Below are 576,716 nucleotides of genomic sequence, written 5' to 3' on the forward strand. Positions count from 1 at the left end.
AACCACAATCTTGTACTGTAAATAACATGCAAAGAGGAAAGATGATAGGATTCTTGTCTTATGTCTGCTCTGAAACAGTTGATTACTTAATTACCAGAATAATAACCAGATAAACATTTGGTCTACCTGCACATTTGGGTAGGTATCTTAGGTTGTACTAAAAATGCTCCCTTCCACACTTAAATGCACTATTATCCTTGGTATTTCATCTGAGCCTGGTCATAGATTTGGCCAAAATAGAGTGACTAAAGGTAACATAGAAAAGAGTCCTCAGTAGTTCCATAAGTAATTTCTGAGTTTCTCTTCAATGTCATGATAGGGAATGGAAGCTTTGGCATCAGACACCTGGGTTCAAATTTTGGCTCTAATGCATACTAGTTCTGTCATCTTAAAGTAATTAATGTCTTTGTACTTATTTCATTATCTATAAAATGGGGATAGTGACAGATACGTCAAAGAGTTATTATAAGTATTAGAGAAATAATGTATGTAAAGCACTTAGGACAATGTTAGGCAGAGAGCATAAAGGGCTCAATAAATACATATTATTACTATTATGCTTTAAGAGAAGTGTCTGTTCTTATTCCAAGCCAACACAACCACAATCAAGCTTATGTTTAACCCTTACCTGGACAATCAGGTGAATGGTCCATCTATCTCCTAGCTCAGTAAAGCCTTCTAGGAAGCACATGTATGTGTACATGTTCATGAGTACACATGTACAGTCACACATACATACCCTAAAAAAAGTTATAGGAGTTCACATAGAACTCAGATTCAGGCCCTGGCTGGTTGGCTCAGTGGTAGAGCGTCAGCCTGGCATGCAGAAGTCCCGGGTTCGATTCCCGGCCAGGGCACACAGGAGAAGCGCCCATCTGCTTCTCCACCCCTCCCCCTCTCCTTCCTCTCTTCTCTTTCTTCCCCTCCCGCAGCCTAGGCTCCATTGGAGCAAAGATGGCCCGGGCACTGGGGATGGCTCTTTGGCTTCTGCCCCAGGTGCTAGAGTGGCTCTGGTTGCAACAGAGCGACGCCCTGGAGGAGCAGAGCATCTCCCCCTGGTGGGCAGAGCGTCGCCCCCTGGTGGGCGTGCCAGGTGGATCCCGGTTGGGCGCATGTGGGAGTCTGTCTGACTGTCTCTCCCTGTTTCCAGCTTCAGAAAAAATACAAAAAAAAAAAAAAGAAATCAGATTCAGTCACATACCTACTTAAAGGAATGATTTTTTATTAGTAATGTATTATTTAGGAAAAGTGTGATTCACAAATTCTCAAAGGTATTTTGCTCAGCTGTCAATGCCAATAACAAATATAATTTTGAGGACACAGCCATCTGTATCTTCTATAAAAGGGTAAATATTAATTTGCATTCCAGCTTTTGATTGGACAAAGAATTTCACTCAACTTTACAAGCAGAAAGCAATATCTCTGTGTTTCATGAATATCAGTACCTTTCTTAGCCAGTTTTATTCAGCTGCTTAGCTCTTTTGACTCATGATTGTCCTTGATAACATCCTTTGACACTTAGTATTTATTTCTACCCTCTTCCACGTGCCTGTCTATATACTATGGGGGGTTTTACTATATACTAAAACTCTATTTTACAGGCTCTTTTGCAGTTAAGATTATTGGTGTGAATTTCATTTGGCTAATGAGATGCATTTGGTCAAGATTTGGAAGGTGGGAATGAAGCAAAGGTCATCTCCCCACTGTTGTTGTCACTGTTTGTCAAGTGTTACTGGTCCCATGTGAGCTCTGTGAGTCAGAGAGGCAGGCAAAACAACAGCAATGGTGACAAGAGGCTAAAGCAACTGCTTCCTAGCCTCGAGGTCCTAGGAGTTACAGCGATACCTCCTTATCCCAATCTTCTAATCCTCGTAAGTATTTTAAAAACACTGAACCCTGACTAGTATAATTTCCTTGTGTATTAAAAACCTTTTCATCAAAAAACTTTAACAATAGTGAGGCATGAACTCTACCTCCTTGGGGTCAGAGAATATAGCTAAAAATTAGCCCTATCATGCATTAAATGTCTAAGGCTCATATTTTTTTTCAAAAATTTATGCAAAATTTAAATTCTGATTCATAATTCATCTGTTTGTTAATAAGGTAAGTGTTTTTATTTACCTTCAAATAAAACATATTCTAAAGGAAAATGTGTTATGATTATTGTGTGTCATAAATCAGTGGTTTTCCAACCAAGATTTGCATCAGAATATGCAGAGCATCAATAGCTACACGTTCTCGAACCCAAGGTTGGACATTCTGAATGAGACTTTCTGAAGATGCATGGTGGACTATAAAATATGATTTTCTAAAATTCCTTAGTTGATTCTTCTATGTAGCCAGATGTGAAAATGATTTGTTTGTATCACCAAAAAAATATATAACTGGGCAATATTCCCTCAGTTTCCTCAAAAAGTTTATTTTAGTGATTGAGTTGTGATGTTCTTATATATTGTCCATGGTTTTTTAGAGGGTAAATTGAGAAATTATTTACTCTAAGGTTTTTGTGCCATTTTAAAATATATATAATAAAAAATATTGTCCAATATGTCACTCAATATTTCTTATATAAGATACCATATAACAAATTTTTGGTAATACTCTATCTTTAGCATAAATAAAAACATTAGTACAAACAATAGAGTCAACCTATTTGCCTTTTTTGCTTAGGAAATAGAAATCTGAGTTCAATTCTATATTCAGTAGAGAAATTATTCTGTCCCTAGTATGTAGTTATCTCATTATTTTTGTAAATGGTTATCTCATTTCTCCTAAATAATTTGTCTTTTTTAGTTTATAATTTATTTTATTGTTCTATTTCAGGTCCTTTAATATTTTTTTAAAAAGCTTCAAATGTAGAAAGGGTATAATTTATAAGTTAATTAATTGGCTTTCTTTGGCTTTGGTTTGTTCAAGATGAATAACAAAACTGATTATATTGAGCAACAATTATATTCTGCATATGAAGGTCTCAGGTCTCAAAGGATTGTGCCAACATATGCTCCCTTTATATCATTACTTATTCAGATTATATTTTCATAAAAAATGCAGACAACAGAAAAATATAGGAAGTAGAAAATTTAAGTCCACTTTTACTGCAGTACTATTCCTTCATCCACAACAAAAATAAACTGCTTTGAGAGACAAGATGGCAATGGAGTAGTTGGATGTACCAACTTTCACCTTCAAGAACCAAAGTGGATTACAAACTAATTTTAAGAACCATCATCTGGAAAAAAAAACTTTGGACTAAACTAAGAGGACTCTTCAACCAAGGAACACTGAAGAAGGCACACTGAGAATGGTAGGAAAAGCAGAACATGGAGAGAGGGCTGCCCAACTCGCCAGAGCAAATGGCAGCCAGGAGAGACTCACGTGGTGGGAAGTGAGTTTAGCAGAGAGGGGAGGGTCCTGAATCCCAGAAACAAAGCCCCAGCCTGCAGCCCCAGAGCCTAGAAGAAGAGTATGGACAGTATTTAGCTGGAAACAATACAGGATACTGTTTGTGAGAAAGAGACTGATTTCTCAGACCCAGGATTCTTCTTAAAGGGCCGGTGCAGAAAACTGCTCTCACAACCACTCACCCAGGGCTCTGAGGGATGGGGAGAGAGGAGATGACCAGAGTAGCAGGAAGACAGTGTAATCTAGGAGGCATAGGGAGAAAAATTTTGAGAGACAGGCACCCTAACCTCTGGGACGAGTCACTCCCCAAATCTGAAGCAAATATTTCCCCTGGAAACAGCAATACCAGCACAGGGAAGCAGGACACCAGCCAAAAAAGCTCTCCCATGGCACCCAGAGCAAAGTCACTTAGAAGGAGGGAGCTTTCCAGGACTATAGTAGTGAGTCTTAGGGTCTGAGCTGCAGCGCCCCCACCCACATGGCTGAGGGCTTGCCCGAGGGCAGGCGGCGGCAGGACGTGGAAGTGTGGTTCTGTCGGCAAGGGTGGAAGCCAGCTGGCCACCACTGAGGCCCAGGTGAGCTCAGTCTTTCCCCACTGGGGAGGAAGGGATGTGCAAAAGTGGTCAAGCCTAGCTGCAGGCCATCTGTAATCCAGCCTGCAGGGGAAGGGCAGGAGCCCTGGAAGGAGTGGAGACTTGCCCTTGAGCAAGGGCACAGGAGCACAGCCTTGCCCTCCCTGTGGAAACAAGGCTTGTGGCCTGATTTGGGAGCCGGCTCCTCCTGCGGAGGTGGAGCCAAAAGCCCAGAACAAGCTGAGTCCTGCTACTGAGCATGGGCACGCAGTCCTGCCCACCCTGTGGAGCCAAGGCTTGCAGCTGTCCCACGAGCAAGCTCCTCCTGCAAGGGTGGGGCAAAAGCCCAGAAACAGGCGGAGACCGGCAGCTGAGCAAAGGTGCTCACCACTGCCCTCAGGGCTCCCATAACGCCACCCATGGGAGCAGGGTGAAAGCCAAGGCCACTGAGGCTTGTATACCCGAGCACATGATCACAGCCATTCCCATAAAGGAGAGGCAGAAACCACAGCAACAGCCCCAGTGGGCAGGCACCAGCAATGCCCATACCCAAATGCCCTAGGCAGCAACAGCAGAGGGGGTGGCAGGCCTGCAGACAGACCACACCTAGGAAACATAGAGGCCACACCCAGTGGACTCCAGTGGCCAAAACCTTCTTTTACACAGACAAAATGAGAAAGCAGAGAAATGCAACACAAATGAATCAAGAGAAATCCCCAGAAAAGGACCTGAATGAGTGAGACATAACCAAAATACCAGATGCAGAGGTTAAAATAACAATTGTTAGGATGCTTAAAGATATTAGAATAACAATGGATAGTCATTACGAACACCTAAATAAAGAGATAGCAAGTATAAAAAAGGACATTGAAATAATAAAGAATCAGTCAGAAATGACAAATATCAGAAATGAAGAACACAATGGAAGAAATTAAAAGCAGGATGGATGAAGCTGAGAATCGAATCAGAGAGTTAGAGGACAAGATAAATAAAGGCACAAAAGCAGAGCAGAATAAAGAAACGAGACTCAAAAAGTCTGAGGAAATTCTAAGAGAGCTCTGTGACAACATGAAGAAAAATAACATCTGCATCATAGGGGTTCCTGAAGAAGAAGAGGAAAAACAAGGGATGGAGACTTTGTTCAAACATATTATAGCTGAAAACTTCCCTCAATTAAGGCAGGAAAACACTTCACAAGTTCAAGAAGCACAGAGAACTCCATTAAAGAGAAACCCAAAGAAATCTACACCAAGACACATCATAATTAAAATACCAAAGCTAAGTAATAAAGAGAAAATATTAAAAGCTGCGAGAGAAAAAAAGAAAGACTATCACCTACAAAGGAGCCCCCATAAGGATGACTTCTGACTTCTCAACAGAAACACTTGAGGCCAGAAGGGAATGAGAAGAAATATTCAAAGTAATGCAAAACAAGAGCCTACAACCAAGACTACTTTATCCAGCAAGGCTATCATTTAAAATGGAAAGAAAGACTCCTCAAGGAAATTAGGGGAAAAAAGAACATAATATATAAAGAAGGGCACATCAGGTAATCATTAGACTTCTCAACAGAAACTCTATAAGACCGAAGAAAGTGGACTCAAACATTCAAAGTACTGAAAGACAGGAATTACCAGCCAAGAATACAATATCCACCAAAGTTGTGCTTCAACTATGAAAGAGAAATAAAAACTTTTTCAGATATACAAAGCTGAGAAAATTTACTACCAGAAAACCTCCACTGCAGGAAATACTCAAGACAGTTATTCTACTGGATAAAATAACAAAACTACAAATAAAAGCTACAAGATTATAATATAAATAAGTATAATCTGTGATAAAAAATAACATAAAAAGGAAGAGAATTAAGACCTGAAGTAGCTAAAGAGGATGAAGTTCAGAAACAATCATAAGACAAAGGACTCGTATATATGAATAATTTTCTCTTTGTAAACTAATGGAAATTTCCCATGAAAAAGCTAATGCTGAAACACATATCTTTAAAAAGGGAGAAACTGGGAAGAAGTATGGAATACCACCAAACAAAATCAACTGTAAGAAACACAAAAGAGAAGAACCAAAGGAGAAACAGAGCTACCAGAAAACAAAGCATGAAATGGCTACTGGAAATTATCATGCATCAATAATTACCTTAAATGTAAATGGACTGAATTCACCAATAAAGAGACATAGAGTAGCAGATTGGATCAAAAAGCAAAAGCCAATCATATGCTGCCTTCAAGAGACACATCTGCATGACTAGGAGTTTGCACAGTGGATAGAGCATCAAACTGGGATGCAGAGGACCCAGGTTCAAAACCCCAAATTCCCTGGCTTGAGCGCAGGCTCATCTGGTTTGAGCACAGCTCACTAGCTTAGACCCCAGGTCACTGGATTGAGCAAAGCGTCACTTGGTCAGCTGTAGGCCCCGGTCAAGGCACATATGAAAAAGCAATCAATGAACAACTAAGGTGCTGCAATGAAGAATTGTTGCTTCTCTTCTCTTTCCCTTCCTGTCTGTCAGTTTCTATCTGTCCCTCTTTTTGTCTCTGTCACAAAAAAGAGACACATCTAAGCTGCAAGGAAAAAAGTAGACTCAAAATGAAAGGTTGGAAAATAATTCTCCAAGCAAATTATACCCAAAGAAAAGCAGGTGTAACCATAGTGATATCTGATAATGCTGGCTTCCAGTTAACCAAAGTAACGAGACAAAGTTGGACATTTTCTTTAAAAAAGGGGGATACTATATCAAGAAAAATAACACTTCTGAATATATATACAGTGAATCAGGGAGCACCAAAATAAATAATACATCCACTAACAGATCTGAAAATAGAAACAGACAAAAACACAATCATACTTGGAGAATGCAACACAACATTGATCACTTCAGATAGATCATCCAAACCAAAAATTAATAAAGAAATATCAGACTTAAATGATACATTGGACCAAATGGACATAGTAAACATTTCCAGAACATTTTGTCCCAGGACATCAGATTATAGATTTTTATCCAGTCTGCATGGGACATTCTCAAAGATAGACCATATGTTGGTCCATAAAATTAACCACAACAAATTCAAGAAGACTGAAATTATACCATGCATATTCTCTGATCAAAGGGCTTTGAAATTAGAATTCAATGCCAAAAAAAGTAAAGAAATACATGAGAATGTGGAAATTAAACAACATACTTTTTAAAAATGACTGAGTCAAAGAAGAAACAAAGCAGAGATCAAAAGATATATACAGGCAGTCAAGAATGACAATACCACATATTAAAACATCTGGAATATAGCAAAAGCAGTAATAAGAAGGAAGTTTATATCATTATAGGCTTATATCATGAAGCATGAAAGACCCAAGTAAACAACCTAACATTAAATCTGAAAGAACTAGAAAAGGAACAATGGCAATCCAAAGCCAGCAGATAGAAGGAAATTTTAAAAATTAAAAGACTAAATAAAGTACAGAACAAAAAACCTATAGAGATAATTAATAAAACAAATAGCTGTTTCCTTGAAATATCCATAAAACTGACAAACCTTTAGATAAACCCACTAAGAAAAAAATAGAAATGACTTAAATAAATAAAATCTAAATTGAAAAAGGACAAATTACCACAGACATCAGATATACAAAGCATCATACTAGAATATTAAGAAAAATTATATGCTACCAAATTAAAAAATCTAGAAGAAACAAATATGTTCCTAGAACTATACAATCTTTCTAGACTTAGTCCCAAAGAAGTATAAAACCTAATTAAACCCATAAGGAAATAAAAACAACTATCAAAATCCTCCTCAAAACTAAAAGTCTAGGACCAGATGATTACACTAGTGAACTCTACCAAACATTGAAAAGAAGATTTGATACCATCCTTCCCAAAGTCTTTCAATAAATTGAAGGAGAAGCAATACTTCCTAACACATTTTATGAAGTCGGCATAAATCTGATAACAAAACCTGGCACACACACACACAAAAACTAAAGACCAATATCTCTAATGAATATAGCTGCAAAAATCCTGAACAAAATGCTAGCAAATTGAACACAACAATACATTTAAAAAAATAACACATCAGGATTGAGATTTATTTCAGGAGCACAAGGATGGTTCAACATATGTAAATAGATCAACATAATACACTACATTAACAAAACAAAGAACAAAAATCACATAATCCTATCAATAGGTGCAGAAAAGGCATTTGATAAGATACAACATCCATTTATGTTTAAAACACTCAATAAGATGGGTATAGAAGAAAAGTAGCTCAACATAATAAAGGCCATATATGACAAATCATCAACCAATATCATACTTAATGGTAAAAAAAAAGAAAGAATGCTTTTCTTCTACAATGAAGAACAAAACAAGGCTTCCCACTCCACTTTTAATCAACATAGTACAGGAAGTTACAGACAGACCAACAAATAAGCAAACAATCAAATTAAAAAACTGAGGAGGAACTGAACAAGATACTTCTCCTAAGAAGACATACAAATACCCAATGCTTATATGAAAAGATGTTCATCTTCACTGGCTATTCGAGAAATGCAAATCAAAACTACAAACAAGTACCACCTCACACATGTCAAATTGGCTGTTATCAATAAGACAGGTAATAATAAGTGTTGGAAATGTGGTGGAGAATAAGAAACCCTCATTCACTGTTGGTGGGAATGTAATCTGGTACAACCATTATAGAAGACAGTATGTCAGTTCCTCAAAAAAATAAGAACAGAATTAACATATGACCCAGCAATCCCTTCAGTCAGTATCTATCCAAAAAAGTTGAAAACATTAGTACACTAAGACATATGTGCTCCCATGTTCGTCACAACAATATTCACAGTGGCCAAGACATGGAAACAACCAAAGTGCCTGTAAGTACTTGATTGGATAAAAAGAATTGATACATATATACACTGTAATATTACTCAGCCATAAGAAATGATGACATATTGCCATTTACAATATAGATGGACCTTGAGAACCTTATACTGAGTGAAATAAGTGAGGAAAAGCTAAGAACTATATGATATCACACATAAGTGGAATATAAAATGAGACTCACCTGTGTGGTGGTGATGCAATGGATAGAGCATCAATGTAGGACAATGAAGTCCCAGGTTCTGAGATCGCCAGCTTAAGCTTTGGCTCATCTGGCTTGAGTGCAGACTCGAAAGCTTGAACATGGGGTCATTAGCTTGAGCTTTGGTTCATCAAAATGATGACAACATCATTGGGTTAAGCCAACAGGTTGCTGGCTTGAATACCAAGTTCCTGGCTCAAGCAAGGGGTCACTGGCTAAGCTTGAACCTCCTGATTAAGGCACGTATAAGAAGCAATCAATGTATAACTAAAATGACACAAATACAAGTTGATGCTTCTCATCTCTCTCCCTTCCTGTCTGTCTGTCTGTCTCTCTCTCTCTTTCTCACGGGTGCGTGCGCACGCGCGCGCACACACACACACACACACACACACACACACACACACACAAAGCTACTGAGACTCATAGATACAAATAAAAGTTAAATAGTTAGCAGGTGGAGGGAGAGCAGTTAATGGGCACACAACGCAATCAACAGTTCAAATGTTATAGAGATGTTCACCTGAAACCTATGTATTCTTATTGATCAATATCACCTCATTTTTTTAAAATAAAAAATAATAAGGTCACCTTTTATATAAAGCTGCAAATAAACACATGCTAAAAGTGTTCCTCTACTGCCATCTTGTGAATTCCTTGTTGAAAAAATAGTAAAAGGCTACAAAGGTTATTTTCTTCTAATTTTTAAAACCCATATACTTCTCACCTATATTCTCCAAGTATTAACATCTTGCTACACCTACTCCATCTTACAACACGCCCACACTTTCCTTTCCCCAAATCATAGAAAGGCAGGCTATTTTCATCATGACACTTCACTATAAAATATTTCAGTATGCATTTTCCAAGATAAAATCCCCCTATTTAATTGCAGCATCAGCACACCTAAAAAAATAAATGAATACATTAATATCAATAAATTTAATACCTGGTATCTAGTACTTATTATATTTTCTTATAATTTTCCCAAAATGTCCTTTATAGCTTCTGTTTTTCCAATCCAGAATCCACTCTCAAGATTCACTCAGAGCATTTGACTCATCTCTTTATTCTCCTGCAATCATGAGAAATTCCCTTGCCTCCCTCTGTTCTTCATGACATCATATCATATGAGGAGTCCATATCTGTTGTCATACATCACACCCCACATTATAGAATTGTCTGTTTCCTCCTGATGAGATTCAGGCCAAATATTTCCAGCAAGAACCCCACACAAATGGCATTGTGTGCTGCCCATTGGACCATACCAGCAGCACACAATGTCAGGTCAATCCACTACTGACACTGCCAAGCTTGACTATTTGATTAAGGTGATGACCACTGGATATTATCAGCATAAGAGCACATCTTTTCCCTTTTATTAAAAGGAATCTGGGAAATAAGAATTTTAGACTTGTTCTCTACAACATTTTACCTAGTGATATTTGCATCAACTGATGATCTATACCTGAACCAATTATTACTTTGGGGCCTATAAAATAGCAATTTTCCATTATATTATTCCTATGTTTATTAGCTGGCATTCTTCTCTTAAAAAAAAGCAAAAACAAAGCTTTTCTCTTTTGGTCTTGCTAATTTTATTTTCAATATCATCATGGATTGATAGATTTTTTTAAAGTCAATATATTAGGAATTATTACCATTTTTGCTATTTTTAATGTTCAAATTATTCCAGGTTTATCCAGTGGGATACTTTCAAGTTGATGTCTGTGTTTTTATGACTTTTCCCTATTATTTTCTGGTCATTTTCTTACTTTCTAGTACAGCAAGATATCCAGGCTCAACTTGTACTTTCCTTGAAGTCAGCCATTTCTTTAAGGAATCCTAATTAATCTCACTGGGAAATGATGCACGAAAACAAAGATCTGGTTATTAGGTGTGTTTACTACTACTGCAGATGTATTGTTACCACATTCTTTTGATCAATGTAGAAAGAGGAAATACAAATTTTAATCATGAGCTCAGAAGACTTATTCTATAATGGAGTAGCTTTGTAGCACATCAGTATTCTACCAAGAAAACTAAAAAAATGAGATTTTTAAAAATATCTTTTGTGAAGGAATCAGAAGGTTACTGAGGAAACCAGGAATTAGGATCAGATACAGAAAGAAAAGAAGTTCATTAAGGTGACCTTTGCTTTCTGTACACTACTTTCCCTCAGGATATTTTTGGCATGTAACATGAGACAAAGAAGCCAGGAAATCAGTTTTAGATTACCTCATATGGTTGGGGAGACTAGAAATGAAATTTAGAGCTGCCAATGTAGCTAATGTTGAGGGGATAGGTTCTTAGAGAGATAGAAGAACACAGAATAGAATCCAACACTGGGAACCAGTTTCCCCTAGAGGCCACTACAATTTAATTTGTGCAGAAAATGAGGCTAAGAAGTCAGGCAGAGGGCCTGGCTAGGTGGCTCAGCTGGTTAGAGCATTGTCTGGATATGCGGAGGTTGCAGGCTCTATCTCCAGTAAGGGCACATACTAGAATCAACCAATGACAGCATGAATACATGGAAAAAGTCTCCTCTCCTCTCCTCTCCTCTCCTCTCCTCCCCTCCCCTCCCCTCCCCTCTCCCCTCCCCTCCCCTCCCCTCCCCTCCCCTCTCCTCTCTTCTCCTTTCCTCTCCTCTCCTTCTTCTCTAAAAATTCGTAAAATTTTTAAAAGAATAAAGAAGTCATGAAAAAACCATCAGCAAAAGAGTACAGGTTTGTGACAGGCTCATAGTGCTATAAAGAGTAAATTTGGAGTTTATGACCTGACAAGTAGAAGAGTAGCAAACAACCCTGATTCTTAGCTGGAACTCATATAGAGCAATGTCCAAAAAAAATGGAGGTGGAGGTGAACCAGAGGCAAACCCAGACATATAAAGATTACAAATTCACCTTGAGTAAGCAAAGTCTCTAGTTGACTTGAGGGGATCTGATTTTCTGCTGCCTTCTATAGAAAAGAGGTAATCCATCCACTCTGGAGGAAGGTAGTATAGCATGATCTGGAGCTTCTACAATTTTTTATGTATAATGTTGAGCATTTAATAAAAATTAACTGGCATACAAATAAACAAGAACAACAGAAAGATAGAGGATAGAAACAGAAATATAGGTGATATTAAAGTTACCAAACGAAGACTTTGAAATAAATTAATGAATAAGTTCAAGAAAATTTAAAGAAAGGATATTTTCACAGGAGATCTGAAAACTATAATAAAAAATAATAAGTAGAAAGTTTGGAATAGAAAATAAGATAATTAAAATTAGAAACTCAGCATCTAGATTTAACATCAGATTGGGTAAGATTTCCTTCTTTTTCACGGCCCCATAGTATTCCATTGTGTATATATACCACTGCTTTTTAATCCACTCATCCACTGAAGGACATTTGGGCTGTTTCCAGATTGTAGCTATTGCAAACAATGCCGCAATAAACATGGGGATGCATATCTTCTTTTGAATCAGTGATTTGGTATTCTTAGGATATATTCCTAAAAGTGGGATAGCTGGGTCAAAAGGCAGTTTTTAATTTTTTGAAGAAACTCCATATTGCCTTCCACAGTGGCACAAGTCTGCATTCCCACCAGCAGTGCCATTTAGTTGGCTGCCTATTTGTTGAGTTGTCCATCTCTTTTGCTGCAGAAACTTTTAAGTTTGATATAGTACCATTCATTTATTGTTGCCTTTACTAACCTTGCCTTTGTTCTCTATGACTAAGGTCCATGAGTTTAGTACCTATGCATTTATCTATATAATTTATGGTTTCAGATATTATATTTATCTTTTGATCCATTTTTTTTATTTTTGGCAAGACAGAGATAGAGTTAGAAAGAGTGAGAGATAGACAGACAGGAAGGAAGGGAGAGAGTTGAGAAGCATCAATTCTTCATTGCAGGACCTTAGTTCTTCATTGACTGCTTTCTCATATATGCCTTGCCTGGGAGCCTCCAGCAGAGTTAGTGACCCCCTGCTCAAGCCAGCAACCTTGGGCTCAAGCCAACGACCTTGGGCATCAAGCCAGTAACCTATGGGCTCAAGCCAGTGACCTTGGGCATCAAGTCAGTGACCTATGGGCTCAAGTCAACGACTGTGGGGTCATGTCTGTGATATCACGCTCAAGCTAGGGCCCCTGCACTTAAGCTGGTGAATTCACTCTCCAGCCGGATGAACTCACGTTCAAGCAGGCGACCTTGGTGTTTCGAACCTGGGTCCTCCACATCCCAGTCCAACTCTCTATTCACTGTGCCACCATCTGGTCAGGCTTGATTCATTTTAAGTTAATTTTTTTGTGCAGGGAGACAAACTGTAATCAAGTTTCATTCTTTTGCACATAGCTTTCCAATTTTTCCAGCATCGTTTATTGAAGAGGCTTTCTTTTCTCCATTGTGTGTTTTTGACTCCTTTATCTAAGGTAATTTGCCCATATATATGTGGTTTTATTTCTGGGCTCTATTATGTTCCATTGGTTTGTATGTTTGTTTTTCTTCCAATATCATGCTGTTTTGACTACCGTGGATCTATAATATTATTTGAAATCAGATAAAGTGATACCAATGGCTTCATTCTCAGGACTGTTTTGACTATTCAGAGTTTTTTTATGGTTCCATAGAAACGTGACTTTTTTGCTCTTTATTTCTTTTAAAAAATGATATTGGGATTTTTTTTTTAAACAGGAACAGATAGAGAGTCAGAGAGAGCAATAGATAGGGACAGACAGACAGGAACGGAGAGAGTTGAGAAGCATCAATCATCAGTTTTTTGTTGCGAGACTTTAGTTGTTCATTGATTGCTTTCTCATATGTGCCTTGACCGTGGGCCTTCAGCAAACCGAGTAACCCTTGCTCGAGCCAGCGACCTTGGGCTCAAGCTGGTGAGCCCTGCTCAAGCTGGCGACCTCGGGGTCTCAAACCTGGGTCTTCTGCATCCCAGTCCAACGCTCTATCCACTGCGCCACTGCCTGGTCAGGCGGGATTTTGATGGAGATTGCATTAAGTTTGTATATTGCTTTGGGTAATATGGACATTTTAACTATATTGATTCTTCCAATCCATGAACATGAAATACTGTTTCATTTCATTGTCCCTTTTCCAATTGCTTTCCATAATACTTTGTGGCTTTCAATATATAGGTCCTTCACATCTTTTGTTAAGTTCATTCCTAGGTATTTTGGGGTTTTGGTGCAATTATAAAAGGAATATTTTTTTTAGTTTATTTTCTGAAATTTCATTGTTGGCATATATGAAAGCAACAGATTTTGTATATTGATTTTGTATCCTGCAACTTTACTAAATTGGTTTATTGTTTCTAATACTTTTTCACTGGAGTCTGTAGGGTTTTCTATATACAGAATAATGTCATCTGCAAAAAGTGGTATCTTTACTTCTTCTTTCCTGATATGGGTGTCTTTTATTTTTTTAATCTTTCCTGAATAAGAGTTGAGAGAGTGAGCAGCCATATCTTTTTGATAATTTAGAAGAAACATCTTAATTTTTCACCATGTAATATGATATTATCTGATGGTTTGTGATATATGGCCTTTATTATGTTGAGGTACATTCCTTCTATTCCGATTTTGTTGACTGTTTTAAACATAAAAGGATGTTGTATCTTATCAAATGCCTTTCTTCATCTATTGATAGGATCATATAATTTTTGTTCTTTGTCTTGTTGATGTGGTGTAGCACGTTGATCGACTTCTGTATGTTGAACCATTTTGTCCTCCTGGAATGAATCCCACTTGGTTGTGATATATTATTTTTTAAATTTGTTATATTTGATTCACTTGAATTTTGTTGACAATTTTTGCATCTGTATTCATTAGAGATATAGGTCTGTAATTTTTTTTTTCTGTTGTCCATGCCAGGTTTTGGTATTAGGGTTATGTTAGCCTCATAAAATATGTTAGGGAATATTACTTTTTCTACTTTTTCAAAGACTTTGAGAAGGTTAGTACTAAATCTATGAATGTTTGGTAGAATTCACTAGTGTAGCCATCTGGTCCTGGACTTTTATTTTGGGGAAGGTTTTTATAGTGTTTCTATTTTCTCTCTGTTTATCAGTCTATTTAGGTTTTCTTCTTTGTGACAAACTCTATGAAGAGTGTATATTTCTAAAAATTTATTTACTTATTCTAGGTTGTTGAATTTGGTGACATAATTTTTCATAGAATTCTACTATGATACTTTGTATATCTATGGTATCTGTGGCAATTTCTCCTCTTTCATTTTGGATTTTGTTTATATGAGTCCTTATGCATTTTCCTTAGTGATTCTAGCCAGGGGTTTGTTAATTTTATAGATATTTTCAAAGGAGCAACTCTTTGTTATATTAATTTTTTTTAATTTTTATTTATTTATTCATTTTTAGAGAGGACAGAGAGAGGGAGAGAGAGAGAGACAGAGAGAGAGAGAGAGAGAAGGGGGGAGGAGCTGGAAGCATCAACTCCCATATGTGCCTTGACCAGGCAAGCCCAGGGTTTCGAACCGGCGACCTCAGCATTTCCAGGTCGACGTTTTATCCACTGCGCCACCACAGGTCAGGCCTGTTATATTAATTTTTTATATTGTTTCTGTTCTCCATTATATTTAGTTTTGGTCTAATTTTTACTACTTCCTTTTTCTGATGACTTTGGGTTGCATTTGTTCTTTTTCGATTTCTTTAAGATGTGATGTTAGGTTCTTTATTTGGGATCTGCCTTGTTTCTTGGTATTAGCCTGTAATGATATACATTTCCCTCTTATTGTTGCTTTTGCTGAATCCCAGGAATTTTAATATGTCATGTTGTCATTTTCACTTATTTGTATACATCTTTTGATCTCTGCTTTTATTTCTTCTTTGACCCAGACATTTTTTGTGTTTGTGTGTGTGTTTTTTTTGTATTTTTCTGAAGCTGGAAACGGGGAGAGACAGTCAGACAGACTCCCTCATGTGCCCGACCGGGATCCACCCGGCACGCCCACCAGGGGCGACGCTCTGCCCACCAGGGGGCGATGCTCTGCCCCTCCGGGGCGACGCTCTGCCGCGACCAGAGCCACTCCAGCACCTGGGGCAGAGGCCAAGGAGCCATCCCCAGCGCCCGGGCCATCCTCGGCTGTGGGAGGGGAAGAGAGAGACAGAGAGGAAGGAGGGGGGGTGGAGAAGCAAATGGGCGCTTCTCCTATGTGCCCTGGCCGGGAATCGAACCCGGGTCCCCCGCACGCCAGGCCGACGCTCTACTGCTGAGCCAACCAGCCAGGGCCGACCCAGACATTTTTTAGAAGTATGTTGTTTAATTGCCACATTTTTGTGGGTTTCTTTACTTCTATTTTGCCGTTGGATTCTAATTTTAAAGCCTTATGGTCAGATAATATTTTTGGTATAATTTCTATCTTTCTGAATTTGTTGATGTTAGTTTTGTGGCCCAACATATGGTCTGTTCTTGAGAATACTCCATGCACACTGGAGAAAAAATGTGTAAACTAACATTTGGGGATAAAGTTTGCTGTAAATATCTATTATGTCCATTTGGTCTAGTGTGCCATTTGATACTCATATTTATTTATTGATTTTCTGTTTGGGTGATTTATCTAAAGCCATCTATGGTGTTTTAAGTTCTCCAGGTATGTTTGTGTTTTTGGTCTGTTTCTAATTTTAGATCAGTTAGCAGATGTCTTATGTATTGTGGTGCTCTCTGGTTCAGTGCATATGCATTAAAAAGGGTTATGTCTTCTTGATACAATGTCCCCTTTATCATTATGAAATGTCTATCTTTGTCTATGCTTGCCTTTGTTGTTTTGAAATCAGATATAAGTATAGCTACACTTGTTTTGTTTTGTTTTGTTTTTTGCTATCATATACTTGCATAATCATTTCCCACCCTTTCACTTTAAGTCTACTTTTGTTCTTGCAGCTTAGATATGTCTCTTGAAGGCAACATATGGTTGGGTTTTTTCTTTTTGATTCAATCTGCTACTCTATGCCCCTTTATTGATGATTTCAATTCATTTACATTTAGGGTAATTATTGACAATTGAGTATTTTCTATAGCAATTTTTGTTTTGTTTTCTGGTAGCTCTTTGTCTTCTTTGGTTCTCCTCTTCTGTATTTCTGTCAGTTGTTTTTGTTTGGTGGTATTCTATACTTTTCTCCCCTGTTTCTTCTTTATTTTAGCTGTGTATTTCAGTAATGGCCTTTTCTTAGGTGCTTACATAGTCCTTTGTCTTATAAGTGCTTCTTCACTCCATCCTCCTTTGCTACTGCAGATCATTCTTTTCCTCTTTTGTTTTACTGTTGTATCAGATTATCTTTGTTTTTATTGTGAGTTTGTTGGAGCTTTTCATTGTAGTTTTGATTTGTTTTGTTCTTTATGTCTGCTCAAATAACCTTCTTGATTGTTTCCTGAAGTGAGGCTTTTCTGATGATAAATTTCTTCAGCTTCAATATGCCTGCAAAAGTTTTTATTTCTCCATCATATTTAAAGAACAACTTTGATGAATATAGTATTATTGGCTGTTAATTCCACTTCAGTACTTCAAATGTTTGGGTCCACTCTCTTCTGGCTTGCAGAATTTCTACTAAGAAGTCTGATGATAACCTGACTGGCTTTTCTTTATATGTTATGTTCTTCTTTAGGAATCTTTTTTTGTCATTGATTTTTAACAATTTTATTATGATATGCCTTGGAGTAGGTCTGTTTGGATTGTTTGGATTGAGGTAACTAAATGTTCTGTTTGCTTCTTTGATTCGATGTTATAACACTTCCCATAGGCTTGGAAAGTTCCCATCAATTATTTGATTGATAAATTCTCCATTTCCCTCTCTGTCTCTTCTGATATATCCATTATTCATTTATTGGTCTTTCTGATAAAGTCAGACAATTCTTGTAGAGCTCTGTCATTTTTAAAATTCATGGTTCTCTCTCCTTTTCGCTCTAGCATCTTCCATTGCCTGTCTTCAATGCCACTGATTCTTTCTTCTGCCTGGCTTGTTCTATTACTTAAACTTGTTACCAGAGTTTCTAATTCATGTACTAAGTTCTTCACTTCTGTTTTAAAAGTGTCATTCTCCTTGGTGAAGTGTTCATTTTGTTTTCTAAGCTCATTAAGTTGCCTATTGGCATTCTCTATCATTTATTTCCAAGGCTTCCATGTGATTGATATTTTGGGGAGAAATTTTTCATTTTGTTTCTGAACTATTTCTCTTTATTATGTAGTGATGGTATTTGATTTATTCTTCCTAAATGGCATTTAAGAGTGGTAATTTAAAGAACTGTAACAAAAAGAAACCACTAAAAATTAAAAATTGAAACAGTACAATAAAAATATAAAAAAATTTAAAAAGAATTACAAGATTGAAAACCAGAAAAATAAAAAAACAAAGTACCTACAAAAATAACAATAATAAATATCAAATGTAAAGAAAATAAAATTCAAAAGAGAAAAAATAAAATGAAGAAAATAAAAGGAATGAAGGGTAGAAAATAAGAAAAAATAAATTTCAGTTTTCAGAGGTTACTGTTTTCTTCCAATAGATGTTGCTGTATTACAAGGTTCAGCTCTGTAAAATTCCTGGACTGTGCTTCACTGAGATATTGCTGTCACAGTGATGTAGACAGGGATGCAGTCACATTTGTGTGTTGGACTTGTGGGGGCTTACAACTTTACTGCTTTATAGCTTTAGCAATGATGATCTCAGTCCTCTTAACACTCTTACATAAGTCTCAACAGACCAGGGGACCAGATGCAGAGCAGCTTTGTTCTTCAGGGAGGAGAATGGCTCTGGAGAGTTAGCTTTGGGGATCTGTCTTCACTACTCTCTGTACTTGCACGGTGAGAGAGGCAGGCTCTGGGAAGATGAGGAAATGCACTTTGATTTTCTCTGTCTCTCTTCCCTGTGACAGCATCAGGCAGACCATAGAAACATTGGCAGTGACCCTGGTCTCTGCCACCACTTTGGTTTAGTATCTCCTCATCTGCCCATCAATACTTCTGCTCTTCCTGGCAGGAGGAGGCCCAATCACTCTGGGTTCTTCACTCTGTACCCCTCAGACAAAACCAAAATAGCCTGAGCTTTGCTTCTCCCCATAGTCTGGCAAAAAACCCAATAACAACAACAAATAAAACCAGTCACTCCCAGATGTCTCCTCTATGGAGCTGATCATGAGTATGTTTTATCTTCCACCCTCCCTCCTTTTCAACTCATCCCACCTTTCTTCCAATAGGTGCATGGATCTTACAGAGAAGTTGTGAGTCCAGCTGGGGCTCCTTTGCTGCATTAATTATTCAATTTGTTGAAATTTCAAGGGTAGAAATCAGAAATATCTCTCATGCTGCCATTATTGTGATGTCATACCAAATAAAACCTAAAATAACTTTATAGAAAAAAGCTAGAGTACTTACACAACCAACAATCAAGATCCACTATACAGTTATAATAAGACAGTTAATGGAACAAAATTAAGTATATGGAAACAAACCACAGTTATATAATCACCTGATATTTTTATCTTTAGAATATATCCTACTGAGATTACTCAGTGTCAAAAGTACTTTAATTGGGTCAAGATGGTGATGTTGATTTTAAATGCAGTACTCACATCCTCCCACAAACACATCAAATTTAAAACTAAACTACAGAACAACCATCATTCAGAACCACCTGAAATCTAGGTGAATGGAAGTGCCATAACTAAGAATACACAGAAGCAGCCACATATAGAATAATAAAGTGGGCAGAGAAGCAAAGAGACTTGTCCCACATCCATGTGTGGAACATAAAAATCTCGGGGGATATTTTAACTGTGGATGTCACTCTGAGGAATGAGAGGTTTTAGCTCCACACCACACCTCTCAGTCCAAGGTTTCATTTCCAAGAAGAAAAGTCCCCAAAACTTTTGCCTTTAAAAACCTGTAGGGGTTGTGTCTGAGTGAAACAAGGGACTCTGAAGTCCTAAGCATTCCTCTTAAAGGGTCCATGCATGGACTTCTTTGGACTTACTCCTTCTGATCCTCAGAGCTGGGGCAGCAACTTGAAAGGAGCCAGGGACATACAAAAGAAAAATGAATTGTTTGGCATCAGAGATCGAGCTGAGGATCAACTTTCTCTAAGACAGAAGTGTAGGCAGAGGCCATTTTTCCTTTTATGAACTCTATTTCCCTACACAGAGACAGCAGGAGGGCACCATATCTGAGTTTCCATAATGATGACTAATACTATTTGCCTCACCCTGTTGATTCCCTGAGAACCTGCTCCACCAAACTTGTGGGCTCAACCAAGCAGTTTCTAGTAGCTTTTCCATACAGACAACCTCTCTTGGCTCATGCTACACTTTCTTTAAATTTCTCAAACAAGCAGTATCTGGCCTCTGCACGCCCTATACCTCTTGCTATGTAGCCCAAGGCCTGGCATTAGCAGCAGCTGACCTTAGTTTGCAGTTTGGTCCCTCATGGGCATCGCAAAGACTAGCACAAGTAGCAGCCATGTGCAAATCTCTTTTTAGCTCATGCTCAGTGGTCCTAGGCAGGAAGCAGGTGGCAGCTGGCTTTGACCTGCACCTCCCAAAAGGCCGCACAGTCAACACACCCAGTGGACAGCTTCATACTATGTCAGAGCATCACACAACCACCTCCACACATGACACACTCAAGGGGCAGACTCAGCGGGAAGCAGAGCCTTATTAAATTAAGTTCCACTCTGTGGGGTGGGCCCCTGCACAGCTTATCCTTCACTGTTGTCATAGCCAGAGCTTGCAGCCAACTGGCCTGAGAGTAAATCTCTCCCACTGACATACCAACAACAATCAAAGCTCAACTACAAGAGAAGGGTGTGCACAGCTCACACACAGGGAGATTCAGCTGGAGTGCTCAGGTCAGGTGAATAGGGGTGTTGTGCCACTAGACCCTAAAGGACACCTACTATATTAGGCCACTCTGCCAAGCCCAAGAGATATAGCAACTGTACCTAATACATAGAAACATATGTAGGGAGGCTTTCATAATGAGGAGACAAAGAAACATGTTCCAAATAAAAGAACAGAACAAACTCCAGAAGAAGCACTAAACAAAATAGAGATGATCAATCTAAAAGATGCAGAATTTAAAACACTAGTTACAAGTATACTCAGAGAACTTCAAAAGCATAAAAAAAAATACATGGAACTCATAAAAAAAGTCAGAAATGAAAGATGCATTATTTGAAATGAAGGATAAGAGGGAATCAAGAGGAGAGTAGATAAAGCCAAGAATCAAATCAACAGTTTGTAATATAAAAAACTAAAAAAACACCCAATCAGAACAGAAAAAAAAAAAAAGAAGACAAAACAATGAGGATAGTGTAAGAGGCCTCTGGATCAACTTCAAGCATACCAACATTTGCATCATTGGGGTGCAAGAAGAAGAGATAGAGCAAGAAATTAAAAACTTATTTGAGGCATTGGCCAGTTGGTGCAGTGGTAGAACATTGGTCTGGCATGTGGATGCCTTGGGCTCAATTCCCATCATGCCACACCGGAGAAGGGACCATCTGCTTCTCCACCTCTCTCCCTCTCCATTCTCTCTCTCTCTCTTCCTCTCCTGCAGCCATGACTCAGTTGGAGCAAGTTGGCTTCAGGCACTAAAATAGCTTGGTTGCCAAGCAGTGGAGCAATGGTCTCAGATGGGAATAGCATCACACCATAGAAGGCATGCTGGCTGTATTATGGTTGGTTGGAGTGCATGTGAGAGTTTTTCTCTCTCTCTCCCCAATTCTCACTTAAGAAATCTTTTTTAATTAAAAAATATTTATTTGAAAAAATGACAGAAAACTTTCCTAACCTGGTGCATGAAATAAATATACAAGTTCAGGAAGCAGTCTCAAAACAAGCTAAATCCAAAGAGACCCATACCAAGACATCAAAATTAAAGTGCAAAAGGTTAAAGACAATGAGGGAATCTTAAAACCAGCAAGAAAAAATCAGTTAGTTACCTATTGGAGAGCTCCCGTAAGACTGTCAGCTGATTTCTCAGAAGAAATTTTGCAGGCCAAAAGGGAGTGACTAGACACTTCTCCAAAGAGGACATACAGATGGCCAATAGACAGATGAAAAAAATGTTCAACATCACTAATCATTAGAGAAATGCAAATTAAAACCACAATGAGATACTACCTCACACCAGTCAGAATGGCGCTCATTAACAAAACAACACATGATAGGTGCTGGTGAGGATGTGGAGAAAGGGGAACCCTCCTGCTCTGCTGGTGGGAATGCAGACTGGTGCAGCCACTGTGGGAAACAGTATGGAGATTCCTCAAAAAATTAGAAATGGAACTGCCCTTTGACCCAGCCATCCCACTTATAGGAATATATCCCCAAAACACCATATCACCGACTGAAAAAAAGAAATGCACCCCCATGTTTATGGCAGCATTGTTCACAATAGCGAAGAACTGGAAACAGCCCAAGTGTCCATCAGTGAATGAGTGGATTAAAAAGCTTTGGTACATATATACAATGGAATACTATGGGGCTATGAAAAAGAAGAAAATTTTACTTTTTGTGACAACATGGATGGACCTGGAGATTATTATGCTAAGTAAAATAAGCCAGGCAGAGAAAGAAAAATATCATATGACCTCACTCATTTGAGGAGTCCAAGGAATAATGAGAACTGAGAAATGGAATTTAGACAGGAAGGATCAAAGGGACCAGAGGAAAAGAAGACAGAGGGAAAGGGGGTGATAGGATGAGATAAACCTTAAGGGAAGGGGGAGGGCACTGTAGGAAGAGGGGCAAGGGAGATGTTGAGGGAAATATGGGGAAGGCAGGATGAATTCGGTGTGACCCTAGAATCTATGTAAACACAATTAATTAAATAAAAAAATAAATATAAAAAAACAAAAACAAAAGGGAGTGACAAGAAATATTCAAAGTGATGAAACCTACAACCAAGTTTAGTCTACCCAGAAAAGCTATCATTTAGAATTGAAAAACATATAAACAGCTTCCCAAACAAGAAAAAAGATGAGTTTATCAAAACCAAACCAGTATTACATGAAATGTTAAAATCTTCCTTAAAGGGAAGAAAAAAACCAAAAATATGAAAAATAAAATGGCAATCAATGTATATCTACCAACAATTGAATCTAAAAACCTAATAATAAGCAGAACAGAAACATACTCATGAATATAGAGAATACTTTGACAGTTTCCAAATGGGAGGGGTTAGGGGCAATGGCTGAAATGATTAAGAAGTATAAATTGGTTGATACCTAATTATCATGGTCTTGGCTGGTTTGCTAAGTGGTTGAGCACTGGCCTGGCATGCGGAAGTCCTGGGTTTCATTCCCAGCCAAGGCACACAGGAGAAGCACTCATCTGCTTCTCCATACTTTCTTCCTCTCCTTTCTCTTCATCTCTTTCTTCCCCTCCCACAGCCAAGGCTCCTTTGGAGCAAAGTTAGCCATGGGTACTGAGGATGGCTCCACGGCCTCTACCTCAGGCGCTAGAATGGCCTCGGTTGCAGTGGAGCAACACTCCCGATGGGCAGAGCATCACCCCCTTGTGGGCTTTCTGGGTGGATCCTGGTCAGGCGCATGTGGGAGTGTCTCTCTGCCTACAGCTTTTCACTTCAGAAAAATACAACAACAATAATAATAATATTGTTATAACTATGTAACTATGTAAGGTGTCAGAAGGGTACTAGATTTATCAGGATGATCACTTAGTTATATTATGGCTAATCACTGGGGTGTACACCTGAAACTAATTAACTGTTTTATGTCAACTGTAATTGAAAAATAAAAAGGATTTTAAAAAATGAACTCAGAAATATAAGTTGTCTCTAGGTGAGCAAGGTCTAGGCTGTTTCATTGTCATGAAATAATTTATATGTAATAACCAAATAAAGAGAACAAAAACATATCCTATTTCTCAGACTTTATATTCTTCGCTAGGTCATGAAAATTTTGGCATGCTCACTACTTATTACTTAGTTGAAGGTGAAGAAACTCTCAGCAAGGGGTCACTCAGTCTGCTGTAGCCCCCTGGTCAAGGCACATATGAGAAAGCAATTAATGAACAATTAAAGTGCCGCAATGAAGAACTGATGCTTCTCATCTCTCTCCCTTCCTGTCTGTCTGTCCCTATTTGTCCCTTTCTCTGTCTCTGTCACAAAAAAGATAAAGAAATTCTGCCTGACCAGGTGGTTTCACAGTGGATAGTGTATCAACATGGGATACTGATGATCCAGGTTCAAAACCCTAAGGTCACTGATTTGAGCTTGGAATCATGGACAGGACTCCTTGGTCGCTGGCGGGTGCCAAAAGGTCTCTGGCTTAAAGCCCAAGGTCACTGGTTTAGTCCCAGGTTAGCTGACTTGAGTAAGGTGTCACTGACTCAGCTGGACCCTAGAACCAAGACACATATAAGAAGCAATCAATGAACAACTAAGGTGCTGCAACTATGAGTTGATGCATCTCATCTCTCTCTCTTCCTGTCTGTCTCTGTCACCAGAAAAAAGAAAAAAAAAGAGAGAGATGCCCCCTTCCATCACTCTTATTCAACATAGTTCTAGAAGTCCTAGCCACAGGAATCAGACAAGAAAAAGAAATAAAAGGCATTCAAATTGGAAAAGAAGTAAAACTATCATTATTTGCAGACGATATAATACTGTATATAGAAAACCCTAAAGTCTCAGTCAAAAAAAAATACTAGACCTCATAAATGAATTCGGCAACATGGCAGGATATGAAATCAATACTCAAAAATCAGAGGCATTTTTATACAATAACAATGAACTGTCAGAAAGAGAAATCAAGGAATCAATCCCCTTTACCACTGCAACCAAAAAAATAAAGTACCTAGGAATAAATTTAACCAGGGAGATTAAAGACTTGTACTCAGAAAATTATAAAACATTGATAAAAGAAATCAGGGAAGATAAGAACAAGTGAAGGCATATACTGTGCTCATGGCTAGGAAGAATAAACATCATTAAAATGTCTATATTACCCAAAGCAATTTATAAATTCAATGCAATACTGATTAAAATACCAATGACTTACTTCAAAGATATAGAATACATATCACAAAAATTTATATGGGACCAAAAGAGAACACAAATAGCCTCAGCAATCTTGAAAAGGAAGAATAAAGCGGGAGGTATCACACTTCCGGATATCAAGTTATATTATAAGGCCATTGTACTCAAAACAGCATGGCATATAGATCAATGGAATAGAACTGAGAACCCAGAAATAAACCCACACTTTTATCAACAACTGATATTTGACAAAGGAGATAAGAGCATACATTGGAGTAAAGACAGCCTCTTCAACAAATGATGTTGGGAAAATTGGAAAGCTACCTGCAAAAAAATTAAACTAGACCACCAACTGACACCACTCACAAAAATAAACTCAAAATGGATAAAAGACTTAAATGTAAGCTGTGAAACCATAAGCATCTTAGAAGAAAACATAGGCAGTAAGCTCTCTGACATCTCTCGCAGCAATATATTTGCTGATTTGTCTCCACAGGCAAGTGAAATAAAAGACAGGATAAACAAATGAGACTTTATCAAACTAAAAAGCTTCTGCACAGCTAAAGACAATAAGAACAGAATAAAAAGACAAACTACACAATGGGAGAATATATTTGACAATGCGTCTGATAAGGGGTTAATAACCAAAATTTATAAAGAACTTGTAAAACTTAATACCAGGAAGACAAACAATCCAATCCAAAAATGGGCAAAAGAAATGAACAGACACTTCTCCAAAGAGGACACACAGATGGCCAATAGGCATATGAAAAAATGTTCAACATCACTAATGATTAGAGAAATGCAAATTAAAACCACAATGAGATATCACCTCACACCAGTCAGAATGGCACTCATCGATAAAACAACACAGAATAAGTGCTGGCGAGGATGTGGAGAAAAGGGAACCCTCCTGCACTGCTGGTGGGAATGCAGACTGGTGCAGCCACTGTGGAAAACAGTATGGAGATTCCTCAAGAAATTAAAAATCGAACTGCCTTTTGACCCAGCTATACCACTGTAAGGAATATACCCCAAGAACACCATAGCGCTGTTTGAAAAGAAGAAATGCACCCCCATGTTTATGGCAGCATTGTTCACAATAGCAAAGATCTGGAAACAGCCCAAGTGCCCATCAGAGGACGAGTGGATTAAAAAGCTTTGGTATATATATACTATGGAATTCTACTCAGCCATAAGAAATGATGACATCGGATCTTTTACAACATGGATGGGCCTTGATAACATTATACGGAGTGAAATAAGTAAATCAGAAAGAACTAAGAACTATATGATTCCATACATAGGTGGGACATAAAAATGAGACTCAGAGACATGGACAATAGTGTTGGAGTTACAGGGTAAAGGGGAGGAGAGGGAGGGGGTTGGGGGAGGGGAGGGGCACAAAGAAAACCAGTTAGAAGGTGACAGAAGACAATTTTATCAATATCACCCCATCAAAATTAATAAAAAAAGAAAAAGAATGTGTCTCACGGCTAGTTCAGACAGTTAGAAGAATAATATAAGGATGCTAAGTCTGCTTCTCAGGACACATCCTGCAAAAGGGGCCCCAAGCAAATTGGTGATTTGGCTCCTCTGATTTTGCCAATTGGATTTAAAAAAAAGTAGGTCAGGAACGCCCTGAAATGGAACTAACAATGCATGAGCATAAATTTAAAGGACTTTTAGATACTGGAGCTGATGTACCTCTTATTGCTAAGCTACATTGGCCTCCTTCCTGGCCCACTCATGCAGCAGCCACAGAATTACAAGGTATAGGACAGAGTAAATCCCCTCAACAAAGTTCTAGTTTTCTACATTGGGAAGATTAAGAAGATCATTCTGGATTTTTAAAGCCTTATGTGCTCCCTGGATGGCCAATTAATTTGTGAAGTAGAGATGTTTTGAAAATATGGGAGTGTTGCTTGTCAGTCCTAATGGTTTAGTCAGTACTCAGATGCTTGATTGGAAATTTTTGCCCACCAAGGGTCTAGGGAAAGAACAGCGAGGAATTCTCACCCCCATAGAAGTGGCACCCAATACCAGAAGGTGTGGATTAGAATATCAAAATTTAGCATAAGGGCCTTGGTAGCTCCTGCTACCTCAATAATGCATTGTGCAGACCCAATTACTTGGAAATCAGATAATCCTGTATGAGTAGACCAATGGCCCCTTTCTCAGGAGAAACTTAGGGCAGCTGCTCAATTGGTACAAGAGCAGCTACAGCTTGGGCACATTGAACCATCTAATAGCCCATGGAGTACACTTCCATATTTTGATCTTGTTGCCTCCTGGATTATCAAGGGGCATAGGCAACCCTTATAACTTATACATTTTGAGCCTCAAAATTATCGTTGTTGCTTTTTTGAAAGGATCAACAACAATGGCTCTGGGAAACTTCCACTAAATGGCAAATCACTCTTGTAAATCAATGGACAACTTTATACTGAAACTGTCAACTTAAAATCAGCTCAAAGTCTAGAATTATATGCCATTATCATGGCTTTTCAGCATTTGCCATATTCTCCCTTTAATCTATATACAGACAGCAAATATTTACTTATGGTGTTTCCACTATAAAGACTGCTGTCTTAGGGACAAATGCTGATGAACTATTTCAGCAGTTCCTCCTTCTTCAAAGACTTGTATGTCAACATAGAGCTCCATGTTTCATAAGACATACTCAAGCTCATTCCATGCTCCCTGGAGCTTTAGCACAAGGGAATGCCCCCTTTCTTTTTTTTTTTTTTTTTTTTTTTTTTTGTATTTTTCTGAAGTTGGAAATGGGGAGGCAGTCAGACAGACTCCCGCATGCGCCCGACCGGGATCCACCTGGCACGCCTGCCAGGGGGAACGCTCTGCCCATCTGGGATGTTGCTCTGTTGCAACCAGAGCCATTCTAGCGCTTGTGGCAGAGGTCAAGGGGCCATCCTTAGCTCCCGGGGTGGCTTTGCTCTGGTGGAGCCTTGGCTGCGGGAGGGGAAGAGAGAGACAGAGAGGAAGGAGAGGGGGAGGGGTGGAGAGGCAGATGGGCGGTTCTTCTGTGTGCTCTGGCTGGGAATCGAACCCGGGAATCCTGCACACCAGGCTGATGCTCTACCACTAAGCCAACCGGCCAGGGCCTAGGAATGCCCTTGTTGATAAAGCTACCCAAAAGAAAATTATTTGGAGCAACCATGACAGATCGAGCAATTCAGTCTCATACTATTCATCACCAGAACGCTGCAGCCCGGTGTAAACAGTTCCAACTTTCTCGGGAAGCAGCATGACAGATTGGGAAATCCTGTCCAAGGGGTTCTATACTACAATCTGACCCTTCATTTGGGGTTAACCATCAAGGACCCCTGCCAGGACAACTTTGGCAAATGGATGTTACTCATATGCCTTCATTTGGCAAACAGTCCTAGGTCCACGTTACAGTGGATACATATTCTGGATTTATAGTAACCTCTGTCTGAACAGGAGAGGCTGCTAAGCATGTTATAGCTCATTGTCTGTATGCATTGTTCTATTATTGGATTTCCTAAACTGGCTAAACTGAAAAGTCTCCTGAATATGAGCAAAAGCACTTACTGTATTTTGTCATGCTTACAATCTTTAAAGTTAAGGTATTATTAAAGTGTACCCAGAAAATATTTTAAGGTCAATTTAAAAAAAATTTAAAAAGGGGTAGTTATATCCTGAAACTCCTACGAGTCTACCATATCATGCTTTTTACTTAAAAAAAAATACATATTGCAAAAATTTATATGGGACCAAAAGAGAACACAAATAGCCTCAGCAATCTTAAAAAAGAATAATAAAGTGGGAGGTATCACACTTCCTGATATCCAGTTATACTATAAGGCCATTGTACTCAAAAAAGCCTGGTACTGGCATAAGAACAGGCATATAGATCAATGGAACAGATAAGAGAACCCAGAAATAAACCCACAGCTCTATGGACAACTGATATTTGATAAAGGAGGTAAGGAAATACAATGGAGCAAAGACAGCCTCTTTAATAAATGGTGTCGGGAAAATTGGAAAGCTACCTGCAAAAAAAATGAAACTAGACCACCAACTTACACCATTCACAAAAATAAACTCAAAATGGATAAAGGACTTAAATGTAAGCCATGAAACCATAAACATCTTAGAAGAAAACACAGGCAGTAAGCTCTCTGACATCTCTCGTAGGAATATATTTGCTTATTTCTCTACATGGGGAAGTGAAATAAAAGACAGGATAAACAATTGGGACTATATCAAACTAAAAAGCTTTTGCACAGCTAAAGACAATAAGAACAGAATGAAAAGACAAACTACACAATGAGAGAACATATTTGACAATACATCTGATAAGGGGTTAATAACCAAAATCTATAAAGAACTTGTAAATCTTAACACCAGGAAGAGAAACAATCCAATCAAAAAATAAGCGAAAGTAATGAATAGACACTTCTTCAAAGAGGACATACAGATGGCCAATAGGCATATGAAAAAATGCTCAACATCACTTATCATTAGAGAAATGCAAATTAAAACCACAATGAGATATCACCTCACACCAGTCAGAATGGCGCTCTTCAGCAAAACAACACAGAATAAGTGCTGGCAAGGATGTGAAGAAAAGGGAACCCTCCTGCACTGCTGGTGGAAATGCAGACTGGGTCAGCCTCTGTGGAAAACAGTATGAAGATTCCTCAAAAAATTGAAAATCGAACGCCTTTTGACCCAGCTATCCCACTTTTAGGAGTATACCCCAAGAACACCATAGACCCGCCCCAAATGGAGAAATGCACCCTCATGTTTGTGGCAGCATTATTCACAATAGCGAAGACCTGGAAACAACCCAAGTGTCTGTCAGAGGACAAGTGGATTAAAAATCTTTGGTACATTTATACTATGGAATACTACTCAGCCATATGAAATGATGACATCGGATCATTTACAATAACATGGATGGACCTTGATAACATTATACGAAGTGAAATAAGTAAATCAGAAAAAACTAAGAACTATATGAATCCATACATAGATGGGACATAAAAATGAGACTCAGAGACATGGACAAGAATGTAATGGTAACGGGGGTGGGGGGTAGGGGGGTCAGGGGGGATGGGGCGAGGAAGGAGAGAGAGGGAGTGCAGGAAAAGGAGGGGCACAAAGAAAACCAGATAGAAGGTGATGGAAGACAATTTGACTTTGGGTGGGGGTATGCAGCATAATCAAATGTCACAATAATCTGGAGATGTTTTCTCTCTACCTATGTACCCTGATTTATCAATGTCACTGCATTAAATTTAATAATAATAAAAAAAGAAAAAGACACAATGAAATGGAAAAATATTCCTTGTTCATGAATAAGTAGAATATTGCTTAAATGGCCATATTACCCAAAGTAATATACAATTTAATGCAATTCCCATAAAAATTCCAATGTCATTTGTTTTAAAGAAATTGAACAAAAAAATCATCAGGTTTATATGGAGTCATAAAAAGCCTCGAATATCCAATGTAAACCTAAGGGGGAAAAACCCCCCGAAACTCAGGGCATTAAAATACCTAACTTCAATCTATACTACAGAGCCATGATAATTAAAAGAGCATGGTACTGGCAGAAAAACAGACAAACAGACCAATGAAACAGAATAAAGAGTCCAGAAATAAAACCACATATATATGGTTAAATCATCTTTGATAAGGGAGCCAAAAACACAATGGAGAAATAAAGCCTCTTCAATAAATGATGCTGGGAAAATTGGAAAACTACATGCAAAAGAATAAAACTTGACTACAGTTTCTCTCCTTGCACGAAAATTAATTCAAAATGGATCAAAGACCTAAATATAAAATATAAAACAATAAATTAAATAAAAGAAAACATAGGTACTAATCTCATAGACCTTGGCTGTAGATAACATTTTATGAATTTGACTCCAAAGGCAAGGGAAGTAACGGCAAAGATTAATGAATGGACTACATCAGACTAAGAAGCTCCCGCACAGCAAAAGAAACTGTCAACAAAACAAATAGGCAGCCAACTAAATGGGAGATGGTATATTCAAACAACAGCTCAGATAAGGGGTTAATATCCAAAATATATAAAGAACTCAGAAAACTCAGCAACAAACAGGCAAACAATCCAATAAAAAATTGCGAAGAGGACATGAACAGACACTTATCCCAAGAAGAAATACAAATGGCCAATAGATATATGAAAAGATGCTCATCTTCACTAGCTATTTGAGAAATGCAAATCAAAATTATAATAAGATATCACCTCCCACCTGTTAGATTAGCTATTATCAACAAAATAGGTAACAATAAGTGCTGGAGAGGCAGTAGAGAGAAAGGAACTCTCATTCATTGTGGGTGGGAATGTAAAGTAGTACAACCATTATGGAAGTAAGTGTGGTGGTTCCTCAAAAAATTAAAACTAGAACTACCGTATGACCCAGCAATCCCTCTACTGGGTATATACCCCCAAAACTAAAAAATGTGGGTACAAAAGACACATGTACCTCCATGTTCATCGCAGCTTTGCTCATAGTGGCCGAGACATAAAATCATTTTAAAAGAGAACCTGCTTCAGGATGGGAGTTAATCAGGATGGCAGTATGAATTAAGTGTGGCAGCAACATAGCACAGTCCATTTGTTAGACTCCCACTCATGTTTTATTGTTTCTAGGAGGTCAGGCAAGAATTTACCAAATGTTTGCTCCTTCTCATCTACCTGTGAATTGCCGTCCTCTATTTCAAGTTCAAACTACTACCCTCTTTTCTCCTTAGCTGAATATGGCATATAAGCCTCAACTGATTTGTCCTCGGGTCCTATATGTTAATTGATTCCCATATGTACATTCTTAATTAGATGTGGTTATTTTCTCTTGTCAATCTGTCTCATGTCTTTATAATTCTTAGGACAGCCAGGAGAACTTTCGAGGAAAAAGAGGGGAAATGTTCCTTCTTCCAAACTATGTCCTTACATTAAACTGACCTTTGATATTCTTTTCTTGCACTGGCTTCTTCTAGTTGTGGTATCTACAGCATACTAGTTTCATAAAAGTGATTAACTGCTTTTTTTGTTATTTCTACTTTATGAAACAATTTGTGTAACATTGTGATTATCTGTTCTTAATACTTTAGCAATATTCACCTAAAATGTGAGGTCTGATCCTGGGGACAATGAGGAAAAAGTAAAGAGTACAACTAAAAGCCTTTACCCTAACTACTCTGCTTATCTGTAGGCCCTGGTTATCTCTTATATTCTCCTTCATAAACTGACCCTGCCTGAAAGCCTTTGATAATTTTTTTAAGTTTGACATTGAGTTCAATTAACTTCCTTATCATTTCTTTGGCATTGGCAGGGATATAAATGGGAGAAGGATCCATATATAACAACTTAGTCTGTGATATATGATTACTATCCACTTAAGCGGTTTCATGGATGTGCAATCTTGCAATCACAGAGGGCACAGCTCTTTGAAAGGCTTTGTATATGATTTAATCTTCTATTGCTTTCATCACAAAATTTATAATAATTCTGAACAGGGAGTCCCCCATTTTTATTATGCACTAAGCATCACACATTATATAGATAGTGCTGCTATTCTTTTTTTTTTCATTTTTCCGAAGCTGGAAACGGGGAGGCAGTCAGACAGACTCCCGCATGCGCCCGACCGGGATCCACCGGGCACGCCCACCAGGGGGCGATGTTCTGCCCTTCTGGGGCGTCGCTCTGTTGCATCCAGAGCCATTCTAGCGCCTGAGGCAGAGGTCACAGAACTATCCCCAGCGCCTGGGCCATCTTTGCTCCAATGGAGCCTTGGCTGTGGGAGTGGAAGAGAGAGACAGAGAGGAAGGAGAGGGGGAGGGGTGGAGAAGCAGATGGGCGCTTCTCCTGTGTGCCCTGGCCAGAAATCGAACCCGGCACTCCTGCACGCCAGGCCGACGCTCTACCACTGAGCCAACCGGCCAGGGCCGAGCTGTTATTCTTAAGTACCATTCCATTTGAGTTTGGCCTCTCTCTGCTCTACCTTCTATCCTAAAGTTATAATGCATGTGACAAGCTACATTTTCTTGGCATGCTCTCTGCCTGTGATCTTAGGCAAGCAGAAGCTATCCTGGATAATCCACAAATTACAGCTTGGTCAGCCTAAGACTCTCATAGTACGTATTACCAGTTTTCCTAGTTACCCAAGGGAAAGTTATGCATCGTTTAGATCATAGAAAGACAAGATATATCCACAAAATGCCATAATGAATAAAATGTACACTTTTTGCCTGACCTGTGGTGGCGCAGTGGATAAAGCGTCGACCTGGAAATGCTGAGGTTGCCAGTTCGAAACCCTGGGCTTGCCTGGTCAAGGCACATATGGGAGTTGATGCTTCCAGCTCCTCCCCCCTTCTCTCTCTCTGTCTCTCCTCTCTCTCTCTCTCTCTCTCTCTCTCTCTCTGTCTCTCCCTCTCCTCTCTAAAATGAACAAATAAAAAAAAAGTACACTTTTTAAAATTAATTTTAATGGAGTGACATTAATCAATAAGGGTACATAGGTTCAGAGAAAACATCTCCAGGTTATTTTGGCATTTGATTATGTTGCATACCCATCACCCAAAGTCATATAGTCTTCCATCACCTTCTATCTGGTTTTCTTTGTGCCCCTCCTCTCCCGCAACCCCCTCCTTTCCCTTCCCCACCTTCAGTAACCACCACACTCTTGTCCATGTCCCTGAGTCACATTTTTATGTCCCATCTATGTATGAAATCATATAGTTTTTAGTTTTTTCTGATTTACTTATTTCACTCAGTATAACATTATCAAGGTCTATCAATGTTGTTGTAAATGATCCGATGTCATCATTTTTTATGGCTGAGTAGTATTCCATAGTATATATGTACCACATCTTCTTTATCCAATCATCTATTGAAGGGTTTTTTGGCTGTTTCCATGTCTTGGCCACTGTGAACAATGCTGCAATGAACATGGCGTTGCATGTGTCTTTACATACCAGTGTTCTTGAGTTATGGGGGTATATTCCCAGAAGAGGGATTGCTGGGATATAAGGTAGTTCTAATCTTAATTTTTTGAGAAACCACAATACTTTCTTCCATAGTGGTTGTACTACTTTACATTCCAACCAACAGTGGATGAGGGTTCCTTTATCTCCACAGCCTCTCCAACCTTTGTTATTACCTGTCTTATTGATAATAACTAATCTAACAGGTGTGAGTTGGTATCTCATTGTAGTTTTGATTTGCATTTCTCTAATAGCTAATGAAGATGAGCATTTTTTCATGTATCTGTTTGGCCATTTGTATTTCTTCCTGGGAGAATTGTCTGTACATGTCCTCTTCCCATTTTTTTATTGGATTCATTGCTTGTTTGTTGTTGAGATTTAAGAGTTCTTTGTATATTTTTGATATTAGGCCCTTATCTGTGCTGTTGTTTGAAAATATCATCTTCCATTTAGTTGGCTCTGTTTTGTAGTCAGTTTCTTTTGCTGTGCAAAAGCTTCTTAGTCTGATGTAGTCCCATTCATTTATCTTTGCCTTCACTTCCCTTGCCTTTGGAGTCAAATTTATAAAGTGCTCTTTATAACCAAGGTCCAGGAGTTTAGTACCTATGTTTTCTTCTATGTAATTTATTGTTTCAGGTCTTATATTTAGATCTTTAATTCATTTTGAATTAATTTTAGTACAAACTGTAGACAAGTTTCTTTCTTTTGCATGTGGTTTTCCAGTTTTCCCAGTACCATTTGCTGAGAGGCTTTCTTTTCTCCATTATGTGTTGTTGGCCCTTTTATCGAAAATGATTTGACATTTGAGACTTGACAAATTAAGACTAGAACTACCGTATGACCCAGCAATCCCTCTACTGGGAATATACCCCCATAACTCAAAAACCCTTCAATAGATGATTGGATAATGTTATACTGTGGTTTTATTTCTGCACTTTCTATTCTGTTCCATTAGTCTGAGAGTCTATTTTTCTGCCAATACTATGCTATTTTGATATCGTGGCTCTACAATATAATTTGAAGTCAGGTATTGTAATGCCCCCAGCTTCGTTCTTTTTCCTTAGGATTGCTCTGGCTATTTGGTGTTTTTTATAGTTCCATATAAACCTGATGACTTTTTGTTCCATTTCTTTAAAAAAAGACATTGAAATTTTGATGGAAATTGAATTATATTTGTATATCGCTTTGAGTAATATAGTCATTTTGACTATATTTATTCTTCCTATCCAAGAACAAGGAATATATTTCCATTTCATTATATCTTTTTCGATTTCCCTTAACAATGTTTTATAATTTTCATTATATAGGTCCTTTACATTGTTTGTTATGTTTATTCCTAGGTATTTTTTTGTTGTTGTTGTTGCAACTATGAGGTGGATTGTTTATTTTGAGCTCATTTTCTGATGTTTCATTGTCAGCATATAGGAAGGCAATGGACTGTTTTATATTAATTTTGTATCCTGAGACCTTACTCTATTGGTTTATTATTTCTAGTAGTTTTTTTGTGGAGTCTTTGGGGTTTTCAATGTAAAAGATCATATCATCTGCAAAAAGTGGAACCTTTACTTCTTCTTTCCCAATATAAATGCCTTTTATTTCTTTCTTTTGTCTGATTGCTCTGGCTAGAACTTCTAGCACTACATTGACTAAGAGTGGATTGAGTGCACAACCTTGTCTTATTCCTGATTTTAGAGGAAAAGTTCTCAGTTTTATGCCCTTTAATATGATGTTAGCTGATGGTTGTCATAGATGGCCTTTATTATGTTGAGATATTTTCTTTCTATACCCATTTTGTTAAGCCTTATTTATTTTTTTTTTTTTGTATTTTTCTGAAGTTGGAAACGGGGAGGCAGTCAGACAGATTCCCACATGCACCTGACTGGGATCCACCTGGCACGCCCACCAGGGGGCAAGTCTCTGCTCATCTGAGGCGTTGTTCTGCTGCAACCAGAGGCATTCTAGCACCTGAGTCAGAGGCCATGGAGCCATCCTCAGCGCCCAGGCCAACTTTGCTCCAATGGAGCCCCGGCTGCGGGAGGGCAAGAGAGAGACAGAGAGGAAGGAGAGGGGGAGGGGTGGAGAAGCAGATGGGCACTTCTCCTGTGTGCCCTGGACGGGAATCGAACCAGGGACTCCTGCACGCCAGGCTGACGCTCTACCACTGAGCAAACCGGTCAGGGCTGTTAAGCCTTTTAAACATAAAATGGGGGGTGACGTCATGGAAATGGCGCCGTGAGCAGCGCGTCCGACAGATCTCCCCAAAATCACAACAAATTTATCAACTAGAAACAGGAAAATTTATCTTCGGAGCAAACTGAAAGCAATAGGACTGTTATCACTCGAATCTGAGAGACGAGGGTGTGGAGGAAGCTACCCCAGGGACGTTCACTCAAGCCGCGAGAAAGTGCGCCTGTGGTAAGTCATCCCGCACTCGGAAGCCGCCGCCGGCCGCCGCCGCCACCGCCGCTGCCGCCACCAGCCCGGGTCGGTTGCAGAACGAGCGGCGAGCAGCTGCTGGCGCTCCCGGTCTGGTTGCAGACCGAGCATTGCAGACCGAGCACCGCTAACGTTCCCAGCGGCCCGCGCACGGGGAGCGGGAGAGGCCCCAGGGCGGTATTCCCTACTTGGGAGATTCTCTCCGCGGGCGGGGCACCTCACCCAGCCATTCAAGCTAACAATCAAGCGTTGGGGGAGGGGCGCGCGCAGGCAGCCTGAAATACCTTCGGGAGCACAGCTGCGACCCAATTACTAAAATTAACTTAACCCGTGAAATCTCCTCACCCTCGGTTCTAATTGATAAGATCTCTCTCAGTTCACTGACCCAAGACAAGAGGCTTGATATTTTTTGGTGCCTCTTGCTAAAGGGGCGGGGGCAACTTCTGATTGATAGAGCCTCCATATTCAGGGATAAACGCTAACAAGAAGGACTTGGCAGATAATAAGATCTATAGCACACTAGTCGCAAGCAGAGGCTAGTCCCTCTTCTTACCGGCCAAAACAGGCTACAAAGTGTGGAAAGCCTGGGTTGAGAGGTCCAACGGAATGCTAGGCGCTGAACAATCACCTTGACAACAATTGACTCCCACCCCCGCCTGATTACACTGGAGGCCCTGACTGTCAGAGCCCTTCCCAGAGCCTTGCACTGAGTGGGGATAGAGTGGGGATTTCCCAGCTCTTTGAGCCTCTTACTCCCCAGACAGAAGCAGTGGCAGCCTTGTGGCTGGATCGCCAGGCTGCTGGTTCGGGAAGGGGGGACTGGGAGAGAGAATCCACGAAGGCGAACTCTCTCGTCGGTAGACCCTGCAGACGCCGGCAGGCCTTGACTACCAGCAAGACTAAAGCCAATTGTGTGACATTGCCGTAGAACCCCATCAATTGCAAGTCCCTGCCTGGGTGTGGCGCAGGGGCAGGGCCTGGGGTGCAGAGTCGCCGACCGGGAAGAGGGAGAGAGGAGAAGGAGGAAGAGGTTGACATCTCAAAATCAGGAAAAATCCACAGACTTTGCAGCTTGTTCCACTGTTTGTTTTTGTTTTGTTTTGTTTTGTTTTTTTTTGTTGTTGTTGTTGTTTGTTCCTTCTATCTTATTGCCTTTATTTCCTCCACCTCAGTCCTTCTATTCTCTGCCCATCTTATGCTTCCCTTTTCTCGAACTACACTACCCATAAGTGTTACATTTTATTTCTCTTCTTCATCCTCACCCTCCTTTGGGGTTATACTCCAGGACACTTAATTCTCACTCTCTCCTCTTTTGTTTTTTTTTGCCTTATTTTGTTTTTTTCTCTTCCTTTTTTATTTCTTCCTTCGTTTTTCTCTTTTTCTTATTTTTTCCTTTCTATTCGTTTTTTCTTTTCTCGTTTTACTTTCCTCCCATTTAATCCTCAATCACGAACAAATTAGTTAATTTGGGACTCAAGGTTTTTTTTGGCTTTGTTTTTCTTTTTCGGTTTTGTTTTTGTTTTTTTCTGGTTGGTTTGTTTTTGTGGCATTTTGGCTCCTCCCAACCCAAGGTCTCCATTGTATTTGGTCTTTGCTCCACTAAATACAACGTATTTTTACTTATTATTTTTATTTTTTCTTCTTGATTATTCCTTTTTTTGTCCTTTTTTCTGGTTCCCTCTTGTCCCTCTCATTATATCTCTTGGTTGACCGTCACCCGCAGGCAGATCAACTTATGCTTGTCTAAGATTTTCTTCCTTTTTTTTTTTTTTTATTTATTTTTTTATTTTTTGCCCCCTTGAACTCTACACCGCAAACCAGGCCCTCCATTATAGGCACGATATTTCCCTGAGGAGGGGAGAGGAGGGAAGGAGAACAAAGAAAAAAAAAGGGGGAAATAATAAATTATTACTGCTTTTTTTTGTGGGGTGTTTTACCCTTTGTTTTTTGGGTTTTTTTTTGTTTTTTGTTTTTTTGTTTTTGTTTTTGTTTTTTTTGTTTTTTTGTTTTTTTGTTTTTTACTTTTTACTCTTTATTAATTCTAATTAGTGCTATCAACAAGACCACCCTCAGATGCCAATAAGAAAGAGGAAATCGAATATTATGGATACAAAAGAAAGAGAGGTAACACAAATAGATGTGGAAAAATCTATGGAGAAAAGACTTAACATATTGGAAGCCTTGGAGCTAAATGACAGAGAATTTAAAATAGAAATCTTAAAAATACTCAGAGATATACAAGAAAACACGGAAAGGCAATATAGGGAGATCAGAAAACAACTCAATGAACACAAAGAATATATTACCAAGGAAATTGAAACTATAAAAACAAATCAAACAGAAATGAAAAACTCAATTCACGAGCTGAAAAACGAGGTAACAAGCTTAGCTAGCAGAACAACCCAGATTGAAGATAGGATTAGTGAAATAGAAGACAAACAACTTGAGGCACAACAGAGAGAAGAAGAAAGAGACTCAAAAATAATAAAAAACGAGAAAGCCCTACAGGAATTATCTGACTCCATCAGAAAGAATAACATAAGAATAATAGGTATATCAGAGGGAGAAGAGAAAGAAAATGGAATGGAGAATATACTCAAACAAATAATAGACGAGAACTTCCCAAGCCTGTGGAAAGAACTAAAGCCTCAAATTCAAGAAGCAAACAGAACACCGAGTTTTCTTAACCCCAACAAACCCACTCCAAGGCACATCATAATAAAGATGACACAAACCAATGACAAAGAAAAAATTCTCAAGGCAGCCAGGGAAAAGAAGAGTACAACATATAAAGGAAGGCCTATTAGATTATCATCAGATTTCTCAGCAGAAACTCTACAAGCTAGAAGAGAGTGGACCCCAATATTTAAAGCCCTGAAAGAGAGGAACTTTCAGCCAAGAATACTATACCCATCAAAGCTATCCTTCAAGTATGAAGGAGATATAAAAACATTCACAAATACAGAAAAGATGAGAGAATTTATCACCAGAAAGCCCCCACTCCAGGAAATACTAAAGGGGGTTTTCCAACCAGATTCAAAGAACAAAAGAAAACAACACCACAAGTAACAGCTCCACCAAGAACACAATAAAACCAAACTTAAACTGTGACAACAAAGGAAAAAAAAGGGGGGAGAGAATGGAGATTAACAGTAGCAAAGGACGATGAAGTGCAGAAATACTTATAAGATAGGGTACTACAATGAATATGGTAGGTACCCTTTTCATTACTTAATGGTAACCACCCTAGAAAAAACCACCACAAAAACACATGACTTAAAAAAGGTAGCAACAGAGGAAAGAAGTATGGAACACAAACAAACAGAAACAAATGATAGAAAAACAAAAGAGAAGAATCAAACTAGATACAAAACTAACAGAAAGCAATTTATAAAATGGCAGTAGGGAACCCACAAGTGTCAATAATTACACTAAATGTAAATGGATTAAACTTACCAATAAAAAGACACAGAGTAGCAGAATGGATTAAAAAAGAAAATCCAACTATATGCTGCCTACAAGAAACACATCTAAGCAATAAGGATAAAAACAAATTCAAAGTAAAAGGCTGGAAAACAATACTCCAAGCAAACAATACCCAAAAAAAAAGCAGGTGTAGCAATGCTCATATCTGATAATGCTGACTACAAGACAGAAAAAGTACTCAAAGACAAAAATGGTCACTTCATAATGATTAAGGGGACACTGAATCAAGAAGACATAACAATCCTTAATATATATGCACCAAACCAAGGAGCACCAAAATATATAAGACAGCTACTTATTGACCTTAAAACAAAAACTAACAAAAATACAATCATACTTGGAGACCTCAATACTCCGCTGACGGCTCTAGATCGGTCATCCAAACAGAGAATCAATAAAGATATAGTGGCCTTGAACGAAATACTAGAACACCTGGATATGATAGACATCTACAGGACACTTCATCCCAAAGCGACAGAGTATACATTTTTCTCTAGTGTACATGGAACATTCTCAAGAATTGACCATATGTTGGGCCACAAAGACAATATCAGCAAATTTAGAAAAATTGAAATTGTACCAAGCATATTTTCTGATCATAAAGCCTTGAAACTAGAATTCAACTGTAAAAAAGAGGGGGAAAAACCCACAAAAATGTGGAAACTAAACAACATACTTCTAAAAAATGAATGGGTCAAAGAAGAAATAAGCTTAGAGATCAAAAGATACATACAGACAAATGAAAATGAAAATACGACATATCAGAATCTCTGGGATGCAGCAAAAGCAGTAATAAGAGGAAAGTTCATATCACTTCAGGCCTATATGAACAAACAAGAGAGAGCCGAAATAAACCACTTAACTTCACACCTTAAGGAACTAGAAAAAGAAGAACAAAGACAACCCAAAACCAGCCGAAGAAAGGAGATAATAAAAATCAGAGCAGAAATAAATGAAATAGAGAACAGAAAAACTATAGAAAAAAATCAATAAAACAAGGAGCTGGTTCTTTGAAAAGATCAACAAAATTGACAAACCCTTAGCAAGACTCACCAAGGAAAAAAGGCACAGGACTCAAATAAATAAAATCCAAAATGAAAGAGGAGAGATCACCACAGACATCATAGATATACAAAGAATTATTGTAGAATACTATGAAAAATTATATGCCACCAAATACAACAATCTAGAAGAAATGGATAAATTCCTAGAACAATACAACCTTCCTAGACTGAGTCATGAAGAAGCAGAAAGCCTAAACAGACCAATCAGCAGGGAGGAAATAGAAAAAACTATTAAAAACCTCCCCAAAAATAAAAGTCCAGGCCCAGACGGTTATACTAGTGAATTCTATCAAACATTCAAAGAAGACTTGGTTCCTATTCTACTCAAAGTCTTCCAAAAAATTGAAGAAGAAGCAATACTTCCAAACACATTTTATGAGGCCAACATAACCCTCATACCAAAACCTGGCAAGGATGGCACAAAGAAAGAAAACTACAGACCAATATCTCTAATGAATACAGATGCTAAAATTCTAAACAAAATACTGGCAAACCGAATACAACAACATATTAAAAAAATAATACATCATGATCAAGTGGGATTCATCCCAGAATCTCAAGGATGGTTCAACATACGCAAAACGGTTAACGTAATACACCATATCAACAAAACAAAGAACAAAAAACACATGATCTTATCAATAGATGCAGAAAAGGCTTTTGATAAAATACAACACAATTTTATGTTTAAGACTCTCAACAAAATGGGTATAGAAGGAAAATATCTCAACATGATAAAGGCCATATATGGTAAACCATCAGCCAACATCCTATTAAACGGCAAAAAACTGAGGACTTTCTACCTTAAATCAGGAACAAGACAGGGTTGTCCACTCTCTCCACTCTTATTTAACGTGGTGCTAGAAGTTCTGGCCAGAGCAATCAGACAAGACAAAGAAATAAAAGGCATCCATATTGGAAAAGAAGAAGTAAAGGTATCACTTTTTGCTGATGATATGATCCTATACATCGAAAACCCGAAGGACTCCACAAAAAGATTATTAGAAACAATAAACCAATACAGTAAGGTCGCAGGATACAAAATTAACATACAGAAGTCCATAGCCTTTCTCTATGCCAACAATGAAATATTAGAAAACGAACTCAAAAAAATAATCCCCTTCACGATTGCAACAAAAAAAATAAAATACCTAGGAATAAACATAACAAAAAATGTAAAGGACCTATATAATGAAAATTACAAAGCATTGTTAAGGGAAATCGAAAAAGATACAATGAGATGGAAAAATATTCCTTGTTCTTGGATAGGAAGAATAAATATAATCAAAATGGCCATATTACCCAAAGCAATATACAAATTTAATGCAATTCCCATCAAAATCCCTATGAGATTTTTTAAAGAAATGGAACAAAAAATCATCAGATTTATATGGAACTATAAAAAACCCCGAATAGCCAAAACAATCCTAAGGAAAAAGAATGAAGCTGGGGGCATTACAATACCTGACTTTAAACTATATTATAGGGCCACAATAATCAAAACAGCATGGTATTGGCAGAAAAATAGACACTCAGACCAATGGAACAGAATAGAAAGCCCAGAAATAAAACCACATATATATGGTCAAATAATCTTTGATAAAGGGGCCAACAACACACAATGGAGAAAAGAAAGCCTCTTCAACAAATGGTGTTGGGAAAACTGGAAAGCCACATGCAAAAGAATGAAACTCGACTACAGCCTGTCCCCGTGTACTAAAATTAATTCAAAATGGATCAAAGACCTAAATATAAGACCTGAAACAATAAAGTACATAGAAGAAGACATAGGTACTAAACTCATGGACCTGGGTTTTAAAGAACATTTTATGAACTTGACTCCAATGGCAAGAGAAGTGAAGGCAAAGATAAATGAATGGGACTACATCAGAATAAAAAGTTTTTGCTCAGCAAGAGAAACTGATATCAAAATAAACAGACAGCCAACTAAATGGGAAATGATATTTTCAAACAACAGCTCAGATAAGGGCCTAATTTCCAAAATTTACAAAGAACTCATAAAACTCAACAACAAACAAACAAACAATCCAATAAAAAAATGGGAAGAAGACATGAATAGACACTTCTCCCAGGAAGAGATACAAATGGCCAACAGATATATGAAAAAATGCTCAGCTTCATTAGTTATTAGGGAAATGCAAATCAAAACTACAATGAGATACCACCTCACCCCTGTTAGATTAGCTATGATCAACAAGACGGGTAATAGCAAATGTTGGAGAGGCTGTGGAGAAAAAGGAACCCTCATTCACTGTTGGTGGGACTGTAAAGTAGTACAACCATTATGGAGGAAAGTATGGTGGTTCCTCAAAAAACTGCAAATAGAACTACCTTATGACCCAGCAATCCCTCTACTGGGTATATACCCCAAAACCTCAGAAACATTGATACGTGAAGACACATGTAGCCCCATGTTCATTGCAGCACTGTTCACAGTGGCCAAGACATGGAAACAACCAAAAAGCCCTTCAATAGAAGACTGGATAAAGAAGATGTGGCACATATACACTATGGAATACTACTCAGCCATAAGAAACGATGACATCAGATCATTTACAGCAAAATGGTGGGATCTTGACAACATTATAAGGAGTGAAATAAGTAAATCAGAAAAAAACAAGAACTACATGATTCCATACATTGGTGGAACATAAAAATGAGACTAAGAGACATGGACAAGAGTGTGGTGGTTACCAGGGGTGGGGGGAGGGGGGACAGGGGGAGGGTTGGGGGGAGGGGGAGGGGCACAGAGAACTAGATGGAGGGTGGCGAAGGACAATCTGACTTTGGGCGAGGGGTATGCAACATAGTTTAATGACAAGATAACCTGGACATGTTTTCTTTGAATATATGTACCCTGATTTATTAATGTCATCCCATTACCATTAATAAAAATTTATTTAAAAAAAAAAAAAAACAAAACATAAAATGATGTTGTGTTTTATCAAATGCCTTTTCTGCATCTATTGATAAGGTCATATGGTTTTTGTTCTTTGTTTTGTTTATATGGTGTATTACGTTAACTGTTACGTATGTTGAACCATCCTTGCTTTTCTGTGATGAATCTCACTTGATCATGATGAATTATTTTTTTAATATGTTGTTGTATTCAATTTGCTAGTATTTTGTTTAGTATTTTAGCATCTGTATTCATTAGAGATATTGGTCTGTAGTTTTCTTTTTTGTGTGTTGTCCTTGCCAGGTTTTGGTATGAAAGTTATGTTGGCCTCATAAAATGTGTTTGGCAGTATTGCTTCCTTTTCAATTTTTTGGAACACTTTGAGTAGAACAGGAACCAAATATTCTTTGAATGTTTAATTGAATTCACTAGTATAGCTGTCTGGCCCTGGACTTTTATTTTTGGAAAGGTTTTTTAATAGTTCTTTTCTGTTTCCTCCCTGCTTATGGGTCTGTTTAGGCTTTCTGCTTCTTCATGACTCAGTCTAGGAGGATTGTATTGTTCTAGGAATTTATCCATTTCTTCTACAGTGTTAAATTTGATGGCATATAGTTTTTCATAGTATTCTACAATAATTCTTTGTATATCTATGATATCTGTGGTGATTTCTCCTCTTTCATTTTGGATTTTGTTTATATGAGTCCTTTCTCTTTTTTCCTTGGTGAGTCTTGCCAAGGGTTTGTCAATTTTGTTGCTCTTTTCAAAGAACCAGCTCGTTGTATTATTTTTTCTATAGTTTTTCTGTTCTCTATTTTGTTTATTTCTGCTCTGATTTTTTTAAATTTTTTTAAATTTTTTCATTTTAGAGAGGAGAAGGAGAGAGAGAGAGAGAGAGAGAGAAGGGGAGGAGGAGCTGGAAGCATCAACTCCCATATGTGCCTTGACCAGGCAAGCCCAGGGTTTCAAACTGGTGACCTCAGCATTTCCAGGTCGATGCTTTATCCACTGTGCCACCACAGGTCAGGCCTCTGCTCTGATTTTTATTATTTCCTTTCTTCTGCTGGTTTTGGGTTGTCTTTATTCTTCTTTTTCTAGTTCCTTAAGATGTGAAGTTAAGTGGTTTACTTGGGCTTTCTCTTGTTTGTTCATATTGGCCTGTAGTGATATAAACTTCCCTGTTTTTACTGCTTTTGCTGCATCCCAGAGATTCTGATATGTTGTATTATATTTTTGTTTGCCTGTATGTATCTTTTTATCTCTGCACTTATCTCTTCTTTGACCCACTCATTTTTTAAAAGTAAGTTGTTTAGTTTCCACATTTTTATGGGTTTACCTCTTTTTTTGCAGTTGAATTCTAGTTTTAAGGGTTTATGATCAGAAAATATGCTTGGTTTAATTTTAATTTTTCTGAATTTGTTGATGTTATTTTTGTGGCCCAACATATGGTTAATTCTTGAGAATGTTTCATGTACACTAGAGAAGAATGTATATTCTGGCACTTTGGGATGAAATGTCCTGTAGATGTCTATCATATCCAATTGTTCTAGTGTTTCATTTAAGGTTAATATATCTTTATTGATTTTCTGTTTGGATGAACAATCTAGAGCTGTCCACAGTGTATTGATATCTGCAAGTATGATTGTATTTTTGTCAGTTTTTGTTTTTAGGTCAGACAGTCACTGTCTTATATATTTTGGTGCTACTTGGTTTTGTGCATATATATTAAGAAGTGTTATGTCTTCTTGATTCAATGTCCCCTTTATCATTATAAAATGACCATTTTTGTCTCTGATTACTTTTGTTGTCTTGTAGTCAGCATTGTTAAATGAGTATTGCTACACCTGCTTCTTTTTAGATGTTATTTGCTTGGAGTATTGTTTTCCAACCTTTCACTTTGAATTTGTTTTTATCTGTGTAGCTTACATGTGTTTCTTGTAGGCAGCATACATTTGGATCTTCTTTTTTAATCCATTCTGGTACTCTGTGTCTTTTTATTGGCAAATTAAATCCACTTACATTTAGTGTAATTATTGAAAATGTACACCTTTTAACACTGAAATTGCATCCTTTTTTATGGGGACCTTCCATTGTTCTTGATGCTGATAATCAAGAGAGATCTTGTCATCATTTTCCAAGAAACTGAATTTTACATCTACCCAGATTCTCTACCAATGTCTGGGTAGCTAGGGGCTAGGGTGGAAAGATCTTTTATTTGACCATTTGGTAATTCTTGGTTTACAGTCTCAATGTCTGTGAAGTTGGGGAGAATGTCCAACACCTTTGGTTTTATTTATTTTATTTTTTATTTAATTCTGTTTACATAGATTCTAGGGTCACCCAAATGCATCCCCCGTCCCCCTATGGTTTTAAAGCAACCACACTAATCAATTTAAATTCAGCTTCTGCATCAGAAGTACTTCTCACTTAGTGTCTTTTAATTTAGAACAGATACAGTAATGGCTTCAGAAAAATGAATCTGTGACTGTTAAGGTGTGCATGTTAGTGACACACTTATGATCTCTCTTGCAGAGTTTGATCATCTGTGTCATACACAACATTAGGCACTGTTGTTGGAGACATCAGTCTAAGCAGGCTTAATTCTTTCCCACTCTTTAGAGGGTCCCTTTGCCTTTTAATCTTTAATAACAACCACAATTGCTTCAACACTTTATCTCTGATCCAATGTTTATTCTGCATTTCTACTTGTTCGACTGCCACTCTCAACTTAAATTCTTTCCCCTCAGTATATATGCAACCTAGATTCCAGTCTGCTAGATGAGAACAGTTGCAGATGCTCTTTCCATTGTTTTCAAAGTACTGCTTCAGACTGTTATCATAGGTAGCTCAATATTAATTTAAAAAATAGGAACAAAGGCAATCAGACATTATTAAGCATAATAAACTAGGAAGCTGAATTAGATAATAAGCCTACTTCACTAGGAAGCTGCAGTAGTCATAGGCTTCCCAGGGAACTTCTGCATCCTTTGCCCTTGGGATCTAATCCCCAAGCAGACAGGAAGCATTGTAACTGGGGGAGAAATATTAACAGCAGGAGAAATTCCTCTACTAGGCACATACCCAGCAGACTCAACATGGCACAAAAGGAGATGCTTCTACTTTGAGTCATATGCAACATGGACACCAAGTGTAAGCTTGGGTATGGCAATGCAGAGCCAGCCGAAGCATAGCCAGGAGCAAAGACTATGTTAACTGCACAAGGATAGAAGCTAACTGGACTAAGTTTCAGCGTGGCACAGAATTTTTGGACACTGGTCTTTGTCCCGGGCCTGATAAAGATGAGGCTAGATTTTTTTCACTGCTAACAGAGCTGAACCTGAAATGGTCTTTTGATTTTGCTTTTACAATAAATCTTACCACTACCCCTTATATTGACATATGTGGGTCCTTGCAATGCTTTTCTTTCAACTCTGTAAAAGAACCCCATTTCCATGGCAACAAGACTGTTTATTTTCTTTAGAGATTGTATCTGGTTTTGCTAAAATTTTAATCTTATATTCTAAAGTATTTGTTTATTTATGTAGTTGTTATATTACTTATTTCTACCCAGAGTATATTTTTGTTATTTTTTTCATTTAGTTTTCCCCAAATGCAACTCTTAAAAATTTAAAGCAGAAGAATAAGATTACTGAGGAAAAGCTTTAAAAGCAACCACTTGTTTACTTATCTCTGGTGATCATTTTGCACACTTTAACTTTTTTTTCTAAGATTTAAGTTTGTCTTGGAAGTGCCAGTTCATCATAGCAAAAGTGAAGAATACCACAAAAACATCTCAGTTTCTGAGTTCCAGACACATATATCTGACTGCCAACTAGTCGTCTCTACCTAGATGGCCCTCAGGCACTTCAAACACCCTATTCAATTATGACTTATCTTCCCCTGTGAAACCAGCCCTTCTTCTCACTGTCTCATCTCAGTCAATACCACCATTTTTCCAGTTGGTCTATCATTTAGAAATGCAAAATTCATACTTCCCTTTAAAAACCCTGATTTCTTCTTCCACACACAGTAATCACCAAGTCCTGCCAATCCTACATGCTAAACAGCTTTCAATTTTATGTACTCCTATCCATAGTGAAACTACCCTTATCCAGGATACTACATTTTCTCAACCATATTAATATAGTAGTCTCAAAACTGGTTTCCTTGATCCTAGTGTTGCTCACTTCCAACACTATTGTGTGGAGAACAGGGTTGCTGTTTTGTTCTCCACACAACAGAGTAATTTCTAATGATATATCAATAGATTTAAGCATATCATTCCTTTGCTTAAAACTCTTTATTGGTTCTCTTCCACCCAGAGGATAAAATCCAACTCTTTAATGTGGTTATATTTTGATCTAACATCTACATTGAGTTGCTACCATCCTGAACTACTTGCAGTGCTACAAATACTCCATGAACTTGGGCCTTTGTACCTGAAATACACACAGTGACTATGTGACAAATACTTGTTAATCCTACTTACCATTCACTTTATATCTCTTCCTGAAATCTGGGTTATATGACCCTGCTATGTGCTCCCATAGCTATGTATTCCTCTTATTATAGCCCTGTCATTACTTCCTTATCTAGCTTCCTCTCCTGTGGGACTGTAGAGCTTCATGAAAGAAAGGCCAAGTCTGTCTTACTAATAACTATATCCCTAACATATAGAAAGTTCAGGGCCCATAGTAAGGGCTAAAAAAATGTTTATGAGTGAATGAACAACAAGCCCAGGTAAACTTGAGCTCTACACATTTCAAAAGGGGAAAGTGAATCATAAAAAATGTATATATATATATATATATATATATATATAAAGTATGTTTATTATTATATATAAAGTATATATATGTGATATATATATATGGTAAATGCTCAGGTAAACTTGAACTCTACACATTTCAAAAGGGACAGTGAATTATATATATGTGTGTGTGTGTGTGTGTGTGTGTGTGTGTGTGTGTGTGTGTGAGTGTATAGATATAGATATTTAAAATAATTCATGTATGCCACAGAATACAGTTGCTTTTTTTAAAAAGTAAAGAACACATATGATATCAACAGTGTTCAACTCTGGGTAGTGGCATATTTTTTTTCCCTCTACATAACCTCATTTACCAGATTTTCTATGAGTATGTCTTCCTTTTTGGTAAAAAAAAGTATTATAAATTATAAAATATAAAGAAGAACCCTACTACAAAGTATTTTTACTTCTTTTCTTCAAAATAAATAGAGTATCATATATAATGAAATGTAATCACTGGGGTTTTTTTTTTATCCACTTTGCTGAAAGTTGAATTACATGAAATCTCTGCCTTATTTAACACCAACAGAAGTATGCATTAATAACATGATCCAAGTTGCAAAAATCACATCACTATCTAGGACCTCAAACGCCATGAGTACTTTTCATATGGTTTTAAAAATTCTGTGTATATATGATATTTATTTAAATAAAAAAAACTCGGATTCTGGTTTGATGCACAAAACAAAACTATCAATTTTATTTTATATTTGGAAGTAAACATGACAAAATTAAGATCTAAGTTTTATCCTTCTAAAATTCTCCATCAGGTTTAGTCTCCTCTTCTCTGAATAGACTCCCTTTTTCTCAATGGAAAAATAATGCTACAGGAGAAAAGTAAAGGAGAGTTAAATAATTGAAAGGCTAGCATATACACATCATACTTTGTTATAAAAGGAAATTACTACAACAAAGTTCTCAAACTCTGTATTTTGAATATTGTTTAACTTACAGATTTTCAGTTAACCAATGCATCATCTTATGTTAATGTGAGGCATACAGACAAAATATGCTATAGAAAATACTATTACAATGACAATTTCTGAATAACAAAGTTAATTTCCATGCCCCAGTGAATGGCCCACAGAGTTCATTTTGTTAATCTAGCTACAACATCATATATATATATATATATATATATATATATATATATATGTGCATGTGCATGTACATATACGTATTGCATTAAATTTTATGCAAAGCAATATATAGGTATGCATAATAATACACATGTATGATTATTATATATACTTATATTACATTATGAATAATATCATATACATAATAATTTGTATAAGAATTTCCTTTTGTTTCTTCTGAGACAAGTCAATTTTCTTATTCATCTATTCCAAACTTCTCATTTTACAGCTTGGTAAACTGAGGCCCAAGAAAGTTAAGGGACTTAGCCAAGCTTCCACTATAAATAATGGCAGATCTGGGACTATCGCCAGAGTCTCCTGACACTAAATGCATTGGTCTATTATACTACTACTCTGTTTCTTTGTAACTGGGGCTAGAAATGAACACATTTCTTTGTTTCCCCATAAGGGCTGAACTATGTATACCACATAACTTGGTACATTTCTTGTCCACCTTCCTACCATCCAAATATCACTAATGACATGAGAATTTCAGAGGTTGATACTCCTGTGGTCCAAACATATATGTGGGGGGAGCAGTAAATGAACCAAGATGACAGTTATAAGAATAAAATATTAAGTACTTCAACTTTATATTCTATTGTCATTACCTTTACCCTTTTGCTATTATTCATCACTTAATTCTTCCTCATTTTCCACTGCTGCTCCTAACATTTCAGCATCCCTCTTTAGTTTGTTTCTTTTTTTCTTCATACCCTTTAAAATCCTGTTAACTTTCTTTCTTAAAGGAAGGGCCAAGTTGCTGTAATATTATAAATTCAAAGTGAAACATTATTTCTCAGCAGTGACAGAACAATAACAATGGCAGATTATAAGAAAAAAAAACTATTTCTTGACATAAATCTTTACACATTCTGACATGATTGTTTAACTCACCAAATTCAATAAATCTAATAGAAAGTATTACACTTGGCTCACTCACTTTTATTATTATTACCATTATTTTTACTCTATATAGTGCCATTTTGATCATTTCATCGCCTACAATAGGAATCTGACCTACTTCCTTCTGCTGATATCAGTATAACCCACCTTTCAAGACTCAGCTTATATATTATTTGTCTAAGAAGTATTCCCTTTTACTCTTAGCATAAAAGGACTCCTTCCTCCCATGAGCTTCAAAACTAAATAGTAATAGTTCACATTAAATTATCATCTATAATTTTACAATTATGTACTTTCACTAAATATTGCTTATCTTTGGTATTCAATCCTTTACATCCTTAAATTTCTGTGCACAGTGAGTGGAGAGGGACACTTGAGAGCCTATCATTGGCCAGGAATTTGTCCAGGTGCTTTATATAATTCATCTCATTCAATCCTCACAACAAACCTGAAGGTGAATATTGTGTTTCTTATTTTGAAATTGATTAAACTAGGACTTAAAGAGGTTAAATAACTCACCCAGATTCACAATGGCTGGTAAATGGTGATGTTAGATCTGCCTGACTAAAGTACAGACTCCTTCCTTTAGACCACACTGTAGCATTATCAAATAATGATTAGTAATAATAACTGTGTACCAAGGCATGTATATATTGAATAAAATCTTCATGATGACTTGATGAGGCAGGTACTATTTTCATCATTTCTATTTTCAGATGAGGAAACTGAGGTGCTGAGAAGGAAAATAACTTGCCCAAGGTCACCAGACTACTCAGTAGTTGAGCCAGGATTTAAATACAGAAATGCCAAGATCTAAAGCACAACCTTTCACCCACTATGCTAACCTGACTCTTTTTCATCTTTGATCTTAGAAACCTTACTTTGTAACTTTATATACCCCATAGAACCTGGTAATCAATGGGGACTCGGAAAATATCAGCTAATTTTTATGTTTTTCGATCTTTCACTTTCTAAATATCAAAACACAAGTGAAGGAGAAAAAATAGGAATGCTTAAAGTAGAAGGATGAAAACCCACAAGAGAAGGAGGAAAGATTTGCATATAATATGAAGAGACAATAACATACATTCCAATCCTCAACTGAATATACAGAATGGGACACCTGGTCCTGACAGTGCTACTAGCTGTACAGAACAGCCAGAATCTGATTATGTGGGCTGCAGACATAGATAAGCCTGCCTCTGAAGGTAATACTCACATGTCTCCACTGCATTACTGGGAATCATGAACTCCACTAGGTAAGACAGATATGGAGCAAAGAAACATCTTTTTATCAAGTAATTAACAAAAAATAGTTTCTAGGCACTAATGAAATACTGAGTGAAGAACAAAATTATATTTATACAATTTACCTATGACCTCCTGATATTGCACTGCTGTTAACTCCGGTCTCAAAAAATAATATCTGAAGCAACTACATAGTTCTCAGTCCCTTGGGACAGAATATGTTTCAGAATGCATAATATTTTGATTTTTTACATTTTTTTATCTTTCAATTACAGTTGACATTCAATATTATATTTGCTTCAGGTATACAGCATAGTGGTTACACATTTATACAACTTATGAAGTAGTACCCCTGATAAATCTACTACCCACATGACAGAATACTTTGGATTTTAGAAAGGCAATATGGCATGATATACTGAATATAACATGACATTCCCATGGGGTCTTGGGCAGCATCTCATGACCCAAAACAGTAATATTTCTACAACAAAATATATAAACATTTACCCTAAGCATTAAATAACAACTAGAAAATATTTCAGGTCAGATCAGATCAAGTTTTGCTGCCAAATGACTTAACAAAAAAGCTTTAAGTTTGCAGAACTTCGTGAATTTCAAAAATTTAGATACAAAATTAGGGACTTACAAATTTTTTTCTAATTCTATGACTTTAATATATCTTCACATTATTAAAATGATTGTATGTTCTTTATCCATATCTTTAATTTAATAGTGTAAATTTCACGTTAATTAACAAAACAAAACAAAATAACAAAGCCTTATTATTTCAAAACCTACTGGGTGCAAAGGACATGGTTTTAGATTCAACCTTCTAGCATGTATTACTGAGATCCAAAGTTAGATATTCCAGGCAATATGTAATGAGAATACCCAAGGTAAAAAGGAGTGAAATGATTTGTTTGGTGTTCTATAGGTGATTGTCTTTTTTTCATATAAAATGTCATATATTGTGGCCAACATATTCATACTTGAAATTCATAGATCAGTTTATCCCATATTCATTCATTCATGACATATTTGCTTATAAATTTATAAAATAAACATTCTTCTAAATACTACAGACATAAAGATAAATAAGGCATGGAACATGGCCTCAATGAGCATAAAATTTAAGAGAGATGACAGATAAACATGCTGATAATTATATCACATTAAGATAATCCAAGTAAAGTTAATAAGCAAAGATTGGTAGTAGACAAATGGGAAGAAGTCTAACTCAGTCTCGGCAGTAGGTTTGGGGTAAGCTCTTCTAGAAAAGGTGACATCTAAGTTGAGGCCTGCATCTTGAGTACAGTGTGCCACACAAAGGAGAATGGAGATGTGGAAATGTATAAGACCACTTCAATTAGTGGGTAAGTGCACTATGTTCTGAAAAACTCAGGGTGGTGAGGCAGCATATTGTTTGTTAACATCCAAGTAGACTGGTGTGGCTGGAAACACTAAGCCGACTCAATGGGAATTTCTAGTGATATAGATCTACAGAGTTGTGAAAATGCCTTTCTCTAGGAATTCCTGGGAGCCTAGATCTAGGAGCAGAGAAGTGGTCTGTGTGTCCAATTGCAATGAAACAAAACAATTGGAAAGAATGGATTAATTAATGTATCAAGAAATAGAATCTAGGGTAGGTATAGATATCAGATGATGTTAAAAGATAGAAGACTGGCCTGACACAGTGGACAGATTGTTGGACTGGGATGCAGAGGACCCAGGTTTGAAACCCTGAACTCGCTGGCTTGAGCGCAGTCTCATCCAGCTTGATCATGGGCTCATGGGCTTGAGTGCAGAGTCACTGGCTTGAGTGTAAGATCATAGACATGATTCCATGGTCACTGGCTTGAGACCAAAGATCACTGGTTTGAACCCCAAGATCACTGGATTGAGCTCAAGGTCACTGGCTTTAGCAAGGGATCACTTGCTCTGTTATAACAGCCCAGTCAAGGCAATTATGAGAAAGCAATCAATGAACAACTAAGGTAATGCAATGAAGAATTGAGGCTACTCATCTCTCTCCCTTCCTGTCTGTCTGTCCCCATCTGTCCCTCCCTCTAACTCCCTCTCTGTCTCTGTCAAAACAAACAAAAAAAAGATAGAAAACTGAAGGAAAACAGTTTTCAAAAGTCTGGATGTCTCAATGAGAACAAGTATAGCAAAAGTAAAACAGGAAATACTTAAGAGGACAAGGTACCTTTGGTTAAAGAATAAGATTTTAATGCTTAAAATTTCAGACTCAAAGGTTCAATTTTTGGTGAATGTCAAGGTTCAGGATATGGCCATGAAAGTGGGTGGCTAGTTTTCTCAGAATTGAGAAGTTAAGAAATTCTGAGGCTATGGGTTTATAATGCTTATAACATGTTTAGTAAGGCTGCTCAGAGAAATGATCCAGTAGAAAAGAACAGAATATCTAGCAAGTGCTTATATCTAAGTAAAAGCTCAAAAAATATTTGCAGAAAGAGAAGAATGAATAAATGGTTGAACTGGGGAGTCTAGTGTAGTCCCAAATGGCCTGCATACTAAATTCATTTGGAATGCATTTAAAAATACAAATATCAGGAACAAACCACAGATCTCCTAAAGTGGAATGTCTTGCATAAAGTCTGGGAATCCATTTTATTAAATATTCCTGAGATACCAAGATAGCAATGGAGTAGGCGGACATTCCAACTGCCACCTCCCAAGACCATACTGGACTACAACTTAATTTAAGAACAATCATCTGGTAAAACTAACATTGGACTAAACAAAGAGGAGTCTATTATCAAGGATCACAGAAGAAGCAAAACCAAGAGAGATAAGAAGGGCGGAGATGCAGAAAGGGCTGCCCCACTCCCAGGAGTCAGCGGTGGCTGAAGGATCCAGAGGGACTCTCACTGTGGGGAGGGTAGCCATGAGAGGTATGGGTGCTCAGCCCCAGGCTTAGAGCCCCAGAACCTAAAAGGAGCACCCAGACAGAATTTGACAGTTAAAAGAGCCGGATTTCTGTCAGCGAGAAAGTGATGAAGCTCTTGGAAACACAGGCTCCATCTTAAAGGGCCCACACAGAAAATATCTGTCACAGCCAGTTACCCAGGGATCTGGAGGAGGGATACTGAGAGGACTAAAGTTGTGTGAGGAGAGTGTAAAGTTGGAGGCCAAGGGAGAGACACTGTGGGGGATGGCCACTGGAAACTCTGTGCTGAGCAATTTTCCAATAGTGCAGTTTCCATCTTTCTTGGGTGGAGGAATCCCCTCTGAGTGGCATCAGCCTGGGGAAAAGCAACTGCTCCACCCTCGGGAGTCTTTCCTACTCGAGTCATGGAGATTGGGTTGCAATCCCCTCTGAGTGGCATCAGCCTGGGGAAAAGCAACTGCTCTGCCCTCAGGAGTCTTTCCTGCCAGAGTCATGGAGATTGGGTTGTTCTGAGAGGTCAGGAAGCAGGGCGTGTGTCAGAGTTTCATTTTTCTGCTGTTGAGAAGGGAGCTATTCCCCCTGCCCCCCATGCTTCTGAGTCTTAAGACTGGTGCTTCCACCTCATGGGAGATGCAGTTGAAACTGTCCGGAGGGTGGGCAGACAACATTTCTGGGTTTCAGAGGACACATCCACCAGATTCCTGAGGCCACACCCTACTGAGGTCTGTGAAAAAGTCTGGACAGACTGACAGCTGGGGCCCCGGGGCCAAGCCACACCCACCACCCTTCTTAATCCCTGAATTACTTCAGGCTGTAGATTCTAGCAGAGTTTTTTTCAGCAGCTAAGTCCAACAAGCAGCCAACAGAAAGAGGCTGCAGAAGCAGAGATTCATGGAAACTTTCTAATTTTATTTATTAATTTTAGAGAGGAGAGAGAAAGGGAGAGAGAGAGACAGAGAGGGAGAGAGAGAGGAGAGAGAGACAGAGAGAGAAGGTGGGGAGGAGCTGGAAGCATCAACTCCCATATGTGCTTGACCAAGCAAGCCCAGGGTTTCGAACTGGCAATCTCAGCATTTCCAGGTCGACGCTTTATCCACTGCGCCACCACAGGTCAGGCCATGGAAACTTTTGGTTGTCTTGTAGCTCCAAGAAGGAGGTTGAGAGCCAGTCATGGGCAGTATCTCCCAACGGTTTGTTCTGGGTTTCTGCCAGGGAGCCCCAGAGCTAACACATCCAGGGGCCAGCTACAGTGAGCATTGGTTCAGGACCTAACAACCCTAGCTAGAGTGGTATTCTCATCAGATGTAAGAATGTCTGTAGAGGAGATAGTCGGCCCTGTTCAATCTGAATCTGCTACTCACCTTGTTGGAGAGAAATAAAATTTGAATATACAGTAGTGCCTGAAGGATTAGGTTCTGGAGTAGGGACCACATCCCTGTACTGGACTACTTCCCAAGAGACCCTTGAAGTACTTTATCCCATTACCATTGTAATCTCAATCTCAGCTGCCCTAACACAACAAGCCTGCAACTTGTAGAGGGGTTGGATGGGTGAGGCCAGTCTGGGACTACATTATATTCTTTCTACAGAAGTCTCTGGGAAGATCAGCAGTCGCAAGGGGAGGTGGAGCAGCTGAAAAGTGGAGGCAAATCCTTGAGAATCCTAAAAATCATTATTTTGCATTCTACTTCTGGTATTTTGGTTACATCCATTTCATTAAGTTATTTTCTGTGGATTACAGAGCTTGTGGATTTTATGGAGCTGCTGTCAGCTCTAAGCAGGAGGAAGCTATCCTTATACACAGGTTGGACCCTCCAACACCACTACTCAGGTAAAGAAAACGCAGAAACAAACAGAAAAAAGAGCAGTAGCTTCAGACAAGTAGCTCACAGCAGGTTACAAACAACAGTGGACACCAACCAAAGAAGATCTAGAACCAACACAACTGGTAGCTGGTTCTTTGAAAAGGTAAACATGATTGATGAACCTTTAACTAGACTCACCAAGAAAAAAAGAGAGAGGATTCAAATAAATAAAATTAGAAATGAGAGGGGAGAAATAACAACTGACACAATAGAAATACAAAATATTGTAAGAAAATACTACAAAGAACTATATGCCAAAAAACTGGACAATCTAGATGAAATGGACAATTTTCTTGAAACATACAATCTTCCAAAAATCAATTTGGAAGAATCAGAAAACCTAAACAGGCTGATTACAACAAAAGAGATCAAAAGAGTTATCAAAAAACTCCCAACAAACAAAAGCCCTGGGCCTGATGGCTTCACAAGTGAATTCTAACAAATATTCAAAGAAGAACTAACTCCTATCCTTCTCAAGCGATTTCAAAAAATTCAAGAGGAAGCAGACTTCCAAGCTCCTTTTATGAGGCGAGAATAATTCTGATTCCAAAACCAGGCAGAGACAACACAAAGAAAGAAAATTATAGGCCAATATCTCTGATGAATTTAGATGCTTAAATCCTCAACAAAATATTAGTAAACCAGATCCAACAATACATGAAAAAAATCATACAGCATGATTAAATGTGATTTATTCTGGGGAGGCAAGGCTGGTACAATATTTGGAAATCAATCAATGTGATTCATCACATAAACAAAAGGAAGGAGAAAAACCACATGATAATTTCAATAGATGCACAAAAAGCATTTGATAAAATCCAGCACCCATTCATGATCAAAACTCTTAGCAGAGTGGGAATACAGAGAACACACCTCAATATCATGACAAACCCACAGCCAACATCATTCTTAATGGGCAAAAATGAAAAGCAATCCCCTTAAGATCAGGAACAAGGCAGGGATGCCTCCTTTCACCACTCTTATTCAACATAGTCCTGGAAGTCCTAGCCACAGCAATCAGACAACAAGAAGAAATAAAATGCATTCAAATTAGAAAAGACGAAGTAAAACTATCATTATTTGCAGATGATATGATATTGTATATAGAAAGCCCTAAAGTTGCAGTCAAAAAACTACTGGATCTGATAAATGAATTCAGCAAGGTTGGCAGGATATAAAATTAATACTCAGAAATCAGAGGCATTTTTATACACAAACAATGAACAGTCAGAAAGAGAAATTAAGGAAACAATCACCTTCAGTATTGCAACCAAAAAAATAAAGTACCTAGGAGTACATTTATCCAAAGAGATTAATGACTTGTACTTGAAAAATTATAAAAGAAATAAAAAAATTGATAAAAGAAATAAAGGAAGATACAAACAAGTGGAAGAATATACTGTGGTCATGCTCAGGAAAAATAAACATCATTTAAATGTCTATATTACCCAAAGCTATTTATAAATTTAATGTAATACCAATTAAAATACCAATGACATACTTCCAAGATATAGAACACATATTCCAAAAATTTACATAGAACCAAAAAAACAAAAACAAAAACAAAAAAAACCATGAATAGCTACAGCACTTTTGAAAAGGAAGAATAAAGCGGGAAGTATCATACTACCCGATATCAAGTTATACTACAAGGCCATTGTACTCAAAGTAGCCTAGTACTGGCATAAGAACAGGCATATAAATCAATGGAACAGAACAGAGAACCCAGAAATAAACCCACAGCTATATGGACAACCAATATTTGACAAAGGAGGTAAGAGCATACAATGGAGTAAAGATAGCCTCTTTAATAAACGGTGTTGGGAAAATTGGACATCTACCTGCAAAAAAATGAAACTAGACCACCAACTTATACCATTCACAAAAATAAACTCAAAATGGATAAAATACTTAAATGTAAGGCGTGAAACCATAAGCATCTTAGAAGAAAACACAGGCAATAAGCTCTCCGACATCACTCACAGCAATATATTTGCTGATTTATCTCCAAGAGCAAGATAAATAAAAAACAGTATTAACAAATGGGACTATATCAAACTAAAAAGCTTTTGAACAGCTAAAGACAATAAGAACAGAATAAAAAGACAAACTACACAATGGGAGAACATATTCGTCAATACATCTGATAAGGGGTTAATAACCAAAATTTATAAAGAACTTGTAAAAGTCAACACTGGGAAGACAAACAATCCATTAAAAAAATGGGCAAAAGAAATGGATACTTCTCCAAAGAGGACAAAAAGATGGCCAATAGGCATATAAAAAATGCTCAACATCACTAATCATTAGAGAAATGCAAATTAGAACCACAATGAGATATCACCTAACACCAGTCAGAATGGCGCTCATCAACAAAACAACTCAGAATAAGTGCTGGCAAGGATGTGGAGAAAAGGAAACCCTCCTGCACTGCTCGTGGGAATGCAGACTGGTGCAGCCACTGTAGAAAACAGTATGGAGATTCCTCAAAAAATTAAAAATCAAACTGCCTTTTGACCCAGATAGCTCACTTTTAGGAATATACCCTAAGAACACCAGAAAACTCTTCCAAAAGGAGAAATGCACCCCCATGTTTAGGGCAGTATTGTTCATAATAGCAAAGATCTGGAAACAGCCCAAGTGTCTGTCAGTGGACGAGTGGATTAAAAAGCTTTGGTCCATATATACTATGGAATACTACTCAGCCATAAGAAATGATGACATCGGATCATTTACAACAGGGGTCTTCAAACTGCGGCCCCCTGAGGCCATTTATCTGGCCGCCGCCGCACTTCTGGAAAGGGCACCTCTTTCATTGGTGGTCAGTGAGAGGAGCACAGTGACCATCTCATTAGCCAAAAGCAGGCCCATAATTCCCATTGAAATATGGTCAGTTTGTTGATTTAAATTTACTTGTTCTTTATTTTAAGTATTATATTTGTTCCCATTTTGTTTTTTGACTTTAAAATAAGATATATGTAGTGTGCATAGAGATTTGTTCATAGTTTTTTTATAGTCCAGCCCTCCAACAGTCTGAGGGACAGTGAACCAGCCCCCTATGTAAAAAGTTTGGGGACCCCTGATTTACAATAACATGGATGAACCTTGATAACATTATACTGAGTGAAATACGTAAATCAGAAAAAACTAAGAACTATATGAATCCATACATAGACGGGACATAAAAATGAGAATCAAAGACATGGATAAGAATGTGATGGTAATGGGGAGGCAGGGAGGGGAGGAAGGAGAGAAATGGGGTAGGGGAAGGGGAGGGGCACAAGGAAAACGAGATAGAATGTGACAGAAGGCAATTTGACTTTGGGTGAGGGGTACGCAACATAATCAAATTTCAAAATAATCTGGAGATGTTTTCTCTGAACATATGTACCCTGATTTATCAACATCACCATATTAAAATTAATAAATTTAAAAACTACATGTCAATAACAGCCTTAAATATAAGTGTATTAAATGCTTTAATCTAAAGATAGAATAGTTGCATGGATAAGAAAAGAAAACCTGCATAATGCTACCTACAAGAGACTCACCTCAAAAAAAAGATACATGTAGACTGAAAGTGAAAGGATAGAAAAACATCTTTCATGCAAATGGCAATGAAAAAAGAATGCTGGCGTAGCAATACTTATATCTGACAAAATTGCCTCTAAAACAAAGACTATACTAAGGGATAAAATCTCTACATAATGATAAAGGGAGCAATCCAACAGAACGATTTTAAATATCTATGAGCCTAATATAGGAGCACCTAAATATATTAAGAAGATTTTGATGGACATAAAGGGCAAAGTCAACAACAATAATATAATAGTAGAAGATTTTAATACCCCACTAACATCAATGGATAGAACCTCCAGACAGAAATTTAACTAAGAAACAGCAGCTTTAAACAACACATTAGATCCCTGGTCTGCAAACTGTGGCTCGTAAGCCACATGCAGATCTTTGGCCCCTTGAGTGTGGCTCTTCCACAAAATACCACTTGCAGGCACTACCTCGGTAAGAAATGTACCTACCTATATAGTTTAAGTTTAAAAAAATTTGGCTTTCAAAAGAAATTTCAATCGTTGTAGTGTTGATATTTGGCTCTGCTGACTAATGAGTTTGCCGACCACTGCACTAGATCAACTGGATTTAATTGATATCTTCAGAACCTTTCACCTCAAAGCAGCAGAATATACATTCTTTTCAAGTGCTCTTGGTACATTCTGTAAGATAGGCCACTAGTTAGGACAGAAAACAAATTTCAATATATTTAAGAAGATTGAAATCATATCAAGCATCTTCTTTGATCACAATGACATGAAACTAGAAATCAACTACAATAAAAAAGACTGAAAAATATTCAAACACTTGGAGGCTAAATAGCATGTTATCAAATAATGAATGAGGGAACAAGAAGATCAAGGAAGAAATAAAAAATTTCCTTGAAACTAATGAAAATGAACATACAAAAACTCAAAATTTATGGGACACAGCAAAAGCAGTCCTGAGAAGGAAGTTCATAGTATTACAGGTATACCTTAGAAAGCAAGAAAAAGCTCAAATAAACAACTTAAACCTGTATCTAAAAGAACTAGAAAAAGAACAACAAATAAAGCCCAGAGGAAAAAGAGTGGAAATAAATGACTCAGAGGCTAAAAAAAACAATACAAGAGATCAACGAAACCAAGAGCTGGTTCTTTGAAAAGGTAAACAAGATTGACAAACTTTTAAGCAGATTCATCAAGGAAAAAAGAGAGAGGACTCAAATAAATAAAATTAGAAATGAAAGTGGAGAAGCAACATCTGACACCACAGAAATACAAAAGATGGTAAGAAAATACTACGAAGATTTATATGGCAAATATTGGACAACCTAGGTGAAATGAATAAGTTCCTACAAACATAGTCTTCCAAAACTCAATCTGGAAGAATCAGAAAACCTAAACAGACCAATTACAACAAGTGAAAATGAAACAGTTATCAAAAAACTCCCAGCAAACAATAGTCCTGGACCAGATGGCTTCACAAGCGAATTTTACCAAACATGGAAAAAAGAACTAACACCTATCCTTCTCAAACTATTTCAAAAAGTTCAATAGAAGGGAAGACTTCCAAGCTCCTTTTCTTATTTTTATTTTAATTTATTGTGTTTACATAGACTCAAGTGTCCCATCGAATATATTGCCTTCTCCCCCCACCCTCGTGTTCCCCTTGATACCCTCTTTGCCCCCTCTTCCCAAGGCCCTCCCCCCTTACCTCCAGGACTTGCTGTCCTGCTCTCTTTGTCTGTGTTATGTGTACATAATTTCCTTGATCCCTTTCCCCTCTCTGATCTCATCTTCTCTTCTCCTTTACATCTGGTCGCTTTGACCCAGACTCTGCCTCTATTCCATTTCTTAGTTCACATTGTTCACTAGATTCCTCACAATAGTGGGGTCATATGATATTTTTAGTTCTCTGCCTGGCTTATTTCACTTAGCATAATAGTCTTCAGGTCCATCCATGTTGTGAAAAATGGTAAGATTTCCTTTTTCCACAGCCACATAGTATTCCATTGTGTATATGTACTTCAATTTTTAATCAACTCATCCACTGATGGGCACTTAGGCTGTTTCCAGATCTTGGCTATTGTAAACAATGCTGCAATTAACATGGGGTGCATGTCTTTTTTTGAATCGATGATTTGGTATTCTTAGGATATATTCTTAAAAGTGAGATACCTGGGTCAAATGGCAGACCAGTTTTTAATTTTTTGATGAAACTTCATTCTGTTTTCCACAATGGCTGCACAAGTCTGCATTCCCACCATCAGTGCAGAAGGGTCCCCTTTTCTCCACACCATTGCCAGCACATAATGTATGTTGTTTTGTTAATGAGCGTCATTCTGACACGTGTGAGGTGGTATCTCATTGTGGTTTTAATCTGCATTTCTCTGATGATTAGTGATGTTGAACAGTTTTTCATAAGCCTATTGGCCATTTGTTTGTCATCCTTGCAGAAGTGTCTATTCAGTTCGTTTGCCTATTTGGATTGTTTAACTTCCTTGTGTTAAGTTTTACAAGTTCTTTACAAATTTTGGTTATTAACCCCTTATCAGACGTATTGTCAAATATGTTCTCCCATTGTGTGCTTTGTCTTTTTATTTTGTTCATAGTGTCTTTAGCTGTGCAAATGTATTTTAGTTTGATATAGTCACATTTGCTCATCCTGTCCTTTATTTCACTTGCCCTTGGAGATAAATAAGCAAATATATTGCTGTGAGAGATGTCAGAGAGCTTACTGCCTATGTTTTCTTCCAAGATGTTTATGGTTTCACGACTTACATTTAAATCTTTTATACATTTTGAGTTTATTTTTGTGAATGGTGTATAAGTTGGTGGTCTAGTTTCATTTTTTTGCATGTAACTGGCCAATTTTCCCAACAACATATGCTAAAGAGACTGTCTTTACTCCATTGTATGCTTTTACCTCCTTTGTCAAATACCAATTAACCATAAATTGTTGGCTTTAGCTCAGCAGTTCTTTTGCATCAAGTTCACTTGCCAAGCTCCTTTTATGAGGCAGGTATTATCCTCATTCTAAAACCAGTTAAAGATACTACATAGAAAACAAACTATAGGCCAATATCCCTGATGAACTTAGATGCTAAAATTCTCAATATTAGCAATCCAGATCCAGCAATACATGAAAAATATTGCACATCATGATCAAGTGGGATTTATTTTGGGGAGGAAGGGCTGCTACAATATTTGCAATTCAATCAGTGTGATTCATCACATGAATGAACTAAAAGAAAGATAAAAATCAGATGATTATATCAATAAATGCAGAAAAAAGATTTGATGAAATCTTGTACCCCTTTGTGATCTAAACTCTCAGCAAAGTGAGAATAAAAGGAACATACCTCAACATAATAAATACCATTACAACAAACCTACAGCTAACATCATACTGAATGGGCAAAAATTAAAAGCAATCCCCTAAGATCAGGAACAAGGCAGGGGTGCTCCCTTTCACCACTCTTATTCAACAAAGTTCTGGAAGTCCTAGCCACAGAAATCAGACAAGAAGAAGAAATAAAAGACATTCAAACTGGAAAAGAAGTAGTAAAACTGTCATTATTTGCTGATGACATGATACCATAACTAAAAAACCATAAAGTCTCAATCAAAAAACTACTTGACTTCTTAAATGAATTCGGCAAGGTGGTAGGATATAAAATCAATCTTCAGAAATCAGTGGCAATCCCCTTCACTATTGCAACAAAGAAAACAAAGTACCTAGGAGTAATTTAAACAAAGAGGTAAAAGACTTGTACTCAGAAAATTATAAAACATTGATAAAAGAAATCAACAAAGACACAAACAAGTGGAAGCATATAACACATTCATAAATAAGAATAAATGTCATTAAAATGTCTACATTATGCAAAGTAATCTATAAATTCAATGCAATTCCTATCAAAATACAAATGGCATACTTCAAAGATATAGAATAAATATTTCAAAATTTTATATGGAACTAAAAAAGAACACGAATAACCTCAGCAATCTTGAAAATGAAGAATAAAGTGGGAGGTATCTCACTTCTTGATATCAAGTTACACTAGAAGACCATTGTGCTCAAAATAGCATGGTACTGTCATAACAACAGGCATACAGATCAGTAAAATAGAACAGAGAACTCAGAAATAAACCCACACCTTTATGGTCAATTGATATTTGACAAAGGAGGTAAGAGCATACAGAGGAGTAAAGACAATGTCTTTAATAAATGGTGTTGAGAAAATTGGACAAGTATATGCAAAAAAGTAAAACTAGACCACCAACTTACACCATTCATAAAAATAAACTCAAAATGGATAAAAGACTTAAATGTAAGCTGTGAAACCATATACATATTGGATAAAACCACAGGCAGTGGCCCTGGATGGTTGGCTCAGTGGTAGAGCATCGGCCTGGCGTGCATGAGTCCCGGGTTCGATTCCCGGCCAGGGCACAGAGGAGAAGCGCCCATCTGCTTCTCCACCCCTCCCCCTCTCCTTCCTCTGTGTCTCTCTCTCTTCCCCTCCCGCAGCCAAGGCTCCATTTGAGCAAGGTTGGCCGGGGCGCTGAGGATGGCTCTGTGGCCTCTGCCTCAGGTGCTACATAGAATGGCTCTGGTTGCAACAGAGCAACGCCCCAGATGGGCAGAGCATCGCCCCCTGGTGGGTATGCCGGGTGGATCCCAGTCGGTCACATGCGGGAGTCTGTCTGACTGCCTCCCCGTTTCCAACTTCAGAAAAATACAAAAAAAACCCCAAAAAACACAGGCAGTAAACTCTCTAATATCTCTCCTAGCAATATTTTTGTTGATTTTTCTCAACAAGCAAGTGAAATGAAGGACAAAATAAACAAATAAGACTACATGAAATAAAAGCTTTTGCACAGCAAAAGACATTATGACCAAAATTAAAAGACAACCCACATAATGGGAGAACATATTCGCCAATATGTCTGATAAGAGGTTGATAACCAAAATTTATAAAGAACTTCTAAAACTCAACATCAGGATGGTAAACAATTCAATTAAAAAGTGGGCAAAATAACTGAATAAACACTTCTCTAAAGAGGACATACAGATAGCCAACAGGCATATGAAAAAATGTTCAACATCACTAATCATCAGAGAAATGCAAATTAAAACCACAATGAGATACAACCTCACACGTGTCAGAATGGTGTTCATTAACAAAACCACACAGAATAAATGCTGGCGATGGTGTGGAGAAAAGGGAACCCTTCTGCACTGATGGCGGGAATGCGGACTTGTGCAGACACTGTGGAAAACATTATAGAGTTTCCTCAAAAAAATTAAAAATGGAACTGCCTTTTGACCCAGGTATCTCACTTTTATGAATATATCCTAAGAAAACCAAATCACTGATTCAAGAGAAGGTATGCACACCCATGTTTATTGTAGTATTGTTTACAATAGCCAAGATTTGGAAACAGCCCAAGTATCCATCAGTGAACAAGTGAAATAAGCCAAGTAGAAAAGGACAAATATCACATGATTTCACTTATATGTGGAATCTAATGAACAAAGTGAATTGAGGAATGGGATAGAGGCAGAGGAAGATTCACAGGGACTAGCGGTACAGCTGTCAGAGGGAAGGGGGATGAGAGGATGGGATCAGAGAAGGTGAAGTTATTAGTGAAATTATATATACATAACACAGAGATACTGATAACAGGACAGCAAATCCCAGAGAGAAGGGGGGAGTGAATTAGGTGGAGGGGGGAAAAAGTGGTGGAAATAGGAACACAGGGGTTGAGGTGAGGGTGTTATATCCAGTCAGACAGTTAAATTCATGTTAACACAATAAATTAAAATGAATAAAAAATAAGTTAAAAATAAATATTCCCAAGGTTACTTCCATGGAAGCCATCTAAAGACCAGAGTTTGAGAAACACTAGTCTAATATGTTGACTTTCCCATGTTTCTTTAAAAATTCTAATTCATTACATAAATATATATTCCTTAAGGCAGTTAAAAACATAACATCAATTTTATAGATAAGAAACCTTATAAGTTTGCTTGACCAGGTGTGGCACAGTGGATAAAGCATTGGACTGATACACGGAGGTCCCAGGTTCAAAACCCTGGGGTTGCCAGCTTGAGCGTGGGCTCATCAAGCTTGAGCATGGGCTCACCAACAGGAGACCGGGGTAGCTAGCTTGAGTGTGGGATCACAGACGTGACCCCATGGTTGCTGGCTTGAGCCCAGAGGTCACTGGCTTGAAGCCCAAAGTTGCTGGCTTGAGCCCAAGGTTGCTGGCTTGAGCCCAAGTTTGCTGGCTAAAGCAAAGGGTCACTCACTCTGCTATAGCTCCCTGGTCAATGCACATATGAGAAAGAGTCAATGAACATCTAAGGAACTGCAACAAAAATTTGATGCTTCTCATCTCTCTCCCTTCCTGTCTGTCTGTCCCTATCTGTCCCTCCCTCTGACTCCCTCTCTCTGTAAAAAAAGAAAAAAAAAGGAAGAAAAAAGAAACGTTGTAAGTTTAATTGCAACATCACAAAGATAGAAAATCCACAGAAATGACTAACTGGATTATTGCAAGCATTGTTTATTAAATTGCCTAGCACATAATCTAGAGACCAGTAGTTTTCAATCCTGGATGTACATAAAAATCACTTGTTGGGCTTGTTAAAACACAAATTACTGTATTTACCAAGAGTTTCTGATTCTGTAGGTCTGGAGTAGGGCCTGAGAACATGTATTTCTTACATGTTCCCAGGGGATGATAATAATCCTGGTACAAGGACCCCATTTTGTGAACCTCAGTTCTAAAGTCAAGGAAGTATGAAGCCTTGCCCCTTACCCTCATGGGAGTTCCAATTTAGCTGGAGAAAGAATACAAATAACAAAAAGGATAATTATGTTAGATGATGTGGATTAGAATATATGTGCAGAAAAAAATGTTTCCAGCCCTGGCCGGTTGGCTCAGTAGTAGAGTGTCGGCCTAGCGTGCAGAGGACCCGGGTTCGATTCCCGGCCAGGGCACACAGGAGAAGCGCCCATTTGCTTCTCCACCCCTCCGCTGTGCTTTCCTCTCTGTCTCTCTCTTCCCCTCCCGCAGCCGAGGCTCCATTGGAGCAAAGATGGCCCGGGCGCTGGGGATGGCTCTGTGGCCTCTGTCTCAGGCGCTAGAGTGGCTCTGGTCGCAACATGGCGACACCCAGGATGGGCAGAGCATCGCCCCCTGGTGGGCAGAGCCTCGCCCCTTGTGGGCGTGCCGGGTGGATCTCGGTCGGGTGCATGCAGGAGTCTGTCTGACTGTCTCTCCCTGTTTCCAGCTTCAGAAAAATGAAAAAAAAATGTTTCCAAGAAAAAACACTGGAACTCAGTTGCAGAACACTTCATGGGAGAGCTGGGGAAGCTGCAATGTGAAGGTCAGAAAGAATTCAAGTAAGTGAAGAGACTGAAGAAGAACAATGCCAATATCTGGGAGTGACATGGGCAAAGTAAATAGCAGAGGAAAAGAATAAAGCCTGGGGTATGCCTAGAAAAATAAAGATAGCTCTCTGACTTGAACAAAAGATACAGGGAGCGTTCTAAGAAATATTACTGGAGTTATAGGATGAGTCCAATATAAAGAACTTTGAAAGCTAAAGTGCTTTCAGTAAATCTGAAACAAGATGTCATTTGTGTTTTTCATTTACATTTTTTTCTTCTTGTTTCCTATAGTAGCAAAAACAAGGAACTCAGAAGACAGATTGGAAGCCCTGCTCTATTATGATATAATCTTTAGCAAGAGGACATATCTCTCTGCACTTTTGTTTTGAAGGATACATAAGGCAATGTGTATGAAAACTTTACAAAAACTGGAAAAGGTCAAACATGCTAATCGTTTTTATCTAATCCTTTTTGTATGGAGTGTCTTTTTACCTTAGTTACTTGTATATATTTTTTATTAAACTATGTGGCGCTTGAGAGTACAGAGCATGACCTGATGCACCCTTTTATCCTTCATAGCACCTAACATAAGGCCTGGAATCCAGATATTCTTGGATGCATAGAAACTTTTTAATGATATATCAAAATGAAACAATACTATTTAGGAAGGTAAGTCTGGCAGGACCTTACATGTTAGATTAGAAGGAAAGTAGATTAGTAGGAGTACAAGTACATGGTGGGGCAAAAAAATAGGTTTACAATTTTAAGTACATTAAACACATGTACTTTATTCTTTATTATTATATACTAATTATTGTATTATTTTCTGTATGAACAACTGTAAACCTACTTTTACCTCAACTTTTATATGTCCAAATTGAGTTGGTAAGCACCCTTACTCATTCCTTCTTCCTAAGGTCACAACTATACATTCTTGTTGAAGTGCCAGGAAACTTCTGAAAGACTTAACTCCAAGCCATCTTCCAAACCCCACTTGCAGCCCCATCCTAGTTATTGTCACTCTTATATGATCACTTTGTATTGGACATCTCACTCTGATACTCTCCTCAGTTGCCAATTCTGCCTTTACTCTTAGATGCTATCTAGCCTTGCGTTTTAAACTGGCTGGTAGTGCACCTAAATTTCATACGTTGAAGCCCTGACTCCCAGTTTGGTTGTATTTGCACATGGAGACTCCAAAAAGTGATTATGGTTAAATGAGGTCATAAGAGTAGGGCCCCAATTGGTAAAATCAGTGTCATTATAAAAAACTTTTTTTTCTTGACCAGTGGTGGTACAATGGATAGATCTTCAACTTCATACACTGAGGTCTCAGTTTCAAAACATTGAGGTCTCAGGCTTGAGCACGGGTTCATCAGTTTGAGTGCAGGTTCTCCAGCTTGAGTGCAGGGTCATTGGCTTGAGCGTGGGATCATCAACATGATCCCATTGTCGCTGGCTTTGAAGCCCAAGGTTGTTGGCTTGAGTAAAGGGGTTACTAGCTCAGCTACAGCACCCTGATCATGTATGAGAAGCAATCAATTAACAACTAAAGTGCCAGAATTATGAGTTGATGCTTCTCATCACTCTCTCTTCTTGTCTCTCTTCAAAACACAAAAAACACAAACAAAAAAACCTAATTTTTAAGGCAATTCAAAATGAAATAAAATGTAAAGAACTTATTCTTTCTCTTTTTTCCTCTTGCATGCATCAAAGAAAGGTCATGTAAGCACACAAGAAGGTGGCCATCTGCAAGTGAAGAGTGCCCTCACAAGAAACCAAATCATCTGGCACCTTGATCATGGGCTTCTAGCCGGCAGAAGAGTGAGTCCTTAGTATAAGACATCCAGTCTATGGCATTTTGTTACAGCAACCTTAGAAGATTAATACAACTTGGTTCCCTTTTACTCCTCTCTTGAAACCACTTACCTAGGACAGCAGTTGAAAGCATACAAGGCCTGAACTAAGCTGTGATCAAGAGAGAGAGAGAGAGAGAGAGAGAGAGAGAGAGAGAGATACATGGCAAATCTCAGATTCATTCCAAAGGAAACAAACAAAGAGAGAATGACAGGGAGACTGAAAGAATAGATTATATATTAAGGATAAAGGAAAGTAAACAGTCATAGATGACTCCAAGATTTCTAACCTGGGAGACTAAACAAATCACTGATAAGTGTCAAGAGGAGATGATTTAGAAGAAAAAGGTAACTTCAGTTTTGCACATGTTGCATTTAAAGTGCTAACAAAAAATTCAATTTGTGAAGGCAGGTGGAAATATGAAACAAGTAGAGGTGAAAATTTCAGGATTCATATTTAGGAGTCCTTCACCCAGAGAAGCACAAAGTATTAGGATCAGGAAAGACCTTACAAATTACCTAACTCAATTATCTACTCTAAGTTTATGACAAAACCAATACCAAAAGAAGTTAAGTTCAACATAAAACTGATAGTAAAGACAGAACCATAACTATAAACAGATATTTTTAACTGTTCTTTCTGTTACATATAATATTCCCTGATAGCTGAGAATAAGGTTTTGGTAAACTACAGTTGGGAGAACAAAGAAAAGTAAATTGAGATAGATCAGAACAACAAGGAGAACAATGAAAGCCAAGGAAAGAAAGTTTCAAGAAGGGAGCAGTCAATAGTGACAAAAAATTATGAAGTTGGATGGGAATTGATAAAAAGCCACTACATTTGGCAATGTGGTTATAAGTTACTTGGCAACAAATTGTTCTCCTTGATAGTACCTACTATTCCAGAATTCCTTTTTTTTTTTTTTTTTTTTTTTTGTATTTTTCTGAAGTTGGAAATGGGGAGGTAGTCAGACAGACTCCCGCATGCGCCCAATCAGGATCCACCCGGCATGCCCACCAGGGGGCAATGCTCTGCCCATCTTGGTGCGTTGCTCTGCCGCAATCAGAGCCATTCTAGCACCTGAGGCAGAGGCCACAGAGCCATCCTCAGCGCCTGGGTAAACATTGCTCCAATGGAGCCTTGGCTGGGGGAGGGGAAGAGAGAGACAGAGAGGAAGAAGAGGGGGAGGGGTGGAGAAGCAGATTGGCGCCTCTCCTGTGTGCCCTGGCCGGGAATCAAACCCGGGACTCATGCACGCCAGGCCGATGCTCTACCACTGAGCCAACCGGCCAGGGCCTATTCCAGAATTCTTAAATGCTGTCCTTGGCATCCTTGGAGTGGGAAAACTTCAGACATATAATTTACATATAGTGAGGTTACCTTATTATTTCAGTAACTAAATTATCTTGAAGAACTGGCTTCATGCAATTTTTAAATCTATAATGACTCATGTTAGAACAGGGTTCTAGTTTTCTCACATTTTCATCTGATTGTATTTTATCAAAGTTCTTAGAGCCTAGTCCTACTTTTAAAATTTATAGCCTTTACTTCTTTCTCTGAATTCATATGTATATAGTTCTAGGAACTTCAAACCTTTTGGTAGTTGGCTAATTATTGCATAAAGCTTTTCAAAATACCATCACTAATTATGTTATACAGTATAAGTATAATGAAGCACACAAGCATGGGGATTTGAAAATATAAGTGCTTATTTTAAAATTCCATGGGTAATTATTTTCAGGAATTTTTGACACATTTACTCCCAATTCTTTACCTCTCTTTCTAAGGAAGTAAGTAGTATTAAGATTATCTGTATAATGAAAACCACAATACAACACAGAGAATCACACAGCAGGATTTGTCTACATGTAGAAACTTTCAGTAACAGCCATATGGCAAGTAGCAACATTGAACTATATGGAGGATGTGCTATTTACATCATTCTTGTATTCAGATTATCTATAATCTTAAAAAAAACATGTTTTTAAAATTTTATTAATTGAAAGAAAACAATTTTGTCATTTTTCAGACTGAGTTTTGAATTTTTTCTTAATTCTATGTTCCAAATTTGGCCCTGGCTGGTGGCTCAGTGGACAGAGCATCAGCCAAGCATATGGATGTCCTGGGTTTGATTCCTGGTCAGGGCACACAGGAGAAATGACCATCTGTTTCTCCTCTGTTCCCCATTCTTTCCCACTTCTCCTCCTACATCCAGTTTCTCCATTGCTTCAAGCATGGCCCCTGGCACTGAGAATAGCTTGGTTGGTCCAAGCATCAGCTTCAAGCACTAAAAATAGCTCTGTACTCGAGCATCATCCCAAGACAGGGTTGCCAGGTGGATCCCAATCAGGGTGCATGCTGGCACCTGACTCACTATCTCTCATCCTTTTACCTAAAATAAATAAACAAACAATTACAAATTCAATTTCATAGGAAAAAAAGAACATGAAGGTGCACTTAATCTAAATTTAGTAGTCATGATATTACAATGTTTGAATTTTCTGCCTTACCAAAACTATGTACACACTCAAGAATCATATCTCTATGTAATACACAGATGCTTAAGTGGCACATGCATACAGATTAAACTTCATCCAAAACCAGATAAAGATTAGAAACTGAATTTGGCCCTCATTGGCCCTCCAATGAATGTTACTGGCACTCTATCACTATAATGGGAACAATTCAGCCACCCCACCTTCTTCTTTCTTCCCTTAGAGGCGCTCCTCCCTTGCTTCTTTCTGTCCCCATCCACCCTTATTCTTTCCTTCATGTCTACATAAATCTTAAGCATACCAGTGAAATTTAAACCTAATTAAGCTTCTGATACTTATTAATGAGAATGAAAATAGATCTAAAGTAACCCTGAGCATGAATTTCAAAACACATCTTATATACGAGTTTAATAAGACTACTAAGCAAATTATTAGAAAGCTTTTTACTAATATTCTCTGTTCCCATTTTTATAGTGTACAACTAGCTTAAGCTGGCTTGAATTTTCTGTGTGCCTGGTTCATACTATACTTGAACTCAAGTCAGGTGGAAGTACACTAGATTCAGTTATAGATTGTTCCAGGGACAAAGTTCAGCCACCTCTGCTTACAAATGATAAGTAATTAAGGAGTCTATAAAGGGGAAACTGCTTCTAGGTATAATGAATTCTTTGAGGGGGTACCCTCTTCTTCTAACCCAAATCCGGTTCTCCCTTTGAAGCTCAGATCAAATACCAGTTTCAACCTGCCCTCTCCCACTCATCCTAATCCTCACTGCCTTGGATCTTATAAAAGTCATTACCATCACTCATTTTCACTCATTTTAGTTTTTAATTATATTCCACCTTATATTGTCATTTTACGTGTCATGTGTAGAATTTATTTTATAGTAGATTTAAGCTTCTTAAAAGTAGGACCTACGTTTTACACATTTCTGTACACTCCATAATACCTTGTACAAGTAAATAGTGACGAAACATGGTCAGTTGTGGAAAGTATGAATTAGGCACCTAAAGAATGAGATAAATTTGACTCTGGATCTCATTGTGTCTTTTTCTATTTCTTTTAACAATGCTTTGTATTTTTCATTATATAGGTCCTTTACATTCTTTGTTATGTTTATTCCTAGGTATTTTATTTTTTTTTGTTGCAATTGTGAAGGGGATTATTTTTTTGAGTTCGTTTTCTAATATTTCATTGTTGGCATATAGAAAGGCTATGGACTTTTGTATGTTAATTTTGTATCCTGTGACCTTACTGTATTGGTTTATTGTTTCTAGTAATCTTTTTGTGGAGTTCTTTGGGTTTTCGATGTATAGGATCATATCATCAGCAAAAAGTGATACCTTTACTTCTTCTTTTCCGATATGGATGCCTTTTATTTCTTTGTCTTGTCTGATTGCTCTGGCCAGAACTTCTAGCACCACCTTAAATAAGAGTGGAGAGAGTGGACAACCCTGTCTTGTTCCTGATTTAAGGTGGAAAATCCTCAGTTTTATATGAACTTGACTCCAATGGCAAGAGAAGTGAAGGCAAAGATAAATGAATGGGACTACATCAGAATAAAAAGTTTTTGCTCAGCAAGAGAAAATGACATCAAAATAAACAGACAGCCAACTAAATGGGAAATGTTATTTTCAAACAACAGCTCAGATAAGGGCCTAATATCCAAAATACACAAAGAACTCATAAAACTCAACAACAAACAAACAAACAATCCAATAAAAAAATGGGAAGAGGACATGAACAAACACTTCTCCCAGGAAGAAATACAAATGGCCAACAGATATATGAAAAGATGCTCATCTTCATTAGTTATTAGAGAAATGCAAATCAAAACTACAATGAGATACCACCTCACCCCTGTTAGGTTAGCTATTATCAAGAAGACGGGTAGTAGCAAATGTTGGAGAGGCTGCGGAGAAAAGGGAACTCTCATCCACTGTTGATGGGACTGTAAAGTAGTACAACCTTTATGGAGGAAAGTATGGTGGTTCCTCAAAAAACTGCAAATAGAACTACCTTATGACCCAGCAATCCCTCTACTGGGTATATACCCCAAAACCTCAGAAACATTGATACGTAAAGACACATGTAGCCCCACGTTCATTGCAGCACTGTTCACAGTGGCCAAGACATGGAAACAACCAAAAAGCCCTTCAATAGAAGACTGGATAAAGAAGATGTGGCACATATACACTATGGACTACTACTCAGCCATAAGAAATGATGACATCAGATCATTTACAGCAAAATGGTGGGATCTTGATAACATTATGCGGAGTGAAATAAGTAAATCAGAAAAAAACAAGAACTACATGATTCCATACATTGGTGGAACATAAAAACGAGACTAAGAGACATGGACAAGAGTGTGGTGGTTACCAGGGGTGGGGGGAGGGAGGACGTGGGAGGGAAGGAGGGAGAGGGTTAGGGGGAGGGGGAGGGGCACAAAGAAAACTAGATAGAGGGTGACAGAGGACAATCTGACTCTGGGCGAGGAGTATGCAACATAATTTAATGACAAGATAACCTAGACATGTTTTCTTTGAATATATGTACCCTGATTTATTAATGTCATCCCATTAACATTAATAAAAATTTATTTTAAAAAAAAGTAAAAATACACCTAATAAAGTATTTACATATTTAACGATTTAGATCACTTATTAAAGGAACCAAAAAAATGCTGAAAAAAAAATTGACTCTGGAAAGTGATTATCCTCTTTACTAACTGCTTTCATGTCTCTTACTTGCTCATATTTTTTCTCATTTCTCATTCTGCCAACTCTTGCTAGTTTTTAGCTCCTTAGGTGATCTGTAAATAAGAGGTAATCTTCAAACTGCAGGATCTGGGAAATGTCAAACACCATCTACTTTGCCTGACCACATGGTGGCACAGTGGGTAGAGCATCAGCCTGGGACACTGAAGACCCAGGTTTGAAACCCTGAAGTCGATAGCTTGAGTGCGAGCTCACTTGGCTTGAGCATGGGGTTGCTGGCTTGAGCATGGGATCATAGACATGACCCCATGGTCACTGGCTTGAGCCCAAATGTTACTAGCTTGAGCAAGGGGTCACTGGCTCAGCTGGAGTTCCCCCAGTCAAGGCACATATGATAAAGCAATCAATGAACAACTAAGGTGCTGCAATGAAGAACTGATGCTTTTCAGGTCTCTCCCTTCCTCTCTCTGTCTCTAAAAGAAACCCAAACAAACAAGCAAACAAACAAACAAACAAAAACACCATGTACTTTGGCTTACCACTGAAGGTCAAGAAAGGAGAACTACAACAGGTTTTTCTTGAAGGAATGCATATTTGACTTTTCGGACAGGACCCAGCAGGAGCAGAAGCTTAAGAGTATCTTCCAATGTCGCAAGATTTCTTGCAGCAAGGAGGCTCAGATCATGTTACTGCAGATCTGAATTTTGCTTTTAGCCTTTCTGATTTAGATAAAACAACTGTTTGGTTTCTTTCTTTTCTTTTTTAAAACATTATATATTGATTTCACTACTGTATCTCTTTCCTTTTTATGGGGTCAATTATTTTACCTACTGTGATATTTCATCTATCTCTTTATTCTTTGAAATGAAGAACAGGAAGTAAGTTAAGGGGATAGTTCTAATGAGATATCTTTCCTAACAAAAAGGGGTTTTTAGCAGGCTTTGGACTCGATTTAAGCTCCTTGTTTGGTATCAAGAACAGGATCTTTGTTCTAACACAATTATTCTCCTTGCCTCTAAAATCACCTTACTAGGAAAACTTCACAGTGTCCCACCCACTCTCAACCAATCACTGTTCCTGGAAATTCAGCTAAGTGGCAAGTTAAAACTAATACTTGCTCTTGGGTTGCAGCAAGCAGCTCAGGATGACTGAAGGAACATATCACTCTTATATAAAATAGTCAAATAAGTAAATTAATTAATTAATCATAGTAAACCAAAATTTATGGTATTCAATATGTATGCTCTTCACACTGTTCCAGTCTCTTAAACAGTTCACATTATAAAAGAAGAAAATATATTCTTATTAGAAATAATCTTTTGGAATTCATTTTAGAGAAAAACCCAGAATACTTGAACATTCCTATAAAACTCCCTGGCAGAAGCACAATAAAGAGTCCATAATTAAATTATTATACCAGTCAAGATATTAAATTGCACAGCATTAATTTATCCATCAGTTTCTAACAAATATCATTTCATTTTAATTTATGAGCTATCTTTTATATGAAATCAAGGCTTTGGAGGGAAGAATGGAGGAGTCAGAGATTCCAATCCTATTCTCAAATATCTCGGAAAAGAAAGATAATGAGAACAGTCTAGGATAAAGATTAGAGAAAACCACAATACAGAATATAGAAAACCAAGTGAAAACTGAGAAAAAGATCAAATGTCATATGAAAAGTGGAAGAGTTAAAAGGCTGTGACCCAACAGTGTGTTCAAAATGGTCTTAGAAAGTGATATAAACAATGAGAAAGTTTAAATTACTATAAGACTGCCTTCCAGGCTAGCCAGCTGTATTTCTTTGTTTTGCCATTCCTTTATTCAATAAAATATATTAAGCTTCCAGTACACATGAGGCAACTTGCTATGAACTGAATGTATATATGAAAATACAATGACACATTCATCAGACTCAAGGAAAAGATATATAAAAGAAAAAAATGACAATGATCTTTACAGAAAATAAGGTAATATGTATACAGTGGTACCTTGGGATATGAAAAGACCAACATACAAATTTTTTAAAATACGAGCTGCGACTCGGTCCGTATTTTTGTTTGAGATCTGAGCAAAATTCTAAGCTACGAGTCATGATTCTGGAAGCTGCCGCTAGTTGGCGCATTGGCACATGGGTCCAGTATTGGCAGTTTGATATACGAGTTGACTGACTTATGAGCTCGGTTACAGAATGAATTAAATTCGTATCTCAAGGTACCACTGTAAGTCTAAATCTTCCAGTGAAATCTAAATATTTCGGTAACTCAAATATGGCTTTCTCATTAACTCAAATAAAAACATCAAAGATGTTTAATATTCAACAGGCACCTTTTCATTACCAGAAAATATAAGGACATAATTTCTTTCAGGGTCATGTTAGTGCCAAACCTGCACTTTCACAAAACTAAGAGTGAATGCCTCCTTAAACTTTGTGCTTCCAGTACTTCACTCACCTCTGCTTATTCCTGGCCCTGCTTTCTACCTCCACACCCACTCTGTCCCAGTAGGTGGGGAGCTAGTTGAAAAAAACTAAAACCATCATGCCAGTAGCTCACTAGTACTTTGTATAAGATACTACGAGGAAATCTGATACAAAGTGCCTTGAAGACATACCAAGGTTCTATGACCCAATAGTAGATGACCCTCTACTACATGGAGACTAACACTTCTGGGAATTCTTCTTATTTGAAGTTAATAAAGATCTTCCATCCACACAACTTCCCAGCTCACTGAATTATTGTTCCTTCCAATTAGAATTTTGCTTGATGAAGGAATATACAGACTATGTAAGTAGATGTTTTAAATTTACGTAAAAATAAAGTATCATTTATGTTTTTAATATTTTGATAATTCTACTTCTAGGTTTTTACCAAGCTACCTTCTTTTGAGCAAAAGGGACTCAACCATAACACCAGTGTTACTGGAGCACATAAATAAATGTGTCTACACATAAGTATACAAATACACTCAACAATCAGTAAATAAAAATTTATGTTTGCCTACCTTCTGCAGCAAGTAAAGCAGCAAAAAATGGACAGACATCCCAGCATTATAATGCTGATCACACTAAAACCAAATATCCGGAACATCTGCAAAGGTTCTGTTGGTTTAATTATATCCTGTTATTTTTATGACTTAAGTCAGAGAAGCAAATCTGAGCACTTCCATAAAGTCTTTATAAAAATTATCAATTAATAAAGTAAATTAAGAAGGTACTTTTATGACATAAATAACTTTGCTACTCAATTACAGCATAAGTTTATAAATTAGTCTTAAAATACAACTAAAGTCTACACTTTAAATACATGCCTCCTAATGGAAACCTTAATAAAATGATCCTACTGTATTTGATAACAGATTAGTACAATTCATATCTCTTCCTAGGTTCTAAGTGTATTTTTCTTCAGCCATATGTTACATATCCTAGAAATCTATGAATACTTAACTTGATAAAGAAATGGCTTTTTAAATTTACTTCCAAATTACAAAACATTAAATTAAACAAAAATCAAGAATTTGCAGATAAATAGCATATTTTATTCTAATATTCATTGGGAAATGCATTCTAATATGAATGGTGAATTATAAACCATGGTTCAAATTTTCCTTCTACAAGAACAAAATGTGTTTTCATACAAAATAAAGACTAAATGATGAAGGAATTATAAATACAATGTGACAGTGTTAAAAACATAATATTATATTCATGATCAGGTTTCAGTTTCCATTATTAATACTAGATGATCAACAGAGAGCTGTAAATTAAATAGGGACTATATTAACTTAAAATTTATTATATATGCACCAAACCGAGGAGCACCAAAATATATAAGACAATTACTAACTGATCGAAAAGTGCAAACTGAAAAAAAAATAATCATACTTGGAGACCTCAGTACACCATTGATAGCTTTAGATTGTTCATCTAAACAAAAAACCATTAAAGAAATATCGGCCTTAAATGAAACATGAGAACAAATGAACATAACAGACATCTACAGGACATTTTATCCCAAAACGTCAGATTATACATTTTTCTCCAGTGTACATGGAACATTCTCAAAAATAAACCATATGCTGGGCCACAAAACCAACACCAACAAATTCAGAAAGATTGAAATTATACCAAGCATATTATTTGAGCATAAACTTTGAAACTAGAATTCAACTTCAAATACAGTAAACACACCAACAAAAATGTGGAAATTAAACAACATAATTCTAAAAAATGAATGGGTCAAAGAAGAAATAAAAGAAGAGAAAATGACAACACAACATACCAGAATCTCAGGGATGCAGAAAAAGCAGTAATAGAGGGAAGTTCATATTATTACATGCTTATATGAAAAAGCAAGAGAAAGCCCAAGTAAACAACCAAACATTACATCTTAAGAAACTAGAAAAAGAAGAACAAAGGCAAACCAAAACCAGCAGAAGAAAGGAAATAATAAAAATTAGTGCAGAAATAAATGAAACAGAGAACAGAGAAACTATAGAAAAATTAATACAATAAAAAGCTGGTTCCTTGAAAAGATCAATAAAATTGAAAAACCCTGGTAAAAATCACTAAGGAAAAAAGAGAAAAGACTCATATAAACAAAATCCAAAATGAAAGAGGAGAAATTACCACAGATATCATAGATATGCAAAGGATTATCAAAGAATACTATGAAAAATTATATGCAACCAAGTTCAACAATCTAGAAGAAATGGATAAACTCCTAGAACAATATAATCTTCCTAGACTGAAGAAGAAGAAAGCCCAAGTAGACTGATAAGCAGGGAGGAAATAGAAACAACCATCAAAAACATCCCCCAAAATAAATGTCTGGGACCAGATGGATATACTAGTGAATTCTACCAAACATTCAAAGAAGAATTGGTTTCTATGCTTCCCAATGTCTTCCAAAAAATTGAAGAAGCAGCAATGCTTCTAAACATACTTTATGAAGTCAACATAACCCACATACCAAAACCAGGCAAGAACAACACAAAAAAAGAAAACTACAGGCTAATTATCTCTAAAGAATACAGATGCAAAAATCCTAAACAAAATATTAGCAAATCGCATACAACACATCAAAAAAAAAAAAAAATTCATCGTGATCAAGTGGGATTCGTGCCAGAAACACAAGGATGGTTCAACATAAGTAAAATGATTAAAGTAATACACCACATGAACAAAACAAAGGAAAACCATATGATCCTATCAATAGATGCAGAAAAGGTATTTGATAAAATACAACATCCTTTTATGTTTTAAAACACTGAACAAAATGGATATAGACGGAAAATACTTCAACATAATAAAGGCCATTTATGACAAACCATCAGCTAACATCATACTAAATGATAAAAAATTGAAAACTTTCCCTCTAAAATCAGGAACAAGACAAGGCAGCCCACTCTCTACACTCCTATTAAACATAGTGCTGGAAGTTCGAGCCAGAGAAATCAGACAAGAGAAAGAAACAAAAGGTATCCATATTGGGAAAGAAGAAGTAAAGTTTTAACTTTTTGCAGATGACATGATCCTGTACATAGAAAACCCCAAAGACTCCGCAGAAAAGCTATTAGAAATAATAAACCAATACAGTAAAGTATCAAGATACAAAATTAATATATAGAAGTCTATTGCTTTCTTATATGCCAACAATAAAACCTCAAAAAAAGAACTCAAAAAAATAATACTTTTTACAGTAGCAACAAAAACTAAAATAAAATACCTAGGAATAAACATAACAAAGACTATAAAGAACCTATATACTGAAAACTACAAAGCAGTATTAAATAAAATTGAAAAAGACACAATGAAATGGAAAAATATTCCTTATTTGTGGATAAGAATAAATATAGTTAAAATGGCCATATTACCCAAAGCAATATACAAATTTAATGTAATTCCCATCAAAATTCCAATGTCATTTTTTAAAGAAATGGAACAAAAAATCATCAGGTTTATATGGAACTATTAAAAAAAAAAAACCAAACAGCCACAGTAATCCTAAGAAAAAAGAACGAAGTTGGGGGCATTACAATACCTGACTTCAAATTATATTATAGAGCCACGATAATCAAAACAGCATGGTATTGGCAGAAATATAAACACTCAGACCAATGGAACAGAATAGAGAGCTCAGAAATAAAACCACATGTATATGGTCAAATAATCTTTGATAAAGGAGCCAACAACACACAATGGAGAAAAGAAAGCCTCTTCAATAAATGCTGCTGGGAAAACTGGAAAGCCACATGCAAAAGAATGAAACGTGACTACAGTTTGTCCCCTTGTACTAAAATTAATTCAAAATGGATCAAAGATCTAAATATAAGACCTGAAACAATAAATTACATAGAAAACATAGGTACTAAACTCATGGACTTTTGCCATAAAGAGCACTTTATGAATTTGACTCAAAAGGCAAGGGAAGTGAAGGCAAAGATAAGTGAATGGGACTACATCAGACTAAGAAGCTTTTGCACAGCAAGAGAAACTGACAACAAAACAAACAGAGAGCCAACTAAATGGGAGATGATTTTTCAAACAACAGCTCAGATAAGGCCTAATATCCAAAATATGTCAAGAACTCACAAAACTCAGCAACAAACAAACAAATAATCCAATAACAAAATGGGAAGAGGACATGAACAGACACTTTTCCCAAGAAGAAATACAAATGGCCAACAGATATATGAAAAAATGCTCATCATCACTAACTATTTGAGAAATGCAAATCAAAACTACAATGAGATACCACCTCACACATTTTAGATTAGCTATTATCAACAAAACAGGTAATAACAAGTGCTGGAGAGGCTATGGGGAAAAAAGAACCCTCATTCACTGTTGGTGGTAATGTAATTTAGTAAAACCATTATGGAAGAAAGTATGATGATTCCTCAACAAATTAAGAATAGATCTACCATATGACCCAGAAATCCCTCTACTGGGTATATACCCACAAAACTTGAAAACATTGGTACATAAAGATACATGCGGCCCTGGCCGGTTGGCTCAGAGGTAGAGCATCGGCCTGGCATGCAGGAGTCCCGGGTGCTGAGGATAGCTCTGTGGCCTCTGCCTCAGGTGCTAGAATGGCTCTGGTTGCAACAGAGCAACGGCCCAGATGGGTGGAGCATCGGCCCCTGGTGGGCATGCCAGGTGGATCCTGGTCGGGCGCATGCGGGAGTCTGTCTGACTGCCTCCCCATTTCCAACTTCAGAAAAATACCAAAAAAAAGAAAAAAAAAAAGAAAAAAAGAAAGAAGACACATGCACCCCCATGTTCATCACAGCATTGTTCATGGTGGCCAAGATATGGAAACAGCCAAAATGCCATTCAATAGAGGAGGGAAAGGAGGAGGGTGCTGCAGGGAGGAGTGAAAGAGAAATGTTGTGGGGAACATGGGGAGGGGGAGATGCATTCAGGGGGACACTAGAACCTATGTAAACACAATAAATTAAAATTTAAAAATAGAGGAGTGTATAAAGAAAATGTGGTACATATGTACAATGGAATACTACTCAGCCATAAGAAATGATGACATATCATTTATGACAACATGGATGGACCTTGATAACATTATAGTGAGTAAAATAAGAAAATCTCAGAAAAGGCTAAGACCTGTATGATTCCATATAGGTGGAACACAAAGTTGAGACTCATGGACATAGATAAAAGTGCAGTTGTTACCAGGGGGAAGGGAAGGGTGGAGAGGGAGTGGGATTGGGGAACGGGAGGGGCTTAAAGAGAGACAAAATATAAGGTGACAGAAGATGATTTGACTTAGAGTGATGGGTATACAACATAATCGACTGTCCAAAGGATGTGGAGATGTTTTCTCTAAATCTATGTACTCTGATTGACTAATACCACCCTGTTAAATTTAATTGTCAAAAAAAAACCAAAACAAGTATCTCTTTACACATAATAAAAAGAAAGACTAAACTGATGAAGGAATTATAAATACCATGTGACAAAGTTAAAATCATAATACTATATTCATGATCAGGTTTCAGTTTCCATTATTAATACTAGATGATCAATAGAGAGCTGTAAATTGAATAGGGACTATATTAACCTAAAACTTTGCTTTGCATGCATACTTTTTATAGTATTTGTTATTGTTTAATCATATCATATATGTCCATTACAAGATTCATTGGTAATACATCCAACTATCCAATAAAGAAGCAAAAAAGAGATGGTCTAGTTCTCAAAACTTTGAAAATAAAAATCTTAATAAAAGGACCTAATTCAAAAACACTAAAACAAAAAGAAACTAATACACAGACCTTAACAAGAAATATTAAAGTCTACTGTCACATACTGAGATGCAGAAGATAAATGAGAAGTAGTCTACTCACGAAGAAAAAGTAGGAAAAGAAAAGTAAGCTAAGGCATGTTTGATTGCTATATTCTACCAGCCATTGAGAGATACATCTCATAGAGTCCAGAATCTTTGGGACAAGACAGGTAGTGACTAAAGCAAAACAAGAGACTAATTTCAAACTATCACAGTCACATCTTATAGCTAAGCAGAAATTGCTCATGAATAGAAGCCAGACCATTTCAGGACAGTCTATAGACAGTATTATTTTAGGGCTAGGAGCCCCATTTAAGTCTAAAGCTGGAAGAGCCAAACTTAAATGCATGGCACTGTGACCTGGTTATTAAAAAAAATTTATACCAGAAATATAATAAATGACTTACTATTGTTTAATGGGGCATAACAGCTGAAGTTACTGGTCCCAGATGATGAATAACAGCATTTGTACTCCAAACATTCACTCTTGTTAAGATTCTGCAGATTATTGCAAGCCTTCACCTCCTCATTCTCCTTTATAACACATGCTTTTGGAAATAAAATCCAAGAGAATTCAATGTGATTACTAACCACTTTCCCTAATTAAAATAATTATTGCAAGACAAGAAACAAATCAACATTTAGGCTGGTACATTTAAAGACAAGATTGAATGACACACAAACTTTGATGAATGCTGAAAAATTAAGAGAGAAACTAAAAATCACCACAAAGTTATTTAACATAATATTTTCAATTCTAGATGAACTGAAAAAAAATATAAATTGTTAACAGCTCATTGGTAAGGTAGTTAAAAGGGTTATAAATCAAAGCCATGGCTGATTGGCTCAGAGGTAGAGTGTTGGCCCAGCATGTGGACCTCCGGTTCGATTCCCGGTCAGAGCACAAAGGAGAAGTGTCCATGTGCTTCCTTACCCCTCCCCTTCTCACTTCTCTTTCTCTCTTTCCCTCCTGCAGCCATGGCTCGACTGGAGCAAGTTGGCCCCAGGTACTGAGGATGGCTCCATAGCCTCTGCCTCAGGCGCTAAGAAAAGCTCAGTTGCAGAGCCCCAGGTGGGCAGAGAATTACACTCTAGTGACATTGCTGGGTGGACCCCATCGGGGTGCATGCAGGAGTCTGTTTCTCTGCCTCCCTTCCTCCTCACTGAATTTAAATAAAGAAAAGGGGTTTATAAATCATAAACTGAGTAGTAGTGACATAAACATAATGCAGAAAGAACTAAAAAACAAGAACAGGGCAAAATGCCCTTAAAACTAACACCTTGTTTAATACCACAGATATCCTCTCACTCAATTTTACTAAGCTACAGAAACTCATTGAATGTATCAATGAGAATGAAATTAAGTAAAATTCCAAAAACTTACTGCTAGAAAGTAAAATAAGTGATACTATCCATATTGATCTACTTTCTGTGAACACTTATCATATTGGCACTACCATATATTTTAGAATTATACTTTTTTTTTTCTTTTTTTAAATTTATTATTTTTGTGTGTGTGTGAAGCTGGAAACAGGGAGGCAGTCAGACAGACTCCCGCAGGCACCAGACCGGGATCCACCCGGCATGCCCACCAGGGGGCGATGCTCTGCCCATCTGGGGCGTTGCTCTATTGCAACCAGAGCCATTCTAGCGCCTGAGGCAGAGGCCATGGAGCCATCCCCAGCGCCCAGGCCATCTTTGCTCCAATGGAGCCTTGGCTGCGGGAGGTGAAGAGAGAGAGAGAGAGGAAGGAGAGGGGGAGGGGTGGAGAAGCAGATGGGCGCTTCTCCTGTGTGCCCTGGCCAGGAATCGAACCCGGGACTTCCGCACGCCAGGCCGACGCTCTACCACTGAGCCAATCGACCAGGGCAGAATTATCCTTTTTGAGCTTAAGTTATGACTATGTAATTTTGAATATGCAATGATTTATGACATTAATACCAAGACTCATGCAACAATAGTAATAAATTCATACATATTTGAATCTATAAGACAAGTTCAAAATACTGATTTTTTTAAACAACCTGCTGTAGAAGAGAATCAAATGACAACTAAAAAGGCAGATAACAGATTATTATTCAAAAAGAAAACCGCCACAATATTGCTTAAGGCAGGTATAGATTAGGTTCAATCTCCAATACCATTAAAAACTACAGACATAGAAAAGAAGTAACTGGTGTTTTACAATCATTTTAAAGCACCTCAACATCAGCAAAGAGCAACATAATTGTTATAAGCATAGTTTTGCCTCATGGTTTATTTTATAATACCCATCCTCTTTAAAGATTGGCAATTCCTGGCCCTAGCCGATTGGCTCAGTGATAGAGCATGGGCCCAGCGTATAAATGTCCTAGGTTCGAGTTCCAGTCAGGAGACACAGAAGCACCCATCTGCTTCTCCTCCACCCAGCCCCCAATTTTTTCTCTCTCTCTCTCTTCCCCTCCTACAGCCATGGCACAATTGAAACCAGTTGGCCACCAGCATTGAGGATGGCTCCATGGCCTCTCCCTCAGGCACTAAAAATGGCTCCAGTTGCAAAGGAGCAAGGGCTCCAGATGGGCAGTGCATTGCCCCCTAGTGAGCTTGTCAGGTGTATCCCAATTGGGGTGCATACAGGAATCTGTCTCTGCTTCCTCTCCTCTCACTGAATTAAAAAAAAAGATTGGAAATTCCTGAAGGTAAGGTAAAAATAATAGCTACTATTCACTAGGCCACCTATTGTGTCAAGATCACAAATTTAATGATTACCAACTGGTCTAAATATTCATTTCCAAAATATTTTAGACATGTGAGAGTTTAGCCTACTTTGTTGCTATGTACTCTAAACAAATAATTCTTCATGTCTGCCAGGCCCAGCGTGACTTTAGCCTCCAGGTTAAACTACATGTGAAATGCCATGTTCAGGCTTCCAATAACACACCCAGAAAATGATGACAATAGTCAAAGCTTGGTCAGAGATAGGATAGACTTCCTGTGAGCTAAGTTCTTCACTAATAGCACTGTTCAAAAACTATTTTCCAACAATAGAAATCATAGAAGAGATTTTAAATCACAGAAGAGACTGGACCAGATGATCTCTAAGATCCCTTCTAATGCTGAGCTTTGATTATTTTATACTTAAATTGCATCTGATGGACTTTATGCCAGATACTAAATTTAACTTTCAGTTCCAAATTACTAAGAAAAACTTGTAACTTTGAAGAAGAAAAAGGGTAGAACAATTTTTATTAAGTTTAAGTATATAATTTTCTCCAAAGGGAGAAGAATCATGTGATCTCTCAAGTTTCATGACAGTCTGTGAAATGTCTGTTTTCATACTTTAATCTACAAGAAATGAATATTTTACAAACAACAGCTTAATAAAAAAACAACAGACTATTGTTTTAGTGCTTAAGTGGGAAGAATATTCATATTCAATTATACAAGAAAGGAAATAAAGTGGTTAAAATTATTTGACATTTGGAAGGTACCTTCTGGTGGTGATGACAATATTTTGGTAGAGGCTTGTTTCACAGGGCTTGTTTCACATAGTTGTTAAAGCTCATAAAATGGACTTAATATTTATGCATTCCATTTGTATATAAATTTTACATGAAAACAAGGAAACCATAAACAAATGTTGAATTCTAATTAATGAAATCCATGTTGAACTATTTAGGGAGAAATATATGATGGCTTCAATTTACTCTGACATATCCTCCAAATAACATGGATTAATGGATGGACAAATAAGTCATAAATCAAGCATAGGAAAATGTTAATGGCATATTGTAGATACCACGGTTCATTGTAAAATTCCCTTACTGTACATTTGAATATTTTCATCATAAAATGTTTGGACAATTAAAGAGCTCTAAAACATTTTTGGAAAAAATATTTTATATTTTATGAACTTATAGTTATTTTTTTCAAAGAAGAGAGTATATATACAGGGTGGGAAAAATTAATTTATAGTTGTTCATATGGAAAACAATAAATAATAATACAAAAATAAAAATGTGTTTTGCATAACTGTACACCTACTTTTGCCCCATCTTGAATGCATAAATATTTAATCACTTTTAAAAAATATTTGAATTAAACTGGGTCAAATGTTCCTCTTAAAATGAAACAGTCTGATGTTGTATGGACATCTCATACAATTGATTTTGATTCTATTTATTGTATCAGTTTAGAAGAGTAATTTGGCAATGTACATAGGTATCTTATTTAAACTTTTTAAAGGTGGCTTCTGTGTATAATGTAGTTATAGATAACTACATATATGTGACAGTTTTCATCTGCTATCTTCATAAACTTTAATACTAAAATTACCATTTATTGATGTTTATGACCAACTTTGGCCCTCACAAAACTATTATTTTAGCTTAAAAACATACCACCGTCTCAGATTTTTCTTTCTCCACCCAATTTAATAGCAGTACTTTTAATTTATTTAAATAGCTCATTTATTTTGCTATACTTATTGGTATTAGATATTATAATGCCTGTTTTGTACTTCTTGAAACCAGTATAGAGAAACATGAAGAGATTTATGCAAGGTCACAGAAGATTTCAGTGATAGAACCTCAAATTCAAAAATAGATATAATCTTTTCTTATATATGTACATCAAATATCGTTAGAATAAATTCTTCATGATTTTTAATGAATCAGTTTGTTAAAGCATCCTCCTGAGGTACAGGGTTTGCCGGTTTGATCCCTGGTCAAGGCACATACAGTATCAGATTGAAGTTCCTGTCTTCCTCTCTCTTCCTTCTTTTCTCATTAAAATCAATCAATTTTTTAAAAGGGCAACACATGCAGTATAAAATGAAAGATGTTTATTTGTGTTAAATAATTCTCAGGAGTCATCATGTGCTTGATAAATACATTACATATTGAATCACAAAAAGATGATGTGACTTGAAACTTGAACTTCTTATCATTAAAAGAGATGAGAAGGCCCTGGCCAGTTGGCTCAGTGGTAGAGCATCGGCCTGGTGTGCAGAAGTCCTGGGTTCGATTCCCAGCCAGGGCACACAGGAGAAGCGCCCATCTGCTTCTCCACCTCTCCCCCTCTCCTTCCTCTCTGTCTCTCTCTTCCCCTCCCGCAGCCAAGGCTCCACTGGAGCAAAGATAGCCCGGGCGCTGGGGATGGCTCCTTGGCCTCTGCCCCAGGCACTAGAGTGGCTCTGGTCACAACAGAGCGATGCCCCGGAGGGGCAGAGCATCGCCCCTGGTGGGCAGAGCATCGCCCCTGGTGGGTGTGCCGGGTGGGTCCCGGTCGGGTGCATGCAGGAGTCTGTCTGACTGTCTCTCCCTGTTTCCAGCTTCGGAAAAATACAAAAAAAAAAAAAAAAGAGATGAGAAAATGGTATATTCTGTACATCACAGCCATACAGCACTCTGATTAATGCTCTAAAAGATACTGAATTCACAGACTGGGTCAGGAACTAAATTTCAGGCAAGGCCCTTAAGGTAAATCGTGAAAGATTGAGGTATCTGTGAAGGAAAAGTATTTTATAAAGACTAACAAATATTTATGGAGTTCCTTAAAAATACTGTCTCAGTTCTTCCTCACAATTCTTAGTGGTAAGTATTTCCATTTTAAAGATGTGGACACTGAGGTTCAGAGAGGTAATCTTGCCTAAGAGAATGGGCAGAGTCAAAATGATAACTCAAGTATAGTCCGTTCCAAGGCCAATAGACCACACTGCCTCCTAAACATTTTAACTACTATTTTCAAAACAAGCACATTGGTAGGAAAAAAAATCAACCAAGAACTTACTTGTTGGAAAGAAATAACTTAACAGAGCTTCCCATGCAGAAGTTTTTTCCAGAGATTGTCCATTAGGATTTTCATTGCTCCGTGGAATATATTTGCTTTCAGACGTAAAATTCAAAAACCCTTTAGAAAATGAAATTATTAGTCCCAACATATAAAGCATTTATAATTCTCTATAACCCCCAAAGTTAGTTATGGCAAGTCTAACAGATATTGTACTTACATCTCAATACAGTTTAGGTACTATAAAATTCAGAATGTCTAAATACTTAAACTACTGGCCAAAAAATCCCTCAACATGATAAAAGCCATCTATGACAAACCCACAGCCAACATCATACTCAATGGGCAAAAATTAAAAGCAATCCCCTTAAGATCAGGAACAAGGCAGGGGTGCCCCCTTTCACCACTCTTATTCAACATAGTCCTGGAAGTCCTAACCGCAGCAATCAGACAAGAAGAAGAAATAAAAGGCATTCAAGTTGAAAAAGAAGAAGTAAAGCTATCTTTATTTGCAGATGATATGATATTATATATAGAAAATCCTAAATTCTCAGTCAAAAAACTACTAGACCTGATAAATGAATTCAGCAAGGTGGCAGGGTATAAAATTAATACTCAGATATCAGAGGCATTTTTATACACCAACAATGAACAATCAGAAAGAGAAATTGCCCTGGCCGGTTGGCTCAGCGGTAGAGCGTCGGCCTAGCGTGCGGAGGACCCGGGTTCGATTCCCGGCCAGGGCACTAAGGAGAAGCGCCCATTTGCTTCTCCACCCCTCCCGCGCTTTCCTCTCTGTCTCTCTCTTCCCCTCCCGCAGCCAAGGCTCCATTGGAGCAAAGATGGCCCGGGCGCTGGGGATGGCTCCTTGGCCTCTGCCTCAGGCGCTGGAGTGGCTCTGGTCGCAACATGGCGACGCCCAGGATGGGCAGAGCATCGCCCCCTGGTGGTCAGAGCGTCGCCCCTGGTGGGCGTGCCGGGTGGATCCCGGTCGGGCGCATGCGGGAGTCTGTCTGACTGTCTCTCCCCGTTTCCAGCTTCAGAAAAATACAAAAAAAAAAAAAAAGAAAAAAAAAAAGAAAGAGAAATTAAGGAAACAATCCCCTTCACTATTACAACCAAAAAAATTAAGTACCTAGGAGTACATTTAACCAAGGAGACTAAAGACTTGTACTTGGAAAATTATAAAACATTGATAAAAGAAATCAAGGAAGATACAAACAAGTGGAAGCATATACCATGCTCATGGTTAGGAAGAATAAACATCATTAAAATGTCTATATTACCCAAAGTAATTTATAAATTCAATGCAATACCAATTCAAATACCGGTGACATACTTTAAAGATATAGATCACATATTCCAAAAATTTATATGGAACCAAAAGAGAACACGAATAGCCTCAGCAATCTTAAAAAAGAAGAAGAAAGGGGGAGGTATCACACTTCCTGATATCAAGCTATACTACAAGGCCACTGTACTCAAAAAAGCCTGGTACTGGCATAAGAGCAGGCACATAGAACAATGGAACAGAACAGAGAACCCAGAAATAAACCCACAGCTCTATGGACAACTAATATTTGACAAAGGAGGTAAGGAAATACAATGGAGTAAAGACAGCCTCTTCAACAAATGGTGTTGGGAAAATTGGACAGCTACCTGCAAGAAAATGAAACTAGACCACCAACTTACACCATTCACAAAAATAAACTCAGAATGGATAAAAGACTTAAATGTAAAGCGTGAAACCATAAGCATCTTAGAAGAAAACATAGGCAGTAAGCTCTCCGACATCTCTCGCAGCGATATATTTGCTGATTTATCTCCATGGGCAAGGGAAATAAAAGACAAGATAAACAAATGGGACTATATCAAACTAAAAAGCTTTTGCACGACCAAAGAGAATAAGAACAAAATAAAAAGACAAACTACAGAATGGGAGAACATATTTGACAGTGTGTCTGATAAGGGGTTAACAACCAAAATTTATAAAGAACTTGTAAATCTCAACACCAGAAAGACAAACAATCCAATCCAAAAATGGGCAAAAGAAATGAATAGACACTTCTCCAAAGAGGATATACAGATGGTCAATAGACATATGAAAAAATGCTCAACATCATTAATCATTAGAGAAATGCAAATTAAAACCACAATGAGATATTACCTCACACCGGTTAGAATGGCACTCATCAACAAAACAACAGGATAAGTGCTGGCGAGGATGTGGAGAAAAGGGAACCCTCCTGCATTGCTGGTGGGAATGCAGACTGGTCCAGCCTCTGTGGAAAACAGTATGGAGATTCCTCAAAAAATTGAAAATCTAACTGCCTTTTGACCCAGCCATCCCACTTTTAGGAATATATCCCAAGGACACCATAGAACGGTTCTAGAAGGAGAAATGCACACCCATGTTTATAGCAGCATTGTTCACAATAGTGAAGATCTGGAAACAGCCCAAGTGCCCATCAGAGGACGAGTGGATTAAAAAGCTTTGGTACATATATACTGTGTAATACTACTCAGCCATAAGAAATGATGACATCGGATCATTTACAATAACATGGATGGACCTTGATAACATTATACGGAGTGAAATAAGTAAATCAGAAAAAAACTAAGAACTATATGAACCAATGCATAGATGGGACATAAAAATGAGACTCAGAGACATGGACAAGAATATGATGGTAACAGGGAGTAGGGTGGAGGTGTGGGGAAGGGGCGAGGAAGGAGAGGGAGGGAGTGGGGGGAGGGTAGGGGCACAAAGAAAACCAGATAGAAGGTGACGGAGGACGATTTGACTTTGAGTGAGGGGTATGCAGCATAATCAAAGGTCAAAATAATCTGGAGTTGTTTACTCGGAACATATGTACCCTGATTTATCAATGTCACTGCATTAAAATTAATAAAAATAAGATAAAAAAATTAAGTCTAAAACTACCACATGACCCCACAATCCCTTTACTGGGTATCTACCCCCAAAACTTGAAAATATTGGTACATAAAAACACATGCACCGTCAAGTTCATTGCAGCATTATTCACAGTGGCCAAGACATGGAAACAAAATGCCCCTCAATAGATGACTGGATAAAGAAGAAGTGGTACATATAAACAATGGAATACTACTTAGCCATAAGAAATGATGACATAGTGACATTTAAGACAACACGGATGGACCCTGAGAACATTATACTGAGTGAAATAATCAGATCAGAAAAAAAGCTGAGAACTGTATGATTTCACACATAAGTGGGATATATAAAACTGAGACTCATAGACATTGATAAAAGTGAAGTGGTTACCAGGGGGAAGAGGACATGAGGGAGGGGATGAGAGAGGTGGTGAAGGGAAAAGTGTAAAGAGGGACAAATATAAAGTGACGGAAAATGATTTGACTTTGTGTGATGGGTATAAAACATAATCAACAGTTCAAATGCTATTGAAATAATTACTTGAAACCTATGTACTCTTATTGATCAATGTCACTGTGTTAAATTTAATTTTCTAAATAAAATTTAGAAATAAAAAAATAATAAAAGAAGAAATGTTTCCATGAAGGAAAGTGATAGAGAAAGTAATTTCAGAATTGATGTAAGGGGCGTTAGCAAGCTGAGATGAATGGTAGAAGAGCTTTCAGTAGCAGGTGATGGAGGTTAATCCTTTGAGTGGTGAAGTGATAAAAGTTAATATTATTTAATGGGAGCTAATGAAAAGAAGGCCTCAGCAAAAATGATGTAGGAAAGCCATTCATTAAGGAAAGAAAGGCCTTTGTGTGAAGATTTAGTAGTTTGTGAAAAGGGTTTAGGGAAAGAATATCTTTCAGAAAAGACTGATAACAAGTAAAGAGAATGAAACAAACCACTAATCAAAACCTCCTAAGAAATATCCTGAAGCAGATGGCTTTACTGGAGACTTCTACCAAGTATTTAAAGAAGAATTAACACTAATCCTCAAACTCTTCTAAAAAGCAAAAGAAGCGGGAACACTACTTAATGTATTATATCAGGGGTCCCCAAACTACTGCCCGTGGGCCACATGCGGCCCCCTGAGGCCATTTATCCAGCCCCTGCTGCACTTCTGGAAGGGGCACCTCTTTCATTGGTGGTCAGTGAGAGGAGCATAGTTCCCAGTGAAATACTGGTCATTTTGATGATTTAAATTTACTTGTTCTTTATTTTAAATATTGTATTTGTTCCGTTTTGGTTTTTTACTTTAAAATAAGATATGTGCAGTGTGCATAGGGATTTGTTCATAGTTTTTTTTTTTTATAGTCCGGCCCTCCACCGGTCTGAGGGACAGTGAACTGGCCCTCTGTTTAAAAAGTTTGGGGACCCCTGCATTATATGATGCCATCACTAATTATCCTGATACCAAAGCCAAAGACACACAGGAAAAGAAATCTACAAGTCAATATCATGTATCAGTATAAACGCAAAATGCCTCAACAAGAAACTATCAAACCAAATGCAACAGCATATTAAAACGAGTATACACACTGGCCAAGGGATGGGGGTTATCACACAAATTCAAGAGTGGTTCAACATAGAAAATCAATCTAATATACCACATTAATAGAATGAAGGATATTTACACAATCATCTCAATTGATGCAGAAAAAGCAGTTGACAAAATCCAACACCTTTCATAATGAATATTACCCAGTAAACTATGAATATAAAGTAAGTTCCTCAATATGATAAAGATCACTTATGAAAAATAAATAGCTAACATCATAATCAATAGTAAAGACAGAGCTTAGGTATTTCGTCCTGAAGGGTGTTTGCTGGTTTCTGTTCTGCAAGAGCTGCATTTAATACCAGTCTTTGCAGATGACATTTATCATGATGTCCACTAATCAAATTGATAGTCATTGGATCTAGTTTCAAAGAGTAATATAGAAAGTATATTCAAGTAGAATCTGCAGGTGTTTCATGATTATTTCTGGTATTACATTTTTCATCATTCTTGAGTTGAAGGCTATTTATGAAACACACCAGGAGCCAGAGGAAATCACCATTACCCATGTAGAAGAATTATCAGAGTATTTCATTGACAAATATCAAATTGATGCCTAAGTAACAGAGAAACTGACAGATACCACTTCAGTATGATCTTATATTAAACCTGGACATTTTGGGCCTTTGGACCTTTTTAAGGTCTCTTGAGTATTTTTAAAAAGAAATAAATTCTGGCTTTAAAAACTTAAGAAAAAAAGACAGAGCTTTACCCTTAAGATCAGGAACAAGACAAGGATGCTCACTTTTCCTGATATTATTCAACATTATACTAGAAGTTCTAGCCAAAGCAAGTAGGACATAAAAAGAAATAAAAGATCCAAAATGTAAAGGAAAATGTAAAACTATCTCTATTCACAGATAACATGATTCTACATATGGAATATTCAAAAAAGTCCACAACAAAAATTTCTAGAGCTAATAAACAAATTCAGCAAAGTTATAGGGTACAAGCTCAGTGTGCAAAAATTATTGTGCTTCTATACATTAGCAAGGAAAAAATACAAAAAGAAAGTTAAGTAAATAATTTCATTTACAATAGCATCCAAGTGAACAAAATATCTAAGAATAAATTTAACCAAGGATGTTAAGACTTGTACGCTGAAAAATACAAAACATTGCTTAAATAAAGACATAAATAAACAGTAATACATCTCATATTCGGGATTAGAAGCCTTAATATTGTTAAGATGGAAATACTGTTCAAAGTGATCAACAGATTCAAAGCAATTCCCATCAAAACTCCATTGGTGGCCCTGGCCGGTTGGCTCAGCGGTAGAGCGTCGGCCTGGTGTGCAGGGGACCCGGGTTCAATTCCCGGCCAGGGCACATAGGACAAGCGCCCATTTGCTTCTCCACCCCCACCCCTCCTTCCTCTCTGTCTTTTTCTTCCCCTCCCGCAGCCAAGGCTCCATCGGAGCAAAGATGGCCCGGGCGCTGCGGATGGCTCCTTGGCCTCTGCCCCAGGTGCTAGCGCGGCAGAGCGACGCCCTGGAGGGGCAGAGAGAGCATCGCTCCCTGGTGAGCAGAGCGTCGTCCCTGGTGGGCGTGCCGGGTGGATCCCGGTCGGGCGCATGCGGGAGTCTGTCTGACTGTCTCTCCCCGTTTCCAGCTTCAGAAAAGAAAAAAAAAAAAAGCGAAGGGAGGCTGAGAGATAGAGATGCCTGTACGGCAAAAGGGGGGAAGGGCAGGCTCATGGATGGCTCTAGTGGGGTGCCTGCACACCGCTGCCCAGGTGGCACCCCACACGGCTCAGGGAAGACACTTACCAAAACCCAGGTAGTGGCACAGCAGCATCACTGCACAGATGGTGAGCAGCAACCGAACCAAGCGACTGTGGGCCCACATCTTCACCAGAGACTGTTGCCCCTCAGCTCTGTGGCCGCGCAGGGACGCCTGCCAGCTGGGCTGAGGCGTGGCAGCCATGATGGGATGGCGCCCAAGACCGCTGCTGCCGCTAAGGTCTGATCCCACGACAGGGTTCTCCTCAGCATAAAACTCCTCACGTCTGATCAGCCTTATGGGCGCCCCCCTGGAATCCCCGGTCTCCGACCGGGTCCTCCTTCTCACCCATCTCCCATCGGAAGGCATGGCTCCCTTCTGACTAGCTGAGAGGATGCCTTGCTGGTCAGCCCTTCACCCAGAATCCCCTGGGCCCTGACGCATGCGTGGAACACCCTGGGCAGCACGTGCTGTCCCTCATCCCCAGGTCCCGCCCCTTTTTAACCTAGGGCAGGATATCTTGTGTGCCCTTTCCCACTCAAGGCCTGACCTTCTTTGTGCTTGTTAATTTTTGTTGAATGAATAAATGGGGCCTGGGGTCTGCTCCAGGATCATGGCTGTTTGTCACAGATCAACAAAATGGCCTCAGTGGAATACAGACTCCAACCTTGACTGCTAATTCCTACTCAGATTCAATCCTATGATAGGCACTGTAGTCACTACAGTTGCTCATTACAGTATCCATTAGTCAAATATGTCTATATAAATGTAAATTTTAACTAATAAAAATTCCACATAGTTAAGAAATAAGTTTCCACCCTGGCCAGATAGGTAGGTTGGTTGGAGCATCCTTCTGAAGCACAGAAGTTGCGGGTTTGATCCCCATTCAGGGAACATACAAGAATGTCTCTCTTTCTCTCTTAACTTTTCTCTCTTGCTAAAATCAATAAATAAAAATAATAAATTCCTCAGTTACAGTAGCCATATATTACATACTCAATAAGGAGATGTGTGTGTATGTGTGTGTATACATATCATCATGACCACGTTGGACAGTGAGAATATGAAGCATTTCCATCATGGCAGAAAGTTGTGATGGCAGTACTGTACATGCACGGTAACTATATTGAATAAGGTAGATATTCAATAGGTTGTTACACTGTAGTAGGATCTTTTAAGTGGGACAAAATGGTTTTTGCCTTCAAAGAAATTAAAGTTGAGTTACAAATTAGTGAAACAATAGGAAACATGAAAAGAAAGAATATGGGAGGAATACTAAACAGTGATGTAAAACAGTGGTCCCCAACCCCCAGGCCGCAGACTGTTACCGGTCCGTGGGCCATTTGGTATCGGTCTGCAGAGAAAGAATAAATAACTTACATTATTTCCATTTTACTTATATTTAAGACTGAACGATGTTTTATTTTTTTAAAATGACCAGATTCCCTCTGTTACATCGTCTAAGACTCACTCTTGATGCTTGTCTCAGTCATGTGATACATTTATCTGTCCCATCCTAAAGGCTGGTCTGTGAAAATGTTTTCTGACATTAAACCGGTCCGTGGCCCAAAACAGGTTGGGGACCACTGATGTGGAACACTTAGATTTTTTCCCATTTGCCAACGATGAATTCAATGACATTAAATTCCTTCCTACTGCTGGGTCTCAGTGCTGTCTGTGTAAGATGTGACATCTTAGGACAAGCGGTGCAGGTCACCAGCCATGAAAACTAAGTACATCCAGTACATGGCTGGAGGAAAAAAAAAAGATAAACAACTGTTAGAAATGTAGCAATATTTTCCACAGAACTCTATGTACCCAACATCAAGGAAGCCCTACCCTAGAGACTTAGCTACGAACAAGGTCAGCTAATCGCACCTCTCTCACCCTTATAAACATTGCTTGCTTGCTCAGCCTAGATAGCCACCCTATAAAAAGGAGCCATTTTAGAAACTCGGGGCTGCAGTGTTCCCTTGTGTGGGTTGCCTGCAGTCCCTGCGCAGGTTTGCAATAAAACTTATAAAGTTCACTTTGGGTTTGCTGTGGTCTGTCTCCTGGGATGTAACATAAGAGATTAAGCACTGTCCCGAAGTCCCCTTCTTGCTTTAAAATTTGATCCTTGAGCACAATCCCATTTAGTTGCTTGGTTTGGGCATGCCTACAAAAGGACCATGTAGGTGATGCTGGCATATTTGTTAGCTTACTTCATTCGAGTTTTCAAGGGATGTGAAAACTAACCCTCTCAACAACATGCCCATTCTTACTCTGGCTTTACAAATGGCTTTCTACTAATTTTAATCTTTTTGTCTTTCCAATGTTAATAGGTATTCCACAAGGGGAAGAATAATTCTTGAAATTTAGTACACTCCACCCCAACCCATGCTCACATACAGGAGCAATTCATAATGCTCTTTAGTTTATTAAAGGATCTGACAAAAAAGAAACTGCTTTTTTTATCCATATATATATATATATATATATATATATATATACACATATATATACATACACACACACACATACATACATATATATATATAAAACTTGTTTGTTTTTTTGCCACAACTTTTCTCAAACTAATTTGAGCAGAAGAAGATGATTGTCTCACAAAGCACTATTAACAGCTTCTTAAAACTGCTACTTGGAACATTGAAGTATCTAAGATTTTATTCTATTTGTGAGTTACAATGTAGCCTGCCATAGTTCCATAGGTGCTGGCAGACGTAAAATTATTGTGTTTGAGAAAAAGGACAAAAGCTCTCTTGAGACATGCAGAAACTCAAGGGACACATGAACAATTGCTATCCAACAGCAACCTTGGGAAATGATTGGATGACTGGGTACTGTGCAGCTACCCTGAGGGAAAGGGGATTAAGCTAGAGCACACAGGTTAGGAACTCAGCTCTTGACCACCTCATGGGTTGCATTCTCTAAACCAGGGGTCAACAAACTTTTTACACAGAGGGCCAGTTCACTGTCCCTCAGACCATTGGAGGGCTGGACTATAAAACAAACAAACAAACAAACAAAAAAACAACTATGAACAAATCCCTATGCACACTGCACATATCTTATTTTAAAGTAAAAAAACAAAACAGGAACAAATACAATATTTAAAATAAAGAACAAGTAAATTTGAATCAACAAACTGACCAGTATTTCAATGAGAACTATGCTCCTCTCACTGACCACTAATGAAAGAGGTGCCCCTTCCAGAAGTGCGGCGAGCCCAGATAAATGGCCTCAGAGGGCCGCATGTGGCCGCAGGCCGTAGTTTGGGGAACCTTGCTCTAAACCAGGGGTCTCAAACTCAACTCAGCATGTGGGCCGCAGAGCAAGATCACAGCCGTTCGGCGGGCCGCACTAGGTCTACAAAAGGCAACTGTTACACAACACTTTTCTCACTGCAGTTGAAAACAAAAAAAAAAATTAATACAACAAGCACAATCGTACATGCAGTTTACTCAGTGTCACAAAACGACCAGAAACTGTAGTTCGCATCACAACTGCTGTTTACTAAGCTAATATCTAGCTAGGGTGCTAGAGAAATGAAAAATACAAGTAGGCCCCTAGGCTTACTTAATTTTATCCAAAATATTTTGAACTTCGTGGATTAGTCTGCGGGCCACACAAAATTGTTCGGCGGGCCGCATGCGGCCCGCGAGCCGCGAGTTTGAGACCCCTGCTCTAAACCTTCATTTCCCTTTCTGCAAATTATAGGCTGTGGAGAGCCTGATAGTGAAGATTCCTTCCAGCTCTGGCGTGCTATGTACTTGACTGAAGCATCTGTGTTTGCTGTAAAGGCAAGGCCTGGCAGTTCTACAACAGTGCAATACTCCTGAGCAATCCATATCATACCACTAGAAACAGAGGCGGATTTAACGGCGAGTGCACCAGGTGCACGCCCTGGGCCCCAACTTCTGAAAGGCCCCACAAAACCCCACCTTCACACTTTTTTTCTAATGTAAGGGACCCAATATTTTCTTCTGCACCCGGGGCCTCAACCGACCTTAATCCGCCTCTGACTAGAAGCCAGAATTTTCACAAGAACTCAGGAGGACAAAATCTCTAAGATCATACCTGAGCTTTCTCTGTTTTATACAACAGTATAGTAGCTGAAGTTTAGCTTCCTGCTGATTAACCCTTTCAGAGGTTATCCTTGCCCTGGAAACCTTCCTTCCACTTCCAGATGAAGAGGTCAGTAAAATCTTTATTACGGATTTATTACTCCAGACCATGGTTTCAATGCTTGTAGACAACCTTCTCTCTTTTGGAGTTCACATTATCTGATCACACCATCTGCTTCAGTTTTGGATTTCAAGGGCCTACTAAAATCCAGAAAATTCTATCCTCCACTTTCATATTTTAGCATCTGAATCTCTGGCTTCCCTTCCATCACAACTCTTGGCCATTACCTTTTGAATAAAACTGGCTATGTAGCTCTTTCACCTTTCAATTTTCAAATTCCAAAACCACTAAAGTATTTATCCTCCTCAAAACTCTTTACAACATTTGAAAATAGTAATATTCCTCTTCCCAAAAGAAAGCTATGTGTCCCTACAGGACTCTAAGCTCTAAGAGAGCAGAGATCTTATTTGTCTTGTTTATTGATGTACAGTGGCACTTTGAGATACAAACAGACCAACATACGAATTTTTTAAGATACGAGCTGCGACTCGATCCACATTTTTGTTTGAGATCCAAGCTAAATTCTGAGATATGAGTCATGATTTAGGAAGCTGCCGCTAGTTGGCGCGTTTGCGCATGGGTTCGGTATCAGCAGTTTGATTGTGTAGGAGTTGACTGACTTACGAGCTCTGTTACAGAATGAATTAAATTCGTATCTCCCCTGGCCAGATGGCTCAATGGTAGAGCGTCGGCCTGGCGTGCAAGAGTCTCGGGTTCGATTCCCAGCCAGGGCACACAGGAGAAGCGCCCATCTGCTTCTCCATCCCTCCCCCTCTCCTTCCCCTCTGTCTCTCTCTTCCCCTCCTGCAGCCAAGGCTCCATTGGAGCAAAGTTGGCCTGGGCGCTGAGGATGGCTCTAAGGCCTCTGCCTCAGGTACTAGAATGCCTCTGGTTGCAACAGAGCGACACCCCAGATGGGCAGAGCATTGCCCCCTGGTGGGTATGCCGGGTGGATCCCGGTCGGGCGCATGCGGGAGTCTGTCTGACTGCCTCCCCATTTCCAACTTCAGAAAAATAAAAAAAAATAAAAAATTCATATCTCAAGGTACCACTGTACTTTTAGTGTCCGAACAGTAAGTGGCACATAGTTTTCTCTGACTAAATATATTTTAATGAATAATTGCTATGACAAAGCAAGATTCTCATATCCTTTTAACTCTCATGCTGTTGGCTAAATGTAGGTATTCCCCAAGATTTAGCCCACTGCTACCTACTCTTTGTGCTCTAGTTTTTCCCCTCTGAGTTATATGTTTATTCTCATTTCTTCAGAGATCATCACTATGACAATGATGATTCCTATGTCAATATATTGCCTCATCCCTGTCCAGTACTCCAAACTGTAGATCAACCAAGCAAGTTTAATGTTCTTGCTTCTAGGAGAACCAGATGAAATAAGTCAGAGATCCTGGGCTCTGGAAACTCCAGTCTAGTGTGAGAAGCAGGCATGTAAAATGCAGTGTGATGAATGGTCTAAAAGATCAAGGTATGAACACAGAACTGTAGGAACAGAAGAAAGAGCAAATAAGTCAATCTACCTAAAATTGTCAGTGAAAGCTACTGAGAAGTGACATTTAATTTGGGCTTTGAAAATTGAATAGAAAATGTCTAGGCAAAAAAAAAAAAATTAATGTTTTCCATGGAGAAGACTTAACAGAAACTTGGAGGAATTAAAAGATATGATAATATGGTATGTTTGAGAATCAAAGATAAATGTTCTGCCACACCTAAAGGTGTGTCCAACACTGATGGTTAGATATTTTCCTCCCAAACCAAAACTTACACCTGACCTCCCTTTCCTTCTGGATGCTTTATCCTTCTCCTGACTATTTCAATTTAAGACCTCTAGGTCATCTTGGATTGTTTATTCCTCATATCCAATTAGATGCCTCTTGATTTTGCTTCAAAATACCTTACAGTTCCTTACTTCTATTCCTATTCCTCACTTCTATTCTTATTTCAACAGTCCTAGCTCAGACCCTATTCTTCCTTTGACCAGAAATTTCCCTAAGTGATCTCACCACCAGTTGAGTCTCACAGTTCTAATCCACTCTCCTCATAGCGATCAAATTAATTTCTCCCACTTAAATATCTCTGCTAGATCCCTGGTATTCACAGGACAAATGATTGTAATAAATCTACTCCCTTTTGGGAAGCAAGATCTCCACCTCCTGGTTTCCTACATGTCTCGTTGCTATTTTCAATTTACTCTGCTGGATTGTCCTCCTCTAGTCCCTCCTCAGGGACTTCTGAACCTACCTCTCTTTCATTTCTCACTCAACACTATCTCAGCAAATGATCATGTGCACTCTAAGAGCTGACTTGCCATTATATCTTGATTATTTACAAAATTACAGTTTAGATCTCTCTTCTGAACCCTACTTAAGCATCTCACAAGCACTTAAAACTGCTCACATCCAAAATTGATGAATACCTGCCACAAACCTGCATTTTCTCCACTGTTCTCTGTCTCAATTAGTGGTACTACTTTTTATTCAGTTGGGCAAGTGAGAAATCTTGGAGTCTTCCTTAATTCTTCCATATTCTTCAATATCCATTTATTGAATCAGCACAAGCTTTCTCTTCTACTTCTGAAACTACATGTGGTGGTTAGTTTTATGTGTCAGTTTGGTCAGAATATAGAGTCTAGTCATTCAACTGGACACTAATCTAAGTGTCACTGTGAAGGCACTTTATAGTTGTGCTTAACATTATAATCAGTTGAATTTAAGTAGAGGACATCACCCTCAATTATCTAGGTGTGTCTTACCAAATTAGTAGAAAAATGTAAGAGCAAAACTGAGGTTTCCCTGAAGAAGAAATTCTGCTGAAGATGGTACTGTTAACTTCAACCTGAGTTTTCAGCCCACCAACTTGCCTTATGACTTTTTAACTTACCAGCCCTCACAATTACATAAGCATAAGATTTCTTAAAATAAATATGTATTTATTTATATATCCTGCTAGTTTTCTTTCTCTAGAGAACCCTGGCTGATACACAATGTCTCTATTATATACACTGCTCTCCACTTCCACTGCCTCCTCCTCATTATTTCTGGACTCCTGAAATAGTCTCAACTTGCCCCTTACTTATAGTCTTGCCCATTCCAGTCCATTCACTACACTGATCACTGCATATTTGTAAAGACATAAACATGATCATGTCATTCTCCTGCTTAATATACTTCAATAGCTGGTAATTACCCTGACAACCTTAATCCTTTTCCTTAGTACATGGTTCATGAAGTCCCACCTGCCTTGCACTTTGCTTACTGCCCTTTCCTTAGCTGTTGCAACTTTCCCTCATTCATATGTCATGGCCTTGCCCAACTTCCCCAGATTCCCAATGCTCCTCCTGGCTTTGCATATGCTTTCCCTACTTTTCTCCTTAGTTAACTCCTCCTCCTTCTCCTTCAGGCCTCCGTTTAAATGTTACTTCTTCAAGAGACTTTACCTGGTCCCCAGACCAATATAATTAATCTTATGGTGTTTGAAAGTTAAAAAAATAGAATTCACAGTTAATTCAGAGAAAGAAAAGATATGCTGAATGCTTACCTTTAGCACCTTCTCCACTCACTGTTTGGGAGTTTTCATAACACAGATTGGCTTGAAGTAACCATTCACCTTCCTGGTGGCTTTTCTTTATTATATTGTGCTGGAATTCCTCTGTTAAATAAACATGCTTCTAAACCTTACATCCAATTGTATCACCCCATCAACAAGGTTGGAGAGTGAATAATGACTGTTCTCCCTTACCTAGAATTGGCACGAGACCAGCTTCCATCTCAACTCCAGCTTCCAAATTGCTGTGTCAGGGAAGAGATTGTGGAGAAGCACACCACACTGGCTCTTCGGTACTTTGGCCCAGCAATGACATATATCTTTCATGCTTCCACCTCACTGGCTAAAGGAAGTTAAAGAGTTATGCTTTATTAAAGAGAGGCCTGTGCCGAGAAGTAAAGGAGAACCAGAAAATTTGGTAAGCTCTGGCAATGTCTAACACTGGTGTTAATACTAACAGCTATTCTTTATTGAGGATAAGTCATGTGCTGGGCACTGTGGTAGGCACATTACATTAATTCTCCTAACAGGCCTGAGGTAAGTGTTACTATCTCCATTCTGGGGGGAAATGAGGTTCAGAGAGATTGAGTAACTGGCTTGAGGCCATAGATGATATTTAAGCTGGGTAAACTTGGATCTGAACCTGTGTTAACAGACTGGCAGTCAGGGATGCCCCTCTCCCCACACACACTTGTTAGGTGAGTCTGGCACTTCTGCTAACTAATACTCCATTGTCTATGCTACACTAGAGTACTCAATGCCTTTTCCAGAACTCTGTGCTTTTGCCTTTATGATGCCTTGGCCTGACAAAAGTGAGAAAAGTGCATTTTTGGCAAACTCCTGTTCATATCTTGTGATCTAATTAAAACCATAATCCCCTCTGTGAAACTTCTCTTGACTTTCTCTCACAGAATTTATTGTCTGAAGCTCTCCTATATTCAGCTCAAATCCTTAGCAGGGCATTCACCACATGGTTTTATTATTATGTGGTAATCTTTTTGTTTATCCCACTAAAATGTGTCTCCTTGTGCAAGGGAGCTATGTCCCATTTCTCACTGTATTCACAGGACAGAGACAGAATAGCTTAAATACAGCCAATATTGATTATATGTATGTGTCAGACAGAGGTCTATGTGCTTTACATAAGCTCACTAATTTCATTCACATATTATGTCTATGAGGTAGGTGTTATTATTAATATCACACATTTTACTGATGGGGAAATTTAATCTATAGCTTATTTAAATAACTTATGAAAAGTCTCATAGGTAATAAATAGCTATGCTGGGATTAGAACTTGGGCACACTTACCCCAGAACCTAAGCATGCTTAGCCACTATGCTCCTGTTCAAATCTTCTTTCAGTTCATACACATATTACAGTTCTTTGCTTCCGAAGACTGTGTATTTCTTAAAAACAAGAGCATTCTCTTACATAATCACAATATAATTATCAAAATTGGGAAATTAGCATTATTTATTATTTAATGTACAGACAGACTTAATTTATAGCCAATTTTACCAGTAATATCCTTTAAAAAAAAAGACAATATTTTCTGGTTTGATATTCAGTCCAGAATCACATGTTGCATTTAACTGTCATATCTTCCCTGACCTGTGGTGGTGCAGTAGATAAAAGTGCTGACCTGGAACGCTGAGGTTGCCTGGTCAAAGCACGTATGGAGTTGATGCTTCCCTGCTCTTACCTCCCCCTTCCCTCTCTCTCTTTCTCTCTCCTCTCTCTAAAATGAATTAATAAAATCTAAACAAAAAATATATATATACAACTGTCATGTCTTTTCAGTGTCCCTTCATTAGAAACAGTTCCTCAGTATTTCATTGTCTTTCATGACCTTGATAATTGTAAAGTGTGTAAACCATTTATTTTGCATAATGTCTACCAATTTAAGCTTGTCTGATGTTTCTGCATGATTAGACTTAGTTCACTAATAATTTTAACAGGAACACTACAGAAGTGTGTTGTGCCTTTTTTAGTGCATCATATGAGAGGCACATGATATCTATTTGTCTTGGAATTATCTTTTTTATTTTTAATTACAATTGATGTGCAATATTGTATTAGCTTGAGGTATACAATGCAGTGGTTAGACATTTATATAACTTACAAATAAATCTAGTATCATATCTGACACCATACATAGTTATTATAATATTATTGACTATATTCCCTATGCTATATTTTACATTCCATGACTATTCTGTAACCAAAAATTAGCATTTATTAATGCTTTCACCTTTTTGACCCATCTTCCAAACCCCCTTACATCTGGCAAAATGATCTCTGGATCTGTTTCTATTCTGTTGGTTGGTTCATTTTTTTTTTTTTTTTTTTTGTGTGTGTGTGTGTGTGTGTGTGTGTGTTTTAAATTCCACATATAAGTGAAATCATGTGGCATTTGTATTTCTCTGTCTCACTTATTTCACTCAGCAAATTACCCTATAAGTCGATCTGTGTTGTTGCAGATGGCAAGGTTCCATTCTTTTCTAGGGAAGAATCATATTTCATTGAATATATGTACCACTTCTTTATCTATTTGTCTACTGGCATACACTTAGGTTGCTTCCATATCTTGGCTAATGTAAATTTGCTGCAATGAACATATGGATGCCTATGTCTTTTCAATTTAGTGATTTGGGTTTCTTTGGATAAATATCAAGAAGTGGAATTGCTGAGTACTTCTTTGTTTCTTGTTATAACTTCGTTTTCAAATCTATTTTGTCTAAGAATTGGTACCCCCACTTCTCTCGTGTTTGTCTCCATTTTTATGAAATACCTTTCTCTTTCCTTTTACTTTCAGTCTGTGTGTGTCTTTTGATCTGAAATGAGTCTCTTGTAGACAACATATGTAAAGATCTCATTTTTTTTATCCATTCAGTCACTATATGTTTTTTGATTGAAACATTTAATCTATTTGCATTTAAAGTAATTGTTGAATCATTGTCCATCACTATATATTGGTGAAGGGCACATAACATAATGAACAGTTCAAATGCTATAGAGATGTTTATCTGAAGCCTATGTGCTCTTGTGGACCAATGTCACCCCATTAAATTAAATTTATAAATAAAATTAATGAAGTAATTGTTGACGACATGTATTTTGTCATTTTATTCTTTATATTTTTAATCTTTTTATTATTCTTATTAAAGAAGACCTTTTAACATTTCTTTTAATACTGGATTGGTGGTAATGAACTGTTTTAGGTTTTTTTTTTTCCTTCTAGGAAGCTATTTATCTGTCCTTTGATTCCAAATAATAGTTTTGCTGGGTAGAGTAATCTTGTTTGAAGGTCCTTGCTTTACATCAAGAGGTGTTTCTAAGGGTCACCTATGGAGATTACAAAAAAGATAGTTGCAAGTTTTACCAAAGATGTTCTTGACTTTTACCTCTTGATTATGTTGGATATCTACATAGCTTTGGGTTATTTATTGTGACTAGGCAATGTGTACTGTGGCCAATAGTTCTTGCTGCTTCTGGCTAAATACCTTACTACAAGTGGAGCTATCCAACAGCAACTATAGGAGCTAGCCAGATGGCTCTAAACCAGTGGTCCCCAACCCCCTGCGGACCAGTACCGGTCCATGAGCCATTTGGTACTGGTCTGCAGAGAAAGAATAAATAACTTACATTATTTCAGTTTTATTTATATTTAAGTCTGAATGATGTTTTATTTTTAAATAATGACCAGATTCCCTCTGTTACATCCATCTAAGTCTCACTCTTGACGCTTGTCTCGGTCACATGATACATTTATCCGTCCCACCCTAAAGGCTGGTCCGTGAAAATATTTTCTGACATTAAACTGGTCCGTGGCCCCAAAAAGGTTGGGGACTACTGCTCTAAACCACCCCCATCTAAGCCCTGGGATCTTTTATTTATGACTTGGCGTGGAGTCCATAACTAGAGGTTTCAGAGAATTCTAGTTTTCATAATGAACTTTGGACTCATACTGAGGACCTCTCTTGTCTTCCAATAACTTCTAGGCATTGTTACCAATTCCAGAAACCCTACTAAAAGTTCAATTAATTTCTGGCCCCATTGAGAGGGCAGTTCTCACTGTGGGATAATTACAGAACACAAGACCATGTGCCTCATCTTACTAACAGTTGGGCTTGTAAGTTACCTCAATTTAACCTAATATTGTGCCTATTATGCATAACATTTCTTTCACTTATTATTGAAAGATAGATTAAAGGGGGTAAGACAAATGGCATAGTGATCATGTTGTTGTAATAATTAGCCAATGCAATGACAGTGAGAATGAAAAAGAAGGGTGGGATTGCTATGATATTTAAGAAATAGAATCAGAGAGACTTGGTGATTATTGTAAATGGGGAAATGAAGAGGGAAGAAACTAGCGTTATAATTCATAGAGTTCTGGCTTGAATAAAATTTTTCTTTTATAGGAATGGAGATTTATACATCTATTAAATATATACTATATCTTGAGCAGTATATTTGATGCTGGATATGCAAAAGAAAAGAATTTTGGCAGACTGAAAAAACAGCATAAAATAAAAAAGAAAATTACAGGGCTTTCAGTCAAGGTGGCAGAGTAGATAAATGCTGCACTAGCATCCTCTCACAATCACATCAATTAAACTACAGAACAGCAATCATTCAGAACTGCCTGATCCAGCCGAACAGAAGTCTTACAACTAAGACTTTAAAGAAGAGGCCACACCCAGCCTAGTAGGAGGGGCTGAGACACCAAAAAGGTGTTCCTACCCCTATGTGTGATGGTTAAAAATTGGGAAGGATATCTTAGCTTCAGATGTCACCCCTGAGGAGTGAGGGATCCCAGTCCCACACCACACTCTCCCTGCTCAGGATTCCAGTGCTAGAAAGAGAAGTTCTCATAACTTCAGGCTGTGAAAACAAGTGAAGATTGTGACTGAGTGAGATGGAGGACTGCTGAAGTAGTAGGTGTTCCTCTTAAAGGTCCCACACATGGACTCACTCTTTCTCAGCTACAGTGCTGGGGCAGCAGCTTGAAAGGCACCAGGGCCAGATGAGGAGGAACTGACTTGTCTGGCATCAGATCAGGGGTGGAGATGCAGCTTTCTCCCAGACAGAAGTGCTGGCAGAGGCCATTGTTCCTTTGCTGAGCCCTCTCCCAATAGAGCCAGCAGGTGGGTGCCCTGAGTCTCCATCAATCTCGTTAACACTATTAACCCAGCCCTGGTGATTCTAAACCCTGCCTCACCTAACTTGCATGACTGCCCAAACCATTTTCTGGGTTGTTTCTCCCCATAAAAATGGCTTGTCTTGGCCCATGCTATGGACTTTCCTGAAATCTTTTAAACAAGCATTATCTGGTCTCAGGATGTCCTGTACATCTTGCTAAATGGCCCCAACCCCAGTACTACTAATGGCAGCTGGCCTTGACTTGCAGCTTGGTCTCTCCTGGGCCACTACAAGCCCAGCACAAGTAGTAGCCATCTGCAGATTACTTTGTAGTTCATGCTGAGTGGTTCCAGGCAAGACACAGGCAGTGGTTGACCTTGGCCTGCATTTCCTGGGAGGCTTCAGATCCAGCACACAATGTGGACAGCTTCAGATCATGCTTAAAACACAACCCAACCACATCCACAGGCAACCCATTCAAGGGGTGGATTAAGCAGGCACCAGAGCCCCACTGAAGTGAATCCAACTGTAGAGGGGACAATATTCTACTCCATGGGATCGGCCCCACTAAGCAGATTGCCAATGTAGGTCATGGTTTTTCCTCATAACCAATCTTCCTAGGGGTAAATTCTTCCCATTGATGTGCCAATAGCAGTCAAGACTCACTATAAAAGGAGGATGCTCATAGCCTAGATTGGTGGTGCACTTGGAATGCCCAGATTGAGTGACCAGGGAGGCTGCATTATTGGACTCTACAGGACACATACATAAGGCCACTCTACAAAAACTAGGAGACATAGCAGCTCTACCTAATACATAAAAGCAAACATAGGGAGGCAGTCAAAATAAGGAGACAAGGAAACATGCACCAAATGAAAGAACAGAAAAATCGCAGAAAAAGAACTAAAGAAAATGGAGACAAATAATCTACCAGATGTATAGTTCAAAACACTGTTTATGACAATGCTTAATGAAATTAGGGGAAAAGTAGATTTACTTAGTGAAAACTCTAACAAAGATACAGAAAACATAAAAAAAGAATCAGTCAGAAATGAAGACTACATTAACTGAAATGAAGAATGCTTTATAGGGGACTGACTAGTGGTGGAAAACTAGATGGAGCATCAACCTGGGATGCTGAAGTTCAAGGCCCTGAGGTTGTTGGCTTGAGCAGAGGCTCATCTGGCTTGAGTGCAAACACACCAACTTGAGTGTGGGGTCACTGGTTTAACTGTGGGATCATAGACATGGTCCCATGGTTGCTAGTTTGAGCCCAAAGGTCAAGTTTTAGGCGGGGGATCACTGGCTCAGATGGAGCCCCTCAGTCAAGGCATGTACAAAAAGCAATCAATGAACAACTAAGGTGATGCAACTACAAGTCGGTGCTACTCATCTCTCTCCCTTCCTCTCTCTCTCTTGCTAAAAACAAACAAACAAACAAAAAACACATTACAGGAATCAACAGTAGGATAGATGATCAAATAAGCAATTTGGAAGATAAGTAAGCAGAAAACACCCAGTCAGAACAGCAAAAAGAGAAAAAGAATTAAAAAAAAATGAGGATAATGTAAGGAGTTTCTGGGAAAAGTTCAAGCATACCAATAATAACATTATGGGGGTTCAGGAAGAAGAGAGAAAGCAAGGATTGAAAACCTACTTGAAAAAACAATGGCAGAAAACTTCCCTAACCTGTTGAAGGAAATAGACATACAAGTCCAGGAAGCACAGAGTCCCAAACAAGATGAACTCAAGGAGACTCACTTCAAAACAAACCATAATTAAAATGGCAAAGGTTACAAAAAATCTTTATTTTTATTGAGTTTATTGGGGTGACATTGGTCCACAAAACCATACAGGTTTGAAGTGTACAACTCAGTAAAATATCATCTGCACAATGCATCATATGCCCATTGCCCAGTCTTTCTGCCCACATCCCTCCACTTTGTCCACCTCCAAAAACCCTCTCACTCCCCTTTCCCTCTAGCAATCACCAAACTGTTTCTGTGTTTATATGTATATATATATTTATATATATATTTGTGTGTGTGTGCTTAATCCTTTCACCTTCTTTCATTTAGCACCCCCCCCCGAACACTGTCAGTCTGTTCCATATATCCATGCCTCTGTTTTTGCTTGTTCATTTTTTTTCATTAGATTCCACATATACAATAAGTGAGTTCATATGGTATTTGTCTTTCTCTGATTGGCTTATTTCACTAGCATAATAATCTTCAGGTCCATCCATGCTGTCACAAAAGGTAGTATCTCCTTTTTTTACAGCCTAGTATTCCATTATGTAAAAGGTACCACTGTTTTTTTATCCACTTATCTCCGGATGGGCACTTGGGCTGTTTCCAGATTTGGGTATTGTAAATTACACTGCAATGAACACAGGGGTGTATATATTGTAATTCTTTCAAATTGGTGTTTCTGGTTCCTTAGAATATATTTTGAGAAGTGGGGTCGCTGGGTTAAGAGGCAGTTCCGTTTTAAATTTTTTGAGGAAACTCTATACTGTTTTCCACAGAGGCTGCACCAGTCTGCATTCCCCACAACAGTGCACGGGGTCCCTTTTCTCCACATTCTCATCAGCACTTGTTGTGTGTTATTTTGTTAATGAGCACCATTCTGACAAGCGTGAGGTAATATCTCATTGTGATTTTAATGAACATCTCTGTGATGATTAGTGATGTTGAGCATTTTTTTTTCATGTCTATTGTTCATCTGTATGTCTGGATTTTAATTCTGTGGGCCTCTTGTTTGAGCTTTTAGGTTCTGATCATCCCAGTCTCATCCATTCATTCACCCAGGCCTCAGGATAGTAGATGCTTCCTGCAGATCCCACCTCTGTGTTACTTTCATGTTCCTGTTTTGTGTTTTCAGTCCTTTAATATGTTTTACTAGTCTTTGTGTTAATCTCAGTTAAAATCACTAGTGTGATTTCTATTTTCATGACTGGACCATCCGGTGGAATTTGGTTTAGGGACAACCCATTGTAGGATGGAAAATTGGATTTCAGAGTTACACTTTTTCCTTCAGTGAGACAATCTGTCTGCACCAGGGCCAATTGTCATTCAAAAGTCATGTTATCATTCAGAAGTGGTGAGATGATCTATCTGCCAAAATGGTAGAATCTTAGTGCGAGGTTTCATATGTGAGACTGGGATCAGATTGTGTTGGGGTTGGGGGTAGGGCAGGTATTGTTTTACTGCTGCTTGTATTGCTTCTGTGGAGTCTTACTGCAGGGCTCTCCAATCATATGGGGTCACATCTGGTGACTTAGTACATATTCTTAATTAACATTTCTAGGTGCAGATGTGTTGCCTCTGATATCCAAGAAGGAAAAGAGATGATAAGGGTTCCTTTAATGTAATTAATGTCTGTAGGGCCAGCAATCTTTCCTTATTAGTCTGCAGAATATCTCTTTGGGCTGCTGCTCACTAGTCTCTATCCTCAGTAAAGGTCCTGTCACCTATGTACAGCTGTGCTTAGAGAGCATGCATTTTGGTGATAACACTTTCCTCTGGGAGGTTCACTATCAAAATGTCATCAACATAATAGATATGGGCTTGCCCAACTCATTACTGATATACTGCAGTTATTAAGTATTGTTGGGGAAGTCCAAAATGCCTGAGGCAGGACAGCGAAGATGAACTTTATGCTCTGTCAGGTGAAAATAAAATAACTCATTTTCTTCCTAGAGAAATCTAGAAAAGAAAACAAGAGTAATATAATGTGAGCCACATATATAATTTAAAAATTTCTAGTAGTCACTATTTAAAAAAAAATGTAAAAAGAAACAGGTATAACTAATTGTAGTGATATAGTTTAGTTAACCCAACAGATACAAAATATTAACATTTCAGAATTTAAGTATAAAAAATAATTAGTAAGGGATTCTTCATTCTTTTTTAATTTTTTTCAAACTAAGTCTTCAAAATCAGTTCGATTCCCGGCCAGGGCACATAGGAGAAGCGCCCATTTGCTTCTCCACCCCTCCGCCGCGCCTTCCTCTCTGTCTCTCTCTTCCCCTCCCGCAGCCGAGGCTCCATTGGAGCAAAGATGGCCCGGGCGCTGGGGATGGCTCTGTGGCCTCTGCCTCAGGCGCTAGAGTGGCTCTGGTCGCAATGTGGCGACGCCCAGGATGGGCAGAGCATCGCCCCATGGTGGGCGTGCCGGGTGGATCCCGGTCGGGCGCATGCGGGAGTCTGTCTGACTGTCTCTCCCTGTTTCCAGCTTCAGAAAAATGAAAAAAAAAATCAGTTGTGTATTCTACTTACAGCATGTTTCCATTTTGGCCAGCTATGTTTCAAGTGCTTAACAGCCACATGTGGACAGTAGTTAAAGAACTGGACAGTGCAGCTCTAGGACCCCAAGTACAAGTAATGGTTGCAATGTTTAGTCACCTGTTGGTATATCAGGACCTTTGAGTTCAATGGTGGCCACTATTAAAGACATAATAACCTATAATCAGGAGACATGGACACTGGATTTACTCACTGGCCTAACAGGGCTGGGAACAGTAGGATAGTGTGGCCTACCACTTGCTCCTGGCAATGGAATAAGCCTTGTATGTTCTTTCTCACATACTTTTCCGTGTTACTGTTTCAAATGCAGAACCTTGTAAGGCTTGGAAATATGAAGTTCTGCATTCACTAGAAGGGATGGCAATGCCTGCACCCACCCAGCAGGTCAGTGTAGTGCACTGGGTTGATGAAACCCAGTGCAATTAGGCAGTCTGACAAAAGAATCATGAGCACAGTCTCATAAAAGTGGGCAATGACATCTGCAGTAATCATGCCGAATCTCATGGATACAGGTAAAACCAGCACCAAATCCTGCCAAGAAAATGAATTTATTGTGGACTTCACAGGTATAATTCTTCAGGCTCCAGTGTCTGCTGAATCTTCTCTGTACTTATGTTCGAGGATATACGGACTAGGACAGAAAGTCAGCAATCCACTGAAAGATGGCAGAGGACTGGACCCCAGGCCAAATTTACTTTTGAATGATCTCTTGAAGGGCCCTCTAGAAGTTGGACTAGAAAATCAGTCTTCTGGGTATCCTGGAGGCCTGTGGGAATGGGGAATGTCTGAGTGTATTATTTCAGCAACATTAAGATGTATTTAACTGTCTGACCTATGGTGGCACAGTAGATAAAGCATAGACCTGGAATGCTGAGGTTGCCAGTTTGAAACCCCGGGCTTGCCTGGTCAAGGCACAGATGGGAGTTGATGTTCCTGCTCCTCCCTCAGTCCTCTTTCCTCTCTCTCTCCAATAAAAATGAATAAACTAAAAAAACCCCAAACAAACAAACAAAAAAAGCAACTTTAAAAAAATGTACTTAACTGTTTTAGCTTCCTCTGACTCTTCTATGGATACAGGAAGCTTTAGGGATTTGCTGGCCAGGAAGTAGGGAAAATTAATGGCCTACATCTCCAAATGGAATCTTCCTCCACCCAGGACTTCCCTGCTTCAGCTCTCCATAGGTGTCTCCTTCATGCTCATATCAGTCATTTTTTTCTTTCCTATTCTTCCTCCAATCTCCTTGGAGTGACTTAGGTTGCTTATCAGCCCACCAGCCTCTCTGCATTTCCAATATATCTCTTTACCTAGGAATCTCTTTGCTCAAGACCCAGAGCCCATAGTGAGCTACCTGAGGGAGTCTCAGAAGGAAGTCTTCTGTTGCCTTTTAATTTCTGCTGAGACCTGGGAAACCTTACAGGGCCCCTTATATCATATGGCACTTTTGAGTGGGCTCTAAGTCAGCTCTAAAGGATTATCCCATCCCTTACTCCCTGGAAGGAGTAAAGTCAGGGACGTCCTTGTGTAAGATCGCATCAACTTTTCCAGCATCCTCTAAGTTCATTTGGTCACGAGTTATCTCTGTGCCTGGGATTTTCATTCAACCATGATATAATGCCAAAGTGCCTCAAAGCAGTTGTGACCTCAGTAAGAATGTTCCAGGTTTCATTTAGGGTCCTGGGAGAAGTCTCCTCTTTGTGGCTATGTGAATCTGATTTCAGAAGCATCCAGTTCAAGCACTGAGCAGGCACAATTGCTCCGTCTTCAATGGTTAGAGTAGCCAATTCATTCAGCCAAAGGCAATATGGTAGTAAACCCCAAGCGCTGGTCATTCAGTGTTCTTATCTCATAGTGTAGCTTCATCATCATGTAAGAAGTTAAAGCCTCAACAGACTCCTGTCACCACTGCTGAGAGTCCAGTTCCATTAATACATTAAAGCCCCTCAGGCTGTACATCAACACCTCCACCAAGCCCCTGGGTGGTACAGTGCACAATAGCAAATCTAAGTTAGATTGCATCTACTGTTCCAGTGGCACTTGGGACCAATGACTGTTTTCTCCCATTCTCTTCTTAGTGCTCACATGGCTGGCTGACTTGTAAGGGAGTGCCAAGGAATCAAACTATGTTCATCTGCCTTACATGGAGAACTTTAGAGGGCCTTCCTGGAACATGGCATGGCCATCAATAAGCACTGCAGTAATATGTTCAACTGGTGATTTCAGCTCAGGTAGGCTTCCTAACACCAGCCCTAGGAGGGATGTTGTCCATCCCTAGTATGGCCTAGTTGACTCCTTTTGTAATTTCCAAAAGGCCAGAGCTAGAGTAAGTGGAGTTTGCCTGTTGGGCACCATCTGTGAAGTGGGTGAAGACAAACAGCACACTACCATGTAAAAGGAAAAGGTTTTAATAAGGAAAAAATACCAGTAAGGTGAATCAGAAAGAAGAGGCACAAGGACACCCATTCACTCATGCAGACACTGAAAGGCTGCGGCACTGCTGGCTGCATTTGAGGCTGTACTAATAAATCTGTGTCTACCTTTCCACAAGGCAATCCTGATAATAGCCTAGTATGCAAAAGATCAGGTCAAGACTTAGGTAGTCTGTTGGAGAAGCTGACTGGGAACACAGACTGCTAGCATTTGTGACCTTATGGGAAGGTAGATTTGAACTATAGGGCAGAGGATCTGGACCTAGGTCCTCCTGCTAGCTGGTTATCAGGCAACCCGACAGTCCCTCCACACGTCAAGAGTAAGTCCATTTCAAACCCTTCAAAGGCTTCCTAAAGTCTCACTTCTAACATGGTATAGTACCATAGGCTGTTCTGTACAGTATTGCTAGCTCACCTTTCTCACTTCCTGCCTCAAATTCTATGCCTGAGTCACACTGATATCCTGGAAGCTTCTCAAATACACTTTTTCATGTCTAGTCAATGCCCTCAGCACCCCTTTTCTCCTGGCTAACTCTTCCTATCTTCCCTCTCTTATAGGAAAGATTTCATTTCAATTGAAAAACCCTTTACTGACTCAACAAAACCTTTGACTTGAGTGTGTTTTTCCCAAGGGCCACCACATCACCCTGAGCATCTTAGCACTTACCATAGCATATACTGAAATTGTCCATTGCCTCATCAGCTCACTCAACACTGAGCTTTCAGAAGGCATGTAATAGGATCTTTGTATCCATAAAAAGCATGTGCAGAAAATCTGGTTCATTAATATTGAATGAGAACCAGATGAAATTAGTGTGTGGTTCGTTAACAGCCTGTAGCTTTCTTTATATCAAACATTAATACCTTAGTGATGTATACACAACTTTGGAGTTCAGATACCTTAGCATTTATTTAACTCATGAAGAGATCGAAACATAGAGGTGAAATGACTTATCCAGGTACACAAAGCTATTCTATACCTGGTCATGTGTGGAATCTACTTCCTGATTCATCCTTTTTTATAGCATAACTACATATGTCCCTTTCTATCATGTAGTATCTATCCTGTGCTTGTACCTTTTAATAATATATATTGCTTGAGCACTGGTACTGTTCTTTGATGTAATCTTACAGGTTTCAACCTCCAGAAAATCAGACAGAAATGTGTATTTACCAAAAACATAAACAAAAACAACTATATCCTTGAAACAACACTAGAATTCTTTCCCCCCATAGCATAAGCTATCCAAGTTCTGTATGATACTGAATAATGACAACAGTCCCTAATACTCAAGATTGTGTTCAATCATCTGTTGCTACTTGAGCTTCCTCCCAATTTTCAATCTACCCAAGTAGTCAAGTACATGGTATACCAAAAATTACTGGCAAGAACTTTAAGCAATCAATTTTGAAAAGTAGTTTTAAGCATTTAGCAGCTACACCTTGCAAAGACTTTTAAAAATGCTTCTTCCAGTAACAATAATACCCCTTAGCCTTAAAAAAAGGATTTCCCTGTTTCTTCATGGAAAGTTCTGAGAAAAAAAATGGAAAGAAAATTTCTAAATAGTACCAAATAAAAATTTAAAACAGCCCTCAACAAACACAGAAGAAAAGATGCTCAAGATTTAAATGCTGGTACCCATTAAGCCTTCCAACCAATCAAGACTAGCATCTGTTAATTGCTATTTTCAGAATAACTGGTTATCAGAGAAGTCAGGGGGTTATGAGGGAAATATGCTGTTTATGGTCATGGAACAAACTGACTTAATAGGGATCAAACTGGTATTTTAACTCTAAAAGGGCATTTGAATCCTAGCTACCAGGAACTCTAAGATCATAAGATGAGAGAAATGTCTCTGAGTGAGTCCAGCTGATTCTCAAGCTACTGCCAACAGGCTTTTCCCATGAAGCACTGAAAACTACTGTGAATTCAAGAAAACCCACTGAAGTTACTTGAGGATTACTTCTACCTATACCACCTTTAACAGACCGTGCTCAGCTCTTTTGCTCTAAAAAATACCCGAACTAGGAAGAATGGTAGCCAAGAACCAGAAAAATATAATAAAAAACTAGACACGCAGAAAATGAAGATACATTTTTCTGAAAAAAAAAAAAAAATCAATGTAGAGGAACTGTCCTGCGTCGTTTTGGACTCTTAACAACAGGTAGAACTTTGACACTGTTGCCTCTCCGTTTCTACCCTATTATTTTTTCTAGGCTGTGCCAGAGTTCCTTGAAGTGACCACAACAGCTAATTCAGTCACATTCTATGTCAAACTTGTCATTTATTTTATTACTGAGATATTGACATCAAAGGTTTCTTTTTAGTTACATTGACACATTTACTACTTTTCAAATGGCAGAGTATGTTTATGTGTACACAGACAAAAATACGTGTTTAATATGGTTTAGTGGCATTCTATGTAATAAATGTGTTGAAATTTTATAACTGGGAATATGAAGAATTATATTTACAAACATCAACATTTTTGCCTTTTAAGGGCACATAAAAGATTATTTGCAAGGCATATATGCTTTGCATGGTAAATAATCCCCCACATCTTTTCTTCTTTTCAATATATTTAGAAATTTAAGAGCAGAAGCAAACATCTGTCAGACTAATTTTTTGCTTTTTCATAAGTGCAACTTTTTAATAAAAATTTACATCTAGATAAACAATCTTCAGATTTTTGAAACTTTAATAAGATTTTAAAAACATCATGACTTTGAACTGAAAAACACACATTTAGCAGACAATTATTGTAATATGTATCAACTCCAACTCCATTTGAAAACATGTGAATCAAATTACAGTTTTAGAAGTTAATAATTCACATTTAAGCAAGTTAGCGCCTTGCTGAATTCAGCCTTTGTAAAAAAGAGACAGTGCATATTGTAACAGCACAATGTGCTTCTGTACCATTTTGTTGATTTTTTTCACCTTATTAAACAAGACCAAGTTCTTGAAAGTTGGTTGATAATGGCTAACTTTCTATGATGTGAAATTTCCAATGGTAAGTTATATTTTATACAGAACACTTTCTATAGATTTCTTTTCCTACCTTAAAATTTTAAAAGCAATCATTTGTAAAGATTGCATCAATATCAATTTAGCAGAGGAAGATTAAACTTTATTGAAACTGCTTGCATACAAAATATATTGCACTATAACCAAACAAATGTCAACATAAAATCCAATCTGTTGTCGCTAATATGTACAGAGAATATTGCCCAAGAGCAGTTACATTACAAGGTCATTCTACCTTGGTTAATTATCTACAGTATTTTAGACCAAACAGCTTCAGATGACATGTGCAAGGTACCAATTTTAGTTTTCAGATACTATACATTCCCCAAATAAATAACTAGAAATCAACAGTAATGTTTGGCAATACTTTTAAAAGACTTTTTAATATTCTTGAAATCATGTGCAGTTTGTTGCCATTTTTATATGCTTATTTGTATGCAAGGAAAAGTAAGTGTAAAATGAAAATTAAAAAAAATGAACTCACAAAATACATCAGAGGCATAATTTCGGTTTGTACGGCTCTGTACAGATTCAGTGGTACCTCGACTTGGAATTATCTTTTTTAAGAAAAAATATAACATCTTAGCGTGAAGGTCCTTTACATATTTTATCTCAGTAAATTTCAAACGTTAATAAAAAGACTCAAAAACAAAACCCAACACATCAAAAATAAAAATAAAAAAACAGAAAAACAGTTAGCCTATCTTAGTCTGCTTTCCAATTCTGCTTTCATATTGACCTAATATTTCAAAGTTTATAAAACAGTTAACCTGTTTCCAATATTTCTTAGAGAAAGTACCTGTACTTCACAGGGTTATTATGCACATATGAAAATGACCCTCCTATCTCCCCAAAATAAGTTTGAAATTAAAATATGAAAAACTTCACAAAATGGAGGTGGGGAGGACAAAATAAAAAAGGCTCTAAGTTAAAACTGGTCATCAGGCCAAAGAGCAGGCATAACTTTCAACCAAAAAGATCTGTTCCTAGCTGAAAATGTTTTAGCCTCTCTCAAATGGAAAGATAGTTATTTCTTCTTCTGTCTATATAGAAAAAATTACATATCCCTGTCAAAAACACTATGTGTCAAACTTCAGTGCAACAAAACATAAACAAAAACAAGTCCTATTCTTTATACTGCCTAATCTGATGTTTATGTAAGGAACAAAATATGGAAAGCATGCATTCTACTACAAAGTACTAATGTTTGACAGGGTACTGCAACATCGCCAACATATAGTGTTTCCAACTTACCTTCCCTGAACTCTGCATCCAAATATATATAATATTCCTACCTGCCATGATATAAAAAAGGCACAGATCATACAACTTTTTTTTTTTTTTTTTTTTTGCTAATGAAATGACAAACGTCACATCTCACACATCTCAGGGTCCATTAAAATACTGGAAAAGTGGACCAAAACATAAACTGACACAGGACATGAAATGATTATTTCATGGACTTCTATATGAGATTAAAAACAGAAGTCTAATATGATTACCGTAAGTGCTATTTAAACAGAAAAACTGATATGTACCAGTAAATTATCATCCTGTGTAGGAAAATGATCTAAATTAACAAAGAATATCATTTCTCAGTACTTTAAAAAATAAACCAAACTAAAATTCTCTCCTGAAGTGCTAAGTACACTTAAAAGCAGTGTTTCAAAATTTCAAGATGTCTTTTTGTGTAAATCTGAAAGGTGCTGCTTATGGCCAATACCAGAAAATAAAATTCTTAAACAGAATTTGTGTTCATCTCATGCCCTGTGCCATCTTGTCTACCATTTGTCTTTGGCCTAACAAAGTTTTCTAATATGGAATAAGAATTATGGAAATGGTATAGGAAATATAACTTCAGTATTATGCAGTTTAGGGTACTCCATTCACAAGTGGTTGCTGACCATCCACGCTGTCTGGCTTTTCCTTCTTCTGGTTACGATCTTTACCCGTGCGCAGCCGATTACCTTCACTGGAGGTATTCTGTAATGTTTTAGTGTGGACACTCCTTTCATTATTGCAGTCAACTCTGATCTAAAACAAGTTATAGTTGTTATATATATACAGACTGTATCCTATTATAATCTGTAATTGGCCTGTCAAGAAATTTAAGCCTGAGGTGTAAATTCCACATGTTAAAAAGGGAAATGGGGGAGGGGTGACAATAGAAGAAGTGCAAAAAAATTAGGTCAGGTAGGATTTTTATTCAGTTTATGATTTTAAAACACTCTTCTTCTTTAACTGGAACACACTGGTCATCTCACTGCATCCAAAGTTAGATAAAAACTCACAATCCTACCGTGTCTTCTTCTAAGCAGAATAAAACAGTGAGAAACAAATAGTTAAAATGAATTACTATTACTGATTACAAAGTATACATGGCTATAACACTAGAGTTCAAAAGAATGGGTTATTTTTCAAAGATTATGAAACACAGGAGAAAAGAGTAAAATTAATGTCTTCTTATTCTGGCTCTACCAGAATAATAACTAAATCTCTTATTAACTAGCCTTCAGTTTATTCCTTTATATCCATCATGGGTGTAACTAAGGTTCTCTACACTGAGGTCTAAGGTAGAAGGTGATCATTGGTTTCTAGCAGCTGTATTTCAGTAAAGCAAGTCAGATGATCATAGCTTGAACTCTGAAGAATAAGAATTACATGTGGAAATTTGATGAGACAGGAATCTCATGAACAGTGTAAAGATGGCCTGACTGAGCAGTAGTGTAGTGGATAGAGCATTGACCTGGGATGCTGAGGACCCAGGTTCAAAACCCCAAGTTTGCTGGTTTGAGTGTGGACTAATCTGGCTAGAGTGTGGGATCACCAGCTTGAGTGCAGGGTCACCAGCTTAAGTGTGGGATCATGAACATGAACCCATGGTCACTGGCTTGAGCCCAAAGGTTGCTGTCTTGAAGCCCAAGGTCATAGGCTTGAAGCCCAATATCGCTGGCTTGAGTCCAAGGTTGCAGACTTGGGCAAGGGGTCACCGGCTCAGCTAGAGCTCGGAGGTCCAGGCACATATGAGAAAGCAATCAATGAACAACTTCAGTGTCATTTCAATGAGTTGAGGCTTCTCATCTCTTTCCCTTCCTGTCTGTCTGTCCTTGTTTGTCCCTCTCCCTCTCTTGCTAAAAAAAAATGTAAAGATGGATGCATTTTAAAAAATTATAAGATTTATACAATATTTTAAATGCCAACAGTAAACACTTAAAATACTGCTAACAGAATTCTAGATGCTATAAGAAAGGAAGATAATATTCACCAATGGGCCTAAAATAATGGCAAATATTTACCTGCTTCAAGTAGAAATGCTACATATATCCCAATATGGTTCAATTCTCTGTGATTTGAAAGTGTGTTCAAGTACTGGGTCTAGGTGTTTTAAATGTTTTTCTGTAAAGGGTTCAGTGCTTTGATTTAGATTTATTCTCTCATGCATACATAGAAAACACAGCCTTTCTTTTGATATGCCGTTTTAATGATAAATATGAACCCTTTTAACCAATGTGATCAGAAAGCTTATTTCATCATTTAAGTAGTAAATTACAAAACTGGTACATAGAAATGCCTTACATCTTTGTAAAGCACATGTATATACACTATTTCATCCATTTCTTTATCTAGATCTAAGGTCTTTTTTATGTTGGCCCTGAAGAACCCACCAGTAGTTAACACTGAGCCTTTCTGAACTTCAGTTTACTCACCTATAAAACAATAATAAAACTACTTACCTTAGAGGACTGCTATAAGATTAGATTAGATAAAAAATACACATAAATACTTAACAAACATGTCTGTACCTGCTCAGTGGTAATTTTAAAATTACTTATCAGCACAGGTGATGACCAATTGATATGGGAGTTTCAGAATAGAGACTGACTATAAACAAGAAGCTGACAGAGTCAGCAGGTTCTAGCTGAGTATCATCAGCCCTGCCTATCATGTTTATTTATCCTTGGAATAAACACCTTTTATTCATTACTTTTCACTTAAACTGGACACTTATTCCTGCTACTCAGGTGAGGAGGGACCCACAGGGCTTATTCAGGTCGTTCTCTTGCTCTCTCCATATAGTCAGAGTTCTTTTCTTGGTGGAATTGGAGGGACCACCAAAGTGGTAATGTAGTCATAATGTGTCTGTCACAGTCTTCACAAATACTTAGGCTACATATTCTCTAGAGAAATCTTTGTATGCTTGCATGAAAGACTAAGACTGCCTCAACTTTAACGCTAAAATGAAATGATTTCACAACTATGAAATTTATAATCTTTGAATGTGGTTAAAAATAAAGTAAAATAAACTCATAAATCTCAAACTACCATAATTCAAACAATTTAGATAAAAAGAAGCACATGGGTTTACCTGGAGGGATCCATCTGCTGTTCTTCCTTTAGCCTCTCTCGGATTACGTGGACGATTATCTGTTCGGGAGTGATCATCATTTCCTATAAGAATATTTTAGAAAGGTCCTGACTCTAACATGCTTATTTGAAGCTTTTTAATTCCCAGATCCTCAATTTACTTAGATCGACCACAAAATCTAAAATATAATCAGCAACCTAGTGATTCCAGTTAATTAATGGCTAATAATGTAACATTCTACAAAATCACAAAATGTCATTCTGTATCATCTGTCAAAGGTCACTATGAGCTAATGATCAGATATTATGGTTAAAATCTCCAAAGAAGCTGTACTAGTTATCAGTGTTTACTCATATATTCTACATGAACCATAAGTAATGCTAACATTCTATTAATTAATGTATGAATAAAAGGCAGAGCCTTTCCTATGGTAACTGATACCAGGAGAAATAGGTCTTGGAAATATGGTGGTAAATCACCAACATTACCATAGAACTGCAGGCAGTGGTTACAATTCATCTTTGTTTCTTAAGAAATGAAAACCTCTGTACCTTTGAAGCCACTTCCGCGTCCTCTTCCTCCCTGTCCTCTTCCTCCACCACCACGTCGTCGTCCGTCTCCTCTGCGCAGAAAGTTCTCCCTCTCTTCCTCTGTTGGAGCTAATGACCAATCACTGAGTTCGTCTCTGTGGTCAGATTCTGTTTCAGAAGCATTTGATGCTTCAGAATTAGTTCCTATCGAGAGTTAAAAGTTATATACCATTGTCCGATTTAAAAAAAAAAAAGAGGTTAACAGAAGCTTCCAGAGACGTTTCAGGGGTAATCCAATACTCTTCCCAATTTATAAGCCTACCAAAGAGTACTATCACTTTCCATTTTGTAAAACAAATGATCTTAAATTCAAAATGAAGGATTTTATAATTCTTGAGGTAATTTTGGTAAACATTTTTGATTCTTGTTTTAAAAAACTAAAAGGTATTTTATTAGCCATCTAAGTTCAAACCTGAGTATGCCACATCATTAAACAGCTGTGCTCCTTTAACCATCTGTGCTCTCTGGAGGAAAAGTTGTCTACAATAGTCAAATGCAATACCCTGATAAACAACATTTCTAAAAAGAGAGTTCCTTTTAATAAGGTTTGGCTAAGGAACAGCAGAAAATTTACACATTTTGGTCACCTTTGAGAGGGTGGCAAAGAAGGCCACCATGGCAACTGTCTCAGGGAAGTGTCTCTTGGAGGGGCAGGGATTGGACCTAGCTGAATCAGGATATGATTGCCTGATGTTTGGTCCACGACCTTCACTCCCATTCCCACTGGAATAATACTTAACAATAAAATAATTATTAAAATATACTAATTATGCCTGAGGCGGTGGGTTAATGACCTAAGGATTGCAGAGAAAGAAAAAAGCTCTATAGTGAGGTGGGACTTTAACAGCCAAAAAGAAGAAGAAGAAAAAAAGATAGATAGATAAGATAGATAGATTTTTTGAAAGAGGGGTTAAGGGTTAGGTTCAAGGTTGGCCTTAAGAGTAGGTATGTCTCTCCCACTCTGGAATATCAACTCTATCTCTCTCATCCTCTGTTGGAGCTAATGACCAATTATAACTTCAGCATTATAGCTTCATTCCTGTGGAGCTTGAAGGCTTTCCAACTTAAAGAATTTCTATTTGTGAAATGAATTATACTTTATCCCATCATCAAAAAGTTACATAGTAGATACACAGTTGAGCAAGAAAAGACAGGAACTGGCAGGTGGGAGAGCTTTCAAGGAAAGGTACTAGGAGAGAAGAAAGAAGCACTGACAGAAGAGCTGGGAAGGGAAAGAGAAACATCGCCGACTTCTTGACTGAGCCTAGGGTTGACTTTGGCCATGCCATAAAAAACCGCCTTATGAGCCACAGGATGCAGATCCCTGATTTACACAGTCTATTCAGCAAGTATGACCAGCACATGCCTGACAAAAAATGAGCCACAGTACACAAATGTAAAAAGTTTTGGCTATATAGTAATAAAATCTGGAAAGGCCTTAAGAATGTCATCAACATATAAGGGTTTAATCAAATTTATCCCCAGCAGAGCGTGGACAGAACTCATACCTGCCCTGTTTACTCTGTCTCTTGCAACACAATTTAACCCACTGAATCAGAAACCATGTAGTGAGAAACTGTTATAAGGGGTTCTAATGAATAGTAAAGATTAGCAGCTATTAAGTGTAGGAACAGATAAAAGTTACTGAGTAAAATGCTTAGTTTGTACCTGAAGTATATCCAGGACCGCGTCTGCCGTGCCCCCTATTTCTGTAAGGTCTACTACCTCGACCCATTCCTTGACCATCATCAGTCACATAGCCTTTTTCCTTATCTGTACGATTTGGTGGTGGTCTAGAACTAGCTCCAATCTGTCGCAACTGCTCATCAATTTGTAATCTCTCCAAACGCAACTGGTCTACTTCCTATTTAAAATATACAAGATAACAGTAAAAATAATTGACATTTTACTTAATAATACCTTTCGCCTTTTCATCAGATAAAAAGTATACTGGAAATATTTCAATTTCAGTTCTAAAGTTATAGCAAACATTGTTACACATTATCAGGAAACTTAATCTCCTTAAAAAGAAAATTACTATAAATAACAGATTAATGATGTCCAGAATTAGAGATATAACAAAAATACTCAGCATTAATTGAGTTTAAAGTTGTTTGATTTGGCACTGTTATCCATTGGAATCTGCTAAGGCACACATATGCAAGTTTTGGGACTTCTTAATGATAGGATATTCAATAAGACAACTATAAAATGTATGAATACAGAAAATAGACATTAAAGGTTTAAGCAGCTAACCCTAAAAATCACACATTGTAAATAATCTGAACTGAAATAGATTTTCCAATTAATATCTCAATTTATAAAGCACTGATTTGGGTCATCTTCTGTTTTCAAAGAATATATACTATAGTAGGTCTTTGGCTGTGATCATATAATTAAGGAAGAATTATTTTCAATGAACTAAAAATGCTCACATTCCTTATCTAGGGGAGAAAACTATTTAATAGCTGACCAAAAAAATTAGGTTTTACATCATGCCTTGCAAACTTCTTAAATATTATAACTACTAGAACAAGTATCATGAGCTGTACAAATTTAGTTGATCAAGATATACATCTGGGGTCCACAGACAGATCCTTATGTACAGTGCTTCCAGGATGTTAGGTTCTGTCAAATCCATATCAAGTCTCAATTATAACCCCTGTCCTACTAATCTTCCCATGAACATCTCATTTATGGGCTATAGGGAGTTTGATCCATAACCACAGTAGTACTGGGTGTCTCATTCAGGTAGAGGCTATCAGAAAGACTGTCTACACAAACAGTCACTGGAGAAGCCCCTGAAAAGCTAAGCTCCTAAAATCTTGGTTGTGGCAGTTTATGGAAAAGCAAGGGCAGGTAAGGATTTGGGTGAGTTTGATCTTGAGCTCTAAACTAGAATTTGTTTTACAAAGAACTTGATGAAAGAAGAGACTGCAGCGGAGTGAGTGTATTACTCCAAAAGTATAGTTAGTTACAGCTCAAAAAATGGGTATATTTTTGCAAAATGGAATGGTAGTCCAGGTTATCTCAATGAGGCAAAGCAGTCACCTTTTGGTGAAAGATGCCAGGCCCAATCAAGTGAAGATCTCATGATAGAAAGAATGGCAACAAGACAGCTGCTGATAACCAAAAAAGATATCCAATTGTGAAGAATAAATCAAAAGATCTAAAAAAGAAGATTAGTCAAAAGAACAAGGGATTGATGCAAAGCAACACTAACTCTCCAGGTCTTCACAATTAAGCTAAGAATATGAAAAAAAACAATACAACAGATTATACATAAACACACTTTGAAAAAAAACAAATACAGAAATCAATTGGGTAGTCTACCCATGCAAGCTTTGCTGGATAAAACGTTCCCACTTTTGCCTGACCAGGCGGTGGCACAGTGGATAGAGCATCGGACTGGGATGTGGAGGACCCAGGTTTGAGACCCCGAGCTCGCCAGCTTGAGCGTGGGCTCATCTGATTTGAGCAAAAGCCCACCAGCTTGAACCCAAGGTCGCTGGCTCCAGAAAGGGGTTACTCAGTCTGCTGAAGGCCCGCAGTCAAGGCACATATGAGAGGGCAATCAATGAACAACTAAGGTGTTGCAACACGCAATGAAAAACTAATGATTGATGCTTCTCATCTCTCTCCATTCCTGTCTAGTCTGTCCCTGTCTGTCCCTCTCTCTGACTCACTCTCTGTCTCTAAAAAAAACCAAACAAAAAAAAATGTTCCCACTTTCAATTATTAATAACCGCCATAAGAATGAATGAAACACCTAACTATTGCAATTTTCTTCCTTATTTGCATACAAGTAGAAATTGTTTAATTTTCTTTAAGAAATCAGCAACAAATTCTTAAGATAGCATTTTTAATAAAATAAGAGTTGGACTACCTTTTTGAAAATTTTTTTAAGAGTTGGACTACTTTTAAAATACTATATTTAGTACCAGTTACATTATATTTTTGATATATATGGATAGGAAGAAGAAATTATAAAAGTGACATGGATAAGACTCTATTTCACTGACTTATAGAACATTTTGGCCAAAGAAATTTTCAAAAGCATCTAGTCTAGGGAAGTGACTTGCCTCAAGTCACACAGCTAGTTAATTGCAGAAGAGAATCTAGAAGCAAACTGCTAGACTGCCAATCCAATGCTCTTCCTATTTATATCTTGTGGCCCCCTGGTTTCTGCTTTCCAGTTTGCAATCTAGAGGAGGCATGAAAGTTATAAACACTATCTAAAACAAGCATTTATAAGAAGACCCAAATTGTTTCTATTTTGTATAACAGAGAATAGAGAAAAATATGAAGGGTAAACATTTAAAAAGAAGACTTCATGAAACACTAGAATTTCCTTAATAAATGACATAAAAGAGACAAAAAAGGCAAGTGGAAAACTCACAAAGGCTAGGAGGGATCAAGTTATGAATGAAAAAGTTATGTACAGTATTTACCTAAATTGAATATAAGGGTTTAACGGAAGAATAATGGGAAATAGGGAATTTATTTAGAACTGGGATACTGGCCCTTAAATTTATGATGATGAAAACGGACTTGTGTTTCCAGAAGGAATAAGCTAACAAAGTGAGTATTTTCTCTACTCCTCTTTACAGGTCATTAATCGTCAAGTACAGAATTTTAACTGATGAAAGGTTTACTATGGAGTTTATATATTTTTGTGCAGAAAGAAGTAGAAATTAAAATTCTTCCTATTCTCACCTTTAAATAGTTCAGGTGATAATCCAAAAGAACAGTGGCATTAGCGATGCTGTCCTTTGTTCCCACAAAAACAAATGGTACCATACCCTGGAAAAGAAATGTCAACAATTATCCTATAAAATAATGGATCTGAAAAAAATGCAAATAATGACTAAATTCCTAGCACAGGGATCTAACAAACAGTAGGTACACAAATGTTTGTTGAAAATATAAGTCAGTACATGAAAATAAAATAGCTGATATATTTTACACTGTGAATTTACTGTGAATAAGGACAAATCAATATAGCAACCCCTTAAATGCACCAGGTTATTATGTTATAAACACTACAATTAAATGTTGGCTAAGTCACAAATTATGTAATTCAGAATTAAACAGGCTTTAACACGAGATGCATGAACAAAATGAATAATTTCTCTAGAATTTTTATCAAAATCAAATTCTTTTAAAATAATTCAAAAATTAGATACTAGTGTACAAAAATAAAAGGTAAATCAATTTTGCTAACCAAGTCAACAGAGTACAAACAAAACACAAACAGAATTAGGATACATTACAATGCACTAATTATTACGTGAGGGGGAAAAAAACCTGGCATATCTATCCATGGGTTTAAGATTTAACATTTCAATACATGCTACGATAGGGTCAACGCATTCACTTGGAACACAATAATGTGTTCTGAAAATTATAAAAGGCTGAATCACAAGTAAAGTTTCATCTTCTTTTATGCTACTATGTTACTATAAGGACAGGTTTTAAAAAGTAGTATACCAAAAATTTATATTTCCAGCCCATCAGTAAAAATGAGAAGAAAACCACTATTTCTTGTTACAAGTTATAGGGAAGCCTAGGCCAGTTGTGTAAACTAACAGCTGGCAGTTATGACATTCAAAGTTGAGAACAATTTAACATTTTTCTGAAGAAATAAATACACATGGTTACTGATATTCACAAGTGACTAAAAAAAAAGCATACAATGGCTCTGATGTGGATATAATATTGTAATTTTCTAGAAGAAGTTTCTAGGTGTTAGAAGCCAAGAAGCTGTCTCTTTAGCAAGTATCACTCTTTTAAAAAGAGCATTCATTTGTTAGATGTAGCTACTGCTGGGCTGCTTTTGCTTGCTTTCATTCAGTACACAGCATCTTAAACGGATGTGGGGCTGGAACAGGTTTTTTTCTTTTTCCTTCCACATGAACAAGGCTGTTGATGGGGAACAAAACTGAACAATTAGGAAATACAACTTGCAGACTGACCTTTATCTGGTAGAAAAGGCACTGCTTCGTAGCAGCAATGAGCACCTGAAGAATCAGGTGTGACTGAAAACCCATAGGCTTCATAATGGATATTTTTTTTGCATCAAATAATATATAAACTATAGAAATTATCAGGCCTATGGATCAGATCTTTCCAAAAACATTTTTGACTGCTGAGTTTTTTCCCCAACTGACTGTTACAAAGCAGTTAACCACACTATTTTCCAAAATGTTACATGATGAAATGATATGCCCTTCTCTCTGATCACATACAACCAAAATAAGCTAGAAACGCTGTCACAAATTTAGTTTAATCGACTTCGGGACAAATAATTAAAAAAATTATTTTTCAATATGTCCAAACTGTAATTTAAGTATATTGCTAGTGGATCAGAATAGTAAATTAAAATAGAAAATAAAAGTGACAGTAGAATGGTGGCCTTCCATACTCACACCAAGGAAAAGTGACTCCCTATTCTGGGATGAGAACTGAGTTGGATTGGGTATTCCTGATCCACTTGAGGTTATAGTTCCCTTTATAAAAAGGTATTTTTTTTTAATCTCTTGTGGGTGAAAACACTTTTTTCCCATAAACAATTCTCACGAGCCATGTAAGGGTCCCTGTGCTCAATGAATGCACAATGTGGTTGAGAAGATGGACAAGTGAACATCTATGTACTAAATGCTACAATAGGGTCAGCGCATTCACTGGAGCATGGAAGGAAGAAAGGCCTTTCAGTCAGTGAGGGACAGGGAACCTGTGGCAAGTACACACGGAAAGCTGCATAAGGAGTAAAGTCAAAAAGCAAGATGGCAGGAAGAAAAGTGCTCTAGGCAGAGAAAATGTAGGCATTCGTTAAGAAGCAACAGATGATATAACTGTTCAGAGACCTCTAAGTACTTCAGTATGGCTCAAGCTCTCTAGAGTGCAAAGGGGAGGAGTTATAACAGATGATACTGGACAGTGACCATGAAAGAAAGGCCTTATAAGCAACAGGAAGAGATCTGAGCTTTCTCCCAAGGGCAATAAATCCACATACCCACAAACACTCCTCCACCAGCCTCCAACCCTGTTGATCATTTGTAGTCTCTCTTAACAAGAGGGATAAACATTAAAATATAAAATTAAAATGTATTTTTCAAGGAATGTTTTCCTACCTGCCAAGCCTTGAGTTCAGGTTTCTGGGATTCCCCTGCTACAATTGATGAAACCACTAACACCTAAAGCAGTATAAGGAATGCAAGTGATGTCATTAACTATAACAAATGATACACAGAAGCCTGAACGCAGGACTTTCACTGTAGGGTTTCTAAAGTCATTTCTAAACAGTTAGGTTAGTTTGAATATTGAAAACCAGTTTCTAAAATATGATTGTAAGTACTAACTAATGCATCTAACAGATGGTACATTTTGAACTACTACAATGTGGAGAGATACAGCATAAAAAATTAAAGTCCACCCTCAAAAGAAAAACATGACCATTAAATGCAACCCCAGATTTTATGTTTACAACATAAGATGTGTCAGTGTAATTTGAAAAGTAGGTATCACTTTGATTTGTAATATCTCATATGCTAGCAAATAGATATAAAAAAGAATACAACATGGGTAGCCTATAAGCCTAACCACAGAAAATACCCAAAATCACCAACTGTAATATCTGGGTCAAAGAAATTATTTTTAGTGTAATTCAAAATGACAAATATTTCTTACCCTCTGGACTTTTGTACTGTTAGGTTGAGAAAAATGAGTGCTGTTTTCCTTTATATCTATGTGTTTTTTTTCTTCTGAGGGAGTAGGTCCAACCCTTGAGCTACTGGAAGGTAGGGAATTTGGTGGCATAATTTCCTTGGTAAAACACATAAAACACATAAGAGAAAAAAGAACCAATTTTTAAGACTTTATTTAGTTCCATTATTCTATCAATGATCATATTTTAAGAATATAAACTATTATCAACAATTTTGGTAAACAAAATAGAATGCAACAATCAAAAAAATCTTGCATAAATGAAGGCTAAAAAATATGTGAAAATTAGGGCAATTTTGGTGGATTTTATTTCAAATACGGTATCACTATATACAAGAGCATGCCCTCACTCCCCACCCACACAAATACTTATATATACACGCAAACTATAAAAGCCAAAGAGTAAAAGCCAGAAAACCTAAGCAGTGTTCCAATTTTGTCTCAGTAACATTAAGTGATATTTGAAAAGTGCTTTATACTTTTCTTTTAAATTATGACAACTTATTTTAAAGATAAAGAAATAAGACTTAAAGGGGTTAAAATGACTAATCCAAAGTCACAGCATTAGAGAATGACAGAGGCCATATCTACAAACGTATCATTAACTCGCAAACCTGATAATCAGAACTTTTTTTTTTTGACAGAGACAGAGAGACAGTCCTAGAGAGGGACAGATAGGGACAGACAGGAAGGGAGACGAGAAGTATCAATTCTTCATTGTGGCTCCTTAGTTGTTCACTGATTGCTTTCTCATCTGTGCCTTGACCAGAGGGCTACAGCAGTGAGTGACCCCTTGCTCAAGCCAGTGACCTTGGGCTCAAGCCAGCGACCTTGGGCTTTAAGCCAGCAACCTTTGGGTTCAAGCCAGTGATGATAGGGTCATGTCTATGATCTCACGCTCAAGCCAGTGACCCCACGCTCAAGCTGGTGAGCCGGTGCTTAAGCCAGATGAGCCAGTGCTCAAGCCAGAGACCTTGGGGTTTCAAACCTGGGTCTTCTGCGTCCCAGTCCAACGCTCTATCCATTGTGCCACTGCATGGTCAGGCGATAATTACAACTTTTATATCCATATTATGTGTGTATCAGAAACCTCTAAATTAATATCAAATTAAAAAAACATACTTTTCTTAGATAAACCAGAAACATATGCACTAGATAGTACATACCTCTTCTTGTGGAACATTTTTCTCATTTTCGGCCTCAATTCTCACCCTCACAACTCCTGACTTGTCCACAATTTCTTGAATCAGTTTTCCATTTTTTCCTATTACTTTGCCTAAGTTAAGAAATGGATAATTCATGTTTGGTTTTAAGAATACATACCTTAAACCAGTAAGCATACCCAACTATAAACTATCTCATTATTTTGTATAAAACTGTGACATCAAAACAGATTCTTCAAATGAAAAGACAAAGTTAAACTGGTTTTCTATTTTACTAAGTCATGATTGTTTAAACTCCTTTGGTTAGGTATTAGAGTTGATTAATACTCATGAGCTGATAGGATAATTTTGAATTTTAAAGTCAGTTCAAAGACAGGCTCTTATTTTGCACAAAAGGGTACACTTTACATTTGCAAGTACAGTGGTATCACGCTTCCTTCAAAATTCTATTAAAATTAACAAAAAGGATAGATAACAGAAAATATACTTTTATAATCATTTGATAATTTCAATTGCATCTGTACCTGATTTGAATCTGCTTCTTTGCCTATGGTAAATATAGTCATGCACTGCTTAACAATGGGGATATGTTCTGAGAAATGCTTAGCTGGGCAATTTTGTCATTGTGCAAACATCAGAGTACACTTACACAAACCTAGATGATATAGCCTACTGCATGAATAGGCTATATGGTATTGCTCCTAGGCTACAAGCCTGTACAGCACATTATTGTACAAAGCAGTAAGAGATTAAATTAAGCATAAGAGAAAATGGTGCAATCAACAGAGTTGAAAATTATGAAATATTGAGGCTACTGCTGGTATAACACAGCATACTGTTTTACAGCAAACTTTTTTTTTTTTGTAAGTAGAAAGACTACATCTTAAAATAACAATAAATACAGCACAGTAAATACATAAACCAGTAACATGGGCATTTATTATCATTACGATGTACTGTGTGCTCTCCATCTTTTTATGCGCTATACTTTCATATGACTGCCAACACAGGTTTGTTTACACCAGTTCACCACAAACGTGAGTAATGCACTGCACTATGATGTTACAAAGCCTAAGACATCACTAGGTGAAAAATATTTCCAACTCCATTATATTCTTATGGGACTACTGCAGTATATGCAGTCTGTCGTTGACTGAAATGTCATATGCAGCATATGACTATTTTTAGAAATTTTAAAATTTATTTATTGATTTTAGCAAAAGAAGAATGGAATGGGGGGGGGAGAGAGAAACATCGATATATTCCTGTATTGAACCTGTAACCTCTGTGCTTTGGGAAAATGCTCTAACCAACTGAGCAATCCAGTCAGGGCTATTTTTAAAATTTTATGTGACACATTTATAAAAGATCCTCTAAGTTTTATATTGGCTTAAGCAGCTATAATTACATCGAAAAATGGTGCCCGTTCTTCAGGCCAATGTACTAACAGAATATTACTCCTATGCATTATTCACAAATTATATCAGTATACTAAAAAGCGAAGGAATAAGTCACAGAGTAAAAAACTTAAAAATCACACTTTAAAATCACTCAGAACCACAATGAAAAAGCTCAAAACCTGTTTAAGTATTATTCAACTTCTGTTAAAACACCAAAGACTGCCTGACCTGTGGTGGCGCAGTGGATAAAGCGTCGACCTGGAAATGCTGAGGTCGCCGGTTCGAAACCCTGGGCTTGCCTGGTCAAGGCACATATGGGACTTGATGCTTCCAGCTCCTCCCCCCTTCTCTCTCTCTCTCCTCTCTCTCCCTCTCTGTCTCTCTCTCTCTCCCTACATGGATGGACTCCTCTCTAAAATGAATAAATAAAATTAAAAAAAAAAACAACAAAAAAAAAACACCAAAGACTTCAGGCACTCACTCAATTATTTCCCTCAATCTATAAAATTCAGTCATACCTACATAATGTAAACTACAAAGCATTGTAAAGGGAAATCGTAAAAGATACAATGAAATGGAAAAATATTCCTTGTTCTTGGATAGGAAGAATAAATACAGTCAAAATGGCCATATTACCCAAAGTGACATGCAAATTTAATGCAATTCCCATCTAAATTCCAATGTCACTTTTTAAAAAAATGGAACAAAAAATCATCAGGTTTATATGGAACTATAAAAACCCCGAATAGCCAAAGTAATCCTAAGAAAAAAGAACAAAGGTGGGGGCATTACAATACCTGACTTCAAATTATATAATAGAGCCATGATAATCAAAACAGCATGGTATTGACAGAAAAATACACACTCAGACCATTGGAATAGAATAGAGAGCCCAGAAATAAAACCACATATATATAGTCAAATAATTTTTGATAAAGGGGCCAACAACACACAATGGAGAAAAGAAAGCCTCTTCAATAAATGGTGCTGGGAAAACTGGAAAGCCACATGCAAAAGAATGAAACTTTTCTACAGTTTGTCCCCCTATACTAAAATTAATTCAAAATGGGTCAAGGACCTAAATATAAGTCCTGAAACAATAAATTACATAGAAGAAAACATAGGTACTAAACTCATGGACCTTGGCCCTAAAGAGCACTTTATTAATTTGACTCCAAAGGCAAGGGAAGGGAAGGCAAAGATAAATGAATGGGACATCAGACCAAGAAGCTTTTGCACAGCAAGAGAAACTGACAAAAAAACAGAGAGCCAATTAAATGGGAGATATTTTCAAACAACAGCTCAGACAAGGGCCTAATATCCAAAATATACAAAGAACTCATAAAACTCAACAACAAGCAACAATCCAATAAAAAAATGGGAAGAGGACATGAACAGACACTTCTACCAGGAAGAAATACAAATGGTCAACAGATATATGAAAAGATGCTTATCTTCATTAGCTATTAGAGAAATGCAAATCAAAACTACAATGAGATACCACCTCACACCTGTTAGATTAGTTATTATCAACAAGACTGGTAATAACAAGTGTTGGAGAGGCTGTGGAGATAAAGGAACCCTCATTCACCGTTGATGGGAATGTAAAGTAGTACAATCATTGTGGAAGAAAGTATGGTGGTTCCTCAAAAAATTAACAATAGAACTATCATATGACCCAGCAATCTGTTTTGATATACCCCCCAAACTCAAAAACAATGTTACCTAAAGACACATGCAGCCCCATGTTCATTGCAGTATTGTTCACAGTGGCCAAGACGTGGAAACAATCAAAAAGCTCTTCAATAGAAGATTGGATAAAGATGTGGCACATATACACTATGGAATACTACTCAGCCATAAGAAATGATGACATCGGATCATTTACAACAACATGGATGGACTTTGATAACATTATACGGAGTGAAATAAGTAAATCAGAAACAACTAAGAACTTATGATTCCATACATAGGTGGGACACAAAAATGAGACTCATGGACATGGACAAGAGTGTGGTGGTTACCAAGAGGAGGGGAAGGGAAGAGAGGGAGGAGGTGGGAGGAGGGGAGGGGCACAAAGAAAACCAAATACAGGGGTCCCCAAACTTTTTACACAGGGGGCCAGTTCACTGTCCCTCAGACCATTGGAGGGCCGGACTATAAAAAAAAAAACTATGAACAAATCCCTATGCATACTGCACATATCTTATTTAAAAGTAAAAAAACAAAATGGGAACAAATACAATATTTAAAATAAAGAACAAGTAAATTTAAATCAACAAACTGACCAGTATTTCAATGGGAACTATGCTCCTCTCACTGACCACCAATAAAGAAGTGCCCCTTCCGGAAGTGTGGCGGAGGCTGGATAAACGGCCTCAGGGGGCCGCATGCGGCCCGCGTGCCATAGTTTCGGGACCCCTGACCAAATAGAAGGTTGATGGAAGACAATTTTACTTTGGGTGATGTGTATACAACATAATCAAATGTCAAAATGACCTGGTGATGTTTTCTCTGAATCTATGTACCCTAAGTAATCAATGTCACCCGTTAAAATTAACTGTCTAAATAAAAATAAATATATAAATAAAATAAAATTCAGTCATATAATTAAACTGGGAAGTGACTGCTTTCATAACCATCATTATGCATTAGTGTAAAGCAATACATTACAGAGGTAAGAACCACTGATTCTAGAAATATATATGTAAATTTCATTTAATTCCAGGGGCTCTCCCAAAGTACCTAAAACCCTGTGCACTGGCCATGTGCTTGCACTACCATCTAATCCAGGGGTCCCCAAACTATGGCCCGCGGGCCACATGCGGCCCCCTGAGGCCATTTATCCGGCCCCCGCCACACTTCTGGAAGGGCACCTCTTTCATTGGTGGTCAGTGAGAGGAGCATAGTTCCCATTGAAATATTGGTCAGTTTGTTGATTTAAATTTACTTGTTCTTTATTTTAAATATTGTATTTGTTCCCGTTTTGTTTTTTTACTTTAAAATAAGATATGTGCAGTGTGCATAGGAATTTGTTCATAGTTTTTTTTTATAGTCCGGCCCTCCAACGGTCTGAGGGACAGTGAACTGGCCCCCTGTGTAAAAAGTTTGGGGACCCCTGATCTAATCTAAGGAAGGGAAGGGGGAAAAGTTTGCAAGTCAAATTTGTTTTGAGACAATCTTACATAAGACTCCAGGGAAAGCGTTCATACAACAGGATCTTGTAGTTCTAATCAGCACTGCCTTAGTACTCATGCGGCAGGTGGTAGACTCACTCAGCCCTATAACTTTGGCCAGTGGTCAGGAAACAGAACTGACACCACTAAGCCAGAACTCCTGACCTATGTGCTTTTGTCAATCATTTCTGCTCTTCTTCTCTTCTAATGAAAAGGAATGGAAGAAGTTATATGGAGTTTTCCCACAGTTTGTTTTTAAACTATCATGCACATTTCATAAATTAATGATGATTTTAATAAAGATCTATGAGTTAGCAATAAGAAAATTGAGATTTTTGTACAATTTCTATTAATATCTTAACTATCCTAAATATTGTATGTTAACTAAAGCTGATGGAAAAATTAAACAAATTCACTGTCAAAGTGAGTGAAGGACAAGCAAATATTTAGAAAAGAAAGATAAATTACTGTACATACTAAGAGTTTATAAAAAATAAAGAGATCATAAATGATATTGTAAGACTCAAAGAAAACTCATGGCTAAAGATCTACCTTTGGATTCCTCCCCCTCAAGATCTGCCTTGACAAATCTTATTACACAAAAATCCTTTTCTGAAAACTACCAACATTCCCAGTGTTGAAGTAAACACTCTTAAAACAGAACTGTTTTATTTTACTAACTAGAAGCAAAACAAAAATCAAGCTGATTGTACTTCAGTAAGTTTTCCTGTGAAAGGTCACTTCTGAAACTCTCTTCTCACCAGTTAAAACTGGAGGTAGCTTTTACTTTAAATAGTAAATAATCCAATTCTTCATTACACAGTTATTTCAAAATCCCAGTTAGTACATTTCTGCTCTACTGAACTGAATGAACTTGTTCTGAATACGGGGAAGGAAAGAAAATTAACATTTAGAGTTCCCTATTATGTTCACAGCTTCCACAGCTTAGATAATACCTATACCTAGCCAGCTATATACTCCTATTTAGTCATCACAATCACCTTGTGAGGTGGACACTATTTTCACATTTCTTTTAGAGGTGAGAAAAGAAAGACTCAGGAGGGCTAAGTCAGTTGCTAAATGTCAAATAGCTACCAAAAAAGTGAACTAAAACTGAAATCTAGATCCAACTACAATACCCAAGAACTTTTCCTGATCATCATGCCATCTCCAAAATAACTTTAATGAATCTGACACATTAAGTTTACATTTGGTAAATTTTGCTTAATAAATTGTAAATAAGAAAAATAAATATTATAACATCATTTAATTTGAGGTAATTATCAGGTGGTGTACAAACTGCTGTGTAAGTTATCTCAATAGTCAGGTTCTTTAGTTGTTTGTAGCATACAATTGAGTGAATAATTCTGCATTATTTAACTAGTATTTATACTTTATCTTCAATTAAACTAATTTTCTTTGGACAAAATATTACTTCAAGTGTTCTTTTTAAATGGCAGAGGAAGATAGATTATAATTCTATTCTAACAAAAAAAACCAGGATAAGTAGTATAGAAACTGAATGAAATGAATGGGAAGTCCTTATTTTCTCATTGTTTAAACTTTCAAAAGGGCATGAATTAGTTTTATAATTAGTCATAATATAAAATTTAAAAGATGTCTAGGCAGTATGTCCCAATTGTATTTATAAATTTAAAACATATATAGTGTTCTTGATAAATCAGCAGCTTGATTCATTCTACTAAAGATATCTTCAGAGACTGGTCCAACATGGCAGCGGAGTAGGCGGACGCATAGATGCCCAGCTCTCACCACCAAACTGGAATACAAATCAATTTAGGAAAAATCAGCATGAAAAACCAACTCTGAACTGCAAGAACAGCTCTCAAAAACCAAGGAGCAAAGAAGAAGCCACAATAATCCTGGTAGGGAGCGCCTGAATCTCCCCTGCTTACAGGAATGAAGGGGGGGGGGTGAGGCTGAGAGCCCAGAAGGGATCTCACATAGGGAAAAGAGCAGAAACCACTGCTCACAGCCACTTACCTGGCGACTAGGGAGCGAGGTGTGTTGAAAAGACCAGCTTATCTCGCAAGTGGAAAGGACAGGGACAGGGACAGACTGTGAAGGGATAAGGAATGCAGGAAACGAACTAAAAAAGCTGACTCATCCGTGCTGGAGGCAGCCATAGCTGGAGGAGGGACTGAACCTTTCACAAAACAGAGCTGAAGTGCTTCCGGATCAGAGATCTCCAGACATCTATCCAACTCCAATCAGCGCAACAAGACACAGCTGAAAACAAGAAGTGGGGAGGAGGGGCAGTAACTCAGGTCTCCATGGAGATCTGAGATACACCTCCCCCTACTGAAGCTGAGAAAACACCCTGCCCCCAGTGAGATTAGCTGGCTAAAGAGGCCTTCCGAGTCTCAGGTTACACCCCGGCATTCCTGGATACAGTTTCAAGGAAGCCCCCTGCTGAGATCAGTAAACAAGACTATCACCTGTTAAGAAAACAAACAAATCAAGACTTTAAAGCTGCCCAAATCCAAAAGTGGATTACAGATAACAGCTGATACCAATCCAAGAAGACCTAGAAATAACACAATTGAAAACTGGAGGCAGACAATACCAAGCCTAGACTAAACCAACTCTACAAATAAAACACCCAAACACAATGAGAAGACAAAAAAAGTGCAATCCAAATGAAACCACAAGTGACACCTTCAGGAGATGAACTGAGTAATATGTAAATAATCAAACTTCCAGATGCGGAGTTCAAAATAATGATTGTAAGAATGCTTAGGGATCTTAGAACAACAATGGATGGTCACTATGAACACCTAAATAAAGAAATAGCAAGTATAAAAATGAATCAGTCGGAGATGACAAAAACAATATCAGAAATAAAGGCCACAATGGAAGGAATTAAAAACAGGATAGATAGAGCAGAGGATCGAATCAGCGAGTTAGAGGACAACTGGAATGAAGGCATGAAAGCAGAGAAGAAAAGAGAAAAGAGACTCAAAAAGTCAGAGGAAACTCTTAGAGAGCTCTGTGACAACATGAAGAGAAATAACATCCGATTCATAGGGGTTCCTGAAGAAGAGGAGAAAGAACAAGGGATAGAGACGTTGTTCAATCATATCATAGCTGAAAACTTCCCTAAATTAATGCAAGAGAAACTCTCACAAGTCCAAGAAGCACAGAGGACTCCATTAAAGAGAAACCCAAAGAAACCTACACCAAGACACATCATAATTAAAATACCAAAGCTAAGCGATAAAGAGAAAATATTAAAAGCTGCAAGAGAAAAAAAGTTATCACCTACAAAGGAGCCCCCATAAGGATGACATCCGACTTCTCAACAGAAACACTTGAGGCCAGGGCCCTGGCCGGTTGGCTCAGCAGTAGAGCGTCGGCCTAGCGTGCGTAGGACCCGGGTTCGATTCCCGGTCAGGGCACACAGGAGAAGCGCCCATTTGCTTCTCCACCCCTCTGCCGCGCTTTCCTCTCTGTCTCTCTCTTCCCCTCCCGCAGCCAAGGCACCATTGCAACAAAGTTAGCCCGGGCGCTGGGGATGGCTCTGTGGCCTCTGCCTCAGGCGCTAGAGTGGCTCTGGTCCCAACATGGCGACGCCCAGGATGGGCAGAGCGTCGCCCCTGGTGGGCGTGCTGGGTGGATCCCGGTCGGGCGCATGTGGGAGTCTGTCTGACTGTCTCTCCCTGTTTCCAGCTTCAGAAAAATGAAAAAAAAAAAAAAAAAAAAAAAAAGAAACACTTGAGGCCAGAAGGGAATGGCAAGAAATATTCAAAGTAATGCAGAACAAGAACCTACAACCAAGACTACTTTATCCAGCAAGGCTATTGTTTAAAATCAAAGGAGAAATAAAAAGCTTCCCAGACAAAAAACAACTCAAGGAATTCATTACAACCAAACCAATGCTGCAGGAAATGTTAAGGGGCCTGTTGTAAACAGATCAAAGTGGGAAAAGAATATAGCAAAAAAGGAATACACCTTTAAAGAAGAAAATGGCAATAAACAACTACATATCAATAATAACCTTCAATGTAAATGGATTAAATGATCCAATCAAAAGACATAGGGTAGCTGCGTGGATAAGAAAACAGGAACCATACATATGTTGTTTACAAGAGACACACCTTAGAACAAAAGACACACATAGATTGAAGGTAAAAGGATGGAAAAAAACATTTCATGCAAACGGAAATGAAAAAAAAGCAGGGGTAGCAATACTTATATCAGACAAATTGGACTTTAAAACAAAGGATATAGTAAGAGATAAAGAAGGCCACTACATAATGATAAAGGGAGTAATCCAACAGGAAGATATAACTATTATAAATATCTATGCACCTAATATAGGAGCACCCAAATATATAAAGCAGATTTTGATGGATTTAAAGGGCAAGATTAACAGCAATATTATAATAGTAGGGGATTTCAATACCCCATTAACATCACTAGATAGATCCTCAAGAAAGAAAATTAACAAAGAAACAGCAGACTTATTGGAAACACTAGATCAACTCGATTTAATAGATATCTTCAGAACCTTCCACCCTAAAGCAGCAGAATATACATTCTTTTCAAGTGCTCATGGTACATTCTCTAGGATATACCACTTGTTAGGGCACCAAAGTGCTCTCAACAAATTTAAGAAGACTGAAATCATATCAAGCACTTTCGCTGATCACAACGGCATGAAACTAGAAATGAATCACAACAGAAAACCTAAAAAATTCTCAAACACATGGAAACTAAATAGCAGGGTGTTAAATAATGAATGGATTAAGAATGAGATCAAAGGAGAAATAAAAAATTCTTAGAAACGAATGACAATGAGTATACAACAACTCAAAATTTATGGGACACAGCGAAAGCAGTGCTGAGAGGGAAGTTCATAGCACTACGGGCACACTTTCAGAAGCTAGAAAAAGCTCAAATAAACAACTTAACCATGCATCTAAAAGAATTAGAAAAAGAACAGCAAGTAAAGCCCAAATGTAGTAGAAGGAAGGAAATAATAAAGATCAGAGCAGAAATAAATGACATAGAGGCTAAAGAAACAATACAGAGGGTCAATGAAACTAGGAGCTGGTTCTTTGAAAAGGTAAACAAAATTGATGAACCTTTAAGTAGACTCACCAAGAAAAAGAGAGAGAGGACTCAAATAAATAAAATTAGAAATGAGACAGGAGAAATAACAACTGACACAACAGAAATACAAAATATTGTAAGAAAATACTATGAAGAACTCTATGCCAAAAAATTAGACAACCTAGATGAAATGGACAAATTCCTTGAAACATACAATCTTCCAAAAATCAATCTGGAAGAATCAGAAAACCTCAACAGACTGATTACAACAAAGGAGATCGAAACAGTTATCAAAAAACTCCCAACAAAGAAAAGTCCAGGGCCCAATGGCTTCACAACGGAATTCTACCATATATTTAAAGAAGAACTAACTCCTATCCTTCTCAAACTATTTCAAAAAATTCAAGAGGAAGGAAGACTTCCAAGCTCCTTTTATGAGGCGAGCATAATTCTGATTCCAAAACCAGGCAAAGACAACACAAAGAAAGAAAATTATAGGCCAATATCTCTGATGAATATAGATGCTAAAATCCTCAACAAAATATTAGCAAACCAGATCCAACAATATATGGAAAAAATCATACATCATGATCAAGTGGGATTTATTCTGGGGAGGCATGGCTGGTACAATATTCGTAAATCAATCAATGTGATTCATCACATAAACAAAAAGAAGGAGAAAAACCATACGATAATTTCAATAGATGCAGAAAAAGCATTTGATAAAATCCAGCACCCATTCATGATCAAAACTCTCAGCAAAGTGGGAATACAGGGAACATACCTCAACATGATAAAAGTCATCTATGAGAAACCCACAGCCAACATCATACTCAATGGGCAAAAATTAAAAGCAATCCCCTTAAGATCAGGAACAAGGCAGTGGTGCCCCCTTTCACCACTCTTATTTAACATGGTCCTGGAAGTCCTAGCAACAGCAATCAGACAAGAAGAAGAAATAAAAGGCATTTACGTTGGAAAGAAGAAGTAAAACTATCATTATTTGCAGTTGATATGATATTGTATATAGAAAATCCTAAAGTCTCAGTCAAAAAGCTACTGGACCTGATAAATGAATTCAGCAAAGTGGCAGGATATAAAATAAATACTCAGAAATCAGAGGCATTTTTATATACCAACAATGAACAGTCAGAAAGAGAAATTAAGGAAACAATCCCCTTCACAATTACAACCAAAAAAATAAAGTACCTAGGAATAAACTTAACCAAGGAGACTAAAGACTTGTACTCGGAAAATTACAAAGCATTGATAAAAGAAATCAAGGAAGATACAAACAAGTGGAAGCATATACCGTGCTCATGGTTAGGAAGAATAAACATCATTAAAATGTCTATATTACCCAAAGCAATCTATAAATTCAATGCAATACCAATTAAAATACCAATGACATACTTCAAAGATATAGACCACATATTCCAAAAATTTATATGGAACTAAAAGAGAACACGAATAGCCTCAGCAATCTTAAAAAAGAAGAATGAAGTGGGAGGTATCACACTTCCTGATATCAAGTTGTACTACAAGGCCGTTGTACTCAAAACAGCCTGGTACTGGCATAAGAACAGGCATATAGATCAATGGAACAGAACAGAGAACCTAGAAATAAACCCACAGTTCTATGGACAACTGATATTTGACAAAGGAGGTAAAGAAATACAATGGAGTAAAGACAGCCTCTTTAACAAATGGTGTTGGGAAAATTGGACAGCTACCTGCAAAAGAATGAAACTAGATCACCAGCTTACACCACTCACAAAAATAAACTCAAAATTGATAAAAGACTTAAATGTAGGCCGTGAAACCATAAGCATCTTAGAAGAAAACATAGGCAGTAAGCTCTCGGACATCTCTCAGAGCAATATATTTGCTGATTCATCTCCACGGGGAAGTGAAATAAAAGACAGGATAAACAAATGGGACTATATCAAACTAAAAAGCTTTTGCACAGCTAAAGACAAGAACAGAATAAAAAGACAAACTACACAATGGGAGAACATATTTGACAATATGTCTGATAAGGGGTTAATAACCAAAATTTATAAAGAACTTGTAAAATTCGACACCAGGAAGACAAACAACCCAATCCAAAAATGGGCAAAAGAGATGAATAGACACTTCTCCAAAGAGGACATACAGATGGCCAATAGGCATATGAAAAAATGCTCAACATCACTAATCATTAGAGAAATGCAAATTAAAACCATAATGAGATATCACCTCACACCAGTCAGAATGGCGCTCATCAACAAAACAACACAGAATAAGTGCTGGCGAAGATGTGAAGAAAAGGGAACCCTCCTGCACTGCTGGTGGGAATGCAGACTGGTGCAGCCACTGTGGAAAACAGTATGGAGATTCCTCAAAACACTGAAAATCGAACTGCCTTTTGACCTAGCTATCCCACTTTTAGGAATATACCCCAAGGACACCATAGAACAGCTCCAAAAGGAGAAATGCACCTGCATGTTTGTGGCAGCATTGTTCACAATAGCGAAGATCTGGAAACAGCCCAAGTGTCCGTCAGAGGACGAGTGGATTAAAAAGCTTTGGTACATATATACTATGGAATACTACTCAGCCATAAGAAATGATGACATCGGATCATTTACAATAACATGGATGGACCTTGACAACATTATACGGAGTGAAATAAGTAAATCAGAAAAAAACTAAGATGAATCCATACATAGAAGGGACATAAAAATGAGACTCAGAGACATGAACAAGCATGTGATGGCAACAGGGGTTGGGGGTGGGGGGAGGGGGGATGGGGTGAAGAAGGAGAGAGGGGTTGGGGGAGGGGAGGGGCACAAAGAAAACCAGATAGAAGGTGACAGAAGACAATTTAACTTTGGGGGAGGGGTATACAGCACAATCAAATGTCAAAATAATCTAGAGATGTTTTCTCTCAACATATGTACCCTGATTTATCAATGTCACTGCATTAAATTTAATAATAATAAAAAAAAGATATCTTCAGCATTTCAGGGTATTGTTGAAGAGTTGTCAGGTATTGGCTGGTACTTGTGATGGTCATGAAGCAGTATTAAACAGGTCAAAATAAAGAATTTTCCTTGAAACATGTCAAAATAAATTTTCATTGATGACAAATAAAACCATCAAGAAAATGAGCAGACAAACTACTGAATGGGAGAAGACATTTTCTAATTATATATCTGATAATGGGTTAGTGTCCAAAATATTGTATATAAGGCACTCATCCAACTTAACACCAAAAAGAGAAAAAAGAAAAAAAAGAGAAACCCAATTAAAAAATGAGCAGAGGACTTCAACAGATTTCTCTAAAGAGGACATACAGATGGCCAACACTCGTATGAAAAGATGCTCAACATCTCTAATCAGAGAAATGTAAATCAAAAGCACAATGAGATACCACCTCATGCCTGTGAGAATGACTATCATCAAGAAATCAACAAAAAAAAAAATAGGTATTAGTGAGGATGTGGAGAAAAGGGAACCCTAGAGCATTTTTGGTGGGAATGCACATTGGTGTAGCCACTATGGAAACCAGTATGGAGATACTCAAAAAAATTTAAGAATAGAGCTACCATATAACCCAGCAATGCCACTTCTGGGTATTTATCTGGAAAAAAACAACAATCTCAATTCATAAAATATATGTGCCCCTATGTTCATTGCAGCATTATTTGCAATAGCTAAGATATGAAAGCAACCTAGGTGTATATAGATAGATGAATGGCCAAATATGTGCTAAACATATACACACACACACACACACAATGGAATATCAGTCATTAAAAAAAATGATACCTTGCTATTTGCAACATGTTTGGATCTAAAGTGTATTATGCTAAGTGAAATAAAAGACAAATATCATGTGATTTCACTTATATGTGGAATCAAAAGAAAACAAAACAAATAAACAAAAAAAACATAAACAGATACATAGTCAAAATGACTCTGTGAGACAAAACAAAACAAAGCATAAACAGATACATAGTCAAAATGAATACATAGTCAGGGAGAACAAGTAAATGGTTGCTAAATGAGGTGGGGGTGGGAGGAATGGGTGGGGAAAAAAAGAATTACCATTGATATTACAGAAAGTCCCAGAAACATTTGGAGTTAATTACAGCTTTTTTTTTTTTTTTTTTTTTTTTTTTTTTTTGGTGACAGAGAGAGGGACAAAGAGAGGGACAGGTAGGGACAGGCAGGAAAGGAGAGAGATGAGCAGTATCTGTTCTTCATTGCGGCACCTTAGTGGTTCATAGATGGCTTTCTCATATGTTCCTTGACTGGGGGGCTACAGCAGACCCAGAGAGTGACCCCTTGCTCAAGCCAGCAACCTTGGGTGGAAGCCGGAGAGCCTTGCTCAAACTAGATGAGCCCACGCTCAAGCAAGTGACCTCGGGGTTTCGAATCTGTGTCCTCTGCATCCCAGTCCAATACTCTATCCACTGTGCCACTGCCTGGCCAGGCACTTACAGCTTAGATATTAGGTTTAAGTAACCTATATTCAGATTTTCAACTCTGATATAAATAAGAACGCTATCGTTTTATAGCGATATTCGAGGGATCAAATATTAATCTATTGCAAATCACAAAGCCTCCCAAATGTCATTCATTCTGGAAAAACATTTAACATGTAAAATATACAGTGAAGAGGTTGTGCATCTTTCTTGGTACTAGTAGATATGAACTAACAAAGTGGTATCTTTTGTACACCTTCTGAAATGCAATCTTTGAGTATCACATTTACCAAATGCTTTCTGTACACTGTAGCAACGGACCATGTTTCAAAGATTACACTTCAATTAAATGAGTTAAAATGAAACTCTATCAGTGTAAATGACTACTTTTGTTTTTGTACTGCATGTCAACAGCAATTTCTGACTCACCTACTAAGTTCCTTGGAACTTGTATGACATCTTCAGCAAATTCAAGAAAGCTTCTAGCCTTTTTCACTGCATCCTGATCCTAATAAAAAGGGGGAAAAGATTTAAGCCAAAAGATGAGCCGTCTGAAGATGAGCCGGCTTTTATTTTAGAAAACTAATTCGTCAAATATTTACCTCTCCATAAATATGAAATGTGCAGGTATCTTCATCTAGATCAATAGCAGTGACCCCAGGTACTTTCCTAGCTTGCTGAATATTAGCACCGTGAGTACCAATAGCTAGACCCATCAGATCTTCTCTTACAATAAATTGTTCATGAAATCTTGAGGCAAGCTGTCTTGAACTCTGAAGATAAATGTATAACTGATTAATATGCTTTATCAACTATTAAGAAGATTGTATTTAGGTCAGCCATGTAAATTATCTAAAAATTAGTTTCAGTTGGAAATGAACAGGTTTTAGAAGATAATACCCATATACAGCATAAGTTCTTTTTAGGTTACTGAAGGGCTATGCTATTTGATATATTTTTGTTAATAGGAAAGGGCTTGTTGACAATCTTCTAAGGTAATTTTTAAAAACCTATTTGAAAGGCTGCTTTAGTTAACCAATGACATCAACAATGTAAAGATTAAGAAGCAGATCAAATGTTCTCAAATAAAAACCAGCTCACTGGGTCTGGCAGACTCAATGTTTCTTAAGAAAATAAAAGAAAAGAAAAAAAATTAATTACCATCTCTACAGAAAATTGTATTAACTTCATGTTTATTAAAGGATATCAGTATATATTTATCAGTATATATATATATATTTTTTTTTTCTTTTCTTTTCAGGAAACTGTGCCATTAATATAACTAGACTATGTGGTCTAGACATCCTTTTGATGAAGTGAGACATCTTCCCACCTTATCTCCAAACCTGAAGGGATTCATAAAAACTATTGATACAATAATAAAATTAAATTGAATAATTACAGAATGCCAAAGATTTAAAAATTATTTTATATATGCACCTACAACCCAAAATGAGATTAGAGTCTGTAAGACCTTGTGATCTGGATCCACAAGTATAATGAATTCTTTCAAATATTCAGTGGTGACTGGACTAAGTTAAACTTACTACCAAAATTTATTGATAATCTCTTAAAATAGTATTATCACAATTTAATATTTAGTTCTAGCATGCCATTAATGAAATCCAAAAATATTAGTGGCTGATGTTAAAAAATAAATTTTTTTTCTGAATGTTTATCTCTTTAATATTAGTAATAAAGAAAGGCATGCATACGTGCTTCTCATTATTCAACATGCCTGATAATTTGAATAAATGAGTATAACTACTGTAAACAACTTTAAAATTACATTAGCTTTTTAGTAGATTAGTAGAATAACAAAATGTATCAAATGTTCATAGGATTTTTCAACAAGTCATGTTTATTGAGTCCTGGTTCATTAACCTGGTTTATTCTTTTCATTAATAATTCACTGATAAAAGGTAAGCCAAGGTATGACCACAGATCATTTAAGAATTAAATGTTTAAGAATGGGTATATCAGTATATTTCCATAATACCCACAATGAAAAGGAGGCTGTTCGGGCATAAAATTTATGAGAAAATCACTAAAGAAATCATAAACTAGTGAACACAGTGGCAACAATAAAAAATGAAATTAAAAAGCAATAGAAGACCTCCATGGCCATAAGGAAAACAAAGTAGCAGAAGATAGAGCAAAGGGATATCTGAATGTCTCCTCTCCTACCAAGAATTCAGCAAGCATAAACCCAGTTAGAAGGTGGCAAATTTGACAGGGTTTTACAAGAATGCAGCCTTGACTACTTCTCTCTTAAACTGCAGCTTGGAACTGTTTTCTTCCGTTACTCAGTTTCTGTGGTAATGGATGGAAGAACGAGATAGTTATCAATAAAAAGAAATGTATGGTAATGGAAATTATTGGAGGATTAATAAACATAGATAAAATGCACCTTAAGAGATGAAAAAGCCCTGGACAGTTGGCTTAGTGAACAGGGTGTCAGCCCACCATATGGACGTCCCAGGTTCAATTCCTGGTCAGGGTACATAGGAGAAGTGACCATCTGCTTCTCTCCCACTCTCTCTCCCATTTCTCTATCTCTTCCCCTCCAGTAGCCAGTGGATTCATTGGTTTGAGCTTCAGTCCAAGGTGCTGAGGATAGCTCCTTGGTCAGCCTCAGGTGCTAAAAAGAGCTCAGCCGATTCAAACATCAGCCCAAGATAGGGGTGGTCTAGTGCAGTGGTCCCCAACCTTTTTTGGGACACGGACTGGTTTAATGTCAGAAAATATTTTCACGGACCGGCCTTTAGGGTGGGACGGATAAATGTATCACGTGACCGAGACAAGCGTCAAGAGTGAGTCTTAGACGGATGTAACAAAGGGAATCTGGTCATTTTAAAAAATAAAACATCATTCAGACTTAAATATAAATAAAATGAAAATAATGTAAGTTATTTATTCTTTCCTGCGGACCGGTACCAAATGGCCCATGGACTGGTACTGGTCCGCGGCTCAGAGGTTGGGGACCACTGGTCTAGTGGATCCTGGTTGGGCCACATGTGGGACTCTATTTCACTATCTCCCTTCCTCGTACTTTTAAAAAAGGGGTATGTGTGTGAAATACTAGCCCTGACTGGTTTCTTCAGTGGATAGAACGTCAGCCCTGTGCGCAGATGTCCTAGTTCGATAACAGGTCAGGGCACAAAAGAGAAGTGACCATCTGCTTCTCTTCTACTCCTTTTTCTCTCCCTTTTCTCCTCCAACAGCCAGTGGCTTGACTGGTTCGAATATTGGCCCTGGACACTGAGGACAGCTAGGTTGGTCCAAGTCTTGGCCTCAGGCACTGAGGATAACTCAGTTGATTCAAGCATCAGCCCCAGATGGCAGCTGCCAGGTGGATTTCAGCCAGGGTGCATGAGGGAGTCTATATCTCCATCTCCCCTCCTCTCACTTAAAGAAAGAAAGATGAAATACTAAGTTAGGCAAATAGCCTCTGGCAGAAATCTGAAGACAAAGGCTGACCAGGTGGTTGCACAGTGGCTAGAGCATTGAACTGGGATGCAGAGAACTCAGGTTAGAAACCCCGAGGTCACCAGTTTGAGTGTGGGCTCATTCGGCTTGAATGCAGGCTCACCAAATTTAGCGTGGGGTCGCTGGCTTGAGCATGGGATCTCAGACATGACCCCATGGGCGCTGGTTTGACCAAGGGGTCACTCACTCTGCTGAAGCTCCCCGGTCAAGGCACATATGAGAAAAGTAATCAATGAACAACTAAGGAGACTAAGGTGCCTCAACAAAGAATTGATGCTTCTCATCTCTCTCCCTTTCTATCTGTCTGTCCCTATCTTTCCCTCTCTGTCTCTCTTGCTAAAAAAAAAAAAAAAAATCTGAAGACAGGAGCTCTTCAGTAACTAATTATAATGAATAAGAGCTTTACCCTTTTATACAGATATAAACATACATAATGAAACAATATGATTAGATTTTTAACTACTCTTAGCACTTTAATGATGACACATTATAGGAAGAAGCATTGCCTCAATTTACTAGCAGTTTTGATGGACTTCTAATAAGAGTTCCAGAAGTTCCTTAATATATGTAACTGCCACTTAATTCTAAAACCTCAGGCATAAAAACTCTAGAATGATTATGGTTTGTACAATTTAATTTTTTTTTAAATACAGGATAGAAGGAATTGCTAGGAAACAGTAAATAGAGGACAACCTGCCCATATTCAAGCTTTGCAACTGAACAGTTATTATTTCTAGATAGCCTTACATGCAGCACTAGCAAAAGACTCGTACCTCTAGCTGCTTACTGGCTTCTTCATTTCTCAATATCAGAGACAGCTTAGTGCGCAGACTCCGAAAGTGCATGTCAATCAGCATGTGTGCTCGCTTTGAGGTGACTTCATTGATAGACTAAAAGTTATAAATTAACACCATTATTATCAAAGCAAATGCCTCAACAATATATATCAAAATAAACAACTCAAAAAAACTCACCAAAATGACAAGCTGATAATTTTCTGGATCATAAGTTACAGAAAAGGCACCAACTGCCTTTTTAAAGTCTTTATGTGCCGATTCTTTGGAACACCTAAAAATAAAATAAATACTCATTGTGAAGGTAAGATGAATGATTTCCAACTACTGGCATAAATATATGCAGAGTAATTTGCAATTAGAATTGTGAATTCATATTAAATTTGGTTTATGCAAGATAAACTATATCCATTTAAAAGTTTAGGTCCTTTGCTGTGCACCTGTGAAATACTCAGCTCAATCAAGCATTTGAGATTACAGAGAAAGAAAAACAAGTTATGTTCCTAAGGGATTATGGATGGTCTTAATTACCAAAGGAGACATATTTAGGGCACACACTCTTCCTCTGCAGGCTTCCTCATTTCAGTTACATATCAGTGAGTAATTTTCTTGTGTTAATTGTTGAAACTGTTGAGGATACTACAGGATATCCAACTTTATTTTTTTTTAATTTCTTCTCTAAAGAAGACCTGCTGACCAATTTAAGGGAAAGAAGAAAATGTACATGAATCAGAAGGCACTAAAATGCACATGCCTATGCCATCTCTGTAATCAAAATGCAAGATTCCTGTGTATTTTGAACTGCAAGTTAATGCTTATCTAAAGCAAGTGTCCAAATCAAACTTCATCTATCCTTTTGATGGAATCTTTAAAAATCACTCTTTTCACTAAAAAGTCTTTAAGCATTATTACTCCAGATCAAGACAGAGATGACCTTATTTTTTAATAGAATTTGGTGTGATGACATTGGTTTGCAAAGGCACAGGTTTCAAGTGTACAACTCAATAAAACAGCACCCTCTGCCCCAAGCAGTCTTCCCCATACCCATTCTCCTTCTTCTGCCCACCTCCACCTACCCCACCCCTTTCCCTCTGGCTATCACCACCCTGTTGTCTCTGTGTTATGTATATATGTTTTTTGCTAATTCCTTCACCTTCTTTCATTCAGTCCCTTCACCCCACCTGTGACAGCTCTGTAGCATGTGTCCATGCCTCTTTTGAAGCTTCCTTAGCCCTAGTTAATACATATTTATCTGAAAGTATCAGCTAAAAGGGAAAAAACCTGGAGTAATCTTCATTGTCTAGAATTTGATTTGTGACTTCTGACAAAATTTGTATTAATTAGTTTCAAAACCCTGAAAGTCTATGAAAAAAGTTTATTTTAGAAAACAAATGTACATTAGCCAAGAATCTAGCCAAGTAAGTGTAAACAAGTGCAATGCTGGCTTAGTTATATAACTGAAAAAAGCTAAGTATGTTCTTTCACCACTTTTTGCAAACCATTTTCACTGAATTTAAAAAGGATTTTTATTATTTTAAAATTTATATTCTTTAAAACTAATTGTATATCACCTGTTAATTCTCAGCATTTCTAGAACATCAACTTACATTTGTCGTAAGTCTTCTGGTACGTCCAGTTTGATTTTATGGAAAGTATCTTTTGTGGCAGGTTTGTTGGGATTAACCGATCTTAGACGATCAACTGTGACAATTTCATTGTACGTAGCATCACATGCTGCATACTCGATCACATAAAACTGAGATAAATAAATAAAATTCATTCCTGGCCATAGTATTTAAAGTAAGAGCAATAAGCTATACTTACACAGCAATTTAAAAATTCTCTAGAGTAAAAAATAGTGTATTTGATCAACTAACCGAAACACAAAAAACATACTGAACATGTAGAGAAAATATTTTAATAAAATGACTCGTTACTACTTTAAAATAAAAATCCAGAGTGAAATGTAGTACCTGAGGTTAGAAAAGAAAAATAGTATAAGAAATAGTTTTAAATATGCATTTTCCTACCTCACCCTTTATCATCCTCACTTTAGCTAACCACCAACAGCAAGGCTCTTTTTCATTTGCTTTGGAATAAACCTATACAAAAATTACAAGAGAATATTTCATGATTAACATTCAGAAACTTATAGACTATCAGACATTGAGGAAAATTATCTTAAAATGACCGTGTCTTTTGTGCCCATATGCTATAACCTTAAACCAGACTGTATCCCTATAGCTAGATGTACCTAATCAGAAACTACCTGATTACCTGGAAGAACCCTGAAAAACAGCTTTTCTATTTCTCTGTTCTGATTCAGTAATAATCAGTACTCTGAATATGAATACTCAAGAAAAGCTGACTGTTTATAAACCTGGGCATATTTTCCTTGGCCACTCTGAAAACTAAAAAATAAAGTATCTAAAAATGTATAAACTTGTCTTTGTTTTATTCTAATAAGCAAGTAACTGAAAGTCACTGATTTTGGCCTATGGCTAGCTGCATGGTCACTAAATAGGTAAGGGCACTAAAAATACCACCCTGGCATTCAAGTCTCCCAGGGACAAAATGAACAGATCCTTGGGTCACTCTCTGTCTCCTGCCCCCTCTCCACTAAAATGAATGACTCTACATTGGCAATCCTCTGAATATCACCTTCCTGTTCTCACATATTTTGATCAGTTAGTTCTTCTAACCAATCCCTCTTGTGACCACGTCAAAGTTTATGATGTGCAGTACAGAACCTTTTGTGAAGATACTAGCAAATCAAAGTTAATAGAAAAAAAGACAATACACACAGTATACATGGAGAGAGAAACAAACACTCAGAAACAGAAAGAGGCAGTGAGGATAAGGGGGATAGGGTGGAGAAAACAGAGAAGAACAGAGTCTAAGGCTACCAAGCAATCCAAAACTCCAACTCGTCTTCCTTTTACAACTAAAGTTAATACACTATTCACAAAAATTAGAAAATATTTCAAAATGAATACGAAGCACTAAAAAAAAGCAAATGAGCCTGATCACGTGGTGGCACAGTGGATAGAGCATCGAATTGGGATACAGAGGACCCAGGTTTGAAACCCTGAGGTCACCGGCTTGAGCACAGGCTCATCTGGTTTGAGCAAGGCTTACCAGCTTGAGCCCAAGGTCGCTGGCTTGAGCAAGGGTTCACTCAGTCTGCTGTAGCCCCCCTCGGTCAAGGCACATATGAGAAGGCAATCAATGAACAACTAAGGTGCTGCAATGAAGAATTGATGCTTCTCATCTCTCTCCTGTCTGTCCCTATCTGTCCCTGTCTGTGTCTCTCTTTGTCTCTGTAACAACAACAAAAAAAAAGCATTTGATTTTTTTTATTAAACAAGAACATAAGAAAAGCAAATGATGAGCTAAAGAAAGTTGGTTGATTATGCAAATGAGATGCAAACTCAATTATCATGATTGAGTAGCAAGTGACATATTAGTGGGGGTGAATAGAAGCATGACAAAATGGACAATAGTGCCACACACTGACTGTTCAGTAGGATGTATAGTCACCCAAGACTGTCAAAACACACTGACAGGGATGGGACATGGAAAGGATCAGATTGTCCAGCAGTTCTTGTGGGATCCTCTGCCACTTTTACTCCAGAGCAACTTCCAGTTCAAGAAGTGTTGTAGGAGGCATTGGACTGTTTGCCAGACATCTTTCCAGTGCATCCCAAGCTTGTTCAATGGGATTCAGGTCTGGAGAATGTGCAGGCCAGTCCATGCACTCGATTCCTGCCTCCTAAGGCATGTTGTTGATGAGATGCACATGGTGGGGCCTTGCATTATCATCCATGAAAAGAAGTTTCCAACTGCTCCAGCATAGGGTACCACTGCAGGGCGCAGGGCCTCATTTTGATACCTGACAGTAGTCAGTGATCTGGTTTTAATGATGTGGAGGTCGGCAGACCACCAATGCTGATGCCAGCTCACACCATGATTCCACCACCACCGGAGTCTCTTTCCCACATGAAACATGGATTCTCTCATGTTCCTCATTCATGCCAGATCAGGACACGATGATTGTCAGGCTGCAGACTGAACCATGATTCATCAGAGGACAGCTGACCACTTATCACAGGTCCAGTAACAATGTTCATCAGCCCACCTTCTACCGGTTCTAAGGTGTTCAGCAGATAACAGAATGTGTATCATTGGTCGCCCGGCGTGCAGTCCAACATGATGGAGCCAATTTCATATGGTCTGGGTGCATATCCGTCGTCTAGTGACAGCAACTGTCCCTGCAGCTCTGTTGGATTACTGTGTCTGTTCCTACTTGTCAACAAGGTCAAGCAGCGGTCATCTCTTGCTGTTGTGGCAGATGAGTGACCTTGCTCTTGTCTTCTTTGTACTGTGCCAGTCTCTTGAAAGCGATTCCACAGTCTGCTAATCATGCTTTGGGATGTTCCAACTACTGTTGCCACTGTCATCCATGTTTGACCAGCTATGTGATGTACTACTATACAGCTCTCCAGGATTCGCATTGGGGCAAATTGTGTTGTAGTGACATTACAAGGGCTGGGAAATTGCAGGATGTGCACTTTCAAGATCAGGGAATGTGCAGATACTCCAGTATACAGTGGTTCCTCATCATACTGTGGTTCACTTTTTGCGGTCTTACTATATTGTGAACTTTTAAATTGTATATATCTAATTTTGTGTTGTGGATTTTTCGCTGGATCACAGAATTTTGCAGTATATAGGTATTTTTTTTAATTTTTATTTTTTTGTGGCAGAGACAGAGAGAGTCAGAGAGAGGGACAGGTAGGGACAGACAGACAGGAAGGGAGATGAGAAACATCAATTCTTCATTGCGGCTTAGTTGTTCATTGATTGCTTTCTCATATGTGCCTTGACCGGGGGCTACAGCAGAGCCAGTGATCCCTTGCTTGAGCCAGTGACCTTGGGCTCAAGCTGGCGACCTCGGGGTCTTGAACTTGGGTCCTCCACATCCCAGTCCGACGTTCTATCCACTGTGCTACCACCTGGTTAGGCTGTAGGTATTTTTATATATTTATTATTTTAATATTTTTTTGTGGTAAAATAAGTAAAAATAATGGTGGGAAAGGTTTATCAGAGTGTGGGGAGGGTTTATAAAGCCTTAAAATATATAAATAATAAAATAAATATAAGGTTGCTACTTTGCAGATTTTCGCCTATCACAGGGGTTCTGGAACCTAACCCCCACAATAGATGAGGGACCACTGTAGTGCATTTTCACCAATGAAATAAAAGTTGGTTCTGCATCACATTTGCATAATCAAACAACTTTCTTTGACTCGTCGTTTGCTTTTCTGATGTTCTTGTTTAATAAAAAAAATCAATGCTTCTTTTTTTCTTGCTTCACATTCATTCTGAAATATCTCCTAATATTTGTGAGCACAGAGTTGTACAATACAATAACTAAATACAACTTAACACAACGTACCTTTCTCTCTTGCCTCCATAAATTCCTATTAATTCTGCTCTAGCCAGAGAAACAACCTGGCAATTGTTATGTAAAACAAAGAGGTCACCTTGGCAATGGTACCTCATTAGTCCCCACCTGTCATGTGATTACAGCAAGTTGGGAAAAATAACCCCCACCCTCTGTCTCTATTAAAGAGTACTCCTGATACAGATGAACTAAACCAGGGGTTGGGAACCTATGGCTTGTGAGCCAGATGTGGCTCCTTTGATGGCTGCATCTGGCTCGCAAACAAATCTTTAATATAAAAAATAATAACGTTAAAAAGATAAAACATTCTCATGTATTACAATCCATTTCCTACCGTACATGTTCATGGTTGTGGGTGGCTGGAGCCAATCACAGCTGTCCTCCGGGACAACACCAAATTCTTATTGGATAATACGTAATGTACATGGGTCGTTGTATGGCTCTCACAGAATTACATTTTAAAATATGTGGCATTCATGGCTCTCTCAGCCAAAAAGGTTCCCAACCCCTGAACTAAACAGTGGTCGGCAAACTCATTAGTCAACAGAGCCAAATATCAACAGTATAATTGAAATTTCTTTTGAGAGCCAAATTTTTTAAACTTAAACTATATAGTTAGGTACATTGTTATTATCTCAATTAGGGTACTCCTAAGCTGTCCTTTGCACCCACACTCAAGGGGCCAAAGAGCCGTATGTGGCTCGCAAGCCGCAGTTTTCTGACCACTGGACTAAAAGACCTGGTATTTTACTTCCCTTTTACAACTTAAGGGTTATACAATACAGTGACTAAATAAATACAACTTAATTTAGGTTACCCTAGCAACAGTGTCTCATCAGTCATGTGACTCAGCTGGATAAAGTAAAAGTCCCCTTTATCTACCCAAACACTATTTTGAAAATGACTAATATAAACAGACCAAAAGTCCTGATTTATGCCTTCAGGAAGCTTGTAGTCTCCTGGGCGAAATAAACACCTAAAGTTTCTCAAATATAAACAGGATCCCTATTGGGATCCCTCACAAAACTAAGCCCTGTTCTTTAGACCTAGTAGGTACTGAGTATTTTTTGGTAAATAAATAGCACTTTATTCTATTTATTTTTATTAAGTGAGAGGTGGGGAGGTAGAGACAGATTCCTGCATGAGCCCCAACCAGGATCCATCCAGGAAGCCCCCTACTGGGCAATGCTCTGCCCATCTGGTTTGCTGCTCTCTTGTCAAGCAACAGAGCTATTTTATGTTTTAGTGCCTAAAGCAGTGGTTCTCAACCTGTGGGTCGCGACCCCGGCGGGGGTCGAACCATCGCGGGGGTTGAACCATCGGGCTTTAGGCGACCCCTGTGTTTTGGTCATTCGACCCCCGCCGGGGTTGCAACCCACAGGTTGAGAACCGCTGGCCTAAAGTGAGACCATGGAACCATCCTCAGTGCCCGGGGCCAACTTTGCTCAAACCATTGGAGCCATGGCTGCAGGAGGCGAAGAGGGGAGGGAGAGGGGGGTAGAGAAGCAGATGGTCACTTCTTCTGCATGTCCTGACTGGGAATATAACCCAAGAGTTCCACATGCCGTGTCAATGCTCTACCACTGAGCCAACCAGCCAGAGCCCTTTATTCTATTTCTAACTTAAAATAATAGAGAAAAGAACACACACCTGAACATCTAGAGACCTTCTTTCAGTAATCTCTAAAATGGCACTTCTGCCTGACCAGGCAGTGGTGCAGTGGATATAGTGTTGGACTGGGATGTCGAGGACCCATGTTCGAGACCCTGAGGTCGCTAGCTTGAGCACAGGCTCATCTGGTTTGAGTAAAGCTCACCAGCTTGGACCCAAGGTTGCTGGCTCCAGCAAGGGGTTACTTGGTCTGCTGAAGGCCCGCGGTCAAGGTATGTATGAGAAAGCAATCAATGAACAACTAAGGTGTCGCAATGTGCAAGGAAAAACTAATGATTGATGCTTCTCAACTCTCCGACTCTCTCTGTCTCTAATAAAAAATGGCACTCCTACCCTTACATCACTGTCTATCCTCTTACTTTTTTTCCTTCCTAGGACTTACACCTGCCATGTTAGCGATCCTCACTAGATCATGACCTCATCAAAGGCAGGGACTCTTTTGTTTCATGATATCATCTGTACCTAGCACAGAAAATAAAAATTCAAAGACCTGGTACATTTTACCTTACCTGTACAAATGTCTACTTAATGTTTCCTTAATACCACAAATATTCGTAAGGTGCATCTACTAGTGAGATACTGTGGAGAAAGGAGAAGCTTAAAATGGAATGTATGAAAGAGGAGGAAAGAGAGGATCGTACACAGACCAACTATAACATAAACCAGACTCCAATCGCCTTAAGCTTCACCATCCAAATATTCGGTAATTGAAGAAAACATAAAGACAGTGTTTCTGTTCATGTGTTAAATCTGCACAGCAACTTTTGGTCAAAGACATCAATGAAACATGAGCTTGTGGTTCACAGCATGCCCTGTGAAGAGATGTTTTACCTATATGTATATATACTAAAACTCATAGATGGCTTTTTAAAAATATATTAGGAGGATTTATTACTAAGAAATTCTAGGGTGATGCTCTATTATAAAGTCATTATTATTATTTTTTATTTTGTAAGATTAATTTTCCTAATCCAAAGATTCAGACAATGAGGGGAGCAAGAAAAGAATAATGGGCAAAGGATATCAGTAGTGACTTTCAAAGATATGCCTGGACTGCTGCTCAGACAGCCGCAGTTAAACACCATGCATTACATCAAATAATGCATTTCTTTTTTTCCCCCAAATAATGTGTATCTTAACAATGTTTAAGATAGTTCAGTCAAAAGCCCATTTCTATCACAGCTAAAATTCTCAAGGTAGTTTAAATAGTGTTAAAGACAAGGAGTAAAAACGCACAAGCAATTTAAATGCTCCCATTCTTTCAATCCTTAAGACCTTGATGACATGGGAAACTTACCTCAACTTCATCACTTTCATTTATATCTTTATTATAACCTACAGGTGGTGGGAATCGCACATCATGGAATGGAATCTGCCTTTCTGGCTGCCAGCTGCAAGTAAGCAAATACAATTATGTAATAAGTTTTTCTGGTTAATGGAAATTAATGACCATGATGCCATCAACTTTGGTTAAGTGTGACACTCTGTTTTTCAATTTAAAGAAGCAAACGCTTTAAAACTGTGGTTTGCTGAGTGGGGTGTAAGGACAATACAGAGACATTTATTTCAACAAAGTATGCATGCAGCATAGCAGCCTTGTAGTTTTATTTGGAATATTTCTCTAAACACAACAGATCAACTTTACAATTTGCCAAACGAGTCTTTTTTCCAATAACATCAACCTCTAAGAGTTCTAAACTTTTAAGGTCCCAAACGCAATTTCCTTTGATGCTTAAATTAAATATATTAGAATAAGTCAGTGTTAGTAATATCATCAGACTTCTACTTGCAAAGGAATTTTAACCACATTCCAATTACCACATAAACTGGTACTAAATGCCTTAAAATTCTTAAGCAAAATGGGGCAGTCAGCACATTAGCAATTCAGAACTCACTTTTCCCCATTTAAATTTTAGATCCCACGAGGTGCTCAATTCTTGCCATGGATAGCTGGCTGCTGATCAGTATGATGTACCAGCATGCACTGGCCTGGTGGGGTCTCCGAAACCACAGAAACCCAATGGAGACAGCCAATAGGAGTTCAATAATATGCCTACGTTTTTTAATTTGAAATGATATGGAATAATTAAAAAAAATCCAAATTATTCTTTTATATCCACAATGATATAAAATCCTAAAAGACAAATTTTACAAAAATACTGAAGGATTCAAATGTTGGGGAAGTCATTTCTGTTTCCTTTTTCTTTTTATCAAGAGCTTTTTTACTAACATCCTATTGAGAAAATTGCAAAAAAATTATTTTTAAACAAGAGCTATTACATAAGACAGGAGGGTAGGTAATTAAGTCAGAATTTGTGGACTTTTGATTAGGGCCTATATTAACTGAACCCTTTTTATGAGTTATTATAAACACTTGAAAACAATAAAACAAAAAAATTGCTCTACTTCAGAAAAGCCTTTTTAAACTTACTGAGAAATAGTGACTTTTAACATGTTACAAATTCATTGCTAAATTTGATTTTTAAAGCAAATAACAAAACATAATATAATTTTCTTGGTCCCAAATAAGAAGGGATTATTTTAAGTCTTAAATGTACCAATATAAAAATTCAAATTCTTTATTCAAAAAGTGTGTGAAATAGGGAAGGTAAAAACAAAGCATTTAAAATAGTTTGGTATTAAAGTAGAAGGTTATGATTGAAAGAAAGGGTAAAATATAATCTGAATTTCTATAAAATATTAGTTTCTTTCTTTTTTTTTTTTTTTTACAGAAAACCAAAAAGGAAACAAAGACAAAGAGAGTACTCTGGTAGGGACCTAGCAAATCCTCCTGATGGGCTTAAACTGAGCGTTGACTCTCACACTCCATGAACTCAAGGGAAAACAGTTTATTTCAAAATGCAGAGATGACAGGTAATTTGAAGAGAAACTTGTATAATGCTATGGTACACAAAAGAAGTATGTAGTAGATCCAAAGATATAATAATTTTATTGTAGAATCTGATTGAATATAAAAGAACTGATCTAATAAATCAGTATGTAAACTAGATACATTCTTTAATACAGAAAAAAATGACTGGTTGCTTAATACTCTAGATTGACTGCAGGAAAAACTAAGAGTGGCAAAGATAACTCTTTTTTTATGAGAAACACTGTTTACCTAGTAACGGGGGCAAGCAGTAAAGAGTATAATTACAAGAAAAAAAAAACATGACTCTCCAAGCTATCAAAGGTTCTTCTATTGCAGGTGTAATGCTGTTGTCTATTGTATAACCATGGATACTAGAAACAGCAAAGAGGCAGATTCTGGAACTTTTAGCTTTATGTATTCAGAGGAAGGTATTTTACCATGTGAACTATAATTTGGATTGAAATTATTAGTCAAGAGCAAAAAATAGGGTCAAATACACTAAATCATTTTATCTCTGTCCCCCTAAATATGTTTCAGGCATCGGGGAATACTACTTTGTACTGTTGGTAGGTAAAAGAATATGCAAACAGTGTAATTACAGTATGTCTGGGTCAGATACAATATATTAAAAGATTTGTTGAGATATAATTCACACATTATCTAATTCATTCACTTATGTATATGTGCAATTTAATGGTTTTATGTATATTGTCAGAAATGTGCAACCATTATCAGTCAATTAAAACATTTTCATCACCTCAAAAAGAAATCCTATACTCTTGAGCTGTGGTTCCTTGATTCCTTATCCCTCCAGTCCTAAGTAACCACTAATCTATCTCTTTTATCTATAAACATATAATTTCCCTTTGTTACATTACTAATTCCCTTGGTGGATAAAAGCCAAAACAGTAACTATTAACCATTCTTCAGAGTTCAGTAAAATTCTAAGACCATAACCACATCTACACTTTGGCTAAGGAGTTCATGTGTACTTTAGAATCTTGAATGTCTACTCTGAAAGTAGCCTTTATTAGCAATCAAAAATTTTAGTTATCATGGATACAGAGAACAGACTGACAATGATTAAAAGAGAGGGTGGGGGGCTGGGTGAAAAGGGTTAAGGAATTAAACACTACAAAATGGTAGTTACAGAATAGTCACAGAGATGTGGATTGCAGCATAGGGAATTTGTATAGGGAATATATATAAGGAATAGAATCATGACAACTATGTGTGGGGCCAGGTGGGTGTGTGGGACACCAGGAGGACCAATCTGTAAAATGTGCCATTTTCTGGCCACTTTGCTATACATCTGAAACTGGTACAGAATGGTGTTGAATGTGTACTATAATAAAAAAAATTTAGTCAAGAGACTTGTCTCCCCAATAAAATGTTAATATCTATATTACTGATGCTTTCATAGAGATGATATTCCTAGACCTATGTTTATTTATTATTATTATTATTTTTTTTTTTTTACAGAGACAGAGAGAGGGATAGATAGGGACAGACAGACAGGAGACACCTTAGTTGTTCATTGATTGCTTTCTCATATGTGCCTTGACCGTGGGCCTTCAGCAGACTGAGTAACCCCTTGCTCGAGCCAGCGACCTTGGGTCCAAGCTGGTGAGCTTTGCTCAAACCAGATGAGCCCATGCTCAAACTGGCGACCTCGGGGTCTTGAACCTGGGTCCTCGGCATCCCAGTCCGACGCTCTATCCACTGCGCCACCGCCTGGTCAGGCAGACCTATGTTTATTTACTCATCTAGCAAAACGGAAAAGATCAATAACCAATATTATTGATTATAAACATATAAAACTGATATAAAATTAGTTAATGTATAAACATCATTATCTCCAATGAAATATAGTACTAGAAAGCTAAAACCACTGATGTTAGATTTAACTTAAGAAAACTCACATTGATTTTTACAAATACCCATAAATCCATTCATTTTCCCCTTTTAACAATTACAAATATTTCTATCCCTGCTCTGTTACTAATACAGAAGTATCTTTTTCTTTCTTCACATTCAAGGCAACTGAGATGTAATGATCAAGCTTATAGCCTGACCAGGTGGTTGCACAGTGGATAGAGTGTTGGACTGGGACATAGAGGCCCCAGGTTTGAAACCCTGAGGTCGCCAGCTTGAGTGCAGGCTCATCTGGCTTGAGCATGGGATCATACATACGACTCCATGGTCGCTGGCTTAAGCCCAAAGGTGGCTGGTTTGAGCCCAAGGTTGCTGGTTTGAGCAAGGTGTTACTGGTACAGCTGGAGCCCCCAAGTCAAGGCACATATGAGAAGCAATCAATGAACAACTAAGGTGCCACAATGAAGAACTGATGCTTCTCATTTCTCTCCCTTCCTATCTGTCCCTATCTCTCTGTTGCAAAAAAAAAAAAAAGATTATACAAAAGGGATCTCTGAAGTCATTAATACAATCAGTTTTTTCAATGATTTAATATTGAATTGTTCAGGAATTTCCTGGTCAGTAACATAAGATCTATTCCTGAAAAACACTCAAAATAGACTTGATTTTTTAAAAGGAAGAATGAAAAGAATAATTAGCATAACATATTAAAGAATCTGAACTGTAAAATTACAAGACACTTACTTGTTTTCAAATGCTATTGTTATTGAATCTTCATGAACATCCTTTACAAGTGCCTGTAAAAACAAACAGTTAAATTTCTAAAATTGAAAACTATGTTTTTAAATTTTACAAATATAAAAAATTTTATGTTTAAGAATAAAATGGAGTTTTAAATGAAAGTGTCATTTTGTGAGGATAACTCAGGAATCACATCTATATATAGCCACTTACTACATATTGATTAGTTAAAAAAAAAAACATGAAAAAATTGCTCCAAAGTTCAGCATTTAATGGGGGGAAGAGAGGGAGAAATATAAACTGAAAATTAGAATGCAGGCAGTGAGTGCAAAGCTGGAGGCCTACTTAAAGCTAGAATTACTGGAAAGTATAAAACCTATTCCAGAGCTGTATGCCAGCTAGCATAAGATCTGCTGTACCTTATCATTTTCTCCTTAACAAAAATTTAGTATACAGTAGTAACCGACTAAATATAACTGCAAATCTATGTATACACAAAAATTTTCTTTAACAATATGCTAATACTACTAAAAAGTCCAATTACCTGTTTAATTAAATTCTCCATCTCACAGGCACATGGAAAAAACATAGTAATATAAAGTACAGAGGTTTAAATCTGATAACGCAATTGTCAGTAATCTGCTGAAAGGCATAACAAAAGTAATAGCTAATTACGGAGAATTCTTTAATCAGCATGCTATCCTTAATTCTATAAAATGACGTAACAAAAATAATAGCTAACTAATTATCAAGAATTCGTTAATCAGCATGTTGTCCGTTATTCTGTAAAATTAAAAATTTTAACAGATGCAGGTTTTGTTTTTGTTTTGACAATTAGAGGAATAGGATAAAGCATAAAGAAACCCAAGGGGCTTTACATCTTAATTCTTTTTATAATGGTTTGAGAGATTAAGCTTCTTACTCATACTTATTCTGTACATGTTTCTTTTCTTCCGTGGTTTTTCTCTACCTGCAAGGATTATGGCCAAACTCCTTCTCTGGCTGTAAAACGCAGTTCATAATCTGGCCCCACTTCATCTCTCCAAGCTTCATCTTTTACATCCTCGGAGGTTTCGATCCAGCAATGCTGTATTACTTGGGCTTCTCTTTGTAAATGCTGTTCTTTCTTTCCAATTGTCCTTTCCCTCTTTTAACCTAGCTATCTCCTATTGGTCTTTTAGGTTTCAGTTCAGATCTCCTTCCTGTGAGAAAACCCTGAAGAATAGGTTAAATTTTGTCCTCTATATTATTATAACATCCTATGATTATCCAACTATAAACTTATTCCACTTTATTATTATTATTGCTCATTTTCCCACTAACAGAAAACTTCCTGGGGGGGGCACAGGTTTTATTTCATTTACTGTTGGACTTCAGAGTTCCTACTAAGAACTCAATAAATAGTTATTATGTGGATCATTGCCTAAGGGGTTCCTATGCTAGCCTTGGAGGAAATACATGTGTGCTGCAGGGAAGGTATGGTTATTTGTTGATCAAGGAAGACACACAAGAAGGTGACATTCCTATTAAACTTTAAAGAAAATAATTATCCCAACCAAAGGGAGCAGATGATGAGGCCCACTAGGCATAAGAGGCAGCAGAAACAAGGCTTAGAACTGGAGAAGTGGGTATGGTAGAAATAAATCCTTTGCGGACAAAGAAGCCAAGACAATTTGTGGGGAAAAGCATACTGTTTTCAACACATGGTACTGGGACAGCTGGATATCCATGTGCAAAAGAATAAATTTTGACCCATATGCCTCATACTATACAAAGAAATTAACTTAAAAAAATCATTACATATACATACCTAAATGTAAGAGCTAGAACTGTGAAACTCTTAAAAGAAAAGACAGTAATAAACCCTGATGATTTTGGATATTGGGAAGATAACTAATTTGTACTAAAACTATTCCTTAACTTCTTTATCCTAACTGGCACAATTTCTAGTATATAGTAGGTGCCCAATAAATCTGTTAAACAAATGATTTGATATAAATGTCTTGGTAAATAAACATGTCTCTAAAGGCCCAACTGAAACTACCCAAAATACAAAATGAAAATATACCAGTCAAGTATCAATTAAGTGTTCCTAAGAAAGAAAAACAATGGCAACTGAGGCAGGGCCCTGGAAAACATTTATATTGACAATACATAAACAGAGATATCACATTTCTGCAATTATATTTTAAAAAATAAAAACAAAGCTATGCTCAAGAAAGTTTTTTTGTAAGACCCAGGTGGACTAAAATGGAATCTAGGTGTTCTGCTAAACCCAAGATAGCTAAGTTATTATTTATAAGTTAAACATGTATATATCTTTATAGTTGCTGGTTTAACAGAGGCGGAAAATCCACATTTTCTTTCTATCATTTTGATTTTATATTTAGTTACCTATATTTAAATCACAAACAGTTTCAACAGCACATTTTGAGAACTCTAGTTTAATAATGACCATGATGTTTCAGAATATACTAGATTTCATAAGGATGCATGCTCCCAGTGCTCTAAGTGCTTGTTTGCCCATTATTACTTCAGTAGCAGAAAGGTTTTGAGTTTAAATTGTAGGAATTGGTCGCTCCTAGTCTTACAAAGTCAATCCTCAAAATTATGAAGAACTGGAAGAACAAACCCCCCTTCCACATTTCTATCTTTACATGATGCTAATACCAAATTCACAATCTGCTTTTAGGGGGTTGGGATTAGATAAAGTACTAAAATCAAGACACTTAATAGGAAGTAATCTCTTATTTACCTAGAAGGGCTACTGCTTATTTCTTCATCCTTGTCTACAGTTTTATGTTTGCACGTCTTGGCACTACAGATAACCTTTGAATAACGTGGGTTTGAGCTGCATGGGTCCACTTACACACAGATAGATATTTTTTTTCAATAAATACCTATACTGCTTTTCATACACGCTTGACAGTCCGTGGATGTTGAGGGCCAGCTGTACTTTCATCTACACAATATTATATAGGGGACTTGAGCATCCTAAGGATTTTCGTATTCGTGGGAGATTTTGGAACCAATATCCTGCAGATACCAAGGGAAAACTAAGTTTCTGAGGAGTCAAAAGTTACCCACATATTTTTGAATGCATAAATGTTTGTGCTCCAAACCCCTGGGTTGTTCAATAGTCAACTGTAAATAATATTAATTCTTTACCATATATTAGATGCTGAAAATATTAAATTATTTGGTTTGCTGTGTGAAGAACTGTTGTCATTAAATCAGGTATATTTCCAATACCATTTCCCTGAAAAACTGCTGTCCACCATAGCAGCCATTGGTAATATGTTACTATTTATATTTATATTAATTACAATTAAATAAAATAAAAAATCAGTCTCCCATCATACTTGCCACATTTCAATTGCTTAGCAGCCATACATGCTTAGTGCCTACTGTAGCGGACAGTGCAGGCAGAAACCATTTCCATCATCACAGAAAGTTCTACTGCATGACACTGATTTAAAGCATTCACAAATGTTGAGAACTGTTTTCAAAATCACCTTAAAAGCACTCTGAAAATTAGTCTCATTACTCTATTGCTATTTTTTTCTATTTGCCAAAAAGTTATTGCACAGTTCAATCATATTCATTCACCACCTTTGTCTATTCCCTAAATCAAACATTCCCTCAAAAAATAAAATATGATTCAAACCCAAGGCCTCACATATAAAGTGAGCTATTGCTTTGTTACCTTTTGTATGTGGGTATTAACAGAATAAAGGAATGAACAACAAAAAAGGAAAAGTACAATAAGCCTCATCAACAATCCTTCCAACCACAGCACATGTCCAGGAATACTTGACTTCACTTGGGCATTTCCCACAAATTCTGAGGAAAATGGACGACTCTTTCTGGTTTACCCTGAGCCAAAGACAACACACAAGTACAGAGAGAATAATATTATGAGTTATTCATTTTCCTGTGTGTATGTATTCTAACTTTTGAATACTTTCTTTATATGCTCCCAATGTAACAAAAGACAATGTCAAAGCAGGGTCAAGATTTATAACTTTACCTTTCTTTAATAGGCATTCATATGAAGAATTACAGTGTACAAAGGTTAATAAAAAGGAAGCTGATATATTAGTTGAATATTTTACATTTCATGACATCTTTGTATCAACAGTAAAACAAATGGCAACATTAGTTTGCTACTGTACTTTAGAGAATGCTAAGGCGGTGTTACAGTAATAAATACAATCAAAGATTATAATGAAGTTGAAAAGCGGGAAGGAAATCAAATCCAATTCATTTCTTCAAACTAAGTTTCATCATTTTAGGAAGTCAGACTACCTGATCTCAAATCCCAGATCCAACCCTTACTGGTAACAAACAGTTCTGATGCTCGTTGAAGTAGAGTTCACATACCGGACATTCACTTAGAGAAGTTTAGGCTTTTGCAATAAGATTTACTTGGAGCTGAAATAGAAGGTAGTTTACAGGCTTTCAGTGTCTCATTTCTGTCTCTCCAGACAAGGAAAAAGTCTAGTATTGTCTCCATTAAGTCCAGTATAAAGACCAATGTCAAATATTTTTGTGACATGGTTTTAGTTCATATCAAAGCTTAGTCCAGTCCAAGCACTGCTTAAAGCCTGTATTCGGGAGATTGTCTGGCTGCTGGCCCATGCAGCATTGCTGCTGCTTGGAGACCCCACAAATGAACTAGCAGGGCAAGCTTGTCTAGAAGCAGAAAGAGATAGAGGAAGCTGCACTAAGCCTGTGTTTATATTTTCAGGCTGGGAAGCACTACTTTCCTTTAAATTGATCATTAAGTTTCTATAAAATATCGGGGGCTTGTGTTGGGTTTCTCCCACTAACCAATCAGATTCTTTTTCTAGGCTAGACTGGTAAGCCTCTATGGCTGCCAGTTTGGCTTTCACTAGGCTTGCCTTAAAGTGGAAGCACAGAAGCACCTTCCCCCAGAACCGGACCAGCAGTGCCTTGGGGAGATTCCTTCCAAACCTGAGTACACAGGGCTGGGACACAATGGGCTGTGAGGGCACAATGGATTCCTAAACGTGCCATTGAGCCTATGAATACTTTAGCCTTCTAGCCAATTAAGCTAAATGTGATGTTGAAGCTTCTTATTATTAACAAGACAGGTAATAGCAAATGTTGGAGAGGCTGTGGAGAAAAAGGAACCCTCATACACTGTTGGTGGGAATGTAAAGTAGTACAACCGTTATGGAAGAAAGTATGGTGGTTCCTCAAAAAACTGAAAATAGCCCTGGCTGGTTGGCTCAGTGGTAGAGCGTCGGCCTGGCGTGCAGAGGTCCCAGGTTCGATTCCTGGCCAGGGCACACAGGAGAGGCGCCCATCTGCTTCTCCACCCTCCCCCTCTCCTTCCTCTCTGTCTCTCTCTTCCCCTCCCGCAGCCGAGGCTCCATTGGAGCAAAGATGGCCCGGGCGCTGGGGATGGCTCCTTGGCCTATGCCCCAGGCGCTAGAGTGGCTCTGGTCACGATGCCCCGGAGGGGCAGAGCATCACCCCCTGGTGGGCAGAGCGTCGCCCCTGGTGGGCGTGCCGGGTAGATCCCGGTCGGGCGCATGCGGGAGTCTGTCTGACTGTCTCTCCCCGTTTCCAGCTTCGGAAAAATACAAAAAAAAAAAAAAAAAAAAAAAAAAAAAAAAAAATGAAAATAGAACTACCTTATGACTCAGCAATCCCTCTACTGGGTATATACCCCAAAAACTCAGAAAATTGATACGTAAAGACACATGCAGCCCCATGTTTATTGCAGCATTGTTCACAGTGGCCAGGACATGGAAACAACCAAAAAGCCCCTCAACAGAAGACTGGATAAAGATGTGGCACATATACACTATGGAATACTACTCAGCCATAAGAAATGATGACATCGGATCATTTACAGCAAAATGGTGGGATCTTGATAACATTATACGAAGTGAAATAAGTAAATAAAAAAAAAAAACCCAGGAACTGCATTATTCCATACGTAGGTGGGACATAAAAGTGAAACTAAGAGACATTGATAAGAGTGTGGTTGTTACAGGGGGAGGGGGGAGAGGGAGAAGGAAAGTGGGCGGGGGAGGGGCACAAAGAAAACTAGATAGAAGGTGACAGAGGACAATCTGACTTTGGGTGATAGGTATGCAACATAATTGAATGACAAAATAACCTGGACATGTTATATTTGAATATATGTATCCTGATTTATTGATGTCGCCCCATTAAAAAAATAAAATTATTAAAAAAATAAATAAATAAAAATAAAAAAAAATAAAGGGGGGAAAAAAAAGAAATGTTGCAACTTCTTGTTGAAGCAGGCTTTCCAAGTTTTAACAACTATAATGTCCAATTCCCTTTGCTCTTTTTCCCCATTAATAGCTAGCTACCTGCCTACATTAACGTTAATAGCTCTGACACAGTAGTTAAGTCACTTACCTAATCTGCCTGCATATCTATGTCTTTATCTACAAAATGGGAATAATAATAGTATCTCAGATTGTGGGAAAGGATTAAATAAATTAACAGAGGGAAAGTGCCTAGAACAGTGCCTGGCAACTAGAAAGCCTTCAGTTCCTGTTAACAGCTACCATAATTGTCACTGTAATCATCTCAGGAAGCACAATCCAATAGTGGGCAGGAATCAGAAACTCAATTATTATATCACTGAATTTTGTGTTTAATTAATTATTGGAGGTTTTCAGAATGTTTAAGTATGAAGTTGGAAAACAATGCTTCTACAAAGATACTAAACACTAAAAAGTTTATTTAGACTCTGGGAAGAAAAAAATGTAGTTACCTGAATGATTCATTCCTCAAAGTATACCTGCGTGAAAAGTTATTTCTAGAGACTTTAGTTAGTGGAAACGTGAACAGTGCCTTCTGCAAATTTAGTAAAATAGTGATTTCTCACAGGCTTTGCAGCTGATACATGTTGGACCACTTCTGTGTTCATTAAAAAATTTTCCTTGATTGCAGGTTTTGTCATACTTGGCTGCTTGCACCATATTACTGCTCACCAATTAAACTCTATCCTCAGGTATCAAACTTAAAAACATAAAATATATTAAAATATAATCTAACAATAATAATGTAGTTTATTATATTTACACATTACATATCAGTCAGTATATTTTCAGAATACGAAACAGTATTGTATCTTACATTTCCAATGTATGACTTAGCCATCTTTAGTGATTTTTATATTAGTATACAAAACCTAGGACTCTTGGGACATAATAGTTTTGGGACATACTGGAATGTTTTTGGGACATTCTTAATACATAACTCAGTCAAAACCCCCAAAACAACCACAACAGCAAAACCCTCACTACACTATTTTAGGCAGATGCTGCTAAAATAAAGACCTTACTTCAATGTTATTTATTTAGGAACTGCTTTGTAAAGATTTTGTGAGGTATAAATAAATCAAGTGTCTTCATGTCTTAAATAACATATGGCTCTATAAATTGTACACATGACTTTTTCTAAGTCAAAGAAATACCTAAATGTAAGAGTAGTAACTTTGACAACTAATAGATCTAACTTTTAGGTTTTTAAGAATAAACACCAGAGGGAAAAATAGAAATGAGCTGTTAGAATTTTAAGGTTTAGGATTCATGGTTCAGTTAATTCTGCATCCTGAGCTTGAGTTATTTTTTTAGAAAAAATAATTCAAATATCCCCAGCATATACTCTATCCAATTTGTATTGCAAGGTTGTCATGTGCTCAGAAGATGGAGAACTGTTCCTTATAATATGGTGGTTCTGTTAAGCAAATCAAAGTCTGAATTCAATTATACTGGTCATTTTAGTTGTTTAGTTTTTAAAGACTTTTCTATCAATTTGATGAACCAGGTCTTTTTTCTCATAAATGTAGTATTTATTCACAATAGTTCATTTTTTACTGTTTATTTTATTGATTTTAGAGAGAGAGGATGGGAGAGCGAGACAGGAACATTGATCTGCTCCTGTATGTGCCCTGACTGGGGATTGAATTGGCAACTTCTGTGCTTTGGGATAGTGCTCTAACCAACTGAGCTACCCGGCCAGGGCAATAGTTCATTTTTATTAGTCTTTATTTCCCACCTTTTCTGTCAATCCCACTGAACAAGCAACTTAATTTAATTTGCTTTACTTCTGTAACTAACAGAAATGAGTCCTGTAAAGTTTAAACCTATTTCATTATAGAAACTATTTTTCCACCAATACAGACCATTTGAAATTTTCTTTAAAATAAACCTAATTAAATAACTATAACAGCAATTTATTTACACACATTTGTTCAAGTTTCACATTTTCCCCCAGGAAACTTCTGGACAACCCATTCTTATTATTCATGTTCATATTAAGCAATTTTGTTAAAAAAACAAAAACCGGATTGATAGCCAAGATAGAGGACATCTTTTATATTCCAACCAATTTGCAAGCAAAATCATGGGAACAAACCATAGGTTGCTGGGAGAGAACGATAAATCAATTCTTTTTTTTTTTTTTTTTTTTTTTAATTTTCTGAAGCTGGAAACGGGGAGAGACAGTCAGACTCCTGCATGCGCCTGACCGACCGGGATCCACCCGGCACGCCCACCAGGGGGCGTCGCTCTGTTGCGACCAGAGCCACTCTAGCGCCTGGGGCAGAGGCCAAGGAGCCATTCCCAGCACCCCGGCCATCTTTGCTCCAATGGAGCCTCGGCTGCTGCGGGAGGGGAAGAGAAAGACAGAGAGGAAGGAGAGGGGGAGGGGTGGAGAAGCAGATGGGCGCTTCTCCTGTGTGCCCTGGCCGGGAATCGAACCCAGGACTTCTGCACGCCAAGCCGACGCTCTACCACTGAGCCAACCGGCCAGGGCTAAATCAATTCTTTAAGACTAGGATGTGCTACTTGCCCTCTATAGCAAGCATACTCCACTGCAAAACAATAAGAGTGGCATCTGATTTAAGCTAATACCTTAGTATTAGTCCCTGCTCATATTAATACTTAGCACCACAAATCTAGTAAGTAAAACTATCAGTCTTGGAACCAGAACAATTTTACACAAACTAGCAGAAATTATGGATCACTGAAGTAAATGCAACCAAAATTTTGACTGCAGTCAATGGAAACAAATTTATATTGGTGAGACTCTAAGAACATAAATGCTGGGTTGTTTCTTCCTCCTTTTATAGCAAAAGGTTTTGTCTCTTTGCTAAAAATATAGAATAATATATATATATATATATATACTTTAATCACTTATAAAATATATTGAACTCCAAATATCTCCATAAGATTGGTAAATACATATATAGTTAAGTCAATTGTTTATTTTCCTTCAGCCAAACCAGTCGCATTTGAAACATTTAAGTTTTTCTATAATAAATTTAAGAATCATGTTGGGCAATGGCAACAGCTAATTTCCATGCCTCCCGCCACACACACCTATTGCCAAGACTGTAGTGAGATATTAGTTGTAGAGGGATTCTGAAGAGGAAATGAGAATTTATAGATTCCTCGATCTAGAGTTAGTACATATCACAGACACACTTCAGATACAACAAAATATTTTTAATGTTCTTTTTGAAAATGTAAGATATTAATTGACTTGTAGTGGAGTAACTTAAAAAAGAAAATACAGTGAAACCATCATGCCTATTTAAAACCTCAACAATACAGTCCACTGCAACACTACACATTCAGAGCAGACAGTTAAGTACTTGGAAGCCCAAAACAATTATTTTCATTCACTTTTAAAAATTCTCTAGTAATAACATTCAGTTAATTTCCTTAAGTTTCAAGGCACATATGTAGGTTTTTTGGGGGATTAAAACATTGTTTTTTAACTAGCAGAGTTGCTAATGTTTTTAGACGCTGAACTATCTTCATTCCAGAACTTCCCCTCATTTATAATGAGGGAGAGGGGTCGTGATATTCAAGATTATTAAGTTGTTTAATGCATGACTCGGATATGTCGGTGTCTTCCTGAAAGTTTTGGATCTAAAATCTCTCCTGAAATCTCCAAAGAGAAGCTTGTAGAAATCAGTTGCCATTGTGACTTAGGGTACTGACTACAGCTTCTTACTCTTTCTTCACATACCATGCCCAGAACAGCGGAGCTCTCCGAAGTCCCCATGCTGGACCGAAAAAGAAGCCAAAGATCTTAAACCCTCTTTGCAAGGCTGCAGGCGGTTCGGCAGAAGAGCCCTCTGCTCCTCAGGACTACCCACACGTCAGGCCCGAATCCCACCGGGAGGATATTTAAGAAAATACAAATAAGACTCTGCAGTCACTTTACGCAGATGCCGGCCCACCCAGCAGGGATCTCCTACCCGTCACAGGCCCTTGCCCATCTCCAGCTCTCCCTGGCAGGCCCTTGAAAAGGCACCCTCTCTCCTTGCCCACTTCTAATTCCAGCAGGCGCCAGGGCCTCCTAGTAGAAGAGGAAGCTGGGCTCCAGGGGCTTCCAACAGGCCCCAAGCCCGGGCCTGCCTCTCAAACAACATTCCGCTTAGCGCGCCCTAGACCCCAGGGGACAGCGCTAGGGAAGAGAGCCCTAGGCCTGCGTCCCGCTGAGGCCGACAAGGAAAGGGAGAGAAAGAAGAGCGAAGATGGGGCCTGCCAAGAAGTACCTTGTAGAAAGCGCCATTGGAGCTCCGCACTTCCACAACCAGCTCCTCCATCTTCTCGACAGCTCTGTTGGCACCCGGGAGCGCGTCCCGGAAAGGTGGGCTGCGGGCACTCAAGGCCCAGCCGCCACCACCACAGCCGCCGCGCTACCACACGCCCCCAAACCCCGGCGCCGCCTGCTCCGTCGGCACAGAGCCAGCTCTAACGCGGCCCCTCACCGGAAGTGAAACCGAAACGGAGCGGAACGCCTGACTGAGGCCAAACGCTCTAGCTGTTCCGCGTGTAAACAGTGAACTCGCATCACGTGACAGACACCGCCCCCCCCACAGGCCCCCAGACCCGCCCTCAACATTCGTGAAGGCCCTGGAGCGCGCGCATGCGCGCTGCTGGGAATCTGCTAGGGTGGGAGGGCCGGGCCTCAGGATAGGCGCGCGGGCTTGGGGTGCGTGGCCCCAGAGGAATGCGAGAAGGCGGGAAATGCTGCGACAGGTACTGATGGCGGTGTTCAGACCGCCTGGAGTCCCCTGGCGAAGGCTAGAGTGCCCATTCTATAGAAAGTAAATGGAGGCTTGAGAAAGGGCCTGCCACAGTGATCAAATGCATTTACTTATAGTTCTGGCTAGGTTGGTTTGGAGGTTGTTTTTTAAGTGGGGCAGAGCCTGATTGAGGTGGAGGTGAAGTGAGGGTCAGACAGAGCCAGATTTATGGGTGGGCGCCCTGGGCGTGGCCCTGGGCCCCGACTTCTGAAGGGCCCAGCAAAACCCCAAATGTATACATTTTTCTAATGACACCAAGTTTGGTTTCATATGTGCAAGTTTAACATTAATAGTACATAATATTTTTTATTTATTTAAAAATATGCTTAACATGTGTTTTTATTTTCCCTGTCTCTCTTTTCTAAAGGGGCCCAATGTTTTCTTGTGTGCCGGGGGCCTCAACAGACCTTAATCCACTTCTGGGGTTAGGCAAGAAAAAGGTGAAGAATTCTATTGAAGAAGAATTTGAATTAGTAACAGTGGCAACCATACTGACCTAGGCTTGTATGACCCTTACAGGTAGAAGGTGAGAATAATGCCGCCCCCCCTCCCCAAGGCATTTTGAGATGTCCTGTGGATACATCCTGTGTCCTCTGAGGGGCATTGAATTGTGCCTGGGCCTCTAGAAATGTTAGGCCTCCCAGAGACCCAGCACAGACTCATATACTTCTTTTCCTTCGATTTAGTTTCATAGTTTTACTTGATATACAGCAACCAAGTAAAGAATGTGTTAAACATTTGTTAATTTACAGTTTATTTTCCTGCTATTTCACTTATGCTCACCCTGTACCAAATGGTGGTGTGGGCACATGTATAGTAGTCAAGAGACCCTTTGATAGGCATCCATGCACCTGTTTTCTTGTAGTTCTCCCCCATTATCCTCTGCAGAAGAGCAAACCCCAATTTTCTCATTCCTACTTCTGCAGTATGATCAAATCGACCTTAATCTAGGTTTCTTTTGGAAGGTTGTATTCAACTGTAATGCCAGTGGCTGAGGCCAGGAAGGTTCATACTGGATTCGGGCAGACAGTAGAGGAATTGCGTAGCCAGAAAGCTTTGGGCCATTCCTGTTTAATAGAGTCTTGTGACGGCAGATGAGCAAACAGTCAGGGGAAAACTGCTTCTTTTGGCAGCATGCTAACGAACAGCAAAACAGCCCCTCACAGTGGAGGGCAAACGATTCGCCTTTAGAGCAAGCACGGGTAGCCTTACATAAGCTATATACACGTGGCTGTGCCCCACACTCATGCACTAATCATACAAAGTGCAAGTGAGCAAGCTTAACACAGGTGTTTTTCCAACACCAACTGAGAAGTTTATTGAGCCTCTGCCATATGCTTGGCATTGTGCTTAGTGTTAATGAAACCTGGATGAAGAATAAAGATTGTCAGCATTGATCTTGGACCCCAGAGGGCCTAGATGGAAATAAGTCAAATGATCAGAAAAATTAATGTGGAGTTGCAACTGTGATAAGAGCTATGAAGGTTAGGTACAGCTGTGATAGTGGGACAGGACCCACTCTGGGGTGGAGGAGGGGTGGCCAGAGCTGGAAAATGACTCCACCTGGAATATGACCAGTGCGAGTTCACTGGCAGCACTGAGTTGGTGGAGGCAAGCTGAATTGTCTGAGTCAGTGTTGGGCAGATAAAATATATTATGCTCACTTTGTTAAAGATGGCGCTGCCCACGTGGAGGCCCATCGCCCAGGTGATATTAATGTGTGTTGGGGGCAGGCTGTGGGCAGGCAGGATCCTTGTAGCCTGGGGCTTGGTTTTAGGACTAAGCCTTTCCCACCCTCTTTGATGCGGGGTGGTACAATCCCATCATGCCCCAGATAAGTGACTTTGTATTAAAGACTTCCCTATTTTGTATATTGGATTAAAGGTTTGGATTTCTACAGTATAAAATGGGGGCAGAATGGGAGCTTGCTCTCGTGGTTCCTGAGATTATCATTAGAGAGCAGAGCAAAGAAAGGCCACGTGGAGAAGGCCAGGAGAAGCAGCCAAGATGGCAGAGTGTTGAGTGAGAAGCCAGTTTGTGCAGAGTTTGTGCAGGGAGAAGGAAGGAGATGGGGAACAGAGGTGAATAAGTCTGGTGAGCTAGAAATCTTTGATTCTATGAAACTCGGATAAGTGAGTAGCTTTGTGAGCACTGAATGTGAGTTTTAGAGCCCAGTGTGTGTTTTTACTTGCCCGCCAGTGCAAGCTAGGATTAAAGATGATGGCCCACCAGTTTTTGGCTCCGTTGTTTCTTTACCGACTGTCCAAATCCAATGCGAACCTGCATGGGCAAGGCGGCTGTGATGGTGGCCACGGCTACTGGCTTTATAGTCAGGTTCCCCAGAATGAGAGGAATCTTTGGGCTTCCAGTTCTCTTTCTACACCATTCCTAGCCAGAGGAAAAAGCAATGGATCAGGGTCACATTCCTCAAGGATGTGTAAACAGGAATGACTCATTGTACTACTAGGGTTTCTAGAGTAGTCACAAAATGCAAAGACCCCAGTAGGGTTGAAAGAAAATCTCATCATAGTTTGTATGGGAGCACAGCATGATCTTTAACCCCAGTGGTGTAGGAGGGGACAGATCAATGAGAATGATAATACCTTCCACATGTAGGATATTGTTCACTTTACTCAGGGCTTTCAGTTATTATCAGCTCTTCAAAATGACCAGAAGCTGCATTAAATCAGTTCCTGTTCCCTGAATCTTTGAGGTACTATCATGCCTTCATGTCTCTCCACATCCTTCCTGACCCCTAGAAATATCCTCTTCCTTAGGGATGTCAACTGAGTTTCTATCAGTTATTTTACCTCAGGTGCAGAGAGTTAACTTTGCTCTACAATTTTCAGTACATTGTTATCATCAGTGCCTGCAAAGCCCCTCTCTTATTTATATTATTTTATATTGTTAATATTATTTTCCTCAAATTTCTCTTATCCAACTCATTCTTTTTCCACATGCCAGCTGCAATATTTGATATAGATCCTTGATGATTTAAGACATTCAGTGTTTTGTGTATGTTTTTTACATTTACAGATATGGTATTGGGTTGTAAATCTGTTCCCATCTGTTTGCACTCAACACTTCCTTCCTGAGCTAATCCACATTGCTATATGTATACCTGGTTTTTTTGCTTCTAACTACTGCTGATGGGTGTAGTTAGGGAGTTATGCCAACTCCCTGATGTCACACTGTGGTAAAAACCCTTTTGAATGTCTTTATGAACTTTTGCAAGAATTTGTTTTGTGCTCTTACAGAACTTTATTCATACCCTTTGCTTCATCGATGTAACAATGAGATGGCACTCGATCACCAGATGTGCAGGCTTTATTAGAGGAGAAAGACCTGCCGGGGCACTCCTCTGGGAGAAGTGCACCAGTACAAGCTAGGGGGACAAATTATATGGGGTCAAGAAAAGTTTCGAGCATGTGGGTGTTGAATCAGAAGATCTGGTATGTCCGGAGCCCCTCCTTGGGGCAGCTTGTTAGCTTTTTGGAATTCCTCTGTCTCAGGGGCCATAGTCCAGTAAGGGTGAGGTCTAACAGATAAGCGCAACATCAAGAGGGCAGTTTGGAATACACATATCTATCATTTCTCAACTCTGTGGTTACATATAAAAGAAAGGCAGTTATTAATTTTATAATATATGGTAAGGGGTGATGAGGAGAAAGAGGAGAAAAAATTGGAAAATTATTGCTTCTTCTGGAGAGAACTCAAGAAGGGAACCTTGCCAAGCCAAGTCCCCCATCCAGTTAAGAAGATCGTCAATTTCCGTGCTGTGAGGTCTGAACCAGGAGATGTCCTTGAACACCTGAGTGAGGAAGTAGAAAAACCTTGCAAGGTAATAATTGTGAATTGCTTGCTGCGAGTGACAAGTGGACAGAGTGACATGGTGATACATGGTCTCCTGGGTGAGTCTCATGAGACGTGCTGGTCTGGTTCCCCTTGAGTGGGAGGACATCTGGAGATTTTAAGAGACAAGAAACTTGTTGGTGTAAGTTTTTTAGGAGGATTGAATATGTGTGGTTAAAAAGGAAGAGGGTTTGGAGAACATTCAGGAGGGAACTTCTCTGGCTGAGGGGCGGCTTCTTCCTGCTTTCATCCCTACCTAGTTGATATTTCCCTCGTGAAGTTCTCCTTGGGGTATTGGGGAATAGGAGTGTAGGAGCATTTGATTATAGGTAATCCTAGAGATTTCTTTCATCCGGGCCTGTAGGAACTTGATAAAGAATGGGCAAGTATTAAAATTAGGCACAGAATTAGGATTGGTCCTATAATTGGTGCTAGCGTGGAGAACAAGGGGTTTTTCCACCATTGTTCGGAGTAGGGGCTGGTACCGGCCTGACCACTGTGGATTCGTTCCTGAAGTTTTCAGAGAGAGTTGATATTTTCCTCGACCAGGCCAGACTCGTTGATGTAATAGCAACACTGTTCCTGTAAAAAGAGACAAGTACCGCCTTTCTTGGCTGTTAGTAGATCTAAAGCCCTTCGGTTTTGTAGGGTGACTTGAGCTAGGGAGGTCAGTTGTCTTTGGAGAGAGGCTAGAGAGGTGGCTGAATTATCAAGGGCCTGTTCTAGGGCTGCCTTTAGTTGGTTAGTAGTCCACATACTACGGCCTAAGCCAGCCCCGCCTATCCCTATAGCTGTTATAGAGGTGGCAAGGGTAAGGCCAAGGAGGACCAGGAGGAAGGCAGCCCATTTATTCCTGCTTGTTCTCAGCTGGTTTGAAAATTCTTCCTCTCCATAATATGTTAGTTGTGGCACAACTATTACTGGGACACAAGGGAGGGGAGAAGAGGTGTTTAAGGTTTTTAGAATGGTTCCATTGCACCAGAGATGAGTCCCATTAGGGCTGGTTAGAGAAGTTTTGATTGGGATAGTCTTATTGCATAACGGGGTAGGCTGATTGGTGTAGCAAATTGAGAGGGTTGAGGTGAGGTCTTCTTGGAAGAGAGGAACTCCAGAAAGAGAAAAAGGGTCTGGATTTTTGGTGATGTTGAGTGGATAGGGTAAAGGAACTGTAGTGATGGGAGGCTTATTAAGGAAGGTGCAGAGAAAGCAGTGAAAAATGTTATATACAGAAATGAGGTTGAGAGCTTGGATGCCCTGCTTGATGAGTCCTACTCATGAAAAAGGTTGAGAGTAGGAATTAGATGCTTGATTTTTAAGTTCCTCTTCATAGGTAAGGATAGACTTGGTTAATTCTTCGAGAACCTTGGAGGGTTTTTTTCCCTTACCCATTTCAATATATTTTGAGTTTTCTGTCTGGAAGACCAAAGTTTGACAAATAGAGATATATTAAATATGGCTTCACCCACTTATTATCCCAGGGATCCCAGATATCAAAGATCCAAGGATTAGCAGAGGCAGTCAACTGAAGAGAGAGACAATCTTTAAAGAACTGACCATCAGTGCACTTATCTTTGCAACTGGGTTTAGTTTGGAGATCAAGAATGCAGAGATAACGAGGGTTGTATAGGGGGTGTGTGTGAAAGTTCTTCCATGGTAAAGTTAAAGATATTCTTTCCTGGCAGCCCTGGAGAGAGCAGTTAGCTTGAGCTAAAAGAAATGTTTCATGTCCGTTTGTAGGCTCTTCTTCAGCCAAGAAGACCCAGCGATCTTGTCCCCTTACTATGTGAGGGGTAAAAAGACTGAGAAGCGTTAGGAGGTGAATGCTATTCATTCTCCTAGTTCTTCAGGGATATGGGAGAGCTTTAGGGTTAGGGGACCTATAGAGGTTGAAAGATAGGATTTAGGAGGTTTGCTGATATAGGGTTTGATATGAGAGAGGTGAGCCCAATGGGTATCTCCCTCTATTTTTACAGCTGTTGGAGTACTCAGGATGACTGTGTGGGGTCCCGTCCAAACTGATTGGAGAGGTGTCTTTCCTCAGGTCTTCTTGCATACCTGGTCTCCGGGTGGAAGGGAAAAATGTGTCTTAGTTGTTGGAAAAGGTTGGGGTAGCAGCTTGTTGACCTCCGCATGTAGGTTGGCTCACATGTAGGCCAGAGCAGAAAAGTAGGACCCCATGGCAGGATCCGAGGGTGCAAGGGGACTGGAGTCCAGAACAAAGGGCTTGCCGTACATAATTTCAAAGGGGCTTAAATTTAAGGGTTTCCTGGGCATATCTCGAATTCTCATGAGGGCTAAGGGAAGAAGCTGGGGCCAAGGTAGGTGTAGTTCGAGGATGAGTTTTGTGAGATGATTTTTGAAGACTTGGTTTGCTGGTTTGTCCTTCCCTGAGGACTGATGGATGGTGTGGAATGTGTAACTTCCATTTGAGTCCTAGGTAGGATGAGAGAGATTGGGTGATATGAGAAATAATGGCAGGGCCATTGTCAGATTGGAGTGCAGAAGGGAGATAAATCAAGGAATAATGTGTTCTGTTAGGATGGTGGCAACAGTGCCACCATCTTCTCGTTTTGTGGGGAATGCCTCAATCCATCCTGAAAAGGTATCTACTATGGTGAGGAGGTATTTGAGTCCCTTATATTTAGGCATATGTGTAAAGTCTGTTTGCCAATTTTGGGCTGGTAGTTGTCCCCGAGCCTGGTGGGCAGGGAAAGATTTGGGGTGTATTCCTCCCTGTGAAGTGCAAGAGGTAGAGATATGACAGGATGAGGTTATGAGTTTAAGGGTGGCAGAAATATTGTTGCCCGTGAGGAAGGAGGAGATATAGATTAGGAGAAGTTGATAGCTTATGTGGAAAGACTCGTGTATGGACTGTAAAATGGTCTCAGACTGGGATTGCAGAAGGAGGAGTTTACCATCCTTGAAAAACCATTCCTCCTTTTGTGGGAGAGAGGAGTAGAAAGTTTTCTCCTTAGTGGAATATTGTGGAGTAAGTGAGGTGAGGAAGTAAATTTGTGAGTCAGGAGGCTGAGTTGCAACTTTCTTGGCTACCTGATCAGCTAAATTATTTCCGATGGGTATAGGAGAGGTGCTTCTTTGATGTCCCTTACAATGAATAATGGCTGCTTGCTTGGGAAGTAGAGCTGCATTTAAAAGACTTTGTATGTAAGTGTGGTTTTGGAGGGGATTGCCTTTAGTAGTAAGGAATCCGCGCTCTCTCCAAATGGCTGCAGCTGAGTGAAGAATATGATAGCAATATTTTGAGTCAGTGTAAATATTAGGCATTTTGCCAGAGCTGAGAGTTAGTGCACTTGTAAGAGCTATAAGCTCAGCCTGTTGTGAGGTAGTACCCTGTGGTAGGGGCTGAGCCTAGAGGATGAGGTGTTGGTGATGATTGCATAGCCTACCTGTGCCTCAAGGATGAGTGATGATTGCATAGCCTGCCTGAGTGGAGTGTTGTTTGGTGTTAAGTGCGCTCCCATCAATGAAGAGGGTGAGGTCTGGAGAGGGAAGGGGTGTAGAAGAGAGGTGAGGGAAGCAGGTAGCGAAATTTGTGAGAGTTTCAATAAAACAGTGGGCTGGAGGTAAAGAGGAGGTAGGAAGAAGTGTGGCTGGATTTAGACTAGAACAGGGCTGGAAGGAAAACTCAGGATTTTCAAGAAAGATGATATGAACTTGTAATCGAGAGGGTGATAAATGGGCTAAGGCCTTACAGGTAACCAGGTCCTATAGGTTGTGAGGAGATTTGACGATGACCTTTTGTCCTAGTGAAAGCTTTTTGCTCTCAAGGGCTAGCAGGGTGGCGGCTGCCAGAGCTCTGAGACAGGTTGCCCATCCCTTGCAAGTGGGGTCTGGCTGTTTGGAGAGATAGGCAACTGGTGCGAAGGAGGGTCCCTTTTGATGTCCAAGGACCACAAGGGCAAGCCCTTGTTTTTCTGTAACATAGAGTATGAATTCTGAATTTAAGTCTGGAAGCTGTAGGCCAGGGGCTTGAAAGAGAACCTGTTTGAGTTTGGTGAAGGGTGTTTATATTGGGAATTTAGGATCTAGGGGCTTGGTAAGGACCCCTTCAGTGGCTTCATAGAGAGGTTTCACTAACAGACTGAAGTTAGGGATCCATGATCTGAGGAAACCCGCAATTCCCAGGGAGGAGAGAAGCTCCTCTTTGGTAGAGGGTGTTGGTATGGAGGATATTAAATGTTTTCTATCAGTGGTGATGGCCTTCTGTCCTGGGGTCAACTGTAGCCCTAAATATGTGACCTGTGATAGGGAGAGCTGTACCTTAGCAGAAGCTACCCGGTAGCCTAGATGAGCTAGGAAATTGAGTAGTTGAATGGTATCTGACCTAGAAATTTCCAAGGATGGACTGCAGAGAAGGAGATCATCACCATACTGTAAGATGGTGCTCTGGGACAGGGTTAGCAATTTGAGGTCATTAGCTAATGTCTGTCCAAAAAAGTGGGGGATATCCCAGAAACCCTGAGGTAGGACTGTCCAGGTTAGCTATTGTGAATGTAAAGTGTCAGGATTGGTCCAAGTAAATGCGAACAGGTTTTGACAGTCAGGATGTAAGGGAACAGTAAAGAAGGCATCCTTAGGATCCAGTACAGTAAAGTGTGTAGTATTGGTGGGTATGGTAGATAGGATAGTGTAGGGGTTAGGAACTGCAGGAGTAATGGGAAGAACTGCCGAGTTAACGGCTTGCAGGTCCTGCACCAGCCTATAAGTGCCGTTGGGTTTGACTACTGGAAGGATAGGTGTGTTGTATGGCGAACTGGTGGGGATAAGAAGTCCTGCATTAAGGAATTTAGTGATAAGTGGTTTCAGTCCTAGGAGGTGTTTGTGGGATATGGGGTATGTTAGGAAAGAGGGAGGGATTTTTAAGGGAAATTTGGACAGGGGTATAATGTCTAGCTATGGATGGATGTTGAATGTCCCAAACCAACGGGTCTACTAGAGAGGAAGGAAGGGGAGGGGAGAGAAGTTGGGAGTCGGCATGTTGGGGTGATGAACCACTGGGCAACAAAAGGAGAAAATTGGAAGTTTGTTGTTGTAATGTTTGAGTAGAGCCAAATGGAAATAATTGGAGTGTAGTATTGAATTTAGTTAGGATGTCCCATCCCAGTAGTGGAGTGGGACATTGTGGAATAACTAGAAATTGACGTGTGAATGATATCTGGCCTAGTATGCAAGTAAGTGGTGGAGTTATAAGAGGGCTAGTGCGTAGACCTGAGACCCCGACTATGAAAGTATTAGAGGGACTCAGAGGTCCTCTGAATTCAGGGAGAGTGGAGTAGGTGGCCCCGGTGTCAATGAGGAAGGAGATTTCCTTACCTGCTACACGAAGTTTTACCCTGGGCTCACTGTTGGTGATCCGCACCAGGGCCGGTGTCCCAGGGCCTCCTCAGTCCTCTGTTGCCAGGCCTAGGAAATCAGTCACTGACTGGGTATTAGTGGGGAGGTTTGACCCGATCCCTCTCTGGTGACTGGGGCAATCGATCCTCCAATGACCCTCCTGGTGACAATGCGGGCAAGGCCCTGGCGGTGGACGAGGGATAGGGCATTCCTTAATCCAGTGGCCTGGCTGCTTGCAACGGTAACAAGGACCTGGAGGATCCTGTGGCCTGGATTTAAAAGACTGACCCTGGAAGGGTTTGGTCTTTGATCCCATAGCAGGGTTCCCTTTTAGGGCCTTCACTAGCATTAGGTAATTCTCCTGATTCCTCTTTTGTTGTTCCTCCTTCTCCGTGTCCTCCCAATTATTGAAGACCTTAAAGGCTAGATTTAAGAGGTCTCTCTGGGAAGTCTCAGGTCCATTCTCAAGTTTCTTAAGCTCGCGTCTGATGTCTGGAGCAGATTGACATCTGTGTGAGTATAAGAGGGTGGTCCCTGCTGGAGTTGTTGGGTCTAGGCGAGTGTACCTTCGAAAAGCCTGTGAAAGGAATTCCAGAAATTCCCCAGGGATCTCTTGGGGCCTTTGAATGATTTCCTTAATTTTGTCATAATTAACAGCCTTATTGGCAAGTTTTCTGAGGGCTTGTTGTAGGTAATCAATCATTTAATCTCTGAGTTTTCGATCAGCATGATTGAACTGGTAATTCCAATTGGGATTGTCCGAGGGAACTGCTAGATGACCCATGGGGAGGTTGTTGTTCCTACTGTTTGCTTCATTTGCAATTTGTTGGGCAGTGGTCCATATTTGGTCCTTGTCACTGGCCAACAGAGAGGAGGTGAGAATAATATTTAAATCGTGCCAGGTTAAGTCATAGGAGTGGGTAAGGTATTTGAATTCTTTCATGTAAGTGTCTAGGTCTGAGGAGAATGACCCTAGGCAGCGCTCAATTTGGGCAAGGTCAGAGAGGGAGAAAGGAATAGCGACCCTAACAATTCCCTCAGCTCCCGCAACTTCCCGGAGAGGGTACATGCCTGGCTGGGGTGGCTTACGTGGGCACAGGTGAGGGGGAGAAATTGGAGGAGAGGAATTAGAAGGAGGTAATGGGGTGTTTTCAGGTAATTGTGTTTGATAGGGAGGTGGAGTAGTAGGAGAAGGACATGGAGGAGCAGGAGCGGAAGGGACAGCAGAGTGGTCTTGAGGATCAAAAGTATCAGATGGAGAGTCAGAGAGAGGAGAGTGGGTAGAATATGAAGTAGAAGTTCTGGCTAGCAGAACTTGATAGGGAGAGCATGAAGAGCAAAGAGAAGGTCTAGACCGGAGATAGAAGAAGGCCTGCACGTAAGAGATTTCTGTTGCCTTTCCCGTCCAGTGGCAGAAGTTGTCAAGATCTCTTAGGATATTGTAATCGAATGTCCTGTTTTCAGGCCAATGGGAGTCATTGTCTAATTTGTACTGAGGCCATGCCGTGTTACAGAAGAAAATGAGTTTTTTTGGCTTAAGGACAGAGAGGCCTAACTTAGTGAGGTTTTTTATGAGACATCCTAGAGGGGTCTGGTCAGAAGGCTTAGACTCTGAAGAGCCCAAAGTGGAGACAGGTGAGTAAGAGGGGGTGGCCCCGCCTTTTGTCACTGTCCCAAGAGGAGAGAATCTCCGTGTGGGGGAGTCGTCCCTGATAGAGGTCGTCACCATCTGTCAGGGAGCTCCGAGGACAAGAAGTCTGAGAGAGTGGAGAGGTTTGGCTAGGCGCCTAGTCTTCCGTGCAGTCCACTGAGACTGAAAGTCAAACCCCTCAAAATGTGAGGCGTGTTAGAGAAAACCGTTCGACCAGAAAGGGATGTTTTTAGAGAGAAATTTAGAGGCCTACCAGGGAAGGGGAAGGGAGAAACTCCTTACCTTTCTGGTCCAGCAGGGGTTCAGGACAGGGTTAGACTGCCGGCCAATCAACCTATAATTACACGTCCAAACAGAATCAGGGAGTAAGCCCGGGACGAGCTGCTGCTGCCCATTGCTTCCCTGGTTGTAAGTTTGGACGGCAAAGAGGGATCATCCAGGCAGTTAGTACCCTGTCCCGGGTTTCAGCACCAGATGTAAGAATGAGATGGCACTCCATCACCAGGTGTGCAGGCTTTATTAGAGGAGAAAGACCTGCCGGGCACTCCTCCAGGAGAAGTGCACCAGTACAAGCTAGGGGGACAAATTATATGGGGTCAAGAAAAATTTCGAGCATGTGGGTGTTGAATCAAAAGTCCTGGTATGTCCGGAGCCCCTCCTTGGGGCAGCTTGTCAGCTTCTTGGAATTCCTCTGTCTCAGGGGCGATAGTCCAGTAAGGGTGAGGTCTGACAGATAAGCGGAACATCAAGAGGGCAGTTTGGAATACACATATCTATCAATCACCATACTGCTTGGCATAAAGCAGGGACTCAGTAAATGTTGAATACTTCTACTTTGATGCATAACGTATTAGAATTACTTTTTTATATTTCTGTTTTGCTTGTTAGACTATGAGTTCCTTCCCGGCAGGAAAAAATGTCTTATTTACTTTTGTGTCTCTGGCACATAGAAAGTGGTTGATTTTAGGAAATGTGTGGTGAGTCAACTTGTCCTTCTACCTGTATGTGCTGTAACTTAGTCTTGCCCACTTAACTCTGCATCTCAGCCTCTCTCTAATACCTAGCTCCTTTCAACACATCGCCACTGAATTTAGACATTGGCTCAGCCCTGCTTGTAAGCCTGCACCTCCCATATTCTGCTCTCACTCAGTCACTGGCAGCCTCTTCTTTGAATTAGTTGCCCAGACCTAAAACTGACTCATGTTGACCCTCTTTTCCTCTCACACATCTAACCCATGATCAAATCCTTTCAGAGTCCACAATCTATTTATCACCAGTTGAACTGCTAAAACCATGGTTTAAGCCCCTATTGTCTCTTACCTGTATTAGTACACCAACTTCTCTGGTCTCCCTGCAGCCACTCTCAATTCTATTCTCAATACAAAAGAAACAGTGACCTTATTCAGTTGTCAGTAAAATCCCTTTGCCACTCAAAACCTTCCAATTTTTCCCTAAATGTCTTAAGGTAAAACTCAAAGTCCTTGTTTATTTTGCCCTCAATGGCCTTCACTTACTGGCTTCTATTATCTCCTCTATCTCACCTTCTACTTCCCTCCTTCATTTCATTCTAGCCATTCTGGCTCCTTTGCTGTTTCTTAAAAACATGAAGCAGGTTCTGTCTGTCTCCACTCACTAGAATGTAAGCTCAGTGAGGACAGAGATTTTTTTTTCTTTAGTCACTTCTTGTCCCCAGTGCCTATACAGTGTTTGGAAGATAATAGATGCTGACTCAGTATTTATTGAATAAATGAATATATATGTTGAGGACAGCTGTGATCAAGTCTGCTTCCATTCCTATATTTATCTACATTGAAACCATGCTTCAGCACTTCTAGCCTTGCCTTGGCTACTGTCTTCTATCAAATTGCTGCCTGTTGTCTTTGTACTGATTTATTCTGTGTTATATTTTTGCTTCTTCTCAAATTGAGCCCACCAAACAGGTCTTCTTCATGCCTCAATCCCAGCTGAAATTCTTTGTCCTTTCTAACTCTGCAAATCATATATACACTCTAGGACCCATCTAAAGCCTTACTTTTTTATGACATGTTCTTTGAGAATTTTGCCTCATGTTGGCTTCTCCTTTGAACTAAATATTAGGAGAAATTAAATTGTCCTTATGTTTTATGACAGTTTTAGATTTACAGGAAATTTGAGAAGATAAGAGTTCTCATATAATTTTCCTGACACCTCCCTGCATGTTTCTTCTATTATTAATATATTGCATTACTGTGGTACAATTGTTATCACTGATGAGCCAATACCAATACATTACTATTAACCAAAGTATACAGTTTACATTAAGGTTCACTTGTTGTGTTGTACAGTGTATGGTTTTGGACAACAGCAGGTTGTCGGGCATCCACCATGACAGTATCATGTAGAATCATTCTATTTCCCTAAAAATCCTCAGTTATCCACCTGTTTAGTCATTAGCTCAACCCCCTAATCCCTGGCAACCACTGAGTTTTTACTGTTTTCATTCCAGAATGTCATATTAAGTTGGAATCATACAGTATGTAACATCTTCATATTGGCTTCTTTAACTTAACAATATGCATTTAAGGTTTCTCCATGTATTTTCATGACTTTATAGCACATTTTATTGAGAATTAATATTCTACTGTCTGATTTATCATGGTTTGTTTATCCATTCACCTATTGAAGGACATTTTGGTTGCGTCTAGGTTTTGTCGATTAAGAATAAAGCTGCTATAAACATTCATGTGAAGTTTCTGTGGACATTAAGTGTTCAATTACTTTGGGTAAATGGAATGTCAAAGTGCTTAATTGCTGGGTCATTTAGTAAGAGCATGTTTAGTTCTGTAAAACCTGAAAACTGTCTTTCAAAATTGCTGTACCATTTTTCATTCCCACCAGCAATGAGTGAGAGTTCATGTTGTTTCATATCATCACAAGAATTTTGTGTTGTCAGTATTTTGAATTTTGGGTATTCTCATAGGTATGCAGTGGAATCTCATTGTTGTTTTAATTTACAGCTCCCTAATAACATAGTATGTTGAGCATCTCTTTATATACATATTATCTCTATATATATCCTTTGATATAGTCTCTGTTCAGATCTCCTTTTTTTTTTTTTTTTTTTTTTTTTTTTCATTTAAATAAATTTTTATTAATGGTAATGGGATGACATTAATAAATCAGGGTACATATATTCAAAGAAAACATGTCCAGGTTATCTTGTCATTAAACTATGTTGCATACCCCTCGCCCAAAGTCAGATTGTCCTTCGCCACCCTCCATCTAGTTCTCTGTGCCCCTCCCCCTCCCCCCAACCCTCCCCCTGTCCCCCCTCCCCCCACCCCTGGTAACCACCACACTCTTTTCCATGTCTCTTAGTCTCATTTTTATGTTCCACCAATGTATGGAATCATGTAGTTCTTGTTTTTTTCTGATTTACTTATTTCACTCCTTATAATGTTATCAAGATCCCACCATTTTGCTGTAAATGATCTGATGTCATCGTTTCTTATGGCTGAGTAGTATTCCATAGTGTATATGTGCCACATCTTCTTTATCCAGTCTTCTATTGAAGGGCTTTTTGGTTGTTTCCATGTCTTGGCCACTGTGAACAGTGCTGCAATGAACATGGGGCTACATGTGTCTTCACGTATCAATGTTTCTGAGGTTTTGGGGTATATACCCAGTAGAGGGATTGCTGGGTCATAAGGTAATTCTATTTGCAGTTTTTTGAGGAACCACCATACTTTCCTCCATAATGGTTGTACTACTTTACAGTCCCACCAACAGTGAATGAGGGTTCCTTTTTCTCCACAGCCTCTCCAACATTTGCTATTACCCGTCTTGTTGATCATAGCTAATCTAACAGGGGTGAGGTGGTATCTCATTGTAGTTTTGATTTGCATTTCCCTAATAACTAATGAAGCTGAGCATTTTTTCATATATCTGTTGGCCATTTGTATCTCTTCCTGGGAGAAGTGTCTATTCATGTCTTCTTCCCATTTTTTTATTGGATTGTTTGTTTGTTTGTTGTTGAGTTTTATGAGTTCTTTGTAAATTTTGGAAATTAGGCCCTTATCTGAGCTGTTGTTTGAAAATATCATTTCCCATTTAGTTGGCTGTCTGTTTATTTTGATATCAGTTTCTCTTGCTGAGCAAAAACTTTTTATTCTGATGTAGTCCCATTCATTTATCTTTGCCTTCACTTCTCTTGCCATTGGAGTCAAGTTCATAAAATGTTCTTTAAAACCCAGGTCCATGAGTTTAGTACCTATGTCTTCTTCTATGTACTTTATTGTTTCAGGTCTTATATTTAGGTCTTTGATCCATTTTGAATTAATTTTAGTACACGGGGACAGGCTGTAGTCGAGTTTCATTCTTTTGCATGTGGCTTTCCAGTTTTCCCAACACCATTTGTTGAAGAGGCTTTCTTTTCTCCATTGTGTGTTGTTGGCCCCTTTATCAAAGATTATTTGACCATATATATGTGGTTTTATTTCTGGGCTTTCTATTCTGTTCCATTGGTCTGAGTGTCTATTTTTCTGCCAATACCATGCTGTTTTGATTATTGTGGCCCTATAATATAGTTTAAAGTCAGGTATTGTAATGCCCCCAGCTTCATTCTTTTTCCTTAGGATTGTTTTGGCTATTCGGGGTTTTTTATAGTTCCATATAAATCTGATGATTTTTTGTTCCATTTCTTTAAAAAATCTCATAGGGATTTTGATGGGAATTGCATTAAATTTGTATATTGCTTTGGGTAATATGGCCATTTTGATTATATTTATTCTTCCTATCCAAGAACAAGGAATATTTTTCCATCTCATTGTATCTTTTTCGATTTCCCTTAACAATGCTTTGTAATTTTCATTATATAGGTCCTTTACATTTTTTGTTATGTTTATTCCTAGGTATTTTATTTTTTTTGTTGCAATCGTGAAGGGGATTATTTTTTTGAGTTCGTTTTCTAATATTTCATTGTTGGCATAGAGAAAGGCTATGGACTTCTGTATGTTAATTTTGTATCCTGCGACCTTGCTGTATTGGTTTATTGTTTCTAATAATCTTTTTGTGGAGTCCTTCGGGTTTTCGATGTATAGGATCATATCATCAGCAAAAAGTGATACCTTTACTTCTTCTTTTCCAATATGGATGCCTTTTATTTCTTTGTCTTGTCTGATTGCTCTGGCCAGAACTTCTAGCACCACGTTAAATAAGAGTGGAGAGAGTGGACAACCCTGTCTTGTTCCTGATTTAAGGTAGAAAGTCCTCAGTTTTTTGCCGTTTAAAATGATGTTGGCTGATGGTTTATCATATATGGCCTTTATCATGTTGAGATATTTTCCTTCTATACCCATTTTGTTGAGAGTCTTAAACATAAAATTGTGTTGTATTTTATCAAAAGCCTTTTCTGCATCTATTGATAAGATCATGTGGTTTTTGTTCTTTGTTTTGTTGATATGGTGTATTACGTTAACCGTTTTGCGTATGTTGAACCATCCTTGAGATTCTGGGATGAATCCCACTTGATCATGATGTATTATTTTTTTAATATGTTGTTGTATTCGGTTTGCCAGTATTTTGTTTAGAATTTTAGCATCTGTATTCATTAGAGATATTGGTCTGTAGTTTTCTTTCTTTGTGCCATCCTTGCCAGGTTTTGGTATGAGGGTTATGTTGGCCTCATAAAATGTGTTTGGAAGTATTGCTTCTTCTTCAATTTTTTGGAAGACTTTGAGTAGAATAGGAACCAAGTCTTCTTTGAATGTTTGATAGAATTCACTAGTATAACCGTCTGGGCCTGGACTTTTATTTTTGGGGAGGTTTTTAATAGTTTTTTCTATTTCCTCCCTGCTGATTGGTCTGTTTAGGCTTTCTGCTTCTTCATGACTCAGTCTAGGAAGGTTGTATTGTTCTAGGAATTTATCCATTTCTTCTAGATTGTTGTATTTGGTGGCATATAATTTTTCATAGTATTCTACAATAATTCTTTGTATATCTATGATGTCTGTGGTGATCTCTCCTCTTTCATTTTGGATTTTATTTATTTGAGTCCTGTGCCTTTTTTCTTTGGTGAGTCTTGCTAAGGGTTTGTCAATTTTGTTGATCTTTTCAAAGAACCAGCTCCTTGTTTTATTGATTTTTTCTATAGTTTTTCTGTTCTCTATTTCATTTATTTCTGCTCTGATTTTTATTATCTCCTTTCTTCGGCTGGTTTTGGGTTGTCTTTGTTCTTCTTTTTCTAGTTCCTTAAGGTGTGAAGTTAAGTGGTTTATTTCGGCTCTCTCTTGTTTGTTCATATAGGCCTGAAGTGATATGAACTTTCCTCTTATTACTGCTTTTGCTGCATCCCAGAGATTCTGATATGTCGTATTTTCATTTTCATTTGTCTGTATGTATCTTTTGATCTCTGCGCTTATTTCTTCTTTGACCCATTCATTTTTTAGAAGTATGTTGTTTAGTTTCCACATTTTTGTGGGTTTTTCCCCCTCTTTTTTACAGTTGAATTCTAGTTTCAAGGCTTTATGATCAGAAAATATGCTTGGTACAATTTCAATTTTTCTAAATTTGCTGATATTATCTTTGTGGCCCAACATATGGTCAATTCTTGAGAATGTTCCATGTACACTAGAGAAAAATGTATACTCTGTCGCTTTGGGATGAAGTGTCCTGTAGATGTCTATCATATCCAGGTGTTCTAGTATTTCGTTCAAGGCCACTATATCTTTATTGATTCTCTGTTTGGATGACCGATCTAGAGCCGTCAGCGGAGTATTGAGGTCTCCAAGTATGATTGTATTTTTGTTAGTTTTTGTTTTAAGGTCAATAAGTAGCTGTCTTATATATTTTGGTGCTCCTTGGTTTGGTGCATATATATTAAGGATTGTTATGTCTTCTTGATTCAGTGTCCCCTTAATCATTATGAAGTGACCATTTTTGTCTTTGAGTACTTTTTCTGTCTTGTAGTCAGCATTATCAGATATGAGTATTGCTACTCCTGCTTTTTTTTGGGTGTTGTTTGCTTGGAGTATTGTTTTCCAGCCTTTCACTTTGAATTTGTTTTTATCCTTGTTGCTTAGATGTGTTTCTTGTAGGCAGCATATAGTTGGATTTTCTTTTTTAATCCATTCTGCTACTCTGTGTCTTTTTATTGGTAAGTTTAATCCATTTACATTTAGTGTAATTATTGACACTTGTGGGTTCCCTACTGCCATTTTATAAATTGCTTTCTGTTAGTTTTGTATCTAGTTTGATTCTTCTCTTTTGTTTTTCTATCATTTGTTTCTGTTTGTTTGTGTTCCATACTTCTTTCCTCTGTTGCTACCTTTTTTAAGTCATGTGTTTTTGTGGTGGTTTTTTCTAGGGTGGTTACCATTAAGTAATGAAAAGGGTTCCTACCATATTCATTGTAGTACCCTATCTTATAAGTATTTCTGCACTTCATCGTCCTTTGCTACTGTTAATCTCCATTCTCTCCCCCCTTTTTTTTCCTTTGTTGTCACAGTTTAAGTTTGGTTTTATTGTGTTCTTGGTGGAGCTGTTACTTGTGGTGTTGTTTTCTTTTGTTCTTTGAATCTGGTTGGAAAACCCCCTTTAGTATTTCCTGGAGTGGGGGCTTTCTGGTGATAAATTCTCTCATCTTTTCTGTATTTGTGAATGTTTTTATATCTCCTTCATACTTGAAGGATAGCTTTGATGGGTATAGTATTCTTGGCTGAAAGTTCCTCTCTTTCAGGGCTTTAAATATTGGGGTCCACTCTCTTCTAGCTTGTAGAGTTTCTGCTGAGAAATCTGATGATAATCTAATAGGCCTTCCTTTATATGTTGTACTCTTCTTTTCCCTGGCTGCCTTGAGAATTTTTTCTTTGTCATTGGTTTGTGTCATCTTTATTATGATGTGCCTTGGAGTGGGTTTGTTGGGGTTAAGAAAACTCGGTGTTCTGTTTGCTTCTTGAATTTGAGGCTTTAGTTCTTTCCACAGGCTTGGGAAGTTCTCGTCTATTATTTGTTTGAGTATATTCTCCATTCCATTTTCTTTCTCTTCTCCCTCTGATATACCTATTATTCTTATGTTATTCTTTCTGATGGAGTCAGATAATTCCTGTAGGGCTTTCTCGTTTTTTATTATTTTTGAGTCTCTTTCTTCTTCTCTCTGTTGTGCCTCAAGTTGTTTGTCTTCTATTTCACTAATCCTATCTTCAATCTGGGTTGTTCTGCTAGCTAAGCTTGTTACCTCGTTTTTCAGCTCGTGAATTGAGTTTTTCATTTCTGTTTGATTTGTTTTTATAGTTTCAATTTCCTTGGTAATATATTCTTTGTGTTCATTGAGTTGTTTTCTGATCTCCCTATATTGCCTTTCCGTGTTTTCTTGTATATCTCTGAGTATTTTTAAGATTTCTATTTTAAATTCTCTGTCATTTAGCTCCAAGGCTTCCAATATGTTAAGTCTTTTCTCCATAGATTTTTCCACATCTATTTGTGTTACCTCTCTTTCTTTTGTATCCATAATATTCGATTTCCTCTTTCTTATTGGCATCTGAGGGTGGTCTTGTTGATAGCACTAATTAGAATTAATAAAGAGTAAAAAGTAAAAAACAAAAAAACAAAAAAACAAAAAAACAAAAAAAACAAAAACAAAAACAAAAAAAACCCCAAAAAACAAAGGGTAAAACACCCCACAAAAAAAAAGCAGTAATAATTTATTATTTCCTTCTTTTTTTTTCTTTGTTCTCCTTCCCTCCTCTCCCCTCCTCAGGGAAATATCGTGCCTATAATGGAGGGCCTGGTTTGCGGTGTAGAGTTCAAGGGGGCAAAAAATAAAAAAATAAATTAAAAAAAAAAAAAAAAAAAAAAAAAAAAAGAAAATCTTAGACAAGCATAAGTTGATCTGCCTGCGGGTGACGGTCAACCAAGAGATATAATGAGAGGGACAAGAGGGAACCAGAAAAAAGGACAAAAAAAGGAATAATCAAGAAGAAAAAATAAAAATAATAAGTAAAAATACGTTGTATTAAGTGGAGCAAAAACCAAATACAATGGAGACCTTGGGTTGGGAGGACCCAAAATGCCACAAAAACAAACCAACCAGAAAAAAACAAAAACAAAACCGAAAAAGAAAAACAAAGCCAAAAAAAAAACCTTGAGTCCCAAATTAACTAATTTGTTCGTGATTGAGGATTAAATGGGAGGAAAGTAAAACGAGAAAAGAAAAAACGAATAGAAAGGAAAAAATAAGAAAAAGAGAAAAACGAAGGAAGAAATAAAAAAGGAAGAGAAAAAAACAAAATAAGGCAAAAAAAAAAAACAAAAGAGGAGAGAGTGAGAATTAAGTGTCCTGGAGTATAACCCCAAAGGAGGGTGAGGATGAAGAAGAGAAATAAAATGTAACACTTATGGGTAGTGTAGTTCAAGAAAAGGGAAGCATAAGATGGGCAGAGAATAGAAGGACTGAGGTGGAGGAAATAAAGGCAATAAGATAGAAGGAGCAAACAACAACAACAACAACAAAAAAAAAAAACAAAAAAAAACAAAAAACAAACAAACAAAAAAAAACAAACAAAAAAAAAAAACCAAACAAACAGTGGAACAAGCTGCAAAGTCTGTGGATTTTTCCTGATTTTGAGATGTCAACCTCTTCCTCCTTCTCCTCTCTCCCTCTTCCCGGTCGGCGACTCTGCACCCCAGGCCCTGCCCCTGCGCCACACCCAGGCAGGGACTTGCAATTGATGGGGTTCTACGGCAATGTCACACAATTGGCTTTAGTCTTGCTGGTAGTCAAGGCCTGCCGGCGTCTGCAGGGTCTACCGACGAGAGAGTTCACCTTCGTGGATTCTCTCTCCCAGTCCCCCCTTCCCGAACCAGCAGCCTGGCGATCCAGCCACAAGGCTGCCACTGCTTCTGTCTGGGGAATAAGAGGCTCAAAGAGCTGGGAAATCCCCACTCTATCCCCACTCAGTGCAAGGCTCTGGGAAGGGCTCTGACAGTCAGGGCCTCCAGTGTAATCAGGCGGGGGTGGGAGTCAATTGTTGTCAAGGTGATTGTTCAGCGCCTAGCATTCCGTTGGACCTCTCAACCCAGGCTTTCCACACTTTGTAGCCTGTTTTGGCCGGTAAGAAAAGGCACTAGTCTCTGCTTGCGACTAGTGTGCTATAGATCTTATTATCTGCCAAGTCCTTCTTGTTAGCGTTTATCCCTGAATATGGAGGCTCTATCAATCAGAAGTTGCCCCCGCCCCTTTAGCGAGAGGCACCAAAAAATATCAAGCCTCTTGTCTTGGGTCAGTGAACTGAGAGAGATCTTATCAATTAGAACCGAGGGTGCGCAGATTTCACGGGTTAAGTTAATTTTAGTAATTGGGTCGCAGCTGTGCTCCCGAAGGTATTTCAGGCTGCCTGCGCGCGCCCCTCCCCCAACGCTTGATTGTTAGCTTGAATGGCTGGGTGAGGTGCCCCGCCCGCGGAGAGAATCTCCCAAGTAGGGAATACCGCCCTGGGGCCTCTCCCGCTCCCCGTGCGCGGGCCGCTGGGAACGTTAGCGGTGCTCGGTCTGCAATGCTCGGTCTGCAACCAGACCGGGAGCGCGCCAGCAGCTGCTCGCCGCTCGTTCTGCAACCGACCCGGGCTGGCGGCGGCAGCGGCAGCGGCAGCGGCAGCGGCGGCTTCCGAGTGCGGGATGACTTACCCCAGGCGCACTTTTTCGCGGCTTGAGTGAACGTCCCTGGGGTAGCTTCCTCCACACCCTCGTCTTTCAGATTCGAGTGATAACAGTCCTATTGCTTTCAGTTTGCTCCGAAGATAAATTTTCCTGTTTCTAGTTGATAAATTTGTTGTGATTTTGGGGAGATCTGTCGGACGCGCTGTTCACGGCGCCATTTCCGTGACGTCACTCCCAGATCTCCTTTTTTAAAATGAATTTATTGGGGTTACATCAGTTAATAAAATTATATAGGTTTCAAGTATGTAATTCTATAATACACTGTTGGGAAAAGAGCTGTGTTAGGCTTGATGGCTTACACTTTGCATGATTAGTGCATGAGCATGTGACAGAGCCACGTGTGTGTAGACTACATTAGGCTACAGGTACTTTCCAGTGCAGATTGATTGCCCACCACTGTGAGGGGCCATTTTCTTATTCATTTGCCTGCCACTATGAGGGGTGATTTTCCTCTTTACTTACTCAATGCTATAAGAAGCTGTTTTCTCCTCCCTGTTTGCTTGCCTGCTGTTGTGAGACCGTAATAAACAGGAATGGCCCAACACTTTCTGGTCCACAATTCCTCTATTGTCTGCCCGAATCCATTGTGAACCTACCTGGCCTCAGTCACAGGTGTTACACCTGGCATAATGGGAAGGTTTTGGATCAGACTGATATGGTGCTTCCAACATCCTTGAGGAGTGGGATAGAGGAGTGTCCATTCTTGAGCATGTGGTTCCCTGCAGCTTCCCTGTTGGGGGAGATGGGCTGGGTGTTTTTACAGCCCTGTGAGCAGAAACTGAAACTCTGCGAGAGGCCACCCAGGTTCCAGGACTCCAGTTCAGGCTAAGGCTGAGAACCAACAACAACAGGAGCTGGAATGATTGAAGTAGAAAGAATTGCGGGTTTGAGAGATTCAGTTTGCACTAGAAGTTGAACACTGGCAGTGGCAGTAGTTAGAGAAACAACTTCAGTTTCAGGAGCTTGAGTTTCAGCTTCAGATTGAGAGTCGGCAGGCACAAGAGCTGAAGTGGTTGCTGAAGGAGGAGGAGGAGGTTTTAGCTGAAAATGCTGTCAGCAGAATCAGAGCCCAGCTGGTGGTCACCCAGAAGGTGAAAATCCAGCAGCCAAAGGTGCCTCAAGGACAGGCACAAAACCCTCCATATGTAGTGGAGCACTCTGTCGTCCAGCCCTACGCTCAGACAGAGATGATGGAGTTAGGGGCAAAATTCAGGCAGAAACCCACTGAGTCCCTGGCAGCCTGGTTGCTGTGGCTGTGGGACATAATGATAGATGACATCATGATCTCCAGAACAGAGATGGAGAAATTAACTGCCTTTACCACACACTCCTCCTTGAGGCAACATCTTCAGAACTGCCATGGAAACCCAGGAAACCATATCCTATTAGAATGGGTGATGATCTGGTAGAATGCTGGGGACTTGCTGGGAGCAGTGAGTTCGTGGCAGTCACATACTGAGCTGCAGCAAGTCCTCCAGAAACTAGGTATCAGGAATGCTGCTTTCAACCTGAGGTTCCATGAGCCAGATAAAGAATTATTTATGGTAGGGATGTGGGACCTTATTCTCTGTAGTGCCTTTTCAGCCCTTTTTGGGTCACTGGTGGCTATGTTGGGCCCTTATGTGGAGCATTCCATCAATGTTTTTACATGGACGGTGGCAATAGAAGCAGCATGGAACCATAAGACTGTGTGGCTGCTGCCTGTGCTGCCTTCCTAACTAATAAGAGAAGTGGGCCTGTAAAGGTCACCCAAGCACAGATGTGGGTAGATTTAATTGTGACAGGGGCAGATAGAGAGAAATTGAATGGCAGGTCTAATAGGGTTCTGTTAGAGCTTCAGCAATAGCTTTAAGCAGAACAGAGGTTCCAGCCGTTACTAGTAAAACAGTTGGTGCTCAGGTGGCATGTTTGCAAGATTATATGATGGAGGCCTAACCAGGTGGTGGCGCAGTGGATAGAGTATTGGACTAAGATGCAGAGGACCCAGGTTAGAAACTCTGAGGTCGTCAGCTTGAGTACGGGCTCATTTGGTTTGAGCAAGGCTCACCAGTTTGAGCCCAAGGTCACTGGATTGAGCAAAGGGTCACTCAGTCTGCTGTAGCCCCCTGGTCAGGGCACATATAAGAAAGCAATCAATGAACAACTAAGGTGCCACAATGAAGAGCTGATGCTTCTTATCTCTCTCCCTTCCTCTCTCTCTCTCTCTCTCTCTCTCTCTCTCTCTCACACACACACACACACACACACAAACATAAAAGTTTATATGATGGAGACAGCTGAGGGAAAGCAGAATCCCCAGGACCTGCTGTTCCAGTTTGAATAGGGGGAAGGCTGAGGAACCCATCTAACAGAGACAGGTGGGGACTGGAGGCCCTGTTTAGATTTGGCAATCTACTGCTCCTCTTCTAATATACAATTGGTGTTGGCTTTGGTGGATACAGGTACAGCATGTTCTCCTCTCTATGGGAAGCCAGAGAAGTTCACTGGAATCCCAGTGGCCATTGACAGTTATGGGGGCAAAACTGTTCAAGTACAGTCAATAACTATTCCTTTGGAGATAAGTAGACAGCCTCATAAGCCATACAAGGTATATGTATCTCCTATCCCTGCACATATTTTGTGAATATTTGTCTTACAAGGACTGTGGTTGAAAACTACAGGCAGGGAGTTCCACTTGTGGGTCCGGGTCATGAAGGCAGGGTTGCAAGGACATGCCGTACATCCACCCTTGCAATTACCTGTTCCCCGACACATGACTAGTACAAAGCAGTACCACCTGCCAGGTGGTTGGTTATGAAGGAATCACAGGGACTATCCTTGAACTAGAAAAGGTGAGGATCATCCAGCCAGTGTACAGCCCTTACAAATCCCTGGTGTGGCCTGTGCACAAGCCAGACTGAACCTGGCTAATGGCAGTAGATTACAGAGAACTTAATAAAGTTGTTCCCCTTTTGCACACTGCTATTCCTTTGATAGCTAACCTGAAGGATTGGCTAAGGTGTGAGTTGGAGACATACCACTTTCTGGCAGATCTGGCTAACACCTTTTTCTCTATTGATGTAGCTGCAGAGAGTCAAGACCAATTTGCCTTCACTTGGAAGGCAGCAATGGACCTTTACAGTATTAGCATAGGGCTATTTGCATAGCCCCACCTTATATCATGGGCTGGTGGCTGCGCACCTGGCTTAATGGAAATGGCCATAGGTGGTTCGTATGTACCATTACATTGACAATATCATGGTAACTAGTGACTCCCTTCCAGAATTGGAGCAAGGAGCCCTACCCTGTTGTGCCATTTGAAAGTGTGTGACTGGGCAGTCAACGAGGGAAAATTATAAGCATCTCGTTTATCTGTTAAGTTCTTAGGGGTTGTTTGGTCAGGTAAGATGAAAGTTATTCCTGACATGGTTATAGATAAGATCCAGGTGTTCCCCATTCCCACTACAGTAAAACAGTTACAGGAATTCCTAGGCCTTTTGGGGTATTGAAGAGCATTCATATCCCATTTGGCTTAGTTACTGCACTCCTTATATAAACTTATTTGGAAGGAGTTTTTCTGGTATTGGACTGAGCATGCACAAGGTGTATTTGTAGCAGCTTAGAGAGTTGTCAAGGTGGCACAGGCCTTGAATGTGTTTGATGCCTCTAGGCCCTGTGATCTTGCTGAGGGATTTGGATGAAGCTTGTGGCAGTGGGCAAAGTGCTTATGGAAAGGTGCTTAGGTCCACTATAAAAAAACTGTATGGCTAGTTGCCTGTAAGGGACCTTCACCTAGGGTGACTGGCACAGACAGGGGGGCTGTTAATTGTGTACTGATCATTGATTGGTGTAATGGACAAGAGGGAAGTAGGAACTGTGATAAGCGAGGGCCACCAGCTCACTTGATGGATAGACACACCACTTGTGGCCAATATTCCGTATGAGAGATCCCCATGGGAGTGCTGCAGCACCTGGGGAGGCCCTCCTGCACCGCACAACTACTCCCATCCAGTTGCAGAGACACAGCAAGGACACTTTCTTCAATGGACATGACCCTGGACTGTGCAGGCCCCCTACCTATGGTGGATACCCTTGTTGGCACTGTGGGGTAGGGGACTAGAGGTGGATCTCTAGTTAACTCCCTGGGCAACCAGCACCTGGCTGCTTAAGTTGGAAATGTGTTATACCTTGGGTGCTCAGGGAGATGTCATTGTGAAGGGCACCTTTGTAATTGTCATTTTTGGTATAACTTGTGCTGTTGCTGTAGTCTCTGTTTATGTAATGTACCTTCACTCCTCGTACAGGGACCATTGTGGAAGATACCTGTTTTGTGGATTATGATGCGAGCAACCCTAAAGGGGTGGAATGTGGGCAAACAGCTGCGTTAGGCTTGTTGGCTTGCACTTTGCATGAGTAGTGCCTGAGCACATGGCAGGGCCATATGTATGTAGACTACATAAGGCTATGGGTATTTTCCCTCAGGGAAGATTGCAGATCTCTTGCCTGCCACTGTGAGGGGCTGTTTTCCTCTCTACTTGCCTGCTGCTATGAGGGTTGATTTTCCTCTTTGTCCACCTGCTGCCATGAGAAGTAGTTTTCCCCTGCCTGTTCACTTTGCCTGACATTGGGAGACTCTAATAATTGAGAATGGCCCAATACCTTCTGGTTCCACAGTTACTCTGCTGTCTGCCTGAATCCAATATGAACCCGCCTGGCCTTGGACACTGATGTTACATACATCATGTATATATTATATTGTATGTTCACCATTTAGTATACTCTTCTTCCATTACCATTTATCTTCTGTTTACCTTCTTCTACCTGCCCCCACCCTCCCTGTTTCCCTCTGGTAATTACCATACTGTTGTCTGTGTCTGAGTTTCTTTCCTTTTACCTTTTTTTTTTTGCTTAATCTCATCACCTATTTTACCCAGCCTCCCAGCCCCCTCCTCTTGGACAGCTGTTAGTCTGTTCTCTGTATCTATGAGTCTCTTTTTTTTGTTCATTAGATTCCACATATAATGAAATCATATGATGTTTGTCTTTTTCTAACTCTTATTTCACTTAGCATAATACCATCTAGATCCTTCCATTCTATTACAAAAAGTAAGAATTCCTTCTTTTTATAGCTGAGTAGTATTCCATTGTGTAAATGTACCACAGCATTTTATCCACTCATGGGCACTTGGGCTGCTTTCAAGTCTTGGCTATTGTAAATAACACTGCAATGAATATAGGGGTGCATACAGTGGTACCTTGTCTATTGTGGGGGTTACATTCCAGAACCCTCCACAATAAGTGTAAATCCGCAAAGTAGTGACTTTATATTTATTTTATTATTTATATATATTTTAAGGCGTTATAAACTCTTCCCACACTCTTATAAACCTTTCCCACACTATTATTAATCTTTCCCACCTTATTTTTCTTATTTTACTGCAAAAATAATTAAAATAATAAATATATAAAAATACCTATATACTACGAAATCCTGTGATATAGTGAAAAATCCATGATACAAAACTAGATATATACAATTTAAAAGTATGTGATACAGTGAGACCGTGAAAGGTGAACCACGATATGGTGAGGGATGACTGTATATTCTTTCAAATCAGTTTTTGGGTTTCTTCATATATATTCCTAGAAGTGGAATCACTGAGTCATACGGCAGTTCTATGTTTAATTTTTTGAGGAAACGCCATACTATTTTCCATAAGGTTGCACCAATCTGTACTCCAACCAACAGTGTTAAAGGGTTCCCTTTTCTGTACTCACTTGACAATACTTGTCATTTGTGAATTTATTAATGATAGTCATTCTGACAGGTGTGAAGAGATACCTTATTGTGGTTTTAATTTTCATTTCTCTGATGATTAGTGATGTTGGTCCTCTTTTATGTCTATTGGCCATTTGTATGTCCTCTTTTGCAAAATGTCTATCCAGGACCTTTGTCTACTTTTTTTTAATTGGATTGTTTGCTTGTTTGGTGTTGAGTTCTTTCTAAACTTTAGAAATTAGCCCCTTATGAGATGTATCATTGGCAGATATGTTCTCCTATTCAGTGTATTGTATTTTCAGTTTATTAATGGCTCCCTTTGCTGTGCAAAACTTTTCAGTTTGATGTAGTCTCATTTGTTTATATTTTTTCTCTTGTTTCCCTTGCCTGAAGAGATATATTAGAAAAAATATTGTTATGAGAAATGTCTGAAATTTTACTGCCTATGGTTTCTTCTAGAATTTTTATGGTTTCATGTCTTACATTTAAGTCTTTAATGCATTTTAAGTTTATTCTTGTGTATGTGGTAAGGAAGTAGTCTTAATTTCATTTTTTTGGACGTATCTTTCCAATTTTCCCAGCACCATTTATTGAACAGACTGTCTTTAACCCATTGTATTTTCCTAACTCCTTTGTCCATATTAATTGACCATAAAGGCAGAGGTTTCTCTTTGGGCTCTCTATTGTGTTCCATTGATTTATATATCTGTTTTAATATTAGTATCATACAGTTTGGATTACTATGGCCTTTTAGTATAGTTTCATGTCAGGTAGCGTGATACCGCCAAGTTTATTTTTCTTTCTTGAGATCGTTGAGGCTTTGGGGGGCTTTTTTTGGTTCCATATACACTTTTAGAACATTTGTTTTAGTTCTGTGAAACACGCCATTGGTATTTTGATAGGAATTGCATTGAATATATAGACTCCTTTGGGTAGTATGCACATTTAAATAATGTTCTTTCTTTCCATGAGCACGATATATGCTTCCACTTATTTGTATCTTCTTCTGTTTCTTTTGTCAGTGTCTTATAATTTTCTGGGTATAGGGTTTTTTTTTTTTTTACCTTCTTAGTTAAATATATCCCTGTGTACTTTATTATTATTATTTTTGAATTGTAAATAGGATTGTTTTCTTAAATTATCTTTCTGATAGTTCATTACTGGTATATGAAAATGCCACCAGTTTTTAATGTTAATCTTGTATCCTGCTACTTTACTGTTTGGATCTTTTGTCCACTTATTATTATTTTTTTGTTATAGATGATTTTTAATAGTTCTTTGTATATTTTGGATACCAGCACCTTTATCAGGTTGTATTTTGCAAATATTTTCTTTCAATCGGTAGCTAATCTTTTCATTCATAAGCAGAGGTTTTCAATTTTTAAAAAGTACAACATATTCATTTTTTTTTCTTTCTGGATCATACTTTTGGCATTGTATTGAAAAAGTCATTTGTAAATTTAAGTTCACCTAGATTTTCTCCTGTATTATCTCCTAGAAGTTTATAGTGTTATATATTACATTTAAGTCTATGTTCCTTTCTCAGTTAATTTTTGTGAAAGGTGTAAGTTCTGTGTCTTGATTTTGTTTTCTGTTTGGTTCTTTGTTTTGGTTTCTCTTCTTTCTTTTCTTTCCTTTTTTTTTTTCATATAGATATCCAATTATTCTGGCACCATTTTTTTTTTTTTTTTTACAGAGGCAGAGATAGACAGGGACAGACAGACAGGAACGGAGAGAGATGAGAAGCATCAATCATCAGTTTCTCGTTGCGCGTTGCAACTTCTTAGTTTTTCATTGATTGCTTTCTCACATGTGCCTTGACCTTGGGCCTTCAGCAGACTGAGCAACCCCCTGCTGGAGCCAGCGACCTTGGGTCCAAGCTGGTGAGCTCTTTGCTCAAGCCAGATGAACCCGCGCTCAAGCTGGCGACCTCGGGGTCTCGAACCTGGGTCCTTCCTCATCCCAGTCCGACGTGCTATCCACTGCGCCACCACCTGATCAGGCTGGCACCATTTTTTAAAAGGGTATTATTTCTCTGTTGCATTGCCTTTGATTTTGCTCCTTTTGAAAAATCAGTTGGCTATATTTGTATGGGTTGAATTAAACCCATACAAATCTATTTGTCTATTTTTCATTGATCTATTTGTCTATTTTTTAATCAATGCCATGCTGTTTTGATTACAGTAGCGTTAAAATAATTTTTAAAGTTTGTTAGTGTCAATTCTCTGATTTTGTTCTTTGTCAATATTGTGTTTGCTATTCTGAATTTTCTGCCTTGCTATAAAAACTTTAGAATCCATTTCTCCACAAAATAAGTTGCTCGAATTTTGATTGAGATTGCATTGACTGTATAGATCAAGTTGGGAAGAAGTGACATCTTTACAATATTTAATCTTCTGATCTATGAACATGGACCATCTCTCCATTTAGATCTTTGATTTCTTTCAATCAAAGTTTTTTAGTATTCTTCATATAGATACTCTATATATTTTGTGAGGTTTATGTCTAAATATCTCATTTTTTGGTGCTAATAGGAAAGGTATTTTTAATTTTAAATTCCAATTATATATCATTCTAATTATATATCACTGCTGATATATAAATTCTCCTTAACCACTACTTTTGCTGTATCCCATAAATTTTGAAAAGTTGTATTTTTTCATTTAGTTCAAAGCATTTTAAATTTTTGGAAACTTCTCTTTTGATTCATGTGTCATTTAGAAATGTACTGTATAATCTTCAAATATTTGGGTATTTTCCAGTTACTTTTCTGTTGTTGATTCCTAGTTTAATTCCACTGCGGGCTGGGAGCAGACATTGTATGATTTCTATCCTTTCAAATTTAAGGGATGTTTTATGGATCAGAGTATGGTTTGTATTTGTGGATATTTCCTTTAATTTGAAAAGAATGTATATACTGCTGTTGTTGAATGAAATACTTTATGGGTGTCAATTAGATCAAGTTGATTGATGGAACTGTTCAATTTAACTATGTTCTTACTGATTTTCAGCCTGCTTAATGTATCAATTACTAAAAAGGGGGTATTGAAGTCTCCAAATATAACAACGGATTTGTCTATTTCTCCTTATAGTTCCATCAACTTTTGCCTCATGTATTTTCACACTCTGTTTTTGGCTGCATATACAGGGGATCCTTGGGTTACAAAAGTCTCAACATATGATGTTTTGAGTTTATGATGCATACTCCTATAAAAACTTAAACTGAGACATGAGTGTTTTGGCTTATGCCATTAACGTCGTACTTATGGACTACATGGGTGAGTTAGTTTGGTTGTGCAGTGGAAGAATACACAGTACTCTTTTTCTGTGGCTTAGCTGTGTTTTTTCTGTTCTAGATTATGATTTTACAACTGTGTTAGGATAGGGAAGTGACTTAGGCTAGAGTGTAATTCAACTTACACCAAAATTTAGGTTACATCACTGTTGTAGGAATGGAACTGTGTCATAACCCAAGGACCCCCTTTAAGTGGATTTCTTAAAGACAACATATAGTCTTGTCTTTTTAAATCCATTTTGACAGTCTCCATCTTTTAATTTATGTGTTTAGACCATTCACATTTAAAGTAATTATTGTTATAGTTGGATTCCTATACCATGTGTGTAACTGTTTTATGTTCATTGTACTTATTCTTTTCTGTTTCTTTTTAAACCTTTCTCTCTTTTTCTGCCTTCTCTTGTTTTAATAAGGATTTTATACTATTCTATGTTCTCTTTTCTCTTAGGATATCAATTATATTACTTTCAAATTTTTATTGGTTTCTCTAGAATTTTCAATATATACTTACAGCTAATTTAAGTTTTATTTCAAATAACACTGTACTGCCTCATGGGTAGTGCAGGTTCCTTTTTACAGAGTGTTGCCAGTTCCTCTTTCCTGTCTCTCCTGTAGTTTAATTTCACTTAAAACATAGTATAATCACCAATACATTATTGCTATTAGATTAGTTAAGACTAGGAAAAATAACAGTGTATTTTACCTTTATTTATCACTTCTAAAAAACCCTGCCTTTCTTTATGTAGATTTTATTTTCTGACCTACGCCATTTTACTCCACTCTGAAGAATTTTATACATTTTTTGCAGTGCACATCCACTGGTTACAAATTATCTCAGGAAGGGCTCTGTAAGGTTTTTCCTTTGAAGAGTAGGCCTTTATTATTGGAAACACTGGGTATATTTCAAAATGGTTGCTTTTCCCCATCACTTAGAGAAAACATGAGGGAATTTTTCTTTGACCTTTACTATGAGAACCTGGTGGAATTTCTGGTGGCAAAACCCAAGAAAGTGTAGGCTTGTCCCCAAGACTGGTCACCCAGGAGTTTTCAACCTTCAGCCTAGGCCACGCCCAGCCTCAAGCAATCCATCAAAACAACCCTTTAAATGTTCCGACAAAAATTGGTTCCAGCCCTGGCCGGTTGGCTCAGCGGTAGAGCGTCGGCCTAGCGTGCGGAGGACCCGGGTTCGATTCCCGGCCAGGGCACACAGGAGAAGCGCCCATTTGCTTCTCCACCCCTCCGCCGCACTTTCCTCTCTGTCTCTCTCTTCCCCTCCCGCAGCCAAGGCTCCATTGGAGCAAAGATGGCCCGGGCGCTGGGGATGGCTCTGTGGCCTCTGCCCCAGGCGCTAGAGTGGCTCTGGTCGCAATATGGCGACCCCCAGGATGGGCAGAGCATCGCCCCCTGGTGGGCAGAGCGTCGCCCCATGGTGGGCGTGCCGGGTGGATCCCGGTCGGGCGCATGCGGGAGTCTGTCTGACTGTCTCTCCCCGTTTCCAGCTTCAGAAAAATGAAAAAAAAAAAAAAAAAAAAAAAAAAAAAAAAAAAAAAAATTGGTTCCAGCAGCTTTTGCCTTAATCTAATATCTGCTGTGATTAAATTCACCTGACTCTTCACATTTTAGTTTGTACATCTAAGAAAATATTGCTTTTCTGTTTGCTCAACACATTTTCTTATTGTGAGACTGGGAGAAACAACTTCCAAACTATCTACATGTCAGAGATTGGTATTAGACATTTGAGTTAGAATTGCTCTTGTACCTTGGGGTTGAATGTCAGGAATTACATTCATAGCTCCGAAAATTACCAGTAAGTCTATACAAGTATACCCCTTTACATCATTGGGTATACAACATAATCAACAGCTCAAATGCTATAGAAATGTTTACCTGAAACCTATGTACTCTTTTTGATCAGTGTCACCCTGTTAAATTTAATTTTCTAAGTAAAATTAAAAAAAGGATTACTATGTCATTGTAACTATTGATTATATTGTGTACCAATCACCCAAAGTTTAATCATTTTCCATCACCATATATTTGTTCCTCTTACTCCCCCCCCCCCAGTCCCTCTCCCACTCAACCCTGGCAATTGTCAAGGAGGTGAGATCTTTAGTCATGTCTCAGTGATGCAAAGGGATAACCAATCAAATGATAGATTCCCGAAATTTTCTGAATTATGGATTAGAGGCTCTCCTTTAGCCAGTTTTCTTGGGCAGGTTATTTGATCTCTCTGTGCTTCAGTTTCTTCATCTGTACAATGAGGGTAATAATAGTATGCCATTCATTGGAACATTGTGAACATCAACTTAGATAATCTATGTAATGAGTTTAACCAATGTCTGCACACAGTAAGTGTTGCATCAACTAGATTGTGGCCCTAGCCCCTACTTGTGTTGACATCATGAGCCAAAAACTCACACAGAACTTTTATCACTCTGGGGAGCAGTACACATGACTGGCTCATTCCTTCCACAACAAAAGACACTCCAAGAAGGGCCCTCAATACCAAGGCAGATAAGTGTTTCCAAGCTGCAGTGGACCTTAGTTTGATCATTCATTTGGTTCCATAAGCTGCCAAATTAAGTGAAGTTTAACCTTTAGAGAAGCAAGCAAAATCCTTTGGAAGTAGTAATATGTTTAGTGAGAATTGTGTTTAGAGTTCTTGGAGGTTGGTCCTTAGGTCCATTTTGAAATGTGGCACGTTGCCTATCTTCAATCTTCTGGCATTTATTTCGTCTTCCTAATTTCTCAGAGATTATTTAGCGTGGTTACTGACTGTCACTGTCTACTTCAGTACTGGGTCAGTATATGTTGCAAGTGTGTCTCTGTCAGTATGATAATATTGATTACATATCACTAAAACCTGGCAAATATTGACTTAAGTAAAATGTTTTATTTTTCATATTATTTTATTTGTTATTCTCATGTCAAGTCTGGAGATAGGCACTGTGGAGCTGGTGTGGCGGCTCCTTCTGCTTTCCACTTACTGTTCTTAATATTCCTATGCTTGCAAATTGATTGCTCTTTCCTCAGGCCTTGTGTTTACATTTTATGCAGAAAAAAGTGGGACTAGAGTACACAAGGCACATGGCAACTGCTTCTCCCTCTCTCTCCCTCTGTCTCTAGTTCTACCCCCCTCCCAGAAAAGAACTAGCTTTCTCAGAAGCCTCATCCAGTAGACTTCTGCTTACATCTAATTGGCTGGGATGATGTTACATGGCCACACATAGCTGCAAAGAAGCCTGAGGATTGAATTTTTATAGCCAAATACATTGCTGATTCAAACAAATCTGGGTTTCTTTTGGAATAAGATGAGAATAGTGTTGGGTATACAGCTAGCTGTAAATGGCACACTTTGCATCCACAGTATCAACTGTGAAACAATAATATTTGGGGAGTTTTTGGCTCACAGTTTCAAACTAGTCAACAGAGAAAAGGATGCAAATAAACTGTAGAGATATTTTCTCATAGCCTATATAAAACAGGCTCCTATTTTGAAAGAGTAAAGGCAAATTCAACCTCAGAAATATAATCTGTTTTATTATGAAACAACATTCTGGAGCTTTCTTGCTCCTCTCTTTATTGGCAAACCTGTTTTTTTCAGAGTTAATGGGAAGAAACCTTTTCCATAACCTTTCTAATTTACACAGAATTGGGCTATTATTCCTGTAGAACTGCCATAGAAGTAATTCATCCATTTAAAAATTTAAGGGACAAGGAAAGACTGAAGAATGGTAACAGACCAAAGAGACAATGCTTGATTGGGTCCTTGAATAGAAAAATGAAAGTAGCAGAAAACCTAGTGATATCCAGATAAAATCTGTGGCTTAGTAAATAGTAACATACAGAAACTGGTTTCTTAGTTGTGACAAATATAACAAGATAATGTGATATGTTAACACTAGGGGAGACTGGGTGAAGGTTATATAGTAACCATGTATAGTAAGTCCTCAGTATTATCAATATGTTCTTAGAAACTGAGTTTAAGCAAAATGACATAACAAAACCAGTTTTACCATAGGCTAATAAATATAAACAAGATTTAAGCTTCTAAACATATTTCTAATAAAAAAAAATTACCAAACTCCTAAATAAAGACCCCAAAATCTTCTAATACTAACCACTGAAATGAATGTGAGCAGTACATACATTTAAGAAAAACTGATAAAAAAACAAATCAGATGGTTATTTTCCAACCTGCTTATTCCAGTTCAGCATTGTGAGTGGCTGGAGCTCCTCCTGACAACGTAGGGCACAAGGTGGGGTCCAATCTGGACAGGATGCCCTTCCACCACAGGGTCTCTCACACACATGTAAACTCCTCAGACTGGGACAATGTAGACACATCAGTTAACCTAATGTGAACACCTTTAGGATGTGGGAGGACATCAGAGTACCTGGAGAAAACCTACGCAGACGTGAGGAAAACATGCAAAACCAGAGACAATGGCCCTGGTTTGGAATTGATTTTTTCTTATTAGTATTATAACAAAATTACATAGAAGGAAACATTATTTAAGGACCTGCTGTATTATCTGGGTAATTTTTTCTGTAAATTGAAAATTATACCAACACAAAATTTATTTTAAAAATTAAATACTGGAAGAAAAAAATATGTTACATGACAAATTGTTTAAATTTAATTAAAAGCAATTATAATTAGTACTAAAGGAATCCAAATGTATGAGTATGAACCTAAGGTATTTTCACAGCTGGAATTTATGCATGTCCAGAACACTGATGGGAAGAAGGCCTACCATGATTCTGTTTTTCATGATTGACAAGAAACCTGATAGGAAAGAGTAGAGAGATCAAGCAAATGTGTTTCAAGCACTGAGGCCACCATGAAACAGGAGGACTGATTCTAACTGTAGTGTGATATCAGCAATTCAGATTGTGTCCTGGCTCTGGGACCCCTAATATTATGCCAGAGTTTTAGATATAAGGGAAGCAGTAAAAGAGCTCATAAAAGTGTATTGCTGAGGATGTAAGGGTAACTGCACTGGGCCCAAGATTTTCTCCAAGCAATGGACATCACACTGGCTGTTTTAGCAGTGACAGGAATACACATCTGCAGTTTGCTCATCACAGGACCTTCAGCAATAGGCCTGAGCATCTGTGATCTAATGAGAGGGTAGAAGTATTATCAGAGATTCTTCAGTTGACAGTGGTAGCATAGTTTCAGTAATAGGAGATATCAGTACAGGAGAAGGAGGAGTAGGGTGACAGTGGGAGTAGGGCGAAAGCCAGGGAACTGGCAGAGACCCGTGGCTGAGCATATGTATGCAGCCCTGCCCATGGTGCCAAGGCTTGTGGCCCTGCCACAATACACAGTCCTGCTCATGGAGGTAGGACAAAGGCTGAGGCCAGCCATAGCTTATAGCCCTAGCACGTGAACACAGCCCTGCCCATGGAGGAGAGGTGGAAATGGCAGTGCCTGCTGCAGCAGGCTGGCACCATCAACGGTGATACCCAAAAACTTGAGGCAGCAGCAGAGGAGTAGGGGGCCTGCATACAGGCCGGAACACGGAGGTCATACCCATTGGACTCTGGTGGCCACACCCTTCTTATACACAGACAAAATGAGAAGGCATAGAAATGCAACCCAAACGAATCAGGAGAAATCCCAAGAAAAGGACTTGAATGATTCAGATATAACTCAAATATTGGATGCACAGTTTAAAATAATGATTGTAGGATACTCAAAGATATTAGAACAATAATAGATGGACATAATGAGCACCTAAATAAAGAGATAGCAAGTATAAAAAAAAGATTAAAATAATAAAAAAAAATCAGTCAGAAATGAGAAATACAATATCAGATATGAAGACCACATTGGAAGGAATTAAAAGCAGGATAGATGAAGCTGAGGTCCAAAACAGCAAGTTAGAGGACAAGATAAATGAAAGCATGGAAAAAGAGCAGCAAAAACAAAAAAATCAGAAAGTCTGAGGAAACTCTAAGAGAGCTCTGTGACAACATTAAGAGAAATAACATCCACATTATAGGGGTTCCTGAAGGAGAAAAAACAAGTGATAGAAAATTTGATTGAAGAAATCATAGCTGAAAACTTCCATAAATTGATGAAGGAAAAAGTCACATAAGTTCAAGGAGCACACACAGTTGCATTAAGGATGAAACCAAAAATGCCAACACCAGGACACATCATAACTAAAATACAAAAATTAAGAGATAAAGAAAGAATACTAAAAGCCATAAGAGAAAAGCAGTCTATTACCTACAGAGGAGCCCCCATAAGGATGACATCTGACTTCTCAACAGAAACACTTGAGGCCAGAAGGGAATGACAAGAAATATTCAAAGTAATGCAGAACAAGAGTCTACAACCAAGATTTCTTTATCCAGCAAAGCTATTGTTTAAAATTGAGGTAGAAATAAAAAGCTTTCCAGACCAAAAAAAACACAAAAAACCACAAAAACCAAAAAACAAACAAACAAAAAACTCAAGGAATTCATTACAACCAAACTAATGCTGCAAGAAATGTTATGGGACCTGGTGTAAACAGAACAAAGGGGGAAAAGAATGTAGTAAAAGAGGAATGTAGCTTTAAAGAACAAAATGACAATAAACAACTACATATCTATAATAATCTTAAACGTAAATTGACTAAATTATCCAATCAAAATACATAGGGTAGCTGCGTGGATAAGGAAACAAGACCCTTACATATGTTCTTTGCAAGAGACACAACTCAAAAGAAAAGATGCACGTAGACTGAAAGTAAAAGTTTGGAAAATTATTTTATGTAAATGAAAATGAAAAAAAAAAGCTGGCATATCAACACTTATATCTGACAAAATAGACTTTAAAACAAAGGCTATGGTACAGGAGTTGGGAACCTATGGCTTGTGAGCCAGATGTGGCTGTTTTGGTGGCTGCATCTGGCTCACAGACAAATCTTTAATAAAAAAATAATATTAAAAATATAAAACATTCTCATGTATTACAATCCATTCATTTCCTACTGCTCACTTTTATGGTTGTGGGTGGCTGGAACCAATCACAACTGTCCTCCAGGACAACACCAAATTTTTTTTTTGTATTTTTCCGAAGCTGGAAACCGGGAGAGACAGTCAGACAGACTCCCGCATGCGCCCGACCGGGATCCACCCGGCATGCCCACCAGGGGGCACGCTCTGCCCACCAGGGGGCGATGCTCTGCCCCTCCGGGGTGTCGCTCTGTTGCGACCGGAGCCACTCTAGTGCCTGGGGCAGAGGCCAAGGAGCCATCCCCAGTGCCCGGGCCATCTTTGCTCCAATGGAGCCTTGGCTGTGGGAGGGGAAGAGAGAGAGAGGAAGTAGAGGGGGAGGGGTGGAGAAGCAGATGGGCACTTCTCCTGTGTGCCCTGGCCGGGAATCGAACCCGGGACCCCTGCACGCCAGGCCGACACTCTACCACTGAGCCAACCAGCCAGGGCAACACCATATTTTTATAGAATAATTTGTAATGTACACGGGTTGTTGTATGGCTCTCATGAAATCACATTTTAAAATATGTGGCGTTCATGGCTCTCTCAGCTAAAAAGGTTCCCAACCCCTGCTATAGTAAGAGATAAAGAAGTTCACTACATAAAGATAAAGGGAGCAATCCAACAGTTAGATATATCTATTATAAATATCTATGCACCTAATATAGGAGCACATAATATATAAAGTAGACTTTGATGGATTTAAAGGGCGAGATCAACAGCAATATTATAATAGTAGGGGATTTCAATACCACACTAACATCACTAGATAGATCTTCAAGAAAGAAAATTAACAAAGAAACAGCACTTAAAAGACATACTAGATCAGCTGGATTTAATAGATATCTTTAGAACCTTTCACTCTAACACAGCAGACTATACATTCCATTCAAGTGCTCATGATACATTCTCTAGGATAGACCACATGTTAGGGCAGAAGAGGGGTCTCAACAAATTTAAGATGATTGAAATCATGTCAAGCATCTTCTCTGATCACAGTGGCAAGAAAATAGAAATCAACCACAACAGAAAAAATGAAAAATACTCAAACACATAGAAACTAAATAGCATTTTATTAAATAACGAATGGGTTAACAATAAGAACAAAGAAGAAATAAATTTCTACAAACAAATGATAATGAGCATACAACAACTCAAAATTTCTGGGACATAGCAAAAGCAGTACTGAGAGGGTAATTCATAGTATTACAGGTATACCTTAAGAGGCTGAAAAAGCTCAAATAATTAACTTAACCATGCATATAAAAGAACTAGAAAAAGAACAGCAAGTAAAGCCCAGAAGTAGTAGAAGGAAGAAAATAATAAAGATCAGAGCAGAAATAAATCACATAGAGGCTAAAGAAACAATACAGAGGATCAATGAAGTGAAGAGCTGGTTCTTTGAAAAGGTAAACAAGATCAATGAACATTTAACCAGACTCACCAAGAAAAAAAGAGAGAGGACTCAAATAAATAAAATTAGAAATGAGAGTGGAGAATTAACAACTGACACAAGAGAAATACAAAGGATTGTAAGAAAATACTATGAAGAACTGTGTACCAAAAAATTGGACAACCTACGTGGAATGGAAAAATTCCTTTGAAACATATAATCCTTCAAAAATCAATCTGGAAGAATCAGAAAACCAAACACACCGATTATAACAAATGAGATCCAAACAGTTTTCAAAAAACTCTCAACAGGCCCTGGCCAGTTGGCTCAGCGGTAGAGCGTCGGCCTGGCGTGTGGGGGACCCGGGTTCGATTCCCGGCCAGGGCACATAAGAGAAGCACCCATTTGCTTCTCCACCCCCTCCTTCCTCTCTGTCTCTCTCTTCCCCTCCCGCAGCCAAGGCTCCATTGGAGCAAAATGGCCCGGGCGCTGGGGATGGCTCCTTGGCCTCTGCCCCAGGTGCTAGATACAAACAAGAGGAAGCATATACAGTGTTCATGGATAGGAAGAATGAATATTATTAAAATGTCTATATTACCGAAAGCAATTTATAAATTCAGTGTAATACCAGTTAAAATACCAAGGACATACTTCAAAGATATAGAACACATGTTTCAAAAATTTATATGGAACCATAAAAGAACAAAAATAAAATTCAGAACACAAATAAAAGAACACAGAAAAATTTTAGCAATCTTGAAAAGGAAGAATAATGTGGGAGGTATCACACTTCCTGATATCAAGTTATACTACAAGGCTATTGTACTCAAAACAGGTTGGTTTGGCATAAGAACAGGCATATAGATGGATGGAACAGAACAAAGAACCCAGAAATAAACCCACACCTTTATGAACAACTGATATTTGACAAAGGAGGTAAGAGCATACGATGGAGTAAAGACAGCCTCTTTAATCAATGGTGTTGGGAAAATTGGACAGCTACCTCCAAAAAAATGAAACTAGACCATGAACTTACACCATTCACAAAAATAAACTAAAAATGTACTTTACTTAAATGTAAATCGTGAAACCATAAACGTCTTAGAAGAAAATATAGGCAATAAGCTCTCCAACATCTCTCGCAGCAATATATTTGCTGATGTATCTCCACAGGCAACTGAAATAAGAGATAGGATGAACAAATGGGATTATATCAAACTAAAATGCTTTTGCACAGCTAAAGACAGAGCAGAATAAAAAGACAAACTGTACAATGGGAGAACATACTCGACAATACATCTGATAAGTGGTTAATAACCAAAATTTATAAAGAACTTGTAAAACTGAACACCAGGAAGATAAACAATCCAATCAAATAATGGGCAAAGGATATGAATAGATACTTCTCCAAAGAGGACATACAGATGGCCAATAGGCATATGAGAAAATGCTCAACATCACTAATCATTAGAGAATTGCAAATTAAAACCACAATGAGCCTGACCTGTGGTGGCGCAGTGGATAAAGCATTGACCTGGAAATGCTGAGGTCGCTGGTTTGAAACCCTGGGCTTGCCTGGTCAAGGCACATATGGGAGTTGATGCTTCCTGCTCCTCTCCCCTTCTCTCTCTCTGTCTCTCCTCTCTCTCTCTCTCCCTCTCCTCTCTAAAATGAATAAATAAAAAAAATAAATAAATAAAACCACAATGAGATATCACCTCATACCAGTCAGAATGGTGCTCATCAACAAAACAACACAGAGTAAATGCTGGCAAAGATGTGGAGAAAAGGGAACCCTCCTGCACTGTTGTTGAGAATGCAGATTATTGCAACCACTGTTTAAAACAGTATGGAGATTCCTGAAAAAATTTAAAATGGAACTGCCTATTGACCCAGACATCCCACTTTTAAGAATATATTCCAAGAATACCATATCACTGATTAAAGGAGAAATGCACCCCCATGTTTATCGCAGCATTGTTTACAATAGCCAAGATCTGGAAGTAGCCCAAGTGTGTGTCAGTGGATGAGTAGATTAAAAAGGCATTGTACATATATACAATGGAATAATATGGGGCCATGAAAAAGAAGGAAATTTTACCTTTTGCAACAATATGGATGTACCTAGAAACTATTATGTTAAGTGCAATAAGCCAGGCAGAAAAAAAGAAATACCATATGACCTCACTGATTTGAGGAATCCAATGAACAATGTGAACTAAGGAATGGAATTGAGACATAGGAGGTATCAAATGGATCAGATGAAAAGAAGACTGAGAAAAGGGCATAATAGAAGGAGACAAACCTGAAGGGAAGTGGTGAGGGCTTTATGGGGAGGGGGAAAGGGAGATGTTGACAAGAATATGGGGAACAGGGGGAAGCATTCAGGGCAACACTAGAATCTATGTAAACAAATTAAAATCAATTAAAAAAATTTATCCATTACACCTAGGTTGTTAAATTTTTTGGTATATAGATCTTCCTAGTATTTCCTAACAATCCATATTTTTGTATACTCTCAGTTGTCTTTACTTTCTTTTCTAATTTTACTTATTTGAGCCCTCTCTCTTTTTTTCCTGATGAGTCGGTACAAGTTCATCAATCTTGTTTACCTTTCCAAAGAACCAGCTATTGGTTTCATTGATCTTTTTTTTTAGCCTTTATGTTATTTATTTTCACTCTGACCTTTATTATTTCCTTTCTTCTATTTCCTCTAGCCACAGCAATCAGACAACAAGAAGAAATAAAACCTATTCACATTGGAAAAGAAGTAAAACTATCATTATTTGCTGATGACATGATACTGTACATAGAAAACCTTAAAGTCTCAGTCAAAAAACTACTAGACCTGATAAAGGAATTCAGCAAGATGGTAGGATATAAAATTAATATTTAGAAATTAGTGGCACTTTTATACACCAACAATAAACTTTCTGAAAGATAAATTAAGGAAACAATCCCTGTCATTAATGCAGCACATACACAAAATAAAGTCCCTAGGAGTAAATTTAAACAAGGAGTTAAAAGACTTGTACTTGGAAAAGTATAAAACACTGAAAAAAGAAATCAAGTAATATACAAACAAGTAGAAGCATATAGTGTGTTCATGGATATGAAAAACATAATTAAAATGTCTATATTACTGAAAGCAATCTATAAGTTCAATGCAATTTTAATTATAATACCAATGCCTACTTCAAAGATATAGAACAAATATTCCAAAGATTTATAAGAAACCAAAAAAGAACATGAATAGACTCAGCAATTTTGAAAATGAAGAATAAAGTGGGAGGTATTACACTTCCTGATATAAAGTTATACTACAAGGCCATAGTAATCAAAACAGCTGGGAACTGGCATTAGCAGAGGCATATAGATCAATGGAACAGAACAGAGAAGCCAGAAATAAACCCATGCGTTTATGGTCAATTGATATTTAACAAAGGTTGTAAGAGCATACAGTGGAGTAAAGACAGTCTTTTTAATAAATTATGTTAGGAAAATTGGACAGGTACATGCAAAAAAGTAAAACTAGACCGCCAACTTACACCATTCATAAAAATAAACTCAAAGTGTATATAGACGTAAATGTAAGTTGTAGAACCATAGGCATGATGGAAGAAAACATAGGCAGTAAACTCTCCAATATCTTGTAGCAATATTTTTGCCACTTTATCACCACGGGCAAGAAAAATAAAGGACAGGATGAACATATGGGACTATATCAAACTAAAAAGCTTTTGCACAGTAAAAGACACCATGAGCAAAATAAAAAGACAACCCACATAATGGGAGAACATATTTGTCAATACATCTTATAAGGGGTTAATAACAAAAAATTATAAAGAACATCTAAAACAACACCAGAAAGGCAAACAATCCAATTACAAAATGGGCAAAAGAACTGAATAGACACTTTTCCAAACATACAGATGACCAATAGGTATATGAAAAAATATTCAATGTCACTAACCATCAGAGAAATGCAAATAAAAACCACAGTGAGATACTACCTCACACCTTGTGTTAATGGCGCTCATTAACAAGTCAACACACAAAAAGTGCTGGCCATGGTGTGGGGAAAAGGGAACCCTACTGCACTGCTAGTGGGAATGCAGACTTGTGTAGCCACTGTGGAGAAGAGTATGGAGTTTTCTTAAATTAAATATTGAACTGCCTTTTGATCCAGCTATCTCACATTTAGGAATATATCCTAAGAATACCAAATTACTGATTCAAAAGTAATTATGCACCCCTGTGTTTAGTGTAGCATTGTTTACAATAGCTAGAATCTGGAAACAGTCCAAGTGTCTATCAATGGATGAGTGGATTAAAAAGTAGTGGTGTGGCCCTGGCCGGTTGGCTCAGCGGTAGAGCGTCAGCCTGGTGTGCGGGGGACCCGGGTTTGATTCCCGGCCAGGGCACATAGGAGAAGTGCCCATTTGCTTCTCCACCCCCCCTCCTTCCTCTCTGTCTCTCTCTTCCCCTCCCGCAGCCAAGGCTCCATTGGAGCAAAGATGGCCCGGGCACTGGGGATGGCTCCTTGGCCTCTGCCCCAGGTGCTGGAGTGGCTCTGGTCACGGCAGAGCGACCCCCTGGGGGGGAAGAGCATGCCCCTGGTGGGCGTGCCAGGTGGATCCCGGTCGGGCGCATGCGGGAGTCTGTCTGACTGTCTCTCCCCGTTTCCAGTTTCAGAAAAATAAATAAATAAATAAATAAAAAAGTAGTGGTGTATATACACAGTGGAATACGATGTGGCCATGAAAAAGAAGGAATTCTTACCTTTTATGACAGCATGGATAGACTTGGAGATTACTGTACTAAGTAAAATAAGCCAGGCAGAGGAAGACAAGTATCATATGATCTGACTTAAATGTGAAATTTATTCAACAAAGTGAACTAAGGAATTAAATAGAGACAGAGGCACCATCACAGTGAGCAGAAGGACAGCTATCAGAGGGAAATGCAATGAGACAATGGGATCAGAGGAGGTGAAGGGATTAGTGAAATTATGTATACATAACAGAGATACAGATAACAGGACAGCAAATCCCAGAGGGAAGTGGGTAGGGAGTTAGGGGGTCAGGGGCAAAGAGGGAGGAAAGGGCAGCATGGGGTGAGGGTAAGGGTGTTATATTGAGTGGGACACTTGGATCCATATATACAAAATAAATTAAAATTAATGAAAATTAAAAATTGCTTAAACTTAAAAATAAAAAAACAGCATCTCCCAGAAAACAAAAGTTCTGGACCAGCTAACTTCACAGGCTAATTTTATCAAATATCCAAAGAAATAACACTGAAACTTCTCAAAGTATTTCAAAAAATTCAAGTGGAGGGACGACTTTCAAGTTCATTCTATGAGGCAAGCATTATCCTCATTCCAAAACAAAGTAAAGAAACTACAAAGAAAGGGAAATATAGGCCAATATTCCTGATGAGTATAGATGCTGAAATTCTCAACAAAATGTCAGCAAACTGGATCCAGCAGTATATTAAAAGGATCACATATCATGATCAAGTGGGATTTATTCCAGGGAGGCAAGGCTGGTACAATATTTGCATATCAGTAAGTGTAATTCATTACATAAAGAAAAAGGATAGCCTGACCAGGTGGTTGCACAATGGATACAGCATCAGACTTTGATGGGGAGGACCCAGGTTCGAAACTGTGAGGTTGCCAGCTTGAGCACAGGCTCATCTGGTTTGAGCAAGGGTCACTGGCTTGAGCCAAGGTCACTGGCTTGAGCAAGGGGTCACTCAGTCTGCTACAGCCCCCTGGTCAAAGCACTTTTGAGAAAAGAATCAATGAAAAACTAAGGTGCCTCAATGAAAAATTGATGCTTCTCATCTGTCTGTTTGTCCCTATCTGTCCCTCTCTCTGTCTCTCACACACACACAAAGGAAAAGCAATAGATATCACATGATCATATCAATAAATGTAGAAAATGCATTTGATAATATCCAGCACCTATTTCTGGTCAAAACTTCCAGCAAAGTGGGAATAGAGGGAGCATACCTCATCGTAGTAAAGGTCATATATGAGAAAACGACAGTTAATGTCATACTCAAGAGGCAAAAATTAAAAGTAATCCCCTTAGAATCAGGAATAAGACAGGGATGCCACCTTTTACTACTTTTATTAAACATAGTTCTGGAAGTCTTAGCCACAGCAATCAGACAAGAAGTAATAAAAGCCATCCAAGTTGGAAAAAGAAAGTAAAACTATCATTAATTGCTGATTACATGATACTGTACATAGAAAATCCTGAAGTCAAAAACTGCTAGACCTGATAAATAAATTTGGCATGGTGGAAGGATATAAAATATTCAGAAATCTGTGGCATTTTTATAAAGCAACAATAAACTGTCAGAGAAATTAAGGAAATAATCTCCTTTACTATTTCAATATCAACAAAAAATAAAGTACCTAGGAATAAATTTAACCAAGAAGGTAAAAGACTTGTACTCAGAAAATTATAAGACATTGAAAAAAGATATCAAAGAAGATACAAACAAGTGGTAGAATTTACTGTGTTCATGGATGGAAAGAATTAACATCATTTAAATATCTATACTACCCAAAACAATCTATATATTCAATGCAATGACTGTTAAAATACCAATGACATAATTCACAGATCTAGACAAATATTCCAAAAATGTATATGAAACAAAAAGAGAACCCAAATAGTCTCAGCAATCTTGAAAATGAAGAACAGGAAAACCAGGATTATGTCAGAGTAGTGGTGGTGTAATTGATACTCCTGATCACTCCCCTTGGAATTTCAACATATTGAACAACTGATATGTAACAGAGGAACACGAAATGGGCTCACAGGTGTGCCTGAAAGATCCAAGCACTGAATGCAGTACAGGTGTAATAGGATCAAAAGGGGGAAAGACGATAAAACGTATTCAAAGTGGGCTTTGGAGAGGAAACAAACCTGGAGTAACTTGATTTTTTTTCTTTACTGGCAACAGGGAGAAGGGGATGTCAGGCTCTCTTGATTTTGAGAAGTAAGGAGAAGGAAACTCGGAGTGACTGGGCCTCCTTCTGCTCGAAGAAGCGGTAAGATAGAAAGGCAGAGGGGGAGACAAACCAAAATGAACAGACTGTGGGGTAACAGCCAGTGTTCCCATGGTCTGCCTGCACTCAACAGAGACAGAGAAAGCTAAAGTGTGGCCCACCTGCCTCCCTAATTCAGCCTCCCTCATTTCCCTTTATAGAGAGTGGCAGAGACAAACTCAATTGCTAGCCCTCCAGAGCCACTCTCTCCCCTGAAGAACAAAGGTGCTCCATGTTTGGTCCCCAGGTCTGTTAAGACATGGGAAGGAATACACAGAAGTCAGAGATCCCAATTACTGGGGCTGTAAAGCAAAAAAGCTGAAGTGGTAAAGCAGGAGCCTTTAAGCCCTAACAACACGCCCCACCCACCAACACAGCTACAGCCTTTTCTAAATCATGACAGCAACATCTCAGTTTAGGGCAGCCCTGGAACTTCACAGAACTAAAAGTGGTAATACAATGACATCTACAGGAAGACAACGCTCAAAACCAAAATTTATTTTTCCTCTTTTTCCCCTTTTTCTTTTTTTTATTTCTTTTTTTTAATCTTTTTATATTTTAAATTTCATCTTCCTTAAATTTCATATTTTTAATTATTATTTTTATGGTGTTTTGTTTTTTCGCTTTTTATCTTTTTAGCAGTTTTTCTTGTTATAATTTTTCAAATTTTTATTGCCTTTTTTATTTTAATTTTTCATTGTTTTTAATTTTTTAAAAAAAATTGAGACTCATGGACATAGATAAGAACACAGTGGTTACCAGGGGGAGAGGAAGGGAGGAGAGCAAGGGGTGGGGGAAGGGCGAGGGGCATATAGAGAAACAAATAAAAGGTGACAGAGGACAATTTGACTTTGAGTGATAGGTATACAACATAATTAAATGTCAAAAACGATATGGAGATGTTTTCTGTAAATGTATGTACTCTAGTTGACCAATGTCACCTTGTTAAAATTAACTGACAAAATAAAATAAAATAATAAAATAAAATAATAAAATACAAAACCCCCAAAATTTATTTAAAATATTAAATTTAATAGAGTGATATTGATCATTAAGAGTACATAGGTTTTAGGTAAACATTTCTATAGAATTTGAACTGTTGATTGTGTTGTATACCACCACTGAAATTCAAATCATTTTTTTATCACTGTATATTTGTTCCTCTTTAGTCCCCTTCTCCTTCCCCTGGTGCCACCAACCCCCTCCCCCTGGTAACCACTTCACTTTCATCTATGTCCATAAGTCTGAGTTTTATATCCCACCTATGTGTGAAATCATATTGATCTTAGCTTTTTCTAATTTACTTATTTCACTTAGTATAATGTTCTCAAGGTTTATCCATGTTGTTGTAAATGGCAATATGTCATTTCATACACACACACACACATATATATGAATTTTATTTAGAAAATTAATTTTAATAGGGTGACATTGATCAATAAGTGTACATAGATTTCAGGCAAACATCACTCCATCATTTGATTAGTTAATTATGTGTATCCACCACCTAATGCCAAATAATTTTCCATCACCTTATATTTGTTTCTCTTTACATCCTTAGCCTAACCCCTTCCCCTACATTTCCCTCCCCCTTGGTAGCCTCTGCATAATTATCTATGTCAAAGACTCTCAAATTTGTATCCCACCTATGTGTGAAATCATACAGACTTTAGCTTTTTCTGACTTACTTATTTCACTCAATAAAATGTTTGCAAGGCCCATCCATGTTGTTGTAAATGAACCTATGTCATCTTATCTTATGGCTGAGTAGTATTCCATTGTGTGTGTGTGTGTGTGTGTGTGTGTGTGTGTGTGTGTGTGTGTGTGTATACACCACATCTTTTTTATCAAATCTATCCAGGGACACTTTGGTTGCTTCCATGTCTTAGCCACTGTGAATAATACTGCGATGAACATGGAGTGCATGTGTCTTTACATATCATTGTTTCTGAGTTATTGGGGTAGATACCCAGTAGAGGGATTGCTGGGTCATGTGGTAATTCTATTCTTAATATTTTGAGGAACCGCCATACTTTTTTTATAATGGTTGTACTAATTTACATTCCTACCGGCAGTGAATGAGCGTTCATTTTTCTCAACAACTTCTCCAACACTTATTACATGTCTTGTTGATAATAGCCAATCTAACAGGTGTGTGATGGTATCTCATTGTAGTTTTCATTAGCATTTTTGAATAGCTAGTGAAGACGAGCATTTTTTCATATATCTCTTGGCCATTTGTATGTTTTCTTGGAAGAATATTTATGTTCTCTCTTCATTTCTTAACTGGATCAATTGTTTGTTGCTGAATTTTGTGAGTTTTTTGTACATTTTATATATATTAATATATATATTAATCACTTATCAGAGCCATTGTTTGTAAGTATCATCTTCAATTTAGTTGGCTGCCTCTTAGTTTTGTTATCAGTTTCCCTTGCTGGGCAGAAGTTTTTTAGTTGCATACAGTCCCATTCATTTTTTCCCCTTTATTTTTCTTGCCTTTGGGGTCAAATTCATAAATTGTTCTCTACGGCCAAGGTCCATGATTTTAGTACCTATGTTTTCTTCTAAGTCATTTATTGTTTCAGATCATATGTTTAGAACTTTGATACATTTTCAATTTGTTTTTGTGCAGGTGGACAAACTGTAGTCAAGTTTCATCTTTTGCATATGTTTTTCCAATTTTTCCAGCACCATTTATTGAAAAGTTTCTCTATTGTCTGTTTTAGCTTCTTTCTTGAAGATGATTTTTCCATATATATGTGGCTTAATTTCTGAGCTCTCAGTTTTGTTCCATTGGTGTGTGTGTCTGTTTTTCTGCCAATACCATGGTGTTTTGATTATCTTGACTCTATAGTATAATTTGAAATCAGGTATTGTAATATTTCCACCTTTGTTCTTTTTCCTCAGGAGTGCTTTGGCTATATATATTTTTTATGGTTCTACGCAAACCTGGTGATATTTTGTTCTAATTCTTTAAAAGATGGTAGTGGAATTTTGAAGGGAATTACATTAAATTTGTATATTACTTTAGGTAATATCGTCATTTTAACTATGTTGATTCTTCTAATCCATGAATATGGAATATTTTCCATTTCATTGTTTTTTTTTCAACTTCCTTTAATAATCTTTTATAGTTTTCAGTATTTAGATCCTTTGCATTCTTTGTTAAGTTTATCCCCAAGTATTTACTTTTTTTGTTGCAAATGTAAAGGGATTATTTTTTGAGTTCATTTTTTGAAGTTTCATTGCATGTATGAAAGCAATGGACTTCTGTATATTGATTTTGTATCATGTGACCTTACTATACAGGTTTATTGTTTCTATTAGTCTTTCTGTAGAGTCTTTGGAGTTTTTTTATATACAGGATAATATCATCTGCAAAAAGTGAAACCTTACCTTCTTCTTTTCCAATTGGAATGCCTTTATTTCTTCCTTTTGTCTGATTCCTCTGGCTAAAACTTCCAGCACTATGTTAAATAGAAATGGAGAGAGTGGGCAGCCTTGTCTTTTTCCTGATTTTAGAGGAAAAGTTTTTAGTTTTTCACCATTTAGTATGATATTAGTTGATGGTTTGTGATATATGGACTTTAATATGTTTAGGTATTTTCCTTCTATACCTATTTTATTGAGTGTTTGAAACATAAATGGATGTTGTATTTTTTTGAAATCCTCTGCATTTATTGATAGGCTTATTTGATTTTTGCTATTTATTTTGTTGATATGGTGTGTAATATTAATTGATTTACATATGTTAAACCATCCTGTGCTCCTTAACTGAATTCCATTTAATCGTGATGTATTAATTTTTTAATGTGTTGTTGTATTTGATTTGCTAGTATCTTGTTTAGGATTTTTGCATTTGTATTCACTAGAGATATTGGTTCTTAATTCTCTCTTTTTGTAATGTTTTTGCCAGGTTTTGGTATGATGATTATGTTGGCTTCATAAAATTTTCAGGGAGCATTGCTTCTTCAATTTTTTGGAAGACTTTGAGAAGAATAGGAATCAACGCTTTTCTAAATGTTTGGTAGAATTCATTAGAGTAGCTGCCTGGCCAGAGACTCTAATTTTGGGAGAGGTTTTTGATTGTTGTTTGTATTTCCTCCCTGCTTATAAGTCTATTTAGGCTTTCGACTTCTTGGTGACTCTGTCTAGGAAGACTGTATAGTTATAGAAATTTATCCATTTTTTTTCTAGATTGTTGAATTCAGTGCCATATATCTTTTCAAATAGTGTTCTACAATTTCTTTTGTATGTCTATGATATCTGTGGTAATTTCTCCTCATTCAGTTTGAATTTTCTTTATATGAATACTTTCTATTTTTCCCTTAGTGAGGTTAGCCAGGTATTTATCAATTTCACTAATTTAATTTAGATAATCAGCTCTTTGTTTTAATTTTTTCTAGAATTTTTCTGTTCTCTATTTCATTTACTTATGTTCTAATTTTTACTATTTTCTTTCTTCTGCTGATTTTGGATTGCCTTTTTTTCTTTTTCTATTTCCTTAAAATGTGAGGTTAAGCATTTTATTTGGAATCTTTCTTGTTTCTTGATATAATCCTTTAATGATATTAACTTTCTTCTTTTTTTTTTTTTTTTTTTGATAGAGACAGAGAGGGAATCAGAAAGAGGGAAAGCTAAAGATAGACAGGAAGGGAGAGAGATGAGAAGCATCAAATCTTTGTTGCAGCACCTTAGTTGTTCAATAATTGCTTTCTCATATGTACCTTGACCAGGGGGTATAGCCGAGCAAGTGGCCCCTTGCTCAAGCCAGTGACCTTGGGCTCAAGCCAACAACCAGGAGGTCATGTCTGTGATCTCACACTCAAGCCAGCAACCCGATGTTCAAGCTGCTGAGCTTGCACTCAAATGGATGTGCTTGCACTTAAGCTGGAGACCTTGACACTTTGAACCTGGGCCCTCAGCATTGCAGTTCGACACTATCCAATGTGCCACTTCCTGGTCAGGCTCCACTTCCTTCTTATTACTGCTTTTGCTGCATCTCAGAAATTTTGATATATTGTATTGTCATTTAAATTAATCTGTGTTTATATATCTTTTGATCTCTGCGTATATTTTTTCTTTGACCTTGTCATTTTTTAGAAGAATGTTTTTAACTTCCACATTTTTATGGGTTTTTTTACTTCCTTTTTGCAGTTGAATTTTAATTTTAAAGCCTTATAATCAGAGAATATGCTTGGTATAGTCTCAATCTTCCTGAATTTGTTCATGTTAGTTTTGTGACCCAGCATCTGGTCTATTCTTGAAAATGTTCCATGTACACTAGAGAAAAAAGTGTCATCTTATGTACTGCAAATGTCCATTTTATTTTATTATTTTGTGATAGAAACAGAGAGACAGAGAGAAGTAGAGATAGGGACAGACAGACAAGAAGGGAGAAAGATGATAAGCATTAATTCTTTTTTTTTAATTTTTAATTTTATTTATTCATTTTTTAGAGAGGAGAGAGAGAGGGAGAGACAGAGACAGAGAGGGAGATAGAGACAAAGAGACAGAGAGAGAGAAAGGGGGAGGAGCTAGAAGCATCAACTCCCATATGTGCCTTGACCAGGCAAGCCCAGGGTTTCGAACTGGCGACCTCAGCATTTCCAGGTCGACGTTTTATCCACTGCGCCACCACAGGTCAGGCCAGCATCAATTCTTCATTGCAGCACCTTAGTAGTTCATTGATTCTTTATCATATGTGCCTTGACCGGAGGACTACAGCAGAATGAGTTACCCCTTGCTGAAGCCAGTGACCTTGTGCTGAAGCCAGTGACCTGGGGCTTCAATCCAGCATCCTTTGGGCTCAAGCCAGCGACCATTGGGTCATGTCTATGATCCCATGCTCAAGCCAGCGTCCTTGAACTCAAATGTGTGAGCTCATACTTAAGCTAGATAATCATGCTGAAGCCAGTTTTCGAACCTGGGCCCTCTGTGGTTCAATCTGATGCTCTATCCACTGCCCCACTGTCTTATCTGGCTATTATGTTTATTTGGTCTAGTGTGTAATTTAAGGCTGATATTTCTTTATTTATTTTCTGTTTGAATGATCAATCTAGAGCCAGCAATGGTATATTGAGATCTCCAAGAATAAATATGTTTTTGTCTCTTTCCATTTTTAGATCAGTTAGAAGATGTCATATATTTTGGTGCTTCCTGATTTGGTGCCCATATATTAAGAAGTGTTATGTGTTTTTGATGCAGAGTCCCCTTTATCATTATGAAATTGCTATCTTTTTCTCTGGTTACCTTTATTGTCTTGAAATAAGCATTGTCAGATATGAGTATGTGAACACCTGCTTTAATTTGGTTATTATTTGCTTGGAGAATCATTTTCCAAAGTTTCACTTTGAGCTTCCTTTTGTTCTTGCAGCTTAGATGTGTCTCTTAAGGACAGAATATGTTTGGGTTCTGTTTTTGATCCAATCTGCACTCTGTGTCTCTTTATTGGTGAGTTCAATCCATTTATCTTTAGGGTAAGTATTGACACTTGAGTGTTTTCTATACCATTTTATGTATTGTTTTGGGATAAGTCTGTGTCTTGTTTGGTTCTTCTCTTTTGTTTTTCTGTCAGTTGTTTTTGTTTGGTAGTATTTCATACTTTCCTCCCCTCCTTTTTTTCCTTAAGTTACCTGTTTTACTAGTGGCCTTTTTTATGGGTGGTTACCTTTATGATACTGAAAGCATAATTGTTATATTTAAAGAAGTTTATTATCATGTGAGTCTTTCTGCCCTCTATCTTCCTTTGCTACTACTGGTCTTTATCCTCTCCCCTATTATATTATTGTCACAGATTATCTTTTTTTTGTTTGTTTGTTTTATTGTGATTTGTTAGAGCTTTTAGTTGTATTTTCTTTCTTTGTATCTGGTTGAATAACCCCCTTTTGTATATGCTGCAGTGTGGCTTTTCTTCCTTCATCCAGCAAAGATAAATTTAGTCAGCTTCTGTTTGTCAGTAAAGGTTTTTATTTCGCCTTCATTTTTGAAGAAAAGCTTTGATGCATACAGTTTTCTTGGCTAGTAATACCTCTTTGTCAGTACTTTGAATGTTTGCATCTACTCTCTTCTGGATTGTACAGTTTCTTCTGAGAAATCTGATGATAACCTAATTGGCTTTCCCTTATATGTTACATTTTTCTTTTTTCTAGCTGCCTTGAGGATTCTTTCTTTGTCATTGATTTTTGACAATTTCATTATGATGTGCCATGGAGTAGGCCTGTTTAGGTTGAGGTAACTCAGTATTCCATTTGTTTTTTGGATTTGAGGCTTTCTTTCCACAGACTTGGGACATTCTCATCAATTATTTGTTTAAATTGGTTTTCATTACCTTTTCCCTCTCTTCTTCTTCTGATATACCCATTATTCTTATATTGTTCTTTCTGATGGAGACAATTTTCATAAACTCTCTCATTTTTTTTTAATTTTTTTTTCTGTTTCTTTCTGAAGCTGGAAATGGGGAGAGACAGTCAGACAGACTCCCGCATGCGCCCGACCGGGATCCACCCGGCACACCCACCAGGGGCGACGCTCTGCCCACCAGGGGGCGATGCTCTGCCCCTCTGGGGCATCGCTTTGCCGTGACCAGAGCCACTCTAGCGCCTGGGGCAGAGGCCAAGGAGCCATCCCCAGCGCCCAGGCCATCTTTGCTCCAATGGAGCCTCGCTGCGGGAGGGGAAGAGAGAGACAGAGAGGAAGGAGGGGGGGCGGGGGTGGAGAAGCAAATGGGTGCTTCTCCTATGTGCCCTGGCCGGGAATCGAACCCGGGTCCCCCGCACGCCAGGCCGACGCTCTACCACTGAGCCAACCGGCCAAGGCCTCTCATTTTTTTTTTAAATTGGTATTTCTTTCTTTCTGTTGCATCTCTAGTTGCCTGTCTTCGATGTCACTGATTCTCTCCTCTATGTGGCCTGTTCTATTAGCTAAACTTGTTACCTCATTTTTCAGTTCATGTATTGAGTTTTTTATCTTTGTTTACTTTTATTTAAGTTTCAATTGCCTTAGTAAAATAGTATTTTTGTTCATTAATTTGTTATTTTAACTCATTAAATTGCCTATAAGTATTTTTTTTTTTGCAACTAATTGAGTATTTTTGAACTTCAATTTTAAATTCTCTGTCACTTATCTTCAAAATTTCTATGTAATTGAAAATTTTTTTCTGGAGATTACTTATTTCCTACCTGAACTTTGTCTCTGTCTTGTGTTTCCATGATGTATGATTTCTTCCTTAATGGCATTTGAGAGCAGTGTTAAGAACCCTAACAAGAAGCATTCTTTTCCAGTATTTGTTGCTATACTACAAGTTTTGGCTCTGTAAAGTTCTTTGGCAAAGCTCTGGTATCCTACTGATTTAGGCAGGGCCCCAGTCACATTGGTGCAAGTGGGCATGTTGTCAGGTATGCTTTGTGGCTGGATTTATACCTTTAGCAGTGGCAATTTCTGGTTCCCTGTCATTTTTTCCCTAAGTATCAGCAGTCCATGGGGATCAGATGTGGAGCATTTCCACCTCTCAGGGGAGAGAGTAGCCCCAGAGATTTTAGGGGGCCCTCCATCACCACTCTTTGTATCGCTTGGGGTGGAAGGTGGGATCTCAGCGCTGGGGGTGTGCACTTTTGTTTTCCCTGATACTTCACAGAGTGCGGACTACTATTAGAGCATTAGCACAGGGCTTAGGGAGTGTACAGCTCTGTGTGAAGCTGATCTTTATGGGTTTAACCCCTACCAATGGAGCTCGCATTTATCCACGAGAGCCAGCCACCATCCAGCATCCAGTGATGGAGCTTGAAATCTCACTGAGAGAGCCAGGCACCACCCAGTGCCCACCAATGGAGCTCTTGCTTTGCCAGAAATATTAGACACATGGGTTCAGCACAGGCACTGATGGAGGTTGTATTGCAAGCTGATTGCAGGCTGGCACAAGTTGATTGAAAGCCAAGCAACCTGAGTAGTCTTTGGTAAACCTGTGTTTGATTGTGCACACCTTAGTTCAACTCCTTCTCCACTGTACCCCAGTCTCTGCCTCTCCTGGCTCAGAATAAAACTCTCTTCCTTCATTCAGCAAAGAGTCTTCTACTTTCCTTTTTAGAGTTGACTGTGGATGCCATTTATTTTCTGCCTCTCTTTCACCTCATTTAACCTTCAGTCCATTTTTTGTATAAATTTTATAGGCCCACATGCAAGCAGAGCTGGAGACCCTTCACTGTGTTATACTTACTCAACTTGTTGAAATTTTAAGGGTAGAGATCAGAAGTATCTCTCCCACTTCCATTTCTCTGACATCACTCTTTTCCATTTTTATAGTTTTTATTTTTTTTTAGTCTTCTGAACAATATCATTCTCAAATGCCATCAAGGAATAAGAAATTTAATACCATAATTACATGAGACAGAGGTGTAGTTCAGAAAGAAAATGATAAATCACCGCAAAAAGATCTCAGTCACATGGAAATTGTGGAGTTAATAGAGAATTCAAAATTCAAGTTCTGAAAATACTCAGTGTGATAGAAAAGTCAATAATAGGCAACTTAGTGAGCTCAGAAAAGAAATTAATGAACAAAAACAATACCTCACCAAGGATATTTAAACTTTATAAACAGGTAAATAATTCAATACATAAATTGAAGACTAAAGTAGCACGTTTAGAAGAAGCCTGATAGACAAAATAATTAGTGACATCAGGCAGGCAACTAGAGATGCTACAGAGAGAAGAGGAGAGAGACTCACTAATTAAAAAAGACTGAAAGAGTGCTACAAGAATTGTCTGACTACATTAGAAAGAGCAATATAAGAATAATGGGTATATCAGAAGAAGAAGAGAAGAAGTGAATGGAGAGTCCATTTGAGCAAATAATTGATGAGACTTTCCCAAGCCTATGGAAAGAGTTAGAGCCTTGAATGCAAGAAGCAAAGAGAAAGCCAAGTTACTACAACCCAAACAGATCTACTCTGATGCATATGGTAATAAAATTGTATAAGACCAGTGACAAAGAAATAATCCTCAAGGAAGCTAAAGAAAAGAAGAACATAACATACATAAAAAGAAAATCCCATTAGTTTATCATCAGACTTCTCAGCAGAAACTCTACAAGCCAAAAGAGAGTGGACCCAAACATTTGCAATTTTTAAAGAGAGGAATTACAAGTCAAGAATACTATATTCATCAAAGTTATCCTTCATAAGTGATGGAGAAATAAAAACTTTTACAGACATAAAGAAGTTGAGGGAATTTATTTACCAGAAAACCCTCACAACAGGAAATACTTAAAGAGGGTATTTGACCAGATACAAAGTACAAGACAAATCAAAACTGAAAGTAAAATTTCCAACAAGGTCGCAGTAAAATCAGGGATAATCTGTGACAACAATAACATAAAAGGGGGGAAGGGTAAATATCTGCAGTTGCAAAGGAGAATGGAATGCAGAAACACTCATAAGACAAAGACTCATACATATGAACATTTTTTTCTTAATAATATAATGATACCTACCTACAAAAAAGATACCACTGTAACGCACAGCTTAAAAAAAAAAGAAACAGGAAAAGTATGGAGCACTGTCAAACAAAACAACTGACAGAAACAAAAGAGAAGAACCAAATAAGACACAAAGCTACCAGAAAAGAAAACATAAAATGGCTATAGGAAATCCTCAAGTGACAATTTTTACCCTAAATATAAATGAAATGAACTCACCAATAAAGAGACATAGAGTTATAGATTGGATCAAAAAGCAAAACCTATCCAATTGCTGCCTCCACAAGACACATATAAGCTGCAAGGACAAATGTAGTTTCAAAGTAAAAGTGAAAAGTGATTTCTCCAACAAATAATATTCAAAGAAAAGCAGCTATAGCAATACTCATATCTGATAATGTTGACTTCAATAACAAAGGTAACCAGAGATAAAGGTGGACAATTCATAAGAATAAAGAGGACATCATATCAAGAAGATATTGTACTTCTTTTTTTTAATTTATGTTTTAGATTTTATTTATTCATTTTTAGAGAGAGAGTAGAGAGAAAGAGAGGAGAGGGGAAGGAGCAGGATGCATCAACTCCCGTATGTACCTTGACCAGGCAAGCCCAGGGTTTTGAACCGGCGACCTCAGCATTCCAGCATTCCGGCTTTAACCACTGTGCCACCACAGGCCAGGCCAGATATTGCACTTCTTAATATACATGCACTGAACTAGGGAACATCAAAATATATAAGACATCTACTAACTGATCTAAAAATAGAAGCAGACAAATATTCAATCATACATGGAGATTTCAACACAACATAGATGGTGTTAGATAATTTAAACAGAAAAAAATAAAGAGACATCTGACTTAAGTGACACTCTGGAACAAATGGAAATAATAGACAGTTATAGGACATTTCATTCTCAAAAGTCAGATTATACATTCTTTTCCTATGTGTATGGAACATTCTCGAGGAGAGATCATATGCTGGGCCAGAAAACTAACATCAACAAATTCAGGAAGGTTGAAATTATACCGACAATATTTTATGATCATAATGCTTTGAACTTAGAATTCAATGGCAAAAATTAAGACAAAAAATTACAAAAATGTGGAAATTTAACAACGTCCTTCTAGAAAATGACTAGTTCAAAGAAGGAATAAAATCAGAGATCAAAAAATATATATAAACAAATGAAAATGACAACACCACAGGGACTAAACTAAGAGGACTCTTCAACCAAGAAACACTGAAGAAGCCACACCGAGACTGGTAGGAAAAGCGGAAACACGGAGAGGGCTGCCCAGCTCCCCAGAGTGAACGGCAGCCGGGAGAGACTCGTGTGGCGAGAAGTGAGTTTAGCAGAGAGAGGAGGGTCCTGAGCCCAGGAACAAAGCTCCAGCCTGCAGCCCCAGAGCCTAGAAGAGGTGTCTGGACAGTATTTAGCTGGAAACAAGATACGATACTGTTTCCGAGAAAGAGACTGATTTCTCAGAACCAGGATTCTTCTTAAAGGGACCGCGCAGAAAATCTCTCTCACAAACACTCACCCGGGGCTCTGGGGAATGAGGAGAGAGGAGAGAACCAGAGTAGCAGGAAGAGAGTGTAATCTAGGAGGCACAGGGAGAAACATTTTGGGAGACAGCCACCCTAACCCCTGGGACGAGTCACTCCCCAAATCTGAAGTGAATATTTTCCCTGGAAACAGCAATAGCAGCAAAGGGAAGCAGGACACCAGCCAAACAAGCTCTTCCGTGGCACTCAGAGCAGAGTTGCTTAGAAGGAGGGAGCTTTTGGGGCTACATTAGTGAGTCTTAGGGTCTGAGCTGCAGCACCTACACCCACACAGCTGAGGGCTCGCCCGAGGGCGGGCAGCGGTGGGACGCGGAAGTGTGGTTCTGTTGGCAAGGGCGAAAGCCGGCTGGCCACAACTGGGTCAAGGTGTGAGCTCAGTCTTCCCCAGCTGGGGAGGAGGGGTGCGCAAAAGTGGTCAAGCCCAGATGCGGGCTACCCATAATCCAGCCTGAGGGAGAAGGGCAGGAATCCCGGAAGGGGTGGAGACCAGCCCTTGAGCAAGGGCACAGGAGCACAGCCTTGCCCCGCCCACAGAACCAAAGCTTGTGGCCTGACTTGGGAGCCGGCTCCTCTTGCGGGGGTGGAGCCAAAAGCCCAGAACAGGAGTGTCCCACTACTGAGTGTGGGCATGCAGTCCCGCCTGGCCTATGGAGCCAAGGCTTGCAACCCTCCCACAAGTAGGCTCTTCCTGCAAGGGCGAGGCAGAAGCCCAGAAATAGGCAGAGACCCACAACTGAGCAAAGGAGCTGCCACTGACCTCAGGGCTGAGCATAATGCCACCCACGGGGGCAGGGCAAAGGCCAAGGCCACGAAGCTTGTACACCCGAGCATGTGATCACAGCCAACCCATGAAGGAAAGGCTGAAACCAAAGCAACAGCCCCAGTGGGAAGGCACCAGCAAAGCCCATACCCAAGCGCCCTACACAGCAACAGCAGAGGGGGTGATGGGCCTGCTGACAGACTATACCTAGGGAACAGAGGCCACGCCCAGTGGACTCCAGTGGCCAAGACCTTCTTTTACACAGAAAACATGAGAAGGCAGAGAAATGCAACACAAATGAGACAAGAGAAATCCCCAGAAAAGGACCTGAATAAAACATATATAACCAAATTACCAGATGCAGAATTTAAAATAACAATTATTAGGATGCTCAAAGACACTAGAACAACAATAGATGGTCATTATGAACACCTAAATGAAGAGATACCACATATTAAAATGGACATTGAAATAATAAAAAAGAATCAGTCAGAAATGACAAATACAATATCAGAAATGAACACAATGAAAGGAATTAAAAGCAGGATGGATGAAGCTGAGAATAGAATCAGTGAGTTAGGGGACATGATAAATAATGGCACGGAAGCAGAGTAGAAAAAAGAAAAGAGACTCAAAAAGTCTGAGGAAACTGTAAGAGAGCTCTGTGACAACATGAAGAGAAATAACATTCGCATAATAGGGGTTCCTGAAGAAGAAGAGGAAGAACAAGGGCTAGGAACTTTGTTCAAGCATATCATAGCTGAAAACTTCCCTCAATTAAGGCAGAAAAACATCTCACATATTCAGGAAGCACAGAGAACTGCATTAAAGAGAAACCCAAAGAAATTTACACCAAGACACATCATAATTAAAATACCAAAGCTAAGTGATAAAGAGAAAATATTAAAAGCTGCTAGAGATAAAAAGACTATCACCTACAAAGGAGCCCCCATAAGGATGACTTCCAAATTCTCAACAGAAACACTTGAGGCCAGAAGGGAATGGCAAGAAATATTCAAAGTAATGCAGAACAAGAGCCTACAACCAAGACTACTTTATCCAGCAAGGCTATCGTTTAAAATTGAAGGAGAAATAAAAAGCTATCCAGACAAAAAAAGAACTCAAGGGATTTACTACAACCAAACCAAGGCTGCAAGAAGTGCTAAGGGGCCTGTTGTAAACAGATCAAAGGAAAAAAAGAATATAGCAAAAGAGGAATAAATTTTAAAGAATAAAATGGCAATAAAAAATTACATATCGGCCCTGACCGGTTGGCTCAGCGGTAGAGCGTCGGCCTGGCATGCGGGGACCTGGGTTCGATTCCTGGCCAAGGCACATAGGAGAAGCACCCATTTGCTTCTCCACCCCCACCCCCCCTCCTTCCTCTCTGTCTCTCTCTTTCCCTCCCACAGCCAAGGCTCCATTGGAGCAAAGATGGCCCGGGCACTGGGGATGGCTCCTTGGCCTCTGCCCCAGGTGCTGGAGTGGCTCTGGTCATGGCAGAACAACGCCCCGCAGGGGCAGAGCATCGCCCCCTGGTGGGCAGAGTGTCGCCCCTGGTGGGCGTGCCGGGTGGATCTCGGTCGGGCGCATGCGAAAGTCTGTCTGACTGTCTCTCCCTGTTTCCAGCTTCAGAAAAATACAAAAAAAATAGATAAAAGAACATGTGTAGTATTACTATAATGAAATAAAAAAATAAAAATAAAATAAAATAAATTACATATCAATAATAACCTTAAATGTAAATGGATTAAAAGATCCAATCAAAAGACATAGGGTAGCTGCTTGGATAGGAAAACAGGACCCATATATATGCTGTCTACAAGAGACACACCTTAAAAAAATGCATATAGACTGAAGATAAATGGATAGAAAAAATATTTCAAGCAAATGGACATGAAAAAAAAGCTGGAGTAGCAATACTTATTTCAGACAAAATGGACTTTAAAACAAAGACTATAGTAAGAGATAAAGTCACTACATAATGATAAAGGGAGCAATCCAACAGGAAGATATAACCATTATAAATATCTACGCACCTAATATAGGAGCACCTAAATATATAAAGCAGACTTTGATGGATTTAAAGGGCAAGATCAACAGCAATACTATAATAGTAGGGGATTTCAACACACCACTAACAGCACTAGATAGATCCTCACGAAAGAAAATTACCAAAGAAACAGCAGACTTAAAGGACATCCTAGATCAACTTGATTTAATAGATATCTTCAGAACCTTTCACCCTAAAGCAGTAGAATATACATTCTTTTCAAGTGCTTATGGTACATTCTCTAGAATAGATCACATGTTAGGGCACAAAAGCGGTCTCAACAAATTTAAGAACATTGAAATCATATCGAGCACTTTCTCTGATCACAATGGAATAAAACTAGAAATCAACCACAACAGAAAAACTGAAAAATACTAAAACACTTGGAAACTAAATAGCATGTTATTAAATAACAAATGGGTAAACAATGAGATCAAAGAAGAAATTTAAAAATTCCTAGAAACGAATGATAATGAGCATACATCAACTCAAAATTTATGGAACACAGCAAAGACAGTCTTGAGATGGAAATTCATAGCATTACAGTCATACCTCAAGAAGCTAGAAAAAGCTCAAATAAACAACTTGACCCTGCTTCTAAGAGAACTAGAAAAAGAACAGCAACTAAAACCGAAATGTAGTAGAAGGAAAGAAATAATAAAGATCAGAGCAGATATAAATGACATAGAGGCTAAAGAAACAATACAGAGGATCAATGAAACCAGGAGCTGGTTCTTTGAAAAGGTAAACATGATTGATGAACCTTTAACTAGACTCACCAAGAAAAAAAAAGAGAGGACTCAAATAAAAAAAAATTAGAAAGGAGAGTGGAGAAATAACAACTGACACAACAGAAATACAAAATATTGTAAGAAAGTAATATGAAGAACTGTACACCAAAAAACTAGACAACCTAGATGAAATGGACAAATTCCTTGAAACATACAATCTTCCAAAAATTAATCTGGAAGACTCAGAAAACCTAAACAGACCAATTACAACAAATGAGATTGAAACAGTTATCAAAAAGCTCCCAAAAACGAAAAGTACTGGGACTGATGGCTTCACAAGTGAATTCTACCAAATATTCAAAGAAGAACTAGCTCCTATCCTTCTCAAGCTATTTCAAAAAATTCAAGAGGAAGGAAGACTTCCAAGCTCCTTTTACGAGGTGAGCATAATTCTGATTTCAAAACCAGGCAAAGATAACAAAAAGAAAGAAAATTATAGGCCAATATCCTGATGAATTTAGATGCTAAAATCCTCAACAAAATATTAGCAAACCGGATCCAGCAATATATGAAAAAAGTCATACACCAGGATCAAATGGGATTTATTCTTCGGAGGCAAGGCTGGAACAATATTTGCAAATCAATCAATGTGGTTCATCACATAAACAAAAGGAAGGAGAATAACCACATGATAATTTCAATAGATGCAGAAAAAGCATTTGATAAAATCCAGCACCCATTCAGGATCAAAACTCTAAGCAAAGTGGGAATACAAGGAACATACCTCAACATGATAAAGGCCATCTATGGCAAACCCACAGCCAACATCATACTCAATGGGCAAAAATTAAAACAATCCCTTTAAGATCAGGAACAAGTCAGGAGTGCCCCCTTTCACCACTCTTATTCAACATAGTCCTGAAAGTCCTAGCCAGCAATCAGACAAGAAAAAGAAATAAAATGCATCCAAATTGGAAAAGAAGAAGTAAAACTATCATTATTTGCAGATGATATGATATTGTATATAGAAAACCGTAAAGTCTCTGTCAAAAAACTACTAGACCTGATAGATGAATTCAGCAAGGTGGCAGGATATAAAATTAATACTCAGAAATCAGAGCCATTTTTATACACTAACAATGAACTGTCAGAAAGAGAAATTAAGGAATCAATCCCCTTTACCATTGCAACCAAAAAAATAAAGTACCAGGAATAAATTTAACCAGGGGGATTAAAGACTTGTACTTGAAAAATTATAAAACATTGATAAAAGAAATCAAGGAAGATACAAACAAGTGGAAGCATATACCATGCTCATGGTTAGGAAGAACAAACATCATTAAAATATGTATATTACCCAAAGCAATTTATAAATTCAATGCAATATCAATTAAAATACCAATGACTTACTTCAAAGATATAGAACACATTCCAAAAATGTATATGGAAACAAAAGAGAACACGAATAGTCTCAGCAATCCTGAAAAGGAAGAATAAAGTGGGATTTATCACACTTCCGGATATCAAGTTATAGTATAAGTCCATTGTACTCAAAATAGCCTGGTACTGGCATAAGAACAGGCATATAGATCAATGGAATAGAATTGAAGACCCAGAAATGAACCCACACTTTTATGGACAACTGATATTTGACAAAGGAGGTAAGAGTATACATTGGAGTAAAGACAGCCTCTTTAACAAATGGTGTTGGGAAAATTGGAAAGCTCCCTGTAAAAAAATGAAACTAGACCACTATCTTACACCATTCACAAAAATCAACTCAAAATGGATAAAAGACTTAAATGTAAGCCATGAAACCATAAGCATCTAAGAAGAAAACATAGGCAGTAAGCTCTCTGACATTTCTCACAGCAATGTATTTGCCGAATTGTCTCCGTAGGCAAGTGAAATAAAAGACAAGATAAACAAATGGGACTTTATCAAACTAAAAAGCTTCTGCACAGCTAAAGACAATAAGAACAGAATAAAAAGACAAACTACACAATGGGAGAATATATTTGACAATGCGTTGGATAAGGGGTTAATAACCAAAATTTATAAAGAACTTGTAAAACTTAATACCAGAAAGACAAACAATCCAATCCAAAAATGGGTAAAAGAAATGAATAGACACTTCTCCAAAGAGGACACACAGATGGCCAATAGGCATATGAAAAAATGCTCAACATCACTAATCATTAGAGAAATGCAAATTAAAACCACAATGAGATATCACCTCACACCAGTCAGAATGGCGCTCATCAACAAAACAACACAGAATAAGTGCTGGTGAGGATGTGAAGAAAAGGGAACCCTCCTGCACTGCTGGTGGGAATGCAGACTGGTGCAGCCACTGTGGAAAACAGTATGGAGATTCCTCAAGAAATTAAAAATCGAACTGCCTTTTGACCCAGCTATCCCTCTGTTAGGAATATACCCCAAGAACACCATAGCACTGTTTTTTGAAGAAGAAATGCATCCCATGTGTATTGCAGCATTTTTCACAATAGCAAAGATCTGAAATCAACCCAAGTGTCCGTCAGAGGACAAGTGGCTTAAAAAGCTTCGGTACATATATACTATGGAATACTACTCAACCATAAGAAATGATGACATCAGATCATTTACAACAACATGTTTGAACCTTGATAACATTATACTGAGCGAAATAAGTAAATCAGAAAAAACTAAGAACTATATGATTCCATACATAGGCGGGACATAAAAATGAGAATCAGAGACATGCACAAGAGTGTGGGGGTTCCGGGGTGGGGGGGAGGAGAGGGAGGTGGATGGGGGAGGAGAGGGGCACAGAGAATATGAGTTAGAAGGTGACATCGAGTCACAAAGACAATTGGACTTTGGTCGATGGGAATCCAGCATAAGCAAATGGCAAAAATAACCTGTTTTCTCTGAACATATGTACCCTCATTTATCAATGTCACCCCATTAAAATTAATCAAAAAAATAAAATTAAATAAAAAAATGACAACACAATATATCAAATTTCTGGGATGCAGTGAAAAGAGTAATAAGAGGAAAGTTTATATCACTGTAGGCTTATGTCAAGAAACAATAGAAATTCCAAATGAACAACCTAACAACACGTTTTAAGGAACTAGAAAAAGAAGAACAAAGGCAACACAACATCAGCAGAAGGAAGGAAATAGTAAAAATTAGAGTAGAACTAAATGAAATAGAGGAGAAATAAAGTAGAGAAAATTAATTCAACAATGAGTTGTTTCTTTGAAAAGATCAATAAAGGTAGCAAACCACTTTCTAGACTTACTAATGAAAAAGAGTAAGGATTCATATAAACAAAATTTGAAATTAAAGAGGAAAGATTACCACCAAAATCATAGATATACAAAGGATCATAGTAGAATATCATGAAAGATTTTATGCAACCAAATTCAGTAACCTAGAGGAAATGGATAAATTCCTAGATCTATAAAATCTTCCTAGACTTAGTCACGAAAAATGGAAAACCTAAATACACCTGTAAGTTGGGAGGAAATAAAAGCAATTATTAAAAACCACACCATAAACCAAAGTTCAGGAACAAATTGCTACACTGGTGAATTCTACCAAACATTCAAAGATTTGGTACATATTCTTCTCAAAGTCTTACAAGAAATAGAAGAAGAAGCAATACTTCATAACACATTTTATGAGGAGAACATAAACCTCATACCAAATCCTTGCAAGGACAAGACAAAAGTAAAAAAAAAAAAATACAGACCAATATCTTTAATGAATACAGACATAAAAATCCCCCCCAAAATACTAGCAAATGGAATACAACAATACATCAAAAAAGTAGTACATCATAATCAAGTGGGATTTATTCCAGGAGCACAGTTATGGTTCAATATATTGAAATCAATCAACATAATACGCTACATCAACAAAACAAAGAACAAAAACAATATGATCCTAGCAATAGATGCAGAAAACGTATTTGGTAAGAGACAATATCCATTTCTGTTTAAAACATTCAATAAAATTGAAATAAAAGGAAAGTATCTCAACATAATAAAGGTCATATATGTCAAACCATGAGCTTTAATCATAATAAATTGTGAAAAAGTGAAGGCTTTTCCTCTAAAATGAGAAACAAACATGGTTGCCCACTCTTTTCACTGTTATTCAACATAGTTCTGGAAGTTTTAGACAGAGTGATCAGGCAAGAGAAAGAAATAAAAGCTATCCATATCGGAAAAGAAGTAAAGTTTTCACTTTTTGCAGATGACATGCTCCTGTATATGGAAAACCCCAAAGACTCCACCAAAACACTATTAGAAACAATAAATATATATAGTAAATTCTCAGGATACAAAATCAATATATAATACAAAAGTACACTGCTTTCTTATATACCAAAGATGAAACATCGGAAAATGAACTAAAAACCCCAAAACTATACCTTTTACAATTGCAACAACAACAACAACAAAAATAAAATAACTAGGAATAACAAAAATGTGTAGGACCTATATTATATACCTGTATTCTGGAAACTACAAAATATTATTGAAAGAAATGAAAGAGACACAATGAAATGAAAAATGTTTCATATTCATGGGTTGGAAGAATCAACATAATTAAAATGGCCATACTAACCCGAAGCAATATACAAGTCTAATTCAACCCTATCAAAACACCAATATCATTTTTCAAGAAATAGAAAAAAAACTTATCAGGTATTTATGGAACCATAAAAACACCAAATAGCCAATAAAATCCTGAGGAGAAAGAATGAGGCTGGTGGTATCTCATAACCTGACTTTTAATTATACTGTAGAGCCTGACCAGGCGGTGGTGCAGTGGATAGAGTGTCAGACTGGGATGCGGAAGGACCCAGATCGAGACCCCGAGGTCGCCCGCTTGAGTGCGGGTTCATCTGGTTTGAGCAAAAGCTCATCAGCTTGGACCCAAGGTCACTGGCTCAAGCAAAAGGTTACTCGGTCTGCTGAAGGCCCGTGGTCAAGGCACAAATGAGAAAGCAATCAATAAACAACTAAGGTGTCGCAAAGCGCAATGAAAAACTAATGATCAATGCTTCTCATCTCTCCATTTCTGTCTGTCCTGTCTGTCCCTGTCTATCCCTCTCTCTGACTCTCTCTCTCTGTCTCTGTTAAAAAAAATTATACTGTAGAGCAACAGTAATTAAAACAGCATGGTATGAGTAGAAAAATAGACATACAGACCAATGGAACAGAATTGAGAGCCCCAAAATAAAAGCATATGCATATAGACAAATCATCTTTGACAAAGGAAGAAAAAGTACACAGTGGACAAAAGAAATCCTCTTCAATAAATGACACTGGGAAAATTGGAAAGCCAGTTTCAAAAAATGAAACTTGACTACAGTTTGTCACCCCACACAAGAATTAATTCAAAATAAATCAAAACATAAATATAAAATCTGAAAGTATAAATTATGTAGAAGAAAACAGGTGCTAAACTCATGGACCTTGGGCATAGAGAACGATTTATGAATTTGACCCCAAAGGCAAGGGAAGTAAAGGCAAAAATAAATGAACAGGATGGTATCAAACTAAAAAGCTTCTGTGGTACATATATACTATAGAATACTACTCATCCATAAGAAATGATTACATAGTATCATTTACGACAACATAGATGGACCTTGATAATATCATACTGAGTGAAATAAGTAAATCAGAAAGACTTAAGAACTGTATGATTTCATACGTAGGTGGGACACAAAATAGAGACTCATGGACATAGGTAAGAGTGCAGTGGTTACCAGGAGAAGGGGAAGGAAGGAGAGAAAGGAGGTGGGGGAGGGGGAAAGGCATAAAGAGAAACAAATATAAGGTGATGGAGGATGATTTGACTTTGGGTGATGGGTATACAACATAATCAACAGTTCAAATGCTATAGATATGTCATCCTGAAACCTATGTACTCTTATTCATCATTGTCACCCTGTTAATTTTCTAAATAAAATTTAAAATCCAGGAAAAATTGTAATAAAATAAAAAACGTTTGGAAAATTAAAAAGATTTTTGAGGATTTATGAAGCAGCAAATCAAAATTATAAACTTTTATTATGTCTTCAGCTATACCATATATCTTAGGCCTCACATTAAAGATATATTCCATTTCTGAAAATAATGGCTCTATTTTTTTAAATTAAGTCTTGCACACACATTACTAATTTTGAGTTACAAATAAAAAATACTTGATAGGTCAATAGGATCTTTCTCTGTTTTCTTAAAAGTTCTCATTGAAATATGAGTAAATAAATGCCTGGGAGAAAATATTTTATAGTTGTTCCTTGAAGTTTTGAGTGCCATAGGAACGCTTACTACTATTAGAATCTACCCTTAGGAATTGACAAAATTTGCATATTCTGATGATTACTATCTCATATGGTTATTCTTTGAAATGCCCATGTGATGAGTTATTTGATGGTCAGGACTTTTGGGTTCAAATGGAAGAAGCTTATCTCAAATGAGCTTAAGCAAAAAAAAAGCTAGGGTGAGGATTGATTGGTTTACTTAACCATGGATGGCTAAGGGTAGAGTTAGCATTCCAACAATATCGTTTTAATTCTTTCTCTTTCCATCTTTTATATCTAGTTCCATTTGTTTTAGCTTCATTCTCAAGCAGGCCTTCCATACTTAATTGAAAAGATAGTCCCTGGCAGCTCTAGGCTTACTTTGTCCCTCCTGCTTTGCAATCTCAGAAGAGGCCCTTTCATAACCAATGTTTATATCAGTACCTGAACAAAAGCCTGGCTTGGCTTTATTTGTGAAATATGTCCATCCCTGAACCAAGCAGCATGATCAAGAGTATTAGATACATCAGTTGACTTGGGGTAAGTAAGTGCACTTTCCTGAAGTAGGGAAAGGGAAGTGTGTGATGATAAATAGTCTCCCCAGTGGGACAGTGGACATTTTTAAACAAGAAAAAATGTTGGAGAGTCAAAAAAAACTGGTAATCATAGGATCTCCCATTTTCACCTCAGTGTTCTAAAATTTCTCAATAAAATGACTTAGTGTGGTTTTATTTTCTTCCGTTTGGATTGGTTATTCAGTGAATCCTTTTAAGTTGGAAACTCATATCCTTCAATTCTGGAAAATATTCTTGTATTTTGATATTTCTCTGAAGATTTTTTTTTCCTCCTGTGGCAGATTTTATTTTCCAAAGATGATAATGCCAATACATCTCCCATTCTAAATACTCCTCTTATAATGTGATCTTCTCAATTCTCCAAGAAGTGATAGAGTCTGTATTTTCTTCCCTTGAGCATGGATAAACCTTTGTAACTGCCTCAATCAATAGAATGTTGCATAAGTGACACTATGCATCTTCCAAGGCTAGGTTATTCAAGAAAATACAATTTCTGTAGAAATTTCTTTCTCTTTTTTCTCAAAACATTTATCTTTGGAATCAAGCTGCCACTGTGAGAAAGCCCAGGCCACATGGATGTACCAGTTGAATGCCTCAGCTAGTCCACAGCCAGCATGAACCACTAAACATATGGATGAGAAATGAGATGATTTCAGTTTCTAGTATTGGAGCCTTTTAGCAGAGGCCCAGTCATTTTGAGCGTAAACAATCCCCAGTATGCCCTGTATGAATTCCTGTCCCACATAAGCCAGAAGAGGCACTGATTACTGTTGTTTAAACAACTGTTTCTGGTAGAATTTGTTTTGCAGCAGTAGACAATTAGTACACTTTTCTTGTTTTTTTCTTTATTCTGTTCTTTACTGCCATCATTTGTGGGATGTATCTTTTGGAGTGGTCCTCTAATTTTATCTACTTTTCATGTTATTTTGTTTTTTCTTTTGGCTCTACTTTCTGGGAGATTTTCTCAATGGTGTATTCCAATTCTTCTATGTAATTATTTTTCTACTTTAATATAATTTAATTTACACGACCTCCTTTAATGTATTTTGTTTTATTTTTTAATTTTTAAATTTTATTTAGAAAATTAATTTTAACAAGGTGACATAGGCCAATAAGGGTACATAGGTTTCAGGTAAACATTTTCATAGCATTTGAACTGTTGGTTATGTTGTATACCCATCACTCAAAGTCAAATCATATTTTGTCACCTTATATTTGTTCTTTTTTACATCCTTCCCCTCACCACCTCCCCCATCACCCTCCCTATGTCCACTTCCCCCTGTAAAGCATTTCGCTTTTATCTATCTCCATGAGTCTTTATTTTATATCCCACCTATATGTGAAATCATACAGTTCTTAGCTTTTTCTGATTTACTTATTTCATTCATTTTAATGTTTTTAAGGTCCATCCAAGTTGTCATATCATTATTTCTTATGATTGAGAAGTATTTCATTGTATATATGTACCACTTCTTTATCCAACCCTCTATTGAGGGACACTTTGGTTATTTCCATGTCTTGGCCTCTGTGAATAATGCTGCAATGAACATGGGGGTGCATGTGTCTTTATGTACCAGTGTTTTTGAGTTTTTGAAATATGTACCCAGTAGAGGGATTGCTACATCAGATGGTAATTCTATTCTAATTTTTTTGAGGAACCACCAGACTTTCTTTCATAATGGTTGTACTAATTTGGATTCCCATCAGCAGTGAATGAAAGTGAAAGTTCCTTTTTCTCCACTGCTGCTTCAACATTTTTTATCTGTCTTGATGATAATAGCCAATGTAACAGGTGAGAAGTGGTATCTCACTGTAGTTTTAACTTGCATTTCTCAAATAGCTAGTGAAGCTGAGCATCCTTGGACTCAAGCCAGGGACCTTAGGCTTCAAGCCAGTGACCTGTGGGCTCAAGCTAGCTACTATGGGGTCACATCTATGATCCCATGTTCAAGCCAGCAACCCTGAACTCAAGCTGGTAATCCTGTGCTCAAGCCAGCAACCTTGGAGTTTCAATCCTGGGGACTCGAAGTCCCCGGCCGAGGCTCTATCCACTGCACCACCACTAGGCCAGGTACTGTGGCCTTTGTTTAAAGGATATTTTGTCATATAAGTATTGCTACCCCAGCTTTTTTTTTTTTCATTTCCATTTGCATGAATTTTTTTTCATCCCTTTACTTTTTAGTCTCTGTGAATCTTTTGTTCTGAAGTTGTTCACTTATAGCCCTCATATATATGGGACCTACTTCCTTATCCATGCAACTAACCTATATTTTGATTGGAGCATTTATGCCATTTACATTTAAGGCTATTATTTATATGTTCTTATTTATCACCATTTTATTCTTTCAACATACAATGCTCCTCTCTGTTTCATTTTTTATTTACTTTTTTTTTTATTAAGTGAGAGGCAGGGAGGCAAAGAGACAAACTTCCGCATGCACCTAGACCAGGATCCACCCAACAAGCTCCCTACAGGCTGATGTTTTTCCCATCGGGGTCTGCTGCTTTGTTGCTTGACAACTGAGCTATTTCAGTGCCTAAGTCAAGGCCGTGGTACCATCCTCAGCACCAGAGGCCAATATTGCTCAAACCATTCAAGCCATGGCTGCAGGATGAAAAGAGAGAGAGAGAGAAGGGGAAGGTGTGAAGAAGCAGATGGTTACTTCCTCTGTGTGCCCTGATTGTGAATCAAACCTGAAGTTTCTACATGCCAGGCTGATGCTCTAACACTGAGCCAATTGGCCAAGGCTTTCTTTGCTTTTTTTAATAGCAGGCCCCTTAACATTTCCTGCAGTACTGGTTTGGTTGTAAGGAATTCCATGATTCTTTTTTTGTCTGAGAAGCTTTTTATTTTTTCTTCTTTTTTAAATGATAGCCTTACTGGATAAAGTAGTCTTGGTTGTAGGTTCTTGTTTTGCATCACATTGAATATTTCTTGCCAGTCCCTTCTGGCCTGTAGTGTTTCTCTTGAGAAGTCAGATGTCATTGTTATGGGGGCTCCGATGTAGGTAATTAAATGCTTTTCTCTTACAGCTTTTAGTATTCTTTCTTTGTCTTTTAACCTTGGCATTTTAATTATGGTGTTTCTTGGTATAGGTCTCCTTGTGTTCATCTTTAATGGGACTCTCTGTACTTCTTGAACTTGTGTGACTTTTTCCTTTATCAGTTTAGGGAAATTATTACCTTTGATTTTTTTCAAACAAGTTCTTTATTCCTTGTTTTTTCTCTTCTTCTTCAAGAACCTCTATGGTGTAGATGTTTCTTTTGATGTTGTCACAGAGGTCTCTTAGTGTTTCCTCAGTCTTTTTGAGCCTTTTTCTTTTTGCTGTTCTGCTTCTATGCTTGTATTTATCTTGTCTTCTAAATCACTGATTCAAACCTCCACTTTGTCCAACTTGCTGTTGATTGCTTCTAGTGCAGTCTTAATTTCTGATATTGTATTTGTCATTTCTGACTGGATCTTTTTTATAATTTCAATATTCTTTTTGATGCTTCTATCTTTTTAAGTTCTCATTGTGACCATCCATTGTTGCTCTAAGATCCTTGAGCATGCTACTAATCAGCTTCTTGAGGGTCATATTTACCCTTCTATTGTGAGTATTGAATGCATTTTGTTCTTTTGTGGTTGTGGCTATCCCTTATAGCTGGCTGGCTCTAAGGGTCAATTTTGATCATATGTGTTACATACTGTGAAGTGTTTTTCCTGCTGGATATATTTATTCTTTGCAGTGTCTCATGCCTGCTGAACTCCACCTTTGAGCATGCTGCTTGTGTAGCTAGCTAAGTCTAATGTTGGTATGGTCTGCCACCCACTATTGCTTGTATTGGTTCTGGGTCTTCTTGGGTTGGCTTCAGTCATTGTTTTTAACCTGCCATAGGCTGCCTGTCAGAAGCTACTGCTCTGTTCACTGTTTCTGCATTTTCTGTTCCTGGATAGTGTGGATTGGGGCAACCTGTGTATAAGGACCAGCTTCTTCCTGCTTAGAGATGACAGCAGCTCCATTAAAGCCCCAGGCTGTGTGACATTTGCCTCCACTTTTCAACTGTTCCACTTCCTCTTGCAGCTGTGTTGTCTTACCACAGAATCTTCTGTAGAAAGACTGTACTTTGGGCTCAGACTGTCCTCATCACACCAAATCCTCTACAGGTGGCAAGTGTGGTGGGTTAGGGTAGCTGAGATTGGGAATACAACATTAGTGGGACCCTATACTTCAGAGATCTCTTGGTCAGGAGCTCAGTACAGGGAAAGTGACCCATACTATAAAGCCTAATCCCTCACACACTGCTGGGTACTCCAATTCTATTTCTCCCCAGTGAGCTGAGGAGCAGGTTCAGAAAGGTTGGGGCTCACATTCCCCTCTGCAGAATTTCTTCAAGCTAATGAGTCCCAGGTTTTAGGTAGGAAGACTGAGAAAGTCCTGCATTGGGGCTGATTGTGCCCTCCAGGAAATCAGTACTCCCCTGGACCAGACACAGCAATAGGTTTGCAAGGACCTACTCTTTGGATGTCTGTGTTCCAACTCCCACATCCCAGAACCAAAGTAAATTACAACTTAATTTTGAAAACAGTCATCTTGAAAGACCAACCTTGGACTAAACTAAGAGGATCCTATAGCCAAGGACCCACAAAGAACCCACACTGAGAATGGTAGGAAAAACAGAGATTCAGAAAGGGCTGCCCTACTACCAGGAGCAAGCAGCGGCCCAGAGTGAATCTTGTGGTGGGGAGGAGTACCCGGCAAGTTGTGGGTTGTAAGTCCTCAGCCCCAGAACTGGAGTCTCAGCTGGGAGCCCTGGAGCCTGGAAGGGGCAAATGGACTGTATTTGGCTAAAAAAGGAGCCTAGATACTGTTTCAGAGAAGGAGACAGAACTCTCGGACCCAGGCTCTGTATTAAAGGAACCACACAGAGAGCCTCGCTCACAGCCACCTTCCCAGAGCTCCAGGAGCAGGGATTGCTGGGAGGACTGGAGTTGCCAGAGGAGAGTGTGGTCAGGGAGGCACAGGGGGAGACACTTTGAGGGATGGACACCTTAACTCCTGGCTGAATCACACAACAAATCTAAAGTGAACATTTTTCCTCAGAGCAGCAACACCAGCAAAGGGAAGAAATTACCTCACCCACTGGAGGCACTCCTGCTCCAATAAGAACAAAAAGGCACTTAGAGGCAGGCAGCATATTAGGGACACAGGTAGTGAATGGTGGGGTCTGAGCTACACTGCCCCCCCATGCTGCTGGTGCTCACCGGGGGTGGGCCAGCTGGCAGTGATGGGGTGTGGATGCAAGAGCCAGGGTGGCCAAGCGAGCGCATGCAAGCAGGCCCATGAGGGCAGAAGCTGTGGCAGCCGCTGCAGGGGTTGGAGCAAGCACATGAGCCTGCCTGGGGCATGATCCCGGTAACTGCGGAGGCAGTCCAAGCAGGTGCATGTGTGCTCACCTGCGGAGGTGGTGCTAGATGGTCGGAGCAAGCAAGCAAGCCCCCCCCCCCGTGGCCAAGCCCAGGTGACTGTGGAGGCGCTCTGAGTGGGCATGTGTGGGCCCACCAGTAGAGGGGAGAGCAAAGCTGGGAGCTGTGGTGGCCCCTGCGGAGGTCCGAGCTTCTGTGAATTTACACCTGTCCTTGGAGGCAGAGGTGGCCCAGACTACAGTGGAGGTGGTCTGAACAGCTATGCACCTGTGCACAGGCCTGCCTATGGAGGCAGAGGCCTCAGCAGCTGCTGTGGAGGTCCAAGCTTGCACACAATCATGCCTGTGGTGTGGACTCGCCACTGATGGAAGCTGAGGCCCGGGCAACAGAAGAAGTGGTCCAAATGGGCATGGTCAGACCCACTAGGAGCAGCAGAAGCTGCAGTGGCTGTGAAGGCCACTGGCAATGGCAGCACCCAAGCTGAAATGCCTAAGGCGGCAACAGCGGAAGTGGGGAGCCAGCAGACAGACCACAAATTGGGAGCACAGAGGCCACACCCACTGGAACCCTGAGACCACATCCTTCTGAGTGCTGAAAAAGAAAAAAAACAATAAAATAAAATAAATAAAAAGTCTGGATAAAAAGACAGCTGAGGCTAAGGTGCAAGCCACATCCAATACCATACCTAATCACTGAATTACAGTACTGAGTGCAACAAGTACTGTAATTGAGTGCAAGCCATCAATAAAATGCAACAGAAAGCATATCTCAGGAGGGAAACTTGAACTTTTAAAGGAATTTCCCCAGGCCAAGTGTAAATAAAAACTAGCCTAGGAGTGCAGCTGATATTTACAATGGCACCTAGGCCCAGCAGAGGTAGCCACAAGATCTGGATCACCTGTAGCTCCAAAAAGGTTGATAAGAGCCAGTCATAGGCATTGACTCCCAGTGATCTGTGCCAGGCTTGGGCCAGGGAAGTCCAGGGCAGGCACATCCAGTGGGCAGATATGGAGAGCATCAGTTCAGGACCTAACAACCCTTGTTAGAGTTGTGGCTTAAGGAAGGGCTCCTCACACCTGACCCAGCTAAGACATAGAAAATGCCACCACAAATAGCAAAAAGAATAGTGATAGCAGATAAGTAGTCCACAGCAGGTTACAAACAGCTGATGACAACCTCAGAAGACCTAGAAACAACACAACTGAAAATTGGAAGCAGGCAATACCAACCCTAGACTCAGCTAGGTATGCAAACAACACACTGAAAGGAACAGTGTATACACAGACAAAATGAGAAGACAAAGAAATGCAATCCAAATGAATCAACAAGAGAAATTCCCAGAAAAAGAATGGAGTGGGATGGAAATAACCAAATTACAGGATGCAGAGTTTGCAATAATGATTGTTAGGATGCTCAAAGATCTTAGAACAACAATAGATGGACACAATGAACACCTAAATAAAGAGATAACAAGCATCAAAAATACACATTGAAATCATAAAAAGAAACAGAAAGAAATGACAAACACAATATCAGAAAAAAAGACTACACTGGAAGGAATTAAAAGCAGGCTGGATGAAGCAGAAGATAGAATCAACAATTTAGAGGATAAGATAAGCGGAAGCATGGAAATGGAACAGTAAAAAGGAAAAAAGGATAAAAAGTCTGAGGAAACTCTAAGAGAACTCTGTGAAAACATGAAGAGCAACAATATCCACATAATAGTGGTTCCTGGAGGAGAAGAGAAAGAACAAGGGATAGAGAACCTGATTGAAAACATTATAGCTGAAATTTTCCCTAAATTGATGCAGGAAAGTCACACTGGTTCAAGAGGCAGAGAGAATCTCATTAAAAAGGAACCCAAAGAGACCCACTCCATGACACATCATAATCAAAATACCAAAGCTAAGAGATAAAGACAGAATACTAAAAGCTGCAAGAGAAAAACAGTCAATCACCTATGAAGGAACCCCCATAAGGATGACATCCAACTTTTCAACAGAAACACTTGAGGCCAGAAGGTAAAGGCAAGAAATATTAAAGTAATGCAAAACAAGAACCTACAACCAAGACTTCTTTATCCAGCAAAGGTATCATTTAAGTTTGAAGGAGAAATAAAAAGCTTCCCAGACAAAAACAAACAAAAAAACCCCAAACAACTCTGGGAATTTGTTACAACCATACCAATGCTCTAAGAAATGTTAACAGGCCTGCTGTAGACAGAACAAAGTGAGGGAAAAAAATCTAGTAGAAGAAAAATGTAGATTTAAAAGTAAGTGGCAATAAACAACTACATATCAATAATAACCTTAAATGTAAATAGATTAAATGCTCCAAAAAAAGACATAGGATAGCTGAATGGATAAGAAAACAGGACTCATACGTATGCTGTCAACAAGAGACCCACCTCAAAACAAAAGATACATATAGACTGAAAATAAAAGGATAGAAAAAAAATTTTTATGCAATGGAAATGAAAAAGAAGCTGGGGTAGCAATACTTATATGTGACAAAATAGACTTTAAAACAAAGACTATTGTAAGGAGTAAAGAAAATCACTACATAATGATAAAGGGAACAATCCAACAGGAAGAGATAACCACTATAAATATCTATAAACCTAATATAAGAGCACCTAAATATAAAAAGCAGACATTGATAGACATAAAGGGTGAGATGAACAGCAATACTATAATAGCAGAGGATTTTAATACCCCACTAGCATCACTGGATAAATCCTCAAAAAAAGAAAGTTAACAAAGAAACAGCAGAATTAAGGGACACACTAGGTCAACTGGATTTAATAGATATCTTCAGAACCTTTCATCCTAAAGCAGGAGAATATACATTCTTTTCAAATGCTCATGGTACAGTCTTTAGGATAGATGACATATTAGGACATTAAACGAGTCTCAACAGATTTAAGAAGATTGAAATCATATCAAGCATCTTCTCTGACCATAATGGCATGAAATCAACAATAGAAAATCACTCAAATACTTGGAAACTAAACAGCATGTTATTAAATAACAAATGGATCATCACTGAGATCAAGGAAGAAATAAAAATTTTCCTTGAAACAAATGAAAATGAGCATACAACAACTCAAAATCTATGGGACACAGTAAAAGCAGTCCTGAGAGGGAAGTTCATAGCATTACAGGCATACCTTATGAGGCTAGAAAAAGCTGAAATAAACAAATTATCCCTGCAGCTAAAAGAATTAGAAAAAGTAAAGCCCAGAGTAGGTACAACGAAGGAAATATTAAAAATCAGAGTGAAAATAAATTACATAGAGACTAAAAAATCAATACAGAGGATCAATGAAAGCAAGAGGTGGTTCTTTAAAAAGGTAAACAAGATTAATGAACCCTTAGCCAGACTCACCAAGAGAAAAAAGAGAGGATTCAAATAAAATTAGAAATGAGAGTGGAGAAGTAACAACTGACACAGCAGAAATATAAAGGATCGTAAGAAAATACTAGGAATAACTATATGCTAAAAAATTAAAGAACCTGGGTGAAATGGACAAATTCCTTGAAAAATATTATCTTTCAAAAATCAATCTAGAAGAATCAGAAAACCTGAATACACCAATTAAAACAAATGAGATCGATACAGTTATCAATAAACTCCTAACAAACAAAAGCCCTGGGCCAGATTGCTTCACAAGGGAATTTCTACCAATCACTCAAAGAAGAACTAACTCCTATTCTTCTCAAGCTATTTCAAAAAATTCAAGAGGAGGGAAAACTGCCAAGCTCCTTTTATGAGGTGAGCATGATTTTGATTCCAAAACCAGGCAAAGACAACACAAAGAGAGAATACTATAGGCCAGTATCCCTGATGAATTTAGATGCTAAAATCCTCAAAAAAATATTAGCAAACTGGATACAGAAGTACATGAAAAAAAAATCATACGTCATGATCAAGTGGTATTTGTTCTTGGAAGGCAAGGCTGGTACAACATTCGCAAATCAATCAATGTGATTCATCACATAAACAAAAGGGAGGAGAAATACCACATGATAATATCAATAAATGCAGAAAAGGCATTTCATAAAATTCATCACCCATTCATGATCAAAACTTTCAGCAAAGTGGGAATAGAGGGAACATATCTCAGCATGATAAAGGCCATCTATGACAGACTCACAGCCAACATCATAATCAATGGGCAAAAATTAAAAGCAATCCCCTTATGATCAGGAACAAGGCAGGGGTGCCCCCTTTCACCACTCTTATTCAACATAGTTCTGGAAGTTCTAGCCACAGCAATCAGGCAAGAATAAGAAATAAAAGGCATCCAAATTGGAAAAGAAGAAGTAAAACTATCATTATTTGCTGATGATATGATACTGTACATAGAAAACCCTAAAGTTGTAGTCAAAAAGTTACTGGACCTGATAAATGAATTCAGCAAGGTGGCAGAATATAAAATTAATACTCAGAAATCAGAAGCATTTTTATACACCAACAATGATCTGTCTGAAAAAGAAATTAAGAAAACAATCTCCTTCACTACTGCAACAACAACAAAATAAACTACATAAGATTAAATTTATCTAAGGAGGTTAAAGAATTGTAATCAGAAATTTATAAAACATTGATAAAAGAAATCAAGAAAGATACAAGTGGAAGCATATACTGTGTTCATGGATAAGAAGAATAAACATCATTAAAATGTCCATATTACCCTAAGCAATTTATAAATTCAATGCAATTTTTATTAAAATACAATGACATACTTCAAAGATATAAAAAAATATTTCAAAAATTTGTGTGGAACCAAGAAAGAACACGAATAGCCTCAACAATATTGAAAAAGAAGAATAAAGTGGGTGGTATCACACTTCCTGATATCAAGTTGTACTACAAGGCCATTATACTCAAAACAGCTTGGTACTGGCATAAGAACAGGCATATAGATCAATGGAACAGAACAGATAACCCAGAAATAAACTCACACCTTTATGGACAATTGATATTTGACAAAGGTGGTAATAGCATACAATGGAGTAAAGACAGTCTCTTTAACAAATGGTGTAGGGAAAAGTAGATAGTACCTGCAAAAAAAAAAAAAAAAATGAAACTAGACCATCAACTTACACCATTCACAAAAATAAACTGAAAATGGATAAAAGACTTAGATGTAAGTCATGAAACCATAAGCATCCTAGAGGAAAACATAGGCAGTAAGCTCTTTGACATCACTTGCAGCAATATATTTGCTGATTTATCTTCACAGGCAAGTGAAATAAAGGACAGGATGAACAAATGGGACTATATATCAAACTAAAAAGCTTTTGCACAGCTAAAGACAATATGAACAAAATAAAGGCAAACCACAAATGGAAGAACATATTTGACAATACTTCTGATAAGGAGTTAATAACCAAAATTTATAAAGAACTTGTAAAACTCAACACCAGGAAGATAAACAATCCAATCAAAAATGGGCAAAAGAAATGAATAGACACTTCTCCATAGTGGACATACAGATGGCCAATAGCATATGAAAAAATGTTCAACATCACTAATCATTAGAGAAATGAAAATTAAAACCACAATGCGGTATCATCTCACACCAGTCAGAATGGTGCTTATTAAAAAAACAACACATAGTAAGTGCTGACAAGGATGTGGAGAAAAGGAACCCTCCTGCATTGCTGAAGGGAATGCAGACTAGTCCAGCCACTTTGGAAAGAAGGATGGTCAATGATTCAAAAGAGAAATGTACCCCCATGTTTATGGCAGCATTTTTTACAATAGCCAAGATCTGGAAACACCCCAACTGTCTGTCAGTGGACGAGTGGATTAAAAAATGGTGGTTCATATACACAATGGGGTATATGAGGGTTCATATACTGTGGGGCCATGGGGAAAAAGAAGAAAATCTTACTTTTTGCGACAACATGGATGAATCTGGAAACTATATTATGCTAAGTGAAATAAGCCAGGCAGAGAAAGAAAAATATCATATGACCTCACTCATTTGAGGAATCCAATGAACAATGTGAACTGAGAAATGGAATAGAGACAGAGGCGGGATCAAAGGGTCCAGAGGGAAAGCGGACAGAAGGAAAGAGGATGATAGGATGGGATGAGAGCAGAAAAGCAAAATGGGGGGGATGTTGTGGGGAGGAGGGCAAGGGGAATGTAGTGAATGGGAACATGGGGGGAGGTATTTGGGGGAACACTAAAATATATGCACACCCAATAAATTAAAATAAAATAAAAAAACACAAAATTAATATATAAAAATTAAAGATAATGAAATTTAAATGAGGAAAAGAGAAATAATGTAAAAGAAGAAAAGGGGAAAAGGAAAAAAATTTTAAAAAGGGAACTTTTTTTTTTCAGTTTTGAGAGGTTACTTTTTTTTTCCAATTGGTATCACTGTACTAAAATTTTTTGCTCTTAAATTTTAGGATAGAAATTTGCTGCATCATGCTTTCATAATGGAGGCAAGGGCACAGTTGTGTTGGTGGGTGGGATGTGCTGTGAGGTCTTACAGTTTCAGCTTTATGGCTTTACAGCTTTACTGCTCTTCAGCTTCATGGCTTTGCAGCTTTAAGCCTTTAGCAATAGCAATTTCATGTGTCAGGGCACTCCTCTCTATATCTCAACAGACCAGGAGATCAGATGTGGAGCACCTCTCTTGTTTATCACAGAGTTGTCTGGATAATTGTGGGCTCTTTCATCACCACTCTCTGTACCTGCTAGGTAAAGAAGGCGGGATTTGAGAGGCTGGGGGCCGCACTAGGTTTTCTCTGTCACTGTGCAGAGTGCGGGCCATGGGCAGACTGTGGGATACTCAGGCCTTGACCCTGCATTTGCCTGCATGCTGCCTTAGTTCAGTACCTCCCCCTCTGCCCCTCAATCTCTCTGCTCCTCTGGCTAAAGGAGGCTCAGGTACTTGGATTTCACCTCTATTTTCCTGTAAACAAAATCCAAGCAGTATGAACCTCCCACCACTTCCTGCATTCCTGTAAGGAAAAAGAAAAAGAAACCTGGTCACTCCAACTTCTCTCCTTGCAGAGCCGACCAGGAGTGCGTTTAATCTTCTGACCCCCTTTTCAACACATCCCATCTTCAGTTCATTTGGTGCATGGGTATTTCAGGCATGGCTGCGATCACAGCTGAGGTTCCTTTGGTGCATTATAGTTCAATTCATTGAAATTTCTAGAAGAGAGATCAGGGAGTATCTCTTGCACTGCCTTTATTTCTAGTTTTTATCTTCCTAGAAATTTAAGGCAACCTGTCAGCAGGGTTAATTTCTTCTGAAGTCTCTCTCATTGGCTTCTACATGGTAATTTTCCCCCTGTATCTTCAGATAGTTTTCCCTCTGTGTGTATCTGTGTCCAAATTTACTCTTATAAGAACATCAGTCATATTGGATGGAATAAGGCCCACCATAATGACTTCACTTTAACTTAATTAATTACCTCTTTAAGAACATGTCTTCAAATAATCACATTCTGAGGTACTGGGGGTAGTACTTCAACGTATGAATTTTGGAGGGACACATAACATATACCTTTAGATCTCTTTGTGATGATCAGATTTCTTTCAAAATTCTGACTCAAGGTATAAACCTGGCTACCACATCTATGAGAACTGAGGAGAAGAAAGCTGGGGATCTCAGCATTAACTGATATTCAGTTATAGTACCCCCAGCCCACCACTGTGTCTGATTGTCCATGTCTAGAGACCTTGTGTTTTACTCCCTCCAGAAATAAACCTTCAACTCCAGCTGGGGTTCAGAAGGGATCTATAATTTTAACTGCATCCTATGTCAACTTTCAAGTGACCTTTGCTTTTATCCTGCCAGAGGTTCTTGCTACCACAAATTATGTTATCATCAGGGATGGGGGTCCTGCATTATAAACTGTTATATCTCAGCTTTCTTCATTATTAGTTCAGGATTTAGCTTTCATGGTTCTACAAGTCACCAGTCAAATGCTTTCTAGCTTTCAGAATTGTATTTCTCTTTCTCCAATTATTTTTTCCTTGTCAGTTTGTACCTTAAAAAAAATCTTATTATTGTTTTAATGGAATTTCAGGGAGAAGAGAAAATGTGGATATTTAATTCATCATCTTTACTTAGATGTCCAATCTCATTAATATTTTTTAATGAGAACATGCTATACAGACTGTTCTATAATCTTTTTTTTTTTTGTATTTTTCTGAAGTTGGAAACGGCGAGGTAGTCAGACTCCTGCATGCGCCCAACCGGGATCTACCTGGCATGCCCACCAGGAGGTGATGCTCTGCCCATCTGAGGCATTGCTCTGTTGCAACCAGAGCAATTCTAGCGCCTGAGGCAGAGGCCACAGAGCCATCCTCAGCACCTGGGCCTACTTTGCTCCAATGGAGCCCTGGCTGTGGGAGGGGAAGAGAGAGACAGAGAGGAAGGAGAGGAGGAGGGATGGAGAAGCAGAGGGGCGCTTCTCCTGTGTGCCCTTGCTGGGAATCGAACCCGGGAACCCTGCACGCCAGGTCGATGCTCTACCACTGAGCAAACCAGCCAGGGCTGTTCTATAATCTTTTATCATCAAAAAAATTCTAGTGAATATTTGATTTGTCTTTATGTCAATAAATAGAAATTGATATCAGTGGTTCATAAGCTTGCTTGCATGTTTGAATTACTGGGCATTGAATGGGGAGGAATGGTAAAAGTACTAGCATCTGGATTCAACCTCCAGAAGTCATGATTGAATGTATATGAGGCATTGTGGAACTTGGAATTATAAAATCAACCTAGGTGATTCAGATATGTAGCAAAGTTTAACAGCCACTGACCTACATCCTCATTCATCATGCCAATACAGTATTCTATGGGAGGGATGTACAGCAGTGTGTTTAAATAAACACATATGGTGTTTCAAATTGTTTGATATTATAAATAATGCTGTTATGAACAACTTTGGGCATAAAGCATACTCTATATTTCTGATTATTTTATTAGCTAAATTCCTAGAAGTAGAAGCACTCTGCCAAAGGATATACATATTAATAAAATATTTGGGTAGAGTTTACCATAGTTCCTATAAAGTGGTTTGCCAATTCATATTCCTATTGGTAGCATGTGAGAATCTTTGTTTCCCTACACTCAGAAACCCTGTGTACCATCATTAAAAAATTTTTAAAAATATATTCATATTTTAAAATGGAAAAATAAATATTTTATTGCTATTTTATTTTTTTCTGATTTTATTGTATTTTTATTGTAGTAATGTATAAATAATAATATTTACCAATTTAATAATTTTATGTGTATACTTCAGTGGCATTAAGTACATTCATGTTGATGGGCAACTATCACCAACATCCAGTTTTCAGAATTTTTTTTCTTTTTCATCTGAAACTGCCCATTTATCACTGTCTTTTTTCCCCTCTCTCTATCCCTAGCCCCTAGCAACCACTATTTTACTTTCTGTGTGAAATTGACTATTTTAGGTATATCATTTAAATAAAATCATAAGATGTGTCCCTTTGTGACTATTTTATAATGTCTTCAAGGTTGCAATTTTGTTTAAATATATTTATTTGTAAGGTGAAACAAAGTTTATGCTTATTTATCTATATCTATATTTCACTTTTTGTGTATGAATTGCTTAACCACAGGATCATTCATGAGGGATATTTTTGGCTCAGAGTATCTGAAATCCTCATTAACAGTAGATTAAACTAATAAGGGTTAATTTTTTTTTTCTTCAAATAAATCAGAGTCTGGAAATAACCAGCTGCTGGTAGTATTGACTCTGTAACTCAATGATATCATATATGCAAGATGACTGCCCTTGCTTCCATAATCCCATCATTGTCCAAGGGAAAAATTGAGGTAAGAAATATGTACAAAATCTATAATTTTAATCAAGAGAACATAAATTTTTCTAGAAATGCCCTTCTCCTTCAACAGATACTTGCAAGATTGTGTCACATTACTACCCCTTATTGCCAGTGAGGCAGGCAAGAAAGAAGGCAGCTGGGAATGTTTGCTGAGTCAAGCAACAGTGAATGGTTCTTTGTCAATTAATTTATTAGAATATCTTTTTCTTATTGATCTGTAAAAGTTCTTTGTGTATTACCAATATTAACCCTCTTTGTCACATTTTTTTAGGAAATATATTTTTGTTTGCATTTTAATTTTGTTTTAACATACAGAGATTGATTTTTTTATTGTTAGGGTCATGCATCTTTCATTGTATGGTTTCTTCTTTTGTTTTTGTGCTTACAAAAGCATGGTCCATTGTGAGAAATAAATGAATATTCTGTCATACTTTATTCTTGATCTTTCCTGGTTTTATTTTAATTTAAAAAATTTGGACTGTTACCCTAATTGACTTCTTACCTGACACCAGGGCAAGAGGGAATCTGGGAAGTGGATGCAGAGAAACAGAAGAAACAAATTTGATCTACTACCACTGAACATGGGGAAAAGAACCTGGTACTGCCAACTATGCAAGAAAGATTCTAATGTTAAAATTTTAGTGGTGAGTAGTGGATAAAGTAGACTCTTGGGGGCCTGTTGAAAGGCAAGAAATGTTTTGTGGCAGACAAACCTCAAATGTTGACTGGAGAGAAGAATATGGAACAAAGACACTGGCTCAACTTCAGAAATAAGAGGTAAATATGAATATACAAATGAAAAGACAACACAGAGATCACTTTTGCAAGCAGTTGTGCTATGGAAATTCTGTTAGTCTGATATAAAGTCCAAAATTTGCTGAGGAGCCAGAGAAGTATAGTTGGAAATGCCCTTATTTAGCACAGTGTTCAAAAGCAGTTTTTTATTTTATTTTTTAATTACAGTTGACATTCAGTATTATTTTATATTAGTTTCAGGTGTACATCATAGTGGTTAGGCAATCATATAATTAACAGTAGATTATTTTATGAAAAAAATAGCTTGTTTAGTAAAGCCATTTCCTATATTCTGTACTAATCTAGGGATGGACACACTCCATGTCTCATAAAATTTCTTTAAGATGACAGCCAAGTGATAGCCCAGCCCTATATAGTAATGAGAAAATATACAAATATACAAAATATTTTAGGCTTAGAAAATATATCTTCCCATATGTCTGCATCTATTCCCATTTGTTTTTGATATAGAAAGCTGATAAAATAAAATTGACAACAAATTTTTCAAATTATTTTTCTCTGTTCCAAAATGAAAACTACAGAATGGTCTAAAGAATAACCTGTGAATTCCTGCCCCTGGCCTCAAAAACAGAAGCATTATGCTATTTTACAGTTATCTTGAAACTGTAGGACTAAATTTGAGAAAAAAAATATTGTATGGCAATGCAATAGTTTTCTATGTTTGTGTTCCCTGTGTTTGATAGTTAATTGAGTGCTTGGACTCATGGTTGCTTTGACAGAAATTAATAAATTTGATGAATATTAGTCTTGGAAGGGACCTTTGAATTCAGTCACTTGTGTACTGAACTCTGGTCATCATTTGTGGCACATGATGCCTGTTCTTTGTAACCACAGTTCACTTCACAAATCTTTGCTCATCAAGGAAAAGGTAAAAAGATAAAAAGGTAAAAAAACCTTACAGAAATATCTATTTAACTAATTAGTTCTTCCCACCTGGTCTTTAATAACACTCATTATTTCCTCAAGAATTGAGTTGGGATTCTTTCCATGTTTTAACCAAATATTTTTCTGTCTATTTTGCTATTTTAGGTCATTTATTGCATGAATTGAGAGCTTTGTTCATAAAATTCAAACTTTGGATTCACAATTATATTTTTACTTTCTTTTCCATAGTACAATAGTCCTTAAAAAGATAGGTTAATTTATCAAACTATGTACCCATCTTATTACATTTGGTTCTCCCACAGGATGTTATTAATGACTAATATTACAGGCTTTGCATAATATGTTACTTTCTGTTTTTGTCCTAATCGTTGTTTTGATCATAGCTAGATCCAAACAACAACTGGCTTAAGATGTCTTACTTCTTTTTTAGCATGTTATTTCTATTTGTATAAAAGAAAGGCTAAGACACCTTAATAATGAGCACATAATAGAGAAAATTGGGACTTAAGATTCATAAGGGAATTCACAACATGCCTCTTTTTTGTTTAATTCTACCAAACAACTCAGCAACTTCTTCAAATGCATACACACAGATCTTACCTTCACAAAGCATTTTCAATTTTGGGGCTCTGGGTTTTGTTGGATTTAATTGCACTTCCACCAACACAGCAATATGCAATATAAGTTTACATTTTCCATGCACAGTGTCTTCATGAATGTTATATCTGTAAGCTTTCAACCTATCCATCTTTTGCTGGCTAGGGACTTTGTCATAGATAAAGATTCTATTTCCTGATGCTTTGAGCAGGCTCCACACTGCTTATAGATGCAATTTGTTATTACTGGTTTTAAAAATACAGTGTTCAGCCTGGAATGCTACACTATTAAAGATCATGCCCTAACAATGGAGAAGCAGCCTTCCATTTTCTGGAGAACTGGTCACCGTGTGTGTTCTCCTAAAAAAATGAAAGAGGTCATTTGTTGAGGAGGTGGTGACAGCATGGCAAATCTCCTGTGAGATAGTAAGGGGGCCACACATTTGATTAGATGAGAGCCAAGTCTTTTTAGAGTCTTCATTTGTATTCATGACTTTCTTTGCAAAGATGAAATTGAACTGTTGCTGTGGAATTGATTTATTCTGTGTAAGCCTGGGAGAGATAGCAGTAAGCTTCATGATGATGGATAGGCATTTAAAGATGATGGGCACTTCAATCCTTGTTTGGTAGCTTTTTTTCTTAATGGCTTCATTGTCTTCAGGCATGGTTGTTGTTGGTGTTGAGCTCCAGGAAAAGTATGGTAAGATGAGAGAGAGGAAGAAGCTTGAAAGAATAAAATGTAAAGAGGATAAAATAACCAAAGTGGAAGAAAAAAGAAGAAAAAAGATATAAAAAATACTAGAAAAAAATGAAAAAAGTTATAAAGACTGGATTTTCCTGGTTTTGAGAAAATATCTTCTTCCTTTTTCTTTTTTCTCTCTCTTTTTGGCTGGTGGCACTGTACCCCAGGTTCTGCCCCTATGACACTCTTAGGCAGAGATTTGCTGTTGTGTCACTATGGTGATGACATAAACTAGGCCTCAGTCCCATTGGTAGGCAAGAATTATTAGCATTTGCCGGCTCTGACAACGGGAGAGTCCATTTTCCCAGAGCCTCTCCCCAAATTTCTACTTCCTGAACCAGCAGCCTGGGATCCAGCTGTGAAGTTGTCCCAGCCACTGCCTGGAGAGCAAGAGGCTCTAAGAGCTGCCAAATCCCCCCTCTATCCCCACTCAACTCAGGGTCCTGTGCAAGACTTTGCCAGCCAGAGCCGCCAGCATAATCAGGCAGGGCTGGGAGCCGATTGCCTTTCAGGTGTCTTTCTATGAGCCTCCAGGCATGTCTAGTATGCCTCAGCACTCCACAAGTCCACTCCCCAGAGGCTGACTGCAAGCTGCCTGTGTGCCCTTCCCCCCTACCACTTCTGCAGTTTTCTTCCCCAGGAGTGTGCTTTGTTAGCCTATATGGCTGGCAGAGGTGCTGAGCCCAGACAGGTCAGGGTGTAGGGAAGCCAGCTTTCGTGCACTTCCCATGCACTGTTTTTGGGAAGCCGGAATTATTCAGACACTCTGGTCACAGCCCACGCAAAGGACTACTACTGACAGTCTCCCAGCCCCTCCATCAGGGAACACAGGCACCCATGCCCGAAGTGCCAGGTGGATCTACTTACACACTGCCCATGCTCAACGACCGGGATACCAGGAGTAAACAAGGCAACTGCTCACCCACCTCTGCCGGGGTCTGCTGCTGGCATTAATTCTACATGGGCTGAGCTGTGGGCACACTCTCTACTTGGCTTGAATGTCTCTGCCCTAGCCAGCTTTTTCTGCTCCCCAGACCTCGCTTTCTCTCAGTTTCAAGGGAAAGCAGCCCTTGCTCAGGTCAGTGAGAAAAGTGGAATACTCTGTTCTTCGTCATATTTTCTTCAGAGTGGGTTATAATATATTCAGCCACCTTTTTACCCAGTTGTACCTTTGTTTGATGTATGTGTATCCTGAGGTTGTTTTTCTGTCTCTAGTTGTTGAATTTGTTGAAGTTTCAGGGAGAGGTATCAGGAGCACTCCTCACGGCACCATTTCTCTGACGTCACTCTGCCACAACCATTTATTAAAGAGACTGTCTCCATACCATTGTATATTCTTGCCTCCTTTGTTAAATATGATTTGAACCTAAAGATGTGGTCTCATTTCTGAGTTCTATGCTCTGTTCTATTTATCAGTATGCCTATTCTTATGCTAGTATCAGGCTGTTTTGATTAAAATGGGCTTGTGGTATAACTTGATATTAGGAAGCGTGATACCTTCCACTTTATTATTCACTTTCAAGATTGCTGAGGGTATTCAAGTTCTTTTCTGGTTCCATATAAATTTTTAAAATATTTGTTCTAGATCTGTGAAGTATGCCATTGGTATTTTAATAGTAATTGTATTGAAGCTGTAGATCACTTTGAGTAGTATGAATATTTGAATGATATTAATTCTATCCATGAAGATAGTATATGCTTCCACTTGTTTGTATCTTCCTTAGTTTCTTTTTTCAATGTCTCATAATTTCCCAGTTAAAAGTCTTTTACCTCTTTGGTTAAATTTATGCTTAGGTACTTTTGTTGTTGTTGCAGTAGTGAAGAGGATTTTTTCTTTAATTTCTCTTTCTGGCAGTTAATTATTGGTCTGTAAAGATGCAACTGATTACTGAATACTAATTTTATTTGCTACCTTGCCGAATTCATTTATCAGGTCAGTAGATTGGAGTGTGCACTTTAGGGTTTTCTATTTATAGTATCATGTAATCAGCAAATAATGATAGTTTTACTTCTTGTTTTCTAGTTTGGATGCCTTTTATTTCTTCTTCTTGTCTGATTGTTGTGGCTAGGACTTCCAGAACTATGTTAAATTAGAGTGGGGAAAGTGTGCACCCCTGTCTTGTGCCTAATCTCTAAGGGGATTGCTTTTAATTTTCCCCATTGATTATGATATTGGCTGTCAGTTTGTCACACATAGCCTTTATTATTTTAAAGTATGTTCCCAGTATTACCACTTTGCTGAGAGTTTTGATTATAAATCGATGCTGAAATGTATCAAATGGTTTTCCTGCATCTATTGATATGATCATGAGGTTTTTATTCTTCATTTTATGTGATGAATCATGTTTACTGATTTGCCTCCCTGGAATAAATCCCACTTGATCATGATGTATTATATTTTTTATATATTTCTGGGTTATTCGATTTGCTAATGTTTCTTTGAGAATTTTAGCATCTGTATTCATCAGGAATATTGGCCTATAGTTTTCTTTGTTTGTAGTGTCTTCTTCTGATTTTTTTCTTTATTTTTTGTATTTTTTGAAGTGAGAAGCAGGGAGGTAGAGAGACAGAGTCCTGCATGTTCCCGACTGAGATCCACCCAGCATGCCTACTGAGTGCAATGTTCTGCCCATTCTTTGCAACTGGAGCCATCCTAGTGCCTGAGGCAAAGGCCATGGAGCCAATCTCAGCGGCCGGATCAACATTGCTTTAGTGGGGCCTTGGTTGTGGGAGGAGAAGAGAGAGGCAGAGAGGAAGTAGAGGGGGAAGGGTGGAGAAGCAGATGGGCACTTCTCCTGTGTGCCTTGTCCAGAATCGAACCCGGGACTTCCACAAACTGGGCCGACGGTCTACCACTGTGCTGACTAGCCCGAGCCTTTCCCTGATTTTGGAATGAGAATAATGCTTGCCTCATAAAATGAGTTTGGAAGTTTTCTCTATTCTTCAATTTTTTTTAATAGCTTGAGAAGGATAGGTCTTTGTTCTTTGAAGGTTTGGTAAAGTTTTCCTGTGACTCTTGTTTGCTGGGAGTTTTTTGATAACTATTTCAATTTCTTTTGTTGTAATTGCTCTGCTTTGGAAAATTGTTTGTTTCTAAGAATTTATCCATTTCACCTAGCATATCCAATTTTTTAACATAGAAATCTTCATAGTGTTTTCTTAAAATCTTTTGTATTTCTGTGATGTCAGTTGTAATTTTTTCTATTTCATTTCTAATTTACTTATTTGGATTCTCTCTCTATTTTTGCAGATGAGTATGGTTAAGGGTTCATCAATTTTGTTTACCTTTTCAAAGAACCAGCTCTTGGTTTCATTGATCTTTTGTATTTTTTTTTAGCCTCTATGTCATTTATTTTACTCTGATCTTTATTATTTCCTTACTCCTACTTCTTTTGGGCGTTATTTGTTATTATTTTACTAGTGCAATTAGGTTCAGGATTAGATTGCTTATTTGAGCTTTTTCTTGCTTCTTAAGGTATGCCTGTAATGCTGTGAACTTCCCTCTCAGGACTGCTTTTGCTGCATTCCATAGATTTTGCACTGTTGCACGTTCATTTCCATTTGTTTTACTAAAACTGTTTATTTCTTTCTTGATCTTATTGTTAAATCATTTATTATTTAATAGCATGCTATTTAGCCTCCAAGTGTTTAAATGTTTTTCAGTTTTTCTCTTGCAGTTGATTTCTAGTTTCATGCCATTATTGTCACAGAAATGCTTCATATAATTTTAATCTTCTTAAATTTGTTGAGACTTGTTTTGTGTCCTAACATGTGGTCTATCCTAGACAATGTACCATGAGCACTTGAAAAGAATGTATATTCTGCTGTTTTGGGGTTAAGTCTTCAGAAGATATCAATTTCAGTTGATCTAGTGTGTCTCCAAGGTTGCTGTTTCTTTGTTAATAATCTGTGTGGAAGATCTATCCATTGATGTTAGTGGGGTTTTAAAATCCCTATTATTCTATTGCTATCAATCCTATCTTTTATGTTTGTCAAAATTTGCTTAATATATTTGCGTGCTTCTATTTTGGGTACATAAATATTTACAAAGGTTATATCTTCTTGTTGGATTATTCCCTTTATCATTATATAGTGATTTCTTTGTCCCTTACTACAGCCTTTGTTTTGTTTTTTTCCCCTTTTTTATTTAATTAATTGTGTTTTTTTTTTTGACATAAGTATTGGTACCCCAGCTTTTTTCATTTGCATGAACAATTTTTTCCATCCCTTCACTTTCAGTTTATGTGTATCTTTTGTTCTGAGGTGGGTCTCTTGTAGACAGCATATGTATGGGTATTGATTTCTTATCCATGCAGCCACCTTATGTCCTTTGATTGCAGCATTTAATTAATTTATATTTAAGGTTATTATTTATGTGTATTTATTTATTGTCATTTTATTTTTTTTAACCTATAATCCTCTTTCTCTTGATTTTTTTTTCCCTTTCCTCTAAATATAACAGGTCCTTTAACATTTCTTGCAGTACTGGTTTGGTGGTAATAATCTCCTTGAAGCTTTTTTTTTCCTGCAAAACTATTTATTCTTCTTCAATTTTAAATTATATCTTTGCTGGAGAGAGTAATTTTGGTTGTTGGTTCTTATTTTGCATCACTTTGAATATTTATCACCATTTTCTTTTGGCCTAAAGTGTTTTTGTTGAGAAGTCAAATGTTAGTCTTATGGGGGCTCCTTTTAGGTAATTAATTGCTTTTTTTCTTGCAGCTTTTAGTATTTCTTTTGTTTTTTTATTTTGGCATTTTAATTATGATGTGTTTTGCATGGGCCTCCTTGTGGGATTCTCTGTGCTTCTTAAACTTGTGTGACCTTTTCCTTCATCAATTTAGGGAGGATTTTGGCTATGATTTTTTTGTGCTATTTTTTTATTTTTTTATTAATTTTAATGGGGTGACATTGAAAAATCAGGGTACATATGTTCAGAGAAGACATCTTCAGTTTATTTTGACATTTGATTATGTTGCATACCCCTCACCCAAAGTCCAATTGTCTTCCGTCACCTTCTATCACATTTTCTTTGTGCCCCTCCCCTCTAAACAAGTTCTCTATCCCTTGTTTGTTCTCTTCTCCTTTGGGAAACCTTTTGATTTAGATGCTGTTTTTCTTCATGTTGTCATTAACATCTCTTAGAGTTTCCTTAGTCTTTTTTATTTTTTTGAGAGGGGAGATAATGATGCTTACCCCCACCTGTGCCCTGCTTGGGACCCATCCAACAACTCCATTTGAAGTCAATACTTGAGTATCGAGCTATCGTCAGCACCCAAAGTCATGCTCAAACCAATGAAGCCCCAGGTCACAGGAGGGGAAGGAGAGGAGGGGAAGAGGAAGAAGAGGGGGAGAAGGAGGGATGAGAAGCAGTTGGTCACTTATGTGTATTTTGACCGGGAATTGAACTCGAGATGTCCATATGCCAGGCTGACGCTCTGTCCACCGAACCACCAGCCATGGTCTCCTTAGCCTTTTTGAACCTCTTTTCTTTTTGGTGCTCTGCTTCTGTGATTTTGTTTATCTTGTCCTTTAAATAGCTGATTTGATCCTCTGCTTCATCCAGCCTGCTGTTGATTCCTTCTTGTGTAGTCTTCATTTCTGATATTGTGTTTGTCATTTCTGACTGGTTCTTTTTTATGATTTCTGTGTTTTGTTTTGTTTTTAATGCTTACTGTCCTTTTGTTTAATTTCTCATTGTGATCATCCATTCTTACTCTAAGGTCTTTCAGCATCCTAATAACCATTATTTTAAACTCTGTATCTGTTAATTTGGCTACTTCCATTTCATTTAGTTTTTTTTTTTCTGGGAATTTCTCTTGTTGATTCATTTGGGTCATATCTCTTTGTCTGCCCATTTTGTTTTTCTATTAGGTAGCTCTGCTCAGACTTTCAAAATTTTTGTGGCATCTTTGTGAGGAAGATGGGCTCAGTGGTGCTAACCTTCAGGCCACCTGAGTTCCTTGCTCTAGGAATCCTTCCTGAGAGTTATATTTACCCTTCTGTTGTAAATGAGTCTTGAATGCAGTTGGCCATATTGTGGGTGGGGTTATCCTTTCAGGCTGGCTGGCTTGAAAGGTCAATCCTGATCACAGGTTTAGATTCTGTGCAGTGTCTGTCTTGTTCAACTTAGTCATTCTATGCAGTGTCTGGTACCTTTTGGATGCCTTTGAGCATTCTATTTGTGTAGCTAGCTGAGTCTAGCACTTGTATAGTCTGTCACTTACTATTGGTTGTGTTAATTCTGGGTCCTCTTGGGCTGCATTGGGGTATGGGTAGGTATCCGCCATTGTTTGTAATCCGCCAAGGACTACCTGTCTGGAGCTACTTCTCTGTTTGCTGTTTGTATCTGTGTTTTATGCCTGGGTAGCGTGGGTTATTTATGTGTTTCTTGATTACTTCTTGAAACATCCTGGATTGTAATTATTTGTAGCCATATCAGGGCACTCAGGGGCCATTATGTTGTGGAGGGTTGTGTGCTGAGGCTCTTGTGGCTCTCCAGTGAGTTCTTTCCTCCTTTGACAGTTCAGTTATTTTTGATTAACCTATTTATCACAGTTTCATTCCACCCTTTCATTGTTTTTAATTTGACTGTAATTTTAGAAGGAATGGGAGGTTACCAGGGAAAGTCAGGTAATGGAACTGGTTAAATATTACACATAATTTAATATTTTTTTCTATTTCTAAAGGAAGAAAAAAGCCTTCTTGCCTACTATATTATAATAAAGTGCATGCCATTTGTTGCAGCTGTTTTATTAAAAGTTCAAGTGTGTTTTAATTTCAAGGTCCAGTTTCAACTTCAGTTGGTTAAGGATGCTGGAAGTTATACTATTAGGAATGTGGACTATTGTATTGATTCCATATTTCATAAGGGGTTTTGTTTTATTGTCAACATTCTTTTGGGTATATATGTGAAATTTTAAAATTCAGAACTACTTCGGATCACATTTTAAGTAATATTTAATTAAAAATCAACTTAAACCACAAACCTTTCATTAAATGGGAGACTTTCTTGTTTTTCTTTTTAAATTAGACTTATACTCAACTTTTAATTATTCAAAGGTAAAACACCTCTTTTTTAGCTTACTTATAAGGATCTAACTGTATTACCTTCAAAGTACCCTATGTAGGCAATTGGATCAACTGAAAACACTCTTGGTTTAAAATTAATACCTATTCCATGCAACCTTTTTTGTTTATTCTTTTTTGCATGTAACCTGCCTCCTACTCAGAAAAGATCGTAAACATTGCTCTCATTCTAAAGGAGGGTTGCAACCCTGACTGACATAAAAGAGTTAACTTCACTGGCTGAGGTCTACTAACAGAGGAAAGGAAACTGCTTTGGGCAACATTGTGCTTGGATAGCTGATATGCAGGTGCTTGGCTATGTCATACATTACACTGTACTGTTTATCTGTTCAAAATATTTTTAAGGATTATAGGATTATGATATAGATTACAAAAAACAGTTTGAAAATTTTCTGACAGTGTTAGGAAATGTGGGGTTTAATAAACAAGCCAATGTAATGCAAGAGAACTCAGCCTAGAATCTTGCTAAAAGTGCAGAACCAGTTGTCACATCCCTTGGGGGAAATCATGGCCTATAAGGTGAACTGCTGGCACCAGCTTGCCTGGACTGAGTTTAGCTGTAGGCAGGAGGTGACCGAAGTGACCCCTGCAACTGAAATTTTGACCTTTCTAAGAGCCAGCTGGTTGGGACTAGTTTTATTCAAAGCAGTATTATTAGGAGGGTGTTTTTCACTTGCAAATCTGGGAAACTGTTTTTATAAAAAGTTCATGCCCCACTATTCCAGGCACACCTTGTCAAAGTTCTGGTGGTCTGTTCTACTTGATTCTGCTGGGCTTAATTGTTTTTGTTCTACCACATCAAGAAACATTAAAATGGTAAGCTGGGTCTGAATTCTCTTTTATTTATTTTTGTTTTCTTTTTTTCTCTTGGCAGCATGTGTTGTCCCTTTTTTGTAAATCTTATTAGGACTTGCTGGTGGACATATGAGGCTCCCGTATTCCCTCTGCATTTCCCAGTGTCAGTGATTCTGATTCAAAATCATATTGTGATAAGTTGCCAAAGAATTGAAAAAATTGTTAACATTAGTATTTTAAAAGGAAGAATCAGACCCCTTACCCCTCCTTTATGAAGAAAAAAAAAACCCCAAGAGAAAGAGATTAAAGGGGAAAAAGTTAGTAGTTAATCATAATTTACTTTAGTTCTCTAGAAATATTGAGGCCACTTGCTAGACAGTAAAGAAGATAAAACTTATCTGAAAACTTCCTTTTTCTCTTTTTTTTAAGAGCCTTTAGGAGACAATGTTTACATACCTCAATTAAAAATTCCTACACTGATTTCTAACTCTTCCTCCCCTCATGGAGTCCTGAGAGTGAGTGACATATACCTCTAGACAAAGGGATCATAAGCCCACTCCCCTTGCTTGAAAAACCTGCATTCTATAACATTTTATATGCTTTCTAATAATCATCCCTTTTGAAATTCTTTATATGTATAAGACTTGTGAATTAACCAACGGGGACTAGCTTATTAGGAAACTTTAGTCCCAATATTTTAGCAAAGGTAATTTTATTTAGCTTCTCTCCTTATCCTAAGCTAAAGATTTCAGTGTAGTGACAGGGATGGGTGGTAGACACTAGAGTTGGGAATATCTTTGCCATGTATGTAAAACAATTATCACTACTGTGTTATCTTGTGGTCTTGATGTGTAAGAATGCTTTTTTCTTTTAATAGATCCTATAGCTAAATACTGTAAGCTTGTTAGTAATTGACTATTGTACCATGCTCCCCCTCCTTATCCACCCCAACCAGTACTTGATTTTGTATAAAGAAGGCTCAGAACTGTATGAGAGCCTACATAATTTGGGACCATGCCACATGTAGCTAGACAGCTAATTAACAAAGTCCTCGAATCTCTTCTATAACCTGCCTGGTGTCTCTATGTAACCCACGGATTACAGTACTTTATAACAATATGTGCTTTATTTGCTAGTTTTCTGCTGCTGCTGTTATGACTGTACTTGGGACAAGTGACAACACCATTTTCTTTTAACCTCTGCACATCTGTTCCTTGTGCTGTCTTTTGTGTTCAGGCTTCAATGTGTTCCCATTTTTTGCATATTTATCATCTCTTTGTGCTTCTCTGTCCCTGAAAATGTGGGCTATAGGTCTAATGATTCTCCTGAGAAACTCAAACCTTGGTTGCATGACTACAGGGTGCAGACAAAAAAATTTTTAATAAATCAAGATGTGGCCATGAACTAAACTTGACAAGCTCAGGGAAAGCCTATACAATGGCTTTGTGAACTCAGGGAATTAAGGTAAACACAGGATGGTCTAAATCAAACCTTTCTAACTACAAGCAATTCCTGGTGGGTAGTCGTCCTAGGAAAGAAATTTCTCTAAACAAAGGTCAATGCTTGCTTTTACTCAAGTCTGTTTGTTGTCTTTTGCATCTACAATAGTGCTCCTGATAACATGCCGTTGGAATGTAAGAATCATCTTCCTTCTCCATCACACCAGAAATCCCACCACAGCAGAAGCCAATAGACCCCTCATTGTTATTGTTCTGTAAACCATTAACTGTTAACTGCCCTGTTTCTGCCTATGTAAACATTTCAACAAGATAATACATCTTTACTTTTATCCAATTCCAAAGATTTTCCAGTTTTACCTTCTTCTGCCTTTCTAATCTATCACCAGTCAATTTCATGTAACCCCCTATTGCAGAGGTCCCCAAACTTTTTACACAGGGGGCCAGTTCACTGTCCCTCAGACAGTTGGAGGGCCAGAGTATTAAAAAAAACTATGAACAAATCCCTATGCACACTGCACATATCTTATTTAAAGTAAAAAAAAAAAACCCAAAACAGGAACAAATACAATATTTAAAATAAAGAACAAGTAAATTTAAATCAACAAACTGACCAGTATTTCAATGGGAACTATGCTCCTCTCACTGACCACCAATGAAAGAGGTGCCCCTTCCAGAAGTGCAGCGGGGGCCGGATAAATGGCCTTGGGGCCGCATGTGGCCCGCGGGCCATAGTTTGGGGACCCATGCCCTAATGTCTGCCCCTTTGATTCTGATGTATAAAATAAGTGGTGAAACTGTCATTTTCAAGAGCACTTCCTCAATTCGTTGAGACTTTGCTTCCTGGAAATTGTTGACAATGTTCCAAACCTGTTTGGAAGATTTTTTTTACATGGACAAGGGTCATACCCACACTGAAAACACTGTTTTTTAGCCTGAGTGACAGTTCTGACCTCCATGTTGCCCTGCTCAGGTGCCACTGATTGAGAAGTGTAGCCTCTTGGTCTGTTTTGCTATCACACTGGACATCTCAGTTTTGCAAACTGCTGACGTCCATAAAGCTTTGTCCCCCACCACAATTTGCCTCTATTTGTTGTACTTGCCTTCTCATCTTCTCTGTGGATTTAGCCAAGAAGTAATAGCAGCTTCTGGGCAGCATGCCAAGACAGAAACTGTTCTCTCAAAGGAATCACTTTTTCTGCTTCTCATTTGCAAATGTTCCTGCTTAACTTCTTCCTTCTTTTTCCCACCAAGATATACAGGTTCTATTAAGATCTTCTTTTCATTCTCCACATATAACAGAAACTAGGTCCATGTATATGTTCTGTAAAAGGAAAAATTGCTAAGATATATCATGATAATCATGACTACTTAATTGGAAAAAACCCCCCACAAAAAACTAAGGAACAAAGAGGAATTTCCAAGGGTTTCTAATAACCCTGATCTACAATAGAAGGAGTTATTCTGAAATGTAGTCATGAAAAATATTGCCAGAACCTAATGTGCAACTGTGAAATAAAATACAATGTTTCTAACATGAGACATTCACGTATTCAATAAAACTAACTTTAGAGTCACCCTATGTAGGGCCAGGAGTCACAGCCATTGTGGTCATTCACATGCAGATTCTCATTGAATTCAGGTAGATGCTAATGAAACAGTGGAGCCAAAAATATCACGGGCCATTCCTTTATTAAAATCAGGCACTGGCCGATTCGCAAACAGGCAGGGAAGACACTTTCCTTTTTCTGAGGGCTCCCAAAACCATTGGCACATTCTCCCATTCCACAACCAGAAGAATCTTCTCTGGTTCTTCCTAGAATCAAAGGCCCCACCAATCTTAGTGGAGCTTGCAAAGCCCTCAGCTCTAGTTCCCATATGCATATCTTCTATTTCCCTGACAACATGGCTTCTTCTGCAGAACTCTGCATTCTCTCCACTCCCTCTGATCCTTTCTGAAAACATGGCTTCTTTCTGCCTCTTCTTCTTCTCTCTCTCTTCAAAACTTTCTGGTACCAAAACTTTTTTTCATCAACATTAGCAAAACAATGACCCTTCCCAAGTAGAAAGGTGATTTGCAATTTCATAGAACACATATACCTGGCACTGCCCAACACCCAATGCAAACTATAAGTAAGCAAACATAAAAATTATATTTTACAAACTTATTTGACCAACATCCTGTAATGTGAACTTACTGTACTGTGTTTACTGGTAAGTATCCAGTGAGAAATTTAACATTTTATTCTTGGAGTTGTATTTTTAGTCCATATTGATGTTATTTTTTTAATTCAAAATCAGATTTATTTTCTTTTTTCATTGAATTTATTGGGGTGAAATTCATTAATAAACTTATACATGGTTTAGATGTACAGTGCAAGAAAGAATATGTTATCTGTATATGTATTTTCTGTTCACCACACCAAGTTAAGTCTCCTTCCATCGTCATTTATTCCTCCTTTCTCTCCTTCTACCTCCCTCGCCTCCCCTTCTTCTACCCTCTTTTCCCTATGGTAATCACCATAGTCTTCTCTTTGTCTATGAAGTTTTTTTTTTCTCCTAATCTCTTTGAATACATAGTGGCAGCTTAAAATTGATGTGTTAAATACATAGAAGCCTCACTTTACAAAACACATGTGCTTATGAAAAGCTTTGTAGAGATACAATTTTGGATAATCCAGTCACATCTTAAGGGCACTGAGGAAGCTGACTATTTAAAGGAACTATACATTCAGTGATTTTTGTGTGTTTTTTTTTTAAAGTGAATACTCTAGTAATATATCTAAAATTGTAAGTTTTAATTGAATATTTTTTCAGACATGATTGCTTATTGCAATTTTATCTGTAATAGTCAAAAACTGGAATCAACCCAGATGTCCACCAACAGATCAGTAGATTAACAAATTATGGTATATTCATACAATAAAACACTACTCATCAAACTTTTTACATACAGACTTATAGATGAATTTCAAAATAATTATACTGAAATAAAGAAGCCAGATAGCAAGAATGCATACAGAACACTCTGTTTTTGTAAAGTTCTAGAAAATGGAAACTATAATGATCTTTATGGGTGGGGAGAGAAGATGAAAGAAGTGGGCAAAAAGGGGCCCTGGCCACTTGGCTCAGTGGTAGAGTGTTGGCTCATCATGTGGATGTCCTGGGTTCAATTCCTGGCCAGGGCACATGGGAGAAATACCCATCTGCTTCTCCACCCCTCCCCCTCTTGCTTCTCTCTCTCTTCCCCTCCCAGAGCTGTAGATCAATTAGAGCGAGTTGGCCCCGGGCACTGAAGATGGCTCCATGGCCTCTGCCTCAGGTTCTAAAAGTGGCTCCTGTTGCAGTGGAAAAAGGGCCCCAGATGGGCAGAGCATCACCCACTATTGGGCTTTCTGGGTGGATCTTGGTCTGGTTGCATGCAAGAATTTGTCTCTGCCTCCCCTCTTCTTGCTAAATAAATAAATAAAATAATTTTTAAAAAATTGGACAGAAGTGATAAAAAGGAAACAAAACTTTTGGTGGCAATAGATATATTTATTATTTATTACCTTGATTTTGGTGGTGCTTTCATGGGTATAGCATGTATTAAAAACTTATCAAACTGTACTTTATATGCAGTTTATTACATGTCAATTATACCTCAATAAGTCTGTTTTACAAATGGGTTTTAAATCATTACTGTGTTGATGAAATCAGCATAAATTCATCTAGTTCTTTGGCTTATTATTAAATCGCTATTTTCTCTCTCTCTGTGTGTGTGTGTGTGTGTGTGTCTGTGTGTGTGTGTAAATTCACAATTTCACTAGTGGTCATTTGGCAGGAAGTATATCAACCACTTTTGGTCTCCCTCCATATTATCTGATTGTCTTCTGGTTCTTACTTTTATTACTTCATTCATCTTATGTTCCCATTTTTTACTTTATTTTTGTTAGTTCTTGAATTAAATGGTTGGTTAATTTATTTTCATTCCTTCTGTTAATTTGTGTTTTTATGTATGTAAACCTATTGGAGTGGACAAGTACACAGAAGGAAGTCAAAGTCATGTTGGATCCCTCTCCAGGTAAGGGCACTATTAACTATTCTGCTAACATGCTTCCTGTCATCTCTGTGCATGCATACACTTTGCGTGTATGGATGTGTCTCTATGTTTGTGTATGCAGAAAAGTACCAAATCATAAATACACAGATTACAACAAACTGAACATACCCATCTAACCAGCACTTAATCAGTTAAAAGAACATTGTCGACATCAACATCCCAGAAGCTATCTTTGCATACACGTTCAGTCACAACCTACTCCCCACAAACCCAAAGATAACTATTGTTTTAACTTCCTTTTCTTATTTGTGATTTAATTTGTGTTTACATAGATTCAAGTGTCCCACCTAATAAATCTCCCCCCACCCCCTCTTCTCCCTTGGTCCTCCCCTATGCCCCCACCCCCCCAATGACTTTCCCCTTCCCTCCTGGATTTGCTGCCCTGTTCTCTATAATGCTGTGTTATGTATATAAAATTTCATTAATCTCTTTCCCTTCTCTGATCCCATCTTTTTTACTTTCCCTCTGACCGCTTTCACTCTGGTCCCTTTGATCCCACCTCTGCCTCTGTTTCCTTGCACAGTTCACATTGTTCATTGGATTCCTTAAACGAGTGAGGTCACATGGTATTTTTCTTTGTCTGGCTTATTTGACTTAGCATAAGAGTTTTCAGGTCCATCCATGTTGTCAAGAAAGGTAAGATTTCCTTCTTCCTCATGGCCCTGTAGTATTCCATTGTGTGTGTGTACCACCGCTTTTTAATCCACTCATCCACGGATGGACTCTTGGGCTGTTTCCAGATCTTGGCCATTGTAAACAATGCTGCAGTAAACATGGGGATTCATTTCTCCTTTTGAATCAGTGATTTGGTATTCATAGGATATATTCCAAAAAGTGGGATAGCTGAGTCAAAGTGCAGTTCCATTTTCAATTTTTCTGAGGAACTTCCATACTGTTTTCCACAGTGGCTACACCAGTCTACATTCCCACCAGCAGTGCAGGAGGATTCTCTTTTCTCTGCACCCTCTCCAGCACTTATTATGTGTTGTTTTGTTAATAAGCGCCATTCTGACAGGTGTGAGGTAGTATCTCATTGTGGTTTTAATTTGCATTTATCTAATGATTAGTGATGTTGAACATTTTTTCATATGCCTATTGCCATCTGTATGTCTTCTATGGAGAAGTGTCTTCATTTCTTTTGCTGATTTTTTAATTGAATTGTTTACCTTCCTGGTGTTGAGTTTTAAAAGTTCTTTATAAATTTTGGCTATAAACCCCTTATCAGATGTATTGGTGAATATATTCTCCCATTGTGTGGCTTGTCTTTTCATTTTGTTAATGTTCTTTTGCTGTGCAGAAGCTTTGGTTTCCAGTTGTTCATCCTGTCCTTTATCTCACTTGCCCATAGAGATAAATCAGCAAAAATATTGCTATGAGAGATATCGGAGAGTTTACTGCCTACATTTTCTTCCAAGATGTGTATGATTTTGTGACTTACATTTAAGTCTTTTATCCATTTTCAGTTTACTTTTGTGAATGGTATAAGTTGGTGATCCAGTTTGATTTTTTTGCAAGTACCTGTCCAATTTTTCAAACACCGTTTGTTAAAGAGACTGTCTTTACTCCATTGTATGCTTTTACCACCTTTGTCAAATATCAATTGTCCATATAGGTGTGGGTTTATTTCTGGATTCTCTGTTCTGTTCCATTGATCTGTATGCCTGTTCTTACGCCAGTACCAAGCTGTTTTGAGTATGATGGCCTGTAGTTTAACTTGATATCAGGAAGTGTGATACCTCCCAATTTATTCTTACTTTTCAAGATTGCTGAGGCTATTTGTGTTTTTTCTTTGGTTACATATAATTTTTTGGAATATTTGTTTTATATCTTTGAAGTAAGTCATTGGTATTTTAATCAGTATTGCATTGAATTTATAAATTGCTTTGGGTAATATAGACATTTTAATTTTTTTTTTCTTTCATTTTTCTGAAGCTGGAAACAGGGAGAGACAGTCAGACAGACTCCCGCATGCGCCCGACCGGGATCCACCCGGCACGCCCACCAGGGGCGACGCTCTGCCCACCAGGGGGCGATGCTCTGCCCATCCTGGGCGTCGCCATGCCGTGACCAGAGCCACTCTAGCACCTGAGGCAGAGGCCACAGAGCCATCCCCAGCGCCCGGGCAATCTCCGCTCCAATGGAGCCTTGGCTGCGGGAGGGGAAGAGAGAGACAGAGAGGAAAGTGCGGCGGAGGGGTGGAGAAGCAAATGGGCGCTTCTCCTGTGTGCCCTGGCCGGGAATCGAACCCGGGTCCTCCGCACGCTAGGCCGACGCTCTACCGCTGAGCCAACCGGCCAGGCCAATATAGACATTTTAGAGATGTTTATTCTTTCTAACCATGAGCACGGTATATGCTTCCACTTGTTTGTATCTTCCCTGATTTCTTTATCAATGTTTTATAATTTTCCGAGTACAAGTCTTTAATCACTCTGGTTAAATTTATTCCTAGGTACTTTATTTTTTTGTTTGCAATGGTAAAGGGGATTGATTCCTTAATTTCTCTTTCTGACAGTTCATTCTTAGTGTATAAAAATGCCTCTGATTTCTGAGTATTAATTTTATATTCTGCCACCTTGCTGAATTCATTTATCAGGTCTAGTAGTTTTTTGATTGCGACTTTATGGTTCTCTATATACAATATCATATCATCTGTAAATAATGATAGTTTTACTTCTTCTTTTCCAATTTGGATGCCTTTTATTTCTTTTTCTTGTCTGATTGCTGTGGCTAGGACTTCCAGAACTATGTTGAATAAGAGTGGTGAAAAGGGGCACCTCTGTCTTGTTCCTGATCGTAAGGGGATTGCTTTTAATTTTTGCCCATTGTGTATGATGTTGGCTGTGGGTTTGTCATAGATGGCCTTTATCATGTTGAGGTATGTTCCCTGTATTCCCACTTTGCTGAGAGTTTTGATCATGAATGGGTGCTGGATTTTATCAAATGATTTTTCTGCATCTATTGAAATTATCATGTGTTTTTTCTCCTTCCTTTTGTTTATATGATGAATCACATTGATTGATTTGTGAATATTGTACCAGCCTTGCCTCCCAAGACTAAATCCCACTTGATCATGGTGTATGAATTTTTTCATATATATTACTAGATCTGGTTTGCTAATATTTTTTTGAGGATTTTAGCATCTAAATTCATCAGGGATATTGATTGGTCTATAATTTTCTTTCTTTCTGTTGTCTTTGCCTGATTTTGGAATCAGAATTATGCTCGCCTCATAAAAGGAGCTTGGAAGTCTTCCTTTCTCTTGAATTTTTGAAATAGCTTGAGAAGAATAGGAGTTAGTTCTTCTTTGAATATTTGGTAGAATTCACTTGTGAAGCCATCAGTCCCAGGACTTTTCTTTGTTGGGAGTTTTTTGATAACTGTTTCAATCTCATTTGTTGTAATTGGTTTGCTTAGGTTTTCTTATTCTTCCAGATTAATTTTTGAAAGATTATATGTTTCAAGGAATTTGTCCATTTCATCTAGGTTGTCTAGTTTTTTGGTGTACAGTTCTTCATATTACTTTCTTACAATATTTTGTATTTCTGTTGTGTCAGTTGTTATTTCTCCACACTCATTTCTAATTTTATTTATTTGAGTCCTGTCTCTTTATTTCTTGGTGAATCTGGTTAAAGGTTCATCAATTTTGTTTACCTTTTCGAAGAACCAGCTGCTGGTTTCATTGATCTTCTGTATTGTTTCTTTAGCCTCTATGTAATTTATTTCTGCTCTGATCTTTATTATTTTCTTCCTTCTACTAGCTCGGGGCTTTACCTGCTGTTCTTTTTCTAGTTCTTTTAGATGTAGGGTCAAGTTGTTTATTTGAGCTTTTTCTAGCTTCTTGAGGTATGCCTATAATTCTATGAACTTACCTCTCAAAACTGCTTTTGCTGTGTTCCATAAATTTTGAGTTGATGTATAATCATTATCGTTCATTTCTAGGAATTTTTAAATTTCTTCTTTGATCTCATTGTTTACCCATTTGTTATTTAATGACATGCTATTTAGTTTCCAAGTGTTTGAGTATTTTTCAGTTTTTCTGTTGTGGTTGATTTCTAGTTTTATGCCATTGTGATCAGAGAAAGTGCTCGATATAATTTCTATCTTCTTAAATTTGTTGAGACCGCTTTTGTGCCCTAACATGTGGTCTACTCTAGAGAATGTACCATGAGCACTTGAAAAGAATGTATATTCTGCTGCTTTAGGCTGAAATGTTCTGAGGATATCTATTAAATCGAGTTGATCTAGTATGTCGTTTAAGTCTGCTGTTTCTTTGTTAATTTTCTTTCTTGAGCATCTATCTAGTGATGTTAGTGGGGTATTGAAATCCCCTACTATTATAGTATTGCTGTTCATTTCTTCCTTTAAATCCATCAAAGTCTGCTTTATATATTTAGGTGCTCCTATATTAGGTGCATAGATATTTATAATGATTATATCTTCCTGTTGGATTGCTCCCTTTATCATTATGTATTGACCGTCTTTATCTCTTACTATAGTCTTTGTTTTAAAATCCATTTTGTCTGAAATAAGTATTGCTACCCCAGCTTTTTTTTCATTTCCATTTGCATGAAATATTTTTTTCCATCCATTTATCTTTAGTCTATGTGCATCTTTTGTTTTAAGGTGTGTCTCTTGTAGACAGCATATGTATGGTTCCTGTTTTCTTATCCACGCAGCTACCCTATGTCTTTTGATTGGATCATTTAATCCATTTACATTTAAGAATATTATTGATATGTAATTGTTTATTGCCATTTTTTTTTCAAATTGTATTCCTCTTTTGCTATATTCTTTTTCTCCTTTTATCTATTTACAACAGGCCCCTTAGCATTTCTTGCAGCCTTGGTTTGGTTGTAGTAAATTCCTTGAGGTTTTTTTTTTTTTTTTTTGGTCTGGAAAGCTTTTTATTTCTCCTTCAATTTTAAATGATAGCCTTGCTGGATAAAGTATTCTTGGTTGTAGGCTCTTGTTCTGCATTACTTTGAATATTTCTTGCCATTCCCTTCTGGCCTCAAGTGTTTCTGTTGAGAAGTCTGAAGTCATCCTTATGGGGGCTCCTTTGTAGGTGATAGTCTTTTTTTCTCTAGCAGCTTTTAATATTTTCTCTTTATCACTTAGCTTTGGTATTTTAATTATGATGTGTCTTGGTGTTGATTTCTTTGAGTTTCCCTTTCATGGAGTTCTCTGTGCTTTCTGAACATGTGAGATGTTTTTCTGCCTTAATTGAGGGAAGTTTTCAGCTATGATATGCTTGAACAAAGTCTCTATCTTTTGTTCTTTTTCTTCTTCTTCAGGAACTCCTATTATGTGGATGTTATTTTTCTTCATGTTGTCACAGAGCTCTCTTAGAGCTTCCTCAAACTTTTTGAGTCTCTTTTCTTTTTTCTGCTCTGCTTCCGTGCCTTTATTTATCGTGTCCTCTAACTCACTGTTTCAATTCTCAGCTTCATCCATCCTGCTTTTAATTCCTTCCATTGTGTTCTTCATTTCTGATATTGTATTTGTCATTTCTGACTGATTCTTTTTTATTATTTCAATGTCCATTTTTATATCTGCTATCTCTTTATTTAGGTGTTTATAATGACCATTTATTGTTGTTCTAATAGCTTTGAGCATCCTAATAATTGTTATTTTCAACTCTGCATCTGGTAATTTGGTTATATCTGATTCATGCAGGTCCTTTCCTGGGGATTTCTCTTGAGTCATTTGTGTTGCATTTCTCTGCCTTCTCATCTTCTCTGTGTAAAAGAAGGTCTTGGCCACTGGAGCCCACTGGTTATGGCCTCTGTTCCCTAGGTTTGGTCTGTCTGCAGGCCCGCCACGCCCTCTGCTGTTGCTGCCTAGGGTGCTTGGGTTTGGGCATTGCCGATACCTTCCCACTGGGGCTATTGCTGTGGTTTCTGCCTTTCCTTCACGGGGTGGCCATGATCACTTTCTCGGGTATACAAGCCTTGGTGGCCTTGGCCTTTGCCCCGCCCCCATGGGTGGTGTTATGCTTAGCCCTGAGTACAGTGGCTAGCACCTTTGATCAACTGTGGGTCTCCACCTGTTTCTGTGCATTAGCCCCTCCCTTGAAGGAGGAGCCCACCTGTGGGACTGCTGCAAACCTTGGCTCCACAGGCCGGGCGGGACTGCGTGCCCATGCTTAGTAGCGGGACTCCGCCTGTTCTGGGCTTTTGACTCCACCCCTGTGGGAGTATTTGGCTCCCAAGTCAGGCCACAAGCCTTGGTTCTTCAGGCGGGGCAAAGCTGTGCTCCTGCACCCTTTCTCAAGGGTCTGTCTCCATTGCATCCAGGGTTCCTGCCCTTCTCCCGCAGGCTGGATTACAGGCGGCCCGCAGCTGGGCTTGACTACTTTTGTACGTCCCCTCCTCCCCAGCTGGGCAGGACTGAGCTCACACCTGGGCCCAGTGGTGGCAAGCCGGCTTCCACCCTTGCCGATAGAACCATGCTTCCACGTCCCGCAGCCGCCTGCCCTCAGGCAAGCCCTCAGCCTTGTAGGTGGGGGCGCTGCAGCTCAGACTCTAAGGCTCACTACAGTCTTCCTGCTCCTTTGGTCCTTTCCTCTCTCCTTGTTCCCTGGAGCCCCGGGTGCGTGGTTGTGAGATAGCATTGGGCGGATAAAATATATTATGCTCACTTTGTTAAAGATGGTGCTGCCCACATGGAGGCCATCACCCAGGTGTTATTAATGTGTGTTGGGGGTGGGCTGTGGGCAGGCAGGATACTTGTAGCCTGAGGCTTGGTTTTAGGACTAAGCCTTTCCCACCCTTTTTAATGTGGGGTGGTAAAATCCCATCATGCCTCAGATAACTGACTTTGGATTAGAGACTTCCCTATTTTGTATATTGGATTAAAGGTTTTGATTTCTACACTATAAAATAGGGGCAGAACAGGAGCTTGTTCTCTTTGTTCCTGAGATTAATATTAGAGAAGAGAGCAGAGGAGAGCAGAGAAAGGCCATGTGGAGGAGGCCAGGAGAAGAAGCCAAGATGGTGGAGTGCTGAAGGAAAAGCCAGTTTGTGCAGAGTTTGTGCAGGGAGAAGGAAGGAGATGGGGAACAGAGGTGAATAAGTCTGGTGAGCTAGAAACCTTGGATTCTAGGAAACTCTGATAAGTGAGTAGCTTTGTGAGCACTGAATGTGAGTGGGTTTTGGAGCCCAGTATGTGTTTTTACTTGCCCATCGGGTGCAAACTAGAATTAAAGATGATGGCCCACCAGTTTTTGGCTCCTTTTTTTTTTTTTTTTTTGCCAACTGTCCGAATCCAGTGCAAACCTACATGGACCAGACTGCTGAGATAGTGGCCCTGGTTACTTGCTTTACAGATAGGTTTTCTGCACAGTCCCTTTAAGAAGAATCCTGGGTCTGAGAAAACAGTCTCTTTCTCACAAACAGTATCCTGACTTGTTTCCAGCTAAATACTGTCCATATGCCTCTTCTAGGCTTTGGGGTTGCAGGCTGGGGCTTTGTTCCTGGGATTCAGGATTTTCCCCTTTTTGCTAAACTCACTTCCTGCCACACGAGTCTCTCCCAGCTGCCGTTCACTCTGGGGAGCTAGGCAGCCCTCTCCGTGTTTTCGCTTTTCCTACCAGTCTCATTGTGGCTTCTTCAGTGTTCCTTGGTTGAAGAGTCCTCTTAATATAGTCCAAAGTTGGTTTTTCTAGATGATAGTTCTTAAAATTTGTTTGTAATCCACTTTGGTTCTGGGAGGTGGGAGTTGGTATGTCCGCCTACTCCATCGCCATCTTGTCTTCCCCTCACTTATTAAGTGTAATAATTTTTCCCCCTGTGGAGTCTTCGACGTCTTCTGTTTCCAGGTTATCTTGTCATTCAATTATGCTGCATATCCATCACCCTTTATCTAGTTTTTTGTGCCTTTCTCCCTCCCCTCCCCCTTTCCTCTCCCTCCTTTCCTCTTACGCCCCCTCCCCCCACCCCCGGTAACCACCACAATGTCATCCATGTCTCTTAGTCTCGTTTTTATGTCCCACCAATGTATGGAATCATGTAGTTCTTGTTTTTTTTTTTTTTTTTTTTTTTGATTTACTTATTTCACTCCATATAATGTTATTAAGATACCAACATTATGTTGTAAATGATCCGATGCCAGCATTTCTTATGGCTGAGTAGTATTCCATAGTGTATATGTGCCATGTCTTCTTTAATTGTCTTCTATTGAAGGGCTTTTTGGTTGTTTCCATGTCTTGGCCACTGTGAACAATGCTGCAATGAACATGGGGCTACATGTGTCTTTACATATCAATGTTTCTGAGTTTTTGGGGTATATACCCAGTAGAGGGATTTCTGGGTCATAAGGTAGTTCTATTTTCAGTTTTTTAAGGAACCATCATACTTTCTTTCATAATGGTTGTACTACTTTACATTCCCACTAACAGTGAATGAGGGTTCCTTTTTCTCCACAGCCTCTCCAGCATTTGCTATTACCTGTCGTGTTGATAATAGCTAATCTAACATGTGTGAGGTGGTATCTCATTGTAGTTTTGATTTGCATTTCTCTAATAACTAATGAAGATGAGCATCTTTTCATATATCTGTTGGCCATTTGTATTTCTTCCTAGGAGAAGTGTCTGTTTATGTCTTCTTCCCATTTTTTTATTGGATTGTTTGTTTGTTTGTTTGTTGTTGAGTTTTATAAGTTCTTTGTAAATTTTGGATATTAGGCCCTTATCTGAGCTATTGTTTGAAAATATCTTTTCCCATTTAGTTGGCTGTCTGTTTATTTTTATGTCAGTTTCTCTTGCTGAGCAAAAACTTTTTAGTCTGATGTAGTCCAATTCATTTATTTTTGCTTTCACTTCTCTTGCCTGTGGAGTCAAATTCATAAAATGCTCTTTAAAACTCAGGTCCATGAGTTTAGTACCTATGTCTTCTTCTATGTACTTTATTGTTTCAGGTCTTATATTTAGGTCTTTGTACATTTTGAATTAATTTTAGTACAAGGGGACAAGCTGTAGTCGAGTTTTATTCTTTTGTATGTGGCTTTCCAGTTTTCCCAGCACCATTCATTGAAGAGGGTTTCTTTTCTCCATTGTGTGTTGTTGGCCCCTTTATCAAAAATTATTTGACCATATATATGTGGATTTATTTCTGGACTTTCTGTTCTATTCCATTAGTCTGAGTGTCTATTTTTCTGGCAATACCATGCTGTTTTGATTGTCGTAGCCCTATAATATAGTTTGAAGTCTGGTATCATAATGCCCTCAGCTTCTTTCTTTTTCCTTAGGATTGCTTTGGTTATTTGGGGTTTATTATACTTCCATATAAATCTGATGATTTTTTTCTTCCATTTCTTTAAAGAATGTCATAGGAATTTTGATGGGAATTGCTTTAAATTTATAAATTGCTTTGGGTAATATGGCCATTTTGATTATATTTATTCTTTCTATCCAGGAACAAGGCATATTCTTCAACTCCCTGTATCCTTTTCAATTTCCCTTAACAATGCTTTGTAGTTTTTGTTATATAGGTCCTTTATATTCTTTGTTATGTTTATTCCTAGGTATTTTATTTATTTTTTGTTCCAATCATGAAGGGCATTATTTTTTTGAGTTCGTTTTCTAATATTTCCTTGTTGGCATATAGAAAGGCTATGGACTTTTGTATGTTAATTTTGTATCCTGCGACCTTACTGTATTGGTTTATTGTTTCTAGTAATCTTTTTTTGGAGTCTTTGGGGTTTTCGATGTATAGGATCATATCATCTGCAAAAAATGATACCTTTACTTCTTATTTTCTAATATGGATGCCTTTTATTTCTTTCTCTTGTCTGATTGCTTTGGCCAGAACTTCTAGCAGCACGTTAACTAAGAGTGGAGAGAGTGTACAACCCTATCTTGTTCCTGATTTAAGGTGGCAATTTTTGTTTTATGCCATTTAATATGATGTTCACTGATGGTTTATCATATATGGACTTTATCATGTTGAGATATTTTTCTTCTATAACCATTTTGTTGAGTGTCTAAAACATAAAGTTGTGTTGTGTTTTATCAAATGCCTTTTCTGCATCTATTGATAAGATCATGTTGTTTTGTTCTTTGTTTTGCTGATATGGTGTATTACGTTAACTGTTTTACGTATGTTGAACCATCCTTGAGATTCTGGGATGAATCCCACTTGATGTATTATTTTTTTTATTATGTTGTATTCTATTTTCCAGTATTTTGTTTAGTATTTTAGCATCTGTATTTATTAGAGATATTAGTATGTAGCTTTTTTGTGTATGTGTGCCATCCTTGCCAGGTTTTGGTATGAGGGTTATGTTGGCCTCATCAAATGTGTTTGGAAGTATTGCTTCTTTTTCAATTTTTTGGAAGACTATGAATAGAATAGGAACCAAGTCTTCTTTGAATATTTGATAGAATTCACTAGTGTAACCATCTGGGCCTGGACTTTTATTTTTGGAGAGGTTTTTAATAGTTTTTTCTATTTTCTCCCTGCTAATTGGTTTGTTTAGGCTTTCTGCTTTTTCATGACTAAGTCTAATAAGGTTTTATTGTTCTAGGAATTTATCCATTTTTTCTAGATTGCTGAATTTGATGGCACATAGTTTTTCATAGTATTCTTCAATAATTCTTTGTATATCTATGATCTCTGTGGTGATTTCGACTTTTTTATTTTGGATTTTGTTTATATGAGTCCTTTCTCTTTTTTCCTTGGGGGGTCTTGCCAAATGTTTGTCAATTCTTTTTATCTTTTCAAGGAACCAGCTCTTTGTTTTATTAATTTTTTCTATATTTTTTTCTGTTCTGTATTTCATTTATTTTTGCTTTGATTTTTATTATTTCCTTTCTTCGGCTGGTTTTGGGTTGTCTTTGTTCTTCTTTTTCTAGTTCCTTAAAGTTTGAAGTTTACTGGTTCACTTGGGCTCGCTCTTGTTTTTTCATATAGGTCTGAAGTGATATAAACTTCCCTCTTATTACTTCTTTTGCTGCATCTCAGGGACTCGGATATGTCATATTGTCATTTTCATTTGTCTGTATATATCTTTTGATATCTGCGCTTATTTCTTCTTTTGACCCATTCATTTTTTAGAAGTATGTTGTTTAGTTTCCACATTTTTGTGGGGTTTTTTCCATCTTTTTTGCTGTTGAATTCTAGTTTCAAGGCTTTATGATCAGAAAATATGCTTGGTACAATTTCAATTTTCTGAATTTGCTGATATTATTTTTGTGGCCCAACTTATGGTCAATTCTTGAGAATGTTCCATGTATACTTGAGAAAAATATATACTCTGTCGCTTTGGTATGTAGTGTCCTGTAGATGTCTTATCATATCCAGGTGCTCTAGTGTTTCATTTAATGCCAATATATCTTTATTGATTCTCTGTTTGGATGACTGATCTAGAGCCGTCAGCAGTGTATTGTGGTATCCAAGTATGATTGTATTTTTGTCAGTTTTTGTTTTTAGGTCAATAAGTAGCTGTCATATATTTTGGTGCTCCTTGGTTTGGTGCATATATATTAAAGATTGTTATGTCTTCTTGATTCAGTGTCCCCTTAATCATTATGAAGTGACCATTTTTGTCTCTGAGTACTTTTGCTGTCTTGTAGTCAGGATTATTAGATATGAGGATTGCTATGCCTGCTTTTTTTGGATGTTATTTGCTTGAAGTATTGTTTTCCAGCCTTTCACTTTGAATTTGCTTTTATCATTGTTGCTTAGATGTGTTTTTTGTAGGCAGCATACAGTTGGATTTTCCTTTTCAATCCATTCTGCTACTCTGTATCTTTTTATTGGTGAGTTTAATCCATTTACACTTATTATTATTACTGAAACTTCTGGGATCCCTATTGCCATTTTATAAATTGCTTTCTCTTAGTTTTGTGTCTTGTTTGATTTTTCTCTTTTGTTTTTCTATTATTTGTTTTTGTTTGTTTGTATTCCATACTTCTTTCGTCTGTTGTTACCTTATTTAAGTCATGTGCTTCTATGGTAGTTTTTTTAAGGGTGGTTACCAGTAAGTAATGAAAAGAGTACCTATCATATTCATTGTAGTACCCCATCTTATGAGTGTTTCTGCACTTCATCATCCTTTTCTACTGTTAGTCTCTGTCCTCTCCCCTTTTTTTTTTTGCTTTTGTTGTCAAAGTTTAAATTTGGTTTTATTTTGTTCTTGGTGGAGCTTTTATTTGTGGTTTTGTTTTGTTTTGTTCTTTGAATCTGGTTGGAAAGCCCCTTTAGTATTTCCTGGAGTGGGTGTTTTCTGATGATAAATTCCTTCATCTTTTCTGTATTTGTGAATGTTTTTATTTCTCCTTCATACGTGAAGGATACCTTTGATGGATATAGTATTTTTGGCTGAAAGTTCCTCTCTTTCATGGCTTTAAATATTGGGGTACACTCTCTTCTAGCTTGTTGAGTTTCTGCTGAAAAATCTGATGATAATTTAATAGGCCTTCTTTTATATGTTGTATTTTTCTTTTCCCTGGCTGCCTTGCGAATTTTTTCTTTGTTGTTCGTTTGTGCTATTTTCATCTGATTTGCCTTGGAGTAGGTTTTTTGTGGTTAAGAAAACTCGGTGTTCTGTTTGCATTTTGAATTTGAGGATTTAGTTCTTTCCACTAGCTTGGGAAGTGCTCGTCTATTATTTGTTTGAATATATTCTCCATTCCATTTTCTCTCCCTTCTCCCTCTGATATAGCTATTATTCTTATGTTACTCTTTTTGATGGAGTCAGACAATTTCTGTAGGGCTTTCTCATTTTTCAAATTTTTGAGTATCTCTCTTCTTCTTCTCTTTGTTGTGCCTGAATTTGCTTGTCTTCTATGTCAGTAATCCTACCTTTTATCTGGCCTGTTCTATTAGCTAAGCTTGTTACCTCATTTTTCAGTTCATGAATTGAATTTTTCATCTCTATTTGATTTGTTTTTTACTTTCAATTTTCTTTGTAATATATTCTATGTGTTTGTTGAATTGTTTTCTGAGCTCCCTAAATTGCCTTTCTGTGTTTTCTTGTATATCTCTGAGTATTGTTAGGATTTCTATTTTAAATTCTCTGTCACTTATCTCCAAGTTTTCCAATATATTAAATTTTTTCTCCATAGATTTTCCCACATCTATCTGTGTTACTTCTCTATCTTTTGTATCCATGATATTCAATTTCCTTTTTCTTAATGGCATCTGAGTGTGGTCTTGTTGATATCCATAATGAGAATTAATAAAGAATAAAAAGTAGGCCTGACCTGTGGTGGCGCAGTGGGATAAAGCATCGACCTGGAACACTGAGGTCGCCGGTTCCAAACCTTGGGCTTGCCTGGTCAAGGCACATATGGGAGTTGATGCTTCCTGCTCTTCCCCCTTCTCTCTCTCTCTGTCTCTCTCTCTCACTCCTCTCTCTCTAAAAAAAAAAAATTAAAAAAAAATAAAAAAAAAAATAAAAAAAAGAATAAAAAGTAAAAAATTTAATAAAAAAATAAAAAATGGAAAAAAATATTTGGAATAAAAACACACACACACAAAATAATAATTTATTATTTTCCTCCCCTTTTCTTTTTTCTCTTCCCCTCCGCTCCCCTCCTTCTTAGGAAAATATCGTGATTAACTGTGAATTATATTATGCTTAATGGATCAAAAACTGCCTATAATAGAGGGCCTGAGTTGGGGGGGAAGTGTTCAAGGGGCAAAAATGGAATAGGAACCCATAAAATGCAAAAAAGGGAACAATTTGGGTTAAGTATGAAATGATTTGCTTGTAAGTGATGGTCGACTAAGAGATATAATGAGAGGGATAAGAGGGAAAGAGGAAAAAGGAAAAAAAAATACTCCAAAAAACTATTATATTAAGTGGAGCAAAGACTGAATAGAATGGAGATCCTGGGTTGGGTGGAATGTTAATGAGTTAAAAAGCAAAGTAAAAAGCACCCAAAATGCCTCAAAATACCCCACAAAAAAACCTTGAGTCCCATACTAAATAATTTGTTCGTGATTGAGGATTGAATGAAAGGAAACGTAAAAGGAGAAAAGAAGAAACTAATAGAAAGGGAGAAATAAAGAAAAAGGGAAAAGGAAAGGAAGAAAAAAGAAAAGAAACAAAAAGAGAGAGAGAGTGAGAAAGAGAGAGAGAGATAGTTAAGGGTTTTGGAGTGTAGCCCTCATGGAGAGTAAGGAAGAAGAAAAGAAATAAAATGTAACACTTGTGGGTAGTGTATTTCAAGAAAAGGAAAGTGTAAGACAGGCAGAGAATAAAAGAACCAAGGTGGAGGAAATAGAAATAATAATAATAAAGGCAACAAGATGAAAGAAACAAAAAAATAGTGGAACAAATTATAAAGTCTGTGGATTATTCTTGATTTTTAGAGGTTAACTTCTTCCTTTTTCTTTTTTCTCCCTCTTCATGGTCGGTGACTCTGTTCCCCAGGCTCTGCCCCTGTGGCACACTTAGGTAGGGATTTGCAGTTGAAAAGATTCTACTACAATGTCATATATTTGGCTTCAGTCTCGTTGGTAGTCAAGGCTTGTTAGCATTTGCAGGCTCCGACAATGAGAGAGTCTGTTTTCCCAGAGCCTCTCTCCTAGTCTCTCCTTCCTGAATTAGCAGCCTGGTTGGTGATCTAGCTATGAGGCTGCCGCTGCCTCTCCCTGGGGAGTAAGAGACTCAAAGAGCTGGCAAATCCCCACTCTATCCCCACTTAATGCAGGGCTCTGTTGGTAAGCCTCTGGCAGTCAGAGCCGCCAGCATAATCAGGCGGGGCTGGGAGCCAATTGCTCTGAAGGTGACTTTCTATGAGCCTCCAGGCCTGTTCTGCATGCCTAGCACTCTGTGGGACCACTTTCCCCAGGCTTTCTGCAGTTTGTAGCCTGTTTTGGCTGGGAAGAAGATGCCCTAGTCACTGCCTGCAGTCCAGGAGTTCTTAACATCTGCCATGTCCCTCTTTTTAGCATATATTTCTGAGTATGAAAGCTCTGCCAATCAGAAGTTTCCTCCATCCCTTTAGCAAGAGGCACTAAAAAATATCACGCCTCTTGTCTTGGATCACTGAACTGAGAGAGATCTTGTCAATTAGAGCTGCATAGGTCAGTTGGGAGGTGAGTAGCCTGTAGGTTAAGCTAATTTCAGTGATTGGAACCACCAAATTGCTTTGGAAAGGACTGCAAGCTGCTCACTTGCCTCTCCTCTACCACATGATTGTTAGCTTGAATGGCTGGATGAGGCGCCCCACCCTCCCAAAGAAGCTTGGGCGTAAGGAAGTTTGCTTTGGCACACTCCCCGTGCGCCGCTGGCAGCTGCTGCTTGTGGCGCGGGCGGTTGCTCACGTGGGGGCGGTTGCTCACGGCTCGCTTGGGCGGCCAGTTTGCTCGTGTCTCCTGGGCGGCCAGGATGCTCGCAGCATGGCTCATGGGCGGCCGGGTTGCTTGCAGTGCTGCGCGGGTGGCTGGGTTGCAGCGCGGTGCCTGTGTGGGCGGTTGCTCGTGGCACGTGGGTGGCTGCTCGCATGGGCTGATTCACCACAGGCACACTCATTCCTCGGCTTGAATGAATGTCCATGCCACAGCCTAGCTATCTCCACGTCCTTAGCTCCCCCCAATTCTCAGTTCCAAGTGAAAGCAGCCTTTGCTCAGGTTAGTGAGGAAGGCAGAGTGTTTCTTTATCTGACTTATTTCCTTCAGGGTTGATTATATATTTAGTCAATTTTTCACTCGATCCTACCTTCACCTTCAGTGTGTGAAACTTCCATATGCTCCAAGGATAGATTTTTCTGTCTCTGGTTGATCAGCTCGTTGAAATTTTGGGAAGATTTGTCGGTCACGCTCCTCACGGCACCATTTCTATGACGTCACTTGGTATATTCCTGATAGAGTTGGTATTTCTGATGTTTTTTATGCTTCACCTGAGCATTTTAACCAATTTGGAAGAAATTTACATATATTTTAACTTATAATGCCAATTTGGAAGAAATTTACATATATTTTAACTTACAATGCATGATTTTTAAAACTTAAATGGTATACAGAAAACCAACAAAGTAGCTTCAATTCTGTTTGTAATTGTTTCATCCAAGAGATTAATGTCAGCATTTAGATTTATTTTGCCTTGTCTTAGTCACATCTGTCCTAAGTATAGCTGAGTATAACATTTAACAACACACTCTGAGAAAATCTTACTATAAAAAAGAAGTTACAACAGGAACTATTTGACAACCCATGATGAATGTAGTTTGTATCCACAAGCTCCAAACAATATCTGAATAAAACAAAGTTTTCAAAAGGAGAAAGAAAGGAAAGAAGGAAGGAAGGAAGGAAGGAAGGAAGGAAAGAAGGAAGGAAGGAAGGAAGGAAGGAAAGAAGGAAGGATGAAGGAAAGAAAGAGAAAGAAAGAAAGAGAGAAAGAAAGAAAGAAAAAAGAAAGAAAAGAAAGAAAGAAAAAGAAAGAAAGAAAGAAAGAAAGAAAGAGAAAGAGGAAGAGGAAGGGAGGGAGGGAGAGAAAGAAAGAAAGAAGGTTGGAAGGAAGGAAGTAATGAAGGAAAGAAAGGAAGTAAGAAAGAAAAGGGAGGAAGAAAGAAAGGAAGGAAGGAAGGAAGGAAGGAAGGAAAGAAGGAAGGAAGGAAATCTTGGTAATGAAGTATGTGAGGTTTATGGTTTTTTTTAAGAGAATTAGGCTCTGAGCCATGGCCGGTAGGCTCAGTAGTAGAGCATCAGCCTGGCTTGTGGAAGTCCTGGGTTTAATTCCCAGCCAGGGCACACAGAAGGAGCGCCTATCTGCTTATCCACCTTTCTCCCTCTCCTTTTTCTCTATATCTCTTTTCCCTTCCCACAGCCAAGGCTTTATTGGAGCAAAGTTAGCCCAGGTGCTGAGAATGGCAGGCACTAGAATGACTCAAGTTGGAACTGAACAAGAGCCCAGATGGGCAGAGCATTGCTTCCTAGTGGGCATGCTGGGTAAATCCCAGTTGGGTGCATGTGGGAGTCTGTCTCTCTGCCTCCCTGCTTCTCACTTTAGAAAAATAAGAGAGAGAGAGAGAGAGAGAGAAATTTATGCTCTGAAAATTGTGGGACTATTAGAAAGGTTGAATTTCATATTTCTCAATTTTGTAGATTATAGTTAGGACAATGCAATAATAATAGCTACTATTAATGAATGGCTACTCTGTGCCTGGCACTATAGTAGTACTATTACATATGTAATTGAAGAAGTGTATTTGGTTAGGATTATTATTATTATTTTTACTCCCCTTCTTCTTAAAAAATATAGCTTAATGATATTTACATATAGGAAATGGGTAATTTCAAAACTTGTGGATGTTGTTTGTGGAGCCATTGATAAGTGCATAATAGCTGTGTAATTGTTTCCTTTCTGCTCACATTTTCTTCCTGGTATGGACAGAGATCTGTACAGACCATATTTAAATTAGGAACATTTTTTTCTGCTCACACTGAATCTAGATTTTATCTATATGTATGTCTGTATGTATAGAGATATGTATAGGTATTGTGTGTATGTGTGTGTATAATGTGTGTAATTTGTGGGGTTATAGCTGACAAATTAGGTCCAAGAGTCAGCTGAAATTGGCAAAATAGCCCTTTATAGAGGTTGTACTATACTATCAATGTATGACAGCATCTGATTTCCTAAAGCCCTTTCCCTGCATTGTCCCTTCAAGTATTTATACTCAGAATTTTATGTGAAAAAACAGCATTTAAGAGGGCTCACAGGCAATAGGAAGCATAGTATATTTATGCCTTTCAAATAATTCAGTATGGTTGAAGTATAGTATGGGAGGGAAGGGAGGCATATGTAGTAAACCCATGTTTAAAGATGAGGATAAAGGCAGGCAATTTGCAGAAGAGGTATGCACACTGCATAGAAACATAGAGTAAAGTTTAAAATAATTCAGTATGACGAGTGTAGTATGTGGGGGAGTTTTTTGGGAGAGAGGGGAGTAATGGGTATTTGGTTTTCTGTTGCTTTCTTGATGACCAGAATGATTTTGCTTTTACTTTTTTTATCAGCAAGATCTTGGAGCAAGGGAGGGGCACAGGTTTTGGAACAACAGTCATACAGGCTGTTGTTCTGACAATACAGGAGGACAGGCATATGGATCAAGCAGAAAGGCTAGGTGCTGATAATATCCAAGATGCAAACTGTGTGAAGGGTTTAACTTTTGGTAGTGCTTTTCTCCTGGGCCATGGGAATAGCCATACTAAGAGTACAGTTTTAAATAGTTTCCCTCCTATATTGCAACCCCCTTTACTTATTTACAACAGCTTAGTAAAGACTCACCTGCAATCATGTTGGGTGCTGGAGGTATGAGTAAAAAGCTGCACATGGAAATGTCAATTGGCCTGGCTGCTGATGCCCATGTACAGGGAGGGAGCAGCATGCTTTATAGTAGGCAATTCATTTCAATTGTTTCTGGAAATGACCAGTATACAGGAAAGATGGCTCATGGCTGAACTGAGAATAAATAGAAGGAGAACCTGAGAGATGGAGCCCAGGTCAGATAATCCCTTATTCAGTATATCCTAGAAGGTGATCCTTGCAAAGGATAAGACTGATGGGATTCACACAAATCATCTTTTATTTTCCAAAAAAAATCTGTGTGATAGGTATTATTCTTTCTACTTTATGTATTAGAAAATAATAATTTCTTATATTATACTGTAAACCATGATAATAATAATAACAATAGCTATTATTTATTGTGTCCTGACTATGTGCCAGACCCTCTGCAAGTTTGCTCATATGCATTACTATAATTATGGAAAGCTTACTATAAAGAAATATTTTCTCAATTTTCAGATAAAAACTAGACACTCAGAGAGTAACTAATATACTCAGGGTCATGGAGGTGAACTAAAACTAGAACTAGAAGATAGGATTGTGGAGCCCAGAACCATGTTGATCCCCTTCATACATCATAGAGACAAGAGATGATAGAAGCAATTAGGAATGAGATTCCTCATTTCCCCTCTCTTAACTTTTAAATGCTTATATCTTTACCTTCTTTTCATTTCTATACTTCTTTCTCTATGTTATTTTATCCAAGTATTCTTTGAAATCTATTTCTTCCTATCTCCTTGGGATCTTTCTCTAGCAATTATTTCTTCTCTCCTAGCCTTCCAACTATGAGAAAGAACTCTGTCACTCAATATTTTCTCTCTTTCAAGCTAGTATTCTTCGAATAAAAGTTTTTTGTCACTGTATGCACTTTATATTCATTTGTCAATTCATTTAAGTGAAGCTTTCACTAAGGTTTTCATGGACCTCCTGATTACCAAATCCAATGGCCTATTTTCAGTCTCCATTTCCTCTGAATCTTTATGAAGCTCTTGCACTATACTATTGGCTATCTTGTAGTTCTTGAAATTCTCTCTTTCTTTAGCATCCATGACACCAATATTTTGTTCTCCTATTTTTCTTTTTTAATTTTTAAAATTTATTTATTGATTTTAGCCAGAGAGGAAGGGAAAGAGAGAGAGACAGGAACATTGATAACATTGATCTGTTCCTGTATGTACCCTGACCAGGGATCAATCTGGCAGCCTCTATGCTTCAGACCAATGCTCTAACCAACATAAATATCCACTCAGGGCCCTCTACTATTTTTTATAACATCCTTTGTCAGCCTCATTCAGTGGCTTTCTTCTTCCCTGCCTACTTCTAACACACTGGTTTCCTTCTCTGCTAATCTCTTCTCTCCTGAAATGAATCCTATGGCTCTTACTTTCAAACCTGTCAGGATTTCTTTTGGAGATTCAGAACTGTGTTGACTATTGTTCTAAAGCCTAGTTTAAAAAGGACCCTCCTCTGTGGAACCTTCTTATTTTCCCAACTGGATGTACTTTCTCATTCTTTTGAACCTCCGTAGGATTTTTACTTTACCTTTTAGCTGACATTCATTACATCAAACTTTAGTAGTTGTTTGTGTGATGCCTACTTTGTCTAGTAGATCATAAGCTCCTTGGAGGCCAGAATTTGCCTTCCTCATCATTGATCTTTTTTAGACTTGAATACAGTGCTATGTCCATGATAGAGGATCATTATTTATTGAATACAACTAGTCTATTTTTCACAGTTGGAATAACTTCTGAGTTATCTTCTAGAATTTTTCTAAGTTGAGGCCTATTTGAGCCATGTACCAGTACTTGACATTGACAGGCCTCCCCTCCTTCCCAATCTGCTATTATATGTTGAAGGTTGCAGTTGGATCTCTGCAGCACGTGTGATGAAACATTTGTTCTTCCTCAGATCAAGCAGAGCAGATTCATAAACTCCTTGACACTACCTATTTCTATTTTTGCACTTAAGAAAATCCAGTCCAAAAGGAGGTCAGCCTGACTCAGTCAGTCCAACTCATCATATGGTAGATACTGAGTTCTAAGCCACAGAACTGGTCCCAAGTAGGCAGTGGCTTGAGGGATTCCACGACTCTAGCAGGAAAACCTCTGACTGTATCACCCCTGTTTGTTGCCTGCCTATCTGCCTGTTTAATGCTAACTTGTGCACATGTGCTCTACTCTCTGCCCAAACACCTGACTATTATCCCATTGGCCCAACAACTGGCCTGTCTTCTGGGTGCTTACAAAAAAGCTCTCATTGCTCCTTAAACAAAAAAATATATATATAGATGATAGTTACTTGTCCTCCAATACAAAAATCTTATAATTCTTGCTTTCCTTATTACTACTCTTTAATTTTTCTTTTGTGTGAATATACCATAAATATTTTAATATTTTATTTGCTTAATACCTACTGTTAATGTATATGTTTTGACCTCATATTATGCTATAAATTCCTAGAGGATAAGGATGAATCAGCTGAGCTCAATTTAATTCTCACTTCAGCATCATTTGAAATACACATTTAATAGCAAAAATATATCTGATGATAATTTTACACATTCTACTGGTCCTTGATATGAATGTATCAGACTTTAAAATCTATAGTGATTTTTAAACAGTGCAAATATCATCTCTGTTCTCATGATCTCAACACAGTTGGTATGACTAAGACAATAACTGATAGACACCTTTCATCCTATTGAAAACTTTGAATGTAGTGGGGATGTTAAACTTAGTCAATCATAAATTACTTTAATCTAACAAGGCAGAATATATGTGACTTTATATTAAAGTGACATAATTCTCTCTCAAAAGAAGCAGGAGTTAATATCTGGCAGGATGTTTCGGAAAAGATTTTGTGAAGGGCTTTAGATTGGTGGTTTTCACCAGTCTGTGTACTGGTGCCTGTCCACCAGAAATCCCATGCCAGTCCACACAAAATTTCTGTGCAGGTCCATAAAATAGTTAACTACCCTGATGTTATAGGTCTCAGGGTGGTTAACTCTTTCACTGACTGGCATCAGCCCATAGACTGGCAATTGAAAACCACAATGTTAGATCAGATAAAATCAGATTTGTGATTTACATGAGATTCTCTTGACTGAACTATAGAAATTAGTCGGAAGAAGACTGGAATTAAAATAGGAATACTGATGAGAAAAAAGTTAAACAAGCAAATAAACAGACAAACAAAAAACCTGATATCTGGCCTTGTACTTAAAACCTGTCGGACATAAACAATCTCTTAGAACACTAACATCAGGGAAAGTTTTTCTGAGGACATACTACAGTAAAACAAAACAAGGGCCCTTCGGAATTTTGTCTAAGAACAGATAAAAAGAAGGTTACAGTATCACCCACAAAATACTAAATATCCTCCTCTTTTGCTAAAATGTGTGACTGATACTTTACTAATTATGGCTTTATTTCTGCTCTAGTCTTTACATCATATAGATAAGACTTACTGGGGTACCTGATCATAAATTTGCCCTATTTTCTGATAGCATCCAATTCCAAGGGAAGCCTTACTTATTTAGATCAACTAAACCCAAATCTTGTAATAGATTTTTTTAACACCTTCTTAGTGAGAAAACCCACAGTTTTTCATGGTATGTGTTCTCCCCCACTGCAATGAGTAATAAACCCAACTTATTCAACTACTGGTGTGTTATTGGTAGTCTTTAACTAGAGGACATTGAAACTTGTAAAACTACAGTTACAGGTGTATATGGAAACAATGATGAAGGCATGAAATAAATAGTGATCCCAGAGATGGAATGAGTGTGCAGATTCTAGGGAAAAAAAGGTACAATCAGTAGTACTTGATTGGGTTTGAAAGTTGAGAATGGAAAGTCCAGGACAAAGTGAGAAGAGCAGTTGGATGAGAATTTCAAAGATTTATCAACATTTGAATAGTAGACAGAAAGAAAGGAGAATGAAAAAGAGATCTAGGAGAAATAAATGTCCTAGGAGTTGAAGGTTTAAAAAACTGGGGGTGGGAGGGCTTTAATAGCATCACATACAGTTGGAAGATCAAGTCTGTTTGATTTGGTTTCTGTATAAAATCATAGTGGCCAAAGGAGAGCAGTTTAAGTGGAATGGTTGGTGTATATACAGACACAGTGGGTTAGGCAGTTAATGGCAAGTGAGAAAGTGGGAGCAGTAAGTATGAACAACTTTTTTGAAACATTTGAATTAGAAGAAAAGTAGTGGGTTAGGGTAGAAACTAGATAGAGATGTGGGTTCAAATAATAAAGAAGGCTAAAGTGAAATACCACTAGAAAGTCTTATTTCCTGACATATCATCAGTAACTCTAACAGTGTTTGGCACATCCATATACATTTAATAAATACATATCGAATGAATGAATGATGAGATAATTGGTAGAGAACTTTCCAGCATGTATAAAAGGGATTGAAATTCGAGGGAGCAAATGTTAAGATTGTTGTTAAGGATCTGGCCAGTTGGCTCAGCAGTAGAGAATCGAACCAGCGTGTAGAAATCCCAAGTTTGAATCCCAGTTAGGGCATACAAGAGAAGTGACTACCTGCTTCTTCATGCCTCCCCCTTCTCTCTCTGTCTCTTTTCCTCTCTCTCTTCCCCTCCCACAGCTATAGCTTGAACAGTTTGAGTAGGTTGGACTCAGGTGTTGAGGATGGCTTTATGGCCTCACTTCAGGCACTGAAATAGTTTGGTTGCCAAACAATGTAGCAGTGACCCTTGATGGGCAAAGTGTCTCCCTATAGAGGGATTGCCTGACGGATCAAGTGGGTGCACATGCAGGCGTCTGTCTTTCTGCTAGAGGAGCCAGAACTCAAGCCAGTGACCTAAGGGTTTTGAACCTGGGTCCTTTGTACCACTACCTGGTCAAGCCATAGTGGAATATTATAAAAGATTATGTACTACCAAATTCAACAACCTAGAAGAAATGAATAATTTACTCCTTTTACTTTGTCTGAAATTCATGTAATGCCATTTGCTCTGCATTTAACTCCCTCCACTTGGCTTTTTACCACTGCCATTACCTTCTCTGCCTTAGACAGAAAACAGCACAACTTTAGGGCATCCAATTATTTCCCTGTAAAGAATCCTGTGTTGGTAACTAGTTAGGTTTATGGTTGATTAACTTCTCAATTCTGTCCCAAGGTCACTGGGTTGTGCAAGGGATCACTGGCTTGGCTGTAGCCCCCTGGTCAAGGCACTTATGAGGAATCATTCAATGAACAACAATGATGCTTATCACTCTCCCTTTCTGTCTGTTCCTACCTCTCCCTCTCTCTGTCTCTCTCTCTTTTTCTCTCTCTATCACCATCTCTTTCACTAATAATAATAATAATAATAATAATAATCTACTATGATCCTTTTGTATATCTATGACATCTGTTGTAATTTCTCCTTTTTCATTTCAGATTTTGTTATATAAGACCTTCATCTTTTTTCCTTGTTGAGACCAGCCAGTGACTTATTGATCTCTTCAAAGAACCAGCTCTTTGTTATAACTTTTTATAGTTTTTTTAAAGTTCTCTATTTCATTTAGTTCTGCTCTAACTTTTACTCTTTATTTTTTTCTGCTGACTTTGTGTTGCCTTTGTACTTTTTCTAGTTCCTTAAAATGTAATGTTAGCTTGTTTACTTAAGATCTCTCTTGTTTCTTAATATAAGCCTGTAATGATATAAAGTTTTCTCTTTTTACTGTTTTCACTGCATCCCAGGAATGTTGATATATCATGTTGTCATTTTTATTTGTCTGTATAAATATTTGGATTTGTGCTTTCAGTTATTCTTTGACCCACTCGTTTTTTAGAAATATGTTGTTTATTTTCCATATTTTTGTGAGGTTTTTTGTTTGTTTTTTATCTTATTTTTATTAATTTAATGCAGTGACATTGATAAATCACAGTACATATGTTCTGAGAAAACATCTCCAGATTATTCTGACATTTGACTATGCTGAATACCCCTCACCCAAAGTCAAATTGTCTTCTGTCACCTTCTATCTGGTTTTCTTTGTGCCCCTCCCCTCCCCCTAGCCCCTCCCTCTCTTTCCTTGCCCCCTCACCACCCCTCCACCCCACCCTCTGTTACCATCACATTCTTGTCTACATCTCTGAGTCTCATTTTTATGTCCCATCTATGTATGGGTTCATATAGTTCTTAGTTTTTTCTGATTTACTTATTTCACTCTGTATAATGTTATCAAGGTCCATCCATGTTATTGTAAATGATCCGATGTCATCATTTCTTATGGCTGAGTAATATTTCATAGTATATATGTACCAAAGCTTTTTAATCCACTCGTCCTCTGACGAACACTTGGGCTGTTTCCAGATCTTCACTATTGTGAACAATGCTGCTATTATCATGGGGGTGCATTTCTCCTTCTGGAACCGTTCTATGGTGTCCTTGGGATATATTCCTAAAAGTGGGATGGCTGGGTCAAAAGGCAGTTCGATTTTCAATTTTTTGAGGAATGTCCATACTGTTTTTCCACAGAGGCTGCACTAGTCTGCATTCCCACCAGCAATGTAAGAGGGTTCCCCTTTCTCCACATACTCGGCAGCACTTATTCTGTGTTGTTTTGTTGATGAGAGCCATTCTGACCGGTGTGAGATGATATCTCATTGTGGTTTTCATTTGCATTTCTCTAATGATTAGTGATGTTGAGCATTTTTTTATATGCCTATTGGTCATCTGTATGTCCTCTTTGGAGAAGTGTCTATTCATTTCTTTGCCCATTTTTTTGATTGGACTCTTTGTCTTTCTGGTGTTGAGATTTACTAGTTCTTTATAAATTTTGGTTATTAACCCCTTATCAGATGTACTGTCAAATATGTTCTCCCATTGTGTAGTTTGTCTTTTTATTCTGTTCTTATTGTCTTTAGCTGTACAAAAGCTGTTTAGTTTGATATAGTCCCATTTGTTTATCCTTCCTTTTATTTCCCTTGCCCGTGGAGATAAATCAGCTAATATATCGCTGCGAGAGATGTTGGAGAGCTTACTGCCTATGTTTTCTTCTAAGATGCTTATGGTTCCATGCCTCGCATTTAAGTCTTTTATCCATTTTGAGTTGATTTTTGTGAATGGTGTAAGTTGGTGGTCTAGTTTCATTTTTTTACAAGTAGATGTCCAATTTTCCCAACACCATTTGTTGAAGAAGCTGTCTTTACTCCATTGTATGCCCTTACCTCCTTTGTCAAATATCAGTTGTCCATAGAGCTGTGGGTTTATTCTGGGTTCTCTGTTCTGTTCCATTGATCTATATGCCTGTACTTATGCCAGTACCACGCTGTTTTGAGTACAGTGGCCTTGTAGAATAGCTTGATATCAGGAAGTGTGATACCTCTTCTTTTATTCTTCTCTTCTAAGATTGCTGAGGCTATTTGTGTTCTCTTTTGGTTCCATATAAATTTTTGGAATATGTGATCTATATCTTTAAAGTATGTCATTGGTATTTTAATTCGTATTGCATTGAATTTATAAATTGCTTTGGGTAATATAGACATTTTAATTATGTTTATTCTTTCTAGCCATGAGCACGGTATATGCTTCCACTTGTTTGTATCTTCCTTGATTTCTCTTATCAATGTTTTATAATTTTTTGAGTACAAGTCTTTAGTCTTTTTGGTTATATGTACTCCTACGTACTTTATTTTTTTGGTTGTAATAGTGAAGAGGACTTTTTCCTTAATTTCTCTTTCTGACTGTTCATTGTTGGTGTATAAAAATGCCTCTGATTTCTGAGTATTAATTTTATATCCTGCCACCTTGCTGAATTTATTTATCAGGTCTAGTAGTTTTTTGACTGAGACTTTAGGGTTTTCTATATACAATATCATATCATCTGCAAATAATGATACTTTTACTTCTTCTTTTCCAACTTGAATGCTTTTTATTTTTTCTTCTTGTCTGATTGCTGTGGCTAGGACTTCCAGGACTATGTTGAATAAGAGTGGTGAAAGGGGGCACCCCTGCCTTTTTCCTGATCTTAAGGGGATTTCTTTTAATTTTTGCCCTTTGAGTATGATGTTGGCTGTGGGTTTGTCATAGATGGCTTTTATCATGTTGATGTATGTTCCGTGTATTCCCACTTTGTTGAGAGTTTTGATCATGAATGGGTGCTGGATTTTATCAAATGCTTTTTCTGCATCTATTGAAATTATCCTGTGGTTTTTCTCCTTTTGTTTATGTGATGAATCACATTGATTGATTTGCGAATATTGTACCAGCCTTGCCTCCCAAGAATAAATTCCACTTGATCATGGTATATGATTTTTTTTATATATTGTTGAATCCAGTTTGCTAATATTTTGTTGAGGATTTTAGCATCTAAATTCATCAGGGCAATATCCCTGATGAATTTAGATGCTAAAATTTCTATATCACAAGTTAAGGAAGCACAGAGGACTCCATTAAAGAGAAACCCAAAGAAACCTACACCAAGACACATCATAATTAAAATACCAAAGCTAAGCGATAAAGAGAAAATATTAAAGGCTGCTAGAGAAAAAAAGGCTATCACCTACAAAAGAGCCCCCATAAGAAAGAAATCAGACTTCTCAACAGAAACACTTGAGGCCAGAAAGGAATGGCAAGAAATATTCTTGCCATTAAGCTTTATATATTTAGGTGCTCCTATATTAGTTGCGTAGATATTTATAATAGTTATATCTTCCTGTTGGATTGTTCCCTTTATCATTATGTAGAAATGATATTCTAATTTCTAATCACTTCTATATCATTAGAAGTGATTTTTGGGAGATTGTATGTTTTCAAGGAATTTGTCCATTTCATATAGGTTGTCTAGTTTTTTGACATATAGTTCTTTATAATATTTTCTTACAATATTTTGTATTTCTGTTGTGTCAGTTGTTATTTCTCCCCTCTCATTTCTAATTTTATTTATTTGAGTCCTCTCTTTTTCTTGGTGACTCTAGTTAAAGGTTCATCAAGTTCATCATTACCTTAATTTAGAGAAGTTTTCAGCTATGATATGATTGAACAAAGTCTGTATCCCTTGTTCTTTTTCTTTTTCTTCAGAAACCCCTATAATGTGGATGTTATTTCTCTTTATGTTGTCACAGAGCTGTCTAAGAGTTTCCTCAGACTTTTTGAGTCTCTTTTCTTTTTTCTTCTCTGCTTTCATACCTTCATTCCAGTTGTCCTCCAGCTCGCTGATTTGATCCTCAGTTCTGTTCATCCTGTTTTTAATTCCTTCCATTGTGGTCTTCATTTCTGATATTGTATTTGTCATCTCCAACTGATTCTTTTTTAATATTTCAATATCCTTTTTTATACTTGCTATTTCTTTATTTAGGTGTTCATAATAACCATCCATTGTTCAAAGATCCCTAAGCATCCTTACAATCATTATTTTGAACTCTGCATCTGGAAGTTTGGTTATTTCCATATCACTCATTTCATTTCCTGGATGTTTCTTTTGTGGTTTTATTTGGATTGCACTTCTCTGTCTTCTCATTGTATCTATTTGGGTGCTTTGTTTGTAGAGCTGGTTGAGTTTAGGCTTGGTGTTGTCTGCCTCCAGTTTTCAATTGTGTTATTTCTAGATCTTCTTGGGTTGGCATCAGCTATTATTTGTAATCCACTTTCGGATTTCGGCCACTTTAAAGTCTTGGTTTGTTTGTTTTTTTAACAGCCGATTGTCTTGTTTGTTGATCTCTGCAGGGGGCTTATTTGAAACTGTATTCAAGAATGCAGTGGGTGTGACCTGAGACTCTGAAGTCCTCTTCTGCCAGTTAATTTATCCATGGGCAGGTTGCTTTCTCAACTTCAGTAGGGGGAGGTGTATCTCAGATCTCCATGGAGACCTGAGTTACTGCCCTTCCTCCCCACTTCTTGTTTTCAGCTGTGTCTTGTTGCACTGATTGGAGCTGGAGAAATGTCTGTATCTCTGTGTCCTGGAAATACTTTTGTATTTTGCTTTGTGGAAGGATCAGCCCCTCCCCCAGTTATGGCTGCCTCCAGCTCTAAATGAGTCAGCTTTTCAGGTCGTCACCTACATTCCTCTCCCCCTCACCATCCGTCCCTCCCCTCTCTCTCCTTTCTTTTTGGAAGACAAGCGGGCCCTTTCAACACACCTCGTTCCCTGCTCACCAGGCAAGTGGCTGTGAGCAGTATTTACTGCTCTTTTCCTTGGAGTGAGAGCCCAGCCTCACCCCCCCCATTCCTGTAAGCAGGGAGGTTTCAGGCGCTCACTACCAGATTTGTTGTGGCTTCTTCTTTGCTTCTTGGTTTTTGAGAGCTGTTCTTGTAGTCCAGATTTGGTTTTTCACACTGATTGTTCATAAATTTGTTTATAATCCAGTTCGGTGGTGTGAGCTGGGAGTCTGTGCATCTGCCTACTCTGCTGCCACCTTCAGGTCCCCGAGATAAAGAATTCTTGACTGTTAGGTTTTTTTAAGTGAGGGAGATAGACAGACTGACAGACAGGACATGGAAAGACCGAAAGGAAGGAAGAGAGATGATAAGCTTCAATTCTTTATTGCTGTTTCTTAGTTTTTCATGAATTGCTTTCTCATATGAGAATTGACCGGGGACTCCAGCAGAGTGAATAATCCCTTGGTCAAGCCTGTGACCTTGGACTCAAGTCAGCAACCTTTGGGCTCAAGCCAGCAGCCTTTGGCTTCAAGCCAGCAACCTTTGGGCTCAATCCAGTGATCATAGGATTATATCTATGATACCACGTTCATGGTGGCCTTTCTGCGCTCAAGCTGGGGAGCCCACACTCAAGCTGGATGAGCCCAAGCCAATAACCTCAGCGTTTCGAACCTGAGTTCTCAGCATCCCAGGCCGATGCTCTATCCACTGTACTACCTTCTGTTTAGGCTGTGTGTTTCTTTACTTACTTTTTAGTGTTAAATTCCAACTTCAAATACTTATGGTCAGAAAATATGCTTGTTATGACGTCAATCTTCCTGAATTTGTTATTAGTTTTGTGGCCCAATTTAAGGACTATCCTTGAAAATGTTTCATGCACTGGAGAAGAATGTATGATCTGAACTTTTGGGATGAAATGTCGTGTAAATGTCTATTATGTTTAGTTGGTTCATTGTGTGGTTTAAGGCCAATATTTATTTATTGATTTTCTGTTTGGATGATTTACCTAAACGTGAATGATGTGTTGAAATCTTTAAGTATGATTATGTTTTGGCCTGCTTCTCTTTTTAGATCAGTTGGTATATGTCTTATATATTTTGGTGCTCTGTGGTTTGGTGTATATGTATTAAGATTTGTTATGTCTTTTTGATACACTGACCCCTTTAACATTATGAAATGCCCATCTTTATCTCTGGTCAGGTTTGCTCTCTTGAAATCAGCACTGTCAGATATAAGTATGGCTACACTTGCTTTTCATTGAATATTATTTGCTTGAAGAATCATTTTCCTACCTCTCACTTTAAGTCTACTTTTGTCCTTGCAGCTTAGATATGTCTCTGGAAGGCAGTGTATGGTTGTGTTTTACTTTTTAATCCAATCTGCTGCTCTGTGCCTCTTTGTTGGTGAGCTCAGTCCATTTACATTTAAGGTAACTATTGACACTTGAAAATTTCCTGTAGCCAGTTTATGTTTTGTTTTTTGGAAGCTCTGTGTCTTGTTTGGTATTTCTCCTTTGAGTTTTTGTCAGTTTTTGTGGTATTTCATACTGTTTTTCCCAGTTTCTAATTTTTTTAAGTTATGTATTTCAGTAGTCAATTTTTCATGAGTGGTTACCATCAGGTTATTAAGAGATAAAATTTTATATGTACAAGAGTCTTTTGTCTTATGAGTACTTCTGCACTCTATCCTCCTTTATTATGCAGATCTTTATCCTCTTCCCTTTTCTTTTATTTTTGTCACAGGTTATCCTTGTTTTTATTTAGACTTTATTGGAGCTTTCCTTATAATTTGGATTTGTTTGGGGTTTTTTGGTGTCTGATTAAGTTTCCCCCTTCAGTATTTCCTGCAGTGGGAGTTTTCTAGTGGTAAATTCTCAGCTTCTGTATGTCTGCAAAAGGTTTTATTTCTTCTTCATATTTGAAGGATAACTTTGATGGATATAATATTTTTGGTTGGAAATTCCTCTCTTCAGTACTTTGTATGTTTGGATCCATTATCTTCTGGCTTGTAGAGTTTCTACTGAGAAGTCTGATGATAACCTAATGGACTTTCCTGTTTATGTCCTTTTTTCATAAGCTGTCTTGAGGATTCTTTCTTTTTCATTGATTTTTGACAATTTTATTACAGAATGCCTTAGAATAGGTGTATTTGGGTAGTGGCAACTCTGCATTCATTTTCCTTCTTTGATTCAAGGCTCTAACTCTTTCTATAGGCTTGAGAAGTTCTCATTAATTATTTGTTTGAATAGGCTCTCCATTCCCTTCTCCCTCTCTTCTTCTTCTGCTATACCCATTATTCTTATATTGTTCTTTCTGATACAATCAGACAATTCTTGTAGAACTCTCTCAGTTTTTATTTTTAATCATGGAGTATTTCTTCTCTTCTTTCTGTAGCTTCTCTAGTTTCCTGTATTTGATGTCACTAATTCTTTCCTCTATCTGGCTTGTTCTATTAGCTAAACTTGATATCTTAGTTTTCAATTCATGTGTTGAGTTCTTCATCTCTGTTTTTAAAGTTTCAATCTCCTTGTTGAGGGATTTTTTTTGTTCATTACTTTGTTTAAGAGCTCAGTAAATTGCCTATTGGTGTTTTCTCACATCTCATTGAGTCTTTTCAGATTTGAATTTTGAAATTTCTATTTCACTCTAAGGTTTCTATGTGATAGAGATTTTTTTCTAAATATTTTTTTATTTTCTTTCTTAAGATCTCTGTCTTGTGCAGCCATGGTCTTGATTTTTTTTTTCTTAATGGCCTTTGAGAGTGGTATTGTTAAGAACCCTAACAACATAAATAAAAAATTAAAATATAAAAATACTTTAAAAATATTAAAATTTAAAATTTTTGTCCAGAAGAAAAGAAAAACCACAGAAAAAGCATTAAAAAGAAACAAAAAACCAAAAACAAAACACCCACAAAATAATAAAAATATTAAAATGAAAGAAAATGCAATTGTTTAGACCAAAAGAGAAAAAATAATAAGAGCGAAAAAAAGAAAAAATGCAAAAAAAGGAAAAACAAATTTTCATTTTGAAAAATTTCTTCCAGTAGGTTTTGCTATATTACAACTTTTAGCTCTGTGGAATTTCTGAACTGTTTTTTACTGAGATGTTGCTTTCCCAATAATGTAGGTGGGGCTGTAGCTGTGTTTGTGATTGGGGTGTGTTGTAAGGGCTTTAGGGCTTCATCTTTACAGCTCCAACTTTACAGCTTTACAACTCTATCAATGATGATCTCAGGCCTCCAGAGACTTGGGAATCAGACCTGAAGCACCTCTGTTTTTCATGGGAGAGAATGGGTCTGGAAAGCTAGCTCTGGGGTTTGTCTCTGTCACTCTCTATACCACGAGGTAAAGGAGATGGGATCTGGGAAGCTAGGACGTGCACTTTAGTTTTCTCTGTCTCTGCTGATAGAGGGTTGCAGGCAGACTGTGGGAATGCTGGCCATGACCCTGTGCTCTGGTCACTTTGTTTTATCACCCCTCTGCCCCTTTGTCTCACTGCTCCTCCCGGCAGCAGACTCAGTCACTCTGAGTTTCTTTTTCCATTCTCCTTAGACAAAATTCAAACAGCCTGACCTTCCCTCCTCCCCAAAGTTCAGTAGAGGAAAAAAAAACCATCATCCAGGTTTGTCTTCTCTCCAGAGCTCACCATGAATGCATTTTGTCTTCCCCCCTCCCTTTTCAACCCATCCAACCTTAAGCCCATTCAGTGCATGAATCTTTCAGGCATGCCTGTGATCCCCACTGTGGTTCCTTTGCTGCACTTTAGTTGTTCAATTTGTTGAAATTTTAAAGGGAGATATCAAGAGTATCTCTCATGCCACCATTACTCTGAAATCATGAAAGTATTTTTTTAAGGGTCTGTATTAGTTTTTTAGGTCTACCATAACAAAGTCCCCCAAACACTCAGTCCATTAAAGAGCCTATTTAGAGTTCTTAGACAAGAAGATGTCTTCAAGTGTGAAAAAGATCGAAGAAAGATATATTAAACCTAAAATTAATATCATATTTAGATATCATTTTTTTAAAGTCACATATGTTCAGTATATGATGGAAGGCTCACACTTAACATTTGCAGAGCTGATGACAAGAGTACAAATGGGGACCCACATATCATTTTATATAAACATTTGAAGGTTGTAAATGACACTAACAGGCTATTAAATGAAGTAGTATGCTTTATTCTTCTGCTTTGACAAATCCACCTTAATAATAATATTGAAGGTAGGACAAAATTTAGAATTCTTAGACTTCTCAGTACTATGTGACTGAAGGTGATGGTGCACTTTTCTTTCCAATCTATCTCATTTTCCCCTCAGGAGCGATCCCTTGGGGAAGCATGTGGATACTCCAGGGCACATTTCCTAGTCCTGTTTAGATGGCTATGCCTTAGTGACCCTAGATCTAGAGGTGTACACTCCTTGGTGTGGTTGGACCTATGAGGACAGACCTTAAAACACTTGAGCAGGCCTTGGAAACAAGCTGAAGTCATTTGGGAAGTGAATTATTTGGTTCATGCTGCCTAAATTGGTATATAAAAGAGTTGATTATAGGCTCCAGGTGGACTCTGTCTTTTTTTTTTTTGTCTTTTATTTCTGTAGGCTCTTCACCCCTTGGGAAGGGGCATAGGCAGAAAGGGACCAGAACATAATTAGTTGTGTAAACCAAGGTGGTGTAACAGTCAAGATACCATAAAAAAGAGGACAGAACTTTACTACTCTTAAACTGAAAGGCCAATGGCTTTTCTCTTTAAGTCCTCTAAGATGGTTTAAGAATATTACAGTTAAGTGGAACATGATGCCTAAACTAAGAAGGGACCAGGGACATTTAAGTCACCCTCTGATGAGGAGAACAAATGTAATTAAGCAAGAACATATGAATTGAGAAAGGGTTTGCCAGAAGTAATTGAGGGGGCCACAGTTGCTCTTGCTGAGACCTTGGTGGGTAGCAAGAGGAGCACAGGTAGTCTCGAAAGTCTCTTTCTATGACTTCTCTACCAGAAAGACATATTAGAACTTATCCCAGATCTTGTTGTGTTGTCAGAACATAAATGTAGGTTGTGAATGCAGCTGGAAAAAGAAAGAACTAAGGAGAAAGAATTTGTCAATGTGGCTCCAGCCAGTTCTGGCCAAGGGAGATAGGCAGTACCTTTTACAGACAACTCTGCTGCTCCCAGGGTGTCCTCAGGAGTGGATTGGGAGGTAATAAATCTCTGACCCTTATCCCAGTCTGGAGGAAATGGTCTAGCAACTAGGCCAGTCAATTTGATCTCTTTGATCCAGATAAAGTACCTTCAGAAACTTGGGTATCCCAGCTATCTCCATACTGGTGAGACTATGTACACCAATCACTTGGCAGAGAGCTATATTTCACAGAAAATAAATATGTTGTTTTCTGCTTTGTCAGTTTACTTTCTTGGCTCAGATCAAGTCCTCCTACAGTGGTTGACTGACTGAGAAAATGAAGTGGTCAGTGAGCAAAGCTAAAGTGCTGACCCTGTGAGGTTTAGCCTTATCTCCCCCCCTTCTTTTTCTTTTGCCATTTCCCATCTCTCTCTCTCCTTTTTCTTTTACCTTCACCCTTTTCCCTCTGTTTCCTCACTTCTTCCCTCCTTTTGACTTTCTTCCTCTATCCTTTCTCTTTCTTTTTTTCTTCTCTCCTTCTCTCCCTGTTTACCTCCTCCTTTCCTTTTCTTTCACTCTTCTTCCCTCTCCCCCTCACTCTTTCTCTTTTTACTCTTCCCACTTTTGCTTTTCTTCTCTCTTATTTTTCCCCTCTTGTTCTTTTCTCCTTTCCCCTCACTTATATCCACTTACTGCCTCTTGCCCCACCTTTTCCCTTCTTTTATAAAATTCCCTTTAGAAATTATGGTTAAAGTCAGTGGATTGTCTAAATGTAAAAATGTTTGAATCTGTTGTTTATTACTGTTTCACCAGAATACAAGTTACTGCTTAAACAGTGTTTCATACAGTGAAACAAAAAAGAAAATAGCACTATTTCCAGTGAAGCATTAGATCAGATACCTCACTCTTCTAGCTACCCCACACTTATGCCCATCCTGAGATTCAAGGAAAAAACTCACAGTGATATCTTAGAAAATTCTGCTTATATCTTTATTAATTTCTTTTCAATCTCAGTTCTAGGTGAAGCCTCATGGGGGAGCTACTGTCTCATGGTAGGTAAGAGTATAATGTCTCCAGCAAGAAGTGACCTTTACAGATAGGGATGAATCTTGACTTTTGCTACAGAAAAAAAAGTCCTCCATTGTTATTTTTTTAGGTGTCTTTATTTCATTTCCTACAAGAGCCCACAAATACATTCTAATCAAGTTTAGAGTTCCATTTTGCCATAGCAAAATAAAATCACAAACTGAAAAATTAGATGTTTATTGTAGAAATATTTTATTTGTTGAACATTAAAATCAAAGACAATTTCAAGTATTTCTATTTTTCCACAGAGTAAGTTTATTATATATTAATTTTGTTATCTTAGCTACATCAGATATGTAAATATTTTTATTTAGAAATTACATTTAATGGGGTGACATTGGTCAATAAAATACATAGGTTTTACACAAACATTTCTATTCCATTTGAACTATTGTTTTGTATAACTATTACCCAAAGACAAATTGCTTTCTGTCACCATATATTTGTCCCATTTTACTCCCCTCTCCCCTACTAGCCCCTGATAAGCATTTCACTTTTATCTGTGTCCATGGGTCTCAGTTTTGTAACCCACCTATGTGAGATACATATTTGTCTGTCTGTATTCTGCTCCCTCCTACACCCTTCTTCCTGGTAACCACTTAATGTTTATCTATGTCCATAAGTATCAATTTTATATCCCACCAATGTGTGAAATCATATAGTTCTTAGCTTTTTCTGATTTACTTATTTCACTTAGCATAATGTTTTCAAGGTCCATCTATACCAGCGGTTCTCAACCTGTGGGTCGCGACCCCGGTGGGGTCGAACGACCAAAACACAGGGGTCGCCTAAAGCCATCGGAAATACAGGTTGAGAACTGCTGATCTATGCTGTGGCAATATGTCATCTTTTCTTATGGCTGAGTACTATTCCATTGTATATATTTACCACATCTTAATTATCCAATCCTCTATTGAGGGACATTTTGGCTGTTTCTGTGTCTTGGCCACTATGAGTAATGCTACAATGAACAGGGGGGTACATGTGTCTTTGTGTATCAGTATTGTTGAATTTTGGTGGTAGATACCTAGTAGAGAGATTCTGGATCATATAATAATTCTATTAATTTTTTGAGGTAATACCATACTTTCTTCCATAATGGTTGTACCAGTTTATATTTTTTCACCAATAGTGAATAAAGATTTCTTTTTCTCCACAGCCTCTCCAACACTTGTTATTACCTGTCTTGTTAGCAGCCAATCAAACAGATGTGAGGTGGTATGTGGGTGGAGTGCAGAGCGCATTCCAACAGCTGTGGCTGATGCAATGCTGTGAGAATACTCCAGCTCCCAGAACCCAACTGGGCATACCCAGGAAGGGAGCTCACCCACTTTAAGGAAGTGACTTAGCGTCAATCACGCAGCTCCCTGATCTTTTCAGCCATTGGCTATGAAAGACAGGCTGTAACATCCTATTGGCTGAACCCATGTATATAAGCTAGCTTACTTCCTGAATAAAGTGGATCTGTTTCACTGAACCTGGTCCCTGGAGTCAGGTCTTTGCATCTCTGTCGTCCTCACCCCTGGCAAGACTTGTCCACAGTGGTATCTCATTGTAGTTTTGATTTGCATTTCTCTAATAGCTAACAGAAATGTGCATCTCTTCATATATCTATTTGTTGTTTGTATGCCTTGATGGAAGAAGTGTCTATTCAGGTCTTCTCCCCATTTTCTAATTGCATTGTTTGCTTTTTTGTTGCTGAGCTTTGTGAGTTCTTTATATATTTTGGGGTTTAACCTCTTACAGAAGTTGTTATTTATGAATACCATCTCCCACTTAGTTGGCTTCCTTTATGTTTTTTTAGTTTATTTTGCTGTGCAGAACGTTTTTGTTTGATAGAGTCCCACTCATTTATTTTTACCTTTACTTCCTTTTCCTTTGGGATCAAATTCATAAAATGTTCTCAATGGCCAAGGTTCATAAGTTTATTACCTAGGTTTCTTCTATATAATTTATTGTTTCAGATTTTATATTTAGGTCTTTGATTCATTTTTGTTTAGGGGGACAAACTGTAGTTAAGTTTCATTCTTTGCATGTGGCTTTCAAATTTTCTGAAGTTTTATGGTTTTAATGTAAAAAACAGCACACTTTTATATATTATTTTTGTAACCTGAAACTTTCTTCTATTTGTTTACTGTTTTTTAATGGAGTGTTTGGGGTTTTCTATGTACAAGATCATGTCATCTGCAAAAACGAATACCTTTAGTTTCTCTATTCTAATATGGATGCCTTTTATTTCTTTCTCTTGCCTGACTGCTCTGGCTAAGATTCCAGTACTCTGTTGAATAAGAGTAGAGAGAGAGGGCAGAGTTGTCTTGTACCTGAATTTAGAGAAAAAGCTTTCAGATTTTCAACATTTAGAATGATATTGGCTGATGGTTTTTCATATATGCCTTTTATTATGTTGGGGTGCTTTTCTTCTATACCCATTTTATTGAATGTTTTAAACAAATGTGACTTTCTGAACAGGCAGTGGCTCAGTGAATCGAGCATCAAACTGAGATGCAGAGGACCCAGGTTCAAAGCCCTGAGGTCACTGGCTTGAGCATGGGCTCATTTGCTTGAGTGCGGTCTCACCAGCTTAAGTGCAGGTTCACTGACTTGAGTGTGGAATCGTAGACATGATCCCATGGTCGCTGGCTTGAGACCAAAGGTTGCTGGCTTGAAGCCCACGGTTGCTGAATTGAACCTATTGTTTTTGGCTGGAGCAAGGGGTCATTCATTCTGCAGTAGCCCCCGTGGTCAAGACACATATGAGAAAGCAGTCAATGAACAACTAAGGAGCCTCAATGAAAAATTGATGCTTCTCATTTCTCTCCCTTTCTGTCTGTCTGTTCCTACCTATCCCTCTCTCTGTCTCTATTTCTGTCTCTGTCAAAAGAATTTTGTTTTTTAATTAAAAAATTAAATATACGTGAATGTTGTATCTAATGAAATGCTATTACTGCAAATATTGGTAGTATCATATGATTTTTGTCCATTGTTTTGCTGATGTGGTGTACTATATTAATCAATTTACAAGTGTTGAAACATCCCTGTACTCCTAGAAAGAGTCTCACTAGATCATGATGTATTATGTTTTTATGTATTTTTGTATTTGGTTTGTTAATATTTTGTTTAGAATTTTTGAATCTGTATTCATTAGAGATATTTGTCTGCATTTTTCTTTTTTTGTGTTGTCCTAGCCAAGTTTTGGTATCTGGGTTATGTTAACCTCACAAAATGTGTTGGGAGTATTGCTTCTTCTATTTTTTGAAACACTTTGAGAAAAATACATACCAATACTTTTTTAGATGTTGGATGCAATTCACTAGTATAACCATCTGGTCCTGTACTTCTTTATTTTTTTGTGGAGATTTTTGATAGTTGTTTCTATTTCCTTCTTGCTTATAGGTTTATTTAGATTTTCTTCTTCTTTATGACTCAATCTTGGAAGGTTGTATAGTTCTAGGAATTTATTTAATCTTCTGGATTGTTGAATTTGGTGTCATATGATTATATGTATTCTACTTTGATCCTTTGTATATTTATGATATCCATGGTAATTTCTCTTCTTTTATTTTATATTTTGTTTATAAGTGTCCTTTCTTTCTTTTTCTTAGTGAGTCTAGCCAGGAGTTTATTGATTTTATTAATCTTTTCAAAGAAGTAGCTCTTTGTCATTTTAATTTTTTTATAGTTTTTTGTTCTGTATTTTATTTAGTTCTGCTCTAATTTTAAATATGTTCTTTCTTTTGTTGACTTTGGGTTGCCTTTGTTCTTTTCTTATTTTTTATTTTTCTTTCAGATGTATTGTAGATTGTTTAGTTGGGACCTCTCTTGTTTCTTGATGCAAGCCTGTAATGATAAAAACTTTCCTCTTATTATTGCTTTTACTGCATCCCAGAAATTCTGACATGGCATATTGTCATTCTCATTTGTCTGTATATATCTTTTATTTCTTTTTTGACTCAGTCATTTTTATGAATATGTTGTTTAATTTCCACATTTTTGTGAAATTATTTACTTTCATTTTGTCATTGTATTCTAATTTCAAAGCCCTATAATCACAAAATATACATGGTATAATTTCAGTCTTACTGAATTTGTTGATGTCAGTATTGTGGCCCAACACATGGCCTCTCCTTGAGAATGTTCTGTGCACAGTGGAAAAGAATGTATAATCTGTTGGTCAGGGATGAAATGTCCTTTAAATGTATATTATGTTAATTTGGTCTAGTGTCATTTATGGTCAATATTTATTTATTGATTTTCTGTTTGGATCATCTATCTAAAATTGTCAATGTTGTGTTGAGTTCTCCAAGTATGGTTGTGTTTTTTGTCTATTTCTATTTTGAAATCAGTTAGAAGATGTTTCATATAGTTTGGTACTCCCTGATTTGGTGCATTTATATTAAGAAGTGTTATGTCTTCTTGATATTGTATACTCTTTATCATTACGAAATTTCCATTTTTGTCTCTTGTTATCTTTTTTTGTCTTAAAGTCAGCATTGCCAGATATTAACATGGCTATGTTTGCTTTTCTTTTGGTAATATTTTAGTTTTTATTTTTTTGTATTTTTCTGAAGTTAGAAGTGGGGAGGCAGTCAGAAAGACTCCTGCATGTGCCCGACTGGGATCCACCTGGCATGCCCAACAGGGGTGATGCTCTGCCCATCTGGAGCATTGCTCCCTTGCTGCTGGAGCCATTCTAGTGGCTGAGGTGGAGGCCGTGGAGACGTCCTCAGCACCTGGGTCAACTTTGCTCCAATGGAGCCTTGGCTGTGGGAGAGGAAGAGAGAAGTAGAGAGGAAGGAGAGGGTGAAGGGTGGAGAAGCAGGTAAACACTTCTCCTGTGTGCCCTGACTGGGAATCAAACCTGGGACTTCCACACACTGGGCCGATGCTCTACTGCTGAGCCAACCAGCCAGGGTATCTTTTGGTAATATTTTCTTAGAGAATCATTTTCCGTCTCTTCACTTTGAGTCTGCTTTTGTCCTTATAGCTTAGATGTATCTTTTGAAAGCTGTATAAGGTTAGGTATTGCTTTTTTTTTTTTTTTTCTTTTCTGAAGCTGGAAATGGGGAGAGACAGTCAGACAGACTCCCGCATGCGCCTGACCGGGATCCACCCGGCACGCCCACCAGGGGCCATGCTCTGCCCACCAGGGGGTGATGCTCTGCCTCTCTGGGGCGTCGCTCTGCCGCGACCAGAGCCACTCTAGCGCCTGGGGCAGAGGTCAAGGAGCCATCCCCAGCGCCCGGGCCATCTTTGCTCCAATGGAGCCTCGGCTGTGGGAGGAGAAGAGAGAGACAGAGAGGAAGAAGGGGGAGGGGGTGGAGAAGCAAATGGGCGCTTCTCCTATGTGCCCTGGCCAGGAATCGAACCCGGGTCCCCCGCACGCCAGGCCAACGCTCTGCCGCTGAGCCAACCGGCCAGGGCAGGCATTGCTCTTTAATTCAATCTGTTACTCTGTGCCTCTTTATTGGTGAGTTTAATCCATTTGCATTTATGGTATTTACTGACACTTGAAGATTTCTTATAGCCATTTCATGTTTTGTTTTCTGGTAGCTCTGTGTCTCATTTGAATCTTCTCTTTTTGGTTCTGTCAGGTGTTTTCTTTGATAATATTTCATAGTTCCTTTCCCCTGTTTCTCCTTTTATTAAGCTATGTTTTTTAGTAGTTGCTTTTTCATGGATGGTTATCATTTTGTTAAGAGAAAAATTTTCAGTAGTATAAGAGTTTTTTGTCTTTTGATTGCTTCTACACTCCATCCTCCTTTGCTATGCAGAGCTTTATTCTCTATGCTTTATGTTATTGTTGTCACAGATTATCCTTGGTTTTATAGTGACCTTGTTGGAGCTTTTGATTTTAGTTGTGGGGTCCTTCTCTGCCACTCTCTATGCCCTGTGAGTTAAGGTAGGTAGAATATGGGTGGCTTGGAAACTCCACTTTGATTTTTATTTAGACATTATTTTTTTATTTTTAGAGAGAGAAGGGAGAAAAAGAGAGAAAGGGAGGAGCAGAAAGCATCAACTTCCATATACACCTTGACCAGGCAAGCCCAGGTTTTTGAACTAGAAACCTCAGCATTCCAGGTCAATGCTTTATTTATTGCACCACCACAAAAGAGACCTCACTTTGATTGTTTCTGTCTCTGTGCTGAGTGCAGGCTTGTGCAGACCACAGAAACACTGAATGTGACTCCTTGTTCTGCCACTGCTTTGGTTTAGTAGCTCTTCCTCTGCCCATCAATCTCACCACTCTCCCAGCAGAAAAATATCTATTCCCTCCAGACTTCTACCTTCTCTGGAGTCCTTGAAGACAAAACTCAGACAGTCTAACTTTCCTCCTCTCTGGAGCCCAGCAGAAAATGAAATCCAGTCACTGAATTCTTCTTTTTTCTCTGGAATCCTTGTAGACAGAAACTCAGACAGTCCAGGTCTCTCCTTTCTCTGTAGCTGAACACTAGTGCATCTTATCTTTTGCCCTCCTTCTCAAACCTTTCCACCTCTAGTCAATTGGGTGCATGTGTCTTTCATGAAAGCCTGTGATCCCTGCTGGGATTCCTTTTCTGAGTTACAGCTGTTTAGTTTGTTGACATTTGAAGAGGAGAAGTTAGACTTATCTCTCATGCAACCATTAGTCTGACATTATAATCTCCACTTGCCACAATTTTGCATATCAGTCAATTTGAGGTTTTTCTCAGGATAAAATATAGCAAACAAGTGTGTATAGATAGAATTTTATAGCTAGAAATTATCTTAAAGATGTTGTAGTTTATTACCTTTACTTAAGAGATGAGCAAATACGATACTGTGATACAGAGAGTAGTTGCCCAGGAATGGCCTAGGGAATGGCAGAGAATAGACGACACTCAAGTGTCTCTGGTCTGCTCTTCTACCTTACCTATTCTGACATATCATTGGCCATCTGAGTCTCTAGAGACTGCTACAAATGCATCCTAAGGACAAATTGGGAGGCCAGGTTCCAGTCTAAACAACTACAATAAATAATTGAGCCCAGCTCACCTTTTTGAATCCAGTAACTAAGAAAATGAGGGTGAGTGGTGGCTGAGCATATAGATCTAGAAGGACATTGTAGCTTCTTTTTTATAAAAGGATGAGATTTTATTAGAGTTTAGGTGACAGGATACAACCATTTACCATATTTCCCCATGTAAAAAATGCTCCCATGTAAAAGATGCACCTTAATTTGGGGGTTCTAAATTTGAAAAAAACAAACAAACCATATTACATAAAGTTATTATTATTTTTTTTCTTTTCTGAAGCTGGAAACGGGGAGAGACAGTCAGACAGACTCCCGCATGCGCCCGACCGGGATCCACCCGGCACGCCCACCAGGGGCGATGCTCTGCCCACCAGGGGGCGATGCTCTGCTCTTCTGGGGCATCACTCTGTTGCGACCAGAGCCACTTCAGCACCTGGGGCAGAGGCCAAGGAGCCTTCCCCAGCGCCCGGGCCATCTTTGCTCCAATGGAGCCTCGGCTGCGGGAGGGGAAGAGAGAGACAGAGAGGAAGGAGAGGGGGAGGGGTGGAGAAGCAGATGGGCGCTTCTCCTGTGTGCCCTGGCCGGGAATCGAACCCAGGACTTCCACACGCCAGGCTGATGCTCTACCACTGAGCCAACCGGCCAGGGCCTACATAAAGTTATTGAACACAAGTTTTATTCATCATAAAATTTATACAACTTCTCATCACTGTCAAAACTTCCATCCATTAGCTTGTCCTCATCTGTGTCTGATGATGAATCACTGTCTTCATATATTTACATACAATGAGTACAAAAACAAGTGTGAAAAAGTGGGAAATGTAAGTAAAAAAATGTACAACCACTGTATAAGATGCACCTAGTTTTTAGACCAAAAATTTTCTGAAAAAATGTAAGTCTTACACATGGGGAAATACAGTACTCAGTTTTAACTCCTCCTTTGCTTACGTATTGTCCACCCATGTCTTGAACCTTTCTTTCTCTAATTCTTCCAAAATTATATTTATGTTTACCAGTACATTACATTTTGATTTGTAATAAATTTTGTCTCTTTGCCATCTCAAAGTCTACCTTTCCTTATATCCTCAAATACATTTCTATGATTTCCATGGGATTTCTTTTGTTGTTGTCTGGCAAAAATTATGTTTATTACTAAGCTAGAAAACAGAAAATGCAGAAAAGTAAATTTAAAAATAATTTCTAATTCTCCACCTCAGAAATTTCTACTGCTAATATTTGAAAAAGTTTTTGAAGATGATTTGAATTATTGTATGGTTTTTCTCCAGTTAATAATGGCAGGGATATTAGGCAAATGTACTGTATTTTATCAAAAAATGGCAACTAATAATTTTTCCAACATTTGATAGCACCAAGTTTATCTCTGCCTCAAGACTTTTGTATTAGCTATTCCTTGTGATTTGAATAGTTCTCTTATACTTCTCAAGCTGGCTCCTTTCTTGTCATTTCAGGTTTCTGCTACTTTAGAGGAGCCTTATCTTACTAATTTTTTTTCCTTAGAACTTAATTTTTTTCAATTAGATTACCCTATTATATTATCTTCATTATTTTTGACAGAGACAGAGGAGAGAGTCAGGGAGAAGGACAGAGAAGGACAGACAGACAGGAAGGGAGAGAGATGAGAAGCATGAATTCTTTGTTGCAGCACCTTAGTTGTTCATTGATTACTTTTTCATATGTGCCTTGACTGGGTAGCTATAGCAGAGTGAGTGACCCCCTACTGAAGCAAGTGAACTTGGGCCCAAGCCAGCGACCTTGGGCTTTTAATCCATAGATCTTTGGGCTCATGCCAGTGACCATGGGGTCATGTCTATGATCCCACACTCAAGCCAGCAACACCACATTCAAGCTGGATGAGTCCACACTCAAGTTGATAACCTCAGGGTTTTGAACCTCAGTCCTTCATGTCACAGCCCAATGCTCTATCCTCTGCACCACTGCCTGGTCAGGATACCCTTATTCTATTTTCAACATAACAGTTATCACAACCTGATAATTTTAGTTTTTTATTATATATCTCATTAATTAAGCTCATTAAGATATATACTGTATGTATCTTGTTCACCATTAGATTGTTTAAAACCAAGCATAGGTGGCCAATAATAGTTTGAAAGTCATAGGACAAATCAGCCATGATGCTGTTTATCAAGGAGTTCATAAGGATGTAGGGGCTGAGATGCACACACAAGAAGCTAGAATCCCAAGAAAACTGTGGTTAAATGCTCTAGAAGTGAATTTGTATGGGTTACAGTTATTTTAGTTGGAGATAACAAAAAATGAACCTATACTAGTTTGAGCGTAAGAGTGATATAGTACCTCTCAGAATCAAAGGATGAACCTCAGGGGTTTGGATTAGAAATTTTTTTTTAATAAATTTTTATTAATGTTAATGGGATGACAATAATAATTCAGGGTACATATATTCAAAGAAAAACATGTCTAGGTTATCTTGTCATTAAATTATGTTGCATACCCCTCGCCCAGAGTCAGATTGTCCTCCGTCACCCTTTATCTAGTTTTCTCTGTGCCCCTCCCCTTCCCCCTAAATCTCTCCCTCCCTCCCTCCTGCGTCCTCCCTCCCCCCACCCCTGGTAACCACCACACTCTTGTCCATGTCTCTTAGTCTCGTTTTTGTGTTCCACCAATGTATGGAATCATGTAGTTCTTGTTTTTTTCTGATTTACTTATTTCACTCCGTATAATGTTATCAAGATCCCACCATTTTGCTATAAATGATCTAATGTCATCATTTCTTATGGCTGAGTAGTATTCCATAGTGTATATGTGCCACATCTTCTTTATCCAATCCTCTATTGAAGGGCTTTTTGGTTGTTTCCATGTCTTGGCCACTGTGAACAATGCTGCTATGAACATGGGGCTACATGTGTCTTTACGTATCAATGATTCTGAGGTTTTGGGGTATATACCCAGTAGAGGGATTGCTGGGTCATAAGGTAGTTCTATTTGCAGTTTTTTGAGGAACCAACATACTTTCCTCCATAGTGGTTGTACTACTTTACATTCCCACTAACAGTGTATGAGGGTTCCTTTTTCTGCACATCCTCTCCAACATTTGTTATTACCCGACTTGTTGATAATAGCTAATCTAACAGGGGTGAGGTGGTATCTCATTGTAGTTTTGATTTGCATTTCTCTAATAACTAATGAAGCTGAGCATCTTTTCATATATCTGTTGGCCATTTGTATTTCTTCCTGGGAGAAGTGTCTGTTCATGTCCTCTTCCCATTTTTTTATTGGATTGTTTGTTTGTTTGTTGTTGAGTTTTATGAGTTCTTTGTAAATTTTGGATATTAGGCCCTTATCTGAGCTGTCGTTTGAAAATATCAGTTCCCATTTAGTTGGCTGTCTATTTTGATATCAGTTTCTCTTGCTGAGCAAAAACTTTTAATTCTGATGTAGTCCCATTCATTTATCTTTGCCTTCACTTCTCTTGCCATCGGAGTCAAGTTCATAAAATGTTCTTTAAAACCCAGATCCATGAGTTTAGTACCTATGTCTTCTTCTATGTACTTTATTGTTTCAGATCTTATATTTAGGTCTTTGATCCATTTTGAATTAATTTTAGTACACGGGGACAGGCTGTAGTCGAGTTTCATTCTTTTGCATGTGGCTTTCCAGTTTTCCCAACACCATTTGTTGAAGAGGCTTTCTTTTCTCCATTTTGTGTTGTTGGCCCCTTTATCAAAGATTATTTGACCATATATATGTGGTTTTATTTCTGGGCTTTCTATTCTGTTCCATTGGTCTGAGTGTCTATTTTTCTGCCAATACCATGCAGTTTTGATTATTATGGCCCTATAATATAGTTTAAAGTCAGGTATTGTAATGCCCCCAGCTTCATTCTTTTTCCTTAGGATTGCTTTGGCTATTCGGGGTTTTTTATACTTCCATATAAATCTGATGATTTTTTGTTCCATTTCTTTAAAAAATGTCATAGGAATTTTGATGGGAATTGCATTAAATTTATATATTACTTTGGGTAATATGGCCATTTTAATTATATTTATTCTTCCTATCCAAGAACAAGGAATATTTTTCCATCTCATTATGTCTTTTTCTATTTCTCTTAGCAATGCCTTGTAGTTTTCTTTATATAGGTCCTTTACATTCTTTGTTATGTTTATTCCTAGGTATTTTATTTTTTTTGTTGCAAACGTGAAGGGGATTATTTTTTTGAGTTCGTTTTCTAATATTTCATTGTTGGCATATAGAAAGGCTATGGACTTCTGTATGTTAATTTTGTATCCTGCGACCTTACTGTATTGGTTTATTGTTTGTAGTAATCTTTTTGTGGAGTCCTTTGGGTTTTCGATGTATAGGATCATATCATCAGCAAAAAGTGATATCTTTACTTCTTCTTTTCCGATATGGATGCCTTTTATTTCTTTGTCTTGTCTGATTGCTCTGGCCAGCACTTCTAGCACCACGTTAAATAAGAGTGGAGAGAGTGGACACCCCTGTCGTGTTCCTGATTTAAGGTGGAAAGTCCTCAGTTTTATGCCATTTAATATGATGTTGGCTGATGGTTTATCATTTATGGCCTTTATTATGTTGAGATATTTTCCTTCTATACCCATTTTGTTGAGAGTCTTAAACATAAAATTGTGTTGTATTTTATCGAAAGCCTTTTCTGCATCTATTGATAAGATCATGTGGTTTTTGTTCTTTGTTTTGTTGATATGGTGTATTACGTTAACCGTTTTACGTATGTTGAACCATCCTTGAGATTCTGGGATGAATCCCACTTGATCATGATGTATTATTTTTTTAATATGTTGTTGTATCCGATTTGCCAGTATTTTGTTTAGTATTTTAGCATCTGTATTCATTAGAGATATTGGTCTGTAGTTTTCTTTTTTTGTACCATCCTTGCCAGGTTTTAGTATGAGGGTTATGTTGGCCTCATAAAATGTGTTTGGAAGTATTGCTTCTTCTTCAATTTTTTGGAAGACTTTGAGTAGAATAGGAACCAAGTCTTCTTTGAATGTTTGATAGAATTCACTAGTATAACCATCTGGACCTGGACTTTTATTTTGGGGGAGGTTTTTAATAGTTTTTTCTATTTCCTCCCTGCTGATTGGTCTGTTTAGGCTTTCTGCTTCTTCATAACTCAGTTTAGGAAGGTTGTATTGTTCTAGGAATTCATCCATTTCTTCTAGATTGTTGTATTTGGAGGCATATAGTTTTTCATAGTATTCTACAATAATTCTTTGTATATCTATGATGTCTGTGGTGATCTCTCCTCTTTCATTTTGGATTTTATTTATTTGAGTCCTGTGTCTTTTTTCCTTGGTGAGTCTTGCCAAGGGTTTGTCGATTTTGTTGATCTTTTCAAAGAACCAGCTCCTTGTTTTATTGATTTTTTCTATAGTTTTTCTGTTCTCTATTTCGTTTATTTCTGCTCTGATTTTTATTATCTCCTTTCTTCGGCTGGTTTTGGGTTGTCTTTGTTCTTCTTTTTCTAGTTCCTTAAGGTGTGAAGTTAAGTGGTTTACTTCGGCTCTCTCTTGTTTGTTCATATAGGCCTGAAGTGATATGAACTTTCCTCTTATTACTGCTTTTGCTGCATCCCAGAGATTCTGATATGTCGTATTTTCATTTTCATTTGTTTGTATATATCTTTTGATCTCTGCGCTTATTTCTTCTTTGACCCATTCATTTTTTAAAAGTATGTTGTTTAATTTCCACAATTTTGTGGGGTTTTCCCCCTCTTTTTTACAGTTGAATTCTAGTTTCAAGGCTTTATGATCAGAGAATATGCTTGGCACAATTTCATTTTTTTAAATTTGCTGATATTGTCTTTGTGGCCTAACATATGGTCAATTCTTGAGAATGTTCCATGTACACTAGAGAAAAATGTATACTCTGTCGCTTTGGGATGAAGTGTCCTGTAGATGTCTATCATATCCAGTTGTTCTAGTATTTCATTTACGGCCACTATATCTTTATTGATTCTCTGTTTGGATGACCAATCTAGAGCTGTCAGTGGTGTATTGAGGTCTCCAAGTATGATTGTATTTTTGTCAGTTTTTGTTTTAAGGTCAATAAGTAGCTGTCTTATATATTTTGGTGCTCCTTGGTTTGGTGCATATATATTAAGGATTGTTATATCTTCTTGATTCAGTGTCCCCTTAATCATTATGAAATGACCGTTTTTGTCTCTGAGTACTTTTTCTGTCTTGTAGTCAGCATTATCAGATATGAGTATTGCTACACCTGCTTTTTTTTTTGGGTGTTGTTTGCTTGGAGTATTGTTTTCCAGCCTTTCACTTTGAATTTGTTTTTATCCTTGTTGCTTAGATGAGTTTCTTGTAGGCAGCATATAGTTGGATTTTCTTTTTTAATCCATTCTGCTACTCTGTGTCTTTTTATTGGTAAGTTTAATCCATTTACATTTAGTGTAATTATTGACACTTGTGGGTTCCCTATTGCCATTTTATAAATTGCTTTCTGTTAGTTTTGTATCTTGTTTGATTCTTCTCTTTTGTTTTTCTATCATTTGTTTTTGTTTGTTTATATTCCATACTTCTTTCCTCTGTTGCTACCTTTTTTAAGTCAAGTGTTTTTGTGGTGGTTTTTTCAAGGGTGGTTACCATTAAGTAATGAAAAGGGTACCTACCATATTCATTGTAGTACCCTTTCTTATGAGTATTTCTGCGCTTCATCATCCTTTGCTACTATTAATCTTCATCCTTTCTCCCCCTTTTTTTTTTCTTTTGTTGTCATGGTTTAAGTTTGGTTTTATTGTTTTCTTCGTGGAGCTGTTACTTGTGGTTATGTTTTCTTTTGTTCTTTGAATCTGGTTGGAAAACCCCCTTTAGTATTTCCTGGAGTGGGGGCTTTCTGATGATAAATTCTCTCATCTTTTCTGTATTTGTGAATATTTTTATATCTCCTTTGTACTTGAAGGATAGCTTTGATGGGTATAGTATTCTTGGCTGAAGGTTCCTCTCTTTCAGGGCTTTAAATATTGGGGTCCACTCTCTTCTAGCTTGTAGAGTTTCTGCTGAGAAATCTGATGATAATCTAATAGGCCTTCCTTTATATGTTGTATTCTTCTTTTCCCTGGCTGCCTTGAGAATTTTTTCTTTGTCATTGGTTTGTGTCATCTTCATTATGATGTGCCTTGGAGTGGGTTTGTTGTGGTTAAGAAAACTCGGTGTTCTGTTTGCTTCTTGAATTTGAGGCTTTAATTCTTTCCACAGGCTTGGGAAGTTCTCATCTATTATTTGTTTGAGTATATTCTCCATTCCATTTTCTTTCTCTTCTCCCTCTGATATACCTATTATTCTTATGTTATTCTTTCTGATGGAGTCAGACAATTCCTGTAGGGCTTTCTCGTTTTTTATTATTTTTGAGTCTCTTTCTTCTTCTCTCTGTTGTGCCTCAAATTGCTTGTCTTCTATTTCACTGATCCTGTCTTCTATCTGGGCTGTTCTATTAGCTAAGCTTGCTACCTCGTTTTTCATCTCTTGAATTGAGTTTTTCATTTCTGTTTGATTTGTTTTTATAGTTTCAGTTTCCTTGTTAATATATTCTTTGTGATCGTTGAGTTGTTTTCTGATTTCCCTAAATTGCCTTTCTGTGTTTTCTTGTATATCTCTGAGTATTTTTAAGATTTCTATTTTAAATTCTCTGTCATTTGGCTCCAAGGCTTCCAATATGTTAAATCTTTTCTCCATAGATTTTTCCACATCAATTTGCGTTGCCTCTCTGTCTTTTGTATCCATAATGTTCGATTTCCTTTTTCTTAGTGGCATCTGAAGGTGGTCTTGATGATATGTTAGGTAGAATTAATAAAAAAAAAAAGGAAAAAAAATAAAAAGGAAAAAAAAGAAAAAAAAAAAAAAAAAAGGAAAACACTCCACAAAAAAAAAAGTAATAATTTATTATTTCCCCCTTTTTTCTCTCTTCTCTTCCCCTCCTCTCACCTCCTTAGGGAAATATCGTGATGACCTGTGAATTATACTATGCCAAATGGAACAAAAACTGCCTATAATGGAGGGCCTGATTTGGGGTGAAGAGTTCAAGGGGCAAAAAAGGGATTAGGGACCCACTAAATACAAAAAAAACAAAAAACAAAAAAAAAAGGGAGAAAATGTTAGACAAGCATAAAATGATTTGCCTGTAAGTGATGGTCGACCAAGAGATATAATGATAGGGATGAGAGGGAAACAGAAAAAAGGAGAGAAAAACTATAATTAAAGAAGAAAAAAACAAAAATAAAAACAATAAGCAAAAATCTGTTGTATTAAGTGGAGCGAAGACTAAATACAATGGAGACTTTGGGTTGGGAGGAATGCCAGTGAGCCAAAAAGCAATGCAAAAGATGCCCAAAATGCCACAAAAACAAACAAATAAAGAAAAACCAAGAACAAAAGCAGAAGAAAAAAAAGAACAACAACACCAAAAAAAACCCCACAAAAACTTGAGTCCCAAATCAAACAATCTGTTCGCGATTGAGGCCTAAATGGGAGGAAAAGCAAAAGGAGAAAAGAAGAAATGAATAGAAAGGAAAAAATAAGAGTAAGAGAGAAATGAAGGAAGAAAAAAAGGAAAGGAAAAAAAAACAAAAGGGGAGAGAGTGAGAGTCAAGGGCCCTGGAGTGCAACCCCAAAGGAGAGCTAGGATGAAGAAAAGAAATAAAATGTAACACTCATGGGCAGTGTAGTTCAAGAAAAGGGTAGCATAAGATGGACAGAGAGCAAAAGGACCGAGGTGGAAGAAATAGAAACAACAACAAGGGCAACAAAATAGAAGAAAGAAACAACAACAACAAAGAATTAGTGGAACAAGTTATAAAGTCTGTGGATTTTTCTTGATTTTGAGAGGTTAACTTCTTCCTTTTTTCTTTTCTCTCCCTCTTTCTGGTCGGTGACTCTATACCCCAGGTTCTGCCCCTATGTCACTCTTAGGTAGGAATTTGCAGTTGATGGGATTCTATGGCAATGTCATATAATTGGCTTTAGTCTCGCTGGTAGTCAAGGCTTGTTGGCGTTTGCAGAGTCCAACAATGAGTGAGTTTGCTTTCCTGGAGTCTCTTTCCTAGTCTCCCCTTCCTGAATTAGCAGCCTGATGATCCAGCTATGAGGCTGCCACTGCTTCTGTCTGGGGAGTAAGAGGCTCAAAGAGCTGGGAAATCCCCACTCTATCCTCACTCAGCGCAAGGCTCTGGGTAAGGCTTTGGCAGTCAGAGCCTCCAGCGTAATCAGGTGGGGCTGGGAGTCAATTGTTGTCAAGGTGACTGTTCAGCACCTAGTTGGACCACTCAACCCAGGCTTTCCACACTTGGTAGCCTGTTTTGGCTGGGAAGAAGAAGCACTAGTCGCTGTTTGCTTTATGGATCTTAATATCTGCCAAGTCCCTCTTGTTAGGAATATCCCTGAATATGGAGGCTCTGTCAATCAGAAGTTGCCCCCGCCCCTTTAGCGAAAGGCACTGAAAAATATCACGCCTCTTGTCTTGGATCGCTGAACTGGGAGAGATCTTATCAGTTAGAGCCCCGTGGGTGCGTAGATTTCGTGGGTTAAGCTAATTTCGGTGATTGGATCCGCAGCTGTGCTCCAGAAAGTATTTCAGGCTGCCTGCGCCGCCCCTCCCCCAACGCTTGATTGTTAGCTTGAATGGCTGGGTGAGGTGCCCCGCCCCCGGAGAGAATCTCCTGACTAGGAAGGACAGCCTTGGCGCCCACGTGGCACGGGGCGTGCGCGGTTTCTCAGCACATCAATGGACGGGGACCGCGGCACGGGGCACGCGCGCGGCTTCTCAGCACGCCAGTGGACGGGGACCGCGGCGCGGGGCAAGTGCGCGGTTTCTCCGCATGCCAGTGGCCGGGGACTGCGGCACGGGGGTGCGCGCGGTTTCTCAGCATGCCAGTGGACAGGGCCTCTCTGGATCACGGCACCGGGCGTGCGGTTTCTCGTCACGCCAGTGGTCGGACCGCGGCACGGGGGGCCGCGCGCGCGCGGCTTCTCAGGGTATGCTGGGATGGCCGTCAGTGCCCAGGCTGCCGTCCCTGAGTGTGGGCGGGCAGCTGCACGTTTGGGTTGACTCACCACAGGTGTACTTCCTCCTGGGCAACAGTCCCTCTGCTTTCAGTGTGTGTGTGGAAGTCCGGAATGTTCCGAGGATAAATTTTTCTGTTTCTAGTTGATAAATTTGTTGAGATTTTGGGGAGATCTGTCGGACGCGCTGCTCACGGCGCCATTTCCGTGATGTCACCCTTGGATTAGAAATTTTATGTTGTTCAGTTGCCCAGACTCTCTTTCTCTCCCATTCCTGCCATCAATCACCCATTTTTACTTGACTCTATTCTGTTCTAGTGCAGGTAGAATCCCTCCTTGTTATAAAAATTGTGGCTGTAATTAACTCTCAGTTCTAAGTCTTCTAACTTAACCCTGGACCAATCAATGTGGCCAGGAGTGTAGGGTATTATTGGCTTGGTATCAGTTACCTACTCACCTGTGAACTACAATGAAGGGAGAAAAAAAATTCCCAAAGGAAGGTGAGAACATGTTGCTGGACAGATATAAAGAACAAATAAATATCTAAGCAAAAGACTGCAGGTGTTGGTGATGCTGGGAAGAAATTGGATGGAAAATGGTGTAGCTTCCATGGAAAGAAACAACATGGTTATTTAAAAATTAAAAATTACTACCATATAATCCAGAAAGAGCACTTCTGAATATTCATCCCAAATAATTAAAATCAGGATCTCAGAAAAAAAAAGCAAGCACTCCCATATTCATTACAGCTCTATTCAAAATAGCCAAGATATAGAAACAGTCTAAATGTCCATCTCTAAATGAATGGATAAAGAAAATTTGGTATTTGCATACAGTGAATATTATTCAGTCTTAAAAAAGAAGAATAAATCTTCAGAATATTATAGTAAGTAATATAAACAATCACAGGAAGACAAATACTGCATGGCTCCACTTATATGAGGTATCTAAAATAGTCCAATTCATAAAATAAAAAAGTAGAATGGTGGCTGCCCAGAGGCTGGGGTGATGGAGAAAATGGAAAATGCAAAGTTATTAATCAACTTGCATAAAGTTTCACTTAAGCAAGATGAATAAACTCTAGATATCTGCTGTTTAGCATAATACCTATAGAAAAATACTATATTGCTCACAAAAATTAAGAAATATTTTATCACTTCATATTCATTTTGAAATATCCCCTAATTTTTGTAACTGTATGTATTATACACTTTTAAATATGTAGATTTCATGTTAAGTGTTCTTACCACAATAAAATAAAATTTAAAATGGACAAATGTCCACCAAACAGTTATCAGATGTCATATTACATCATATCAAATAATCCTATATTATTAGTATAAATATTTTTTTATTATTTTACCAATTGTAAACTATTAATATTAAAACAACTGATATTCTCCATTCTGGCTTTTTTGTTTGTTTTTTATCTAGAAGGAGCTGGAGGGAAATCCAAAATTGAAAAAAATATACCCTATCTTTAACAAACTCAACCTCTATCAGATTCTTTATGATTTAGAAATCAATGGGTTAATTAAGAGGCAGAAATTTTCAAGAAGGTAGAAATAGGTATATTAAATTTCTCTTAAGAAACTTATAACCAAAATAAAAATAACCAGTTAATTCTCTCCAAAATTAGTCATAAGCCATCCAGCTGATATTGAAAAATATTGTTGAGAAATATTTATGCCCAAGAGGTAGGACAAATTTCACAAGTCCATGAAACAGAAAAAAATCCTATCAACCAAGAGGTATTGTTGGAATTTAATAGAATCCATTGTAGTACTGACAAAGGTTAATAAAAGCATCATGTAAAGATAACGTGAGGCAAGCATTCTTCCCTAGCAGTCCACACTTAAATAAGGGAGAGACTATTTTCCTTTCTAATATCAATTTCCCCTTCATTCTTAATCAATTAACCCCAATTTTTAAGCTGGATACATTTATCTTAGCTAAGAGAACTACATTTCCAAGACATCTTTAGAGTTTGGAATGACTGTATGATCATGTTCAAGACAAGTGGAAGTTTTATGTGGTACTTCCAAGAAAAATGGAGGTCACAGCCTTCTTTTTTCCTCTTCCCCTTTTCTGCTGCAAGGAAAGTCGATGCAAGCATTGGAGGCATCTTGATCTCTGAGGGAACTTTGGAAATCTAAGCCAAGCATGGCTGAGCAACAAAATAAGAGAAGCTTGGATCACTGAAACCATGGAACTCCTATCCTAGCCCTGAATTGCCTCTCTCCATACTGAAGTACTTAATATACATCTTGTTTAAGGTACTAATTTTCAAATACCATAGTTGTTATAGCCAAACCTAATTCTAAATAATGCAAAAGATGTCTTTAAAGACTGTACTTTATTTTTTGAATTAGGAATACTGACAGATTGTTATGTCTATAAATACACAGCCTGATACCAACCTGACATGAGAACACAAATATCTAACAGTCTTTGAACCATTACACATCTTTTATAAGTTTAATGCTACTGTTACATGAAGGATAAATCTAAATTAATACAATGTTTTTTAAAGAATGTTTTAATTTTTCCATTAACAATGTTAAAATACAAAGATAAATATAAAAATAAATCTAATATATTTTTGTGTGTGACAGAGACAGAGAGAGAGGGACATACAGTGGAACAGATAGGGACAGACAGACAGGAAGGGAGAATGATGAGAAGCACCAATTTTTTTGTTGTGGCACCTTAGTTGTTCATTGATTGCTTTCTCATATTTGTCTTGACTGAGGGGCTACAGCAGAGTGAGTGACCCCTTGCTCAAGCCAGCTATGTTGAGTTCAAGCCAGAGTCCTTGGGCTTCAAGCCAGTGACCTTTGTGCTTATGCCAACGACTATGGGGTCATGGCTATAATCCCACACTTAAGCCAGCAACCCTGACCGCACTGAAGCTGGTGATCCTATGCTCAAGCCAGCGACCTTGGGGCTCTGAAGCTGGGTCCTCTGCATCCCAGTCTGATGCTCTATCCACTGTGCCAATGCCTGGTCAGGCTGAATCTAATATCTTATGTCAGCTCTTTTTTTGTGTGACAGAGACAGAGAGAGGGACAGATAGGCACCAATAGACAGGAAGTATCAATTATTTGTTGAGGCACCGTAGTTTTTCAGTGATTGCTATCTCATAAATGCCTAGGCTGGGGGGCTACAGCAGAGCAAGTGACCCCTTGCTCAAGTCAGTGACCTTGGCTTCAAGCCAATGACCTTAGGCTTCAAGTCAGCGACCTTTGGGCTCAAGCCAGTGACCAGGGTGTCATATCTATTATCCCACATTTAAACCAGTGACCCCATGCTAAAGCTGGTGAGTCCATGCTTAAGCTGGTCAACTCGAGGTTTTCAAACCTGGGTTCTCTGCAGTCCAGTCCAATGCTCTATCTATCCACTGTACTATCGCCTGGTCAGGCTTATGTCAGCACTTTAGAGATTCATTGTATAACTGAACATTTTAACACGAGTTTAGATGAGTTGTCTCTCAAACACCTAGTTCTAAATTGTGCATTAATTTAATTGTTCTGCCAATGTGCATACATTTTATGTTTATGTTGGAAGTTTCTTTCATGGAAGCATTGTGTTCTTATTTTTAATGTGCTGTCAACCCTACTGAGGAGATAATAGAGTTTGCACCAATGACAACAAATGAACAGAAAAGCTGGAATTTTGAAATTTTTTAATTTAAAAATAGTGATATAACAAGTTAAATCCAGAAAAGTTACTTTCTCTGTCTTCATGGATTATAAAAACATATAGACCAGTATCAGTGAAAGATAAGGCATGAATCCTTCAGTAGTATAGATGGGTTTAACTTATGTATACACTAGATGGTCAAGAGAGGTTGACAGAGTGATGGTTTGATTGAATTCAATGAACATTTTTAGTACATCAGTGACTTATTCATTTACCCATCTATCCTATATACTGTGGGTACTTACTATGCACAAAGCAAAATTCTAGGAGTTAAGGATATAAGGGTAAATAAAACATGAAGAAAGGCAAATAATCCAATGTGGCTGGAGAAGAAGGTACATGAGAACATAAATTAGGAGATTTTTCTATCCATTCATTCAGCCTACCTCTTAATCAACCAACATTTACTAAATGTCTGTTATGCACCTAGAGAGAAGTTATTGCTACAAATTAAATTCAAGCACAAATTTGTCCAACAAAGTATTTAATTGACTAGAAAGCTAAATATTACCTGTATAGCAACTAAAATATTGTCTATATAGCAACTAAAATATTGTCTATATATGAAGAGGACTTTTTATCCATCTAAGGAAGGTTACTGGCATATATAGTATGTGCAATAATGATAACAAATAACCATTAATATCATTATGCTTGCATAAGGCCTAGTTCTTCCCACATGAATATGCCACAGAGAATTATTCTCAGGAATACAGGTCATCATTTCATTCACTCAATAAGTACTGATTGAACACCAACTATGCAAAGGACACTGTTTTAGACACTTGGGGTATGATGGTGAACAAAATAGCCAATGATCCCTTTCCTCAAGGAGCATACATTCTATTGAAGAGAGAAACAGGTAATAAATAGTAAACTACAAATCATATAGTATATTTAAAAGTGATAAATGCAATGGAAAATAGAGAATAAATAGGGAGGTGAGAAGTGCCAGGGTCCTGGCTGATCACACTATTAAAAAGGACGGTCAGAGAAAGCTTCACTGAGAAGGTGACATTTGAACAAATGTTTAAAGGAATTAAGAAAGCTATGCAGATAAACAGTAGGAGAGCACAATAGCCAATGCAAAGGGAGGAGTGTTGGAAGAACAGAAGAATATTAATGTGGCTGGAGGAGAGTGACTGAGGGGGAAAGTAAAAAATAAATATGGCCCAAGAGGTGATGAGAGACCAGATTACTTAATGCCTTGTAAACTATTACAAGGAATTTAGGTTTTGCTCTGAGAAAAATATTGAGCCATTGGAGAGTTCTAAGTAGAAGAGTGATATAATCACACTTTGATTTCTCAAGGAACATTATGGTACTAATATTTTAGCCTAAATTGAAGAGCATTGAAAAGCAATATATCATTAATAGGCTACTGTAGTAACCCAGGAAGAAGACGATGGTAGCTTGGACCAAGATAATATAAATGGAGATGGTGAAAATGATGAGGTTATCTATATATTTTGAAGGTAGTATAAATAGTATTTCCTGAAGTATTGGATATGGGATATGAGAGAGAAAATTCAAGAAAATATTCTGAAGTTTTTGACTTGAGTGATTGGAAACATAAAGTTGCTATTCATGGGGAAAAAGAAGGCTGTTGGAAGAACAGGTTTAGTAGTAGAAACAACACAGGTTTGGACATGTATTTCAGATATCTAACAGACAACCATTTGGATGTATTAAGTAGAAAATTGAGTCTGGAGTTTGAGAGATAAACAAGCTGCAGGCATTCCTTCAGTCTATGGTATTTTCTTGTGACAGACCTAGCAAATTCATATGGGAGGTGACTATGTATCTTCCATGTCAAAGATACTGGCTCACCTGGTGTTATCCAGATTATGCTAAGTGAAATAAGCCTGACAGAGAAAGACAAATATCATATGATTTTACTTATATGTGAAATCTGATGAACAAAGTGGACTGAGGAATGGAATGGAGACAGAGATAGGGTCACAGAGACCAAAGGGACAGCTGTCAGAGGGAAAAAAGATGAGGGATTGGGATCAGAGAAGGTGAAGGGATTAGTGAAATTATATATACATAACATATATATATATATACAGCTAACAGGACAGCAAATACCAGAGGATATGGGGGAGGGAGTTAAGGGAAGGGGGTACAAAGGTTGTAAATAGAGACACAGGGGTGGGAGATGAGGGAGTTATATTCAGTAGGACACTTGAATCCATGTTAACACAATAAATTAAAATTAAAAAAAGAATAAAAAAAAGAAGTCAGTAATGTCCAGGTCTGGATTTTTCTTTTCCTGCTATTGGGTAAGGAAGAGGTCAGACGCTGGGGTCCAAAAACCAGTTTGTGTTCTTACCAATTTTATCCTACTTGTTCATGTTTTCATTTGTTGCCTCTTTTATTACTTCCAGGGATTATAGTTGTACTTAGCAGAGAGCAGCCAGAATAAATAATCTAATCCAGACTGAAGTCCTAATACAATCATGTACTTAGCAATGGGATGTGTTTACAGAAAAGTAAAATCAAGTTAGTGTCTAATGGTGCCCACTGTACCTAATCTAGTATTTGGCATCTAGTAGAAGCTCAATAAATACCTCTTGCTTTAATACTGAATTGAATGTGAGCAAATGGTTCTTGTGATTTTCTGCAGCCCACTCCCCTAATACCTCAATAGCTCTTTCACCTATGAATTTGTAGTTCCCTAACCATAGCATAAATCATTCCCAACCAAGGTTTTTGGACCATGTAATTGACAATGTATTTTAATAAAGAATGACAATGTATTTTATAAAAGAAATGTATAGCAATAACTGGATATGAAAACTTTGTCTCTACTCTTGTATCCTGGTTGTAGTAGATAAGACATTATTATTTACTCCCATTCTAGGAATTTAGCTCTGTTTCATTCCTGTGAGCTGCCTTATTCCAATGATGACTACTTTATTTTCTTTTTTGTGAGAGTCTTGTTTAGGTCCTCGTTCGTCAGACCTTGGAACAGTATCCTTACTGCTGGATCACAAGATCATGCCTGTCTTAACTACCTGAATGCCTATGTAACATTACTGCTATACTTTTCACTGGCTTGGAGACACCTGACTAGCCACTGCGCTGGGTGCTGCTCAAGAACCCTTCAGACAGTCGGTGCCAAGAAACATGATGCCATGTAACTTACAGTGCCTTATATGGGAGAAGTATAAATTTTCATCCATTGGTCAATAGGATGTTATTGGACATGAAATACATCACATCTGAAAAGTCTGAAACTAAACCATGTGGTGTAGCTCTGGTTCGTGAACTTTTCACTTGGCCTTAAATGAGGCACATCCCAAATAGGGGCTGCACTTTTCAGCCTGGGCCTAGAATGAGAAAATGCATTAAGTTAATTTACAGCCAGGAACAGACCCAAATCCACCAACAGGTGACATGAGTAAGAAATAAATAATTGAGATGAGGTCACAGTAATGGCAGCGTGAGAGATACCTTTGATTTCTCCCCTCAGAATTTTTAAAAATTGAACAGCTATAACTCAGCAAAGGAATACCAACTGGACTCACAGCCTTGCCTGAAATATCTGCTCACTGAATTGACTAAAGGTGTAAAGGTTAAAAATCAAGCGCTAGAGCATGACCAGGTGGTGGTGCAATGGATAGAGCATCGGACTGGGATGTGGAAGGACCCAGGTTCAAGACCCCGAGGTCACCAGCTTGAGTATGGGCTCATCTGGCTTGATCAAAAAGCTTACCAGCTTGGACCCAAGGTTGCTGGCTTGATCATGGGTTACTCGGTCTGCTGAAGGCCCACAGTCAAGGCACATATGAGAAAGCAATCAATAAACAACTAAGATGTCACAACGAAAAACTGATGATTGATGCTTCTCACCTCTCTTCATTCCTGTCTGTCTATCCCTCTCTCTGATTCTCTCTCTGTTCCTGTAAAAAAAAATCAAGCACTAGAGATGAGATGTATTTGCAGTTGGCTTGGAGAGGGGAGAGGCCTGGACTGTCTGAGATTTTGTCTGCCAGGGATTTGGAGAGAGAAACTTGTGATATGTGAGTTTTTGTCTGCCAGGTCTCTGGGGAGGGGAGAAACCCAGAGTGACTGGGTCTTCTTCTGTCAGGAGAAACAGAGAGATTTGGGATAATTTGGTATGGTACTGAACTAAAGAGGCAGAACATAGGGTCACCACCAGTGTTCCCACAGTCTCCCACAGCCTGTGCTTAGATAGAGGCCAAAAAATAAAAAGTGTGGCTCCCAGCCTCCCAGATACTGCCTCTCTCCCTTTGTGGGTATAGAGAGTGGCAGAGAAATACCACACAGCTGAACAAAGGTGCTCTTTTTCTGGTATCCTGCTCTGTTGGGATGCAGGGAAGAGTACCCAGAGGCCTAAGATTGCCATCACTAAAACTGTAAAGCCCTCACAACATGCCCCAGCCAACTTCTCAACTGCAGCTCTGCCTCCACCTTCCTGACAGAAGCTTCTCAGAAGAGTTGAACATGGAATTTTACAAAGCTAAAACATGAATCATATAGCCACCTACTGGAAGAAGTTAGAAACATACCTCTGAATTTTTTCTTCTAATTTTTTGTGTGTTTTATTTGGTGGTTCTTTTGTTTCTTTTTTGATATTTTATTTTTGTTTTTTGTAGTTTTTTTTTACTTTAATTTTTATTATTAATTTAAATTTAATTTAATTTTAAATTTTATTTTATCTTATTTTTATTGTTGTTTTATGCTAGATTTCTTAACAATACCACTCTCAACTGCCCTCAAGGCTGAAAAAAATGGAATACCATTACTTCCGAAGAAAGAAACAAAATTTAGAAAGAAAATGTAGAATCTCCAGAAAGCAATCTTAGTCACATGGAAAACTGGTGTTAAATGACAAGGAATTCAAAATTGAATTTCTGAAAATACTCAATATAATGTGAGAAAACACTGATGGACAAATTAATGAGCTCATAAAACAATATGAATACCTCACAAAGGAGATTGAATCTTTAAAAACAGAGATGCATAAGTTTGCACATGAATTGAAAACTGAGGTAGAATCTTTACCTAATAGAACAGGCCAAATAGAGGACAGAATCAGTGACATCAAAGACAGGCAACCAGAGATGATACAGAGGAAAAAAGAGAGAGACTCAAGAATTGTTTAAAAAATGAGAGCACTAAAAGCACTGTTCGACTCCATCAAAAAGATCAATATAAGAATAATGGGCATGTCAGAAGAAGGCACATTGTAATAAAAATGACAAAAATCAATGACAAAGAAAGAATTTTCAAGTCAGCTACAGAAAAGAACTTAACATATAAAGGAAAGCCCATTATGTTATCATCAGACTTTTCAGTAGAAACTCTACAAGCCTGAACAGAGTGGATCCAAACATTGAAAGTAATGAAAGAGAGAAATGACTAGCCAAGAACACTATATATGTCAAAGTCCTCAAATATGAAAGAGAAATAAAAACTTTTGTAGACATACAGAGGCTGAGGGAATTTATCACCAGAAAACTTTAGTACAGGAAATACTTACGGGGTTAATTCTACTAGATACAAAGAAAACAAAACAACACAAAACTACAAATAAAAGCTCTAAAAAGGTTACAGTATAAAAAGTATAATCTGTGACAACAAAAACATAAAAGGGGAAAGAATAAAGATCTTAAGTAGCAAAGGAGGATAGAGTGCAAAAGCACTTTTAAAAAATATTTTAGTGAGAGGAGGGGAGGCAGAGAGCCAGACTCCCACATGCGCCCCAACTGGGATCCACCCAGCAAGCTCACTAGGGGACTATGTTCTGCCTATCTGGGGCCCTTGCTTCATTGCAACTGGAGCCATTTTTTTTTAGTGCCTGAGGCAGAGGCCATGGAGCCATTCTTGGCACCTGGGGCCATCTTGTTCCAATTGAGCCATGGCTGCAAGAGGGAAGGAGAAGAGAGAGATACAGAGAGAGAGAGAGAGAGAGAGAGAGAGAGAGAGAGAGAGAAGCGAGAAGGGAAGAAATGGAGAAGCAGATGGGCACTTCTGTTCCCTGGCTCTAGGAATCGAACCCATGATATCCCCATGCTGGGCCGACATTCTACCACCAAGCCATGGCCAAGGCTGCAAAAGCATTCTTAAGACAAAGAACTCTTTAATATATGAAAAATTTTCTCTCAATAACCTAATGGTAATCACCCATAAAAAAGGAAAGCTAAGATACATAGTTTAAAAAAGAGAAAATAGGGAAAAGAAGCTTGCAATACCACCAAACGAAACAACTGACAGAAACACAAAGGAAAAGAACCAAAGGAGAACACAGAGCTATCAGAAAACAAAACATAAAATGGTTATAGGACATCCTCATGTCAATAATTAACCTAAATATAAATGGACTGAAGTCTCTAATAAAGAGCAGAGTGAATCAGAAAGCAAAACCCAACCATATGCTACCTCCAGGAGACAAATCTCAGCTGCAGGGACTAAGGTAGATGCAAAGGGAGAGGTTGAAAATGATTCTCCAAGCAAATAATACCCAAAGAAAAGCTATGTAGTTATACTTATACCTGACAATACTGACTTAGAGACAACAAAGGTACCAAGAGACAATGAAGGACATTTCATAATGATAAAAAGAACATGATATCAAGGAAATATAACAGTCCATAATATATATGCACTGAATCAGGAAATACCAAAATATGTAAGACATCTAATAACAGATATAAAATCAAAACCAACAAAAACACAATTGTAGTTGGAGGACTCAACACACCATTGGTGGCTTTAGATAGATTATCCAAACAGAAAATCAATAATGAAATATCAGCTATAAATGACATGCTGGATCAAATGGACATAATAGATATTTAAAAAACACTTAATCCCAGAAAATCAGGTTATACATTATTTTCCAGTGTGCATGGAACACTCTAAAGAACAGGCCATATGTTATGCCACAAAACTAACATAAATAAATTAAATAAGGTTAAATTATGCCTGACCAGGCAGTGGTGCAGTGGATAGAGCATCAGAATGGGACACAGAGGACCCAGGTTCAAAACTCCAAGGTTGCTGGCTTGAGCATAGGGTCACTGGCTTGAACATGGGATCATAGACATGACCCCATGGTTGCTGAGCCCAGAGGTCACTGGTTGTAAGCCTAAGGTCACTTGCTTGAGCTCAAGGTCACTGGCTTGACCAATGGGTCACTTACTCTGCTGTAGACCCCCTCCCCATCAAGGCACATATGAGAAAGAAATCAATGAACAACTAAGGTGCCACAACTACGAGTTATACGTCTCATCTCTTTCTCTTCCTGTCTGTCTGTCCCTATCTGTCCCTCTCTCTGTCTCTGTCAATCACACACACAAAATTATACCAAGCATATTATCTGACCATAAGGCTTTGCACTTAGAATTTGACTGAAAAATGGAAGTCAAGAAACCTACAAAAATGTGAAAATTAAACAACATACTTCTAAAAAATGACTGGATCAAATAAGAAATAAAAGCATAATTCAAAAGATATATACAGACAAATGAGAATGACAATACAACATATCAAAATTTCTGGAATGTAACAAAAACAATCATAAAAGGGAAGTTTATATCATTACAGACTTATATCAAGAAACAAAAGAGATCCCAAGTAAACAACCTAACATCACATCTTAAAGAACTAAAAAAAGAAGAACAAAGGCAACCAAAAATCAGTAGAAGAAAGGAAATAGTAAAATTTAGAGCCAGACTAAATGAAAGAATAAAAGTATAAAAAAATTAATACAATGAAGAGTTATTCTTTGAAAAGATCAATAAAATTGGCAAACTCCTAGATTTCACTGAGGGAAAAAAGAGAAAGGACTCATATAAACAAAATCTGAAAGGAACATGGAGAAATTACCAAAGACATAATGGGTATACAAAGGATCATATTATGAAAGATTATATGCCACCAAATACAATAATCTAAAAGAAATGATGTTTCTACAACCACACAATCTTCCTAGCCTGAGTCATAAAGATATGGAAAACCTAAGTAGATCTATAAGCAAGGAGGAAAGATACTGCTTACAAAACTTACTGGATCAGGGAATGTGCAGATACTCCAGTAGTTTTAGCCTTTTGTGTAGTGCATTTTCACCAATGAAATAAAAATTGTTTTTGCATTTATTTGCATAATCAAGCAACTTTCTTTGACTTGTCATTTGCTTTTCTGATGTTATTGTTTAATTAAAAAAATCAAATGCTTCTTCATTTTATCACTTCATGTTTATTTTGAAATATCTCCCAATTTTTGTGAGCAGTATAGAAACAACTATCAAAAACCTCCCCCAAAATAAAAGTTTTTGGAAGATCAGACAGCTACACTAGTAAATTCTACACAACATTCAAGGAAGATTTGGTACATATTTTTCCCAATGTGTTCTAATAAAAGAAGAAGAAACAATACTCCCTAACATACTTTTTGAGGTCAACATAACCCTGATGCCTAAATATGGCAAGGATCACACACACACACACACACACACACACACACACACACACACACACACACACCAAAAACAAAAACAAAATACCAAAAAACTACAGACCAGTATCTCTAATGAATACCAATGCAAAAATCCTAAAGAAAATACTAGCAAATTGAAAACAAGATATTAAAACAATGATACATCACTATCAAGTGGGATGCATTTTAGGAGCACAAGGTTGGTTCACATACACAGATCAATCAATGTAATGAACCACATCAAGAAAACAGAAACAAAACTCATGATTCTATCAATAGATGCAGAAAAAGTATTCAAGACACTATATCTATTTATGTTCAAAACACCCAATAAAATGGGTATAAAAGTACCTAAATATAATAAAGGCTATATATGACAAACAATCAGCCAATACCATATTAAATCATTTATAACTGAAAGCTTTGCCTCACAAGACAAAGCTACCCACCCTCTCCACTCTTATTCAACATAATACTGGAAGCTTTAGTCAGATAAATAAGGCAAGAGAAAGAAATAAAAGGCATTCACAATGAAAAAGATGATTGAAAGGTGTCACTTTCTTCAGATGACATGATGCTGTATATAAAAAGTCCCAAAACCCTACCAAAAAACTACTAGAAACAATATACTAATACAGTGAAGTTGCAGCATACAAAATTAAATATATAAAAATCTGTTTCTTTCACCAAACTAGGTGGTCGCACAGTGGATAGAGCATCTACCTGGATGCTAAGAACCCAGGTTCAAAACCCTGAGGTTGTTTGAGTGCAGGCTCATCTGTTTTGACTGCTGGCTCACCAGCTTGAGCATAGCATTGTCAGCTTGCACTTGGGATCATGAACATAAAAACCGCTGGTTGCTGGCTTGAGCTCAAGGGTTTCTGGCTTGAAGCTAAGGTCCCTGATTGAGCCCAAGGTCTCTAGCTTGAGCATGGAGACACAGTCTCAGCTGGAGCCTTCTGGTCAAGGCACATATGAGAAAGAAATATGTGAACAACTGATGTGTCATATGACCCAGCAAAACATTTATTGGGTATCCAAAAAACTCAAATCTTTTGGTAACCAAAGACACATGCACTGCCCTATTCATTGCAGTTTTATTCACAGTGTCCAAGACATGGAAAAAAGTATCCTTTGAGAGAGGATTAGATAAAAAAGATGTGGTACATATGTACCATGGAATACTATTCAGCCATAAGAAATGATGACATATTACCATTTATGACAACATGGATGGACCTTGAGAACATTATAGTAAGTGAAATAAGTAAATCAGAAAAAACTGCCTGACCAGGCGGTGGCAAAGTGGATAGACCGTCAGACTGGGATGCAGAAGGACCCAGGTTCAAGACCCCAAGGTCACCAGCTTGAGTGCAGGCTCATCTGGCTTGAGCAAAAAGCTCACCAGCTTGGACCCAAGGTCACTGGCTCGAGCAAGGGGTTACTCAGTCTGCTGAAGGCCCACGGCCAAGGCACATATGAGAAAGCAATGAACAACTAAGGTGCCGCAATGAAAAACTGATGATTGATGCTTCTCATCTCTCTCCATTCCTGTCTGTCCCTATATATCCTTCTCTTTGACTCTCTCTTTGTCCCTGTAATAAAGAAAAAGAAAAAAAAGAGAAAAAGCTAAGAATTGTATGATTTCACACATGTGGAATATAAAACTGAGACTCTTGGACATAGATAAAAGTGAAATGATTAGCTGGGGAGGGTAGTAAAGTGGGACAAACATGTGGTGCCAAAATTCTATTTGACTTTGAACGATGAGCTCACAACACAATCAATAGTTCATATGCTATAGAGATATACTCTAATTGATCAATGTAACCCCATTAAATTTAATTTAAAGAATTTTAAAGACAAAAAAATTTTCAAGTCAGTGAAGCATTTAAACAGGCACAGACCAGAGAGAGGAAAATAGTTAACATGTTAATTTTATTTTTCTTTTCTTTGACCTTTTAACAGAAATATCCATATTGTTGATATTTTTAAGGAGTAGGAGCTAGCCAGTAGACCTTGAATTCTAACTTATACCTGCATTTCAGGAGTGGTACTCCAAAAGCCAACAGATGAAAGGGCCTTTCCAGAATATCTCTATCTCCCCTTAAAACAGTTGATATCAGGTTCTGTTCAGCTTTTATGAAAGGAAGATTTAGAACAGAAAGCAGAGCATACCTAGAGAGGAGGGGTGTGGCACTGAGTGGTGATAGAGAGAATTGCCAGTGTTATGCTTTTGCTGAGGACTGATACAAATACCTTCTATTGTTTGTGAATGGATAAAAGCTATGGGAAGAAATATCTTCAATGTTTGAAGTAACATAGCAATGCAACATGGTAGGGAAATTGCCTTGAAGTTGCACAGTTTGTGCCAATATATAATTTGGTGGGGTTTTTTTTATGGGAGACAAAAACAGAGAGGGAGAGACTGAGAGAGGTACAGATAGGGACAAACAGACAGAAAGGGAGAGAGTTGAGAAGCATCAGTTCTTTGTAGTGGCTCCTTAGTTGTTCATTGATTGCTTTCTCATATGTGCCTTGACCAGGAGACTTCAGCTGAGCAGGTGATCCCTTGCTCAAGCCAGTAACCTTGGGCTGCAAGCCAGTGACCCTGCATTCAAGTCAGATGAGCCCGAGCTCAAGCCTGTGACTTCGGAGTTTTGAACCTGGGTCCTCTGCCTCCCAGGCTGATGCTCTATTCACTGCGCTACCACCAAGTCAGATGGTGTTTTTCTTTTTATTGTATTAATATTGATATAGAGAGATTAGTTCCAATAGGGTTTATTAATTGACTATTGGAATAAGGAACTGAAAACTTTTTCCCTTCTATCAAAGGGTTGTATAGGAATAAAAAAAAGGGATCTAAAATGAGGTGATGTCACTCTATGCTGTGAGTTTCTGAGTTATTGACAGTAACACTGAGCACTGTTCCAGGTATAAAAGATATTAAAAATATTAACAAATGGAAGAAAGTACTTCACCAATTCTCAGTACCTTAATTTTATCATCTTTAAAAAGGGGATAGGTTTTGTCAATTGTGACTTAATTGTTACTTTTTTTAGAGAGAGAGAGACAGGAAGGGAGAGAGAGAGAGGGAGGAGAGGGAGAAGCATTAACTCGTAGTTGCTTCACTTCAGTTGTTCATTGGTTGCTTCTTGTATGTGCCTTGACTGGGGGTGGGGGGCTCAAGGAGAGCCAGTAACACCTTGCTCAAGCAATGACCTTGGGATTCAAGCCAGTGACCTTTGGGCTCAAAGTAGCAACCTTGCAATCATGTAAATCAATGATCCTGCACTCAAATCAATGAGCTCAGGGTTTCAAACTGAGGACTGAAGCACAGGTTGATGCTCTATCACTGCATTACCGCTGGTCAGGCTAAATTGTGACATTTTAAAACATATGTATTGGCCCTGGTCAGTTTGCTCAGTGGATAGATCATTGTGCTTGTGCACATACATCCAGGTTTAAGTACTAGTCAAGGCACACATAAGAAATGACCATCAGCTTCTCTTCCCCTCCTGTCTCCCTTCTCTTTCTCTTCCCCTTTCACAGGCAATGGCACAATTGGTTCAAGCACCAGTCCTGGGTATTGAGGATAGCTCAGTTTGTCTGAGCATTGGCCTCAGGTGCTAAGAATAGCTCGGGTGATTTGAGTGTCAGCTCCAGACAGGAGCTGCAAGTGGATACCAGTCAGGATGCATGTGGGAGTCTGGTTCTCTATTTTCCTTCCACTGGAAAAACAACCACAACAAAAATATATGTATTATGGTTCAGGCTAAATTCTGACACTTTTATTTTATTTTGTAATTTAGGTGAGAGGAGAGGAGATAGACTCCAACATGTACCCTGACCCAGATTCATCTGGCAATCTCCATCTGGGGCTGATGCTCTGCCCATCTTGGGCAATGCTGGTAACTGAGCTATTTTTTTTTTAGTGTCCAAGGTAGAGGCTCCATGGAGCCATCCTTAGTGTCTGGGGCCAACACACACCAAAATCAACCAAAGGGGATGGGAAGGCGGAGGGGGAGAGGTAGAGAAGCAGATGGTTTCTTTTCTTGTGTGCCCTGACTGGGAATCTAACTAGAGACTTCCACATGCCAGGTTGATGCTCTTCCACTGAGCCAACTGGCCAGGGTTAATTGTGATGCTCTAAAACATATGTATTAATAATAATTAGTTCATTTAACTAATAATTTTGAAACAGAAACTTAATGCAATAAATTAAAGGTAATTTCTCAACTAATTAATACCCTCCTGGAATTATTTATTTAACATGAGAGTCTCACTATTTCATTGACACCAATGATATTATATATACCTACTATATGCAGGATATTTGAATATAAGAAAGCATACATACAAGTTTAAGTTGAAAATTATCATAAGAAGAGGGTATATTGGTCCATAGAAAACTCAAAGTTCTTAGACAGGTTTTGTCAGCTGGGATTGAATTTTTCTTGAGCACCACCAAGTATTTGGGAAATTGCTGGTGCTAATCAATTTAGGAGGAGACTAAAGAAGAAGTTCTCTATTTTACTGTCATTAACATAAACTTTCAATTGGAAAAAAGTGTGTATGTAAATAGGTATTATATAAAAGCCTAGTGTATAGCATTTTATTAAATGTTAATTATAATTTTGTATCATAAAATAAAATTGCTCTGTGTGGAAAGGGGCAAAGATTTAAAATGTATGAATGGCAAAATGAGTTCTCTTCATATGTGAGTGGTGCTTGTTGACCATTTGAGAATGAACCAAGAATGGAGACAAAAGATAGTTATAGTAGTTTGTTCTTGCCCTATATGAAATAGTAATTGAAATATGAGTCACAAGGGAAGTAAGACTATCCCAAAATGAGGTAATGGAGTTTCCAGGGAAGGGAATATGAAAGGTATTATGAAAAAAGGTATGCTCAATATTTTCATAAAATTCATCAGAAACATTGCCAGTCCACTAAAAGTTGGTATATTATCAGCCACATCCAGATATACAGAGAGCCTATTGCTATCAGTCACATAGGACATTATGTCCTAGACACACTAAGCCAACACAATGTGTAATGGTAGTGTTAGTGACAGAGAGTGTGTCAGTGGGAATGGTGGCTCAATTTCTGCTTAATGCTAGTCACATAAATTTCTGTGCATCATATCTTAGGTGTTATTAGAGCCATAAGAGGAGAAACTTAGAGGTTATTGTGTTGAATCTCATCATTTTAGAAGAGGATACTGGCAAACCAACTTACCCAAAGATGAACAACAAATATTTTTCTTACTCTAATAATCTTACCATAAGAAACATTTCACCACGACTTACATATATTCCTTAAACATGCTAAATAAGGTATTTTAACTCTATGTTCAATACATACAAGAAAAATCAATATGCAAAGAAAATCATTGCAACCACTGTTGCCATATAATAGCACTTTTCCTAGGCTGTTGTGGTGGTCATAATACAAAGAATAATAACTTTATTAAGGATACCAGTTGACAGGGTTCATTATATGCCAACACCCTTCTACCAAATGCATTCTTAGTTTTATTACACCACCTGAGAGGTTTTGAATTATAACTCCAGCAAAAGAGAAATTTCCAGGTCTCTTTTTAGTCACTTTTAATATGTTTCATATAAAAAATTGCATAATATAGCCTACATATTCAGAATGCTACCAGTGGGAAAGAATAATAAGCACTGTCTTTTGTTTCTTGAACACATCTCTTCTACACCAATTGCTGTGGTGGTCTGGTGGGCTTCAGGGCTGAACGTGAGAACCCACAATGATTTCTTCTTGGCAAAGAATCTGCTACTGCTTTCCCTGCTAATACTTTTCCATTCCCAATTGGTCTCCCTTTTGGGTCTCCCATGATACCCCATCCTCTCCTCCCCCCCCCACTGCATCCCCCTAGCTTTTGAAAGGTGTCTGGTGTATTACACAATTCCACAGTTATACAGAATTCTGGACCCAGTTCACAGAGAGCTGTTTTGATTTAGGAAATACTTGTCAGGACATGGACTCAACTTATAGCTGTATGGGACAAATGAATTATAAAAGAAGCCTTCTTTCTGTTCACTTTCCAAGTTCACAGTTCATAGACACAGAATACTTTCAAGCATGTGTTGTTGACTGTTTAGAGATGTATGCTAGTTATATGTTGTAATTCATAGAGGCTTATTTTCTTCCTTGTAACAAGTCACTTGTCAAACTTTGGTAGAAAATAAGCTGTTTCACATGTGTGAGTTATTCAGATAGTTTAATGTTACCCTTTAAGTACCAAAGTTTTGTTTATTTTAGCCCAGGGGTCTCAAACTCGTGGGCCGCGAGTCTGAGACCCCTGTTTTAGCCTATTTTATGGATATATTGTTTAAATGAATTGTATACTCCTGTGCCTTCTGCATTGAACAAAATAAACCACACACTGGATTTATATATTTGTATATAAAATTACTAGCTTAATTAATTAATATTTTTTTTACTGAGGATCAAACCAATGATACCTGCACTTCAGGATGACGCTGTAACCAACCAAGTTATCTGACTAGGGCCACACTGGTCCTTATTTTAAAGTGAAAGGAAAAATATGAGCATCATTGACACAGAACTCGCCTCAGGAGTTTATTAAAGATTGTGGGGCAGTTCCTTCCTATACTCAGTGGCACCAGCCTATCACACTGAATTCTGGCACTGGCTTTGGAAAGTTTTTTTTCTAGGTTGCTTTCATCTCAGAGATACCAGTTGCAATAATATCTTTCTTCCCTCTTTCCTCTTATTTTTGGCTGTACAATTTTCCCTGCATTCCACACCTCAATCCTGGACCCAACACACACGGCCCATCTTTTAGTTTTCTACATCTATATTTTATGCATTTGGAAATTATATCCAAGCATGTTAGAATTGTGTATGCAAGAGGAGAGAATTATCACATCTCTTAAAGTCTCAGAAAAGGAGGGAAGCCTTTAAACAGAAGCATCAAAATGTTGACACATCACATTTAAGTGCTCAGGAGCACTTTTCGTCTCCTTCCCAATTCTAGGCTGTGCTCTAAAGCCATGCTGTTCACACTATTTACTATTGCAGGGCCCTAGAAATTGGGCAGAGTTACTAGAGTCAGCCAGGAGGTGTATTTGTGTATGTGTAGAGAGATGGCAGTGTTAAAGTCCTCTGTTGTGACAGAAAGAGGCCAGTATCACACCCTGCTTCCATTCTACCCAGAGCAGCATCTTTCACATTATGTTATATATTGAAAGTCATATTTCATTAACAGACATACAAGCTGACAAAAAATTCAAAAGCAACATAATTCTTTTAACTAACAATTTCTGTTTTTCTTTTTAAAGACAAATATGAATAAATTACATAGTAGTATAATTAGGCAAGTGCTTAGTTACTCTCTCCCAGAACATAATTTATAAGGGTGTTATCATAGTTTGGGAAGGCATTAAACATTTTCTAGGCATTTAGAAACAATCTAGTCCAAAGAATTTAACTTGCATTGGGGATAAATAACACATTTTAAAATTGTGTGTATTATTTTTTATAAATTGTACATGTTTTTTCCTATCTGAATAGGAGAGTAGAGCATGTTTTAGAATAGGGAAAGCCAACAGAAATATAATGCTAATCACATAGGGAATTTTAATTTTTTACTAGCCACATTAAAAACATAAAAATAAATGGAAAAATAATGTAAATAATTAGGTGCACAATTTAAATTACTTAAAATTAAAAATTAAATTCCTTACATTTTAAGTGCTCTGCCCAGATGTGTCTTGTGACTACTGTATTAAAATAGAATGTTTTAGGATATTTTTCATATATTTAAAATTAAATTTTAGATCATTTGATATATTTAAAATCAAAGCAATATCATTAATTTGGGCTCTACTTTGGAATTTATAATAATTTTATCAATTTTCAACTAAAGTTTATAATCTGATCTCTCTGAGGAGAAAGGTTTTATTTGGCACATTTAACACATAAATAATATCACTGAGGACTACTTAATCCAATTAAGAGTATTAAACATTTTGTGGGACTTGAACATGATATTTATGAATTCAAAAATATCCTATGCACAGCAGAGTGTCCTATATTCATTAAAGGGCACTTGACAGGGTCACCTTTCCTTTGAGATACTTTGTTAGCAATTAGTTATTATTACACTATTTTAAAAATATTTATACATTAATTTTGCTTTAAATTGTCTAAAAATCTGATTTGTTAATACTTCAGAAAATTGTTACCTAAATTAAATAAAACTTCACCAAAGTAGTCTTTGTCAAACTTAAATATAAAAGTTAGATGGAGCTTTTCTTCAAGGTGATAATATCTTTCTCACTGGGTGATCAAGTTAAAATGAGAAAAAGTACTTTATAAATTCAAATAAAAAGTTTCATGAATGTTATTCATTCATTTAATAACTACATGGCATCCTCAGGTTACAACAGTCTTAACATATGACATTTCGAGTTTACAACCCTCACTCCCATAAAAACTTAAAAAAATTGCCTGACTTGTGGTGGTGCAGTGGATAAAGCATTGACCTAGAAAGCTGAGGTTGCCAGTTCAAAACCCTGGGCTTGCCTGGTCAAGGCACATATGGGAGTTGATGCTTCCTCCTCCTCCCCCTTCTCTCTCCCTTTCTCTCTTTCTCTCTAAAAATGAATAAATAAAATCTAAAAAAAATTTAAAAGATTGAGACATGAGTGTTTTAGCTTATGCTGTTAGTGTCCTACTTACAGACTATGTGGGTGAACCTATGTTGGTTGCATGTGGTGGAAGAATATGTGGTACAGTGCTTAGTACAGTATATTTATGTCCTTTTTTTCTGTAGCTTAGTTATATTTTTATGTTCTAGATTATGGTTTTACAACTGTGTTAAGATAGGTAAGTGGCTTAGGCTAGGGCAGGGGTCGGGAACCTATGGCTTGCGAGCCAGATGTGGCTCTTTTGATGGCTGTATCTGGCTCGCAGACAAATCTTTAATTAAAAAAATTATAACGTTAAAAATATAAAACAATCTCATATTACAATCTATTCATTTTCTACCACTCATGTTCATGGTTGTGGGTGGCTGGAGCCAATCACAGCTGTCCTCTGGGATGCCAAATTTTTATTGGATAATGCGTAACGTACATGGGTCGTTGTATGGCTTTCATGGAATTACATTTTAAAATATGTGGCATTCATGGCTCTCTCAGCCAAAAAGTTTCCCGACCCCTGGGCTAGGGTGTGTTTTGACTTATACCAAAATTCAGGTTATGTCACTGTCGTAGGAACTGAACTGTGTTGTAACCCAAGTACCCCCTGTATTTCTTTATTGATATTTGATGGTATGGATATAGCTGTGAACCAGATAAACAGACATAATGCCAGCCATTATGGACCTTACAAGCCGATGCAGAGAGACAAATAAACAAGCAATTAAAGTAATGAGTGGTAAGGGATATGATGGGTTAAGTAGTTGCTAAGAAAACATATAGCAGAGACACATAACTGCGACTAGTTAGAGGGGATGTCCAAGTAAACCTTCGTGGAAGAAGTGACATCTAAGCTGAAACCTGAAAGTTGATTTAGAGTTAGCCTGGTAAAGGAGTGAGCTAAGTGGAAACATCTCCAGAATGAGGACACAGCATGTGCAAAATCAAAGAAGTGGATGAAAAACCAAGGAGCAGTCCTAGAACAGAAAGTATTTCTATGTAACAACTGCAGTAGGAAGTCCAAACAAAAGAGGAAACTGTGATAAAGGTAGAGAGGCAAATGGAACAAGGTCACAAAGGAACTAAGGAAGTTAGACTTTATCCCAAGGGCAGTGATTGACCATTGAAAGGTTTTATTATGCAGGGGAATCTCATGATATGGTTATGTTTTGTGATGATCACTTTGCTGCATAGAAAAAGGGGCTATGGAAGAATGATAATGGACTCCACATGATATCAGTGAAGCCATGTCTAGAGTCACTGGGGGCCTGAACTAAGGGAGTGAGGGGATGGAACCAAAATTTGAAAGATTTAGGAGGTGAAAACAATGAGCTTTAGTAATTTCTGGGATGTTTGGGGCAGAAGAATAAGGAAGAGTGATGTGGGCAACTGAGTAAAATGGTGATACCTGACATTCGTTGAAATACAGAAAACTGTGGGTGAAGCAGGCTGTGAGTATGTGTGGATGTGGGGAGTATGAGAGCAAGGAGTCAGTTGTAGCCATGCTGCAGCTGATGTTCCCTGGGCAGCCTCTATGTAAGGATACCCTGCAATCAGTTGGATTTGTGCATAACCAGTCTATTGAGATAAATTGGCCTTTGAAATTTAAATGGAAATGATTCAAACCCCATCCCACATGCATTTGGAGCTCTACATACTTCCTAAAGTCTCTACAGATTCGTGAGTGGGTGATTAATGTTTTTCCTCATTGCCTGTAGTCCTCAATTCTGGTCTCTGCTGAATTAGTTTAGTTGATGGATAATTTCTCTGTCTTGGTTGTCTGCCACATTTCCCCAGCTGTTCAATTAAGCCACTTTCCCTTAATTTTTACAAAATCCAACCCCAAAACCCAATCACACAAGGCCATTGTATAATGCAGCCTGTTTGATTCGTGATTTATGGAAATAAAAAAGGTTTGGGTAGCTGCAAGGTAGTATAATTTTAAATGTAGTCTTTTAAAAAAATATTTATTGATTTTAGCCATAGAGGAAGGGAAAGAGGGGGGGAAGGGAGAGAGAGAGAGAGAGAGAGAGAGAGAGAGAGAGAGAAACATCAATCCATTTCTGTATATGCCCTGTCCAGGAATTGAACCGGCAACCTCTATGCTTCAAGTTAATGCTCCAACCAATGGAGTTATCCAGTTATGGCAATGTAGTATAATTTTATAATGAATAATTTTCATCTTATTCTTAAGGCAATGGCCAGCCTGTGAACCTGGGCTACAGCTTCCTCTGAGTTACTTTGCCTTCTCTACTTTCCCTCTCTCAGTGCCTCCTAACAATAGAGACAAATAAGCAAACCAAAACAAAACCTCCTGTTGTATTATGCAAAATGTTTTTTGAATTTTTAAGCCATCTTTGCATATCCAAATATTCATAATGTGCTCTGCTAACAGTGGTATATATCTTTAGGGTTGTTCCTCACCATCCCTAATCCCCTCCTCCACCTGCCACAGGTATAAGAGTTATTTCACCACTGATAAGAATGATACTCCCAAGAAGGGAAACGGTCACAGTTAGTTTCGATTTTAAATATTTGTTTCCCTTAATAATATAAGCCTGGCAAGAGAAGGGTTATGGTAGAGGTTTGGCAGTTAACAACAGTATTTTTTTTTTTTTTTTGCGTTTTTCTGAAGCTGGAAACAGGGAGAGACAGTCAGACAGACTCCCGCATGCGCCCTACCGGGATCCACCCGGCACGCCCACCATGGGGCGACGCTCTGCCCATCCTGGGCGTCACCATGTTGCAACCAGAGCCACTCTAGCACCTGAGGCAGAGGCCACAGAGCCATCCCCAGCGCCCGGGCCATCTTTGCTCCAATGGAGCCTTGGCTGCGGGAGGGGAAGAGAGAGACAGAGAGGAAAGCGCGGCGGAGGGGTGGAGAAGCAAATGGGCGCTTCTCCTATGTGCCCTGGCCGGGAATCGAACCCGGGTCCTCCACACGCTAGGCCGATGCTCTACCGCTGAGCCAACCGGCCAGGGCCAACAACAGTATTTTTTTGTTGTTGTTTAAACACCGCAAATTTATTCTCTTACAGTTCTGAACATCAGAAGTTTGAAATAAATATCATGGAGTTAAAAAAATAATATATATATATAATATAATATATTATATATAATATATATATGCAACACTGGTTCCCTTTGGAGGCTCTAGGGGAGAATTGGATTCCTTGTCTCTTCTAACTTTCAGAGACCACCTGTATTGCTTGACTCCTGGTCCAATTCCTATACCTTCAAAGTGCAGCACTTCAATTTCTTGATTCCATACATAGGTGGGACATAAAAATGAGACTAAGAGACATGGACAAGAGTGTCATGGTTACTGGGGGGGGAGGAGAGGGAGGGAGAGGGGGAAAGGGAGGGGCACAAAGAAAACCAGATAGAAGGTGACGAAAGACAATTTGACTTTGGGTGGTGGGTTTACAACATAATTAAATATCAAAATAACCTGGAAAAAAAGAGAAGTTCATCTGACTTGTTTCTCACTTGGAAACTATCATTGTAGTAGAATGAATAGTGGCCCCAGAGATACCCTGTACAAATCCCTGGAACTATGAATGTTATATTATATCCAAAGGGACTCTGCAGATGTGACTAAATCAGAGATTTTGAGATGGGGGGCGATTATCCTGGATTATCCAGCTGGGTCTGATGTAATCACAAGGGTCCTTATAAAAGGGAGGCAAGACAATCAAATAAAAAGGAGATGAAATGACAGAAACAACAGTATTTTTACTTGAAGCAGTACATAGTCTGGGTTATATGGCTCTCCTATGTTTTCTTAGTAAGTGGTGCTTTACCTATCATATCCATTACCACTCTGTACTTTAATTGCTTGTTTATTTGTCTGTCTTAGCCCACAGATTTCTAAGCTCCAAGAAGGGATGTCCACCTAAAGATAACATGTTAAGTAAGAATAGAAGGTAGTCTAAGAGGGAAATTTGGTATCTACCAACATTTCAGCCTTAAATTTTATTTTTTAATTTTATTATTAATTTTAATGTGGTGACATAAATCAATCAGGGTACATAGGTTCAGAGAAAACATCTCCAGGTTACTTTGACATTTGAGTATGTTGCATACCCATCACCCAAAGTCAAATTGTCTTCCATCACCTTCTGTCTGGTTTTCTTTGTGCTCCTCCCTATCTCCCCCTCCCATAACTACCACACTCTTGTCCATGTCCCTGAGTCTCATTTTTATGTCCAACTTATGAATGGAATCATATAGTTCTTAGTTAAGGAAACCACAGAAGAAAAAGAGCCCTCAAAATTGATGATAGAGAAGCAGGAAGAAAATCTGCAGTGTGTGTTATCATGAAAACCAAGGTAAGAGGATACTATTTCTTGTTAGAAAGAAGGCAAAATCTGGCTTGTATGTCTTTGTAACCTAGTGTCTGACAAAGTGCCTGGAGTATAATAAATGCTCAATTAATATTTGTTGAATTGAAACAGTCAACCTTGCTAATCTGACCTCTATTCTCTTAGAGTTCACACAGCAGTTATTTTAATATTTTTCTATATATTTCAAATCTCCAATGTACTCTTTTCTTTTTCACTCTCATCACATGAGTTAGCTTGAGATCTTCTGACAGAGTGCCCTCAACTTTTTTTTTAATGGTTACAGCTTGCAACATTTGTTTCTACCCCAACTTTTCTCTGTCTTTCTTCTTTCACTTGTGTTTTGAAAAACAAGATGTCCTCCCTTCTCTATTGGCAAGGCTCACTATACTGTCTATCAGCTCTTCCCTTCAAGGGAACTCTAATCTGTGATTATGAGAAGCTCTAAGTTAGATAACTATCCTAGATTGGGAAAAAATTATGGACATCATTATCATTAAATAACATATAATAAACAGTAACTTTTAAAACATTGCCTCTAGGGTAGTGGTGCTGGTGACTAGAGATAAAAATCAAAAAGGCTCATGGTGATGGAAAAGACGGGAATTTCTAAATCTCTTTACGTACTTTTAACTTAAAACTTTTAGAGAGAGGACTATACTCACAGTTATAATTCTTCATAACTCACTTGTACTTAACCCATTGTAATCTGACTTGTGCTGCTGCCAAAACTGCTCTCCACAGGTTTGGTTTACCAAGACAATGGATTTCTCCTCAAACCTTATCTACTCCATCTGGCTTGCAGTATTTGATTCTGTTAGTCATTGCTTTCCTCCCTTTGCTTCATTGATATCTCATTCTATAGATTCTCATTTCTTTTCTCCTCTTTCTTGTGGAAACATCATTCTCTAATTTCCCTTCTAACTGTAAACTGCCTTTTGTTCTTCAGTTCTGCACTTTGAACTGTCTGCTGAATATCTAAATCTGAAAACTTTTTAAAGTATGTATCTAAATATAAATTCATATTTTGGTTGGATCCTGTTCTTTATTTATTATATTTTTGTTTTGGATCCTAGTTTAAAAACCAGCTCTAAAATACATTATTTGTAAAATTAGATAAATTTAAATGTAGACTAAGTATGCTTTTAGGGGTTCTTGCTAATTTTTAAAGTGTAATAATACCATTGTTGACTTGTAAAGAAACTATATTATTCTTGGTAGATACCTGATGAAGTATTGAGGCTAAGGCATTGTGATATCTGTAGCTTACTTTTATTTATTTATTTATTTTTTTAAAATAATTTTATTTTTTAATGGGGCGACATCAATAAATCAGGATACATATGTTCAAAGATAACAAGTCCAGGTTATCTTGTCATTCAATTATGTTGCATACCCATCACCCAAAGTCAGGTTGTCCTCTGTCACCTTCTATCTAGTTTTCTTTGTGCCCCTCCCCCTCCCCCTTTCTCCCCTCCCCCCGTAACCACCACACTCTTATCAATGTCTCTTAGTTTCACTTTTATGTCCCACCTACGTATGGAATAATATAGTTCCTGTTTTTTTTCTGATTTACTTATTTCATTTTGTATAATGTTATCAAGATCCCAAGTTACACCATTTTGCTGTAAATGATCTGATGTCATCATTTCTTATGGCTGAGTAGTATTCCATAGTGTATATGTGCCACATCTTCTTTATCCAGTCATCTATTGATGGGCTTTTTGGTTGTTTCCATGTCCTGGCCACTGTGAACAATGCTGCAATGAACATGGGGCTTACTTTTAAATAGTTCAGAAAACATACAAACATGTACATATTAGTTAACATGCTTATAGACATAAAAATACAGTAAAATAACAGTAATTAAATCTAGAATGTTGCTACCTATACAGAGGTATTTATTGTATGATTATGTGACTCTATTTGTATGTTTTAAAAAATGTAGCAGTAAGTAATTGAACAAAATGTTCATAATATCCCCTTTGGTCTCAAACCAGTTTTTCTGCCTGACTTCTTTTTATCTGAGAATGGCACTAGAGTCTGAAGTACAGTGGACACCTATCGATTGCTTGCCCAGAACTCCATTTCTAGGAACTGCCATTCCTTCAGCCCTCCATATGGCTGTAGAATGACATTTTGTGCCAAGTGACCCAAAGTAACTGACCAAATCTTCACCAGTGAACCTATTCTGTTGGATGTTTTGGATCTGGGACTTAGAGGGCCACATAATTGCTGAAGCTATAAAATGTAAAATTTAGGAGCATTAGTTGCTAGGCTTTTGCCATGTGAAGAAAGTGAGTTTTCAGTGAGAGAAGAATGAAGCAAATGAACAAAGAGTCCAGAGGCAGGGAATGAAGGAGGGTTCTGCTGATATTCAAATGACCTCTTCTCTGTGGGTTATACTCTTTTTTTGTATTTTTCTGAAGTGAGAATCAAGGAGGCAGAGAGACAGACTCCTGCATGCACCGGACCTGGATCCACCCGGCATGCCCACCAGGGGACAATGCTCTGCCCATCTGGAGCATTGCTCTTTTACAACCAGAGCCATTCTTGTGCCTGAGATGAAGGCCATGGAGCCATCCTCAGTGTCTGGACCAACTTTTGCTCCAATAGAGCCTTGGCTATGGTAGGGGAAAAGAGAAATAGAGAGAAAGGAGAGAGGGAAGGGTGGAGAAGCAAATGAGTACTTCTGTGTGCCCTGGCTGTGAATGGAACCCATGACTTCCACACACTGGGCCGATACTCTACCCCTGAGCCATGAGGCCAGGGCCTAATATTTTTAATTGAAAAAAATGCAATTTCCATGGGTGCTGAGATATCTTGTATCTGGTAAATTCAGAGCAAATTCTGCAAAATGGAGATAATCTCAATTCTTATATTTTATATTTAATTTAGTAAATATTTTATAAATATTTTAATTCAAATTATTCATAGGTACTGACATTTTATGTCCACTCGGAGATGATTTCTTCAACTAGTACTTTTATTTCTATTTATTTATTTATTTATTTTTGACAGAGACAGAGAGAGACAGAGAGAGAGACAGATGGGGACAGATAAGAAGGAGAGAGATGAGAAGCATAAATTCTTTGTTGTGGCACCTTAGTTGTTCATTGATTGCTCTCTTACATGTGCCTTGACCGGTGGGCTACAGCAGACTGAGTGTCCATGTACTCAAGCAAGTGATCTTGGTATCAAGCTGATGAGCCTTGCTCAAACCAGATGAGCCCATGCTCAAGATAGAGACCTCAGGGTTTCAAACCTGGGTCCTCCACATCCCAGTTTGATGCTCTATCCACTGTGCCCCCACCTGGTCAAGCAACAAGTACTTTTATAAGACAGAACTTATTAAATAAGTTGTCTGAACTTTTGACTTTTAAAAAAATTATTTGCCAATTTTTAATGGTAAGCCCTCATTTTCATTTCATTATGTTACAGAATACACATTTAACTAATTGAAAACGAACTTTAAAAATTTCTTCTCAATAACTGGAATAATCCAATACACAATTATAAAATGTAAACTAAAAAATTGTACAACATATGTATTATTGTTTTCTGATTTCTTACAATTTCTTCCTTGCTTTTGTAGAAATATATTTAAATATCTTTTGCAAACTTCATTTTCAATTAAAATTTACTAAAACTTTCAAAAAGTAAAGTTTTAATCAATTTATTTATTAAAGAATCAAATAAAAATTTTAAATTAATTTGAACAAAAGGCAACAAAAATTTAGATAACTAATTTACAATAAAGTTCAGTTTTATAGTACACTTAGGTTGACTTAAAATGTAGCTCTTCAAAGGCTCAAAATTTCTAAAATGTAATAGTATATAATTTTCAAAGTGAGAAAGCACACATCAATATACTGGAGTACAGTTTGATATTCAAACTAGCTTCTTGACAAAAAAATGTTGTATTTGACTTAGTAACTGTATATGTATGAAAATATTTGTATATCTTGACAAGTACAACTTTTATTTCTCCAGGAAAACATTCAACATCTTTGAGTATACACAGGAATTATAAATTTTGTGTGCACCACAAGTAAATCAAAGTATATTTCTGCTTTTCTGGTTTCTTCTTAGATTAGTAAAAACAGTGTTTTTACAGTTAACAGTATGACTCACCTATGTTTTGTATTTTTATTGATACTCAAAAAATATTGCATCTTCAATTTTGAAGCATTTAATTGAACTTACAATCAAATTCACAGCAAAGTCAGATGTTTCACCAGAATAACATAGCTTTACCTTGATTCCATGAATTAAAGAAAATCAATTAATTATTGGATATTCTATTTGAAGCATCTGATGATCCAGACACTACTAGCACCTTTCAAGTCTTTGGAAAGTTCTTATGCTAATGGAACCAATATATTAACATGTGTAGCTTTATTTTCCTCAAAGTATTAGGAAATTTGGAATGGAAAATAATTAAGAGAAATTATTTGATTTAAATGAATATCAGATTTTACAGAGTAATATATAAGCCTACCTTTTGCAGCTGCACATTTTCTTTGGATAGATTCTTCTTAAAATAACTAACTTTTGAATTTGCAATGCTGATGCTTCTTCAGCATATTTGTGTCTTTTAGCTGTCACGCGGACATAGTAATATCACTTTGGCTCATGGTGGAGAGTAAATGCTGGTATGAATTTTGTTTCTCATTTATAATCAATTTTTCTTGAGAAATGGAAATTTCTTTCTTAATTTTCCATTAAATGTTAATCCTTAGAATTATGAGTTTATTACAGCCCAAAGTGGTTCTTGCAAACTAAAAAAAAAGTATTGACATTTACACCATAGAGTAAATAACAGATCTATTGTGTATGAGCTATCAGGCTATTTTCTATATACTCCATGGCAAGGCTGATGTTTCTGTCCCCTATGTATATATACCTAACATATCCTACCTTGAGTAACTTGGAGGTCAAGGCCTGGATCACAGCACAACTGGCTGGTACACCAAGGGCCTAGCTACATCAACAGAGCAAAATAATTCCCTTTTTTCTAAATGAAACAGGAAGGGAAGAGTTATTGTTAGCATCTCATGCCAGAGAGCCTTTCATTTCAATAGTTATTGTGCTCGAGTATGACCTTGAAAGGAAAGTGTTCATCATGAATCAGCAGTGATGGTCATCTTTTTTTATTTGGTTAACTTTATACTTAACAGTGTATTAAAGCAAGCACTCTGTTTATTGCACATGCTTCTTACATGTTTCTTAAATGCTTCTAGAGGAAACCATGGCAGAAGCTGGATCTATAAAACCAGGGTACTAAATGCACCTCAGTTTATTTTATTGCACCATTAATAATAATGTTTCAGTAAAAAATCACCAGGACAAATACTAAACTAAATGGGATTCTGGGACAATAGACATATATTAGGATTTTCCTAGGGAACGGGGATATATGGTTATCCTATGATTGGATTAATTTAGAAACAACCACACATCACAGATAATCTTTTACTCCTTTAAACTTGCATCCTACTCTGTTATGCTTTTATTTTAATCTTCTTTCTCCACAAGATGTTAAGATCCTGGAGAGCATGAAGTATATATATTTTTTTCAGATTGAGGTTTCCATAGCCTATCAAAACCAATTATTTCTTAGTAAATATGATTCATTGACTAGGCTTCTCTTTGGAAAAGGCAGCTTGACAAAGCAGGAAGGGCCTGGTCTTAACACTATTGCTTTCTAGCTGAGTGACCTTTGAAATCTACTGTTTCCTCATCTGTAATAGTGATCAAGATTCCTATCTTATAAGTGGGGTGAATTGCTTGTTGTAAACCTAGTGTCATCCCATCCCTCTCTAAAATTTATCTGGCATACAGGGTTTAAACCTGGAACATTTCAGACTCCTTTTCACCATGAGTCTGAGTTATAACCTTTCAGTCGGAGGGACTTGTGTGATTTTTATTTTGTTTTTTTTTTTTTAATTAATTTTTAATTTATTCTGTTTACATGGATTCAAGTGTCCCACTGAATATAACTCCCACACCTCCCACCCTGGTGTCTTTTTTTATACCCCCTTTGCCCCCCCTTTTTTTAACTTCCTCCCCTGTTCACTCTAGGATTTGCTGTTCTGTTATTTATATCTCTGTGTTATGTATATATAGTTTCACCAATCCCTTTACTTCTCTGACCCCTTCTCCTCATTTCCTATCCCTCTGACTGCTGTCTCTCTGGTCCCTATGACCCCACCTCTGCATCTATTTGTTCCTCAATTCACTTTGTTCATTAGATTCCACATATGTATGATATCATATGATATTTTTTTTCTCTGCTTGGCTTATTTCACTTAGCATAATAATCTCCATGTCCATCCATGCTATCACAAAAGGTAAGATTTCCTTCTTTTTTGCAGCCATGTACTATTCCATTGTGAAAATGTACCAATGCTTTTTAAGCTACTTGTTCACTGATGGAAACATGGGCTGTTTCCAGATCTTGGCTATTGTAAATAATGCTGCAATAAACATGGGGGTGCATATATTGCTTTTGATCAGTGATTTGAAATTCTTAGGATATATTCCTAAAAGTGGGATAGCTGGGTCAAAAGGTAGTTCCATTTTTAATTTTTTTTATAAATAATTTTTTATTAGTTTTAATGGGGTGACATCAATAAATCAAGGTACATATATTCAAAGAAAACATGTCCAGGTTATCTTGTCATTCAATTATGTTGCATACCCATCACCCAAAGTCAGATTGTCCTTTGTCACCTTCTATCTAGTTTTCTTTGTGCCCCTCCCCCTCACCCTCTCCCTCTCCCCCCTCCCCCAATAACCACCACACTCTTGTCCATGTCTCTTAGTCTCGTTTTTATGTCCCACCAATGTATGGAATCACGCAGTTCTTGTTTTTTTCTGATTTACTTATTTCACTTTGTATAATGTTATCAAGATCCCACCATTTTGTTGTAAATGATCCGATGTCATCATTTCTTATGACTGGGCAGTATACCATAGTGTATATGTGCCACATATTCTTTATCCAGTCTTCTATTTTTTTTCGAGTGATTAAAACTCTTAAGCAAACTCTTGGCCAATACAACAACAATCCATAAAAGAGTAGTGTCCTTAAAATGTTCACCAAGTCCAAGTTGGCACCAACACCATTCCAAATACCTGCAAATGCAACCCAACCCCAGTTCAGTTCGTTACGAGCTATCACAAGGATCAGGAGTCCAGGAAAAGTCCACATCCAGGAAAAGTCCACATGGCACTGGAATTGTTGTCACAATTCTATACTTTGCAGCTCATGTCCAAGTCCCAGTGACCACTGCTTCTAGCTGGTAATGACTGAGGTAGACTGGAAAAGCCATCTACAGCATGTGTGGAGATGGAGCTTCTGTTCTCCTCTGCCTGGAGAGATGAGACCAGGGTGCTTTCCCCTGGAGCTCTGTGACTGTGGCATGGTAAAGAGAACCTTGGGATACACTAAGCTGGGTGGCAAAGGTAAATTCATAATAGAAGTTGGCAAAAGGGAGAAAGAGAGCTCTAAATTAGGAGTAGATCCCAGCCTGAAATATGAGTGGGGCATTGAGGTAGGAGGAATAAAGGAAACACTATATATATATTAAACAAAGCAACAGAAAATAGGACTATCAACACCCACAACAGAGATCTTTGAGGGAAGAATAAAAAAACCTGACTATTCAGGCAAGACATAGTTAAGTGGCCCTTGTGCAAATGAGATCAGTTTACCTGCTTCTTGGAAGAAATACCCTAGGCTTGTTCACAGTGTCATAGATGGGGCCGATGGCCCTGGACACCTTCAGCCTTCAGTGGCAAATCCCGGCATTCTGGGCAAGGTTAGGTCACAGGTGGCTGGAGCAGAGCTGGAAGAGACTGAATCCTCCCTCAGAGGAGCAAGGGGGAAGCCTACCTTCCAGTGTCCCTTTCTCCTCACAGCAAAGGCATGTATGCCTGGCAGACTTTAGCTCAATGAACTTCCTATTCACTATTGAAGCAGGACCCAGATGGAATCCTTTGAGACGCCTTTGGGGCATTGGAGCCTTTAAGGGTGTATCCTAAAAGCTGGTTGTTCACCTGATCTCTACTGGGCTTTTTCTGCCTCTTGGTACCTTAAAAGCCATTCTCAGAAGATCTCGCTGAGGGGTTTGAGGATCCCCATCCACCTATATAAACCTTTTCCGTATATCTGGAGCTATTTGGGAAAAGACAAAACAGTGTTATTAGCTGGATCAGATAAAATAAGGTAGAAGTTTGCAGGAGAAAAATATTTGACATCTCCTGTTCATCAGCATTCAAAAAAAAATTAAAAATTTTTTAAGTAAAAAGCATGATATGGTAGACCCGTAGGAGTTCCAGGACATGACCACCCCCCCCCTTTAAATTTTTCCAAACTGACCTTAAAATATTTGCTGGGTACACTTCAATAATACCTTGACTTTAATGATTGTAAGAAATATTCATAATTTGAAAAGTTTGACAAAATACAGTAAATGCTTTTGCTACATATGCAGGAGCATTGTCAGTTTAACCAGTTTAGGAAATCCAATAATAGAAAAATGCATACAGACAATGAGCTATAAAATGCTTAGCAGCCTCTCCTGTACTGACAGAGGTTACTACAAACCCAGAATAGGTATCCACTGTAATGTGGACATAGGACTGTTTGCCAAATGAAGGTGTATGAGTAACATCCATTTGCCAAAGTTGTCCTGGTAGGAGTCCTTGAGGGTTAACTCCAAATGAAGGGACAGATTGTAGTATAGAACCCCATGGACAGGATTTACCAATCTGCCATGCTGCTTCCCTAGAAAGTTGAAACTGTTTACACAGGGCTGCAGCATTCTGGTGATGAATAGTATGAGACTGAATTGCTCGATCTGTCATGGTTGCTCCAAATAATTTTCTTTTGAGTAGCTTGATCAACAAGGGCATTCCCTTGTGCTAAAGCTCCAGGGAGTATGGAGTGAGCTCGAGCATGTCCTATAAAACTTGGACCAATACATAGATGGGACATAAAAATGAGACTCAGAGACATGGACAAGAATGTGATGGTAACAGGGAGTGGGGTGGAGGGGTGGGGAAGGAGCGAGGAAGGAGAGGGAGGGAGTGGGGGGAGAGTAGGGGCACAAAGAAAACCAGATAGAAGGTGATGGAGGATGATTTGACTTTGAGTGAGGGGTATGCATCATAATCAAAGGTCAAAATAATCTGGAGATGTTTTCTCAGAACATATGTACCCTGATTTATCAATGTCACTGCATTAAAATTAATAAAAATAAGATTAAAAAAAAACTTGGAGCTCTATGTTTACATACAAGTCTTTGAAGAAGGAGGAACTGCTGAAATAGTTCATCAGCAGTTGTCCCTAAGACAGCAGTCTTTATAGTGGAAACAACCATAAGTAAATATTTGCTGTCTGTATATAGATTAAAGGAAGATTATGGCAAATGCTGAAAAGCCATGATAGTAGCATATACTTCTAGTCTTTGAGCTAATTTTAAGTTGACTGTTTCAGTATAAAGTTGTCCATTGATTTGCAAAAGCATTTGCCATTTAGTGGAAGTTTCCCAGAGCCATTGTTGTTGATCCTTTGAAAAAAGGAACAACAATAATTTTGAGGGTCAAAACCTATAAGCTGTAAGAGTCACCTATGCCCCTTGATAATCTAGGAGGTGACAAGATCAAAATATGGAAATTTATTCCATGGGCTATTAGATGGTTCAATGTGCCCAAGGTGTAGCTGCTTCTAATATTGGGTGCCACTTCTGTGGGGTGAGAATTACTCGCTGTTCTTTCCCTAGTCCCTTAGTGGGCAAAAATCCCCAATCAAGCATCTGAGTATTGACTAAACCATTAGGACTGACAAGTAACGCTCCCGTATTTTTCAAAACATCTCTACCCCACAAATTAACTGGCCATCCAGGAAGCACTTAAGGCTTAAAAAATCCAGAGTGACCTTCTTAATCTTCCCAATGTAAAATACTAGAACTTTGTTGAGGGGATTTACTCTGCCCTATACCTTGTAATTCTATGGGTATAGGAAGGAGGCCTATGCTGCATGAGTGGGCCAGGAAGGAGGCCAATGTAGCTTAGCAATAAGAGATACATCAGCTCCAGTATCTAAAAGTCCTTTAAATTTATGCCCATGTATTGTTAGTTCCATTTCAGGGCATTCCTGACCTATTTTTTTAAATCCAATTGGCAAAATCAGGAGCCAAATTACCATTTTTCTTGGGGCCCCTTTTGCAGGATATGGCCTGAGAAGCAGAATTAGCATCCTTATACTATTCTTCTAACTGCCTTATTAGCCGTGAGACAAATTCTTTTATTTGATTGATTTTAATGGGGTGATATTGATAAATCAGGGTACATATGTTCAGAGAAAACATCTCTAGGTTATTTTGACATTTGATTATGCTGCATTCCCATCACCCAAAGTCCAGTTGTCTTCCATCACCTTCTAACTGGTTTTCTTTGTGCCTCTCCCCTGCCCCAACACCCTCTCTCTCCTCCCCCCCACCTTGTAACCCCCACACTCTTGTCCATGTATCTGAGTCTCGTTTTTATGTCCCACCTATGTATGAAATCATATAGTTCTTAGTTTTTTTCTGATTTACATATTTCACTCAATATAATGTTATCAAGGTCCATTCATGTTGTTTACTGTAAATGATCCAATGTCATCATTTCTTATGGCTGAGTAGTATTCCATAGTATATATGTACCAAAGCTTTTAAATCCACTGATGGACACTTGGGCTGTTTCCAGATCTTCGCTATTGTGAACAACACTGCCATAAACATGGGGGTCCATTTCTTCTTTTCAAACAGTGCTATGGTGTTCTTGGGGTATATTCCTAAAAGTGGTATAGCTGGGTAAAAGGCAGTTGAATTTTTAATTTCTTGAGAAATTTCCATACTGTTTTCCACAGTGGCTGCACCAGGCTGCATTCCCACCAGCAGTGCAGGAGGGTTTTCTTTTTTCCACATCCTCGCCAGTGCTTATTCTGTGTTGTTTTTTTTGATGAGTGCCATTATAACTGATGTGAGGTGAAATCTCATTGCGGTTTAATTTGCATTTCTCTAATGATTAGTGATGTTGAGCATTTTCTCATATGCTTATTGGCCATTGGTATGTCCTCTTTAGAGAAGTGTGTATTCATCTCTTTTTCCCATTTTTGGATTGGATTTTATGTCTTCCTGGTGTTGAGATTTACAAGTTCTTTATAAATATTGCTTATTATCCTTTTATCAGATGCATTGTCAAATATATTCTCCCATAGTGTAGTTTGTCTTTTCATTCTGTTCCTATTGTCTTTAGCTGTGCAGAAGCTTTTTAGTTTGTTAAAGTCCCATTAGTTCATCATGACTTTTATTTCACTTGCCTGTGGAGACAAATTGGCAAATATATTGCTGCGAGAGATGTCAGAGAGATTACTGCCTATGTTTTTTTCTAAGATGCTTATGGTTTTATGGCTTACATTTAAGTCTTTAATCCATTTTGAGTTTATTTTTGTGAATGGTGTAAGTTGGTGGTCTAGGTTCATTTTCTTGCAGGTAGCTGTTCAATTTTCCCAACACTATTTGTTGAAGAGGCTGTCTTTACTGCAAAGTATGCTCTTACCTTCTTTATCAAATATCAGTTGTTCATAAAGGTGTGAGTTTATTTCTGGATTCTCAGTTCTGTTCGATTGATCTATATGCTTGTTCTTATGCTAGTACCAGGCTCTTTTTCTTTTTTCTTTTCTTTTTTTTTTTAATTTTTTTTTTTTAATAATTTTATTTTTTTAATGGGGTGACATCAATAAATCAGGATACATATATTCAAAGATAACAAGTCCAGGTTATCTTGTCGTTCAATTATGTTGCATACCCACCACCCAAAGTCAGATTGTTCTCTGTCACCTTCTATCTTGTTTTCTTTGTGCCCCTCCCCACCCCCTTTCCCTCTCCCATTCCTCCCTCCCCCCCATAACCACCACACTCTTATCAATGTCTCTTAGTTTCACTATTATGTCCCACCTACGTATGGAATAATACAGTTCCTGTTTTTTTTCTGATTTACTTATTTCACTTCGTATCATGTTATCAAGATCCCACCATTTTGCTGTAAATGTTCCGATGTCATCATTTCTTATGGCTGAGTAGTATTCCATAGTGTATATGTGCCACATCTTCTGTGTCCAGTCATCTATTGATGGGCTTTTTGGTTGTTTCCATGTCCTGGCCACTGTGAACAATGCTGCAATAAACATGGGGCTGCATGTGTCTTTACGTATCAATGTTTCTGAGTTTTTGGGATATATAACCAGTAGAGGGATTGCTGGGTCATAAGGTAGTTCTATATTCAGTTTTTTGAGGAACCACCATAATTTCTTCCATAATGGTTGTACTACTTTACATTCCCACCAACAGTGTATGAGGGTTCCTTTTTCTCCACAGCCTCTCCAACATTTGCTATTACCTGTCTTGCTAATGACAGCTAATCGAACAGGTGTGAGGTGGTATCTCATTGCCGTTTTGATTTGCATTTCTCTAATAGCTAAAGAAGATGAGCATCTTTTCATATATCTGTTGGCCATTTGTATTTCTTCCTGGGAGAAGTGTCTATTCATATCCTCTTCCCATTTTTTTATTGGATTGTTTGTTTGTTTGTTTGTTGTTGAGTTTTATGAGTTCTTTGTATATTTTGGATATTAGGCCCTTATCTGAGCTGTTGTTTGAAAATATCATTTCCCATTTAGTTGGCTTTCTGTTTATTTTGTTATCAGTTTCTCTTGCTGAGCAAAAACTTCTTAGTCTGATGTAGTCCCATTCATTAATTTTTGCCTTCACTTCTCTTGCCTGTGGAGTCAAATTCATAAAATGCTCTTTAAAACCCAGGTCCATGAGTTGAGTACCTATGTCTTCTTCTATGTACTTAATTGTTTCAGGTCTTATGTTTAGATCTTTGATCCATTTTGAGTTAATTTTTGTACAGGGGGAGAGACTGTAGTCCAGTTTCATTCTTTTGCATGTGGCTTTCCAGTTTTCCCAGCACCATTTATTGAAGAGGCTTTCTTTTCTCCATTGTGTGTTGTTGGCCCCTTTATCAAAAATTATTTGACTATATATATGTGGTTTTATTTCTGGACTTTCTATTCTGTTCCATTGGTCTGATTGTCTATTTTTCTGCCAATACCATGCTGTTTTGATTGTCGTGGCCCTATAATATAGTTTGAAGTCAGGTATTGTAATGCCCCCAGCTTCATTCTTTTTCTTTAGGATTGCTTTGGCAATTCGGGGTTTTTTATAGTTCCATATAAATCTGATGATTTTTTGCTCTATTTCTATAAAAAACGTCATTGGAAGTTTGATGCGAATTGCATTAAATTTGTATATTGCTTTGGGTAATATAGCCATCCTGATTATATTTATTCTTCCTAGCCAAGAACAAGGTATATTCTTCCATCTCATTATATCTTTTTCGATTTCCCTTAACAATGGTTTATAGTTTTCATTATATAAGTCCTTTACATTCTTTGTTATGTTTATTCCTAAGTATTTTATTTTTTTTTGTTGCAATCGTGTAGGGGATTATTCTTTTGAGTTCCTTCTCAGTTGTTTCATTGTTGGCATATAGAAAGGCTATTGACTTCTGTATGTTAATTTTGTATCCTGCGACCTTACTGTATTGGCTTATTGTTTCTAGTAGTCTTTTTGTGGATTCTTTGGGGTTTTCGATGTATAGGATCATATCATCTGCAAAAAGTGATACCTTTACTTCTTCTTTTCCAATATGGATGCCTTTTATTTCTTTGTCTTGTCTGATTGCTCTGGCTAGAACCTCTAGTACCACATTAAATAAGAGAGGAGAGAGTGGACAACCCTGTCTTGTTCCTGATTTAAGGGGGAAAGCCTTCAGTTTAGTGCCATTTAATATGATGTTAGCTGATGGTTTATCATATATGGCCTTTATCATGTTGAGATATTTTCCTTCTATACCCATTTTGTTGAGAGTCTTAAACATAAAATTGTGTTGTATTTTATCGAAAGCCTTTTCTGCGTCTATTGATAAGATCATGTGGTTTTTGTTCTTTGTTTTGTTGATATGGTGTATTACGTTAACTGTTTTACGTATGTTGAACCATCCTTGAGATTCTGGGATGAATCCCACTTGATCATGATGTATTATTTTTTTAATATGTTGTTGTATTCGATTTGCTAGTATTTTATTTAGTATTTTAGCATCTGTATTCATTAGAGATATTGGTCTGTAGTTTTCTTTTTTTGTGCCATCCTTGCCTGGTTTTGGTATGAGGGTTATGTTGGCCTCATAAAATGTGATTGGAAGTATTGCTTCTTCTTCAATTTTTTGGAAGACTTTGAGTAGAATAGGAACCAAGTCTTCTTTGACTGTTTGATAAAATTCGATTGTATAGCCGTCAGGGCCTGGACTTTTATTTTTGGTGAGGTTTTTAATGGTTTTTTCTATTTCTTCTCTACTGATAGGTCTGTTTAGGCTTTCTGCTTCTTCTTGACTCAGTCTAGGAAGGTTGTATTGTTCTAGGAATTTATCCATTTCTTCTATGTTGTTGAATTTAGTGGCATAAAGTTTTTCATAGTATTCTACAATAATTTTTTGTATATCTATGGTGTCCATGGTGATTTCTCCTCTTTCATTTTGGATTTTGTTTATATGAGTTCTTTCTCTTTTTTCCTTGGTAAGTCTTGCCAAGGGTTTGTCAATTTTGTTGATCTTTTCAAAGAACCAGCTCCTTGTTCTATTAATTTTTTCTATAGTTTTTCTGTTCTCTAATTCATTTATTTCTGCTCTGATTTTTATTATCTCCTTTCTTCGGCTGGTTTTGGGTTGTCTTTGTTCTTCTTTTTCTAGTTCCTTAAGGTGGGAAGTTAAGTGGTTCACTTGGGCTCTCTCTTGTTTGTTCGTATATGCCTGAAGTGATATGAACTTCCCTCTTATTACTGCTTTTGCTGCATCCCATAGATTCTGATATGTCGTATTGTCATTTTCATTAGTCTGTATATATCTTTTGATCTCTGCACTTATTTCTTCTTTGACCCATTCATTTTTTAAAAGTATGTTGTTTAGTTTCCACATTTTTGTGGGATTTTTTTCCTCTTTTTTGCAGTTGAATTCTAGTTTCAAGGCTTTATGATCAGAAAATATGCTTGGTACAACTTCAATTTTTCTGAATTTGCTGATGTTGTTTTTGTGGCCCAACATATGGTCAATTCTTGAGAATGATCCATGTACACTGGAGAAAAATGTATACTCAGTCATTTTGGGATGAAATGTCCTGTAGATGTCTATAATATCCAGGTGCTCTAGTGTTTTGTTTAAGGCCACTATGTCTTTGTTGAATCTCTGTTTGGATGACTGATCTAGAGCCGTCAGCGGTGTATTGAGGTCTCCAAGTATGATTGTGTTTTTGTCAGTTTTTGTTTTAAGATCAATAAGTAGCTGTCTTATATATTTTGGTACTCCTTGGTTTGGTGCATATATATTAAGAATTGTTATGTCTTCTTGATTCAGTGTCCCCTTAGCCATTATGAAATGGCCATTTTTGTCTCTGAGTACTTTTCCTGTCTTGTAGTCAGCATTATCCGATATGAGTATTGCTACACCTGCTTTTTTTTGGATGTTATTTGCTTGGAGTATTGTTTTCCAGCCTTTCACTTTGAATTTGTTTTTATCCTTGTTACTTAGATGAGTTTCCTGTAGGCAGCATACAGTTGGATTTTCTTTTTTAATCTATTCTGCTACTCTGTGCCTTTTTATTGGTGAGTTTAATCCGTTTACATTTAGTGTAATTATTGATACTTGTGAGTTCCCTATTGCCATTTTATATCTTGCTTTCTGTTAGTTTTGTGTCTTGTTTGATCCTTCTCTTTCGTTTTTCTATCTTTTGTTTTTATTTGGTTCTATTCCATACATCTTTCCTCTGTTGCTATCTTTTTTATCTCATGTGCTTCTGTGGTGGTTTTTTCAATGGTGATTACCTTTGAGTAATGGAAAGGGTCCCTACCCTGTTCATTGTAGCGAACTATTTTGTGAATACTTTTGCACTTTATCGTCCTTTGCTACTGTTAATCTCCATCTTCTCCCCCTCTTTCTTTTTGTTGTTGTCACATTTTAAATTTGGTTTTATTGTGTTCTTCTTGGAGCTTTTACTTGTGGCTCTGTTTTTTTTTTTGTTCTTTGTATCTGATTGGAGAACCCCCTTTAGTAATTCCTGGAGTGGGGGTTTTCTGATGATAAATTCCCTCATCTTTTCTGTACCTGTGAATGTTTTTATTTCTCCTTCATATTTGAAGGATAGCTTTGATGGGTATAGTATTCGTGGCTGAAAGTTCCTCTCTTTCAGGACTTTATATATTGGGGTCCACTCTCTTCTAGCTTGTAGAGTTTCTGCTGAGAAATCTGATGATAATCTAATGGGCCTTCCTTTATATGTTGTATTCTTCTTTTCCCTGGCTGCCTTGAGAATTTTTTCTTTGCTGTTGGTTTGTGTCAATTTCATTATGATATGCCTTGGAGTAGGTTTGTTGGGGTTAAGAAAACTCGGAGTTCTGTTTGCTTCTTGAACTTGAGGCTTTAGTTCTTTCCACAGGCTTGGGAAGTTCTCATCTATTATTTGTTTGAGTATGTTCTCCATTCCATTTTTTCTCTCTTCTCCCTCTGATATACCTATTATTCTTATGTTATTCTTTTTGATGGAGTCAGATAATTCTTGTAGGGCTATCTCATTTTTTTTTAATTTTTGAGTCTCTTTCTTCTTCTCTCTGTTGTGCTTCAAGTTGGTTGTCTTCTATTTTACTAATCCTCTCTTCTATCTGACCTGTTCTATTAGCTAAGCTTGTTACTTCGTTTTTCAGCTCGTGAATTGAGTTTTTCATCTCTGTTTGATTTGTTTTTATAGTTTCAATTTCTTTGGACATATATTCTTTGTGTTCATTGAGTTGTTTTCTGAGCTCCCTAAATTGCCTTTCTGTGTTTTCTTGTATATCTCGGAGGATTTTTAGGATTTCTATCTTGAATTCTCTGTCATTTAGCTCTAAGGTTTCCAATATATTAAATTTTTTCTCCATAGATTTTTCCTCATCTAGCTGTGTTACCTCTCTTTCTTTTGTATCCATGATATTCAATTTTCTCTTCCTTAATGGCATCTGAGGGTGGTTTTGTTGATAGTATTAATGAGATTTAATAAAGAATAAAAAAATAATAATAAAAAATAAAAAATCAAAAAGAGTTGTTTTTTTAAAAAAAAATTAATAATGAAATAAAGAAAAATAAAATAAAATAAAAATTTTTAAAAAAGGAAATTATTCCCCCCCCTCCTTTTTTCCTCTCCTCTCCTCTCCCCTCTTTCTTGAGAAAATCTTGTGGTTAACTGTGAATTATAACAAACAATGCCTGTGATGGAGGGCCTGAATTGGGGAAAAGTAATAAAGGGGCAAAAAAAAAAAAAAAAAAAAGAAAAAAAAGAAAAAAAAAAGAGCGTATGGACCCACAAAAAGCAAATAAGGAAAAAATTTGGGTCAAGAATAAAATGATTTGCTTTTAGGTGTTGGTTGTCTAAGAGTTATGATCAGAGGAATAAGAGGAAAACGGAAAAATGGGGGGACAAATTAAAAAATTACTATTGTATTTAGTGGAACAAGAACTAGATAAAATGGAGAGCCAGGGATGGGAGCACTGCTAGTGAGTTAAAAAGGTGAAGTAAAAACCCCCCAAAATGCCACAAACATAAGTTTGAGTCCCAGATAAGATAATTTGTTTGTTATTGAGGTTTGAATGAGAGGAGACGTAAAGGAGAAAGGAAGAAACTAATATAGAGGGAGAAAAGAAAGAGAGAGAAAAAAAAGAGGGAACCACTAAAAGAAGAAAAAAGAAAGAGAGAGAGAGAGAGAGTTAAGGGTTTTGGAGTGCAACCCTCATAGAGAGAAAGGAAGAGAAGAGAAAAGATAATGGGAGATGTAACACTTATGGGTAGTGTAGTTCAAGGAGAGGAGAGAGTAAGACTGACAGAGAGTTAATCGGCCAAATTGGAGGGGGAAAAAAAGTATCAAGAATGAAGATAAGAGAAACAAACGAACAAATATAATAAAATGGGATAGGTTATAAAGTCTGCAGATTATTCTTGATTTTGAGAGGTTATCTTCTTGCTTTTTCTTTTCTCTCCCTCTTCCTGGTCGGTGATTCTGTACCCCGGGTTCTGCCCCTTTGGCACGCTCAGGTAGAGGTTTGCAGTTGATAAGTCTCTATGGCAATGTCATGTATTGTGCTTTAGTCTCGTTGGCATTCGAGGCTCATTAGCATTTATAGGCTCTGACAGTGAGAGAGTCCGTGTTCCTGGAGCCTTTCTCCTAGTCTTTCCTTCCTCAATTAGTAGCCTGATAATCCAGCTATGGGGTTGCTGCTGCCTCTGCCTGGATAGTCAGAGGCTCAAAGAGCTGGCAACTCCCCACTCTATTTCCACTCAGCACAGGGCTCTGGGTAAGGCTCAGTCAGTCAGAGCTGCTAGCATAATCAGGCGGGCTTTCCGCCCACTCATAGACCTCTGGCTCTGTCCGCCACTCTGTCCGGTAATACAGGTGGGCGCCCACTTCCGGGGAGCTTGGAAGAAACTCTCACTCACTGGCTGCGCGCGCAGACCAGGATATCCGGCCAGCAGTCTCACACTCTGAGTGAAATCCCCAACCGCAGGGAAAAGTTGCAGCGTTGGAATTGAGTCTCGCTCCGTCCCCGTGTGCGGCTTTTGCAAGGCGCTGGGGCGGCCTGAGATTCTGCTTTGGCCCACACAAAGGCCCCTGACTCTGCCCCTCTGTGTGATAACACGGGCGCCGCGCACTGCCGAGGCACTCGGCGGAATCTCTCATTCACTATCTGCGCGCGCAAACCAGGATATGAGGCCGGCCGCGTTTCCCTCTGAGTGAAAGCCCCTCTGGCACGGAAAATCTCCACCGTTGGAATTAGTTCTCACTCCCTCCCATGTGTGGCTTTCCCAGGGCGCTGGGGCTGCCCAGAGACTCTGCCCTCGGCCCACAGAAAGGCCTCTGAACCTGCCTCTCCATGGGGTAACACGGGCACCCACTCTCAGGGCCTAGGAAGAAATCTCTCGCCCACTAACTGCACACCGACCAGGGTAAAATGGCTGCCCCGCTTGTCTTTCTTTGTTTGGGTTTGGCGCGAGTGTTAGCTTGTATTGCCCGGGTTGCCACAGGATCAGTTTTTCCTTGGCTTGGATCTCCGTGCCACAGCCTGGTTCGGCCGTTTGTGCCGCAGCCTGGATCTATTCACCCCCTTTGCTCACCTCAGTTTCTATATTCACAGTTACCAGAGAAAGCCGCCCTGTTTAGGTTAGTGAGGAAGGCGGAACATTTCTTACTCCCTATTTCCTTCGGGGTTTGGTTATATATTTAGCCAATTTTTCACTCGACCATACCTTTGGGTGTATTGCGAAGCATCTGGAAGCTCCAAGTATAGGTTTTTCTGTTTCTGGTTGAAGATCTTGTTGAGTTTTGGGGGAGATTTATCAGTATCGCTTCCTGCCCCGCCATTACTCTGACGTCATCTCCACTCTTTTGAGTACAATGGCCTTATAATGTAACTTGAGATCCGGAAGTGTGATACCTCCTGCTTTATTCTTCCTTTTCAAGATTGCTAAGGTTATTCATGTTCTCTTTTGGTTCCATATAAAATTTTGGAATGTGTGTTCTATATCTTTGAAGTAAGTCATTGGTATTTTAATCGGTATTGCATTGAATTTATAAATTGCTTTGGGTAATATAGACATTTTAGTGATGTTTATTCTTCCTAACCATAAGCATGGTATATGCTTCTACTTGTTTGTATCTTCCCTGATTTCTTTTATAAATGTTTTATAATTTTCCGAGTACAAGTCTTTAATCTCCCAGGTTAAATTTATTCCTAGGTACTTTATTTTTTTGGTTGCAGTGGTAAAGGGGATTGCCTTGTTAATTTCTCTTTCTGACAGTTCATTGTTAGTGTATAAAAATGGCTCTGATTTCTGAGTATTAATTTTATATGCTGCAACCTTGCTGAATTCATTTATCAGGTCTATTAGTTTTTTGACTGTGACTTTAGGGTTTTCTACATACAGTATGATATCATCTGTAAATAATGATAGTTTTACTTCTTCTTTTCCAATTTGGATGTATTTCTTTCTTATTCTTGTCTGATTGCTGTGGCAAGGACTTTCAGAACTATGTTGAATAAGAGTGATGAAAGGAGGCACCCCTGCCTTATTTCTGATCTTAAGGGATTGCTTTTAATTTTTGCCCATTGAGTATGACGTTGGCTGTGGGTTTGTCAAAGATGGCCTTTATCATGTTGAGTTGCGTTCCCTGTATTCCCACTCTGCTGAGTTTTGATCATGAATGGGTGCTGGATTTTATCAAATGCTTTTTCTGCATCTATTTAAATTATAATGTGGTTTTTCTCCTTTCTTTTGTTTATGTGATGAATCACATTGATTTGTGAATATTGTACCAGCCTTTTCTCTCAAAAATAAATCCCACTTGATCATGTTGTATGACTTTTTTCATATATTGTTGGATCTGGTTTGCTAATATTTTGCTGAGGATTTTAGCATCTAAATTCATCAGGGATATTGGCCTATAATTTTCTTTCTTTGTGTTGTCTTTGTCTGGTTTTGGAATCAGAATTATGCTTGCCTCATAAAAGGAGATTGGAAGTCTTCCTTCTTCTTGAATTTTTTGAAATAGCTTGAGAAGGATAGGAGTTAGTTCTTCTCTGAATATTTGGTAGAATTCACTTGTGAAGCCATCAGGCACAGGACTTTTCTTTGTTGGGAGTTTTTTGATAACTGTTTCAATCTCATTTGTTGTAATCGGTCTGTTTAGGTTTTCTGATTCTTCCAGATTAATTTTTGGAAGATTATATGTTTCAAGGAATTTGTTCATTTATTCTAGGTTTTCTAGTGTTTTTGGCATACAGTTCTTTATACGATTTTCTTACAATATTTTGTATTTCCATTGTGTCAGTTATTTCTCCTCTCTCATTTCTAAATTTATTTATTTGTGTCCTCTCTCTTTTTTTCTTGGTGAGTCTGGTTAAAGGTTCATCGATCTTGTTTACCTTTTCAAAGAACCAGCTCCTGGTTTCATTGATCCTCTCTATTGTTTCTTTAGTCTCTGTGTCATTTATTTCTGCTCTGATCTTTATTATTTCCTTCCTTCTACTATCTCTGGGCTATACTTCCTGTTCTTTTTCTAGTCCTTTTAGATGCAGGGTCAAGTTCTTTATTTGATCTTTTTCTAGCTTCTTCAGGTATGCCTGTAATGCTATGAACTTCCCTCTCAAAACTGCTTTTGTTGTGTCCCATAAATTTTGAGTTGATGTATGCTCATTATCGTTCTTTTTTAGAAATTTTAAAATTTCTTCTTTGAACTTATTGTTTACCCATTCATTATTTAATAGCATGCTCTTTAGTTTCCAAGTGTTTGAGTATTTTTCAGTTTTTCTGTTGTGGTTGGTTTCTATTTTCATGCCCTTGTGATCAGAGAAAGTGCTCGATATGATTTCAATCTTCTTCAATTTTTTAGACCGCTTTTGTGCCCTAACATGTGGTCTATTCTAGAGAATGTTTAATGAGCACTTGAAAAGAATGTATATTCTGCTGTTTTAGAGTGAAAGGTTCTGAAGATATTTATTAAATCAAGTTAATCTAATATTGCCTTTAAGTCTGCTGTTTCTTTGTTAATTTTCTTTCTTGAGGAACTATCTAGTGATGTTAGTGGGGTTTTGAAATCCCCTACTATTATATTATTCCTGTTGATCTCAACCTTTAAATCCATCAAAGTCTGCTTTATATATAAATATTTAGATGCTCCTATATTAGGTGTGTAGATATTTATAACGGTTATATCTTCCTGTTGGATTGCTCCCTTTATCATTATGTAGTGACCTTCTTTATCTCTAACTATAGTCTTTGTTTTAAAGTACATTTTGTCTGATATAAGTATTGCTACCCCAGTTTTTTTTTTTCATTTCCATTTGCATGAAATATTTTTTCCATCCTTTTTTCTTTAGTCTATGTGCATTTTTTGTTTTAAGGTGTGTCTCTTATAGACAGCATATGTAATAGGTCCTGTTTTTTCATCCACGCGGCTACCCTATGTCTTTTGATTGGATCATTTAATCCATTTACATTTAAGGTTATTATAGATATGTAATTGTTTATTGCCATTTTATTCTTTAAATCTATATTCCTCTTTTGCTATATTATTTTTCTCCTTTGATCTGTTTACAACATGCCCCTTAGCATTTCTTGCTGCCTTCGTTTGGTTGTAGTGAATTCCTGGAGTTTTTTTTTTTTTTTTTTTGTCTGTAAAGCTTTTTATTTCTCCTTCAATTTTAAATGATAGCCTTGCTGGGTAAAGTAGTCTTGGTTGTAGACTCTTGTTCTGCATTACTTTAAATATTTCTTGCCATTTCCGTCTGGCCTCAAGTGTTTCTGTTGAGAAGTTGGAAGTGATTCTTATGGGGGCTCCTTTAAAGGTGATAGTCTTCTTTTCTCTAGCAGCTTTTAATATTTTCTCTCTATCACTTAGGTTTGGTATTTTAATTATGATGTGTCTTGGTGTTGATTTCTTTTGGTTTCTCCTAATGGAGTTATCTGTGTTCTTTAATGTGAGATATTTTCCTGCCTTAATTGAGGGAAGTTTTCAGCTATGATATGCTTGAAGAAAGTCTCTATCTCTTTTTCTTTCTCTTCTTCTTCATGAACATCTATGATGCGGATGTCATTTCTCTTCATGTTGTTACAGAGCTCTCTTAGAGTTTCCTCAGACTTTTTTGAGTCTCTTTTCTTTTTTGTGCTCTGCTTTTGTGCATTTATTTATCTTGTCTTCTAACTCGCTGATTTGATTCTCAGCTTCATCTATCCTGGTTTTAATTCCTTCCATTTTGTTCTTCATTTCTGATATTGTTTTTGTCATTTCTGACTGATTCTTTTTTATTATTTCAATGTCCTTTTTATATTTGCTATCTCTTTATTTAGATGTTTGTAATGGCTATCTATTGTTGTTATAATATCTTTGAGCATCCTAATAATTGTTATTTTAAACTCTGCATTTGGTAACTTTGTTATATCTGATTTATTCAGGTCCTTTTCTGGGGATTTCTCTTGATTCATTTGTGTTGCATTTCTCTGCTTTCTCATTCTGTCAGTGTAGAGGAAGGTTTTGGCCATTGGAGTCCACTGGGTGTGGCCTCTGTTCCCTAGGTATGGTTTGTCTGCAGGCCCGCCACCCCCTCTGCTGTTGCTGCCTAGATTGTTTGGGTATGGGCATTGCCAGTGCCTGCCCACTGGGGCTGTTGCTCTGGTTTCCACCTCTCTTTCATGGGTGTGGCTGTTATCACATGCTTGAGTGTACAAGCCTTGGTGGCCTTGGCCTTTGTCTCGCCCCCATGGGTGGCATTATGCTCGGCCCTGAGGGCCGTGGTGAGCTCCTTTGCTCAACTGCGTGCCCTTGCTCAGTAGTGGAACTCTGCCTGTTCTGGGTTTTTGGCTTTACCCCCGCAGGAGGAGCCGGCTCCCAGGTCAAGCCACAAGCCTCCGTTCCGCAGGTGGGGCAAGGCTGTGCTCCTGCGCCCTTGCTTAAGGGAAGGTCTCCACCCCTTCCGGGGTTCCCACCCTTCTTCCACAAGCTAGATTACAGGCTGCTCGCAGCTGGGCTTGACCGCTTTTGCACGCCCTCTCCTCCCCAGCCCAGTAAGACTGAGCTCACACCTGGGCCCAATGGTGGCCAGCCATCTTCCGCCCTTGCCGACAGAACTGCGCTTCTGCTTCCCACCATCACCCACCCTCCGCAGAGCCCACAGCCATATGAGTGGGGCACTGCAGCTCAGTCCCTAACACTTACTAGTGTAGTTCCTAAAGCTCCCTCCTTCTAAGTGACTCTGCTCTGAGTGCCGCGGTAGAGCTTGTTTGGCTGGTGTCCTGCTTTCCTGTGCTGGTATTGCTGTTTCCAGGGGAAATATTCACTTCAGATTTGGGGAGTGATTCATCCCAGGGGTTAGGGTGGCTGTCTCCCAAAATATTTCTCCCTGTGCCTCCTAGATTACACTCTCTTCCTTCTACTCCAGTACTCTTCTCTCTTCCTGTCCCCCGGATCCCTGGGTGAGTGGTTATGAGAGAGGTCTTTTGTACCATCCCTTTAAAAAAAATCCTGGGTCTGAGAAATCAGTGTCTTTCTCACAAACAGTATCCTGACTTGTATCCAGCTAATTACTGTCTATACACCTCTTCCAGGCTCCTGGGCTGCAGGCTGGGGCTTTGTTTCTGGGACTCAGGACCCTCCGCTCTCTGCTAAACTCACTTCCCTCCATGCAATTCTCTCCCAGCTACCGTTTGCTCCAGGGAGCTGAGCAGCCCTCTCTACATTTCCACTTTTCCTACCAGTCTCAGTGTGGCTTCTTCAGTGTTCCTTGGTTGAAAGTCCTCTTAGTTTAGTCTGAAGTTGGTTATTTTAGATGATAGTTCTTAAAATTAGTTTGTAATCTACTTTGGTTCTGGGAGGTGGATGTTGGTATGTCCACCTACTCCAGCGTCATCTTGTCTTCCTGTTTCTTAAAGACTTTTAAGAAAAGAGAAGAGAAAGAGGTTTTCAGATAAGTTGTATCTTCTTTGTTCTATGTAGCAAGTGGGCAAGTCCTTCCAGGGAACTATAGGAAGTAATTAAACTATGACTAGCTGACTCAGTTGCCCCTGCTAGCTCTTCTCCTTGCACTCTTTTTGTTAGAGGATGTGTAGGGGCCTGACTTTTCCTCTTTAAAATGGTGTTTCTAATGTTAACAGTTTTACAGTTTCTTGGCACCTTGTCACACTGGCACTTCTGAAAATGAAAGGCATCTCACTAGAAGTCTCCACAATTATTTCTCTGATAAAAGGAAGCATTATGCTGGTCAAATAAGTTTGTAAATATGATTTTTATGTTTGCTCACTTATAGTTTACATTTGGGGCTGGGCAATGCCAAATATAGTGGTCTTTCAGGTTGCAGGTTGGCCTTCCTGCTTGGGAGGGGCCATTGTCTTGCTAATGTTTACTGGAAGAGAAATTCTTCCCTCACCACTGACAGGTGCTGGAGAATTTCTTTTTCTCTTCTTTCTATCCTTTGCCCTCAATAGGAATAGCAGGTTTTCTGATTTTTCCTTGGCTTTTTTTGTGGCTTGTCTGTCTTGGTGAAACACCAATAAACAGAATGGCCCACCACCCTCTGACTCCACTATTTCTTTACCATCTGCCCAAATTCAATGAGAATCTGCATGTGAATGGCCACTATGGCAGTGGCAGCCCCTGTCCTTACACATCCAAAGCAGTCTTTTCATGCTTGGGTACAGTTGGATACAGTTTAAAAAGAGAAGTTTTATTTTATACCTGACTGTTCTGTCTAGCAGAGCATCCTGTAAACATTTTCAAAGAGTGTGCTCCATATAAGACTCTAGAGAGCATCTCAGTATTTTAGACTGATAGTATCTCCTTTCAAGGATTTTTAAGTGTATGTGGAGAGATGACATTATATATTTTTTTCAGATCTTATTCTTTATTTTTTTATAATTTTTTATTTTTATGGGGTGACATCAATAAATCAGGGTACATATGTTCAAAGAAAACATCTCTGGGTTATCTTGTCATTCAGTTATGTTGCATACCCATCACCCAAAGTCCGATTGTCCTCTGTCACCTTCTATCTGGTTTTCTTTGTGCCCCTCCCCTCCCCCTTCCCCTCTCCCTTCCTCTCCTCCCCCCTTCTGTAACTACCACACTCTTGTCCATGTCTCTTAGTCTCATTTTTATGTCCTACATATGTATAGAATCATGCAGTTTTTAGTTTTTTCTGATTTACTTATTTTACTCCGTATAATGTTATCAAGATCCAACCATTTTGTTGTAAATGATCTGATGTCATCATTTCAAATGGCTGAGTGGTATTGCATAGTGTATATGTGCCACATCTTCTTTATCCAGTCATCTACTGAAGGGCTTTTTGGTTGTTTTCATGTCTTGGCCACAGTGAATAATGCTGCAATGAACATGGGGCTATATGTTTCTTTACGAATCAATGTCTCTGAATTTTGGTGGGTATATACCCAGTAGAGAGATTGATGGGTCATAAGGTAGTTCTATTTTCAGTTTTTTGAAGAACCACCATGATGCTTTCTTCCATAATGGTTGTACTACTTTACATTCCCACCAACAGTGAATGAGGGTTCCTTTTTTTTTTTTTTTTGAGGGTTCCTTTTTCTCCACCACTTCTGCAACACTTGCTATTACCTGTCTTGTTGATAATAGCTAATCTAACAGGTGTGAGGTGGAATTTCATTTATTTTGTGTCAGAAATTATTCTGAGTACTTTACCCTCGTGATCGCACTGTATCCTTATCTGTGTGGTAGATCTGAGAGGTAAAGAAGTATCTCAGTTCATTGACTAGGAAACTAATGCCAACAGAGATAAAATAATTTGCCCAAAGACACACACAATTGAGAAGTAGCATGGCAGAATTTGAGAGTGTAGAGCAGCAATGTCCAAAAGAACTTTTTGCATTGATGGAAATATTCTATATCTGCACTGTTCCATACATTAGTCATAAACCATGTGAGACGACTGTTAATTAGTAGAAATCTTGCCAGTGCAACTGAAGAACTACATTTGAAATTTTAATTAACTTAATTTAAATGTAAATGGCACCCTGGCCGGTTGGCTCAGTGGTAGATCATTGGCCTGGCATGCAGGAGTCTTGGGTTCGATTCCCAGCCAGGGTACACAGGAGAAGTGCCCATCTGCTTCTCCACCTCTCCCCATCTCCTTCCTCTTTGTCTCTCTCTTCCCCTACCACAGCCAAGGCTCCATTGGCACAAAGTTGGCCTGGGCGCTGAGGATGGCTCCATGGCCTCTGCCTAAGGCACTAGAATGGCCCTGGTTGCAACAGAGCAATGCCCCATATGGGCAGAGCATTGCCCCATGGTGGGCATGCTGGGTGGATCCTGGTTGGGCAGATGCGGGAGTCTGTCTGACTGCCTCCCCGTTTCTAACTTCAGAAAAATACAAAAAAAAAAATTTAAATGGCTTCATATGAATAGTGATTACCTTAATGGGTGGAGAATCACAGTTCAAAGAATATGTATGCTTTTTATTATACCATACTGGATCACTATAAAAATTGTGTAATAAGGATAGGCATTCTTTCATTATCCTAGTTTTGAGTACACTGTCATTCTCCACCCCATCCCTAGAGTGTCAAATGTAAGCTCCAGCCCGCAGCACACATAGTACATGAAGGAAACAATGAACACCACTACCACCTAAATTCAGAAATGAGGAAGTGAGACAGAAGTGGATTTAACAGCAGGTGCACCAGGCACATGTGCTGGGTTCCAACTTCTGAAAGGCCCTGCAAAACCCCAACTTTACACTTTTTTTAATGACACCAAGTTTCATTTCATATATGCAATTTTAACATTAATAGTACATGATACTTTTTATTTCTTTAAAAATATTGTTGTTGAGCAGATAAAATATATTATGTTCACTTTGTTAAAGATTGCGCTGCCCACATGGAGCCCGTCACCCAGGTGATTGCTTGGGATGGGCGTGATTGTATTAATGTGTGTTGGGAGTGGGCTGTGGGCAGGCAGAATCCTTGTAGCCTGGGGCTTGGTTTTAGTACTAAGCCTTTATCACCCCTTTTGATGTGGGGTAGTGCACTCTCATGAGGAATCCCATTATGCCTCAGATAAGTGACTTTGTATCAGAGGCTTTCTTATTTGTATATTGGATTAAAGATTTTGATTTCTACACTATAAAATGGGGCAGACTGGGAGCTTGCTCTCTCTCGGTTCCTGAGGTTAGCATTAGACAGGAGAGCAGAGAAAGGCCATGTGGAGGAGGCTAGGAGAAGCAGCCAAGATGGTGGAGTGCTGAATGAGAAGCCAGTTTGTGCAGAGTTTGTGCAGGGAGAAGGAAGGGGGATGGGGAACAGAGGTGAATAAGTCTGGTGATCTAGAAACCTTTGATTCTAGGAAACTCAGATAAAGTCAGTAGCTTTGTGAGCACTGAATGTGTGGGGTTTTGAGCCCAGTGTGTTTTTTTTTACTTGCCCACCAGGTGCTAGCTAGGATTAAAGATGATGTCCCACCAGTTGTTGGCTCTGTTGTTTCTTTACCGACTGTCAGAATCCAATGCGAATCTGCATGGGCCACGTGGCTGTGATGATGGCCCTGGCTACTGGCTTTACAATCGTTAACATGTATTTTTATTTTCCCTGTGTCTTTTTCTTTTTGTAAGAGGCCCAATATTTTTTCTGTGCCTGGGGCCTCAACCAATCTTAATCTGCCTCTGTAGTGAGATGTGATGTAAGAAGAAACTAGGATGATTAGCTACTATTTTCTCCCATAGCAACCATGAAGCTGAGGATGGTTAAAATGATGGAGTGACTGCCTAGGTGGCCTGTAACTCATGCTGAGTTACTGAGGTAGATCTTGCTTGCTGGGTATTGCTCAGGACTCAGTGTAATTCCCTATCCCCTAGATTCCATTCTCTGGGCCTCAGCCTATAGTACAGGACAGAATACACTCAGGTGTCCTCCATTTTTTTTAAGTGAGAGGAGGGAAGATAGAGAAACAGACTTCCACATATGCCCTGATCAAGATCTACACAGCAACCCCTGTCTGGGGCTGATGCTTGAATCAAGAACTATCCTCAGTGCCTGAGGCAAATGCTTGGATCAACTAAGATATCTTCAGTGCCTGGAGCTGATGCTCAAACCAATCAGACCACTGGCTGCCAGAGGTGAAGAGAGCAAGAAAGAGGAGAGGGAGGGGAAGAGAGCAAGAAAGAGGAGAGGGAGGGGAAGAGAAACACATGGCCTCTTCTCATGTGTCCTGACCAGTACTCAAACCTAGCATGTTCACACGCCGGGCTGGACCAATGCTCTATCCACTGAGCCAGCCAACCAAGGCCATATATCCTTCATTATTGACCTGGACAACACACTATATTCCTCCCTCAGAATCCTATTATATCTTCTTAAAATAAATCTATGGAACTCATATTTTCAACCTATTTGGGTAAGGGTAAAAGGGCAGGGCGTATTCTATATCTCTGCTTATCCCTTCTTTGTTTGTTTAAAGGTGATTGCCTTTTGAGATATGACCAAGGTGACTTTCTGGTGCCCTTTTTACTAAAGTAGAGATTGAATCTTTTTATATTCTCCTCTCTTATTTTTCTTTGAGAAATGGACAGAATTTTCTCCAAGTCTTCTAGGTCTGTTTTCCATCCAGATCCTTAGGATAAAAATACCCCACACAAAGTAGTGTTCTGGTATTGAGGAGGGAGAAAGCTCAAAGGGATGTCTGAATCAGCCAGTTGAAAAATTAACTGACCACTGTCTGACAGTTTCTTGCTCAACTCTGGAACAACTTGCACCACCAGCAAGAAAAATGAGAATTGTGAATGGCTAAGACAAATGGTCTGAAACTCCCCTCATGTCCTCTTTCCTCCTGAGACACAAGGGTCATGTATGCCTACAGACAAAAGGATAATGCACCCTGAGCATGGACACTGTAAAGGTATATAAGCTGTATGAAAACTAACTTAGGGCAGCTCATGAATTAAAGTATCTTAGGCCATGTAGCTCCGCCAGAAAATAAAAAAAAAAACTCTTCCCTTCTTCAGGTTGTTTGAGCATTTCTTTTTGTCCTCTGGGAGTTGCTTCCTTTGTTTCTGCAACATATGTGGGTGGAATTTTTTTAAAACTTTATTTAGAAAATTAACTTTAACATGATGAAATTGTTCAATAAGAGTACATAGGTTTCACGTAAACATTTCTATGGCATTTGAACTGTTGATTATGTTGTATACCCATCACCCAAGGTCAAATTATTTTCTGTCACCTTATATTTGTCCCTCTTTACACGCTTCCCCCCACTCCCTCCCCCACTACTCTCCCCCTTCCCTTATCCACATCCCCATCTCACTTTTATATATGTCCACGAGTCTGTTTTATATCCCACCTATGTGTGAAATCATATTATTAGCTTTTTCTGATTTATTTCACTCAATATAATGTTCTCAAGGTTCATCTATATTGTTGTAAATGACACTATGCCATCATTTCCTATAGCTGAGTAGGATTCCATTGTATGTATGTACCAGTTATTTTCTATTCAATCCTCAATGGAGGGAAACTTTGATTGTTTCAATGTGTGGCCACTGTGAATAATGCTGTGATGAAAATGGGGGTGCATATGTCTTTACATATCAATGGTTTTGAGTTTTGGGGGTATACACCCAGAAGAGGGATTGCTGGGTCATATGATAGTTTTATTCTTATTTTTTTGAGGAACTACCATAATTTCTTCCATAATGATTGTGCTAATTTGCATTCCCACCAGCAGTGAATGAGAGTTCGTTTTTCTCTGCAGCCTGTCCATCACTTCTTGTTACGTATCTTGTTGATAATAGCCAATCTAACAGGCATCAGGTGGCATCTCATTGTTGTTTTGATTTGCATTTCTCTAATAGCTAATGAAGATTAACAACTTTTCATATGTCTGTTGACCATTTGTATGTCCTCTTGGAGAAAGGTCTGTTCAGGTCCACTCCTCATTTTTTTTTAAGTTTGCCAGACTTAAGAAATTATTTTCATAATAAATTTCAGAAATTGCAATAATTTGCATGTCTTTTTCTTTCAATTGATCCTTTCAGTTTTTAAAGGTTTCTTTAGTGGAAAAAATTAAATACAAATAAAAAATTCCAAGAGGGACAAAATTAAAGAAACTCAAGTTCTGTATCTTATTGATCAATGTCACACTCTTAAAGTTAATTTTCTCTTCCCATTTTTAATTGGATTATATGCTGTGCTGCTGAACTTTGTGAGTTCTTATATATTTTGGATATTAACCCCTTATTGGAGCTGTTGCTTGCAAATATCATCTCCCATTTATTTGCTTGCCTGTTTGTTTTGTTGTCAGATTCTTTTGCTGTGCAGAAGCTTTTTAGTTTGATATACTGTGGGTGATGTTTTCCCTAGATTCCCTAAGTACTGGCTAGCTGAGCCTGAATGCTAGATCATGTTCTTGCTTCCTATTGCCACTAAGAGCCAAATTTTTAATTTATATCATTGTTGAGTTACCTCTAAATCCTTTCTGTAATTTACAGGCACTTTCCCTAATCTTACTCAGATTCACTAACTTTTTAAAAATATTTATTAATTTTATTTATTGTGTTAACATGGATTCAGGTTTCTCACATGATATAACTTCCTCACACATCACTTCCATGTCACCCATTATTCCTCTTTGCCACCTCCCCCTAAAACCTTCCCCACTTTCCTCTGGGATTTGCTGCCCTGTTATCTGTATCTATGTGTTATGTATATATTATATTTTCTGTAATCCTTTCACCTTCTCTGTTCCCATCCCTTCATCTCCCTTTTCTCTGACAGCTGTCCCTCTGCTCTCTGAGACCCCACCTCTGCCTCTCTTTAGTTTCTCAGTTCACTTTGTTCATTATATTTCACATCTAAGTGAGATCATATGATATTTGTCTTTCTCTTCCTGGCTTATTTACCTTAGCATAATAATCTCCAGGTCTATCCATGCCATTGCAAAAGGTATGATATCCTTTTTCATGGCCTCATAGTCTTCCATTATGTATATGTACCACTACTTTTTATCTTTTTTTTTTAAAAAAAAATATTTTATTTATTTATTTTAGAGAGGAGAGAGAGAGGGAGAGAGACAGATAGAGGAGAGAGAGACAGGGGGGAGGAGCTGGAAGCATCAACTCCCATATGAGCCTTGACCAGGCAAGCTCAAGGTTTCAAACTGGCAACCTCAGCATTTCCAGGTTGATGCTTTATCCACTGCGCCACCACAGGTCAGGCCTGTACCACTGCTTTTTAATCAACTCATCCAGTAACAGACACTTGGGCTGTTTCCAGATCATGGCTATTGTAAACAATCCTGTAATAAGCATGGGAATGCATATCTTCTTTTGAATCAGTAATTTGGTATCTTAGGATATATTCCTAAAAGTGGGATAGCTGAATCAAAAGGCAGTTCAATTAATTTTTTGAAGAAATGCCATACTATTCTCCACAGTGGCATAAGTCTTTATTCCTACCATCAGTGCAGGATGGTTCCCTTTTCTTCACAACTTTGCCAGCACTTATTGTGTGTTGATTTGTTAATGAGCGCCATTCTGACAGGTGTGAGGTGGCATCTCATTGTGATTTACATTTGCATTTCTCTGATGATTACTGTTGTTGACCATTTTTCATATGCCTATTGACCATCAGTATGTCCTCTTTGGAGAAGTGTCTATTCAGTTCTTTTGCCTAATGTTTTTTGTGACAGGGACAGAAAGAGACAGAGAGAGGGACAGATTAGGACAAACAGACAGGAAGGGAGAGAGATGAGAAGCATAAATTATTCATTGAGACCCTTTAATTGTTCATTGATTGCTTTCACATATGTGCTTTGATGGGGGCTACAGCAGACTGAGTGACCCTTTATTCAACCTTGGGCTCAAGTTGGTGAGCCTTGTTCATACCAGATGAGCAGGTGTTCAAGCTGGTGATATTGGAGATTTGAACCTGGGTCCTCCATGTTCCAGTCCAAAGATCTATTCACTGATCCATTGCCTGGTTAGGCTTACCCATTTTTTAATTGGATTGTTTACCACTTTGATATTGAGTTTTAGAAGCTTTAAATAAATTTTGGTTTTTAACCCCTTATTGAACGTATGGCCAAATATGTTCTTCCATTGTGTGGGTTTTCTTTTTATTTTGTTCATAGTGTCTTTTGCTGTGCAAAAGCATTTTAGTTTAATATAGTCCTATTTGTTGATCTGGTCCTTTATTTCACTTGCTCGTAAAGATAAATCTGCAAAAATATTGCTATGAGAGATTTCGGAGAGTTTACTGCCTATGTTTTCTTTCCAGACATTTATGGTTTCACTATTTATATTTAAGTGTTTTATCCATTTTGAGTTTATTTTGTGAATGGTGTAAGTTTATGGTCTAGTTTTATTTTTTGCATGTACCTGTTTAATTATCCCAACACCATTTATTAGACTGTCTTTACTCCAATGTAGGATTTTACATCCTTTGTCAAATATCAATTGAGCCTGACCTGTGGTGGTGCAGTGGATAAAGCGTAAACCTGGAAACACTGAGGTTGCCGGTTCAAAACCCTGGCTTGCCTGGTCAAGGCACATATGGGAGTTGATGCTTCCTGCTCCTCCCCTTTCTCTCTCTCTCTCTCTATCTCCCCCCATCCTCTCTAAAATGAATAAATAAATAAAATTAAAAAAAATATCAATTGACCATAAAGGCATGGGTTTATTTCAGGGTTTTCTGTTCTGTTCCATTGATCTATATGTCTGTTCTTATGCCAGTACCAAGCTGTTTTTTTAGTACAATAACCATGTAGTATGACTCAATATCAGGAAGTGTGATACCTCCCACTTTATTCTTCCTTTACAAGATTGCCCAGGTTATTCGTGTTCTTTATGGTTCCATATAAATTTTTGGAATATTTGTTTTATATTGAAGAATGTCATTGGTAGTTTAATTGGAATTACAATGAATATATAGGTTGCTTTGGGTAATATAGACATTTTAATGATGTTTATTTTTTCTATCCATGAATACGGTATAGGTTTTCAATTGTTAGTATTCCATTTATTTATTTATTTATTTATTTATTTATTTATTTATTACTGTCTTATAGTTTTTCAAGTACTAGTCTTTTACCTGCTTGTTTAAATTTAGTCCTAGGCACTTAATTTTTTTTGTGTGTGCAATAGTGAAGAGGATTTTTTCCTTAATTTCTCTTGCTGACAGTTTTCTGTTGGTGTATAAAAATAGCACTGATTTATGAATATTAATTTTATATCCTGCCATCTTGCTGAATTCATTTATCAAGTCTTGTAGTTTTTTGACTAAGACTTTATGATTTTTTATGTACAGTTTCATGTTTTCAGCAGATAATGATAGTTTTACTTCTTCTTTTCTAATTCAGATGCCTTTTATTTCTTCTTGTCTGACTGCTGTGGCTAGGACTTCCAGAACTATGTTGAATAAGAGTGGAGTAAGGGGGCACCTCTGCCTTATTCCTAATCTTAAGGGGATTGCTCTTAATTTTTGCCAATTGAATATGATGTTGAATGTTGGTTTGCCATAAAAGGCCTTTATTATGTTGAGACTTGTTTCCTGTATTCCCACTTTGCTGAGAGTTTTGATTATAAATAGGTGCTGGATTTTATCAAATGCTTTTTCTGCATCTATGGATATAATCATGTGATTTTTACCCTTCCTTTTGTTTATGTGATGTATCATATTGATTGATTTGCAAATATTGTACCAGCCTTGGCTCCCCAAGATAAATTCCACTTGATCATGATGTATGACTTTTTCAATATATTGCTGTACCTCGTTTGCTAATATTTTGTTGAGAATTTTAGCATCTATGTTCATTGGGGATATTGTTCTATAGTTTTCTTTCTTTGTAGTGTCTTTACCTGGTTTTGAGTTGAGGATAATGTTTGCATCATAAAAGGAGCTTGGGAGTTTTCCCCTCTCTTGAATTTTATGAAAGAGTTTGAGAAGAATAGGTGTTAGTTCTTCTTTGAATATTTGGTAAAATTTGCCCGTGAAGACATCCAGTCCAGGACTTTTGTTTTTTGGGCTTTTTTTTTTTTAATAACTTTCAATTACACTTATTGTGATCGGTCTGTTTAAGTTTTCTGATTCTTCCAGATTGAGTATTAAAAGATTGTATGTTTCTAGGAACTTATCCATTTCACCCAGGTTGTCCAATTTTTTGGCATATAGATCTCCGTAATTTTTCCTTAAAATCCTTTTTATTTCTGTGATGTCAGTTGTTACTTATCTATTTTTCTTTCTAATCTTATTTGAGTCCTTTCTTTTTTTCTTGATGAGTCTGGTTAAAGGTTTATCAATCTAATTTACTTTTTGAAAGAACTTGCTCTTGGTTTTACCGATTTTTTTTTTTAGCCTCTATGTCATTTATTTCAGTTCTGATCTTTATTATTTCCTTTCTTCTACTTCCTCTGGGCTTTATTTGTTGTTCTTTTTTATTTCTTTTAGATGCAAGGTTAAGTTGTTCGAGCTTTTTCATACTTCTTAAGGTATGCCTGTAATACTATGAACTTCCCTCTCATGACTGCTTTTGCTGTTTCCCAAAAACTTTGAGTTATTATATGTTCATTTTTATTTGTTTCAAGGAAATTTTTTGTTTCCTTGATTTTATTGTCAACCCATTCATTATTTTTAAAATTAATTTTAATGGGGTAACATTGATAAATCAGTGTATATATGTTCAGAGAAAACATCTCTAGGTTATTTTGACATTTAGTTATGCTGCATTCCCATCACTCAAAGTCCAATTGTCTTCCGTCACCTTCTAACTGATTTTCTTTGTGGCTTTCCCCTCCCCCAACAATTCTCTCTCCTCCCCCCCACCCCATAACCCCCACACTATTGTCCATGTCTCTGAGTCTCATTTTTATGTCCCACCTATGTATGGAATAATATAGTTCTTAGTTTTTTTAGATTTACTTATTTTGCTCAGTATAATGTTATCAAGGTCCATCCATGTTCTTGTAAAAGATCCGATGTCATCATTTCTTATGGCTGAGTAGTATTCCATAGTATATATGTACCAAAGCTTTTTAATTCACTCCTCCACTGATGGACACTTGGGCTGTTTCCAGATCTTCGCTATTGTGAACAACACTGCCATAAACATGGGGGTGCATTTCTTCTTTTCAAACAGTGCTATAGTGTTCTTGGGGGTATATCCGTAAAAGTGGTATAGCTGAGTCAAAAGGCAGTTCAATTTTTAATTTCTTGAGGAATCTCCATATTGTTTTCCACAGTGGCTGTACCATTCTGCATTTCCATGAGCAGTGCAGGAGGGTTCCCTTTTCTTTAAAACCTCGCCAGCACTTATTCTCTGTTGTTTTGTTGATGAGCGCCATTCTGACTGGTGTGAGATGATATCTCATTGTGGTTTTAATTTGCATTTCTCTAATAATTAGTGATGTTGAGCATTTTTTTTATATGCCTATTGGCCATCTGTATGTCCTCTTTGGAGAAGTGTCTATTTATTTCTTTTGCCCATTTTTTTTAATTGGATTGTTTGTCTTTCTGGTATTGACTTTTACAAGTTCTTTATAAATTTTGGTTATTGACCTTTTATCAGATGTATTGTCAAATATATTCTCCCATTGTGTAGTTTGTCTTTTTATTCTGTTCTTATTGTGTTTAGCTGTGTAGAATATTTTTAGTTTGATATAGTCCAATTTGTTTATCCTGTCTTTTATTTCACTTGTCTGTGGAGATAAGTTGGCAAATATATTGTTGTGAGAGATGTCAGAGAGATTACTGCCTATGTTTTCTTCTAAGATGCTTATGGTTTTATGGCTTACATTTAAGTCTTTTATCCATTTTGAATTTATTTTTGTGAAGGGTATAAATTGGTGGTCTAGTTTCATTTTTTTTCAGGTAGCTGTCCAGTTTTCCCAATACCATTTATTAAAGAGGCTGTCTTTACTCCATTGTATGCTCTTTCCTCCTTTGTCAAATATCTGTTGTCTATAGAGCTGTGGGTTTATTTCTGGGTTCTCTGTTCTGTTTTATTGATATATATGCCTGTTCTTATGCCAGTTCCAAGCTGTTTTGAGTACAATGGCCTTGTATTATAACTTGATATTCGAAATTGTGATACTTCCCACTTTATTCTTCCTTTCCAAGATTGCTGAGGCTATTCATGTTCTCTTTTGATTCCATATAAAGTTTTGGAATATGTGTTCTATATCTTTGAAATAAGTCATTGGTATTTTAATCAGTATTGCATTAAATTTATAAATTGCTTTGGGTAATATAGACATTTTAATGATATTTATTCTTTCTAACCATGAGCATGGTATATGCTTCCACTTGTTTGTATCTTCCCTGATTTCTTTTATCAATGTTTAATAATTTTTTGAGTACAAGTCTTTAATCTCCCAGGTTAAATTTATTCCTAGGTACTTTATTTTGTTTGATTGCAATGGTAAAGGGGATTGCTTTTTAAATTTCTCTTTCTGACAATTCATTGTAAGTGTATAAAAATTCCTCTGATTTCTGAGTATTAATTTTATATCCTGCCACTTTGCTGAATTCATTTATCAGGTCTAGTAGTTTTTCAACTGAAACTTTAGGGTTTTCTATATACAGTATCATACCATCTGCAAATAATGATAGTTTTACTTCTTAATTTACAATTTGGATGCGTTTTATTTCTTTTTCTTTTCTGATTGCTGTGGCTACGACTTCCAGAACTATGTTGAATAAGAGTGGTGAAAGGGAGCATTCCTGTCTTGTTCCTGATCTTAAGGGGATTGCTTTTAATTTTTGTCCATTGAGTATGATGTTGGCTGTGGGTTTGTCCTAGATGGCCTTTATCATGTTGAGGTATGTTCCCTGTATTCCCACTTTGCTGAGAGTTTTGATCATGAGTGTATGCTGGATTTTATCCAATTCTTTTTCTGCATCTATTGAAATTGTCATGTGGTTTTTCTCCTTCCTTTTGTTTATGTGATGAATCACATTGATTGATTTGCGAATATTGTACCAGCCTTTTCTCCCAAGACTAAATTCCACTTGATCATGGTTTATGATTTTTTTATATATATTGCTGGATTCAGTTTGCTAATATTTTGTTGACGATTTTAGCATCTAAATTTATCAGGGATATTGGCCTATAATTTTCTTTCTTTGTGTTGTCTTTGGCTGGTTTTGGAATGAGAATTATACTCGCCTCATAAAAGGAGCTTGGAGTCTTCCTTCCTCTTGAATTTTTTGAAATAGCTTGGAAGGATAGGAGTTAGTTCTTTGAATACTTGGTAGAATTTACTTGTGAAGCCATCAGGCCCAGAACTTTTCTTTTTGTGGAGTTTTTTGATAAATGTTTCGATCTCATTTGTTGTAATCAGTCTGTTTATGTTTTCTTATTCTTCCAGATTAATTTTTGAAAGATTATGTTTCAAGAAATTTTTTCATTTATTCTAGGTTGTCTAGTTTTTTGGCGTACAGTTCTTCATAGTATTTTCTTACAATATTTTGTATTTCTGTTGTGTCAGTTGTTATTTCTCCACTTTCATTTCTAATTATATTTATTTGAGTCCTCTCTCTTTTTTTCTTTGTGATTCTCATTAAAGGTTCATCGATCTTGTTTACCTTTTCAAAGAACCAGCTCCTGGTTTCATTGATCCTCTGTATTTTTTCTTTAGCCTCTATGTCATTTATTTCTGCTCTGATCTTTACTATTTCCTTCCTTCTACTAGCTCTGAGCTTTACTTGCTGTTCTTTATCTAGTTCTCTTAGATGTAGGGTCAAGTTCTTTATTTAAGCTTTTTCTAGCTTCTTGAAGTATGACTGTAATGTTATGAACTTTCCTCTCAGGACTGCTTTTGCTGTGTCCATAAATTTTGAGTTGATGTATACTCGTTTTCGTTTGTTTCTAGGAATTTTTTAATTTCTTCTTTGATCTCATTGTTAACCCATTCATTACTTAATAACATGCTATTTAGTTTCCATGTGTTTGAGTATTTTTCAGTTTTTCTGTTGTGGTTGAGTTTTAGTTTCATGCCATTGTGATCCAAGAAGATAATGGATATGATTTCAATCTTCCTAAATTTGTTGTAACCCCATTTGTGCCCTAAAGTGTTGTCTGTACAAAGAATGTACCATGAGCACATGAAAAGTGTGTATATTATACTGCTTTAGGGTGAAAGGTGCTAAAGATATCTATTAAATCAAATTTCTCTTATCAATTTTGGGAATTTTTCTGCTGTGATTTTTTCAAACAGGTTCTCTATCACTTTCTAATTCTCTTCTCTTTCCGGAAACCCTATGATGTGGGTGTTGTTTTTCTTCATATTGTCACAGAGGTAACTCTGATTTTTCTTAATCATTTTAAGCCTTTTTTTTAATTGCTTCTCTGATTTTGTTTACCTTCTCTTTTCAATCACTGATCCAATCCTCTGCTTTATCCAGCCTGCTCTTGATTCTTTCAAGTGCAGTCTTCACTTCTGATATTTTATTTGTCATTTCTGACTCGTTCTTATTTATAATTTTAATGTTTTTTTAATACTTGCTATTTCTTTATTTAGTTGCTCATTATGTCCATTCATTGTTGCACTAAGATCCTTGGGCATCCAAAAATCTTTATTTTAAATTCTGCTTCTGGTAGTTTTGTTACTTCCATCTCATTCCATTCTTTTTATGAGGATTTCTTTTTTTGAGTTATTTGGGTCACAATTCTTTGCCCATATTGTCTCTGTGTTAGGTAGCCCTGTCTTTTAACTTTCTGTGGTGTCTTTTTAGGGAAGATGGGCTCAGTGTTACTGACCTCTATAACACCTGTTTTCCTTTTTCTAGAAATGTTTCCTATGGGTACAAGTTTTCCTCTTTTTGTATTTGAGTATTGAATGCTGTTGGTCTTTTTGTGAGTATGGTTATTCCTTCAGGATGCTTAACTCTATGGGTCAACCTTCATCATCTGTATTACACACTGTGAAATATCTGTCCTATTGGGCGTATTTATTATCCACATGTATGGTGCCTGCTAGACTTCTCCTTTAGGTGTGCTGTTTGTGTAACTAGCTAAGTCTAAGGTTCGTCCTGTCTGTGAACCAATACCAATTGTGTTGGCTCTAGATCTCCTTGGGTTGGCATCAGCTGTTGTTTGTAACCTGCTGTGGATTACTTGTCTGCAGTTAATATCCTCTTTGCTGTTTATGTCTGCATTCTGTGTACCTGGGTATTGTGGGAGGGGCCAACTTTGTATAAGGATTAGCTTTCTCCTGTTTAGAGATGACAGCAGCTCCATAAAAGCCCCAGGCTCCACAAGATTTGTCTCTACTTTTCAGCTTCTTCTCCTCTTGCATCTGCCTGGTCTTCCCACAGTGTCTTGAAGAAAGACTTTAGTGTGGGCACAAACTGGCCTCACACAACCAACCCCTCTATAGTTGGCATGCTTAGTTGGCCATGGCAGCTTAGGTTGGGAATATAACATTAATGGGGCCCCTCCTTGAGTGGTCTTTTCATGAGGAGCTCAGAATGAGGAATGTGGCTTCTATCCCAGAGCCTAATTCCTCAGCTACTGATGGATACTGAAATTTCTCTCTCCTCAGCAAGGTGAGCAGAGGTTTAGATCGAGTTTGGTTCACAGTCCTTTCTACAGTTCTTACTGCTGGTGAGACCCTTGTCTCAAGAAGCAAGACTGAGAGAGTATTCTCCTGGAGTTTGTTGTGCCCCTCCCAAGGATGGCTAAGCCCCTGGACCAGATCCAACAATAGAGTCACAGGATCCCACACCTTAAATGTTCATGTTCTAAGCCTCTCTCCCTTCCACCTTGGAATCTAGCCCAATAAGGCAGGTATCCAGCACCACTTCTGGCTTACTGTGAAGCTCCACCCTATCTAATGTACATGAGCTGCTGTGCTGGTGCTGATCACAGAGTTACTCTCACCTCAGCTGTGCCAGGTGAGAGGAGGTCTTCTCAGCTGTGCCAGGTATGAGGAGCTCTTCCTTAGGATATGACTCAAGCAAGGGTTGTTAGGTCCTGAACTGGTGCTTTTCATAGCTGGCCACTGGATTTAACAACCCTGGGCCTCACTGGCAGAAACCCAGAACAGATTAGTGGGAGACACTGCCCTAACTGGCCCTCAGCATCCTTCTTGGAGCTACAGGCAATTCAGAGTTTGTGCTCCCTCTACTGGGCCCAGGTGCACATGAAAATACCAGCTGCACACCTAGGCTAGCTTTTACCCACTCTGGGCCTGGGAGAAGGTCCACTTAAAAGGCCAAGGTTCCCTGAGCCTCGCCTTCTACAGCCTCTGTCTGCTGGCTACTTGTTGATCTTGGCCACTGAAAAAACATCTGGTAGAGTCTAGAGCCTGCAGTGATTCAGTGATTAGAAAGGGTGGTTGGTGTGACTCCACCCATTGGCCCCAGCTGCCAGTCTGTTTAGATTTTTTTACAGACCACAGTAGAGTTTGGCCCCAGAAATCTGGTAGGTATGGCCTCTGGCACCCAGAGGTGTGGTCTGCCTGCAATCTGGATAGTTTCTGCTGAGTTTCCTATTAGGTGGAAGCACCAGTCTTAGAGTTGGGAACCTGTGGGAGAAAGCTTCAGCCTCAACATCAGAAAATTGAGTCACTGACATTTCCCCTGCTTCCTAGCCTGTCAGAAACAACCTGTAGTTATGATCGGGGTAGGAGAAACTCCTGATGATGGAGCAGTTGCTTTTCTCCAGGCTGATGCTGCACAGAGGGACTGTTCCACCCAAGAAAGATGGCAAATGTAGTATTAGTGAATGACTCAACACAGGGGTTCTGGTCACCTTCCCCCATAGTGTCTCTACCTGGGCCTTCAACTTTACACTCTCCCCATGCAACTCTAGTCTTCTCAGCTCTCACCCCACCAGAGGCTCAGGTAAGTGGCTATGAATGAGATTTTATGCACAGGCCCTTCAAGATAGAAGCTGCATCTCCAAGAGTTCTGTGTCTTTCTTGAAGACAAATACCTGTCTCTTTTCACCTCCAAATGGTGTGTGGGCACCTCTTCTAGGCTCTGGGGATCTAGGCTGGAACTCTGAGCATGGGGCTGAAGAATCACACCTCTCAGGGTGGCCCTCTACTCAGTGAGACTCCCTCTGGACCCTTAGCCACCACTTGCTTCTGGGACCAGGGCAGCCCTTTCTGTGTCTCTGCCCTTCCTACCTGTCTCAGTGTGTCTTCATCTGTGATCCTTGGTTATAGATTTCTCTTAGTTTAGTCCAAAGTTGGTTTTTTAAGATGATTGTTCTTAAATTAGGTTGTAATCCAATTTGGTCCTGGGAGGTAACAGGTGGAACATCAGCCTATTACATCACCTTCTTGGAATCTCTGGCAATTGCAATTTAATACTGGTCCAGCCATTTTCAATGCTCAGAAATTAAATTGGTCTTTGGTCATTGTAGGAAAAATGAGGAGCCCTTGAGTGAGTGGGGTTTAGAGGGATCATTTGAGGATAGCTTCTTGGAGAAGGAGGTGGCCCAGCTTTGGCCAAGAAGGGGCAGTCAGCCTTTGTCCCTGGTATTCTTTCTGCATACAGGAGAACACAAAACTTTCTGTCATGCACAGACAGGCTGTGAATTCAGCTTCTTGGATTTTCCCAGTTTATCCTGACTCACTAATTTTGATAAAGGAAACTCAAAAGTTAAAATTTAAGCTTGAGTAATAGTGGCTTTCGTTATGGTCAGTAAGCATAATGATTAATGAAAGTGAAAACTTTCTTACAGGAACTGGGATACCTGAACAAGCTTACATGACTTAATGAGATCTACAAGTGGTCTACCTTTGTCAGGCTTATATAACTTAAAAATATCTGTGAGTGATCCACCTTGATCTCCAAGAGACTGAAAGCAAAGCTTTTGTACTCCAAGGATGGAAGACCCGCTGATTATGATCTAATTAACTTTGACTATAATCTGATTAACTCTCCCTTGAAATTCTAAAACCCGTACATACCCTTTTCTTCCCCTTATAAATAGATTGGCTGAGAAAAAGGGGTTGAGATAATTTGGGAATGTACCCTCCGTATCACCAGGTTGCCAGCCATCTGAGTAAGGTACCCATAAATATTTCATATCTGTCTCTGAATTGGTGAAAGGGAGCATGAATTCTGATATTTTCCAGTTTCAGTTTGAGTCCTCTTTCCATTATTCCCAGTTTAGAAGCACACCTTTATGTAATGCTTGGGAAGTTGCATCCAGATACTGAGTGACTCTGATTTATTATGTATAAAGGTAGTACCTCCCAGTTCTCCTTGAGACAAGAAGAAATTTCTGTGGCTGATATTCTCTTACTCACTCTTTGCTATTGGAGCATAGGAAGGCTCCTGAGACTTCTTGCCATGAGGTAAGTGTGTTCTTTCAAAATTTGGCCAGCATGATTTTTAGAATTGACCTCTAATGTTTTATGCATACCAAGTTAGGTTCCTGGAAGTCTCTTGGTCTTTACCTACTCCAAAGTAAAAATTGATTAGAAACTACAGATTCCTTCTACATGTGAGGAAATAAAAGGTAAATCCTGTGGCAGCATTCCTGGTGTTATTTTAGTCATTTACCCAGAATGTCATATTGATTTATTTTTCCTCAGTCTGGAAGTATGCCAACCAATTTTAATGTATATGTTTTTTAAAAGTATTGTCATTTGGAGAGTTTGTAGGTGTAGTAAATAGCATTTTTTTTGACAGAGACAGAGAGAAAGAAAGTCAGAGAGAGGGACAAATAAGGACAGACAAGCAGGAAGGAGGGGATGAGAAGCATCAATTCTTCATTGTGGCTCATTAGTTGTTCATTGATTACTTTTTTATATGTGCCTTGACTGGGGCGCTATAGCAGAGCAAATGACCCCTTGCTCAAGCCAGCAACCTTGGGCTCAAGCTAGCAACTATAAGGTCAAGTCTGTGATCCCATACTCAAGCTGTAGTGTAATAACCCATTGCATGGCCTTGGATGGGAACACAGCCAACAAGAAAAGAATGTTTTGCCAAGAGAATTGTTTTGTGACTTGAAGGCAGGTCACTGAAACAGGTCTATGCAATTGAAGGAAGTTGCTGGGCTTTTTTCTCAGTAAGACATTCTCATAAGATTTCTGTTCTTTCCCCTATTTCTTAAAATCATTTTTATTTCCACTAGAAAAATGTTAAAAAGCATTTGTTAAATCATGATAATGTAACTAAAGAAATCATTAAATTACAAAGATATATTCATGAAGCTTTTCAAAGAAAATTAGAAATTCTAACATGTCAACCTATATTGAAGGGATTAATGGCTAATTTATCAAAATTAAATTCTATTGAATATATTAAAGGATTTGGGGTATCCACTGTAGGACTTTTTATAATAGTTTTAATTCTATATTTTCTTTTATATGTAGTCTGTTGACAAATCAAAGCAAGAGAAATAAAGGATGAACGACAGAAGGCTGTGTTTTCTGTGGTGCTTCATAACATTCAGTATAAACAAAAAGGGGGAAATGTAATGGAATAATCCATTGCATGGACTTGGATGGGGACACAGCCAACAAGAAAAGAATGTTTTGCCAAGAGAATTGTTTTGTGACTTGAAGGCAGGTCACTGAAACAGGTCTATGTGACTGAAGGCAGTTGCTGGGCTTTTTCTCAGTAAAACATTCTCATAAGATTTCTGTTCTTTCCAAGGTTATCCCTTGAGATAAGGAGAGGAATGTTGTGGAAACCATAGAAGCAATAGCAATTAATGCCTTTTGATATTATGTTGTTATTAAGCTATCATGCAGGTGTACTCCATGTATCTTTAAGTAAAAGTTACGCTTGATGTTATACCAATTTCTCAGTAAACAAGCTTTTTGAAGTCTTGTGAATAAAAATAGGACACAGTGCAAACTTGGGGCCATTTGCCTGAGTGAGCGGTAGTCCTTTGCTAGTCCTTCATGATTTTGTCTGCTGATCTCTTTGTGCCCCCAACTCACAACAACAAGAGGCCCTGCACTCAAGATGGTGAGTCTGTGCTCAAGCCAGTGACCTTCGGATTTTGAACCTGGGTTCTCTGTATCCTATTTCAACACTCTATCTACTGCAACACTGTCTGGTTAGGCTGTAGTCTTGATTTCTGTACTCTAACTAGCTGAATTATTTTCTATTACTTTTATTTCTTTTTTTAAGTGAGAGGCAAGGAGACAGAGAGACAGACTCCCACATGTTCCCTGACCGGGATACACCCACCAAGATCCCTATGGGGCACTGCTCTACTCATCTTGACCCACTACTTTATTGCTCTGCAACCAAGCTATTTCAGTGCCTGAGGCAAGGCCATGGAGCCATCCTTAGCGCCCAGGGCCAACTTGGCTCAAAACATTTGAGCCATGGCTGCAGGAGGGGAAGTGAAAGTAAGAGAGGAGGAAAAGGGGGGGGTAGAGAAGAAGATGGTTGCTTTTCCTGTGTGCCTTGACCTGGAATTAAACCCGGGACTTCCACACGGTGTGTGGACAAGTCCTGCCATGGTTGAGGATGACAGAGATGCAAAGATCCGACTCCAGGGACCAGGTTCAGTGACACAGATCCACTTTATTCAGGAAGTAAGCTAGCTTATATACATGGGTTCAGCCAATAGGATGTTACAGTGTGTCCTTCATAGCCAATGGCTGAAAAGATCAGGGAGTTGCATGGCTGACACTAAGTCACTTCCTTAAAGTGGGCAAGCTCCCTTCCTGGGTATGCCCAGGAGGGTTCTTGGAGCTGGAGTATTCTCACAGCATTGCATCAGCCACAACTGCTAGGAATGTGCTCTGTGCTCCACCCACATCTCCCCCATCTCTTTTAATTAAGGCCAATTAAACTTGATGAATGACAGCTTGCTATTGTTGTAGCTTCTGAATGCTACACATTATGCAACGGAACCCTAATAGAACTAAAACAACTATAATATCTATTATACTCTATGCTAATAGATTATCTGGATTAAACAATGAGGCAAGCTTCTGTAATGTTTGACTAATTAGGAAATAGAACGGGGGTCTTAAAAAGGGGGTTCCTCCTAGGGGTCAGATGTCATTTCCCTCCCATTGTGTTACAGAAATCTTCTAGGTGCCATTAAACACAGTTCCATTTTGATTGTAAAAAATGGATGTAGGTCCATGCACGCCCACTTCCCACAAAGATTCCAGCATCCAAACACAGAACAGATGGCTTGCCATGGGCTGCGTACTGCATATGGTTGCAAGGCACATTACACAAATTACAAAAACATGACAAATCATACAATTTCAACCATTACAAAGGTACATTTTACCAGTCTCTGAGCTCTTTGCCAAAAGCACAAAATGTCCTTAGCCTTCTTTCTAGCCATGAGAAAAGCTTCCTGGGGCAGGAGAAGGGACTCCAGCAAAGTCGCCCCCCACCCCTATCAGGATATTTCACATTGTCCAAAATCCGTAAGTCCATCCAACAAAGGAGCCAGTGCTCACTCAGGTCATAGTCCATAAAATCAGTTCATGCACATGAGGCGTCAGTCACCCCCCCCCCCATTCCCGCCATCCTGGCAGGTCTTACACTGTCCCAAAGAAGAACATGTGGCAACGGCAGTCAGCATTTTCATCTCTGCTCCAGAGAGCATGATAGCATCCACTCCTATGTCCCAAAATGTCAGTGAACCCAGCAGTGGCTTAGCAGACACTCCCTGCCATTCCAGCAGCCACTCAGCGATGCAAGCCTGGCTTCTGTTCATCTTCCCACTGCAGCTGCCTTCGTTTTCCTTCTGGAGTCAGTGAATCGCAACTCTGGCCCAATTCTCATTTTCCAAAGATGAACTGAAAACACCAGCTTGCGCTGTCGGGCTCAAGCCCTGGGCTGACGCCGCCTGCGTTTGGGAGTCAGCAGTTACTATAGCAGACATAAGCAAGAACAGACAACCAGGTCCTGGGGGCCCGGCAGGGGCAATTCTCTGGGCCTGCCCCACCAAAGCCTCCACATCCCCCCAGATGATGGGGCGCACATGCCAGCCATGAGGTCTTCTGGAGTGCTGAGGACCTCTTCCTGTCAGGCATAGTTGGTATGGAGAAGGCTAGGGCTGTGACTTTGGACCGGTGAAGACTGACCACTTAGTGGGTGCCCAAGAAACCCTGTCAAGCAGGTTGGGGGGTTCCTGGGATCCAAATTGGCTGAAAAACACAAGCATAACCTTTCCCTTGTGTTAGAAGAGGGTGTGATCCCCACCACTGTATTGTGGCTGGGTCCTTTAAATGTCATTTCAGAGAGAGGGGTGGGGGAGAGTGAGAGCGAGAGATACAGAAAAATAGACAAGATAGCAGACAGAAAGAAAAAAGATACATGGGGGCTTATAGGCTGGCCCATGGGTCTGCAGCAGGAACAAGTGTTGGAGATAAAGCTGGGGTAGAAAATGGCATCTGAGAGGCTGGGGTGGGGCATTGAGCCCCACAGGGAATGCGGAAGTAGTGACTTCCGCTTCTTCGGGTGGCCAAGCTGATAGCGTGATTTCTAATATATATAGTTTCATTTCTTTGTGCTCGGCTGCAAGTCCATCAAACTCCATGGCCCAACACTTTTCTTCCTCTACAAGGGCAGGTAAATATAGTGGTAGGCATTCCTCTGAATGAGGAGTAGCCTGTAGGACCTTAGGGACGAGCAGAGAGTCCTCAGCAGGAGCACCAACCAAGCAGGCACGTATTGCCAATAAGGAAAGGCCAAGAGGGAAGGCACATCCCTTATGTACCTTGGCCAAATGAACGCATCAGAGAGCTCAGGCCCAGTTATCTGGGTCCCAGAGGGATGTGTCCTAAATCCAGGGATTGAGACCAGAGAGAATCTCCCAGTAAGTACAGAGATCCTTTTCACAAACTTCAACTCACCTACTCTGCAATAGGGCATGCAGGGCTCAAGCCTGCAGGGCTCGAGAGTGGGGGAGAAGGTATCCCATTGCAGAGGGTCACTCACCTGTTTCTTGGATGCCGGTTTGGTCCCTGCCCGATGTTGGGTACCAGTTGTGGACAAGTCCTGTTGAGGGTGGGTGAGGATGATGGAGAAACAAAGACCTGACTCCGGGGACCAGGTTCAGTGATGCAGATCCACTTTATTCAGGGAGTAAACTAGTTTATATACATGGGTTCAGCCAATAGGATGTTACAGTGTGTCCTTCATAGCCAATGGCTGAAAAGAACAGAGAGCTTCCTGACTGATGCTGTTACTTCCTTAAAGCAGGCAAGCTCCCTTCCTGGGTATAACCAGGAGGGTTCAGGGAGCTGGAGTATTCTCACAGCATTGCATCAGCCACAGCTACTAGGAATGTGCTCTGTGCTCCACTTACTACAGTGGGCTAAAACACAACCGCTGAGCCAACCGGCTAGGGTCATATTTTTTTTTTGAAAGTATATACTCAACAGTTTAATTGGTAGTAATACACTTTTTTTTAACCTTTATTAATTTTAATGGGGTGACATCAATAAATCAGGGTACATATGTTCAAAGAAAACATGTCCAGGTTATCTTGTCAATCAGTTAGGTTGCATACCCATCACCCAAAGTCAGATAGTCCTCCATCACCTTCTATCTAGTTTTCTTTGTGCCCCTCCCCCTCCCCCTTCCCCTCGCCTTCCCTCTCTTCCCCCTTCCCCAGTAATGACCACACTCTTGTCCATGTTTCTTAGTCTCATTTTTATGTCCCACCTATGTATGGAATAATGCAGTTCTTGTTTTTTTCTGATTTACTTATTTCACTTCATTTAATGTTACCAAAATCCCACCATTTTGTTGTAAATGATCTGATGTCATCATTTCTTATGGCTGAGTAGTATTCCATAGTGTATATGTGCCACATCTTCTTTATCCAGTCATCGATTGAAGGGCTTTTTGGTTGTTTTCATGTCTTGGCCACTGTGAAAAATGCTGCAATGAACATGAGGATGCATGTGTCTTTACGTATCAATGTTTCTGAGTTTTGGGGATATATACCCAATAGAGGGATTGCTGGGTCATAAGGTAGTTCTATTTTCAGTTTTTTGAGGAACCACTATACTTTCTTCCGTAATGGTTGTACTACTTTACATTCCCACCAATAGTGAATGAGGGTTCCTTTTTCTCCACAGCCTCTCCAACATTTGCTATTACCTGTCTTGTTAATAATAGCTAATCTAACAGGTGTGAAGTGGTAACTCATTGCAATTTTGATTTGCATTTCTCTAATAACTAATGAAGATGATCATCTTTTCATATATCTTTTGGACATTTGTATTTCTTCCTGGGAGAAGTATTTGTTCATGTCCTCTTTTCATTTTTTTTATTGGATTGTTTGTTTGTTGTTGTGTTTTATGAGTTCTTTGTATATTTTGGATATTAGGCCCTTATCTGAGCTGTTGTTTGAAAATATCATTTCCCATTTCATTGGCTGTCTGTTTATTTTGTTGTTAGTTTCTCTTGCTGAGCAAATACTTCTTAGTCTGATATAGTCCCATTCATTTATTTTTGCCTTCACTTCCCTTGCCTTTGGAGTCAAATTCATAAAATGCTCTTTAAACCCAAGGACCATCAGTTTAGAACATATGTCTTCTTCTATGTACTTTATTGTTTCAGGTCTTATATTTAGGTCTTTGATCCATTTTGAATTAATTTTAGTACAAGGGGACAAACTGTAGTCGAGTTTTATTCTTTTGCATGTAGCTTTCCAGTTTTCTCAGCACCATTTGTTGAAGATGCTTTCTTTTCTCCATTGTGTGTTGTTGGCCCCTTTATCAAAAATTATTTGATCATACATATACATGTGGTTTTATTTCTGGTAGTTCTATTCTGTTCCATTGGTCTGAGTGTCCATTTTTCTGCCAATGTCATGCTGTTTTAATTGTCGTGGTTCTATGATATATTTTGAAGTCAGGTATTGTAATGCCCCCAGCTTCATTCTTTTCCTTTAGGATTGCTTTGGCTATTTGGGGTTTTTTATAGTTCCATATAAATCTGATGATTTTTTGTTCCATTTCTTTAAATAATGTCATTGTAATTTTGATGGGAATTGCATTAAATTTGTATATTGCTTTGGGTAATATGGTCATTTTGATTATATTTATTCTTCCTATCCAAGAACAAGGAATATTTTTTCATCTCATTGTATCTTTTTAGATTTCGCTTGACAGTGCTTTGTAATATTCGTTATATAGGTCTTTTACATTTCTTGTTATGTTTATTCCTTGGTATTTTTTTTTTCTTGCAATCGTGAAGGGGGTTATTTTTTTTAGTTCATTCTCTAATGTTTCTTTGTTGACATATAGAAAAACTATGGACTTTTTTATATTAATTTTGTATCCTGCGACCTTACTGTATTGGCTTATTGGTTCTAGTAATCTTTTTATAGATTTTTTTGGGGTTTTGATGTATAGGATCATATCCTCTGCAAAAAGTGTTACCTTTCCTTCTTCTTTTCCAATATGGATGCCTTTTATTTCTTTATCTTGTCTGATTTCTCTGGCTAGAACTTCTAGCACCACATTAAATAAGAGTGAAGAGAGTGGAAAACCCTGTCTTGTTTCTGATTTAAGGGGGAAAGCCTTCAGTTTAGTGCCATTTAATATGATGTTGGCTGATGGTTTATCATATATGGCCTTTATCATGTTGAGATATTTTCCTTCTGTACCCATTTTTTTGAGTGTCTTAAACATTAAATTATGTTGTATTTTATCGAATGCCTTTTCTGCATCTATTGATAAGGTCATGTGGTTTTTGTTCTTTGTTTTATTGATATGGTGTATTATGTTAACTATTCTAAGTATGTTGGATCATTCTTCAGATTCTGTTATGAATCCCATTTGATCATGATGAATTATTTTTTTTAATATGTTGTTGTATTCGATTTGCCAGTATTTTTTTTTCAGTATTTTAGCATCTGTATTCATTAGAGATATTGGTCTGTAGTTTTCTTTTTTTGTGTCATCCTTGCCAGGTTTCGGTTTGAGGGTTATGTTGGCCTCATAAAATATGTTTGGCAGTATTGCTTCTTCTTCAATTTTTTGGAAGACTTTGAGTAGAATAGGAACCAAGTCTTCTTTGAATGTTTGATAGAATTCAATAGTATACCCGTCTGGGCCTGGACTTTTATTTTGGGGCAGTTTTTTAATAGTGTTTTCTATTTCTTCCCTGCTAATTGGTCTGTTTAGGCTTTCTGCTTCCTCTTGACTCAGTCTAGGAAGGTTGTATTGTTCTAAGAATTTATCCATTTCTTCTACATTGTTGAATTTAGTGGCATATAGTTTTTCATAGTATTCTACAATAATTCTTTGTATATCTATGATATCTGTGGTGATTTCTACTCTTTCATTTTGGAATTTGTTTATATGAGTTCTTTCTCTTTTTTCCTTTGTAAGTCTTGCCAAGGGTTTGTAAATTTTGTTGATCTTTTCAAAGAACCAGCTCCTTGTTCTATTAAATTTTTCTATAGTTTCTGTGTTCTCTATTTCATTTATTTCTGCTCTGATTTTTATTATCTCCTTTTTTCGGCTGGTACTGGGTTGTCTTTGTTCTTTTTCTAGTTCCTTAAGTTATGAAGTTAAGTGGTTCACTTGGGCTCTCTCTTATTTGTTCATATAGGCCTGAAGTGATATAAATTTCTTTCTTATCACTGCTTTTGCTGCATCCCATAGATTCTGATATGTCATATTGTCATTTTCATTTGTCTGTATATATCTTTTGATCTCTGTGCTTATTTGTTCTTTGACCCGTTCATTTTTTAAAAGTATGTTGTTTAGTTTCCACATTTTTGTGGGTTTTTACCACTCCTTTTGCAATTGAATTCTCATTTCAAGGTTTTATAATAAGAAAATATGCTTGGTACAGTTTCAATTTTTCTGAATTTGCTGATGTTATTTTTGTGGCCCAACATATGGTCAATTCTTGAGAATGTTCCTTATACACTGGAAAAAAATGTATACTCTGTCACTTTGTGATGAAGTGTCCTGTATATGTATATCATATCCAGGTGCTCTAGTGTTTTATTTAAAGGCAATATATCTTTATTGATTTTCTGTTTGGATGAACGATCAAGAGCCATCAGTGGTGTATTGAGGTCTCCAATATGATTGTATTTTTGACAGTTTTTGTTTTTAGGTCAATAAGTAGCTGTCTAATATATTTTAGTGCTCCTTGCTTTGGTGTATATATATTAAGAATTGTTATGTCTTCTTGATTCAGTATCCCATTAATCATTATGAAATGACCATTTTTGTCTCTGAATACATTTGCTGTCTTGTAGCCAGCATTATTAGATATGAGTATGGCTACACCTGCTTTTTTTTGGATGTTATTTGCTTGGAGTATTGTTTTCCAGCCTTTCACTTTGAATTAGTTTTTATCCTTGTTGCTTAGATATGTTTCTTGTAGGAAGCATACAGGTGGATTTTCTTTTTTATTCCATTCTGCTACTCTGTGTCTTTTTATTGTTGAGTTTAATCCATTTACATTTAGTGTAATTATTGACACTATTGGGTTCCCTATTGCCATTTTATAAATTGCTTTCTGTTAGTTTTGTATCTTGTTTGATTCTCCTCTTTTGTTTTTCTATCCTTTGTTTTTGTTTGGTTGGATTCTATACTTCTTTCCTCTGTTGCTATCTTTCTTAAGTCATGTGCTTCTGTGGTGGTTTTTTCAAGGGTGGTTACCATTAAGTAATTGAAAGGGTTCCTACCCTGTTCATTGTAGTACACTATCTTGTGAGTATTTCTGCACTCCATTGTCTTTTGCTGCTGTTAATCTCCATCCTCTCCACCCCCCCCCCCCTATTTTTTTGTTTTTGTAGTCACATTTTAGATTTGGTTTTATTGTGTTCTTGGTGGAGCTTTTACTTGTGGTTTTGTTTTGTTTTGTTCTTTTATCTGGTTGAAAAACCCCCTTTAGTAATTCCTGAAGTGGGGGTTTTATAATGATAAATTTCCTCATCTTTTCTGTATCTATGAATGTTTTTATTTCTCCTTCATATATGAAGGATAGCTTTGATGGTTATAGTATTCTTGGATGAAAGTTCCTCTCTTTCAGAACTTTAAATATTGGGGTCCACTCTCTTCTAGCTTGTAGAGTTTCTGTTGAGAAATCCTTCAATAATCTAATAGGCCTTCCTTTATATGTTGTATTCTTTTTTTCCCTGTCTGCCTTGAGAATTTTTCCTTTGTCGTTGGTTTATTCCAATTTCATTATGATGTGCCTTGGAGTAGGTTTTTTTAGGTTAAGAAAACTCGGTGTTCTGTTTGCTTCTTTAATTTGAGGCTTTAGTTCTTTTCACTGGCTTGAGAAGTTCTCGTCTATTATTTGTTCGAATATATTCTCCATTCCATTTTCTCTCTCTTCTCCTTCTGATATACCTATTATTCTTATATTTCTCTTTTTGATGGAGCCAGACAATTCATTTAGGGCTTTCTCATTTTTTTAAATTCTTGAGTCTCTCTCTTCTTCTCTCTGTTGTGCCTCAAGTTGCTTGTCTTCTATTTCACTAATCCTACCTTCTATCTGGCCTGTTCTATTAGCTAAGCTTGTTACCTCATTTTTCAGTTCTTGAATTGAATTTTTCATCTCTATTTGATTTGTTTTTATAGTTTCAATTTTCTTGGTAATATATTCTTTGTGTTTATTGAATTGTTTTCTGAGCTTCCTAAATTGCCTTTCTGTGTTTTTTTGTATATCTCTGAGTATTTTTAGGAGTTCTATTTTAAATTCTCTGTCATTTAGCTCCAAGGTTTTCAATATATTAAATTTTTTCTCCATAAATTTTTTTCATCTATCTGTGTACCTCTCTGTCTTTTGTGTCCATAATATTCAATTTTTTTTCCTTAATGGCATCTGAGGGTGGTTTTGTTGATAGTACTAATGAGAATTAATAAAGAATAAAAAGTAAAAAAAAATATTATTTTCCTTTTTTTTCCCTCTACTCTTCTCTCCCCTCCTTCTGGAGAAAAAAATGTGAATTATATTGTGCTAAATAGAGCAAAAACTATTAATAATGGAGGGCCTGAGTTGGCCAGAAGTGATAAAGGGGCAAAATAGGAGGTACGGACCCTCAAAATGCAAAATAGGAAAAAATTTGGGTCAAGAATTAAATGATTTACTTTTAAGTGTGTTTGACTAAGAGATATAATGAAAGGGATAAGAGGAACATAAGAAAAAGGGGAAAAAGTTAAAAAAATTACTATTTTATTTAGTGGAGCAAAAACTAGATAAAATGGAGAGCCAGGGTTGGGACCACTGCTAATGAGTTTACAAAGCACAGTATAAAACACCCAAAGTGCCTCAAAGAAAATTTGTGTCCCAAATAAAATAATTTGTTCGTGATTGAGGATTGAATGAGATGAAGAGTAATGAAGAAAAGAAGAAACTAATATAGAGGGAGAAAAAAAAGAAAGAGAAAAAAAACAAAAAGAAGAAAAAAGAACAAAGAGAGAGAGAGTTAAGGGTTTTGGAGTGCAACCCTCATAGAGAGAAATGAAGAAGAAAGAAAAGAAAATGGGAGATGTAACATTCATGGGTAGTGTAGTTAAAGAAGAGGAAAGAGTAAGACTGGCAGAGAATTAAATGACCAATGTGGAAGAAGAAGAAAATAATTAAGACAAGAAGATGTAAGAAACAAAGAAACAAATAAAATAAAATGGAAAAGGTTATAAAGTCTGTGGATTTTTCTTGATTTTGAGTGGTTATCTTCTTGCTTTTTCTTTTCTGTCCCTTTTTTTGGTCGGTGACTCTGTACCCCAGGTTCTGCCCCTGTGGCATGCGTAGGTAGAGGTTTGCAGTTGATAAGTCTCTATGGTGATGTCATATATTAGGCTTCAGTCTTGTTAGCAGTCGAGACTCATTAGCATTTGCAGGCTTCAACAACGAGAGAGTCCGTTTTCCCAGAGCCTCTCTCCTAGTCTTTCCTTCTGAATTAGCAGCCTGATGATCCAGCTATGGGGTTTCTGCTGCATCAGCCTGGAGAGTAAGAGGCTCAAAGAGCTGGAAAATCCCCACTGTATCCCCACTTATCACAGGGCTCTGGGTAAGGCTCTATCAGTCAGAGCCACTAGCATAATCAGGCAGGGCTGGGAACCAATTGTTTTCAAGGTGCCTTTCTATGTGCCTCTAAGTGTGTCCAGAATGCCTCAGCACTCTGTGGGACCACTTTCCCCAGACTTTTTGCACTTTGTAACCTGTTTTGGCTGGGTAGAAGATGCCCTAGTCACTGTTTGCAAGCAGGAGGACTTACAAGCTGCCAGATACCTCTTTTTAACATATAGCCCTGAGAATGAAAGCTCTACCAATCAGAAGTTGTCGCCACCCCTACGTGCATGGCATAGCAAGAGGCACTAAAAAATATCATGCCTCTTGTCTTAGATCACTGAACTGAGAGAGATCTTGTCAGTTAGTGTTGCAGAGGTCAGTTGGGAGGGAAGCAGACTGTGGATTAATCTAATCCTTCCCAGGACTGTTAGCTTGTATGGCTCGGTGAGGCACCTCACCTGCCTGGAGAAGTTTGAGCATAGGGAATTTTGCTTTTGCACACTCCCTACATGCCACTGAGACTCTGGTCACAGCCCACACAAAGGCCTCTGACTCTGTCCCTCTGTCCGGGAACACAGGATCACTCCCGAGGCACTCGGAGGAACCTCTCGCCCACTATCCATGCTCGCTAATCAGGATATTGGGGTGGCCGCCTCTTGCCCTGGGTGAGGTGCCCTGTCCGCCCCTAGAAGTTAGAGCATAGGGAATTTTGCTTTCATGCACTCCTCATGTGCTGCTTTTCAGGGTGCAGGGGAGGCACTGAGACTCTGATTACAGCCCATGCAAAGGCCTCTGACTCTGCCCCTGTGTCCAGTAACACAGGTTCCCACTCCCAGGGCTCTAGGAGGAACCTCTCACACACTATCCATGCTCGCCAACCAGGATATTGGGGCTAATGGCTGCCGCACTTGCCTTTCTTTGTCTGGGTTTGGCACGTTAGCTTGTGTTGACTGGGTCATCACAAGCACAGTCTTTCCTTGGCTTGGACGTCTGTGCCACAGCCTGGCTTGGATGTTTGTGCTTTAGCCTGGCTCTATTCACCCCCTTTGCCCACCTTGGTTCCTATACTCTCAGTTCCAAGTGAAAGCAGCCCTTGTTTAGGTTAGTGAGGAAGACTGAGTGTTCCTTTCTCCGTCCTATTTCCTTTAGGGTTGATTATATATTTAGTCAATTTTTTGCTCGATCATACCTTCATGTTCAGTGTGAAACTTCTAGATGCTCCAAGGATAGATTTTTCTGTCTCTGGTTGAAGAACTTGTTGAAATTTTCGGGAGATTTTTCGGTATCGATCCTTTCGGCACCATTTCTCTGAAGTCATAATACCGGGTCATATTTTTTATTCTTGATGTCTTTCTTTTTATCTTAGTCATTGTGTAACTCATTTAGACTGTCAAATTTGATACCTGCGTACATAATGGAAGACTTAGTAGAACCATTAAATGCCAAAACATATGCCTATACACAACATACTATCATTATTTTAACATCTAATCACAGACCTCTTTCCTGCTCTGAAGAAATTTACTCAGTGATAAATGCAACAGTTCAGAGTTCTAGACCCTAGTTACCCAAAAGGTGGTCCTTGGACCAGCAAAAATAACATCACCTGAGAGCTTGTTGAAAAGACAAAATCTCTGGTCTTACCTCAGATTCACTTAATCAGAATCTGCATTTCAACAAAATCCCCAGGTGATTCATAGGCACATGAAAGTTTGAAAAGCAGGGTTCTAGGGTCAAGATTCACAACCTTTTCTTTAAAGGGGCAAATATTTTAGGTTTTACAGGCTAGTCTTCTGTCCATTACTCAACTCTGTCTTTGTAGCAAAAAATCATTCACAGACAACATGTATATGAATGGGTGTGACTGTATGCCAATAAAACATTTATTTAAAAAATAGGCAGATTTGGGTCATATGTTTTCTGTTCACTGTAGTTTGCCAAGCTCTATTGTGGATGGTTTCTACTTTATTTTTTCCTACCTTATATAGTTGTGAGCTCCTTGAGGACCATGCCTGTTGTTTTCTCCAGCATGGTTGGTCAATGTGACCTGGCAGTGCTCCATACATTATTGCTCATACTTTTTTTTCATGTGTGTAAGATGTTTTTTTAATTAAAAAATCAAATTAAAAAATATGTGTGCTGGAAGGAGAGCTGTTGCTCTAACACAGTAAGCCTCACAGTGTTTGGCCTCAGTACAGTACTATCTGTTAATCTTGGAAGCACAGGAACATGTTTAGTTTTCCCATTGAGAGTGGATTCAGTTCTCAGAGCTGGATTCAAAGTGACCAAGTTAAGACAAATTTATAAAGCTAGAACAAGCATTTAGTAATGAATACTGAGAAATAATTCTCACAGGGGTGAGAATGAGCACTGACATGACCAACAAACTTTTTTTTTCCTTTAGGTCAGCATGTCTTAATATGGGGTCTTGGTATTCAGATGATCCTGGGGAACCTGAAAATTGTATGAAAATATGTACCTATTGTATTTTTCTTGAGAAAATGTCAATAGTTTTAATAGATTCCTAAAAATCTTCACAAATGATGCAAAGATTGTAAAGAATCACTGTAGGTACACTGAAATGACAATCAAATTATAATTTAAATTCTGATTTCTTACTTTTAAGTGAAAATGGTTAATATTGTGGCAAGATAGTATTTTTGAAAATTTTTTTCTTATTTACCTGGAATTTCAACATCCCCTCTTCTCTCCATTTTGTGTGCTACAGTTGTATGAGTCTTTGTCTTAGAAGAAAGATGACAGACTAGAATGGAGAGGTTAATTCTTGACTGTTGAGTTTCAGAAGCCTAGCTCTGGGAAATGTGGTAGATGGGAACTAAGAACCAGAGCAGGTACAGTGAACACAGATTTGACTATGAGAACACAGTTTCTCTGTTGCAGCTAAGAATTTCTTTTTCAGAGGGACAAGAGGTCAGTGGGAAATTGAAGAGAGCTCAGATTTTGGTTGTATCCATGAGTAAGTGGACTTATGCCAGCCTCTTTAGGTTGAATCCCAGATGTGTAGAAGCATAATTATAATTTTAAATACTTTTGTAGAATTTGAAATCAGAAGAAACCTATGTTTCCTGCTCCAGTTTGCCACATGTAGTCCAGTAAATCAGTGGGAGCCCAAGACAGAAATATTTGATAGGTTACTAGAAGAGATTAAGACTCCTAGAATATCCTGAGTCCAAGGTAGTATAGGAGCAGCAGAATATTTTATGAGTAAATGAGAACTACACTAATGTGGCATAAAGAAATGGTAAGGCTGAAGAAGTCTTTTAGTCAGGAAAAGGAGATTGTGACAGTGATCTGTGTGCATATGAGCAAAAACCAGATGGAAATGACAGCTCAGTGGATGTGAGTGAGGTGATATGAGGCCAAGGACAAGACTGAACTTATCATGCTATTATTATCTTTTTTTCCTTTTTTTCTGTGACAGGGACAGAGAGAGTCACAGAGAGGGATGGGTAAGGGCAGATAGAAAGGGAGAGAGATGAGAAACATCAATTCTTCATTATGGCACCATAGTTGTTCATTGATTGCTTCCTCATATGTGCCTTGACTGGGAGTTTACAGCAGACTAAGTGACCTCTTGCTTGAGCCAGCAACCTTGGGCTCAAGCTGGTGAGCCTTAATCAAACCAGATGAGTCCATGCTCAAGCTGATGACCTCGTGTTATTCAAACCAGATGAGCCCATGCTCAAGCTGATGACCTCGGTGTCTTAAACCTAGATCCTCTGCATCTAAGTCCAATGCACTATCCACTACACCTCCATCTGGTCAGTCCATGCTAATATTTTCTAACCAACATAGTAACTCAGGAAAAAGAAAGGCAACCAAAGTTAAACTTCTACCATATAAACCAGCAATCTCTCTACTGGTTATTTACCCAAAAAACTAAAAAACATTGGGACACAAAGACACATGCACCATTATGTTCATCATAGTGCTCAAGACATGGAAACAAACAGTGTCCTTCCATAGAGTGTTGGATAAAGTTGTGGTACATATATACAATGGAATACTACTCTAACATAAGAAATGATGACATGGTGCCATTTACGACAACATGGATGAACCTTGAGAACATTATACTGAATGAAATAAGTAAATCAGAAAAAGCTAAGAACTGTATGATTTCACACATAAGTGAGACATAAAACTGAGACGCATGGACACAGATAAAAGTGAAGTGTTTCACTGGGGGAAGGGATTATAGGATAGGGAGATAGGGGTTGGGGTAAAGAGGGAAATATACAAGGTGAAAAATGATTTTATTTTGGGTGATGGGCACACAACCCAATCAACAGCTCAAATGCTGTAGAAATATTTACTTAAAACCTATGTACCATTGTTGATCACTGTCACTCCATTAAATTTAATTTTCTAAATAAATTTAAAAAATTTTTTCTACCTAGTATTCAAAATAGCAATTAACTGAAGCTATAAAAATAAGAGCAGTTAATTTTTTAACCAGCTTTTTGAGTTTATGAATAGGAATTAATACTTGCCACCTGTTACAGAGGGTACCTAGAGTACTCTTAACTTTGTAGAATCATGTATTATCTTTTAATAAGCCAGTGATGCAAAAATGGATATTAGATTCACTTGAGGAGATTATATAATCCTCATCCAAGGTCATTTTGCAGATTAATTAAATTAGAATCTCTAGAGTAGGATCTAGATATCTGTATTATTTTTTGTTTCCCAAGAGAATTCAATTTGCAACCAATTTTTTTTAATTGAAGAGAAAGAGAGACGAAGAGAGAGATGATGAGGAAAAGGGGGAAGCATCAATTCACAGTAGTTTGTTCTCATATGTGCCTTGACCAGAGAATCCCAGGGTTTCAAACTGGCCACATCAGCATTCCAGGTTAATGATTTAAAATTTTTTAAACTTCATTAATTTTAATTTATTGTGTTCACATAAAGTTAAGTGTACCACTCAATGTAACACCCTAATTTTCACCCCGTGTCCCTAATTTATACCTCAATTGCCATTCTTCCCCTAAATCCTTCCCCATTCCCCCTGCGATTTGCTGTTCTGTTATCTGTATCTATGTGTTATGTGTTTAACTAATCCCTTCACTTACTCTGACCCCATACTCTCATCCTCCTTTACTCTGACAGCTGTCCCTCTGCTCCCTGTGACCCCATCTCTGCCTCTATTTAGTTCCTCAATTCACTTTGTTCATTAGAGTTCACATATAAGTTAGACCATATGATATTTTTATATTTCTACCTAGTTTATTTCACTTAGCATGGTAATCTCCAGTTCCACCCATGCCATTGCAAAAGGTAAGATTTCCTTATTTTTCATGGCTATGTAGTATTCCATTATGTATATGTACCACAGCTTTTTAATCCATTCACCCAGTGACAAACATTTGGGCTGTTTCTAAATCTTGGCTATTGTAAACAATACTGCAATGAACATGGGGGTGTGTATCCTCTTTTGAATCATTGATTTTGTATTTTTAGGATATATTTTTAAAAGTGGGATAGTTAGGAGATGATGTCAGAGTAATGGCTCAGTAGGAAGCAATACCGATAAATCTCCCCCAAAACTCAACAAGATCTTCAACCAGAAACAGAAAAACTTATACTTGGAGCCTCCAGATGCTTCGCAATACACCCGAAGGTATGGTCGAGCGAAAAATTGGCTAAATATATAATCAAACCCCGAAGGAAATAGAGAGTAAAAATGCTCCGCTTTCCTCACTAACCTAAACAGGGCTGCTTTCACTGGGAACTGAGAATATAGAAACTAAGGTGGGCAAAGGGGGTGAATAGATCCAGGCCGCAGCACAAACCAGGCTGTGGCACAGAGATCCAAGCCGAGGAAAAACTGTGCCAGTGGCAAACCAGTCAATACAAGCTAACACTCGCGCCAAACTCAGACAAAGAAAGACAAGCGGGGCAGCCATTTTCCCTGATCTCCAGGTCAGTACACGCAAATAGTGGGTGAGAGATTCCTCCGAGTGCCTCAGCAGTGGGCGCTTGTGTTACCCCACAGAGAGGCAGAGTCAGGGGCCTTTGTGTGCGGAATCTCCTGGCTGCGCCAACGCCCTAAAAAAGCTGCACACGGGGAGGGAGCGAGACCCAATTCCAACACTGTAACTTTTCCATGCGGGTGGGGGTTTCACTCAGAGGGTGAGGCGGCCGGCCTGATATCCTGGTCTGCGCACGCAGATAGTGAGCGAGAGATTCCTCCGAGTGCCTTGGCAGTGCGTGCCCATGTTATCTCACAGAGGGGCAGAGTCAGGGGCCTTTGTGTGGGCCAAAAGCGGAATCTCCAGACTGCCTCAGCACCCTAAAAAAGCCTCGCATGGGGAGGGAGTGAGAGCCAATTCCAACGCTGGAACTTTTCCGTGCGGGAGGAGGTTTCACTCAGAGTGTGAGACTGCCAGCCTGATATCCTGGTCTGCGTGCGCAGATAGTGAGCGAGAGTTTCCTCCAAGCACCCCAGGAGTGGGCGCCCGCCCGTGTTACTGGACAGAGTGGCAGAGCCAGAGGTCTTTGAGTGGGCGGAAGCCCTGCCTGATTATGCTAGCAGCTCTGACTGACTGAGCCTTACCCAGAGGCCTGTGCTGAGTGGGAATAGAGTGGGGAGTTGCCAGCTCTTTGAGCCTCTTACTATCCAGGCAGAGGCAGCAGCAACCCCATAGCTGGATTATCAGGCTACTAATTGAGGAAGGAAAGACTAGGAGAGAGGCTCCAGGAACACGGACTCTCTCACTGTCAGAGCCTATAAATGCTAATGAGCCTCGAATGCCAACAATACTGAAGCACAATACATGACATTGCCATAGAGACTAATCAACTGCAAACCTCTACCTGAGCGTGCCAAAGGGGCAGAACCCGAGGTACAGAGTCACTGACCAGGAAGAGGGAGAGAAAAGAAAAAGCAAGAAGATAACCTCTCAAAATCAAGAATAATCCGCAGACTTTATAACCTATCCCATTTTATTATATTTGTTTGTTTGTTTCTCTTATCTTCATTCTTGATTTTTTTTTTCCTCCTCCAATTTGTTCGTTTAACTCTCTGCTGGTCTTACTCTCTCCTTTCCTTGAACTACACTACCCATAAGTGTTACATCTCCCATTATCTTTTCTTTCCTCTTCCTTTCTCTCTATGAGGGTTACACTCCAAAACCCTTAACTCTATCTCTCTCTCCTCTTTTTTCTTCTTTTAGTGGTTCCCTCTTTTTTCTCTCTCTCTCTTTCTTTTCTCCCTCTATATTAGTTTCTTCCTTTCTCCTTTATGTCTCCTCTCATTCAAACCTCAATAATGAACAAATTCTCTTATCTGGGACTCAAACTTATGTTTGTGGCATTTTGGGGGTTTTTTACTTCACCTTTTTAACTCACTAGCAGTGCTCCCATCCCTGGCTCTCCATTTTATCTAGTTCTTTTTCCACTAAATACAATAGTAACTTTTTAATTTGTCCCCCCATTTTCCTGTTTCCCTCTTATTCCTCTCATCATAACTCTTAGTCAACCAACACCAAAAAGCAAATCATTTTATTCTTCACACAAATTTTTTCCTTATTTTCTTTTTGTGGGTCCATACCCCCCTTTTTTGTTTTTGTTTGTATGTTTGTTTGTTTTTTATTTTTTTGCCCTTTTATTACTTCTTCCCAATTCAGGCCCTCCATTAAAGGCATTGTTTGTTCTATTTAGTATTTAGTACAATATAATTCACAGTTCACCACAAGATTTTCTCAAGAAAGAGGGGAGAGGAGAGGAGAGGAAAAAAGGAGGGGGGAATAATTTCCTTTTTTTTTAATTTTTATTTTATTTTTCTTTATTTAATTATTAATTTTAAAAAAACAACTCTTTTTTATTTTAATGGGGTGACATCAATAAATCAGGGTACATACATTCAAAGAAAACATTTCCAGGTTATCTTGTCATTTAGTTCTGTTGCATACCCATCACCCAAAGAGAGATCATCCTCCGCCACCCTCCATCGAGTTCTCTCTGTACCCCTCCCCCTCCCCCTTTCCCTCCTTCCCTCCCCCCACCCCCATAGCCACCACACTCCTGTCCATGTCTCTTAGCCTCGCTTTTATGTCCCACCAATGTATGGAATCCTGCAGTTCCTGTTTTTTACTGATTCGCTTATTTCACCCCACACAATGCTACCAAGACTCCACCATTCCGCTGTAAGTGATCCGATGTCATCATTTCTCCTAGCTGAATAGTATACCCTGGTGTATATGTGCCCCATCTTCTTCATCCAGTCCTCTATTTTTTTTTACAGTGATTAAAAGCCTTTAAGCAAACTCTTGGCCAATACAGCAAGAATCCATAAAAGACTAGTGTCCTTAACATGTTCACCAAGTCCAAGTTTGCCCCATCACCATGCCAAACCCCTGAAAAATGCAACCCAACCACGGTACAGTCTGTTAGGAGCTGTCACAGGGAGCAGGAGTCCAGGAAAGTTCCCCACAGGAAAAGTCCGCATGGCACTGGAATTGTTGTCACCATTCTATACTTTGCAGCTCATGTCCAAGTCCCAATGACCACTGCTTCTAGCTGGTAATGATTCAGGTAGACTGGAAAAGCCATTTGCAGCATGCGTGGATATGGAGCTTCTGTTCTCCTCTGCCTGGAGAGTTGAGACCAGGTTGCTTTTCCCTAGAGCTCTGTGACTGTGCCATAGAAAAGAGAACCTTGGGGTACACTAAGCTGGGTGGCAAAGGTAAATTCATAATACAAGTTGGCAAAAGGAGGAAAGAGAGCTCTAAATTAGGAGTAGGTCCCAACCTGAAATATGAATGGGGCATTGAGGTAGGAGGGATAAAGGAAACACTATATATTAAGCAAAGCAGCAGAAAATAGGACTATCAACACCCACAACAGAGATATTTGAGGGAAGAATAAAAAACCTGACTATTCAGGCAAGACACAGTTAAGTGGCCCTTGTGCAAATGAGATCAGTTTACCTGCTTCTTGGAAGAAATACCCTAGGCTCGTCCACAGTGTCGTAGATGGGGCCGATGGCCCTGGGCACCTTCAGCCTTCAGTTTCAAACCCCAGCTTTCTGGGCAAGGTTAGGTCATAGGTGGCTGGAGCAGGGCTGGAAGAGACTGAACCCTCCCTTAGAGGAGCGAGGGGGAAGCCCACCTTCCAGTGTCCCTATTTCCTCACAGCAGAGGTGGGTAAGCCTGGCAGGCTTTAGCTCAATGACCTTCCTTTCCACTATTGAAGCAGGACACAGATGGCATCCTATGAGACCCCTTTGGGGCGTAGGAGCCTTTATGGTTGTATCCTAAAAGCTGGTAGTTCCCCTGATCTCTATTGGGCTTTTTCTGCCTCTAGTTATCTTAAAAGCCATTCTCAGAAGATCTCGCTGAGGGGTTTGAGGATCCCCATCTGCCTATATAAATTTTTTCCATATATCTAGAGCTATTTGGAAAAAGACAAAACAGTGTGATTAGCTAGATCTAATAAAGAAGGTAGTACTTTGCTGGCGAAAAAGCTTTGGTGTCTCCTGTTCATCAGCATTCAAAAGAAATATAAATTTTTTTTTTAAGTAAAAAGCATGATATGGTAGACCTGTCGGAGTCATTGGCCTGGTGTGCAGGATTCCCGGGTTCGATTCCTGGCCAGACCATACAGGAGAAGCGCCCATCTACTTCTCCACCCCTCCCCCTCTCCTTCCTCTTTTTCTCTCTCCTCCCACCTGCAGCCAAGGCTCCACCAGAGCAAAGCCACCCCGGGCACTAAGGATGGCCCCATGGCCTCCGCCCCAGTCGCTAGAATGGCTCCAGTTGTAACAGAGCAACACCGCAGACGGGCAGACCATTCCCCCCTGGTAGGCATGCCAGGTGGATCCCAGTCAGGCACATGCAGGAGTCTGTCTGACTGCCTCCCCATCTCCATCCTCAGAAAAATACAAAAAATGAATAAATAAAAGAAAAAATACTACAAAAAAGGGGGGGCATTCCCTTGTGCTAAAGCTCCAGGGAGCATGAAGTGAGCTTGAGTATGTTCTATGAAACATGGAGCTCTATGTTGACATATAAGTCTTTGAAGAAGGAGGAACTGCTGAAATAGTTTATCAGCATTTGTCCCTAAGACAGCAGTCTTTAAAGTGGAAACACCATACGTAAATATTTGCTGTCTGTCTATAGATTAAGGGGGGAATATGGCAAATGCTGAAAAGCCATGATCTTTGTGCCTGTCCCCTCCCCCAACCCCCTCCCTCTCCTCCCCCACCCTGTAACCCCAACACTGTTGTTCATGTCTCTGAGTCTCATCTTTATGTTCCACCTATGTATGGAATCATATAGTTCTTAGTTTTTTCTGATTTACTTCTTTTGTTCAGTATAATGTTATCAAGGCCCATCCATGTTGTTGTAAAAGATCCTATGTCATCATTTCTTATGGCTGAGTAAACCGAGAAATAAAACCACATATATATAGTCAAATAATTTTTGATAAAGGGGCCAACAACACACAATGGAGAAAAGAAAGCCTCTTCAATAAGTGGTGCTGGGAAAACTGGAAAGCCACATGCAAAAGAATGAAACTGGACTACAGTCTGTCCCCCTGTACTAAAATTAACTCAAAATGGATCAAAGATCTAAACATAAGACCTGAAACAATTAAGTACATAGAAGAAGACATAGGTACTAAACTCATGGACCTGAGTTTTAAAGAGCATTTTATGAATTTGACTCCAAAGCAAGAGAAGTGAAGGCAAAAATTAATGAATGGGACTACATCAGACTAAGAAGTTTTTGCTCAGCAAGAGAAACTGATAACAAAATAAACAGAAAGCCAACTAAATGGGAAATGATATTTTCAAACAACAGCTCAGATAAGGGCCTAATATCCAAAATATACAAAGAACTCATAAAACTCAACAACAAACAAACAAACAATCCAATAAAAAATGGGAAGAGAACATGAACAGACACTTCTCCCAGGAAGAAATACAAATGGTCAACAGATATATGAAAAGATGCTCATCTTCTTTAGTTATCAGAGAAATGCAAATCAAAACTGCAATGAGATACCACCTCACACCTGTTAGATTAGTTATTATTAACAAGACAAGTAATAGCAAATGTTGGAGAGGCTGTGGAGAAAAAGGAACCCTCATACACTGTTGGTGGGAATGTAAAGTAGTACAACCATTATGGAAGAAAGTATGGTGGTTCCTCAAAAAACTGAAAATAGAACTACCTTATGACCCAGCAATTCCTCTACTGGGTATATACCCCCAAAACTCAGAAACATTGATACGTAAAGACACATGCAGCCCCATGTTTATTGCAGCATTGTTCACAGTGGCCAGGACATGGAAACAACCAAAAAGCCCGTCAATAGATGACTGGATAAAGAAGATGTGGCACATATACCCTATGGAATACTACTCAGCCATAAGAAATGATGACATCAGATCATTTACAGAAAAATGGTGGGATCTTGATAACATTATACGAAGTGAAATAAGTAAATCAGAAAAAAACAGGAACTGCATTATTCCATACGTAGGTGGGACATGAAAGTGAGACTAAGAGACATTGATAATAGTGTGATGGTTACGGGGGGAGAGGGGAGAGGGAGAGGGAAAGGGGGAGGGGGAGGGGCACAAAGAAAACTAGATAGAAGATGACAGAGGACAATCTGACTTTGGGTGATGGGTATGCAACATAATTGAACGACAAGATAACCTGGACTTGTTATCTTTGAATATATGTATCCTGATTTATTGATGTTGCTCCATTAAAAAAATAAAATTATTAAAAAAAAGAAAAAGTTCAAAAAAAAGTGGGATAGTCAGGTTTAATGGCGGTTCCATTTTTAAGTTTTTGAGGAAACCCCATACTATTCTCTACAGCAGCTTCAGGACTCTGCATTTTCACCAATAGTGCAGGAGGGTTCTCTTTTCTCCACACACTCGCCAGCACTTATTGTGTATTAATTTCTTAATGAGTGCATTTATGACAGGTGTGAGGTGGTATTTAATTGTGGTTTTAATTTGCATTTCACTCATGATTAGTGATGTTGAAAAATTTTTTATATGCCTATTGGCCATCTGTATGTTCTTTTTGGAGAAATGTATATTCAGTTCTTTTGTTCATTTTCTAATTGGATTGTTTACCTTACTGGTGTTGAGTTTTAGAAGTTCTTTATAAATTTTAGTTATTAACCCCTTATCAGACATATTGATAAATATGTTCTCCCATTGTGTGGGTTGTCTTTTTATTTTGTTTATGATATTTTTTGCTCTGCAAAAGTTTTTTAGTTTGATATAGTCCCATTGTTCATCCTATTTTTTATTTCACTTCCTTGTGGAAATAAATCATCTAAAACATTGCTAGAAGACATATTGGAGAGTTTACTGTCTATGTTTTCTTCCAGGATGTTTATGGTTTTGCTGCTTTTAAGTGTTTTATCCATTTTGAGTTTATTTTTTGTGAATGGTATAAGTTGGTGGTTTAGTTTCATTTTTTTGGATTTACCTGTCCAATTTTCCCAACACTATTTATTAAACAGACTGTCCTTATTTCATTGTATGCTTTTACTTCCTTTGTCAAATATGAATTGACCATAAATGTGTGGGTTTACTTCTGGGTTCTCTGTTCTTTTCCATTGACTTGTATGCTTGTTCTTAAGCCAGTACCAAGCTGTTTTTATTAAAATGGCCTTTTAGTATAAGTTGATATCAGGGAGTGTGATACCTCCCACTTTATTCTTTATTTTCAAGATTGCTGAGGCTATTTGTGTTCTTTTTTGGTTTTGTATAGATCTTTGGAATATTTTTCTATATCGTTGAAGTATGCTTTTGGTATATTAATAGGAATTGCATAAATTTAAAGATTTATTTGGGTAATATAGACATTTGAATGATGTTCATTCTTCTTATCCATAAACAGAGTATATGCTTCAACTTGTTTGTATCTTTTTTGATTTATTTATTCAATATCTTATAATTTTCCAAGTACAAGTCTTTTACCTGCTTTTTAAAATTTACTCATAGGTACTTTATTACTTTTTTGTTGTTACAGTAGTGAAGGGGATTGTTTCCTTAATTTCCCTTGCCGACAGTTTATTGTTGGTGTGTAAAAATTCCTCTGATTTCTGAATATTAATTTTGTATAATGGCACCTTGGTAAATTCACTTGTCAAGTCCAGCAGTTTTTTAAATAAGACTTGAGGGTTTTCTATGTATAGTATCAAGTCATCAATAAATAATGATAGTTTTACTTCTTTTCCAATTTGGATACCTTTTATTTCTTCTTGTCTGATTGCTGTGGCTAGAACTTCTAGAACTATGTTAAATAAGAGAGGTAAAAGGGGGCCATCCTAGAGAATTTACCATGAGCACTTGTAAAAAATGTACATTCTGCTGCACTGTGGTAAAAGGTTACAAAGATATTAATTATATCCAGTTGATCTAGTGTGTCATTTAAGGCTGCTGTTTTCTTCATTATTTTTTTGTCTGGAGGATCTATCCATTGATGTTAGTGGAGTATAAAAATTCCCTACTGTCATAGTTTTGCTGTTGACCTCACCCTTTATTTCCATCAAAATTTGCTTTATGTATTTAGGTGCTCTTATGCTAGGCACATAAATATTTACAATGTTTATATTCTGCTGTTGTATTTCTCCCTTTATCATTATGTAGTGACCTTCTTTATCCCTTACTATAGCCTTTGTGTTAAAGGCTATCTTGTCAGATATAAGTATTCCTACCCCAGCTTTTTTTTCATTTTTATTTGCATGAAATATTTTTTCCATGCTGTCACTTTCAGTGTATGTGTATCTTTTGTTCTGACGTTGATCTCTTGTCAACAGCATATATATAGATCTTGTTTTTTTTATCTATGCAGCCATCCTATGTCATTTGATTAGAGCATTTATTTCATTTACATTTAAGATCATTATTGATATGTACTTATTTATTGCCATTTCATTCTTTAAATCTACAATCCTTTTTTTCTTTATTTATTTTTTATTTGCTCTTTTTACAGCAGGCCCCTTAATATTTCTTGCAGTACTTGTTTGGTTGTAATGATTCCATGAGTGTTTTTTGTCTAGGAAACTTTTTATTTCTTCTTCAAATTTAAGTAGGTTTGCTAGATAAAGTAGTCTTGGTTGTAGGTTCTGGTTTTGCATTACTTTGAATATTTCTTGCCATTCCTTTCTGGCTTTAACTCTTTCTGTTGAGAAGTCTTATGTCATCTTTATGGGGGTTCCTCTGTAGGTAATTAACTTCTTTTGTCTTGGAGCTTTTTTTATTCTTTCTTTGTCTCATAATTTTGGCATTTTAATTTTGATGTGTCTTCACATAGGTCTCCTTGGGTTCCTCTTTAATGAGACTCTGTGTTTTCTGAACTTGTATGACTTTATCCCTTCATCAATTTAGGGAAAATTAGAACTATGATTTCTTCAAACAGATTCTCTATTCCTTGTTCATTCTCTTCTCCTTCAGGAACTCCTATGATGCAGATGTTGTATCTTTTCATGTTGTCACAGAGGTCTCCTAGAATTTACTTGATCTTTTTGTGTCCTTTTTGTTTGGTGCTCTACTTCTGTTCCTATGTTTATTTTGTTTTCTTAATCATTGATCTGATCATCTGCTTCATCCATCTCCTGTTGATTCCTTGTAGTGCAGCTTTCATTTATGATATTGTATTTGTTATTTCTGAGAGCTTATTTTTTATGATGCTTGCTATCTCTTTATTTAGGTGCTTATTATGCCCATTCATTGTTGCTCTAACATCTTGAGCATCTTTAAAGTCATTATTTTAAACTCTGCATTTGGTAGTTTGGTTACTGTCATTAGTTCTTTTTCTGGGGATTTCTCTTATTGATTCATTTGGGTCACATTTCTTTGTCTGCCAATTTTGTCTGTGTATTAGGTAGCACAATCTGACCTTAAAATTTTATTTGTCTTTATCAAGATGATGGACTCGGTGGTACTGACCTCCAATTTACCTGTTTTCCTTGTTCAAGGAATGCTTCTTGAGGGCACTGTTTTTCTTCATGTTATTTATGAGTATTGAATGCAGTTGCTTTTTTCATGGGTACAGGAATTTCTTCAGGCTGGCTGGCTCCCAGGTTGATGCTTTATTCACTGTGCCACCATAGGTCAGGCACAACCAAGGTTAAGAAAGACAACTATAGGATAATCTTTATGGAAAGCAAGACAGTAATTTGAAGTTTACATGGTGAAAATGAAAGCAAAACCTAATGGATAAGTTATATGAATTGAGTGTACATTGTTTTCAGGCATTCATCTTCACTGCAAGGGTTGCTTTGATAGTAGGGTTAGAAAGTCAGCCTACGATGGGTCTGGATGGTGCCACCAATGTTTGCCTCAGCTACTTTCTGTGTCTTCTGCTTTCCTAGATACCAAAGCCTCTTTTGAAGGACACATTATTTCCTTAGTCTAACTAATAACTTCAATCTGGTATTGTTTAGTCCTTCAGGCTTGCGAGACATTCTGTATCTTAAAGGTCATTGCATATCCCTGCTTTAACTCCATACATACTGACTTAAAATGTAACTCAGAGGGCAACATCAGAAACCACAGATCTCTTTAGAAAGGCTATTAATAAATAATATTGACAAAGGTACATCTGTTGCTGATTTAAAAGGAGATTCCCATCTACATGTTCTTTGAAAACATTGTCCAAATATCATGGCAGACATTTTCCCACTGAGTTAAATAATGGAGATGAAGAAATAACTTGTATGCAAGTCCATGTAATCTTATGCCATGTTATATGGAGCAATGCTCTTAAATGTTAACCAGGTAAATTAGTTAGCAAGCATTTATTGAATACCTATTACCTGTCAAACAAAGAATTCATGAAAACAAAATTAAGGGACCAAAAGTCTGGCTGAAGATTAATGATCTATTCTACTACCTCTCTGGGCAGTTGTTTATCTCAATGTATGCACTATAATCACTTATAAATTTCCTGCAATATGCCTGCATTTTGAAAGATCTAGTGATGGTTTTTTATGATATTGTTAGGTTTATCACATGCATACCTGTATACACACACACACACACTTACTGACATTCTTTTGGCCAAGCATGGATTATGGCTTAAGTGATAAAGCCACACACGGAAAAAAGGCTTAAGTGATGCTTCTTTTCTGAGCATGTAACTAAAGCCATTTTGATGGCAATATACATTTTTTTCTTTCATAATATTAGACCTTGAATATTCCATGTTTTCTCTTGCCTTAAATCCACACATTAGCCAGAGTTATTTTGGGGATATTTTAAAGATATTTATTATTTTTTGCTATTTTTTAAAATTTTTAATTCAGTTGATTTGGATAACATTGATTAATAAAATTATATATAAAAATATATAGGTTTCAGGTATACAAAAATTATTATGTTTCACCCTATTTAAAAATTTAAGTGCATTCCCATTGCCCTTAGAATAAAATATAACAGCTAAAATTTTATTTATTTATTTATTTATTTATTTATTTATTTATTTATTTATTTATTTTTCAGTGAGGTGAGAAGGCAAAGAAGAAGACTCCTTCATGTGAGCTGACCTAGATCCACCTGGTAAGCCCCTACCTGGGTGTTACTCTGTCTATTTGGATCCACTGCTCTGTTGCTCGGCAACTAAGCAATTTCAGCATCTGAGGTGAGGCCATGGAGCCATCCACAATGCCTGCAGTCAAATTGCTCCAATCAAGCCATGTCTGCTGGAGGGAAAGAGAGAAAAAAAGAAAAGGGAGGGGTGTTGAAGCAGATGGTCTCCTCTCCTGTGTGTCCTGACTGGTAACCTAACCTGGGACTTTTACAAACTGGGCCAGTGCTCTAACATTGAGCCAATAGGCCAGGGCCTAACGGCTAAAGATTTAAATATGACTTATAATTCCAGTCTCTCAACCTTTGCAGAAAACTTTTCCTTAGTTTCCCACTCTATTCCTACCCTCACTGGGTATCCTTTTGTGTTCCCTAATCATAGCAAAAACCATACTTTATTATAATTGCTTGATAAATTATCCATTTACCCAATAGACTTTAGGACAAAGTTTAGATATTTATAATTGTATCTCAGATTTCTATCCCAGTAATTGGCACACACTAGTTGCTCAATAAATATTTTTTGCATGAAATAATGAATGTCTCTGTCTTATTCTTTTGGATAGCTATAAAACAGAGGGCCCTCAGATTATAACAGAATTTTTTCCCTATGATAGTGATGTAACCTGAATTTTGGTGTAAGCCAAAACAAACCCTAGCCTAACACAAATGGAACAGTGTAAAATGACATAGGGAGGTGAACTGGGAGACACCAACTCCCTTACTGATATGCAGCATTACTGAGTATTCTACCACCATGAACAACCAAACTAGTTTGCCCATATAGTTTTTAAGTACGATACTAATGGCATAAGTGGAAACCCTCATGTCTCAATTTGTTTAAGTTTTTATCCTAAAGTTGAAATGTCGTACGTCAAGATATCATAACCCAAGGACCCCCTGTACAAATAATATAGACTGAGTGGCTTAAGCAACAGACATTTATTTGTCACAGCTCCGGAAGCTGGGAAGTCCAAGATCAGTGTGCTAGCAAATTTGGTGCCTGGTGAGAACCTACTTCTTGTATTCTAGATGGGCTATAATGTTACTGTGTCATCACTTGGAAGAAAGGACAAGGCTGCTTTCTGGAGTCTCTTTTTTTGTGACAGAGTCAGAGAGACAGAGAAAGGGACAGATAGGGAAAGACCAGAAGGGAGAGAGATGAGTAGCATCAATTTTTGTTGCAACACTTTAGTTGTTCACTGATTGCTTCTCATATGTGCCTTCACCAGGGGCCTACAGCAGAGTGAGTGACCCCTTGCTCAAGCCAGTGACCTTGGGCTCAAGCCAGCAACCTTGGACTCAAACCAGTGACCTTTGGGCTCAACCCAGTGACCATAAGGTCATGTCTATGATTTCATGCCCAAGCCAGTGACCCTGTGCTCAAGCTGGTGAGCCCACACTCAAGCCAACAACCTCAGGGTTTTGAACCTGGGTCCTCCATGTCTCAGTCTGATGTTCTATCCACTGCAATAACACCTGGTTAGGCTCTGGATTCTCTTTTATAAGGCCATTGATCCTATTTATGAGGGATCCACCCAGTAGTGGAATTCCAATAATTTAACAACCAGTTCAACCCTAGCCAGAGAGTAGGGCCAGGTGTTGGAGAGCCTGGATCGCATACACAGGACAAGATGGTATCTTCCACACAGCTGAGTTTCCACCAGCGGCCTCTTCTGGAGCAGCTCCACCAGGAGGAGTTGAGTAAGTTCAAGTCTCTGTTGAGGACCCTTTCCCCACACGATGAGTTACAGCACGTTCCCCAGACGGAGCTGGAACAGGCCAACGGGAAACAACCAGCAGAAGTTCTCACCTCCTGCTGCCCCCGCCCTTGGGTGGAGAAGGTAACCATCCAGGCCTTTGACAAGATGGGCTGCACAGGTCTGTCTACGAGAGCAGAGGATGAACTCAGAGCGCTGGCACAAGTACAGGGAGAAGGCGCCCCAAACCCAGAAGATGATGAAAAAGGAAATTTGGAAGAACAAGAGGCAGCTCACATCACTGAAGGTAAACAGGAGGGATCCAGAAGTATGCGGAAGAAGACACTCTGGAAGAAAAACCTTTGGCCGGGAGCCAGTGGAGACATCCACCATTTCCTCCAGGGATATGAGAGGCTGGTCCCCTTCTATAACCCAGAAATGTTTGCAGGGCCATTTCCACACACGGTGGTGCTGCACGGCCCCGCAGGCATCGGCAAAACCGTGCTGGCCAAAAAATGGATTATAGACTGGACATAGCACAACCTCCCCAAGACACTGCAATCCGCCTTCTACCTCAGCTGCAGGGACCTGAGCCGCCAGGGCACGTGCACTTTTGCGGAGCTGATAGGCAAGAAGTGGACACACATGCAGGAAGCTGGCCACAAGATCCTCACCCAAGCACAGAGATTTCTGTTTGTCGTTGATTGGTTTGATGAGCTGAGAGTCCCCTCGGGGTCACTCGCCCAGGACACCTGTGGCAACTGGAAGAAGCAGAAGCCAGAGGGCACCCTGCTGGGCAGTTTGCTGAAGAGAAAGCTGTTCCCAAGGCCACACTGCTGGTCACCACACGCCTGGGGGCCCTGGGCTAGCTCCAGCTCCTGGTGGAACAGCTGCTCTTCATCGAGGTGGAGGGGCTCTCAGAGCGGGACAGGAGGGACTATTTTCTGAGGAACTTCGGCCAGAAGGACCCAGCCCTGCGAGCTCTCGAGGCGATGGAGAGCAACCTGGCTCTGTCTCACATGGCTGCAGCACCCACCATGTGCTGGGTGGTCTGCACGTGTCTGCAGGTGCAGATGGAGAAGGGCGAGGACCCTGCCCCGATGTGCCACACCGCCACCTCGCTGTTCCTGTGCTTCCTGTGCGCCCAGTTCGCACAGAGCCTGGGCGGCTCCCTGGGTCCCTGCCCCTCACCCCGCTGAGCACCGTGTGTCTCCTGGCTGCCCAGGGCACGTGGGCACAGACGTCTGTCTTTGATGGAGAAGACCTCGGGAGACTTTGGGTCTCAGAGGCTGATCTCCAGCCCTTCCTGGATAGGAGTATCCTCCAGGAGGATGCTGACTGTGAGGGCCACTACACCTTCCTCCACCTCAGTGTCCAGCAGTTTCTGGCCACCCTGTTCTACGTGCTGGACAGCGACGTGCAGAGGGACAGGGACAGGCACCCCAGGGACGTGGGGGACACGCAGAGGCTGCTGTCCAAGGAAGAGAGACTGAGGAACCCCACCCTGAACCTGGTGGGTCACTTCTTATTCGGGGTCGCAAACGAGAAGAGAGCCTGGGAGCTGGAGACCATGTTCGGCTGCCAGGTGTCTACGCGTCTACGCGGGTCAGGCGGGAATTACTGAGGTCGGTGTCCTCCAGGATTCAACCCTTCTCCTCGGTGGCGCGTGCGAAGGAGGCGGTGTCCTGTCTGTATGAGTCTCAGGAGGAATCTCTGGTGAAGGTGGCCGTGGCCCATGTCGAGGTCGTGTCCCTTCGTTTGCAGAATCAAACGGACATCGTGTACGCATCGTTCTGCCCCCAGCATTGTGAGAACTTGCAAAGGGTTTCCCTGCAGGTGGACAAGGGGGTGTTCTTGGAGAATGACGGCGCATCCGAGTCAGACACGTGGGCAGAGAGGTCCCAGAATGATCAACACATGCTTCCCTTCTGGATGGACCTTTGTTCTGTTTGGCTCTAACAAGAAACTGACATTTCTGGACATCAGTCAGAGCTTCCTCAAGTTCTCATCTGTTAAGATTCTTTGTGAAAAAATCACCTCTGTGACCTGCAACCTTCAGAAAGTGGTCCTCAGAAATATCTCCCCACCTGATATTTATCGGAATTTCTGCGTCATTTTTGCTGGTTACCAGGCACTGACGCATCTGACCCTTCAAGGAAACGACCAGAACGATATACTTTCCCTGCTGTGTGGGGTCCTGAGACACCCAAAGTGCAGTCTGCAATATCTCAGGTTGATATCTTGTTCTGCCACCTCTCAGCAATGGGCCTTGTCCTCTGTCCTCGAGACCAACCAGTCCCTCACGTGCTTGAATCACACGGCTACAGAGCTCCTGGATGAGGCCACCAAGTCACTGTAAGTGACTCTGAGGCACCCCAAGTGCTTCCTGCAGAGGCTGTCATTGGCAAACTGTCTCCTTACAGTAGCCTATTGCAAGGAGCTCTCCTTTGCTTTGATTGTCAATCAGAGGCTGACCCACCTGTGCTTGGCCAAGAATGACCTGGGGGATCGTGGGCTGAAACTTCTGTGCGAGGGCTTGAGTTATCCTGAATGTCAACTACAAACCCTGGTGCTGTACTACTGCAACATAACCCAGGATGGCTGCATTAATCTCTCCATGCTTCTGCAACAAAACTCAAGCCTCACGCACTTGGACCTGGGACTGAATCACATCGGAATCACTGGACTGAGGTTTCTGTGCAAGGCTTTGAAGAAACCGCTGTGTAACCTAAGATGTCTATGATTATGGGGATGTGCAATCACCCCATTCAGTTGTGCCGACCTCTCATCTGCCCTTCGCAACAACCAGAACCTCACCGCTCTGGACCTGGGCCAGAATTCCTTGGGGTATAGTCAAATAAAGATGCTGTGTGATATCCTGAAACTTCAAAGTTGCCCTCTCCAGAAGCTCAGGTTGAAGATAGATCAATCTGATGCTCAAACCCAGGAGCTGCTAAGGGAAGTCAGAGAGAGCAACCCAAATCTAACTATTGAGAGAGATAACCAAGAGCCAAAAAATAACAGACCCTCTTCTTGTGACTTTATTTTCTGAGTCCCCCTGGAGCCAATCATTCTGCAATCAAGTCATGGATCTTCAAGGTGATGGTGAACTTCCTTCCTATGAGCCCTCTCAGCACCATTAGCAGCTGGGCCGGATGTAATTTTAGTCTTGGTTGTGTTTCTAACTTACATAAAACATGCACAAGTCACGTAACCCTGTTATGGTGAAATGTCTACACCATGGGGGTATCAAAAAAAAAAAAGGTAAAAAACAAACAAACAAACAAAAAAACAACCAGTTCTCTGCCCTAATGGCAGTTTTAAGTATACAAAAATGAAATATTGAGAGTTAGTTAATTATTTTATGCATTTAATACTGAAATAAAAATAATAAAAGACGTACACAAGGCTATATTATGTTATACAAAAGTTTTTTTAATTAATAAAAATATTAAATAATACTTGACAAAAAACAGTAAAACTGTTCTTTAAGGTGTTTCCATATTGCTTCTTTTATTTATTTATTTATTTATTTATTTATTTATTTATTTATTCTTATTTTTTTTTACAGAGACAGAGAGAGAGTCAGAGAGAGAGGATAGGTAGGGACAGACAGACAGGAATGGAGAGAAATGAGAAGCATCAATCATCAGTTTTTCGTTCCGACACTTTAGTTGTTCATTGATTGCTTTCTCATATGTGCCTTGAACATGGGCCTTCAGCAGGCTCAAGCCAGTGACCCTGGGTCCAAGCTGGCGAGCTTTTCGCTCAAACCAGATGAGCCTGCACTCAAGCTGGCGACCTTGGAGTCTCGAACCTGGGTCCTCCACATCCCAGTCCAATGCTCTATCCACTGCGCCACTGCCTGGTCAGGCTCCATATTGCTTCTTGATTGGCATCTTTACTAGCAATTTCTTTTCACCTATTGATAAAATGAACATTACTAAATGTGCTTAGAATACACTGTTGTGCAGATGAATGTTAAAAAAGAGTTAAGAAATGTAAATTTCCACATATATATAGTCAAATAATTTTTGATAAAGGGGCCAACAACACACAATGGAGAAAAGAAAGCCTCTTCAATAAATGGTGCTGGGAAAACTGGAAAGCCACATGCAAAAGAATGAAACTGGACTACAGTCTGTCCCCCTGTACTAAAATTAACTCAAAATGGATCAGAGATCTAAACATAAGACCTGAAACAATTAAGTACATAGAAGAAGACATAGGTACTAAACTCATGGGCCTGGGTTTTAAAGAGCATTTTATGAATTTGACTCCAAAGGCAAGAGAACTGAAGGTAAAAATTAATGAATGGGACTACAACAGACTAAGAAGTTTTTGCTCAGCAAGAGAAACTGATAACAAAATAAACAGAAAGCCAACTAAATTGGAAATGATATTTTCAAACAACAGCTCAGATAAGGGCCTAATATCCAAAATATACAAAGAACTCATAAAACTCAACAACAAACAAATAATCCAATAAAAAAATGGGAAGAGAACATGAACAGACACTTCTCCCAGGAAGAAATACAAATGGTCAACAGATATATGAAAAGATGCTCATCTTCTTTAGTTATTAGAGAAATGCAAATCAAAATTGCAATGAGATACCACCTCACACCTGTCAGATTAGCTATTATTAACAAGACAGGTAATAGCAAATGTTGGAGAGGCTGCGGAGAAAAAGGAACCCTCATACACTGTTGGTGGAAATGTAAAGTAGTACAACCATTATGGAAGAAAGTATGGTGGTTCCTCAAAAAACTGAAAATAGAACTACCTTATGACCCAGCAATCCCTCTACTGGGTATATACCCCCAAAACTCAGAAACATTGATACGTAAAGACACATGCAGTCCCATGTTCATTGCAGCATTGTTCACAGTGGCCAGGACATGGAAACAACCAAAAAGCCCTTCAATAGATGACTGGATAAAGAAGATGTGGCACATATACACTATGGAATACTACTCAGCCATAAGAAATGATGACATCGAATCATTTACAGCAAATGGTGGGATCTTGATAACATTATACGAAGTGAAATAAGTAAATCAGAAAGAAACAGGAACTGCATTATTCCATACGTAGGTGGGACATAAAAATGAGACTAAGAGACATTGATAAGAGTGTGATGGTTACGGGGGGAGAGGGGAGAGGGAGAGGGAAAGGGGGAGGGGGAGGGGCACAAAGAAAACTAGATAGAAGGTGACAGGACAATCTGACTTTGGGTGATGGGTATGCAACATAATTGAACGACAAGATAACCTGGACTTGTTATAGTTGAATATATGTATCCTGATTTATTGATGTCGCCCCATTAAAAAAATAAAATTATTAAAAAAAAAGAAATGTAAATTTGTGATTTCCACATTGGGTAGTGGTCCAGGCATCATTCTTAGAGAGAACCTTGATTAAAAGTGTCATTTTTACAAGTGGTTCGCCAAACTCAACAAAAAATTAGATATTAGTTCAGCCAAACCGGTACAAACTGGCTGAATCCCACCACTGGATTTACCTTATGATGTAGTCACATCCCAAAGCTTCACCTTTAATACCATTACATTGTGGATTAGGTTTCAACATGTAAATTCTGGGGAGAAACAAAAAATTCTGTGTATAGCATCTGTCATTCAATTTCTTGCTATCTGTCTTCTCTACTAAACTGTAAGTTTTTAGAGGGCAGGAGTTGTGTCTTTACACCTTGTGTCCTCACAGTGTCTAGAACTAAATAGGAGATCAATATCTGGTAAATGAGAGAATAAATGTTCCTTTCCTGTAGAATGCCTTTCTATTGTCTGGGTCCTTCTACTTCTTCTGTCCAGAGAAAGCTTTCTCCTCAAGACCCTTCCTAGTTATTACCTCTGCTATACAATAATCCCTGACACCCATAGGATAAACCAAATCAGTTGTCACCACACCCTTTGTGCATGTTATAGACTAGAGCAGTGATTTTCAACCTTTTTTTTTCATGGCACAAACACACACTAATTGCTAAGGTCAGTGCCCCTGACTAAATACAACCATTTTCTTCTTATGGCACAAATAAATTAGTTACTAAGGAAGAAGAGATCAGGGCCCCTTTTTCTTTAGTAATTAGTTTATGAGTGCGTGAGAAACAAAGGTTGAAAATTACTGGACTAGAGCACCAACCCTGGCATACAAACTATGTGGTCACATAGGGCCCCACATTCAGAAGACTTTTTTACTTATTTTAATGTTGGGCTGTCACACTATTAAAATTCTTTCTTTTTCTTTAATATTTTATTTAGAAAATTAAATTTAACTGGGTGACATTGACCAATAAGAGTGCATAGGCTGCACGTAAACATCTCTATAACATTTAAACTGTGGATTTTCTATACACATCACCCAAAGTCAAATCATTTTCTCTCACTTTATATTTGTCCCTCTTTACAATGTTCCTGTACCCCCGCCCCACGTCCCCCTCTCCTTGGTAACAATTTAACTTTTATCTATATCCATGAGTCTCAGTTTTATATCCCACCTATGTGTGAAATCATACAGTTCTAAGCTTTTTCTGATGTACTTCTTTCATTCCGTATCTTCTGAAGGTCCATCCATGTTTTTGTAAATGGCGCTATGTCATCATTTCTTATGGATGAGTAGTATTCCATTGTATATATGTACCCCTTCTTTATCCAATCCTCTATCAAGCAACACCTTGATTGTTTCCATATCTTGGCTACTGTAAATAATGGTTCAATGAAAATGGGGATGCATTTGTCTTTACATATCAGATTTTTGGTGTAGATACCCAGTTGAGGGATTGCTGTGTCATATGGTAGTTCTATTAGTTTTCTGAGGAACTACCATACATTCTTCCATAATGGTTGCTTAATTTGCATGCCCACCAGCATTGAATGAGGGTTCCTTTTTCTCCACATCCTCTCCAACACTTGTTATTACCAACCTTGTTAATAATAGCCAATCTAACAGTTGTGAGGTGGTATCTCATTATAGTTTTGATTTGCAGTTCTTGAATGATGATGAACATCTTTTCATATATCTGTTGGCAATTTGTATGTCCTCTTGGGTGAAGTGTCTGTTTAGGTCAGGTCCTCTCCCCACTTTTTGGAATTGATTGTTGCTGAGTTTTGTTAATTCTTTATATATTTTGGATATTAACCCCATATGAGAGCTATTGTTTGCAAATATCTTCTCCCATTTAGTTGGATGCCTACAGTATTTGTTTTTTGTCAGTTTTTTTTTTTTACTGTGTAGAAGCTTTTTGGTTTGATATAGTAACATTCATTTATTTTTGCCTTTACTTCCCTTGCTTTTGGGATCAAATTCATAATTTTTCTCTTCAGCCAAGTTTTAGGAGTTTAGTGCCCATGTTTACTTCAATGTTATTTATTATTTCAAATTTTATATTGAGGTCTTATATTAAGTCAAAATTAATTTTGATTCCATGTCCTGGCCACTGTGAACCAAAATTAATTTTGACTTAATATAACATCAATAGATGACTGGATAAAGAAGATGTGGCACATATACACTATGGAATACTACTCAGCCATAAGAAATGATGACATCGGATCATTTACAGCAAAATAGTGGGATCTTGATAATATTATACGAAGTGAAATAAGTAAATCAGAAAAAAACAGGAACTGCATTATTCCATACGTAGGTGGAACATAAAAGTGAAACTAAGAGACATTGATAAGAGTGTGGTGGTTACAGGGGGAGGGGGAAAGGGAGAGGGAAAGGGGGAGGGGGAAAGGGAGAGGGAAAGGGGGAGGGGGAGGGGCACAAAGAAAACTAGATAGAAGATGATAGAGGACAATCTGACTTTGGGTGATGGGTATGCAACATAATTGAAAAACAAGATAACCTGGACTTGTTGATCTTTGAATATATGTATCCTGATTTATTGATGTCGCCCCATTAAAAAAATAAAATTATTAAAAAAATAATTTTGAACACCTTTTTCTACAGGGGACAAACTGTAGTCAATTTTTATTCTTTTGCTTTTGGCTTCCCAATTTTCCCAGCACTGTTTATTGAAGAGGCTTTCTTTTTTCTTCATTGTGTTTTTGGCTGCTTTGTTGAAGATTATTTGTCCATATACATGTGGTTTTGTTACTAGGCTCTTGATTTTGTCCATTGGTTTGTATGTCTGATTTTCTTCCAGTACAATGCTGTTTAGATTATCATGGCTCTATAGTAAAATTTGAAATCAAGTAGTATGATACCTCTGACTTCATTCTTTTTGCTCAGGATTGCTTTTGCCATTTGGATCTTTATATAGTTCCATGCAAACCTGGTGATTTTTTTTGTTCTATTTCTTATTCATTTATATCTATCTATCTATCTATCTATCTATCTATCTATCTATCTATCTATCTATCTATCTACCTATCTATCTATCTATCTATTATTATTATTTTTTCCAAATTGAGAAGCCGGGGGCGGCAGGCAGACAGACTTCCACATGCACCCGACTGAGATTCACCCAGCATGCCCACCAGGTGGCGACACTTGACCCATCTGGGGCATTGCTCTGGTGCAACAGGAGCCACTTTAGCAAATGAGGCGGAGGCCATGGAGCCATCCTCAACGCCTGGGTCAAGTTTGCTCCCATGGAGCCTTGACTGCAGGAGGGGAAGAGATAGATAAAGAGAAATAAGAGGGGGAAGGGTGTAGAAGCAGATGGGTGCATCTTCTGTGTGCCCTGGCTGGGAATCAAACCTGGGACTTCCACATGCCAGGCCATTACTCTACTGCTGAGTCAACTGGCCAGGGTTTTTGTTCTATTTCTTTCATAAATGAAATTGAGAGTTTGATGGCAATTGAATTAAATTTGTACATTGCTTTGGGTATTATGACTATTTAAACCAGTGTTTCCCAACCTTTTTTGTGCCATGCCCCACCTTAACCTTTCTAAAATTTTTATGTCCCCCCCTATGTAACATACATAATTTTTAACATTAAAAAATTGATTTGTTCACTTAATAAACATAAATGATAGGTTCTAGGAAGAAATCACTATGAAATTGTTAACAAAACACAGTAAGTAAAATTTCAAAACATATAATGAAAAACAGAAATTTAAATTCCAAATAATTTTAATACAGATTTTTCTATATTAATTTATTATTTTAATTTAGTGTGATCCTTGCACTTGATGCTTGCTGCACAGAGATTTTATATTAGGTTCCAATTTGGTTAGCTTTAGTCTCAAGTCTCCACGTTGTGTTATATCCAGCCAATTTCTTTTTTTTACCAGTAAATCATTTACAGCACTAAATCCACATTCAGCTAAAAATAAAGATGGAAACGGTAGCAATAGTTTTCTTGCACATTTGGTTGAATTTGGGTATTTGATTTCTGTTTCCTCACAAAGCCATGCCATCGCTCCTTTGATATTAAATAAAGCTTTAACTGACTCATCATTTTGCAATTCTGCGAGTTCTTCTTGATACTGCATATTTGATATATCAGACAAATCCACTAACATTGGCTGCATCATCCATGTTGGGAAATCAATTTGTTTTAAATCAGAAAATCTTTCTTTTAAATCAGCCGATGGAATATTCAAATGATTGACATTAACAAGTAAAGCGGTATCAGTTACTTCACATTTTTGGAGCCAATGAAACTGTTTAAAGTTTTTGTTGTTAATATGTTTCTGACATAACTCAATATTGGTAATGAAACCAAATATCTTTGCTTTTGCATCGACAAGAGTTTTATTTGTTCCTTGAAGTTGCTTATTTAATATATTTAGTTTTTCAAAGATATCGGCTAAATAACTCACAAATGCTTTACCATCTATTGTTAACAGATACTTCATTTCAGGTTTGTCACTTAAAAAATCACTAAGAGTATCAAACAGTTCCATAAATCTTTTCAAACAGTTTCCTTTAGATAGCCATCTTACTTCAGTATGAAGTAAAAGTCTCACATGATCTTCATTTTGTTCTTCACAAAATAGCTTGAAAAGACGCTCACATTTGGCACTAGCTTTAATAGCATTAACACACTTTATTACTGTATGTAATACTTAATTCAGAACAGGCGAGATGTTTTTAGCTACCAAGTTTTCCCTATGAATAACACAATGCACAAGAATCATTTCTGGATTCGCATCTTTCATCAATTTTAAGCAGCCATTTTTCTTGCCCATCATATTGGGAGCACCATCTACACTACAGAAGTTGCGATGGGCCAATTAGGTGAGAATAACTGCGTTGTTTAGCAAGTTTTTAAAATGTCCGGGGTTCTCCGCAGCAGATGGCACGCTCCGCGGTGAACCCAGGATGAAGTTTACTTGACGACGCCAATCACCCAGTTGATAATTTGGTCTCGTCAAACGAAATTATACTTAATAATTATTTACCGCAATTATTTAAGAATTGCATTTTTTGTTAAATTTGGCACTGATATCTAGCATTGCATTTAAATGGCCTGGGCAAAAGAGTTAAAGTGGTGTCGAGTCCATTTTCAAATTGCCCCCCTTAACTATCGAATTGCCCCCCTGTGGGGCGTGGGCCCCACGTTGGGAAACACCGATTTAAACAATGTTGATTTTTCCAATTCATGACCCTGGAATATTATTTCACTTTAATGTGTCTTTTTCAATAATGCCTTGTTGTTTTCAGTAGATAAGTTCTTCATGTTTTTTCTTAAATTTATTTCTAGGTATTTTTGTTTTTGCTGTTGCAATTGTAAAAGGAATAGCTTTTGGAGTTCATTTTCCAAAGTTTCCTCATTGGCATAAAGGAAAGCAATAGACTTTTATATATTGATTTTCTATCCTGCGACTTTATTGTGTTGATTAATTATTTCTAGTATATTTTTTGGTGGAGTTTTTGGGGTTATCTTTTTTTGTGACAGAAACAGAGGGAGGGATAGGGACAGACAGACAGGAAGGAAGAGAGATGAGAAGCATCAGTTCAAAATTGTGGCATCTTAGTTGTTCATTAATTGCTTTCTCATATGTGCCTTGACCAGGGGGCTACAGTAGAGTGAGTGTCCCCTTGCTCAAGTCAGCGACCTTGGGCTCAAGCTGGTAAGCCTTGCTCAAACCAGATGAGCTTGGTGCTTAAGCTGGTGACCTTGGTATTTCAAACCTGGATCCTCCAAGTCCAAGTTCAATGCTCTATCCACTGCACCACGAACTGGTCAGAATGGGGTTTTCTATATACAGGATCATGTCATCTTAAAAAAAGTGATACCTTTACTTCTGTCCCAATATGAATCTCTTTTATTTCTGTCCCTTGCCTGATTGCTCTGGATAAAACTTACAGAATTATATTGAATAAGAATGGAGAGAGTGGGCAGACTGGTCTTGTTCTTGATTTTAGAAGAAAAGTCTTCATTTCTTCACAATTTAGTATGATATTAGCTGATGATTTGTCATATATGACCTTTATTATGTTGATGTTCTTTCCTTCTATTCTGAACTTATTGAGTCTATTAAACATAAAAGGATGTTCTATCTTATCAAATGCTTTTTCAATATCTACCGATAGAATCATATGACGCTTTTTCTTGTATTCTAGATGTGGTATATTAAGTTGATCAATTTCCATATGTCGAACTATCCTTGTGCTCCTGGAATGAATACTACTTGATTGTGATGTATTTTTAAAAATATGTATTGTGTTTGAAATCCTGGTATTTTGTTTAGGATTTTTGCATCTGTATTCATTAGAGATACTGGTCTGTAGTGTTTTTGTTTTTGAGTGCGTGTGTCCTTGTCATGTTTTGTTACAAAAGTTATGTTGGCCTTATAAAATGTATTAAGGAATACTATTTTTCCTATATTTTGGAAGACTCCGAGAAGGATAGTTAGGGACCAAATTTTCTTTGAATACTTTGTAGAATTATTAGTGTAGCCATGTGGTCCTGGACTTTTATTTCTGGGGAGTTTTTGTAGTTGTTTCTATTTCCTTCCTGCTTATAGAACTACTTAAATTTTCCACTTCTTTGTGACTCAGTCTGAAGATTGTAGAGTTCTAGAAATATATTCATTTCCTTTAAGTTGTTGAATTTGGTGGCATATAATATTTTATAATATTTTACAAAGATCCTTTGTATATCTATGATATCTGTGATAATTTCTCTTTAATTTCAGATTTTGTTTATATGGGTCTTTTCTCATTTTTCCTTAGTGAGTTTTGCCAGTGGTTTTTCAATTTTTTTGATCTTTTGAAAGAACCAGCTCTTTGACTTATTAAATTTTTTATAGTTTTTTTGTTTTTTATCTCATTTAATTCTGTGGTAATTTTTACTATTCTTTTTCTTCTGCTGACTTTGAGTTGACTCTGTCTTTCTTTTTCTAGTGCCTTAAGATGTGATATTAGGTTGGTTAGTTGGAATCTCTCTTGTTTCTTAATACAAACCTATAATGACATAAACTTCACTCATTACTGCTTTCACTGCATCCCAGACATTTTTGTATATGATTTCTTTATTTTGTCTGTATATGTATTTTAATCTCTATTTTTCTTCTTCTATGACCCAGTCATTTTTTAGAAGTATGTTGTTTAATTTCCATATTTGTGTGGGTTTCTCAAGTACCTTTTTGCAGTGGAGATCTAATTGCAAAGCCTTATGATCAGAAAATATGCTTGCTATAACTTCAATCTTCTGGAATTTGTTGATGTTTGTTTTATGTCCCAACATATGGTCTATTATTAAGAATGTTTCATGCACACTAGAGAAGAATGTATAATCTTTTGTTTTGGAAATAAATGTCCTAAAAATGTCTATTATGGTCATTTGCTCAAGTGCATTGTTTTAAGGCCAATATTTTTTTCTTTATTTTGTTTTTGGATGATCTATCTAAAGACATCCATGCTGGGTTGGGATTGCCAAATATAATTGTGTTTTTGTCTGCTTCTGTTTTTAAATCAGTTAGTTGGTATTTTTTTTATATATATTTTGGTGTACCTTGGTACAGTGCATATATATTAAGAAGTTGTTTGTTTTCTTGATACAATGTGCCCTTTATCATTATGAAATATCCATCTTTGTCTGGTTACCTTTGTTGTGTTCTAGTCAACATTGTCAGATATGAGTATAGCCACACCTGCTTTTCTTTGGATATTCTTTGCTTGGACAATCTTTTTCCAACCTTTCACTTTGAATCTGTTTTTATCCTTGTAGCTTAGATGTGTTTCTTGAAGGCAGCATATTGTTGGGTTGAATTCTTGATCCAATCTGGTCCTCTGTGCCTCTATTTATTTATTTATTTATTTATTTATTTATTTATTTATTTTTACAGAGGCAGAGATAGACAGGGACAGACAGACAGGAATGGAGAGAGATGAGAAGCATCAATCATCAGTTTCTTGTTGCACGTTGTGACTTCTTAGTTGTCCATTGATTGCTTTCTCACATGTGCCTTGACCATGGGCCTTCAGCAGACCAAGTAACCCCCTGCTGGAGCCAGCGACCTTGAGTCCAAGCTGGTGAGCTCTTTGTTCAAGCCAGATGAGCCCACGCTCAAGCTGGCGACGTCAGGGTCTCTAACCTGGGTCCTTCTGCATCCCAGTCCGACGCTCTATCCACTGCGCCACCACCTGGTCAGGCCTCTGTGCCTCTTTATTGGTGAGTTCAATCCATTTACATTTAGTGTAATTATGAACACTTGAGTATTTCCTATTGACATTTTATATACTGCTTTCTGATAGCTTTTTGTCTTGTTTAGTTCTTCTTTATTGTTTTTCTTTCATTTGTTTTTGTTTGGTGGCATTCCATACTTCTATCATCTGTTTCTTCTTTTTTTTAAGCTATGTGTTTTAGTAGTGGCATTTTCAGGGGTTGTTACCATTAGGTTATTAAAAGAAAATTTATCATATTTATTAGATTCCATTCTCTTGAGTACTGCTGCATTCCAGTCCCCTTTGCAACTGCAGATTTATCCTCTCCCCTTTTATGTTACTGTTGTCACAGATTATCCTTGTTTTTATTGCGGTTTTGTTAAAATTTTTACTTGTAGTTTTGTTTTGTTTCATCTTTGTATCTGGTCAGATAAACCCCTTTAGTATTTTCTGTAGTGGGGGTTTTCTGATGATAAATTCCCTTAGCTTCTGTAGGTCTATAAATGTTTTCATTTCCTGCTTGTATTTGAAGGATAGCTTTGATGGATATAGTATTCTTGGCTGCTAGTTCTTCTCTTTCAGTACTTTAAATGTTGGGGTCCACTCTCTTCTGGCTCTTAGAGTTTCTGCTGAGAAATCTGATGATAGTCTAATGGGCCTTCCTTTTTATGTTATATTCTTTTTCTCCCTAGCTGCCTTGAGGATTCTTTCTTTATCACTGATTTTTGATAATTTCATTATGATGTATTTTGGAATAGGTCTGATTGGGTTGAGGTAACTCAGAGTTTTGTTTGTTTCTTGGATTCAAGGCTCTCATTCTTTCTACAACAGGCTTGAGAAATTCTCATTGATTATTTGTTTCAATATGTTCTCCATTCCCTTTTTCCTCTCTTCTTCTAATATACCTATTATTCTTATATTGCTCTTTCTGATGGAGTCAGACAATTCTTGTAGTGCTTTCTTATTTTTTTTTTAATTTGTGAGTCTCTCTCTTCTCTCTGTAGTACAGCGGTTCTCAACCTATGGGTCGTGACCCTGGCGGAGGTCGAACAACCAAAACACAGGGGTCGCCTAAAGCCATCGGAAAATACATATGACCCCTGTGTTTTGGTTATTCGACCCCAGCCGGGGTCGCGACCCACAGGTTGAGAACCGCTGCTGTAGTATTTCTATTTGCCTGTCTTCAATGTCACTGATTCTCTTCTCTATCTGGCCTGTTCTATTACCTACACTTGTTACCTCATTTTTCAGTTCATGTATTGAGTTTTTCATCTCTGTTTGGTTCTTTTTTATAGTTTCAATTTTTTGTTGAAGTACTCTTTTTGTTCATTAAATTGTATTTTGAGCTCACTAAATTGCCTTTTATTGTTTTCTTGTATCTTTTTGAGTATTTTTAGAACTTTAATTTTGAATTCTTTTTTGTATTTTTATTTTTTTAATTTTTTTTTTTGTATTTTTCTGAAGCTGGAAACGGGGAGAGACAGTCAGACAGACTCCCATATGCGCCCGACCAGGATCCACCCAGCACGCCCACCAGGGGCGAGGCTCTTCCCACCAGGGGGCGATGCTCTGCCCCTTTGGGGCATTGCTCTGCCATGACCAGAGCCACTCTAGCACCTGGGGTAGAGGCCAAGGAGCCATCCCCAGCGCCTGGGCCATCTTTGCTCCAATGGAGCCTCGGCTGTGGGAGGGGAAGAGAGAGACAGAGAGGAAGGAGGGGGGGTGGAGAAGCAGATGGGCGCCTCTCCTATGTGCCCTGGCCGGGAACCGAACCTGGGTCCCCCACACGCCAGGCCAACGCTCTACCGCTGAGCCAACCGGCCAGGGCCTAATTTTGAATTCTTTGTCATTAAGCTCCAACACTTCCATGTAATTGAGGTTTTTTCTGGAGATTTTTAATCATCAATCTGAGCTATATCTCTCTGTTTTATATATCCATATTTAACTTCTTTTTCCTTGATGGCATTTGTGAGTGGTATTGTTAATAATCCTAACAAGAGATAATTGAAGAATAATATAAAAAATAAAAATTAAAAAAATACAATGAAAAAATAAAACTTCTATAAATAATGATATGTAGAATAAAAACTACAGATAATAAAAAGAAAAAACTGAGGAAAAATATAAAAATGAAGTAAAATGAAAGCAAAATGTCACATAAAGAAGTATGAGTCTAGCCTTACCTGTTGTGGCACAGTGGGATTAAGCAACAACCTAGAACACTGAGGTCACTGGTTCAAAACCCTGGGCTTGCCTGGTCAAGGCACATATGAGATTTGATGCTTCTGCTCCTCTCCCTTTCTCTCTCTCTTTCTTTCACTCCTCTCTGAAAATTGAATAAATAAAGTCTTTTAAAAAAAGAAGTATGAGTCTAAAATATAATTATTTGATGAAAAATGACATTCAGGTGATAGAGAAATAAAGAAAAAAGGAAAATAAAAAAGAAATAAAGATGATAGAAGAAGAAAGAAGAGAAAGTGTTAGAAATGAATCTCGCAAAAATCAAGAATAAAAAAATATAACAACTAAGGATAATGAAGTTCAGATAGGAAAAAAGAGAAAGAAGAAAAAGTGGGAATAAAGCAAAAAAAAAAAAAAGAGAAATATGTGTATATTTTTCAGTTTTGAGAGGTAACATTACTTTTTAAACGCTATACTACAAGGTTTACCCCTGCGAGATATTTGAGTGGAGCTCTGCTGAGGCGTTGCTTCTGTAATGATGCAGGTAGAACCATTGTGTTGGTAAGAAGGGCTTGTGCTTAGGGCTTTGCAATTTTATGGCTCAAGCAATGGCCTACCGGGAGTTCACAGCCCAACAGAGCAGGGGATCAAGCACCTGGGCATCCCCGCCTCTTGCAGAAGAGAACAGCCTGGAGATCCAGCTGTTGGGTGTCCACCACTGCCACTGTTCACACAGCAAGGGGAGCAATGCAGGACTGGGAGGCTGAGGTGACACAATTTAGTTCCCCTCTGATACCACTCTAAACAAATTGCTGCCCTGGGCAGGGTAGGGGTTTAGCACCACAATCCTGAGCTTCAGTGCAATTGTGGTAGAAACTGCAGATCAGGGGCATCCCATACACACAGGTTAAATTCTACCAGGCAAGCTGGTGTCCGAGCTTTGAAGTCGGTGGGGCACTGATCCCAGATCAACTGTGTCTGGCACTACAAGGCTAAACTCTCCTGGTCGGGTGGGCAGATAAAGCATGCCCCAGTGTCCAGTGGGCTAATATCCACAAGCTAATGCATGCAGTGTTTTAGTGTACACTATGGGCTTTGTGTGTACCCAGTGTCTGCAATCACTCAGTGCCTGCAATCATGGGTGCAGCATACTCTGGGAAATGGCCCTGCTCCCTGTTCTTTGTTGTTGCCCCTGTCTCAGCTCCTTTCCCCCAGACTCTTCTCTTCTTCTGGCTGCATCTCTGAGATAAATCCTGTGCCAACAGTGCCTCCCTCCCTCAGGTCCCTATGAAAAGAAAAAAAACTCAGTCCTCTGGCATTTTTTTCTTCTTCAGTGAGTAGATTCTATCTTTGGCCCACCTTCTTGGACAATCATATCTTTGTCTATCAGATGTGTTTATACTTAAGGTTCATCTGGAGTTTTTCTTTGCATATAATTCTAGAATTTGTTGAAATTTCAATGGGAGAGATTGAGAGTATCTCTCACACTGCAATTTTTCTGATATCTGGACAATTCTTGTAAAGCTCTGTCTGTTTTTATTATTATTATTATTTTGTGAGTCTCTCTACTCTTCCTTCTGTAGTATTTCTACTTGCCTGTCTTCAATGTCACTAATTTTTTCTTTTATCTGGATTGTTCTGTTAGCTAAACTTGCTGCCTGTGTCTCCAATTAATATATTGAGTTCTTTATCTCTGTTTTGAAATTTTCAGTCACCTTGTTGAGCTCATTAAGATTCTTCTTGGTGTTTTCTTGCATCTCTTTGAGTATTTTCAGAACTTCAATTTTGAATTCCCTGTCATTTACCTCCAAGTTTTCCATGTTATTGAGATTTTTTTTTCTGGAGATTTTTAATTTTTTTCTAAATTTGTGTAGCCATGGTTTTCAATTCCTTCTTTCTTAAGCACATTTGAGAGTGGTATTGTTAAGAACCCTAAAAAAACAACTAGGCCCTGGCTGGTTGGCTCAGCGGTAGAGCGTCGGCCTGTCATGCGGGGGACCCGGGTTCGATTCCCGGCCAGGGCACATAGGAGAAGCACCCAATTGCTTCTCCACCCCCCCTCCTTCCTCTCTGTCTCTCTCTTCCCCTCCCACAGCCAAGGCTCCATTGGAGCAAAGATGGCCCGGGTGCTGGGGATGGCTCCTTGGCCTCTGCCCCAGGTGCTAGAGTGGCTCTGGTCGCAGCAGAGCAACGACCAGGAGGGGCAGAGCATCGCCCCCTGGTGGGCAGAGCCTCTCCCCTGGTGGGCGTGCCGGGTGGATCCCGGTTGGGCGCATGCGGGGTCTGTCTGACTGTCTCTCCCCATTTCCAGCTTCAGAAAAATACAAAAAAAAAAAAAAAAAAAACAACTAAAAATATAAAATTAAAAAATACAATAGTGCCCTGGCCGGTTGGCTCAGCGGTAGAGCGTCGGCCTAGCGTGCGGAGGACCCGGGTTCGATTCCCGGCCAGGGCACACAGGAGAAGCACCCATTTGCTTCTCCACCCCTACGCCGCACTTTCCTCTCTGTCTCTCTCTTCCCCTCCCACAGCCGAGGCTCCATTGGAGCAAAGATGGCCCGGGCGCTGGGGATGGCTCTGTGGCCTCTGCCCCAGGCGCTAGAGTGGCTCTGGTCGCAATATGGCGACGCCCAGGATGGGCAGTGCATCGCCCCCTGGTGGGCAGAGCGTTGCCCCATGGTGGGCGTGCCGGGTGGATCGCGGTCGGGCGCATGCGGGAGTCTGTCTGACTGTCTCTCCCCATTTCCAGCTTCAGAAAAATGAAAAAAAAAATACAATAGTAAAATTTAAAAAAAATTATAACAAGTCAAAAAGAAAAACCATAGGAAACAAATATTGAAAACAAAAAAATCAAAAGCAAACAATACACCCAAAAAAATAATAAAAATACAAAAAATTAAATTATATAAAACTCAAAATAGGAAAAGAAATAAATAAGAAAAAATAAAAAAATAAAAAAGAGAAATATACATTTTAGTTTTGAGAGATTTCTTCCAGTAGGTGTCGTGGTATTACAACTTTTAAGTTTGTGAAATTCTAGGGCTTCCCTCCACTAAGGTGTTGCTGTCAAAATGATATAGGTGGGGCCACAAGTGCATTGATGTTTTGGGTATGTTTTGACAGCTTAACATCTTTGGCTTTAAGGCTTAAACTTTATGGCTTTGGCTTTCTGACTTTAAGGCTCTAGCAATGGTGATCTTAGACTTTTTGTTGATTCTTCCCATGTCTCAACAGACTTGGCTACCTGACACGGAGAACCTCTGTTATTCAGGGGAGATAGTGGTTCTGGAGAGCTAGCTGTCAGGTTTGTCTCTGCCACTATTCCTACTGTGAATTGAGGGAGGTGGGATCTGGGAGTTTGGGGGGCACACTTTAGTTTTTACTGTCTCTTCCCAGTGCCAGCTGCAGGCAGACCACAAGACCACAAGACCACATGACCCCACGTCCTGGCCGCTTTGGTTTATCTCCCCCTTGGCTTCTCTGTATCACCATTCTTCCAGGGAGAAAAAGACCCAGTCATTCTGAGTTTCTTTTTCAGTACCCCTCAGACTAAATCCAGAGATCCCAAACTTCCCTGCTCCACATAGTCGAGCAGAGATAAAAAAAAACTGATTACTCCAGGTTTGTCTACTTTCTTCTCTAAAGACCACCATGAATGCATTTTATCTTCTATCCCTCTTTTTACCCTGTTACTCCTTTATTGCATTTTGTGCATTGATCTTTTAGACATACCGATGAGCTCACCTGTGGTTTCATCACTGTATTATAATTGTTTAATATGTTGAAATTTCAAGGGGAGAGATTAGGATTATCTCTCATGATGCTAGTACTCTGACATCATCTCCCAATTTTCAAATTTAGATGCAGCTGAGAGAGTATATTGTACTATATGTGATTATAAAAAGGTTGAGTTGCCTGACCTGTGGTGGTACAGTGGACAAAGTGTCGACCTGGAACTCTGAGGTCACCAATTCAAAACACTGGGCTTGCCTGGTCAAGGCACATATGGGAGTTGATGCTTTCTCCTACTCCCTCCTTCTCTCTCTCTCTCTGTCTCTCCTCTCTAAAATGAATAAAAAAATCTAAAAAAGAAACAGCTTGAGTCATATATAGCACTGGGTTTTCATTGACTTTTTAACAATAGTATTGGTCTATACGTGTACTGCTTTATTTGTTTTCAGAGCCTTAACAAGGATGTGATGGGCATTGCAGAAAAGAAATCTGAGATACTGCAATCAGCTATGGTCTTATATTTAACAGAAACACTGATATTGGGATCATGTTGCCATTGGCATTGTCATCATTAACATTGTCATCACTGTAATAACCACATACATTAATTTAGGACTTAACATTTTCCAAAGTGCTCTTGAATCCACTGTGTCTCTATTATTGCTGAGGGAGCATGTATTTCTATGGAAGGTGGGTTTGTAATTTTTTTCTCAGACATATATACTGGCAGTGTTTCCTTGAGAAATTAAAAAGAATAACTGGAAGAGGCAAAAACAGTTTGGCAATTTAGAATGTAAATACTATAAGAAATATAATTGAATTAGGAGTAATACATCTAACATGACAGGAAAATATGAATTACAAACATTAAATAATGTTATTTGGGCTTTGTACCTAAGGAGAGCAGAGGATTGCCACAAATGTGCTGCACAAAGCTGTTCTACCACTCAAAAATCACCAAGAGTTGTATTTCATGACTTCTAGCTCTTTTTGATCTATCTAAAGGAGTAAGGTATGAAGGTCTTACTAATTACTGATTGCAACCAAATGCATTGTGAAAATGGAAGTAGTCACCTAACAAAATGATTTAATCTCATTACAAAAGTAATGGTAGGTTCTTTAAAATATAAACCCCTCATGATTGTTTATAGATCACTAATTACCCAATTGAGGTATAAACTTAAAGCTTCTGCTTAAAAATTGTCAATCAGAAACTAAGACAAAGAAAATTTAAAATCATACTGGTAAATAGACTTGTTAGGTTTTACATATATAATATAATCATAATATATATATTCCTCTTAGATTCTAAGTTCTGCAAGGACAAGGACTGTGTCTTGTTGATCCTGCAGCACAGGGACTAGCATAAAATAAGAACATTGTTTCTGACTAAATATAAAATTCTGAGGAATCCTGGAGTGATGTGTGGAAGGAAAATATTTGCTGCAATGAGCCAGAAACAGAGTAGTTAAATCTTGACCAGAGTCTGACGATTTGACAAAGTTAAATTTTTTTTCTGACATCCCAAAGGGATGCTTTTTGCCCTGAGAAACATTATGGCCTGTATTGTGAAGCATGCATTTGGTTCTTTGGAAATGAGCACTGGTGAGGCATCATAACTCTTTTGCTACACAAATCATACTATATGATTTAACAGACATGATTAGGCATAGGAATTCCTGCATAATTTCTTTTTTCACTTTAGTGCCTTGCAAAAGGAGAAAAAAAATTTCCCTGCCTTCTCTTCCCACCACCCTCCAATGTTGAAACTAAATTATTAAGCCTATATTTGTGGGAAAGGACTGCTACTACCTTTTCACATCATATGGTGCTGATGCTATAATAGAACCTAATGTTCAATGCACTAATGTTCAAGAGATTCAACTCAATAAATATTCCTTGAATGCTTGCTAATTGCAAGGCTGAAACTACTAGTATGTGGGCTAAAGCTACTAGTTGAAAAGATTGAGAAAGTATTTTCTTCTGTAACATCGATTGAGTGGATATTGATTGGCTTGTTAGTTCTATTTCCTAAAAGTATCTCAAATCCATGCAGCATCTCAACCTTCTTTCTATTTTCTAGTCTAAGCCACCATCATTTCATGAATGGTTATTGTTTTCCACATTTACTTCTCTTTAGTTTATCATGCAAACAGTAGCCAAGGGGTCTTTTAATAACTTCAGTCAGATTATGTTACTTCTCTTCTCAAAACTCAGCAATGTTTCCTCATCTTATTCAGTGTTTTTAAAAGCCAAAGTCCCTCACAAACCCTATATAGTTAGCCTGCAGCCATTTTATCTCCTATTTCTCTCCCCTGTGACCATTTTGTGCCATCTAAACTGGCTGCCTCTAAGTTTCTTTAACATGACAAATTCTTTCTTGCCTCAGGGGTTTTGTGGAATACATCTTTTGGAAAAGCTCATTACTTGCTGGGTCTTACCTATCTTTCAGGCTATGGTTTACTTGCCCAATAATATATGTAACCAATTTATCTTTCATAGCATCCAGTTGGCTTCTTTCACATTTACTACAGTTTCATATTTTGTATTGTAATTCATGTGGTATCTCATCCACTAGAATATATGCTCTATGGTGGCAGAGATCATACACATTTTTATTCACTATTATTTTTAAAATTAAATTTACTGGGTAACATTGGTTAATAAAATTATATAGGTTTCAAGTGTACAATACTATGATACATTATCTGATGTTGAATTGTGTGTCCACCATCCAAAGTCATTACTATATATTTGACCCACTTTACTCTTTACTACCCTCTAACATCCCTTCCCTTTTGGAACTACCATAATATTGTCTGTTCTATCAGCTTTTGTCATGTTTGTTTATTTGTTGTTGCAGTTTGATATTTCACACATGAGTGAACTCAGATTGTTTTTAAATTTTTCTTTCATATTTATTTCACCTAGCATGATATCTTCAAAATTGATCATATTGTCTTAAATTGCAGTATTTTATCTTTTCTTATGGCTAGGTAAAATTCCATTGTATATATGTATTACCTTTTCCTTATACAATCCTCTACTGTAGTTTTGGTAGTTTCCATTGTGAATAATGAAGCTTTGGTAGTTTCCATTGTGAATAATGCTGCAATGAACATAGGCGTGCATATATCTTTATGAATACATGTTTTCAATATTTTTCTGGTAGATACCCAGAAGAGTAGTTGCTGGCTCATAAGATAACTCTATTAATTTTCTGAGGAATATGCATACTGTCTGCCATAGTGGCTGTACCAGCTTACATTCCCACCAGCAGTGAATGAGGTCTTTTTCCACACAAATTCTGTAACACTTATTATTAACTGTCTTGTTGACAACGGCCTTTGTAATAGGTGTGAGGTAGTATCTCCTTGTAATTTTGATTTGTATTTTTCTAATAGCTACAGAAGTTGGACATCTTTAAATATATCTGTTGGCCATTTGGATGTCTTCTTGAGAGAAATGTCTGTGTAGGTCTTCAGCCCATTTTGTATTTTTTATTTATTTTTTTGGTGTTGAGTTATATAAGTTTTTTATATACAGGGTGGGACAAAAGTAGTTTAGCAGTTGTTCATATGGAAAATAATACAATAATTAATAAATAATAGTACAAGAATAAACTGTTTCACATATAACTGTAAACCTACATTTGGCCCAAACTATATTTTGCATATTAACCCCTTGTCAGAGCTTTTGTTTACATAAAAGTTCTTCTCCCTTTGGTTGGTTACCTCTTTGTATTTGGTGGTTTCTTTGGATGTGCGGAAGCTTTTTTCTTTGATATAGTCCCATTCATTTATTTTTGCTTTTACTTGGCTTTCTGTTGGGATCAAATTAATAAAATACTCTCTAAGAACAAGGCCCATAAATTTAGTACCTATGTTTCATTTTTTGTTATTTATTGTTTCAGTTCAAATAATTTTCAACAAAAAATGTGAAAAATATACAATGAATTGATAAGAGCCAATCGAACATGTGGGAGGTGGTATCTCATTGCAGTTTTGACTTGCATTTCCCTAATACTGAAGATAAGCATCTTTACATATATCTATTTGCTGCTTATATATCTTCTTGGGAGAAGTGACTCTACAGGTCCTCTCTCTTTTTTAATTGTTTTCATGTCTTGGCCATTGTAAATAATGCTACAATGAAAATGAAGATGCATGTGTCTTTATATACAAGTGTTTTTGAGTTTTGGGGATAGAGACCTAGTAGAGGGATTGCTGAGTCAAAAGGCAATTCTATTCTTAATTTTTTGAGAAACCACCATCTTTCTTCCATAATGGTTGTACTAATTTGCATTCTCACCAGCTGTGAATGAGGGCTCGTTTTTCTCCACAGCCTCTCCAACACTTGTTATTACCTGTCTTGTTCATAAAAGTCAATCAAACAGTTGTGAGGTGGTATTTCATAGTTTTATTTTCATTTCTCAAATTGCCAGTGAAAATGAGCATCTTTTCACATACCTGTTACACATTTGTATGTCCTCTTGGGTGAAGTGTCTGTTCAGGTTCTCTCCCTATTTTATAATTGGATTGTTTGCTTGGTTGTAGCTAAACTTTGTGAGTTCTTTGTATGTTTTAGATATAAACTCCTAATCGGAGCTATAGCTTGCAAATATTATCTCCTGTTTAGTTGGCTGTCTATTTTTTTGTTGTTAGTTTCTTTTGCTGTGCATAAGAGTTTTAGCTTGATATAGTCCAGTTTATTTATTTTTGCCTTTATTTCCCTTGTCTTTGGGGTCAAATTCATAAATTGTTCTCTATGGCAAAGATCCATGAGCTTAATACCTGTGTTTTCTTCTTTTAATTTATAGTTCAGGTCTTATATTTAGGTCTTGGATCCATTTTGAATTAATTTTTATGCAGGGGCATAAAACTGTAGTCTTGTTGCATTATTTGCATGTGGTTTTCCAATTTTCCCAGCACCATTTATTAAAGAGGCTTTCTTATCTACATTGTGTGTTTTTGGGTCCTTTGTTGAAAATGATTTGTCTGTATATATGTAGTTTTATTTCTGGTCTCTCAGTTCTGCTCTATTGGTCTTTATTTCTGTTTTTCTGCAAATACCATGCTATTCAGATTATCCTGACTCTATAGTATGATTTGAAGACAGGTAGCATGATACCTCTGGCTTCATTCTTTCTCCTCAGGAATGCTTTGGATATTTGGGATTTTTTATGGTTCCATAAAAACCTAGTCATTTTTGTTTTATTTCTTTAAAGAATAGCATTGGGATTTTGATGGGGATTGCATTAAATTTGTATATCACTTTCATTAATATGGCCATTTTAACTATGTTGATTTTTCCAATCCATGAACATTTAATATTTTTCTATTTCATTGTGTCTTTTTCAATTTGTTTCAATAATGTTTTGTAGTTTTCAGTATATAGGTTCTTCATATCCTTGTTAAGTTTATTTCTAGGTCCTTTATTATTTTTTTGTTGTTGCAATTGTAAAAGAAATTTTTTTGTTCATTTTCTGAAATTTTATTGTTGACATATAGAAAAGCAGTAGACTTTTGTATATTGATTTTGTATCCTGCGACATTACAGTATTGGGTTATTGTTTCTAATATTTGTGTGTGTGTGTGTGTGTGTGTGTGTGTGTGTAATCTTTAAGATTTTCTATATACAGGATCATGTCATCTGCAAAAAGTAATACCTTTACTTTTTCTTTCCCGATATGGATGCCATTAATTTTTCCTTTGCCTGATTGCTCTGGCTAAAACTTCCAGAACTATGTTGAATAAGCTTGGAGAGAGTGGGTAGCCTTGTCTCACTCCTAGTTTCAGAAAAAAAGCCTTCATTTTTTCACTATTAATATGATATTAGCTGATAGTTTGTTTGATATTGCCTCTATTTATGTTGAGGTACTTTTCTTCTATTCTGATTTTATTGAGTGTTCTAAACATAAAGGGATATTGTATCTTATCTAATGCCTTTTCTGCATCTATTTATAGGATCATATAATTTTTGTTCTTTGTTTTGTTGATGTGGTGTATTATGTTGATTGATTTCCATATGTTGAACCATCCTTGTGCTCCTTGGATGAATGCCACTTTATCATGCTGTATTGTCTTTAATGTGTTGTTGTATTCGATTTGCTAGTATTTTGTTTAGGATTTTTTTTTTTGTATTTTTCTGAAGCTGGAAATGGGGAGGCAGTCAGACAGACTCCCACATGCGCCCGACTGGGATCCACCCGGCACGCCCACTAAGGGGCAATGCTCTGCCCATCTGGGGCGTTGCTCTGTCGTGACCAGAGCCACTCTAGCGCCTGGGGCAGAGGCCAAGGAGCCATCCGCAGTGCCCGGGCCATCTTTTGCTCCAATGGAGCCTTGGCTGCGGGAGGGGAAGAGAGAGACAGAGAGGAAGGAGAGGGGGAGGGGTGGAGAAGCAGATGGGTGCTTCTCCTGTGTGCCCTGGCCGGGAATCGAACCCAGGACTTCTGCACACCAGGCCGATGCTCTACCACTGAGCCAACCGGCCAGGGCCTGTTTAGGATTTTTAATCTGTATTCATTAGAGATATTGGTTTGTAGTTTTCTTTTTTGTATTGTCCTTGCCAGATTTTGGTATGAGGGTTATTGTGATCTCATAAAAAGTGTTAGGAAGTATTGCTTCTTCCTGTTTATTTTGGGTGATTTTGAGAAGGATAGGTACCAAATCTTTCTTGAATGTTTGTTAGAATTTACTATTATAGCCATCTGGTCCTGGCCTTTTGATTTTGGGGAAGTTTTTGATAGTTGTTTCTATTTCCTCCCAATTTATAGGTCTATTTAAATTTTCCACTTTTTCATGAATCAGTCTAAGAAAATTGTATAGTTGTAGAAATTTATCCATTTCCTATAGGTTTTTGAATTTGGTGGTAAATATTCTTTCATAATATTCTACTATGAATTTTGTCGATCTATGATATTTGTGGTAATATTTCCTTCATTTCAGATTTTGTTTATAGGATTCCTTTCTTTGTTTTTTCTTAATGATTTTAGCCAGTGGTTTGTCAATTTTATTGATCTTTTTAAGGAGCCAGCTCTTTGTTATATTCATTTTTTATATACTTTTTGTTCTCTATTTCATTTAGTTCTGCTCTAATTTTTACTACTTACTTTTTTTCTGCTAATTTTAGGTTTTCTTTGTTCAATTTTTTCTAATTCCTTAAGTTGTAATGTTAGGTTGTTTATTTGAAATCCCTTTTGTTTCTTGATATAAGCCTGTATTGATATAAACATCTCTCTTTTTACTGCTTTTCCTGCATCCCCAAATTTTTGATATGTCATATTGTTATTTTAATTTGTCTGTATATATCCCTTGATCTCTGCTTTTCTTTCTTCTTTCTCCCACTCATTTTTTTTGTATTTTTCTGAAGTTGGAAATGGGAAGGCAGTCAGACAGACTCCCGCATGTGCCCGACCGGGATCCACCCAGCATGCCCACCAGGGGGTGATGCTCTGCCCATCTGGGGCATCGCTCTGCTGCAATCAGAGCCATTCTAGCACTTAAGGCAGAGACCACAGAGCCATCTTCAGTGCCTGGGCCAACTCTGCTCCAATGGAGCCTTGGCTGCAGGAGAGCAAGAGAGAGACAGAGAGGAAGGAGTGGGGGAGGGGTGGAGAAGCAGATGGGTGCTTCTCCTGTGTACCTGGCCAGGAATCAAACTCGGGACTCTTGTATGCCAGGCCGATGCTCTACCACTGAGCCAACTGGCTAGGGCCTCCCACTCATTTTTTAAAGTATGTTGTATAATTTCTACATTTTTGTGGGTTTATTACTTCCTTTATACAGTTCAATTTTAATTTTAAGGACTTATGATCAGAAAATAAATTTGGTATAATTTCAGTCTTCCTCAATTTGTTGACATTAATTTTTTGACCCAACATATGCTTTATTTTTGACAATGTTCCATGTACACTGAAGAAAAATCTATACTCTAAAGTCCTGGAATATAATGTCCTGTAAATGTCTATTATGTCCATTTGTTGTGGTATGTCATTAAAACTGTTCTTTCTTTATTGATTTTCTGTTCAGATGATCAATTTAGAGCTGTCAATGATATATTGAGATCTTCAAGTATAAATATATTTTTGTTTATATTTTTAGATAAGTTAGTAGATGTCATATATTTTGGTTCTTTCTGGTTCTGTGCATGTATGTTAGAAAGTGTTATGTCTTCTTGATTCAATATCCCCTTTATTATCATGAAATGTCCATTTTTTTCTGTTTATCTTTATTGTATTGAAGTCTACATTTTCAGAAATAAGTATGTCTAAACCTGCATTACTTTGGATATTTGCTTGAAGATTCATTTTCGAACCTTTCACTTTGAATCTACTTTTGTCCTAGCAGCTTAAATGTGTTCTGTAAAAGCAGCATATGGTTGGGTTTTGCTTTAGCCAATATAATTTGCTACTCTGTGCCTTTTTTTGTGAGTTCAGTCTTTTCACATTTAGGGTTATCATTGACTTTTGAGGATTTCCTATAGCCATTTTATGTTTTGTTTTCTGGTAGCCCTGGGTCTTGTTTGGTTTTTCTCATTTTTGTTTCTGTCAGTTTTATATGTTTCATGGTATTTCATATTTCTTTCCCGTTTCTTCTTTTTTAAGCTGTGTGTTTCAGTAGTGGCTATTTTGTAGGTGGTTACCAGTAGGCTAAGAAAAAAAAATGTTCATATGTAAAAGAGTCCTTTGTCTTATGAGTGCTTTTGCGCTGCATCCTTCTTTACTACTTTTGACCTTTATCCTCTCCCTTTTTTGTTATTGTCATAGATTATACTTGTTTTTATTGTGACTTTTTTGGAACTTTTATTTGTAGATTTGATTCGTTTTGTTCTTTGTGTCTAGTCAAATTACCTCCTTGAGTGTTTTCTGCAGTGGATGTTTTCTGATGATAAATTCCTGCAGCTTTCTTATGTCAGTAAAAGTTTTTATTTCTCCTTTGTTTTTAAAGTATAACTTTGATGGATATAGTATATGTGATTGGTAATTCCTTTCTTTCAGTACTTTGGATGTTTGGGTCCACTCTGTTCTGGCTTGTAGAGTTTCTGCTGAGAAGTCTGATGATAACCAACTAGGCATTTCTTTATATTTTATGTTGTTATTTTTTTATCTGCCTTGAGGATTCTTTCATTGTCATTATCTTTTGACAATTTTATTGCAATGTGCCCTGGAATAGTTATGTTTGGGTTGTGGCAATTCAGTGTTCTCTTTGCTTCTTGGATTTACGGCTCTAACTCTTTTTATTTTTTATTTATTTTATTTTATTTTTTTGCATTTTTCTGAAGTTGGAAATGGGGAGGCAGTCAGACAGACTCCCGCATGCGCCCGATCAGGATCCACCCGGCATGCCCACTAGAGGGCAATGCTCTGCCCATCTGGGGCATCACCCTGCTGCAACCAGAGCCATTCTAGAGCCTGAGGCAGAGGCCACAGAGCCATCCTCAGTGCCCAGGCCAACTTTGCTCCAATGGAGCCTTGGCTGCGGGAGGGGAAGAGAGAGACAGAGTGGAAGGAGAGGGGGAAGGGTGGAGAAGCAGATGGGCACTTCTCCTGTGTGCCCTGGCCGGGAACCAAACCCCGGACTCCTGCACACCAGGCCAATGCTCTACCACTGAGCCAACTGGCCAGGGCTTTAACTCTTTTTATAGGTTTGGAAAATTCTCATCAATTATTACTTTAAATAGACTCTCCATTCCCTCTCCCTCTTTTCTTATTTTGATATACCCATTATTGTTATATTGCTCTTTCTGACGGAATCTGAGAATTCTTGTAGTAATTTCTCCATCTTTTAAATTCCTGAGTCTCTCTCCTCTTCTCTCTGTAACATGTCTAGTTACTGTCTTTGATGTCACTGATTCTTTCCTCTATCTTGCTTGTTCTATTAGCTAAAATTGCTACAGCAATCATTAATTCTCATATTGATTTCTTCATCTCTGTATGTAAAGTTTCAATAACTTTAGTGAGGTATTAATTTTGTCCATTAATTTTTTATCTAAGTTCATTATGTTGCTTATTGGTGTCTTTTTGCATCTCATTGTGTATTTTCAGGATTTCAATTTTGAATTATCTGTCATTTAACACAAAGGCATTCATATGATTGAGATATTTTTCTTGAGATTTTTCATTGTCTTTCTGAAATATGTCTTTCTTATGTAGCCATGGTATTTGCTTTCTTCTTCCTTGAGGGCATTTGAGAATGGTATCTTTAAGAATGCTAACAAAAAAAAAATAACTAAAAGAATTGAGAAAAAATTTAAATACTATAAAACATAAAAATTTAAAAATTATGACAAGAAAAAAAGCACAAGAAAAAAGATTGAAAGCAAATAAAACAAAAAACAAAACACCCAAAAAGAATAAGAATAAAATATAAAAATTCAAAAATGAAAAAGAGAAAAAAGAATTTTAAAAAAGGAAAAAAGAAAAGAAAAAGTTGTAAATTTCAGTTGTGAGAGGTTTTTTTCAGTAGGTGTCACTGTATTATAACTTAACTCTGTGAAGTTTCTGTGCTGTCTGCTGAGATGTTGCTGTCCCAATGATGAAGTTGGGGTCACAGTTGCATTGATGGGTAGAGTGTGTTTGAGTGCTTTATGGCTCTAACAATGGAAATCTCATGCTTCCTGGTGCTCTTTTTCACATATCTACAGACCTGAGGACCAGACATGGAGCACCTCTGTTCTTCGTGGGAGAAAGTAGCTCTTGAGAGCTAGCTATGGGGTTTGTCTCTGACAATCTTCATTCTATGAGGTTAAGGAGGCAGGATCTGTGAGGCTGGCAGCTGCACTTTAACTTTCTCTGTCTCTGCCAAGTGTGAGATGCAGGCAGACATTGGGAACACTCCCCATGACCACACTCTGTGGCCACTTTGGTTTATCTCCCCTTCTGTCCCTCTGTCTTACAACTCCTTAGAACAAAATGAGACCCAGTCACTCTGAGTTTCCCTCTCCATACCCCTCAGACAAAATCCAGAAACCCTGAGCTTGCTTCATCCCCATAGCTCAGCAATAAAAAAAAAGTCACTCTAGGTTTTCACCTCTCCTCTCTAAAGCCCACCACATTGTGTTTTATCCTATGCCCTCCTTTTTACCCTATCCCACCTTTAGTCCATTCAGTGCATGGATCCTTCTCATGTACCTGTGAACCCAGATGGTGTTCCTTCCCTGCATTATAGTCATTCAATTTGTTGAAATTTCAACAGGAGAGATCAGCAGTATCTCTCATGCTGCCATTACTCTCCAATTTGTATGTCTTAATCTCTTAAACTTTTTCACTATTCCCCCAACACTCTACCCATTTGGCAACTGTGAAATTGTTCTTTGTATCTATGAATCTATTTCTGCTATGCTTATTTGTTAATTAATTAATTTTTGATTATCTGTTGATAGATATGTATTAATTGCCATTTTTTATTTATATATTTGATCTATTTTTTCTACTTCTTCTTAAAGTAGAACCTTTAACTTTTCATATAATACTGGTGTGAAGGTGATAAAATCTTTAGCTTGCATTTTCTGCGAAGCTCTTTATCTGTCCTTTACTTTTAAATGATAGCTTTGCTGGGTACAGTAATTGTGGTCATAGAACCTTTCCATTTGTCCCTTTGAATATTTTTTGCCAACCTCTTTTGGCCTTAAAAGTTTTGGTTGAGAAATTAGTTTACAGTCTTATGGGAGGTTCCTTGTAAATAGGTAATTACTATTCTCTTGATATTTTTAAAATTATCTCTTTGTATTTAACCTTTTGCATTTTAATTATGATGTATCTTGGTATGGGCTGCTTTGGGTTCATCTTGTTTGAGATTCTCTTATTCCTGGACTTGTATGCTTATTTCTTTCACCAAGTTAGGAAAGTTTTCTGTCATTTTTCATTCTTTTTATTTTTTTCAATAAATTTTTATTAATTTTAATAGGGGGACATTAATAAATCAGGGTACATATGTTCAAAGAAAACATCTCCAGGATATCTTATTCAATTATGTTGCATGCCAATCACCCAAAGTCAAATTGACTTCTGTCACCTTCTATCTGGTTTTCTTTGCACTCCTCCCCTCCCCCTTCTCCCTCCCTCTTCTTCCTCCACCTCCCCCTCAGTAACCACCACATTCTTGTCCATGTCTCTTAGTCTTGTTTTTATGCCTCACCTATGGATGGAATCATGCAGTTATTAGTTTTTGCTAATTTAATTATTTCACTGCATATAATGTTATCAAGATCCAACCATTTTGTTGTAAATGATTTGATGTCATCATTTCTTATGGCTGAGTAGTATTCCATAGAATATATGTACCACATCTACTTTATCCATTCATCTATTGAAGGGCTTTTTGGTTGTTTTCATGTCTTGACCACTGTGAACAATGCTGCAATGAACATGGGGCTGCATGTATTTTTACATACCAATGTTTTTGAGCTTTGGAGGTATATACAGAGTAGAGGGATTGCTGGGTAATATGGTAGTTATTTTTGGGGTTTTTTGAGGAACAACCATACTTTCTTCCATAATGGTTGTATTACTTTACATTCCCACCAACAGTGGATAAGGGTTCCTCTTTCTCCATAGCCTCTATAACACTTGCTATTACCTGTCTTCTTCATAATACTCCATTTAACAGGTGTGACATGGTATCATATTGTAGTTTTAATTTGCATTTCTCTAATAACTAATGAAGATGAGCATCTTTTTATATATCTGTTGGTCATTTGTATTTCTTCCTGGGAGAAGTGTCTGCTCATGTCCTCTTCCTATTTTTTTATTGGATTGTTCGTTTGTTTGTTGTTGAGTTTTATGAGTTCTTTGTATATTTTGGATATTAGGCCCTTATCTGAGCTGTTGTTTGAAAATATCATTTCCCATTTAGTTGGCTGTCTGTTTATTTTTTTGTCAGTTTCTCTTGCAGTGCAAAAACTTTTTAGTCTGCTGTGGTACCATTCATTTATCTCTGTCTTCACTTCTCTTAACTTTGGAGTCAAAATCATAAAATGCTCTTAAAAATCAAGGTCCATGAGTTTAGTACCTATGTTTTCTTCTATGCAAAAACTTTTTAGTCTGCTGTGGTACCATTCATTTATCTCTGTCTTCACTTCTCTTAACTTTGGAGTCAAAATCATAAAATGCTCTTAAAAATCAAGGTCCATGAGTTTAGTACCTATGTTTTCTTCTATGTACTTTATTGTTTCAGGCCTTATAATTAGGTATTTTATCCATTTTGAATTAATTTTAGTACAAGGGGACAGACTGTAGTTGATTTTTATTCTTTTTCAGGTGACATTCCAGTTTTCCCAGCACCATTTGTTGAAGAGACTTTCTTTTCTCCATTGTGTGTTGTTGGCCCTTTTATCAAAAATTATTTGGCCCTGGCCGGTTGGCTCAGCGGTAGAGCGTCGGCCTAGCGTGCGGAGGACCCGGGTTCGATTCCCGGCCAGGGCACACAGGAGAAGCGCCCATTTGCTTCTCCACCCCTCCGCCGCACTTTCCTCTCTGTCTCTCTCTTCCCCTCCTGCAGCCAAGGCTCCATTGGAGCAAAGATGGCCCGGGCGCTGGGGATGGCTCTGTGGCCTCTGCCCCAGGCGCTAGAGTGGCTCTGGTCGCAATATGGCGACGCCCAGGATGGGCAGAGCATCGCCCCCTGGTGGGCAGAGCGCCGCCCCATGGTGGGCGTGCCGGGTGGATCCCGGTCGGGCGCATGCGGGAGTCTGTCTGACTGTCTCTCCCCCGTTTCCAGCTTCAGAAAAATGAAAAAAAAAAAAATTATTTGACCATATATATGTGATTTTATTTGTGGACTTTCTATTCTGTTCCATTGGTTTGAGTGTCTATTTTTCTGCCAATACCATGCTGTTTTGATTGTGGTGGCTCTATAATATAATTAGAAGTCAGGTATTGTGATGCCCCCAGCTTTGTTCTTTTTCCTTAGAATTGCTTTGGCTATTCAGGGTTTTTTATAGTTCCATATAAATCTGATGATTTTTTTTGTTCCATTTCTTTAAAAAATGTCATTGAAATTTTGATGGGAATTTTATTAAATTTATATATTGCTTTGGGTAATATGGTCATTTTGATTATATTTACTCTTCCTATCAAAGAACAGGGAATATTTTTCCATTTCATTGTATTATTTTTGATTTCCCTTAACAATGCTTTGTAGTTTTTGTTATATACGTCCTTTACATTCTTTGTTATGTTTATTCCTAGGTATTTTCTTTTTTTGTTGCAACCGGGAAGGGGATTATTTTTTTGAATTGGTTTTCTAATGTTTCGTTGTTGGCATATAGAAAGGCTAGGAACTATTTTTTTTTTTTTTTGTATTTTTTTGAAGTTGGAAACAGGGAGACAGTCAGACAGACTCCCGCATGCGCTCGACTGGGATCCACCTGGCATGCCCACCAGTGGGTGATGATCTGCCCATCTGGGGCATTGCTCTGTTGCATCCAGAGCCATTCTAGTGCCTGAGGCAGAGGTCGCAGAGCCATCCCCAGCGCCTGGGCCAACTTTGCTCCAATGGAGCCTTGGCTGTGGGAGGGGAAGAGAGATACAGGGAGGAAGGAGAGGGAGAGGGGTGGAGAACCAGATGGGTGCTTCTCCAGTGTTCCCTGGCCAGGAATCGAACCCGGGACTCCTGCATGCCAGGCTGATGCTCTACCACTGAGCCAACTGGCCAGGGCCAAGGCTATGGACCTTTTTATATTAATTTTGTATCCTGTGACCTTACTGTATTGGTTTATTATTTCTAGTAATCTTTTCATGGAGTCTTTGGGATTTTCAATGTATAGGATCATATCATCTGCAAAAATTGATACCTTTACTTCTTTTCCAAAATGGATGCTTTTTATTTATTTCTCTAGTCTAATTGCTCGGACTAGAACTTCTAGCACCACATTAAATAAGAGTGGAGAGAGTGGACAACCCTGTCTTGTGCCTGATTTAAGGAGGGAAGGTCCTCAGTTTTTTTGCCATTTAATATAATATTAGCTGATGGTTTATCATAAATGGCCTTTATCTTGTTGAGATTTTTTTCTATACCTATTTTGTTGATTGTTTTAAACATAAAATTGTGTTGTATTTTATCGAATGCCTTTTCTGCATATATTGATAAGATCATGTGGTTTTTGTTCTTTGTTTTGTTGATATGCTGTATTATGTTAACTGTTTTATGTATGTTGAACTATCCTTCAGATTCTGGGATGAATCTCACTTGATTATGATGTATTATTTTTTTAATACGTTGTTGTATTCTATTTGATAGTATTTTGTTTAGTATTTTATTTATTTGTATACATTAGAGATATTGTTTTGTAGTTTTCTTTTTTTGTTGGCAGATGGTTTATCATATATGGCCTTTATCATATTGAGATATTTTCCTTCTATACCAATTTTGTTGAGTGTCTTAAACATAAAGTTGTGTTGCATTTTTTTTTTAAGAGAGAGGGATAACTAGGGACAGACAAACAGGAAGGGAGAGAGATGAGAAGCATCACTCATTAGCTTTTTGTTGCACATTGCAACACCTTAGTTGTTCATTGATTGCTTTCTCATATGTTCCATGACTGTGGGGCTACAGCAGACTGAGATTCCCTTGCTCAATCCAGCAACCTTGGACCTTGGACCTTGGGTCCAAGCTGGTGAACACTGATCAAACCCAATGAGCCCACACTCAAGCTGGCAACCTCGAGGTCTCAAACCTGGGTCCTCTACATCCCAGTCCAGTGCTCTATCCACTGCACCACCACCTGGTCAGGCTTGTGTTGTATTTTATCGAATGCCTTTTCTGCATCTATTGATAAGATCATGTGGTTTTTGTTCTTTGTTTTGTTGATATGGTGTATTATGTTAACCGTTTTACGTATGTTGAAGCATCCTTGAGATTCTGGGATGAATCCCACTTGATCATGATGTATTATTTTTTTAATATGTTGTTGTATTCGATTTGCCAGTATTTTGTTTAGTGTTTTAGCATCTGTATTCATTAGAGATATTGGTCTGTAGTTTTCTTTTTTTTGTGCCATCCTTGCCAGGTTTCGGTATGAGAGTTATCTTGGCCTCAGAAAATGTGTTTGGAAGTATTGCTTCTTCTTCAATTTTTAGAAAGACTTTGAGTAGAATAGGAATCAAGTCTTCTTTGAATGTTTGATAGAATTCACTAGTATAACCGTCTGGGCCTGGACCTTTATTTTTCAGGAGATTTTAATAGTTTTTTCTATTTTCTCCCTGCTAATTGATCTGTTTAGGCTTTCTGCTTCTTCATGACTCAGTCTAGAAAGGTTGTATTGTTCTAGGAATTTATCCATTTCTTCTACATTGTTGAATTTGGGGCATATAGTTTTTTGTAGAATTCTACAATAATTCTTTGTATATCTATGATGTCTGTGGTGATTTCTCCTCTTTCATTTTGGATTTTGTTTATATGAGTCCTTTCTCTTTTTTCCTTGGTGAGTCTTGCCAAGGGTTTGTCTATTTGTTAATCTTTTCAAAGAACCAGCTCCTTGTTTTATTAATTTTTTCTATAGTTTTTCTGTTCTGTATTTCATTTATTTCTGCTCTGATTTTTATTATTTCCTTTCTTCGGCTGGTTTTGGGTTGTCTTTGTTCTTCTTTTTCTAGTTCCTTAAGGTGTGAAGTTAAGTGGTTCATGTGGGCTCTCTTGTTTGTACATATAGGCCTGATGCGGTATGAACTTCCCTCTTATCACTGCTTTTGCTTCATCCCATAGATTCTGATATGTCGTATTGTCATTTTCATTTGTCTGTATATATCTTTTGATCTCTGCGCTTATTTCTTCTTTGACCCATTCATTTTTTAAAAGTATGTTGTTTAGTTTCCACATTTTTGTGGGTATTTTCCCCTGTTTTTGCATTTGAATTCTAGTTTCAAGGCTTTCTGATCAGAATATATGCTTGGTACAAGTTCAATTTTTCTGAATTTGCTGATGTTATTTTTGTGGGCAATATATGGTCAATTCTTGAGAATGTTCCATGTACACTGGAGAAAAATGTATACTCTGCCGCTTTGGGATAAAGTGTCCTGTAGATGTCTATCATATCCAGGTGCTCTAATGTTTCGTTTAAGGCCAATATATCTTTATTGATTTTCAGTTTGGATGAATGATCTAGAGCCATTAGCGGTGTATTGAGGTCTCCAAGTAAGATTGTATTTTTGTCAGTTTTTGTTTTTAGGTCAATAAGTAGCTGTCTTATATATTTTGGTGCTCCTTGGTTTGGTGCATATATACTAAGGATTGTTATGTCTTCTTGAATAAGTGTCCACTTAATCATTATGAAGTGCCCATTTTTGTCTCTGAGTACTTTTGCTGTCTTGTATTCAGCATTATTAGATATGAGTATTGCTACACCTGCTTTTTTCTGCATGTTATTTGCTTGGAGTATTGTTTTCCAGCCTTTCACTTTGAATTTGTTTTTATCCTTGTTGTTAGATGTGTTTCTTGTAGGCATCATACAGTAGGATTTTCTTTTTAATCCATTCTGCTACTCTGTGTCATTTTATTGGTAAGTTTAATCCATTTACATTTAGTGTAATTATTGACACTTCTGGATTCCCTATTGCCATTTTATAAATTTCTTTCTGTTAGTTTTGTATCTTGTTTGATTCTTCTCTTTTGCTTTTCTATCATTTGTTTTTGTTTATTTTTATTCCATACTTCTTTCTTCTGTTGCTACCTTTTTTAAGTCATGTGCTTCTGTGGTGGTATTTTCAAGGATGGTTACCATTAAGTAATAAAAAGTGTACCTACCATGTTCATTGTAGAACCCTATCTAATGAGTGTTTCTGCACTTTATCATTCTTTGCTAATGTTAATCTCCATCCTCTCCCTTTTTTTGCTTTTGTTGTTACAGTTTAAATTTGATTTTATTGTGTTCTTGGAGCTTTTACTTGTGGTTTTGTTTTGTTTTGTTCTTTGAATCTGGTTGGAAAATTGGAAAACCCCCTTTAGTATTTCCTGGAGTGGGGGTTTTCTGATTATAAATTCCCTCATCTTTTCTGTATTTGTGAATGTTTTTATTTCTTCTTCATATTTGAAGGATAGCTTTGATGGGTATAGTATTCTTGGCTGAAAGTTCCTCTCTTTCAGGACTTTAAATATTGGGGTCCACTCTCTTCTAGCTTGTAGAGTTTCTGCTGAGAAATCTGATGATAATCTAATAGGCTTTCCTTTATATGTTGTATTCTTCTTTTCTCTAGCTGCCTTGAGAATTTTTTCTTTGTCATTTTTTATGCCATCTTCATTATGATGTGCCTTGGAGTAGGTTTGTTGTGATTAAAAAAACTCATTGTTCTGTTTGCTTTTTGAATTTGAGGCTTTAGTTCTTTCCACAGGCTTGGGAAGTTCTCATGTATTATTTGTTTGAATATGTTCTCCATTCCATTTTCTCTCTCTTCTCACTCTGATATACCTATTATTTTTATGTTATTCTTTTTGATGGAGTCAGACAATTCCTGTAGGGCTTTCTCATTTTTTTAAATTTTTGATTCTCTCTCTTCTTCTCTCTGTTGTGCCTGAAGTTTCTTGTCTTCTACATCACTAATCCTACCTTCTCTTTGGCCTGTTCTATTAGCTAAGCTTGTTTCCTCATTTTTCAGTTCATGAATTGAGTTTTTCATCTCTGTTTGATTTGTTTTTATAGTTTCAATTTCCTTGGTAATATATTCTTTGTGTTCATTGAGTTGCTTTTTGAGTTCTCCAAATTGCCTTTCTGTGTATATCTCTGAGTATTTTTAGGATTTCTATTTTAAATTCTCTGTCATTTAGCTCCAAGGTTTCCAATATATTAAATTTTTTCTCCATAGATTTTCCCACATCTACCTGTGCTACTTCTCTATCTTTTGTATCCATGATATTTGATTTCCTTTTTCTTAATGTCATCTGAGGTTGGTCTTTTTAATAGTACTAATGAGAATTAATAAAGTATAAAAAGTAAAAAAATGGAAAAAATTTAGAAAAAAACCCCAAAAAACCCAATAATAATTTATTATCCCCTCTTTTCTTTCTTCTCTTCCCCTTCTCTCCTCTTCTTCTTAGAAAAATATTTTGATGAACTGTGAATTATATTATGCTAAATGGAACAAAAACTGCCTATAACAGAGGGCCTGAGTTGGGAGGAAGTGTTCAAGGGGCAAAAAAGGAAGTAGTGACCCACAAAATGCAAATAAGTAAAACAATTTGGGTCAGGTATAAAGTGATTTGCTTGTAAGTGATGGTCAATTAAGGGATATAATGAGAGGGATACGAGGAAAACAGGAAAATGGAAAATAAATAACTATTGTATTAAGTGGAGCAAAAACTAAATAATGGAGATCTTGGGTTGGGAGGAATGCTAATGAGTTAAAAAGTGAAATAAAAAGCACCCAAAATGCCACAAAATAAACCTTGAGTCTCAAATTATATAATTTGTTCATGATTGAGGATTGAATGAGAGGAAAAGTAAAAGGAGAAAAGAAGAAACTAATAGAGAGGGAGAAATAAGAAAAAGGGGAAAGGGAAAAGAAGAAAAGAAAAAAAAAGAGAGAGAGAGTTAAGGGTTTTGGAGTGTAATCCTCATGGAGAGTAAGGAAGAAGAAAAGAAATAAAATGTAACGCTTATGGGTAGTGTAGTTCAAGGAGAGGACAGAATAATATGAACAGAGAATAAAAGGACCAAGGTGGACGAAATAGAAATAATAATAATAAAGGCAAGAAGATGAAAGAAACAAAAAAATAGTGGAACAAGTTATAATGTCTGGATTTTTCTTGATTTTGAGAGGATAACTTCTTCCTTTTTCTTTCCTCTCCCTCTTCCTGGTCAGTGACTCTGTACCCCAGGCTCTGCCCATGTGGCACGGTTAGGTAGAGATTTGAAGTTGATGAGACTCTACGGCGATTTCATATATTAGGCTTCAGTCTCGTTGTTAGTCAAGGTTTGTTAGCATTTGCAGGCTCCGACAATGAGAGAGTCCATTTTCCCAGAGCCTCTCTCCTAGTCTCTGCTTCCTGAATTAGCAGCCTGATGACACAGCTATGAAGCTACCATTGCCTCTTCCTGGGGAATAAGAGGCTCAAAGAGCTGGCAAATCCCCACTCTATTCCCACTCAATGCAGGGCTCTGGGTAAGGCTCTGGCAGCCAGAGCCGCCAGCACAATCAGGTGTGGCTGGGATCCGATTGCTCTCAAGGTAAAATTCTTTGAGCCTCCAGGCCTGTTCAGCACGCCTAGCACTCTGTGGAATCACTCTCCCCAGGCTTTCTGCAGTTTGTAACCTGTTTTGGCTGGGAAGAAGATGCCCTAGTTGCTGCCTGTGGCACAGGAGGTCTTAACATCTGCCAAGTCCCTCTTCTTAGTGTATATTCCTGAGTATGAAAGCTCTGCCAATCAGAAGTTTCCTCCACCACTTTAGCAAGAGGCACTAAAAAATATCACGTCTCTTGTCTTGGATCACTGAACTGAGAGAGATCTTGTCAATTAGAGCCGCATAGGTCAGTTGGGATGTGAGCTTCCTGTGGGTTAAGCTAATTTCAGCGATTGGATCCACCAATCTGCTCCAGAAAGGACTGCAAGCTGCCTGCACACCCCTCCCCCAATGCTTGATTGTTAGCTTGAATGGTTGGGTGAGGAGCCCCGCCTGCCCAGAGAAGCTCGGTTGTAGGAAAGTTCACTTTGTCGCACTCCCTACTCACTGCTGGCAGCTACTGCGCATTTGCTCGAGGTGTGCGCATTTGCTCGCGTGGGCTTATTCACCACAGGCACACTCTTTCCTCAGTTTGAATGATCGTCTGTGCCATAGCCTAGCTTCCTCCACACCCTTAGCCCCCCCCCAACTCTCAGTTCCAAGTGAAAGCAGCCTTTGCTCAGGTTAGTGAGGAAGGCAGAGTGTTTCTTTGTCCAACTTATTTCCTTCAGGGTTGATTATATATTTAGTCAATTTTTCACTCGATCCTACCTTTGCCTTCAGTGTGTGGAACTCCCGCATGCTCTAAGGATAGATTTTTCTGTCTCTGGTTGATGAACTTGTTGAAATTTTGGGGAGATTTATAGGTCACTCACCTCATGGCCCCATTTCTCTGACGTCACTCCCCCTATTTTTTTTTTTTTTTATAATTTCAATTTACTTGTTAAAGTATTCTTCTTGTTCATTAAATTGGTTTTTTTTTTAGCTCACTGAATTGCCTTTCAGTGCTTTCTTGTATTTCATTGAGTATTTTTAGAAATTCAATTTTGAATTATATGTCATTTAACTCGATGTTTTCCAAGTAATTAGATTTTTTTCTTGTGGTTTTTCATCATCTAGCCAAACCATGTCTCTGTCTTTTGTATCCATGATATTTGATTATTTTTCCTTAATGGCATTTGAGAGTGGTATTGTTAATAACAATAACAGATAATTAAAAAATAAATAAAATTTGAGAAAATACAGTAGAAAAAGTGAAAATTGTATAATGATAATTGGAACAAAACTACAGAGAACAAGGAGCAGGAACTAAGAAAAATTAAAAAAAGAGAGAAAAATGAAGTAAAAATGAAGAAAAATACCACAAAGTATAATATGTGTCCAAAATACTAATTTGATTAAAATGAAGTTTGGATGAGAGAAAAAAATAAGAAAAAATATAAAGAAATAGAAAAGGAATAGAGTAAATGATAAAAAAAAAAGAGAAAAAAAACAACATAAAAGAAGTAAAGGTTTTAGAAATGGAACACTTATAAGAAACAACAATAAAAAAATAAAACAACTATGGGTAATGAAGTTCAAGTGGAAAAAAAAGAAAAAAGAGAAAAAAGAAAAAGGTAAAAAGAAAATAATGACAAAAAGCATTAAGAAAATATTTTTTTTCCTCGTTTTGTGAGTAATTTTTTTCTTTTTTGGTTGGTGATGCTATACTCTAAGTTTGCCTCTGTGGGGCTCTTGGGCAAAGTTCTGCTGATGTGGCACTGTGGTAATTACGTAGTCTGGGCCTCAGTCCTGTTGGTAGGTGGGGCTTATTAGGACTTTGCAATTTTATGGCTCTAGCAATGGTAGTCCTAGTTCTCCAGGTGCCTCTCCCCACATCTCTCCCACCAAAGCTATTAGCCTGGAGACTTATCTGTGGGGTTTTCCCAGCCACTTTTTGCACAGCAAAGGGAGAAATGCACAGCGAGGTCCTTCCTCCAGTGCCACTCATAGCAGACTTCTGGGCAGGGAAGTGGCAATGAGAGCCACCAGAAGAAGCAAGCCAGGCAAGGAGTAGATTGCATATCCACTGCCTTTTGGCTACACACAGGCAAAATATTATGGGCCAGCAGGCAGATTTAGTACAACTCTGTATGTTGTGGGTCTTATCTCCATGGGCTTCTCATGTGCTGTTTGGGAGCTCGCAGTAGGCCACATATGTGTCTAACTCCCATGACTCCAGCCAGCAATGCACACAGATGCTTGCATCAGCCCGCACTGGCACCCAGCACCTGTGGTCTTAGGTGGAGCAGGGAATGCACACAGATGCTCACACTGGCCCATGTGGGCACCTAGCACCAGCAATCTCAGGCTAAGGACTCTGGCCCATGCACACGCCCAGTGCCAGTGATCTTAGATGGAGTCAAGAATATGCAAAGATGCTCACACTGGCCCACACAGGCACCCAGTGCTGGCAATTTCATGTGGAGTCCACCTCCCATGCACATGCCCAGCATCTGCAGTCTAAGGCAAAGTGAGTGAGCTCTTTCTTTTGTTTGAGCACTTACCCGAACTCAGCTCCTTCTTCTCTATCTCAGTCTCTTCAGATTGCCTGGCTCCAAACAAAGGTGTACCTTCTTCAGAACAATGAGGAAAGCAAAATACCCCATCCTCCGTCTTTTTTTCCTTATGAGCGGATTTTCTCTTCATCCACCTTTTCACCCAATCATACCTTTATCTGGTGTGTGTATATTTAAGGTGCTCCTGAGATTTTTTTCTGTGTTTAATTGTTGAATTTGTTGAAATTTCAAGGGGAGAGATCATAGTATCCCTCATGCCTCCATTTCTCTAATGTCTCTGTCATTGTTTTTTCAAATAGGTTTCAATTTCTTGCTCTCTCGCTACTCCTTCTAGCAGTCTCATGATGTGAATATTGATACATTGAAATTGCCCCAGAGGTTTCTTACACTATCCTTTCTTTTTATTGTTGTTTTTTCTTTTTGCTGTTTTGATGGGATGTTTTTGCTTTCTTATATTTCAAATTGATGATTTGACTCTCAGCTTCATCTACTCTACTATTGATTCTTTATAGATTTTTCATATTTTAGTCAGTGTATCCTTCATTTCTGATTGTTTATTTTTATGATTTATGTATCCTTTTTCTTTTTTCCTTATTATTATTATTTTTTGTTAAGTGAGAGTCAGGGAGGCAGACTGACAGACTCCCACATGTGCCCTGATCTGAATCCATCTGGAAAACACCCTACAAGGCAATGCTCTGCCTACATGGGGATACTCCTCAATTTCTGGCAACCAAGCTATTTCAGCACCTGAGGTGAGGCCATGGATCTATCCTAAGTACCCAGGGTCAACTTGCTTGAACTCTTTGAGCCATGGTTGTGAAAGGGTAAGAGAGAGAGGAAGAGTGAGAGAAGGGGGTGGAGAAGCAGATGGTCACTTCTCCTGTGTGTCCTGGCAGGGAATTAAACCCAGGACCTTCACACACTGGCTGATGCTCTACTACTCAGCCAACCAGCCAGGGCCTTTGTACGTAACTTGGAGGATCCAATGACACAGCCTCCTGATTACCTGAGATTTGCATGTCATGTACCTCCCCTTGTGTGAGCTGTGTACAACCTTTCATTGTAGTTGAGCCTTAATTGCTTTTGGCTTGTCAATGGGAGGAATTTACCCTCAAGGCAATCAGCTGTAAGGACTAGCTACAGCCCCAAAACACCAACCTCTGACCACCATGGAAGATCAGCTGTGCAAAGGCACATTCCACAAAGAAAAATTTACTTCATTAGGGCTCTGGTTACTGTTTAGACCACCCCTTGAGTGTGTTGCATGTGGAGATTGTGTAATGGTGCTTCACTGTGGTCTGAAGCTGTCCAGTGGGTGTGCTGACTCCGGAACCTCCAGAGAAGAGCAAACCTAATTCAACTACCACATATGTTCTGCTTTTAGCCACCCACCATGAGCTACAAAGTGACCTGCAGATGACTGCTACTTGTGCTGGGCTTGGAGGTATCCTGGCGAGGCCAAGCTGAGTCAGGCCTGAGATCATGTAAAAAGTGGTACAAAGCTCACTGATGCCAGATGCTGCTTGTTTGAGAGATTTTAGGAAATCTTAAATCTGAACCAAGTATACAATTTTTATGAAAAAACTACAGGAAACAAACAGCACAGGTAGGCCAACAAATTGGATGCAGTGGGGCCTCAGGGAATCACCAGGGTAGTACAAAGAGTATGAGTCAGGTTGATGGAGTCTCAGATATGGTACTTGCCTGTTGGCTCTGTGGGGGAAGAGCTTATCAAAGAACAATGGCCTCTACCAGCACTTCTGTCTGGAGAGAGCTGTCCCCCAGCTCTCACCTTGATGCTAAACAATTGAGTTCCTCTCTATATGTCTCTGGTGCTTTTTAAGCTTCTTCCCCCATGTTGGAAATTCTGGAAATCAGAGTATAAAGCCAGTATTCGCAGCTGCCATCAAAGCCACCTGGCCAATACAGGTTCAGGTCTGATTCGGACTAATGGTAATGAAGCAACAGAGCCAAAAACTGGTGTTCCATTTTCCTTTAATCCTAGCTCGCACCTAGCAAGCGAGAAAATACACACAGTGGGCAAACACTCCCTCTTCATCCAGGGCTCCCAAAACCACTGACTCATCCAAGTTTCCTAGAATCAAACGCTTCCACCTCACCAGTCTTATTCACCTCTGTTCCCCATCTCCTTCTCCTCCAAAAACTGGCTTCTCCCTCCCTCATTCTGCCATTTTGGCTGCCTCCTCCATTTTGCCTCCCTGCCCTGCTCCATGGGCTCTTCTTCTCTACAAGAACCTAATCACTATCCTCAAATGGCCTAGCTCCACCTTTTAAAACCTTTTGGTGCAAAAGCCTTCCTCCAACATACATTAGCATAATGACAACCCTTCCCAGCAAGAAGGGCATTTAGCTGCCCAGTGTGAGCAGCAGCCATCTTTAACAGGGTGAGCAAAATATATCCTATATGCCCGACACAGAGGGAGTGAGACCAAGTTAGTCTATGAAGAGGCCCTGTAAAAGGAACTGCCTGGGATTCCAAAATCATCCATCTCCCTCAGCCTCAATCCTTGCTGATTTTTACAGCCAGAATTTATGGGACTTCTTTTCCTGGCATTGAAAACCTAGTATGGGAGGCTAGGGACCCCTTAATTTCCTGACTCCAAAGCAATGCAACCATAAGCTCCAACTCAATGATCTCCTCCACAATGTGGGATGTAAGGTCACCAATATGCAACTCAAAAAGCTGCTTATTATAGTGCATCAACAGTGTTCTTGGTATCTGAAAGAAGGGAGCTTAGACATTGAGGACTGGGAGTGAATAGAGCACTGGCTCCACAACTCATTAGGGTCAGTGACTGTACAGCATCTAACAACATTGAATCATTGTTGAATGGCACTATGCCTGATTCAGGGCAGAAATCATCAGATTCCTCCTGCTGATAAGCCCCAAGCTCACTAGTCACCTCCTCAATCCCCAAGGCTCCTTCTGAGCCAGAATTACCATCACCACCAGCTCCACCACAAAATGAAAGGATGATCAATTTATGCTTGCATGAGGGTTTGAAGCACAGTGAAAATTGCTTTTATGCATACCCAGTAACCCACCTGCCTGGACAGCCTATTGGACATGAGAGCCTGATATTTCAAGTGTTTAAGGAAATAAGAGAAAGCATAACAGAAAATGGATTACAGAGTACATTCACCAAAGAAATTGTAGAGGCTATAGAAGCAGGATATAAAATAACCCTATGGGACTGGAAGGAGTTAGTGAAAACAGTAACCACCACTGGTCAATACAGTATCTGCCTACAAGAATACCAGGATGCAGCTCAGACACAAGCTGCAGTCTGAATGTGAGAGCTCCAATTCCTATTGATATGCTCACAGGAGCTGGGACTTAAGACACTCCCCAGGCTCAGGTCTGCATAAACCACACTGCCCTTTCTCAAATTTTCACAGTAGCTTTTAAGGCATGGGTTTGGATTCTAGATAAGGCCTCTAAGGAATTTTTTCAAGCATCCATCAGAACATTAATCACCTGCAAACTGCCATCTTACAACAGGCAGAACAAGCAGTAAATGTGCTGACCCTTCAATTGGCTTATGACAACACAAATGCTGATTGCCAAAAGGTATTGGCTCTTCTTAAGAGGCAGCACCCTAATATAGTAAATAATTAGAGCATGTTAAAATATAGAGACAGAAATACAGAAGGCCCAAATATTGGCCACTGCATTACAACCACAGTCATGTTTTAATTGCAACAAAGAGAGACATTTTCAGAAAGATTGCAGGCAGAGCCTAATGGAAACTGTGTAGCTTGGCTTTCATGTGTACCCTGAGGGTCTAATTAAAACTCAATCTGAAAAATTCTTATTAAGTTTCAGCAAAGCAAATTGTAAAAAGCCAATATGATAAATTAATATTCTTGTAGTGTTAATGCAAATTATCAGGCCAAGTTAAAACTGGACTTCAGCCTGACTAGGCGGTGGCGCAGTGGATAGAGCATCTGACTGGGATGCGGAGGACCCAGGTTCGAGACCCTGAAGTCACCAGCTTGAGTGCAGGCTGATCTGGTTTGAGCAAAAGCTCACCAGCTTGGACTCAAGGTCGCTGGCTCCAGTGAGGGGTTACTCGGTTTGCTGAAGGCCCGCGGTCAAGGCACATATGAGAAAGCAATCAATGAACAACTAATGTGTTGCAAAGTACAACAAAAAACTAATGATTGATGCTTCTCATCTCTCCATTCCTGTCTGTCTGTCCCTGTCTATCCCTCTCTCTGACTCTCTCTCTGTCTCTATAAAACAAAACAAAACAAAAAAAACCCAAGAAAACAAACAAACAAAAAAACTGGACTTCATACTATAACTAGATTAATTTTTATTTGACTCTTAAAAAAACTAAGAATAATTTTAGAAAAAAATGATATTTCAGCAAAATTCATTGGCACACAATTATGAGTATCAGAAATTAAACTAGATCCTGAATTTTTCTGATATTCTTGAATGTTTTGAACAAAAGTTTCCTGTAATGTCTGTTGTATCTTTTGAAAATATTTTAAAACAGGTCTTAGTTTGTTTGCCAATGAAAAAACCTGTTTCTAGAAGTCATGAAATATGTTCATAAAAGTATCAATCTATTATTGCTAATTACTAACTTTGTCCTTGAAAGTTACAGTTTTTGGAAATTGTGAATTCTGTTTAATTGGAAGGAAATTGTATGATTTTAATGATAAAAGATATAAGGTATGGAAGTACTTTTGAAAGAAAATGGAAAATAGTAAGTTGTTCTGAAAACTGGTTATTTCTAAATAAATAAGAAGGTTTGTGCAAGTTATAGAAGATTTGTGCAGAGGTAAGAAACAAAAAGAGAAGGAATTGAGAAAATAAAGACAGGTGAGAAAAAGAGAGGAAGGAAAGACTTTAGAATAAGGATTGTCTTGGAAGGTAAATAAAAAGAAACTTTGGGCCCTGGCTGGTTGGCTCAGTGGTAGAGCGTCGGCCTGGCGTGCAGAAGTCCTGGGTTTGATTCCCAGCCAGGGCACACAGGAGAAGCACCCATCTGCTTCTCCACCCCTCCCCTTCTCCTTCCTCTCTGTCTCTCTCTTCCCCTCCCGCAGCCGAGGCTCCATTGGAGCAAAGATGGCCTGGGCGCTGGGGATGGCTCCTTGGCCTCTGCCCCAGGCGCTGGAGTGGCTCTGGTCGCAACAGAGTGACTCCCCGGAGGGGCAGAGCATCACCCCCTGGTGGGCAGAGCATCGCCCCCTGGTGGGCGTGCCGGGTGGATCCCTGTCGGGCGCATGTGGGAGTCTGTCTGTCTCTCCCCGTTTCCAGCTTCAGAAAAAAAATACAAAAAAAAAAAAAAAAAAAGAAACTTTGGGACATTCTTACAGACTTTAGGAGCTTGAGGAATTCACCCTAACTTACAAGTATTACAGAAAGAGCCAGTGGCCTTCTTAAGCACTGATGGCACAAACAATAAAGGAGGAGTCAGAAGGAGAGACTCACCCCACAAGAAGAATTGTATAAGGCTCTTTTTACTCTTACAAATTTTTTTGTCATTTTTCTGAAGTGAGAAATGAGGGAGACAGAGAGACTTCTGCACGTACCTGACCAGGATCTGCCCAGCATGTCCACTAGGGGGCAATGCTCTGCCCATCTGGGGTGTTGCTCCTTTGCAAATGGAGCCATTCTAGTGCCTGAGCTGGAGGCCATGGAGCCATCCTCAGTGCCTAGACCAACTTTGCTCCAATGGAGCTTTGGCTATGGGAGGGGAAGAAAGTGATAGAAAGAAAGGAGAGGAGGAAGGGTGGAGAAGCAGATGGGAGCTTCTCCTGTGTGCCCTGGCTGGGAATAGAACTCAGGACATCCACATGCTGGGCCAACTCTCTATTACTTAGCCAAGTTACCAGGGCTGACTCTTAAATTTTTAAACATTTTTTCATTTGGACTTACTGTAGATGAGATGCATTTATACTAGCTGATCAGTGTCCTTAGCCTCTAGTGTTGTACCGGGATGTATTAGCTAGCCCTGAGTGGCAGAGTCCAGTCAAATTGCTAACCCGTGGGTGATGGTATGTTTCAATTTTGTCATCAACAGGTCCTCTTTGGATACCAGCGAGGAATGAGAAGCCTTATTATGAGTTGGCATCAGCCCCTAGGAAGCAACCTGGTTCCAGAGATCTAGAAACTGATAGTACATTCATCTCTGGCAATGAACCCAAAAAAGAAGAGGAGACATAACCAACTCCCAAGCACTCTGGAAGCACCTGACATCACCTTTTTGAAGCATCTAACTGGATGTGCTGAAAAAGCTTTTAAAAATAGTCATGCCTGTGACCCCTGAAAATCTGTTTTTCTCTATGCTAGTCCTTCACCTTTCACTGAAAATACTGCCACCTATAGAAAAACATCCTCCTGAATTTATTGAAGATCTAAACCCTTATTAGACAGCTCAAACAAAAAAGAGGGAGATGTAGAGGCCCTGAGCAATAACTAACATAGAACAGGGACAAAGTTTAGTGCCCTGAGGCAAAAGCCACAGTGGCAGTCACTGACAAAAAGTACTGAACACAGTACTATGTTCAATGCAGCACAGTAAAGACAGAATTAAAAATTCTGATTAATCAATAGGTGGGACATTTGAGCTACTCCCCTTGTCCTTTTGTCTGCTGTAAAGAAGTTCCTCTTCCTGACTTCCTTATTCTCTTCTCTGCTTCTTGATTTCATTCTCATCTTTCCTTCCTGACTTCCTCATCCTCATCTCTGCTTCTATATGTGTGTATCAATAAATACCCTTATAGGACCTTCTCATGAAACCTGTATAGGAGATTGTGAGGTGGTCTCCCATAAGTCCCTCAGTTCACTCCGTGTGGTCTCTGAGTAGTCACTGTCTCTACAACATTTTTTGTAGGATTTCATTTCAGCCAGATTTTAGGCAATTCTGAATGATGGTCATTCTGTAGTTTAGTTGTAATTTTAATGTGATTGTGGAAGGAGGAGAGTACTGTGTTTACTTATGCCACCATAATGATGAGAAATTTCCTGTTGTATTTTTTAAATCCTACTAAAATATCTGCTGTATTGTATGTACTCAGTTAATGTAACCCGTGATCCCCTACCCAATGCGAGGTACAAATCATATACTCCTGAAGCCTACATGCAACTTATAATTAATATGTAAATTCAGTAAAACATTTATTTTTTCCCCTAAATTAGTGCTACATTTTAATCAGTGGTGTCTTTGAATCAAGGAGGTATGGCATGCAATGTCTCTATAAAATAATAGAATGAATCACAGGTAAGCAGGACTTGCACATAGCCTGATAATAACACATCAGATGAAAAAATGTTCTTACAAAGGCTGTTTGAGTTGTTAGTGCTAGAAGCTTTGCAAATAACATCCTAGTGATAACCATATTACTCATTATAAATTAGTATACTGGTCTCAAGTTTTATATGTTATTATCGGTGGATTTGTTTATTGTGATTTTGCCTTTGAGAGATGAATCCATTTTACTTAAGGTGAACAAATAAAAGATAATATCAAATTTCACAGTCTACAAAATTGATGTCTTGACATTCAATGTATCTTGATAGTTCATTAAAATTATGTTATTCTGATTGGACTTTTCAAATAAGACTCATCTTGATTTTGTGAGACATCAGTGCATAGAATATTGCCAATCCTTGAAATTAACTGAAGATTCTAGTGTTTCAAATTTATGGAAAACAGACAGTAATATACAGAGAAATTCTAAGTAGACTTAAAAGAATTGTGAGAAGAAAGCTCAATTTTGAGGATAATTGTAATTATCCCACATAGGAATTATTCCGCAGTGAGATATATGTATTATAATTATTACTATAAATCAGGCTACTCTAAGGTAAAGATAATATACTATTTCTCTTTCTTTTACTCTCCCATTTTGAACAGAATGTCATGCCATTATATTTCCTTGTTTTTGCAGACTTGATAGGTAGCACTTTTCTATGTGGTTTTTGTTACTTTTATTCTCATGAGATTTGCTTAGCAACTCATAAGCTCTCCCTCTCTCTCCTTTACTTCTCTTTTTTATCCATTCTTCTCCTGTTTTGTCTTTTCTTTTTTTTTACCCTGTTGCTATTGTCTCTAGCTGAGCTTACATGAAAGTAACCTAAACAGCTACTTATGAATTAGTATTTAAAAAATATCGGAAGGTCCCTCTTCTTTCATAGAAAACTGCCCAAGTCTCTAAGGAACATTATGATGTGGCCATTTGAGTGCTGTGGACATAATGATACCTCTGATATTTCAGCTTACTTAGAAAAAAAGAAGTTGTTTTTTTTCCCCTTCTGAGAAAATGTTACTGATATTTGCCAAAAAAAAGACTTTAAAGTAGAAAATATTCATATCTTTGGGAACTGGAGGAAAGAAGGGTAGCTGTATGCTCCAGTTATCTATTGCTGCACAGCAAACCACCTTAAAACTTAGCAATTTAACATGAAAACCATTTTATTATGTCTCATGATTCTGTGGATTTATTGGGCTCAGTCTGGTGGTTCTTCTGTTGGACTTTTTTTTTTTGTTCTCTCACATGGTTTCAGTCAGATAATGATTGGAGCAAAAGCATACAAGATGTGTTCATTTACATAGACTGACACCTTGGTGGGGATAGCTGAATGCTAAGATTGACTGAAATAATGAATAAGCTGGGTCTCCGCTTCTTCATGTGGCCTTTTCATATAGTCACATCATCAGTGTTGCTGGACTTCTTCCACATTGGTTTAGCATGTCCAAGAATACAGAAGCAAAATCTGCAATGCATCCTTAACATTTTCTTCCATAACTGAGACAGGGTACCTTTGGCTGTGTTCTTTTGACTAAAACAAGACAGGGAAACTTCTGCTTCAGTGTGGGAGGGGGCTACCCAAAGGCATCAATAGCAGGAGGCATGGATTATATCAAGCCATCAATGGAAATTAACTAACATGCTGGAAAACATAATTAATGGTCCCTCAGGTGCTGCTGGACTGTGGCTGAACAGGAGAAATAATATTTTTAAGAATCTATTGCATCTGGAAATTCAAAGATAGTGGCAGAGTAGGCAGATGTTCCCAATGCCACCTCCCAGAACCAAATTGAGTTAAAACTTAATTTAAGAACAATCATCTTGAAAAACCAACTTTGGACTAAATGAAGAAGAGTCTAAAACCAAGGATCACAAAAGAAGCCATACCAAGACTGGTAGGAAGGGTGGAGACATAGAAAGGGCTGCCTGGCTTCGAGGATCAAGTGATGGCTGAGGTTCCAGAGGAACTCGCACTGTCAGGAGGGTCACCCTAAAGTCAGGGGAGTCCTCAGTCCTAGGCCCAGAACCCCAGCCCAAAGCCCCAGAGCCTAGAAGAGGCACCCAGACAGCATTTCATGGTGAAAAGAACCACATTTTTTTCTGTGAGAAAGAGAGTGAGCTCTTGGAGATACAGGCTCCATCTTAAATGGCCTGAAGAAAAAATCTTGTTCACAGCCACTTACCTGGAACTCTGGTGGGGGAGAGATGAGAGGACGAGAGTTGCATGAGGAGAGTAAAGTTGGAGGCCCAGGCAGAGACTCTGTGGGGGATGACCACTGGAACTCCTGTGCTGAGTTATTCTCCAGTACTACAGTCTCCATTTTTCTTGGGTGGAACAGTTTCTTCTCAGTGGCACCAGCCTGGGAAAAAGCAACGGCTCTGCCCTCAGAGTCTCTCGACACCTGGGGCTGTGGGTGAAGCCACAACAACAACTCTTCCTAATCCCTTAATTGCCACAGGCTCCAGACTCTACCAGAGGACTTCAGTGGTTGATCCCAACAAGCAGCTAGCAGACAGAGGCTACAGGAAGCAAGATTCAGGGAACTTTGGCCTTTTAATTGGACTGTCCCCCAGGCCCAATGTGGGTAAAAGCCACCCTAGGTTTGCAGCTTAGTATTTCCATGTGTGCCTAGGCCCAGAAGAAGTACTCACAAGCTCTGGATTGCTTATAGCTCCAAGAAGGTTGCTGAGGGCCAGTCATGGGCAGTGTCTCAAAACTGTTCTGCACCAGTTCCTGCCAGGGAGGCACAAGGCTGGCACAACCATGGGCTAACTGTGGAGAGAATGAGTTCAAGACCTAATGTCCCTTGCTAGAGTGGTATCCAAAGAAAGGGTTCCTCACAACTGGCCCAGCTGAGGTGAATATTGAGCTCTGTGATTGGCACAGGTACACTGGCTCATGTGCATTGAATAGGTTGGAGCTTTACAATTAGCCTGCCCAGGTGCTGGATATCCTAACCTGCTGGAATAGTTTCCACTGGAGGAAGATAGAGAAACTTAGACTAAGCATAGACATTTAAAGCATGAGTCCCTGTGAGCCTATTGTTTGATCAAGTTGAGGGGCTCAGTCACTTTCTGGAAGACAGAGTCAGATCCAGGAAAGAACTCTTATCAATCTTCCTCTCTGAGACCAGGGTCTCACCAGCTGAAAAAACTTTTGCAGGACTGTTGGCCCCACTCCAGTCTGAACCCACTGCTCACTTTGTTGGGGAGAAATAAAATTTAAGTATCCACCAGTGGCTTAGGGATTAGGCTATGGAGTAGGGGCCACATTCTCCATTCTGAGCTCCTGACCAAGGGACTCCTGAAGTAGTTAGTCCCACAAATGTTGTATTCCTGACCTCAGCTGCCCTAACCCAACAAGAATCCAAACTGCAGATGGGTTGGTTGGGTGAGGTCAGTCTGGGGTCACACTACAGTTATTCTACAAAAGACTCGGTGGGAATACCAGGCAGCTGCAAGAGGAGTTGGAGTATCTTAAAAGTGGAGGCAAATCTTACAGAATTTCAGGCTGTTACAGAGCTACTGTCATCTGTAAGCAGGGGGAAGCTGATGCTTATAAACAGGTTGGGCCCTCTCAAACTACCCAGGTGCAGAAAACACAGACACAAACAGCAAAAAGAGCAGTAGATGCAGATGAGTAGCCCACAGCAGGTTACCAGCAACAACTGATGACAACCCAAGAAGAATTAGAATGAACACAATTAGTAGTGGGTGGCAGACAGTACCAGCTCTAGACTCAGCTAGCTACACAATCAGCATGCCCAAAGGAGGAATCTAACAGGCACCAAACACTGTGGAGATTAAATACGCCCAACAAGATGAACACTGCACATATGACCAAGGTTGACCCTGAGAGCCAGCCTGTCTAAAAAAATAACCATACCCACAAAAGGACCATCTTTATTCAATACTCACAGAAAACAGGAGGAAAAATAGTACTCAAGAAGCATTCCTAGAACAAGAAATACAGGTGGCCAGGAAGTCAGTACCACCAAGCCCATCTTCCTCATAAAGACACCACAAAAAATTCAAAGTCAGACAGCACTACCTAATACACAGAAGAAATGGGAAGACAAAGCAATGTGACCCAAATGAATCAACAAGAGAAATCCATATAAAAAGGACTAAATGAAATAAAAGTAACCAAACAACAGATGCAGAGTTTAAAATAATGATTTTTAGGATGCTCAAGGATCTTAGAGCAACAATGGATGGACATAATGAACACGTAACTCAGGGGTCAGGAATCTATGGCTCATGAGCTAGATGTGGCTCTTTTGATAGCTGCATCTGGCTCACAGAAAATCTTTAATAAAAAATAATAATGTTAAAAATATAAAACATTCTCATGTATAACAATCCATTCATTTCCTACCACTCATGTTCATGGTTGTGGGTGGCTGGAGCCAATCACAGCTGTCCTTCGGGACAACATCAAATTTTTATTGGATAATGCATAATGTACACAGGTCATTGTATGGCTCTCACAAAATTACATTTTAAAATATGTGGCATTCATGGCTCTCTCAGTCAAAAAGGTTCCTGACCCCTAACTAAAGAGATAGCAAGTATCAAAAATGACATTGAAATAATAAAAAACAATCAATCAGATATGACAAATACAATATCAGAAATGAAGGCTGCTTTAGAAGGAATTGACAGCAGACAGGATGAATCAGAGGATCGAGTCATTGATTTAAAAGACAAGATAAACTTAAGCACAGAAGTAGAACAAAATGAAAAGAGGCACAAAAAGACTGAGGAAAATTTAAAACACCTCTGTGACAACATGAAAAGAAACAACATCCACATGATAGGGGTTTCTGAAGGTGAAGAGAATGAACAAGGGACAGAGAACCTGTTTGAAGAAATCATAGCTAAAAATGTCCCTAAATTGATGATTGAAAAAGTCACACAAGTTCAAGAAGCACAGAGAGTTCCATTAAAGAAGAATACAAAGAGGCCTGTACCAAGGCACATCATAATTAAAATGCCAAAGTTAAGAGACAAAAAAAAAAAAAAATACTAAAAACAGCAAGAGAAAAGGAGTTAACTAACTACAGAGGAGCTCCATGAGGATGACATCCAACTTCTCAACAGAAACACTTATGTTCAGAAGGGATTGGCAAGAAATATTCAAAGTGAAGCAAAACAGGAATTTAAAACCAAACTACTTTATTCATCAAGGCTATCATTTATAATGGAAGGAGAAATAAAAAGCTTCCCAGACAAAAAATAAATAAATATAAATAATTCCTAAAACTATAAAATTCTTACAAGAAAAAAAAAACCCTCAAGGAATTTATTACAACCAAACCAAAGCTGCAAGAAATGTTAAGGGGCCTGTTGTAAACAGAACAAAGGGGGGGAAATATAGTAAAAGAGGAATGTAGATTTTAAAAATAAAATGGCAATAAACAACTACATATCAGTAATAACCTTAAATGTAAATGAATTAAATGCTCCAAAGAAAAGACATAGGGTAGTTGCATGGATAAGAAAACAGGACCCATACATATGCTGTTGTCTACAAGAGACCCACCTCAGAACAAAAGATGCACATAGAATGAAAGTAAAGAGATGGAAAAAAATTTTTCCTTATAGAGATTTGTATAAAAAGGTGATTTTTTTTGGAGAGGAGTGCCCTCTATCCTCTTATTGTGCTTTAAAATATTGTGTGACTATCTGGAGCTGCAGAAGATATGTTGAGACCAAGAGGCAGCAAGCCTGAGGATGATGAAACAGAACAATGAAAAGGCTTGATTGTAAATTATGTCTTTGAACACTGAAACAAACCCTGAGACTGTTTTCCATTAGATTTCTTATTCAATATATAGCATGTTGGTTAGAGTTCTGTTTCTTTCAGCCAAAAGCATCATATATTAAAAACAACTATTTTTTTTTAATATCAAGGTATTTCTTTATTTTCCGAAAATATTCACCTCCTTTAATGTCGTAAATTGTTCACAATAGTAAGGTATTTTATATAATTTTTGAGTTCCTCATCTTTTTCAAAATATTTTCAAAACCTGTTCATAAGAGTAATCCACATTTATTGAAGAAGTTTTAGAATTCAAATAAATATAATGAAGATTAAAAACATTAATAATCGGCCCTGGCCGGTTGGCTCAGCAGTAGAGCGTCGGCTTGGCGTGTGGGGGACCTGGGTTTGATTCCCGGCCAGGGCACATAGGAGAAGCACCCATTTGCTTCTCCACCCCCCCCTCCCGCAGCCAAGGCTCCATTGGAGCAAAGATGGCCCGGGCGCTGGGGATGGCTCCTTGGCCTCTGCCCCAGACGCTAGAGTGGCTCTGGTCGCGGCAGAGCGACGCCACGGAGGGGCAGAGCATCGCCCCCTGGTGGGCAGAGCGTCGCCTCTGGTGGGCGTGCCGGGTGGATCCTGGTCGGGCACATGCGGGAGTCTGTCTGACTGTCTGCCCCCGTTTCCAGCTTCAGAAAAATACAAAAAAACCCCACAAAAAACACTAATAATCTCACCATGTAGATATACCTGCTGATAACATTTTGGTTTATTTCTTTTCAGTTTCATTTTGAAATTTCACTTAATGTTTGTTCAGTTTAATATATGTATATTATATATAACATATAATATTTATGCATATATTCTTTTAAAAATAAATAGTTCTATAAATTCTATAAAAATAGTCAAGTACCCAGTGTTTTTCAATCACCATTACCATTTTGAAGATGTGGTTAATTTAAATTTTTTTACATGTTAATTGTCATATATATCTTCATATAAATAAATAACATGTAATACTCATATTTCTTTGGAATTTAGTTTCATACATTATCTTTCACTTTCAAATACAAACGAAAGTAATTTCTTTTTCTTACATAGCTTACAGACTTCCCAGCCTAGTATCTCCTATCCCATCCATCCAATATGGTTATATATAATTAGTTATATTTAAATCCATAGCCACTCTTTATATTATTATTATCATACAAATTTTATTGATGGCTAAATCATGTAGTAGATTATGACTATATGTCCTTTTAGACACAACTATTTAGTCTTCATGGATTTAATAATTATATTTTTCTCTTACTTGCTTTTTAGTACCTATCATTACTGTGCCATTTTATTCTCTTAATGGATACATATGTCTGTTTTCAGTAGCTTCCCCAAAATATTCTAAAGAATAAACTTTTGCAACTTCACATTTCTGAAAAAATACTGACACTGTATATTTTGCTTTACTGCTGTATATTTGCTGTATATTTTGGGAAGTTTCTTAAAATTTATCTTCCAATCTTTCTTTTTTTATGTAGAAAATTAAATATAACAGGTGACATTGGTCAGTTCAAGTACATAAATTTTGGGCAAACATCTGCACATCATTTAGATAGTCAATAATGTTGTATACTCATCACCCAAAATCAAATTATTCTCTGTCACCTTATATTTGTTCCTCTTTATACCCTCCCCCCTCCCCATTTCCCATGTTCTCCACCCTTCTTCCTCCCCCAGGTAACCACTACACTGTTATTTATGTCCATAAGTCTCAATTTTTTATCCCACCTATGTGTGGAATCATAAACTTTTAGCTTTTTCTGATTTACTTAAGTCACTCAGTGTAGTGATATCAAGGCCCATCCGTGTTGTTATACATGATACTATGTCATCGTTTCTTATGGCTGAGTAGTATTCCATTAAATGTATGAACCACATCTTCTTTATTCAATCCTCTATTCAAGGCCACTTTGGTTGTTTTCATGTCTTGGCCACTGTGAAGAATGCTGCGATGAATATAGGGGTGCATGTGTCTTTATGTGCTAGTGTTTTTGAGTTTTCAGGGTATATATACAGTAGAAGGATTGCTGGGTCATATAGTAGTTCAATTCTTAACATATATACTTTGAAGAACCACCATACTTTCTTTCATAGTGGTTGTACTAATTTACATTTCCTCTTAAAGTGGATGAGGGTTCCTATTATTCCACAGCCTCTCCAGCACTTGTTATTACATGTCTTGTTGATAATAGCTAATCTAACAGGTGTGAGGTGGTATCTCATTGTAGTTTTGATTTGCATTTCTCTAACAGCTTGTAAAGATGAGCATCTTTTCATGTATCTATTGACCATTTGTATTTTTTTTTGGGGGGGGAGAAGTGTCTGTTTTTGTCCTTTTCCCATTTTTTTTATTGGATTGTTTGCTTGTCTGTTGCTAATTTTGTGAGTTCTTTATGTATGTTAGATATTAACCCTTTATCTGAACTGCTCTCTGCAAATATCATCTCATATATAGTTGGCTGTTTGTTTTGTTGTCTGTTTCTTTTCCTGTATAGAAGCTTCTTTGTTTGATATAGTTATATTCATTTATTTTTACCTTTACTTGTATTTATCCGAATGTCTTTTCAGCATCTGTTGATAGGATTATATGGTTTTTGTTCTTTGTTTTGTTGATATGGTGTATTATGCTAATCCTTTTACTTATGTTGAACTATTCTTGTGCTCCTAGGATGAATCCCACATGATCATGATGTATTACTTTTAATGTGTTGTTGTATTCAATTTGCTAGTATTTTGTTTATAATTTTTGCATCTGTATTCATTAGAGATATGTCTGTAGTTTTTGTGTTGTTTTTTTTTTAATTTCCTTGCCAGGTTTTGTTATGAGGGTTATGCTGGCCTCATAAAATTTGTTTACTTATAGAAGTATTGCTTCATTTTCTATTGTTTGGAAGACTTTGAGAAGGATAGAAATCAAATCTTCTTTGAGTGTTTAGTAGAATTCACTAGTGTAGCCATCTAAACCCAAACTTTCATTTTTGGGGAGGCTTTTGATTGCTGTTTCTATTTTTTTTTCCTGCTTATGGGTCTGTTTAGGCTTTCCACTTCTTTGTGATTCAGTCTAGGAAGATTGTATAGTTATAGGCATTTATCCATTTTTTTCTAGATTGTTGAATTTAGAGGCATATAGTTTTCCATAGTATTCTACAATGATCCTTTGTGTATCTGTGATGTCTGTAGTAATTTCTCCTTTTATTTTGGATTTTGTTTATATAAGTCTTTTCTATTTTTTTTTCTTTATGAGTCTTGCCAGTGGTTTGTCAATTTTATTGATCTTTTCAAAAAAACAGTTTTTTTTGTATTAATTTTTTCTACAGTTTTTCTTATCTCTATTTTATTTATTTCTACTCTAATTTTTATTATTTTTTTCCTTCTGATGGTTTTGTGTTGCCTTTGTTCTTTCTCTAGTTCCTTAAGAGGTGATATTAAGTTGTTTACTTGGGCTCTCTTATTTTTATTATATAAACCTGTAATGATATAAACTTCCTTCTTTTTACTGCTTTTGCTGAATCCCAGAGATTCTGATATGTTGTTTTGTCATTTTTGTTTGTCTGTATATATCTTCTGATCTCTGCTCTTATTTCTTCTTTGACCTAGTCATTTTTTAGAAGTATGTTGCTTAATTTTCACATTTTTGTGAGTTTGTTTACTTTTTTTTCCTGCTGTTGAATTCTAATTTCAAAGCCTTATAATCAGAGTACATGCTTGGTACAATTTCAATCTTTCTGAATTTGTTGATGTTAGTTTTGTGGCTCAATATGTGGTCTATTCTTGAGAAGGTACCATGTACACAGGAGAAGAATTTGTACTCTGATGTTCTGGGCTGAAATGTCCTGTAGATATCTATTATGTACATTTGTTCCAGTGTTTTATTTAAGGCCAATATTTCTTTATTGATTTTATTTTAGATTAATAATCTAGAAATATCAGTGGTGTATTGAGATCTCCAAGTATGACTGTTTTTTTGTCAGTTTCTATTTTTAGATCTGTTAGTAGATGTCTTATGTATTTTGGTGCTCCCTGGTTTAGTGCATATATATCAAGAAGTATTATTTTTGTGTGTATGACAGAGACAGAGAGAGTCAGAGAGAGAGACAGATAGGGATAGATAGATAAGACGGGAGAGAGATGAGAAGTATCAGTTCTTTGTTGCAGCACCTTAGTTGTTCATTGATTACTTAATCATATGTGCCTTGATTGGGGGGGTCTTCAGCAGACTGAGCAACTGTTTGCTCAAGCCAGCGACCTTTGCTCAAGCTGTAGAGTTTTGCTCAAACCAGATAAGCCCATGATCAAGCTTGTGGCTTCGGGGTCTTGAACCTGGGTTCTTCGCCTCCTAGTGTAACACTTTTTCAACTGCACCATCTGGTCAGGCTTTTGAAGTGTTATATCTTCTTGATACTATGTTCCCTTTATTTTTATGAAATGACCATCTTTGTCTTTGGCTACCTTTGCTGTCTTGTAGTCAGCATTGTCAGATATGAGTATGGCTACCCCTGCCTTACTTTGGATAGTATTTGTTTGGAGAATTGTTTTCCAACCATTCCCTTTGAATCTATTGTTTTTTTCTGAAGTAAGAAGCAGAAAAGCAGAAAGAAAGACTTCTGCATGTGCCCAACTGGAATTCACCTGGCATGCCCACCAGGGGACAATGTTCTGCCCATCTGGGTCATTGCTCAGTTGCAACCAGAGAAATTCTAGAGGCTGAGATGGAGTTCGTGAAGCCATCCTCAGCACCCAGGTAAACTTTGCTCCAAAGAAGCCTTGGCTGCAGGAGGGCAAGAGATAGGCAGAGAGAAAGGAAAGTGGGAAGTCTGGAGAAGCATATGTGTGCTTCTCCTGTCTGCCCTCAATAGGAATCAAACCTGGGATATGCACACGCTGTACCGATGCTCTTCTACTGCTGAGCCAACTGGCCAGGGCCAGTCTATTTTTATCATTGCATCTTATAATTGCCTCTTTAAAAAAGCATATGTTTGGGTTTTGCTTTTTGACCCAATTTGCTGCTCTGTGCCTCCTTATTTATTAGTTAAACCATTTACATTTAGTATAATTATTGACACTTGAGAATTTCCTAATCTCATTTTATATATTGCTTTCTGATAGTTCCGTGTCTTCTTTGTTTCTTCACTTTTGTATTCTGTTATTTGTTTTTGTTTGTTGATATTCAATATTTCTGTCTTCTGTTTCTTTTTTCTTAAACTATGATTTTTAGTAGTGGAACTTTTTGGGGTGATTACTATTAGTTTATTATAAGAAAAATTGTCATTTTTTTTAGAATCCATTATCTCATCAGTACTTCTTCACTCTATCCTCCTTTGCTATTGTTGTTTTTTGTCCTCTTCCCTTTTATATTATTGTTGTCACAGATTATCCTTGTTTTTATTGTGGATTTGTTAAAATTTTTACTTGTAGTTTTGTTTTGTTTCATTTTTTGTATCTGGTCAGATAACCCCTTTTAGTGTTTCTCATGGTGGGAATTTTCTGTTGATAAATTTCTTCAGCTTCTCTATTTCTGTAAATGTTTTTATTTCACCTTTATATTTGAAGGATAGCTTTAATGGATATAGTATTCTTTGCTGGTAGTTCTTCTCTTTTAATATTTTAAATGTTGATGTCCACTCTCTTCTGGTTTATAGAGTTTCTGTTGAGAAATCTGATGATAACCTAATGGGCCTTCCTTTATATGTTATATTCTTCTTTTCCCTACCTGCTTTGAGTATTCTTTATTTGTCATTGATTTGTGATCATTTCATTTCAATGTTTATTAGAGTAGGTCTTTTTGGGTTGAGGTAACTGGGTGTTCTGTTTTTTTCTTAGATTCAAGGCTCCATCTCTTTCCTCAGACTTGGGAAGTTCTCATTGATTATTTGTTTAAATATGTTGCCCATTCCCTTTTCCTTTTCTTCTTCCAATATACCCATTATTGTTATATTGCTCTTTCTAATAGAGTCAGACAATTCTTGTAGGGCTTTATCATTCTTTTTTTTTATTCTTGAGTCTCTCTCTTCTTCTCTCTGTAGTATCTCTAGTTGCCTGTTTTCAATGTCACTAATTGTCTCCTCTATCTGGCCTGTTCTATTAGCTAAGCTTGCTGCCTCCTTTTTCAGTTTATGTATTGAGTTTTTCATCTCTGCTTGGTTATTTTTTAGAGTTTTAATTTTCTTGGTGAGGTACCCTTTTCATTCATTAACTTGTTTTTTGAGCTCATTAAATTACCATTCAGTGCTTTGTTATATCTTATTGAGTACTTTTAGAACTTCAACTTGAATTCTATGTTATTTATCTCCAAGGTTTCCATGTAATGCAAATTTTTCATAACCTATCTGAGCTACGTCTCTGTCTTGTTTATCCATATTTTATTTCTTTTTTAATGCCATTTAAGAGTAGTATTGTTAATAACACTAAGAGGAAATAACTAAAAAATTTGAAATTAAAATTAAAATATATAATAAAAAATCTATAAATAATGATAAGTAGAACAAAAACTACAGAGAACAGGGAACAAGAACTGAGGAAAAATGAAAAAAGAGAGATAAAGTAAAGTAAAATAAACAAAATACCACAAAAATTTTAGTCGAAAATATGAAAAAACATGAAATTGATATGAGAGGAAAAAAAGAAAAAAAAAAGAAAGAAGAAAAAAGAAGAGAGAAAGAAAGGAAAAAAAGGAAAGTGTCAGAACTAAAACCTTTACAATAAGAAAAAACAAGGAAAAATATAACAACAAAGGATAATGAAGTTCAAATTGGAAAAAGAGAAAGAAGATAAAGAAGAAAAAATGAGAAAAAGCAAATAACAAAGTAATTTTTTTTAAGTTTTGAGAGGTATCTTATTTTTTTTTCCAACAGGTGGCACTATACTACAAGTTTTGCCTCTGTGATGTTCTTTTTTTTTAATTTTGAAGAGTTTAATTAGAGGAGGAGATTTATTAAATATGCTGGCCACATATGGCTGACACGGGGCATCTGCAGGCCCAAATCATGCAGTTCCAAAAATAGTTCAGGGGCTGTTTATATACCCTTGATCACACACAGGCGGGGAAGAGCATGACATCATGGTACAAGCTCACTCTTAGGGGTAGTCAACCATTTTTTTTAAATATTAAAATATATCTTTTATTAATCAGGGACATGTAAATCTCAAAAATAATAAGAAACTATTTCTTATCTGTGATGTAGACAAGCATTTTATATTGATTATATCAAGTGCAGTGTTCTGTGAGGTTCTTGGGTGGAGTTCTGCTGAGGCGTTGCTGTCATAATTATGTAGGCAGGGCTGCAGTCACATTGGTAGGAGGGACTTGTTGTTAGGGCTTTGCGATTTTATGGCTCTAATAATGGTAGTCTCAGTTCTCCTGGCACCTCTCCCTACACCCCAACAGAGCAGGTGATCAAAGGCTGGGCACCTCTGTCTCTCACAGGAGAGAGCAGCCTAGAGACTGAGCTGTGGGGGATCTGCTACCACCACTGTTCACACAGCTAGGCAAGCAATGCAGGACTTCAGAGGCTGGGGGGAAACACAGCCTGTTTTTTCCTCTCATATCACCAAAGCCCACCCTGGGTAGGGCAGAGGTTGCATGCTTCAAGCCAGCACCCTGGTACTGAAACTTTGGGAGTGGGGTGGATGGGGCACAGATAGCAGATAAAGCAGAGCTCCACACTATGGAGGTCAAACTCTGTGGGCTGCACTGGCAGACTGAACATGCTTCAGTGCCCTATGGCCCAATCTTCACCCACTATTTACACACAGATCTTGGGAGTGTGCTGCAGGCCATGTACTTGCCCAGCACTTGCAATCACAAATGGAACCCAGCCATATAGGCAGACACTGAGAACCAGCTATGTTCCTGCTCTTGGTTGCACACCCATCTTAATTCAGCTCTTTCCCCTTTGCCCCTCAGCCTCTCCACTTCTTCTGGCTCCAAAGAAAAGCCCACTCTAAAAGTGCCTCTCTCTCTCAGATCAGCAAGGAAAGAGAAAAACTTAGTTCTCCCACCTTTGTCCTCTTGGAGAAGATCCTATCTTTTTTGCCCACTTTCTCACCCAATCAAACCTTTTTCCATCTGGTATGTGGTTATTTCAGTTACACCAGGGCTCCTTCTCTGGTATAGTTGTTGAATTTGGTGAAATTTCAAGGGGAGAGATCGGGAGCATTTCTTACACTGCCAGTTCTCTGATGTCAGTAGTCTATCTTTCAATCTTTCCATTGATTTTTAAAGTTTTTGCTACAACATTTTTAATTTCTTAAAGCTACTTTCAGGACATTCTTTTTGTCATATTTTTTTGTTTTTGTTTTATAATTTTATATTGTTTCCAGTATTAGGTCTGTTTTCTTCACCTTCCTTTTCAATATAGTGTTCTTTTTGACTGATCCTTTTATGCCAGAATTATTCCTCAAATGTATGGTTTTATATAGCTGTCCATTGAGAGCCATAGTGACTATCTTTGCTATTGATACTGTATTTTACTTCATTCTCTTCTTTTGGTGTTTTCATTCTTTAAAATTCATAATTTCTCTGAATCAGTTAATCTAACGTGTACCTCTGTCAGCATATATTCTTGTGATTTTCAGAACCATCAATACTCTGCTGTCATTGACACATGCTGTCTCTAATTCCTAGGATTTTCCAGGATTGTTTACCAGTTTATCATAGGTTATATTATAAAGTATACAAATAAACAGCCAGATGAAGAGGTACATAAGATGGGCTCAGGAAGGGTTCTGAGCACAGGAGCTTCTGTCCCCATGGAACTGGCATATGTGAAGCTCTTGAACAACTCCTCTACGTTTAATAAAAACCTCCACATTTATTCTACAAATATATCTATATCTATATCTGTAGATAATATAAAAATTTGAAAGAAAAATAGACATATATCAATACAGGGGGTCCTTGGGTTACAACACAGTTCCATTCCTACAAAAATAATGTAACCTGAATTTTAAGGTAAGTCAAAACACTCCCTAACCATGTCTGTTACCTATCCTAACACAGTTCAAAAATTGTAATCTAGAACACAAAAACACAACTAAGCCACAGAAAAAGAAAAAAGAACATAAATATACTATACTGCATACTGTACTGTGTATTCGTCTGCTGTGCACAACCAAACTAGTTTGCCCATGTAGTCTATAAGTACAATGCTAATGGCATAAGCTGAAATACATCTCAATTTTTTAAAGTTTTTATGGGAGTGAGCATTGTAAACTTGAAATGTCATATGTCAGGACTGTCACAACCTGAGGAACCCCTGTGATATATTAATAAAGGAATGGCTGAATAGAATATACTATAGTATATCTCAATCAGAGAATATTACATAACCATTAAAATATTTAAAGGGATTTCCACACATTATTGTTAAATAAAAAATAGCAAGATGCAGAGGACTGTGTTTGACAAGATCTTATTTTTGTAAATAGTAACCACCACTACCATCAACAAAAAAAGCTTGTTTCTAAAATGTGTACACAGGCATGTGTCTTTATAGAAATAATGTGGGGAAATATGGGTGGTTGAATTCTAGGTGATTAAAGTGGTTTATCTTTCTGTGAGGAAAAGGTGTGTTGGGGATACTATAAAGTGAGAGGGAGTGGAGGGAAGTGGAGAGCCAAGTTATAAAAATTTGTCAGCATAATAAAAATGTATTTTGTCTATATTCTACCCATCTGGCAGATATTAAATTTAGAAGTCTCAAATTTTAATTTCTGTTTGTTATAGCAACAGCCAACTAATGGCAAGAACTTACTGAGTGAGTTAATTTCAGATGGTACCTCAAAATATAGGCATATGATTGGAAGACACTGGCCACATATTAGATTCTTTTTTTTTATTTAATTTTTTTTTTAGAGATACAGACAGAGTCAGAGAGAGTGATAGATAGGGACAGACAGACAGGAATGGAGAGAGATGAGAAGCATCAATCATCAATTTTTTATTGTGACACCTTAGTTGTTCATTGATTGCTTTCTCATATATGCCTTGACTGCGGGCCTTCAGTAGACTGAGTAACCCCTTGCTCGAGCCAGTGACCTTGGGTCCAGGCTGATGAGCTTTGCCAAAACCAGATGAACCTGCGCTCAAGCTGGCGACCTCAGGGTCTCAAACCTGGATCCTCCGCATCCCAGTCTGACGCTCTATCCACTGCGCCACCACCTGGTCAGTCATTAGATTCTTAATTACATAAATAAGGACTAAAAATTAAAACTGAATTGGCCTATGTTGTCCTTAGTTTTAAAATAATTAATAAAAATAAATTTACCAAGGAAAGGAACTATGATAATAGTTAAGTGTATTAAAAAGTAATATGCAGAATGTCTAAATTATGTACTATAAATATACTGAAATTTTTGTAACTCAGTACAATACAGGAGTTCCTTGTGGAGGATGTCAACCTGGTACCTGGATATTCTGAGCACACACACACACACACACACACACACACACACACACACCAGGAGACACACATGCAGAAGACATAGACTTTTAGTACTCACGTTTCAGGGGTAAGCCCAATGGTGGCTGATTGGACAAGCAAAAATGCACCTAAGCATCTCCCTGCCTCAGAGAAATGAGGGGAAAGCACCACTAAGAACAGCAAAAAACACTCTGGTATGTGTATGGGAAAGTCTGACCTTCCCTTCAGTACCCTTTGTGGGAACTTCCTGGGAATAGGCTGTGCTTTTCCCTCCTTATGGCTGCTGGCCAGACTATCATCTGGAGTCTTGGTAGGGGGAAGGACCATGTCTAGCATTAACTCCAAACTCAGAATTATTTATTTAATAGACTAGTGACTAATAGACTAATGAACAATAGTTATGTTTGTCTGTTTGCTTGTTTTACAATTTCTGAAATTTTACTCTTAAGATCTAGTTCTTTGACTAGATTACACAATAAATATTAAGGAATGAAAGAAGAAAGATAATACTTAATGGCTTGTGCCAAGCGCCTTCTAACTGCAGTTCTCAGGAGTGGCTTTTGACTCCAGTCTCCACAGTCCACTCTCAAAGTCACCACATCGAAATATATATCAAAGTAAATATATTGTGTTTGCTAAGCACATAGATACATCCCTCACACCCTTTCCAGACTGCAATCACTAAGACCCTCTCAGACTGAGATTCTGGAGCCCACCAAAAGCACTTACAGTTGCTATTTAATTTAATAATCACAATTGCTCTATAATATATAATATAGTATATAATATATATTATATTTATATAATATATAAACATATATGGAAATAGAGAATCGAAGAGACCACATAGGGTTCAAATTTAGGTCCCTTTACTGCAAAGTTGATGTGTCCCCTGACTACTTTGTATTATTATTTGCAAACAACAGAAACTACTTCTGGCTTATTTAGGTAGAGAAGGTACTTAATCAATAGGAATGTTGAGAAAACAGCTGTGTTAGGCTTGCTTGCTTGCACTTTGCATGATTAGAGAATGAGCACATGTCAGATCTATGTGTGCATAGCCTATGTAAGGCTATGGGTGCTTTGACTCAAGGTGGTTTTGCATGGATTGCAAATTGCTTTCCTGCCATTGTGAGAAGCCATTTTGCTGTTTCTTCACCTGCTGCTGTCATAAGCAGTTTTCCCCTGTTTGTTCATCTGCCCTTGCAGTAATCTAATAAATGGGAATGACCCAATGCTCTCTGGCTCTGCAATTCCTCTACCTACTGCCCAAATCCAATTTGAACCTGCCTGGCCTCAACCACCAGCATTAGAGTTACTTTCAGAACTATGCAACCTTAAGGAATGCTAACAATCAGACTAAAGAATGGACTGAGTAAGGATACTCCTTTACTAAATATCATGTTGGGATGGCTGATGATGTACCACTGGATGATGGATGCTCTCATAAGCAATACCATCAGTGATACCTCAACAACTTGATCACACAGACAGAAATAACCATTGATATCCCTGCTCACATTTGTCCTCTCCTTACATCACTCCCATATCAAAATCCTAGTAACTGGCACCTGTTTAGTAAAGTCTTTGCCTAAATTAGACATCTGACAGCTTCTGCAATGGAATCACCTGTAAAATAACACAGTTCCCCTCTCCCTCTCTCCCTCAGAGATGATATTGTTTCAATTGGTCTAGGATAGTGTCCAAGAATTCTGTTTTGAGAAGCTCCACAGTTGACTCGAGATAATGAACCACACTGGTCTATGCTAGACCATCGTTTGGTTATCAGGTTTCTTTGATTAGAAGAATCACCTGAGTACTTGTTAAGGTAAATATTTTCTGGTCTAATCCCAGAGTTAGACTTAGTAGTCAAAATTTTAATTAGAAGAGCCTGTGTAACTGTTAACAAAAATATCAGGTGGTTTTTATCATCAGGGAAGTTAGAAAAATACTCTTCTAGGACAGGTCAACACACTTCAGCATCATGGGAGCCTGGAAAAGCAAGTGCCTAGCATTTCAGCCTCTCTAAGGGAGAAGTGGACCCTGTTTCCCACCAAAACTCACAAGGAAAGGATTTCCCTTGCATTGGAAGGGCATTCATACTCTGGACTGCTGAAGTGACAAATGCCTATTACATTTCCACACAACTTCCCTTGGGGACACATAGGTTGTTTTTTTTTAAGTGGATTGTGTATTTTTTTTAAAAAGGTTGTTTGTGACTAAAACATCATCTTAGCATTCATACAGGCCAAGAAAAATCACATTACTGCTGCTTTCTAAGTTAATTATTGTTGCTATATACATAAGAAAAAGGTGATTAAAGAGACTATGGATGAGCTATTGAATACTATTTTGGTTTTAATCTTATTTCAGTAGAAAGAAGCTGAAGAAAAATTTGCCCTTCAAGAAATATGATAAAATAAATATAAAGACATGAGCCTGACCAGGCAGTGGCACAGTGGATAGAGCATCAGACTGGGATACAGAGGAGCCAGATTTGAAGCCTTGATATAGCTAGCTTGAATGCAGGCTCATCTGGCTTCAGCATGGGCTCATGAGGCTTGAACACGGGGTTGCTAGCTTGAGCATGGGATCATAGACATGACCCCATAGTTGCTGGCTTGAACCCAAAGGTCACAGGCTTGAGCGCAAGGTTGCTGGCTTGAGCAAGGGGTCACTCACTCTGCTGTAGCACCATGGTCATGGCACATATGAGAAAGCAATCACTGAACAACTAAGGTGCCTCAACAAAGAATTTATGCTTCTTACCTCTCTCCCTTTCTGTCTGTCCCTATCTTTTGCTCTCTCTGACTCTCTCTGTCAAAAATAAAAGAGAAGAAAAGAAAAGGCTGGAGTATTGCTATGATAATTAGCATAAAATATACTTTGATTGTTTCCTCAGTGTTGCCATGTCTAGATTATAAATTATATTTAGGAATTAGAATATCTTTGTCTTCTTTAAAGATGATTTATTTGAGGATCTGCTATTGTCTTTTACTTGGAGTTAACTTTTCTTATGTTTTCAGAAACGGTCTTTTTACAGAATGCAGTCTTGCCCCTCTCCAACCCAGTGTACTAATTTCTTTCATACGGTATAAGTGTAATGCTGGTTTTATACCAGTTTAAATTAAATTCTGCCCACTACAACAAGTGTAATGTCAGTGGCTGAGGTCAGACAGGTTCACACTGGATTCAGGCAGACTACAGAAGAACCATGAATTTGAAAGGTGTTGGGCCATTTTGTTTACAGTGGTCCTTCATCTATCTTGAGGGTTAGGTTCCAGAACTGCAAACAGTAGGTGAAAGTCCATGAAGTAGCAACCTTATATTTAAATATATATATATATATTTAAGGTTTTATTTCAATTTAATATTCTTTTAATATGTTTTAATTAATATTTTATATTGTTTTCAATTTTTAGGCTAGAAAATGCTTATTTTACCACAAAATAATTAACATAATAAATACATAAAAATACCAACATACCACAAAATCCCATGATATAACCAAAAATCTGTGATACAAAATTAGATATATATAATTTAAAAATCTGTGATACAGTGAGACTGCAAAAAGTGAACTGCAATATAATGAGAGACAACTGTATTGGATTCTCATAGAGGCGGGTTAATGAACAGGCAGAAGAAAACTGCTTCTTGTAGTGGCAGGCGAGCAAACAGGAAGACAACTCCTTGCAGTGGAAGGCAGGTAATCAACCCTTAGTAAAAATACAGGTAGCCACCTGCTCACGCACTAATCACACAAATTCATTGCAGCCAGAAAACAAGTGAACAAGCTTAACCACGGCTGTTTTTCCTACATTCCACCACTTTAAGGTTGCTCACCTCAAATCTATGTGACAGGTGTCTTTTGTGATGGTTCCTGTGCAAGGAATGAGGTACATTACTTCCATATTTAACAGAAAGAATAGAGACCACAGCAACAGACTACTAAGGCACAAGCATACTAATAATGACAATAATTACAAAGGTGCCTTTCACAATGATGTATCCCTGAGCACTCAAAGGATAATTCACTTGTACCTTACGCAGCCAGGTGCTAGGTGCTCAGGGAGTTAACTGGTGGCCCAACTCTAACTTTCTACCCACAGTGCCAACAAGGCCACCTATCATGGTGGGGTCCTGTACAGTTCAGGGTCATGTCCATTGAAGCCGTTGTCCTTTAAGCCTGTTGGGGCAGGCAGGAGCATGTTGCTCTGTGGCCCAAAACTGGCCAGTTTTATATTCAGATATAGGTGCTGCTGCAAAAGCACCTATATCTACTAAGGCCAACAGATGCTGCACATTATAAGGGAACCAGTTGGTTTTCTAATTCCACATGGGGACACCACTCCCCACCTGTCCCTATTAGACTGAACAGTTGGCCTTCCCACTATTCAAACTGGAACAATGGATCTTGGGGATCCTACTGTCCCTCAACTGCTTCCAACATGTAACCTTGCAGCTGTGTAACATAAGCACCAAATGTTTTCTTGGCAGCTGCTTCCAATGTGTAATATGGCCACCATGCTGCATGAACACCAGCCATGTTCTTGGCAGCTGCCAGGGCTTCCCACTTACCCCACTTTTTCAGTGGCTGGAAACTCTGTTCCAGCTTAAGCTGTTGCAAAATCTCTAACAGAACTCTATTAAACCTGCTATATAATTTTTCTTTATCTTCTCTGGCCGTAATCAAATCTACCCACATCTGTGGTCAGGTAACCTTTACAGGCAGATTTCTCTTGTTAGTCATGGAGGCAGCATGGGCAGAAGCCCACACACTATTAGAGTGCCACACTATTTTTTACCTCTCACAAATCTGTTGTTGTCTGTGTAACAGCATTGATGGGTTGCTCCACATAGGAGCCCAAGAGAGCCAGTGACCCAATAAAGGCCACCTTTATTACTCTGGAGAGTAAGGTGCCTCATCTCTGCTGTAAATACTTCTTCATCTGGCTCATGGGACCACTGGTTGAAAGCAGCGTTCTCATACACATTTCCCAGAGGACCTGGTGCAACTCAGTATATGACTTCCATCAACTCACTGACTTTGGCATTCTGACAAATCATACAAATGGCAGCCATCATTCATTCTAATAGATTATCATTTCTGGGTTCTCATGGCAGTTTTGAAGATGCTGCCTTAAGGAGGAGTGAGTGAAAATTGCAGCTCCTCCATCTCTGCTCCAGAAAGCATAATACCATCCACCTCTATGTTTCACTACCACAGCAACCAAGCAACCAGGCACTTGGTGGATTTCTGTCTGAATTCCATCCCTAACTCCATCAACCTGTCTAGGAGTAGGGCCAAAACACAGAGTGCTCCACTATTTGCAGGGGGAAATGTGCCTTCCCCAAAGCACTTTCTGCTACTGGATTTTCACCTTCTGAGTGACCACAGGCCGGGCTCTGAGTCTGCCAAAGGCAGTTTTAGCTTGAACCTCTTACTCTCAGAGAAGTAGGAAAGACTACTACCACTGACTCAGAGCCACTCCACTGGTAAAAATGCAGCTCTCCCTCCAATGCCTTCCACTGTCAGTGCTCAGCCTCCAGCTCACACTGGAATTCTTAAACTCTGAGCTGCTTTTTATCAACTGTTTCAACTCCTGCTGCTGCTTGCACTCAGTCTCCAGCTCACACTGGTGCACATGGACTCAGATAGCCTCTCACAGAGAGCTCTCAGTTTCTTCTCACAGGTCTGTAAAAAACACCCAACTCATGGCCCCCAACAGGGTATCTACAGGGAACCACATGCTCAAGAATGGCCACTCCTCTATCCCACTCTTCAAAGGTGTTTGCAGCTCCATACCAACCTGAACCAAATCTTGCTCATAGCACCAAGTGTAATGCAGTTTCCATACCTGCCTAAACTCAATCCTGCCCACTCTGTCAGGTATAATGCCAGTGGCCAAGACCAGACAGGGTCACACTGAATTCAGGCAGACCACAGTAGAATCATAGAGTTAAAAGGTGTCAGGCCATTCCCGTTTATTGGATTATCACAAAGGCATACAAACAAACAGGCAAGGAAAAACCACTTTTTTGTGACAGAGACAGAGAGAGACAGAGAGAGGGACAGATAGGGACAGACAGGAAGGGACAGGGATGAGAAGCATCAATTCTTCTTTGTGGCACCTTAGTTGTTCATTGATTGCTTTCTCATATGTGCCTTGACCTGGGGGCTACAGCAGACTGAGTGACCCCTTGCTCAAGCCAGCTACCTCGGTTTCAAGCTGGTGAGCCTTTCTCAAACCAGATAAGCCGTGCTCAAGTGAGAAACCTTGGAGTTTCAAACCTAGGTCCTCCGTGTGCCAGTATGACACTCAATACACTGCTCCATTGCCTGGTCAGGCAAGGGAAAACCACTTTTCATGGTGGTGGGTGAGAAAACAGAAAAACTGCCTCTCACAGTGGCAGAAAATTAGTCTACCTCTAGGGAAAGTACAGGTAGTCTTATATAGGCTACACACTTGTAGCTTTCTTCCATGTGCTCATGCACTAATCATGCAAAGTACTGTAGCCAGAAAAAATTGAGCAAGCCTAATCTCTGCTGTTTTTCTCATCCCCACTGCCAATCTGCCAATCAGTTGACTTTCTTTTATAGTGACATATTTAGGAGGACCCCCCCCCCAAATATATTCCTTACACAATTAACTGCATGTGTTAGTGTGATGAAAACCTTGTTCATAGTATAATGACAGGAAGTTGCCTCAAACTTAAAGCTTGGTAACAATGATAAGCCTTCTCTATCACCCGGAAGATGGAAGAAAGACATCGATGACACATACTAAAACTTCAAAAGTTCAAAGCTATATGTTTAAAGTCAATGAGTTTATTATAATAATATTTTTTAATGTTGTTCTCAGTAACTTTCATTACAGATTACTTATTATAATTTTCTGTCTGGGGACAGTGATAGCATCATCAGGCAAAAGATTTAATTGAGAAGATACTTTTTCCATACAACCTCTTTAAAAGGAAAGGCCAACTCTACTATATACTAATTTAGGAAAACTCTTTGGTAGTATTTTTTTTTTTTAAATTTTTTCTTTATTTTTTATTTATTCATTTTAGACAGGAGAGGGAGAGACAGAGAGAGAGGAGAGACAGAGAGAGAGAAGAGGGGAGGAGCTGGAAGCATCAACTCCCATATGTGCCCTGACCAGGCAAGCCCAGGGTTTCGAACCGGCAACCTCAGCATTTCCAGGTCGACGCTTTATCTGCTGCGCCACCACAGGTCAGGCCTCTTTGGTAGTATTTTTAAATTCAAAACATTTAATGGAATTTTGGTGTCTTGATTCCCAGATGTTAAAGGGCCCTAAGCTAGTAAGGAAAAACATTTCTGCACATCCTGAACTGAGCAACCAACATCATCACATTAAGTACTATATATTTCTTGCTCTTTTGTTGGGTCCAGGTGATTAGTAGTACCAGCTGACATTACAGAGTTGTAAATTTGCCATTCCATGTTTCTGGGATAAAGCAAATTGAGATGACTACTAGCAATGCCATTAAAGAGAAATAAAAGGGGAAAGGAAAAAGTGATGTGGATTTTAGCATGAAGGTGTGTCTGAGAAGGTTGACACCAAGTAGAACTTATGCCTGGGGTCAGAGGACACCTGCAGTAACTTGGTAGTAGAAGTCTTGAGAGGTTCATGCTAGTAAAATCTGCCTAGTGATCTTCTGTGTTTTGTACTTAAGCATCCCTTGCCTAGACAAGGAGCACTGGCCACAAGGGATGGTGTCACATGTCTGTTCTGCTTTTGGGAACACATTGAATTTAGGTGACAATCATTTCTAATGATTCATTATGTAATTGGCTATTTATAAAGTTATACTAATATTAGAGTATTAATATACAGTGTTATAAAATAATATTTGGACTAGAGCATGGGTCTATATTTTCTCTGTATAAGACCAGATAATAAATCTGTTATATATTCTGGGCCATATATTCTCTATTACAACCTCTCCCTGCATAAAACAGACATAGCCAATATGTAACAAATGATACAGCTATGTTCCAATAAAACTTTATTAATAAAAATATTTGCCCAATATAACCTGTGATACAGTCACAGTAATCATAATGTGAAACACCCAATAATCATAACATCATTGACCCAAGAGTCTAAAGATTGGGGCTCATGTCCAGGTTCTATCACCTACTAGTTGTGTGACATTTGGCAAGTCAACTTACCTTTTTTATTTTATATTTTTTCCTTTTTTATTATTAATTTTAATGGAATGAAATTGATACATGTCATATGTTCAGAGAAAACATCTCCAGATTATTTTGACATTTGATTATGTTGCATACCCCTCACCCAAAGGTGTCTTTGGTCACCTTCTATCTGGTTGTCTTCGTGTACTTCCCCTCCCCCCACACCCTCCCAACCCCTCCCTCCCATCTCCCCCCCCAGTTACCATCACATTCTTGTCCATGTCTCTGAGTCTCATTTTTATGTCCCATCTATGTATGGAATCATATAGTTCTTAGTTTTTTCTGATTTACTTATTTCACTCAGTATAATGTTATCAAGGTCAATCCATGTTATTGTAAATGAACCGATGTCATTATTTCTTATGGCTGAATAGTATTCCATAGTATGTATGTACCAAAGCTTTTTAATCCATTCGTCCACTGATGAACACTTGGGCTGTTTCCAGATCTTCGCTATTGTGAACAGTGCTGCAATAACCATGGAGGTGCATTTCTCCTTTTGGAACAGTGTTATGGTGTTTTAAGGGTATATTCTTAAAAGTGGAATAGCTGGGTCAAAAGGTAGTTTGACTTTTAATTTTTTGAGGAATCTCCATACTGTTTTCCACAGTGGCTGTACCAGTCTGCATTCCCACAAGCAGTGCAGCAGGGTTCCCTTTTCTCCACATCCTTGCCAGCACTTACTCTGTGTTGTTTTGTTGATGAGCACCATTCTGACTGGTGTGAGGTAGTATCTCATTGTGGTTTTAATTTGCATTTCTCTAATGATTAGTGATGTTGAGCATTTTTTCATATGCCTATTGGCCATCTGTATGTCCTCTTTGGAGAAGTGTCTATTCATTTCTTTTGCCCATTTTTGGATTGGATTGTTTGTCTTCCTGGTGTTGAGATTTACAAGTTCTTTATAAATTTTGGTTATTAACCCCTTATCAGACCTATTGTCAAATATGTTCTCCCATTGTGTAGTTTGTCTTCTATTCTGTCCTTATTGTCTTTAGCTGTGCAAAAGCTTTTTAGTTTGATATAGTCCCATTTGTTTATCTTGTCTTTTATTTCACTTGCTCATGGAGATAAATGAGCAAATATATTGCTGCAAGAGATTTCGGAGAGGTGCCTCTGTTTTCTTCTAAGATGCTTATGGTTTTTTGGCTTATATTTAAGTCTTTTATCCATTTTGAGTTTATTTTTGTTAATGGTGTAAGTTGGTAGTTTAGTTTCATTTTTTTTGCAAGTAGATGTCCAATTTTACAAACACCATTAATTAAAGAGGCTGTCTTTACTCCATTGTATGCTCTTACCTCCTTTGTCAAATATAAGTTGTCCATAAAGCTGTGGGTTTATTTCTGGGTTCTCTGTTCAGTTCCATTGATCTATATGCCTGTTCTTATGCCAATACCAGGCTGTTTTGAGTACAATGGCCTTGTAGTATAACTTGATATCAGGAAGTGTGATTCCTCCCACTTTATTCTTCCTTTTAAAGATTGCTGAGGCTATTTGTGTTCTTTATAGGTTCCATATAAATTTTTGGAATATGTCTTCTATAACTTTGAAATATGTCATTGGTATTTTAATTGGTATTGCATTGAATTTATTAATTACTTTGGGTAATATAGACACTTTTTTACATTTGATATTTTTTATTTATAAATAAATTTTTATTAATTTTAATGGGGTGACATCAATAAATCAGGGTACATATATTCGAAGAAAACATGTCCAGGTTATTTTTTACTTCAATTATGTTGCATACCCATCACCCAAAATCAGATTTTCCTGTCACCTTCTACTAGTTTTCTTTGTGCCCCTGCCGTCCCCTTTTCCTCTCCCTCCTTCCCTCCCCCCTGTAACTACCACACTCTTGTGCATGTCTCTTAGTCTTGTTTTATGTCCCACCAATGTATGGAATCATGCAGTTCTTGTTTTTTTCTGATTTAATTAGTTCACTCCATATAATGTTATCAAGACCCCAATATTTTGTTGTAAATGATCCGATGTCATCATTTCTTATGGCTGAGTAGCATACCATAGTGTATATGTGCCACATCTTCTTTATCCAGTCTTCTATTTTTTTACAGTAATTAAAGCCTTTAAGTAAACTCTTGGCCAATACAACAACAATCCATAAAATGTAGTGTCCTTAACATATTCACCAAGTCAAAGTTGGCACCAAAACCATTCTAGACCCCTGAAAACGCAACGCAACCCTAGTTTAGTTCATTAGGAGCTGTCAGAAGGAGCAGGAGTCCAGGAAAAGTCCACATCCAGGAAAAGTCCACATGGCACTGGAATTATTGTCACAATTCTATACTTTGCAGCTCACGACCAAGTCCCAATGACCGCTTCTTCTAGCTGGTAATGATTCAGGTAGACTGGAAAAGCCATCTGCAGCATGTGTGGAGATGGATCTTCTGTTCTCCTCTGCCTGGAGAGATGAGACCAGGGTGTTTTCCCCTGGAGCTCTGCGACTGTGGCATGGTAAAGAGAACCTTGGGATACACTAAGCTGGGTGGCAAAGGTAAATTCATAGTAGAAGTTGGCAAAAGGGAGAAAGAGAGCTCTAAATTAGAAATAGGTCCCAGCCTAAGATATGAGTGGGGCATTGAGGTAGGAGGAATTAAGGAAACACTATATATATATTAAACAAAACAGCAGAAAATAGGACTATCAACACCCCCAACAGAGATCTCTGAGGGAAGAATAAAAAACCTGACTATTCAGGCAAGACATAGTTAAGTGGCCCTTGTGCAAATGAGATCAGTTTACCTGCTTCTTGGAAGAAATACCCTAGGCTCATCCACAGTGTCTTAGATGGGGCTGACGGCCCTGGGTTCATTCAGCCTTCACTGGCAAACCCAGCATTCTGGGCAAGGTTAGGTCATAGGTGGCTGGAGCAGGGCTGGAAGAGACTGAACCCTCTCTTAGAGGAGTGATGGGGAACCCTACCTTCCAGTGCCCCCTTTTCCTCACAGCAAAGTCATGTAAGCCTGGCAGGCTTTAGCTCAATGACCTTCCTTTTCACTATTGAAGCAGGACCCAGATGGAATCTTATGAGATCCCTTTGGGGCGTTGGAGACTTTAAGGGCATATCCTAAAAGCTGGTAGTTCACCTGATCTCTATTGGGCTTTTTCTGCCTCTTGGTGCCTTAAAAGCCATGCTCAGAAGATCTCACTGAGGGGTTTGAGGATTCCCATCCGCCTATATAAACCTTTCCCGTATATCTGGAGCTATTTGGAAAAAGACAAAACAGTGTTATTAGCTGGATCAAATAAAATAAGGTAGAATTTTGCAGAAGAAAAAAATTTGGTGTCACTTGTTCATTAGCATTTAAAAGAAATTAAAAAAAAAATTAAGTAAAAAGCATGATATGGTAGACCCATAGGAGTTCCAGGATATGACTCCTCCTTTAAAATTTTTTTAAATTGACCTTAAAATATTTGCTGGGTACATTTTAAAAATACCTTGACTTTAAAGATTGTAAGAAATACCCATAATTTGAAAGGTTTGACAAAATACAATAAATACTTTTGCTACATATGCAGGTGCATTGCTTGTTTTAACCACTTTAAGAAATCCAATAATAGAAAAATGCATACAGACAATGAGCTATAACATGCTTAGCAGCCTCTCCTGTTCTGGTAGAGGTTACTGTACATATAAATCCAGAATAAGTATCCATTGTAATGTGGAAATAGGACAGTTTGCCAAATGAAGGTTTATGAGTAACATCCATTTGCCAAAGTTGTCCTGGTAGGAGTCCTTGAGGGTTTACTCCAAATGAAGGGACATATTGTAGAATAGGACACCTTGGACAGGATTTACCAATCTGTCATGCTGCTTCCTGAGAAAGTTGAAACTGTTTACGCAGGGTGCAGTGTTCTGGTGATGAATAGTATGAGACTGAATTGCTTGATCTGTCATGGTTGTTCCAAATAATTTTCTTTTGGGTAGCTTGATCAACAAGAACATTCCCTTGTGCTAAAGCTCCAGGGAGCATGGAGTGAGCTCGAGTATGTCCTACAAAACATGGAACTCTATGTTGACATACAAGTCTTTGAAGAAGGAGGAACTGCCGAAATAGTTCATTAGCAGTTGCTCCTAAGACAGCAGTCTTTATAGTGGAAACAACCATAAGTAAATATTTGCTGTCTGTATATAGATTAAAGGAGGAATATGGCAAATGCTGAAAAGCCATGATAATGGCATATAATTCTAGTCTTTGAGCTGATTTTAAGTTGACTGTTTCAGTATAAAGTTGTCCATTGATTTACAAGAGTGATTTGCCATTTAGTGGAAGTTTCCCAGAGCCATTGTTGTTGATCCTTTCAAAAAAGCAACAACGATAATTTTGAGGCTCAAAATGTATAAGTTATAAGGGTTGCCTATGCCCCTTGATAATCCAGGAGGCAACAAGATCAAAATATGGAAGTGTACTCCATGGGCTATTAGATGGTTCAATGTGCCCAAGCTGTAGCTGCTCTTGTACCAATTGAGCAGCTGCCCTAAGTTTCTCCTGAGAAAGGGGCCATTGGTCTACTCATACAGGATTATCTGATTTCCAAGTAATTGGGTCTGCACAATGCATTATTGGGGTAGCAGAAGCTACCAAGGCCCCTATGCTAAATTTTGATATCCTAATCCACACCTTCTGGTATTGGGAGCCAATTATACGGGGGTGAGAATTCCTCGCTGTTCTTTCCCTAGTCCCTTAGAGGGCAAAAATCCCTAATCAAGCATCTGAGTACTGGCTAAACCCTTAGGACAGACAAGCAATGCTCCCATATTTTTCAAAACATCTCTACCCCACAAATTAACTGGCCATCCAGGGAGCACATAAGGCTTAAAAAATCCAGAATGACCTTTTTAATATTCCCAATGTAAAAAACTAGAACTTTGTTGAGGGGATTTACTCTGCCCTATACCTTGTAATTCTGTGGCTGCTGCATGAGTGGGTCAGAAAGGAGGCCAATATAGCTTAGCAATAACAGATACATCGGCTCCAGTATCTAAAAGTCCTTTAAATTTATGCCCTTGTATTGTTAGTTCTATTTCAGGGCATTCCTGACCTATTTTTTTTAAATCCAATTGGCAAAATCAGAGGAGCCAAATCACCAGTTTTCTTGGGGCCCCTTTTGCAGGATGTGTCCTGAGAAGCAGAATTAGCATCCTTATGCTATTCTTCTAACTGCCTGAATTAGCCATGAGACAACTTCTTTTTTTTATTTTTATTTATTAACATTGATAAATCAGGGTACATATGTTCAGAGAAAACATCTCTAGGTTACTTTGACATTTGATTATGCTGCATTTCCATCACCCAAAGTTCAATTGTCTTCTGTCACCTTCTAACTGGTTTTCTTTGTGCCCTTCCCCTCACGCAACCCCCAATATAGACATTTTAATGATGTTTATTCTTACTAACCATGAGCACGGTATATGCTTCCACTTGGTTGTATCTTCTCTGATTTCTTTTATCAACGTTTTATAATTTTTTGAGTACAAGTCTTTAATCTCCTTGGTTAAATTTAGTCCTAGGTACTTTATTTTTTTTGGTTGCAATAGTGAAGGGGATTGTTTCCTTAGTTTCTCTTTCTGACAGTTCATTGTTGGTGTATAAAAATGCCTTTGATTTCTGAGTATTAATTTTATGTCTTGCCATCTTGCTGAATTTATTTATGATGTCCAGTAGTTTTTTGACTGATACTTTAGGGTTTTCTATATACAATATTATATCATCTGCAAATAATGATAGCTTTACTTTTTTTTTCCAATTTGGATGCCTTTTATTTCTTCTTCTAGTTTGATTGCTGTGAATAGGACCTCCAGGACTATGTTGAATAAAAGTGGTGAAAGGGGGCACCCCTGCCTTGTTCCTGTTCTTAAGGGGATTGCTTTTAATTTTTACCCATTGAGTATGATGTTGGCTGTAAATTTGTCATAGATGGCTTTTATCATGTTGAAGTATGTTCCCTGTATTCCTACTTTTCTGAGAGTTTTGATCATGAATGTGTGCTGAATTTTATCAAACACTTTCTGCATCTATTGAAATTATCATGTGTTTTTTCTCCTTCCTTTATGTGATGAATCACATTGATTGATTTGCAAATATTGTACCAGCCTTGCCTCCCCAGAATAAATCCCACTTGATCATGGTGTATCATTTTTTGCATATATTGCTGGATCCAGTTTGCTAATATTTTGTTGAGGCTTTTAGCATCTATATTCATCAGGGAATTTTCTTTCTTTGTGTTGTCTTTGCCTGGATTTGGAATCAGAATTATGCTCACCTCATAAAAGGAACTTGGAATTCTTCCTTCCCTTTGAATTTTTTGAAATAGCTTGAGAAGGATCAGAGTTACTACTTCTTTGAATATTTGGTAGAATTCAATTGTGAAGCCATCAGGCCAAGGACTTTTTTTTGTTGTTGTTATTAGTTTTTTGATAACTGTTTCTATCTCATTTTGTAATCAGTCTGTTTAGGTTTTCTGATTCTTCCAGATTGATTTTTGGAAGTTTATATGTTTCAAGGAATTTATCATCTAGGTTGTCTAGTTTTTTGGCATACAGTTCTTAATACTATTTTCTTATAATATTTTGTATTTCTGTTGTATCAGTTGTTATTTCTCCACTCTCATTTCTAATTTTATTTATTTCAGTCCTCTTTTTTTTTTTTTTTTTGATGAGTCTAGTTAAAGGTTCATCAATCTTGTTTACCTTTTCAAAGAACCAACTCCTGGTTTCATTGATCCTCTGTATTGTCTCTTTAGCCTCTATGTCATTTATTTCCACTCTGATATTTATTGTTTTATTCCTTCTACCACATCTGGGCTTTACTTGCTGTTCTTCTTCTAGTTCTTTTAGATGCAGGGTTAAGTTGTTTATTTGAGTTTTTTTTTTTTTTTAGCTTCTTAAAGTATTCCTGTAGTGCTATGAACTTTCCTCTCAGTGCTGCTTTTCCTGTATCCCATAAATTTTGAGTTGTTTTATGTGCATTATCACTCGTTTCTAGGAATTGTTTTATATCTCTTCTTTGATCTCATTGTTAATTCATTTGTTATTTAACAACTTGCTATTTAGTTTTCATGTTTTTGATAATTTTTTATTTTTTCTGTTGTGATTGATTTCTAGTTTTATGCCATTGTGATCAGAGAAAATGCTTGATATGATTTCAATCTTCTTAAATTTGTTGAGTCCACTTTTGTGCTCTAATTTGTGGTCTATCCTAGAAATTGTACCATGAGCACTTGAAAAAGATGTATATTCTGCTGCTTTTGGGTAAAAGGTTTGAAGATATCTATTAAATCCAGTTGATCTAGTGTGTTCTTTAAGTCTGCTGTTTCTTTGTTAATTTTCTTTCTTAAGGATCTATCCAGTGATGTTAGTGGGGTATTGTAATCCCCTACTATTATAGTATTGCTATTGATCTCACTCTTTATATCCATCAAAGTCTGCATTATATATTTAGGTGCTCCTATATTAGGTGTGTAGATATTTATAATGGTTATATTTTCCTGTTAGATTGTTCTTTTTATCATTATGTAGTGGCTTTCTTTATCTCTTACTATAATCTTTGTTTTAAAGTCCATTTTGTCTGATATAAGTATTGCTACCCCAGCTTTTTTTTCATTTCCATTTCCATGAAATATTGTTTTCCGTCTTTTGACCTTCAGTCTATGTGCATTTTGTGTTTTAAGGTGTGTCTATTGTAGACAGCATATGTACGGGTCCTGTTTTCTTAACCATACAGCTATCCTATGTCTTTTGATCAGATCATTAAATCCATTTACATTTAAGGTTATTATTGATATGTAATTGTTTATTGCCATTTTATTCTTTAAAGCTGTATTCCTCTTTTGCTATATTTTTTCCCACTTTGATCTGTTTACAACAGTCCTCTTAACATTTCCTGCAGCATTGGTTTGGTTGTAATGAATTTCTTGAGTTGTTTTTTTTTTTTGGTCTGGGAATCCTTTTATTTCTCCTTCAATTTTAAGTGATAACTGTGCTGGATAAAGTAGTCTTGGTTGTAGGTTCTTGTTCTGCATTACTTAAATGTTTCTTGCCATTCCCTTCTGGCTTCAAGTGTTTCTGTTGAGAAGTCAGATGTCATCTTTATGGGGTCTCCTTTGTAAGTGATAGCCTTTATTTCTCTAGCAGCTTTTAATATTTTTTTATCACTTAGCTTTGGTATTTTAATTATGATGTGTTATGATGTGTCTTGGTGTAGATTTCTTTTTAATGGAGTTCTCTGTGCTTCTTGAACTTGTGAGGGTATTTCCTACATTAATTTAGGGAAGTTTTCACATATGATATAATTGAACAAAGTCTCTATCCCTTGTTCTTTCTCTTCTTCTTCAGGAACCCCTATGATGCAGATGTTATTTCTGTTTATGTTGTCATAGATCTCTCTTAGATTTTCCTCAGACTTTTTAAGTCTCTTTTATTTTTTCTGCTCTGCTTCAATGCCTTCGTTCAACTTGTCCTCCACTTTGCTGATTCGATCCTCAGCTTTATCCATCCTGTTTTTAATTGCCTCCATTGGTGTCTTCATTTCTGATATTGTATTTGTCATCTCCAACTGATTCTTTTTTAATATTTCAATGTCCTTTTTTATACTTGCTATCTCTTTATATAAGTGTATGTAATGACCATCCATTGTTGTTCTAAGATCCCTAAGCATCCTAACAATCATTATTTTAAATTCTGCTTTCAGAAGTTTGGTTATTTCTATATCACTCAGTTCATTTCCTGGAGGTTTCTCTTGTGGTTTTATTTGTATTGCACTTTTCTGTCTTCTCATTATGTCTGTGTGTTTGGGTGTATTGTTTATAGAGCAGTTGAGTCTAGTCTTGGTTTTGTCTGCCTCCAATTTTCAGTGTGTTATTTCTAGGTCTTCTTGGGTTGGCTTCAGCTGTTATTTGTAATCAACTGTTGGATTTGGATTTTCTAGTAAAGCAGCTTTGAAGTCTTAATATTTTTCTTTTCTTCTCAGTTTTCTTAACACATGATATTCTTGTTTACTGATCTCAGCAGGGGGCTTATTTGAAACTATATCCAGGAATGTGGTGGATGTAACCTGAGACTCTGAAAGCTTGATCTGCCAGTTACTCTTTCATGGGGTGGGGTGTTTTCTTAGCTTCAGTAGGAGGAGGTGTATCTCAGATCTCCATGGAGACCTGAGTTACTGCCCCTCCTCCCCACTTCTTGTTTTTATCTGTGTCTTATTGCACTGATTGGAGCTGGAGAGATGTCTGGAGATGTGTCACCTGGAACTACTTTAGTCTTGTATTTTGTGGAAGGATCAATCCTGCCCCCATTTATGCCCTCATCCAGAGCCAGCTTCTCAGGTCATCCCATGTATTCCTCTTCCCCTCACCATCTTTCTTTCTCTCTCCCCTTTCCTTTTGGAAGACTAGCCAGCCCTTTCAATACACCTCTTCCCCAGGTTCCGAGGCAGGTGGCTGTGAGCAATATTTTCTGCTCTTTTCCTTGGAGTGCGAGCCCTTCTTGGCTCTCAACCTCAGCCCCCCTTTTTTCTTGTAAGCAGGGGAGACCCACCACTCCTCAGTGCTCCCTACATGGCTCAGTGTGACTTCTTCTTTGTTCCTTGTTTTTTGAGAGGTGTTCTTATAGTCCAGACTTGGTTTTTCATGCCAATTGTTCCTAAGTTAATTTGTAATCCAGTTTGGTGGTGTGAGCTGGGAGTCTGTGCAACTGCCTACTCCACTGCCATTTTCAGGTGTCTCAACTTACCTTTTTAAAATCTCAGTTTTTACATCTCTGAAATGGCATTACCTGCCTCTACCTACTTCACATGTCTTTTGAGAGAATAATAGAAAAATAATATATAAGTAAAATAAAACTAAGGATTGTTATTCTCTGTTGAACATTATAAGTGTAGGCATCACATTAAATTAGTTAGAGTCATCATCTAGTTGCATCTCATACTATAAAAATACTTTATTTGATATATCTATTACTACTACTCAATCAAAATTATAAATCTTTATTGAGCACTTGCTTTTCACCAACATTGGGCTAATTGTTTAACTCCATCTTATAAGTATTAAGGTCAGTCAATGCTACTATTTAGTTATATAATATGTATTAAGGTATTGAAAGCAACATAGATTAAGACTACTGAGGGAACCCAGACATTTCATTCTTTTATTTTCTTATTCTGGACAGATGACAAGTTTAGACTTGAGATAAAGTCAGGGACTGTGGACTGGTTCAGCTCTTAGTTTGAGTATAGCTACTAGGCACTCACTTCAGATTTTCTCCTGACCTACTGGATCCAGCATTTTCTCAGTTACAGTCTAAATATGAAGGTTAGTTTCAGGGATGTTTGTACTTGGAACTCAGCACCACATCTTTCTATGTCACCATGTACCTCTCTGAATTAATTACTTCATTTACTTATTTATTCATATGTTCTAAAAACATTTGTACAATACCTATAATGGAATGAGTCAGGTACTGTGAAAGGTCCTGTGGTTACAGCAATGATCGAAGTTGAAAGATACTGACCTGAAAGGCCTGACAATCTAGTGGGGGCAAAAGAAAAAATATAGTAAAATAATCATGAATTTTCATAAGTGTCATGGAGTTAACAAACAAGCATCTTAACTCAAGAAGGAAGATTGGAAGCTGAAGGTAGTCAGAGTCATCAGAGACAACCTCTGCACAGCAAATATTTCTGCAGAGAATTTCAAAAGAGAAGGAGCTAGGAAGACAAAAGAAAATGGGAAGAGCCTTGTAGGTAGAAGGAATAGTATAAGCAGTGACTCTGAAACAGGAGAGAGATTCAAGTTTTTGAGGATAGCAAGAAAGTTGTGTGTGGCTAAAGTCTGATAAACAAGGGGTAGAGTGGTGGGAGATTAGAATGGGCAAATAGGTAAAGATGACAGATTTTAGTTAAGACTGTGGTTAAAAGTTTGAATTTTACTTTTATCATAATTGGGAGCAGTTGGAAACTGTGGAGAGGAATAGTAATTAATCTGGCTTGGATTTATAAAGAAATTCTTCTGGGTGCTCTTTGCCGATAATAGAACATGGGGGCCAGGATGGGAGTAGAGAGAAAATTTCATATGTAATTTACGTGAACATAATGGTGACTTTGACTAGAGGTGTGGTGGTGAAGAGTTAGAAAGACAGAATCAGCATATATTTTGGACATAGTAGTGACAGGGCTTGCTAATGTATTGAATGCAGTGGTGAGAGAAAGATAACCATGAAGTATGAACGTCAAGTTTGGAGAAGCACCACAACCTCTACAGATTTCTACAGGAGGAGAAAGTGAGTGAAGAGTAGCATTGTATTAAAAAAGAAATGCAGGAGTGTGGCTCTCACTGTCAGGGGTTTCCAAGAGGGTAAATAAGGTAAGTAGAGAGAAATATCCATTGGGTGTTAAGCAATATGAATCTCATTGGTGATCTTTGGTAGCCTGATACCATTAGTTTGGGCAAAAGATACTTAGTAATGAAGGAATTGGAGACAGTAAATATAAAATATATTTTGAGTTCAGCTATACAAAGGAGGTGAGAAATAAGAAGTAGGTAGTGGAAAGAAATATGTAGTTATGAGAGGGCTGTTTTTTAAGTTGGCAGATACTAATGACATAAAGAGAAGGGCTAGGAAAGGAGTGAAGGCCTTGAGAAGCTCAAGTGGGGGATGGAACCCAGAACTCCAGTGAGAGTGCTACCTTAGGGAGAAGTAGAGCCAAAGCCTCCACTGAAAGTAGAATTGAAGGATGCAAATGTGGATGAGTTTCCAGGTTTGGTTGTGAGAAAATGATGGAGTTCAAGTCTAATGCTATTGGCTTCATTTATTCATTCAGTAAACTTTTTGAACACAACCTATGTGCCAAGTAAGGTCCTAAGCTGTGAAGATACAGCAGGGAATGCAACAGATAAATATCTCTGTCCTCATGGAATTGAAACTTTGGTAAAACTAAGATTGAGTGTGGAAGAATGGGTAGAATATTTGAGGTTCTAAAAGGCAGCTTATAACAAGCCTGCTAGAGCTCAAGCAGGCTCAAGCCTGCTAGATTGGGATAAAATATCTGTACATTTACTTGTCATTTACAGATCTAGAGCTCTCTCCTGAGCAATGCAGCTTCAGGATTGCTACCTGTTTTTATTTTTTTATATAGGGGGTGGAGAGAGAAGAAGGAGAGATATAAAAAGAATCAACTTGTGGTTGCTTCATTTTAACTGTTCATTGATTGCTTCTCATACATGCCTTGACCAAGGGATTCAATCCAAGCTAGTGACTCCTTGCTCAAGCCAGTAAACTCTGGGATGAAGCCAGTGACCTTGGGATTATGTTGATGATCCTGAGCTGAAGCGGGTTAATCTGTGCTTGAGCTGACAAGCCTGTGCTCAAGATGGTCATTTTGGGGTTTCAAATCAGAGACCTCAGAATTCTGGGTCAATGCTTTATCCACTGTGTCAACATTGGTCAGTTCATGTTCACTACCTTGACTAGTATATGTACCCTCTGCTTCTAAACATGGCTAGCTTAAGCTTCTATTCACTCCTCCTTGAGTTCTAGCTTCCCTGAGTGTATTAGATGTGCAGAAGAGGAGAAGCAAATACAACCCAAATTCTAGATTATACACTCTGGTATGTCAGTTTGGAATTATGTACAGTATGTTTTAATAAGGGCAATATATGGAATCTCATTAAATATTTTATGTCCATAGATCCTGGGGTCTCTTAATTTTTAATTTAGAAAAAGTAAATTGAAATAATTATACCCAAATAGCATGTCAACATGTCCAGTTACAGGTACTGAGCACATAATGTGTGCCACAGGCTGCCTGTGAAACCTCCTTTCAAACCTGCACCTGATTCAAGTAAATATCTACTTTCCACTATTCATTTCACCATGGTTAGAAATTATATAGGCACATAGAACTTTTTATAATAAAAAACTAAAAACCTTTAAAAAATACTGTCTCTAAAGTGGTGCTCTTATTCCCCTAGACCAGCATTATTAAAAGGATATTATTATAGGTAATGGAATATGGTATGTAAGACAAGATGATGTCAATAATATGCATATTAATTGACATTTTTCCTGGTATTTTTCCTCCTTGCTCCCTCTCATTAAAGTAGCTAGAAATATACTGTCCATAATGGTAGTAACAGGTCACATATGGCTATTGGGCACTTGAAATGTGGCTAGTCTACACTAGACTTTTAAGTCTCAGTATAAAAAAGTAAAGTATTTCATTAATAATTTTGACATTACTTATGTGTTATAATATTTTGAATATAGTAGATCAAGTAAATTATATTATTAAAATTAAATTTACTTGTTTCTTTTTCCCTTTTAAAAAAACATGTGGCTACTAGAAAATTTAAAATTTCACTTGTGGCTTGCTTGCATTATGCTTCTGTACAACAGAGCTGACCGAGACCACTATGTATTAAGGGCCTTCTGCATGTGGCCCTCTCTTACCTCTCTGACCTCATCTGTTATTTTCCTTGCTATTTTTGCCTTCATAGTTTTACTTTGTTGTTTCTTGGGCCTAGAACACACTACTACCAGATAGTCACATTGGCAGCACTTCCTCCCTTACTTCATGTTTTTATTGAAGTGTCACTCTGATAAGTGAAGTCTTCCAGATAATCTAAAATTACAAAATGGCAAACTTCCTTATTTCTCCTTTCCCTGTTTGATTTTTATCCATAAAACCCACCTGTACCTAAAACACTATGCATTTTCCATAGCTATGTGCATAATTTCTGGGTTTTTTTTCTCCATTAAGTAAGGATTTTTTTTCTGTTTTGGTCACTGCTGGAATGATGCTTAGAATGTAGTTAAACTTTAGTAAATACCTGTTGAATGACTCAGTTGCCTCTGGGGAGAGATTTGACATGGTGGACCACAGAAATGAAAGAGACTCGCTGGTCTGGTATCCAAAAGCCTTAGAGGAACAAGAGATTCCTGGCACAAACAAAATGTATTTTGAGGGGAATATTTATAAAACTAACAGGTACTCCAACTATGGCAGAGGAGAAATAGAGGTCCCTACAGAATTTAGATATGACAAGGGTAAAAGAAGATGAAAGCATGTATTGACTGAGATTAAATTTCTATCAACTGGAAAGAAGGAAGTTTCAAAGTAGAAATCAAGATGAGTTGTATAAAAACAAAATTTTATTTCTCCTAAACTGGAGTTTGTGGCTGAGATTTGCATATTGACAGAAATATTAGACATTTAATGTTAGGGTTTTCTCTGCCCTCAGAAGCAGAGAATAAGAAATCATGTTGTGATCCAAATAGATTTTCTCATTGCTTCTATCTCCACCTCCATTCAAAAGTCTTTCATGTGATCTGTCAATAAAATTCATATTTAGGAAGATGTTTGAGTAAATAGTCCCATTAAGACTACCAGATCATATATCTTTGATGCTGTCTCTCCAGTACACCTACATATGTACTGCTCACAAAAATTAGTGCATATTTTATTGCTTCATTTAAATGCAGTATATATATATATATATACATAGCTATTTAGAAAGTAACTTCATGTGATCATTGTAACTTTAAAGTCTGAATCTGAGAATGTGAGATATAGATCATTCAATAAATTATTGTTTTCTGAGAAATTACTAAAATGATAAATACTACTTTATTCAAGGAGCGAATATACAAAGCACGTCTCCTGGTTTTATGTGAGTTATCTACCTGATTATGTATACCCTCATCCCATTCTTACTCATCCTATCTCACCCAATCTCAGATTCAATCAGTTATGCATTCACTCTATCCTTCATTCATACTTTGGGACAGAGATGAAACAGAAGGAGAAGTGAAGTAACAAATGAAGATATCTGCTTCACATATTTAGTGATTTTTTTAAGCTGAAAGTTTAATGGTATGCTCTAGCCATCAAATTGCTGCATTAAAGCAGAAGACAAAAAAAAGTCTTATTCAAAATAGCTGCATCTAAATACCACGTGCCTTCACCACAGCTTGCTCAAACTGCCAACACATTGTCTGGAGTCTGATGAGGCATATTTTTTTAGTTTGGTTTATATAATTACAGAACGAACAGCACTGTATTTTCACTGAATAAAAGATAAAAAAAGGTATAATTTTTTTTTTTTTTTACAGAGACAGAGAGAGAGAGTCAGAGAGAGGGATAGATAGGGATAGACAGACAAGAACAGAGAGAGATGAGAAACATCAATCATCAGTTTTTCGTTGCAGCACCTTAGTTGTTCATTGATTGCTTTCTCATATGTGCCTTGCCCATGGGCCTTCAGCAGACTGAGTGACCGCTTGCTCATGCCAGCAACCTTGAGTCCAAACTGGTGAGCTTTTTGCTCAAGCCAGATGAGCCCGTGCTCAAGCTGGTGACCTCGGGGTCTCAAACCTGGGATCTCTGCATCCCAGTTTGATGCTCTATCCACTGCGCTACTGCCTGGTTAGGCAAAGGTATGAATATTTTAATCAGTATTATATAGGCTTGAGGTTTTCTGTTTTATTTTTCTCATTTTCAAGTTAGAACAGATATTGTTCTGACACCTGATAAATGTTTGATTGCACTGTTGGCCTATTCACATATGTACACATCAAAGATATAGTAAAAATTCTAGAAAAGATGATTTTACTTAGTATTCAAACAAGAGAATTCATTTTCTGTTCAGTACAAGCAGAGACACGGAGGGATGGCTTGATGGCTTTCCAGTTGGTCTTAATTTAAACAGATGTTCAATATTTAGTTCAAATTGTATATGTGTGAAAATCAAATGTAGCCTGTTAAAGAGTTCAGTCATGAAAAAAGACATTTATTACACATACTTTATTTCATTTTTAAGAAATTAGGTTAAATAAGTGAACACATCAATGCTGCTCTGTTCTAACTTGTGTTTTTTGTTGTTGATTTTTGTTGTTAATCTGGGAAATAAAATTTGCTGTTTTTCAATTAAGTCAGTTGCATCAGAAGTAAAAATAATTTTTTATTTTCTTTCTTTAGAAAATTAAATTTAAAGGGATGGCATTGGATATTGACCAGTAAAAACACATAGGTTTCAGGTAAACATTCCTATACTATCACTGTATATCAGTTTCTCTTTACTCCCTTTCCTTCCTATTCCCCTCGTCCTCAACTCCCATCCTCTGGTAATTATTTCACATTTATCTGTGTCTATGAGGCTCAGTTTATATCCCACCAATGTGTGAAATAATATAGTTCTTAGCTTTTTTCTAATTTACTTATTTCACTTAGTATAATGTTCTCAAGGTTCATCCAATGTTGTTGTAAATGGCATTACATCATCATTTTTTTTTTAATTTTTTGACTGAGACAGAGAGAAAGTCAGAGAGAGGGACAGATAGGAATAGACAGGAAGGGAGAGAGATGAGAAGCATCAGTTCTTCATTGCGGCTCCTTAGTTGTTCATTGATTGTGTTCTTATATGTGCCTTGACCAGGGGGCTACAGCAGAGTGAGTGACCCCTTGCTCAACTCACTGACCTTAGACTCAAGCCAACGACCTAGAGCTTCAAGTCAGAGACCTTTAGACCCAATCCATTGAACATGGGGTCATATCTAGGATCCCATGTTCAAGCCAGTGACTCCGTACTCAAGTTGGTGAGCCCACGCTCAAGCCCGATGAGCTTGAGCTCAAGCAGGCAACCTTGGGATTTTGAATCTCGTCCTCCACATTCCAGTCTGACGGTCTATCCACTGTGCCACCACCTGGTCAGGCTTCATCATCATTTCTAATGGCTGAGTAGTATTCCATTGTATATAAGTACCAGAACTTCTTTATCCAATCCTCTATAACAGGACAATTTGGTCATTTTCATGTGTTGGCCACTGTGATAATGTTGTGATAAAAATGGGGGTGCATGTGTATTTATGCATCAGTGTTTTCAATTTTGTGGGGTAGATAATCAGTAGAAGAATTGCTAGGTCAAATGGTAGTGTTCTTATTAAATTTTTGAGGAACCACCATACTTTCTCCCATAATGGCTGTATCAGTTTACATTCCCACCAGCAATGAATGAGGGTTCCCTTTTCTCCATAGCATTTCCAAAACTTATTACCTATCTTATTGATAATAGCCCACCTAACAGGTTTGAAGTGATATCTCATTGTAGTTTTAATTTGCATTTATCTAATAGCTAGTGAAGATGAGCATCTTTTGATATATCTGTTGACCATTGGTATGTCTTTCTGGGAGAAGTGTCTGCTCAGGTTCTCTCTCAATTGTTTATTGAGTTATTGTCTTGTTTGTAGTAGAGCTTTGTGAGTTCTTTATATATATATATATTTACATATTTTGTATATTAGCCCTTTATCAGAGCTGTTGTTTGTAAATATAATCTTTCATTTGGTTGGCTTCCTTTTGTGTGTGTGTGTCTGTGTGTGGTTTTTTGTTTGATTTTTGCACTGCAGAAGTTTTCAAGGTTGATATAGTCCCAATCATTTATTGTTTTTATTGTTGCCTTTACTTCCCTGGTTCTTGAGGTCAAGTTCATAAAATGTCCTCCATGGCAAAGGTCCATAAGTTTAGTACCTACGTTTTCTCCTATGTAATTTATTTTTTCAGATCTTGTATTTAGGTCTTTGATCCATTTTGAATTAATTCTTGTGCAAGGGAACAAACTAAAGTCACATTTTATTCTTTAGTGTGACTTTCCAATTTTCCCAGGCCTATTTATTGAAAAGAATTTCTTTTCTTCACTGTGTGGTTTTGGCTCCTTTGTCAAAGATATTTGTCCATACATATTTGGTTTTATTTCTGGGCTTTGGATTATGATCCATTGGTCTATATGTATGTTTTTTCAGCCAATACCACACTGTTTTGATTATAATGACTCTGTAACATAATTTGAAGTCAGGTAGTGTAATTCCTCCAGCTTCCTTCATTTTTCTGAGAATTGTTTTAGGTGTTCAGGTTTTTTTATGGTTTCATACACAAATCTGGTGATTTTAAACTTTTATTTTATTAAAAAGATGACATTGGGCCTGACCAGACAGTGGCACAGTGGATAGTGGATTGGCCTGGGATGCTGAGGACCCAGGTTGAAAACCCTAATGTCACTGGCTTGAGTGCAGGCTCATACAGCTTGAGGTCAGGCTCACCAGGGTGAGGGTGAAGGTCCTGGCTTCATCCTGGGATTATAGACATGAGCTCATAGTAGCTGGCTTGAGCCCAAAGGCTACTGGATTGAAGCCCAAGGTCACTGGCTTGAGCAGGGGGTCACTGTTTCAACTGAAACCCCCCACCCTGGTCAAGGCACATATGAGAACAAAATCAATGAACAACTAAGGTGCCACAACTATGTGTTGGTGCTTCTCATCTCTCTGCCTTTCTGTCTAATCTGTCCCTGTCTCTCCTCTTCTCTCTCTCTCTTTCTTTCTCTCTCTTTAAAAAAACACATTGGGATTTTAATGGGGATTACATTAAATTTGTATATTGCTTTGGGTAATATGGCCATTTTAACTTTGTTGATTATTTTGATCCCTGAACATGGAATTTTTTTTTATTTCATTGAGTCTTTCATAGTTTCTTTCAATAAGGCTTTGTAGTTTTCAGTATATAAGTCTTACACTTCCTTTGTTAACTTTATTACTAAGTATTTTTGTTGTTGTTGCAACTGTACAAGAGATTCTTCTTTTCAGTTCATTTTCTAAAGTTTCATTGTTAACATATAGTAAAGCAATAGACTTTTGTATATTGATTTTGTCTCCTGCAATTTTATTCTTGGATTTATTGTTTCTAATTGTTTTTCAGTGGAATCTTTGGGGTTTTCTACATACAGGATTATGCCAACTGCATAATCCTGCGCGCCACTATCTGCACGCGCCAACCCGGAGATCGGGGAAAATGGCTGCCCCGCTTGTCTTTCTTTGTCAGGGTTTGGCGTGAGTGTTAGTTTGTATTGCCCAGGTTGCCACAGGAACAGTTTTTCCTTGGCTTGGATCTCTGTGCCACAGCCTGGTTCGGCCGTTTGTGCCGCGGCCTGGATCTATTCACCCCTTTTGCCTGCCTTAGTTTTATATTCTCAGTTCCCAGTGAAAGCCACCCTGTTTAGGTTAGTGAGGAAGGTGGAGCATTTCTTACTCCCTATTTCCTTCGGGGTTTGATTATATATTTAGCCAATTTTTTGCTCGACCATACCTTTGGGTGTATTGCGAAACATCTGGATTCTCCAAGGATAGGTTTTTCTGTTTCTGGTTGAAGATCTTGTTGAGTTTTGGGGGAGATTTATCGGTATTGCTTCCTACCGCGCCATTACTTTGACGTCATCTCTTTTTTTTTTTCTTGGAGTGCTTTAAACATAAATGGCTGTTGTATCTTTTTAAATTCCTTTTCTGCATCTATTGATACAATCATGTTTTTTGTCCTTTATTTTGTTGATTTGGTGTATTACATTGATCAATTTATTTTTTTGTGACAGAGACAGAGAGAGGGACAGATAGGCACAGACAAACAGGAAGAGAGACAGATGAGGAGCATCAGTTCTTCATTGTGGCACCCTAGTTATTCATTGATTGCGTTCTCATATGTGTCTTGACCGGAGGGCTTCAGCAGACTGAGTGATCCTTTGCTCAAGCTCGTGACCTTGGGCTCAAGCTGGTGAGCCTTGCTCAAACCTGATGAGCCTGTACTCAAGCCAGCAACCTCATGGTTTTGAACCTGGATCCTCTGCATTCCAGTCCTACACTCTATTCACTGCATCACCACCTGGTCAGACTCCCTCGAATTTCATATGTTGAAACATCTTTGTGTGCCTGTAATGAATCACACTTGATCATTAAGTATTATTTTTTTAATGTATTGTTGTATCCAACTTGCTAGTATTTGGTGTATGAATTTTGTATCTGTATTCATTAGAGATATTGGTCTGTAGTTTGTGTGTGTGTGTGTGTGTGTGTGTGTGTGTGTGTGTGTGTGTTGTCTTTGCCAGGTTTTGGTATCAGGGTTATGTTAGCCTCATAAAATGTGTGAAGGAGTGTTGCTTCTTCTTATTTTTTAAAAAAACTTTAAGAAGAATAGGGACAACATATTCTTTGGATGTTTGGTAGAATTCACTAATGTAACCATCTGGTTCTGTACTTTTATTTTGGGGGATGTTTTTGATAGTTGCTTTTATTTCTGTCCTATTTATGGATCTGTTTAGGTTTTCCACTTTTTCTAACTCAGTCTAGGAGGATAGTACAGTCCTAAGAATTTATCTATTTCTTCTGTTAAATTTGGTGGCATATAACCTTTCATAGTATTCTACTATGATTCTTTATATATCTGTAAGGTCTGTTGTAATTTTTTTCTTTCATTTCAGATTTTGTTTATATGAGTCTTCTCTCTTTTTTCCTTAGTGAGTCCAGCTAGGGGATTGTCAATTGTATTGATCTCTTCAAAGAACCAGCTCTTTGTTGTATTAATTTTTCTATAGTTTTATATTACCCATTTCATTCAGTTCTGCTGTTTACTATTTCCTTTTTTCTATTGACTTTGGGTTACCTTTGTTGTTTTTCTTTCTAGTTCTTCAGATGTGATGTTAGAGTGTTTATTTGTAATCTATCTTGTTTCTTGATATAAGCCAATACTAATAAAAACATTCTTCTTATTACTGCTTATGCTGTTTTCCAGAAATTTTTACATGTTATGTTGTTATTCTCATTGGCATTTATATATCTTTTGATTTCTCATTTATTTCTTCTTTTGGCCCAGTCATTTTTTATTTATTTTATTTATTTTTTTATTATTCATTTTAGATAGATGGGAAGAGAGAAAGAGTAAGAGATAATGAGAGAGAGAGAGAGAGAGAGAGAGAGAGAGAGAGAGGACCAAGGGAGGAGCAAGAAGCCTCAACTCCCATATGTGCCTTGAGCAGACAAGTCCAGGGTATTGAACTGGCAACCTCTGCATTTCAGGTCAACACTTTATCCACTGCACCACCACACGATAGGCCTGGCCCAGTCATTTCTAAAAGGAATATTGTTTCTTTTTTTTATTTTAATAATTTTATTTATAATGGGGCAACATCAATAAATCAGGATACATATATTCAAAGATAACAAGTCCAGGTTATCTTGTCATTCACTTATGTTGCATACCCATCACCCAAAGTCAGATTGTCCTCTGTCACCTTCTATCTAGTTTTCTTTGTGCCCCTCCCCCTCTCCCTTTCCCTCTCCCTCTCCCCCCTCCCCCCATAACCACCACACTCTTATCAATGTCTCTTAGTTTCACTTTTATGTCCCACCTATGTATGGAATAATGCAGTTCCTGTTTTTTTCTGATTTACTTATTTCACATTGTATAATGTTATCAAGATCCCACCATTTTGCTGTAAATGATCTGATGTCATCATTTCTTATGGCTGAGTAGTATTCCATAGTGTATATGTGCCACATCTTCTTTATACAGTCATCTATTGATGGGCATTTTGGTTGTTTCCATGTCCTGGCCACTGGTGGTTCCTCAAAAAACTGAAAATAGAATTACCTTATGACCCAGCAATCCCTCTACTGGGTATATACCCCCAAAACTCAGAAACATTGATACGTAAAGACACATGCAGCCCCATGTACATTGCGGAATATTGTTTCATTACCACATTTTTGTGGATTTTTTTGCATATTTTTCTTTGAAGTTGAATTCTAATTTCAAAGCCTTATGGTCAAAGAATATTCTTGGTATAATTTCAGTCTTTTTGAATTTGTTGAGATTAGTTTTGTAGCCCAACATATGGTTTATACTTGATAATGTTTTATGAACACTGGAAGAAATTGCATGTAATCTAATTTATGGTATGAAATGTTCTGTAAATATATATCATGTCTGTTTGGTCTAGTGTGTCATTTAAGGCCTATATTTCTATTGATTTTCTTTTTCTATGATCTTTCTAAAATTGTCAATAGTGTTGAGTTTTCCAAGTATGATTGTGTTTTTGTCTGTTTCTATTTTTAGATCTGTTAGAATATGTCATATATTTTGATGCCCCCTGATTTGGTACATATATATTAAGAAGTGTTATGTCTTCTTGATATATTGTTCCCTTTATCATTATGAAACATTTATCTTTATCTCTTGTTACTTTTGTGTTCTTGAAGTGAACATAGCCAGATATTAGTATGACTACAATTGCTTTTCTTTGGGTATTATTTGCTTAGAGAAGCATTTTCCAACCTTTCACTTTGAGTCTACATTTGTTCTTGCATTTTACATGTGTCTCTTAAAGGCAGTATATCGTAGGGCTTTGCTTTTTTGATCCTATCTGATACTCTATGCCTCTTTATAGGTGAGTTCAGTCCATTTACATTTAGAATAATTATTGACACTTGAAGATTTTCTGTAGCCATTTTATGTTTTGTTTTCTGGAAGCTTTGTGTCTAGTTTGATTCTTCTCTTTTGTGTTTCTGTCAGTTGCTTTTGTTTGGTAGCATTCCATACCTTTTCCTTCTTTTCATCCTTTTTTTTTTTTCTGAAGCTGGAAACGGGGAGAGACAGTCAGACAGACTCCCACATGTGCCCGACCGGGATCCACCCGGCACGCCCACCAGGGGCGACACTCTGCCCACCAGGGGGCGATGCTCTGCTCCTCTGGGGCATCACTCTGCTGCGACCAGAGCCATTCTAGCGCCTGGGGCAGAGGCCAAGGAGCCATCCCCAGCGCCCGGGCCATCTCTGCTCCAATGGAGCCTTGGCTGCGGGAGGGGAAGAGAGAGACAGAGAGGAAGAAGGGGGGGTGGAGAAGCAAATGGGGTCTCTCCTATGTGCCCTGGCCGGGAATCGAACCCAGGTCCCCCGCACGCCAGGCCAACGCTCTACCGCTGAGCCAACCGGCCAGGGCCCTTTTCATCCTTTTTTGAAGCTATGCATTTCAGTATTCATTTTTCTGTGAGTGATTACCATTAGGTTAGTAAAAGAAAAAAATTTTCTTATATACAAGAGTCCTTTGTCTTATGTTTGCTTCTGCATTCCATCCACTTTAACTACTGCAGATCTTTATGTTATTGTCAAAACTTACCTTGTTTATATTGTAACCTTGTTGGAGCTTTTACTCGTATTTTTTCTTTATATCCTACACAATAACTCCCTTGAGTAGCTACATCATTAGGTGTTTTTATTTTTCTGATGATAAATTTCCTTAGCTTCTGTATGTCTAAAAAATTTTTTATTTCTTATTCATATTTGAAGGATAATTTTGAAGGATATAGTATTCTTGGCTTGTAATTTCTCTCATTCAGTACTTTGAATGTTTGGGTCTACTCTTTTCTCATTTGTAGAGTTTCTGCTGAGAAGTCTGATGACTTCATGATAGGCCTTTATTTATATATTAGTTTCTTTTTTTCCTAGCTGTCTTGAGAATTATTTTTTTGTTATTGATTTTTGACATTTTTTTTATGATGTCCCTTGGAGAATGACTATTTGGGTTGAGGTAACTTGGCATTGTATTTAATATTTGAATGGAAGGATTTAACTCTTTCCATAGGCTTGGGAATTATTCATAAATTATTTGTTTGAATGAGTTGTTCATTGCCTTCTCCCTCTCTTCTTCTTCTGATATACCTATTATTCTTATATTGCTCTTTCTGATTTAGTCAGACAATTCTTGTAGAGTTCTATCATGTTTGTTCTTTTAAATTTGTGTCTATCTCTCTTCTTCTCTCTTTAGCATCTCTATTTGTCTGTCTTTGATGTTACTGATTCTCTCCTCTATCTGGCCTGCTCTTTTAACTAAACTTACTACCTCATTTTCAATTCATGTGTTGACTTCTTCATCTCTGTTTGGTTTTATTTTTAGTTTCCATCTCCTTGGATAAATACTCATTTTTTTATTAATTTGTTTTTTGAGGTCATTCAAGTGTTTATCAGTGTTTTATACCATATAATTGAGTATTTTCAATTTTGATTTATCTGTCATTTATCTCCAAGGTTCCCATGTGATTGAGTTGCTTGCTGAAGTTTTTAATTGACTTTGTGATCTGCATCTCTTTTTGTGTAGCCATGATTTTTGTTTTCTTCTGCAATGGTGACATTTCAAAGTGGTATTTTTAAGAAATCAGTCATAAAACAACTGAAACAAGATAAATAGTAAATAATAAAAATAAATAGTACAATGAAAAATAAAAATTTTAAAAATAACAAAAAATAAAAGAGAAAAACACAAAGAACAAAAACCAAAAACAATAATCAAAACCAAATAAAACATACATAAATATTAAAAATAAAAATTAAAGAAATAAAATTCAACAACAAAAAAAGGAGATGATATTTCAGTTCTGAGACATATTGATATTTCTGTTTTCTTCTGGTAGATGGTGCTGGATTAAAATTTTAGCTCTATAAAATTCCTGGGCTAATCTCTGAAATTTTGCTGTCATGATGATGGAAGTGCAGCTGCAGTCACGGTTATTGTTAGGGAGTGTTATGAAGATTTTATGACTTTTGCAATGGTGGTCTCAGGCCTCCGTACTCTCCTCCTCATGTATGAACAGAATACTTCACTATTTTTTATTAAAAATATTAAATTTAACAAGGTGACATTGATCAACAAGAGTAAGTAGATTTCAGGTAAACATCATTGCATTGTTTCAATAGTTTATTATATTATCTATCCATCAACCAAAGTCAAATAATTTTTTCTCACCTTTATCTAATCCTTTATTGAGGGAAACTTTGTTCGTTTTCATGTCTTGGCCACTATGAACAATGTTGTGATGAACATGGGGGTACTTGTGTCTTTATGTACCAATGTTTCTGAGTTATTGGGTTAGATACCCAGTAGAGGCATTGCTGGGTAATATGGTAGTTCTATTCTTAATTTTTTGAGGAACCATCATACTTTCTTCCATAATTGTTGTACTAATTTTCATTCTCAGAAACACTGAATGAGGGTTCTTTTTTCTCCACAGCCTCTCCAAAACTTGTTATTACCTGTCTTGTTAATCATAGCCAGTCTAACATGTATAAGTTAGTATCTCATTGTATTTTTTATTTTTATTTCTCAAATAGCTAGTGAAGATAGGAATCTTTTAATATATCTGCTGGCTATTTCTATGTCTTCTTTTCCCCTACACAGAGGATTGGATAAAGAAGATGTGGGATATATATATATATACAATGGAATACTACTGAGCCATAAGAAATGATGACATAGTATCATTTATGACAACATAGATGAACTTTGAAAACATTATACTGAGTGAAATAAGTAAATCAGAAAAAGTTAAAAACTATGATTTCACACATAGGTTGGATACAATACTGAAACTCATGAACAAAGATAAGAGTGCAGTAGTTACCAGGGAAAGGGAGATGTGAAGGAGGGAGATGGGGAGAGAAAAAGAGGTTGGGAGGAAGGTGTGAAGAGAGAGTAACTTCATTGTTCAAGGAAGAAAATGCCCTTGGAATGTTATTTATATGGGCTGTCTCTGCCACTTGCAGTACCTCTTGAGGTACAGAGACAGTAACTGGGAAGTTGGATGACTACATTTTCTTTTTCTCTGTTTCTATACTGAATGCAGGCCTCCAGTAATGCAAAGGAATGCTGACAGTAACCTCTTCTTGTGCTACCACTTTGCTTTAGTTTCTCAATTGCCCCTCAATATTTCAGCTCTTCCTGGCAGAGGAAGGCCCAATCACTCCAGGTTTCTTCCCTATCTGGAGCCCAGGCAGAATCTGGTTTCTCTCTGGAACCAGCCATGAGTGTGTGTTTTCTCCACCCTTCTCAACTCTTCCCACCGATAGTCAATTTCTTGAGCAAATCTCTTCAGCCAAGCCTGTGAGCCCAGCTGCGATTCTTTCATTGAGTTATAGATGTTTAATTTGTTAAAATTTCAAAGGGAAAGATCTAGGTTATCTCTCATGTTAGCATTACTTTTATGTCATTCAAAGAACACTTTCATAATTCAGAAATGTAATTCAAAAAATTGGGGGCATATATACCATTTGAAAATGGCATAATTTTATTATGGTGAAAAAAGTTATCCACTAGGATAATACATTAAACCTTTCAAAAGAGATTTTTAGTTGATTTATTCTTTAACTTGCCCAGATACCTTTATATACTGCATATTTAGTGTAAAATAGTTCAGATGGTCTTGAATAACATTTTACCTGTTTGTTTGTTTTTTTTTTTTGTATTTTTCTGAAGTTGGAAACGGGGAGGCAGTCAGACAGACTCCCACATGTGCCCGACCGGGATCCATCCGGCATACCCACCAGGGGGTGATGCTCTGCCCATCTTGGGGCATTGCTCTGTTGCAACCAGAGCCATTCTAGTGCTTGAGGCAGAGGCCATGGAGCTGTCCCCAGTGCCCAGGCCAACTTTGCTCCAGTGGAGCCTCAGGCTGTGGGAGGGGAAGAGAGAGACAGAGAGGAAGGAGAGGGGGAGGGGTGGAGAAGCAGATGGGTGCTTCTCCTGTGTGCTCTGGCCGGGAATTGAACCTGGGACTCCCGAACACCAGGCCGACGCTCTACCACTGAGCCAATCGGCCAGGGCTTACCTGGTCTTTTCTTTTGAGAATTTCAGATCCTGCTCCTTCTTTGTGTGACCTTTCTGAATGTTTGTGTCACAGTGTGTTTTGCTGTTAAAAAACAAAACAAAACAAAACAAAACAAATCAGCATTGGGGACTTTTAAATGTGATATCCTTTTAAAATATTATACCCATCTAGTATTTCTATTCTACCAACAACATCTAAAAAAGGGAATTCATAATGTTTAGAGACATGCAACTAATCTTATGTATGTTTTACAAATTTTTCAATTTTTAAAAACCATAGGCTCATGTGAATATCTCAGTTGCTATACAAAACTGCTTAAGACCACTTGTTTAAACTTCAGAGCCAGAAGGTACAATGCTAATAGACATGAGTCTTCATAGTAAAGATTATTGGGATTTTTCATGCAAGGTACATATATCCTGTCAGCAAGATCATCTTCTTCTCTATTTTCATTTTTCTAAACTTTTTCTATTTATTTTTTATTCCTTAATTCATGTCACTTCTGAGAAGCCCTCCCATGTTCTTTTGTAACACCTTGGCCATATCAATTATCACAATTTATTATAATTTCCCATTTACCTTTATATCTATTCTCATCAATTTGTAAACTCTATGAGGAGCTTTATGTATTTTTATTTTTTATTTTTGTATTTCCAGGACCTAGCCTAAAACAGACACTTAATAAGTATTTATAAAATTAATAAATGAATAAGTTCAAAAGAACTGTTATTATGTCCCACCTCTTCCAGTAATTAGCTTTGTGAACTTAAAGAAAAAAACACTTTTAGGGTATTTCTTCACATCTAAAATGGTATTGGTTATCTACACATTATAAGCTTTATAAGACACCAGAGTCTGAAAGAGGATTCACTGGACTGAAAGCAGGTGTTGGCAGGGCAACATGCCCTCTGTAAACTCTAGGAGTGAGTCTATGTCCTTGCCCTTTTCAGTTTCTAGGAGTTGTCTGCATTCTTTGGCCACTTTCTTGCATCATTTTAACCTCTTTTTTTTTAATTGAATTCAATGCGGTAACATCAGATAACATAATTATACTCATTTCAGGTACTCAATTCTACATTTCTGTAAAATATACACTTTAAGGGGAAAGAAAGATGGCAATGGAAAAGGCAGATGTTCCAACTGCCATTTCCCAGGACCAAATTGGATTACAACTTAATTTAAGAACAATCATCTTGAAATAACAACTTTCGACTAAACTAAGAAGAATCTATAACCAAGGATCACTGAAGAAGCCACACCTAGACTGGTAGAAAGGGAAGAGATGCAAAAAGAGCTGCCGCACCCCTCGGTGCTAGCTGTGGTCTGGAGGGACTCTTATGGCAAGATGGGTTGCCATGAGAGGTGTGGGTCCTCAGCCCCAAGACAAGATCCACTCACTGTGTTCACCACCAGCACAGCGGATCATGTGCATTGGATAGGATGGAGCTTCACAGTTAGCCAGCCTAGGCATTGGATAATGTGTCCAGCTAGGCTACATCCCACAGGGGTAAGGGAGAGAGGTTTAGAGCATGGACATTTAAAGTGTGGGTCCCAGGAAGCATTTTGTTGTATCTGGTTAAGGGGCTTAGCCACCTTTGGGAAGGGAGTCAGCCTAAAGAGAGGGACTCTCTCAGTATTCCTCCCTGAGACTGGTGTCTCAACAGCTGAAAGAACTTCTTCAGAGAAGACTGTCAGCCACACTCAGCCTGAACCTGCACTCACTTTGTTGGGGAGAAATACATTTTGAGTATCCAACAGTGGCTGAAGCATCAAACTTTGTATTACAAGCCACATTTCCTATACTGAGATCCTGATCAAGAGACTCCTGAAGTATGATATCTTACAAACATTTCACAACCTTAGTTGCCCTAACCCACTAAGTGTGCAACCTGTAGAGGGGTTGGTTCAGTGAGGCCAATTGGAACCCACACTAAAGTATTACTACAGAAGACTGTGGAAAGACCAGGCAGATGCAAGAGGAAGAGTAGCTGAAGAGTGGAGACAAATCTTACAGAGGTGGGGCTTTTATGAAGCTCTTGTCACCTTTAAGCAGAAGTTAGCTGATCTTTATGAAAAGGTTGGCCCCTCTCACAGTATCCAGACACAGAAAATCTCACAGTATCCAGACACACAAACAGTTAAAACTGTAGTAACTGCAAACAAGTAGCCCAGAGTGGGTTATAAATATCAGCAGACACCAACTCAAGAAGAAATAAAACCAATAATATTGGTAGTGAGTGGCAGTAAGCACCAACCCAATACTCAACTACTAACACAAGCAGCACACCCAAATGTGGAGTCTAGCAGGCACCAGACACTATTGAGAATAAATATGCCAAAAAGAACAGACATACCACAGTATGCAATACACATAATCAAGGTTGACCCTTAGAGCCAGACAGCCTGAAGAAATAAATGTACCCATGAAAGACCATCTGCATCTAATACTTGCATACAACAAGAGGAAATATACTACCACCAAGAAGCATTCCTACAACAAGAAAAACAAATGGCCTAGAAAACACTACCACTGAGCCCATCTGTAAAGCCAGTAGCCACAGCCACCATCACAGCTGCCTGGCCCATGCAGGTTTGCATTAGATTCAGACAGATGGTAATGAAACAATGGAGCCAAGAACTCTTGGGCCATTAACTTTATTCCTAGCTTGCACCTGGTGGGCAGCAATACACACAGTGGAAAGACACTTTCTTTCCATTCAGGGCTCCCAAAGCCACTGACTTATTTGAGTTTTCTAGAATCAAAGCTTTCTAGCTGACCAGCCTTATTCACCTCTGTTTCCCATCTCCTCTCTACACAAACTCTGTACAAACTGGCTTTTCCCTCAGCACTCCACCATCTTGGCTGCTTCTCCTGGCCTCTTCCACATGGACTTACTCTGCTCTCCTTTCTCTTCTCTCTCCTCTAATGCTAATCCCAGGAACTGAGAGAGAGCAAGCTCCCAGTCTGGCCCACTTTATAGTATAAAAACCAAACATTTAATTCATTATACAAACAAGGAGTCTCTTATACAAAGTCCTTTATCGAGGCATAATGGGATTCCTCATGAGAGTGCACCATCCCACATCATGCAATCATTCAAGAGTGTGGGGAAAAGCTTAGTCTTAAAACTAAGCCTTAGGCTATAACCACCCTGCCTGCTTACAGCCTATCCCCACACCCAATGCAAACTATAAGCGAGCAAACATATATCATATTTAAAAACTTATTTGACCAACACCATCTTCTTCATAAAGACAACACAGATATTTAAAGTCAGACAGTACTACCTAATACATGGTCAAAATGGGCAGAGAAATGGGTCCCAAATGAATCAACAACAACAAAAGTCTTCAGAAAAAGACCTGAATGAGATGAAAGAAACCAAAATACAAGGTACAGAGTTTAAAGCAATGATTTTTAGGATTCTCAAGGATCTTAGAACAGTTCATGGATATAATGAGCACATAAATAAAGAGATAGCAAGCATCAAAAATGACATTGAAATCATAAAAAAGGACCAGTCAGAAATGGCAAATACAATATCAGAAATGAAGACTGCTCTAGAAGAAATTAATAGCAGGTTAGATGAAGCAGAGGATCGAATCAGCGATGTAGAGGACAAAATATTCAAAGACACGAAAGCAGAGCAGCAAAAAGAAAAGAGGCTCAAAAAGTATGAGGAAATTCTAAGCAAACTCTGTGACTACCAGAAGAGGAACAACATTCGCATCATAGAGGCATCTGAAGGAGAAGAGAACAAACAAAAATATAGAGAAACCATTTGAAGAAATCATAGCTGAAATTATCCCTCAATTGAAAAATGACAAAGTCACACAACTTCAAGAAGCACAGAGTGTTTCATTAAAGAGAAAGCCAAGGAGGCCTACAGCAAGAGACATCATAATTAAAGTGTCAAAGTTAAGAGATAAAGAAGGAATACTAAAAGCTGCAACAGAAAAGCAGTTAATTACCTACAGAAGAACCCCATAAAGATGAAATCTGACTTCTCAACAGAAAAACTTGAGGCCAGAAGGGATTGGCAAAAAATATTCAAAGTGATGCAAAGCAAGAACCTACAACCAAGACTTCTTTATCCAGCAAGGCTATTGTTTAAAATTGAAGGAGAGATAAAAAAAACTTTCCAGACTAAAAAAATGACATAATGCATTGCAACCAAATCAGTACTGCAAGAAACTTTAATGGGCCGTATGTAAAAAGAGCAAAGGGAAAAAAATTAAGATAAAAAGGGTTGTAGATGAAAAAAAACAAAACAATAAACAACTGCATATGAATAATAACCTTAAATGTAAATAAATTAAATGTTCCACAGAAAAGCCATAGGGTAGCTACATGTATATGAACAGGATCCGTACATATTTTGTTTACAAGAGACCGACCTCAGAAAAATACATACACATAGATTAAAAGCAAAAGGATGGAAAAAGAATTTCATGCAAATGGAAATAAAAATAAAGCTGGAGTAGCAATATCTGAGAAAACTGCCTTTTAAAAAAAGGCTATATTAAGGGATAAAGATGGTCACTATATAATGATAAAGGGAGCAATCCACCAGGAGGATATAACCAGTGTAAATATCTATGCACCTAATATAGGAGCACCTAAATATATAAAGCAGATTTTGATGAACAAAAATGGTGAGATTAATAGCAAAATTATAATAGTAGGGAATTTTAATACCCCACTATCATCAATGGATAAATCCTTCAGCCAGAAAATTAACAAAAAAACAGTGGCCTTAAATGACACATTAAAATCAACTGGATTTAATATATATCTTCAGAAATGTTCACCCCAAAGCAGCAGAATTCTTTTCAAGTGTCCATGATACATTCTTAAAGATAGACCACATGTTAAGATACAAAACAAGTCTCAATAAATTTAAGAAGATTGAAATCATATCAAGCATCTTCTTTAATCACAATGGCATGAAGCTAGACATCAGCTACAACAGAAAAACTGAAATACATTCAAACACTTGGAGGCTAAATAGCCTGTTATTAAATAATGAATAAGTTATCAACAAGATCAAGGAAGAAATAAAAAATTTTCTGGAAAGAAATGAAAATGAACATACAACAACTCTAAATTTATGAGACACAGCAAAAGCAGTCCTGAGAAGGAAGTTCATACCATTACAAGCATACCTTAAGAAGCAAGAAAAAGCTCAAATAAACAACTTAACCCTGCATCTAAAAAAACAAGAAAATGAATAACAAATATAACCCAGGGAAAATAAAAGAAAGGAAATAATAAAGATCAGAGCAGAAATAAATGACATAGAGGCTAAAAATACAATACAGAAAATCAATGAAACCAAAACCTGGTTATTTGAAAATGTAAACAAGATTGATAAACCTTAAGCAGACTCATCAAGAAAAAAAGAGAGAAGCCTAAAATAAATAAAATTAGAAATAAAAGTAGAGAAGTAACTGACACCACAGAAATACAAAGGATTAAAAAAAAAAAACTGTAAAGATTTGTATGCCAAAAAATTGGACAACCTAGTTGAAATGGATAAATTCCTAGAATGTAATCTTTTAAAACTCAATCTTGAAGAATCAGAAAACCTAAACAGACCAATACAACAAATGAAATTGAAACAGTTATTTAAAAACTTCCAGCAAAGAAAAGTCCTGTATCAGATGGTTTCACAGGTGAATTTTACCAAATATTCAAAGAAGAACTAACACCTATCCTTCTCAAGCTATTTCAAAAAATTCAAGAGAAAGGAAGACTTCCAAACTTCTTTTATAAAGCATGCATAATCCTCATTCCAAAACCAGGTAAAGACACTACAAATAAAGAAAACTATAGGCCAATATCTCTATTGAACTTAGATGCTAAAATTCTCAACAACATATTAGCAAACTGGATCCAGCAATGCATGAAAAAAATTATACATCATGATCAAGTGGGATTCATTCTGGGATGGCAAGGCTGGTACAATATTTGCAAATCAATCAGTGTGATTCATCACATAAAAAAAGGAAACATAAAAATTACACGATTATATCAATAGATGCAGAAAAATTTTTTGATAAAATAGAGCACCCATTTATGATCAAAACTCTCAGAAAAGTGGAAATACAGAGAGTGTACTTTTACATAGTAAAGGCCATCTATAACAAATCCACAGCCAATATCATACTCAATGGGAAAAAATTAAATCAGTCCTCTTAAGGTCAGGAACAAGGCAGGGTGCCCCGTTTCACCACTCTTTTTGACCATAGTTCTGGAAGTCATAGCCACAGCAATCAGATAAGAAGAAATGAAAGGCATCCAAATTGGAAAAGAAGAAGTAAAACTGCCATTATTTGATGATGACATGATAGTGTACATAGAACACAGTAAAGTCTCAATCAAAAAACTACTGGACCTGATAAATTGGGAAAGTGGCAGGATTTAAAACTAATATTCAGAAATTAGTGATATTTTTATACACCAACAATAAACTGTCTAAAGGAGAAAGTAAGAAAACAATCCTCTTCACTATTGTAACAACAACAACAACAACAACAACAAAAATAAAGTATCTAGGAATAAATTTAACCAAGGAGGAAAAGGTCTTGTACTCAGAAAATTATAAAATATTGATAAAAAAAATCAAGGAAGATACAAACATGTGAAAACATATACCATGTTCATGAATAAGAAGAATAAACCTCTTTAAAATGTCTATATTACCCAAAGCAATTTATAAATTTAATGCAATTCCTATTAAAATGCCAATGGCATACATCAAAGATATAGAACAAATATTCCAAAATTTTATATGAATTCACAAAAGAACATGAATAGCCTCTGCAATCTTGAAAATAAAGAATAAAGTGGGAGATATCACACTTGCTAATATCAAATTATACTACAAGGCCATTTTACTCAAAACAGGTTGGTAGTGGCATAAGAATAGGCATAGAGATTAATGGAACAGAACAGAGAACCCAGAAATAAACCCATGCCTTTATGGTCAATTGATATTTGGCAAAGGAGGTAAGAGCATGCAATGGAGTAAAGACAGCCTCTTTAATAAATGGTGTTGGGAAAATTGGACAGTTGTATGTAAAATTATAAAACTAGACCACCAACTTACACCATTCACAAAAATAAACTCAAAATGGATAAAAGACTTAAATGTAGGTCGTGAAACCATAAACATCTTAGAAGAAAACTTAGGCAATATACTCTCCAGTATCTCTTGTAGCAAATCTTTTGCTGGTTTATCTCCATGAGCAAGTGAAATAAAGGACAGGATGAACAAATGGGATTATATAAACTAAAAAGTTTTTGCACAGAAAAAGACACCATAATCAGAATAAAAAGACAACCTATACAATGGGAGAACATATTTGTCAATATGTCTGATAAGGGACTAATAACCAAAATGTATAAAGAACTTCTAAAACTTAACACCGGGAAGGTAAAAAATCCAATTATAAAATGGGCAAGTGAACTGAATAGACACTTCTCCAAAGAGGACAAACAAATGGCATACGGACAAATGTTCAAGGAGAAATGCAAATAAAACCACAGTGAGATACCACCTCACACCTGTCAGAATGATGCTCATTAACAAAACACAAAATAAGTGCTGGCAAGGATTTGGAGAAAAGGGAACCCTTCTGCACTGTTGTGGGAATGCAGACTTGTGAAGCCACTGTGGAGAATGGTGTGGGGTTTACTAAAAAATAATTAAAAATGGAACTTCTTTTGACTCAGCTATCCCACTTTTAGGAATATATCCTAAGAGTAACAAATCATTGAATCATAAGAAGATATGCACATATATGTGTATTGCAGCATTCTTTACAATAGCCAATATATGGAAATAGCCCAAATATGCATCAGTGGACAAGTGGGTTAAAAGCTGTGGTACATATACACAATGGAATACTACACAGCTGTAAAAAAATAAGAAAATCTTACCTTTTGTGACAGCATGGATGGACCTGGAAATTATTTTGCTAAGTGAAATAAGCCAGACAAAGAAAGAAAAATATTATATGATCTCACATATATGTGGAATCTAATGAATAAGGTGAACTGAGGAGTGGAATAGAGGCAGACATAGAGTCACAGGGATCAGAGAGGGGTACAGCATTCAGATTGAAGTGGAATGAGTGGATGGGATCAGAGAAAGTAATGAGATTAGTGAAACTATATATACATAACAGTGATTTAGATAACAGGACAGCAAATCCTAGAGGGTAAGGGGAAGGGAGTTATGGGGAGGGGGTTAAAGGGAGTATAAAAAGGAATACAAGGGTGGGGAGTGAGGGAGTTCTATTTCGTGCAACACTTGAATCCATATAAACACAATAAATTAAAAATTAATAAAAATTAAAAAAAATAAAAACACTCTCCCTTCCACAAAAAAAGAAATTAAAAAATGTACTCGTTAACCTCTTGTTTCCTTAATCACATATGTTGATTTCTTTTCTGTTGTTAAATCTCTTTCTGGTTTTCTTTCATAAGGACACGTGATTATATAGAGAGCATATTTGTATAAATCCTTGACAGCCTCCCCATCATTACTTTTTTTTTTTTACAGATACAAAGAGAGAGTCAGAGAGAGGGATAGATAGGGACAGACAGACAGGAACCAGGAACTGAAGAGAGATAAGAAGCATCAATCATTAGTTTTTTGTTGGGCCACCTTAGTTGTTCATTGATTGCTTTCTTATATGTGCCTTTACTGTGGGGCTACAGTAGACCAAGTAACCCCTTGCTCAAGCCAGGGACCTTGGGTCCAAACAGATGAGCCCGTGCTCAAGCTGGCAACCTTGGGATCTTAAACCTGGGTCTTCCGCATCCCAGTCCGATGCTCTATCCACTGCACCACCGCCTGGTCAGGCCCCATCATTACGTTTTTAATCACATTGGCAATGCCTCTTGATCATATTAGTAACATTTACAGCTTACAGGTATTATGATGAGAATAGCTTAAGGAGATATTATTCAACCTAGGACAACCTTATATGTCCACATGTAAGATGATGGCACCATGATTATACTGTATTTCCCCATGCATAAGAACCTTTTTTGATAAATTTGTAGTCTAAAAACTAAGTGCATCTTATACAGTGATTGTAGATTTTTTTTATTTGCATTTCTTGCTTATTTTTTTTGCACTCACTGTTTCACACTTGTTACCAGTATGTTATGGTAGGTTACTTTTTGCCATGTTCTGTCCAGAATGGCTCAGAAAAGATTTTCATAAGGTGCTGAATTCAAGTTAAAAGTGGTCCAGTTTGAAAAGTGAATAGAAATTGTGCTGCTTAACTTAAGTTTTGTCCTCCTCCACAGAGAAATCAATCCAAGACTGACTATGGAAAGAGGAAACCCTAATGAAAACACCACAGCAGAAGAAAGCCACGAGAGGTGAGTCAGCAAAATGGCCTGATTTAGAGAGGGAATTGAAGATAAGGATTGAAGAGCAAAGGACAACTGGAATTTTTGTGTACACAAAGATGGTTCAGCATGAGGGAAGAAGAATGCTGATGAAAAAGAAGTTACTAATTCCAAAGGAGGACACAACTGGTGCTTCAGGTTTATGAAACAGAGTGCACGAAGCATGCGTACATGCACCAGACTTGCCCAAAAGATGCCTGAAAACTCTGAGCAGAAGGTCCTTGAATTTCATTGTTTTGTCATTCAATGTCAGAAGACACATCAGTTTCAGTTGGGACATATTGCAAATATGAATGAAGTTTCCCTTAAATCTGACGTCCCAAGTAACAGAACTGTTAATAAGAAGGGGGTAACGGCCATGGCCGGTTGGCTCAGTGGTAGAGCGTCGGCCTGGCGTGCAGAAGTCCCGGGTTTGATTCCCGGCCAGGGCACACAGGAGAAGCGCCCATCTGCTTCTCCACCTCTCCCCCTCTCCTTCCTCTCTGTCTCTCTCTTCCCCTCCCGCAGCCGAGGCTCAATTGGAGCAAAGATGGCCCCGGGCGCTGGGGGTGGCTCCTTGGCTTCTGCCCCAGGCGCTAGAGTGGCTCTGGTTGCAACAGAGCGATGCCTCAGAGGGGCAGAGCATTGCCCCCTGGTGGGCAGAGCGTCACCCCCTGGTGGGCGTGCCGGGTGGATCCTGGTCGGGCGCATGCGGGAGTCTGTCTGACTGTCTCTCCCCATTTCCAGCTTCACAAAAATACAAAAAAAAAAAAAAAAAAAAAAAAAAAAAGAAGGGGGTAAAAGCTGTAACTATGAAGACAAGTGGACATGAAAAGAGCCATTATATAGTTGTTATAGCTGGTTGTGCTGATAGAACCAAGCTGCCTCCTATGCTGATTTTCAAATGCAAAACAATGCCAAAAGAAGACATTGCTTGAGGAGCGATTGTCCATCTTCATGACAAGGGTTGGATGAATCAACATGGAATAAAGATCTGGTTTGAAAAAGTTTAGAGAAGGAGACCAGGTGGGTGCTTACGCAAACCTGCCCTTTGGGTACTTGATCAGTTCAGGGCACATATAACAAAAAACACAAAGAAGATTGCTGCAGAGCAAAAAAACAAAACTTCCCATCATATCTGGAGGTTTGACATCTCAGCTCCATCCACTTGATGTAAGCATTAATCAACCCTTCAAAACTGCCATGAGAGGCAAATGGAACCAATGGATGGAATCTTCTGGGGACAATTTGACACCAGCAGAAAAAGTGAAGAAACGAAATATAGGAGAAGTTTTTAATCTTGTTGAAAGGATCCTTGGATAAAATCAAGATTGAGATCATTATCAAGTCATTTAAGAAGTGTGGTATTTCATATGCCATAGATTGAACTGAAGGCAAAGCAATATATGAAAACAGTGATTTGTCATCAGACACAGATGAGGACAAACTAATGGATGGGAGTTTTGACAATGATGAGGAGTTGTATAAATTTTCTGATGAGTAAAACTTGAGTTCAATAACTTTATGTAATACATTTTTTTTTCAAATTTCAGGCCCCAAAGTTAAGGTATGTCTTTTTTTTTTTTTTTTTTTTTTTTTTTTATCTTTTCTGAAGCTGGAAACAGGGAGAGACAGTCAGACAGACTCCCGCATGCGCCCGACCGGGATCCACCTGGCACGCCCACCAGGGGGCGATGCTCTGCCCATCCTGGGCGTCGCCATGTTGCAACCAGAGCCACTCTAGCGCCTGAGGCAGAGGCCACAGAGCCATCCCCAGCGCCCAGGCCATCTTTGCTCCAATGGAGCCTCAGCTGCGGGAGGGGAAGAGAGAGACAGAGAGGAAAGCGCGGCGGAGGGGTGGAGAAGCAAATGGGCGTTTCTCCTGTGTGCCCTGGCTGGGAATCAAACCCGGGTCCTCCGCACGCTAGGCCGACACTCTACTGCTGAGCCAACCGGCCAGGACAAGGTATGTCTTAACATGAGAAAATATGGTAACTAAGAAATGTTCAGTTAGCAGTCATTATCACGTGATCTCAAGGGGGCAGCACATTTCATAAAACCAGCATAATAGGCCCTGGCCGGTTGGCTCAGTGGTAGAGTGTTGGCCTGGCGTGCAGGAGTTCCAGGTTTGATTCCCGGCCAGGGCATACAGGAGAAGCTCCCATCTGCTTCTCCACCCCTCTCCCTCTCCTTCCTCTCTGTGTCTCTCTTCCCCTCCCACAGCCAGGGCTCCACTGGAGCAGAGTTTGCCCGGGCGCTGAGGATGGCTCTGTGGCCTCTGCCTCAGGTGCTAGAATGGCTCTGATTGTGGCAGAGCAACGCCCCAAGATGGGCAGAGCATCGCCCCCTGGTGGGCGTGCTGGGTGGATCCTGGTCGGGCGCATGCGGGAGTCTGTCTGACTGCCTCCCCATTTCCAGCTTCGGAAAAATAATAAAAAAAACCCACCCCAGCATAATAAAAGATCAATTCCTGTTCTATCAGCTCTGAGCATATCTAAAAAGTTTATTCATTTACACTCCTTATTTCATAAATAAGATTCATAGTCCTTTAAATTCAATATGTCAGCTTAGAATTTGTGTTAGCTATTAAGTGAGTTTCTTCCTGCTGGGTTTCCAGTAATTACTGTTTGGTTCTGGATTTCTCTTAGTCATTAAGGGAGAAGTTTAATGGGAATATTACAGGACTTTTGGCTTTATATTTAGGAAATATAAGGAAATGTATTTAGTGAGGAAATATGTGAGACATGAAATCTAGGTCTTCTATAATGAATTCAGAGTTTTCTTCCCTAACCACATTGTTCAGCATTAAGTATAAGATAGTCTAGTATTGAAGGGTTGGAGACATACTGCACAGTACTTTTATAGCCCATAGTGCTCTCACAAATATTTATATCATTCACTCCTTGATAATGATTCTGTGAGCATTATAGAATTACTTGAATTATAATAGAATTAGAGATTTATAACTTAGACTCAAGGTGATGAAGAGCTTTGTATACCTAGTAAAGCACAGACCTTGGACTTAAACATTTCTTGTTCTTAGTCCACTGAGCTCTCCACTACTCTAGAGCTGTCTGAGACCTTGAACTTTGGTCTTACTTCTACCTAAGTATCTGAATCTCCTCTCCAGCATTTTTCTAATTTGTGAAAGTAGTTTAGCATAACTTTGAGCCTGTTCTGCTCATATTATTTCTTGAACTATCTAGGTACTTGGAGTAAGAGAAGTGACTGTAATGTATGTGTATAAGAAAAATTAAATTATTTAGATAACTGTTTTCATTTTCTACATTGTATGTAGTGAGAGAGATAAATTCTCTTTCTCCTCTACCAAACTTATTGATGTGCCTTGCATATGCCATTATTAATAATTTGGGAAGATACAGATGGAAAAACTGAATGCACTTGTGAGAAACTTTAGTCTAATATGTGTATCTTTTATTATTATAGAGCTAAGTATATTTTTCCAGAATGTATAATAAATATCTGTTAGTGCCTTTGGAGGAAAATTAGAAAAATTTTAAAATTGTTATTAATTAATTTTTGTAAGAGAATACAGGGGCGAGAGAGAGAGAGAGAGAGAGAGAGAGAGAGAGAGAGAGAGACATCAATCTGTTACTGTAAATGCCCCAACTGGTGATCAATCCAACAACCTTTGGACTTCAGGACAATGTTCCAAGCAAACCAGTTATCCAGATATAATGAGAAATTATTAAAGTAGAAATATTGACTGCAAGATGTCGATCTGTTCTGTGGGAAAACCAAAACTGGAAACTTGGATTGCAAAAGATACAAAACATTTTTTTTTGTAGCAGTAGCACCTTTGTTTTTATTATGTGTGTAGAATCTATCAAGTCCATCCAGTCTAATGTGTCCTTTAAAATTGATGTTTTCTTATTTACTTTCTGTGTGGATGATCTATCTGTTTGTCTAAATAGGATGTTACGGTGTTCTACTATTATTGTGTTGTTGTCTTCTTCTTCATTTAGGTTTGTTATATATTTTGGTGTTTCTAAATTGGTTACATATATATTGAAAAATGTTCTGTCTTTTTATTGATATCCCCTTTTATAATTATAAAATTATCCTTATTTCTCTCTTATTACCTTCTTTGTCTTTAATTCTGTTTTATCTGATATAAATATGGCTACACTTACTTTTTTCTGGATGCCATTTACTTGGAGTGTCATATGTCACCCCTTCACTTTGAAGCTACATTTGCCTTTGTAGCTGAGAAGAGTTTCTTGAAGGCCATATGTAGTTTAATCCATACAGCTACTCTGTAAAATAAGTCAGATGGAGAAGGACAAAAACTGAATTATTTCACCTGACCAGGTGGTGGCGCAGTGGATAGATCATCAAACTGGGATGCGGAAGGACCCAGGTTCGAGACCCCGAGGTTGCCAGCTTGAGCGTGGGCTCATCTGATTTGATCAAAGCTCACCAGCTTGGACTCAAGGTCGCTGGCTCGAGCAAGGGGTTACTCAGTCTGCTGAAGGCCCACGGTCAAGGCACATATGAGAAAGCAATCAATGAACAACTAAGGTATCGGAACAAAAAACTGATAATTGATGCTTCTCATCTCTCTCCGTTTCTGTCAGTCTGTCCCTATCTATCCCTCTCTCTGACTCTCTCTCTCTGTCCCTGTAAAAAAAAACCCACAAAAAAACAAACAACTAAATTATTTCACTAATGTGGGATAAAATTAAAAAAATGAACAAACAAAACAAACTCATAGACATAACAGAATGGTGGTTACCAGAAAGGAAAGAAGTTGTGTGAGGACAAAATGGGAAAAAGGGGTCAAATATTCAATAACAAATGAAAACTAGACTTTGGATGGTGAGCACTCAATATAGTATGCACATACTGTATTATACTATTGTACGCCTGAAATGTATATAGTGCAATTTACTAATGTTACCTCAATAAAAATAAAATTAAAAATGTATAGAATCATAAAATTATAGAGTTGGAGGTGCCTTTGTAATTACTTAGTCTTAACTTCTCATTTAATAGGAAAAACTAAGGTTAAGGTGTCTAAGTAAAAGTTCCTGGTACAGGTGGGATGAGAAAACAAGACATTAAGACCTCATCTACCTACTCAGCAAATAGTATGCTAAAATTTCTACATTACACCTCTTACTACTCTTTTATTTCTTTCACTAAATTCAAAATAATTTCCACACCTGCAGAGATGGTAATTTAAGGATATACCATGGAAACCAATTATTATTGATTTCTTGGTTTAATACCAGCAGAATGTATTGCAGTATAGATAAAAAGTCATAGCCAACCTAGAATTCAATCACAATGATGGAAGTCAGGTACAAAATAAAAGTATGATATTGACTATAATTTCAAATACAGAAAAATTGTGAGCTTATGACTTGATAATCATTTTAAGAGAATGTATTTCCAAGTGGTCATTAATCAGATAGTTCAAATTCTAATTCATCAAGAGAACTATTTCTCTTGAGTTAGATATAAGATCTGACAGAATAATTCTTTATAATAGTAACTGTTAATAGGGACAGAGTTGCAGTTAATAAGCACTATCTATAATTGAGTCTTTAACTTCTGAATTTGTCAAAAACAATAAAAAATGCAATTAAACAGTAACTGGAGAAACAGTAGTAGTTTTGCCTCTATTGGAGACTGAGATCCTTTTATAAATTGTGTAATTAGTTTTTGTTTGCTAGTAAGTATTTTTGAATACAGCAAGATTGTGGGTTATAACATACCTGAATATTATTGATGCCTCTAATACAGAGAAAGTAATTAAGAAAGATAATTTTTGAAAAGACTGGTCAGGTGAAAATAGAGATAATTTACATCTGAGAAGATTAATTTTCATTGTCCAAAAATATGATAATGAAATTCAGCATGTAATCAATTTTTCATCATGTTGACATTCTGTGTTCTTATTAAAGATTATTCAATAAAAGATTTCATTTATCATAATAGGCTTCATGTTCCTTCAAACCAGGATCATTGTGGGAAGTTGGATTAGGGTCATTAAGTTCCTGAAAGATTTAAATGTTATCTTTAAGAACATTAATGATGTGTATATCATTTCACGTATTTGAGCAGTTACCCTGCATCAGTTTACATAAACAACTTCATTAATGCTGCGCAATATTTTACAGAGAAAGAAAAACCATACCTTATTTAACTTATAAAAGGCAGAGAGAACATGTGAATTTCATGACAACTTTGGAAGGTAGGCAGATCAGAGGTTCTTACAAGTTTCTTACTAGATGAAGAATATAAAATTAAAGAGGTGAATGACTTGCCTGAGAGGAGTTAAAGATGGATTCTCAGATCCAGATGTTCCAATGCCACATCTTTAAATTTTATTTAGTTGTTGAATTTCACCTCAAACATATATTTCACATGAATTTCACATCAAACATATATTTTGACTTTAGATTGAGTTACAAATTCTATTAAATACCAAATTCTGTACTCTCATAATTAAATTTATCTTATGATATGTGCAATATAGGTTTATCTTTCTGAATTTAAATAAACTTTCACATGCATTATATGTTTGATACCTGTGGATATCCTGTTGTATAATATTCATAGTTGAATAATGGCATATTTTTCACATAAGGAACATTCTTGATGTCTTTAAGATAGGTTATTCTTCAGATTTATAATTCATTTTGAAAAGACTTAGAAAAACTTATTCTTCAATTCAATCTAAAAGAAAATTATATTAGTAAATTAATATCTAGAATTTTAATGAAAGTAGATTTCTCTGACTCATACCACTCTCCTGGGGTTGTGACATTAAAAACATTTCAAAGATTCAATCAAATCTATACTTAGCTCCTAAATGTTTATTGTTGAGACTATGAATTACCAGAGCCAGAGAACACGATTTGAATGAGTTTATCCTCAGAGGGAAAATTTGACTGAAAATAAGCCATACTACATTTAAAAAATATTTCAGCCTGACCAGGCTGTGGCACAGTGGATAGAGTGTTGGAATGGGACGTGGAAGACCCAGGTTCAAGACACCAAGGTTACTAGCTTGAGCACAGGTTCATCTGGTTTGAGCAAAGATCACCAGCTTGGACCCAAGGTTGCCAGCTTGAGCAAAGGGTTACTCAGTCTGCTCTAGCCCCATGGTCAAGGCACATATGGGAAAGCAATCAATGAACAACTAAGGTGCTGCAACAAAAAATTGATACTACTCATCTCTCCCCCTTCATGTCTGTCTGTTTCTATCCCTTTTTCAATTCTCTCTCTGTCTCTGTCAAAATAAATCTTTCACTTGGCTAATTATAAAGATAATTTTTTGGCAGAATAAACTTTGGATTGAGAAAAAAAGAGAAAAAAATCAATATACCAAGTCTCATAGGTGCCTGGATTTCATGAGGGTTTCTCAAACCTTCTCAAATATTTTCCCAAATATTCCACCTTGCTCTATAAGTTGGATTGTTCAATTAGGCCTAGCAGTGAAGAACAGACTAATTACAACCAGTTTTCCCATTTTATGTGTGTGTGTTTGGGGGGGTAGGAATGCATCTTTTTAAATTCTGTAAGGCAATAGCTTGGGGAGTGCAAAAAGGTTGCCTTCTCCATTTCATGGAAAATTTACAGCTGTGATGTGTGATTTCTGAGAATATGGCAACAGCTTAAATACACTGGACCCAGTTCAGAGACCCTAGATGATTTGGAATTGATTTTTTGATCTTTTTAGAGCAGACTATTCAGAAGCTTTCTTTGGGTTTTAAATATTTATATTTAATTTGTTAAAATTATAAATCTTCAAACCTAATTTTTTCTTCATTTCTGAGTTCTGCATACAGAACTTATGTTTCTCTTTATGAACCTAATAGATTTAATCATTAAAGGGCTTTTAAATAATATATAGAACCATTAACAACTTAAACACCTTCAAAGATTTTAAACTGCATTTATACATTTCATATATAGTATTAATTTTTCTTAAGTCTTTTTTTCTCTTTATTGCATTCATTGGGATGATATTGGTAAACAAAATTATACAGATTTTAGGTACATAATTCTTCTTAAGTCTCTTAATTGTCCGATAAAGAAAGCCTCTAGAATATTACATAACTGTTACAACAAATTGAATTTTTATACTAAACCAAAAGTTCTCTTAGATACTCCAATAGTATTAAGGACTGCAGTAAAATTTTACTTAAAATATTAAGTATAATTATCTACTTCCACATTTTGAATTGGAGTTATAAGGCTATCACTCTAAAAAGCTAATTCTCTTAAATTAACAAATGCATAGATATAAAACATGTACAAAAACATAATATAGTTTGATTCTTACAAACTTTTTTTCTTCATTCTAAATCTTTTCAAATTTAAAAGACCTGTACTCACTAAAAATATAGTTACCATTCCAAATTCTTGTCATTACTTACAACCAGAGATATTGGCTAAGTTTAAAAACTGGAGCTGTAGGTCTATGGAACCACCCATGCTGTCATTCTGAGCCATTTTTATATAGTCACTTTATTTTACATGACTATACTTATAAAGTAGTACGTCTCCTAACTCACATTACCTAATATTTTTGTTTCTTAAAGAAGTCCACCACTGTCCCCAAGTTGATCTCTTATAATTTTGTGCTTATTATGATATGTTGTATCACTTTATACCCAAGCATTGACTCTGAAGTCAGCTTGCCTAGGTTTAAATATTGACTCTACCACTTATTAACTGTGTGATTTTTTTTATAATAATTTTATTTTTTTAATGGGGCGACATCAATAAATCAGGATACATATACTCAAAGATAACAAGTCCAGGTTATCTTGTCTTTCAATTATGTTGCACACCCATCACCCAAAGTCAGATTGTCCTCTGTCACCTTCTATCTAGTTTTCTTTGTGCCCCTCCCCCTCCCCCTTTCCCTCTCCCTTTCCCCCCTCCCCCCGTAACCACAACACTCTTATCAATGTCTCTTAGTTTCACTTTTATGTCCCACATACATATGGAATAATGCATTTCCTGTTTTTTTCTGATTTACTTATTTCACTTCGTATAATGTTATCAAGATCCCACCATTTTACTGTAAATGATCTAATGTCATCATTTCTTATGGCTGAGTAGTATTCCATAGTGTATATGTGCCACATCTTCTTTATCCAGTCATCTATTGACGGGCTTTTTGGTTGTTTCCATGTCCTGGCCACTGTGAAAAATGCTGCAATGAACATGGGGCTGCATGTGTCTTTATGTATCAATGTTTCTGAGTTTTAGGGGTATATACCCAGTAGAGGGATTACTGGGTCATAAGGTAGTTCTATTTTCAGTTTTTTGAGGAACCACCATACTTTCTTCCATAATGGTTGTACTACTTTACATTCCCACCAACAGTGTATGAGGGTTCCTTTTTCTCCACAGCCTCTCCAACATTTGCTATTACCTGTCTTGTTAATAATAGCTAATCTGACAGGTGTGAGGTGGTATCTCATTGCAGTTTTGATTTGCATTTCTCTAATAACAAAAGAAGATGAGCATCTTTTCATATATCTGTTGGGCATTTGTATTTCTTCCTGGGAGAAGTGTCTGTTCATGTCCTCTTCCCATTTTTTTATTGGATTGTTTGTTTGTTTGTTGTTGAGTTTTATGAGTTCTTTGTATATTTTGGATATTAGGCCCTTATCTGAGCTGTTGTTTGAAAATATCATTTCCCATTTAGTTGGCTTTCTGTTTATTTTGTTATCAGTTTCTCTTGCTGAGCAAAAACTTCTTAGTCTGTTGTAGTCCCATTCATTAATTTTTGCCTTCACTTTTCTTACCATTGGAGTAAAATTCATAAAATGCTCTTTAAAACCCAGGTCCATGAGTTTAGTACCTATGTCTTCTTCTATGTACTTTATTGTTTCAGGTCTTATGTTTAGATCTTTGATCCATTTTGAGTTAATTTTAGTACAGGGGGACAGACTGTAGTCCAGTTTCATTCTTTTGCATGTGGCTTTCCAGTTTTCCCAGCACCATTTATTGAAGAGGCTTTCTTTTCTCCATTGTGTGTTCTTGGCCACTTTATCAAAAATTATTTGACTATATCTTTGTGGTTTTATTTCTGGACTTTCTATTCTGTTCCATTGGTCTGAGTGTCTACTTTTCTGCCAATACCATGCTGTTTTGATTGTCGTGGCCCTATAATATCGTTTGAAGTCAGGTATTGTAATGCCCCAGGCTTCATTCTTTTTCTTTAGGATTGCTTTGGCAATTCGGGGTTTTTTATAGTTCCATATAAATCTGATGATTTTTTGCTCTATTTCTGTAAAAAATGTCATTGGAATTTTGATAGGAATTGCATTAAATTTGTATATTGCTTTGGGTAATATGGCCATCTTGATTATATTTATTCTTCCTAACCAAAAACAAGGAATATTCTTCCATCTCATTATATCTTTTTTGATTTCTCTTAACAATGGTTTATAGTTTTTATTATATGAGTCCTTTACATTCTTTGTTATGTTTATTCCTAAGTATTGTATTTTTTTTGTTGCAATTGTGAAGGGGATTATTCTTTTGAGTTCGTTCTCAGTTGTTTCATTGTTGGCATATAGAAAGGCTATTGACTTCTGTATGTTAATTTTGTATCCTGCGACCTTACTGTATTGGCTTATTGTTTCTAGTAGTCCTTTTGTGGATTCTTTGGGGTTTTCGATGTATAGGATCATATCATCTGCAAAAAGTGATACCTTTACTTCTTCTTTTCCGATATGGATGCCTTTTATTTCTTTGTCTTGTCTGATCGCTCTGGCTAGAATTTCTAGTACCACATTAATTAAGAGTGGAGAGAGTGAACAACACTGTCTTTTTCCTGATTTAAGGGGGAAAGCCTTCAGTTTAGTGCCAATTAATATGATGTTAGCTGATGGTTTATCATATATGGCCTTTATCATGTTGAGATATTTTCCTTCTATACCCATTTTGTTGAGAGTCTTAAACATAAAATTGTGTTGTATTTTATCGAAAGCCTTTTCTGCGTCTATTGATAAGATCATGTGGTTTTTGTTCTTTGTTTTGTTGAAATGGTGTATTACGTTAACCGTTTTACGTATGTTGAACCATCCTTGAGATTCTGGGATGAATCCCACTTGATCATGATGTATTATTTTTTATTTTATTGTTGTATTCGATTTGATAGTATTTTGTTTAGTATTTTAGCATCTGTATTCATTAGAGATATTGGTCTGTAGTTTTCTTTTTTTGTACTATCCTTGCCTGATTTTGGTATAAGGGTTATTTTGTCCTCATGAAATGTGTTTGGAAGTATTGCTTCTTCTTCAATTTTTTGGAAGACTTTGAGTAGAATAGGAACCAAATCTTGTTTGAATGTTTGATAAAATTCGCTGGTATAGCTGTCAGGGCCTGGACTTTTATTTTTGGGGAGGTTTTTAATGGTTTTTTCTATTTCTTCTCTACTAATAGGTCTGTTTAGGCTTTCTGCTTCTTCTTGACTCAGTCTAGGAAGGTTGTATTGTTCTAGGAATTTATCCATTTCTTCTAGATTTTTGAATTTAGTGGCATAAAGTTTTTCATAGTATTCTACAATAATTCTTTGTATATCTATGGTGTTCGAGGTGATTTCTCCTCTTTCATTTTGGATTTTGTTTATATGAGTTCTTTCTCTTTTTTCCTTGGTAAGTCTTGCCAAGGGTTTGTCAATTTTGTTGATCTTTTCAAAGAACCAGCTCTTTGTTCTATTAATTTTTTCTATAGTTTTTCTGTTCTCTAATTCATTTATTTCTGCTCTGATTTTTATTATCTCCTTCCTTCGGCTGGTTTTGAGTTGTCTTTGTTCTTCTTTTTCTAGTTCCTTAAGGTGTGAAGTTAAGTGGTTCACTTGGGCTCTCTCTTGTTTGTTCATATATGCCTGAAGTGATATGAACTTCTCTCTTATCACTGCTTTTGCTGCATCCCATAGATTCTGATATGTCGTATTGTCATTTTCATTAGTCTGTATATACCTTTTGATCTCTGCACTTATTTCTTCTTTGACACATTCATTCTTTAAAAGTAAGTTGTTTAGTTTCCACATTTTTTTTTTTTTTCATTTCTGAAGCTGGAAACGGGGAGAGACAGTCAGACAGACTCCCGCATGCGCCCGACCGGGATCCACCCGGCACGCCCACCAGGGGCGATGCTCTGCCCACCAGGGGGCGATGCTCTGCCCATCCTGGGTGTCGCCATATTGCGACCAGAGCCACTCTAGCGCCTCAGGCAGAGGCCAAGGAGCCATCCCCAGCGCCCGGGCCATCTTTGCTCCAATGGAGCCTTGGCTGCCGGAGGGGAAGAGAGAGACAGAGAGGAAAGCGCGGCGGAGGGGTGGAGAAGCAAATGGGCGCTTCTCCTGTGTGCCCTGGCCGGGAATCGAACCCGGGTCCTCTGCACGCTAGGCCGACGCTCTACCGCTGAGCCAACCGACCAGGGCTAGTTTCCATATTTTTGTGGGATTTTTTTCCTCTTTTTTGCAGTTGAATTCTAGTTTCAAGGCTTTACGATCAGAAAATATGCTTGGTACAACTTCGATTTTTCTGAATTTGTTGATGTTGTTTTTGTGGCCCAATATATGGTCAATTCTTGAGAATGATCCATGTATACTGGAGAAAAATGTATACTCAGTCAGTTTGGGATGAAATATCCTGTAGATGTCTATGATATCCAAGTGCTTTAGTGTTTTGTTTAAGGCCACTATATCTTTGTTGATTCTCTGTTTGGATGACCGATCTAGAGCCATCAGCAGTGTATTGAGGTCTCCAAGTATGATTGTATTTTTGTCAGTTTTTGTTTTAAGGTCAATAAGTAGCTGTCTTATATATTTTGGTGGTCCTTGGTTTGGTGCATATATATTAAGAATTTTTATGTCTTCTTGATTCAGTATCACCTTAGCCATTATGAAATGGCCATTTTTGTCTCTGAGTACTTTTGTTGTCTTGTAGTCAGCATTATCAGATATGAGTATTGCTACGCCTGCTTTTTTTTGGATGTTATTTGCTTGGAGTATTGTTTTCCAGCCTTTCACTTTGAATTTGTTTTTATCCTTGTTACTTAGATGAGTTTCCTGTAGGCAGCATACAGTTGTATTTTCTTTTTTAATCAATTCTGCTACTCTGTGTCTTTTTATTGGTGAGTTTAATCCATTTACATTTAGTGCAATTATTGACACTTGTGAGTTTCCTATTGCCATTTTATAGATTGCTTTCTGTTAGTTTTGTGTCTTGTTTGATCCTTCTCTTTCGTTTTTTTATCTTTTGTTTTTATTTGGTTGTATTCCATACATCTTTCCTCTGTTGCTATCTTTTTTTTTATCTCATGTGCTTCTGTGGTGGTTTTTTCAATGGTGGTTACCTTTAAGTAATGAAAAGGGTTCCTACCCTGTTCATTGTAGCGCACTATTTTGTGAGTACTTTTGCACTCCATCGTCCTTTGCTACTGTTAATCTCCATGCTCTCCCCCCTTTCTTTGTTGTTGTCACAGTTTAAATTTGGTTTTATTGTGTTCTTCTTGGAGCATTTACTTGTGGCTTTGTATTTTTTTCTCTGTATTTGATTGGAGAACCCCCTTTAGTAATTCCTGGAGTGGGTGTTTTCTGATGATAAATTCCCTCATCTTTTCTGTATCTGTGAATGTTTTTATTTCTCCTTCATATTTGAAGGATAGCTTTGATGGGTATAGTATTCGTGGCTGAAAGTTTCTCTCTTTCAGTACTTTAAATATTGGGGTCCACTCTCTTCTAGCTTGTAGAGTTTCTTCTGAGAAATCTGATGATAATCTAATGGGCCTTCCTTTATATGTTGTATTCTTCTATTCCCTGGCTGCCTTGAGAATTTTTTCTTTGCCATTGGTTTGTGCCAATTTCATTATGATGTGCCTTACAGTAGGTTTGTTGGGGTTAAGAAAACTTGGAGTTCTGTTTGCTTCTTGAACTTGAGGCTTTAGTTCTTTCCACAGGCTTGGGAAGTTCTCATCTATTATTTGTTTGAGTATGTTCTCCATTCCATTTTCTCTCTCTTCTCCCTCTGATGTACCTATTATTCTTATGTTATTTTTTCTGATGGAGTCAGACAATTCTTGTAAGGCTATCTCATTTTTTTTTAATTTTTGGGTCTCTTTCTTCTTCTCTCTGTTGTGCCTAAAGTTGCTTGTCTTCTATTTCACTAATCCTCTCTTCTATCTGGCCTGTTCTATTAGCTAAGCTTGTTACCTCGTTTTTCAGCTCGTGAATTGAGTTTTTCATCTCTGTTTGATTTGTTTTTATAGTTTCAATTTCCTTGGACATATATTCTTTGTGTTGATTGAGTTGTTTTCTGAGCTCCCTAAATTGCCTTTCTGTGTTTTCTTGTATATCTCTGAGTATTTTTAGGATTTCTATGTTGAATTTTCTGTCATTTAGCTCCAAGGTTTCCAATATATTAAATTTTTTCTCCATAGATTTTTCCTTATCTATCTGTGTTACTTCTCTTTCTTTTGTATCCATGATATTCGATTTTCTCTTCCTTAATGGCATCTGAGGGTGTTTTTATTGATGGTATTAATGAGATTTAATAAAGAATAAAAAGTTAAAAAATAAAAAATCGAAAAAAGTTGTGTTTTTTTAAATTAATAATGAAATAAAGAAAAATAAAATAAAATAAAAAAAAGAAATTATTTCCCCCCTCCTTTTTTCCTCTTTTGTCCTCTCCCCTCTTTCTTGAGAAAATCTTGTGGTGAACTGTGAATTATATTTTATTTAATAGAACAAACAATGCCTGTAATGGAGGGCCTGAATTGGGGGAAAGTAATAAAGGGGCAAATAAATAAATAAATAAACAAACAAATAAATAAATAAATAAAAATAAAAAGGGGGGCTTTGAACCCACAAAAAGCAAATAATGAAAAAATTTGGATCAAGAATAAAATGATTTGCGTTTAGGTGTTGGTTGACTAAGAGTTATGATGAGAGGAAAAGAGGGAAACAGGAAAATGGGGGGACAAATTAAAAAATTACTATTGTATTTAGTGGAACAAGAGCTTGGTAAAATGGAGGTCCAGGGATGGAAGCACTGCTAGTGAGTTAAAAAGGTGAAGTAAAACCCCCTCAAAATGCCACAAACATAAGTTTGAGTCCCAGATAAGATAATTTGTTCGTTATTGAGGTTTGAATGAAAGGAGATGTAAAGGAGAAAGGAAGAAACTAATATAGAGGGAGAAAAGAGAGAGAGAGAGAGAGAAAAAAAGAGGGAACCACTAAAAGAAGAAAAAAGAAAAAAGAGGAGAGAGAGAGAGAGAGGAGAGAGAGTTAAGGGTTTTGGAGTGCAACCCTCATAGAGAGAAAGGAAGAGGAAAGAAAAGATAATGGGAGATGTAACACTTATGGGTAGTGTAGTTCAAGGAGAGGAGAGCGTAAGACCGGTAGAGAGTTAAACGACCAAATTGGAGGAGGAAAAAAAAAATTCAAGGATAAAGATAAGAGAAACAAACAAACAAATATAAAAAAATGGGATAGGTTATAAAGTCTGTGGATTATTCTTGATTTTGAGAGGTTATCTCCTTGCTTTTTTTTTTCTCTCCCTCTTCCTGGTCGGTGACTCTGTACCCCGGATTCTGCCCCTTTGGCACACTCAGGTAGAGGTTTGCAGTTGATAAGTCTCTATGGCGATGTCATGCATTGTGCTTTAGTCACGTTGGCAGTCGAGGCTCATTAGCATTTATAGGCCCCGACAGTGAGAGAGTCCGTGTTCCTGGAGCCTCTCTCCTAGTCTTTCCTTCCTCAATTAGTAGCCTGATAATCCAGCTATGGGGTTTCTGCTGCCTCTGCCTGGATAGTAAGAGGCTCAAAGAGCTGGCCACTGCCCACTCTATTCCCACTCAGCACAGGGCTCTGATTAAGGCTCAGTCAGTCAGAGCTGCTAGCATAATCAGCTGGGGCTTCCACCCACTGAAAGACCTCTGGCTCTGCCACTCTGTCTGATAACATGGGCAGGCACCCACTCCCAGGGCGCTTGGCGGAAACTCTCGCTCACTATCTGCACGTGCATACCAGGATGTCAGGCCAGAAGTCTAGCCCTCTGAGTGAAACCCCTGCCTGCACTGAAAAGTTCTAGCATTGGAATTGGCTCTCACTCTGTCTCCGTGTGCGGCTTTTTCAAGGTGCTGGGGCAGCCTGAGATTCCGCTTTCGGCCCACACAAAGGCCCCTGACTCTGCCCCTCTGTGGGATAACATGGGCTCCCACTCCTGAAGTGCTGAGAGGAGTCTCTTGCCCACTTTTCGTGTGCGCAGTCCAGGATGTCAGGCCGGAAGTCTCACCCTCTTAGTGAAACCCCTCCCGCACGGACAAGTTCCAGTGTTGGAATTAGTTCTCACTCCCTTCCCGTGCGCGGCTCCCTCAGGGCGCTGGGGCGGCCCAAGATTCTGCTTTTTGGCCCACACAAAGGCCCCTGACTCTGCCCCTCTGTGGGATAACACTGGCAGGCACTGCCGAGGCACTCGGAGGAATCTCTCGCTCACTATCTGCACGCGCAGACCAGGATATCAGACCAGTGGCCTCACCCTCTGAGTGAAACCTCCTCCCGCACAGAAAAGTTCCAGCATTGGAATTAGTTCTCACTCCCTCCCTGTGCGTGGCTCCCCCAGGGTGCTGGCGCAGCCCGGAGATTCCACTTTAAGCCCACACAAATGCCTCTACTCTGCCTCTCTGTGGGACAACACGAGCGCACACTCCCGGGGCTTTGGAAGGAATCTCTCGCCCACTATCTGCGTGCTCGGACCAGGAGATCAGGTAAAATGGCTGCCCCGCTTGTCTTTCTTCGTCTGGGTTTGGTGCGAGTGTTAGCTGTATTGCCCGGGTTGTCACAGGAACAGTTTTTCCTTGGCTTGGATCTCCGTGCCACAGCCTGGTTCAGCCGTTTGTGCCGCGGCCTGGATCTATTCACCCCCTTTGCCCACCTTAGTTTCTATATTCTCAGTTTCCAGTGAAAGCCGCCCTGTTTAGGTTAGTGAGGAAGGCGGAGCATTTCTTACTCCCTATTTCCTTCGGGGTTTGATTATATATTTAGCCAATTTTTCGCTCGATCATACCTTCGGGTGTATTGCGAAACATCTGGAGGCTCCAAGGATAGGTTTTTCTGTTTCTGGTTGAAGATCTTGCTGAGTTTTGGGGGAGATTTATCGGTATCGCTTCCTACCCTGCCATTACTCTGACGTCATCTCCAACTGTGTGATTTTTGACAAGGAGTTTCAACAATTTGTGCTTCAGTTTCCTAATATATACTATGTAAATGATACCAGAAACTACCTCATAGCTTTATTGTGATGATTAAATGTGTAAATGTGTTAATATATGTAAATTTGTTGAATAGTATTTGGCTTGTAGTATGTATTAATATAGCTATTAACTATAATTATTATTACATATACACTGCTCACAAAAATTATGAAATCAGAGAACGTGCAGATACTCCAGTACTTTCAGCCTTTTGTGAAGTGCATTTTCACCAATAAAATAAATGTTAGTTTTGCATCTCATTTCAGTAATTAAACAACTTTCTTTGACTTGTCATTTGCTTTTCTGTTGTTCTTGTATAATAAAAAATCAAATATTTATTTTATTATTGCTTCATATTCATTTTGAAATATCCCCTAATTTTTATGAGCAGTGTATTTTACTTCTAAATCTAAAGATCTTTGAACTGGAGGTGTACAATAATACAAATCACTTTTCTATTTAAAATTTAAATATCTTTGCACTTGATGGGATATTGCAAACTTTCATAAATATAAAACTTTTTCTTACAAATAGCAGTATATCCAACTGAATTTTAAAAAATTATTTATTAAATTCAATTTATTGTGTTAGCATGGATTCAAGTGCCCCACTCCGTATAACTCCCTCGCCCCCACCCCCTTGTCCCACTTTGCCCCCTTTTGCCCCCTCTTCTCAAAACTCCCTCCCCCTTCCCTTTAAAATTTGCTGTCCTGTTATCTGTATCTATTTGTGTGTATGTATGTATATATATTACACTAATCCCTTCCCTTTCTCAGATCCCATCCTCCCATCCCCCTTGCATCTGACAGTTGTCACTCTTCTCCCTATGACCCCTTCTCTGCCTCTATTTTATTTCTTAGTTCACTTTGTTCATTAAATTCCACATATAAGTTAGATCATATGGTATTTTTCTTTCTCTGCCTGGCTTCCTTCACTTAGCATAAAAAGCTACAGGTCCATTTGTGCCAGTGCAAAAGGTAAGGTTTTTTCTTTTTCATTGCCATGTAGTATTCCATTTTGTATATGTACCACCCTTTTTGACCTGCTCCATTTCCAACCTGGGCCAGTTCACCCCTCCTTAGACAACCTGGTGGTCCCCTGCTCCTGGGAGTCACCATATTGAAGCCGAACTTTCTGCGAACACTTGATCAGCATAGTGCACTACAACCCAGAATTTCTGGGCTCAAGTGATCCTCCTGCCTCAGCCTCCCAAGAAGGTGGTACTACAGGCGCACACCACCATGTCCGGCATGTGCCACCCTTTTTAAATCACTCATCCACTGGTGGAAATGTGGGCGATCTTAGCTATAGTAAACAATGCTGCAATAAACATGAGAATGCATACCTTCTTTTGAACCAGTGATACGGTATTCTTAGGATATATTCCTAAAAGTGGGCTAACTGGGTCAAAAGGCAGTTCCATTTTAAATTTTTGAAAATGCCATACTGTTTTCCACAGTGGTTGCACAAGTTTACATTCCTACCAGCAGTGTACAAGGGTTTCCTTTTCTCCATACCCTCGCCAGCACTTATTCTGTGTTGTTTTGTTAATGAATGCTATTCTGACAAGTGTGAGGTGCTATCTCATTGTGGTTTTAATTTGAATTTCTCTCATGATTAGCGATGTTGAACATTTTTTTCATATGCCTATTGGCCATTTGTATGTCCTCTTTGGAGAAGTGTTTATTTAGATTCTTTGCCCATTTTTTAATTGGATTGTTTACCTTCCTGGTTTTGAGTTTTAGAAGTTCTTAATAAATTTTGGTTATTAACCCCTTATCAGACATATTGATGAATATGTTCTTCCATTGTGTGGGTTGTCTTTTTTATTTTGTTCCTAGTGTCTTTTGCTGTGCAAAAGATTTTTAGTTTGATATAGTCCCATTTGTTTATTTTGTCCTTTATTTCACTGTCCTGTGGAGATCAACTGGCAAAAATATTACTATGAGAGAGAGATACGAGAGAGTTTACTGCCTATTTTTTCTTCCAAGATGTTTATGGTTTCACGACTTATATTTAAGTGTTTTATCCATTTTGGTTTAAGTTGGTGGTCTCGTTTAATATTTTTTTCCATTTACCTGTCCAATTTTTCCAACACCATTTATTAAAGAGACTGTGTTCACTACACTGTATGATCTTACCTCTTTTGTCAAATATCAATTGGCCGTAAAGATCTGTGTTTATTTCTTGGTTCTCTATTCTGTTCCATTGATCTGTATATCTGTTCTTGTGACACTAACAAGCTTTTTTGATTACTATGACCTTGTAGTATAACTTCATATCAGGAATTGTGGTACCTCCCATTTATTCTTTATTTTCACGATTGCTATGGCTATTCAATATTATTTTTGGTTTCGTATACAGTTTTGAAATATTTGTTCTATATCTTTGAAGTAGGTCATTGGCATTTGAATAGAACTTGAATTGAATCCATAGATTGCTTTGCGTAATATAGACATTTTAATGATATTTATTCTTCCTATCTATGAACACCGTATATACTTCCACTTGTTTGTTTCTTCTTTAATTTCTTTTTTCAATGTCTTATAATTTTTCGAGTATAAGTCTTTTACCTTCTTAGTTAAATTTACTCCTAGGTACTTTATTTATTTTGTTGTGATAATGAAGGGGATTGTTTCCTTAATTTCTCTATTAAGCAGTTTATTGTTGCTGTATAAAAATGCCACTGATTTTTGAATATTAATTTTATATCTTGCCACCTTGCCAAATTCATTTATCAGGTCTAGTATAGTCTTTTAACTGAGACTTTAGAGTTTTCTATGTAGAGCATCATGTCATCAACAAATAATGATAGTTTTACTTCTTCTTTTCCAATTTAGATACCTTTTATTTTTTTTATCTGATTTATGTGGCTAGAACTTCCATAACTGTTGAATAATAGTAGAGAAAAGGGAAACCCCTGCATTGTTTCTGATTTTAAGGAGATTACTTTTAATTTTTATCTATTGAGTATGATGTTGGCTGTGGGTTTGTCATAGATGGTCTTTATTATTTTGAGGTATGTTCTCTGTATTCCCACTTTGCTGAGGGTTTTGATCATAATGTGATGTTGGATTTTATCAAATGCTATTTTTGCATCTATTGATATAATCATTTAATTTTTATTATCCCTTTTGTTTATGTGATGAATCATATTGATTGATTTTTGAATATTGTACAGCCTTGTTTCTTCAGAATAAATCCCACTTGACTGTGATGTATGACATTTTTAATATATTGCTGGGTCTGCTTTGCTAATATTTTGTTGAAAATTTTAGCATCTATGTTTATCAAGAATATTGGTCTATTGTTTTTTTTTTGTTTTTTTTTTTTTTGTAGTGTCTTTACCTGGTTTTGGAATGAGGAAAATGCTTGTCTCATTAAAAAAGCTTGGAAATCTTCCCTCCTCTTGAATTTTTTGAAATAGGTTGAAAAGGATAGGTGTTAATTCTTTGAATATTTGATAAAATTTGCCTGTGAAGCCATTCGGTCCAGGACTTAGGTTTGTTGGGAGCTTTTGATGACTGTTTTAATTTTATTTGTTGTAATCAGTCTGTTTAGTTTTTCTGATTCTTCCAGATTGAGTCTTAGAAGATCATATGTTGTTATGAATTTATCCATTTCATGTAGGTTTGTTCAATTTTTTTGGCATATAGATCTTCATAGTATTTTCTTACAATATTTTGTATTTCTGCAGTGTCTGTTGTTACTTCTCCATTTTCATCTTTAATTTTATATATTTGAGTCCTCTCTCTGTTCTTCTTGATAAGTCTGGTTAAAGATTCATCAATTTTTTTTCAAATAATCAGATCTTGGTTTCAATGATCTTTTCTATTGTTTTTTTTTTAGCCTCTATGAAATTTATTTCTGCTCTGGTCATTATTATTTTCTTCCTTCTAATTCCTTTGGGCTTTATTTGTATTTCTTTTTTAGTTCTTTCAGAAGCAGTATTTAATTGTTTATTTGAGCATTCTCTTGCTTCTTAAGGTATGCCTGTAATGCTATAAACTTCCCTCTCAGGACTGTTTTGCTGTGTCCCATAAATTTTGAGTTGTATGTTCATTTTCATTTGTTTCAAGGAAATATTTGAGTTCTTCCTTGATCTCATTGTCAACCCATTCATTATATAATACCATGCTATTTAGCCTTCTAGAGTTTGAAAGTCTTTCAATTTTTCTACAGTAATTGATTTTGAGTTTCATGCCATTGTGATTAGAGAAAATACTTGATATGATTTCAATCTTAAATTTACTGAGACTTGTTTTATGTCCTCATTTGTAGTCTATTCTAGAGAGTGTACAATGAGCCCTTGAAAAAATTATATTCTGCTTTGGTGTGAAAAGTTCTGAAGATATCTATTAAATCTAGTTGATCTAGTGTGTCATTTAAGGCTGCAGTTTCTTTGTTAATTTTCTGTCTGCAGAAAATTTATTGATGTTAATGGGGTATTAAAATCCACTACTATTATAGTATTGCTGTTGATCTCGCCCTTTATGTTCATCAAAATCTTCTTTATATATTTAAGGACTCCTATATTAGTTGAATAAATATTTACAATGGTTATATCCTCCTGTTGGATTGCTCCCTTTATCATAATGTATTATAGTTACCTTCTTTATCCCTTACTATAGTCTTTGTTTTAAGGTCTATTTTGTCAGATATAAGTATTGCTACCCAGCTTTATTTTTATTTCCATTTGCATCAAATATTTTTTTCATTGCTTCATTTTCAGACTGTGTGTATCTTTTGTTCTGAGGTGTGTCTCTTGTAGACAACAAATGTATGGGTCTTGTTTTCTTATCCATACACCTACCCTATGTCTTTTGATTGGAGAATTTAATCCATTTACATTTAAGGTTATTATTAATATGTACTTATTTACTGCCATTTTATTCTTTCTTTATTTTTTATTTATTTTTTTTGGAAGTTGGAAATGGGGAGGCAATCAGACAGACTCCTGCATGCGCCCAACAGGGATCCACCCGGCATGCTCACCAGGGGGCGATGCTCCACCCATCTGGGGCTTTGCTCTGTTGCTGGCATGCCCACCCGGGGATGATGCTCTGCCCATCTGGGGCATTGCTCTGTTGCAACCAGAGTCATTCTATCGCCTGAGGCAGAGGCCATGTAGCCATCCTCAGCGCCTGGGCCAAATCTGCTCCAATGGAGCCCCAGCTACAGGAGGGGAAGAGAGAGACAGAGGGGAAGGAGAGGGGGAGGGGTGGAGAAGCAGATGGGTGCATCTCCTGTGTTCCCTGGCCGGGAATCAAACCCGGGACTCCTGCACGGCAGGCCAATGCTCTACCACTGAGCCAACTGGCCAGGGCCATCATTTTATTCTTTAAATTTACAATCTTCTTTTTCTCAATTTCTGTTTTTCCTTTGCTGTTTTTACAACAGGCCCCTTAACATTTCTTGCAGGACTGGTTTGGTTGTAATAAATTCCTTGAGGGTTTTTTTTTTTTTTTTTTTTTTGTTTTTTTTGTTTTTTTTGTTTTTTTTGTGGGGGCGGGAAGCTTTTTATTTCTTCAGTTTTATTTATTTTTTGGGTTTTTTTTTTTTTTTGTATTTTTCTGAAGCCAGAAATGGGGAGAGATAATCAGACAGACTCCCGCATGTGCCCGACCGGGATCCACCTGGCACGGCCACCAGGGGGCGATGCTCTGCCCCTCCGGGGCGTCGCTCTGCCATGACCGGAGCCACTCTAGCACCTGGGGCAGAGGCCAAGGAGCCATCCCCAGTGCCCGGGCCATCTTTGCTCCAGTGGAGCCTCGGCTGCAGGAGGGGAAGAGAGAGACAGAGAGGAAGGAGAGGGGGAGGGGTGGAGAAGCAGATGGGTGCTTCTCCTGGGTGCCCTGGCCGGGAATCGAACCTGGAACTTCTACATGCCAGGCCGACGCTCTACCACTGAGCCAACTGGCCAGGGCCTCTTCTTCAGTTTTAAATGTTAACCTTGTTGAATAAAGATATCTTGGTTGTAGGTTCTTGTTTTGCATCACTTTGAATATTTCTTGTCAATCCCTTGTGACCTCAAGTGATTCTGTGGAGAAGTCAAATGTCATTCTTATGGAGGCTCCTTTGTAGGTAATTATTTTTCTCTTGCAGCTTTTAGCATTCTTTCTTTGTCTATTAACTTTGGCTCTTTAATTATGATGGGTCTTGGTGTAAGTCTTCTTGTGTTCTTCTTTAATGGGACTCCTTGTGCTTCTTGAACTTAGGGCAGTTTTCAGCTATGATTTCTTCAAACATGTTCTCTATTCCTGCTCATTCTCTTTTCCTTCAGGAACTCCTATGATGCGGATGTTGTTTTTAATCATGTTGTCACAGACCTCTCTTAAAGTTTCCTCAGTCTTTTTGAGCCTTTTTTCTTTTTGTTGCTCTGCTTATGTTTTTCCATTTATCTTGTCCTGTAAATCACTGATTATATCCTCTGCTTTATCCAGCCTACTATTGATCTCTGCTAGTGCAGTCTTCATTTCTGATATTGTATTTGTCATTCCTGACTGGTTCTTTTTTATGATTTTAATGTTCTTTTTGATGCTTGCTATCTCTTTATTTAGGTGCTCATTATGTCCACCCATCATTGTTCTAAGATCCTTGAGCATCCTAAAAATCATTATTTTAAACTCTGCATCTGGTAGTTTGGTTACTTTTACCTCATTCATTTCTTTTTCTGGTGATTTCTCTTGTTGATTTATTTGGGTCACATTTCTGTCTTCCTATGTTGTCTGTGTATTAGAAAGGATTATCTGACATTGAAATTTTAGTGGTGTCTTTATGAAGATGATGGGCTTGATGGTACTGACCTCCAAACTACCTGTCTTCTATTTTCTAGGCATGCTTCTTGAGGTACCATTTTCTCTGTTGTTGTATGTGAGTATTAAATGCAGTTGGTCCTTTCATGGGTATGGTCATTTTTTTTTAGGCTGGCTGGTTCTAAGGGTCAAACTTCATCATATGTTCAATGTCTGTCTTGTTAGGTGTATTTTTTTCCACAGTGTCTGGTGCCTGCTAGACTCCTTCTTTGAGCTTGCTGGTTATGTAGGTTGCTGAGTCTAGGGTTGGTGCTGTCTGTAACCCACTAAGGGCTACCTGTCTGAAGCTACTGCACTTTTCACTGTTTATGTCTGCATATTCTGTGCCTGGGTATTGTGGGAGGGGCCAACCTGTGTATAAGGATCAGCTTTCTCCTGCTTAGTGGTGACAGCAGCTCCATAAAACCCCAAACCTTATAAGATTTATCTCTATTTTTTTGGCTGCTTCTCCTCCATTTGCAGCTGCCTGGTCTTCCAACAGAGTCTTCTGTAGTAAGACTGTAATGTGGGCTCAGACGGGTCTCACCCAACCAACTTCCCTACAGGTTGCATGCTTGGTAGTTTAGGACACTTGAGGTTATAAATACAATGGTAGTAAGACCCCCTACTTCAGGGGTCTCTTGGTCAGTAGCTCAGTATGGGGAATGTGACTTCTACTCCAGAGATTAATCCCTCAGCTACTGCTAGATACTCAAATTTTATTTTTCCCCAGCAAGGTAAGTAGCTGTTTCAAACTGAATGTGGCTGACAGTCCCCTCTGAAGAAGTTCTTTCAGCTAGTGAGACACTGGTCTCAAGGAGGAAGACTTAGAGAGTCCTCTCCTGGGGCTGACTTTACCCCCCACCCTGAAGGTGGTTAGTTCTTCAATCAGATCCAACAATAGTCTCACAGGGACTCACACTTTTAATGTCCATGCTACAAGCCAAGCCTCTCTTCTTTCCTTCTTTAAAATCTAGCCTAGCAGGGCAGGATATCCAGTGTCTGGGCTAGCTGACTATAAAGTCTCACCCTATCCAATGCACAGGAGATGCTGTGCTGGTGCTGATCACAGATAGCAGAACTCGCCTCAGTTTAGACAAGTGTGGGAGCCTTTCCTTAGGATACTACTGTAGCAAAAATTGTTAGATCTTGAACTATTGCTTTCTGCAGCTGGTTCCTTGATGTGCCAACCCTGGGACTCCCTGGTAGAAACCTGGTGCAGACCAGTTGGAGACACTTCCTGTGACAGGCTCTCAGCAATATTTTTGTAGCTACAAGCCATCCAGAGTTGTGGCTGCCTCTGCTGTGCCCAGTTGTACGTGTAAATATCAAGCTGCACTCTTAGGCTGGCTTTTACCCACACTGGGCCTGGGGGGAAACTCTGCTTAAAAGGCCAAGTTTCTGAGTCCCACCTCCTGGAGCTTCTGTCTGCTTGCTGCTTATTGGGCTCCACCACTAAAAATCTTTGTTAGAGTCTAGCATCTGCAGGAACTCAGGGATTAGGAAGGATGTGGCTCTGCCTTTCATCTCCAGGTTTCAATCTGTCCAGACATTTTTTACAGACCTCAGTAGGATGTGGACCCAGGAGTCTAATGGGTGTGGCCTCTGAGTCTTAGAGGTGTGGTCTGCCCACTGTTTGGATAGTTTCTCCTGAGTCTTCCATGAGGTGGAAGCGCCTGTACTAAACTTGGGGGCATGCAGGGCAACCTGTGGCCTCAACACCAGAAAACTGAGTCACTGACATAGCCCTGCTTACTGGTCTCTCAGATTGACTTGCCGCCATGACTGTGGTAGGAGAGACTCTCGAGATTATAGAAGTTGCTTTTCTCTAGGCTGATGCTGCACAGAGGGGATGCTATGCCCAAGAAAGATGCTGACTGTTGTACTGTAGAATTACTCAGCACAGGGATTCCAGTGGCTGTCCCCCACAGTGTCTTTCCCTGGGCTTCCAACTTTACATTCTCTTCACGTCACTCTAGTTCTCTCAGCTCTCCCTCCACCAGAGCATTGGGTAAGTTGTTGTGAATGAGATTTTTTGTATGGGCCCTTTAAGATGAAGCCTGTGTCTCTGACATCTCAGTCTCTTTCTTCCAGAAAGAAACCAAGCTCTTCACACCACCAAATACTCTCTGAACACCTCTTCTAGTCTCTGGGGCTTTAGGCTGGGGCTTCTGACCTGTGGCTGAGCACCTACACTTCTCAGGGTAACTCTCCCCACAGTGAGATTCCCACTGAACCCTAAGTTGCCATTTGCTCCTGGGAGTGGGCATCCCCTTCCATGTCTCCACAGTTACTACCAGTCTCAGTGTTGCTTCTTTTGCAATTCTTGCTTGCAGACACCTCTTCCTTTAGTGCAAAGTTAGTGTTTAAAGATTATTTTTTAAATTAAGTTGTAATCGAATTTGGTCCTGAGAGGTTGCAGTTGGAACGTTTGCATACTTCGTCACAATCTTGGAACCCTCAGTATATCCAATTGAATTTTATACATTACTTTGGATTTGTCTTTTCTCTGGTCACAGCATATCAAGTCATTCTAATGAACAATTTTTAGATTGAAATTTATGCACTTAATAAATGACTTGCCCAAGTCACTTTGGCTACTTGTGACTCAATTTGATTATTTAGAAAATTGAGATCATAATAATTTACATGTTTTATCTATCTTACACAATAAATATTAAGTATTTATTGAGCATCTGCTATTTACTAAGCATTATTCTAGATCCTTTGAATAAATTAGTGAACAAAGAAGATCAATATTCCTGTCTCCTCAGAGCCTACATTCTAATCAGTAAGGAGTGGCAGGGTGACAGTAGTGGAGAGAAAAGACATATTGAATGAGTAAGTTATATGCTATATTAGGAGGTAATAAATGCCAAGAAAAAATACAACAGGTGAAGAGGAAACAGAGGAGATCCAAGATGGTAGTTGAGTCGGTGGATATTACAGTTACTTTCTCCCAAGACCAAACTGGAATTACAACTAAAATATAGATCAATCAACCAAAATAACCAACTGAATACTAGCTAACAAGAAGCCTCATAACTAAGGAGTCGCAGAAGATGTCACATTGAAACTTGTAAGAAAGAGGTAGACATGCAAAGGGCAAGCCAAGCTCCCACAGGTAATGACTAAGGTTCTTCAGGGAAATTTAAGATACAAAAGTTTCCCCAAAAAAGCATAGGGTCTCAACCCCAAGCCAGGCTCCCAGTTTAGAGCACTAGAGCTGGGATGAGTCAACCACATAACATCTGGCTGTGAAAATCCCAAGAATTCTGCCCACCAGGGAGAAACAGAAGTTTGCTGGAGATAGAGATGCCCTCTTAAAAGTAAAATACAAAAATCTCCTTTAAAGCCACTCATGCTTTCTGGGGGAGGGATGTAGTAGAGTAGACTAGAGTCACATGAAGAAAGACTGGTGTTTGTGGCTCTGGAGAGAGTTCAAAAGACAGATGCTAGGATACATACTTATATTGAGTGATTCTCTGACATCCCAAATACCATCTTTCTTTTGTGGAGCACTTCTATTCATATGACATCAACCTGGGTTAAAGCTATTGCTCTAACTTCTTAACTTCTTATAGCCCTTTCTTGTAGAGCTTGTACCCTGCTGAAGTGTCAGCTGCCAGAATCAGAGTATAGTGGTCTGTGCAGACCCAGGGGTGGTCAGGGACTCAGTTGTGTGGTTTTGGGAAAGGGGTCAATCTCTCCATGGTGCCTCCCCTTCACAAGTAATTTTATAACCCCATATCCAGGATCCCACAGGTCCTGACTTCCCAACTCCTGATAGTTCCTCCCTATTAGATCTGGACAGAATGCAGGGTGAATTTAGTTGTGTGCCTCTGGCTTAAGAGTCACTATCTCCACATTTTTTAAGTATGGCAAATCTCCCTCATGGGAAATCCACTAGTCTCATTCTCTTGACTCCCAGCTGCTCCTCCTAGAAGAAGGCAAGACAGACAGTTTTGTGATTCTAGAATGGGGGCCACTTTTTCTTAAATGTCTGAGTAGTATAAAGCCTTCCTTTCATGTGGCCAAATCTTGGTTTTTTGGGCCTGATAAACTCTGCAGACCTCATGCTGACAACTCCCTGAAAGCTCACCTCACCTCAAAGGTATGTGAGCACCCAGCAGGTAGCAGCTAAACTTGATAATCCCTGGGACGTTTACTAAGTGGCCTCAGGACCCACACTGGCACTGAGTTTGAACATATATCAATCTGGTAAACACTATTTTCCCATACCTGGTGACGCATTATGAACCTACCTCATGCAACTCTAGTACTGCCAGAGAGCCTTTCAGTGACTGAGCTTAATAGGCACCTAACAGGCAGATGATAGCAGAAGTGGATCCCGGGTTTCCTCTGAATTTTTTTGAACTTTCCCTGGGCTTGGTGCTCATAATAACCAGCCTTGGAGTGCAGAGGTCTCTCAAAGGCAGACACAAACTGTTTTATCATTTTATTGATACAAAGAGGTTGCCCAAGTTCAGTCACAGGCAACATTTGACATTAGCCTACATACACCAGAGTCCCTCCAAAGATGCCCCAGAAACAATACACACAGTGACCAATGTTGGACAACATCAGAAAAAGATCTAATTAGCTTCACAAGCAACATATTCAAAGGGAGATCTCAGTAGGCACTGGACCCTGCTGAGGTAAATTCTACTTCCTGTGGTCAACACCTGTATAGCTGCTTGTACACTGAGACACAGTGATCCTCGCCATCAGCCAGCCTGAGGGTCAACCCCATACTTGGACAGGCCACTAGAAATCAAGATTCAATTACAACAAGAGAGCTATATAACCCACACTAGGGACAATTCCTGGCACACCCAGTTCAGGTGATTAAGGAGACTATGCCACTGAGTTGCATAGGACACCAACTACATAAGACCATAACACAAAGACTGGGAATTTTAGTAGCTGTATCTAATACATAGAAACAAACACAAAAAGGCAATAAAAATGAAGAGAAAAGTAAACAAACCCTAAATAAAAAACAAACAACAACAACAAAGCAAAATAAATATCTAAAAACAGAGCTAAGTGAAATGGAGGCAAGCATTTTACAAGATTCAGAGTTAAAAAAAGAATCATTATAAAGATGCTCAAGAAACTTAGAACTTCAATAAAAAGATAGCAAGCATAAAAAAAGGACATAGGAACCATAAAAAGAATCAGTCAGAAACGACAAATACAATATTTGAAATGATGAATACACTAGAAATAATAAACAATAGTTTGGATGAAACTGAGAATTGAATCAGCAATCTGCAAGACAAGATAACAGAAAATACCTAGTCAGAGGAGCAAAAAGAACAAAAATAAATAAATAAATTGGACAGTTTAAGAGATCTCTGAGACAACATGAAGTGTAATAACATCTTCATTATAGGGGTACCAGAAAGAGCAAGGAATTGACAACCTATTTGAAGAAATTATTACTGATAACTTTCTTAACATGGTGAAGGACAAAGACAGAAAAGTCCAGGAAGTGCAGAGAGTACCAAAAAAGATTAACCCAAAGGGCCCCACACCAAGATATATCATAATTCAAAGGAAGAGTTTAAAGACAAAGAGAGAGTCTTAAAAGCAGCAAGATAAAGACAGTTATCCACAAAAGAGCTCCAATAAGACTGCTGATACTCACAAGTGAAGGGAAAAGACCCTGCACAAATATAAACAGCAGTTAACTTCAGAGCAGGGGTTACTTGGAGACAAGTCATTTTGGAGTGTGTTAACCATAACAGGAGGCTTGCCTGAAATTCCTTGAATGCAAGTATGCAGAATTCTTGAGGAAGGCCTCCAGGAACCAGATGTCCTTTATAATTGATAAGCTCTGAGACTTTGACTCTTCTTGTGTCCTTGATCATAAAGGAAACAGTAGACATCCAGGATTGAGGATGGTACCGATGGGAAAAAAGACTTTTGTAGTTTTCTAGTTTTATTTGCTGAGCTGTGGCTTTTGGAACTTAATAAATATGCAGTGGTGCAGTTTTTTGGGGCTGATTCTGCCTAAGAGTTTCAGCCCCCTCCTATACTACTTTTATCTGATGTGTCTTATTCCTTGCAAGTCCGAATCATAAAGAAATTGTAACACACATGCATTTCAAGCCATAAGGGATTGGTTTAAAATATTTAAAGTGAGGAAAATAAAGGGCCTGCAGCCAAGACCACTTTACTCAGCAAGGCTATTATTTAAAATTGAAGAAGAAATAAAGAGCTTCCAAGACAAGAAAAGGCTAAGTAGTCTGTTTTTTCCAAACTAATATTACAAGTAGTGTTAAAAGGTCTTCTATGTATGAGATATCTCACACCAGTCAGAATGGGGCTTATCAACAAAACAATACAGAATAAGTGCTGGTGAAAATGTGTAGAAAAGGGAACCCTCCTGCACTGCTGGTGGGAATGCAGACTGGTGCAGCCACTGTGGAAAACAGTATGGAGATTCCTCAAAAAATTAAAAATCAAACTGCCTTTTGACCCAGCTATCCCACTTTTAGGAATATACCCTAAGAACACCATAGCACTGTTCCAAAAGAAGAAATGAACCCCCATGTTTATGGTAGCATTGTTCACAATAGCAAAGATCTGGAAACAGCCCAAGTGTCCATCAGTGGACGAGTGGATAAAAAAGCTTTGGTACATATATACTATGGAATACTACTCAGCCATAAGAAATGATGACATCGGATCATTTACAATAATATGGATGGACTTTGATAGCATGATACTGAGTGAAAAAAGTAAATCAGAAAAAAACTAAGAACTATATGATTCCATACATAGATGGGACATAAAAATGAGATTCAGAGATATGGACAAGAATGTGATGGTAACCCGGGGGGGGGCTATGGGAGGAAGAAGGAGTTGGGAGGGTGTGGGGGAGGGGAGGGGCACAAAGAAAACCAGATAGGAAGTGATGGAAGACAATTTGATTTTGGGTGAGGGGTATGCAACATAATAAAATGTCAAAATAATCTGGAGATGTTTTCTCTGAACATATGTACCCTGATTTATCAATGTCACCCCATTAAAATTAATTTTAAAAATATCTTCTAGAGAAAAGAAAGAAGAAAAAAGAAAAAAAGAAAAAAGAAGAAGAGGAAGAAAGAAGAAAAGAAGGAGAACTCAGAGGAACATAGTAAAATGAGTAAAATGTCAATAAATACTCTCCTATTAATAATCATTTTAAGTGGCTTAAAAACTCCAATCAAAATACTTAGAGCAGCTGAATAGATAAGAAATCATGACATATATATGCCATCTACAAGAGACCCACCTCGGAATGGGAGATACACACAGACTAAAAATATAAGGATGGAAAAAAGATATTTAATACAAATGGAATATTAAAAATAGGGTATCAATACTTATATCTGATGATATAGATTTTTAAAGAAAGGCTACATTAAGAGACAAAGAAATACACTAAATAATGAAGAAGGGAGCAATTTAACAAGAAGATATAATCTTTGAAAATATTTATGCAGCCAACATAGGAGTACCTAAACATATAAAACAAATGTTGATAAACATAAAGGGAGAGAGCAACAATAATACAGTCATAGTAGGGTAATTTAACACCCTATTGACATCAATGGATAGATCTTCCAGACAGAAAATCAACAAGAAAACAGTGGCCTTAAATAATACATTAGACTAGCAAGATTTAACTGATATCTTCAGAGCATTTTATCCCAAAGCAGCAGGATATACATTATTCTCAAATGCACACAGAACATTTTGTAGGATGAACCACATGTTATGACGCAAAACAAGTCTCAATAAATTTTAGAAGACTGAAATCATATCAAGCATCTTTTCTGAAAATAATGATATGAAGCTAGAATTCAATTACAGGAAAGAAAATGACAAACACGTAAAGAAATGGAAGATAAATACTATATCACTAAAGAATGAATGGGTTTACAATCAGATCAATAAAGAAATCAAAAGTATCTTGAAATAAATAAAAATGAAAACAAAATGTCAGGAGCCGATCCACTAATGCTGGCTAACTAGATCACAGCAGGAGAAGATCCACAACTGCTGGTTGACAAAGTCACAGCAAAAGAAGATAGAGTCACCGCAGTAAAGACCAACAGCTGCAGGTTGACAAAGTCACCGCAAAGGAAAGGCACAACAATACTTCCCCCTTTAATCTTTTGAATTAATCTGGCCATATATTCCCCCCTTTTCTGGGTGTGTGCTATTATTTATGGCACAGGGATAATAGTACTGTGCTTTCCCTGTAGATTTGTAGTAATTTCTTTGGAAATGAGACAGAAGGTGTAAGTTCCACAGAAAAGCCTGTAAGCCCCTTGAACTGGGCTCATAAACATAAGAGGCTGGCCATGATATCCCTCATAAAGGGTTAAGTTTGTAGGAGAATTTCTTATTATTAATCATGTTAGAAAGAATAAAGTTAGAACTTAACTAGTGTATGAATATAGTAAATAAATAAAGTTTAACTAGACATTAGAATCTTAGGTAAAGTGTAGTGGAGTGGCCTGTTGCGTGGCCTTGGATAGGAGTGCAGCTGGCAAGTAAAGAATGTTTTGTTAAAAGACTTGTTTTGTCACTGAAGACAGTTGCTGGGCTTTCCTCAGTAAAACATTCTCATGAGATTTTTGTATTTTCCAAGAATAAGGAGAGGAATGTGGTGGGATTCATAGCAGTAATAGCAACTAATGCCTTCTGATATTATGTTGCTACTAGCTATCTTGCAGGTGCACTCTATGTATCTTTAAGTAAAAATTACTCTTAATACTATGTCAGTTTCTTAAATAGCAAGCCTTTTGTAGTATTGTGAAAAAAGAATTAGAACACTACAGGAACTCAAGGCTATTTGCCTGAGCAAGCGGTGGTCCTTTGCTAGTCCTTGATAATTTTGTCTGCTATCTCTCTTTGCACCCTTGACTCACAACAACAGTAAAATAGAGTTATTAATTAGTACTAATCTTTTAGAAGTTTGTACCAATATTTTTATTACTATTCAAGTTATTGTATAACTGTACTTTGAATGACTTACTACCTGACTTGTAGCTTATAGATATGAATTAACTGTTATCTAGAAATATGTAACCATAGTGAAACTAAAACAATGATGTATTCAAAATACCATGTGATTGTAACTTAGTGTGTGTGCATAAAAAGTAATGTTAGACCAGCCATTGGCGGAGATGCCTGGCAGTAAATGCTAACCAGAGAATAAAGAGAAAGAAAGAATTCGGCTCTCTCACTCGATTTTGCCGACGCCGTCTCCTCCTGTGGAACCCCTGGATTCCCCCCGGGGCTGGACCCCGGCAACAAAACAACACAGAATCTATGGAATACAGCAAGAGCAATCCTAAGAAGTAAATTTACAGCATTACAGAACTACTTCATGAAACAAGAAAATCTCAAATAAAGAATCTAACTTTACAGTTAAGGGAATTAGGAAAATAAAAACAAAAGTGAGTAGGAGAAAGAAAATAGTAAAGATTAGAGAATAAATGAAATAGATTCTAAAAAAAAAAACAATACGAGAGATCTATGAAACCAAGAGTATTTCTTTGAAAAGATAAAAAGATGGACAAACATTTAACCAGACTCATCAAGAAAAAAAAGAGAGGACCAAAATAAATAAATCAGAAAGAAAAGAGAAAGAACAACTGACACCAAAGAAAAGGATTGTAAGTAATTGGAGGGTTTTGAGCAGAAGGGTGACAAATCTAAGTTTTAAAAGGAATCAGTGGGGCTACTCTTTTGAGAATGGATGGAAGGGGTCAAGGATAGAAGTTTAGAAACTCATTAGGAGGCTTTTTCAGTAATCAAGTGAGAAATAATGGTGACATGGACCAGATAAAAGCATTGGACGTGGCAGAAAATGATCAGATTTTGGATATTTGAAGACTATTTTTATGGATCAAGTAGAGTAATGGTGTGTGTGAAAGTTAGTCAGATGTAAGGCTCCATACACGTTTTTCATGTTTGGAATATTGTTTTGGCCAGGAGAATCCTGAGGGAAGAAATTACCAAGGCTGAAAAGGGGTCTTCCTCAGGTCATTTATAAAACTGCACACAGAGCCTTTTTTGATGAAAATTCAAAGAAACATGATTCAACAGTGTGGTTACCTCAGACTGTCTGTGGCTGGGCATAACCCACCAACCCAGACATATCAGCATGAAGAAAATTTTCTTTTTCTCCTCAAGTCTCAGAAGGGACCTGTCATAATTTTTATTTTTTTTGCTGAATTCCTCCAACCCCACCCAGTCCTACAATACCTCCAGCCCCAACAGCTGTCAGCTTACCTCTCTACCTATGAGTTGGTCTCTATTTTGTTAGTTCATTAGGTTCCATGTATGAGTGAAACATATGGTACCTGTCCTTCTCTGACTGGATTATTTCACTTGCCCTAATGCTTTCTATGCCCATACATGCTGTTTTTACAAAGAGATGTTCTTTCTTTTTTTATGGCCAAGTAGTATTACATTGTGTAAATGTACCACAACTTTTGTATCTAATTGAACTGCTTCCAAATCTCAGCTATTATAAGTTAAGCTGCATGAATATAGGGGTGTATATATTCTTTTGAGTTAGTGTTTCAGGTTTCTTTGGATAAATTCCCAGAAGTAGAATCAATGGGACGTAAGGCAGTTTTATTTTTATTTTTTGTGGGGTAACTCTATACTGCTTTCCACAGTAGCTGCACAAATCTGCATTCCCACCAACAGTTCACGAGGGTTTCCTTTTCTCCACATCCTCACCAACACTTGTTTGTTCATTTATTGATGATAGACATTCTGATAGATTTTAAGGTGATTGATTCCTCTGAAGATACCAATGGCATATTTCAAAAAACTAGAATAAGTATTCTAAAAAAATATTACGGAACCACAAAAGACCCAGAATAGCCACAAAAATCTGGAGAAAAACAGCAAAGTTGGAGGAATCTGCAAAGCCATAATAATAAAATCAGCGTGGTGCAAGTATAAAAACACATTATAGGTCAATGGAACCAATAGAGAACTCATAAATGAACACACACCTTTATTGTCAATTAATATTCAACAATGGAGGCAAAAACATGCACTAGTAGGGTAAAAGATTTTGTATTCAATAAATGGTGTTAGAAAAATTGGACAGATATATGCATAAAAATTAAAAAAGGTCATCTTCTTATGCCATATACAAAAATAAACTCTAAATGGATTAAAGACTCAAATGTTAGACTTGAAACCATAAAAATCCTAGGGGAAACACAGACAGTAAAATCTCAGGCAAGGGAAACAAAGAAAAAGTAAGCAGATTGGAGTGCATCAAAGAAAACCATTAACATAATGAAAAGACATCCCGATAAATGAGAGCACATTTTTTTTTTTTTGGCAATGATACATCTGATAAGAGTTAATCTCCAAAATTTATGAAAAACTTATAACACTCAACACCAAAAGTTCAATTAAAAAACAGGCAAAAGATTTGAATAGACACTTCTTCAAAGAGGCCAATCGACATATGAGAAAATGTTCAAGGTCAGAATAATGAGAGAAATGCAAATTAAGCCCACAATGAAATATCACTGATGTGATTTATTTTTAACTTCTTTAAGATTGTATCTGCATACTAGGATACAATTTGTTCTACCTTTATCACTGGCAGACACAAAACTGATATAATCTCATGTGTGTGTATTTTCTGTCACCTTGTATCATTAAAAACACATGACAATGTCACATGTATTCTGGAACCAGCTTCTAGGTTGATTTCATCAATAAGGATTTTGCCTGTTGCGCACTTTCTGGTTTCTTAGTACTTCTCTTGTGTGTGTGCCCTTTCCTTTTTCCCCACTCCTCACTTTCCCCTTTCCCAGACCACACATAGCAGTATTTCAGTAGATGTGATTCTGTTTTGTGCCCAGAGATTATACTGCTAACTCAAATGCAAAAGAGAAATTTGAGCTGAATTATTTGTATTGTTTCTCTTCTAAAAATATAATTTACTCTTTCCCTAATGTGTGCAGGAAATTTATGGCTTTATTTAAATATACCAATGCAAAAGCAACTCAGGTAAGACAGTAAACCCCAGGGGTGAAAGCATTTTGATGTACTTAGAATTGCCACAATTAGAATGATAAATGCTGATAGAAGACCCAAAGCTAAATATACCAGTAAGAGTTGAGAAATTGGTTTAAGAAAAAATTTGTGATATTATCCCTGTTGACAATTGGATTAGGGGATGTTCTTTTCTACAAATCATTAGCAAAAAATATAAAAGAAACCTGTTTGTTTTTTACTTTGAAAGAAAACCACAGATACATTAGGAGAGTGGTCCCCAAACTTTTTTGGGCCACGGACCGGTTTAATGTCAGAAAATATTTTCACAGACCGGTCTTTAGGGTGGGATGGATAAATGTATCACGTGACCAAGACAAGTCTCAAGAGTGAGTCTTACATGGATGTAACAGAGGGAATCTGGTCATTTAAAAAAAAATAAAACATCATTCAGACTTAAATATAAATAAAATGGAAATAATGTAAGTTATTTATTCTTTCTCTGCGGACTGGTACCAAATGGCCCACGGACCAATACTGGTCCATGGCCCGGGGGTTGAGGACTACTGCATTAGGAGATCTGAGTATAGCACAACAAAGCAAGCAAATGTATTTAGAAAGTTTCCTGGCCAAGAAGTTGCTTTTTTATACCTGACCCATGAGATAGTATCGAACAGTAGCTGCATAAGGCAGCTTGCATAATGATAAACTGTTTGGGATGCTTGCAAGAGAAAGAGTACGTTTTCCTGAAAATGTCATTTACTTAAAAACCTTTCCATTTGAACCATATAAATGAATTCTTACAGTTTAATTCATGGTAGTATAAGTCTTTATGATGTATAGGTGCTCTTTAGGAGGAAAAAGACATTTGAGTTCTACTACCTGTCAAAGACAAAGTGTGTGTAGGAGGAGGAGAAAAGGAGGGAGTAAAGTGGGGGTTACTTAAACTGACCTTTATTACTTTATTTAAAATTATACTGTCAGAGTGGACTAGACTTCAACTCTAGCCATGGTTTTGTTGCTGACAAGCTGTGTGACTTAAAGGCACTGAACTTTGTGAAGCACTGTTTCCTCAACCACAAAAAGGAAGGCTATTAGTTGGATTAAATTCACTCAACAAATATGTATTGAATATTTGCTATGTATCAGCTACTCTTGTAGGTGCTGGGGATAACAAAAATCAGTAAAATTCTCTGTCCTCATGAAGTTATCATTCTAGTTGAAGGTGGGAAGGTAAATGCAAACAATAAACATAATAAATGAGAATTTTACATTATGTTAGACATACATACTATTGAAAGAAGAGTCAGGTGATAGTCTTCTAGAGTGCTGGCAGAAATGGGGGTGGTGAGCATTAAAATTTTTTGTAATTTCTAAAATGCTTGTTAGTTCTTAAAATATGTGATTTTATGGTGTTTATTCATTTAATAGTCATGATCACAGCAACTTTATATTAAAATATTTATCTATAAAGACACTTTAAAATCCATCATTTCTATTAAGTTGTCTTTTGAGCATACAATTTCTTGGATTCCTTTTGCTCTGTCAAGGGGTCTATGGTCCTGTACAGTTTATTTTCTTTTTTCTCATTCAGGTTTCATGAAGATTTACCCATTTTCTCTTTTTATTGTTTCTCTAGTTCTCTGTTTCTTTCTTTTCTATGGTATTTCTCTCAAGATAGTTTCATATTCACTAGGTGTGGGCCAGGACAGAGGTCAGGCCAAAAACAGAGGTCATGTTGGGCACAGATTATTTGCTTTATTTATATTTATTAATTCCACAAATGGACTCTCCAAACCCTCACGCTTAATATTTTACAGCCCCATACTAGTTGGTTCTTGACTAGTGCTAACACCCAAAACCTACCAGTTAATATAATAAGCAGTAGTTAGGAAATACTCTCTACTCACTCATGCATCCATAAATCTTGTGCCTGGGAAGTGTGTGTGTGTGTGTGTGTGTGTGTGTGTGTGTGTGTTTGTGTGGGTGTGTTAAATATCATTTGAGGCTAGTAAATACAAACACATTGCAATCAATGATAGTGCTTCATATTCCTTAGAGACCACTAAGAGGCCATAAAATTACTTTTGGGTGTCAAATGATTTAGTGGATCATTTGTCACATTCGCATTATTTATAATCTATAATCTTTAACACATAGCCTTCAATTTGTTGTGTTTTTTTTTTTTTTGTATAAATCTGGCATAAGGGGAAAGAGCAAGAAAATGGCTTATGGGAAGATGCTGAGGGTCAGGCCTAGAAGTGACATACAGCATTTCTGCTCACATTCCACTGATTAGAATGTGGTCATAGACACACCTAAGTGCAAGGGAGGCTGGGAAATGTAGTCTGTGAGCTCAGGAGTAGAAGAAATTGGTTTACTGTACATCTAGCCAGTTTCTATTACTTTCTCATTTAGGGCCTAATACATAATAGACACTGAATACATGTTTTCTGAATGAATAAATGAATAGGTTTTTATTTTTCCCCTGGAAATATAATGAAGTGGTACATTTTAATTTCAAAAGAAATCTATTCTTGTTGTAAATATATGAATAAATAATTCAGAAATGTATTCAGAAATGTAAATCAATACTTTGTTAGGATAACAGATGGATATGGAGCAGTCTGACAAGAATTAGAAGGGACAGGTGATGAGTAAACAGTTAAGAGGCTTTTCCAATAGCCAAAGAGAAAGATTTTTAACCCAAGGCAGTAGAAATGGTTATAGGAAAGGATGAATGTGAGACCAATTCCCCAGGGAGCATTAAAAAGTCTTGGTGACAAATTTATTGTGTGAAGCTGAGGGAGAAAGAGTAGTAGGAGGTGATATTCTACTAGAAGCTGTTGGACTCAGCAATGGAATAGAGAATGCATAATTTTCTATTGTTGCCATAACAAATTTAGCAGCTTAAAACAATATTTATTTATTATTATCAAAATTCTATAAGTGCAGAAGTCTAGGTAGTCTTTTTTGTGTGTGACAGACATAAAGAGAGACAAAGAGAGGGACAGATAGAGACATACAGACAGGAAGGGAGACAGATGAGAAGCATCAAGTCATTTTTGCAACACACTAGTTCATTGATAGCTTTCTCATATGTGCCTTGACTGGGAGGCTTCAGCAGGCCGAGTGACCCCTTGCTCAAGCCAGCGACCTCAGAGTTTTGAACCTGGGTCCTCCACATCTGAGTTCAATGCTCTATCCACTGAACCATCGCCTGGTCCGGCAATCTAGGAAGTCTTAACTAGTCATTTTGTTCAGGGTATCACAAGGGCAGACCAAGATGGTGACTGGCCTGAGCTTTTATCTTGAGGTTCTTGGGTATGAAGAATTAGCTTTGAAGCTTATTCAGGTTGTTGGTAAGTATTCAGTCCATTATAACTGTTTCCACATAGTCTCCTTATCTTCTAGTCTACAATGGTGGGTCAAGTTATTCTCAGGTTTTAAACCTCAAAATTCCTCTTCTGCAGTGTTTTTCTACTACTTCTTCTGCTTTTATGGGCTCAAGTCATTACTTTGTACACACCCAGGTTATCTTGGACAGTTTTCCTATCTTGAGGTCACCTTTTGCCTTATATATGTAATATAATATATCCACAGGCATTCCACCGGGGTTGATTGATCATCATGGGGGCTAAAATTTGGCTTACACATAGAATGTGCATGAAACTGGGTTACCAGCCATTCTAGCCTCTGTGGAGTATGTTTGTCTGTACTGCAGAGGCTGGATTTTTCTCCTGTAAGTGAGGTTCTGGATGTGATTTAGGCTCTGTCAATCAGTTGTACTCACATGAGACTTGAACCTAAAACTTTGGTAATGGAAAGAGAGAAATATGTTAGACATCTATTTTGGCTGGTGAGAATTAGAGCAGCACTGGCCTAGTTTTGGAACCAGCAGCTGTAGTAGTGATGTCTTGATTCATCAGGCAGCTATAACATGAACCAGCCACTACACCAGATTCTCCTTGATTGTTTTTCTGATACCACAAACATCTACTGAATGTCCTTATATGGCTCTTGCAATTTGCTAAGGTTATTGTATTTAGTGGAGGCACCTCTATCCCCATTTTGACAATTAAAGAAATGAGGAATCATATTTGTTAAAGGGATTTGCCCATGCTCACATGGTGATTAGATCTGAGATGCAACTTCAGAGTTCTCACCATTGTGTGAAAGCAGCCTGCTCCTTTGTTGTTGTTGTTGTAGATTAGAATAATTTTCCCTAAAATATGTAGTTTTTGCCATGTTCTGATTCTGACCTTGACCTTATGTGAAACTCAGCTGTTTTTAAAGAGCTTTCACAACTACAGTTTCATTTGACATTAGGACACATAACTGGGAACTCAGGGATTATGGAAAATGGGGGGGGGGGGGAGTAAAGTGGTGACATCCCCACTAAAGTAGTCTGATAACCGGCATTGAAACTTCCAGTTTAAACTGATTCTGGAGAGAGCTCAACTTTCTGCTCCGTGCCAACATGGAGTGACTTCCCAGAGACCATGTTATTTCAGAAAGACTACTCCAGAAACACACAAAGAATATGGATTCCATAGACACAGCAGTATCCGCTACCATAGAAGATACATGGGGTACTCTGGCAGGATGGCCAGAGGAGACAGTGAGTAAGGATGTCACACTCATGCAGTGACAGATGCCTATACTCATGTAACGGGAGAGAGAATCTCTAGAGCTTAAAGAGGCAGAGAAATGCCACATTTTTGTTATTTCCTTAAAAATGCAAAGTAATTTGCAGACGTATCACATAAAATTTTCTGGGTTTTTAAAATAAATTTTATTAATTTTAATGGGGTGACATCAATAAATCAGGGTACATATGTTCAAAGAAAACATCTCCAGGTTATCTTGTCATTCAATTATATTGCATACCCATCACCCAAAGTCAGATTGTCCTCTGTCACCTTCTATCTAGTTTTATTTGTGCCCCTCGCGTTCCCCCTTTCCCTCTCCTTCTCTCTCCTCCCCCCTCCCTGGTAACCACCACACTCTTGTCCATGTCTCTTAGTCTCGTTTTTATGTCCCACCTATGTATGGAATCATGCAGTTCTTGTTTTTTTCTGATTTACTTATTTCACTCTGTATAATGTTATCAAGATCCAACCATTTTGTTGTATATGATCTGATGTCATCATTTCTTATGGTTGAGTAGTATTCCATAATGTATATGTGCCACATCTTCTTTATCCAGTCATCTATTGAAGGGCTTTTTGGTTGTTTCCATGTCTTGGCCACTGTGAACAATGCTGCAATGAACATAGGGTACTGTTTGTTTTAAAAAAAAGAAAAATAAAGTGGGAAAAGAAGCTCTGAGTTTCATCCTGGTATAGATAAAATTATGAAGGGCTCACATCACTGAATTTGGATATGGCCTGGGCAGAGGGCACTGAAGGAGTAAGAAGAAAGCTTATGAAGTGAGGTCTGGCACCTTGCCTTGGAGTCTTGTATCATGTGCCTAAACCTATGGTGGAAGCTCTTGGAAGAAGACTTCTGTATTTCTCATTTACCTCTCCTCATACCAATTAGAAAAGTTTCTGCAATATTGTAGATTATTAATATGAATCTGCATATTGACCATTGTAAATAAGTATTGGAGCTAGACTGCATAAAAAGGGGATCAGCAAACTATAGCTTGTGGGACAAATCTAGCCTGCTGCTAGATTTTGCAAATAAAATTTTATTGGCATACAACCAGGCTCATACACTTATCTATTGTCCATACACTCCAATGGCAGAGCTGAGTATTGTCATGTGCTTCTTAATGACAGGGATAAGTTCATAGAAATGTGTCATTAGGCAATTCTGTTATTGTGAGAACATGAGTGCACTAATACAAACCTAGATGGTATAGCCTATTGCATATCTAAGCTATATAGTTTAGATACAAACCTGTATAACATGTTACTGTATTGAATACTGTTGGCAGTTGTAACAAAATAGTAAATATTTGTGTAGATAAACATAGAAAAGGTACATTAAAAATATACCATAAAAGATGGCAGTTGTAACAAAATAGTAAATATTTGTGTACCTAAACATAGAAAAGGTACACTAAAAGTATACCATAAAAGATAAAAGATGGTACACTTGTATAGGGTACTTACCATATATAGAGCTTGCAGAACTAAAGTTGCTCTGGGAGAGGCAGTGAGTGAGTGGTGACTGACTGTGAAGGCCTAGGAAATTACTGTACAATGTTCTGCATTCTGTTAACACTGTACATTTAGGTACACTAAACTTACAAAATAACATGATATTAAAATCAAGTACACCCTGTTCAAATAGCTCAATTGGGTAGAGCATCATACTGAAGCTCAGAGGTTGCCAGTGCAATCTCCGGTCAAGGCACATACAAGAACAGATTGATATTCCTATCTCTCTCTCTCTTCTTCTGTCTGAAATCAATACAAATAAATATTTTTTTAAATCAAGTACAAGAGAAAATGGTACAATCAAGAAGTGAAGTAAATATACTATACAAGGCTACTGCTGACATAATATGGCATGTTTTACAGTAAACATTTTTAATAAGTAGAAAGAGTACATTCTAAAATTATGGTAAAAGTATAGTATAGTAAACACATAAACTTGTAACCATTGTTTATTATTAATATCAAGTACCTGTATGTGCTATACTTTTATATGACTGTCAGCACAGTAGGTTTGTCTATACCAGCATCCACAAACAAGAGAGTAATGTGTTTCACTATGATGTTACCATGCTTTTGATGTCACTGGGTGATAGGAATATTTCAGTTTTATTATAATCTTATGGGATTCACATCATATATGTGGTCTGTCA

General features: G+C 38.0%; 2 protein-coding genes, 1 long non-coding RNA gene and 1 other non-coding gene across 21 annotated transcripts; 3 read left to right on the forward strand and 1 right to left on the reverse strand.

Moving 5' to 3' along the window:
- Positions 1 to 112,950: 112,950 nt before the first annotated feature.
- FMR1 (fragile X messenger ribonucleoprotein 1) lies at positions 112,951 to 173,636 on the reverse strand. 16 transcript variants are annotated; one of them, XM_066356092.1, is made up of 17 exons: positions 173,325 to 173,634; positions 162,743 to 162,795; positions 158,549 to 158,642; positions 152,144 to 152,215; positions 151,721 to 151,869; positions 150,294 to 150,387; positions 150,093 to 150,209; positions 146,433 to 146,603; positions 146,260 to 146,338; positions 131,710 to 131,819; positions 130,508 to 130,642; positions 129,952 to 130,014; positions 127,535 to 127,621; positions 124,487 to 124,682; positions 122,780 to 122,962; positions 122,229 to 122,287; positions 112,951 to 113,173 (listed from the first exon to the last, which is right to left on the reverse strand). In XM_066356092.1, exons 1-17 carry the CDS (start codon positions 173,373 to 173,375, stop codon positions 113,141 to 113,143), a joined length of 1,746 nt encoding a protein of 581 aa, XP_066212189.1. In that variant the 5' UTR covers positions 173,376 to 173,634; the 3' UTR covers positions 112,951 to 113,140. The 16 variants fall into 16 exon arrangements, with proteins under 16 accessions (XP_066212189.1, XP_066212186.1, XP_066212187.1 ...); XM_066356089.1 differs by having other exon boundaries at positions 122,229 to 122,311; XM_066356087.1 differs by lacking the exon at positions 112,951 to 113,173 and adding an exon at positions 117,112 to 119,896 and having other exon boundaries at positions 122,780 to 122,887; positions 173,325 to 173,635.
- A 94-nt stretch (positions 173,637 to 173,730) lies between these two features.
- LOC136385474 (uncharacterized) lies at positions 173,731 to 473,622 on the forward strand. Of its 3 annotated transcripts, none has more exons than XR_010747831.1 (5): positions 173,731 to 173,811; positions 219,832 to 219,919; positions 327,886 to 328,063; positions 422,160 to 422,216; positions 472,217 to 473,622. It is a non-coding gene; the product is annotated as an uncharacterized lncRNA (long non-coding RNA). The 3 variants fall into 3 exon arrangements; XR_010747830.1 differs by lacking the exon at positions 327,886 to 328,063 and adding an exon at positions 174,226 to 174,298 and having other exon boundaries at positions 173,741 to 173,811; XR_010747829.1 differs by lacking the exon at positions 327,886 to 328,063.
- Positions 423,878 to 426,995, forward strand: LOC136385300 (NACHT, LRR and PYD domains-containing protein 2-like). The gene is given in 5 exon segments (XM_066356052.1): positions 423,878 to 424,760; positions 424,763 to 425,124; positions 425,127 to 425,536; positions 425,569 to 425,889; positions 425,891 to 426,995. Coding segments are annotated over 5 exon segments (3,081 nt in total).
- TRNAD-GUC (transfer RNA aspartic acid (anticodon GUC)) lies at positions 441,659 to 441,734 on the forward strand. Its single transcript has one exon. It is a non-coding gene; the product is annotated as a tRNA-Asp (tRNA).
- Positions 473,623 to 576,716: the final 103,094 nt, after the last annotated feature.

This window comes from Saccopteryx leptura, chromosome X (genome assembly GCF_036850995.1).
Source record: "Saccopteryx leptura isolate mSacLep1 chromosome X, mSacLep1_pri_phased_curated, whole genome shotgun sequence".
Lineage (NCBI taxonomy): Eukaryota > Metazoa > Chordata > Mammalia > Chiroptera > Emballonuridae > Saccopteryx > Saccopteryx leptura.

Excerpts from the sequence above, each read along its gene's own strand:
- FMR1 (XM_066356078.1), bottom strand. The coding sequence starts at position 173,375 with ATGGAGGAGCTGGTTGTGGAAGTGCGGAGCTCCAATGGCGCTTTCTAC. Across the intron at positions 158,643-162,742 it reads ACAATAGCATTTGAAAACAA|CTGGCAGCCAGAAAGGCAGA; the intron begins GTAAGTGTCTTG and ends GCTTACTTGCAG. Across the intron at positions 119,897-122,228 it reads CAGCAGATGGATCCCTCCAG|ATCAGAGTTGACTGCAATAA; the intron begins GTAAACCCATGT and ends AACTTGTTTTAG.